Source organism: Episyrphus balteatus, chromosome 2 (genome assembly GCF_945859705.1).
Source record: "Episyrphus balteatus chromosome 2, idEpiBalt1.1, whole genome shotgun sequence".
Taxonomy (NCBI): Eukaryota; Metazoa; Arthropoda; class Insecta; order Diptera; family Syrphidae; genus Episyrphus; species Episyrphus balteatus.
This window is the reverse complement of record NC_079135.1, coordinates 107,609,055-108,141,103: the sequence shown is the minus strand read 5'-3', so window position 1 is coordinate 108,141,103 and position 532,049 is coordinate 107,609,055. Positions and strand designations below refer to the sequence as shown.

At 29.5% G+C, this 532,049-nt stretch overlaps 1 protein-coding gene across 5 annotated transcripts; it reads right to left on the bottom strand.

Moving 5' to 3' along the window:
• Window positions 1-53,561: 53,561 nt before the first annotated feature.
• On the bottom strand, window positions 53,562-364,086 carry LOC129909904 (leucine-rich repeat-containing protein 24). Of its 5 annotated transcripts, none has more exons than XM_055987057.1 (9): window positions 363,093-364,086; window positions 362,583-362,984; window positions 285,945-285,981; window positions 196,263-196,283; window positions 167,445-167,503; window positions 138,373-138,417; window positions 85,499-85,559; window positions 72,887-74,699; window positions 53,562-55,673 (listed from the first exon to the last, which is right to left on the bottom strand). In XM_055987057.1, exons 8-9 carry the CDS (start codon window positions 74,403-74,405, stop codon window positions 54,583-54,585), a joined length of 2,610 nt encoding a protein of 869 aa, XP_055843032.1. In that variant the 5' UTR covers window positions 74,406-74,699; window positions 85,499-85,559; window positions 138,373-138,417; window positions 167,445-167,503; window positions 196,263-196,283; window positions 285,945-285,981; window positions 362,583-362,984; window positions 363,093-364,086; the 3' UTR covers window positions 53,562-54,582. The 5 variants fall into 5 exon arrangements, with proteins under 5 accessions (XP_055843032.1, XP_055843033.1, XP_055843035.1 ...); XM_055987058.1 differs by having other exon boundaries at window positions 362,583-362,914; XM_055987060.1 differs by lacking the exon at window positions 138,373-138,417 and having other exon boundaries at window positions 362,583-364,086.
• Window positions 364,087-532,049: the final 167,963 nt, after the last annotated feature.

Sequence of the window (532,049 nt, the reverse complement as noted above, 5' to 3'; positions counted from 1 at the left end):
TTTTTTTTTTTGTTTGATGGAACATTTTGAGCCTCAACAAACAAATCGAGTTTCTAAAAATGTGATAAATGAACATATTATGACAAGATAGAACTCACTTTTTCAACGACTTGTTTTTCATTTTTATTTCAAGAGCGAGTCGTTCAATATTAATAGTTGTTTACTTTGACTAAAACGATTTAATGTAAGAATCAGGATTGCATTTTTGACTACTGAATTTACATTGGCTGTCTCAATGGTTTTTATCACAATGTTGGCAATGTTGGTTTGTCTTAGTGATTTTGTCATTGCTATGATTTTTACTATAATTATTCTCGATGTTGTGATTTTTGCCAATGTAATTTTCAAAAATGGGTCGTTATACTATATTCCGAAATTCTATATGGCTGAAATTATGTATGAGCATAATTCTGTAATTCAATATTCTTATTAAAGTTGGGGTGGGTCAAAATACTGCAATTCAAAGTTCTGCAAGTACAAAATACAGTTAGACCAAAATACACTTTATTTTTATTATAACAACATAAGGACTAACAGATAGTTTGCAATATAAAATGGATAAGTCAATATTTCCTTTTAAGAGATTAAACGTAAATAAGGCCTCAGGCGCAGTAACGCGCCATATCGCCTTGTCGCCATGTCGCCTTATCGCCTTGTCGCCTTGTCGCCATGTCGCCTTGTCGCCTTGTAGCCATTGCCTTGTGGCAACATGGCAACATATGTGGGGATTAAGTCTCCCATAGCTTGATTTTTACGACTTTTATTTTGTGATTTCGCTTAAGTAATTTTCACTCCTGTGATTTTATAACTGTGATTTGTGTTCCGTAATTCGTGCCCCAGTAATTTTCAGCACCTCGATTCTTTCCCCCTTTTTTTTTTTAGTCAGTAATTTTTGCTACTACAAATTTTATCGCTTTGATTTTTGTTAATATTAATTTTGTCACTCCATTTTTTTTTTACGATAATTTTTATCACCGCGAATGTGATTTATGTTTTTTGAATTTTTATTGATGTGATTTATTTCTGAACAATTTTGCACTCTCATTTTCATCCCCTTATTCTTAAACAAAAACAAGACATTCTTAAGCCCAGGTGACCTATTTTTAATACGAAACTGAGTTTAATTCCAATTTAAATTCCCAATTGAATCGATTTATTTGCCAATTTATAGGATTTATTTATGCAGATAAATTTTTTTTAAGAATAAGATTGAGTAATTGGACAGAATCCAAAAAATAAGTTAAGTGCAGGAAGGAAGCTTACACTTCCTGCAAACACTTTTCTTAATACCCAGAACTGGGAGAAGCTTTTATTTTGGAAGACTTCCATTTAATTCGCAAAGTAATGTAAATATTTTATCCTTTTGTGCGTATAATTCTGCAGCAGTGCATAAATAATATAAACTTAAACAAATTACATTTATTCAATACGATTATACACTCAGTAACAAAAAAATAGGTTCACTTTGGTTAAAAATAAAAAATAGAAACAAAAAAATGGAAGCTTTGTATATCGAAGAAAAAACTAACTGAATAATCTTCGATGTCAAGTTGACGTCATTATTAGCTGCTTCTTATTTTAACTGAAGGTTTGTTATGCCAGAAGCCCGGAAAGTGATATTTGCGAAATAAGTTAAAGGATTTATTGTAAAAGACCCAGACTGTAAAATTACAAGTAATTTTTCGCAAAATCTACTCCTTTACATTTCTTAACTTTTGTCTGCCAAAAATATACTATAACTGGCGACAGAATGCCATTCACTTGAAGGATAACGAAAAGTTCTCTTGACTCTTAAATAGTTAACCCCTTTTGCAGCCAATTTAATGACATGCAAGGAACAAGAAACCCAACCTCACGATGTTATATAGTAGATAATATTCCTTGTAAAGAAAGAAGAACAAAAAAGCGCTAAATCATGGCACCTATTCCATTTTGGAATTAACATGACATTCAACTAATTGAACTTAGCACGAAATCCACAATTCTATTTTCATAATATCAGAGGGTCCTTCACGTCGATTTTTTTTTCTTCCTTTGTACTCGTAGTCGTATAGATATAATCCTTGTTCTTTTATTTATATTGTATAAATGACTTCTTGGGATTGCGTGTTCATCTAAATGATGAAAATGAAAAAAAAAAAAACTTGAAAAGACTGTGACGAGTTGCAGTAACTCGATTGCAGAATATTATACACGTGCTCGTGCATATTTTACAACTGTTAATTTATTCAATGCTCGAAGGACATTTTATGGGTATAACAATTATATTTTCTCGAGAATGATGCAGAAAAGCTCTCTATAATACTGTTATAGGGGGAAAAACGCATGTAATAATAATATAGGGAGTGTTTGAGAAATGTCATAAAGCATAAAGCAATAGTGTGTGTGGCACTTAATGATGCCTTTTTTATTTGGCAAGTTAATACCTTTTATTAGGGTAGGTTATATGATCACTGAAAAATTATTTTTGTATACCTCATACATACATATATAGTAGAAATAGATTTATTATATTCGAAGGTGCACTTAAGTCATCTAACAAAACAACTTGATGTTCATTTTAATTGAAAGGAAAAGCAAAGCACTCCTGACTCAACTCTTTTTTTGATTAGAATATGATTTTATCTGGGTACTTCCATTCCTTTGAGCACTTTTATTTGATGTAGTTATACCTGAATTTGTATTTGTGGTTTGTGGATTTGAAAAGTTACTTTTTTTTAATTTAATTTTCGACTGCCAGAACATATTTTGGTTCAATAGAAGGAACTTTGAAAAAAGATTACGTATACGCCCAAGTGAATGTACATTATTATAAATTCTACCTAAGACGCCTAACTTCTAAATTTTCAAGGTCTTATCGGTTCTCTCAGAAACCATTCTACTAACCTAAAATGGTATATGTTTGAATAATTATAATTTTTTAATAAATTTCATAAGAAATATTAAAAAATAAAAAAAAATTATTTTTATAAATACTTAAACGCTATTTTAGATGATTTTAACTACAAAACGGTTTTTGTCATTTGATTTCTTGTACAAAAAGAAATTATTGGAAACTTTTTTGAAGTTATACTTCTTATGGGAGGGTGGGTATGAAAATTTACTTTTTGACAAGAATGTCAAAGGGATTATGACGCGATCACCCTGGGTAGCAGGGCTGTCGTTTCACCTTTATAGTAGGCAGTACTTTAGTATTTAAAAATGCAGTACGCCGCAGTACGGCAAACATAAAACACACAACACGTTGCAAGTTACATGGGTAATGTGGCAAGTTGCATGTGGCAAGTTGTATGTTTCAAGTTGCATGTGGCAAGTTGCATGTGGCAAGTTGCATGTGGCAAGTTGTACATATGTGGCAAGTTGCGTGTGGCAAGTTGCATGTGGCAAGTTGCATGTTGTAATTTCCATGTGGCAAGTTGCCAGGGTTGCAAAAAGCTCACATTTTAGCTCAGCTCCCTAGGTACCATAGCTTAGCTCATTTGAGCTGAGCTGAAAGTGAGCGCCCCAACTTCCAACGCCTATATCTCGGAATTTTGAAGAAAATGAAAAAAAAAAAAAAAATAGCGGGGACTCTAACCTACATTTGAGTACAACTCTCATGCCTGTAGGCCCACGCGTTCTCAAACCGGGAGAACTTAAAAGTAAAAAAAAAATAGGCACGATTCTGAAAAAATAGGCATGATGTGGCGGTTTAACATGGAAGGCGATTTTTTAAAAATCTGACAATGTGCAAAGCGTAGGCCCATGACACAAGCTATCATTTGGCATCACTCCCAAAAATTGCTCTCAAGCGGTTTAGCTTCCAGGAGCGTTCAAAGATTCGGGGATTTTTCGAAAAAAAATTTTACCCCAACTTTCAAACACGATTTTCTCGGAATTTTGAAAAAAAATCGAAAAACCGGATTATACCACTATCGGGTAGCTGAGAATATAAGCTTTCATATGGCACCACTCCCCTGTCTCTAGATCAAAGCGTTTCAACGCCTATATCGCGGAATTTTGAAGAAAATGAAAATAAAATTTTTGATGCCAAAAGGTAGCGGGGACTCTAACCTACATTTGGGTACAACTCCCATCCCTGTAGGTCCACGCGTTCTCAAACCGGGAGAACTTAAAAGTAAAAAAAAAAAATAGGCACGATTCTGAAAAAATAGGCATGATGTGGCGGTTTAACATGGAAGGCGATTTTTTAAAAATCTGACAATGTGCAAAGCGTAGGCCCATGACACAAGCTATCATTTGGCATCACTCCCAAAAATTGCTCTCAAGCGGTTTAGCTTCCAGGAGCGTTCAAAGATTCGGGGATTTTTCGAAAAAAAATTTTACCCCAACTTTCAAACACGATTTTCTCGGAATTTTGAAAAAAATCGAAAAACCGGATTATACCACTATCGGGTAGCTGAGAATATAAGCTTTCATATGGCACCACTCCCCTGTCTCTAGATCAAAGCGTTCCAACGCCTATATCGCGGAATTTTGAAGAAAATGAAAATAAAATTTTTGATGCCAAAAGGTAGCGGGGACTCTAACCTACATTTGGGTACAACTCCCATCCCTGTAGGTCCACGCGTTGTCAAACCGGGAGAACTTAAAAGTAAAAAAAAATAGGCACGATTCTGAAAAAATAAGCATGATGTGGCGGTTTAACATGGAAGGCGATTTTTTAAAAATCTGACAATGTGCAAAGCGTAGGCCCATGACACAAGCTATCATTTGGCATCACTCCCAAAAATTGCTCCAATTGCTTTCCATATAAAAATCAATGTATCCTCTCACCCATCACAGCTCAGCTCAGCTCACTTTACCTTAGCTCACCCAACAGCTCAGCTCACCCAACAGCTCAGCTCAACCTTCAGCTCAGCTCACTTTCAGCTCAGCTCAAATGAGCTGAGCTATGGTACATAGCTCAAAATTTGAGCTGAGCTGTGAGCTGAGCTCAGCTAACTTTTGAGCTTTGTAGCAACCCTGCAAGTTCCATTTTGCTACTACTAGTGCTGAAGCACACACAATTCTCATAAAATGACCATATCGCACATTTTATGCGCAATTCATTTACTTTCGTTAACCATATACCGTACGTTTTGAACCGCACAACATGAGTAAATTTCACAGAATAAATTGAAAACTACATGGACGCAAGGAGGATGAAAGAATTAATTTATTGTTCACTTGATAAAAATGTAAAAAAACGAAGTGTGGATTAATTAATTTAATAATAGAAATTAAAAATGTCAAATGAAATTCATTTACATTTACTGAATGAGAAGTATAACTTCAGTCGCGTGTACATGTACACACACTCTTTTTTTTTTAAATCGTTAGCCGGTTAAAAAAATAAAGTTGGTACACTATTTTATAAAAAAATATAAATTTACGCTTAAAAACGAGTTTTCAAAAAATTTATCAACCCGTTTTCAAAAAATTGATTTTTCAAAGTTTTGACTTTTTAATATTTGTTTAAAAATCCAGAATTCTTCTTTTGTATAAAAGTTTTTATTGAAATCGGTTAAATGCATTATTCTATATTCAGAAAGAGAACATAAAAGTGCCACCATATTTGTTTCATTACTCACAAAAATTTTAATCAAAATCGGTGAGGCGGTTTTTGGAAAAAAATAAACTTTTCTATGTTGGTTGTATGACAAACGGTACAGTTTTTCCTCTATGGAATCATCAGCTAAGACTTATGTTAGCTATCAAGTCCATATAGAGAGAAAATCTAAAAACTGAAAAAGTTCGAAAATTTCCTGATTTTTCTTTTTTGAACTCAGTTATCTTCACTGACAGCATCTCAACAATTTTTTCACTTAAGTATAACATCAAAACATTTATGTGTATGGAATTTGACATCGTTCATTTATTCATCATCATAGTCGGCCAAACGATGAGACAATTTCTCGATATAAATGTTTAAAATATTTTGGTTTCATAAAAAGGTATAAATGCATATTCAGCGATCTTCCGCTTTGATTCTAGCTTCCATCAACCTAAACATTTATAAGCTAACATAACCGTTTTGTTGCAGTTTTGATTAGTTCAACAGTTTTCAGATGGAGTAATGCTGCCATATTCAAAAAGCTGTTATCTTCTTGGATTTCTGTGGTGTATTTTTTGTATTCCTTGTTGTATCAAAAATTGAAAACTGTACACAGAAATACAAAAAAAAAATCGACTTCAAAAAGTAAAAAAAAATTTTTTTTTTTACAAAATAGGAATATTTTATTAAAAACAAAAAAATAATAAATTTTACACTCAAAAATAATTAAAACCAATTTTAAACTTTCAACTGAAACAACAAAAACAAAAATCAGAACAAAAAAAAATCTTTTAAATCGCATACAAAAAAAATTATATTTTAACCATTTTAAATGACGACTTTAAATTTAATGGAGTTCAAGTTCCTCAAATTTTAAATACAAATTAATTAATTAAGTAAAGAAAAACAAAGCAAAAATTATATTTTTTTTTGTGGAAAGAAAGCAAATAACTTTTTGATTTTCTTTTTTTTTTATTCATTTTTAGAAAAGAAAAAAAATTAGAGATCGTGAAGTCAGTTAAAAAAAATAGTTTTTGAATAGGTACAAATTTTAAAATAAAATTGGCATGGCATGTTAAGTACCTCTATTAACCCTCTGTAGACATACCTCTGTTTTGTGACGTGATAATCACACGGGTTTGGTTTTTACTTTTTTGATCTTAATATTTTATAGACTTTAAACAATTAAAGATCCTGAAAGTACCATACTAGAGTTACCTCTACAGTTTCGTCAAGGTTACTTGTATATTAACTTGGCCTTTTTCTTTTGAAGATATTTCACAAATCCTATATTTTACCTTGAAACCTATATCAGCCATTAGCTAGAATATACAACTCCAGTCATGTACTTAATTTCAACAACAGGGCACTGCATTAAAAAATGAAATTCATTTCGCCGTAAAAACGCGTTTGGATTATAATTTACGGTAACGAATGCAAAAGGAAACTGCCTGGAAGAACGGCTCTTCCGGTTACATTTTTTTTTTTGTGTTGCACTCGTTCCAACCGTTTTTCTGTTTTTTTTTTTTGTGAAAAATGCAAATTTCACACCAGAGACCGAAACAATACCGCACCCACATGCTGCATAACCTCAAATTAATTTAATAAAAGCTTCTAGTGTTTCCGGAGGTTCACAACTCACCCAAAGGGATGAGCCATTTCTAGGTTTTGCGATTTTATTTTACATGCTTCAAGTGCAGTTCATATTGCATTGCATATGCGAAGGCGATAAGCGTGAAAAATGAGACAAAAGCCGTGAAAACGTTAGTTGTGGGGGAGGTGTTAGGTTGAAATGAAACTTGAACAAAGTTTGTTCTATAACTATGTATATAGAGTCTAAAAGGGGGGGCTGAGAATTGGGGATACTATATTATATATGGAACAGTTGAACGTGAGTGTCTGGCAAAAGTGTGAATATGTATTTTACCATAACTTTTGAAAGCATTTTATTATAGTTTAGGTGACAGCTCTAACGAGATACTTGAAGGAAATAGAATAGAGTGCAGGGAGATTTGCAAATTAAATACTTTTGGGATGTGTTGTTTTGTTGTTTGTTTGTTTGTGTTTGTTTTGTTTTAAAACTCTCATCGGGAGGACTTGTTGTAATGGGATCGTTGTTATTCCTGGTGTCGGTAATGTAATCCACTTAGGAATACTTCAAATAAAATAATTTAAGCAGATTGTCACTTCTTGCTGAGATGGTTGATGTTTTTTGTTGTGGTTTTGCTTATTACAAAATTTGCTATTATAGCTATCTTATAACTTGCTAATTACAAATAGGTGATATGGGGAATTAAGATTAACAATAAACTTGACAAATGTAAATCGAAAGAAATAAGTAAGGCAAGTATGTCTGTGAACTTAAAAGTTTTGTCTATCGTTTGTTTAAGAACAAAACTAAAGACACATTTTCTTCCAACTTGGTAGTTGAATAGTAAAGGGCGATTGTTTTTCGATCAATTGTTTTGAGAGATTGTTTGGGGAGATTAGAAACGGCGGGGTGACTTTTTGGTATCTGTGGCGTATACGTAACATTTTTACCTCAGAAAAAATTGATCTATAAATATAATACATCTATTGCGGAGCAATCAATGATTGAATGATTGATTTCAATAGGGTTTAAAAATAATTTTCAAAATAGAAAATCAAGATAGACTGATTTTGTTTGATTCCCTAAAGGAAAATTGACATTTTTTTTGGCCCACACTTAAAATTACATGTTATATGAAAAAATAAAAAAAAAAACTTGATTTTCACAACAACAAAAAAAAAAAAAACAAATTGAATAAAAAACTGTGGGGCTTAAGCAAATAAAGTTAAATTTTTATATTATAAAAACTATTTTTGAATCATTATTATTAATCCAGTCAAATAAGGGTTTCACCTCGGAATGAATGTTAATAGACATTTTTTTTTGCTCAATATCCTCGTTTTGGCATTCTATAATATACCTCAAAAGTCTAGAAAAATCTCATGTCCGCAAGTCCCTTTTCTCAAAAAATACCAATTTTTCATAGATATGAATGTTTTTTTCATTGCATTGTTTTAATTCTTAATGACAATGGATATGAAAACCATCATGCAAAATTTGGTCCCTCTACCATAACTTTTAAGGGTTTTTCGGTAGTAAGTTTGCAACTGTTATAATAATATGGATTGATAGATGAAAAACAGGTATAACTTTTTTGAGAGACGTCAGATTGCCTTGATTTTAGATTTTTTGGAATTAGCATTAAAAAATACCTCGAAGTCATGTATCATATGTCTATAAAATACCATTGTCTATTATTGCTAATTTTGAAAATCTCCATTTCGCGCTTTGACCTTGAAAATCGCGACTTGCGGACATGAAATTTTTCTAGACTTTTGAGGTATGTTATACAATGCCAAAACGAAGATATTGAGCAAAAAAATTTCTATTGTCATGCATTCCGAGGTTTACCCCTTTTTTCACCTTATTTGACTGTATTATATCGGTACCTGTCATAAAACCGTTTCCTTGATTTCTGACTTTCTCCGAAAATGTTTATGCTAAAGCCTCTGAGTCTAAAAATTTCTTAACATGTCAAAAAACTCTGTGTTGGATTTTTTAAGAATATTCAATTTTTTTTTTTGAAAATCAATTCAATTCAATTCAAAAACGGGCTTATTAATTTTTTTTTTAAATTCTGTATTTAATTTTGTCTAATAATAATTTCTTAAAAACAGAGATTCTTATATGCTGATAAATTTATTTTGCCCTATGTAGAAAAAAAGCAAGCTTTTGTAAAAACTATAAAATTCAGAAAAAATAGTTTTCTCGCGATTAGATAACGGTTTTATTTTTGAAAGTTTGATAGTTTTTGTTTAAATGTACGCCATATTAAATGCGTTATATAATTAAAAAAAAAAAAAAATAATTAAATAATAAATATATTGACTTTTCAAAAAATTAGACATTATTTATTTTAAAATTTACGATTTTGGTCTACAAGGGGTTAATCTGGAGTTCACCAGGCGTTCCGATAGTCCGTTTGAGATTGAGCTGTTTTGAAATTCGGTCCTAAATCTGGCTTATCATCAACAGCGGTCGTATAACCAGGCCAATTTTGTGTTTGAAGGGGGAAGGTGATGGTTGGAAAAGGAACAACAGGCAGCAAATAAGCCGCACCGCTGAAATGGTTGATTAAATATTAGCCGGGATTAGCGCCAAAAACATAAAACGGGGGAGAGGAAATGAATCGGTCATTTCAAAAAGCACTTACATAAGTCCAACAATTTGAATTTTTCAGGATTCAATTAAATTTATTTCATGCTCAAGCTAACAAATCTCAAAGGACTTTTTTTAAGCTTAGTTAAGTATTTGAGTTGTAAAAAACTGATGTGTAAAATAAACGTTATAACTATTGAAAATAATAAAAAAAAAAAAAAAAAATGCACGACTGGGTCGCACGTACTTGCTCTTGTAGTTCAAAGTATTGTTATCTTAAATATCTATTGGAAATTTAAGATTTTGATTAGTGTCGAGAAAAAATACAAAAAAAAAAAAATGAAAGTTAAAAAAATTACATTTAAATTTATTTTTTTCAAAAACCTTTTAAAAAATTTTTTCAAAAACTTCTTTTTAATTTTTTTTTACATTCGCCAGTTCAAAATTATGTCTATAAATTTTGAATAAAATTGACTTATGCTTTGATGAAATTTATGAACTTTAAAAATATGTCAATTTTTGAAAAACGGCAACGCCATATTTCCGTTCTCCGCATTTTTTGAGAAAAACTAAAAACGCAGTTTTGTTAGAATCAGTAAGAGTATTACGTACACTAAATTTAATCAAAATCGTTAGAGCCGTTTTCGAGAAATTTGCAATATCTCGAAAACGTTATATGGGAGATATGCGTTAAAACGGAGATATTAAAAAAATAAAAAAAACTGGTCTAGGGAATTACGTAAAAGTCATCTGTACCAAGTTTCAAGCAAATCCATCTATCCGTTTAGGCCCTAGCTCGATGTACAGATGGACGCACAGACGCACAGACGCACAGACCGACGGACGGCATGACGAAAACCACTTTTTTGATCTTCTCCATTATCGTAATGTTGGTTTTGATTAAAACCTCAACTTTTTTTTTCTACACGAAACCAATACTTGCCCTATAGAGCAAGTAAAAATATTACATGTCACATGTATTTATTTTGTTGGGTTGGTTTCGGAAATGCCGAAAAACTTTGACTCTATTAAGTTTGAGAAAATATTACTCCATTTTAAAGTCTTCAAACTTTGGAATGAATTCGCCTTATCTTGTACATTGTATTGAGTTGAGTCTTGAATACGTTCTCTTTATATTTGTATCCCTTTTGGTGGTTTTAATCTGGCTTTCATTAAAACAAAAAAAAAAAAAAAAAAAAACGGGTAAAACAACATTCAATCCTTTGGACCTACATAGGTACTAAGTTGTGCATTAAAAATTTACTGAGAATATATTGTTTTTTATTGAAATTTTATACCTCTCCTTTATGATGCCACTATCTATGTCAATCTATTTAAAAAAGTTGATTTATGGAAGCTGTCATCTCTCAACCAATAATCATAGCAACATTAAATTGTCACTATATTATATTTAAAATTAAATCAAAACCAAAAAAACTAGAAATATTTCATAAACTAAACCCTCATTTAAATTCAAACACATTGAAATCCCTACGGAACCCAAAATAGACACCTTTAGGTATTTTTTTTTTTTTATTTTTATATTTGTTATAGAAAAATATTTTACCTCTCATTTTTCACACACTTTTGTGTGACCATAAATCTGACACTAAAATTCCTCTACCCAGGCCAGCCTTAGCAATGATTTTTCGATTGTTCAATGATCGAATAAAGGTTCAAACGCTTCATAAATTCACCCAGGTTAGCAGCATTCAATGTTATATTCTCTCTCTCTTAAACAAAAAAAATGACATTCCAAGCTTCATAAAAATGGAAAACGGTTATTACACAGATATTTTTTTTTTATTACTTTCACACTAACATAGAGCCCCGTATGCATAATAAAAACCATAAAGACTATCACTTCGAAAAGAGGTTGATAGTTTACTCGTTATTGATAGTTTTCCATCGTTTATATTGTTTTCAGTATTACCGTTTTCTATTTTCATTTTTTAGGTTACTTGTGGTTCAATAACTTTTATAACCTGTCAAATGCAAATCATTTTTTTGCCCAAAAAAATTGTTTAAACGGCAACGCTGTATTGGGAGGAGTTTTTACTGTCATTTTGTGTCCTAAAATAATGTATGGATGGTACCTAACTTTGAATAAATGTTTATTTTAGTGCTGAATTTGAATTGAACTCTCTCACACTCTAGCTATGATTAAAGCTCATAAAAAAAGGCAAAAATCACAAAAGCCAGGTGATGATGAATATTTATGAAAAACAGACACCTTTTTTGACACGAAAGTTATACCAATGACACATTTAGGACGTAAATGGGATCAATATTATTGATATAACCTTTTTTTTGGAGGAATCCAAATACATATGTCATAATCACATTAGTGAAATTATTTTTGGATTAAAAGTAAACTTCTCTTTGGCTAGCAAAATCATTCCCACAAGTCACACAGGATTAAAGGATTGATTATGTCCTAGAAATAAAATAAAAAGAAACCAAAAAACATGCCAATGTTAGAAAGTTGTTGTTTTTCTTGTCATTTGTAGTCCTCTGTCGAATAAGAACAAACGAACCACCACCACCAAACACAAAGTCAACTCTTTGGCAGGTCATAAATCTATTCACGACAATCCACCCATTGTCTAAGTCACAACACAATTCGTCTGTGTTTTTCGTCGTTGCCCAGAAAAACCAAATTAAACTTTGAAACTATTCTAAAGAAAAAGAATGAATACATACAGACAACAAAGCATCACACCAACTACTACAAACTACTACATTTACAACCAAAAGTCCTGGCAGTAGATAACAATGACAACTTGGAGTTTTATATTCCACTGAAGGCTTATAACTCGTTCGGGAGATTAAAAACAGTGGACTTGTAAATTTATGATACACTAGACTAAATAAACTATACCCGTTTGCCATCACTGAGTAACAGAAAAAAAAAATATATATTTCAATCCGCCAGAGGATAATAAAACAATACAATTTTTCACCGACTTTGTGATATATCGTTTTTCATTGTTCTTTGAATTTTTTTTTGTTGTTGTTTTGTATATATAAATTAACTGTGCGGTCAGTAGATTATTACAACATACAATTATTGTTACTAGTTTACTCAGTTGTAAATGTTTAGGGAATTCAACATTTCTTTTAGAAGATTTGTTCATTGTAAAAATTATGTAGCCTGAAATTAGTCGAAGGAAATGATAAAAGTTGTGTGTTTTAGGAGAAAAATTCACTGAGGTTTGAGGTCCTTATAATTTGTCAAACTAAAAGTTAGATTTAGACAAAAAGTTGTAACATTGGAACCTCATATAAAATACAAAGTCTTCTCAAACAAAATAAGTCTCATTTTGGGACCTCATGAAAAATGAGACTTTATTACAAAAAAAGTATGTATAAGGCATAGGGACCCGGTGAAGAAAAAATTCTCACTTTCAGACCTCAAGATGGACTAGAATTTATAAAAATAAAAAGTCTTTATGAAGACTTAACAAAAAACAAAGTGTCCCTTTGGGACCTTATGATGGCGGAAACTTTATAAAACAAAATGTCTTTCTGATGTATGAGGACTTCAAGACCAAAAAAGTATCATTCTAGGACCTCATGAAGAATGAAACTTTATAAAATAAAAAGTCTTCATGAAGTTAAGGACTTAAGAACAAAAAAGTATCATTTTGGGACCTCATGAAAAATGAGACTTTATAAAATAAAAAGTCTTCATGAAGTATGAGGACTACAAGAACAAAAAAGTATCATTTTAGGACCTCATGAAGAATGAGACTTTATAAAAAGTCTTCATGAATATGAGGACTTCAAGAACAAAAAAGATGGGTTGGGGTCGAAATTCTGTATGTTGCAAAATTCTGTATTCAAAATACTGTATGCCAAAATACTGTATGTCAAAATTCTGTATGTGCAAAATGCTGTAGGAACAAAATTCTGAAAGTCAAAATTCTGTATAGCAAAATTCTGGTTGGTCAAAATACTGTATTTCAAAATTCTGTACATCAAAATTCTGTAAATCAAAATTCTGTAAAAATGCTGTAAAAAAATATCGTTTTGATAATGTAAAAAAGTGCGCGCGCACTATATTTTTTACAGCATTTTTACAGAATTTTGATATACAGTATTTTGCCGTACAGAATTTTACAAAACAGAATTTTGCATGTCAGTATTTTGTTCATACAGTATTTTGACGTACAGAATTTTGTATTTACAGTATAATGACGTAAAGAATTATGGTATTACAGTATTTTGACCCCACAGAATTTTGTCGTACAGAATTTTGACAAGCAGAATTATGACCCGCTCCCAAAAAAGATTCATTTTAGGACCTCATGAAGAATGACACTTTATAAAATAAAAATTCTTTATGAAGTATGAGGACTTCAAGAACAAAAAGTTATAATTTTAGGACCTCATTAAGAATGATAATTTATTAAATAAAAAGTCTTCATGAAGTATGAGGACTTCAAGAACAAAAAAGTATCATTTAAGGACCCCATGAAGAATGATAATCTATTAAATAAAAAGTCTTCATGAAGTATGTGGACTACAAGAACAAAAAGTATCATTTTAGGACCTCATGAAGAATGAGACTTTATGTCGTTTTCTATTGACGAATCTCAGAATGAGATTTGTGAATTTGACAGCTGAAAGGGGGGGTGAAGAGGTGAAATAGTGGACAAATCTCAGATTTCATGATCTATTTGCGTCCTGAGATTCAAAAAAATGACAAAAAAATGAATCTGAGATTCAAGAATCTGATTCTGGATTTTTATCAAGATTCACGCATACAAACACACGCACTTTCACACACACTCCTCTGTTTGACATTTGTCTGAACATTTGTTGTTGTTTTATTTTTTTTATACACACGTATTTCGCACACAATTACAAAACTAGATTTCATATTCTATTTGCAGTGGAAAATCTGAGAATTTTACACAAAAATCTCAAAAGTCAATAGAAAACGACATTATAAAAAGTCTTTATGAATATGAGGACTTCAAGAACAAAAAAAGTTTCATTTTAGGACCTCATGAAGAATGAGACTTTATAAAATAAAAATTCTTCATGAAGTATGAGGACTTCAAGAATAAAAAAGTATCATTTTAGGACCTCATGAAGAATGATAATTTATTAAATAAAAAGCCTTCATGAAGTATGTGGACTTCAAGAACAAAAAAGTATCATTTTAGGACCCCATGAAGAATATTACTTTATAAAGTAAAAAGTATTAGGACTTCAAGAGCAAAACAGTATCATCTTAGGACCTCATGAAGAATAAGACATTATAAAATAAAAAGTCCTAATGAAGTATGAGTACTCCACGAACAAAAAAGCCTCACTTTGGGACCTCATGAAAAATGATGCTTCATAGATAAAAAGTCTTCATTAAGTATGAGAACAAAAAAGTCTAATTTTTGGACCTCGTGACAAATGAGACTTTATAAAATAAAAAGTTTTTATGAAGTTTGAGGACTTCACGAAAAAGAAAGTCTCACTTTGGGACTTTTTGATGGATAACACTTTCTAAAATAAAAAGTTATCAGGTTTGAGAGCTCTACGAACTAAAAAGTCTCATATTCGGACCTCATGGAAAATGAGACGTAATAAAATAAAAAGCCTTCCACACAGCAAAATGTCTTCTTTCGGACCTCAAGAAAAGTTTATAAAATAAAAAGTCTTTATGAAGTACCCACGAAGAAAAAAAGTCTCACTTTGGGACCTCATGAACATAATTTTTCCAAAATAATAATTTTTAGCAATGTAATTTTTAACTTTACTGTATTTTTTCATAGTGATTTCGATAAGGACAGTTTTTAAGGCCAATTATGGTTTTGTAAAAAGTTTTCAGACTCCAAATTGTTCACTTTGAGACATTTATTTCAATAGAACAATAATTCAATAAATAATTTTTTTAATACAATTATTATGTATCTACTCGTATAATAAGGAAAGCAAAACTATAATAGAGATAATTTGGGTTTGGATTTTGATTCACTCCATTTTGAGTATTATCATTAAACAAAAACACGCGACTTGTGTATTTTTATTGATTCAAATGAAATTTATTTTTATTTTTTTATTTTCAACTCTCACTCTCGGATATCCTTTCTTGAAAACAAGAAATACTTTGGCACGAAACTATAACAGAAATGAGAGTGCACTACATTAAAGAGACAACAAGACGCCTCAGCCGTGCCGTCTCGGCCTGCTCATCACCCACTTCTGCGCTTCTGCCGCTAACCAACTATATCACCAATCACCGTGGCCTTCGGGGACTGTTCCTTTTCAAAAAATAAAAATAGGAAACACTGTGCAAGCAACCTGCCAAAAAGTATTATCCTGCTGAGAGATCGCACAGAAAAAGAAAAAAACACAAACAAACAAAAAAAGAACCTAGTGAATTTCATGAAAGGATTTGTATTAGGTTTTGTCGCATTCGAAGGATAACCAAGTCATTTCTACGCCCAAGGACGTAATTTATGACTCGATTCTGTGTCGCTCTTCGCTTGTATGTTTGTTGTTTTTATTTGGCTTTATATTTTTTTGGGCCAAAAAATCAGGGTATTCAGTTCACATGTCCTTTTTGTGTAGGTACCTATGTCTGCCATCTTATTCAACGTCGTCATCGTCGTCGTCGTTGTTCTCGTCTGAAATGGTGATGATGGCTAACAAGGCACAAACACATATTCGGGCCAGTAGTCATCCTTGTCGTTGACGTCTTCGTCCTGCGAAATCGGTGTTGAGTGCTACTACTTCTTTCTACTCTATTCCTGCTGCACTCGTAATTGTCAACCACTCATTTATTTTGAAGTGACTAGTTGAAAGGATAAAGGATTTGTAGGGCTGAGCTTTGGGGTTTTTTCCTTGGGATTTGGCTCCTGATAGTCCAATAAGATGATTACACCACAGAGAGAGAGAGAGATGATTGTAAGTAAAGACTCTCTGGAACGACGACAACGAACGACGAACGGATGCTGATCCATTGAGTGTGCCACTTGGCAATTAGGAGAAAATTTATTAGAATGAATGATTAGAAACTGGAATTGAGAAGTTAAGTATAATTATGTGATGGTATTACTTGTCTGATGGGTGGCTTACCAACTTAAGGACAACACAAAGTAAAATCGCTCTCTTTCTTCTTGGAAGACCAGAGATGATGTCGAACGATTTTGGAATTTTAAAAGCGTTTTGGTTGTTTTAAGTGGGTTGATGGGTTTTATAACCTACTTTTTTGGCTTGGCAAAAATGTTTGTATCATATTCTCCTAGTAAGGAAATAGTAATAATCATCTTAGGTTTTTCTTGTGCGGTTTCAGGAGAGGATATGAACTGCACTCCTTAATGTTTAGTTTAATATTCAAAAATGCTTTCTGATCATTGATAAAAGGCTCTTAATTTTTTGTGGTAGAATAGTGAGCGGTTAAATAATCCATGCCGAAAATATGGGAAGCTGCGTATTCCCCAGCCAGTCATTAAATAGCTCAAGAATTTTTTTAAAGCTTAGCCGGAGAGAGACGAAAATCAAAGGTACACAGAAAAATAATACCTACTTTATTTTATGATCCTACTGTTAGCTAACTTGAAGAAGTCAAAGCCAGGAGAAATTGTTTCCACATGTCTTCAAATGGATACGTGAAAGATTTATGATCTCAATATTGAAATCATAATAAATTGGCGAAAATTGAAAACAATGCACTTAGCCAGAGTACTCTGATATAAAATTTACTTGAAGTATGCCAATAGAGAACTTCTTATTACCGAAAAATGGTCTAACTAAAAACGGGGTACTAAAATTCAAACAGCTCTGATTTTCATTTTTATTTTTAACACGCGTCATTAATTACAAATATTTTACAAATAGGTTAAAAATTCCCGGTCTTACCTTACTTTTTTTTTTATTAAAACTAAGATTTTTGTGATATCTTGAAAGATAAATTTCTATTTGATGACGACAAGTTTTGGAAAAAAGAACTACACATCTGTTTAGTAAATTTTTTTTTTCAAAATTCTGATTTTGAGGACCAATTTTTCTTTTATTTTTATCTTTTTCAAAAACAAAAATTTTTCTACGAAATTTGGTGAAAACTTACCTTATTATGTCCCAAATACACTGTAATTTATTTGATTTAAAATATTAATTTGTTCACCTTATTTTGACTTACTACCAAAAAACACCCTAATTTTCAATCGAAAATTCACGTGTCAAAATATCAGCTTTTTTCAAAAAGTCGGTGGGCATTTCGTTTGTTAAAATGTCTATTTTCTGATGATGTAAAGAAAACTTGGCAAAAATTTAGCTTTTGGGATAAGAACCAAGGATAAAAAAGTCTATACAAAAAGGTGGGGGGAAGGGTGTTTTTTTCTAAGAGACAGTAAAATCTGTAATTGGTCCCAAAAAGCCAATGATTATCATGTTAAACGTCTAAGAACTAAAGCAGGCATGTCAAACTTGCGGCCCACAACGAATAACTTTGCGGCCATGTCCACATTTTTTATTAATTTTGAGTTTTAGATTATAATTTAGGCACCTCCTTGCAGAATATTTATTTCTTGAAAGACAAGTTCTCTTGATTTTTTCCAATTTGTTCGATAAACATAGAATTAATGCAGAATCATGTGAAAATGGAGAAAAGCGATTTCTAGTTTGACTCCGAAGTAAGTTTCAAATTCGTTGAAATGCCCGATTTTATTTGTGCTCTTAAAAACTGCCATATAAAATCGTTTGCAAATTTCACAGTAGGTACCTGTCGATGTGAGCAGTTATTTCAGTCATTAAGGGCCAATTTTTCAATAGTCAGTTAAACAGTCAGTTAGTACTTATTCCTAAGGATAGAGAAAAAATCAATTTTTCAACAAGCAGATATAGCTTATTATTAAGAATAAAACTATCTGCTTCTTTCGGAGACGAATAAAAATTATTCTAAGGAATAATCTCAACAAAAATATTGTGTCAGTTGTCAAAGCTGTTTTGAAAGAATTTTTAAAAAAATACAGTGGAACACAAGAAAACAAAAGCAATCATAAATAAAAATGACGTTTAATTTTAAATATTTTTGAATTTGACAATTTTTTTTTTGTTATTCTGTAAAATAAATTATTCTTGATTGAAAAATTCAATGTTTTTATCTGACTGTTTATGAGCCTAATAACTTTATTCGTCGAACAGTTAACTGACTGTTTATTAGAAGATTGAAAAATTGGCTCTAAGAGGAATGAGTTACCCATAAAATCCTGAATAAATAACTTTGGTCTGAGAAAAAAATGGTAAATGAAAAAAAAAAAAAAAAAATAGTTTCATCTTTCTTGCTGTTTTTTTTACAAAATTGTTTTACATATAAAAGTTGTAGCTTAACATGTTCTGCGGTCCACACAAATTTTTATCTCGCTGTTTTGGCCCCTTGTAACCATTGAGTTTGACATGCCTGAACTAAAGTATAAACTTTCAATTTCTCATCAAAACCAAAAATAAAATGAATTATTAGCTTTTTGGGACCAATTACAGATTTTATTGTCTCTTCAAAAAAAAAAAAAAAAAACCCTTTCACCTAATTTTTTTTTTCGAAAACTCTTTATTCTTGCTTTCTATCCCAAATTCAATTTTTTCACCAAATTTCATTAGGGTGACCCATCATTTTTGTTTTCACTCATAAAACACCCTTTTTTTGCCATGATATTTTTATAGACATTTTAAATTCTTGTTTCTAATCTTTAAAGTAGCATAATTGCTGAATTTAAATAGGGAACCACCAATATTACTCTAGTATTACACACTTTTTCAAATATACTAATATCTTCTCTACACCTAAAAAAAAAACACCCTTTCACATAAAAAAAAAATTATAGATTTCCTTATTCGTGATTTGCAAAGGAAAAGACAACATTTTTAATAAATTTCGTAAGGGTAACTTTTATACCACTGATTTTATCGGTCTTATCGCGGACTTTCCCTATTTCCCAGAAAAAAAACACTCTTTAACCTAAAATATTTGTATAGACTGTTTGGGTTCTTGGTTTCTGTTATAAATGAAACATTTTTACCTATTTTCATTGGTGTAACAATTTTTTCACAGTTTCATCATTCCTTAAAAAAAAACACCCTTTCACTCAAGGTAAATTTTAAAAATTAATAAAATTTAAGCTTTTAATAACTTTTTAATGTCATTAGACCCAGCATCAAAAAATACCTAAGAAACATGTGTCATATGATGATATTTCACAAATAATTTTTTTCACTATATTTTTGAGCTTCACCCCCTCCCTCTTGTCCTCGAAAAAACACCCTTCCACCCAACTTTTTCTTATAGACTTATTTGTATCCTTGGTTCTTATCCCAAAAGCAAACTTTTTGCCAAGTTTCATGATTGTAACAATTTTACATTTTATATAATTCTAGAATAAGGGATGGAATTTTCACTACTATCCAGTGCTGTTTTCAGTAAAGATAAAAATTATGTAAGATAGAATTTTTTTTTTTATTATTATTTCCAAACTTTTAATAACCACTCCAATTTTCATAATTGTCACTCAAAACCACCATGAATTTTAACAAACATCAAACTTAATCAATCTAAACGGTGGTGGCGGTGTTCAATGAACCAGACATATGGCTGACCATTAAAACACCAACAATTCAAATAAAAGCCTATAATTATTATCACTTGTCACAGTGTTATAATATAAAACAAGCTTCAATATTCATGATCAGGTCATTAGAATTAAAACATCACAAAACTATTATTTCTGCATGATGCAACACAACGCTAAAATGGCCAACAACATTTTATTGCTACTATTTATATGCTCTTATTAGTCCTGCCGAAATGACTCATTTTGGCATATTTTTGTTGTGTAAAACCTTCATTAATGAGAGAACTGACCGTAGGCGCAGGCGATGCGAGGATGCATTGCACAATGCACATATGCCTTGTAATTATTGCACATTTGGTCAATGGATTTATGTCAGTCTGTCAAAAGGCCAGGCCAACAAGACAGGCAAAAGCCAAAATTCAATTTGTTGCCATTTTCACTGCACGCGCTCATCCTTTTGACAGCAGCAGCTCCTCTTCTATATGTATGCTTTGCTGAACAAATTAGCTATAGCTTGGCCCCAAAGGCTTAAAAGGCAATATATATGGCAAAGGTGGGTGCTGATGTGGACATGAAACGACATTCAATACCAGGTCAATTGATGATGGAGAACTATAGGTAAGGTACTGATGTGTGCATTCTCTGTTTTTGCATCTCTCACTCTCTTTAGCGGGGGGAAGAGAAAAGGGGGAAAATTACATAGACATAATAATGGACATCAATTTCCTGGATTCCTCTACACTCTTAGTTCAGGAGGTTCATGTTGCAGGCATATGAATGGGTCGCATTAATTCTATTTTGGAAAATATTGGCCAGTTTTCGTGGTCCGTATCAGTGGAAAAGTGGTCCATTTTATGTTGTGACTATTTAAAATGGTTGCACTGTGTCGTCCTAGTGGGTGGACAGAGAGAATAATACCAGCATGGTAACGCGGTAGAAACAGAATACCTACTGAACTCAATGTGGCGTTGCCTAATCAAATGTGAAATCTCAGCCACTGGGTAATGGCATTGCAATTTGTCGCATGACACCCGCTTCTCACCGCTTAAATGTAAATTGGATCGCGTGGCCTTAATAAATCCATGAATGTTGGATGTATGTAGATGTTTTTTGACAACACGCTTGGTTACGCACAACATTATTGTGTGTCAAATATCACATTTAATTGGAATTTTAATAACATCGAAAAGACATGCAGCTTTTTATAATGCGTACTTGCGGTTGATTGTTCCAATTTCATGAATAAGTTCGAAAATTAAATGTAGAGATTTTATAAGTATTAATAAACTAGGCATTAAAAAAAAATGTTAGCCTCATGAAATTTGCCAAAAAGTTTACTTTTGAAATATGAACCCAAGGATTAAAGGAGTCTATACAAAATCGTGTGAAAGGGTGTTTTTTTTTTGTGTTGTCAAAAAACATTGGCTTTGTGGGACCTATTACAGATTTTACACAATTTTTTTTATGAAAACTCTATATTCTTGCTTGCAACTTTTTTTTAACTAAATTTCATTAGGGTGGTCCATCAATTTTTGTTTAACTAAAAAAAAAACACCCTTTTAACCATGATATTCTAACAGATACTTTAGATTCTTGTTTCCAATCTCAAAAGTAACATAGTTACTGAGTTTCAATGGGGAACCCATATAATAACTTAGTTTTTCCAATATACCCACATTTTCTTTATATTACAAAAAAAAACACCCTTTCACATGAAAAAAAAGGAAAAATTCTCTTTTTATTCGTAATTCTCATTGCAAAGACACAATTTTTTATAAGTTTCGTAAGGGTACCTACCTACCTTTTATACCATTGATTTTATCGAATTTATAGCGGATTTTCCTTTTTTCCAAAATAAAAACACAACTAAAATTTTTTTAAAGACTGCTTAGATTCCTGGTTTCTGTTATAAATGAAATATTTTTACCAACTTTCATTGGGATACTATTTTTGTCCCAGTACTTGTGGTAGGAAACTTTTTCTGAATTTCAACATTTCTTTAAAAAAAAAAACACCCTTTCACTCAAGATAATTTTGTATACTCTTTAGATTCTTAGTTTTTATAGCAAAAGAAACGTTTTCATCAAGTTTAAAAAAACTAACAAAATTTATGTTAGCTGTTATGATAGTTAGGTACATTTCTCACACATAATTCAACCCCCCAAAAAAACACCCTTTCATCAAAAATATTTTTAACCCTCTACTGCATGAATTATGAACGAAATGAAATAAAAAATTTTTTAACAACTTTTTAGGTTTATTAGGACTTGAAAAAAGGTATTACATAATTTTTTTTATTTTTTTACATATATATAAATTTTTAGAAACATAAACCATATATGGGTTAGTATGCAGCAAGTCGATTTCCAGCAAACAATTAATAACCCATATATGGTTTAGTATGCATTCAAGGTATATTTTGTAAAGTATGTTTTTATTACATTGGACTTTCCTTATTCATGGAATTTATTCAAAGTCTTTCTTTTATCATTGTTGCAGAAGAACACCTTCCATTTTCTACACGCACACAAAACGATTTTAGTCCGCAAATTTGACATATCGGTGTTTTTTTGTTGTTTTTTGTTTGCCATTCAGGGATATGGTCGATGTTTTCAGTTAGCATTGAATTCAACGGCTTTGGCCCTTGGTTGTTGTGAGTGAATTGAAATTTCGGGATTAGATGGGGCTGGACTTCCGTGACTTGTATATAACTCCCTCAGCTTTGTTTTGTTCCATCTCTGCTTTGATCACCTGCCAAAGCTGAAGGGCCTCCCCTTTTTCTTGACATTGTAGGTGTTACAGATTTGCAAAAATGCTCGGAGATGGCTTGTTTGATGTTAAAAAGGGTCAGAATCTGAAGCTAGATCGTCATCACTTCGAAAGCCATCACCAGTTTTAGCATTATCACACTTATTTTTTCCATAGAAATTCTTCGAATTCATTTTACAAAAAAAAATTAAATTCCCACAAAAATCAGTAATGTAAGTCGCCAACGCATGATAACCCATATATGGTGTTTTGAAAAAAACGCAAAAAAAAGACAAAAATTATTTAAAAAAACAAAAAACAAACTTCGTAAACATATAAAAGTATAATAAATTCATACGAAACTTATTTTTAATTGGATGGAACTTACTTATTTATTATAAAAAACACTTGAAAAGTTCACACTTTTATTCACTGATTTGCACTTTAGACATGCTCTTGAAACAATGAGTTTATTTCAGAATCACGACTCTCTTACTGATAATAAAAACCGGTTAATTATAAAAAAATAGACATAGTTTTATTAAAGTTTTTTCTTTTTGACATTTGGTGCAATATAACGGGAATAAATCGATATGAAGTCGATAAACCATATATGGGTTAGTATGCGGTAGAGGGTTAAGAACTTTATCGATTATTTGTGCCTGTTTTATCTAAAAGCTTTATACCGAATTTCATGAGTGTATCATGTTTTACAAATGGATTTCGGTTAAAATGTACATCTTGAAGTAAAAAAACAAGCACCCCTGCGTTTAATCGGGATTAACTTTTCTAAAAACAATTGTATTGGCTTTATTTTTATGTCATTAGATTCAGCATAAAAAAATAACAAACAAAACCGATGATTATATGTATTACACAAAAAACACAATATAACTTGGTTTTTATTCCAAAAGCAAACTTTTTGCCAAGTTTCATTAGGCTAACAATTTTTTTTATTTATTTGTACTATGTACATATGTACCTTAGGGTGGGTCAAAAAAATCGAAATTCTTTTTTTTGAATTGGTACTCCGAAAAATCGATTTCTAGACCCCTCTAGAGTATACACACCAAATATGAGCTCTTTATATTAATGGGAAGTCCCTCCGCTTTGCAATTTTCCATTTTTACATCAAGCTTCTACTAAAAAAAAATAATTTTTTTATTAATTGACTTTTTAGCAAATTTCTTTTCATATTCTTGTAGGAAATTGAACGCTCTACAAAAAAGGCCTTATACACTTTTTTCGTTTATCTAGCCGTTGAATAGATATTTGAGGTCCAAAAATCGAGAAAATCTTTAAAAATTCGTTTTTTGTTCTTAATTTTGTAACAAATTGAAAAATTATAATGATCAAACGCGCATTGTACCTTCTATGCAAAACAAAGAAATATTTAAGAATGATTTCAAAAGAATACCTAATAAAGAAGGAATAAAGGTAAAATAAAGGAGCCTTCAACAATATGCCAATTTAAGGCATTAAAAAGTATGAATAAAGATGTGTTTAATGTGTTTTAACGTGTCGTTAAATGCACCCAAAAAAAATGTTACAAAAAAATGTAAACTGAACTGCTCAAACGGAAATACTTTTAAATTTACACTAAGTAGAAGTAGGGGGAAAAGTATAATTTGTATTCCCTTCAACAAAAGTACATATACCCTTAAGTATGTTTTTATACTTCTTTAAATTGTAAAGTAAGAAACCATGCATTTCCTATACATTAATGGCAAAATGAAGGATACTGCTGAGCTGAGTAGTAGCATGTCCAGTCATTTATGCTTCGTCTGTCCAGTCCATTAAGGATGGTTCATCTGCAGTTTTTTTTTTTTTTTTTTTTTTACTTTTCTTTGTTATTTTAAAGAAAAGACAAATAAATCTTGTGTATTTTTTGTTTTTTTTTTTCGTAGAAAAAGGATATGAAACAGTGGAAAATTGCAAAGAGCTTGGATTTATTACAAAGTTGTTGAGAAACAACGCGGAAGAAAACCCATTAAAAGGATTTTGAGCTGCGCTACTAGAAGAGAGAAGTGATATTAGAAATGAGTAGGGGAATGGCCGGAAGAATAAGAGAACTTTCAGAATGATGATGCGACCAACACAAGGACACGGAAACGAACGCGAACGCCTCCATAATAAACATAAATCCATTTATATTTAACATAGTTATCATCGTAAAAGGAAATTATGGCAAATTTTATGGGATTGAGATGTTTTTTTTTTTTGTTTTGGGAAACGGTTTTAATTTCCTTCATACATTTGTTTCCTTTTTTGATTTATATACTTATTTTTGGACACATTATTTTTTGTCTGTTGGTTTGGGTGAAGCAATGGTGTTTATTTATAACTAGTTTCGCGATAAGCGAAATAATAATTAATACTTATAAAATTTAATATAGAACGTTTAGAGCTGAATGAAAATTCAGTTTAAGAATTTAAAAACAGAAACTATTCACAGAATTTAGCAATTATTTAGACTCTGAAGAAATAGTTTGTACCTTTTGTTGTATAACACTGGTCTGCAAAATTTATCTTTTTTTTTTCCTTTAAATAATTTTTTGAAATTATAAAAGATTTGACTTTCCTTTATCTAAATCTGGTTTCAGAAAAATTCTAGCAAGTACCATTTTTTTAAAATGATTTTTTAAAAATATGAGTAATTTGTAGAAAATAACCCTTTTAGATTCGGTTGACATAGTACAAAAATAAAATTAATATTCGTACTGAGCTCAAATTTGGAGGACTTATTTCTCATAATATGATCTACCATATATGACACCAAATTTGTATTTATTAATTAAAGTTTACACACATTTTAAGATACTAATTGACAAAAACAGCAAAAATATTGAAATTCTGCAGTTTTTAGTAAATCTCTTTCACATGAACAAAAACACCTTAATTAAGGAAAACGTAAAATCTCAACGCCCGTTACATATAAAAAGTCAAATATTTAAAGGAAACTATTATAAAAATACATTAAAACAAATTTATACGTGTTTTGTAATTTTATATAGCTAATATTTTCCTATTTTGAAATATCTTATCTGTGATAAACCATTCGATACACTGCCTTCTAAATCTTAAAATTTGTTTCTCCTAGGAACAAAAGTAGGTATATTTTTCTTTTTCTTTTGATGCGCTGAGTTCGAGTCCGAAGTCAAAAAGAATCCAGCACGCCAGGATTTTGAGATATACGCGTTAGAGAATCATTAAGTTTTTGGTTAGAAAATCTAAAAAAAAAAAACGATTAATGTATCTCAAAAACAGGAGCTCATCGAAATTTTTTGAATTCGGATTCAAAATCAGCATACCATCCATTAAACTTAAATCGCCATTAAAAACGGGAATTTTAAAATTAAAAACAAAATTCGTTTAATTCAGTCTCTGTTAAGGATTTTTTTTTTGAAGTTTGACATAATTAACTAATTGAACATTAAATTTAAAAGTCCTTTTAATTAAAAAGCCAAATTCGACCTTTTAAGAGGGATTTTTAGAGCAAATGGAGGTTTAAAAAAGGATTTTTATTTATTCACTCTCCGTTAGCGTCAAAATGTCATTTCAGTTATTTTTTCATTATTATTTTATTTGAAAAAAATTTGTTCATGAAATAAGCTATAAGAAAACATTAAAACAAAAACAAAAATTATGTATAACAGTCCAGAATAAAATATTTTTGTAGAGACATTAGGCATTTATTCATAGGTATTTATTCCATAAATAAGTAACAATTTAAAATGACTACGGCTTGCCCGAAATTTTTTCTATAGGTATGACGTATGAGGGTTAACGGTTAAATATACAACACTTCGTTTAAGATTTTTCTCATCTACTTTGCCGAGCGCAGAAGAAGCACATATAGTAATAGATCTACCAGAAACTAGATAATCTTCTATACTTTAAAAGAATCACCAGGTTAAACTTATCAGGGTTGAGATGCTGCATAATGTAATCATCCCAAAACAATGCAATTGTAACAGTCTTTGGTTACCACTGATGGTATATTGATACTCTCGTCTGTGTGATTCTGCCTGGTGTTTTACGGCACAAAAATACTTACTTTGCATTGTTTTTAATTCCTTCGAATCTTCAAATTTAATAACATTTGATTTGACAAATTTCTGCTTTTGACAGTTTTATTTTTCAAAAACTAAAAAATCCCTAGGATATTTTTAATGGAGTTTTAAAGGAAAATGGGCAAGTTTGTATGGAACGTGGACGTTACGCGGCCAGGAATGAATTTGTTATTTTTTGATGTAATTAAGGTTTACTAATATTGTGCAGAAGTTTTATCTTTGTGAATAAAATGCATTTTTGCATTTAACACTTTATATATATTGCCTCAATGTTATAACTTAATTGTGTATTTTAAGTGCAAAATATGATACTCTGTCATTTTCCCTGAGTCTGAAGACCTTTATCTTGAATATCCAACCACTAGAACCCAAACTATAAGCATTTAAAAAAAACAATTTCAAGCCTATTTGAGATTTTCGTTGTTTAATTTTTTGTTAGTTTGAATTGTTTGAAAACTTTCGAACAAAATCTTGAAGTAGTTGTCTTAAAAATCTTATATTATGAGTTGTATTGGTCGTATTTTCAAGATTAATGTCTTCAGACTCAGGGAAAATGACAGAGCATCATATTTTATGTTCGAAATTAAAATATGAATCAATTTGTCCTTCATACATTAAACAATGCATTAATAATACTAATACTGCATTATCTTGCATTCTAAACGCAATACAGCGAAACGTCCATAGTAAAAGTTTTTCCTGGGTTATAATTCTTTCATTTGATACCAATTTCATTGATGGCCCCTCAACGTCCAAAATGCCCATTCTCCTTTAAAGTTTCCTTTAAAAGTAAAGATTTTAACTAAAGTAGAGTGAATTAAATGAATTTTTAATGATGTATACTTAAAGGCGTCAATAGTTTAACAACGCTGTTAACTAAAACGATAAATTTAAAAATTTAATGGAGGCTCAATAAATTGGCCCTAAGTATACTTTATTTATGGCAAGATATGCCAAATCTACTTAACTTACTTAAATTTAGATATCTCGAGTAAGAAAATAAATATTGAGGAGATTCAAACTGAATTTGAAAGAAAAAGTTTACATTAATCTAAAATATTCCTTCGAAAACAGCAAAAAAATGGGTTTTCGAGATTTTCTAACGGGAATATCTGAAAAACGTGACGTGCAATGCCAATTTTTACTTCGGATTCGAAATCCTTTAGAACAGTATAAGTTTCATTAAAAGGAGGATTTAGTTGCACACCAGTGTAATTAAACCCAGTAGGTACTCAAATCAACCTAATCTGCGTACAACTTGACAAAAATTCTTGCATACATTTTGGCTCGTCAACATTTTACAGCGATCTTTCTACTCGACTTAACCTAGATAAGAATCAGTTTTTTTGAATGGATCTTATTATCTTAATGAACAAGTTTATAATTTCTTAAATTTGTAGGCATTTTTGTTGTTAGCACAGTTAAAACAATAAAACAAATTTTATTTTTACTGAATAACACATACTTATCTTATTATGATTATCTTATTTAAAGACCATTTAAATCCTTTTCCAATTTAATTCTCTAAGAGTTCGAAAACTTTAAAGTTCGAAAACCGAAACATCTTTTGATAGGGCATGTTTTTTTAAATTTATTCAAGTGTTAAAAGCGCTCGCCGGAGAAATCGGTAATATAACTCAATTCTAAAGAATTCTACCGAAGTGGGTCACCGTGGTGTATGCGTAACATTTTCAGCTGACCGATTTGTCACATTCAATACTATATTGAGAATAGGTCCAAATTAAACAAGGAATTACACAGATAAAAGGAGAGGTTTACAAAAAACATAAACAATTATATTCTGCATGATAATGATTTATTTGTTCAAAATTACTAACAGTAAAAAGTTTTTGTTTTATTTTTAGAGAAAATGCTTAAAAACAAGCTTCATGATAGGCAACAAACAACATCTACATGTTAATTCAGACACATACTTATTCAAGATTAGAAGGATATTTCTACCAAACATGCATGATAGGAAGTAGTAATAGCTAAAAAAGTAAAAACAAAAAAAAGTATAAAAATAACACCTGGCCCGGCTTGTTCCTTTTAATCCAAATTTATTAACACATCCGTAAAACATTCCTTTTAACTTTTTACTTTGAGATTTAAAATTCCTTGTGTGTTTGTTATTGATGTATACAAAAAAAAAAAACAAAGTTTCTCACAAGGTTTTTGTTCCGAGTCGAAATTTAAAGGATATTTAAATTTTAAGTTGTGTTTGTGTGTTTTGCAAGTGAAATAAATTGAAAAAATAGTTAAATAGCTTACTTTATGAGGTTAGCGTGTTACACGAACTAAGAAAACAACCGAAATGCATTACCGTACGTGAATTTGGAAAGTGAAAATAAAAACAAACAAAAGTTGGATTAAAATGGCCCGGTTCGTAGCCGAATGTTAAAGTCAATGGTTTTTAAATTTAAAATAAATCATTGGGAATTGCATTAGTTTTGTACTTAAGATTTTATAAACAAACAAACAAGAAAAAAAAAACAAATACTCCTTTTCCTATGTCCTTAAATTCTCTGAAATTCAACCTTTGATAAGGAAAAAGCCAAGGTAAACTTTGTTTGTTTTTATTTTCCATTGACAGTAATCCAAATTCTAGGAAAAGCAAGTTTACTGTCAAAAGATTGTTTTTTTATTCATAAGTTTGTTTTTATTTCCAACAAATTCTTAACTTTTATCAATCCATAATCAAATGACAAATAAAAATGAAAAAAACGTCTGTAAAAAGTCTGAACAAGTTATGTGATTAAGTGTGACACGAAACGTGTGACCCCGTTTTCTAGTTTTCAGGGGCAAAAAAGAAGGTTCTTTGAAACAAATCTTTCTAATTTGACATCTTTTTGGCCGACAATACACCGCACCAACTTTTGACATTGACACATTGATTTTACTCAATAATTTGATAGAATTCATGATTTCCTTTGAGATGGCGTTTATTTTTTTCTTTATTATTGTCTTTTGTCTCAAGGACCACGGATATAAATTGAATAAATTATTTATGCCACAACCACCAACCGAAATACATAGTAAAATCTTTTGTATTGTATTATATGGAACAAATTGATAGTCAAGCAAACGATAAATCCATTAGAAATCATTAGAGATTTATAACTCTCTCAAGAAAACGACTTGAAAATTAAATCATTTATAGCCTCCATCGGCTCGAAAGGAATTTCTATCTCATCTTATTGTCATTGTGCACAACTACAATCTGCGATGATATTTTCGCTGTGGCAGCAGCACAACTAGCGAACTAGCGATGTATATGTAGGTACTAGAAAAAATAAACCATTAGAAGATTGAGAAAATGCTATCCTTTTTTGGTTTGTTTTCTTCAAGAAAGCATACTTGAGTCCTTTTCTCTCTCTCTTAACGAAAAGCTCTGTGTCCTTACACCCCTGGCTGGAATAAATTTTAATATTTGTTTGTTTGTTTTTATTTGAATCCAGAGTTGCCATAATATGTGAACATTATAATTTCGATAATTATTAAGACCATGTATTTTGTACCTTTTTTTTACTTACCTACATTATGTAAAATAGAGAAAGCTAAAAGGATTAGTAAGAAAAATGGAACGCGAGATAATAAAGCAGACGATTTTTATGTCTGATTTTCTGGTTAGCGAAAAACCTGATTACAAAGAAAATTTTTGTACAACAATTTTATTACAAAACATTTTCGAAAAACTTATTTTTGGATTTTTAAAAAGCTCATTTTTATTTTGAAAAATTCATTTTTTGAAAACGAATTAAATGAATTTTATTGAAACTCTGTGTTAATATGTTGATAACTAATTTCTTTTTAATGGTATTCCAATTGTTTTTTTGTAAAATATTTGAAATTGTGTTCATAAAAAAAAAATATTAAAAAAAAAGCTCTTGAAATTTACAATTATTTCGATACCTTCCCGTAAGAATGTATTAAGCAACATTTCATTTTTTTGGAAAAAAAAAACTCATGAATTTTTTGAAACTTTATTTTGATTTGTCTATTACATAATATATTTTTTAAGGTATACCACATTTGTAGGGATTTTAAACTAATTTAAGGAAGACTACACGGTTAAAAATTGTGGAGTATTTTTTAATACATTTTTGTATTAAAGCAATTTTCAATACAAAAAACATTACATTTTAATACTTCCAAAATATTAAAATTATTTTTAATCTTTTTTGTATTAAATTTCAATATTTAATTATTACGTAAGTTTACTACTTGTAATACAAAAATTATTACACAATAATCTCCGTGGGTTAAATTCTTATCTTGTATTGAATTTTAATACCGCTGTATTAGATTTTAATATTTTTGTATTACATTTTAATATATTGTATTACATTTTAATATATTGTATTACATTTTAACATAATTGTATTACATTTTAATAAAAATTGTATTAATATAATTGTATTAAAATTTAATACAAATTTACTAAAAACTAATATAAAAAGTATTAAATTGTTATACAAGAATATTAAATTTTAATCAAAGGACGCCAGTAGCAGCCAGAAAAAAATCCATTGTTTGAAAAAAAATTAAATCAAAACTTGTAAATTTGTACTAATTTAAAGGCGCTTTGTGTTTTTTTCGAAGCAAAATGCATACATTGCAGATGAGTTTTGATCGGCAATAAGATTTTACATGTCAAAGTTTAAAATTAAAAACAAAAATTAACACATGAGTCTTTATATTTGAAAGTGGCATGAGTCACATTTTATTTTCCATGCTTTTCAAAAAATGTCAATTTTTTAACACAACAATATTAATCAAACAAAACAATTCAAACCAAAAAATAGCACCAGACAGCAACAAAAAAAAGTGGTCAGTACTTTTAACCGGAACTACCTAATTTTATGTATTTCAACCCATTGACTCCGAATCTGAAGTCAGTTTTGTTCAGACATTTTCATATTTTAAGTAGGTAGCTAAATTGAAAAAAAAAAAAAATATAAATTGCAAAAAGCTAACAAAATCTGCATTTTTATCAATTTACTCAAAGTTTTGGGATTATTTGGACTAAACTGACTTTTAAAAACTTTTTTTTTTAAATTTAGTTATACTATTTTTAAATGTTTTTATAATGCACAAAGTTACTTTTATGAAAGTTGTGAGGTATGAGATGAACTTTCATGCTGTTTCAGCGGAATCTTATATAACAAAAAAAAAAAAAACTACAAAATCGGAGTGTGTGCATTTTATCGAGCTGCGTTATTTTCTGTGTATTTAAGCTATAGAATTAAAGACGTTTTCCGTCTAATTTAAACGGAATTTTGAATAACAAAAAAAGGACTATCTATAGTTGCAGTTTGAAAGCATTTAATTAGCTACAACTCTGAATGACAACTTTAATTCTGACTTATTTTAGCGGAAAATTTAATAACTCAAAAACCATGCGAGCTACAAACTCTTTGATTGAGTATTTAACTATGTTATGTAGCAACAATTTCCGAGCTAGTGCCAAGAACATGTTTTTGGGAAAAGATTTGAAAGAATTAGTATAGTCATAGCTTTGGTTTTCAGTAGAATTTTGATATTCAATAAGGCTACTTTTTTTCAAAAATGTCACCAAAGTTCAAATAAACCAGTAAAAATTGTTCTAAAAATTTTGTCCGCTGACAACGGACACGCTGACAACCCTGTCCGTACGTGTCTCATTCAGCTAAGGGAGTTTGAGAATCCATCAATTCAAAATATGCACTCTGTCGAAACGAAACATTTTGTTATCCTTGAGCACAAATACATTCAAACATAAGTATAACGGATAAGGAAACCTGACTTTGCATATAAATATACAACTTCGATTCAATTCTCCTCTTCTCGTCTCGACAAAACACAGAAAGTGTGACATCAGTGATGCATCCGTTGTATTGCTTAAATGCATATTCTCTGAAGACGTATCTTCCTATGATGACTTCAACTATAAGGAGATCTAAGCACAAATTGAAATAATTTTTGAAGCATGCTCCTCGCGTGACCGACACTCTGTCTTGGAATTCAAGTTGCTGTGGGGAGGAGGGAGGGTTTTAAATTCTATAGCTGTGTGGACATGGGTATTATGTGCAATGAAGGAGAAGAAGAACCTTGAAAAAAGAACATAAAAAAAGGACACACAAAACGTATACCATTCAAACCAATGGATTCAGTGAATCCTTGAAAATGACCCATAAAATGGAAGACAAAAAGTCCATTAAGTTGTCCACAAATTACAAAACAATTAGCGACATCTGTTGGTAAATACCCCCCCCCCCCACAAAATGGGATGGTTTTCTAAAATGTCGCCAATGGCAACTTGTTTTGAGTCTTAATTCAATTGATGTGGGATTGAGGTTAGGGTTTTCGGTGGAGCGAGGGGTTTTCTTCAAAAATGAGCATCTGTCATTTGTAATTGTTTCAGAATTGAATATTTTGCTCTGTGCTCAAATTCGCAAAATAGTGTTAGCTGAAGCGAAGGGATTCTTTTGTTTTTAAATTTTTTTTTTGTTTTAAATTGGATGACTAGAGAGCTATAATATTTGAAGGAATGTTAAGTACTTTGAAGACTGACACAGCTTCTTTTGGCAGTGGGAAGTGATTAAATTTAATTTGGCAAATTGGAATTTTATTAGGATACATTTTTTAAGTATTTATTTCTCTTTAAAGATTACAAAAAGTCTAAGAGTTATCCTAATATAATTGTCCATATTTTGAATTGGTAAAACAGCAGGAACAAGTTTTCGATGGCATTAAGGACACACAAACGTTAATTCTAATAATCTGTTGATAACGATTGACTTCAGTTGATAGAAGCTCCTGACTGGCGACTGAACATACCCTAAGTGCAGCAACGAATGTAATTTCTAATATCGTTTGGCACTTTACACAATGGCTTCGCTGGAGAATAGAGCACCAAGAGCCACTTGAAGCTGCTGAAAACCTTTAATTTATAGCAAAACGTTCCATAAAATGATAGATATAAGTTTAAAGTGCCTTCCCTAAACCATATTGTGATTTAAGTTCCACATGGCTGCTGCTTGAATATTAATTCCGATATTCAAAATTTCCATTGTCATCCTAAAATGGATAAACTTAGTTCTTAAACGATAACACAATAATGTATTACCCAGCAAGCTCTCTGGTACAATATAGCTGAGCCAAACTATTTCCTAAATAATATTTCCTGTGATTGCGTATGCATGTAAGTGGCTTTACTGAAATGTCGTGTGTGTGTGTGTATAACATCCGCTAACGCATTTTCATGTATTCCATCATACCTAACCTACACCGAGAAAAAAAAGGGCACTTTTAAATAGGATGATGCCCACCTTAAGTCCCATTGTTTTAAAACCTTACAATTTCCGGTTAAAATAAGTGGAATCCGCTTAAATTCTGTTACATTTAAAATTAATTATATTTTAATATCTAGTGAACCATAGCCGTAGCTAGGATTTCATTTCGGGGGGGGTTACCTCAGACTGAAAAAATTTTTTTTTTAAGATTCACAAAACTTTTTTATCAACTATAGGCGTGTTTTTTCTATTACTCAGTTGCTACTCATTTTTGATTTTATTCGCAAAACAATAATAAAAATTACACTAGTAAGTATTTGTTTTTATTGTTTTTCGAATAAAATAAAAAAATGAGTAGCTACTGAGTTGAAGAAAAAACACGCCTTATATGTTACTGCAGTCGATTCTTAATTCCGCTAAAGCAAATGGTCATTAGAACTGTGTCAGAGCGAAAAACTTGTCAATATCCTTTTTAAGTATTTTTTAGGAGAGAAATTCATAGTTAAAAGTTTAAAATAGCTCTGCTTACCGTAGAAGAATTTAAGAATGTACCGAATATAAAATGGCCGAATATTCGGCGGCATCTCTAGTTTAAATTGGTACAAGGAGTGATAAGATGTTTGATATAAATTGCGAGCGTTAGCGAGCAAGAAAATTTTTTTGAAGAAATAAATTTGAACCATTATTAGGCTTTATACAAAAAATTATTTCGCACAATTTTATATATAAAAACATTGAAAAATGAAATTTTTCTCCCACTAAAATTTTTTAGCAAAAAATTTAAATATTCTATTATATCAATTTAGTTCTAAATTAAATCGGGAATACTTAAAATTAAAAATTTTAAATAATCCAAGTTGTTTGGCATGAGCTAATTTTCTAATTTGAAACAATTTGATAAATAGAAAGCTAAAAATATAACGAAAAATTTTACATAGGTACTCTCTGAAATAAAAGGATAAGATGTCGGAAAGACTTAAATAGATTTAACGGTAATATTTCAAAAACGTGATGTGATCGAATATTTTTATCTTCGGATTCGAGTTCAGCAACCCTTTGAAAAAGTATAGTTTAGCCTCGACATCAAAAACCTTGTAGATAAATACTTGTGTTATTTAAAGGGTTCTTAAAAAAACATTTTAAGGTGTTTACATAGTGCTTTAGGAAATGATCAAAGAGGTAAAAACTAGTTTTTTGAAAATCCCTTACCAAACGTTGTAATGGACCACAAAATTGTTGTTTTTCCTTATAAAAACTTCATCGACAGCTTTTTAAACGATACGAAATTGGTAGAGACTTTTAGGGAGATTTTCGGGATCGGGTCAAAATTCTGGCTTCAAAATTCTGCTTTTTTAACGAAAATTCTGTTTTTCAAAATTCTGCTTTTCAAAATTCTGCCAGCATTATTCTTGAACAAAAAATTCTGCCAATTCTGTTTTTTTATAGCATATGCGCTGACTAAAGAAAAATACACCTCATTAATGTAATTCAACATTGGTACTTTCCCAAATTTTTTTATTTGAGTGTCGCAAATATTTTTCAAATAAAATCTATAACTTATTGGAACCCATCGGTTGTTTGATACAAAATATTCCTTTTAAAAAATTTTGAATTATTTTCGGAAATGTTTAGTATTAAAAACCTGTTCTTAATTTTTTCAAATTTATTTATTTATAAAAAGAAAATTAATATACATTCAAAGAATAACAAATTATGTAGGTAAGTTATCAAATAAGCAGATAGTTTTTCAAGAAGATGATTTTACAGAAGTCTGCAAAAAATTAAAAGCGCGCGCTTTTTAACATTTTCCAAACCCTTTTTTAATTTTTTGCAGAATTTTGAAAAACAGAATTATGAAAAGCAGAATTCTGAAAAACAGAATTTTGAAAAGCAGAATTTTGAAAGCAGAATTTTGTAAAGCAGAATTTTGAAAGCAGGATTTTGACTCCGGCAGAATTTTGACCCCAACCCGAGATTTTCAGATAGGTAATTAAATTACTAAAATACAAAAACAAACCATTTAGTACTGCAAATATTAGACTTATAGGTATTTTTTTATACTATATCTTTTGATTTTCTGAAAAAAAAATTTCGGGGGGGGTTAAACCCCTAAAACCCCCCCCCCTAAATACGGCTATGTAGTGAACTAACTGTTGTAGAATCGATCTCCAATGGCTACCATTTTTTTTTTTAATTAAAATGTCTCACATAAAAATTAGATGATTTTCCGCTTAAATTATGTGGATTTTTTTAAATTCGCAAATTCAAAATATTAAAAAGATTTGTCAGCGAAAGTCATCTTGGCAAAAAACCATGCAGCAATCCGCTTAGTTTAATAAAGAATCCTCTTGTTTTTCAAAATAAGATGATTTTCCGCTTAAATTAAAATGATTTTTTTTTAATTTTCACATTCATTAATTTAAGACGAAAGTCATCTTGGCAAAAAAAAATCCGCTTACCTAATTAAATACAGAAACCGCTTGTTTTAAGGTATTCTTTTTTCTCTGTGTACTCACGATATGTTTGAATCTAAATTTTGTGTGAGTGTGTGCTCTGAAAATGCATATTTTAGTTTTCAGCAAACTAAGCATAAAGTCGAAACATGAATATTTTATAACATTTCACAATATGTTTGCTTAAACACACCAAATACGCGAATTTCAACGATGCCGCACAGAGGAAATATTGATTCTATAGAGAAAATATACTATTTAACAACGAACGAAGACCAGACATGCGAGGCAGGAATTTATACTAGATATGATATTAGGCATTTTAAATATGTTGAATTAACATTAAAATGGTTTTACAATTTTGAAAACGTTTATGCTTAGAATATTTATTTCAGTTGGTGGTAAATGGGCTATGTTTAATTACCACAAGAACGGTTACAAAAATTTTGATTTCCCAAAATTTTTTGGTGTAAATGACGGTAATGAAAATTAATTTGAATTTTAAAGTTTGAAAATTGTCTATCAGAATGAAAGTTTTTCAAATCAAGCAAAAAAACTAGAGAGGGGAAATTAAGGGTTTATACTAAGGTACTCTGGCGGAACGTTTTGAATTTTTGGGGAGCCAAGACTGACTCGATATACCTACTACTTTTTAAAAGTCGTTGCAATATTCATATTTCGTTTGTGATTAAAATCAAAAAAATAATATTGGAACTTTCAATAACCGAAAAAAAAAATTAAAAATAGATCGAATGACTCGGCTGATAAACGTAGTCAAAGCGTCTTTAGTTTTAAAATCAAAGATTTTTTTAATGAAAATTTTAAGAATTTTGGTGTAAAAATCTAAAAAAACTAGTTTTTTTTTTATATTGGATCTCGTAAAGAGGACTATTTTTATTTACATATATTCAATATTGCAAATTTTTAAGGTTCTCGGAAAGCTGTTTTTTGAATCAATTTTTTGACTTTGAGTTCATTTACAAAATTTCCCTAAAAAGTCCCCAAAATTTCGATCTTTGAATATTTTTAAAACGTTGCAATTTTGGCCTATTTGAGTTTAAGAGTGAGTAGGTAAGACAAATACTCGAAAGTTTTTTTTTTTTATTATTTTATCCTTAAAAATGCAAGTTCTATGGTCTTTTGGTGAATAGAAAATAAAAATTGAAAATTTGAGATTCGCCCATTAGGGAAGGGGGGTCTAAACACCCCAAATCAATTTAAGCCTTTTTCCAATATGTCGTATCGAAATGAAACTTTATGTAACTCCGCTGACTTCACAATATTTTAGTGGTCCTGACCCTGGGAAGGGGAATCGGGAGTCGAAACACCCCAAATCAATTTTAGCTTGCTTCCAATTATCTCAGAAAAGATTAAAAAGTAAAAAATAAAATATATAGTTTAAAAAACTAAAAATAATTATTAAATTATCTCAGCCACTTCCAAAGTTATGAATTTTGCAACGAACAATGAAAATTTGGCCCACTGTGCGCCGTCTCAGGTGTAAGGGGACCTGAATCATTTTAGCGTGCGAAGCTAGAAGCACTAGGCTTAAAATAAAACTGAGTAAAAAAAGGCTTATTGGTTGATGCCCAAATATACAATGAATTGTAGTTTCGCCTTTAGCCGCTGCGCTGGTCACCCTAAGTATCTAAGTAAGTAAGTTTATAAGCCGAAGACAGTGAAAAACATTTACATCCGTAATTTAGTGCTTTTAAAACGATTAAAGTTCCCTTTGTTGTTCAGAGATGGTTGTGCCTCCATTTAACTCTGAAGACATACATACCTACACAAAAAACTTCCAACATCCGTCATCCATCTTCTCCGTCTCCATCACTGACACTTGAACCGATTTTGCGTTCGCATTAAAAGTCGTATTTATGGGTAATCTTCTCTTTGACACCCAAAAGCTCTCCATACTCCTCTTCAACTGATAACCCATTTCGTTGTCTACATGCATGATCAAGGCAAAGCAAAAAAAAGTAAAATAAGAAACCTAAAGGAAGAGCTCTATAAGGGGTGTTGTTGGTTAGTACATGTATATTAGTTGGCAGAAGGAATCTCAAAAACCAAACAATGTGTCAATTGTCACAGAGAGCACACTCATTCATAATAACAACTCAGCTGAAGCTGAACCAAATGCTGAATCTTTCAAAATTCAAACGCAAAATGTATGCCATCAGGCTATTTCTGTAAAATACAGGAACAGGATGTATGACAGGCAAGAGAAGATGTCATTGATGTCATCTTCTATAGTATAGTACCATTCTACCATACCGACTTTTTCTCCTTTCTCTCTTTCTTTCTTTTTACAGAAACATTCATCAGATGCACATAAAATTCTTAGTAGAATTGTCGGAACATGCTTTCCTCTCTCAAGCACGTGCCTGGATTTTAAGATTCTCAGGGTATTTCTTTTTTTTTTTCTGCATTGGGAAATACATAAATCATGGCAGGATAAGTAGGGAATGCTACTTATGTTTTCTCCTTAACATCTTCCTTTTTACTTCAAAAAAACACCCCCACAACCCCCGCCTTCACAAAAGTCCTTGTTCTTGTATGAAGAAGAAAAAAAAAAAATGTGAATTAGAGACGACACGTCTTATCTGTTCCGCATTCGTGGTGTTAGCATTCGGGGGGAGTTCACGATGTCATCAGTTGTAAGAGTGCGTGTTTTTATTTTTTTGTCTTACTTCAAAATCCATCAGCTAGCATCCTTTTTTGAGAAGGATACAACTTAAATAACAACAAAAAAAACAGAATTTTGAGAGATAACACAAATTTAAAAAAATGTTTCAAACGTTTACAATAAATTATGTTTTTGTTTTTTTTGGCAAGTCGAGTCTAATAAATGCATCAATTCGTGATTCATGATATATTCAATGGCCAAATCCTCTAAAAGTTCTTGTCCCACAGAATAACACTTAAGAATATTTAGATGTTTTTTGGGTCGAATGGAAGCATCTGTGGAATATTGTTTGTTTTGTTTTCTAAATGTTGGAATAATTTTATTTTTTTTTTTTTTTTCTAAATCTAAAAAGGATGTTAAAGGAATCCCTATAATTCAAATTTCATTGATGGTGGGTGACAGACTCTAATGTACAATACTCGTATTCGTATGAATTGATGTTTTTATATTTTGAAATAAAGTCAAATTGAATACACAAAAGAAACAACCGAGACATCGTCAAAATAACGTTTAAGAAGGATTTATGCATGAATTTAGGATTTATGATGCGCATTAGGAACAACATTTTGCAATGTTATGGCTGCAAAACAAACGCTATAGTGAAACCGTTGAGGTAGGTATGTTGAGAAAGTAATAGTGTTTTTCATCAAATTGTATAAATGCAGTTAAATAAAAGTGTACTTAATTGATGACTTGAATAAAATAAAAGTTTGCACTTTCTTTTTTGCAAGTATCAAAGGGTGAAAAGGTCAATTAATAGGGTAAAAAGGGGTAAAACGGAAAGATGAAATTTGGGCTAAAATCTAAACGCGAAGTCGTAGAGAATTGATTTTTTTTGTTATAGATAGATGAGATTAATTTAAGAATAACTGCAAAAAAAATTCTAAAAATTTATAAAACTAAGCTATAAAGTTTTGTTTGAACGTTGTACACGTGTTGGGGCTATGACAAAATGATTTTTTTGACAATTCTTAAGATGCCAGGTGAAAGATGAGGGAAAAAAAAATTAGGCATCTGATACGGATTTTTTTCCAACACTCTGCGTTTCGAAATATGAATTTTTGAAAAACACCTTGTTTCTTAGGGGTATTTTTGGGTAATTTTTGATTTTTAGCTTTTTTTTTTTCGACATGGTTGACTTTAAAAAATTCTAACTTCTCTTGTAGGCATCTTTGAAATGAGATTGATATGTCATATGAAAGGTGAAATAATAAGCTTTCACATGGTATATATTTTGTATAGGTTGTCAAACAAAAAAATGATTCCATAGCCTGAGAACATAAAAATAAATGTTTTTTTTTGCTTTTTTTAATGAAATTTAATCGAGTTCAAAAAATTCTAGCTCTTTTTGTAGATGTCTCATAGACCTGATCGATATATATTTATATAGGTATGTTGAGCTAAGACAATAAGCTTTCAGATGGTATATTTATAGGTTGTTAGGGAAAAATGGTAGAAGATAAAAATTCATGTTTTTTTTTTTGACGAAAATGATTGTTTTCAATAAATTATTTTTATACTTTTTGCGCATTGTAAAAATTTAAAAATGTTTTTATTCTTAAGAAGAAATAGTTGGCTTTTAAATTGCATAATTTGTTTTGTAAGCTTTTAAAATAAAAAAAAAATTAATATAATGAGAAAATAAAAAAGGTATTTTTTTTTTTGCTTTTTCTTGTAAATTATGATTGTTTGAAATAAGTAAACGCTTCAATTGACTAATTTTTACACAAAAGCACACAACCTGTTTTCTGACGACGTTATCACGTAAAATCATCGTCCGTAAACCGGCTTTACAGACAACCTCTTTTTAGATTGAAGTTTGTTATAAAAAGTAGTGCCTTTTTCATGAAACAGATAATAGAGCAAAATTAAATAGGTAAGTGTTTCTAATTAGGTGCACAAATTTAACAATTATTTCTTATACAAAAAATTAAATGGCGTACTTAGTTAGGAGATTAAAATTATTTCAAAAGAGGTTTTTGTTTAAAAAAAAAAAACAGCGAATCCGAAAATAGTCAATTATTTTATCCGTTCCATAGTTTGGATTTTATGGTTTTTTCCGCTATCCCATACAAATGGCACTACTATGCGCATTGCTAGAAAAGGCAACTTAAAGCTTAACGTCTTGAAGTTTATTCCTATCTGTTAAATTTAAATCAGATAAATTTAATGCAGAGTTTTTGAAAAAAATGGTCTTCAAACTCAGAATTTTGAAACAAAATGTAGGTATTCAAAAATTTTTAAATGATTTTTAAAAATTTTTTTGGTCATAAATATTGTTAATTGAATTCAGTAGAGCAAAGGTAATATCTAATATATATAGCAGTTTTGAAAAAAAAAAAAAAAAAATTAAAATTACTTCAACTACTTTGATTTTTTTTTTTTGATAAAAACTGAATTTTTCTATAATTTTCTATTTTCTAATTGATTTTCAATAACGAAGAATAGAAAAAAAAATAATGAAAATTATTTTTATTTTGAGTGGAGTGATTGAATATAATAATTCAATTTTTAAGTTCAAGTGACCTCAAATAACTGATGAGCCCACTGTTGTACCTGTGCGAAACGCTTTGGAGTTGAGGTCACTTGAACTTTAAAATTCAATTGGTTTTCTCTAAAACTTTGATAAGCAAGACTTTCAAACTTTCTCTATTTAACAATAAAGAGTGTTAAATGAAAAAAATCTTATATTTGTTTGAACTTTGAAAAAAAAAAAAAAAAAAAAAATAGTTAAATTTTTTTCAAAAAACTTCTATCAAAACAAGTTCGTCAAAAATGAAATACTTATAAAGATAAAAATAACTTAGATCAATTGTAATATAAAATTCAATAAAAAGTGTCTCAATCCATATTTTATTACGAAATTTTTTTACAAAAGACATGTTAAAATTTTTCAACAAGTTTTTATTTTTAATTCTGAGTTGGTTACCAGTTTTTTTTTTCAAAAAGACTTCATTAAATTTACTTAATTTTAAAAATCTTAGCCTCCATGTACAAAGGGGTTAAGGGGGGAAAACCCTCTCTAATTTTTTTATTTTTGCATTATTAATTGTTTGCTTAAAAAAATCATTTATCAACCGAAGAAACTATTTTAGTGGTCTTAGCCTTAAATGAAGCCCCAAAAGTCCCCAGATAGTCTTGAAACCCATGAGTTCGGAGCCTACCACAGTACAAAAATGAAAACTTTAAACGAATTTTCCTCGAAACACGTTTTTTTTCCGCGCCGTGCAACGTAACTCAAAAACTAATGAAGCTATCGACTTGAAATAAAGTGTAAATTACTCGTTAACTCATTGGTCATTGCATGAACCTAAAAGTTCAATATAATTTTCACAATAAATATTTTTTTTAACAATTTGTTTATAAAAAAACATTGTCTTTTTTCGTTTTTTTGGTCTCTAATTTTTATTTTACACTTTTTTTTTGCTAAATTTAGGTTCATGCAATGCGTATAAATATATTTTAATGGAAAAAAATATCTCTTTTGATTATAAATAATTAACTGGACTTTAGCGTTGCACGACGCAAACGCGAGGCATCAAATTTAAACGGCTGTAGAGCCGCCATTTTGTTTTTTTATTACTTCAAAAAAATTGTGTAAGCACTTCATGATGTCAATAATATCATGTATTTTTCCAAATTTTAATTAATGCTTTCAGTTTTCCAATAAAAATTCTTGAAAAACCCGTCGTCCAGAGGGATTTCCCCTCTTAAGTCATAAATGATAGTTTCAGTTTGATAGAAAATGCGATTGAAGTTGAGCTAACGTATTAAAATCGATAAATTTTTTAGCTTTCATCCTCTCATTTTTTAGGAAAGAGTTGCTCTAAATTTATGTTTTTGATACCAATTAAAAGAGAAAAGAGCGTATTCTTATTTCATCACAACCCGAAAAGTGCAATTTTTGTGACTTAACCCCTTTTTTACCCGGCAGCAAAGAAATAGGAATAAGCTTCTAGGTTTATAAAAATGTGTATTTAAATATTGCACGTATTGCCGTTGTATTTAAATATTTGTTTAAAGTCAATTTGTGAGAAAATTGCATCTATCGCTTAAACAATGGAAGACTGTCACTCACTCCTATATATTTTTTTCTCTTCCCACTAGAGTATTTATTCATTTAGAGATTACGTAATTAGCTGAACTGTAGATACTATCACATATGTATTTATAAACAAACATTTGACGATTAGATTCGAAAAAGTATTATAACTTATATTGACGTTCTAACCGCATTTGGATGGACTACAAAGGCCATCTAGTTTTTGAAGTACTATTGAAAATATTGAAGAACCGCATTTCATACGAGTAAATGTAACCATATTCAAATAATAAAAACTGACTTTCAAATTTATTTTTATTATTTTATTCCAAACAAAAAGTCCTTATATATCCTTTTTCCTCTGTAATGCATACTATAGTTGGTGTACAAGTTCATTGAATCGGTAATTTTTGAGGTTTAAAAAATGTATATGCGACTATGTTAGTATATTCACATAGGAATATCATGCATGCATATACACATTATTTTTGCATGAAAATAACCCTTTATGTATTTTACAATCGCTAGGCTTTTCTGTCTATATCTCTATTCCCATGGTTCTAGTTTTAGCATTTTTGTATATCTGTCTACCTACATTTTTGCCTCTGTTCGATAAGCGCCTGGAGGAGGGCAATCAAAACACAGTTTTGCATTTGGGGTTTATGATTGGAACATTTTCAATTTTTCCAACAAAAAAAAAAAAAAAATAACTGAAAGAGAATTCGTTATCCAATGTTTCCTGTGGGATTCCTTTGCCTATCCTAGGTTGGAATGAGATTCATATTGATACAGTTTTTGTTTGTTTTATTTTTACCTTTTTTCTTTTTTAATCGGTTTAGTATCTGAACCAGATGAAAAAAAATTATTTTGAACAAAAAAAGTCAGGTTTTGTGTTCCGAAATTGTATAAGTTGATTGATGGGAAATGATGGAAAACGAAGTGAAACAACTCATACACGAAAGTGAGTGCATCTGAAAGAATGATCCTGTAGAATGAAATTTAAAAAAAGGCTTTGTTTTGGAGAAAAAAAAAAAATAAAATGCTCGAAAAGCTTGTACTTTTTTATATTTTCATTTAAAGTATTTTATTTAGAAAATAGCCCCTATCTAATAGGGGTAGTACCTACTAAAAATATTAATCCTTTTACGAAAATCTCACTTCCTGAAATGAAATCAAAAACAATACTTTAAATTGCTCTTTTTAATTTTTCCATTTAAAAAATATAAACTTAACTGTATCAAATCCTTCAGCTTTAAAGCAGCTTTTATTATTCTTGCAGGAAGAAACCTATTCAAAGACTTATTGTTTGAATTCAAAAGAAAAAATTTGTTTGCTTTAGCTCAAGTCAAGTGAGACAACTTTTTGCCTTCATTTCCTTTTTGACGCAAATAAATAAAACAGCAAAAAAAAAAAAAAAACGAGGAAACAAATTTCAAATGCTACTCAATCGGATCGGAATTCAATGAAGCAGCCAAGGGAAACGGAACTAAGACACCCAACAACGACCGACCCACCGACGACGACGATGACGACGATCCGAAGAACCTTATTACTTCAGTCATTGTCCCCCTAAACTTAAATAAGTAGATTTCTGTAGACCGTCAGGCAAAAAGTCTTTCCTTCTTAGCTGATTTGTCTTTCGATGTTGATACATAAATTCAGTCAAGTGCCAGTTGAATCAATGTGAAATCAATGGCACTCATTGGATTTAATTGATTATATCGAATGTCCTGCTGGAGTTGGAGTTGGCGCCTCTTATATATAGAGGTATCATCATCAATGTGTCCTGGGTTCTTAATTATAAGACTTCTTACGTAAAAATGAAAAAAAAAAAAAATTGGAAAAGAAAATCTCAGACTTTGCAGAATGGCTTAGTTTTTTTTTTTTCTTTTCTTATTCTTTTCGATTGAATTTATCGAGAGAATAAATAATTAATAGGTCGTTACTAATCACTTAAGATAAAAATGGAAAAGGTACTTTTGGGATTTTGGTAAGAGGATATATTTATATTCTTTTGTATAGCAAATTTTAAAGCTGAATTCCGAATTTCATTTAATAATTTAAATGCGTAGTTTTTCATTTATATCGACAGAGTTTACTTTAAACCAGAATAAAAAACTAAAAGAGCTTCTTAAAAGCTTCTGTATAAAAGAATAAATTTAGACCAGCTAAAAAGCTAGAAGTTAAAATTCTAAATATATGACAGGTTTTTTTTTGACTAAAGTTATTTTCGTAAAAATTCAAAACTGGTCCTTTGGTGCTGTAAACTGCATGCCAAACACAATCACATGCAACGCGAACCATCTCACCATAGAATTGCCAGCTTGTCTGATTGAATGCTCAAAAACAGAACAGTTTACATATTATGAACCTTTCAAATGTTTCAACACAAAAAAAGTTACACATACGCCACAGTAACCCTTTTTTGGCTAGAACGTATAAACTTATTAAATAATGAAACTAGTTGATATTTGCTGATTACTGATGACCGTTTTATTCAAAATTTTACTTAAGAGAAAGTACTTGAATTTTTCATTCTTAGTTTACAGATGTTAGATCTTGAAGACCGATTTTTGGAAAAAAGATGTGTCACGGTCTTAAACTAAATATACTTCCATAAATTGAAGAATCAAATAATTTCTGTAAAATCAACAGTAATATGATATATTGAGATATTGTTTTTAGTAAAAATAGTCCAGTCAGTCACCCCTTTGAAAATTGCCAATTTTCTACACCAAGCGAGAGCCCAATCCACCATTTCGAATCAAAGAAGCACAAAAGTGCATTTCAGCAAAATAATTCGATACCATCCAGGATTATAAAAATATTGGTATTAAAAAAAAAAAAACATTTAAAATTAAAAAAAAAATCTATTTATTTCCAATAAAAATGTTTTCCATTAAAAAATGTAATTGCACATAAAAAACATCTGCATTGAAAAAAAAATCAATGCAAGAGTGCATTATTTAAGCTTGCAATAGTTATTTAAACTATAATATTGATATTCAAGCTAATGTAAGGCCAAATAGTTCAAATTGTATGAAATTTGATGAGTATAAAAGAAATTTTGAGTGCACATATTCAGCATTAATTTTGTCTATTTTTTACCGACTTCCAAAAAGGAAGAGGTATTCATTTATTCAATTCGTCTGTTTTTTTTTTTTTTATGTTTGGTTACCTCGTAACTTTGGACTAGGTGAACCAATTTTGATAATTATTTTTGTATTGGAAAGCTGGTGCCTGCAGAGGAACTATAAGAAAACACATAAAACCCTATTTTGATCCGTGGAAGTCGGGATTGTTTTTTTTTGGTAAAAATGATTATATTTATTTTAATTTTAATTTAATTAAATGTAGACATTTTTTTTTATATTAAAAAATTGTTTTAATGCAATTGTTGTTTTATTTGCAATAAATATTTTTTTAAATGTATTAAATAGCAGAACAGGGTTTGTTAAAAAATAATGCATTAGTTTTCTATCTAAAAAAAAAAAATATTTATTACCAACAAAAAATTTTGCATTAAAAAACAAATGTTATTGCAACTGAAAAATATTTGGATTGAAATTATATCTTACTTAGAAAGTGTACCTCACATACAAATTTTTTAATTTAAACCAAATATCTCGAAAACAGCTCTAACGATTTTGATTACACTTTGCAGACGTAATATTCAAAGCGATTGCAATAAAACTGCATTTTTATTTTTTCCAAAAAAAGTCAAATACAAATTTTTTTTTTCATTAACAAAATTTTTTTAAATTTATATGGAGCCAGCTTTTAAAGTCTACAAGTAAACTAACATAAAAGTGCTTTGAACTGCAAGAGCAAGTACGTGCGACCCCATTTGTGCATTTTATTTTAATATTCGTCGAATTTTTAATGTAATATATGTTTATTGTTAGTATTGTATCGAAGTACATATTTTTTGTGCATGTGTTATTTACTAACCACTAAAATATAAAACATCGTAGCTTGCTCTAAGCTCACTACAACCGAAATTTCTGCGTAAGTGTAAAAAAATTTCATAGAATTATGTCTATTTCACCATACTTTAGGTTCAATGTTATAGTTTACATAGCTGATGTATGATCAAAAAATCAAAATTGTAAAAAATTCGACGAATATTAATATTTTTTCAGTGCAGAAAATTTCTTATTTGCAAAACATTTTGTTTTAATGCAAAATATTTTTATTTGCAATAAAAATTTTATTTTCAATGCAAAATATTTTTTATTTGCAAAGTATTTTTTTAATGCAGTTTTTTTTTTTAATTTGCAAAACATTTTTTTTTTTTTTTAATTTTTAATGGAAAACAAATCCATTAAAAAAAAAAGAGTGTGTGTACACATGTACACGCGACTGAAGTTATACTTCTCATTCGGTATATGTAAATGAATTTCATTTGATATTTTTAACTTCTATTATTAAATTAATTAATCCACAATTCGTTTTTTTACATTTTTATCAAGTGAACAATAAATTAATTCTTTCATCCTCCTTGCGTCCATGTAGTTTTCAATTTATTCTGTGAAATTTACTCATGTTGTGCGGTTCAGAACGTACGGTATATGGTTAACGAAAGTAAATGAATTGCTCATAAAATGTGCGATATGGTAATTTTATGAGAATTGTGTGTGCTTCAGCACTAGTAGTAGCAATATGGAACTTGCAGGGTTGCCACAAAGCTCAAAAGTTAGCTGAGCTCAGCTCACAGCTCAGCTCAAATTTTGAGCTAGCTCACTTTTGAGCTTTGTACCATAGCTCAGCTCATTTGAGCTGAGCTGATGGTTGAGCTGAGCCGTCGGTGAGCTGAGCTGAGCTGTTGGGTGAGCTAAGGTAAAGTGAGCTGAGCTGAGCTGTGATGGGTGAGAGGATACATTGATTTTTATTTGGAAAGTACAATGAAATGTGAAGATATTTTAAACTTTTATAAAACACCATAGCTTAAGATGTTTGGTTCTAGTTATTAATGGAATTATTTTAACACATGGATATTTTTATAAATAAGACAGATAATTTTTCGTGATCTTTTCTCTTGGTTTTTTTAATGGTAAATATATTTCTATTTTTTTAGTAAAATATTTCTTTTTTTATCATAAAAAAGATTCCGGTACAATCCGGTTATTCGATTTTTTTCAAAATTCCGAGAAAATCGCGTTTAAAAGTTGGGGTAAAATTTTTTTTCGAAAAATCCCCGTATCTTTGAACGCTCCTGGAAGCTAAACCGCTTGAGAGCAATTTTTGGGAGTGATGCTATATGATAGCTTGTGTCATGGGCCTACGCTTTGCACATTGTCAGATTTTTAAAAAATCGCCTTCCATGTTAAACCGCCACATCATGCCTATTTTTTCAGAATCGTGCCTATTTTTTTTTTTACATTTAAGTTCTCCCGGTTTGAGAACGCGTGGACCTACAGGGATGAGAGTTGTACCCAAATGTAGGTTAGAGTCCCCGCTACCTTTTGGCATCAAAAAATTTTTTTTTTCATTTTCTTCAAAATTCCGAGATATAGGCGTTGGAAGTTGGGGCGCTCACTTTCAGCTCAGCTCAAATGAGCTAAGCTATGGTACCTAGCTCAAATTTGAGCTGAGCTGTGAGCTGAGCTGAAATGTGAGCTTTTTGCAACCCTGGCCACTTGCCACATGTAAATTACCACATGCAACTTGCCACATGCAACTTGCCACATGAAACATGTTACTTGCAACGTGTTGTGTGTTTTATGTTTGCCGTACTGCGGCGTACTGCATTTTTAAATACTAAAGTACTGCCTACTCCAAAGGTAAAACGACAGCCCTGCTACCCAGGGTGATCGCGTCATAATCCCTTTGACATTCTTGTCAAAAAGTAAATTTTCATACCCACCCTCCCATAAGAAGTATAACTTCAAAAATGATTTTTTAAAACCCTGTTAGAAAGTCAAATTTTGCTAGGTTTTCAATATTCAATTTGTTATCGTTATTATATTTTAAATGCATTGAATGGTTGACTCGAAAGTCTGAAAAAGATGTTTAGATCAACAATGTATAACCCTTCTCTATCTTTATTTTTCATCACTTCCACATCTGTGTACTATATCTAATATCTACCTACTACTCTGTAGATAAAACACTTTTACACAATTTTATTAGTTGGATCTTAAAGTTACCCAAATTCAAATAATCATTTTTATTCTAATTTATGTAACATTCACATCTTCTTCAATTTGACTTCCTTGAGTCCTTCAAAAATATACCGGTACCCATTCCAAATTGACAATAACTATTTTATTCATTTGAATGGTGCCATCAGTTATATTATGAGTACTTTGGTTTTTTATTACCTTTGCGACTGTGAGGCGTCATGAATCATCATGATGACTCATCAATTTCAAAAGTGAAAAAAAAAAAAAAAATAAACCAACGCACAACAACATCCTGTCTGCGTGAGAGGAGAGCCTTTACGATAAACTATGAAAGTTTGTTACTAAGTTGTGTGTGTTGTGCCCCCAAAACCAAATACCAAAAAAAAAAAAAACTTATTATGACACAACGGCCAAACAAATAAAAATTATTTCCAACGCCAGTAAAAGTCTCTCATTTTGAAAAGAGTATCTATAGATATGTTTGTTTTTAAGATTACTTTCATTTTATTGAATCCCCATCTTAGGTATATTGACAATTCACCTTCGTCTCTTTTTTTTTTATATATATTTCTTTATGTCAATGCGGTCGTTGTCTGATGCTAAGCCGTACAGTGGGACAAATTATAATCAATTTGGAACAATTTTTTTGTATTTTTGACTGTTTTTTATTAATGAAAACCTTTACGATTTTTGCTCGCTTGCTAGATTTTACAAAAAAAAAACATTACGGGTCCTAATATTTCCTCCTGTGGCTTTCAAAGCTTTTGCTTTTTCAAGAATTTTGGTAGAAGTTTTTATAAGGCAACAATGTTCCATCAAATATTCTTTCAATTTTAAAATCCTTTAGCCTCCACTGTTCATGATGTCGACTTTTTTATGAGTTGACTTTGACTTCAAGACCCCAAAAACTATTGACTTATTATATTAGTCGTAAATTTAGTAAATGTGTGTGGTGAGTGAGGTTTTTTTTACGTAGGATGTATACGACGACGATGATGGCACATTTGTCGTGCGTTTAAGTAAAAAAGAAAATATTTGTTCAACCCTGTTCATCCCGCCCGTAACATCACCAACGATATATTCGTTATACCGGTGACATTTTTTGGGATTTAAGTCGTTCTGTTTCTATAGAAAACACAACAAAAAAAAAAGAAAATACTACACCGTAACCTGGTTCTAAGAGTTCATACTTTACACTAAGAAATCCATATTTACGATGTATTACGAAAGAAAAAAAAAAAAAAAAAAAAAATAATACATTATCCTGGTTAAGGCTTAAGGATGAAAAAAAAGAAAACGATGAGTTGAATGAGAGAAGAAATAGGAATTTCCTAAAAATGATTTAAAGTAAGTAAAGCCAGAGGGATTGACGTGGAAGATTGTAAACTTTTTGCCTGCCATTGAGAGTCTTTATATTATATTTTTTTTTTGTTTCTTCCATATAAGTTAGAAGGTATATGTACTTAGGAGGATTATGCGTCCTATTTTTGCAGAAAAAAATGTATGTATTGATATATTTGAAGTTTATTTGAGGAATAAATGGACATTTTTGTGTGTAGGTTTCATTATTTTTATGAAGTGATGAAAAGGCTGAAAAAAAAGCAAAGCTGAGTCCTTAAAAAAAGGCTCAGTGTGTCACACACGCCACTTGGATATGTAGAAGATTTTTTTACTTATCGGTGTCATGAAAAAATAAAGACTAGAATTTATTTAGTTTTAAATTAAGAAGTGTAGAAAAAAATATTCCAAAGTTGGTATTATTTTTTGTTCTGAAAAAATATTTAATACAACAAATTTTTTTTGAATGCAAATAACTCAGCAACGAAAACTCGAAGAAACTTTTGGTTTTCAGTATAATAAATAGAGCTTAGAAAGACATTTCTTTTCATGTCTCACTCGATGAATTTGGGGTAATTTTTTTTAAATGCATTTTTTTTAGGCAAGGGGTACCCCTTGAATTTTTTTCGAAAATCTGAAAAAAAAAGATTTGTATTTTTTTTACCTAAATGCATAGGCCTGTTCACTGTGAACTCATGTCTGCAAACTTAATTTATTTCGAGACTTTTGTCCGCAAATATCTGCCTCCGAATGTTAGAAAACAATATTTGAATGCAAATAACTGGACAACGAGACCTTCAATAAGGTTTTGTTTTTCAGATATGAACTGAGCTTAACGAGACCTCGCTTTTGATATCTCACTCGAGTAATTTTGAGGATATTTTTTAAAATGCAATTTTTTTCAGCTCTTGGTACCAATTGAATTTTTTTATCAAAAAACAAAACCGACTTCCATAGATCAAAACTGGGTTTTATGGTTTTTCTAATAGTTCTTATGGCCAGAGCTGAACGAAATTGAAATGGGACTACATTGCAGCCACCAGCTTTCCAATACAAAAAGAATTATCAAAATTGGTTCACTCAGTCCAAAGTTATGAGGTAACAAACCCAAAAAAAAAAAAAAAATTAAAACAAAAAAATACAGACGAATTGAATACCTCCTCCTTTTTGGAAGTTGTTAAAAAAAATGAATTTGTATTTTTCTACTTACATTCATAGGCCTGCTCACTGTGAACTCATATCTCGAAATTTTACTGAGTAACAGGGTGTTTTTTTTTTTTTTTTTGTATAAGAAAAGATGATATTAAGAATTATTATACTTTATTAAAAATGTTGTCTTTGTCAAAGGAAATCTCAACATCATTTTCGTGCACAAACACCCTTTCATCTATAATATTCTTATTCGGTTCTATTTTACTGAAATTACAAGCACCTTTGCTTTGATTTTATTAAAGTAATTGTATCAACTTGATTTACTTTTTGCCAAGTTTCTTAAGGATAACATTTTTTTTTTATTTAATCACATAGAAAAAAAGTCAATTGGTTTGTCAATAAACGGCTCTTTAAGTTTGTAAAAACATCTCTATGGGACCTAATTGTTCCTTTTCTTAACTCCTAGCCCACAACTTAAGCCTCGCAACTCTCAAATCTACGAATGAACTTCAAATTTTAATTCCATTTTTTTGAATAAAATCCGTAGAAAAACTTCTTTTAACTTTTTTTAATAAAACCAATCATCATTTAAATAAAAACACTTTTTTGTTTCTTTTTTTTTTTAATATTTAATTTTTATATAAAAAAATTATATTTAATAGTAATAATAATAATACAATGTATATAATCGTTTTTTCGTTTTCTTCCTTTCATTATTAAGCGCTAACAAATATTCTCATTCTCATTTTTTTTTTAATTACAAAAAAATTAGTATTGGTAGGTAAATAAAGTATACACTAAATATTACAAGGAATTCCTAATAAAAAAAACTAAAAATACAAAATTGTACAAACATAAAATAAAAATTTTCTTAATTAAAAAAAAAAAAAATAAAATTCTAATTTCAAGGAAAACTCTTGTCCGTTTAGCAAAAATATATATTTTATTACTTTTAATTTTTAAGTGATTTAATTAAAAAAAAGTGTAATATAATTAAACATAGGTAATCTATTAAAATAAATGACATGATAATAAATTAATTATTGTATACATTGATATTTTTTTTTACCTTAAATCATTTTTTGTATACAAAAAAAAAAAGAGAAAAGAAAAAAAAATTCTATACACAAAGTGTAAAAGTGCATTATTTTTGTAAATTTTTTTTACTAAACATAAAAAAAAAAATAAAAATATTTAAAAAAATTAAATTAAATACATAATTATATTAATATGGTGTATATATTAAGTGTGCAAGAAAAAAAAAATGAACAAAAATATGTTTGCGTCTTGGAGATAAAAAAATTAAGAATAATATAATTATAAAGAACATAAAATATATATTTTTTATATAATTCTATATCTCTTTCTCGCTCTTAACATTACATCTCATTCTTATAATATATATATATTTTATTTAATATAATATATTTATTTATTTCTATATATATATATTTTTTAAATTTAATTTAATTAATTACAGGTAATAATAAAAATATTATATTTTTTTTGTTTTTACTTCATAATTATAATCCTTTTTTGTTTTGTTTTTAAATTTATAATATTCAACAGTCAATATTATTTTGTTTTTTGTTTAAAATTTTTCTTAAATTTTCTTTTTTTACTTTTTCAATTTTAATTATTTTTAAGCCTTAAACATTAATTTTAGATTTAATTGTAATTTTTTCTCTGGTTTTTTGTTTATTTTCTGTTGTGTAATTTTTTTATATTTTTTTTTTTCTGATTCATCCAGCTCTATACATTTACATATTTTCAAAAACATATTTAGAGGAGGGGAGAACAATGTAACAAAATAAATTGTAGCATATTTTGTAAATACAAAAGTTTTTGTAATTTTTTTTTTTATAAATTACTTAATCTATAATTTTTTTTTTTGTAAAAAAATTAAACATTTAAGAATTGGGAATGAGGGGCATGGAGGAGGAAGAAGATGAAGTTCCTCTTCAAAATTAGTAATTTTTTTTAAAAAAAGGTTTTCTAGAATCTTATTAACAGTTTTTTTTTTTTAATTCTAAATTTCAGTCGATTGGCACACAAGTCACTAAATTCGAATCCCATTTTTTAAATTTCAATTTATTTTTTTTTATTTTCAGCCAACACGTATAGATCCACCCATCCAACCTTTTTTGCGAGGGAGATGGGAACTCGAGTAATGTTTTTTTTTTAAATTTTTTTGTTTGTTTTATACAAAATCTCCTTTGGAAGCAGTGCTGGAATAGGTTGTATTGGTGGTGGTAGAAAAATAGGAAAAGATCGATGGACTTATTGCGGTAGTATGCGGCGAAGGAGGGCTATGGATGTTATTTTGTGCGGCGTCGTCGTACGCGGCGGCGGCTGCGGCATTAAGAATTACCAAGGCCGTCTTTAACGGTTTAAACTAAACCTCGGTACCGTCTTCGCCTTCATCGTCGAAGAGCTGACTCGTGCTGCCTTGACCCTTGGATGTAACGGACATTTTCTTTTTGGGTTTTGGCGGTGGGCGTGGCGGAACTTTGCTGACCTTTTCAGCGCCACTTGTCGAGCTGGGTGTGTTGCCGATAACCATGCTTGGCACTATGGTAACACCGCTATGGTGTCGAGCCGTGCCATACAGAGGTTCGGTATCGGAAGTCGTTGTAAGATTATTGACCAATTCTTGAATTGGTTCGTAGATTTTAGCAGCTTGAGCTGCCGCCGCAGCTTGTTGTGCGGCCGCCGCTTGTTGTTGCTGCTGTTGTTGTTGTTGAAGTTGTTGTTGCATTTGTTGTTGTTGTTGCTGTAGCTGTTGTTGTTGCTGTTGAAGCTGTTGTTGCTGCTGTTGCAACTGTTGGCCTTGACTTGTACTCGGGGTAGCAGGAAGCGGCCGGTCTTTCATTGTATACCGCACCGGTTCTTGGTTGATTTTGTGCAAATTTAATATTGAATTACCGCCGGCAGTTGTGCGCAAACCTAGATTATCATAAACCGGTTCGAAGGTTTCAGTGAGCGATGTCCCTGTTTCACTGGGATTCGGCGATGTTGGCGATTGAAATTCCGAAAGCTGTGAACTGTTGGTGGGTGTCCAACTGGGAACACGTGGCTTTCGTGGTATTGTCATGTAACCTTGTTTCATGACTACCGGGGAATAGACAACTGGGGCAGGTATGAAAGGCGATTGATTGCGTGAATTTGCAGCAGCAACTAAGGCAAGATTACGATTTTTCGGATGTTGTAGGGTCATGAAACCAGATGGCGCTATCGTTGTGCCGTAGATACCATGTGGATTGACGTGTTGATAAACTGGGCTAGCCAGTGGTGATTTGCCATAGATCATTTCTTGTGGGATATTCGATGTTGAACTTTGTATGGAGGGAGAGGCGGGAACACGGGCTGGAAACGCTAGAAGGTCTGGGGGGAGATTCGTTCCATAACCATCGTCGACGTAGGTTTGGCGAGAGCGTGGTGTTGTGTCGGATAGAGCAATGGAGTGAGTTTCTTCGTCACGATTTCCTAGAAAAATAGAAAAAAAAAAGTTATTTTGTTATCAATTTGTTGATTATTATCATAAATCAAAAGAAAAACTAAATTATTGTTGTTGATTACCAAAGGATTGAGCTGAACTAACAACAAACTTAGCAATGACTATTAACTTATCGACAAGTTTTTCACTGATCTTAAAGGTCATCTTACCAACTTTTGAACTACTTATTAACAGGGTTTTCAGTAGCAGGACAAAGAATTTTTATCTAATAATCAAAATTTTTCAGGCAATTTATCAACAGGGTCTCTATTAGTTGAACAACTAACTTAAATTAAATCGTGTTCTTACTGACTTATCAACGGATTTTATCCGGCTTAATAATTGCTTTTCAACTGGTTTGTCACCAAATCTTATGTCACTTATCAACAAGATTACCACCAGATTATCAACGACTTTAAACAAACTTATCAATTGAACTATCCACCTTCTGACTTTTCAGTGGGTTTTATACCTTTGATTGTAAACGTGTCTATTGGTTTATCAACATGCTTATCAAGGACTATAAACTAACGGATTTAAAGACTTTATAGTTATTAACAGGATAACGACAAACTTATCAACGACTTATCACCTTATTACCTATCAATAGCACAATTTTCATGGAATTAAGAACTTTTAATTGGTTTATCGACGACTTTAACCCAACTTATCACCAGATTTTTCAGTAGAATATCAAAGGCTTTTACTTACTTTACCAAAAGGGAAATTCTGGCTTATCGACATTTTTTTAGACAACTTATCAAATGGGTTTACATTGCACCGCCAGGGATTTCAAACTGACTTATAGATAGTGTTTCTGCTAATTTATCATTTACGTTATCAACAATGTTTCTGCTGATTAAACGACTTAAAAAACTTTATTTTCAATTGCTTTATCAATAGAATTTCTATTTAAAAGATTTTTTAACAAGTTTTTTTACTTATCAAAAATATTTCTGTTGACTTATCAACAAATGCTTTTATTCAGCTGATGGACACTGTTTCCATTGGGTAATCAACAGTTCTAAGTAACTTATCAAATGGACTTCAATGACTTTTAAGGTACTAATAAAGTTTTTACTGACTTATCAAAGCAGTTTTTACTGACTTATCGACGACTTTTGTATATTTATACTGACTTACCAACAACTGAAAATTAAAAGGTCTTTAAATAGTTTACTTAAGGATCAACAGCAACTCTATTGGTTTAGGGACGAACGGTTATTATTAACGGCATTTCTACAATTTGGTTTTCACTGAATTTCAGTGAATTTCTATTGACTTTTCAGAAATATCTCTATAGGCATTTGCATTTATTCGAATTATTACTGAATTAATTTTTTTAAAGAACTTATCAAATGAATTTCAATTGGCTTGTAAATTCAATTTGACCTACTTTTCAATTTGCTTTTTTTGCAATACATAATGGCATATTCGGACTCCACCTATAATATTGTAGGTCTCCTGTATTATTGCCTTAGTCGCCCTTATTTATAATATCAATTGGACTTCCACAAGCTTATCAACAGCATTTAAAGACTTATCAACACCAAATCAATGTTTTATCAACAATATTTCTACTCCCTTGTCAACTCTTTTATTGTTTTATCAATAGCGTTTAAACTGGGATAATAAACTGACTTATCCAAATGATTTTCAGTAGCTTGTCAACAGATTTTTACAAATTTATCAACCTGAGTTATCATTAACTTTAAATTGACTTATCCAAAGGTTTTCATAAGCGTATCAACAGCTTTTTATCGACTTTTAAAAACCAAATCACTAGCCTATCAAAACTTTTGAATTTGAAAAGGCAACTGTTTAATAGTCTTTTCAAAAGTGTTTACAATGGGTTATCAGTAACTATAAACTAACAAAAGATTTTCAGGAGCTTTTGCAGTAGCTTATCAACTGGTTTCTACCTACTTATCAACACATAATCTATATCTTATCAATAATTTTTCTAGTCACTTATCAACTATTTTATTGTTTGATTAACAGCGTTTAAACTGGGTTATCAGTAACTTTAAACAGACTTATCATCAGAATGTTCAAAAGCTTATCACTTTCTCTTATCATACTTATCAATAGTGACCTCAGTCTTTATACAGGCCAGAAAGTTTAGGGAAAAAAATGAACCATTATCTAACAAGGAGCAATATAAAATCAGGAATAGAAAAGCTAAACGAAAAACCTGTAGTCTGAAAATTCATGTATGTTCCCTAATAACTTTTTAACTATTTATCAAATTTTGACAAAAAAGGTATCGTTAGAATCGTCCTGCTTACGTGCTGATTATAAGCTATCAACTTTTTCACCAGATTTGATTGAAACCACTTTTCCTATACTTCTAGTCCAGATCCTTTCCTAGCATAAGCCAATTTATATTCCAAAGGATTTTTCTTGTATTAATCTCCAGAGAAACAAACAACTAACTTCATTCAATTACAATTAGGCAAAAATTACAATAACACAAACCAATTAGTATTTATTAAAAGTTTGATTCATTCAAAGAATAGCAAAGCAAAAAAACAAGAAAACTTTTAATTAAACTGAAAAATGAATCTAAAAATTCCATTATTATTCAAGATGCCATTACATCCCTAAAGCATTAAAAAGTCATATATACATGAATTTTACAAACACATAAATAGGTATATCCTATCTGTCTTTTCCTCCTCCCCAAAATTACATCAATTGAACATTCCTCATATCCTCTTCGGAGAGAGAGAGAAATAGTCAAGTGCCATCAATTTCTCATCGGGATGTTGGTTCTTCTTCTTCCTTTCTGGCTTTCTGTCTTTCAACTGGATTTTACAAAAATTAATTAATAGTATTTTCTGGTTGTGCCTCTTTAATGGAACTCAACTCAAAAACAAGTAACAGAGTATGGATAGATATCATGGATTGTGTTAGGTTAGGTACGATTCATATGGATGATGCGAGTTTTTGGAAAATATTTGCCTTTAAATTTTCGATTCACCCATTTGTGCTGCAAACTATTCTATCTGTCATGTCATGAACACTAAACACACTCTGTGTCAATTGATTTTCTTCTTTAGAACACAAATTGTAGATTCTACCGTAACGAACAAACAAAACTGTATTATTATTTTTCCTATTTTCAGACATTTTTTTAAATTGGTTTGTCTATGTTCCAGCATAACTTCTAAATTACTTATCACCATTTAACAAATGAAGTATCGTTAGAAGCGTCTTGATTGTCTTTTGGTTATAGAATGTGAGAAAAAAATTGGTTCAAAAGCTTAAACCCAATTTATGATTGTATTCTTCTAGAAGGCCTCATACTAGAATAAGTAGCATAATCTATAACTAGCGCACTAGCAACACTTCTTAAATGAAACCTCTTTTGTCAAATAATGACGAATAGTTTAGGAGTTATGAGGGAACATACATGCTGACATGCATAATAACCGGTTAAAACATAAACCTTTTGCCGTTAAATGCAATTTATTTTTATTTAAGTACATAATCTACATACCCGTAGTGTGAATACATTCCAAATCCACCAGAGCAACAGAATATATCTCAGGACACACAGAGAACCCAAAAGATGTTGATGATAATAGTTTGGAAAATATTGATGCCTAGCTAACACATAGTTCTGGAGTGTTTTCACTTTACGATAGCCTCAATAAGCTATCCATACTACATCCTTTCCGGATCTATCCGGATGTCTGAATAGTGTTAGATGGGCATTTACGCTATTTTCATAAGCAAACCCTTCATGGCTATACTATGACTGAACTGACTGATTGAAGTGGAAGTTCCTTTAGGTGAATAGCAATGAATGTAAAAAGGACGAAAAAAAAAAACAAAACAGACATTTGGGCTTGACTTGAATTTAGGTAGTAAATATGTGATGGATACTCTTCATACCAACATCCGCAATGATTATTAAGTTCTGCTAGGCTTATGCCTGGGCAACGTTTTCATTGTTGTCAAATTCAAAGTGTCTTATAGAGAGAGAGGGTCTCTCTTTTGTGTGACAAATGTGAAAATAACCATGTAAAATGGTTTATTCCAGGTTTCAAAGTGAGTGTCATCAAATAGATGTTCAAAGGATATAGGATCCTTCTAAATGAAGATATTCGCACATATATTTGCATAATAATTCTGCATACATCATTGGTATACCTTACCTACTTTTACGAAATGTGTGTTTTCTCTAACTTTCACACAATTGAATGATTTCCCCAAAAATTTCTTAATGGAAATTGAATTGAAAATCTATTCCACAGGAACTTTACCTATAAGGATATGAATTGCATTTTCAACAAAAGTGACTAGATATTTTGAAAGGATAATAGCAGAGGAAGTATAAATATATGGAAATGAATGAATTAATTGAATTAATAGAAATGGAAACAAATTAAAATTATTCCTCTTGAAGAATGTGAAATTTGGAAAATGTTCTATATTTTATGCATTTTAATTGAAATCGAACTTATAATGATGTTTCGAAATTTCAAATTTATCTTAAAAATGTTTATTAAATTAAATGGACAGAACTTTAGAAAAAAAAAAGTAAAAGAAGCTTTAGAAGTGATGTTTCTAAGCAAAATAAGTTAGGTGCGGTTAATATGGCCTAGCTACAGAGAGATTTTAAATAAAATAAAAACTATTTATTCAAAAAAATAAATTCTATATGGAGACTACTGAGAATAGAAGTAAATAAAAAATGATTACTTCTATAAGAAACCTCGTCAGTGGGGATGGAAATAATTATGATATGATAGCAAAAAGAAAATAATGTATTGAACCAGTTTTTATGCATATGTTCCCTCATAACTTTTAAATTACTTATCGCCATTTGACTAATGAGGTAATGTTGGAAACATCTTGCTTGTCCGATAGTTATAGGCTATGAAACGTTTTGTATATGGAGCGATTTAGAGATTAAATGTAATGAACAAAAAGTTTTCTTTGTTATTTACGAATTTTTTAAAAATACTTCATCAAACTATAACTTCATCATAATTTAAATATAAAATTAAGTTAAAAAACTAAAGCATGGTTATTTCAGGTAGATTTCTTCCAAAGGGCACTATATAAGAAATTCTGTTGTAACGAATAACCATTATCAATACCTCTTTTAATAAATTATGACAAGTATTTTAGAAGTTATGAGGCAACATAGGTCAATACCCCAACAGATAAAAACCTAGAATGTGAATGGGAGTGGTCGACAAGAGTTATGTTATCAAAACGGAGCAGCTCAGCGCTAGTTGGGCGTTCCGAGCAGGTTCTCTAGAGCCCGCCAATTCCACCCATCACCTTTCAAGACCCTACAATTTTAACAGTCATGAAGAATTTAAGAGCCTTAGCTCTCTGAATTAGTATCATGGGTTGCGTCTGTAAGTATCACGGATTGTTTTGGCAAGTATCACAATCTGCCTCGGCAAGTATCACAGTTGACTTTGGTAGCTATCACAAGTTGCCACGGTTATTACCTATAACGAAAAAATATCACGGGTTGTGTTGTTAACTATCACGGCTGACTCCGTTAAAAAGAACTTTTTGCCCGATAAGTATCACAGATTTCATCTGAAATTGGCACTAGTTGCTTTGATTTTGTATATCCTGGGTAGTATCACGGATTGAAATTATAAGCACCATTACTGGTTGCCTTGTTTTCACGAAAGTATCACTCTGATATGTTGTTATGACGAGTTTCAGAAGTTAGTATCATGAGTTCTCCGTTGAGTATCACGGATTATTCTGGAAAGTATCACAAGTTGTTACATTATTTCAGTAAATATAATAACCTGCTAGGATAAATATCACGGGTTGCCTCGATAAGTATCACGGCTTAGTTCGTTACAAACAACGGATTGTACGATAGGTATCACAAATTTCATCGGTGATACATGTTTCCCGATAAGTATTAAAAAATTAAAGCGAAAAATATCACGGATTGCACCGATATGTATCACGAGTTTCCACAGTAAGTAACAAAGTTTGTCCTGATAATTATCACGGATTGCCTCAGTAAATATCATGTGTTTTTTTTGGGTAGCATCACGAATTGCTTAGGCACTGGTTTACCGATTGGCCGCGATAATAATCATTGATTGCTCCGTTTGTTGTAAATGAAACTAAGTGATGGGGTAGTTATCACAGGTAGCCCTAATATGTATCACACAGAATTCTAGCAAGATCCTCCATTTTTAGAAAAGCCGATTTCTCAGGTAAGTATCACGAGTTTTCCTGGAAATTATTTGGAATTACAAAGGGTGCTACAATTAGTATCACAAGTGTTCCTGATGTAAATAATGAGATACCACAGTAAGCATTTAGGATTGCCTGCGGTAAGTGAAATGGATTGCTGTCTCTAATTGTCACCAGGTTCTCTTAGATTATACCTATCACGGAAGGTTACAGGAGTTGCCCTGGTTACTAAAATGGATTGCTCCGAAAGGTATCACAGGTTGCATAAATAAGTATCACAGGAAGCCAAAGTAACCTGAATCATTTTTAATTGATAGCAAAATATGAAATCGTTATATTTGCCGCTTATTTAGCTCCCAGAATCTTTTTAGAGACCGTAGAACTCATTTATTTTGTTCTATATAAATTTTGAATTAGTAAATTTTGAGAAAGTAAAACATTTTTATTTTGATTATGCAACATATATGCACATGAATTCATTTTTATAATCTCAAAACAAAAAATCTCTTAATTGATTTTGGTTTTGACATTGTAACGTCCATCTCAATTCAATGCATCATACTACTACACCATAACCACAAGAAGTGTCACAATTATGACAAGCAATCAATATAATATGATATTTGGTTAGAAAATTAGACATCGTTGTCATGGACACGTTGTTCCATTTCATCTGGAACTTACATATTTCTATATTATACGAATGATTAGTGGCATATAATAACCTTCTGGGACACCAAATCCAAATCATCATCATGCATAAGATAACTCTAATTAAAGCATTCCATCCAGCAACAACAACAACAAAATATACATCTACACAAGAGTTCATAATGATTGAAAATCTCTACTTTGAAAACCACTTCAATTGAATGTCGGTGACATAATCCCTTAAAACATTTCAAATAATCAACCACAGGTTTCTCTATAGAGATATCTATGAACGTATACCTCCTCAAGAATATAAATTAAATATTCAAAGAAATAGAACCAACACAATTTAATGAATCTAAAGTTCAATTGAGAGAAATGTCTTGCTTCATTTCCATATTACCTAATTGTACTAGTCTGTATTTGTGTGTGTGTGAAATAGTTCTATGTATAAATTTAAAGGATCATCTAGTTGTCACTCTTATACCAAATATGGTCGCCATCCGGACGATACGACATAACATTAAACCCAAAAACATCATTTACGGTATAAGTGTGTGTATTATAGAGAAGTCTCCAAAGGTGGAGATTACATTGATTTTGAGGTGCTGTCATCACATGGGATGGTTAACCACACTTATGTACTATCCTAACGACTGTACTGGGTCCAGAGACACCTTTAACCAAATCGGACAAATATTTATTGCCTAGTAACTGTTGGCTAAATTAATTTTACTGGAATTTAATTCCTACGTACATGGAAATTGTTTTCTTCACAAGTGCGTAGTTAGAATAGTGTTAAAATAGATGGGGGCTTATTGATTGTTTAAAACAAGTATGTTTTGAAATTTTCAAGTAATGGCTAGGGGGAAGACAGGGAACAGAGCATAACTTAAAGGTTCCCAAATTATACAATTTTCAAATAGATTTGAAGAAATTTGCTACTCTTTTACCCTTTATGCACACTTTTTACCTTTTTTCACTGTCATTATGATCATAGAAGATTCAAATTTATTTATTTTTTACTTGAATAGGGTATATCAAAAAGAGGGTTAACCAATTTTTATGACATTAATATGTTTGTTCCCTCATATCTTCTAAACTCTTATTCATAATTTGACAAATGCGGTATTGTTAAAAGTGCACTTTAGAGGAAAAAGTATGGAAGTAATAATTTCGTGTTATAATCTACAGCGACTCTGCAAATACTTTATTAAATTATAACCTTTCCATAGAATATTCATTTAAACAAGAAAATAAGTTTAGAAACTAAAATCCGTTTATGATTTTTTCATCTAGGAAGCGTCATACTAGAATAAGTAACAAAGCCTATAACTAGTGCAATAGCAAGACGCTTTCAGCGATACCAGATTTGTCAAAGTATAATAAGTAGTTTAGAAGTTTTGAGGAAACATACATACTCACTTATGTATATATACAAAACGGTTTAAAAAACACCTCAGACACTATCAACTTATTAGTGTCAATTCAAAAAGGTTTAAGAATGACTTTTTCGAAAATACGACCATCGCACATAGGAGTATTTGTAGTAAAAACCTGGTCATAAGTCGATTTTCTGAAAATCAAAATTGACACTTGAAAGTTTGGCAAAGTGGGTGCAAAATAAACAGGTGTCAACATGCTGCACTAATTTTTTTGTTTTTCGATCGTGTCTTGTTAAAAAATTAGTTCAAAGTTAACTGTTACATCTACCTCATTTTTATTTCAACGCGAAGTACTTTGGTAAGTGTTGTGATAGAAATGTAAATAAAACTAAATGGAGAATTCTTCTTCAGTTATTTATTAACGATATTAATAAAGTTTTGGAAATGTTTGATGGTGTTTTCTATTTCAATTCGGGCTTAGAACAAGTGTATAAAAACTTGTTATTTTTGTTAATACCTTATTTGAACTTTAATGATTTTGTTTTAATATACCCCGTTGTTCTGCGATGAATTGAAATTTATGAGTTAGTTAATATCTTCCTTAAACCAATGCAACAAAAATTACGTGCTCTTAGGTGCTCTTTAGAGAATTGAGGGTCGATTAGTTTTTCACTTTCTGATAGAAAATACTCCTTACTTTATGCAACGTTTTTTATTTTTAAATTAAATTCAGTGATGTAATTAGTTTATTTTATTTTGGGTGATCTTATTTAAGGTTGAAGAAGAGAGAAAAGAAACTGAGAATTGCGTTTTAGGGATGAGGAAAAAAAATCAACTTTTTGAGTTTTTGATGATGGAAAAATAAAAATAACAAATCTAGGTTAATATTGTATTTTCTTGTAGGAATATTCATTTTAAACAGAAATACTAACAAAAACCACGAAAAATAATTATGGCCAGTTTTTTGATGAAAATACTCCTATGTGCATCGTCAACAAGCTGTTTATTTTTCAAGAAGGACACTAATACCTTACTTTGTATCCGCTGCTGAAAATTCAGAACGACGTTATCTCTCAATGCTCAATAGCAATCGCATAGCTGTCGCATGACTTTTGGCTATCCAAACAATCCGTTCTGTCAACTGTATCAGAAAGGTAAGTGACCTGAAATATCGAAGCTCATATCACATGTCTCGCGATTAAAAATTGGAAATCCGAATCATATCTAATTGTTAGTTGCGAACATCAGAAAACCTATTGCCAATGGTAGTTGCAGTTTCTTAGCATCAGCAAAATGGAGAAATTTACTCCTCCGGAGACTTCCAGTTAGATCAATAAAATCAGCCAAAAATGAATCAATCTGAAATCAAAAAATTGTAACCAGAACTTGTCTACCAACAAAACTACTTAAATACCAACATTTACTCAGATCAAAGATCGAATCAACGGACAAACTTATAGCAGACCAATCTGTTAATAGAACAATCCGGTACAGCAATAGATGAATCTAGAAAATCAATCAGCGGCTGAAGTCGGCCAACAAACGAACGAAACCAACGGACGTGTCCAGCAAATGAAGAGGCGAGTTTGGAAAATCAACGGACGAGACCGTCAAACATGGAAAATCAACCAGCGAATCTGGTTAATCAACTGGCAAACTTGGAAATCTTCCCGCTTTCAAAATCTATTTGTTAGACCGATTTTTCTTTACTATTTTTGGTGTAGGTATTAATACTAATTTGTAACTAGCTGTGAACTATAAAAACACGAAGTATAGTTTTCTTTCAAAAACCGATTTTATTATATTAATGAACGTTGATGAGTGGACACCGCCGCGTCTCCGTTCTTGTGTATGATTGCTGTAGAGTCAAATGTTTATGTTTATGTTGTTTAAATTTCAAATAAAAAAAAATGATAAACTTTGTTAAGCTATAAGTACCTATTTTATAAACTATTGAGTCTTTTTAGGCTGAATTTAGACTCAATTTATAGATAATTTTGTTCCTTTCATAACGTGAGCACAAAATTTTAACCTTTTTTTAGTTTTTAAGCGTTAAAAGGGTTAAAAGTTCAAAGTTTATTAATTTTCAACTTAAAAAAAAAACCTTAAGTTTCCTAACGTTCTAATGCACTTTTTCAAAACAATAATAAAATCACTGGCAACCCGTTTTTTTTTCACTACGTTACTGGATTTTGTATTTAGTAAAATAAATGAAACAATACTACCCACCTAAGGTATCTCATCTTACATACTGACCCTAATTTTGGGTTGCGAATTGCTCAAGTGAAATCGATTGCTTTTTCGACCGCTGCCGTACCTGGGATATATATCTGTAAATGTTTATTCAATTGCATCTCTCTGAAATGTTTAAGTCTTAGGGTAATATTATAAAGGATAGGATTCTAATCAAAGCTCTGGATAAGATATACATCTTCTACATCGATTTAACCTAAACTCATGTAAATTGACAAAGTTAGAGAAGGTAGGTATTATAAGCAAATAGAACAAAAGCTTTTGGGAATATCAACACGTCGTCGGTTGTTGTGCTGTTGTTTGACATCATAGAAGGGTGCAGAAGGATTCCAATTATGTACTATTGGGAATTTTGGGATTAAAATAATTTCACAAAATAGAAAAACATTTTATTGGCTTGTAAGATTGGACAATGAATATCCGAGATTAGACCGCAAGTAAGAAATATGTTCATAGAAAATTGTCAATTATTGTTTTCTGGAACAAGTTGCAGAAGTTTGGTCACTTTGGCATTTTAATGCAGCATACTTTTCAAAGTTATTGCATACTTTTAGGTGTCCAAAATAAATTTTGACAGAAATATCAATTCAAAACTTCAGTTGCAAACTGTATTCATGAAACCAGTTGGAAACTATCTCAGACTTTCACTAAAAAAAATTAAACATTTCATCTGTGAATTATATTAATTAAAAAAAACTAATACTTCCATTTTACAGCAACTACATGGTCAAATTAGTGGTAAAATAACTCAGGAATAATTCCTTCCGCTTGATGAGTGCTAAAAATACCTTTTTACACATAACTTTTCCGGAGAACTTAATATTTGCAAGGACATCCACATCCTCTATAAAAATTGCATTGCAAGTAACCACAAATGATGTTGTTTAACCTCCCCCTGAAGGAACAATAATTATTATCCCCTTGAAGCACAAAACATCATTGTTGACTTAACCATGATTGTTCTGTAAATCCGTTTAACTACCCTCCACCCCCAACACAAAAAGGCCCCGACCAAAAAAAATAAAACTCACATCAAAATCTCATTACAGTTGCTCTACGCACAATTTGTGCGCGGCGTTTTACGAAAATCATATTACTCTCAGGCTTGTTTTTCCTTTTTTGCGGGCCATGCGCTGCCTTCCATCCGGTCATGGCGGCCGCCACGGCCACAAAACCATCATGTTGCTGTGTGCTTCAGTTTAAAATAAAGTGCGTGAACTATTTATCCTTAATTCAATATAGACTTGTATCTGTTTTGTTTGTTACTGTGGATGATGCTTCTGCTGCTGCTACTGCTACTGGCTGATGCTGCTGAATTAAAACGCTTGCAGGGTTATACACAATCAGATTTTTGGCATCAATCCAATTTTGCAATTAAACTCAGGGGCAAACATTTTAATTTACCAATTAACATCAGTTCTCGATTTACAGGAAAAAGAGAACAAAAAATAAGGAAGAAAAAAGAAATAACAATCGCATCCATCTGTAACAGTGACACAACAGGAACTTTTCACTTATCGATTTTAATTGAGTCCTAAAAAAAAAAAGAAAAGAACTCAAGGCTTTAAGCCAGTCAGTGGAGCATAAATATGTTCTACAACACCGGATGGTGTGACAGTTATGTCAATCTTTTACTTTTTTTTTTTTGGTTATAAAAAGATTAATAAAGGATGAGTTATGGATTCGTAAAATAGCAAATTTATATGCAACAGAATGATGAAGGATGAGATGACTATGAATGATGATATCTACATTACCAAATTTCAATAGACTACCGAATTGATTTGATTTAGAAAAGAAAGTCTATGATGGAAAATTTGATGAATGATTTAGGTGTGGGTAGTGTGGGAGTTACTTTTACCAAGTAGCAAGAATGTATTAATTGCATACAAGAATTTTTACTTTTGAATATACCTAACATTTGTTTATTCCAAAAAAAGTGGATGGAAAAAGTTGAAAACATAGCATATTTCTCCCACAGAAATTTATGTGGGAGTGGTGAATGCAATATACAGGGTGTCCCACAGTCACCGCCCCAAATAAAAACCATGGATTCCTGAGGTCATTTTAAGTCGAAAAACTTAAGAGGTAATTTTCTCGTTTTCGTCCCGTTTTCGAGTTAGCAAGGTTTTTATGATTTTTGCTCTCTTGTTCTTTAACTGGCCTTATCTTTGCCAAACTACGTTTGATTTGAAAGATTTTTTTTACGACCAATCAAGAATTTATTACAGTTTTAGTTTGTCTCCAAACTTTTTTTCCTGCGGACAACCGTTTCTCCACAATTTTGCATCAAACACAATTTTCTTCGTTTTTTAAGTTGTTTTTTACACTTTCATATCATATAAGTCAAAAAAACACGTTAACGAGTATTAATTTTTTGTGCTTTTTATTAAAGCCCCGTTTATTTTCATAAAAAAAAAATAAGTTTTATTTCATAAAAAAGGCTACTGAAAGTAATTAACAAAAAATAAACAAACTGAGTGAATTAAAAAAAATAATGATTTTTAAATAAAAAATTAATTTAAATGAATTAAAAACTTTATCTGAGCTATTGTGGTTAAGAAAAGAACAAATAGATAAAGCTCAGAAAAAGTTTTATTTCATTTAAATTAACTTTGTTTTTAAAAATTATTTATTTTTTAATTCACTCAGTTTGTTTATTTTTTTTTAATTACTTTCAGTAGCCTTTTTTATGAAATAAAACTTTTTTTTTTTTTATGAAAATAAACGGGGCTTTAATAAAAAGCACAAAAAATTAATACTCGTTAACGTGTTTTTTTGACTTATATGATATGAAAGTGTAAAAAACAACTTAAAAAACGAAGAAAATTGTGTTTGATGCAAAATTGTGGAGAAACGGTTGTCCGCAGGAAAAAAAGTTTTGAGACAAACTAAAACTGTAATAAATTCTTGATTGGTCGTAAAATCTTTCAAATCAAACGTAGTTTGGCAAAGATAAGGCCAGTTAAAGAACAAGAGAGCAAAAATCATAAAAACCTTGCTAACTCGAAAACGGGACGAAAACGAGAAAATTACCTCTTAAGTTTTTCGACTTAAAATGACCTCAGGAATCCATGGTTTTTATTTGGGGCGGTGACTGTGGGACACCCTGTATAATGATAATATCTACAAAAAAACATATTTCTTATAAAGTTAGGGTGGCTCATAAATTTGAAAAAAACAAAATATGTCAAAAAATCAATTTTTGGCACAAGTTTTAAAAATTATGCCAACAATTTAAAATTAAACTCAATTATAATATTATAAGAACTATAGATTGCATTTATATTTTTCTACGACCAAACGTTTACAAGTTAGGGCTGGTAAAAAAATGTTTTTTTGAATGAAAATTTTGAACGGCAAATCAAATTGAATGATCAAAAATATGATCACAGCGGGGTAACATTCGAATGCAATGTCATTCCCGCTTTATCTTTTTTAGAATTTTTCGATTGCAAGTGGTCCTAAAGAAAAGTTATGTAGGCAACAAGTCTCAAGTCTTAGTTTTTAAAAGCTACTGCAAAAAAGGATGAGGAACAACAAAGTTTTCAAAAGTTAAATATTCATGTGTTAATTGTGTTAGACTGTATCTTTATCACTAAGAATTTAAAGCTGCATATTCTTTTCAAACTAAAATAACGTCTTCATTGTTTTTTTTTAATTTTTAAAGACACAAAATGAAATTCATTGAATTCGTCGACCTTTATACACTTTATACCTTCAGGCCGAAGCAAGATCTAAATTTCGAACAACAACTTTAAAATACCATTGAAACAAAACAAACCACTGGTTTTTATTGCAGAGACTAAAACATGTTCATTTATTTGATACACATTTATTTTTTTGGTAAAGTTGATGAGCTTACACGGAGAAAACAGACCACATGGAATTAAGCGGATCGCATCTTAATTTAAGCGGATTTCTGCATGATTTTTTGCTAAGATGCCTTTCACCTTAAATTAAGGTGACAAGTCACATTCATTTTATGAATGCGCAAATAAAAAAAAAAAATGGCTGCCACCGGGGATCGAACCTACAACTGTTGGGCTTACCACTGTGCTATCTCACTGTTGAAAATGAGTGTGATAAACTGAAACTAAGGCTAAAGTGTGACTATAATTTTAAAATTTTTATTTTTGGTCGTTTTTTTTTTTAAGATGAACATTCACATTAAAATAAGATGAAGTTCACATTAAATTTAACTGAGTTTAAGTGAAATCACATTATTTTAAGCGGATATCACCTTATTTTTAAGTAGTAAGAATTTAATGTGCGCATCATCTTATTTTAAGGTTACACTTTTTTCACCGTGTATAGAGTTTCAATAAAGCAATTTCGAAGTTGAAAACTCTATTTCACAAAAATCCTTTTTCCAGTAAATGCAAGTAATGAGGTCCTTAAATCGCAAAAGGTTAATTTTATGTTATAAAAGCATTGGTTTTTTTTGTCTTTTGCAAAATGTTAATCATGATATAAGCTTTTTTCGAAATAATGACAAAAATGTGATTTTTTACAACAAGAATTTGACTTTAAATGGCTGCCATTTTGTATTTACTCACTCAAATACAATGAAATTACATACAACGATAGAAAATATTATAAGAAAGAGAATCTATATGTTTATTTTTTGGTCTACGACAATCGGGAGCAAATATATTAGCTTTGAAGTAAAATATCCCAAAAAATGCATTTTTGTGAATAACTCCGCTAAAAAGAATGATCAGGTGGTGAGAAATTGGGTTTAAGCTTTTTAAATATAGCCTTATCCATCCATTAAATAAAAACTGACAGTGCCTCTGTGCGCAAGGTCAAATGACGCTTTGACTGGAGTAATATATGAAGTCAGAAAAAATTTTTTTTGAACTTTTTCACATAAAATTGCTTCTAACACTAAAATGTGAAGAAATTACATTTTTCTATTGATCCAAATAAAAATTCATAATCATAGATCCGAGGCCCCTGGGAATTTTTGCATTTTTTTTTTGGCAAGGTTTTTTTTTATTTGTTTGAGATGTATAATTCTTGCAAACTTTAGGTGAAAACTTGAAAGTTAAAAAATATCTATGCAAAAGAATAAATGACAAAAAATGTTTTTCAAAATGGGCTTAATGCTTCGTTAGTATATTGGAGCCTTGGTATTAAACTCATTCGATAAACACAAATTCTACCATTTTGATCAATTTGATAATTTTTGAGTTTTTCACTAAACCTTTATATCAAATTTCATATCCAAAAGCAAGTACTCACGACTCAGTAGAGTGCTTAAATTTTTAAATTTAACAAGATTTATTTAACTGTCATCCTGGATGATGCCAACAAAAAAATTGTCCTTTCCAACATGATAATTCCCAAAATGTATGTATGCATGTTAAAAAAAAAACTGAAATTCATCGTTTGGATAAAAAAAAAAAACAAAAGTGAAAAGAGCGACATCCAATTTGCAGTACATGTGTAAGTATGTTCTTTTTCATTCTACAACTGGTCAAAAAAAAATTAATTAAGAAAAATGTATATACACAGACAGATTTTTTTCATTTTAATTTAGTGTTTTTTGTTGACCATATAATGGTTTACATCAGTTCCATAACAGCAGTATTATGATTGAAGTTAATGAGTAATTCGTCAATGACAGGGAATAAAGGAGTTAATTCATGCCAAAAATATATCTTTTTTTGGTTTGCAGTTGAGATGTCAATGTCCATTTAAAATTTTGGCTGATATCACTTTTTTTTTGGAATTGATATAAATAACTTTTTTGTATTGTCTTTGTGTCTTTTTTTGTGAGATGAAATTCCGTTCTATTCATCACCAAAATCAACGAAAGCTTAACGAAAAAAACGCCCCCAAATAAAGGGCGTGTCTTACACTCTGAAAAATGGTTAGAAAACATATTCAATTTTAATATTTCGAAGAATAAAAACCATTCTTCTAATCATCAAAAAGCTGTGATATTTCATAATATTTTCCTTCAAAATTCTTTAAAATTTTATCGAATTTAAGAATAAGGATAATGTTTGCATGCATCAAAACCATAAAATGATACCAAAAATGCTTTTATATCGCTTTTTAAAGCAATTTTTCATACTATTTTCAACTTGAACTTTCTCAGTTCACATTCACTTTTTTCAAAAAAAAAAAAAAGAAAAAAATTAAAAAAAAAAATGTCTGGCTCGTTTAACAAATTCCTACATCTTAAATTTCGTAAGTAACTCACAACACTTTTAAGACAATAACTTCTATCCATCAAATTGTAATGACTTTTGTTGCCTTCGCAAAACCAAAAAAAAAAAACTTTGAAATTTCTTTGAAATCCTCCCTCCAACAAGTCTATCGTCCGGATGATGAAATGAGGTTGAATTATTCAAAAGAAATCCTTAATACCTACAAGGATTTTCTTAGTGAATAAGTAAATAACTTAGCGCCTCGGAAAGTACACAACACAGCTGTTTTCAGCTTGTCAGTAATAGACCTCCCTATAGACTTTATATGAAATCCCATTAATTTCAAAAGAAAAAAAAAAACCCATTAACTGTCATGTCACTGCCTCTCACTCTGACGAAAAGACTGATGAATCCTTATACCACCTTTCGAATGAAATGGAAAAAAAATTCATACTCATCATTCAGCTCAAATCCTCTTGACTTTTCGTCACCTCTTCGTCACAACAATCGAGAAAAAAACATCACAAAAAAAAAGATTAAAAAAAATCCTGCAGAACTTACCGAATTGCGTTTCGTCTAAGAGAGTTTTTTTAATCTCATGTCCATCATCCATGTCGAGATTTTCAATGTCTGTCCGCCGCGGCGGCTTCTCAACCGGATTAACCTCTGTCAGCAGACTCTTTTGCATTTCCATTATCACCGAACCCTCCAGCACCGATCCATTGTGATGATGGGTCTTCTCCATTTTCGTAGCAATCAAACCATTCTCACTCATCGTTGCATCCTTCTGATACGTCTTTATCCTCCGACAATACCAACAAATCACCAACACTATCACAATCAGCAACAACACCAACGTAGTCGCAACCAAACATATTATCAACAATATATTCGAAGACGAATCAAACCCATTGTCCGCACTACCACCCATCCCATCTATAACCGCTCCCCCGTTTATATAACGTTCTGTCCCAACAACCAACTGCATATTACTCTCATCCTTCCCTCCACGATTCTCTGCCACACAAGTATATGCCCCCCGATCCGCCGACCTTACCCCAAAGATAATCAACTCCGATGTCAGAATGTTGGAGTTCTCGATGCGGTTCTGCTCCACCGAGTTGCGAACCTGAAACCTCTGGTCGTTCACATTTATCGGTCGCTTATTGTACACCCAAAGGATGTCAGGACGTGGAGAGCCCTCCACTCGACACGACAGCGTTATATTCTCACTGTTTGCCTCGATGTAGTGTCCAGGCCTTGGGTAAACTATCCTCGGACGACATGCAAAATGGTCGGGTGGAATCTCCGGCCAAAGCTTCCCATGCAGATGTGCCGGTTCGTGACAATCTGTTGGCGGAGTGTACAAGCGATGAAAGATGGCAAAGTCCCGGAACTCCTGCAGTTCACACGTGCAATTCCATGGATTCGCGGCTAGCGACAGGTGCAGCAGTTTCGGTGTATTGGCGAAGGTTTCTTTTCGCAGCACTGTCAGTTGATTGGATTCCAAATAGACGGCCGACAACATTGGTAGTTGGTCGAATGTATGCATTTCGACCCGTTTCAGACGATTGTGCTTGAATTCAACGCGGGAGAGAAAAGTCAGACCCACAAAAAGGTTATTCTCGAGGACTTCGATCTCATTGTTGTTCATAACTAAATTACGCAACTTAACTAGACCGGAGAAGATAGTCGGATGGAGGATACGAATGTTATTATGCGACATGTCGAGTTCGATTAAAATGGCCAAGCCTTTTAGGGAGTCTCGATTGAGCTCTTGGAGGGTGCAGTTTCGCATGAAGATTTTATGCAAATTCTGCAAGTTGGCCTCGACAAAGTGTTCTCGTTTGAGTTCGGCTATGAAATTATTGGACAGGTCTATGACTTGCAATTCATTGGACAAGTCTGTGGGTAGTGTTTTTAGGGACTTGTTCTTGCAGTCGGCTGTCTTTTTGCCAGAATTCCAGTTGCAATGGCAGGAGGTGCAGTTTTGTAGCCAGTCCGAGTTGCCACTGGCACCGACGAATAGGAGGAGTACCAGGAGCTGGGCTATCCTTAGTTGTGTGGAGGTGGAATACATTTCTGTGGTGTTTTGGAGGAGGAGGATTTTGTTGTAATCGGTGTTGTTGTTGTTGTTGTTGTTTTTTTGAAGAGGATAGATTGTATATTCTTCTTCTACTTGTGGTTTCTGGTTCTTCTTCTGATGTGGGTTATCTAATCCTGTTATCCTTGAGGGTCACTTTGATTAATTATCATGTCCCTTTCGTGCTGCATTTGGTCCTTTTCCTTACTACGACGAGGTGGCTATTGTGATGGTGTTGGTTACTTCTTGAGCTGGGGTGAATTTACAACTTGTAATTAGCATAAAATGTAACTGTAACGAGAAGGAAAATGAGAGAGAGAAGAGAGAGAGAGAAAAAAAAAGGTTTTTGATTAATACGATGTTATTATTATAGAGTGTGTTTGTGTGTTGGTGGTTTTCTTGGTTGGTTAGGTGATGGTTGCATTGTTACCGAGGCTTTGTTAAGCCAGAAGCATTTTTTCTTCTAAATTGAATGGCTATCATTTTCAAAAAAGGACGAGGGAGAAGGTTGTTTCAAGTGAAAAGTTAGGGGGAACCAGGAAAAGAAAGGGAGATGAAATATTATATTTGAAAAGTCAAGAGCAGAGAGCGCATATACAATAACAATGTACCATAGCAAAAATTTGCATTCTTCTTGTGTATTTAATTTTTTTTTTTTGGTTTTGCTTGGTTTTGTTTTATGTCATTTTCTTCTTTCTTTTTTTGTGGGTTTTTGTTGTGTGGATTTTGAATGAAACATGATGACCCAATGACCAGGAGAATGGAATTTTTTTCTTTCTTCCTTTTTCATTTGAGTTTGAGAATGAAAGATTGGGAGATATGTAAATTACTATGCGGTTTTTTTTTTGTTGTCCAGCTTTGTGTGCGGTTGGATGAACAATAACAAATCAAGAACAATTGCATTTTTTTTTGTAAAAAAAGTTCAGAATGACCTTAGGGTGGACAGTAAATTAAAAAAATACAAGAAAGAAAAATTTAAAAAGGAGGATGAAAGAAGTTGACAGCCATGAAAAAATTTACAAAACTAAAAAAAAAAGACCAAAATGATTAACTTGACACCGAATGTCGACAATTCAATCAGCAGCGAGCAAGAGGGAATAGTTTGTTTCAAGAAGATGAAGATACAAACTAGAACAGAACTATACGGAATTGATGTTCTTGAGAAGCTAATATTCAAGTTTTAAGAGAAGTGGAATATAAATTGGCGAAGAAGAATATTTTGTATTACAGAATGCAGGATAAGAAATTGGCTAGGTCAGTTGATAGATTAGATGTTCGTTCTTTCATTTCAAGAAATTATTTTGAAAAAGCTTTGAAGAGAAAAAGAAATTACTCGAGGGTGTGAAAAGATTTTTTGGTTTGGATATCTAAGTCTAAGATCAAAAATTTGCAAATCTCAACAAAATTTGCATCAGTCTGAGAATTGGTACAGAGATTTGTTTTATTGGTAACTCAGTACCCAGTAGCCCAGTAAAATTTTGCACGGTAAACAACACCAAATGATTGTTAAGGATATTAGTTTGTTTTGGTTTACGGAGAATTTTTTTTTTTCTAAATTAAAACATTTTTGACTCTTCAACAACAAGTTAGTGGTTAAAAATAAAGTAATCAGTTATTTTTGTTTACAGTGAAAAATGTTTACTCTGTAAAATACTATGATATCTACAACAAAAACACGTTTTTTATAACAAATAAATTACAAAAAGAGATTCCAAAAATTCCATGTCTGCAAGAAAAGTTATTCAAGTTTAAATGTTGAAAATATTTTTTTTCGTTTTTCGTATAGGTATTTCAACATAAAAATTCTGTTTTTATCATGAAAATTCAATGAAATTAAATTATTGTAATATTAAAATTTTTAAAACTGTAATACATTATTACCTTTTCTCTTTCAGAACTCAACAAAAAAAAGTAAAACAAAAAAAGGTTACAATTTTTTTATTTCATTTTTTTTTTAAATTCTGAATTTAAGGACCAGTTTTTTCAAAAATTATTCATTAAATTACCTTTACCTTAAAATATTTTTACAAATAAGAATAAGGTTTTTGAGTTTAAAAAATGTAATGTACGCACAGACGCATGGACGGATATTGGAACCCACTTTTTCTGACTTCTCCATCATCGTAATGTTGGTATTGATTAAAACCTCAAATTTTTTTTTTTCGACACAAAAACCAATACTTGCCGTATAAAGCAATTAAAAAAAGAAAATTATGCTTATTCATTCTAATTTTAAAGTCACGTAATTGACTGACGTCTTTTTGCATTTAGCTCAGGGTACCAAATTTGATCATTAATTTTCGTCAAGAAAAAATGGTAATGCAAATAATTTTTGACACTCAAATTCATGAAAAGGCACCACTGTGTGTCTGAAGTTATGTGCGCCCGGGTGTTTATTTGAAAAAAAAAAAAAAAATACATTCCAAGAAAAAAACGAATTTACTTTCAATTTAATATAGATGGTTTTTATGAAAATGACGTCATTACAAAGAATCCCCGTTCGCGTTTTGTAAAAACCGACACGTTGTGTAATTAAGCATTTTTGCATATTATCACTTAAATTTGGTACAAATCATGAAAACATTATTCCGCACAGATTTTCATAATTTAATACCTAAACTAAAACAAATTTTTAAATTATTTAAAGGTTTCTATTTTTGAGTAAGAAAAACGGACAAGTGAGTGTACTAAATACCAAATTTCTGTGCAAAATAACGTTTTTTTTTTTTAAATTTACTACTTTTCAAACAAAAATATGTATTTAAAACTGCTTAAATAATTATGCTGCGTACCGTCGAGGAACTTTTTTACAAGATTAACTTTCGAGAGGCCATTTCGTAATATCTATATGTAAAAATTTGTAATTGCACTTAAATATATCTGCCTAATGGTAGGTACATACAAAAATTGTTGTTTCTTTCACTTAAAAAAAAATCCTTAAAAACGCAAATTTTCCAAACCACCTAGAGTGACCTAACCACTGAAAGCAATTTAACTGAATTCATTATTTTTGCTAAAAAAACTCAAATAATGGAAATACGGCAATTTCTTAAAAATGCAGCAAGTATTTATCAAAAAATAAAAAAAAATTGAGTTCGTATGCCATTTTGTAGTTAATATTAGTGTATATATCTATAAAAAATCAATGCCATTTTGAGAAATTAAACTTAAAAGAAAAACTGTTTTTGTTTTTAAACCCAAAAACCTCTTTTTATTTTACATTATTTTTGGTTTATTAAAGTTGCATTAAACCATTTGAATAACAAAAATATAGGAAATCGAAGTCTTTTGAAAGAAAGAAAAAAAAAAATATCAAAAAATTCCGTAAAAAATATAACAAAAATAATAAAAAATTATTATAATTATTTATAAATTTTTGGAGTTGAGGTCACTTGAACTTATAAATTGAGGTACCTAAAATGGCTAATTGAATTTTTTCTCTACAGTTTTTGGACATTATAAGGATTACATAAAACAAAAACTTTCAAACAAACTTAAACTCAAAAAATGTATGCTATTTTAAATATCATCGATGGTAACCCTGCTTAGAAGACAAAAGGATCAATTTAACACCGTACGTAAATTTCAATTTTTTTTTTTGTTATTTTTTTTTGTGTATGTTTTTTTTTTTGTGGTTGTTATAAATTTGCCTTTCATAATGGTAAATCGATTGATATTATCTACACTTAGGAAGGTAAAAAAAAAAAAATCAGCCAAGAGGTGGTAATTTAGCATCCTCTCTCTGTGTCTATGTATTTTTGTAACAAATTTGTTTAACGAAAGAGGGGCTTGAAATTTAATACCTAAAAGGATATCATAATTTTCGATTTGCTTTTTTTTTATATATAAATACATATATACATAATTTACCTATATGTATGTATATAAATTTTAATATTTTTGACTTTTGTCTGTTGTGTCGTTGTGGTATGGTGGCAATAGGCATTAGCATTCTAATATATAGAGATGGTATCATTTTTTTGTTTGAAATCTGTGCGAGCACCCTTAAAAGTGTGTATTTTTTGTTTTAAAAATATAAAAGTGGGTAAAGTAATTGGAAATAGGAATTATGAGGTATCCTTAAAAAATACACCTAGCAGCATATATCAGCATATTTTATGTGCGAATATACCTGGGGTATAAAAATTTCTGGAAAATCAGAAATTATAAAGAACTTTTGAGTTTTTATATGTACCTATGAGAAAGAGAATATTTGTATAATAAATTTGGTGAATTTTGATGTGTATTTTTAAGAGAGGATATTTGTACTAGTTCGTGGAATGTAAACCTAGAAAAAGTTTTAAATAAAAATTAATAAAGAAGTTACATTTGAATTTAGCAAAAAAAAAAAAGATTTAATAAAATTATAATAAAAAACAGATTTGTGAGGAATTTTGTGTTGTAAACTTCCTCTTTGTTTATTTCTTTATTCATTTATTTTACGCATAAAACTTTTCAAATTAAAATAATTTTGTAACTTTTAAAAGCTTGTTTCGTTTTATTTATTTTTTTTTTTTCATTTGAAGAAAAATTTCGTGTAAATGTTTTGGATTGCTATCCTGAGAATTGTTTTTTCTAGAGTTGATTTATGCGTGTGTTAGTTTTATACGATAATCAAAATGATTTTTTTCTTAGCTCGCAACTAATTATCCTATTGGAAGATGAAAACTGATTTTTTCTTTTAAATTTTGATTTTTTTTTCTGAGATTTTTTATTTCAAAATTTAATCTTCTTTGTTAAAAGCAATTTTATATTCTATTTCATGTTTGCAATTGAAATTTCCTTTGACTAAAAAATCGCAAAATAAATCCTTTAACCTGTAAAAAAATCATAACGAAAGCTGAAATCTGAAAAAAGTACGCATACGCCCCAGTGTCCCAATTTTTACGCACAAAATGCAATTAAGAATGCTGATTTTTAAGGACCCAGGCAGATGAAATGAGTGTAAAAATTCAGTTGGATAGTTAGTTACTTGGTTTTTTACAAAGTCTACAGATTTGAAGGATTGCAGTGGAACGACAATTTTTCAAAAGTTTTCACATTTTGTTGTCTTTTTTTCGCAAGTAAAATGAAAAGTGACAACCCTGTCAGAAAGTTTTTGGTTTTACTCGGATAACATTTTACTGCGTGGTAACAAAAACGTACACACATAAGCCATTAGCCATTAGTGTTAAAAAAAATTGTTACTTTATTATCTGAACGTTTCATCTTTTCTTTAACGATACAAACATATAAGCAACGAATAAATGGATTTGATTTTTTTCGTTATTTTTTTTTTTTTATTTTGTGAAACACCTTAATGTGTATTAAACATTAACTAAATGACGATGGTAGAAAAAATGTCCTTGCCATAGACAAGGTGATTACAATTTGTGGTTGTTGCTCTGGATCTTTCATTCCGAAAATGTAGAAATAAGGATGTGAATGTTTGAAAGTAAGCCATTGTGACTATATCTCGATATCAACGGTAAACATAGAACAACGACATCATGAAGTGAAAAAGCTTTGTGTATAATATCGATAATCGATATACACAACATCGAAACCACATCCACCAAACAGGAATAGATGAAAAGGAGATGATAAAAAAATGGAACTCAATGCTATTATCTTTTTTGTTTTTGTGAAAATATAAATTCTTTGGAATTATCAAGTAAAATGGGAGAAAAATATTTTCCACATTCAGTTTTTTTTTTTTTTTGGAGGCAATGGTCCAGACCTTGGGTCCATTTTAAATGGCTTCCTATTGTCTCTGTCGATTAGCATTCAATTTAGTGTGGTAATTCCCACAGAATAATAGCTGATTGCAATGTGTTTTCTGAAGGAAGGGACAATATTTGACCATTAAGTTATCTAAGCGATGTGGAATGATTTTGTTTTCATTCTTCGGAACAAGAGAATTAGGTAGCATTTTGTGTTTGGAAAGAGTATAGATATTAGAGAAAAAATAATAATAATGCTATTGATAAGATTCAGAGCTTAATGAGATGGAAATATTAAAAGAGATGCATTCATCAGTTTCCAGTTTAATTTGATTATTATGGCAAAAAGATAATTATGCTATTCGCTATGGATGGAAAGTATTAATTAATCGTTAGAACAGAAGTTTGTTGTTGTGTTGACGTAATAAAAATAAGGAAGGGTTTTAGTAATGACCACCATAAGTTGACAAAGCAGGAGAAATAAAATGCACGACTGGGTCGCACGTACTTGCTCTTGTAGTTCACAGTATCTTTATCTTAAATATCTATTGCAAATTTAAGATTTTGTTTAGTGTCGTTTTTGTTTTAATGTTTTTAAAAATATTTTTTTTTAATTATATACTTCAAAATGATGTCTGTAAATTTTTAATAAAATTGACTTATGCTTTGATGAAATATATGAACTTAAAAAATATGTCAATTTTTGAAAAACGGCAACGCCATATTTCCGTTCTCGGCATTTTTTGAGAAAAACTAAAAACGCAGTTTTGTTAGAATCAATAAGTCTATTACGTATACCAAATTTAATCAAAATCGTTAGAGCCGTTTTCGAGAAAATTGAAATACCTCGAAAACGTTATATGGGAGATATGCGTTAAAAAGGAGATATTAAAAAAATAAAAAAAACGGGTCTAGGGAATTACGTAAAAATCATCTGTACCAAGTTTCAAGCAAATCCATCTATTTGTTTAGGCCCTAGCTCGATGTACAGATGGACGCACAGACGCACAGACGCACACACGCACAGATCATCGTAATGTTGGTTTTGATTAAAACCTCAAATTTTTTTTTCTACACGAAACCAATACTTGCCCTATAGAGCAAGTAAAAATTATAAGGTAGGTATATACAAAATATAATGACGCTGTTAGAAATAGCCTTTTTTAAAAAAAACTAAATATTATTTTCTCAAAATAAAATAAAATAAAATAAAATAAAATAAAATAAAATAAAATAAAACAAAACAAAATAAAATAAAATAAAATAAAATAAAATAAAATAAAATAAAATAAAATAAAATAAAATAAAATAAAATAAAATAAAATAAAATAAAATAAAATAAAATAAAATAAAATAAAATAAAATAAAATAAAATAAAATAAAATAAAATAAAATAAAATAAAATAAAATAAAATAAAATAAAATAAAATAAAATAAAATAAAATAAAATAAAATAAAGAAAAATAAAATAAAATAAAATAAAATAAAATAAAATAAAATAAAATAAAATAAAATAAAATAAAACAAAACAAAACAAAATAAAATAAAATAAAATAAAATAAAATAAAATAAAATAAAATAAAATAAAATAAAATAAAATCAAATAAAATAAAATAAATAAAAATAAAATGAATAAAAATAAAATAAAATATTTCTGAAAGAACCCACATTTTTGTTATATTTGATTTTTATTTCAAATTCACACAGCAAGAATACAAATAAAGTACCTGTCCTACAAAAATCGAAAATAAAAAAAAAAAAACACAAATAATTAAATAGAACAATGATCTTTTGACATTTATTTTACTCTTTTTCTTTTTGTTGTAGGTATGTGAACCATGTTACCTTCACCTAAATAAAGGTTTTCCCAATAAATAAAAACAAGGTTTCATTTAAAATACATTTCGTTGTGACCTACACTAACTTTGAAAAAAAAATTATTTGTTTAACTTTACAAAACCACAAAATAAAGTAGAAATAAAAAAATACTTTCCACAAAACAAAAAATCATTGGTTTTATTTTCATGTTGACAAATTGATAAATGTTATATAAATAAAATCGACCGAAATTGTAAAAATACACCTTCTGTTTTTTTTTTTTGTGTTTTGGTTCTCGCCTCTTTTGTTTTTTTTTTTTAATATAACATGTGGCAAGGATTTCACATTTATTTTGTAAAACAAATGATATTATTATACAAACTTGCTTAAGGATACAAACAAACAAACAAAAACAAAAATTGTGAACACGTAACTTTTTATTAACTTAATCAATTATTCGGAAATGTCAAGGGAATAAAAACCTATAACAACCATTCAGTTTACGCCCTCAACTTTTGTGTTAACCATTTATTGGAATTGTTTGTTGTTGTATTTTTGTTCTAGGGTAATTTTTTTTTTATTGAAGTTTTTATGGAAATACAAATTTTAAATTAAATAAATAAATATTAACTCAAATTATTATTTTTGTTCCTGTAATATTGAACAAAAAAGGTAAAGTAACAGTTCAACTTGAAACCAATTTGTTCAAATTTATTTGCAAAAAAATTAAAATTTAAAAATTACTTTTAAAAATTACACAGAGTTTTGTTCGAGATTTAATTTCAGTTCAGTTAGCTGCGACCGGCTATTATGATAATGGTCAACAATAAAAAAGTGTGAACTTTAGAAATTCAAAAGCATGAAATATTTGTTAAAACCTCAAAATTGTATCTTATTTATCAACTATTTAAAAAAATGTGTCTTTACAAAATTATAGGGAATTTAATTTTCTACATTTATTGTCTCACAAACTTTTTTGTGAAATAAACAATAACCGAGATATTTAATAAAAACTAATATTCAAGATGGCAGCCAAAGGTGAATTTCGCAAGTGCGTTATGTTTTTGACTGATTTTTAATTCGAAATGGAGGTAAAAAAATTTACTGGGTCAACTGTTGAAGAAAAATAAAAAAGTACAAAATCCTATTTCATTACAACCTTACGAGTATCTTTTTTTTTCTTCCTTTAACTTTATCAAAGGCTAACTCAGAGTAACACTTACTTTGTAACTAATTCTAAAGTAATTGAGAATAATTAAAATTACAAACTCACATCATGCACTAAAAATAATCATCAAATAGTAGAAAACTTGCAATAACTAAAATTATACTTTATTTTTTAAGCTTCTTTTCACGCACAAAGGATTAATTACTTAATTAAAACTAATATTTCACAGAGAAAAACTTTATTATTACTCACTCTCTCTCTCTGTGTAAAAACTATTCCAATTTCATATCGTTGTTTGAGTATAAAACTATGCACTTGTTTTAGTTGTTAGTTAAAACTATCTTTTACCTTATGATGATGAGTTGTAAAGTTTTTAGTTTTGAAAATTTCAAAAATTTTGAAATAAAAGTGAAAAGGAAAACATGAATAGGTTATATGTAAAATGTAATTTTGTCGTTTGGCTAAAGTTATCATAAAATTCATGTAAAGTTTTTAGTTTTAAATACAATAATTTGAGTGTAGAAGGATTAAGTTTGAGTAAATATTGATTCAAGTAAATAGGTAGGTTACCAGAGGAAGTTTCGTTTTGTTGTCAAAAAGTCATAGAGAAGTTTTATTACAGAATTTTTTTACAGACGGTACTTTAGAGCAATTGGAGGTGGTAGTCCGGAGTCATTTAGATAGAAAATGCTTCCATACAATTATTTGGTTGACTGTGTCTGTCTGTACGGGACATGGTTTTTTTTTTTTTTAACCTCTAAACGAAGTAAGTACGAATGAACTTAAGTCCTTTGTACTCATCAAATATACATACGTGAATCAATGACGTCTTGGACAAAAAAATAACCAAAGAAATTTCTTTAAACGAGACCCTTACTCTTACATAATAAAAAAAAGAAATTCCAAGCTTTCTTCAAAACAAATATAAAAAAGAAATAAATATCTATAAATATCCTACTTTTTTGTCCTGACCTAACCAATTTGTCCTATGGTATTGAAATAAATGTGCTTTAAAATACAATAATTATTCAAAATTAGGCAACATAATACTCGCTCAATTGTTATTCTAAAATAATAATATGGTTTAGGGGCATAATTTGATATCATCATCAAAATAAATACAGAAAAACTAGGGTAAAATTTTAAAATATTTTTCATGAAATAATAATTTATATTTAAATAAGCTGTTACCCCCCTAATTTTATATAAAATTCAAACAAACTATCAAAATTATTATACGGTTCATATTCTAATGCACACGAGTCGGGCGAGGGTTAAAATGTCATGTCATTTATGTCCTCAGGGTAAAAAAAACTAAATTTAATATCGATTTTCATGGTTTTGGAATTAGAGTACAGTGGTTCGAGTTTTTGTGATTTTTTTTTGTACGTCAAAGGTGCAAATTAGGGATAACTTGTTATGTTATTAGGGGGAAAAGTAATTGTCCGTTTGCACTGTTTATTATGTGATTATAATAATTTGATTGCGAAACATAGTTCATATCAAATTTTAATGCATTATGCAAATAGAATACATTGTTTTATATTGGAAAAATTTGGTTTTATCTGATAAAGAGCAAGGACATTAGCACGGAAAGTGAAGATATTCATAGTTTATTTCCGTTTTTTTTTTACCAAAATGTCTTATTTTTCCCGATTTGTTCGTTAAAAGTTTAGTTATGATTTTTTAAAATCACTAATTTTTCATGAAAAAAGCAAAAAAATATTATTTCAGCAAAAAATATTTATACCTAAACAAACCAAATGCAATTAGTTTTCATAAAAAAAAAAACAAAAAAAAAAAAAAAATAATAATTTTGTTCCTTCCATTAACCTTTTGTCCGTTTTTTATATAACAACCATTAATAAATTTTATATTTTCAAAAAGCTGAATATTTTCAATTATATGCCTCAATAATAAATGTACGACTTTGTTTAAGGCAAACAAAATTATTTTTCGCGTTAATAGTTCAGATATTATTTTTTTTTCATATAATTTTTCTCAAACCTATACACCTATAAGTTCAAGATTTTTTGATGTTTAAAAAAATTCTCAAAAACAAATAATCACTGAGAAAATTTTATTTTTTACCACCTCATTTAAACCCTATTTACCCTATTTAGTGAAGGAATTTTTAAAAAACCTTTCTTTGTATTCACGTTTAGGATATAACCTTTCAAATAAGATATTTTTTGTGGATGCAGCCGGAGTTCATCGATTTATAAGACGTTATCACGTCAAAAAGGTTATAAAGTTACTTTTGCAAGTGAAAAGAAAGTAACTTTATAACCTCCCTTATTAAATTGTATATTTTTACTTGAAATTGTTCATTTTATCTTCAATGGAAACCATCACAACCATAACCAATATTATTTATTAATTTTCCCATCAAAAAGTCTTACCTTTATCCTTAAAGTTGTATTAAGCACCCTCTTTTCTTTCTGTTGAACTTGTTACGTCTTCCTGAAACGATAACAAAAACAAAAAAAGGTATTAAATTAACCTGCTTAAATTGTATTGAATAGAATTTATATAAATCATTAAGAGTCAAAGGAAAGAATATAAAGAAAAACCGAACCAGAACCGACAAGAATAATTATTAGCAGAAAATACCCATTTTCACCCCCCAACCTTTCGAATATATATACATAAATACCAGGGTTATAAGCTGACTTAACGGATGAACAAACATAAAACTACCTTTCCGTAGTATACCTATCAGCCTTCAGAAAAGAAAACTCATTTAATATTTTTGGGAACCTAATATCCGCCAATTTCCTTGACTCTCTCTAATACACCAATACCACAAAACCGAACCGCATCTCAGCAGCATAGCGCAGCACAGCGTCCTTTTCGGTTGAGGTAGTACCTTCCTACTCTCTATCTCTCTGTTGGATGAAGAGATAATATCTTATATTCTATCATCGAAGATATCAAATACGATTATCAGAGACTTTTGAATAATTTATCGGTTTTGCATACAGATGATGCTGGCTGGGAGAGACTGGCTTGAGGGGGGGAAGGGGCAAGTTGAAGGAGTTATAATGCGCTCTGTGGGTATCATCGTCGTCGGTCGTATCTTGAAAGATGGATACAATCAAGCATAACGACGAAAGTATCAGTTTGCAACGCAAGGTTGAGTTGCAACAACTGTTGGCTTAGATAACTTGCTTTAACCTCATCCCGTACTCTTCTCAAACCATTCGATAACCATTTTTGCTATTGGTTGGTTGACCTTAGATGATGGTGATGGTTCGATTACTATTTTTTTTTTTTTTTAATAATCTATCCTTTTTCTTTTGCCGTAATCGATACATTTTTATCAATATCATCATGGTCGTTATCGATATCATCGTCGTCTTCGTGGTAGTGGCTAAGGGTAGGTGTAGGTAAAGCTGGAATATTGAGGTCTTGAAATTATGTATCGTTTACGAAAAAAATACTTCAAATAATGAGATGAAAATGCATTTCGCAGAATTTTTGAAGGATACATTTATTATTAAAGATCTTAATACTTTATTCAATGAAGCAAAAACAAAAAGTGTTGAAGAAGGAAATCCAACTTTATCTGGGGGTTAGTTTAAGACAGAATTGGAAAATTAAGGGTATTTGTAAAGAAATGCCTTTTTGAGTAAGAAGTTTTGAACTTAAGAGTCGTGTCTAATTGAAAAAGGTACGGTTTCCTGGGGTATTTTTTTTATTGGTTTTTGGAAATAAGTGGATTTCAAATTAACTTCGAGGCACGGAATTTCTCTAAGAAGCTGGAAATATCTTTAACCACAGTGGTGTTGTGTCTTTAACGATGGAAAAAGTTTTTTTTTACCGACTTCCACAAAGGAGGAGGTATTAAATTCGTCTGTATTTTTTTTTTTTGTATGTTTGTTATTTCATAACTTTGGACTGAGTAAACCAATTTTGATAAATCTGTTTGTATTGGAAAGCTGGTGGTGTGCATGCGACTGGGGTCATACTTCCGTTATTGTAGATGTCTGATTGTTCCGAAAAATCATCTTGTGTTGGATCACTACCTGATAGTTATAGATACCGAAATCCGGAATAGCTATGCCCGTTCATTAAATTCATGTTTTTCTGTAGTTCCTGAGTTTTCATCATATTCAATTAAATATGATGCCTAGGTATAACCAGCGGACAAGAAAGATGCTTCCAATGATAAAACATTTGTCAAATTATTATAAACTGTGAAGATGTTATAATGGAAAATATAAGCATACATAGAAAAATGTCTTCCGACAGTTAATTCTTCTCTCAAGGAACCAGGGCATGTTTAAGAATAAGCGAAGTGTAAAAATGAAGCATTTGTTTGCAAAGTCTTCTATGAACTCAAAGTTAGAAGGCCACATTACCTTAAATACCTTCACAATTGGATTCTAAGTTCAATTAACTTAGTTTAAAGCAATGAAGGAGCTAGGTAGGCAAAAGCTAAAGCTAGCTAGAAAAAGCATTCATAAAATGCATTTCTTTTTTCGTGCACTTAGCTGGGTGCGAAAAATGGATCTTCAGTATCCGGTGAAATTTTCTGCAAGGCGCTGTTGTGAATTCCGTTTAAGTATTCTTTTTACTTCAGAAGGTAGGAAGATAGAATTTTTATTTTTTTTTTCGGTTTTTAGATGAAAATTCACATAAAAATACGATGAAGTTCGCATTAAATTTAACTGAGTTTAAGTAGAATCACCTTATTTTAAGCGGAGTACGATCTTTTTCTTAAGGTGGTAGCCACTTTACTATCGTATCGACCTATATGTAAGGATTGGTATTTACTTCACTGTGTACATCCAAACTTAACTTTTGGTTTAAAGACCCATTTTTTAACAAGACTTGCTTCAGAAGTATGTTCTAGGTAGGCTTAAAACTTTTAGGTAAAATTATAGCTAATTTGATTTTATTAAGACATTTTTGAAAATGTAAAAAAAATACATGAAATCTCTTTTTTAAATAAATAAAACACCGTTTTTAATGATTTTGATCAAAAAAAATTTTATTTTCTTGTATGAAATGGAATTAGGTAAAAAAAATTGAAAATCGTTAGACACGTTTTTTTTTCCAAAAATTGTTTTTTTTTGTAAAAATTTATCATTTAAAAACAAAATTTGGTATGCCATTAAAAAGGTAATATTAATTGACACATAAAAGTAAAATTTCAATAAAATTCATTCGGCCGTTTTCAAAAAATTGATTTTTCAAAAAAAATTTTGACCTTTTTTTTAATCCAAAAAACAAATTTTTGAATTTTTTTCTTAATTTTAATATTAAAGTTACTAAAACCATTCTATGCAATTTTTTTTATTGAAATCGTTTCGAGTGGTTTACTAGAAAATCAGACATCAAGAAAACAATTCTGTGGCAAGTACGTACCTTTAATAACGGTCCAAAAAAATATTTCTTTTATTTCAAAAGTACGATCTTATATATCGTCGGTGAAACCAGAAAAGTGTGTAACTCCAAATTTTCTGAAAATTAGATTTGAATGCCATCTGTTAGACAAACCTAATATCTACCGCTCCTTGAACTGAGAATCCCCTTAAAGTTCACAGTTTTTATTTTATAAGCAAATTAGAAATTGAAAACTCATACAAATGCCTTCAAAACGATTTTGTTTTTTTGCTCTCCTATAAAATTTGCTAAAATGGAGTTACACACTTTTCTGGTTTCACCGACGATATGTCACATTGCATGTATTTAAAAAAAAAATCGGAAGAGCAGTTTTTGAGAAAAATACCCTTTTTCATTTTGATCAGGTGACAAAAGTTAATTTTGGACTTACAAAAAAATTTCCTTTCTAGAGAATGACCAAAAACCCTTAACTAGCTTGAACCAAATGACCCCGCACATTTTGTATGGGAAGTGGCCCTCGGTGAAATTGTCTGAATTTATAGTATGTTGTTCTCTTGAAGCCCTTGATCAAAAGTCGATATAGGCAGAAAGTCGAAAAATGGATAGTTTTTAAAATAACGGGTTTTTCCGATGACTGTCTTAAACCTTTTAAAAGGGATAGTAACTCTCTATATTGTGTTTTGCGCTGTTTTTTTAGTGGAATCCATAGGTTTTTAGGGTCGCTGAAACCGAATCCGAAGTCCATTTTGCCCCATCACGTCAGGTTTTCAAGATAACATCAAAAAATGTCACAGCCCCAAAAAAACTGAGACAGCAATTCCGAATGAACGCTTGCATACGAAATGACATTAAACGGTCCTTAAAAATTGTTGACCTTTAAATTTTAAATTTAACTCCACTATATGTGATTTCATAAATTTACCATTAAAGCATATTATACTTACAGCTTTGAAAAAAACTTTTAACAAAAAATTCGATTAGATGGGTACAATAGGCACAACCCTGCTACTTAAAAACTTTAATAGGCTCTACTGAAAATCGTCGAATTTTGTTGTTGTAAAGATTCTAATTTGTTTTCTTAAATATATTATTAAAGACTATAACTGCCGCACAGTGAGCCTGAACAAGTTTAAGGTTGACCTTAAATGACGACAAAAACTAAAAATGAGGCTTTGTTCCTGAAGACCTCTGCAATAATAATCCGTTTTTTACCAAAATCGGATTAGCTTCCTTTTTCGAGATACACCCTGTTAACAATTTTTTTTCGAAAAAAATTCATATCAACGCAAGGCTCGAGTACTATAACTTTGGCGCCGAGAATTGAAAACGGTTTTTTGTAGAGGTATTCAATACGTTCATTTTTTGTTATGGGTGGGAGGGTCTATGTCCCCCCTTTTGAGAAAATTGAAAAATAGGAAAACTACTTTCTTAATCGGGCTCACTAATGAGCGTTCTGGTACCACACTGGTACAAGAAATTTTATTTTTAAGATCCAATTTTAAATGGAAATAAAGCCCAATCATTGAGTCGAAGTAGATTAAGCACAATACTTTTTAATTTTTGATTTTTGATAACGGTTAAGCCAAATAGCCAAGAAAATAAAAATCTGATAAAGAAAGTAGTTTTCCTATTTTTCAATTTTCTCAAAAACTAGAAGGCATAGAAAGATGTGGTTTTCAGTATAATTAATTCATTGAGGTAATTTATTTTATCGATTTATCCCGTATTGCAATCCATAGTCTTGACAAAAATAGTATTCAATGTATTTTTTTATACTTATTTTTCACAAATGTTGACTTTGAAATCGATTATTTCGAAAACTACTGATTAAAATATCTTGATTTAAAAACTAAAATTAAGTGTACAATTCTAGCTTTTGAAAAAGGTGTCACTGATAACTGCAAGTGTTGCCGTTGTTTTTTAATAGTTTTTTTTTAGTAGTTTTTTATAAAGTTGCCCCTCCCTCCTAAAAGGGGGGGCATAGACCCTCCCACCCATAACAAAAAATGAACGTATTGAATACCTCTACAAAAAACCGTTTTCAATTCTCGGCGCCTAAGTTATCGTACTCGAGCCTTGCGTTGATATGAATTTTTTTCGAAAAAAATCGTTTACGGGGTGTATCTCGAAAAAGGAAGCTAATCCGATTTTGGTAAAAACGGATTATTATTGCTGAGGTCTTCAGGAACAAAGCCTCATTTTTAGTTTTTGTCGTCATTTTAGGTCAACCTTAAACTTGTTCAGGCTCACTGTGGCCGGTTATCTCACAAAGTTTATTTGGTATGTTGCTCGCATTCATAGCTTTAAAATATGTATGTATAAACAAAGAAAAAACTTCTCCATCCTAAATGAACAATAATTCAGCAATAATTTACCCATGGGTAAAAAGATAAGTTAATTCACACATTTCCTTGATCGAATTCAACGATAAACTCACAACATATGCTTGTTTTTTTATATGAGAATCCGAATCCTCCTACCACATACACCCATTTATTTGGAAAACATGTTTAGGACGCAACGACAAAAACATCAAAACTAAAAACAAGAACAAATAAACACAGCATTTTTCCTTGATATATTGCTATACTGATTTTGTGATGATATCGAAGTTTATTATTAAAAACCCTATAACGAAGGCTATTATAATTAAACACGTCCCACAGGATTCTACCACCCTAATATTATATAGATCCGCTATGTATATGAAAACAGCACAAGAAATAGAGGAAATATACATACCAAAACTCATTTAACTTTAACATTTAATTATTATCATTTGGTGGCATCTGGTTATGTCGGTTCTCACATACCTCTATATCTTTGGATTAACTATTCCTATCTCTCTCTCTTTTCTAAACTCTTCTTCTTCTTCCATATAGCAACTACTATTACATTCCTTTGAGAATCTAATTTGTTTCTAATGACATACATTCTCTATTGAGTTCTCTAGAAGTACAGCTAGAGAGAGATATTTTCTCTATCAAAAAAAGGGTATGTAACGAAAGTTCAAATATGTGTGTAGGAACCGTTTGAGTAGCTAGCTACTGCTGATACTCTTGTATATAGGACTTTTAATCTATTGCTACTTGATGGCGCTAAATTCACATGCTTCATACGCCAACAGTGCTGTGGAAAAAAAGAAAACCTAATTCTAATTTTTGTTTGGAAGAAGAGCTATCGATATTTGGTACCAGTTCGGAAAATCCGTTAGAAAGTGAATCGGAAGAAGTAGAAGCAGAAGTAAGAAGTGAGAAGTAAGAAGTAAGAAGTAAGAATTAAGAAGTTAGAAGTAAGAAGTAAGAAGTAAGAAGTAAGAAGTAAGAAGTGAGAAGTAAGAAGTAAGAAGTAAGAAGTAAGAAGTAAGAAGTAAGAAGTAAGAAGTAAGAAGTAAGAAGTAAGAAGTAAGAAGTAAGAAGTAAGAAGTAAGAAGTAAGAAGTAAGAAGTAAGAAGTAAGAAGTAAGAAGTAAGAAGTAAGAAGTAAGAAGTAAGAAGTAAGAAGTAAGAAGTAAGAAGTAAGAAGTAAGAAGTAAGAAGTAAGAAGTAAGAAGTGAGAAGTGAGAAGTAAGAAGTAAGAAGTGAGAAGTAAGAAGCAAGAAGTAAGAAGTAAGAAGTAAGAAGTAAGAAGTAAGAAGTAAGAAGTAAGAAGTAAGAAGTAAGAAGTAAGAAGTAAGAAGTAAGAAGTAAGAAGTAAGAAGTAAGAAGTAAGAAGTAAGAAGTAAGAAGTAAGAAGTAAGAAGTAAGAAGTAAGAAGTAAGAAGTAAGAAGTAAGAAGTAAGAAGTAAGAAGTAAGAAGTAAGAAGTAAGAAGTAAGAAGTAAGAAGTAAGAAGTAAGAAGTAAGAAGTAAGAAGTAAGAAGTAAGAAGTAAGAAGTAAGAAGTAAGAAGTGAGAAGTGAGAAGTGAGAAGTGAGAAGTAAGAAGTAAGAAGTGAGAAGTAAGAAGCAAGAAGTAAGAAGTAAGAAGTAAGAAGTAAGAAGTAAGAAGTAAGAAGTAAGAAGTAAGAAGTAAGAAGTAAGAAGTAAGAAGTAAGAAGTAAGAAGTAAGAAGTAAGAAGTAAGAAGTAAGAAGTAAGAAGTAAGAAGTAAGAAGTAAGAAGTAAGAAGTAAGAAGTAAGAAGTAAGAAGTAAGAAGTAAGAAGTAAGAAGTAAGAAGTAAGAACTAAGAAGTAAGAAGTAAGAAGTAAGAAGTAAGAAGTAAGAAGTAAGAAGTAAGAAGTAAGAAGTAAGAAGTAAGAAGTAAGAAGTAAGAAGTAAGAAGTAAGAAGTAAGAAGTAAGAAGTAAGAAGTAAGAAGTAAGAACTAAGAAGTAAGAAGTAAGAAGTAAGAAGTAAGAAGTAAGAAGTAAAAAGTAAGAAGTAAAAAGTAAGAAGTAAAAAGTAAGAAGTAAAAAGTAAGAAGTAAGAATTAAGAAGTAAGAAGTATGAAGTATGAAGTATGAAGTAAGAAGTAAGAAGTAAGAAGTAAGAAGTAAGAAGTAAGAAGTAAGAAGTAAGAAGTAAGAAGTAAGAAGTAAGAAGTAAGAAGTAAGAAGTAAGAAGTAAGAAGTAAGAAGTAAGAAGTAAGAAGTAAGAAGTAAGAAGTAAGAAGTAAGAAGTAAGAAGTAAGAAGTAAGAAGTAAGAAGTAAGAAGTAAGAAGTAAGAAGTAAGAAGTAAGAAGTAAGAAGTAAGAAGTAAGAAGTAAGAAGTAAGAAGTAAGAAGTAAGAAGTAAGAAGTAAGAAGTAAGAAGTAAGAAGTAAGAAGTAAGAAGTAAGAAGTAAGAAGTAAGAAGTAAGAAGTGAGAAGTGAGAAGTAAGAAGTAAGAAGTGAGAAGTAAGAAGCAAGAAGTAAGAAGTAAGAAGTAAGAAGTAAGAAGTAAGAAGTAAGAAGTAAGAAGTAAGAAGTAAGAAGTAAGAAGTAAGAAGTAAGAAGTAAGAAGTAAGAAGTAAGAAGTAAGAAGTAAGAAGTAAGAAGTAAGAAGTAAGAAGTAAGAAGTAAGAAGTAAGAAGTAAGAAGTAAGAAGTAAGAAGTAAGAAGTAAGAAGTAAGAAGTAAGAAGTAAGAAGTAAGAACTAAGAAGTAAGAAGTAAGAAGTAAGAAGTAAGAAGTAAGAAGTAAGAAGTAAGAAGTAAGAAGTAAGAAGTAAGAAGTAAGAAGTAAGAAGTAAGAAGTAAGAACTAAGAACTAAGAAGTAAGAAGTAAGAAGTAAGAAGTAAGAAGTAAAAAGTAAGAAGTAAAAAGTAAGAAGTAAAAAGTAAGAAGTAAAAAGTAAGAAGTAAGAATTAAGAAGTAAGAAGTATGAAGTATGAAGTATGAAGTAAGAAGTAAGAAGTAAGAAGTAAGAAGTAAGAAGTAAGAAGTAAGAAGTAAGAAGTAAGAAGTAAGAAGTAAGAAGTAAGAAGTAAGAAGTAAGAAGTAAGAAGTAAGAAGTAAGAAGTAAGAAGTAAGAAGTAAGAAGTAAGAAGTAAGAAGTAAGAAGTAAGAAGTAAGAAGTAAGAAGTAAGAAGTAAGAAGTAAGAATTAAGAAGTAAGAAATAAGAAATAAGAAGTAAGAAGTAAGAAGTAAGAAGTAAGAAGTAAGAAGTAAGAAGTAAGAAGTAAGAAGTAAGAAGTAAGAAGTAAGAAGTAAGAAGTAAGAAGTAAGAAGTAAGAAGTAAGAAGTAAGAAGTAAGAAGTAAGAAGTAAGAAGTAAGAAGTGAGAAGTAAGAAGCAAGAAGTAAGAAGTAAGAAGTAAGAAGTAAGAAGTAAGAAGTAAGAAGTAAGAAGTAAGAAGTAAGAAGTAAGAAGTAAGAAGTAAGAAGTAAGAAGTAAGAAGTAAGAAGTAAGAAGTAAGAAGTAAGAAGTAAGAAGTAAGAAGTAAGAAGTAAGAAGTAAGAAGTAAGAAGTAAGAAGTAAGAAGTAAGAAGTAAGAAGTAAGAAGTAAGAAGTAAGAAGTAAGAAGTAAGAAGTAAGAAGTAAGAAGTAAGAAGTAAGAAGTAAGAAGTAAGAACTAAGAAGTAAGAAGTAAGAAGTAAGAAGTAAGAAGTAAGAAGTAAGAAGTAAGAAGTAAGAAGTAAGAAGTAAGAAGTAAGAAGTAAGAAGTAAGAAGTAAGAAGTAAGAAGTAAGAAGTAAGAAGTAAGAAGTAAGAAGTAAGAAGTAAGAAGTAAGAAGTAAGAACTAAGAAGTAAGAAGTAAGAAGTAAGAAGTAAGAAGTAAGAAGTAAAAAGTAAGAAGTAAAAAGTAAGAAGTAAAAAGTAAGAAGTAAGAATTAAGAAGTAAGAAGTATGAAGTATGAAGTAAGAAGTAAGAAGTAAGAAGTAAGAAGTAAGAAGTAAGAAGTAAGAAGTAAGAAGTAAGAAGTAAGAAGTAAGAAGTAAGAAGTAAGAAGTAAGAAGTAAGAAGTAAGAAGTAAGAAGTAAGAAGTAAGAAGTAAGAAGTAAGAAGTAAGAAGTAAGAAGTAAGAAGTAAGAAGTAAGAAGTAAGAAGTAAGAAGTAAGAAGTAAGAAGTAAGAAGTAAGAAGTAAGAAGTAAAAAGTAAGAAGTAAGAAGTAAGAATTAAGAATTAAGAAGTAAGAAGTAAGAAATAAGAAATAAGAAGTAAGAAGTAAGAAGTAAGAAGTAAGAAGTAAGAAGTAAGAAGTAAGAAGTAAGAAGTAAGAAGTAAGAGGTAAGAAGTAAGAAGTAAGAAGTAAGAAGTAAGAAGTAAGAAGTAAGAAGTAAGAAGTAAGAAGTAAGAAGTAAGAAGTAAGAAGTAAGAAGTAAGAAGTAAGAAGTAAGAAGTAAGAAGTAAGAAGTAAAAAGTGAGAAGTGAGAAGTGAAAAGTAGATGTAGAAGTAGAAGTAGGAACTTGTCTGCTTCAGTCTCAGATAGTCTCTTTCCTGAATTTAAAACCGAAGTTTTTGTAACTCCAGAGGAAGAAGGCTTTGTTTTTTGCACATCACTGTAGTAACCCTTCTTAGTTGTATGTCTGTACTTGTATATTTATTGAGAATAGATTGAAAACTAATAGATCACATCCCTATGTGAACTGTGTAATCATTTTCCTTCAATCATCAAACACCATCTTCACTTCCTATCATCATCAACCATCATCATCGTTGGTGTTGGCGCCATAGCAGCGCCACCATCACCGTTGACATTATCATCGAAGCTTCTAAGTATTATCTTTCTCTCTGTGTAGAGCATACAAAACAATACAACCGAATGAAATTGAATTATTTTCTCATCAACGAGAGATGACCCAATAATCGCAGGAAACTGTTGATGATGAGACACTGACTCAACACACAGTTGAAGGAGTAATATACCCAACCAATTAAGAACATAAAGGAAATTACATGGTCCAATCACGAATAAGCAATTAGGTGTTGACATATAAATATAAATTACATTTTGTCTCTCTCTATGTAGGACATAGATATAAAAAATATTTATTTAAGTTTATTGAAACAGAATATAATGTCCTCCTCGTGATTTCTAAAACAGAAGTTCGTTAAACCTATAAACCGATTCCGGAAATTTGACAGATATGGAAATTATTGAAAATATATTTGTCGGTGTTGATATAATTGATATCACTTTTGGAATACAAATTACTTATTCTTCTAATAACTACAGTCGGACATTTTTGTTTTCTAATGAAAATAATTTAAATTGTATCGATATCACTCATTTCTGATGAATTGCATGGTCCATATTATCCTCCCGTTTGTTGGTCCATATTATCCGCACATAAATTGGTAAGGAATTAAAGCTATTTTTTAAGAAAACGGTTAGCTAAGGTGTAAGTAACTGACGACTATAATATGGTCGAAGCTTTTGAAAAAGCGAAAAAGGTATTTCGGGTACCTGCAGTCAACTTTTTTGCTTAAAAACACAGGATATCTTTTCATATAGACAATTAAGACTTTAATCGCTAATTAAATTACGACTAATTCTATAATATCATAAATTTGAGGAAGACGTTTTTTTTCTTAACCAACTCGTAACCAAAAACTCCATTACGATGAGCTTCTAAAAGGACCAAGTTAAGTGATATATTTTCACCAAAACATACCTCGCATAAATCTTCAAGTTTTTTTTTCTTTTTTTTTAGCAGAAACCATACAAAAAACTTCATCCAACATTCCCACCACACATAACGTATTCCTGAATGTGATTAGGGTCCGTATCCCTTACTTTTCGCTTCGGTCGGTCGTGTTCCCATCATCTAATGCAATACGTGTGCGCTATGAGGTGGTTCACTTTTTTGATTTGCATAATACAAGACGTTGAACATCTACTGGAGCAGCAATTAAAAATGATGGCAAAGGAAGCAGCAGAAAGAACGGGCAGAAGCATGCATACCGCACAGTACAGTATAGCGGCGGCGTCTTAAGGGCGGTCTGTAGGACGAATTCTGTCATTAAAAAGGCGATGAACTCTTTGCCTTAACGTTATACTTGTAGACTTCTTGCATATTTCTTTTTTTTTAATTTTTTTTTTTAAACTTTCCTCATCATTAGAAGTTGGGTGTTTCTTCACAAGATGAAGTGTGTGTAAGGTCGGGAATGTATGATAGCGATGCCTTGCTTCTCATTACCCTATATTAGGGGAATATATTGGTTTCATTCATGAAAATGCAGATTACGATAAGTAACAAAACCCTTTAAATTTTTTTAGCGATACCGATAAGTTTGGTTTCAAATAAAAACTAATTTATTATTTGTTGTTGCACCTCAAGAGGGCAACAGTTCAATTTTAAGTGTTACGTCTTAGAATATATAGTCTTTGGAAAATCAAGACGCTTCTAAACATGCATTATTTTTCACTTTCAAATGAGTTGTTTAGAAGTCATGAGAGAACAAATGAACAAACATTTTACAGATACTGTTCAAAGTCAAAACTGAAATTGTTTTTTGAAAAATTCGCGTTCACTCATAAAGAAATTGTTTTTATTTATTTTTGTCAAATGCTTTACATTCATTGATTTAAACCAAATTATCGATAGTTTCCTTTACATATCGATATACATACTTAGTTTTTAGCTCAGACATCGATGATATTTTGGCTATTAACATGTATTTTTATGAATTTTGCGAAAATTATTTTACCAACTTATCGATAGTTATTCCAAGATACATATGTATATCGATGTTTCTTTCTAAATATCGATGCTATTTTTCATATATCGATGTTTGTTTTTAAATATTGACGATATTTTGACGATTTTCGAAAAACTTTCTGAAATTCTTTTACCAAATTATTGATAGTTTTGAGTGTATCGATATCGATGATAATTTATATAAATATCGATTGTATTTTATTTTTCTACACATATACCTAGTTAAATATTTTAACGCGATTTCTAAAAATACTTTTTCTAAATTATCGATAGTTGTTTCTTGATGATATCGTTTTTTTTTATAAATATCGATGATATTTTGCCTTCTTTACAATGTTTTAGTTAAATTTTTGTATGTATTTTCGGAATTTTTTTTAACAAATTATCGATAATTGTTTCTTTATATGTATATCGATATCAAAGGTTTTTTTTTTCATTAAAATATCGATTTATCCAAATATTTACTTTTAATTGCCCATCTGTACTTTAGAGAAACGAAAATATAATCAACTTCATTCGACAAAGACATTGGTTCTTTTTATGTATTTCAAATGCAAGAGGCATTTATTACAGAAGAGTTCTTCGTCATTCATCACCGGAAGACTTTAAAATAGATCCAAAGAAGTGTGAGATCCAAAGAAGTGTGAGAGTAGTAGAGAGAGTTTACATCAAGACCAAAAGAAGAAAGATTCAGTTAATTGCTTTTTTGTTTGAAGCGGAAAGTGCGTGATTTACCATGGTTCCTCCTTTACACAACATTTTAAATAGACTACCGGATGGATGGATGGCGGCGGTGCTCGGTGAAATAGTTGTGGTTAATTGTATCCTGTTCAAAGGAAACTTAAATATATACATATATCTTTCCAAAAGGGGAAAGGGATATACCTACTCTTCTATATAAATGAAGTAATTATAAGATTTAATGAATGACTTAAAGCTATTTTAGCTCTGAGTTGTATATCCTCTCTTTGAACGCAACCAGACATTTAAAACACCTAATTAATGGCAAAGGCTTTAGAAATTAGATATCTCCTCTTTTCTATAGAAATGCATTAGATTGGGGGATATTTAAGATTTAATTAGCGAATGTTTTTAAAAGGTTTACGTTTTTTATTTGTGTGGATTTGTGGGCAATTAGATTGGATAATCGACTGGTAATTTCTTGAGATAAATATACTTTTTGTTCTGGCAATTATTAGCATTCAATTCAGGATTATTGGTTATTATCATTTTGAATTCAGATATGATTAAGTGTTTCTTTGAATTTACATAAGCACTTTAGGGGTTTTGTTATGATCAGTGATTGTTTATCGAAAACTTTAAAAATTAAACTTGTCATTCCATTAAGAAAAAAACTGCTTTTGTTACTCATTTGCTTCTGCTCACTATAATATTTGGGGTAGGTGCGATTTCTGGTAGATACTATATCAAAATTTGCTTAATTCACTTTAAAAAGTCAAAAAACTGTACAGGATTAGCTGACCCACTCACCTTTGCTCGGGAAATCTTTATTTGAAGCTAAATATTTAAAACTCTTTCATTTAACACAATTTTTTAACCAAAAAATTTTAAAGAAAAAAGAAGAACTTATTATATCAAACAAATATATAAAGTCTCATAGCAAAAACAATGTCAGAAATGTATGGATTTAAGAAGTTCAACAAGAGTTTTTATCTTCGAAACTTAGGTTTTTTTAGAATTCGAATTTGGACTTAGAATATTAAAATCTATTAGAAAAGTAGGTATATTTAACCGAAAAAAATAAATAAGTACTCAGTTTTATTTAGCATTGTAATATTTTAAATAATATCGTGTTTTTTAAAATTTACTTTAAAACATAGTTGGCAGCCATATGACCCCAACATAATAATAAGAGGGATGTCACAATTGTGCTAATTTATAAAAAAAAATTACATAAAAACACTACACGGTTAAAAATTCTGGAGTATTTTTATACGAGTAGGTCTGCACCAGAAATGTATTAAAATTTAATACATACATGACAAATATTAAAAATTTTTAATTGATACAAAATGTATTAAAATTTAAAATAGTTAATAGATAATACAAAAATATTGGGAACGGGTCGTTATTCTGCATTCCAAAATTCTGTATGACCAAAATTCTGTATTTCCATTATTCTGCTTTTCTATTATTCTGTATTTCAAAATTCTGTAAATCCAAAATTCAGTTTTAAAAATTCTGCAAATCCAATATTCTGCTTTTTCGAATTCTGTATATTCCAAACTTATACATTTCTATATTGCCTTTTGAACAATTTATATTCAATTAACAAATTAAGTATAACAGTGTATAAGAGCCGTTTGCTGAAACGAAACTTAAGGATTTATGTTCTACATAAATATTTCAGTTTTGTTTCAGCAAATGGCAATAAAAGACCTTACAAAAAAAAAAAAAAAAAAAATAAACCCTTACCTTACAAAAAAACTAATACAAATTAACAAAAAACAATTTGATGAAATATGTACAGGATGAAGATTCTTGGCTAAATATTACTCGTATTTTAGTATTCAAGGTATGCCATTGCCATATGCAAATTAATTGAGGAGATACTTTACTTCAAAGTATTTTCTGCAAAGAAAATACCAAAGATCTGTATTCCAAAATTCTGTAAATGATAAAAGAAAAATTGTTTTGATTATGAAAAAAAGTGCGCACTTTCAAAATAATTATTTTTTTATCATTTACCTACAGAATTTTGGAATACAGAATTTTGAAATTCAGAATTTTGTTTTTACAGAATTTCAGAATACCTACAGAATTTTGAATTTATAGAATTTTAAAAAACAGAATTTTGAAATCCGAATTTTGGGCCATAAGAATTTCGACCCCAACCCATTTAAATTTAATACAAAAAAGATTAAAAATAATTTTAATAATTTGGAAGTATTAAAATGTAATATTTTTTTCTATTGAAAATTGCTTTAATACAAGAGCTGTATTAAAAAATACTTCAGAATTTTGAACCGTGTAAAAGTTCAACGATGGGTATACTAATATTAACTTTGTTAAACAAAATTGGTGTGCTAGTTCCTTTTCTGACGTGCTCATTAACTTCCAGTTTCTCAAAATCGTTCTGTGTCTCGGCACACACTAAAAATGAATATTGAAATATTCTGCCATTTTCGTGAAAAATGATAGAAAGCATTGATTTAAGATTATCAGAGCACATAATAACCCCTTTGATCGCAAAATTTTGTCTTGATACACCCTATAAAGGTTTGGATGATGGAAAAAACACTAGTTCAAGGTGGTTGTTGATATTTGATGATGGGTTACCTTATTGGATCATTTTCAATAGCGTTTATTTGCAGGACATAAATAACGAGTTTTGCACACTTTAAAACTATAAAGAGCATACACATTCTCTTGTGAGGATGTTTAAAAGAAAAAGACTGCACGTATCCATCCATTACTGGTTTGTTTATAAAGTTGAAAGTTTTAAAAACCTTTTAAAGTAGAAAACATTAGCGTTACAAACATTTACCAAAATATTTCATAAATTACTCCACTTCCACTGGAATCCATAGCGAATTTAAGAGTTCGAAGACCGAAAAACAAAGACTTATTGACAGAAAACTTGGTCCCAAACAACTCGTATATGCGCGCAATCATTTTCACAGCTGATGTATCTTCGCTATAAAACTGTGGAGAAATATATAGTTAAGAATTTTGTGGTCGCCATATCCCCACAGGGTTTAGTTGAGAGCTGGGGAAATGCATTTGCTAGAACTAATATTTTACGCTACCTCATTTTTTTATACACCCATGCAGCAGAAAACGAGCAAAAATAAGTTAACAAACTGTGTTGGTACCGAAAACTATCTATAACCTCTTGGGAGTCGGGAAGATTTAGAATTCATTTGCTTCTCTTGTTGTTGACGTCTTCGTCGTTGTCGTTGGTTTATAAAAAAAAAAAGGAACGTTACCCTGTAATCTTACGATCCAACTGGGGGCTGTGTGGCATGACTTTTCTTTTAACTATAAGCTTGATGTGGGCGATTGTACTGGAGCTGGATGGTAAGTTGAAGCTTGATTCCACGTTTTCTTTTTCCTTTGAGATACACAAACTCTACACTTTAAGTGACAGTCGAATAACTTTCATAACATTATTTTATATCTACTCTCTCCATGTCGTTGACGGTGGTAACAGAATTTACCGTTGGATAAAGCCCTTAACGACGAACACGTTTTGTTGTTTCTTCTTTTCTTTTTTTTTTACTTTGTGTGTTGTGTATATGTTTTGTATCTTCGTTTATCTTCACTTTAGTATACTTCACATGGGAGATGGGATGATGCAGCATTTATTATATTCTGGGTACCTCTTTCGCATTTCCTGCTGAAGGACTTTTACTGCATCACAAAATACAGCCATATTTACAAGACAACATCGACTTTCATAAAAAAAAAGTTAAAGGAAAAGAAAAACAGGAAAAACAAACTGAAGACAAACGGAAGACGACACCGGGATCCATTTATCAGATTCCAGGTGTCAACCATTTCCGTGGCAAATTGTGTGGTGGAGGTATAGAATCACATCATGTTGGTTTGGTGGTCTATTTGCGTGCAACAAATTCCATGAACTTTTCGAATTTCCGCGAGAATTGACGAAACACACCCCAAAATAAGGGGGTTTTTCATGATGATGATATTCGAATGTTGACAACGACGACGATGACATTGGCTCACGGATGATTGGACGGATTTTATGCATATTTCGTTGGTAGGAAGCTGAATGCATCAAAAACAAGAACAATCAATATTGGCAACAAATATAGCGAAAAAGAGGCACACAACGAAATCAATCAATAGATAGGTTTATGGGGGGCTTGTGGTTTGTGCATGCGACTGGAAGATGCATCACAAACTCCTGCGGATGACCTCGAAACCATTTGGAAAACACTATGCGATGGGTATATATATATTTTTTTGGTAGCAATTTGTGCGGATAACCACGCGGGTAATTTGTTGATTGCACAATTTTTATATTGAGACTCAGACATGTGTGCATGCATAAATCTTTGCAACTTCATCACACCTGTGTCACAAATTGAATTTGTTTGATTTTGAAGGAAAGACAATTTTGAAAGAGACAAAGTGAAATAAACAAATTGAATTAATTTTCAGAAATGGAGAATATATACAGTAGGGTGGGTCAAAAAAATTGAAATTCGTTTTTTCGATTTTGTACTCCGAAAAATTGATTGCTAGACACCTCTAGAATATATACACCAATGAGCTCTTTGTATTAATGGGAAGCATGGTATAAAAAGAGAAGGTATGATCATTAGAAAAAACTCAGTATCGAGAACTGTCAAAACTTATGGCTACTTAAGGTTTTGACAGCCCAGTCCATTGAAATTGTTGTTGTAAACAAATTTGTCTTGGAAATTGTTGTTGCTTTTGACTTTGCCAAAAGCCAAACGTCAAAACCTTACTACCCCATTTTGGAAGATGGCGGCTCTAATGTACTGGTCTGCAAAATTTAACTTCTTTTTTCTCCTTCAAATAATTTTTTGATATTATGAAAGATTAGACTTTCCTGAATCCAAATCTGGTTTCAGAGAAATTCTTATTTCTCGTAATATAATATCGATTGAAACCAAATATGTCCTTTTACATTAATTTTTACTCATATTTTAAAATACTTATTTACAAAAAAAAGCAGAAATATCGAAATCCTTCATTTTTTAGTAAATCCTACATGAACAAAAACACCTCAATTAAGGAAAATATAAAATATCAACGCCCATTATATTTAAAAAGTCAAATATGTAAATAAAATACATTAAACAAAATTTTTACGTGTTTTGTAATTTTATATACTATTTATCTATTTAGAAATATCTTATTTGTAATAAACCATTCGATAAACTGCCTTGTAAAGCTTCAGATTAGTTTCTCCTAGAAACAAAAGTATACTTTTCTTATAGTTTTTGAGTTAGAATCCGAAGTCAAAAAAATTCTATCACGTGAGGATTTTGAGATATTCGCATTAAAGTATCACAAAATCAAGTTTTTTCTTAGAAAATCTCAAAAAAAAAAACTACTATATCTCACAAACCAGAGCTGACCGAAATTTTTTGAGGTCGGATTCAAAATTAGCACACTAAAGTCCATTAGAAAAGTATATTTTTGTTCTAGGGAAAAAGATATATTAATTTTTAGAGATCAGTTTTTGTTATGGTAAGACATGCCAAACCTACTAAACTTACTTAAATTAAGATATCTCGGAGAAGAAAAGAGATATTGAGAAGATTGAAACTGAATTTGAAAGAAAAATATAAGTTCTTTCATAAACAGTAACAATTTTAATTGAAAAATATTACATTATGCCAAAATATTTCTTCTAAAACAGCAAAAAAATGGGTTTTTGAGATTTTCTAACGTGAATATCTAAAAAACGTGACGTTCTAGATCAATTCTGACTTCCGATTCGGAATCAGCATACAAAAATCCTTTAGAAAAGTATAGTTTTAATTAAAGGAGGATTTCCTGGCAGACCAGTGTGATCATCCCTTGTCTTTTTATACCATGAATGGGAAGGTCCTCCGCTTCGCAATTTTCCATTTTTACATCAAGTTTCTACGAAAAAAAAATCATTTTTTTTAATTGACTTTTTAGCAAAAAGGCCTTATACACTTTTTTCAATTATCTAACCGTTTAGTAGATATTTTAGGTCAAAAAATCGAGAAAATCTTTAAAAATTCGTTTTTTGTTTTTAATTTTGTAACAAATTGAAAAATTATAATAATCAAACGTGCATGACATATTATTGTAGGAAACAGATAGCTGCACAAAAAAGGTCTTATTAACTTTTTTCATTAATCTAACCATTCTAAAGATTTTCGAGGTCAAAGTTAAAAAAAATTATAAAAACTATTTTTACTTTTAAAAATTTTCCAATTCACTGAAACTTCATTATTTTTTTTAACAAAATGTTTTCTTATAGGGGTTTAAATGTTCTTCAGGAAATTCCTTGGCATCAAATTGATTGCTTTAACCGTTTGGAAGATATTCGAATCCAAACCAATGCCCACTGATTTCAATAGTTTTCTTATGAGCCGTATGCATTGCGATTCTTTCTTAATTCTCGATTTAAAGAAACGCAAGCTATACAGTCTGTTATACAATTTAACTCGCTAATCTATGTGGCATCAGGTCTTTGTGTGTCAAGTCTATCTCAAAGCAATTTTTACTTTATCTAACCTATATTTTGGCAGTTTTTAGATCAATCTACTAACGTTTATGTATGTACAAAACTGACCTATAAACAAAGTACATGGAAATATGGGAGTACTAATTCACTTCTACTCTTTCTCCAAAGAGTTATTACAGTGGGCCACATTACCCGCCAACTCTCCATTACCCTCCAAACTTACGTTCATACATTCTATAAAGTTTTTCTCGTCCTTATGTAGCTCAAATTTTCATATTCTAAACTATCACATAGAATAAAATAAATTCCCTTTCAAAATATTTGAACTTTGATAAGACCAAGACCTTGACCTTTTTTGCAAGATTAAAGGACACAAAACTCAAACAAAAATCAACAACAACAATACACAACAACCTTTTCCATCCAATTAACCATGTGTCGCATTATCTCTTCATGAAGACAAAACCAGAACCACCTTGTCAACAAACTACTTTGGGGGTTTTCTCACTTTAAATTTAAACCCACTCCCCTCTGCAATTAATTTCTCTCCCCACATTATGTACACCTCAAAACACTAAATCAATTTCTTATTCCTTACCTTGGTCACGAACCTTTTTCAACCTTTCCTCATGATATTCGTCCTTTCACAGACAAAAAAAAAAAAGAAAAACAACAAAAGTGTATGCCAAATAGTTTGACTAAATACATCCCATTGTTGACAACAATAGAACACTAAATAATATCCACCTGGGGACCAAAACAAGGGGTAGCATAGACTCTACACAAAGTATAGGTAAAAGGAATGTCCTTAACTCAACCAAAAGAACCATCTCACTCACATCTCTCTCATTTCCACCTCTACTTAGTGGCACAATTGTTGTAAAACTTTTGTGTTTTAAAAACCCCTTCTCTATTTTTTTGAAGCGAATTCAAGTGGAATCTTCCATAAGCTATTTTGTGACAAACAATGAGCTGACTGGAGACTTGGATAACTATAGACACATATAGAAATGGTAGACAAAACTAATGCGGATACCTTCCTATACTCCAGCTAGTGTGCTTTATTTATGTCCTTAAATGGCTTCATTTTGAGGACCATATCCTGGAGTAGTTGAAGAAGAAGAATTTGCAAAAATACATACGAGTAGAAAGTTCTTTTGTCACATTCCAATTCCAACTCTGTGTGAGAATAAATTTTACTCTTTTCTTGTCCTCGCTCCGATCCAAAGTCTCTCAAAAGAATATCATTCTAATGGGAGAAACTAAAAACAATTGTAGTAGAGAGTCGGGAATGGTTGATGATGCTTGTGATGGTTGTAAGGAAAAAAAAAAAGGAAGGAATTTTCCCGCAGGATAAAATAAGGATGCGACTGTGACAGAGTTAAAGAGATAGTTTTATTTTTTCCGTCAAAAATGCGAAGGTAAAAGTGAGTTTTTTTTTCTTTATCAGCAGAAAAAGTAATATTTTTATAAACCTCTGGAAGAGTGCCAATTAGGGAACAAAATTAAATTCAAAACTATGAAATTCCGGTGTTGGAATTTTTTGGTTTTATTTGGAAGTAAGGCCAACTTAATTATTATTTAATGAAGTTTCTACTGCGGATGTTTAAATAAAACACTACCGCCAAAACCTCGAAAGGAAAATTTATTTAACTTCAAATCGTTAAAAAGGGGCGGATTTAGAGTTGAAAAGTTTAGGGCTCTAACCATTTTGCTAGTATTTTTTAATGACTGATTGACTGATTTAATGACCTTTCAAATGAAAAGCTCTTGATACTTTTCCATGTAGGTAAGTAGAGATTCGGCTAAAATTAAGCGGATTTCCGCATGTTTTTTTTTTTTTGAGCGGAAATCCACTTCATTTAAGACGAAGAAAATCTTATTTTTATGATAATACAAAGATTTTCATCTTAAAATTGAGTGGATTTCCGCTTAATTTGAACAGAAATCCACTTAATTTATGACGAAGAAAGTCTTATTTTTATGATAATAAGAAGATTTTCAACTTAAATTAAGTGGATTTCCGCTTGATTTGAACAGAAATCCACTTCATTTAAGACGAAGAAAATCTTATTTTTATGATAATAAGAAGATTTTCACCTTAAATTAAGTGGATTTCCGCTTGATTTGAACGGAAATCCACTTAATTTAAGAAGAAGAAAATCTTATTTTTATGATAACAAGAATATTTTCATCTTAAATTAAGTGGATTTCCGCTTAATTTGAACAGAAATCCACTTAATTTAAGACGAGACTCTTCTTATTTTTATGATAATAAGAAGATTTTCATCTTAAATTAAGTGGATTTCCGCTTGATTTCAGACGGAATTAATCTTGTCAACAAAAACCATGCAGAAATCCGCTTAAAATTTTAAGTTGTCTTTTTCTCTGTTTATAATTTCTTTACCCACTCAATCCGTACCTGGTATACAACAATCCTAAAACTAAGCCAAATTTTGACCTAAATTCTTCGTGGTGTGCAAATTGATTGCAATTTACTTTCAAAAATAGTTCTCATATGTAACCTACTAAACTGGTAGTATAACCAAAATTTATAATTTCACGAAATTCACAGGAAAGGGAGATTTGAAATTTTTAAGAGGGAATAGATAGATTTGCACGTTTCCTTGTAAATAGTAGATAACGCCTATTACAGTATAATATCATTTGGAATTAGTGAAGGTATAGGGGCGGATTTGATATATGATGGAGAGTTTGGATGTTTTATCGGAGGGTTTATATTTTATATGAGGGTGTGATGTGGGATTATTTTTTCTGACATGCAGTTGTTTCCAATCAAGAAAGGAGATTTGCTTTTTTGGGCGGTAGGGTGTGCTTGTGCATGAGGTTTATATAATTAATTTTAATTAGTTTTTAGATCGACGAGTATTGGGAAAATAATGTAAATGATACGATATCCTTCTAAAAAGGAAACAAAATTAAATTCTCGAAATAAAGTTTTTTTCCCTTTTAATGAGACTTAATAATAATTACTTTTTTTCTTTATCAAATCAATCATGAAATTCGTTTGGGAGAAAATGGAACATTTTCTTGATATTATGTAATTTTTTTTTGTAAGACATATAAACATTTATGAAGAATATTGTGGTTGAGTAGTTTAATGAAAAGAAATATGAAACAATCATTGCAAATAAATGAGCTTTTAAGGCATTTCCGTTTTTTTTTTGGTACATTTTCTTTTTTCAAAACATTTGTTTTTCATTACAAATTAAAAAAATTTAATCGAGTATTGGGAAAAAAATTTGCATTAAAAAATACTTTTTGCAATTGAAAATATTTTACATAGAAAAAAATTTATTCAAATTGAAAAATATTTCTGCATTCAAAAAAAAAAAATTCATTGCAAAATGTGTGCATTAAAATTTATTTTTTAATATTCATATTCTATCAATTTTGAATATTTGTACTTATTGTTCAATATTATAGGTAAAATAGAATAATACACGCATTTTGCATTGAATTTTTTTTAATGTTGCAACAAATATTTCTTTTTGGTGCAAATATTTTTCAGTTGCAGTAAAATTTTGTACTTTAATGCAATTTTTTTCAGTTGCAATAAATATTTTTTTTTTAAGTTTCACATACATTTTTTTTCAATTGATATTTTTACAAACCTGCTTAAAATAGTGTTCTAAATTTTTTAAAAAACCAATTTTCCACAAAATATTATTTTCAGCACTTTTCTTATTAATTTTGAAGTTATACAAAAATAAATAAAATATAATCACAAAGGAATTTAGGTTGCGAAGTTAAACCAGGTGCTTCTATTGGAAATATCGCCAAATTTCTTAGTTAACTCCTGTACAAAAAAGTGGAACACAATCAAAAAGTGAACATTTCTGTAGTTTTTGTCAATTTAACCGCAATTTTAAGATCAATTGAATTCCAAAACTTGTAATTACACAAAAATGTAAAATTTAGCTTTGAATACTAGTTTTCATTAAATTGTTAAATTTCAAATAAAGGGGGTATTCTTTTCCTATACTATTGTGATTTTGAAGTTATATTTTGTGATTTTTTGTAGTTTGTATTTATTTTGCAAAAGTGAGTGGTTTTGCTTTGTAAAATTGTTTATTGGATCATAAATTAAGATGCTTTGGCACCATATGGCACAAATTTTTCTAACAATTTTCCAAAAAAGAAAACAACGGAAGACTTAAAAAACTTAAAATAGTTTCCTTGTTTTTGTAATGCAAGAAAATGCCACAGTATTAATGCACAGAATTCTATAAAATTCCTATTTTACTCCCGGAAATGTATGGAATATGAAAAAAAAAACAAAAGTTTATTCTACAAACTAGGTTTCGTCAAAACACAAAACCCCATCAACCAGAGAAGTAGAAAAATGAATTTTTAGTTTTCCTTATTTTTTTTTGTCTAATTAAAAAAAACTAAAAAGTTGGTCTGAGAATCTTCATTCTGTTTTTTTTTTTTTTTTTAAGATGAGCTGCTACTTTGTGTCGTCAACAAAAAAAAAAAAATCCTGCTCATTTCAAGAGGAAATAGAGTGTCATGCAGCCGAGTGAGTTGCAGTTTTTCAAAAAAAAAAAACCTTTAGAGAAAACACACAGAAATGACAAGTGAAACACAAACACAATGCAAAATAAGGCAAAGCCATTTTTAAAATAAAAACTCCTACGAGTAGAGTAGTTTTGTGGAAGGCTTTGAAACATTTTGAAGTCTGAAGAGGTTTTTCGCATTAAGTTAAACAAAACTGACAAGTCATTTGAATAATATTCACACACACACACACATACACACACAAACATCTTTTGTGAAGTTGATTAGGGTGTAGGAGTATGTCACACAGAAAAAGGGTTTTGATGAAAGCAAACAAATCATCACATATTTTTGCTTAAAGGTTTTCTTATTAGGCCAAGTCATGACTTGAGGTTTTTTAACCAAATGAATTTTTGAAAATAGAAATTAGTATACACACACATATAAACAAACATTTCTGATTAAAATTATGATTTATATTAATTGAAGGGGAAACCGCATGTGAAACCCATTAAAGTGCGTGTTTGAGAAAGCTCACATTTAAAATGGTAATCACTTGTCGTTCGAAACCACTCCTGCTCATAAAAATAAGCCTATTCTAACCCTCCACTCGCTTTAAGGCTCTAATTTACTTTAATTATTGTTTTTCTTTCTTTTTTTTATGTATATATTTTTATACTACTGCTACATTGTTGAGTGGGTTATAATACACGCCCTTTTGGGAGTTGGTTGTTGTTTTTTTTTTTTTTTGGTCCTCAAAGTCCGTCGTTGTCGTCGGTCATTTGAGGTTTATGATTTGAAACTGTCGACACGAAACTCCTATAATTAATGTCCTTTAATGCCTCAATTTTGGGTTATATATTTTTTTCTTCTCAGTTTGGTTTTTGATTGATTGATCAAACATTTTATTTTTGGTTTAGTATTTATTTGAAGAAAGAATTATAGCTCATTTATATAACACTTATGACTAATGGCATTGACATTTAAGTTGGTTTCTTTGTTAGTTTTTTTATTTGTTGAAGAAAATAAAAAAAAAAAAATATTATGCGGAAACGTATGTATATTCACAGTGTTTTCCACGCCTTTTTGGGCAATATTGGTTTTGACAACATTTTATGTATTCATTATATACATATGTTTGGATATTTATTCTTTAAATTTTTATTAAGTGGGTCATAACTCCACAGGTTTTTTTTTGTGGACTTATTTCCCATTAAGGTGAACGTAAGTCCATAACAGAATTATTAAGTTATGTCTAACCGAGATGGAACATACATAAGTCCATTATAAACTGTCCTGTGGAATAACATGTATATGTATCTACGTCGTACAGATTCTCGGTTTATCTTCTTAGTTACATATTATCTCCTTCTGTCGGTCGATGCGAACTGGATCATACATTTTTCGTATAGTACTTACAGGTAAAATACAAAAAAAAAAAAATTCTGTAAAAAAAAATGTTACCCTAATGGAAATGAGCAAAAGTTTGGTTTTGGAATAAGAACCAAGAATCATGATTTAGGAGTCTATAAAAATAAACAGGAATCTAAGTATTACAAACAAAAATTTTTAGGTGAAAGGGTGTTTTTTTTTTGAGAAATAAGGAAAATTCGTGAGAATTCCCAGAAAAGCAATGGTATAAAAAGTACCCTTACGAAATTTATTTAAAATGTTGTCTTTCCTATGGGAATTACGAATGAAATTAGTCTATAAATTGTTTTCACGTGAAAGGGTGTTTTTTTTTAAGGTGTATAGAAAATGTAGGTGTATTTGAAATACTAAGTAATAATAGTGGTACCTTATTGAACTTCAGCAATTATATTACTTTTGAGATTGGAAACAAGAATCTAAAGAGTCCTAAGAATAGCATGGTTTAAAGGGTGTTTTTTTAAGGAAAAAAAAATGATGGGCCACCCTAATACAATTTGGTAAAAATAAAAACGTTGCAAAAAAATTGGGTGAAGGGGTTATTATTTTTGGAACGTTAATACTTAGGTTTTTAGTCCAAGTACAGATTTTACTTTCTCTTCGAAAAAAAACACCCTTTCACCCAAAAATTGACGTGAAAAGGATACCTTGCTTTGCTTTCTAGCGACACTTCGGCAATCTGCAAAAGTCAACAAAAGAAAAGCTTAACCAATCCCACTGAGTTCAATAGTTTTCTTATGACCCGTATGCATTGCGATTTGGATAAGAATATCTTCTAAACGGTTAAAGCAATCAATTTGATGCGAAGCAATTTTTTGTAGAACGTTTAAGCCCCTACAAAAATACATCTTGCAAATGTGAAAATAATGAAGTTTCAGTGAATTGGAAAATTTTGAAAAGTAAAAATTTATAATTTTTTTTAACTTTGACTTCGAAAATCTTTAGAATGGTTAGATTAATGAAAAAAGTTAATAAGACCTATTTTGTGCAGCTATCTGTTTCCTACAAGAATATGTCATGCGCGTTTGATTATTATAATTTTTTAATTTTTTACAAAATTAAGAACAAAAAACGAATTTTTAAAGATTTTCTCGATTTTTGGACCTCAAATATCTAAATGTCTACGAAACGGTTAGATAATTGAAAAAAAGTGTGTGAGGCCTTTTTTGTAGAGCGTTCAATTTTCTACAAGAATATGTAAAGAAATTTGCTAAAAAGTCAATTAATAAAAAAATGATTAATGATTAATAAAAAAAATTATGTAAAAATGGAAAATTGCAAAGCGGAGGACCTTCCCATAAATATAAAGAGCTCATATTATATTATATTCTAGAGGTGTCTAGCAATCGATTTTCGGAGTGCAAAATCGAAAAAACGAATTTCAATTTTTTTTGACCCACCCTAATATGTATGTATGTTTGTTTTCTCATAACTTCTAAACTGGTAATAATAGTTCGAAAAATTAGATATCGGTATTATCCTCTTGCTTGTCCGCTGGTTATAGGCTACATAAATTTCTGTTATAACAAAAAATATAGGGTAGATGCATTACTATTTTCAATTGTTAACCCCTTTTAAGTCATTTTCAACATAATATTATGCCCAAACATCAATAATTTATGTGCCCATGATTATGAAAGTGGACTAAGTCTTTTTTTGCATTGCTTAAAGAACAACTTACATAACAATTTTCTTATAACGATTTAGTTATATTTCTTTTATGAAATCACTAGAGGAGCAATAAAGAAGTTTATTTACTGCAGTTTCGCTTTCAAATAAACTTTACCCCTTAAATAATAATTAGTTTTAGGCTAGATTTGATGCCATTTTTAGGAGTGGCTTAGTCCACTTTCATAATTAAGGGCACATATTTATGAATCACGAATATTTTTAAGAATTTTATTATTTTTTTTTTTTTAACCTGACAAGAAAAAAGATTATGCATATGAGCATGAATGTTCCATCATAACTTCTTAACTACGTATCAAAGTTTGACAAGTGAGATATCGTTAAAAGCGTCTTGCTTGCCCGCTGGATATAGGCTATATACCTACTATATTATAAGTTTTGTACTATGAACAAAACTAAAACATACTAAAAATTTTATCCTATCTGACTAAAAACTTTTTCCCCATATTACAGATCCGTGGTTTTTTGTTGGAGTTATTTCTATAAATACTTTGTTCGACTAACATAATCAATACAGAGTTGCTTCATTAAAACAATCTGAAAATTTCATATTTAAAAAAAAGGATAACTTCGATGTAAACATGAAACCACTTTTCCTCATTAGATCGAGGCAAAAAAAAAAAAATAATAATAATATATTATAATCCCTTATCTCACTCGTTTCCATGTTCCAGTTAAAAAAAAAATCCCTATAATCTTGCTGCTGCTATAAGATTTTCCCTTTTCCTTGCTCAAATATAATTTTTTTTTTGCGAAAAAAGGACATCATTATCTCTCAAGTTTAAAATAAACATTAATGTTCAAAAATTCAAGCTTAATCTTTTTCGTTCGTATGGAAGATGAAGATATAGGTAATAATGTAGGCGGAGGCTTAAGCTTTTGGCAATAGTAGGAGGAAATATAACATTGACGTTAACGTTCGTTGGCAAACCAATTTAGGCATTTCAAAAAATGATAAAAAATTCATTGTCTGACAATTGAGAGAAAAGAAGAAGAAGATGAAGAAGAGGAACTTTCTCTTCTGTTTGCTGTCATGTCTAAGTTGTCTAAAGGGTGTTTGTGTTTTATTTAACATATCTTCAAACAAATCCCTACCCTAATTTGCTGCTTTACGCTCATTTAGACATTTATTTATCTTTTTATACTTTAGCTTTGCGCTCCAAAAACAACAACTGTCTTCGCTTTCTATATGTATCCAAAGTACTTACACACATATCTAGATACAAAATTGCAAAAACAAAAAAAAAAATACCTAAAATAAATTATATTGTCGCAACACAAAGACAAAACGACTTAAGTTCCCCATCAAGATGTCAAGTACAATCTATATCTATATTGTAACTGTATCTATGCAGCCTTAAAATTTAAGGCAAAAAGACTCAAAGTAAAGTCGAATAAAGTCTTGTGAAATATGATATCTTTGAAAACGAAACGATACAAAACAAAAAACAGCAACTATATTACGCGCAAGATGGTTGTAATTTTCACGTACGCAGTTACAATTGTCAAAGTTAATGGTTTCGCTGACTTTGCTTGGATAAACCTATTTTCAAGGAATTCATGTGTAGTATATTTTCTTATTTATGATGATTTTTTTTTTTTTTGAAGAAGAAGGTAATGTTAAATCTTAGAGATATACATTTGTAAATAGAAATTGTAAATGGGCTTCGAGGTGTTTGAAAGATTGATGGAAATTTTGAAAATATTTTTTTTGTTGTTATCTTTTTGAGAAGATACTTTTTTGCTCGTTTGTAAGAAAAAGATACTTTGTCTTAAAGAAGACTTATACTTACTTACAATTTGAGAAAGAAAGGAATATACATTTTTCACTAACTCATAATTCTTTTTTCTGCTTCAAGAAATTCAATCTACGAGCTCTTTTGAGTGTTTTTGAATTATTGGATACAATGCAAAGTATACATATATGTTCCTGTCATCATGATTGTCAAATAAATATAGAATCTCTTTTTAAAGTAAACAAATAAATCGAAAAAATCTTTTCTTTGTAATTGTTTTTGAAGTAAAAACTTTTTTAGTATCGTAGTGATTTGAAACAAGATGAAACGAAAAAGCGACACGAAAAATCAATTGATCATAACTTTTTTGTTTTAATAGATAGATGAATGAAATTTATACAGTAGATAGGTAATTAAATAAATTATAATTGTGCAAAATTTCAATTAATTTCATATTCAAAATTCTGAGATAACGGTGAAAAGATGTTCTTTTTCTAAAAACTTTATATCTTTCGATCTAGAGCACATAACAAATTTATTTAACTTTAATACGTATGCTGATAATATTACCTTTCATTGAATATTTCACACATAACGGTACGTGCTCTACAAGTTATATAATCTGTAATTGAAATACTTGAAAAATATAGTTCAAAACACCTGTGAAGATTTGTTGCCGATGACCAGCCAGACTAGTTTGGCTTTAAAAAATTCTTACTTTTTTTGTAGGCATGGTAGAAATATGATTGAAGCATCATATAAAAGGTGAAATAATAATGATATAAAATTTATTATACGTTGTCTTTTAAAAAATAGATTTAATGGCGTTTGAAGAGAAAAGAGATTGATTGTTTTGATTTTTTTATGAAAACTAATTGGGTTAACAAAATTCTAGATCTTTTTGTAGATGTTGTATAGACATGGTCGATATAAATATTTTGAGCTGAAACAATAAGCTTTCAGATGGTATAAAATTTATTGTAGATTGTCATATAAAAAAAGTGATGGAATAAAAAAAAGTTAGATTTTTTCGATTTTTTTAAAATGATTTTTAAGGTTTCACTTCAACCACGTGTGAATTGCACACATGATTTTTTTTTTTTTTAAATACACGAAAGACGAAACACCTTTTTATAAATTTTTGTATTGAAATCGTCGGTGGAAAGTCAGACATAAAGAAAACGGTTCTATGGCAAGTACCGTTAACAACGACCAGAAAAAAACATTTTTTTTTTAAATAGTACGACTTTATTTGCCACATTTTATGTATTTTTTAATCAAAATCATTATAGAACTGTAAAAAACAACCTTTTCCATTTTATGGTCATATGACAAGTAGGTACCGTTAATTTTGGTCCTAAAATAAAATTTATTTCCCTCTAGAGGTTAGGTTATTATTAAAAACACTTAACTACCAAGTTTGAAGCAAATTACTTCAATTGTAGTTCGAGATAAATACAGAAAGACAGAGAATTTCGAGACCCACTTTTATGGTAATATTGTTATCTGGAGTTCAATTTTTTGAATTAAATTCCTAATAAGTTTTTGGTGTTGGACGATCTTCGAAGTCTCACGAAAAAAAAAAAACTGTTTCGGAGACCTTGATAGTGAATTCTCTTCCATACTTGTGAACAAAAATCTTCAATCTCTTAGGTTAGGTTAGGTTAGGTTAGGTTAGGTTAGGTTAGGTTAGGTTAGGTTAGGTTAGGTTAGGTTAGGTTAGGTTAGGTTAGGTTAGGTTAGGTTAGGTTAGGTTAGGTTAGGTTAGGTTAGGTTAGGTTAGGTTAGGTTGGAGCAGGAGCTATTAATGAAGCGGTGAAGGTTGAAGATGTCAGTATTAATTAATTCACTAGTATAAATCAATCTCTTAGTCTAGTCTATTGCAACGCAAAATTTGCACTTCTGACAACTGGGACATGTTTGTTTTCATTTTTCAAAACAAAATGTTCTCTTAATTAAATAACTACCTCACAAGTTAGGAATATGTATACAGTACACTCAGGCAATATTACATTATTTTTAAAATTCAAAACGAACATCGATTACATTTCCTGGAACAGAAATTCCTACTTCCACGAATATCGAAGCTAGATTATACCTTTTATTCTTTTTTTTTCTTTTGCATCCATAGTTTTAATAAAAATGTACGTGAATCTTCTCGCATATAGATCAGATTTCAGCCTTTTGATTAAAAAATTCTTTCCCATGCAACTTTGGAAGCAATTTAATAAAAAAAAAACAAAAAAAAAAAGAACTACGTGGGTTTATCCCTTGATTCTTCTGTGTCCCCATTAAAATCCTTAAATTAAAAAGCAACCAAGTCAATAATACCTCTCCCATAAATTTGTCTGTTTTTTTTTTTAATATAATGACTTACAACCGTTGAACTTTTGTGAACTTAACACCACTGACTGCTGCGCTCATCTCAATTGAACATCAACACAAAAAAAAAGGAAAGAAAAAATCAGGGCATTTGCCTCATTATAAACAGAATAATTTCTTTCTTTTTTTTTTTGTTTTTCTTCTTACAACAAAAAAAAAAACTAAATTTATGTAAATAACCAGTACGTTCGTAATCTCAACAAAAAATAATATAGGCGGTCGGCCTAGACTCACCCACTCTCTCGAAGCAACGAATATCTTTTTCTACTGAATAAGTAGGAAAAATCGGAGCTATTTAAACAATGCACTCTTTTATGCTGGAGAACGGTGGTTTTTGTATACAAAAACACTCTAGTCCATAGCTTTTATAAGATGGAGAGAATACAAAAAAAAAAATTACTTGAAAGAAGGAGACTGAATGAAGACTAAATTTATTGACCCTAATTGCCCCCGGCCTGTCGGCTGTCAAGTACTTCGGGCGTACTTCAATGAAAGGCGAACGCGTCAAGCGCTCGTTTTAGCCATTTAACCCTGCTTAGCAGCATCATCAGCATTTGCCATCTGGTAGCAATCGAAAAAGAAGAAGAATAAAAAAAAAAAAAAAAACACTAGGTATACAAGAGATATCGAAAACAAAAAAGTTTGTTGTTTTCATTTTGGATTTTTTTTGTTGCTTTTTTTCTGTTCGAAAGCCTATAATGGTGGGAGTTTATTAGTTTCAAATGATTTTCTGAGAGTAAGGTATTGGATTTAAAGAAATTGTAGACAATATTAAATTTTACTGTGTAATACTCACCAAATACTCTGCCGACATAGCAAAAATGTGGATTTTCTAATTGACCGAGAGGTATTTACATGAGTTCAGACATTTCCTTATAACTTCTTAACTATTCATCATAATTTATAAATTGAAGTATCATTGGAAGCGTCGTGCTCGTCCGCTGGTTATGGACAGTGTAAAGTCATACTTTACTCAAAAAGTGGCACTCTTTTGTTGACAAAAAATAAGAAACTCTGAGAATTATACTAAGAACTATGATTGTATCAAATTCATACAAATATATTACGTGTGAAATCATTGTTTTGCCATAAGTGAGGAATGAAATAAGGCATCACGCTTATAATCAGTGGATGAAAAACATGTTTTCAGCGACACCTTTTTTGTTCAATCATGATAAGTAATTCAGAAGTTATGAGGGAACATATGAATAAGCAACCATACCCTGTGATCATTTATAGCGTACCTACCCGCAATAGCAGCGCCGTGTGTAGTGAAGCTTTTGATTTGTGTTTGCGTTTCGCCTAACGTACCTTTTGTATGCGCTGAGTCCCAAATCTTTTATTATGCTGCGAAAAATGGATTTTTAGACATCACTCATTTCTCGATAAGAGTTTTTCATGAGATTCAAAACCTGCTTTACCCGTCTTTCATGGCTCGCGAATTTCTTAAAAAGGTCAAGGAACTCCATTCTATCCCTTCTTTTATAGAACGTTGCAGTCGACGAACTACATAAATGTTGTCTTTTATAAGTTGAAATATACCTAAAACAACGGAAACAGTCGGTAGACGTTACAGAAATAGACAAGAGATTCTTCCGAAAGAGTCGGTAACAGTTACCGAAAGTTGAGGGAGGCTGAAAGAGTCGGTAGAGGTTACCAAAAGAGTAAATAGAGGCTACCAAAAGAGTCGGAAAAGGTTACCGAAAAAGTTGATAGTAACTACTAACAGCCGGTAGCAACTGAAAGTCGAGAGAGACCGAGCATAGTAGGTAAAGGCTCCCGCAAGTGTCGATGTAAGCTACCGAAACAGCTGGTGGATGCTTCGGAAATAGTCGGTTAGAGGCTACTGATAGAGACTACTGAATAAGTTGTTAGAGAATACCAAAAAAGTCGCTAGACCCTTTTGAAAGAGTCCATAGATGTTCCGAAAGTGTCGGTAAAGTTTATCGAAAGTTTAGAAAGACCATAAAAGTCAATAAAAGCTACCGAAGCAGTCGATAGAGGCTTCCGAAAGAGTCGATAGAGACTACAGCCAGTCAGTGGAGGCTCCTGAAAAAATCGGAAATGCTATAAACAGACTCGATAGAGACTACCGAAAGAGTCAGTTAAGCTACCAAAAGTCGATAGAAACTACCGAAACAGTCGATAGAGGCTTCCGAAACAGTCGATAAAGACTACCGAAAGAATCGACAGATGTTGCCAAAATAATTGGTAGAGTCGATGGAGGCTACCTAAAAAGTCGATAGAAGTACCGAAAAATCCGATAGAGACTACAAACAGTCGCTAGAGCGTTTCGAAAGAGTCGGCAAAGGCTTCAAAAAGACTACAAAGAGGCTACGGAAAAGTCGGTAATGCTACCGAACGTCGATAGAGACTACCGAAATACTCGATATAGGCTTCCGAAGTAGATAGATAGAGACTACAAGCATTTAGAAGAAGCTCTCGAACAATCGGAAAAGGCTATAAAAAGACTCGATTGAGACTACCGTATAAATCGATAGAGGTTTCTGAAATAGTCAGTAAATCTACGGAAAGTCAATAGAATGCCGTAATAGTCGAAAGACGCTTCCGAAATAGTCGATAGAGGCTACCGAAAGAATCGATGGAGGCTAACGAAACCGCCGATAGAGACTTTCGAAATAGTCGGTAAATGCTTTCGAAACAGAAAAAAAAAACTACCAACAAAACTGACAGGGGATCCCGAAATAGAAGATAGTGACTACCCGAAAAAGTCAATAGATGTCATCGAAATGTTCGATAGGGGCGACTGGTAAAAAACGTTACAAACTATAAAAACGGTCAGTATATTATAGCGAATCAGTTGTGAGTGGTAGTTTTATCAAAATCAAAACAAAAAAGTTCAAAACCGAAGCTGTATAAGTACCTCTTAAATTGAGTCCCACTTCATAAAATAAAATGTAAAGACTAATAGACTCCACCTTTAGGCCAACAATTAAGTTGCAAGTAAATTAAGTTATTCTTTGATAAACAAAGCTATTATTATTTAACAACCTTGTACTTTGAAATAGATACAAATTTGAATAAACGAACAACATCACAAAATAATAAACACAAACAGAACATGAAAGTTCAAAACGTTTCTTTTATGTTTCTTGACACAACAATCAGCACAATATTCCTGAACAAAAAAAAACCTTCTCAAACACAATGCATTCTTCTATGGTAATAGAGCTGAGCTATAATATCTTTTACTTCTTGTTTTTTTTTTTTAACAAAAAAGCAAGTTCATGCAACAAAGTTGTAAACTTCATGTTAAAAAAGTAATTTCTCTTGTAATAGCTCATTTGTTATTTGGAGCATAAACACTGACTAAAGAGTGTTTGCTACAGTTTTTTCATCTTTCATCTTCTCCTCATCATCGTCTACTTCATTTTTTAAAATAAAGAAAAATTTCAACTTCATCGTCGGACGTTGGAATGAAGTCAATTTTCACCCACACAACGTTACTACAAGGCGGCGCACAGTGGTGCCATTTGACGTTTTTGGCGACAAAATTCATTTGCACGGCCATTTCTGGACGAAAAGTCATGAAATTTGGTACACTGAATGATTATAGTATGGAGAATACGAAAAGACTGCCAACTTTTTTTTATTCAAAATGGCGGCTCCAAAATGGCGGAAAGAATGAGGGTTAAAATAGAATTTTAATTTTCAAAACAGTATATAAGCTAGAAATTGGGCTAAATTCATGTCAAAAAGGTGTTAGATTTAAGATTTAGAACTCATAGATTCATATTCGTTACAAAAAAATCAAAAAAATTGAGAACAAAGTCCAAAAAATGCCAATTTAGTAAAACACACTTTAAGACCTCTAATTACGCTATTTCATGCATTTTTTTTTAATTTATCACAATTTTGGGATCTCTTCTATTTATGTTTCATAAGAAAATTGAAAATATTGGGGTTATATGGTTGCCAACTATGTTTTTAAGTAAATATAAGAAAACATGATATAATGAAAAGTTTCAATGTTCAATAAAACTGGGAATTTATTTTTTCCGTAAACCAAAATATACTTTTCTAATAGATTTTAGCGTTTTCAATTCAAATCCGGAGTCAAAAAAAATCTATGACGTCACGTTTTCGAGATATAAGCAGATCAAAATTAATTTTTATCTTTGAAACGTGACGTCATAGATTTTTTTTGACTCCGGATTTGAATTGAAAACGCTAAAATCTATTAGAAAAGTATATTTTGGTTTACGGAAAAAATAAATTCCCAGTTTTATTGAACATTGAAACTTTTCATTATATCATGTTTTCTTATATTTACTTAAAAACATAGTTGGCAACCATATAACCCCAATATTTTCAATTTTCTTATGAAACATAAATAGAAGAGATCCCAAAATTGTGATAAATTTAAAAAAAATGCATGAAATAGCGTAATTAGAGGTCTTAAAGTGTGTTTTACTAAATTGGCATTTTTTGGACTTTGATCTCAATTTTTTTGATTTTTTTGTAACGAATATGAATCTATGAGTTCTAAATCTTTAATCTAACACCTTTTTGACATGAATTTAGCCCAATTTCTAGCTTATATACTGTTTTGAAAATTAAAATTCTATTTTAACCCTCATTCTTTCCGCCATTTTGGAGCCGCCATTTTGAATAAAAAAAAGTTGGCAGCTTTTTCGTATTCTCCATACTATAATCATTCAGTGTACCAAATTTCATGACTTTTCGTCCAGAAATGGCCGTGCAAATGAATTTTGTCGCCAAAAACGTCAAATGGCACCACTGTGCGGCGCATCGTTGAAAAATATCTAAACATTGCATTCATTAATATTCTTCTTCCAAGAGATGAGTACGGAACGAAAGGAGTACCCTATCTTTCTAAGGCATCTTGTGGTGATGCTTAGGTTTTGTTTGTATAATAATTTAATTATCTATAGCAGCACCAGAAGTTTATATATATTTCTACAAAAAATGAAAAAAACAACAACAACAAAACAGGAGAGGGAGTTTATAAAGATCGTTTACATCGAATTGAGTACAAAAGCGCATGTAAGCCGAAATGGAACACATGACGGAGCCGAGTCAGAGTCAAAGTCTGTTCCAGCATCAAAACATTAACTTAACATCAACACACACAGAAGTTTCTCACTTTAAGATGAAAACTGATACTCTTTTTGTAATCAAGATGTCGAAGATTAATTTAACGCCATTGCGAGAGCGAGAGTACTGAACGCGAATGAGTGCCATATGATACACTCTTTGGTGGAGGCAAAATGAAGTGGAATCTGGAATAGCTCGAGGGTGTTTTAGCGTGATGGAATGTGTCTTTAGTTACGAAAATATTTTAGATATTTTTTATTTTTTAATGAAAACTTAAGTCTACTTATATGGGTTGTTGTGGTGTTGTTTGAAAAGTTTGCGTAATTCGTCGGTGGAAACTATGCGGAGTGTTTCATTTGAAAAGGAAGACATAGTTTCGACAAGTTTAAAGAACAGATGTATGACAAACTGGAAAACAACATGTTACTTGTGTGGTTTTGTAATATGCTCTTACATAAGAAGAATTTTTCATGATTTTGAAACTCAAATGTTTTGCTAAAAAAAAGTTTTGTTGTCAATAAAACTGTCAACTTGTGCTCTTCTAGATGTTCAAGAAATATTTATGAAAACTAAACAACTGGGTCGCATATGAAATGTTTTGACATGTCACATGTAAAGTACTGATTATTCAATGTCATCATAAGCCTTTATGTGGCCTTGGCCGACATGCCATCTGTTTAGTGCATAAAGAACTATTGTAACTTGATGTATATCAAATTGGAGAAACATAATTTATGAGGTCTCGAAAACCAAAAAAAAGGGGAACCTTGAAAACAGAGAAAACTTTACTATTAAAAAAAAGTAATTGGTTCATCATAAATCTCCTGGAAGCCACAGGACAGCACGACTTTTTAGACATAAAAATTATTATTATTATTTTTTTGTGCCAACATAGAAAAACACACATGGCCTGAATTTGTTTTTAAATTGCCAAATCGTGAGGATATCAGTGAAAGTCGTTTAAAAGTTCCTTTATTTTTTTTTCTATCCCTTCGGTTTTTTTTTTATTTTTCTAGGTCAAAAATTTTAGATATCCTCTATTTCCAAGAAAAAAAGAAAAAAATTAAACTCAAATTGGAACTTTAATATAATAGGGATCAAGATTATTCCACACGGACCTTTCTCAATTTTTCAATAAAAATTATGAGACAGAGAAAAAAAAAATAAAAGTAGATCAACTGATTTTGGTGTCGCTGAAGCTGATGGTGTGTCCCACACGTTTTTTTACCTTCATTTATTTTAATCTTTTTTGCCCTAATCCAAATGACATTTTGTGTAAAAACGATGACAAACACAGTGGGACAATGAATGATATTTATTTGGAATAAAATGTACGAAATGAAAAAAAAGACTGGTAATGGTATGGGTTTTGAAAATCATTAATTTTTGTAGAAACTATCTTACGGCTAACAAGTCGTCTAACTAATTGGTATAAACTGGTCTTATGCACTCAAAATATTGAACACGCTAAAGACTCTACCCTCTTAAATAATACCATCAACATCATTATGCGGCAAGAGACATTTTTTTCATAATGTTTGGTATGAAAAATCATTTAACAATTGGTATAAACTAATAGTCTAATCCATTCCTAATGAAGAACATGAGACTGCATTTAACAAAAAAAAGTCAAAAATAAAGACTAAACAAAACTCTTTAAATTGTTCTTTGAAATGTCATTTCATTTCGTATAAACTAATTGGTCTTTCTAAATATTGCCACTTAATATTAAAATTGTATACACTACAAACTTTTAAAATCACAAATTTATTGCGTATAAACTCTTATAATACGCAAGAACGTCTAAATCTCTATTTTTTCAAAGTCATCTGGTGATTGGTATAACACTGAAACAATATTGTTTTATTGAAAGAAATATATATTGAAAATAAAAACCAGTAAGTGGAAGTTATTTAAAAAAAAAAAAAAAAAAACAAAACAAAAATACTTTACACTTTTTTACAATTTACAATGTGGTATTAATTGGTCTAATTTGCTTAGATCATTTTGCCGTAATCATGTTAATGATTGGTATAAACTGATTAAGTGTATTTAACAAGTTATTATACAATAAATTCTGTCTCTTTTTTCATATCTTTTAAGAAAATTCATCTGCTGATTGGTATAAACTAGTCTAATGCACTAAGAAAATTTAAACGTAAATACAATTTACCTTTTTCTTCTCCTCGTAATATTATCAAAGAATGGAAAAGAAATACTTTTATTATTTTGTAACCATACCTTTTAAATGGTATAAACTGCTATAATGTACACAGATTCTTCAATATATGCCCCTCTTACGTGTGAAGAGTTAGGAATTTAAAAATATAAAAGGAAACTTAATGTGTTATTATCCACGTTAAAGGTCTGTTATGCCAATGCACTGATCTTATTTGCATGACCATCCAAAATTTGCTTATTTGTAATATTTGGTAAATGTACATGGAATGCCTTAATCTGTCTAAGGAAAAATGATTAGATATATTCATGCATTCATGTTCGGGTTCGTAAAAAAATTGTTCTGATGCACTGAGAATATTAAATATTGATTATATTAGGGTGTCAAATGCTACAAGGTTATTTAAATTAAAGAGATATAAAATCTATCATGAATATTTATCCCCGGATTGGTCTAATGCTGAAAAATGTATATGCTAACGCTATTTAAATCCAGAAAAGCCAAACAAAATATCTGTCGATTGGTATAAAATCAGAATATGGAATATTTAATAAAAATACGATTTGTACATATAAACTGGTCTAATTTGCTCAGTATATGAAAAGCTTATTGAACTATTTTTTTTTTTTTTAATCTTTTAATGCATCAAGTTATAAATCATAAATATGCTGAATGGTGTAAATTGGTCTAAAGTACTTAGAATATCGAATAAACACTTCAAAATGCTAGCATGGCTGCATTGGCATGCAAAATAAGTTTAAATATTTAAAACTTTCTTCAAAAGTTATTTTCAGATTGGTATAAACTGGTCTAATGCACTCAAATTTAAAGTGAAAAGTTTTCTTCTTGGTTTAATATTTAATGAAATTAATAATATTCCATTTTTAAACAATTTAATCCCACTATGAAGCGGGTGGTAGTGAAAACAACGATGTCAAATCCTTTTTTCTTTTTTTTGGTTCTTTTCTATAATAAAGAACATTCCGTTGTTGAGACACTACCGGCACCATCTGCACGTACATCTGTTCTTTGTTTTCGGGTTAAAAATTCATTGGAGGCATCAGCGAAGCAAACTACTTCTATTGATGCTGCTGCTGCCTCCAAACGAGAGAAGGAAATCTCCCTTAGGACAGGAGGTCGACAATAAATATTCCGTCTTCGAAAATTCCACAGAGAAAAATCAACTGTGTGCAGCACTCTCTCACTCGATTTGGTGGAATAGTGTATAGTTTGAACACGAGAATCTATTTTAAGGTTCAACCAAATAAGGAAATCCCAAGCTGTAGGCACATCACATACCACATCCACAGAGTCTCTATACACATAGACACATTCCTCTATAAGTTTTTGGTGCACCATAAACCTAGAGCAAAAGGCAGATATTTGAGGAAGACACAACACATAGTGTGGTATGGCACGTCTGGCCTGGATTATAGAACGAACGAGAGGATAGTGAAGCACGTAGGACGTGGATTCATTTAGTTTATGAATTCAAATCTTCCCAAAAGCAAATAAACCGAAAAATTTTCCAAAAGATACACAAACACAAACACATACGAAGAGTATTTGATTTTATAGTTCGATTATATTATTCTTTGAAATTATTTTATCTTTTTTTCATTCTTTTTTTTTTTTGGTTTTGAAAAAGGAGAGGACCAAAAAAGAGGTTAAGATCGAAAACTATTGATTTGTGCTTTGTGGCAGTTTAAGAAATCGTTAAAAAGGCACTAAACTGGAACTGGGACTGCTGAGAGACTATTTGGTATTAATTTTTAGGGATCAAAGAAACACCCAAGGGGAAATTTGATAAAGTTGGTGGCGGAGATTGAAAAATTAAGTGGAAATATATGAAAACTTAAAAAGACATTATGGTTTCTTTTTTTTTTTTTTGTAGGAGGGAGTGAGTAGGTGGGTTTTTTGGATTTTATTGAGGAAAGTATATAAATGCAATCAAGAAAGTTCACTATGAAATGTGTTTTGTACGGAAATTGGGAAAATTTTGTGGTTTGAAAGGATTTTAAACGAATGCCCTGAGGTTTTTTTGTGTGGAATTTGTAGTATTGAACATTAGGGAAATGGAGTATTTAGTGGGAAATATAACCATTACTGTTTTAGCAAATGAAGTGTATCCTATAATATCAAAAAATTGTCCAAACACTTTTTTAATAGTGTTGGTACTAACTGTAGGTATTGGAAGAATCGATACAAAATTTTTGGTGAAAGGAAGACGGGAAACTTTAGCGATATTATTGAAAAAATTATGAAAGTTCTCCACGATAAGATTGGTGGAGAATTTAGAAAGGATAATATCTTGGGTTTCATAAGTTGCAATTCCAAAAGAAACCTTCTATTTTGGAAGCCCCTACCAGCTGTTACGATAACTTTTACTGACTTTTAGAAGGCCTTTGTTGACTTATTCATTAATAAAAGAGTGCAGCTGTTTCAGTAGATTTTACTGCTTATTTTTGGTAATCTTTACCGACGGTACTGTTACCCTATATCGACAGTTTCAGTACTATTGACTGTTTCGGTACATTTTACTTCGTGGACCTCATCTAACTGTTTCGATAGTCTCTACCGAATATTCGTTAACCTCTTGTAACCTTGACAAAATGTTAAGATACTCTCTACTGGTCGCGGTATCTTATATTGACTCTTTCGGTACACTAACTGTACAGACTGATATGATAGCATCTACTGACTATTTCGGATGCATTTTGATATAAAAAAGACTGGTATAAAAGCGGATATTTGGTGGTTGTAAAAATGATGGTGTTGATAGTTGTGCCTTGTTATTAAGAATATATATGTTTGAAGTACCTAGTGAAATTACAGACAGGAAAAAGAATAATAATGTACTTTTTACTCAATCCAAAGTGCTGTAAATGATTTAATGTAATCAATCGATATATAAAGTTAAGGCTAATATGTACTGAGTACAAATGTATGTACTGATTACTTACTGATGTACTCAAAAGAGGTTTTTTTTAACAATTCTGAATGTTTTTAGTACAGAATTATGTACTCAGTAGAGGCATACTGTACTCAGCACAGAGTTTTGTATGTACCTTACGATTACATATTTGTATAAATTAAGAATACACTTGTATGTTGTGTGTTGTCACTACACCCACTATAGGCCTGAAACACTTTCGGCACATTAACCAAAGTTCAACTGATACTGACACTTCTAAGAAAATCTGCAATCAGTATACATTAAAGATTAAAGTCTTTACTGAATACTTAAAAATTCAAATTCAAAGTCTGTACTCTTTACTTAAGTAACTATAATCAGTACATTAAGCTTGTACTGAGTACTTCAATACCTTTATGTACTCTGCATACATAGCTTGTATTGTCTAGAAAAAAAATTACTTAGTACATAAATCTTTATTGAGTAGGAACGAGTGTTATGTACCTATTGTACTGTATATGAAATGCATTGAGTGCAGTATTGCACTCTTTAAAAGAACGAAATGATGCAATCCCGTGTATACTTCGGTGATAATGTGTTGAGTTTGTGTGCTTTACCTCAGTGTGACTTAAATCAAATATAGTTTGCAATGATAATGGATTGTTGGCAGAGTCTTTCAATATAAAGAAGATTCAAAGACTAAAAAACTTATTCAAAGGAAACCATTCATGGGGAGAGGAACTTTAGCGCCCGTCTGCGCAGTTAATTATCATCATCATTATCATCATTTTAATCCTCTAAACTCTAAAGGGCACCATATTTGAAAACATTTCATAGCCTATACCTAGAATACAAGCAAGATGCATTCAACGAAACCTCATTTGTCAAATTATGATTAGTAGTTAAGAAGTTATGAGGGAACATACATACTCACATCCACATACTTCTACTTTTTTCAAATTTTCATGTTCGGAATCCTTTGCATGACTGCCAAATTCTCATTAATTCTGGTAAAATACAAATGATATACTGTGTTAATTCTATATTAATAGTTCTCTATTCTTGGTATGGTAACCCAACACCAACGTTTGCTCAATCATATCTTTGTCAATAATATCATAATTTCCAGAATAAAGAAGTAATTTCCAAATAAAATATGGAAATAATTAATGTTAGAATATAGATGTCACCAAAAGATAATAAACGTCATTTAAAAAAAGATACACAACAAAACTGAGAAAGACAACAATATTTTGCAAAGATCCAAAAGTCCAAAGTCATTGATATATTAACTTCGAAAGAGACGCGACTTTTCAAAAAAAAAAAGAATTCTTTGTGTCAAGATTAAATTTCAATCATTATTTCTTATTTTCTTCAAATCTCTCTTGATTTTCTGATTTTCATTTTAACGACATTTAACTGTCAACACAGAGGAAAACTAAATGTATCTTCGGAGAATGTCAGAAAGGCAGAGCTCTAGAAAGCGATATGTCTATCGATTTATTTGCATTAAGACATTGATGTCTTTGAAATCATCCATCGTTGTGACATTTTAGAAAACCGAGATAGAATTCTTTTGGGAAATGGATCTTCTTCTGCTTCTTCAATTATATATCGATTCGAAAGGAAGACAAACTTGAAGGATGTTGATTTCCTTTCAAAAATATATATTTTTATTGAGTCTTTTTATGGTTCCATAATATAGATTCTGAATGTTTCAACACAACTGCCATGTGATTAATGTTTGTTATAAAGGACATTTTACTTATACAAAGTGCGTGAGCGTAAGCACGTCGTCGTACATCGAAAGACACCAAATTGTCTGTTGAATTATTCTATACTTGTATATCTCGTAACTCGTCATAAAGGAAATTAGTTTGAAATTTGTAATATTACATTTGTCATCATTCCATCAACATATTCCATCATTAAATATGTACGACATTTTCTACACATGTTTTGTTGGAAGTATAACTAAACTTCAAAGCGACAACATTATGATTTGATAATCAAATTATTACTACAAAATTAGTCTCTTCACTCTCTGTACTCTGTAGTTAACGACGTAATTTTTCAAAAGATGAATAGAAAATTACAGTTAATTAGGTAATCAGAGAGAGAGAGAATTTCTATTGTTGATGCGGAATATAGGCTGGCAACAATGGCGATTTATTTAAAGATTTGTTATCTTGTTTTCTGGCTACAACACACAAAAATCCATTGTTACAAATGTCATTTTCATTTATGAAAAATTAGTGGAAAATGGCTGACGGTTTTTAAGTTTGAGGATAAAAAAGATGATTATCTTATTTGGGAAAAATCACATTAATGTAAAATGTCAACCCAGCAAATCATTGTTTCTATTGTGTTGATAAGTAGAGCAAGTAACCTTATATATTTTTTTCATTATTAGTTGGCATGATTGTCAATTTACAATAAAAAAATAAATGGGATCAGTAAATTTTGTTTTATTTAATGACCTAAAAACACAAAGAAACATTTAAGATCTAATCGCTATAATTTAAAATTCTGAAATTGCTGTCAAATAGAAGATCAGCTTATCTGAAAATGCAATAAAAACTTAGAATTTTCCCTTTAACATTGAGGAACTTCAAATTGACAGTTTTTTTGAAAAGAAAAACTAATTCATGGTGTTGGAAGGCAAAATTAAATTTAAAAGTAAATCAGCCCTTTCTTCGATTAAGATTGGCTTTCGAAAAAATACAAAAGTACTGAAAAAGATAGTGAAATTTCGATATGTAATTCATTCTTTATTAAGTTTAAAATTGGTATGTATACTTTCTCTCTACTTTATTCCTTCTATATTAGGTATTCTTTCTTAATTCTTTATCGTTAATCGTTAAGTTAATATGAACTGTAATGTGCGAAGAACTCCAAGGTTTATTTTCATTTTTAAAATAAATTGAAAAAAATTGAAGGATGTAAAAAATCAGAAAAAAAAAATACATTTTCACAAAGTTTTACTGACATTTCAGTTATGAAAGCACTTCTGTTCTCTTATCTCATTTAAGCCTAAAGAAAAACAATTTTACATTTACATTTTATAAAAAACGAAGACGTCAACAAACCACACATTTTTCTAAAGTTCTGCTTTGTTAAAATTCAAAAATCTGTATATATTGGAAAAAAAAGAAAAAAAAAAAAAAAAAAATTAAAAAAAGCTTACGTGCTACCTTGCAAAAACACAACTTTATTTTCCACTTTGGAACTTTCGCAATTGTTTGTTGTTTAACTATAGAAAACATTTTTCAAAATGCATAGACTGACTTTCTTGCCATTGCGATCCGTATCCGCAGTTGGCGTTTAAATTTATTACAAAAACAACACGCAGATGCCAATAGGAATTAGTGATGGGAACTATCGAATGATTTGAACTATCGCATAGTTCATTCATTTATTCATTCGAATAAAAACTATCGAATAAAACTATCGAATAGAAACTATCGAACAAACTATCGAATAAACTATCGAATAAAAACTATCGTATAAAGAGACTATTCAAAGTGCCTGGCTACACAGTGATTTTTCAATCGATTGAAAAATCACATGCGGTGGCTACACACTGTTGTGCCCAATCACGTTCCACTTTTACATTTTCTAGGAACAAATGTCAAAAAGAGGAAAAATTTAGCAATGGAACTGTACTGCTCTCAGAAAATTCAGTTCCCTTCATGAGCATCTTCCCCCTTCACTCTTCATCCCTCTTGCCTACAAACTCACTGCTTTGGCGATTGAAAAATCACCGTGTAGCCAACAACAAATGAAAAAACTATCGTTTAAGAAAACTATTCAAATGAAAAAACTATCGTTTAAGAAAATTATTTGAATGAAAAAACTATCGTATAAAAACAACTATTCGAATAAAAATAGTAACTAAACTATTCGAATGAAAAAACTATCGAATAAAAAACTATTTGAATGAAAATAGTAACTAAACTATGAGAAAACTATCGTATAGAAAAACTATTCGAATGAAAAAACTATCGAATAAGAATAATGTTCAAAAGAAAATATTATCAAATAAAAAAAACTATTTTAATGACAAAACTATCGTATAAAAAACACTATTCGAATGAAAATAGTAACTAAACTTTCGAATGAATGAATGAATGAATAAATGATTTAAAACTATCGAATGAATGAATATTTTACAACTATCGATAGTTTGATATTTTTTATTCGATTGTTCCCATCACTAATAGGAATAGAAGCTAAACCAAGCTGCGGATAAAATTTCGAAAAAGTATATAAGTTTACGTTTCGCTTTCTATTGGTGCGTGCTATACATTTTTATCCAGTGTTGATATTTGGGAAATCCTACTACGGATAGTTTTGCTAAAAAAACACGCATATTGACAACTACTTAGAAACGAGGTTATGTGATACAAAATATTTATTCTCTTATTACATTTTTTTAATATTCATTTTTTTTTTATAAATTTATAATAAATTCTTAACTATTTTTAAAAACAGAATTATGAAAAGCGGATTAAAAAAAAATAATTTTTACACTAACTCTATTGAATGATCTAAGTTATTAATGTTTCAATCAATTATTCTGAATAGTACTTATTAGTTTGTCCATGGTTGAATTTTAATTCGCATGCAGGCTCAAAAGTCTCAAATGTACAATGTACATAAATGCAAACAATTGCTCTCTAAGTTTCAAGTTTTCGAAATAATTTTCAATGTTTCTATAGAAAATACTAGCTGACCCGGTGGACTTCGTTCCGCCATTTTTTGTATTTATTTTTAATTTTCGACTCTATAATCAGTTAACATTTTAAATGAAAAAAGGAAATCAAAACTTGAAAAGTTCGTAAAACGAGTTTAAAAATATTCACTTTCAAACTTTTAGCAAAAGTGGCCTATGTAAAATATGGCCTATGTTAAAAACGGCCAAAAAACTTGGGACAAAAAAACTTGTTTTTCCCGTTATTCGGTCAAAAATCATTTTAAAATTTAAAAATTTGTAAATGCTTGCTCATGACTATAGCCTATATTTCCTATAAGCTTGAGATTTTTTGGAGGCTTATAAAAATTACAAAAAAAAAACTACTCAAAAATGTCCCTAAAAATTAGTTGTTTTTCAAAAATTCAAATTTCAAAATCCAGGGCCTATGAAAAAAATCCGTATAAGACGCCTAAATTTTTTTCTTAGTATCTTTGATTGTAGCATGTGCTTTAGACGCGAGTAGTCGCTTATTTTGTTGCTCCGGATAAAAACAGTAAAATCCACATTTTCCTTGCCTATTTTTTAAGAAACGCGAGTATTTTTTACTGCCAGTGTCGTTTATTATTGGTAATTCATACTAAAATATTCTGCCGCCTAAGTCATAATAATATATAATAAAAAAGTGAAAATCTTATTTTATTTAATGAATTATAAATGCACACGTTTCTCTAAAACTCTGCCCTGTATAATCGTCAAAATCTACTCTCTCTTAAATGAGCCTGGTGCAAACAACTCTTAATTAAAAAGAAACTCTTAAATAAAAAAAAAAAAAAATAACTCTTTATTAAAATCATCATCGAAAGTGTTTCTCCCACCATCTGTTATTATGAGCCCCACTGGTGATGTGACACGGTCACAAGATAAAAGTACACCTTCATCTGCCCATGTAACCAATGACATTTCACCGAAAAGTTCGAAAAATGACATCACATTACTTTCCCTCGATTCTTTTAAAAAACAATTGACAAAACAAATTCTTCTTCTTCAACGCAACCTAACCGAAAAAACCCGTTCTGGATTAGTCACCATGATTGAAGAGATTAAAGTTAGCCTGGAGCAAAGATTTTCTCTAATTGAAGGTTCCATCTCTACATTAAGCTCTCGTGTCGATAGCATTGAGAGCCAGCTGAATAGTAAGTTGTATGAACAAAACACACACATACTTTCTCTTGAGAATCAGCTTACTCTTATGGCGAAGAAAGAGATAGCGTCTGATATGGTTTTGGTTGGTGTCCCAAAATTGCCAAATGAGAATCTAAAATCTATTTTTGAAGAGTTCTGCAAAACAATTAGCTGCAAGCCACCTCTCATAAACCAAGTTTTCCGCGCTGCGCTGTCAAGAAAGAGTCAATCAACGTGAGTAATCCACACAACAAAACCATGAAAGAATCTCCTTCACCAATTATCACTAAACTCTCGAGCTGTTTTGAAAGAGATGTCGTCATGAAATCATCATCTAATTACCGCAAGATGAAAAACAGAGAACTACGCTTGAGTGACTTTGCTGCTATTTAAACGAAAGCTTAATTAAACAATCTCGTCTTCTCCTCCAAAGTGCAATTGGACTCAAGCGAAAACAACAACTCTTCTCCGCTTACACAAATCGTGGTAATGTTTACATTAAGAAGTTCCCCACCAGCGCAAGTCACTTAATAACATGATTAGACGATCTACATACTGCTGCAGCTGCGACATCAAAAATTTAGCTTTATCTACTCTTATGATTTTTCATCTGTTTTCTTTTTCTATTCTATTTTCAATGTCGTGTTACCCCTATTTAACATATAAAATCATTAATTTTTTAGCCTAAAACCTTCTACTCTTATTCCCCTTTGATTTAAAAAAAAAAATAAGCAAAATAAGTTAGCCGGTGTGGCCGAATAGCGAACGTACAAAAAACCAAACTTTAATATACAGGGTGTCCCAAAAGTAATGGATCAAACGAAATATGCTGATAGGCCAACTTTAGGGCTCTCAGAATTAGGTAACTTGTTCATCCCAAATCCTTACGGTTTTCGATTTAATGCAGTTTTTGTGAAATTTCGAAAAATCCCGACTTTGCAACAGTATTTTGCTTCCTCCGCTCACAATTGATTTTTGTTTTTTACAATTCTTTCACTAAAACATTGCCTAATAATAAGAAATAATTAATTAATCAAAATATTTTTCATTTCATACGCCATTTTGCTGCAAATTAATTAACAGTTCCATGTTTTATAAAAACTCAATTTCTTTCTTTTATTTCAGAGCAACACCCTGAAAAAAATTTTTATGGTGTGGCACTAGTTCATTATTTTGAAAACTTGCCATGTTATTGCAGTTTTCAAAAATGTATAAAAGTTTCCAAAGTTGAAGTTAGAACTGAAGATATTACAATTTAAAAGCAACAAAACAGGGTTTTTCAGAGAAAAATAACAAAGAAAAATAAACACATTTTCTCAACTGTTGTTTGTTTATTTCCTTTTGAACAAAAGCCTCGATTTTTGTTTGTTATTTTGCTCTGAAAACTTCTGTTTTTTTGCATTCAAATTGTAATATCTTTTGTTCTAATTTCAACTTTGGAAATTATTATACATTTTTGAAAACTGCAATAACACGACAAGTTTTCAAAATAATAAACCAGTGCCACACCATACAAATTTTTTTCAGGGTGTTGCTATGAAATAAAAGAAAGAAATTGAGTTTTTATAAAACATGGAACTGTTAATTAATTTGCAGCAAAATGGCGTATGAAATGAAAAATATTTTGATTAATTAATTATTTCTTATTATTAGGCAATGTTTTAGTGAAAGAATTGTAAAAAACAAAAATCAATTGTGAGCGGAGGAAGCAAAATACTGTTGCAAAGTCGGGATTTTTCGAAATTTCACAAAAACTGCATTAAATCGAAAACCGTAAGGATTTGGGATGAACAAGTTACCTAATTCTGAGAGCCCTAAAGTTGGCCTATCAGCATATTTCGTTTGATCCATTACTTATGGGACACCCTGTATATAATAGATTGATACCCAAGAGGAAAACTTATTGGCCAAATTTGAAGATTTTCTACTTTTATTTATATTTTTATTATATTTTTGATTAATATTAAATTGAAAATTTAGTTGCGAGGGATAGGTGAAAAGATAGAGACTGAAAACTTGGAAAATATTTTTTTCCATTTATTGCGAGCCGTTTGATCCCATTTTTGATCAAAATAAGGTAGACTCTTTTATAATTATTTAAAAAAGAACCTTCAAATAATTATTTTTTTTTTAGGTGAAGTTTATGTTTTGGAAAAAAATAAACTGCAAAATTTAAATAATTTATTATTATTAATAATTACAGTTTTCAAAAACTGTGATTTCTGAGATTACTGAGATATAACCTACTCAAACAGAAAAAAATTGATTTTTATTTATAGTCGAGTCAAATTAGGCATAAAATTTGTAAAATCTCGGAATCCAGGGAAAGTCGATGCATCTGAAAAACGAGTATAGGACTGCTTTATAAAAGGGTCAAATAAGAAAGTTAAAAAAAAAAATTTCACCGCTCTCGATTACAACAGTTTTTATGGACCGTTAACTGTCATTCCGTATGCAAGCGTTAATCGGAATTGCTGTCTCATTTTAGATTTTGATCAAACTTTGTAGGGATGTTCTCTAAGACTGTAAGGAAGCAAATCCATGATGATTTAATTTTAAGTTTCGTGGTTTCCCCGCTATTCGCATTCGAACTTTTTCAGAAAGTCATTTTTATGTTATTATAACTTTGCGTCTACTAAAGATATCTTTTTGTTTGAAACGCCATTTTATAGCTTAAGAATAGTAATTTTTGAATATATAATAAAAAATTACGTAATAATTATCCCTGAATTAAAAATAATTTTTGAAAAACTGGTAATTTTGCTGATTTCTCATGGTTTTTGACTGGCTCCAGAACCTTGGCTATTATATGTAGGAAGCTTATACTTACCAAATATTAAATATAGATATTTTTCAACAAATTACATCTAAAATAAACTCGATGGCTGTACTCCTTATGCAAAAATTTTAAGTTCAAAGTTTTGAGTTTTTTGAAAAAATATTTTTTTTATACTATAATTTTTTCGATTTGACTAAAGATAGAAACATGAAACTAACAGTGTGTTAAGTTGAAACTTTTAACTTTAAGTCCTCTAAATAAAATTGTGTTATTTTCATATCTTCTTAGTGTACCGCTTGTTTGAAAATTCGCAAAAATGCTAAAAAGCCAAAATAACCCTTACTTAAGGCTATGATTGCACTATGTTTGACATAAGATAGAAGCATGAAATTAATAGTATATTTAGTTCGTACTCTTAACTTAACACACTGTAAGTTTCACATTTCTTCGTTTAGTCAAATCGTAGAAAATGACAGTATAAAAATTAGCTTTTTTTAAATACTCAATACTTTGAACTTAAAATTTTTGCATAAGGAGTACAGCCATCGAGTTCATTTTAGATGTAATTTGTTGAAAAATATCTATATTTAATATTTGGTAAGTATAAGCTTCCTACATATAATAGCCAAGGTTCTGGAGCCAGTCAAAAACCATGAGAAATCAGCAAAATTACCAGTTTTTCAAAAATTATTTTTAATTCAGGGATAATTATTACGTAATTTTTTAATATATATTCAAAAATTACTATTCTTAAGCTTTAAAATGGCGTTTCAAACAAAAAGATATCTTTAGTAGACGCAAAGTTATAATAACATAAAAATGACTTTCTGAAAAAGTTCGAATGCGGGTAGCGGGGAAACCACGAAACTTAAAATTAAATCATCATGGATTTGCTTCCTTACAGTCTTAGAGAACATCCACACAAAGTTTGATCAAAATCTAAAATGAGACAGCAATTCCGATTAACGCTTGCATACGGAATGACAGTTAACGGTCCATAAAAACTGTTGTAATCGAGAGCGGTGAAATTTTTTTTTTTAACTTTCTTATTTGACCCTTTTATAATGCAGTCCTATACTCGTTTTTCAGATGCATCGACTTTCCCTGGATTCCGAGGTATAAAGCTAATTTGACTCCACTATTATTTGCTTCGTTATACCTACATATATTTTTTTTTTTTTACAAAAAAATCAAAATTTCTAAACCTTTTAATTTTTCTACAAACTAAAATATATATCAAAATATCAAACAACAATACTATCCCCTTCAAGATCAAATCAAAAATGCGTCACCGGAAGATGTTTTTGAAAAGGTTTGATTTTCTCAAAAAAGATCGACTTTGATAATTTTTTTTTAAATACCCTAAAAAATATCGTAATAACAAGTTCTGGGGATGATTTTTGTGAAATAATAATAATAATAATAATATCTAACTGTTATGCCTGATGCCCTTTCAAACCACATATAGGTAAGGTATTTAAATTGTTGCTGGTGATGTTTTAATTTTTTAGTCGACTCGTATTCGAAAAATATAAAAGGTGAAAACCTACCTCAAATTTTGAAAGGCTCAAATCAAATCGAATAATTTTACGATAGAATTTGTAAAAAAAATATGTAGACACAGTCGACTTGGTCTTATCGGAACAAATTTGCATTTAGAATTTTAAAGCCCCAAAAAATTCAAACAAATTCGACCTTAAATGAAGGTCTTTTCATATAAATACCCCTCTTTTACCTCCCTCACACATCAAACTCAAATAGAACTTATGTACACACACACAAGGATCTCCCCAATTTTAAACGATTCAAACTCTTAGCATAAATTTAAGTAACTCTTATCCAACACTCTTATGGTTTTTCACATCATGGTTGGGTACTCAAAATGCCAGAACTAACCAACACCAAAACTTTATAAGCCTTAACAATCTTCTACTGTTACTTCAAAAAAAAAAAAAAAAAGAAAAAAGAAACCATCCCAATAGACCCATTACACACCGCTCATAAATGTTGAAATTATGTTTTTACTAATCTTATACCTACAACCCGAACCCACTCCCTTGGGAACAATTCCAACAGAAAAAGTCCCAGAAAACACATTACACAGGGCTTGCATAAATAAATTCCCAAAGAATGTAAATCGGATGTAATTTAGAATGTGTTTTCCATTTTTTTTAGTTTGTTTCCTTCTATATAGCTACTTTTTTCCTTCAATTTTTTTTTTTTACTATATTCCTGTGCAAATATCCTTTAACCACCATCCTCCATTTCCCAGAATCAGCCTCATAGTTCAGAGTAGAAAAAATAACGAAAATAAAAAAAAAAAAAAAAAAAAACAAAGTGTTGGCAGAAAACTTGTCCCTCAGCGAAAATATCACTGACCTAGTTCGAAAGTAGTTGATGGTGTTTCTTGTTTTTTTTTTTGCTTTCTTTTTTTTTCGTTTACGCCGTATTTTGAAATGCAGAGCAAACCAATTTGCACCATTTCAAGTATAAAACTTTTTTGGTTCTTCAGTTGCTGCTGTAAAGGTACCTTTTCTAGGAGAGTAGAGGAGAAAAGGCGATGACCGTGTTCAACGAAGACGTCGACGACGACGATGATGATGATGAAGACTTTGACTACTTCAAAATGTGTTGGTTGTTGCACTAAAAAAAGGTTAGGCGAAGGCGTATAATGTTATGCATAACATTTGCTAGCCTATATTTGAGAGTTCTGTCCTGGAGCAGAGCAGAACATCAACATCATCACGAGAGCCAAAAACCAAAAATTCAACTGCTACTGCAACAACTGGAGGCCGTTTAAACACCAAAAACTAGCTCTATACAGAGCACAAGCATCCCGGAAGTGTATATAAGCAAAAACTTATATATTCTCTTTCAATTGCATGTTTAGTTGTGAATTGCTTTTTTGGCCAAACATTCTCTCAATGTGATAAAGTTTCTATTTTTAAGTATAAGAATAACAACAACAAAATAGACCAAACACCACAAATATAATAAAAGTTTCATACTCCTCCTACTACATTCTACTGATTTGCATATAGGAGACAATGTAAAACAAAAAAGGGAGTTATAAGAAAATTAAAATAACTTGGAACTTACCCCAACTGATGTCCTTTGTAGTGTTGTTCATGTAAGATGAAAGTTCTGTTAGGAAAAAACAAAAAATAGGAGGAAATTATTTTGAGGAATTTGACAAAACTGACAGAATTTTTATTGTTTTTTTGCTAGTTTCAAGGACGACACAGTAAAGTTTAAAAGTTAAGTAAGTTTTTTAGAGTAAACATAAAAAAGTTTAAGACTCAGGTGGTTTTTTTATCTTGCGTGTTGATATTAAAAAACTTGTTGTTTTTGGAAAAAGATTAATGCACATTTTTTGCATGCAACTACTTTAATTTTGTTTGTTATTCAAACTTTTTTTTTTGGGTTTATACTTCTTAGAATTTTTAAATTGCAACTACATATTGACATTGACCTTGATAAATTGAAAATTATTCCTATCTTCGTGACCTTTTTTTTTAGAATTTAAATTCAATCCTAAGTGGGCTTGAGGTCTTGTTTAATCTTTTGACTATCTTTTACTCCGACGTTTCGACTGTGTTTACAGTCTTCTTCAGGGCTTATAATTTAGAAAACAGAATATTTTGTCTTTTAATCTTAAGAGTTCAATCTTAAGAACTTCTAGTAGTCCAAGATCCCAGGGCCGCCAGACATTACTTATTTTCTCAAGAATAAAATGTATGGAATTACGTAGTGCTAGGACATATGTACTGTTAGTGTATGGATACCGGCTACCCTGTGCCGACGGCCATTTTACCGGTAACAGGTGCTAAAGGTACGAAAAATGCGTAGTTACTTTTCATATTTTCTCAAGTCTGATTTTTATATATGATACTCAGGGAACTAATACAATAATTTTTGTAAGCTGCCAGACCCATCGGATGGGCCTAACACCTTGCCAGACACGCATTTTAGTATACGGGAAAGTTAGATTTTATTTTATGGAGGTCTGGGAAAAAATTTATAACACATTTTGACTTCAGGACTCGAAAGAGTATCAAGACACGAGTCAAAACCCACAATCGCATCTAGAGTCATTTGGCCGCCATTTTGTTTTTTTAATAAAAATTTCAATTTTTCACATAACTCACGTATTTTTGAATCTACAGAAAAAAAATTTAAAGCAAACTTGAAGATAATTTAATTTACTACAATATATGTTAAATTACTTTTTTCGATTAAACCTTTGGTTTAAGAGTTAGGGTGGTTTTTTTTTTTTAACCATATTTTCGTTATATCTCTTTTATTTGAGTTTTTTTGAAAATTAACTTGAAGTAAAAGTTGTAGATTTTTTTATTACCTTCAATTATACATTAACGGTTTTTTGATTTGACAGTCCGTTTTTGATCTGTAATAAAAAAAATTCAAAAAGGTTGCAATTTTTTAATATAGGAAAAAGGTTCTAGTACAGGGTAATTTGCATTAGATGTAACAACAACCTAGGCGTGTAGGTTGCACTCAGACAAGAACAAAATCGTATAACTAACACTGCCAGAAACATTCCGACAGCCAGTTTTTTTGCCAGACACCTTAAAGCTTTGAAAAAAATAGTTTAACTTTACTTATTTTCTCAAGCTTCATTTTTGTACATGATACTTGCGAACATGAGATTTTTTTAGATTTTTGACATAAGATATAGAATATCCAAACAAAGATAGAAACAAAAAAATTAGCCTATTAGTACTTATTCCAAGATTGTACCAGGATGTTTTTTAGTGCATATCCCAAAATTTACCTTTTTTTCAAAAAATAAAAATTTTTCATAGATATGAATGTTTTTTTCATTGCATTTTTTTGATTCCTTATATTAATGGATATGAAAACCTTCATGCAAAATTTGGTTCCTCTACCATAACTTTTAAGTGTTTTTCGGTAGTAAGTTTGCAACTGTTATAATAACTTTTTTCAGAGACGTCAGATTGCCTTCATTTTAGATTTTTTGGCATCAGCATTAAAAAATACCTCGTAGACATGCATCATATGTGTATATAATACCATTGTCTATTATTTCTAATTTTGAAAATCTCCTTTCGCGCTTTGACCTTGAAAATCGCGACTCGCGGACATTAGATTTTTCTAGACTTTTGAGGTATGTTATAGAATGCAAGAAGATATTGAGCAAAAAAAATTTCTATTAGCATTCATTCCGAGATTTACCCCGTTTTTTCACCTTATTTTACTGTAGGTATTATTAATAAAAGAACAGATTGTGAAGGGCTCAGCAATATTTATAGTCAGTTTCTTCAAAGAAATATATAAGGTTGAATTTATGTTTAACTTGATTCTGTAAACTAGATTTGATAAGAAATTTTGAATTTGTTATCAAATAACTCTTAAGATTAAAAGACAAAATATTCTGTAAGTATAGAAAATTAGATCTTTAGCATTTATCACGATTTTTCAATTTTCTAAATAACACTGGTCAACAAAATTAAACTTTTTTTTTGTTACAGAAACCAAGGTATACTTTTCTATAGGATTTTGGTGTGCTAAGCTTGAATCCGAAGTCAAAAAAATTCTATCACATCACGTTTTTGAGATAGTCCCGTTAGAAAATCGAAAATTCCGCTTTTTACCAGTTTTCGAGATTATTTCTTAGCTTTTGGTTAGTTGTTTTAGATAAATTTGTAACGGTTTCTAGTAGAACTAAATCTTGTCTTTCTAAATCCGTTTAAATCTTTTAAAAATCTCTTTTCTTCTTTGAGAAATCTGAAGTTGAAATCAACGTGTTTGGTATATCTTATGTTTATTTACTTTTAATAGCGAATCTCGAAAAGTTCTTTGCCAATCGCTTTCAAATTTTGACACAACGTTTCGTTTACATTCCATTAAGTTCTTGTCTTGTTTTTAACAAGAAAAAAATTATATTTTTCTCACTAGTAATTATTTAGTATAACTTATCTGACACAGTCACGCTTTGATGTATCTCACCGCGATTCACCACTTTCGCAGATATAAAAACTTGCAAGATTCAAAATAGAACGTTGTGTCAAAATTTTAAAGCGATTGGCAAAGAACTTTTTGAGATTCGCTATTAAAAGTAAATAAACATAAGATATACCAAACACGTTGATTTCAACTTCAGATTTCTCAAAGAAGAAAAGAGATTTTGAAAAGATTTAAACGGATTTAGAAAGACAAGATTTAGTTCTACTAGAAACCGTTACAAATTTATTTAAAACAAATAACCAAAAGCTAAGAAATAATCTCGAAAACTGGTAAAAAGCGGCATTTTCGATTTTCTAACGGGATTATCTCAAAAACGTGATGTGATAGAATTGTTCTGACTCCAGATTCGAGCTCAGCACCCAAAAAACCTATAGAAAAGTATGTCTTGATGTCTGTAACAAAAACCTTGTTGACCAGTGTAATTAGCCCTGAAGAAGACTGTAAACACAGTCGAAACGTCGGAGTAAAAGATAGTCAAAAGATTAAATAAGACCTCAAGCCCACTTAGGATTGAATTTAAACTTGATAAATAAAAATCGTAGTTAAGGCGACAAAATTTTTTATTTTGGATACCTACTGTAAGTTTTGAAGAAAATTTAAAACTTTTAATAGTTGAGTAAAATTAGGTTTATACCTCGGAATCCAGGGAAAGTCGATGAATCTGTAAAACGAGTATGCGGCTGCATTATTAAAAGGTCAAATAAAAAAGTTAAAAAACCGCTCATGTTACTACAGTTTTGCGTCTTCAATGCAGACCTATATATTAGTTTTACAGTTTCATCGACTTTCCCTGGATTCCGAGATTTTACCAATTTTATGCTTAATTTTACTCGACTATAACTTCTAATTCAATACAAAATTTGCTATTTAAAAATACAGGGGCGAAATCACGGTATACGTTCGTTAACGTATGGTCGCTATATGGCCCTTTCTTTTTCTACTGATTAATAGAGACAGGTATGGTCGTAATCGTGTGCCGTGACTCGACCCTAATATTTCTTTTTTGTATAACGATACTTAATGAACCTTTATTCTATATCCATTTTGTGTTGTTTTTAGTTATTGATACCATTAAAAAAGCTAAAAGGAGTACTTTCGCACTCACTGGTTAAACAGAACTTTTATATAGGTACATTATTTTTGGAATGTAAATAACTCTTAAAACTGCTACTATAATTTAATTTTGCTTATTACCTCCTAAAACATGCTGTATAAAGCTTGTTGCACCGAATCAAGAATGTAGTATCTCTGGTCTAGACTTAGGGTTAAAAAACGTTGTTTTACCGTTATCCATTGCAAGTAGTGATGGGAACTATCGAATAAAAACTATCAAACTATCGATAGTTGTAAAAGATTCATTCATTCGATAGTTTTAAATCAGTCATTTAGTTACTATTTTCATTCGAATAGTTTTTTTTATTCGATAGTTTTTTATTCGATAGTTTTTTTTATTCGATAGTTTATTCATTCGAATAGTTTTTTTATTCGATAGTTTATTCATTCGAAAAGTTTTCTTAAACGATAGTTTTTTTCATTTGAGTAGTTTTTATCCGATACTTTATTCGTTAGTTTTTATTCAATAGTTTTATTCGATAGTTTTTGTTCGAATGAATAAATGAAGGAATGAATCAACTATTCGATAGTTCAAATCATTCAGTTACTAACTATCGATATTTGGCATGGATAGTTCCCATCACTAGTTGCAAGAAATGCAGCTTCGTCAATTTTGTTTTTGTTTACTGCTTTGGAGAACAAAATTATTTCCAGCAATGATCAAAAAAAAATGTGGTTTGGTTATACCACCTAGATTGTATAAGCTGACAGTAAAATTTCAATTCTTAAGAAAATCCGTAATGCTTATTTGAATGTGATTTTTGACGCCTAAAAAGTGGAAATTATCAAATGCAAATCAAAAGTAAAAATTTGAGAATTTTTTTTAGAAAATTGAGGTATAAATTGATAAAAATAAAGAAATAGCTACAAAACTTTTAATTGCATCTTCTAAAATGTTTTAAAGAAAAATGCTTAAAAAAGTCCAAAAACAGTGGGTTTTGAAAGTCCATATTTTATCCAATCTCGAAAGATTTTGATTTTTTCTTTCAGTAATAAAGTTTTTTTTGTAGAAATTTTCTTTAAAAACTCGATTTTTTAAAAATGTTTTAATACATTGAACTTAAACATTTGGAATGACCCAGAAAAGTTGTTCTAGCTTTTGTTGCTTATTTACTCAGCTTTCAGTCGCCGGTTTATTACTCAAGATATAGCCCGGAAACTAAGTAGGCTGGAAAAAACAACGACAAAAAACTTTGAAAAATCATATCTCGAAAATGTATCCATCGTAATTTTTTAAAAAGTGATTTCCGAGTCCCTGAGGTCAAAGTACGTAAGAAAATAATAGTGGGATTGAGTGTCCATTTTGGCTGTAAACCAGTGTAATTACTTCACAACAACACACCAAGTTTTTAATTTCTTCGAATAATGGTTTTGCTATTTTCCAAAAAAAATATCTATTTGGAAGATATTTAATGACAGTTCGTTGTAATGATTAAACCGATTTCAAAGCAGTGAGTTGGTTTTATTATTTGTCAAAAGCAAAAAAAAAATATTACACATACGCCATAGTGAGCAAGTACTGAAAATCAATACAAAATTAGCTACCGCCGGCTTTCAACGTTATGAACTAAACTGATTTTAGTTTTTGCATTTTTTTTTGTTTAAAATTAATTTTTTGTTATAAAATATTAAGTTTTTGTAGAGCCACTGTGCATTTCAAATAACATTTTAAGTACATTACTTTTTTAAGTACTCGTAAAGACGTAATTTTCGTGACAGATTAATAAAAAAATTCTAAAACATTACTAACTTAAGTTTTCACTTAAAATTTGCTCCAAACACATCAAGAATATTTAATTAGCCAGCGTCATCTGTGTTTATTACGCTAAGGATTAAAAGATTAACTTTTTATCAAGAGTAATATTTTTGGATTATGAATTAATTCATCTGTCTGTGTCTAGGGACTTCCATAACACCATAACTCCTTAACTCGAATTCATTGCAATTTATAAAAATTTTATATTTCCCCATCACCGAATCACGTTCAATAAAACATAGCGCAAACAACATTTGGCTCCTCCATTCTTCTATTAAGAATCCCCACACGTTGTTATCCCCCCAGGCTTATTAATATGTATAAATGTGGTTTATAGCTAGAAGAAGAACTCCTCCACAAAAAATACCGCACAAATACGCATAATACCGTGTGTGTTAACGTCTTCATTGATATCGTAACTTCTCAAAGGATATGTGGTATTTTTTTTCTTCTTTTTTTTTTTGCATATAAATCGACAATCATTAATCTAGAAATGTTATCACCGTAAAAATTGGAGCAAACTGGGGATTCCCTAAGACATATAGTCGTCGCGTCGTCGCATTCTTACCATCAACTCTCTCTCTTTATTACATCACTCCAATATTTTAACGCTACTCTGTCTGTATGTGTGTTAAAGATGTTAATAATACAAATGAATCAAGGTTGAAATCCTGCAAACTGAATATGAGTATGTGTTGGAAGAAATGGAGAATTTATAGCTTTTGAACTTCGTATATCTTCTTTTTTGTGGTAGCTTTAATTTATTGATGGTAATGTGTCAAAAATTAGCTAAACTAAGTACCAATAATGCCTTGTAATTTATAAGGGACATGCCAATATAGAGACTTTTTCTTTTTTTTGAATGACTCTAACCGACACGAGAGGCCACAGGACGACAGACAACCAATAAGTAATATATAAAAATCCTTAAACCCCGGAAGAAAAAGTGTTGCAGATAATGGCCAAAAATAGAATATTAGTTGTATGTAAGTGGAAAAGAACAGCCCCTGATTCAATAACAATAACGGCCATTTGGGTAGAAAGGCTCAGATGTTTATGAGGCCATAAACTTAATTGGAATCGTGATTAGGTTTTTGTTGGCTACCATTTTTTTTTCTCTTTTGTTTTCTTCTTTTGTTCAGAATATTTTTTTGGTTTATTAATGTTATGCGAGAGAAATTAACTTTAATTTAGGTCAAGTTATTGTGAATTCATTTATTTAAGGGTCTTTAATTTGTATTCAAGTTTTTGCATATATTTTTGTTTTAAATAGTCACAACCCATAAAACTGTTTATTGTTATAATTTAAAATTTTTCAAAATAACAAATAAATGAGTTTAACACCCGTTTTTGACCTATTCTGTTCTACAAAAATCGGAATCTTATAGGTTTTTCAAACTAACAGTGCAGTTAGCAAAAAACATGGCTAGAAATAAGGTCCTTCAAACTTGTCTATCACCTTTAAGTTTATCCTTTTTAAATATAAACTTTGTTTAAAAACCTTAAAGCCTTAAAATTATAAATTCTTTCTCCAAAAGCCTTTAAAATAAGTCCCAAAGTGGTTCTTATATGCATTAGCATTACAAATTCTATAATCCCCAAATCTACCCACATTAAAATTCAAACCTGTTAGATTTGAATCAAAATCATTCAAAAAAAAAAAAAAAACTCAAAGAGGTCAATGGGGTTTACTTCAGAAAAAGGACACTATAAAGAGATAATAAACCAAAACCACAAAGTATAAAACCAATGAACTTTACGTATTACCCTAAAATACCCTTTTAAATACCGAAAAAAAAACCTATCATTGTCACATTTTCTTCATAGCTTTGTGCATGATTTTGTAGATATTATCATTCTGCAAAAAAAAAAGCAAACTTAAAACCAAAAGGAATCCTTTTTTCTTTCAATAAACTATATACACTTCACCCAAATAACGAACAAAAAAAAAAAAAAAAAAATAAGAAAACTAAGACGAACAAAAGAAAAGTATGTCATCACTTCTTAATGGATTTACACTATAAGAACTCCCTATATAGTACTTAGAATGTCGAGACTTTACCAAAAGAGGTGATGAAGAGTGAAAAAAAAAAAAAAATGTTTTACTTCTTTTGGAATTGTAATGGTGAATGCAGTTACTTTCAGGTGAACACTCTTGAAAATGCCAAACGATTTAACCTAGATATTTTTTTCGTAAGTCTTAAGTCTTTAGTCTTTATATACATTATCTTCTCAGACAAAAGTCTTGAAAGGAAAAAATATGAGGAACCACAAAAAGAGGAGAAATACCACTCGTAGGTTCCTTTTAATATTAAAAGAATATTTTTGCACAAGAATTTTCGTTTTCAATGATTTCGAAAGAAATAGTGTAGGGCTCGAAATTTATTGTACATATAAATATATATTGTTTTTATTTGAATAATATTTCATTGACTATTACTTGCTTTAAATGTTTATAATTTAGTGGAGTAACTAAAGCTCAAAAATTGGCAATATTAGGGAACCCGGCCGAACAGCTTAGATTTTGATGATCTTTTTTTTCGAACGTCGGTAATTAAAAATACTTTAAAGTTTATAGATTAAAAATTGCCGGTGTTGCCGTTTTGATTTTTGTGAACAAAAAAATTTTTTTTCAAAAATTTTTCTTAAATTTCATAAATTAATTAATGCCAAAAGATTGTCTAGGAAATTCAAGGAAAAAACATATTTACGAGTGAGGGACAAAAACAAAAAATTATTGACAAAATTTTAACATGTCGTTTTTAAAACTATTTCGTAATATAAAATGCATTTATTTTAAAATTTGTTTGGCGACATTTATTATGATTTTAAATTATAAAACGAACTGTCAATATGTATTACGGTTTATGAAAAAAATTGAAAAGTATTTAATTTTCGAAGAACTTTTTTTAATTTTTAGTTTTGAAAAAATTTTAACTTATTTTTTTTTTAAGTTCAACATTTAAACATAAAGTTATTTTTTAATCTACGATTTGAAAGTTAAATAGCAAAAGTTTAAAGTTCTTATTTGTCAAAGTCTTTCAGAAAATCAATTATTTCAATACAAAAATTCAGTGTTTATCAAAAAAACCCATTGAAATTGAAGTAATTTTTAATTTTTTTTTTCAAAAGTGTGATATATAATACCCTTTCTGCTTCGGAATTCAACTGATAATATTAATGGCCAAACATTTTTTTTGAAATAAATTCATATTTTATCAAATAAAGTTTTAAAAAGAATTTTATTTAAATTTTTTTAATAACATTTTTTTTTTTTCATTCTGAGTTTGAGGGCCAATTTTTCAAAAACTCTTAATTCAATTTAGTGGATTTAAATTTAAGAGATAAGAATGAGCTTCTGGCTTTTTAAAAATGTATTTTAAAATATTGTAGGTGTTGCCATTGTTTTCAAAATATTCTTTTTTGCGTTTGAGGTCAGATTGTGAGATTGCATTTATCGCTTAAAGGATGGAAGATTGTCCCTTACTCCCTTATATTTTTTTTCCTTAAATTACCTAGAGAATCTTTTGCTATCATTTGTTTTATGAAATTTAAGCAAAAAAAAATGTTGTACTTCAGAAAAAATTTAATTTTAATTAAAAAAAAAAACAATACGGCAACATCGGCAATTTTTAATCTAAAGACATTTAAGTATTTTTAATAACCTACGTTAAAATGTTTTCGTGACAATTCACGAAGAAGAGGGAACATTTTCATCAATAAAAAAACATATAAAAAAAAAAACATCCACCACCACCATCCACGCCTTTTAAAAAAACACTCAAAATCTTTTTAAGTCAGCAACTTCAGGCTCAAATATCTCGACTTTCCCATTAAAATACATATTTCACACACATATTTTAGATTAAATGTCAATCTTTCATTAGCAAATTAGTTTTTTTGAAATAAGTGTTCTGTGGACCTCACAAACTGTGCAGAAATTTTCCAAATTTCTCGTTTTTCTCAAAATTTTGTCCGGAGGTCTCTTAACAACCAAAATATGTCTTTGCTTCCTTGAGCACGGGTGGTCAGGAATAAGCAATTCTCTCTTGCATCAATAGTTGAAGTGTAAACTAATCTGTCACTATGGCGTATGTGTAACATTTGTTTTCTGTTTAGATTAACTTACTTTTTTTTTGCTAGTATTATAATGACATATGCAAACAATTGTGAAAATTTTTTGAACCATTAAGATTATGCAGTAATCAGTTGTTTATAGTTTAACATATGAAATACTTGCTCTTGTGTATTTCCAGGATTAGGTACCACAACAATAGGTGTAGCATAGCAAATAAATTGGTCTGATTTTACGGTATCAACATTTTTTTGTTGTAATAATTTCTTTTTACATTTTTGGCATTTTTTTTTCTAAAAATACGCTTGAGCTAGTACAATTCACTTCAACGTTTTTGACGGTTTTATAAATTTGAATAAGTATTTTGAATACTTTTGAAGTGGAAAAAAACGACGACAAACAAACTGTCGTTTTCGAAAAAAATAATTTAGTTGGCAAAAAGTGAACAAAATATTGTTCAAATGTCCCACCTGTGACGAGCCATGAAACGCATTTTATAAACCAATTTTTATAAAATGCAGAATTTACATTTTTCCAATTAAACTTTTTGGAACTTTTAAGATTTTCTTAGTTCAATTTATTAATATTTGCCAAAAACGACTCAATAATGTCTACTGATCTATTAAAATATCGTAAAAAAAAAAATATAGATCAACAAATTCTGAGATTCTGCCAAAAGAAGGTTATTTTAATTGAAAACAAAGTTAAACATTCATTTTTGAACTAATAAATTTCCAACATCCCCGAATAAATTTGCAAAATCTTTAGATTCCGTTTTAGATGATGAAGGTCTTTTTTTGTTTACTGTGAGGTAAAATTGTTTTATAATTTTTATATTCTTTGAAACAGGCTTTATGGAAAAACTTCACATTTCATTTCCATAATAGATGCCTTTGTTTTATACGATTTTATATTTTTTTTTAGAAAAAAAAGCTGAAAGCAATAGCGAATTCCCCACAAATATTTCTTCTTCATAATTTCGTGTCCTGCCAAAAAAACTGAAATTTATTTTCCGAGGCAAAACACTTAAATGCCAAAATGTTTTTGTGCGTTTAGCCCTGCAAAAGTATATAAATCATCCAACTTCCTATTTATGAATTGCTATGAGAAAAAAAACCCGCTGGAATTTTACTTTTACCAACCTTTAGGGGGGCCCATTTCAATATAGGTAACAACAATATAAAACCAAAACAAAAAAAGCTTAGCGGCGAAATCCTTGAATGCAATATGCGCATAAAACAAAAAAAACTTTAGTTGAAGCCAAAAAAAAAATTAAAAAAAACGATTCAAAAACATTTTGTACCTTAAATATCACATTCTATGATTCATGAAATCATAAAAATCTCTTACATCGTAGGTAAAAGTATAGATTATTCGAGGTTCCGTGGGCTAAGCCAGCAAAACAAAAAAAATTCATGCTGTGATTTCGTCCCTATTCCAACCTTCCCATTCTCATTTTTTGTTGATACTTTTGAAGGTAAAAGTTATATGTTACACAGCTTGACTTTTTTTTTTTTCATTTTTTTTAAAGTATTGAATGAGTAAGAAGAACATTAAATTGGGTACTTTAAAAATACCTATATACCAATACAACCACCATAATAATATAGCCAATACTGTTAGTATAGACGAGTAGGTACTATATTATATTGTGCTGGATGGATGGTTGTTGGTAATATTGTTTGGTCCTGGTCGATGGTGGTTTTGGTTGGTCTATACGGATGTGTATTATAAATGTTAGTATAGAAAGTCCCTAAGGCTACAAAACCAACATAACCAAAAGGTGCTATATTTCAAAATCTAATGGAATGCAATATATACGATATAGTAGATATATGTATGTTGGCATCTTTATTGGAGTTTGGCGGTTTTGAAATTAGAAGCAATATATCTTTGGTCGAGGTGACATTTATTTCACATGACATAACAATTTGTATTGGTCCGAGGTAATACATATACATTTTTGTATGAACACTTTGTACTTCATACAAGTAAAAAAAAAAACAATCTTTTTTTAAAAGGTTTTCAAAAGTATAGAAAAGAGAAAAATGCTATGGGGGGATTAAGAATGGAATACCACAATGATTGTGGGAGAAAAAAAAAAATGAACATGAGACATTTTTATTTTTTTATTTGAGAAATTGCAATTGCAATATATTGTCAAGTTGAATTCTACCTGAAAGACTGATAAAAATAACATTTTTTTGAAGGACTTAAATGTGTTTTTAAGCTTTTCGTGAAAAAGTTCTTGTCAAAATACTCAATGAATTGATTTTGAAAATAAAATGAGTGGTTTTTTGTCACTAAAGGTATTTGAACATCATAAAATAAGTTTTGCATCAATAGCTCAGAAAGAGATTTTATTTCAGCTATACTGGCATTAATAGGCAGCAGAGAAATAATATTCCAAACCATCATTTAAACTGCAGCCTAAGTTTTAGGATCAAAATTAATGGAACTTGCCATACTTTTCTTAAAAACGGCTCTAAAAACTTTGTTTCAAATTTATGAGTGTTTTGTCACAAATAAGTTGGAAAATATATTTAAAGCAAAGTATTTTAAGAACCATTATGAACGTAACCTGTCAAAGAACCGATTTCTTCATTTTTTCCTTACGCGGAAACGAGTCAATCGATTTTAAATTTTTATACAAAAGTGTTTTTTTTAGTGCCGTTTGCTGAATCGAAACTCAAGCATTTAAGTTATAAATAAATCCTAATATGACAGTTTACGCAGAGGAAAAAGTAGAGAATAAAAGTTTATGTACAACATAAGTTTCGATTCAGCAAATGGCCCTTGCTAAGTAATCTTAAAATTAAAAATAAGTAAAATTTTTGAATGACATATTTTTGAAAAATAATTTTATTTTTTTTAAACGGGTGCATGATTTTTTATGAACTTTGTTTTTATGTGTCTATCAACTAATTTTTTGAACTCATAACTAATTTTTTTTAAACAAGTTTTTTTTATATATATGAAAATTTTTTTTCTTAAAAACTTTGTTTCGGTGTCAAAAACTCGAAATTTAAAAAATAAATATAATTTTCTTATATTTAATTTTGTTACAAGGGTTTAATTAAAATTATTCATGTGCTTGTAAATAATTTTTATCATCTTTCGTGCTTGAAAACCACTTTATAAGGCTTTTTTTATTTTTTCTTAAGAAAAACATTTTCATATGTTTACATTTACATATACATATGTATGTACATATTGGATTGGGGACAAAATCCCGAAAACCGAAATCCCGAAAACCCAAAATCCCGAAAACCCAAAATCCCGAAAACCCAAAATCCCGAAAACCCAGAATCCCGAAAACCCAAAATCCCGAAAACCCAAAATCCCGAAAACCCAAAATCCCGAAAACCCAGAATCCCGAAAACCCAAAATCCCGAATGGGATCCCGAAATCCCGAAAAATTATATAAAATGAAAAATTTGCGCAAATTTTTAAATTTTTATACAAAAGTGTTTTTTTTAGTGCCGTTTGCTGAATCGAAACTCAAGCATTTAAGTTATAAATAAATCCTAATATGACAGTTTACGCAGAGGAAAAAGTAGAGAATAAAAGTTTATGTACAACATAAGTTTCGATTCAGCAAATGGCCCTTGCTAAGTAATCTTAAAATTAAAAATAAGTAAAATTTTTGAATGACATATTTTTGAAAAATAATTTTATTTTTTTTGTCTATCAACTAATTTTTTGAACTCATAACTAATTTTTTTTAAACAAGTTTTTTTTATATATATGAAAATTTTTTTTCTTAAAAACTTTGTTTCGGTGTCAAAAACTCGAAATTTAAAAAATAAATATAATTTTCTTATATTTAATTTTGTTACAAGGGTTTAATTAAAATTATTCATGTGCTTGTAAATAATTTTTATCATCTTTCGTGCTTGAAAACCACTTTATAAGGCTTTTTTTATTTTTTCTTAAGAAAAACATTTTCATATGTTTACATTTACATATACATATGTATGTACATATTGGATTGGGGACAAAATCCCGAAAACCGAAATCCCGAAAACCCAAAATCCCGAAAACCCAAAATCCCGAAAACCCAAAATCCCGAAAACCCAGAATCCCGAAAACCCAAAATCCCGAAAACCCAAAATCCCGAAAACCCAGAATCCCGAAAACCCAAAATCCCGAATGGGATCCCGAAATCCCGAAAAATTATATAAAATGAAAAATTTGCGCAAATTTTTCATTATAATTTTTCGGGATTTCGGTTTCGAAAACAATCCTAAATGTGAAATTGAGTTGTTAATACGTAAAAAACAATATAAGTGTATGATTCCGTTAGTATGTATCTCTTTTTTACATGATTTCATATTCTTGTTGTTCTCTCAGCAGTGTTTTGTTATGATTGAGTAAAGTTGGAAAAATCGTTGAACTAAAATCAAAAGAATTATGAGTTTTAATATTCAACTTATAATAACACTGGTCAACAAAATTTAACTTTTTTTTTGCCACAAGAACCAAAATATACTTTTCTAGTAGTTTTTGGGGTGCTGAATCCGAATCTGAAGTCAGAAAAAATTTATTGGCCTCCGTTTTTGAAATATTACCGTTATAAAATGCTAAAAAACGTCATTTTGGCTGTTTTCGAGGTTCTGGTTTTATGTGGGGTAATTCATTATAAACAAATTTGTAACGGTTATTATAAGAACAGACATTCTTCTTTCATTAAATTTTCCCGATATCTCTTTTATTGCTCGAGATATCTTAAGTTTCATTTTATAAGCCAAAGAGAAACTAAACTTAATCTAAAGTTTAAGGGACTGGTCACAGAATTTTTGCCACAAGAACCAAAATATACTTTTCTGAAGGTTTTCGAGTTGTTGAACTCCAATCCGGAATCGGAAAAATTCTATTAGCCTCCGTTCTTGAAATATAAGCGTTATAAAAAAAAACCTTTTTTTGCATTTTATAACGGTAATATTTCAAGAACGAAGGCTAATAGAATTTTTCTGACTTCAGATTCGGATTCAGCACCCCAAAAACCTTCAGAAAAGTATATTTTGATTCTTGTGGCAAAAAAAGTTTAATTTGGTTGGCCAGTGTTGTTTCTGATTCAAAGACTGCTACTTAAATTTTAAATATCTCGGGCAATAAAAAAGATATCGGTAAGATTTAAACATTTTTTGAAAGAATTAAACTAGCTCTTATAGGCACCGTTACAAATTAATTCACAGTAAATTACTCCACATAAAAACATAACATCGAAAACAGCCAAAATGACGTTTTTTGGCATTTTCTAACGGTAATATTTCAAAAACGGAGGCCAATCAAATTTTTCTGAATTCAGATTCGGATTCAGCACCCCAAAAACTACTAGAAAAGTATATTTTGGTTCTTGTGGCAAAAACCTTGTTTACCAGTGTAATTGTATGGTTAAAATGCTTTATAATTGGTTTTCATTTTATGTTTCAGTTAAAATTTCAGTGAAACACAAGTTTTTTAATTTTTCTGTTTTAGTTTCGGGATTTTGGCCTTTCTGGATTTTGGGTTTTCGGGATTTTGGTTTTTCGGGATTCTGGGTTTTCGGGATTTTGGGTTTTCGGGATTCTAGGTTTTCGGGATTTTGGGTTTTCGGGATTTTGGGTTTTCGGGATTCTGGGTTTTCGGGATTCTGGGTTTTCTGGATTTTGGTCTTTCTGGATTTTGGATTTCGGGATTCTGTCCGTCTCCCGTACATATTTTATGAAATAATTTAAAGCTCCATGAAGCAAGAACTGCGACCTCAAAATTTTTCAACCAAAAAGTCTAATTCGTTTGTCCAATCTTGAAAATTAAGACCAATTTTTTTTTTTTTATTGAAAATTTGAAAAATTAAAAAACTAATCAAATATTTATCATTTGTCCACTCTCCGTTTATAGAAGATATTCAAAAAACAAATTTTGTACTGAAAAATTTAAAGTCCCCCAAAAACCTGAAAAATTTTAGGGGACTTTGAATTTTTCAGTACTAAATTTGTTTTTTTGAATATCTTCTGAACGAAAGATGAACAAAACGGAATAAATATGTAAAGAACTCATGGTGGACAAACGACAGAAGCTTGAATTTAAAAAAAAAATCAATTTTTGACGATTTTAGAGGGCTTTTGAATTTTTCAGTACATACACTGTGGTGGTGTATGCGTAACTTTTGTTGGGAATTTTTTATTTTTATTATCTCCAAAACATTGCAATTTTTTGTCGAAAAAGTGTGGCGTACAATGATTTTAGAAATCTAAATTTTCTCGAAAACGGCTAGAGTTTTATTGTTAGTTGGTGTAGATACGTTTTACTTCTCAAAACAAACTATGCTTTAACTTCTTCTCAAAGAATCGAATAGAGAAAAAAATGGCGTTGCAGTTTTTTGCGAAAATTGTCATATTTTTATTTTTTACTCCCGTTAATTTCCTTTACGACTTAAAAAAAATTTATTCAAAATTTATAAACTGGTGTTTCATAAGATTCTTCACAAAAAGGATTGAAAAAAAAAAAAACAAAATCTTTATTATAAGATTATCATCTTAAAGCCAACCAATTTCGACATTCACATATCACCTTTATTTCATATCAATCTCTTTTCTGTACCCTCTGAGCCAAAGTTCACAGTTCCTTCTATACTTTAAAAAAGGCATAAAATATAATACTTTCTTAAAACACCCTCGAAAAAATAAAGTCACCTCTTACCAAAAAAGTCAGTGCACACATTTCCCCTTCGTTAACCAAAAAATCCTATAAACATTATGTGAATCTTTGACACACTTAATAGCCGCCTATTTATTTGACATCCCAAAATAAACGAGTTGGAAATTTGTACGCACCAATCTTATGGGATTTTGCAATAAGCAAAACACAATGGCCAACATCTTGTACAATTCTTCCATATACGAACTTCAGTATGCGAACGTGCTAACATTGCCTTTGTCAAAAGCAGATAAAGTCTCCAATTAAATCAATTTACATGCATTTTCTGCCCTCAAAGCCTATTTTGATTTTTTTTTTTTCATTCCTTCGTATTTCTGCAGGACAAATCCACTCTTAAAAGTTTATATTTCCATCCACACACATAAAAAACACACCTACACACAGATAATACAGTAGTCCCCCTGCCAACATTCACAGTAAAATATTCCTTTCATTTTATTCAAAGTCTTGGTAGCTGCCATTTCTTTTGCAATAAACCTAAGCCCAAAGTGTCATCATAGAATCCGCCCAAGTCCTTTTCTTTATCCAAAAGGATCAACAGAAAATTTAGAACTTGATGAGATTCTATTTTTTTTTTGTGTTCGTCGTCGTTTTTTTTCCTTTTTGCTTGTTGAACTGAACCAACCCATTCGTCAGACTAATTTGCCTGCTCCCCATGTTTCAGTTCATATATACAAAGAGACTACATCACTGACGAAGACACGACAACGAAACGACACTCCGCACCAAAGGAGTCTGGTTTTATGTTCGTGTCATCACTTCGTGTCACATCCGACTGGCATAGCCATTATTTGAAGTATCTTTTTCTATGTATGACTTCGTTTTGCTATGATGAGTCCCTTGAGCCTTGGAGGAGAGTAAAAGCTAAGCGAGAGAGAGTGTCACGTGAATGGAAAGAAACTTAAAAGTGTCGTATCACTCGTGTGGATAGAATAGAGCCTCTTGCCTCTTTTTATGTAGGTACAAGCTAAACTGAAACTCACAGCTCACCTCTCCTCCATTGACATATTATAGTAGGACAGTTATTTTGGCATTAAAATTGTTTTCTTGAGGCTTCCGTTGTATCCCGTTCCGAACCGAAGAGGAGAGGCTTTATGCAAAATTTTCAAAAGAGATTTTGTTGCGCTTGATAATCTCATTTTTCGAACTTGTCCTCCGGGAATACTGAACCTCATAGTCACCGTTGATGACGATGAAAACCACCGTCCGACCGACACGACACGTTGGGGTTTCTTTATAGATATTTGGGTAGCAATTTAAACTCTCTCTTCTCTGACTCTCTTCTATAACCCCCATCATATCGTTTGAATCAAGAGAAATATACCCTTCATAATTCTGGATAATAACTTCTTTTATTTTTGTATACATTCCACATTGTTTTCATTTGTAATTCAAGGATTTTGAGTGGGTCGTTAAGTTGGGTCTTTATTTTTTAGGACACCCCCTTCATACCTACAACACGTCATGTTTTACGGGTAAAAAGAGAGCTTGCGGGTATAATAAATGGTATTCTTTAAGGTCAGTTGAATGGATAACTATTATTTTTGATGATTCGCAGTTTTTGTGGTTATTTTAGGTGTTTTTTTTTTTTTGGTAAACTAAATATTGAATTGGCCTAATTGGGTTGACCTTTGGCATACTTTGATAACAATGAAGTTGAATCTAGATACTATGTAAGCTTTTGAACTTTACCCTAAAACCAGTCTGTATAGTTTAATAAGATAGTGCGTGTCCCTTAAGCTGGAACAAATTTAATATTTTTTTTTATGTTTGCAGTTAAAAACTAAAGAAGCAATGGGATAAGTAGTAAAGTACATAGTGCCCATAAAACTTGAGTTGAAACCCCACATTATAGTTACGAACTTTAAAGTTTTTATTTTCTTTTAATAACATTTTTTAAGGACCTTACATTGGCGGGTATTTTGTGTTGAAATTATAAATAATTTTAATCAGAAACTGTAGATAGTGGAATACTATTTTGTTGCACAAATTTTGTCTTGAAAAGCTCAAATTTCTGCAAAGGAAAATTAAGCTAAAAATTTAACTTTTTCAATTTTTTGACCGTGACATTTTTGCGAAACCTTTGAAATAACAAAACAAAAACAAATTGAGCTTTTTTTCATCTTGTTCTAGGTAATCACAGTACCTACCTAGTAACCCTAATGTTAAAAATTTCAAAAACAGATAATTCTTAGATTTTTAAAAAAATATTCAAAATTTTGATTGAAAATTCAATAAAATTCAATTTAGAATGAATTTTTTAGAAATATTTTGTGTGGATTTATAATTCCTTTCAAATGGCATACCGTTTTTTTTTTTTTTTTTTTAATTTTTGAAAAATCTTAATCTTACGTCTTAAACCATTAAATTTTTTTTTTTTAATTTTATTTTTGTTCTTTGTCATTTAGGAAATTTTTTATTTTTATGAAAAAATATTTTGTTATTTTTTTAGTTTTTACTAAATTTCTTATAAAATTAAAATAAATACAAATAACCGTCTTAAAAACCAATAAAAAACATCTTTTAATTAAAATAAAGTGATTGTTTATTAACCTTAATGTGTTTTGTAGGAAATCTCATCATTAAAAAAAAATTTTAAATACTGAACAAAAGATAACAAGTTTTGAAAAAACTTCTTCTACACAAAACTTTTCGTTTTAATCAGTCAAATCTTTTACGAGAAAGTCCGAAGTGAAGAAAACAATTTTATTTTCAAATTCGACTACTCTAAAACAACAGATGTAAAAAAACAGATATCTGTATTCTTAAAAAAAAAAAAAAAAACAAAAATGCACGACTGGGTTGATTTTTATAAAAACAATTTTTGTATTTTTGTTTTGAAGATTGTTGGAGCCGTTGCTATAAAAATAATTTTTCTGTTTAAAAATTTCGAAAATTTTTCAAAAAAAAAATTGTTAGGTATGATATTTTGAAGAAATTATTTTTCTACTACCATATTCAAACAAAATTTCAAATAAATTCATCGATCTGTTTTGAAAAAAATTGCTTGTTCAAAAAATTTTTAAAAAATATTTTTGAAAAATCCAAAATTGCCGTTTAGAATATTTTTTCTTAATTTTTAAATTTAGGCTAATAAAACGTGTTTCCAGAAAAATTTTCGACGAAATTGATAAAGTGGTTTACGAAAAATTCAGAAAACAAGAAAACGGTGCTATGGCAGGTACCGTAATTCAGGCTGTACATAAAGACAAACACAGAAAGTCTGACAGACAAACAATTGAACCAATTTTCATTGAAAAGCATTAACAATTGGAAATTGTTCAGAGAAGTGTTGAATTGACTTGTAAAAAAAAAATACGAAATTGTTATTTCTACAAAATGACTACCGAATAAAGAAAATTTGTCACCTCCAAATTTCATATTTATAAAATTGTAACCTAAAGTAATTGTAAATATTTTCTTAATGGATCCATTTGTTACCACATTATTATTTTGAATTACATTTTTAATTCATTTTCAAACTTTTATTTTTGTTTGTGTCCTTGAATATATAATTCTTTAAGTCCATTTCGAAAGCCCGAATCAGGAACTTTTTGTCCTTTTTTCATTTTATCAATTCTTCTAAAAATAAATAATAATAATAGGACTATTGTCAAAGGCATATACAAAAAAGCATTTTCTCTTGAGCTGTTAAAATTAAATTTATAAAAAAGAATTTATTGTTTTTATTTTTATTTCCGCTGTGACAAAAAAAAACAAAAAAAACAAAAGTGAACAGAAAAATTCTTTGCCTTTGACATGACTTTGGTCCCTTTATTTTTCTTGATTTTAAATTAAGCTCAAGGTAATTCCATTTTTCAATATCGCATTCAATATTGAATAAAGGTTATATGCTACTGGCACATTTATTTTTTGTTTGTTTTCTTTCTTTAAATATAAATGATTTTTTTTTATATATATTTAAGTTTTTTATTTTTAATTATTTTTGTTCTTTGAAAGGTTAAAAAAGTTCAATTTAAAAAAATAGAAATCACTTAAAAAAAATCAAATTATACCTACAATTTGTTTCAGTCTTGTTTGTTATAAAAAATATTATTAAACCCAGCTCCTATACCTATAGCAACGATAGGAAATATAAGCGAAAAAAAGTTCTGTTTTCGACACATGAATGTATTGAATTTTGCGTGTGCTACAATATTTTTTTTTTATTTTTTATTTGTTAAGAATCTACTCCATGGCCTTCTTTAATAGTTCAGGTGACCAGCTTACCTGTTTTTTTTTTTTTTTTATTTTATTTAATTATATTTTAGTTGGATTTTTCTTACATTTTGGACCAATATCTGCAGGTAGATCCTTTATTGCTTTGATTTTGAGGCACAAAATTTCTTGTTTGTTCAAATTTTTAAAAAACTATAATATTTTTAAATTTTGTTAAAAATGCAAATTATGGTCACCATAGAACACCACCTTCAACAATAATAACAAAAAATAAAATATATAAAAAAAAACTCCTTAATCGAACCTTTGTGTGCACATCTGGCGGTGTACTCGAAATGTCGAATCCACGCAATTCCACAATTGAAAACGATAACACCGAATAAAAATGGGGAAAAATACTTTTGTATATGTGAACATCGCACGTTTGAAGTCTCTTGTATATGGAAGCATTTACCTCGACCTCGACCTCGAGAGAGGGTTAATGGATTTCTTCCATTTGCTTATTAAAAATGTATGTATGTATATATTGTACGATGTACAATTGTACATATTTATATAAACGCGTTGAAATAAGCCAGAAAACGACCGACTACGCCGTGATGGTACTCGCTTTTTTAAAGCCCATAGAAAGTATTTTTGCCTTGTGGTTTGTATGTAAGTAGTGTACTTTGAGGATACCTACGTTTTTTTTATTTGAGGGAAAAAAATCAAGCTCAAGGTTTTTATCCTAATGATACATGCCGTCAAAAAAAAAAAAAATTGTCAATCTTCCAAAAGAACAAATACGTGGGACTAAGTATGAGGTTTTCCACGAGTCGTTGGGATTCGGAAGTACCTTCATGTGTTTATTTAAAACCCACAAAAAATACTTTATAAAGAAATTAAGGAGTAGGTTAAAGTTTCGTAAAACAAAATTTAAAGTATCAAAATTGAATTGAAAATTAATGCGTAATTATTAAATATTATTATTAAAATTAAGCAAATTTTTCGAAAACTAGGTAGGTTTTTTTTTTAAACAAATTCTTGAAAAAGTATTGATAAATTTTCATTTCGCAACTATAATAGTTTTATAACGCGATTGATAATTTCTTTTCAAAGGCATGCATATTTGTTAAAAAAAAATATTAAACGAAAAAACAACTTCAATTATTTTAACAAAAAAAAGTCTAAGATTCTTTGTTAAACAAAAAGTTTTGTATGTCATACTCGTATCTCATCTGGAGCTTTAAACTATTTTAAAAGATATTGAAGTAATTTTAAAAACAACTTTTTTTTTTATATTTTATAAGAAATGTTATAAAATCTTATAAAATTTAAATTTAAATTTTTTTATAAAATTAAACGCAAACTATTCTTCTATGATTTTTTTTAGCATAGTACAAATCTTTAGCATTCTATACACCCATTAGAGCCAGTATGTGCGACACAGTCGTTGTGCATTTTATTCAACAGAGAAATCGGTGGTTTGAAAGGTTTGTGATATATTTGTATGTTATGGCAATTTAAACTGTTATTATGAAATGTGTGTCTATAAAAATTAAAATGCACGACTGAGTCGCACTTACTTGCTGTTAAAACTTGGGAACAAATTAACATATATAATAATTTATTATAATTTGATTTTTTAAATGTAAGAAAAAAATTAAATTTGTTATTATAACAATTTAAACACACCGTTTTAAATGATATTGATAACAAAATAATGTATGCATATTTCTTGAAAAAGAGATTTTTTACTTGCGATATAGGGCAAGTTTAGGATTCGTAAAAAAAATCGAACTCGAGATAACAATTTTACATGACATTACGATTATGGAGAATGCCAAAAAAGTGGGTCTGGCAATTCTGTCTGTCTGTCTGTCTGTCTGCCTGTCTGTCTGTCTGTCTGTCTGTCCGTCTGTAAGTACCTGGAGCTGCAGCCTAAACTAATGGACCGATTTTCTTTAAACTTGGTAGTTAGCAGTTTTTGGTGATTCCCTAGATGAGAAATTGAAATTTTTTTTTATGACCAAAACTAACGGTACCTGCCATATAACAAAAATAGAAAAGTTAATATTTTTCAAAAACGGCTCTAACGACTTTGATTAAAATTTTTGTGTATATCATTACACATAAGATAAAACTTTTGAAATGAAAAAAATATTTTTTGTACCGTTATTAACGGTACCTGTCATAGAACGGTTTTTTTTATTTAACAATTTCTCGTACAAGACTAGCCCGATTTCAGCGAATATTTTTATACAAAAGCGTTTAAGTAAGAGTAATATAAAAATTTTAGAAAATTTTCAAAAAACACATTTTTGGATTTATAAAAAATATTTCAAAATTTATTTTGAAAAATCAATTTTTTGAAAACGGGTTTGTGAAAAATTTTGAAATTTCGTTTTTATGTGTAAACTTATTATTTCCTAAAAATGGCATACCCATATTTTTTTTGAAAAATATTAGAAAATTTTTATATATAAAAAATTATTTTTTTAAAAAACGGCTCTAGCGATTTTGAAAATTTTTTCTAAAAATTCCTTTTTATACATGAAAGAAACTTGCATACTTGGTTTTTTGTAAAAGATCATTTAAAACGGTGTTTAATTAATTATAAAAACAGATTTTATTTTTTTTTTTAATTTTCTATAATTTTCTTGAATAAAAAGCTTTAACATTAAAGTAACTTTAAGCATAAGAGCAAGTACGTGCGACCCCAGTCGCGCAATTTATTTCAATTTCAAAGATTCATGTTGTTATTACACTTATAAATAAATTTCTTGTATAAAAAGGAATTTTTAGAAAAAAGAATGAAAATCGGTAGAGCGTTTTTTTTGGGAAAATATATTTTATTTTATAAACATATTAAAATTTTCTAACTTTTTTTTTTTCAAGTATGAAAATATGTATGCTTTTCAATTTTTCATAGTCTTATATGCCGCAAAAATGTGCCAAATCCATAACAAAGATTTTTAGATCTATTTTATGAATTTTATGTATTTTTATAAATTTCCTTCAAAAATAGGCCATGCTTAAGGTTTTTGACGCCAAAAAAGAATGAAAGACTAAAGCTCAGTAGCTCAAGCAACAAAAACATTAGAGTACAATAGTAGTAAGTAAACTTGCGAAAACTTTTCGCGAAATTTGTTAGAAAATTTCAAGATGTTAAGATAAAAGCAAACAAAATGTTTTACTATAAGTTAGAATTGTTATCATCCTTGCAGAAATGTTAACAATTTTGAAATCCAGTGAACGTTTGATAATCCTAATCATTAAAAAATATATCAGAATTTGGAAGCCATTTTTTTGTTATTAAAGAGACTGTTTCATACCTATCATACACCCGTTTTAAAATAAAAATAACTTCACAACACATTGATGATTTGTAAGACCTTAGTAAATTTTCAACGTTATATGGCTACGTTATTTAGATGAAAAAGATTGGCACTCAAAAACTGAAAGCCTTTGACACGTGCTTGTCTCGTATACAATCCATCTTTTCTGTGCTGACTTTGTCCAAAGTGAAAATATATGAAATGTTGCAAATAAATCATTCTCGAAAAAAAATTACCTTCCATTCGAATAGACATAATAAATAAAATACAAAATAAAAAAAAAAAAAAATCCTTATACGACAGCTTGGACACATACAACAAAAATTTAAAAAAGGATGCTTTGGAATTTTGAAATGCGAAAACCATCTCAACGTCAGGCAGCCTATAGCCTTTGAACTTAAATCACATCACCTTTGCAATAAATATTTCACAAGCTTTCACATCGTCCACGGCATGAATTCATGAATTCATGAATCATGTGAAACATGTACACAGACTTTACAGACTGTGCGAGAGTCACACGTGTGTGTATAGTCTGTTGTTGAGTGTTTGGGTGTGTGTGATGAGATGTTGCAACTGCAGCAAAAACCTGGTCCAAGATAATCCAAACATGGAAATGTACGACTTCCGGTTGAAAGGAATTACCCATCACGAACATCATCTCTTTCTCTACTCCACTCTCCAGCAACAACAACAACAACAGCTATGATGGCTTTACGTGTTTTTTTTTTGCACAACTTCGCAGCCTTATGGTGCACTTACACGAACAGAAGATCCACATATTCATATTATAACACCCCAACTCCTCGGTCGTCCTCACATTTATATGAATTATTACCTCAGAGTTTATCTGACATTTTTGCTGAATCGTCCTCATCCTCATTCTCTTTCGACTCTCTACTCTATACCCTCTTTTCTACACACGGCAAAACTCGAAGCAGGGGCTTATAGCTCCAGCTCAAGGGCTGTCCCTGTCTGTGATATTACATATACCTATTTTGGAACATACAAAAAGGTGTCAAGAGCGGCTTCACATCCATGGAAGAAGAAGGGAAACGAAGGACGAAAAAAAAAAAACATTTTTCCGAGCCATAAATATTTCCTCATGAGTCTCATCTCTACCATACGCATCCAAAGGGAAGCCACCCGGCCCGTACTTATGATTTATGAGAAAGGAACAAGTACCTGCCACGTAGCCACTATCTGCGTCAGCTTAACATCCGACCAGGGAACACAAAACATACTCGTACTCGTACACAACTCCTAAAGTGAATAAAAATGGCCAAAGGGAAAATTAAAAGCCTCACGTCTAATTTTCTGTTTAATTTTTGTTTCCCGCAGTCGAAAGTAAAAGGAATAAAAAAAAGGACGAATATTCACATATTCCCATTAAAGAAGGGACAAGGACGATATGAATCTGCTGAATGTATACCAACTGATATCCTTAATCCATTCATTAACCAACATTTTGAGGTTGATTGGAAAATTTGCTCGAAATTCCATGGTTCGGTGATTATTTTGTAACCGAGATGTTCATAACTCTAACGAATATAGGAAACAAACGAACCCCTTGGGTTATATTGTACAGGACACTATGCGAACAAAACAATGCTTTATGTCTATTGTAAGGTTGGGAGACATGGTTTTCGAATAGGGTTTAGAATATATTTCAGGATACTGACATACATCAGTGGTTTCAATATGCGTTATCGATACGAATTTGAACAACAAAATAAAAAACAAAAAGAATAAGGAAATAGAACATGGACAGGATATGGATTTGGAAAAATTTACACCCAGCCACCTGGAGAGGGGGAACTTTTACCTTCAATAAAAATAATGTTTTTGGGTTTATTTATTCGTGCCTGGTATTCTTTATATTTTTTTTGGGATAGATATAATCACACCTTTTATTGTAAAAAGGAATAAATATGATCTTTTGTAGTTGGAATAAGAAATATGTGTAGAGTTGGATTGAAATGTGAACTATAAACTAATACAATTTATAAGGACGTGAGAGTACAGTTTTAAGGGTTATCCTAGTTTACATTAAAAACAAGAGTTGTATTTTTTTTTTTGTTATTCAATGTTTAAAAGGAATGAAAGTTTAGGTCCTTTTTGCTTTGTTTTGATGAAATATGTGCGATTTTCTGAATATTCTCTGAAATATTTAAGTTTAAGATATTATTCATATAAATGACATTTTAAGCACTATCTTAAAACCTTTTGTTACTTCAAAGGTATCGGCGAGGTCCTTGCCGAGCGTGACGGAGTAAGTGCTAAGTGCAACATTCGAGATGGTGTTGGATGCCAAAACTAGACATTTATTTTTAAATGAAACCAAAGAAAAACTAAAAAAATTCAAAAAAGGTTAAGTTTTTGGATTTTGTTTTATTTTTATTGGTTTATCTTAAATTAAAATGATATAATATTTTAGCTCAAATAAACTTGTAACTTGTCAATAATTTCCGTGTATCTTATAAAAACTAAGCCGAATTTGATTTGCAATACAGTCTTTGCCGTATGTTAGATTTGATATTCATTTATAGCTTAACAAAAATTTTTAAAAAATTATAAGGAAAAATAAGCAAACTTTTATTTTTTACTAAGGGCCAATTTTTCAATAGCACTGGTCTGCAAGGAAATCCTCCTTTTAATAAAAATATACTTTTCTATAGGATTTTTGTATGCTGATTCCGAATCCGAACTCAGAATTTCTCAAAACCTCGAAAATCCATTTTTTTTGCTGTTTTCTCGAATCAATACTTTGGCGTAAGGTAATCATTTTCAACTAAATTTGTTATAGTTTATGAAAGTAACTTCCTTTTTTTTTTTTAAATTTCAATCTTCTCAATATCTTTTTTCTTCTCCGAGATACCTAAATTTAAGTAAGTTAAGTAGGTTTGGAATATTTCACCATAAAGCAACTGATTTATAAAATTTCATATTTCTTTCTAACAAGAACAAAAGTATACTTTTCTATTGGATTTAAGCATGCTGATTTCGAATCCGAATTTAAAAAAAATTCGGTCAGCTCTCGTTTTTTTGAGATATAGTAGTTTTTTTTTGAGATTTTCTAAGAAAAAACTTGCTTTTGTGATTCTCTAACGCGTGTATCTCAAAATCCTGAAGTGATAGAATTTGTCTGACTTCGGAATTGAACTCAGTACACCAAAAACCATAAGAAAGAATACTTTTAACGCAGGGACAAACCAATTTGAAGCTTAAAAAATGCTTTATAAAAATTAGATATTTCTAAATAGAAAAAAAGAATAGAAAATTATTTGAAGGAGAAAAAAAAAGATAAATTTTGACGACCAGTGTAGTCACATAAACCTAAGTTAGATAATCAAAAGAAATATTCAAATTAAAAAATTGAAAAATAAAAAAAAAATTTAACGAATTTCAAAAAAAAAATAATTTTTATTATAGAATTTTAGTAGTTTTTTGAGCATTTTTCAATAAAAACTAAAAAAAAACTTATTTCAAAAAATACAAACATTCATTCTTGGCATATAGTAAAATATTAATCCAAAAATACTGATTTTTCCATTTTTGATTATACCTATGTATTTCTTCAGATTAATGCGGTATCGATTGCAACAAAAAAAAATCTATACTGACTAAAAAACTCAAAATTTTATTATAAACATTTTTGATTGATATATGTGTGGGAGAGGGAAGAAATTAAAACGTTTTAAGTCTTTTATTTTGTAAAGTTTATAATTAAATTTTATTGAAATTAAGTTTAATATAGTTCAAAATAGTAGTTCAAATAATATTTAATTTAATAATAGGGTATTTCATAAAAATAACATAAAGGTTAATACAAAAAAATTAAATTGGCGCTAAATTTAAACTTTTCTCTTTAACTTTTCTTAGCTTGACTGATTAACTTTTCTCTACTGATGCTTAACAACGAATGCCTTAAATCAATATCATTAATCTTAAAAGAAATTATATAAACAAAAAATGGGAATGGAACATTCTTAGGGCAAATTAGTTATGTTTGGTATTTTATAATATAGTTTAAAAATGATATAGTTTTATAAAAGTAGTAATGATAGTGAATGATGTAATCCTACATACATATGTTCCAATTTTATCAAAAAAAAAAAACGGTAAGAAACTAAAAAAACTATAGAATCCATGATCGTACTTTTAAAATAATAACACAAATATTTTTGGAGCTGTTTTAATGGTAGGTACCTGACACTACAGGTACCGTTTACTTCATTTGTGACTTTCTCGTTAACGAATAAATGGTTTTTTTTTTTCATCGAAAATTTGTGTATGATAGCGTTTAAATCACATAACTAGTTATATGATCTTTGGTTTAAGCAATCTTAAACTAAAAACTAAGAAATATTTTCAAAAATATCATTTTGAATTTAAAAAAATCTGAAAAATCAATTTTTTTTATACGAAATAATTGTAAAATTATAAATAGAATTTAATATTTAATAAAAAAAAAAAAAAAAAAACAATTGTAAAAATATCCCGTGACGCTACATTTATAAAATTCCGTGAAAATCTTATACATATTTGATTTGAAAAACCAAAAATCAAATCAGGTGACACGTGTCTTCTAAACTTCAAAGCAAAGTTTCTTTTGAAAAAACCCATATTTTCATTTCCACTGAAAAACAACACCTTTTTACTCTCAACATTTTTGTATGAAATCCATATTCCAAGAAAACAATTGTCAAGGTTTTGTTCAACTTTGAGCTTTAGGATGAGTATCTATGTAGAATCCAGCAGCAAAGCTAGTACCTAAGTTTGTGAGTACCGGTTTTGTTTCATGGAAATAGAATCCACTTGTTCTCTTTTTCTTCAGCTCACCAAGGACGATTTTACAGAGTTATAAATGTTAATTATTTCGGGGTTTATGGTAAATTCTTGGTATTTTTTTTTTTTTTTGTAGAGATCTCTAACCGATTTTCATGTTCTGAGAAATTTATATTTCATTTTTTTGTCTAATTTATTATCAAATAAAAAACAAGTATTTTTAAACTTCACTTACCTAGAACTATAAATTTATTGAATGCACGATTTTCCAAACAAACATTATTGCCATTGAATCTAAAATAAAAAAAATATATATTAGATAAATATCAAATTTACAACGAAAGTTAAAAAAAAAAAAAAAATACAAGAAAACCTTAACCACATGTCAAAATATATTCTCCCCAATCAAAAAGAAATAACACAAATAGGTACTCGAACTCGTAATTCACTAAAAAAAAAACACAACGTGACTTGAGTTCATTGAAAATAAAGGTGTGTCTATATTTGTTTTGTAACAACTTTAAATGCCAGCTGCTTTATAAAAGACGACATCGACATCGAACATGCAATTGGGGGTTTTATAATAAGAGTTTTTGACAGGAACATTGCACATATTGGCACTTAAATATTTCTAAGGTTTATACCTAAGAAAAAGAAGGGAAAAAAAACACATTAAAGGAAGTTGTAGTAAAGTAGAAGAAATCACGGAATGGTGCGGATTGTAGGATTCTATATGAGGGCAAATAAAAATTCTAAGAAATCAATGTGTATTATCAAGAAAAATAGTTTATAAATTGAATTTTCAATTTTTATAGCATTTCAATGAATCTTGGAAAACATTTTTCACATTTCGAACCAAAATTCTTGCGAAATTGAATTTTAAATGCAGGAATCTTCTAACATTCACAACATTCACACGAGTAGTCATTTCTAAGAAAATAATTCTTATTGAGTTGAGTTTTTTGCAAAACTCAATAAGTGTATCTTGAAAACTTTTCGGGAGAAAACTGAATGAAATTCTTATTTAAAGAAATGAAAAATGTAAAATCCCTTAACACTTTGAATATGAAAACAACGAAATCTAAAATAAAAATAACAAAAATATAAAAAACAAAAATCAGAATCCCGAAAACCCAAAAATCTGAAAATTCAAAATCGATAACATCAAATTTCCCGAAACTAATGAAAATTTCTAACAAATATGTATATTAAGACGTTCGTTATTTTTTAATCAAGTTCCTAAGGAGGGGAAAAACTGTTTCTAAATAATAAAAAGAAATCGTCTAATTTTTTCAGATTTTTATTTTGACACTAGATGGCGCAACAAGAGGATTTAGAGTTTGACTTGAGCTTAAAATTTTGATATTTTCATTTCCAGTTTTTTTTTAATTTTTTTCACTTTTTTTAATTAACTTTATTATTTCGGGTTTTTGAAATGGGCTAGTGATCAACGACTAAAATCCATAATCCCAAAATTAAAATTCCCAAAATTGATCAGGCGATTTGAATGAGTTAAACACAACTTAAGCAACATAATTTTGGTATTTTCTCTCGGAGGTTTTCTTTTAAGGTTTTGTTTTTGAGATTTTGGTATATTTTTTTAAATTATGGCTTTTGGCCATTCATCTCATCAGTAACATTCTTTACGTTTTTAGAAATGGTTTAGTGGTGAAACCCATAGTCCCAAAAAGAAAATGTCCAAAAATCGTATTTGTATTATTTACCTACGATGCGGGCCCCCAAAAACTTTGCAAGTTGGAGCCATTCTAATGCTAAATTAAAATTAGGAAGGTCAAAGGCCATTCGAAAAAAATAATTTCGTTTCTTTGAAAAAATATTTTTCTCTATAATTTCCTAAAACAAAAGTATAGTTTTTCTACTTAATCTTAAATAAAAGGTTTTAATATAAATAACTGCATTTGAAATTTTAAAAAAATCAAAAATTTTGTCGTTGAAAAATAGGCTATATTTTTCAAATTAAATTCTTCAAAAATCCAAATATTAACTTTTTGCTCAAAAAAACATTTAAAATAGGTAAAAAACATAATAAAGTAATTTTTAACCAGATTTTTGTTAAAACCCAAACATTTTTGTAAAAGATAAAAATAAAAAAGCCAATAATCGTATTTTTGCATTTTCTCAATATTTTTGAGGTTATATAAAAAAATGGTTTGAGTAAAAGCTGTTAACATTTTTACTATCTACAACTTTTCACTTTTTTTGACAGAAATCGTAAAAAACCACGATTTTTGACACCCACCCGCTTTTTTATTTTGGCAATTTTTTCTCTACTAGGGGGTTTCGAAAAATGGGTCTAATATTAAGTTTTTATGTCCGGTTCAGATATTTTATTTTAGATTGATCACTTCTACCGTCATAAAAGTAGTTAAGCTTTGGGGTAATTGAAGTGTGGGGATGTTGTTTTAAGGAATGTTCAAAATTTGGAATATTTTGCTTTGAGAATACTTTAAGACTGATTTAAGAATTAGAGGATAAGAGGCTTTGGAAAAAGTTGGATATAGGATATGTTGGGCTTTTGTAATTTCGGAATTCAGTTATAATAGACTTTGAAGTTTTCGGACTCTCAAAATTTTCAAATCTATGAAAACTATTGAAAATTAATTAAATGTGGCCTTTTTCTGTTTTCAACATTATTTCTTATGATGGATTTTCGAAATTAATAATGAGTTTTAAAAATATAAAGTTTTAGATTTCTTGATGCCAAATAACTACAAGAATAGCAAAGTATTATCTTCTAACACTATGTAACTTTATAGGATTTTAAAATTTAACACTTTCTTTCAACTTTTATTATAATATATACATTTTTTGGCAAATGCAAAGCCAAAAATGTTGCCTTGTATTTTTCGTGCTGTTTTAATTATTTTCTCGTTTTATGTTTTTTCAAATCAGTTATTTTCTATTTCTGGATGCAAACACTTTTAATCCCGGATGTACCTACCTACCATAACAGCAAGGGTTTCCATGAAATTTTTTTTTTTTTTATTTTTTTTTTTGTTTTTGTCCTTTTTTTCAGAAACCAGTGAAATTAATGTTGAAACCCGTGTGCAACTGAAAAAATAATTTTTATTGCAAACTTTTGACCTCGGAAATAACACATCAGTTTATGAAACATTCACGTGAAATTGTCCATTCACTGTCACACATTTTTGTCGAACCCGCCTGTTATTCATAAAAAAGTTCCTTTCCTTACCCAGAAAAGAGTTTGTTTGCTTTGGTGACAATAATCCGCAAAGGATTAACGGCACACAAAATGCTGTAACGGTGTTTGTGTTTTTGTATGTGCTCAGAGGAGGAAAGCATTTAAAACCTAAATTAATTGGGTAAACGGTTTGTAGTGTTGTATTTTTGCGTTAAAATTCCTGTTACTGGGCGAAATCCTTGAAACTTTGTGATTGCAGAAACAAACCCAAAAAAAAAAGGGAAAATAACAAACCAAGCAAATACTCTTTCATCTACAAAAGTCGAAACATAAAAAAGGTCTTCAGGTTTTGTTGGGTTTTAAATGTGAGTGACTTTTTTTTGGGAATGTTTTCAAATATACAAACAAAGATATAAAAAGTGTCCATGGTGACAAATTAAACAACGAAAAAAAAAAAAAAAAAAATACACAAACCTTTTTTGACGCTCGTTGGTCATTTTTAATTTATAAACAAGGACATACAATTATCTATCGGGTTGAAGTTATGTGGAAAAAAAGGTCCTTTTTTGTTTGTGTTTCAGTGCGAACCATTGCACGATTTTGGAGAAATTTTTAACCATAATTATATAAATAATTAAGGTGTTTCCGTAAAGTATTAATGGAGACATTTTTAAGTTTACAGTAATTTTTAAATTTAATAAATATAAGAAAAATGAAAAATACAGAAAAATAAAAACAAAAAACAAATAATAAATTAAAATATAATCAAATAAAAAAAAAAAAAAATAATAAAACAAAATAAAATAAAATAAAATAAAATAAAATAAAATAAAATAAAATAAAATAAAATAAAATAAAATAAAACAAAACAAAACAAAAATAAAATAAAATAAAATAAAATAAAATAAAATAAAATAAAATAAAATAAAATAAAATAAAATAAAATAAAATAAAATAAAATAAAATAAAATAAAATAAAATAAAATAAAATAAAATAAAATAAAATAAAATAAAATAAAATAGAAATAAAAATAAAATAAAATAAAAATAAAAATAAAAATAAAAATAAAAACAAAAACAAAAACAAAAACAAAAATAAAAATAAAAATAAAAATAAAAATAAAAATAAAAACAAAAACAAAAATAAAAATAGAAATAAAAATAAAAATTAAAAATAAAAATAAAAATAAAAATAAAAATAAAAATAAAAATAAAAATAAAAATAAAAATAAAAATAAAAATAAAAATAAAAATAAAAATAAAAATAAAAATAAAAATAAAAATAAAAATAAAAATAAAAATAAAAATAAAAATAAAAATAAAAATAAAAATAAAAATAAAAATAAAAATAAAAATAAAAATAAAAATAAAAATAAAAATAAAAATAAAAATAAAAATAAAAATAAAAATAAAAATAAAAACAAAAACAAAAATATAAATATTCAAAATTAAAAAAAAAGTTAAAGTTAAAATAAAAAAAAAAGGAAATTTCCAGATATTATGGTACAAGTTCTCAACTTGACGGATTCGATGTGTGTGGTCAAAGCTTTTTAGAACGTTGATGAAATCCAAAATCAGAGAAGTGTCATTTCTATATAAATTATTGTTAATTATTTAAGTACAATATATTCTTAAAATAAAATGTAAAAACAGCATAAAACAACAAAATGCAAATTCTTAAAAGTGTTTTCATTACTTTAAAACATCTTTCAACCAAGTCATCATCTTCTACATACATTTCTACTGTTGATACGCGATAGCTCATCAAAAATAAAAAAAAATCTCCTTTTTAAAAAGTTAAATACATCGCAAATTCTTAGCACGTTTCAAGGTAAACATAAAACCGATTTGCAAAACTCAGCGGAAGAACAGATAAAAAAAAAACTCTTGTTCCTTTTTTACAGCTTGCAAAAAAACACAGGTCATTTCTTTCGAGTATCTATTACTAATTCAGAACATCAACAAGTATTCCACTTAATGGATATAATAAGCTGGAATAAACATTTCATTACACATTCACCATCATTTAAGGTTTTTAACAAGCTCAATTCAAAGGGATTTTTTTTTTGTGTTCGTATCAAATTCGATGTGAAGAGAAATCAATTTTTAAGAGCTGCTGTATATTACTATAGCACACCCTGTATCCAAGCCCTCGTATAGAAATATATAAAAAAGCTGATGATTGGATGGGAAACAAAATATCTGATATCGATACTACAAATTCACTATCACGTAGATATAATTCAAATGCAACTATTCCAAACTAATTAGGTTCTATTGATCTAATTACCGTTAGATAAAAAAAAAACTAAATAAAATAACAACAGACTGTGATGTTTCAATATTTGGAATGCGGGTTATAATACTACAACAGGCTCTTCTGTGCATCATGATTGCATCAATTGAAATTCAATTTTTATTTTTTTTTTTTTTTTGTTAGAGAAAACATTCATTAAATATCCCTTGCACGTTGGGAGAGAGAGTGGTTTTATATCAAACTTAATTGGATGTGTTAAAGAATTTATTATCTCGAATTACAATAATTGGAGGGAAATGAATCAATCAATATTTGGAATAAAGATACACAAAATATGGAATGAGGGGAAAATAAAATAATAATAGACTAGAACAGAGGATTGCTGTGGAGTAGTTCCGAGAATTGTTTTGGAGTGAATTAATGAAATTTGTGTTGGCTGATTATGAAAGTCACTAAGGGGATTTTTTTTTGTTTTGTGTTAATAGGATAAAAGTTTTCTATCATTCAAATTTGAATGTATCTTTATTCAAAGTTTGGGGAAGCTTAAATTTCAAAATTTTAAACTTTTTATGGGAAACCCACTAAGGTACTCCCTTGGTGGTATAAGATTTAATTTGCGGACAGAATGATAAATTGTGTGTAATTTGATTACATTTTACAAACCATATAAAATTGTTTTTTTTTGCTATTTGTTTGAATTTTATGACTGGAAAATGAAATTAATAATAAAAAGTTGAAAAAGTAGCCGACGATGGTGGTAAATTATTGTGGAATTGACGTAAATTTGTTTGCATTAAAAAAATTAAAAAGAAGTCCTTGTCACTTCAAAATTTTTATGTGGATCCCAAAAGTATGCAATTTTTTTCAATCAAACAAAAAAGTTGACGGATCAACATTCAGAACCCTAAATCTTACTCCTGGATAAAAATGAATGTGAAGGATTTCAGTAATTTTGTATATTATTTTTAGAAATACCAATCACGTAAAAAATATTGCATACTTTACGGAACCATATACAACTTTTAAGTGCTGTAATTTATAAATTAGTTAGTGAAACGCTTTTGAAAAAAAAGGGAAATCTAGGAGTTTTAGAGCGCTAAAAGGGCAGCAGATAAAAGTAAATTTTCTTTTTGACTTTTTCAATATGCGTGTATCCTTAAATATCCTGGACAGGATTGTAAAAAGTCATTTATTTTTTAATGCATTTTTTTTACTTGCGATATATGTAGGTACTATAGGGCAAGTTTAGGATTCGTAACATTACGATGATGGAGAATGCCAAAAAAGTGGGTCCGGCAATTCTGTCTGTCTGTCTGTCTGTCTGTCTGTCTGTCTGTCTCTATCTGGAGCTGCAGCCTAAACGAGTGAAGTGATTTTCTTCAAACTTGGTAGTTAGCAGTTTTTGGTGATTCCCTAGAGGGGAATTTGAAATTTTTTTTTTTTATGACCAAAACTAACGGTACCTGCCATATAACGGAAATAGAAAAGTTAATTTTTTTCAAAAACGGCTCTAACGATTTTGATTAAAATTTTTGTGTGTAGTACTACACATAAGAGCCAACTTTTTAAATAAAAAAATATTTTTTGTACCGTTATTAACGGTACCTACCTGTCATAGAACGGTTTTTTTCGTTTCTGAATATCTCGTACAACATTAACCCGATTTAAATGAAAATTTTTATACAAAAGTGTGTAAGTAAAGATAATATTAAAATTTTAGAAAATTTTCAAAAAACGCATTTTTGGTTTTTTAAAAAATATTTCAAAATTTTTTTTTGAAAAATCAATTTTTTGAAAACGGATCAATGAAAAATTTTGGAATTTAGTTTTTATGTGTAAATTAATTATTTCTTCAAAATGGCATACCAACTTTTTTTTTGAAAAATGTTAAAAAATTTTTATACATAAAAAATTATTTTTTTAAAAAACGGCTCCTACAATTTTCGAAAATTTTTTTCTAAAAATACCTTTTTATACAAGAAATAAAATGGCATATTTATTGTTTTTTTTAAGATAATTTAAAACGGAGTTTTATTAATTAATAAAACAGATTTAATTTTTTTATACTACTTATGAAATTTCTTCAAAATATCAAATTTTAAATTTCTTGTATAAAAAGCTTTAACATTATAGTCACTTTAAGCATAAGAGCAAGTACGTGCGACCCCAGTCGTGCAATTTATTTTATTATCTATTAATTGCAAATAAAAATGTTTGCATTCAAAATTATTTATTTCCTTGCATTAAGGAAAATATTTGTAAATTATAACTGAAACATATTTGCATTGAAAATAAAATTTTTTATTAGAAATAAAAATATTTTGCATTACAAAAAAATTTACTGTAAATAAAATATTTTCTGCATTGAAAAAAATTCAATGCAAAATATTTCTTACAATTTTTTTTTTCAATTGATATTTTTACAACGAAGATCCTGGAACCATTTTAATTCCTAACTTTAATTTCAGGAATTTATATGTTTAATTTAAAGACATTCCCAACTTAATTCAAAGCCTTTTTTTTTATTCAAGGACAAAGATTATCCTTATTCGAATTTTAATTGCCACTCGCATCTATTAAAAAAGTCAAATTCAATTAAAACTCTCTTAGTCGTACAAAATCCAATTGGTTGTTAAAACTTGTATGATTTCACCCAATTAGTTTTTTTTTTTTCGTATATCGTATTCAGTTCAAACTCTCCTTGTCCTAATTAAATCATTCGAAGGACAAATAGGTTTTTTTTTTTTAATTTTTTTCTAAAATTGAACATCACAAGGATGCCACTTTTTCTCGATAAATTACATATAAGCTCCTTAATTCTAGGACTTTCAAACATAAAAAAAGAGAGAAAAAAAGGAAACAGAATAGAAAAAAAAAAACCATGGTTGCAATGTGTCAAGCCAATAATTTCCTCTAATGATAGTAGTGATGCCGGTTGTAATGGTGCATACGGTAATTTATCGTGATATTGGGATTAGGATATCTTAACAGCACTTTCCAATGCTAAAACGTTCTCGGAAATATATGTATTTACAAAATCCAATACGAAGAGAACGACGACACACATGTGTCCTGCAGATTCACCTCTGTAATAGGGTAGATGGAAATTTATGGGAACGTTAAAAAATAAAAAAAATAAAAATAAAAAATCACACAAAAGAGAAGCAAAACAAAAAAGGAAAAATAAAAAATCACAAGAAAAACAGGAAACCCCATTGTGGTGTGGGCTGATGATGCTGGAGCTGTGGGAGCAAATATATACAATTTCTATACATCACACACACATTGGCCTTTTTGATACGAGTACGAGAAGGCTTTATAGAGTGAAGCGAGTGGATTTATTGCCATCACAATGTGTGTTCCTGGGATTCATTTCTGTAATATGCTAGCAATTAATCCCATGTAAAGTCTTTAGGGACTCCAAAATGTTTTTTATTTATTTATTTTATTTTTTTTTTTTCAATTTTTTATGGCCACAGATACTTTGTAGTAATTTGTAAATCCATTAGGGGTTTTTGAAATAGAGAATAATTGTTGTCAGAATGATGTATGTTTTGTTTTGTCATTTTTGTTTTGTTTTTGTGTTTGCTTTAAAAAAAAAACTGTATGTACGCTTCGGGGATTTTCAATTTGATGATTTTTTTTTTTTTTATGTATGACTGTTATTTTTAATTAAATTTGTATAAGCTCAAAAGAAATTCAAGGATTTACAAAAGAGTGCTTATGAAAAGTAAATTTATTCTAAATCCAATTTATTTTATATGGGATAAAAAATGATCATAGGTACTTCTATACAAATACTTATGAAAGTATGAATGAATGAATAATTTGGATTGAGGTTTTAAATTCCAATGAAAAATGTATCTTTTATCTCGAGCAAAAAGGTTGTTTTTCAAAAAGACGTTTTAGTTATTCCAATAATAAAACTAAAAAAAAAACTCTTTTGAAAAATTTAAGGAAATACCAAATTTTTTTGAAAAATGTTTTAAAATTTTTATAAATGTCGCTTCTTTAATATTTATTTACTGGCAAATAGATTTCAAAAATGTGTTTTTGGTACCTAGTCTATTTTTTTTCTCAATTAAAAGTATGCTGTATAGAAATTTTCAAAACTCAAATTTTTTTCATCAGCGAAAATCGACTTTTACCAAACCAAACGATTTTTGAGTGCTTATTCTGAAGTCAAAATTTCATTTTTTTCAAACCTACTTGAATATTAACATGTACAAAATTGGGATTTATGGGTAGGTACCTACTTTTGACGTCGAATCACATCACGGTTAATTTTTTTTTTTGTAAAACTTCTTATGCAATCTTAAAAATCCTTCTTTTTTCTTCAACAATATATTTATTTATAACTTCCTTTTTGCATGAAAAATACCTAAATATCAATGAAAAAAAATATCAATGAATTTCTTACAATTTTGTCAATTTTACCATACATTAGCTATTTCAACTAAAATATTAAACCTTATGTAAGGACAAATAGTCAAAATTGTAAGAAATTCGACGAATTAAAAAAAAAAATTACAATGCAGAAATTTTTTTTTTTAATGCAAAATATTTGTATTTGCAATGAAAAATTTATTTTCAATGTTTTTCAGTTGCAATAACATTTTTTTTTAATGCAATTTTTTTACTTGAAATAAATATTTTTTTAATAATGCAAATATTTTTCAGTTGCAATAAAATTTTGTTTTTTTAATGCAAAGTTTTTTCCAGTTCCACTATTTTTTTTTGTTTATGCTGAAATTTTGTATTTCCAATAAATATTTTTTTTTTATTTGTATGAGGAAAACAAATGCATTAAAAACTGAACTGATGATTTTTTTAAGCAAATTCGAATTTGTGGCTTCTTATCTGGTCGAAAGCTAGACGTGATGGAATAAAACTGTATCTTAACAGTTTTGAAAGTTTAGCACACTTAATTTTTTTAAAATAACATTGAAAAAGACCTTGCTATGAATTTTTTCATTGTTTTTTATGACCATTTTTTTTTTTACTTGCGATATAGGTAGGTACTATATATCAAGTTATGCATTCGTACAAAAAAAAAAAAGTTGAGATAACATTTTTCCATGACATTACGATGGTAGACAATGCCAAAAAAGTGGGTCCCGGAAGTCCGTCTGTCTGTCTGTCTGTCTGTCTGTCTGTCTGTATAAGGAGCTACAGCCTAAACGCATGGACCGATTAATGTCAAACTTGGTATGTAGCGTTATTTGGCGACTCTCCAGAGGGGTTTTTGGAATTAATTTTTTTGGACCAAAAATAACGGTACTTGTCATATACCGATTTTAATAAAATTGAAATATCTCGAAAACGGCTCCAACGATTTTGTTTAAAAAATTCAAATGTAACTTTTAAGCTAAGATCTATCTTTCAATGAAAAAATTTTTTTTTGATAATCATTATTAACGGTACCTGCCATAGAACCGTTTATTTCAAATCCGATTATATCCGAAACTGCTTATTCGATTTCAACGAAACTTTTTGTAAAGAAGCATTTTTATAATATAAATATAAACCAAAAATAAAATTTTGAAAATTTGTAGGCTTTAATTTATGTAACCGAAGTGTTACTTTCGTTAAAAGTTATTTTATAACATCTTTTATTTATTTATCGTTTATGTATTAATGTTTTAATGTATTAATGTATCGTATGATTCAATTCAAAATATGTTTCTAATTATGTATAAATATATATTCTAAATATTACCGTATGCCCTTTAATGTACTTTATTCAAGTAATCGTATCATGCACATGCAACGCTAGTTAAGCTTGACAATGTAATCTTTAAGAAAAATAAAAGTTTAGTTCTTGTCCATCGTCTGAAGCGATAACATCGTGTTTTCTTTTTAATTATGTTATATGTTTGGCCGTCTTACAAATTCTTTTTTGAAAAATCAAATTTTCGAAAACGGGACATTGAATTTTTTTGAAATTTTGTTTTTAGATGTTGATTAGTGATTTCTACAAAATGGCATACCAATTTTATTTTACAACTTTTTTTCCAAAAAATTATTCATAAAAAATTAGTTTTTTAAAAAACGGCTCTAACGATTTTGAAAATTTTTTTTCTAAAAATGCATGTTAATATATCAATTAAAACTGCATACTTGTTTTGGAGGGCAATTTTATTTCAGATTTTATTTTATTTTTTTTTTTAAACGAATTTTATTTTTTTTTAAAAATTTCTATATAAAAAGTCTTAAAAATTTAAGCAACTTTAACCCTAAGAGCAAGTTTGTGCGACCCAGTCGTGCATTTTATTTAATTGAAAAATCAAAAATTGTCCTTTCTTATTTCCTGCTAATAATATTTTTTTCAACTTTTGGCCTCCGAAAACAGATTTTTCACAAAAAAAAAAATGTTCTTGGTATTTACATAGCTAAATGGATACGATTTTGCAAAACAGCTTGACACCAATGCGGTATAGACTCAAAAACATTAGCAAATTTACACTGAAACTTTCGGTCCGAACAGTCGACATGCTTTCGAAGTCAAATTTTTAGCATTACAAAAACAACGTGCAGAAATTGACGATAAGAATATAATTGTGAAGACTGAAATTCGATTCATAGTATACATATATGCTTTGGGTCTTTTCTAGCTTTTATCACAAAGTTCACAAAGTTTTCAAAATTGAGAATATAGTAAGATCTAAGTTTTATCGCAAAATTGTCCATAAAAAAAGAATAATCAGAGAAGTTTTCAACAAAGATATTTATATTGAAAATATAATAATCTGATATAAAACAAAGGAATTAGGACACACAATAACGAACTTAAATGAGCATTAAAGTCATTTTCATATTTTAAACATTTAATTTTAAATTACTTAAAAAATGTCTTTCTGGCAAATAAATTTATAGGTAAAGCATTTTCTTTCAAGAAACAAAACATAATTCAATATGATTTATTTCTTAACTTAAATTTCAAAATATAAATACCTACCTCCAAGTCCTTTAAAACTCATAAATGTATATTGTATCTTCTATTTCTTGACATTCTATAGTGCGGTCTCTTTGAAAATCTGTATTGAGAAAATTCTCCCAAAATATGAAGGAACTGATATACGAAAATAAATAACCTTACATATTCCAAGTATCCTTATAGGTACATAAATATATCCTTCCATCAACAACAAAAATACAAGTGTGCAAGGATACCCTCAAAACAATTTGAATATAATTTAATTAATTTTACTAGAAAATTTGGTCTCATAGATATTTTCTTCAAAAATGCAAATTCTATTTACAAAGCTATACTATATGACTGTAGAAGAATAGATATGTAAATGTGATGTATAAAATCCGTTTCCTGTTTTTCATATACCGTCATACAAATATATAAATTTACCATATACACATACAAAACATGGTTAGCCTCAAAATAGAAAATGCAAATTTTGAGTAGGACCCAGTATTGGAGGATTTCCTTCTCTCAGCAGAGTCCAAAGTCAAGTAGATATAGGAAGATAGGTACCTACTCATACAATATTGTTATTGAAATTTGAAAATATGATGATTGTATAAAAGTCATAAATGCTTGAGGTATATTCTTTTGGTCAACTTGAGGATATATGATAGTAAAATTGGTACTAGGGAAAGTACTGGTATAATATGAAATAGCATTGGTTTTCAATTTACAAAAGGACTAGAGTTTTTCGCCTGAAATAAAATGAATCCACTCAAAGGGAAGTATATTTTATTTTTTGATAATGAAAGATATCACATGAAATACCTTCCTCAAAATATATTATGTGGTACTAATTTGTTATTCATTTTAGAATAATGATCAAAGAAAAAATATTATATCACCAGATATTAGGAAACGAAATAGAACTTAATTAAGTTTCAAAATTTTGACTCAAAACTATCTTCAAATTGAATTAATGTTAGGTACTATTTTGGCTTTGAATTTATATTTTCAGTTTTTGAAATTCAACATGGTTGGAAGAATTAAAAGTTAAAAATTTAATTACTTAAAACAAGAAATAAGACGGACACAATCTCGAAATTCTTAACCCAGAAAACCTAGAACCCCGAAAACCAAAAATCCCGAAAACCGGAATTTCTGAAAACCTAAAATTTGGGAAATCAAAAATAACGAAAAATAAGAATCCAAAAAAACTCAAAAACCCAAAATCCTGAAAACTCAAAATCCGAAAACCCAGAACCCCAAAACCAAAAAATAATGAAATCGAAAACCGCGAAAATCCAGAATACCGACACCCAAAATCTTGAGAACCCGGAATTCGGAAAAAATAAAGTTCGGGAAGTCAAAAATCTCAAAAACTAAGAATCCTGAAAACTCCAAATACCGAAAACCCAGAATCCCAAAACTAAAAATCCCGAAACCAAAAACCGGCAAAATTCCCGAAATTGGCACAAATTTGTCATTTCATATAATTTTTCAGGATTCCAATCTTTTCAGGATTTCGGATTTTCTAAACTTTGGTTTTCCCAGATTTAAGGTTATGGGGATTCGGGGTTCTCGGGATTTCGGTTCAAAACTGATGATGCAAGAATTTTTGCTATGGTTAAAAGTAAAAAAAAAAATCGTTTTTCCCCCTAAGTCCTAATATCGGGGAGTAAAATTTCGTTAGAAGTGCAACAAACCCTACAAAACATGATAGGTCTCCTCCAGGGTTTGACTGCTACACCGTGATATCAGTCATAAAATAGATAAGAGAATACATTGAAAGGTGCATCCCAAACACAAATTGCTTATGTTTTAACTGGTTTTTATATATGTGGATATTAGGGTGTCTGTTATTTCCCAAAGTGATGTTTTCGGGGGAGACACCCCCCCCCCCGATCAAAAGTTTAGGACCTAAATAAGGGATATTTAGCAAAAAAAAATTTTTTAGAGGTCATTAACCCGTGCGTCTAGGTTAATACTTTCCCCATACAAATTTGTATGGGAAGTTTTTTACTTTTACATAAAAATTTTTTTCTCTCGAGTTAAACCATCTATTTTTAAAATTTTTGTTTAATTTTTTTTTAAATTCCCCTTTTTAGGTGCTAAACTTTCGATCTGGGGGGTGTCTCCCCCGAAAACATCACTTTGGGAAATAACGGACACCCTAGTGGATATGTATATTCCCTCATAACTTCTCAACTGCTTATCACCGTTCGACAAACGAGGTATCAATGGAAGCGTCTTGCTTATCCGCTGGTTACTGGCTAAGCTATTTTTACTGTACGACGCCCTGTAGAGGTAACATTTATGAACCACCTGGGTTTTAGTTTTTAACTTTATTTTTTTAAGTTTTTATAGATGCGTTTGCGCTGTATACATTTGAAAACACAAAATATTTGTTATAGATTTTTGTGTCTTCATGGCGCTATATTAGCGATTTTTATATAACCTATAACTAGCGGACAAGCAAGGCGCTTCCAACACTACCTCATTTATTAAATTATGATAACCAGTTTAAAAGTTATGATAGAACAAACATGGCCAATGGTACAAATTGTACCGTTTTTAAACTAGTTTTGCAGCCCTTTTACAGGTTAATCTAAATCTATTCACACATTCTTTTTGTTCAATAGAATCATGACTCCAAACATGCCTAACAACAAATAAAATAAATTCAAAAAAAAAAATTAAAATACAGAAGCATCGAGCCTTTTGCATAAATAAACAAGTTGTTAACACTTTGCGTGTCTATAATATAGCTTCGTATATTCTAAACATTCGTCATCGTCACAAAAAATTTACTTGTGCCTTCATAGATTTATTCTCTCTGATGTTAAGAATCACTCTTTGCGCTCATTAACAATTCAAACTTCGTACATTCTTTTTCTCTCAGTCCAGATAGGTACAAAAAAAAAATGCTTCCACACAAAAAAAAGTAAGTGTTTTAAATTTATTTATGTTTTCGTGTTTGTTTGTTTTTGCTTTTTTTGGTATCTAAAAAGAAGATTTATATCGAAGTTTTTGCTTCGGAAATAGAAAAAAAAAAAACAAAGTTTGTAAAGATTAATTCTTATCGACGACAAACACTCACGTTCTGTACTCTCTGTCAAATAAGTGTCAATTGACAAAAGTCTAGCTACCGCACGTGCATTAGAAAAAAAAAAAAAAACATACATGAGGCTCCCTTTTATCTAGCCCTCATAGAAACTGAAGCTTCTATAAAGGTCCTATAGATGTTTATAGAGCGGGGTAAAATTATATTATGATATATATCTCTGGAACCGTTCTAGACACACGACTCGCGTGTAACATTCCAAAATGGGGATTGTAAGCCCCCCTGTGCCATCAGCTAATCGACCGGCGATGACGGACGATTGTCGCATCTGGGCTTCTTCTCCGTTTGAAAGTTGGGGAGGTATCCAACATGAATTATTTAAATTTCAACACCAACTGGGGACAGATTTTTTTCGGCTTTCTTTTTTTTCGTTCGTTCCACCCAGCTTGCTCTGCTCGCCATCGTCAAACCTCATTGTGTCATCGTCTTTCAGTGTCAGCTTTTTAAATTAATTTAATTTTGTCGACGGGCTCCCAAATGTACGCTGCGCTGCTTCATTATTACCCAATTAGGGTGCCAAATGATATACCCATGGCACTCGTCTTCGTCGTCTTCATTTTCCATCTTCTTCAAACCTATACCACCGCTATACCGCCAGCCAGCAAAAGTCAGTGCTGCAGATGGGAGTCTGGATGTGGAATATATCTACTTAACTGTGAATTATACTGACATCATGCAGATTAAGAAAGTTTCGGGTTTGGGAACGACAAAAATGAGATCCGGGTAAAAAAAAAAATATAATAATATCGTAACCGTATTATATTCCCAGATTTAAGTTTTGATTAGCAACAGGAAGTGGGCGCACACGGGTTTGCGAGGAAAGTTTTTTTTTTCTTGGCATGAATGGGGGAGAAAACCTCCGCTCTCTCGGTGTTTTGAGCAGCAAGTTATAAATCTTTTGGGAAAGAAATTGCAACTTTTATTTAAATTTTTTTTTAACTCCCTAGGTGAGTTTCAGAATTTGTTTTCATTTTTTTTAACAGTTTTTTTTATTTTTAGATGATTTTAAGTTGGAAAGTGTAGGAAGGTTGAATAAAATGCAAGGTGTATAATAGGTAGCTTCCATAACTTTTTTTTTTCCATTTTTTTTTCTTTCATCAATGTTGGTTACATTTTTCCGGAAAATGTTGATTAGGGAATACGCGCGGAAAGTATAAAATATATACAAGACAAAATGAATGGAAGAAGAAGACAAAATGATATCAGTTGTATTTAAGGACTAAAAAAAAAAAAATAATAAGCAAGAAAGGACACCAAGTGACTAGGAAAATGTTTGAGTTCATGGTAGTGTGAAATTAATCTGCCTAATGAAGTCGTTTTTTTTTTTGTTTGTAGCTTGACAGCTACATCAGAAAAGATTTTTATCAGCATTTTTCTTTATGCAGGATTAAAGTAAAGTTATCAAGTTGATGTATGTTTAAGTTTCTTCTATTTAATTTTATGTAAGTAAACAGGGGCATTTTTTATCGATGATTAAAAGGACTCTTGATAAAAGGAGCTTGGTTATTTAAGTAAAACCTTAATATTTAGCCGACTTTGGGTCTCGCAAGTCCGTATGTCTATCTGTCTGTATATAAGAAACTACAGCCTAAACGGACTAACATCAAACTTGATATGAAGCGGTTTTTGGCGACTCTCTAAAGGGGTTTTGGAATTAATTTTTTTGGACCAAAAATAATAATTACCTACTGTCATAAATTGATTTCAAAAAAAAATCGAAATCAGCTCTAACGATTTTGTTACAAAAAAATTCATGTGCAAGTTTTGAAACAAGTTCTATTTTTATGCAATTTTTTTTCGAAAATCATTATTAACAGTACCTGCCATAGAACCTTTCTTTTTAAATATGATTTTCTTCCAAACAATAAATTCGATTTCAATGAGTTATTATGCAAAAGCATTATTTGTATCATTTTAATAATATAAATTTAAAAAATAAAATTTTGAAAAAATTAATTTTTGGATTAAAAAAATTTATTTTTTGAAAAATCGAAGGGAAATTTTTTGAAATTTTAGCTTTTGATGTTGATTAATAATAACACTGTGTTCGAAAATAGAACTTTTTTTTCCGACAGAGGGCTCTCATATCTACTAAAGATAATTCGAGTATGCTGAACACGATGGCGTTCTTAGTTTTTCTGGATTAGGTCAAATAAGAAAGATTTTTGCGTTTGAAATTTTGTTTGCACATGCCAAAACTGAGGGTATAAAACACCATATATTTTCCAATTTTTGATTTTTTATCGATGAAAAATGATGGAAAATCTATTTTTTCGCAAGTATTATTCGTAAAAGAAGTTATTTGAAAAAAAAATCTGCCGAATGACATTTAAAATCATTATTTTATGGCAAAAAAACGTCGATTTTTCTTCAATTTTTCTAATATTTTTCGTATTACTTAAATTTAAATGCAGCACTCGGTGGCAACGATTTGATGTTGTATTTCAGGATAGAATATGGCTTTGTTTACAAATACGAATAGGCAGTTCCTACCTATCTACAATATTGGTTAAGCTTAAGAGTGAAAAAGTAGCAGTAAAACACTGTTTTTTTTTTTTATTTTTAAGTTTATAAAATAAAAAAATTACAAAAAGTTTAAATGCAATACATATGAAGGGGAAGTGGGGGCAAAACGCCCATGGGCTCAAGTAGCATAAAAACCCGCTTAAGAGAAACCCTCTTTAGAGAAAAAACCGCTTATCTGAAACACGTTTCTGATCTTTAAATATTTTCTTCAGTTAAAGGGGGACTGTGACAAATATATTATGTGTTGTGTATGTAAGCTCATATAATGCAGATGGAAGTAATAGTAAATATGTTTTAATTTTAAAACAAATTGAAAGAAAAATGATTTTTTGAACTTAAACAAAAATTAAATAAAAATATTGATACCATGCCTGATTTTTTAAATAAATATCTACATCTACATATGTATAATATTCCAGAGTACTAACACATACAAGGTGTGTACAAAAAAATGTTGAGTTTTCGCATACATTTGTACCTTTATAGTTAAAAAATGTAAGAAAAATTCAAGAAAAATCGCCGTTTTTTTGCCAAAAAATAATGATTTAAATAGTTATTCGACAGATTTTTTTTCAAATAACTTTTTTTACGAATAATACTTCAAAAAAATAGATTTTCCATCATTTTTTTTATCGATAAAAATCAAAAATTGGAAAATATATGGTGTTTTATACCCTCAGTTTTGGCATGTGCAAACAAAATTTCAAACGCAAAAATCTTTCTTATTTGACCTAATCCAGAAAAACTAAGAACGCCATCGTGTTCTGCATACTCGAATTATCTTTAGTAGACATAAGAGCCCTCTGTCGGTTTTTTGAACTATCACAGTGTAATTAAACATTAATTAAACATAAACATTATTTTTTTTCTAAAATTATTTTATTTTTTTGTTTTCAAAATTCAAACTGCAATCGTTTGTCACTTTCGAGACAACCATTTAGAAGATAATAAAAAAAAAAAAAAACAAATTTCGAGTAATTCAACGACAAAAGTTTTAAGTTTTGAAAAAGACCTTTTGGGTCATAAAAAATAATTTCAAATTTTGTTTTGAATATTTTTCTTTTTACTTGCTCTATAGGGCAAGTATTGGTTTCGTGTAGAAAAAAAAATTGAGGTTTTAATCAAAACCAACATTACGATGATGGAGAATATCAAAAAAGTGGTTTTCGTCATGCCGTCCGTAGGTCTGTGCGTGTGTGCGTCTGTGCGTCCATCTGTACATCGAGCTAGGGCCTAAACGGATGGATGGATTTTCTTGAAACTTGGTACAGATGCTTTTTACGCTATTCCCTTGACCCGTTTTTTTTTTTATTTTTTTAATATCGCCTTTTCAACGTATATCTCCCATATAACATTTTCGAGGTATTGCAACTTTCTCGAAAACGGCTTAAACGATTTTGATCAAATTTGGTATACGTAATAGACTTATTGATTCTAACAAAACTGCGTTTTTAGTTTTTCTCAAAAAAATGCGGAGAACGGAAATATGGCGTTGCCGTTTTTCAAAAATTGACATATTTTTTAAGTTCATAAATTTCATCACAGCATAAGTCAATTTTTTATTAAAAATTTATAGACATCATTTTGAAGTATAAAATATAAAAAAAAAAATTTTTAAAAACATTTTTGAAAAAAAAAAATTGAATTTAATTTTTAAACTTTCGATTTTTTTTTTTGATTTTTTTTTTGTCGACACTAAACAAAATCTTTAATTTTCAATAGATATTTAAGATAAAGATACTGTGAACTACGAGAGCAAGTACGTGCGACCCAGTCGTGCATTTTATTACCCATAAATTCAAACATTTTTATCAAAAAAATTAATAAAAAAAAACATTTAGCATTCTGTTAAAGATTATGATCATTTAAAGTCAAAATCATGACTCTATAATCTTTTTTATAAAAATTCAATCGATTGAACAATGAATTGAATCGAAAATTTGTGGGGTTTTGTGGGCATATTAAACTGTAAAAGGCACACTCAGTATTACTGGGTTTCTCGATATTTCCAACTCAGCGCTTGACTATCTCAAAAGCTACCAAAAGCCCATTTTCTTGAGTTTTCAAGTTAATGTAAAGAATATTTTTGTTTTTTGTTTTGTTTTTTTTTTTTTTTTTTTTACCATGCCTGATTTTAGGGGGAAATTTATTCAAAATCATTCTTATTTTTCTTGTGCAATCAGCGGTTGCTGACATATTGATTGATGGTTAAAGACAAAAAGATCCAAATCCATTACTACTTTCGATTTCTTAGCAAAAAGTAATCGAGTATTGAACTTTCAAAAAAGCAAATCTAAGCTGAAGGAACAAGTTATCCGATCTATGAGAAGTCGTTAAAAGTTGGAGAAAAAAATTTTTTCCAGAGAAAAAAAAACTGTAAAAATTTCGAGAATAGAATTTTTCGGTATTCATTGGGATTGAGCGTAACACGTTGCTTGAAAAATTTGTTCATCTGAAAGATCTATAACCTAGAAAGTTTCAGCTTTAATAGTTTTATTTTTTTTTTTAAATTTAAGTAAATACTACCATTTTTAAGAGAAATACAGTCAGAATACAGAACAGAATTTGTACCGGAAACTTCAAAAACACCTAAAATTTAAAAAAAATCTTTTTTTAAAGCGTGCATAATAATAAATTATTCTGCCAAAATAATGTCTTCCTAACCTACTGGTTTGTACGACTTGTTTCTTGCCCAGTCCATATAAACTTATGGCAGCTAGCTATAGCGTAGCGCAATAAGTCAAAGAGCATTAATATTTATGAGAATATTATATTCATAGCCAAGAGCGTAATATGCCAAAACAACAAATTATTTGCCTACACTAAACATCCTCCAAGCACTTAACACAATCAAAAGCACTAATTAGTGTGACTGACTATCAATTCAGATGCATCTGATGGACGATTATATTCTCAAAAAAATTGTGTTCAGAAAAAAGAAAGAAAACAAAATAAATTTCAATATTGAATGTGTCTAGAGTCTAGACGCGGGATACCATATGTTAATGGTACATTCATTAATCGATAATCCTTGGTTTTTGACGTTTTTATCGTTTATTGTGATTCGAAAAAATATAAAGAAACACGCATGAGGTTAATAGACCAAAACAAAACCGCACAGCTTTTGTTTTTTTTAAGGACATTAAAGGTAACCATAACACAATTCGTTTATTGGAATCGATAAAGACTTCGTTAAAAATGAAAGGCACATAAAACAACCAAACTTTTTTGGAGAATAACATTTTTGCGAGGCCTAAAATTTCAAACACCCGCTACTAAACAAAGAGTAAGAAAAAATCGAAATTAAAAAACGAAACTAAAAAAAGTTACATACATTATATCCCTTTAACTTTGCCTCACAGCAGACTTTCCTTGATTCTAAACCACGTACGTTTGCTAGCTAGCTAGTCCCCTTCGCCATCGTCGTCATCATCGTCATTATTTACACGAACAAACATGGGCAATCTTCAGATATCCAATATGCAATCAAACTTATCAAGTTTTCACCCTTCGGGAATACAAATTAGCTTATAGGAGGATATATCGATGGGGTTTCAATCGCAACTTTTATACTTCTTTTCTATAATACCTAACCGATGAAAGACAGAGGGAACACGCAAACCCCATAAGTACCTTATACCCACACCATCCTACCAACAGACATTGAACATACAAAGGAAAAAATAATATAACGAAGGCATTGGGCTAGTGAAACCGAAACGTGGGTATAACCTTGACATGATGGACATATTGGACATGGTTTTCTTTTTGTTTATGTACGAGTACGACGAGTATATACAGTATGCGCCGCAGTGCCAGTGCGATAAAAGTGAACGAAGAGGACGTTCTAATATAAATAAATAATTTTTGCAATCGCAATCGTAAAAGATTTCAGAATAAATCCGAAAAGAAAAGGGGGGAACGAACGAACTTTTGTTGAACATGAAGACGAAGTTGGAGACGAAGACGGAGACGGAGACGGTAACGTGACGGACAGACACGTCTTTTTGTGGCCTAATGAGGTGGGAAACCATAAGAAAAACGTGGTTTTTATATCGCCTTGGGAGGTGATACTTGGTTATACTTTATGGATGACTTTATACTTCTCTTTATACACAAACAAACATACGAGAATAATATTGATTTTTTATGGCAACATAAATAATTGGACTTGAAGTTTGTGCCAGAAACTTTTCTTTTTTTCACTCTCTTTGGTTTTTGGGGATACCTACTTTTGTGAGAGTGTTTTTAGGGTTGTTAGATGTGTGAGGATAGTGATAATAGTGTGTCTTTAATATTTGGAGAATTGAGAAGATTGAAGAAGAAAGAACTAAATAGGACAAAATTGACAGGTGAACTTTGGAATTACATTTTGTTTAAATAAAACTGCTTACTTATTATTTAACGTTTCCTACCAAAGTTATCGTTAAGTAAAATATCTGCCAGAATTCATAGTGGTATAATTGTTTTGCTTTACGAATAGAACTCAAGGTGGACAAACAACAGAAATTTAAATTTTTGAAAAAAATTTTTTTTTTTAATTTTTCGGTACAAATTTTTTTTATAAATATCTCCTAAACGTATGGTGGAAAAACGATGATTTTTGGTTTGTATCCATTTCTCTAGTTGTACAAATGATTGCCGTTTGAATTTTTGAAGAAAAGGTAATTTTTGGGGATTTTAGAGACTAATTTTCAGTAGGTACACTGTGGTGTATGCGTAACTTTTTTTTTCATTTTGGAAATTTATTTTTTGAATAAAAAAGGGGGACAAACGATGGCCGTTTGAATTTTTGAAAAAATATTTTTTGGGGATTTTAAAAAAATGATATTTTGTATGAGAGTTGTTATAAAATTTTTGGAGGGTGGATAAACGATTTTTTTTAGAATATGTAAGGAACTCGAGGTGAAAAAACGACCGCAGTTTAAATTGTTTTTTGAAAAAAAAAAAATTGTTTTTTGGGGGAATTTCAATTTTTCAGTGCAAATATTGTTTTTTGAATATTTCCTAAACGGAGGGTTGAAAAACGATAAAATTTAGTATGTATGTATGTATGTCGAACTCGAGGTGAACAAACGATTGCAGGTTTTGTACGTCTTTCTCAAATTTGAGCGTTTAAGACGATTTTTCATTTTTCAGACTTCCTATAAAAAAAAAGAATTTGCTCTAAAATTTTTTTGAAGGACAAACGAAAATTTTGGGTAGACAAACATGGACAAACGGTGGAAAAACGAGCTATACAAGTTTGGTTAAAAAATTTTGATGTTGCAGTTCTGGCTTCACGGAAATGACAAGGAACCTGGGTTATACTTACATGCCTTATTTTTAATAATTTAATAGAAAATCTTTTATTTTTTAAACTATTTTCGTCTTAAATTATTCACCACGGATAACCACGGATCACCGCAAACCACACTACGCTGATACCAGTCTATGATAAGCAGGCGCGGATCTAGAAATTTGGTTTGGAGGGGGTCATAGGACTAAAAAAACTTACTTCCAAGATAATCAAAAATAATGGTCAAGTGCTCAAAATACATATATGCTTAATTTTATCTAACATACAAAATTCTATCCAAATTCTAAGATCAAATGTATTTTCGAGAGGATTTTGTTTCGGAGCTTAAATTAAGCTCAATAGTATGTCAAATATGTTTTTAAAAACATACATACAAAATTAAAAAAATACGATTCAAAATATAGTTGGCATACCATTTGTTGTAATTGTTATTTCACACTACATAACGCCGTGTGTGAATTGGGTTAAATATTTAGCCGAGGTTAAATTTTTGACAATACATTTTTGAATAAACAAAAAATTTCAGCTGTCAAATTTTTTTGTTCAGAGGATAAATTATTTGCAGAAGGATTAATGTTTTTTTTAATAAATAATCAAAAACTGAAAATAAAGAAAGAAAATTGGGAAAGTAATGCAACATTATGAGTGTGTATTATTTCAATATATTTCACTTTAGCTGTTTTTTATTTTCCTCGTGATCCAGATCAGATTGTTTTTATTAGCTTTACAACAAAAGCAGGATTTTGTTTTGTTATTGTTTCGCAAATAAATACAAGATGTGCCCCAATTCTCACAGCTAAATAAAGCCCAAGATAAATTTTTATTCAACAGACATAGATACAAATGTCAAAAACTTATCCTCGGCTAAATATTTAACCAAATTAAAACTAAGATTTGAAAAAAATATCCCGTTTTCGTAAATTGATATTTAAAAAATAAATACATATATTTTTCCTAAATCAAAAAAATACATTTTTCTATATTAAATTTTTAATTAATACAATCAAAGCTTTTGTTAAAAAAAATCTGTTGAAACTATTGAAGTTGTCATTTTAAACAAAGTTAGAAGGTAATAACCGTTCTACACTGTGTGAAACTTCAAACTAGTTAAAATAAACGGAAACCACTTTGATTTAAATGTTTTTCCGAATGATTTTGCGTTGAAGACCATAATTTAAAATTTTTTTTTCTCTTTCGTTTGGTCCTATCGCCATAGCTCTAGCGGATCTCCTGCCGTTAGAAATAATTCGGTACAAAGGGTTTAAGTCAGTAATTTTAATTAATTTTTAATTTTTAAATAACAAAATTGATCCTAAGGCGTTAAGTCAAGAGGGAGACAGAAAACGAAAAACCATTTTTCTATAGTATTATATTATTTCAAAAAGAATTCTCACATTTGGTAACTATTCACATTGAAAATTCCAACTTTCTTTTATAAATTAAACTTTGTTATCAATGTAAAAAAAGATTTTTCTTCACTCAACACCTTTGGATTCGATTTATCAATGTTTCCAAGAGCGATGTTTTCAGCATCATTATTTTTTTGCGAAAACATCAAAACATAAATGTTTTTTTCTATAAAAAAATACCGAGTAAAAATAGTATATTTATATGTTTAATTTGCATTTTAGAAATGTGATCTTTGAAAGCAAAAGCTTTAAAAAGAAAAAAAATACAAATTAAAAAAAAATATGTGTAGGATGAAATAAATTTCCTCCACACAGGTTTGTTAAAAAGAAAAGCGTATTTCTTCATAAATCAAAATATGAAATTAAGTTTTTGCGATTAGTTATGATAGATCGTTCGTGAATCGAGATACAAGTAATCATGTAAAAGTTATTATATCATGGCAAATTATATGATATGATTTTCGGCTTTTGAACGTTCTCATTAAAAAAATGTGTAAAAAACCAAAAATTTTTTACATGCCCTCATTATATATTTACAACTAAAAACGACTTCTTCCTAGTATACCCTACCCATGAATCATTTCCATCAATAACAATAAAGAAACCCTTCATATGGTTTAAAAGCTCGTTTCCACCTTTTGCCTCATAGTTTTCTGTTTTTCACCTCAGGTTTTTGGGGAGGGGGGGGGGTCATGACCCCCACGACCCCCCCCCCCCCCCCCCTAGATCCGCCACTGATGATAAGGGGTTGGGGTCGAAATTCTGTATGTGCAAAATTTCGGATTCCAAAATACTGCATTCCAAAATTCTGTATTTTAAAATGCTGTAAATTCAAAATTCTGTATTCTAAAATTCTGTAAATACAAAATTCTGGATTTCAAAATTCTGCATTGCTAAATTCTGTAAATGATAAAAGAAAAATTGTTTTGATAATGAAAAAATGTGCGCACTTTTTTTCATTATCAAAACAATTTTTCTATAACCCGTTCCATATGATAAGCTCAAAACTGCCATGTATTCACGCCTGCTGCATTTAATGCGAATTTTAATTTACTTCGGTACTTTCAAATCGCTTGGTGTTTTAAAGAGAAATTAATTCTAATCAATATTTTTGCAAAAATATGTTTGATATAACAGCTTATTGGATTCACATCTAAAATGAACCAAACACGGACAAAAAACTAAAATTAATGATATTTTACCACAGTTGACACATTTTAAACAATTTCGGTTTCCTGTTAATAAAATTGAAATTTTTCATTTAAAAATATCAAAATATTAGCTCCTTTTCTGATGAAAAAGGCCGTCCTAAATAAACACAAACATCAACAATTTTAGTTCATCATTAAAACGTGTCACAGAATATAATTTCAAACTCACACAAAACACAAAAACAGAAAATCAATTAAATTTCAAAATTAAACCACTACACAACGTTGACAGCAGACTGGCACCAAAATACAAAACCAACCACACCCGTCTGTCACCAAAAAATAAAAAAAAAAATATTCAAATTTCCATATAAAGACTGTTGCTCTCCATTACAAAATCACAATCAAAATCACTATCACCCGAGGGGATATATGTCCCCATATCAAAATGAAAAAGATACACAAAGAACCAAAAATAGTTATACATACATATTTTGAGCATATACATATCCAGGTCAAAGTCATCCTAATGGTGTGTCCCACAAAGATTTACCCATCAAGGACACACAAAAAAAAAAAAATCCATCCCTTTTTTTTTCATCAGAATATTTTAATTGCGATAACATCCGGTCGGTTATTACCAAAAATTCACAGAAGCTTTCCGCTCTTTTTGCAAAAATCCCCAACAGAATTTCAAAATTAAATTTTGTATTTGATTGATGGTGGTTATGGTTTTTTGACGTGGGCATGTCAAAAATGGAAGTAAGCTCCTTCACTTATACTACAGTTAACATTAGCGCCTTCAAACAATGTTTTTAAGCGATTTGTGGTGAAATTTGTGGGAGCTACCACCTCCCACCGGAAAGAAAAAGATGTTTTCTGGCTTTGTTACACTGTGTTGAAGAAAATTAATTATTTTTATGTTGCGGATCGAGTCGAAAGTCCCCCATCATCATCATCATCGTTTTAAGGTGTTTTCTCATAATGAATAGAAATCGTTAATTTTATACCTGCCTCCTTCTGTCACAATATCCTCTCTCACTCACCTTACAAATGCAAAGAAAAACCTTTAGAGAGATAAATCTTTTGATTGTGTACATTTATACTTTTTTTTCAAGTCCTGGGTATCGTGTCGCGACCCACAGTAAAACACGACTCTATATTGCCAGTTCACCTGGGCAGCAGCATCAAATTAACATTTCTTTCAAAAGAGGCAAAAAATAAGGATATTCTGCTGTGATGACTGAGGAGAGTTGGGGGTCATCACTTGACCCTTTTTCTTTGGCTTTTCTTTGCTTTATACCCGCAGGAGCAGCACTAGCAACAGCGACACGGTAATTTATTCAAATAAAAACATCTTTATAAAGAGATAAAAGGGACAAATCTTAAATTAAGTTACCTGCGCTAGAGAAGAGAAGACATGATTTTTTACAAAGGCATATACCCAGTTGGTTTAAGGGCAGAAGTTTGGGTTGCAGGGTCTTGCTTAGTAATAATTCAAATGAACTCAATTCAATTGAAATTAAGTCAAATTAACTCAACTCAACTGAATTTAGCTAAACTATACTCAACTGAATTTATTTCAAATAAACTTAACACAACTCAACTTAATTCAGCTCAACTCAACTCAACTCATTTCAACTCAACTCAACTCATCTTAACTCATCTTAACTCATTTTAACTCATCTTAACTCAACTCATCTTAACTCATCCCAACTCCCAAACTAACAAAAGTTATAAAAGTGAGGGCATGATCAGCTGATATTTTAATGAGTACACTTCTTAGTTAGGACAACTTAACTCATATAAACTCAACACAGGACAACTCAACTTTTTTTTTTGGTGAAGGTCTTCATGCGTTTCAATGACTGTTAATAAAGTAAAACAAAGGATTCTGACATTTCAACTCATTGTTTTCGATCAGAATTCTGGAGAAAGTGGATAAGGGTACGTTTTGGGAGTTGAGTTTAATTTAAGAGTCCTTATAATTTGCCCTTATATGAGCATTCATAAATTATCTTGAAGTAAAAAAGGATAGAACCAAACATTTTTTTTTTCAATCTTAGGGAAAAAAAAATTGCGTTGTGGTAGCACAAATATTTGTTGTCCCATAATATTTTCTTCCTCTAAAAGAGACATTTGATTTGAAATGTTTCTATGGAAAGATATTTTAAACACCTTCCAGTGTCCTTTTTTTTCTGAGAAAATGAATTAAAAAAAAAAAACAACAAAGTACACATACCACAAATTTGTGTGGTGTAAAAAAAAAAACTTTAAAGGAGGAAAGAATTTTGTATGGTAATTTGTGAAAAAGTTTTTCCATTTCCAAATTTTTCAAAAAGAAAGAAAGAGGGGTATCAAAATGTTAAAATGAATAAGTCAGTAGGTTCATTTAATGGATTTCAATTTTTATAAGAGAAACTTTATTTCTAAATATACCCTATATGGAAATAGCAGTTTTACAGTTTTGTTGACATGAATTTCATAAGAAATAGTTTGAAAAGATTTATTTTGAGAAACCTTTTTTTTATTAGACACATATGAGGTCGTTTAAATAATTACATAAATTATTTAGATGTCAGAAGAAAGGGAAAGCATATAGGACAGAACTTTAGTTGGTTAACAATTTTAAAGGTAAACAACTTAACCTACTGAAAAGTTTATTTTGAATTTGAATTGGTGGTGTTACAAACTGCTGATTCACCCTTATACAATTTCGGTAATGCAATATAGAGTTGCCTTAAACCCAAACTTTTAAAATTATAGTTGGTTTTTGAAAAAAAAATTGAACATGTTTTTTTTTTTTGTTAGTAAATTTTACAAAATAGAACTTATGACTCAGTCGTAACTAACTAACAATAACTGTTTTAAATATTTAAATACTATATAAAAATATTCTGTAAGAAAATTATTTTTACTGATGGTCTATATCAACCAATGTTGTATTTTTCAAAAAATAAAAAACGCCATAAAAACATTTACAAACATCAACTGGTTTTATACGATTTTGTTGTCTGAACATTATAAAAAAAATGTTTAAAAAAAAAGCGTATACGCCACAGTGACCTAATAGGTTTTAAACTTTATAAATTTATTTAAAATTATATAAATTTGTGACAAATAATGACGGGGTCTATAATTTATTTCAATGTAACTAAATAAGTAAAATCATTCAGAGCTCTTGTAGCATTTAAGATCGACTTACCCTTATTTCAAAGACAGTATTCTGAAAAAAAAAGAAAAAAAAACTATTAAATTATTTAGAAAAACTGTTTTTTTTATTTATCAATATGTCAAAAATGTTTTGCAACAATATTGCAAATGTGAAATAACACAGAGTTAAAGTGTAAGTCGCAATTTTATTATTTCTTTGTAATGACTAACAAAGTAACGCTAAGTTTGGCGTCACGTATTTTGTAAACATTAAATTGCCTCATATGGAAAATTTACTCAATTCAAAACAAAGGTACCTAATAATAATAATTTAATACCGAATGCAATTTAAATGAGATCATCACTTGCAACCGCATTTTGTTCAGTTAATAATACAAATATACTTAACCAGGTTATACATTTTGTAATTCTTGTTTAGGGGGAATTTATAAATTTTTGTATGAGTAAACTAGCAAAAAAGGTTAAATCTCTGCAAAATAAACAGAAAATTAATGATGATGAAGAATGTGTAATGTATATTAGACTGTCCCGTATCGAAGTTATTCAACTTTAAAATATATAATGTAATTTTTTCTTAATTTTTTTTCAATTTTTCAACGAAACTATTAGATTTTTCAAAAAATTTGGCAAACTTTTCGAATATTTGTATTCTATTTTTCAACTAAGAATTAGGTATTTTAATTAATTTTTCGCGTCGGTTTTTTTTTTTTAATTTTATAAATGCAATTTTGTAGAGCGTTTAATTTTATACAAGAAAATGATTAAATCTAGCCTTTTTGATAAACCGTTACAAAGTTATAAAATTCCAAACTCAAAAACACAATCTTCCCCATGTAAATCATATGGGAAATAGAAATTTGCGATGCGGCGGTAGGGGAAGTACGTCCAATATGACACACCATAAGCTTTTTCGTCAATAAAATAATACCCGTGGTGTATAACACAATCTTTGCATTTTTTATTCATTCTTTATAATATTAGGAACATTTTGTAGTACTTTTTGTATTAAAAGAATAAAAAATTTAAATAAATTAAAACTTTGAAAAAAAAGTATCGAAATTCATTTTGTCCATATCGTATGGACAAAATGACAAAGGTCATATGGACAAAACGACATATGACATTTTATATGCAAAAATACAAAAATTAGTTGGCAAGTGTAGATTTTCAAAGGAAAGCTTACTTGAATCCACCTAATGCTTTTATATAGGACTTAAAAAATTTGTTGGTGTCCAATATGCTTCACCTTAATGTAGCCTGCGGGACAACGAATGTTTTTGATCTTGCAAACCCGCTTCAATGGCCCCCGCATCGCCTGAACCATGATTGGCGGTCGGAAGTTCGCTTATACCCTATTGACATATTAAAAGTTAAAATTTAAAAAAACAACAACAATTTCTATGAAGTTGAAGGTATGTCATTTTGTCCATATCGTAGTTTTGAAACATTTTTATACAAAACACTGTTTTAAACCCTGTTTTCATAAAATATATTAATAAGTTTTGAACTTTAAATTGTAAACTGTTGCTTAGGGTGGGTCAAAAAAATCGAAATTCTTTTTTTTTTAATTGGTACTCCGAAAAATCGATTGCTAGACCCCTCTAGAATATACACACCAAATATGAGCTCTTTATATTAATAGGAAGGTCCTCCGCTTTGCAATTTTCCATTTTTACATCTAGCTTCTACTAAAAAAAAATAATTTTTTTATTAATTGACTTTTTAGCAAATTTCTTTTCATATTCTTGTAGGAAATTGAACGCTCTACAAAAAAGGCCTTATACACTTTTTTCGTTTATTTAACTGTTGAATAGATATTTGAGGTCCAAAAATCGAGAAAATCTTTAAAAATTCGTTTTTTGTTCTTAATTTTGTAACAAATTGAAAAATTATAATGATCAAACGCGCAAGACATATTCTTGATGGAAATTGATTGTTCCACAAAAAAGGTCTTATTAACTTTTTTCATTAATCTAACCATTCTAAAGATATTTGAGGTCAAAGTTAAAAAAAAATATAAAAACATTTTATATTTTTAAAAAATTTCTAATTCACTGAAACTTCATTATTTTCAAATTAGCAAGATATATGTATTCTTGTAGGGGCTTAAACGTTCTACAAAAAATTTCTTGGAATGAAATTGATTGCTTTAACTGTTTAAAAGATATTCGTATCCAAACCAATGCTCACTGATTTCAATAGTTTTCTTATGACCCGTATGCATTGCGATATAATCGTTTTAACTCAAATCAGGTGTTGATGCAGATACTCTTACATCAACCTCTTTCAACTTCTCAGTAGTTTCGAACTCGAACTGTACAAAAATTGTAGATTGTTACTTCCAAGAATACTAAATACAAAGAAATTCAAGCATTTTCCAAAAACAGCTCAAGATTTCCCACAGTTCCAAATATCTCTGCTACAAAAGTTATAGAGGAAGAACAAACAAATAAAACCTAGCACATAAGTACGTAAATTTTAATTAAACGCATTCAGAGCAGTAACTATTCCCACGCTAGCAAATATTAGCTTCACGCACAAAACACAAGGCAACAACTGTATACAAAACTATTTCAAAAGCAACAAATTCCTGCACCCTCATGTACCTTTGTATAAAACAACAACAATTCATTACAAAAGACTTTTCTATTTCTCTCTCTATCTAGAGAAAGCCCAGAAAGATTTTACAACTTGGTACACTATTTACACTATACAACTGCAGAATTGTACTCTATTCTACCGCATACACAAAACATCAAACCAAAACACTAACACAAAAGCTCATCTTAATTAAGAAGAATAGAATATTCATTTTACATTTACGTTTACATTTGCACACCCAATTGCATCATCATCAACATCATCATCATCATCATCTAGTTTCTTCACTTCTCGTTCTCCTAGAACTAAACTAAAATTCTATTCAAAAATATAAAATTGAAAGGGTTGGGATTGGAGATGAAAAGGGTGTGCAATGGGAATGGGTACTTTATATTCGTATTCGTAGTTAATTTCAATTAAATCGAAATATAAATGAAAGTATTTTGTTTTCATCTTACTCAATGGGGTGGCTGAAAACGAAGTACATTTAAAAAGGAAATAAGCAAAAACCAAAAGGAAAACTTCGTTTTGTTTGTTGGTATGTACTTGTAGAATGCATTTTCTCAAAATTTTCCACTCACTTTGTTTTAGTTTTTTTTTTTTATTTTTATTTTGTTGTCTTTGTATTTCTATTGAAAAGCACTTCCTCTGTTGTTTGTATACGAATTTAATTCAAGGCAAAAGTGCCTATAGGTAAAAAAAGGAATCACACAAAAAGGTAATGGTAATCAGACTTTTTTGAAAAGGAATCCAAAGAAAAACTTGGGACAGTGGTGGTTGAAGTTCTACCAAAAAATAAAACACTTCAATGACTTTGACAAAAATTGATTGTAGTACAGACAGAAACCTTGGCACAATAGAATTTTTTGTAACAGTGTTACCAGCATTGTTAAAGTTAAGTTTCAAAATTTTAAGATAGTCAGAAGTTTGCTTAAGCGGAAATCAGCAGTTTCCACGCCCCAAATTTTGAAATTTCAAGTTAAGTTAAAGTAACGGAAAGTTCTTCATAGTTTTGAAAACTTATCTGGAAGTTTTAAAGGGTTCTTAATAGTTAATACGATATGCAGGGTTCCTTACTTGGTTGATTAAGAAGCCGCGATTTCGAGATCATTTTCTTATTATGACTGCTGGATATGGAGAACAATCTTTGTGTTCAAAATTTGCACAAGTTTGCACCTAAGAAAAAACAGAGCCATTGAACAAAAAACGACCCTTACATGGATATAAATAGGGCACCTTTAAATAAGATGATGGCCATCTTAAATCCCAACCTCTTTGATCAATACGATTTCCGTTTGAAATAAGTGGAATCCGTTAAAATTCTGTTCATTTTAAAATGGGTAAGCACTTAACTAGTGACCCAACAGTTGAAGGATCGATTTTTTTAATTTAAATTATTTCGATATAAAAATAAGATGATTCCGCTTACAATCTGGAGGCCCAATTCCGTAAGAGTGATTTCCTCTGCGTACACGAAAAAAAGTGTAAATTAACTTGCGAACAAGGACAGAAAAACTTATATTTAAAAAATTTTTCTTAACTTTAAAATTAAGGTTTCCAAAAAATTTTTGGACAAAATTATCGTTGAAGTTGGTTAAGTCGTTTATGAGAGTCAGAAATCAGGAAAATGGTTACATAGCAGATACCGTTAATAACGATTCAAAAAATACCTACTGTAAATGTTCCAAACGGCTAAAGCAATCGATTTCATACCGAGGACCTTTTTTGTAGAACGTTTGAGCCCATACAAAAGTACATCCTGCCTATTTGATAATTATGACTTTTCCGTGAATTAAAAAATTTTGAAAAAAATAAAAAAATGTTTTTATCGCAAATGTTCCGCAATTTGATCGAAAGTGAATTGAAATCACTTTTAAATTTCACGCGAAATGAAATTGCATGTTCTACATTTCGATCGATTTCGAAAACTTCAAAATTGTTTCGAACTGTCAGAAGAATTTTTGTTTTGTTTCTAAAGCAAATAATTCCAAATATATATTTTGTCCAAAAAATTGCAGATTCTTTGAAAAGGGCACAAATTTCACGAACAGAAAAAAAGTGATTTGAATTCGTAAAGAAATTTGCTGAAAGTCGATTGATAAAAAAAATAATTATTTTTTTTAATATAAAGATTGATGTAAAAATCGAAAACAGCGAAGTGGAGGATCTTCCCATTTATTATTAAAAGCTCATATTTGGTGAGTATGTACGTTTTCTCGATTTTTTGGAGTAGGTAGGTATAATAAAAAAAATTATATTCGATTTTTTTTGACCCACCCTAATGTAAAGGAGTTATGTGTATGTAATTTTAACTCTTGCTGCAATTAAATGAATAACAGCAACTTTTGTGTGTGAGAGACTGGAGTTATAAATGTTAATATATGATCCAGCATTCAAAACGTTTACTTCGCTTATAACAACAACAAAATAAACTTTTAAGAATTCACACAAAAATAAGTATATTTTTTTAACACCACACTGTACGATCAGAATTGAAAAACTCAAGGTTAAGATTGCGACTGCAGCTCAATTAGAATTCACAAATAAAATTTCTTATCCAAAACAATTTTAGGGTGTGTTATACTGTTATGAAATGATCATGATTTCTTTATCATAATTTCAATAAAAATAACATTCCAAACAGTTAGTAATTTAATTGTTTATTCCATTTGCATAAATGTTTGTATGAATAGAATATTATGCAAGGCATATCACATCACACAAGTGCGATAGAAGTCTTCTTTGAAGCCGATTTCGCACCTTTAAAATAAGTTAGAACGCTGCACACGATTTATCCCAGTAGCATATCAGGTGTTAATTAGATGATTTAACTGTTTGCTGTTAACTTTGTTTCCTATATAGTTGCGATGGGTTATGTGTCAATTGTTTAAACGATTTGGAAATTTATTTGCGTCTTTCAGTTAAACAAACATGTCATTAAAGCTTTTTTAATGGATACCTCTATGAATATGTCTTTGGACAGCTTTGTAACTGATTTTTTCACTGTTACTTAATAATTCAAAGCAGAGTGACACGTGTCCTTGATGTATATCGTTTGATTTTTCTTCATTTTTTGTAAATCTTCTCATTAAATCATTTTTAGGTACAAACTTTGTTTAATTTGTAAATATTTGCTTTTGACTTTAATAAAATGGATTCTTAGAAATGTTCAACCAAAAAGTCATAACAGAAAAAGGATCCATCCCGCATGAAAAGACTTCTAGTTAAATGTATGAAAATCCTAAACAATTATCCCTAACTGTGAATTCAATTCTAGATAAAAGCTAAACCATGAGAATAAAATTTTAGTCCCGCATTATTATTATTATTTTAGTGAAACTAAAAAAGGAAATTCATAGAAAATCTTCAAAGTTGTAAACTAGGGTAAATGTTTACATAACTTTGCTTACTCAGAAAAAAAGATGCGGTTTAAATGTGGAAATGCTAAACAAATATATTTAACTATTCAAAGCTTTCTACCTATCTATTTCCTAGCTCACATCTGTTTTTTCTACGAAATACTTTTTACAACATCAGCAGCATATTGCCGAGAGACTTCATTAAGAAATTCTTAAAATTAAAAAAGAAGGTATAACCTTTATTTAATGAACTAATCTATAGCGTATAATACAAACAAATAATTTTTTTGCACAACTGTAGTTTTTGTTACTTTGGATTTCTTCTTTTGGGTTAAACTAAAATTTAAAAAATAAATAAAATGCATGAAATTAGAGTTCAAGTTGCTAGAATTTTTAAAACTTTTTACATTGAAATGTGGTAAAGTTATATGAAAAAAGCTCGAAATTCATTATTCAATGGAAAAAGATAACATCTGCAATGAAATTAAGCTCTAAAACAAATATGAAATTAAATTTTTTTTATTAATATGCATTTTTAGGAAAAAGATCCGTTTTCATATATGAAATATGAGTGATAAAAGTTATAAACAAATACATTCTTTACGTCTTATTGTTAAAATTACTGTATCTCAGAAATTAATGGATACAAATTAATACAAAGTAAATTTGGTACATATATTATTAGGTGTAAGCACAAAAATTTAATAATCTTTTTTAGCAACATCATAAAAAATTTTAAACTAACTTCTCGGCTATGTAGGACAGAATTTTTTTGATATATTTGATTTGCAATTTCAAAAGCTTTCATTATCTGAAAGAAAATTTTAATGCAATTCATAACAACAAAAGGGGATCGGGTCAAAATTCTGGCTTCAAAATTCTGCTTTTCAAAATTCTGCTTTTTTTCTATTCTGTTTTTCAAAATTCTGCTTTTTAAAATTCTGCTTTTCAAAATTCTGCCAGCATTATATTTGAACAAAAAAATTCTGCTAATTCTGTTTTTTTTTTATAGCATATGCGCTGGCTAAAGAAAAATACACCTCATTAATGTAATTCAACATTGGTACTTTCCTAAATTTTTTATTTAAGTGTCGCAAATATTTTTTGAAATGCATAATACTGACTTTCTTTCAAATTAAATATGTATACTAATTGGAACCGATGTTGTACATTCCTTTTCTTATTCAAAATTTGAATATTCATCTTTATTTGATAAATTAATAAATTTTTAGTTATTTTCGGAAATGTTTAATATTAAAAAACTTTTCTTAATATTTTCAAATTTATTCATTTATAAAACAAAAATTAATTCGCATTTAAAAAATGACAAATTATGTAGGTAAGTAATCAAATAAACAGATAATTTTTCAAAAAGATGATTTTACAGAATTCTGCAAAAAATTAAAAAAGGGTTTGGAAAATGTTAAAAAGCGCGTGCTTTTTAACATTTTCCAAACCTTTTTTTAATTTTTTGCAGAATTTTGAAAAGCAGAATTATGAAAAGCAGAATTTTGAAAAACAGAATTTTGAAAAGCAGAATTTTGAAAGCAGAATTTTGTAAAGCAGAATTTTGAAAGCAGAATTTTGACAAAAGAATTTTGACCCCGGCAGAATTTTGACCCCAACCCCAACAAAAGTTATAGATGTTTAAACCTTGCAAAATATCATTTTTTTTTTACAGTGGTACGATTAAATTGAGTCACACTACAAATTAAAGCGGGCGGAGACCTATCACTTTTTTTAGAGCTTGTTTCACTGATTACTATACGTTATTTAAAAGTAACACCCCCAAAATTTGGACTTGGGAAGATACAACGGTTTTTTAGAACTTCCATATCAAAAAATATCTACTTTAAATTTTCAACAATTTTAGATTTGTTTGACTGTTTTACAAAAAAGGCATTGAAATCTAGTTAATAGAACATTTGGTTTGCTGGCACCAAAAAAAATAAATTCTAAAATTTATACCTATTTATTTCCAATCCAAACAAGGTAGGTATTTTTTTATGAAATCGGTTGAGAGATTAAAATTTTTTTTTTTTTTTTTACTTTGTTTCGTAAATAGCTATCAATTTTGAGTGGCCCACTTGGGAATGGTTGACTCATTATAATAAATAATTTTCGAATCAAAATTTCACTTAGAAATAGATTTTGTCTTAAAACTAACATTTAACGTTTTTTTAACCCATTCGAATCCATGCTATGAAAATCAATATTTAAAAATGTTTTTTTTTCAGTATTATCGTGTCAAAAACACCACAACTAAGAAACATGAACAGCAAAGAGTTATTTTCCAAAATAATAAAAAGCTAAATTAATGTGGAATTGGAAAATAACTCTCATGTTACAGCACACCAAAATAGGTCGGACAACTGAGAAAATAACTTTTTATGGAACAATAATGTATGCTACTTCTTCTAAGCCAAAACAAAAAAACACTTTCTGGATTAACATTTTTTATATCCTTTTTTTTTCAAAATTATGACCACATACATATAAAAAAATAAAACAAAACTTTTGAAATAAAACAAATATTTTTTGAACAATTACACTGTGCAAGTCGAAATTCTTGACAGGTGCGCGAATAACTATTTCGCCCTATTTCGGACTCGAGAAATCGAATGGCATCATTTGTTTTTCGATTTATCGGTACGACTTCGAACAAAATTTTTCAATTATTTTGAGAGTTTTCCACTGTTTTTAGTCATTTTTCAACCAAAAACAATATTTAAATTGCTAATAATTCTGCTCAAACGTTATTTGCTACCAGTAGAAAGACATTATAAACAATTTTGAACAATTTATTTGAAAGTTTAGTGATTTTTTTGAAATTTTTTTAAAAAAAATCAAATTTTTATTACATTGTTTATTGTTTTTTCGCTGTTTTTGAACAAATACATTGCATGTTTTCCATTGAAAATTAATTTAACTGATAATTTAGTGTTGGTTAAACTTCGACAGTCTATCGATAGCATCGATATACTCGATATACATCGATAGTTTCCATTATCGATTGTATCGATAGTTTTAAGAAAAACTATCGATAATATCGGTAGCCTTGTGGTAAAATAATTTGGAAGTATTGAAACTATCGATAGTTTTGTGAAATATCGATATACTCGATATTTTGTTGTTATCGATGCTATCGATAGACTATCGAAGTTTAAACAACACTAGATTAACAGTTAAATTAATTTGTAATGGTAAACATGCAATGTATTGTGCAAAACAGAACAAAAACAGTGAAAAAACGATACAATGTAAAAAATTTCGATTTTTTTAAAAATTTTTCAAAAAAAAATCACAAAACTTTCAAATAAATTATTCAAAATTGTTTATAATGTCAATGTTAACGAGTCAATGATTTTTTTTTATTTTGTTTTTATGTGTTTATTAATATTTTCTTTTTAGTTGTTAGGTACATATTAAATTTTTTTTTTAATTTTTTTGAAAACTTTTACATAATTTTATTATTTTTAACAACTCTAATGATTTACAAATTTGTATTTTAATAGTTTTTTGCTACACAAAAAACTAAATGGCCTATTTTTGTTTTTGGAGGTCAAAACCAATTAAAAAGATGATTTTGTAACTAAATTTTATATTGTTTTCTAATTTTTTTTTTCCAATTCTTTAAAATAATTCTGATATGAATTTCTAAAAAAATCTTTAATATTCTAAGCAACCTTAAAGCAAGTATGTGAAATCGAGTCAGGCTTCTATAAAACTTTACAGATAAATTATTGCATCTTCTAGGAGCAAAATATTAGGTTGGTACATTTCATCCGTTGAACGTTTCAGATAAATCTTTGTGAAAAAGTCATCGACAATTTACGAGATGAAAAATGCAGTGCCATCAGATTCGTCAAACATATTTGTTAAATTTATTAAAGCATTACAAATATGTATCACAATTCATTAAAAATATATTTTAAAACAAAAACGTGCACCTTTATGAGGTTTCTTTACAAAATTTTAGCGGTCACTAGGGCGTATGTGTACTATTTTCTTATTTCATCGAAAAACTTTAATTTTCCTTTTATTTTTTTGAATTTAAAGAAATTGACAGTTAAGTTGTGGAAAAGCATAGTATGCACCCTTAAGCACCATTACCATAGTTTTTTTCTTTAAATCTATAGCCTCACCCCCCCTTAAAAACTGTAAACTTCACAAATGTTATTTATCAAAGTAAACAAAAAAAAAAAACCACTTCCACCTGACTCCTGGAGAGGATGGTATATCCTCTTCTTTTTTTTTTCCATATTTATGTCACCTCGAATAATCTTTTTGTTTACTTTTAACTGGGTCATTGAGTTTAAAGTTTTGTCTTCAGAGCTTCACAAATATAATGTAGGTTCAACTAAGAATAGAATAAAAAAAACACCGTCGCAGGATAACTTTTTTACAAAAATAAAACCAAGAATAAAAAAAAAAACACGGCACACACAGTTTCCTATGGAAAAATAAATGAACCAGGACAAGTTTTTTTTTTTTTGTAGCAAAGTAAGAGTTAGTATGGAGAGTTGTAAGCTCTTTTGTGTTGTTAAATTACTGCAGTGATATTTTTAAACAAAGAATTTTACACCTTTAACAATTCCAGGTAGGTTAGTAGGTGTTATGGAATGGAATTGAAATTGTAAGAAACAACGAGAGGAGAGAAAAGATGGTGAATGATGATGATGATTGTGAATGGTCTTGGTCTGGGCTGAAGAAAAAAAAATAAAGAACTAAGAAGTTCAAGGAATAACAAAAGGTAATTGTGTATCTTAAGACATTAACCCTCCTTTCCTCCCAGTCGGCCCATTTTATATATATACCAATTCCCATTAACATCAACAACACAAAACGAAAATGAAATGAAATTTTATGGAGACCAGGAGAAATAATTGTGGAAAATTAGAGTTGCCACAACAGCGAGGTATACTTACAAAGATATGTTGTTAGTGGCGAAGAGGGGTTAAAGTCTAAATTTTGTGAAGTGGTTGGTGATTGAAGTACAATTAAACGAGGAATTTTCGCCTTGCCTGTTTAAGTGTAATTATTATAGACTACTCTACTAGGTACCAAGATTCTTATAGTAGAAGTAGGTATAGTATATCTCTATGAAAGGGTCTATAATGGGTGCGGAATACGTATTTTGGCTAAAACGAGGTCACGGAGGCAGCAGTGAGATAGAGTTATAGGTGTAAAAGCAGTAAATTGTCAAAAAAGTATCTGTGGGAGAAATATTTAATTTTTTTTTCTTAATCGTTTTCAACATAATTTCTGATGGTGGCAGAGTAGAAAACATTTATTTTACGCTGAGATTTTATTCTACGTTTACACTTAAACAGAGAAAGTTTTTGGAAAAAAAAAAAAATAAAAAAAAATTATATCCTTATAACTTGTGAAGATGACTTTTCAGTTCTAATTGGAAAATTAAAGTTTTTCGAGTTAAGATGGGGAAGAAGGTGATTCGAATTTCTCACTCTAAATTCGCTGATGAAGATGAGATGCGATAGCTTTATGAAAGTTTAAACCTTTTCCTCACCATAAAGACTCTAAGTAGATGGCAATAGTGTTTTGTCAAATCACCTTTCAGCTTGAAGACTGAGTTTAGATGAAAAAAAAAAAAAAACAATTTGTGACACAAATTGGCAGAACATATTTATGCCCTTTTATAGATTATATTGTGTTGGCGGATATTAATGGGAACTTTTTTTTTCAATTTAAATTACTTTTCCATGCTTATACCTTTCGATTTTCACACTGACATTATCCGGTTTAACTGATTAAATATAATCCTACACAACAAAAAAAAAAAAAAATTGTTGACAGCAAAAATATCCAATAAATTTGCATCATTTCAATTTTGTTTTTGTTCAAGATCACTAGAACAAAATGAGGCCGGAATAATGGAAATATTTAGCAATGACATTGCCAACTACAAAAAAAAAAAACTTATTATGTCTGTAGACAGAATAGGAACAAGAACAAAAAAAAAAACAGTTATGTAGGTACAATATGTGTGGGAATGGGGAACAAAGAATTGTAGATACAACTGTACAGTGAAAGTCAAAGTTATGCCACTTTTTATTTATTTCTTTTTACAAAATATTTTTTACTAGATTATTTTTAAACTTGTGAAAAAAAATTGTATTGAGTTGTCTTTACTAAAAAAAAAAAAAAACAACAGCAACAAATATTCATAAAACTCATTTGAGCTGAGTTTGTAGTTTAATGTATAACTTAAACAGCACCTTTTTGCAAAAAGTTAAATAACTACAATGTAAAATATTTTGTTCTTTACTGCCCCATTTTGCTGTCGGAAAAACAAGAAAATATTATTCTTAAAATCAAAGTTCTTGAAATCAAAAACTATCACAAAATGAATTTAAAAATTTTAACTTTTGCACTTTTTGAAAAAAGTAAAATTAAGTGTATTTGCCATTTGATAGAAATGGAAACAACTTAAACGATTTTGACTAAGAAAAATACATGTAATTTCGAAAATCAGGCCCTATTTTTTAAATTAAGACACTATTAACAGTTAACAGAAATAGAACGTTTTCTTCCAGTCAAACTTGTTCATTAAAGATGAAACCGAATAAAGCACAAACTTGCTCAAGTTCATGTTACCTACTTTAATTGAACAACAACAAGATTGGTAAATATAAAATTAAAAACAAAATACTTATACAAAGTACGCAACTTAAATTTTGTTATTAAGATGCATTTTTATAAATATAATAGTTAGGCCCATTAGAAAAAAAAATGTTAAAAAAAACGTTTAAAAAGTTGGCATTTCATTTTGAGTAACTATTAGTCAATACCGAAAACAAAACACTAATAAAAAATTTAATGTCTTTTTTCCAAAGAACTGATTTAAAAAATCTAATTTTTCGAAATCAAACTTTTTTAATAGTTTGTTTGTTTCGAAATCAAATTTTTTGTAATAGTTTGTTTTTGATTTGTTTTGTGGTGTTTAAAAGCTTTTGAATAAAAAATGGTTCATATTATTTATTATTCAGAAGTAGGTACCGTAAATTTTTCAAAAACAAAATTTTTTTTTATAGAAAAATTATTCTTGGCAGCACCATAATTTCTTTTATTACACTGGTTTGCAAAATTTTTTTCTCCTTCAAATAATTTTTTGATATTATGACTTTCCTGAATCCAAATCTGGTTTCAGAAAAAGTATATCAGGTACCATTTTTGTAAAAATGATTTTTGTAAAATGTGGGTAGTTTCTAAAAAATCACAATTTTAGATTCATTTGAACTTGTATAAAATTAAAACTATTTTTCGAAATGGGCTCAAATTTGGAGGACTTTTTCTTCATAATATACTATCGATTGATAAGTCATAAAAATTCTATTACGTCAGGATTTTAAGATATTCACATTAAAGTATTACAAAATCAAGTTTTTTTATTTAGAAAATCTCAAAAAAACTACTATATCTCAAAACCAGAGCTGACCGAAATTTTTTGAGTTCGGATTCAAAATCAGCACACTAAAGTATCCTTTTGTTCTAGGGAGAAAGATATATTAATTTTTAGAGATCAGTTTCTTTATGGTAAGATATGCCAAACCAACTAAACTTACTTAAATTAAGATATCTCGGAGTAGAAAAGAGATATTGAGAAGAGTGAAACTGAATTTGAAAGAAAAAAATAAGTTCTTTCATAAACTGTTACAATTTTAATTGAAAAAGATTATATTAAGCCAAAATATTTCTTCGAAAACAGCAAAAAAAATGGGTTTTTGAGATTAGCTAACGAGAATATCTAAAAAACGTGAAGTGCTAGGTCAATTCTGACTTCGGATTCGGAATCAGCATACAAAAAACCATTAGAAAAATATAGTTTTATTTAAAGGAGGATTTCCTTGCAGTGTTATCAGAATCGTGCGAAGATTTTTTGAGAAAAATAATTTCGTCCGAAACATTATTTTTTCTTTTCCATTTGCTTTCCATTACAAATTTGAAAAAATATTGATTGATGATGCAAATACTAATATTTTACATAAAAAAACATTAATGCATATAAAAACTTCGTGCTTGAAAAAATTTTTTTTTTAATAGTTAGTTTTTTTTATATTCGCCAAAATTTTTAAAGTTTAGACTTCTGAACCATCTATAGCTATTTCGGCTATAGTATTAAAACTTATGTAAGGCCAAATAAAGAAAATTGTAAGAAATTCGATGAATGTTGATGATTTTTTTCTTCAATGCAGAAATTTTTTTCTTTGCTTTGGTCTTTTTTTTTAATGCAAAATATTTTAATTTTGAAATACAAAATTTTACTATTAGAATTTTTTTTATTTGCAATTAACAAATATATTTTCTTTGATTTGAAATGCATTTTTTTAATTGCTTTTTTTTAACTCTGTTCAAAAATTTGGTATTTTTTTTTTTATATCTAGCTTGACATAAAAAATTAAAAAAAAAAATGTACTTAAACAAGTGTTGTCAAGCGGGGTAGCATCTTAAAACTTAATTGCATTCTCATCACCTCTGATATTAAAAACGAAAAAATAATAAAACGAAGGTTAAAACATCCATTAGGACAAATTTATTCACTCTTCACCATATTAAGCGCCAATTAAAATTAATAAACTGTCAAATCGCATACAAGTTTTAAGATATCCTTTTTAAATATATTTATTTATTTATTTATTTAGCTACAAATTAATACTTTTCTAATATAATATTTTTCTTTTTTTTTTCGATTTCTTCAAAAACTAAATTTAAAATCTGTGACAGTATACACATAATTTCTTAAATCTAAAATCGTTACATAAGTTCTATAGAGGTAACTCAAAAAAATTAATTTGAAGAAATCTCATTATAATGTGATCAAAATACGGAAATTCGCTTGTTCCAATAATAATGACCTCTACTGTAAGTTTTTGTCTTTTTTTTATTCATTAGCCTCTCATAAGAAATGCATATGTTTTCTACCAAATGTGGGCAGACATCAGACATTTGCAAGTCTGAATGGGGGACATCAACAAGGCTTGCTATAGGTATTATAGAAATCGGCAATGACAATGACGAATGCCAAAACAGGGATGTATGGTGCGGTGCTGTGCTGTGCGGCCGGCGCGTGGAAAGACATGGTCTGATTGGAATGATTTATTGAGATTTTTCCATGCGTAATATTTCCATCAGATAAAATAACCTCGACATTGGAATAATGCGAAATAGGGGAAAAATAAGCGAGAAACATCAGGATGGACGTCTTCTTCTATTATTTCATCAGTCGAAATATTTAATGAGAATATTGTTGTAAGGTATTTTATTCTATAATTATATATTCTACACATATAAATTGGGGTATCAGTGATGGTAAATGGTTTTATTATAAATAGAAATTGGATTTATAAGAGAAATAAAGGATTTTCTAGCCATACGATGGCTATTGTGTGTCAGGATATATAATTACGAATGCTGCGAGGCATACGAAATATGTCACGTTGTTAGATATTCTAAAGGTTGCGTAGGTATAGACGAATAGGGGATTTGTTTTATTACAAAAGGTCATTTCATTACTATTTCCATGTGTGTTAGAACAAGAAACAAAGACAAGAACTAAGATTAAGAGAATTTGTTTTATGTGTGAAACAATAGACCCACATCAATTAGGTTGAATAATTATATTAATGAAATTCTATTTGTATAACGGAAAGGTGATGGGAGGGCTTATCAAATATAGTTTTTCGGCTTATTCGAATTTAATTGACAATTATATTAGAATATCGAAAATAAACTATTCATAATTGTTTGTTAAACTTAAGGTTTTTTTTAATACAACTCCATCTTCTTTAAGACTGGTTAGATAGAAGGTTTGCTCAAAAAGTGTATTTTAAGAACAAAAAAATGGTTGATCGGAACACATGAAAACTAAAGTTAATTTGTTGCAAGAAGAGCATACGAAGAATGACTGCCTAGTGCCTACAAACTGACTTTTAGTCCAGTAAAATTACACGTCAGACCGTGTGTCATATTCTGGTAGTTCCGATATTTTGACAGACTTGCTTATACCAAAGTTTTTGACTTCGAGTGTCGAATTCAACATTGTCAAAAATTGAAAGAATCAATTGTCAAAAATTTATACAAACAAAGTACGTACATATTTCTTTTTTGTATATTGGTGAATTATTTCATATACCTAATTAAGATAAAATAAAATCTAATAAGCCTACAGCAGATATTGGGAATAGGAAGCAGCTCAAAATAATTTAAATTTTTTGAAAGCTTTTAATGTATGTAGATGAATGAATTTAACAAATCTTTTAATTTTCGGAGGAGAGCATTTGGAAACTTTAAGTGCAAAAGCCAGTTTTTGAAGTGAAAACTTCTGTAGTATCGTAGTGATTTGAAACAAGATGAAACGAAAAAGCGACACGAAAAATCAATTGATCATAACTTTTTTGTTTTAATAGATAGATGAAAGAAATTGATACAGTTGATAGGTAATTTAATAAATTATAATCGTGCAAAATTTCAATTAATTTCATATTCAAAATTCTGAGACAACGATGAAAAGATATTCTTTTTCTAAACACGTTATATATTTTGATCTAGAGCACATAACAAATTTAAATTATTTAACTTTAATACGAATGCTGATAATATTACCTTTCATTTAATATATCACACATAACGGTACATGCTCTACAAGTTATATAATCTTTAATTGAAAAACTTGAAAAATACCTCAAAACACCTGTGAAGATTTGTTGCCGATGACCAGCCAGCAGTAGATGAAGTATCGTAATTTCAGTTTGAAATTTCGACATGGTTGGCTTTAAAAAATTCTTACTTTTTTTTGTATGCATGGTAGAAATATGATTGAAGCGTCATATAAAAGGTGAAATAATAATGATATAAAATTTATTATAGGTTGTCTTTTAAAAAATGGATTTAATGGCGTTAGAAGAGAAGGGGTTAACAAAATTCTAGATCTTTTTGTAGATGTTGTATAGACATGGTCGATATAAATATTTTGAGCTGAAACAATAAGCTTTCAGATGGTATAAAATTTATTGTAGGTTGTCATATAAAAAAAGTGATGAAATAAAAAAAAAAAGTTATATTTTTTCGTTTTTTTTTAAATGATTTTTAAGGTTTCACTTCAACCACGTGTGAATTGCACACAGGATTTTTTTTAATACTGGTTAGAAAAAAATATGTATTCTTTAACTTATTCGACAAAGACAAGCTTATTAAGGCTTAAATGGATTGTTTATTGCACTTTAAGATCCAAATGTATACACTAGGCACTACAAGACTTGTGCATCTTAAACATAAAATTAAGAACTTTGTAGAAACAGTTTTTTCTATTAATTTTATCAAGGTATTAATTTTAAGTAAATACCGTAAAACCGGGTGACTTTGGCACGTTTTCAAATTCAAATGTGAATAACTTCTGCAATAATTTTTTTTTTAATGAAGATTTCAACCAATTTACCTACTTCGCTCATTCTATAAGTATGATTAATCTTGAAGAAATCTGTCCGACAGTTCTATAGATAAATGCCAAAATATAGGTGGCCAAAGTCACCCTCCATTCCGGGTGACTTTGGCCGGTAGGACGTTTGCTATATTTCCAGTTCAACTACAAGTAGCACGTCATTCTAACCCAGCCCAAATGAAAGAGCAGATTTTTTAAAACATGTGGGTATTTTTTTTATTTTCGTACACACAATTGTCGGTTTTTATTTGATTTAAAAAAAAAAAAACAAAAAATTAAAATTAGCATAAATTTTGATCTTCAAAGGATATGGAAAAAAATAGTCTCTCTCTGCGGTCAACAATTGGAACAGGAAGTTTTGGCCACCCGGCCAAAGTCACCCGATATGCCGGCCAAAGTCACCCTACAATATGGCATTTTTTATAAACAAATTTAAATTAATTTTTATGAAATAATTACAAGGGTAGAATAAGAGTAATTCAACTTGCAAAAGAATACACATATCGGAGTTAAAGTCATTTTGCAATCCTATTTCTTAGACATGTTCAAACCATCCAACATTTTCAGGTGATTTTTATTTAGCATTTTTAAGAAAACTAAATTTTAGTATAAATTAATATCTAATTTTAATTAAATAAAGCTAGTATGATCACCTTTGAATTCATCAAATTATACGAATTTACAAAAAAAACTTGGAAAAAATCAAACAAGTCCTTCATATATTAACAATTTTTAAAAAAAGTGTCCATGTCAAAGTCAAAGTCACCCGCCGGGCCAAAATCACCCGGTTCTACCGGTAATGATTTGAATGATTAAAATTTAAAATATTGGACATTGAAATGAAAATTATATGAATTAACAGTAAATGGATGTCTTATATTATAACTTTATAATTCCAAAATTTATATTTTGAATAAAAAGCTATAAAAAAATTAAATAAAAAAAAAATTGCATTAAAAACAAAAACAAATTACCTAATTATTGCAAATAAAACAAAATTTCATTGAAAAAATTTTATGGCTATTTAAATATATTTTCATTGAAAGTATATTTTTTTTTGCAAATAAAAATATTTTCCAATAAAAAAAATGGAAACAAAAAAATTTCTGCATTGGAAAAAAATGAATGCAAAATGTGTGCATAAAATAATTTTTTTAATATACCCCAAATTTGTTAGAATTTTGACTGTTTTGCCTTGAATTAGATTCAATAGTTGAAGTAGCTTATGCATTGTCAAATAGTCGAAATTCTACTAACTTCGACGAATTAAAAAAAATTGTATGCACACTGCCTAATTTTTTGTATTTGCAATATATACCATTTTTTTAATGCAAATTTAAGATATAAGACAAATAAGAGAAATTTCAACGCGAATTTTGTTCGGAGTTAGAAGAATTTTTTTTTTCCATTTTTTAACATTTTGAACATTTTCTAAATTTTCAATTTTTTGATAAGACTTAAAAGAAATTTCGAGTGAATTTTAATAAACATGGAGTTTTTATTTGGATTTTTTATATTCAAATTTGGGGACAGTGGGGCTTATTGTAATTTAAGTGGCTTAGTTTGAAAAAATAAAATTTTAATAAGTTTCAGAGACAGAGGGCCAACTGAATCGTTTATTTCAGAAACAACATAAGTCCACTTTTTCCAAAATTTTTTTTTTTTGGAAAATTTCTTATTTATTTTTAGGTAGTTATTCATCTTCTTTAAAAAATATGTAGGTATATGGAAAGATATCACGCGGTGGCAACATTTTTGACTGCTAAATACATGACTTTTTACCTGTTTTAAATTATTTTGACAGCAATCTGGACACGCACGCCCTTTTGTTATACATCTATTAAAAGGTAAGGAATTACTCTATCCATATCTATTAAATTCATTAATTGAACTCAGGGTTCAAGGTTCTCGCGGTGGCAGCATTTTTAACTCTTGAATTATATGACATTTTACCAGTTTTAAATTATTTTAGCAAACATCATGATACGCAAGCACTTAAGTTATACATCTATAAAAAGGTAAAGATTTACTCTATCTACTGCTATTTCATTTATTAAAATCGAAAGCAGGGTTCGAAAGCTATAGCTAAATATAAACAAAAGTTTTATGTTTATGCTCATGGACTTATGTCGTTTCTGAAATAAACGATTCAACTATTATGTATTTATTTTCTGATTTTTAAATTTTCAAAAGTGGAATATGTGGTGTAAAAGCTACATAATATCTTTAAAAATACAATTTTTTTTTTTGCAGAAAATGAGTTACTATACAATTTTCTTAAGTTAAAAAAAAAGTAATTACTTATAAAAAATCAAAACAAAGCACTAGTATTTTGTATATATATTGAACTTAAGGGTTAAAAAATGTGGAACATTGTAAGACACAATTTTTAACCTGGAAAAATGTTTAAACATTAAAATTCCAAACTTTGATTGTTCTGTTTGATGATGGCTTGATTCTAGACAGTGATACTGGGCTGATGCTGTGTGTTAATGAATGTAATGCAAGATGGTTTCGTAAAACTATGGCTGGTAGAGTAAAAAAATGTGTCTCTTGTTATTGACTTTTTAAAAAAAAGCTACTTAAACATTTTCAAAATTATACGTCACAGTTTTTAACAATTTTAAACTTAATTTGTAAAACTTTAAAAGCTGTCATAACAAAATCGTTCAACTACAATAGAGCCAGAACACAAAATCATCCTTTCGCACAAACTCATAAGTAAAAATCCTTACGATTGAAAAAAAATAATCTAAAATCAATCAATATCAAAACTTATTCTTATACTCAGCAACCTAGTTTCTTCAATCCTCTCAGATGTCACTTTCAAGAAAAAAAAAAAAAAACTTTTTTCTTTCTTCATATTAATCCTAGTTCAACCTTTTCAATCTAAATCCACACACAACCATATAATATTTCACCTACACGAATGCAATAACAATAATTGATTGATATCAAAAAGGTCATTTCAGTTGAACAGTGTTGTGTGCTTAGCAAAATGTTCAACTAACCTTAGTTTTTTCTGAACAAAGTGTAGGTACCTATCGTTCTATCTTATTTTTCATTTTTTTAAGTAAAAGAATAATGGTCATTAATCCATCAACTAAATCTATAATTAAACTCAATGGTTGAATAAGTGTAATTAATTCGTTTTAAAGAGCCACTTTGACTGCTGCCTTTTTTTTAATAAACCATTAGCAGCTGCTAAGGTTAATACTATATCAACCACTTGAACTATGAGATGTTTTTTTTTTCCTTAAAATGCATATAACTACACACTATAGGTTAAGACTTTTTTGCTCAACCCTTTTTTTTTTTTCTTTTTTGTGTTAAAGCACACAAGTAGGTATAATTTAAAATTTTTCACCCTTAATCTTGTACTTTTTTTTTTGTGCACAAAGTTATGGTTAAGAGTAGGTTGAAGAAGGTGGAAAGAAAAATGCACAAAAACCGCAAAAAAAAGAATTTCTTCATTACCTTTTCCGTGGGCTATGTCTTTATTAAAAACCAACCCTTTTTGGTCTTAATAAAAATGTGGAAGTAGATATATATCAGTGGTGAGTGTGTGTATGTGGAATTGTGGAAGGTTGAATTTGCTCTTAATTTCTATTAAATTCTTAGAACGAAAGTGCACTTCAACTACACACACAAAGATAGCGATGAGAAAAAAATTATGTTTTCGTTTGAAAAAAATAAAAAAAAAAAAATAAATGACGACGGAAAATTAAACTCACAAGCTTTGATAAATTAAACGAAATAAAAGCGGAAAATACTACTGTGACTAAAAGAAGCATAGGACGCATCTTTCTTTAGTTAACAAAACAATCAGTCAAAGAAGCTTCATAGAAAAAAAAATAGCAAGTTAGGTAGTAGGAAGGTATGGTTGCTAAATTTTCACTCACGATGATGATGATGACAAAAACAGGAAAAAATCCACAGACTTGGCGATAATTTATGACGTGGGGGTTATTTTAAAGTTACGTGCAGAACAGACGACTTCCTTTTATTTTTTGATGCATATATGTGCGGGATCACGTGTGCAGTGCAGTCTCCGTGCAGAGTTACCGAGTTCACTTTTTAAAGGCAAAGAATGTTTAAACTGTTTTGAGGTAACTTTTTATCTCATAGCGATTTAAAAAAGTGTCGTCAAAATGTTGAAATTTCCACACAATTTTTTTGGAAGATAGTCGATTTTCTCTTCAGTTTTGGAAGTTAGTTTTTTGAAACTTGAACGAGTTTGTCGAAATGTTAAGTTTATCATTATATTGCTTAGAAACCAAAGTTTCTTAAGCTTTGAAGCTTAAGAAAGTTTCCGTTTTGAAGTTTTGAAAAACTTGTACAAACAAAAATCAAAGAACTTCATCTGTTGGAAGAGGTTTCTAATTTAAAACTTTCAAAAATGTTTGAACCAGTTTCGTTTTTTTTTTTTTGAAAAATTTTATCAAAGTTTAAATTAATGAATGGTAACCCTTGGCAATGAAGATAAGAAGAAAAAAAAAATTACATTCGATTACGGAACTTCAAAGGATGTTACCTCTAAGTGGGTATTCCACTTAGAGGTAAAAAAAAGTTGATGCGCTCTCTTGTGACACACAAGTGGAACCCATTTAAGGATTTTTTTTTGTACACATCATGAAGATGAAACTCAATAGGGAAGGTAATTTATCTCAAAAACTAGAAGAAAAAAAAAAGAATGAAAATATATCGATTTTTTCGTCTGATGTGTTTGTTTGTTTTTTTTATTTCTATTTCCCCAAATGTAATAAAGAGAATTTTCGCTATGCCAACACCAATTTTGTTCAACTGAACGTTAGTCAGGTGAAATTGGAAATAACTATTGAAAGTGTCGAATTTTTTGAAACAGCAAGTTATGTTGGAAATTATATTAAATTGATTTAAAGTTGAAAACATTCAGCAAGGTATTGTTTATCAAAGACGAACAAGGAAATATATATTTTTAAATAAAGTGGATTATATTTAAAAAAAAAAAAAACATTAATTTTTAATTTAAAAAAAGTTAAAAAAGTGACTTTTTAAGTGGTAATAACTCTGTAAAGCTTCTATCTTAAAATTTAAAAGAACAATAATTGCAATTTTTTTCGGTATTCTATTATTGCATTCCATAATAATTTTCCTGGTTAAAAATTCAAAAAAAAAAAAAAATAATGTCTTTCCCACAAATTTAAAATCAATGCATAAAAAAACTAAAAACAAGTCAAAATCGTGATCCTTTAATTTTTTTCTTGCAATATTTTAATCGAATAACTTTCCAACATAGGGCCTGACTGTCCCAAAAGCCTTCGTTTTTCAAATTGAGGTAACAAATAAAAACAATTTTTTTCCAAAAAACGTAGATACGTAGTCAAAACCACCCTAAATTTTCTTGTGCAATCAGCAATTTCTGAGACATTGATCATAAAAGACAAAAATAATCTTTTTCATTCAAAATTCGATGTCTTAGCAAGAAATGATTGTATCAATCTTTTGAATAAAGCAACTTTAAGCTGAATAAACAAGTTATCCAATCTAGATAGTGTTCGTAGACCAAAAAAAGGAACCGGAAAAATTTCGAATTTTTTTTTATTTTAAGATATTAATTACGAATGACGTTGCTTGAATATTTGTTTCATCTCAAAACTACAAGCTTCGAGCCTTAAAAACTTCCTTTTTTAAGTTCTAGGGCAAAGGGAATATAAACGAATAAACTTAAAAAAAAAAAATGGATTTTTTGTATCCCTTAATTTTGTTAACTAGTTTATACAAAATGGAACCGTTTTTTACAATAGTTTCATATAGGTAAAATATTCATTTTGAACCGGCTCTAATGAATAAAAAAAATCAAAAATAAAAGCACCCAGTCGTTCAATTTATTTTTCATCTGACTGGGTTTAATATTATTATAAGAGTTGAAATTCATTTATAGTCAATGTATCCGAAAATTTGTTCATATCATAAAATTATCTTATTTTTCTAAAAACATGCAAACATAAAACTATGGAGGTTCAAACAAAATTTTATACATAGGTAAAAATGCCACAAAATTTGTCATACAAAACTAAAAAAATATCCTCCAAGAGTTTCAAACGGGTGTAGTATAGTTGTATAGTATTCCTACCTTAATTTTCTTTAATCAAAAAACATAATGTGCGTTCTGTGCCATACGGTGATAGCCAGTCGTACATGTACACGCAAATAGCCTCTAAAGTCCCGTCGGTCGTCATTATAGAAAACAAGTGTACAAAGTGTGTGATTCTTGAATAACCATGTCCAAATAGTCCCTGAAGTACTGATTAAAATAAAAAAGCAAAAAAGTCATGTTGAACAGAAAAATCATTGAATCGGACAAGGACATTGACACCACATTTTGTTAACACTCGAAGAAACATGTAGTATTTTGGTAATGACTATGAAAGTAGTGAAAGTTTGTTTTTCAATTCGTTTCTTTTTGTACACTTGTGGAAAAAAATAAATGATCAAAAAGAAAATCAAATTTTTGTAATTTTTGAAACAGTCGTATCTTTGTTGAAAACGTTCGTTTCGAAGTTTTTGAAAAAGTAATTTGAAACTTAAAATAAAGACCCTAAAATATTTCGAAACTTTTATCACTCTGAAAAATAGTTTGTCAAAAGATTTAAAAATAAGCTTAAAATTTATTTTTCAAACGACCATTTTTAACAAAGTTGCGACTTTTTGAAAAAACCCTAAAAATTCAAAATTTATTTTGACCCTTTAATTTTTTAATCTAGTGTGTACCATACCATGCCTATTAAAGCTAACAAGTGGAGAGTTACCATCTTATTGCCGTCTACCAAAATTTTTAATAAAAATGAAAATCAAACAACCCTACCTCCCAGACTATGATAAGAGCCAATCCTTCCCTATATACGGATATAATAGTCTAAACTAAGTTTGAAGGTGTAACACAGAGAAACATATATTAACCAGGACATTTGAATCGCCACTTTGCACGCAAACTCATCTAACACCACCACCTTTAAGCCATCTGCACTATCAACCACACACCGACAGCCGCCGCCGCGCCGTGTTGCCGTATACAAGTCTTTGTAAACGTAAATTGTTACTGCGGTGGCTTTTGGGTTTTGGCCTCTTAGCTAAATGTGTGTTTCTGCGGGCTGACACACGACGACGACGACGCCAACCAACAACTATACACTACATCACGTTGCTAAATATTCCTTAGCAGCAACTGCTGTCACCTGCCTTCATTCCTCCATCACCCCAAATTTTTCCCCAAAAAAACCCACACACACAACCCCATCTAAAATTGAATTACCTTTTCTGTAGAATGAGTACCCAGGCGGGCTTTTAACATGGCCATTATTTAGTACATGGTTAGGGGTCGCAATTTACTATTGTTCCTTCGCTGGGAGGAACAACAACAAAAATATAAAAAGGAGCAACAGTGAAAACGTGAGTGTCCTGTAAATAAGTTTTGTTTGAACTAAATTACACACTACAATGCCCTTGAGGGGGGGCGGTAAAAGATTGGACATTGTCGTCGTGTTGGTGGTGTCGTCCTCCGACAGAAAAAAAAAAAATAAAGCATTTCATCACGATTGAGGGAACATTTATAAAAAGAACTTCCGTACTTAATTGGACTGCAAATGACATTCCGGCACTATTGTTACATAAATTCCTTTTTTTCACATCTCGTTTGTGTACCAACCGGAAGAAGCTATCGAAAATATACCAACAACAACAAATCATTCAAACAAACTCAACTCTCACAAATAAAATATTAAAAAAAAAAAAAGAAAAACAGAAAAAGTAACAACAATAGCAAAAAAATAATTGGCGTTTGAGGAAGATGACATATCTCTGCTTTATATTGTTATCTCTCTTCACAAATAAAAGCAGTGAGTGAAAGTGATATCAATTTTTCATGATTTGATGATTGAGTTCGCGAAATGTTTCATCTCTTCTTTTTTATATAACAAGGACACGAGACTCCTCTGACTACGACAAAAGACCCAATGAAGATAATGATGGTTCCTTTTTTTTGTGAACCCTTAGCAGGGGTGGATTAGCAGCGAACACAGAAAAAAAAATATTTTTAAGTTGTTTTATCGTTTGTTCCTAATCGAAACAAAGGACTCTTATCTGTAGAAAGGGAAGCAAAATGTATTTCTGTCCATATGTTCCCCCATAACTTCTAAATGACTTATGATCATTTGACAAATGAGGTGTCCTTAGAAGCGTCTTGCTAATCCGTTGGTTATAGGCTAAGAAAAATTTTCCAATATGGCGCCCTTTGGAGGAAAACTTCATGAACATAAACAGATTTAAGTTTTTAAAATTATTTGTTTGTTTGAATTTTGTTGTGGTTTAAATTTGATAAAGTATTTTTAGAGTCACTGAATATTGCATACAAATTTTGTAGTTAATTATTTTTAACCGCTAGAGGGCGCCACATAGATTTTACAATCTATAACCAGAGGACAAGCAAGATGCTTCCAACGATACCTCATGTGTCGAGTTATGACAAGTAAGTTCGAAGTTATGAAGGAACAAACAAAGAATTTTGAAGAAAACCTTCTAACAGCATTCGCCATCTTAGTATTGATGATGAGAAACTTTTTAAGTTCCCAAAGGCTGTATTGAAAAATATGACGGGATTATCCTTGAATGATGTCATAACTTTTATTTTTATTTATTATTTTCCCAATCGTCCGCCCCCTTCAACAAGTCGCCCTTAGTCACATCTCATAAAGTCTTTTTAAAAACTCCGCCCCTGCATATTTTTTTTGTAAATGGAAAATTTTATGGATGGCTTACTTTTTAATTTTGCAACAAACGAAGAATCATCAGGAAGTTTCTAAGAAATCTCTGCAGTATCAAAAAGGGATATATACTTCGTATATATGTATTTGTAGGTATATGATGAAAGGAACGAACAAAAAGAAAAAGAAAAAGAAAGCATACTAAGTATTGTTATTTGGAAAAAGAGAAAATTGCTTTCCAACACGAGTTTTCAATTTGAGAATGCTTGTTTGTCAATAAGTTTGATGAGATTTTTCATTTTCTCATTTTTAAGCAAAAGTAATCCCCCAGAAAACGAGCAAACGAGGGTTTCCTTTTTTTTTTTGCTGCTGCTGTCAAAGTCAAAGAAACGGATCACAAAAAATTATTAATCTGTTAATGGGATGCAGTTGAAGGATGAAGAGAAAAAATTACTATGAAATTAGGGTTCAGTTGGATAATTGCAATTAGGTATTATGTATGGATGACATACAAGATTTGAGAGGGGTTAAATTCCCAAAAACAAAAACTTTGCCATAACAATAAGTTAAAGAAAGAGGATAAGAATTGCGGATATGAGTTTTGCAGAACATTTTAGCTCCCCTAAGTTCAATTAAAAAGATTTAATAAAGCAAAGAAAACAATGAAAGTCCATCGAAGTTATAATAAATTCAGAAGGGTAAAAAGGTCGATAAACCAAATCTTCCTAGGTTATAAACAAATGGGGGAGGATGAAGAAATTTTATAGCAACGTTAGTGGCACTCTAAGAGCCAATTTATTCTCAAATAATAATCTGACAAATAATTATCTGTTTTTGTAAGTGATAAGAAATTGAAGTACATATGTGGGTTTGTATGTGCCAGCATAACTTTTCAACTACTTATCATAATTTGATAAATGGTATATCTTTAGAAGCGTCTTGCTTGTCCGGTAGTTATAGATTATGTGGCGTCCTATGATATGATGTAATCTAGAGGCTCAATCTATATTTAGTAAGCAGCATACGACCACGGGTATATGCAGTAGTCGAGTTTTAGTTTTTTAACTTTTTTTCAGTTAAATTCTTTGGAATTTGTATATGATAAGGCTGTAGATGGCGCTAAATAAAAGACAAACAATACACTTCCAATGATACTTCATTTATTGAACTACGATAAGTAGTTTAGAAGTTATGAAGGAACTGGTGAAACTACATTCACACCAAAATGCAAACAATTTTTAGGAAAATTTTTGAGTAAAGTATCTCACAGAAAAAAAACCATGGGTTGCTAGTTAATTCTAAGTCTACACGACTGGATCGGTTCTAATGAAATTTTTAAAAGAAGTTTCAGGAAACTCCACCCACTACCACGCCCACTTTTCTAATATTGTGCGTACCATTTTCTCAGAACCTCATTGAACGATTTTTATTAATTTTTTTAAGCTCTTTCCTATAAGCGAGTAAGACATTTTTAAAGAAGTTTAAAAAAAAAAATTTGTCCCTCCGACTTTCTTAATTTCATTATTTTTTTTTCCAGTGTATTGTAGGCTTTAAAAACACTTTAAAAAAGAACAATTATTCTTTATCATCAAAACAAAACTTTTGATACAGAAAAAAAAAAGAAGAAAAAAAGTTCATCGCGTGTGTAATGTATATGTCCCTTTGTCCTCTTTCCATATTCGTGTCAAAGGAAAATAATTAAAGTTTTGGTTGACCCTTGGATAAAAGGTTTTTTTGTTTTATTTTTTTTTTTCATTTTAACATAAACTGCTTATACTCAAACAACTTTCATGGTCGTTGCAATTTTTCGAAATGAAAAAGAAGTGTTGGTTAAAAATAGATGCATTAGTGAGTTTGTTTTGAATTGTTTTTGTTTCTTTTTTTTTTTTTTTGTTAACGTGACTTCAACGGAAAGAAACATTTAGACTTAACATTAATCGATTCAGTCATCGGACAACATTACCGCAGAACATGCGATAAGTTGTTTTGATATGATTTTTTAACAACAACAAGGGCAAAAATATTCTTAAAAACTCAAAAATTAAAGAATTAAATGTTTGATCTGATTTTCAAAACTTTTAGTTTAAATTGAATATGTCATCAACTGTAATTTTTAAAAAGACATACAAAAAGCCTTTTGAATCAACTGTTTTTTTTTTTTTTATAATCTTAGGTCATAAAGGTTTTTAATAGAAAAATTCATAAGAACATGGTTATTATTACTTTATTACATGGTTAATTTGTATACAAAAGATTTTTTGAAACCATAAATACATATAACTCAAAAAACATTTTTTTTATAAAGAAGGATATTTTATTTTTTTTTTTTTATTTGAGTATTTTTTCAACAAATTATTTATAATAAAAAAATATTTTCTACATACAAAAAGGACTCAAAAGATTTTGAATATTTTTTTATGAAAGAAATTAAGTTGTGTACTTTATTTTGTGCTAATATTTAATTCATATTTTATATAACCTAAAAAATATTGAGAAAAATCTCAAAAACTAATTTTTTATTTTATCTTAAGCAAAAAAGTTACATTTTTACTGTTTCTCGCCATTTTGTTTCCACTTTGCATCGATTTAAACATTACCTATTTACTCCCTAATCCATTTTTATTATGAAAATTGGTGGTCAGAAAAAATTTTAAATGGTTTTGAACATTCCAGGAAAAATAAATTTTAGTTTCGTTTAACCAACGATTGGTTCTCGAATAGAACTATTTTCAAGACTGTGGTAAATGATAAGGATAAAAAAAAATATAAATTTTTTATTGATATTTTTTACCCTACTTGGTATTACATAGGTTTACAAAAAATGAAAAAAAAAAAATACTTCATTAAAAAATTATCACGTTTCAAAAAAACGTGCTTCATTTGGCTGATACAACATTTTCTACATCAAGTTTACACTCCTATACATAGTAATTTATTAAATTCATTCCTTGGCAAACCAAATTCACCCACTTGGAGACCAAATTCACTTTGTACAATTTCTCTTTAATTTTTTCAGTACCAACCCGCAGTGGTCTTAGAAAAAATCCGGTGTCCATGCGTCTTACTGAACTTTTCAAAGTAGATATCGAAAGAGTTATTCTTTTTTACATAAAACCCCATTAATCCATTTCTTTGATAATTCTTTTTTGGTTAATAAACTGACATTAAAAAACAAAAAAACTAACTGATAAGTTCCTAAAAAACTTTCTTTTGACAGTAAACCAACAAGAGAACAATTTTATACTAATAGAGTCCTGGCAAAACAATAGCGGATTAAGATAGCATAAAATCTAAGTCATTTTGCTATTAACAAACAGTTTTTCCTCACAACTTTCATCTGCAGTCCTTGCAGCAAGCAAGCAAACTATATTATAAAAGAGAAAACTTCATATCTTAACCTTCACCTACACACACACACACACACAAACTATAAAGGATCAACAAAATAATGTTGAGTTATATCCAGTGCATAGAGAAAACTTTAATACAATAAATAATATAGAATGTAGGTGGGTTACTCCTGTGAAGAGCGCTGCTTTGCTTATTATACGTTCTAGTTTTTGTGTTGTGGATGGAACAACTTTTCCAATCATTTTATAGCCTTCTTTCAGAATATCCTTAACCTATTCATAGAGATGTATAGAAAATGCATAGAGGAAACTTTTGGTCAGACGAAAAAAGTACATTTTTCTACTCCTTTTTGGATTTTTTTACAAAAACCAAAGCGGTGTAGTTTTTTTTTTTTTTCAAATCTCTTTGGACTCTTTTTTTATATAAAGGACAATTTGTTTTTATTTTTGCCACTAGAACTCATGCAGTTCGAAGCAGATCCTGTTCGCTTTCATCTTCTTATATTTTTTCGCTCTCTCCTTTCTCTTTTTTTTTTTAACCCTTAAGGACTTGATTTACGTTTAAGTCTTCTTTTGATTATATTGTTTTTGTTTGTTTGTGATTTATCTATGAAAAAATCCGCAGAGTTTAAAGAAGAAATAAAATACAAAAAAAAAAGAAGAATATCGTTGTCTTTTCCTTCTTTTTGAATCTGGGGCATATCGGGGGAGAAGATAAGCTTTGACAGAATTTTTCTCAAGATGTCCAATTAAAATATGCAAATAAGAAACAAAAAAAAAAAAAAACAACAAAAACAGATTTGTTTTATTCCTTCAATCACACAAACACAGGAATGCACTTAAAATTGTCATAAATTTTTTAAATGTTTTTGTCTAGCACTGCGTTTATGAAAAAACAAATGCAAAAAAATAGGTATCAACAATAGAACTACTATATACTCTTTTCGTGACTAAAAAACTATTCAACATCAAGCAAAGCTAAAAAAAGGATACACTATGATGGCCTCGTCAAATAAAAGAATAGATATTTAAGTGGAACAGAAGATTTTTATTTCTGTTTGTGTTTTGACAATTTTGTTGGTTTAGAAAACAAAACAAACAACAACTAAAAAAAAAATGTTAAAACAATAAAGATTGCAAGAATGTCTGGTCTGGTATAAAAAAAAATTAATCGAGTTATCCATTTCCTCTTCGATGGCCTTTAAAAAAAAGAATTTTTCTAGTCGGCGAAGGCTTTTTTTTTAGTGATTTGTTGAAAAATATATAATCCAGTTAAATAAGGGTTTAACCTCGGAATGAATGTTAGTAGACATTTTTTTTGCTCAATATCTTCCTTTTACCATTCTATAACATATCTCAAAAGTCTAGAAAAATCTCATGTCCGCTTGTCGCGATTTCAAGGTCATATCGCGAAATGGAGATTTTCAACATTAGCAAAAATAGGCTATGGTAGTATATACACATATGATACATGATTTCAAGGTATTTTTTAATGCTGATTCCAAAAAATTTAAAATCAAGACAATCTGACGTCTTTGGAAAAAGTTATACTTGTTTTCCATCTGTCAACTCATATTATTATAACAGTTGCAAACTTACTGCCGAAAAACCCTTAAAAATTATGGTAGATGAACCAAATTTTGCATGAAGATTTTAGAATCCATCATTATTAAAAATCAAAACAATCCCTTACAAAAAATATATATACCTACGATATAATGGTATTTTTTGATGGAGGGGCAAATTTTAGGATATGCACTAAAGAAGATTCTTGTTCATCTTAGGAATAAGTGCAAATAGGCAAATTTTTTCATTTAAATCTTTGTTTGGATATTCTTTAACTACCCTCAAAAATCTAAAAATATCTCATGTCCGCAAGTCCTAATTTTCTTGGTTTGAAAATAAGGTGCAGATTTTAAAAAATTAATAAGAAAAGTTTAAATTTTTATATGTATACCAACATAAGCGACATGATTTAAAGGTATTTTTTAACACTAATTCCAACAAAACTCACAAACAAGTCAACCTGACCATCCCTGAAAAGTAATGCACCTTATTCATGTTGATCTGACACAAATATCTGAAGTGTAGTTTTCCAATTTTTTAAAATCTGCACCTTATTTTCAAACCAAGAAAATTAGGACTTGCGGACATGAGATTTTTTTAGATTTTTGAGGGTAGTTAAGGAATATCCAAACAAAGATTAAAATGAAAAAATTTGCCTATTTGCACTTATTCCTAAGATGAACAAGAATCTTCTTTAGTGCATATCCTAAAATTTGCCCTTCCTTCCAAAAATACCATTATTTCGTAGGTGTATATACCTATTTTTTGTAAGGGATTGTTTTGATTTTTAATAATGATGGATTCTAAAATCTTCATGCAAAATTTGGTTCATCTACCTAACTTTTAAGGGTTTTTCGGCAGTAAGTTTGCAACTGTTATAATAATATGAGTTGACAGATGAAAAACAGGTATAACTTTTTCCAGAGACGTCAGATTGTCTTAATTTTAGATTTTTTGGAATCAGCATTAAAAAATACCTTGAAATCATGTATCATATTTGTATATAATACCATAGCCTATTTTTGCTAATTTTGAAAATCTCCATTTCGCGATTTGACCTTGAAATCGCGACAAGCGGACATGAGATTTTTCTAGACTTTTGAGATATGTGATAGAATGGCAAAAGGAAGATATTGAGCAAAAAAAATTTCTACTAACATTCATTCCGAGATTTACCCCTTTTTTCTCCTTATTTAACTGTATTAATAACTTTTTCTTCGGTTTGTGTTTTTTGGAGAATTTTTTTTCGATCAACTTTTGCTTAATTGAATACTTTTTTTTGATAAACTGAATGAATTCTTGGCAATACTGGATTTTGATTTATCAAATAACTAAAAAAAAATATTGTCTTAAACAGTGAATGCTAGAAGTGATGAACGTCAACACTCCTAACCTTAAAACACGCTGTATGACCAAACTTCCAAATTTTTGCTCGGAAAACTTTTGGTTATCAAAAGTAGACGTTATTAACATTTAACTCGGTAAATACAAAGGGGAGCAGAGTTCCTTCTGATTCTTTTTCCTGAATTATTCGAATTTTTACATACCTATACTTTAAGTCGTTCTTCAGAAACTATCAATCTTTTTTCCAGAAAAAAAAAAAAATGTTTGGTTTTATTTTATAGCGAAACAATTCCTTAATTCATCGACCAACACTAAAAAAAAAAACGAAAAAAAAAAAATCGTTCCATCGCTTCTAACCTTAAAACAGGCGGCGGCGCGGCGCACATAGGAGTATTTGCAGTAAAAACCTGTTCGTAAGTCGATTTTCTGAAAATCAAAATTGACACCAAAAAGTTTGGCAAAGTGGGTGCAAATGCAAAATAAACCTGTGTCAATATGCTGCACTCATTTTTTTGTTTTTCGATCATGTCTTGTTAAAAAATGAGTTCAAAGTTAACTGTTACATCTACCTCATTTTTATTTGAATTCGAAGTATTTTGGTAAGTGTTATTCTATATGCGATATCGAAGTGTTGTGATACAAATCTAAAAAAAACTTAAATGGAGAATTCTTCTTCAGTTATTTATTAACGATATTAATAAAGTTTTGAAAATGTTAGATGGTTTTTTCTATTTTAATTCGGGCTTAGAACAAGTATCTAAAAATTTGATATTTTTGGTAAGTTATTATTTGAACTTTAATGATTTTGTTTTAGTATACCCCGTTATTCTGCGATGAATTGAAACTTATGAGTTAATTTATATATTCTTTAACACAATGCAACAAAAATTGGGTGCTCTTAGGTGCTCTTTAGAGAATCGTGGGTCAATTAGTTTTTCACTTTCTGATAGAAAATAGGTACTCCTTACTTTATGCAACGTTTTTTATTTTTAAATTAAATTTACTGATGTTATTAGTGTTTTTTATTTTGGGTGATCTTAATTAAGGTTCGGGAAGAGAGAAAAGAAACTGAGAATTGGGTATTAGGGATGAGGAAAAAATTTTGAGAAAAATAATGTCGACAGGCGGAGTAGGTACAGGCCATTAATCAATTTTTTTAGTTTTTGGTAAAAAAAATAAAAATAACAAAAACTAGGTTTATATTACATTTTCTTGTAGGAACAGAAATAATAACAAAAACCACGAAAGATAATTATGGCCAGGTTTTTGATGACAATACTCCTATGTGCGGCGTTACGAAACTGACAACCTTTGTCCCGGAAATTTTGGAAGCAGATGTTACCATCTTTAATTTGAAACCAATATGGTTTATGAGATGCAAAAGTGCCAAAATGCGAAATGGAAGATATCTGGTTCTCGTACTACTAATAGCCCTCTTTCACTTCTTTACCTCAATTAAGCGTTTCTGCTGTGCCTGCCCTACTGTTTCAAAAATAAAGCACAAAGTAAGAAGCGTTCATATTTTTATTTTTTTTAATATCTCCTTTAAGGATACCTACTTTACATTATAACGTTTTCTTTTTTTCGTGGTATCGGAATTTTCTCAAAAACGGCTCTGGGCTCGAAAAAAATTACCTTTTTTCTGTTCTCATTACATTAATTTTTTATTTTAAAAGCTTGCAAAAAAAATTATACCATTTAAAAGCCAAATATTTCTTCTAAAGAATAAAACAATTTTTAAATTTTTACAAAGCGCAAAAAGTATTAAAATAATTTATTAACCCTAGTTTAGGGCACGCAAAATAATGCAATAACCAGCTTTTAGGCACCTCTAATTGTTCATTATCAACAATTTGATGCATTGTCTCTTTCTGTTATTGATTAAGGTGACAGTTGCGGTGTCTTTTTATGATAACACGTGTTTGGTTTTGCCAAAATATAATAAAAAATTGTTGAAAATAGTCCATTTTAAGTCTTGGGGTTCGCATGAACCGCATGAAAAGACAAAAAACGTAAACAAAAATTAATTTCGTTCACTGAGTTTTCATCACAGGTCGAAAAAACGATTTAGAAAAAAGTTATAACCATTTAAACATGCGTTGGGGTTCGCACGAACCCCAATCCGTAAACTAGGGTTAAAAACAATCATTTCTTATGAAAAAAGTGAAAAAATCACTTCCATCACCCAAAAATCCATTTTTTAATATAACAATCTATAATAAATTTTATACCACCCGAAAGCTTATTGCTTCATGTCTATTAGACATCAACAAAAAGAGCTAGAATTTTTTGAACTCGAATAATTTTATTTTCTCACGCTATTGAATCAATTTTTTTTAATGACAACCTATACAAAATTTTATATCATGTGGAAGCTCATTATTTCACCTTTCATACGTTTAATTCTTTTTTCTGAGATACCTAGAAAAAAAATAAGAATTTTTTAAAGCCAACCATGTCGAAATTCCAAACTGAGATTATGGTCCTTCCCACACTGGTGGCTAATCATGATCAACAGATCTCCAGGTGTTTTGAGGTACGTCGCAAGTTTTTTAATTTAACATGGTGCAGCTTGTAGTGAATGTACACGTACAGTTATGTGTGATATATCAAATGTGAGGTAATATCATCAGGATGCTCAATAAAGGTTAATCAAATTTGTATTTGCTTTAGATCAAAAGATAGAACCCGTTGAAAAATTAAGCTTTATTTTACCGTTATCTCAAAATTGTGACTACAAAATTGATTGAAATTTTGCACAGATATATTTCTGTCTATTATCTATCTACAATATTAATTTAATTTATTTATCTGTTTAAGAAAAAAGATATGAATAAAAACAGGTTAAAAACTGTCAAAAAACTTGGGACAAAAAAACTTGTTTTTCCCGTTATTCGGTCAAAACTAATTTTAAAATACCAATTTTTTTATGCGCACAGTCATAGACTGCATGTTCTATAAGCTTGAGATTTTTTGAAAGCTACAAAAAATTAAAAAAATAAAAACTCAACCAAAAATACCCCAATATAAGTAGGTGCTTTTCAAAAATTCACTAAAAAATCACTACTTCGTCAAAGGTCAACTTCATGTTTTAGTTTTAGAAAACCATTTATAACTTGGTTTTGAAATTTTTTAGAATTTTTTTCAATACCATTTTCAGTCTTTTAATAAATTTATCTATCGATTAAACAAAAATTCATTTCTTTACATTGTCGCGTTTAGAAAATAGCCAATTTTTTGCAATTTTGTTTTACCCCTATTTACCCTATTAAAAGATGGAATTTTTTTCAAATCCTTCAAATGTATTCAACTTTAGGTTATTATCTTTCAAATAAGTTATAGAAGATTATTGTATCTATATAATAGTTTATTTTTAATTTTTAATTGAAATTTTTGCCGCACTGCGAAAGTGCGGGACTGGAACGGGAGAAAATGGCGTCAATTTTTTGTGGTGGCTGCCATGGTTCATCAATTTAAAAGACGTTATCACGTCAAAATTGAAAAAATAACAGAAAGTCATGTGGGAAATTAGGAATGAGAATTTTTGGTAAAAATCGCCTAAAAAATACAGTATTCGATCTAATAAGAAAGGTACCAGAAGTTTTAGATTCTATGTGTATAGTTAATTTTACATATTATGTCAAATTTAAAACACGTAGTGTTAAAAAAAAAGTGTTTTGCTTAATAAACAAAAAGAAACCACTTTTGTCCTTATAAAATATTTTTTGTTTTGATAAAAGCAAGTGTTCTTATTGAACCAGTTGAAACCAACTTGTAGAGTACTGTAAACTAAAGTTTTAACATTTTCCCCTAGTTTATGCGTAGCAAACATTTTTTGTTAAATGTAATTAGTCTGTCCATCTATTCGAGCTGAAGAAAAATTTTCTTTGGTGAGTTTATTTTTCTTCGGGATCATAACCTTACTTTAATAAAGAGTGAATTCAAATTGAACATGATGAAGGGCATTTGAAAATATTGAAAAAGAAAAACTGTCAGTGAAAGCAACCGACTTATACCTACTTTCTTCTTAGGTTTTTGAACATTTTTGATAAACTATAAATATATTCCTCGACTCACTAAGATACTTTTCTCTTAAGAAACTCCATTTAAGCACGTTCGATTCTCTTTACTCACGTTCAACACACATTTGCAGTATCTTTTTCCAAAAAAAAAAAAATACTAAATATTATTCTTATGATCTCATAAAATTCAACATAAGCAAAATATATAACCAACAAAAAAAGGAACCTTATAGTTTAACAGTGATGTTATTTCATTTTCCAAAAATAAGATAAAAAAAAAATATATAAAATAAAACAAAATAAAGTATATTGAATGCCACATAAAGCAAAAATTAATTCAATGTTCTTTGGGATTTTGTAGCATCTCCAAAAAAATAAAATAAAAATAATAAAAAAAAATACGAAACAGAAAATAATCATCTCGGCACGTACTTTGCGCTCCATCAACCACGTTTGCCTTAAAATAAGACACAATACACCCAAAAACGAAACCAAATGGTCCAATAAGTTCGTTGTAGTGTAGTAATATGTATCAGCAAAAAGGATATAACAAACAAAAGAAGCAAAAGCAGTAGCAGCATCACCAACATAAATGCGCGTCTGTTAAACGTATTTTCAATATTATTTTTTTGATCCTTTTTATTTCCTTTCACTCTCTCTTTTCTTTTAGAAGACGCACATGTTCTGATTGAAAAAGAAAATGGACTCAAAATCAATATATTCCATCAAGTCCGTAAAATATTTTAACCTCTCTCTCCTGATACTGATGGGATGAGGGAAAGAATCCTGCAAAGATGGATGCACCACATCACATACTCTCTAGTTCGCAGTTATTAGATAACAAAAGATATAACCAAGTACCTACACATACTCGTATAAATGTACCACCAACTGACTTAAGTGATGCGGGATGAAAACGAGATATGCGGATAAAAAGGACATAAAAGTTGAATAATTTATCAAATAAGTCGGTGAAATCTAAATTTATTACGGTTCTTCGTAATAACTCTCCTTCGCAAATGTTCTCTCTTCTTTCTTGCTTAAGTGTATGGATGGAGTTTGATTTTATTCTTCTTTCCATCTCCTGTGAAAATGTTTTGTCTTCAGTTAGAATTCTATTATCCTTCCAAGAAGGGAACAAACGAAGAAAAAAAAAAGGAAAAGAAAATAATAATCAAAATCGAAATGAGAAAATTCCAAGTCCACCATATCGCATGTAGTCAATAATTCCACATTAAGTAAATTTCTTCCCCCTTCCCAACTCTCACTAAGTCCTAAACCCCCTTCCTAAAAACAGTAAAAATAAAGGATAGATGACTGAATTCTATGGCATGAGGATATGTGAATGGTGCAATACACATATAATAACCCACAAATGAATGCAAATAAATGCGCATGTATATTGTCTGATTTTCAAGAACAAAATAAAGAAGAATATAAATCCTAACTCTGGAACGGAGCTGAATGAAGATATCTCTCATTTATCCTTCCTTTTTTTCCATATACCTAAGGACTTTTTTTTTTTATTATAAATATTTGTATGTATGAGAGCAATTGCATATTTTGATGGTGTGGCGGCATTTGTTAAAAATCAGCATGCGGATGCTTTTGGATTTAAAATCAGTTGTGGAGGATAATTGATTAAATTAAATTTTATTTTATTTTTTTCAGGATACACACGGATACGTTGGATTGAGTTGGAATTGAATTGTTATTGGCAAATGCACCTGTTAATAATGGATAGCTTTATTCGATTACATTTGTTGAAAATTTAGAGACTGTATGGGGGTTTAAAGTTTCAACTTTCTTATCGTAAAGTGGAATTTTTAAGTGCATTCTGAGTAAAAGTTTGCTAAAGAGCGATTTTTATTAAAGCAGTGATAGCAGTGAACAGCATATAAAAAGAGCAGCTACTAATAACAGCTATTTAATCACTCTTTAAATTAGTTAAAGCCACAAGTTACTCTTTAAATTTCTTTCTGGTTTGAAATATGATTAAAAATATGGAATTAAAAATACATTAAAAAAAAAATAACCATTTCCGATTTACTTAATAATAAATTCTCGTAACTCATGTTATTACAAAATGAACTCTTCTGTTCTGTTCTTTACACCTTTGCTTTTTCCATCGTTAATCAAATCATTTGATATGAAGAACAGAATGCTCACAAAAAAGCAGTGAAATGTTAGAGAATCGAGAACAATATCTGAAAAAGAGCAGTATAATATATAAATCGATGAACCATGGCAGCCACCACAAAAAAGTGACGCCATTTTCTAACGTTACACTCTCGCACTTTCGCAGTGCGGCAAAAAAAATCAATTCAAAATTAAAAATAAACTATTAGAGATACAAAAATCTTTTATAGGTTATTTGAAAGATAATAACCTAAAGCTTAATCCAAATGAAGGATTTTTAAAAATTCCGTCATTTAATAGGGTAAACAGGGGTAAACCGGAAAGATGAAATTTGGGCTGAAATCTAAACGCGAAGTCGTAGAGAATTGATTTGTTTTTGCTTATGATAGATGAGATTAAAAGCTATTACGTTTTGTTTGAACGTTGTACACGTGTTGGGGCTATGACAAAATGATGATTTTGGGTAAAGGAAAATTTTTTTTGACAATTCTAAAGATGCCAGGTGAAAGATGAGAGAAAAAAAATTAGGCATCTGATACGGATTTTTTTCCACACTCTGCGTTTCGAAATATGAATTTCTGAAAAACGCCTTGTTTTTTAGGGGTATTTTTGGGTAATTGTTGATTTTTAGCTTATTTTTGGAGCGTCCAAAAATTCTCAAACTTATGCATACAAGTGCAAAAACTTGGACCATCGTTTAGTGAGTTTTGACTGAATAACGGAAGAAAAAAGTTTTTAAAAAACACGTTTTTGCATGTTTTTAACCGATTTTCATCGTTTTTTATTTTTATCTTTTTTTTTATAGATACAGGAATAAAGTATAAGGAGTAATGATAGACCATGACTACGACTATATGTGAGCGAAGTTTTAATCATTTTCGTAAACACAATTTTGAGATAACGGTAATAAAATAATAAAATAAAAAATAAAATTTTAGAATTCAACAGGTTATAACTTTTGACCTAGAGCAGATAGAGATTTTATTAAACTTTTATGAGCATCCTGATACAATTACCTTTCATTTGGTATATCACACATAACGGTAGACTAACTACAAGCTACAAATTATACAATATTAAATCAAGAAACTTGCGAAAAACCTCAAAACACCAGTGGAGATCTGTTGCCTCCCGAGCAGCCACCAGTGTGGGTTGACTTTAAAAAATTCTAACTTCTCTTGTAGGCATCTTTGAAATGAGATTGATACGTCATATGAAAGGTGAAATAATAAGCCTTTACATGGTATACAATTGTTTATAGGTTGTCAAACAAAAAAATTGATTCCATAGCCTGAGAACATAAAAATAAATGTTTTTTTGCTTTTTTAATGAAATTTTATCGAGTTCAAAAAGTTCTAGCTCTTTTTGTAGATGTCTCATAGACCTGATCGATATAAATATAATAAGCTTTCAGATGGTATACAATTTTTTATAGGTTGTTAGGGAAAAAAATGGAATTAATGATGTGAGAAGATAAAAATTCATGTTTTCTTTGCTTTTTTGATGAAAATGATTGTTTTCAATAAATTATTTTTATACTCTTTGCGCATTATAAAAATTTTAAAAATAAAAGAAGAAATACTTTGCTTTTAAATTGCATGATTTTTTGTAAGCTTTGAAAATAAAAAAAATAATATAATGAGAAAATAAAAAAGGTATTTTTTTTTTTTAGCTTTTTCTTGTAAATTATGATTGTTTGAAAAAAGTAAACTCGTCAATTGACTCATTTTAAACAAAACCACACAACCTGTTTTCTGACGACGTTATCACGTAAAATCATCGTCCGTAAACCGGCTTTACAGACAACCTCTTTTTAAGAGCATAGTACTATTTTACTGTTTTCTCTCTTGACTTGAGCGCGTCATGTTCATTATTGTACAAGGAAACAAAAGAATACAGTTTGGATTTTGGTAAAGCTGGGGACTGAGCTGTGAGCAGTGATTAGCAGATTGATTGAAATCAGCTATCGAAATAGCAGCCTCAGCTCTAATTCTGAGAAGAGGAGTTAAAATGGAGCTTGCCAAAAAGCATTGTTTTAAGAAAAAAGGATAATTTTAATAAGGTTTAAATCCTGGTCATTTTAGAAAGTGTAAAGGCTGCTACTATAGTGTAATGCACCAAAAAAAACTGATAAAGATAGTTTTTCTTCGAAGCACTATTATCAGTGTGTACTGTCCTTTGTTAAAGTTTCATATGTACAAAGACTTTCTACAACATGTATCCCGGGAAAAAACCACATTAAAAAGATTTCTTTTTCTCACCAATTAAAAAAACAAAAGATCCCCACAAAAAACTAATTACAAACTTAACCAATTAACTGACCCTAAAATTTCCATCTGAATAAGCTTAATCTAATACCAACTGATGGCTCTCTTTTGTCAAAATAACATCCACCAATCTCCTTCTCTTTTGTGTTTGTCCTCAAAAACTATCAAACTGTTTACCAAAGCAAACAAATTCCATATGAAAATCACCAAAAACCAGCCTGGTGCTTAGTCATATCTTTTTTTTTTCCTATTTTTTTTTTGTGTTGAGCTTGAAAACTTTGTCCTTTGTGATTACATCTGCACCAAATGTCACCACAGTACCGCCAATTTCCTTAAAAATTGAACAAATTAAGCTGAGTCTAGTGACTTGGTCACATATAGCAGTCAACTTAAAGCTTAAAAAAAGTTTCTCTATACTTTTTCAAAACATACAAATGACTCGAGTCAAACGAAAAAACAAAAGAAAAAAAAAAACAAACTCTTGAAAGTATTAGTGTCGTACTATTAAAACAAAAAAAGGATTCCTATCCTCCCATAATATCGTTTTCGTTCCGCTTTACCAAGTAGAACTATACTGAAGTCCCCCTTGTTCCTTATCCTTAAAGCTGACTAGCTTATGGTTCAAAAAAAAAAAAAAAAAAAAACAAACAAACAGAACAGAACAGAAACAACTATGTTCAAACTGGCAAGAAGGGATTAGAAAACAAAAGGCATAGAGACTAGACACTAAATCTGGACAAAGGAATGCATTTTGTGAATTTTGTACTTACAGTTGTTTTTGTTGTTGTTTTAGGTATTCGTAGATACTTTTTCGCTATTACCATTACCATTGCTGCACCGATAAAGTCGTCTCGTCTGCATGATTCCTCAACATGGATTTCTGTTTCTTTTTGTGTATGTTTGTATGGAGAAAGGGTATTTATCCTTCATCCTGATTGTATTTACTTTTAACCATTTAGTAGAGAAGCTTGTTGAACACAGTGAAAAGAAGTTTGGAATTATTTGAGACAAAAAAGTTGTCAAAAATTAAAAAATTGACAAAAAAAACGACATTTTCAGGTTTTTGGCAGCACAAGCTCCACGATAATGGATTAAAGTCATTAGCATCTCTGTCAATTTACAAATTGTTTTAAAAAATATTTTCAGAACAATGCGTCGGAAGTGAAGTAGACTTATTGTACTACCGTTTATACCTCAGATGGTCATTTCTCGAATAAAGTAAACCTTCTGATCAACAGTCCCAAAAACTACAAAAAAAAAAATCGTAATACAAAAAGCTATAAGCATTTAAAAAACGATATCTTGAAAAATATTACAGAGAAGACTTTGAGCTCAAATTGTAGTAAATTGTACTGACTTCAGGATCATAATATTAGGCCTGTTTAGTAGATGTTTAATCTAGTACTATCATCTACTCATGCTTCTAATCCCGAGTAGATACGATTTGTATTGAATTTGTTGAAAGTTCGTTCCATTGAAAATCGCTAGTAAAGTAGTTTACTAGCACTTTGCCACCTTCCAAAGGAACAGGGCTAATCTTTTTTTTAAATATCAGTCTGAAATCAGTTATCCCAAACGAAAATTGGGGATTTTCTGACTATTTTTTTTTTTAATAGATTTTTGGTAACTTTAACAACAATTATTGTGTTCGATATTGTATTTTGCGAATATAACTCAGCAAAAATCACATTTGAATGTTTAAAAGTTCATTTTGTAGTTCAGGTTACTAGACCTAAGGCCTTGAGATACTTTCTGAAGATGTACTTTAGTATCTACATCTGACTCTTCCTCAATGCCGAGACTAAATTATACTTTTCCAAAGGTTTTCGGTGTTCTAAACTCGAATCCGGACAGTAAAAAAGATATCGAAAAGATTTCAACAGGTCTTGAAAGAAGGAAAACAGTTCTTATAGAAACCGTTATGATTTATGTTCAAACAAATTTGCCCAATTTAGAGCATAACCTCAAAAATATTTTTAAAAAACGTGTTTTTTTTTTGCATTTTCTAGTAGTAGAATATTTCTGACTTCGGATTCGAGTTCAGCACACCGAAAACCTTTGGAAAAGTATAGTTTTGTTTCGGTACCATAAAACCTTAAATACTTGTATTATTATTGTAAGGATGTAAAATGTTTGAGCTTGCCTAGTAAAAAAGAAGTTGTCTGTAAAGCCGGTTTACCGACGATGATTTTACGTGATAACGTCGTAAGAAAACAGGTTGTGTGCTTTTAAAATGAGCCATTTGAAGGGTTTATTTATTTCAAACAATCATAATTTACAAGAAAAAGCTAAAATAAATACCTTTTTTCTTTCTCATTATATTAATTTTTTTTATTTTAAAAGCTCACAAAAAAAATTATACCATTAAAAAGCCAAATATTTCCTCTGAATAATAAAACCATTTTTAAATTTTTACAATGAGCAAAAAGTATTAAAATAATTTATTTAAAACAATCATTTTCATCAAAAAAAAAAAGCAAAGAAAACATGTTAAAACATTTATCTTCTCGCGCTATTAACAAAATTTAAAAATTTTTACACCATCTGAAAGCTTATTGTCTTAGCTAAAAATATATATATAGATCAAGTCTATGAGACATCTACAAAAAGAGGTAGAATTTTTTAAACTCGATGAAATTTCATCAAAAAAAGCAAAAAAAGCTCATAAATGTTTAATCAATTTTGTATCTGCTCTTGGTAAAAAGTTATAGCCTGTTGAATTCCAAAAATTTTATTTTACCGTTATCTCAAAATTGTGTGCACGAAAATGATTGAAATTTCGCACACATATAGTCGTAGTCATGGTCTATCATTACTCCATATATAATATTCCTCTATCTATTAAAGAAAAAAAGGTAAAAATAAAAAACGATGAAAATCGGTTAAAAACGGCCAAAAAACCTGCTTTTTAAAAACTTATTTTTTTCCGTATTCAGTCAAAACTCTTTTAACGATTCCAATTTTTACACATGTATGCGCATTTATCAGCCCTACATGTCTCATATAACTTGAGATTTTTTGAACGCTCCAAAAAAAAGCTAATAGTCAAAAACTACCCAAAAATACCCCTAAAAAAGTAGGTATTTTTCAAAAATTCATATTTCGAAACGCAGAGTGTTCGAAAAAAATCCGTATGAGACACCTAATTTTTTTTCCTTCATCTTTCACCTGGCACCTTTAGAATTGTAAAAAAAAATTTCCCCAAATTTCATCTTTCCGTTTTACCCCTGTTTACCCTATTAAATGACGGAATTTTTAAAAATCCTTCATTTGGATTAGGCTTTATTATCTATATTATCTTTCAAATAAGCTTTAGGAGATTTTTGTATCTCTAATAGTTTATTTTTAATTTTGAATTTAAATTTTTTGCCGCACTGCGAAAGTGCGAGAGTGTAGCGCTAGAATATGGCGTCACTTTTTTGTGGTGGCTGCCATGATTCATCGATTTATAAGACGTTATCACGTCAAAAAAGTCGTCCACGTAAGTACCTGCCACGCTGCCGTCTACTTGACAGACTTTAGCATATGATTCATTTTCCATTCAACGTCCTAGGACATGAAGCCAGTTCGTTCATTTTAAAAACCATTGACCAATTGAGTTTTGTTAGAAAAATCATTAAGATTTTAGTTCTTATATTAGAGTGATCGCTTAGGTCGTCTTAGTACAACGCACCAAAAGCTTGGTACATTGATTGAGATAGCACTGTGCAGTTTTATAGAAAATTGTTTTTGTATATCTTTTTCCTATGTAGCCTACATCTTCAGCAATGTGTCGGGTATACCGAACAAAAAGGAGGAAAGGTACTTTGACTTTTCAGATGGAAAGAAAAGAGAAGAAAATAGTTCGAAAGCTTTATAGAAGCCCTATAGAAGTTGTGGAAAGAACACTTTTAAAATGTTTTCAATAGATTTTTAATTTCTGTTTTGATCATTATTCCTTCTTGTGTCTATAGTCTACTTGGTATGAGCTTATATTCTAGCAGAGTATGTCTTATCATCAACATGATTTATTCTTATCTATCAGTAAAGGGAGAAAAATCAAACATCAAACCATCGAAATAACTTTTTTGGGATTCACTTTATGATAGGATACAAAGAAGTCAGTGAAGAAGTGCTGGAAAACTACTTATTCTTTGGTCTAAAGCACGGGTAACATCTTAGTGGCACCTAAAGTTGCCAAGTCATAGCTGACTGGCTACCACAATTTAAACTTTAATAACTTGAATTTAAACTAATAACTTAAAAAAATGTTACTTTACCAGCAGTTAATAATACTCCTGAGTTTTTAAGGTCACACAAGACTGGAAGTTGTGACTTGTGTGCGTAACTGGGGGACCGATAAATCTTCATTTAAAAACACGCTTCTACAAAAAATGCCCCACTGTTCGACCCTCTATTAAAGAAAAAAAAAAATTAAAATTCCACCTAACTATTTCACTATCCGATTGAAGTGTGTTTTTCGCTGCAGGCAGTGCCTTCTCTGCCGCTGCTCTGCTACCACCATTTAACCATCACCAGCCCCTTATTTGTCTATGGCTATCACCAGCCCCCTCTATGAATGTTTTTCCGCACGATTTCTTGCGCCCAGATTCTGTTGCTGCTCTCCATACATATATATATTTTTCAGACAGAACAACCTGCCATTTATAGCCTCGGCACAAACACCAAACACAGATTTGTTGGTCTTTGGAGCAGCAGAGCGTTCAAGAAATAGAATTAGTGTCCAATTGCCCGCGTCTGTTTCCAACTATAGAGGAGAGGAGTCAGTCTCTTTCTAAAGTTGTAAATGGTGTTCCTAGAATATGGTGAAGGGGTGCTCTCTTCATCGCACCATCCAGGAAAGTATTCAGCGTAATGTTAATGACCTTTTCGGTTAAATTGCATTCCTTGTAGTGTTTTTTTTTTTTTTGTTTTTGTATCTGATATCCACCAGATACTCGACGGAATAGTTTGTTGTGTGTTTCAAAAAAGGATTGACGATGGCGGCGATGATGATGATGACGAAGACTATGCTACTTCGATAGCAATGAAGCCATGTTGTGGTTAGGAATGAGGAGGGGTTTGGAGGGGAGGAATTTGCTTTGCTTTGGAACTCAATGGATTTCTTATGGTAATGTTATAAGCTCAAATAGAGTGTGTAGATGCTTGAGGTTTGTATAAAAACGATAGAATAATGAAGAGAGGGTATAGACGCAATGCGGCGATGATGACGACGACGGACGACGGCGTTAAGACTCTCTGATGTTGTTTTGCTATTTCTGAAGTGCGTTTTCCAAATGCGTGACTTGCTGGTATATAGAAGACTACGGAATTTGTTACGGATTCTCTCCTCTGATGATAGAATGGCGCCGGCATTATATCAAGTGGTTTTTTTTTGTATATGTGTATATTTTTGCATTTATGGAAATATTTATTAAATACGAAAAAAATTCTCTTATGATAAACAAATATGGCAACATAGACCGACAAAAAATACAAAAACAAAAAAAAAATGTAATCCAAATGCGGGTAACAAAGCCAAAAACGAAATAAATATAAGGCAAATTGGCATGAATTCCATTTCATTAATTTGAAGATTTATGGTCTTATTATGCGCCCTGAACTAAAATATGTATTTTTTTTTTTTTGTATATTGACAATTTGATGAATCGGATGTTTGAAGAATTTATGAGGAAAGAAAAGAACTTGGATAAAAATATTTTGCTGTCATGATAAATGTGATAAGACTTGTTATAGGGAAGATATAGAAAAAGAATTTCGATATTATGCGGATATAATTAGGGAAAAAGAAGTATAGTTTAGAATTTTGATTTATGACAATGAATTGTGGTACCTAATTTTTTTTAACAGATTGGTGAAACTGCCATAAACCAAGATAAATATTGTAAGAATTGACATGAAGTAGGCCAAATGGGTTATGATACCTATTTCTATTTTGAAGGTTTTTTTTTTACTGATATTCTTATCATGGTTAGAAATGACTTTGTAACCTTTACCTATTTATCAAAAAATTATTATTTCTTACGTTTATTTAGAACAAATTTGACGATAAAAATTGCAGTTTTTAAATAAAATCACGAAATTGCATGGGATTCGGACTCAAGAAGCTTAATTTTTTCTTTCTTTCCTTGCTAAGAAAGTGCTCAATAAGTTTCTAAGATAAATATTTAGGGATACAAAAATAAAAATCCAAAAGTGTATGACTTTTATGACATTATGAAGAAAAAAAAAAATGTATTTAATAATGAACTTCTCACTCGTTAGAAAATGTTCTAAATATTTTCTTTAAAGTAGTTAAAGTCGTTATCTAGAAGCACGTACCTATGCAGGTTTGTTTACATCTAGGAATGGTTTTTTTTTTTTTTTTATATCTTTGTTCGAATGACAAAAGAAAAATGAATGATGTGATATAACATACCTACGTTTTCATATTATAATCCTTGAAAAAGTGTATTTCCTGTTTCTTTCTTTTTTATTTTTTCTTCTTGTGAAAATAAATTCAAAATTGAATACATTCTCGTATGAATAAAACTGTTTCCAGGTAAAATCTACATTTGAATGAAAACTTTGACATGTGATGTATTTTACTTATTCAATAATATTGAGATCATTGTATTGAAGAATATTTTCATTTCTTATTTATGTGAGATAAAAAAAAGTATAAAATTCACTTACCATGATTCAATACTTTTTTGAACGTGATACAAAATAATAATGATTGATGTAGAATATGGATATTTTAATATATTTTCATAAGAAGAATGCGTTCTTACCTAAAAAAAAAAACGAAGAAAGAAAAATAATTTAATATGATATATTTTCATTCAATATTAGTTAATGAATTTTTAAATAATTTGCGATAAAAGCATATTTTATTTTATTTTATATTATTTTATTATATTTTATTTTATTTTATTTTATTTTATTTTATTTTATTTTATTTTATTTTATTTTATTTTATTTTATTTTATTTTATTTTATTTTATTTTATTTTATTTTATTTTATTTTATTTTATTTTATTTTATTTTATTTTATTTTATTTTGTTTTTTTTATTTTATTTTATTTTATCTTATTTTTTTTTTATTTTTTTTTTTTTTTTTTTTTTTTTTTATTTTTTTTTCTTTTATTTTATTTTTTTTTATTTTTTTTTTTTTTATTTTTTTTTTATTTTATTTTATTTTATTTTATTTTATTTTATTTTATTTTGTTTTATTTTTATTTTTATGATTTTATTTTTTTTTGTATTCCTTGTTTATTTTCATTTTACATATATTTCTTATTCACAAGGTTGAGGTTTTCAGAGTAAAAATAAAAACATTGAAAAATCAACCAACTCCTTGATGTCGAAAAGGGACGAAAATGTAGAGATGCAACACAATAAAAAAATCTTATAATCAAAATTTCCAATCAAAAGTTGGGCAATAATTTGAAAAATTAAATAAGTTTTAACCCTCCTAACAAAACCGCTTTATACCTGCAAAAACAACCCTAAAACTTTTCCTTTTCATTTAAAATCAAAGAATAAATGCGTAAGCATTATTTTACAAATTACTTTCTACAAACAACGTAATTTTTAAATAACAAAAAAAAAATGTCTTTACATTATAATCAACGTTGACACTTTTTGTGTAGGTTAATCCTATTTCTTGGAAAGACTTAAAAAATTACAGATACCAAAATATACAATTTTTTAAACGTTACATTAGATTATTTAATTTTGTTTTTAAAACAGTCTTAACGCCTCTTCTCAACATGACCAAAAAGAAAACTTAATCCAAAAAATACCCTTTTAAGTTGTTATCGTGTTTTTCTCAGTGCGGTGGTATTTTTTTTTTTTTCTATCTTATAATCCATCAAATGATAAACGAAATGCCCAAAGTAATCCTGTCGAGAAAATATTTTCTGACCCAAATCACCAGAAAAAATAAAACGAAAAACGAAACGAATAAAAACCATCATCTTCTTCTTCATGTCCATAAGGATAAAATTCAACCCTTATTATAAGCAAGTGAAAAATCCTCTTTAAGTAAGTTCTCTAAGTCAGCAGAAAATCTTGTCGAATCTTTTCTTCATCAACATTCATTTTATTCAAGTGGAATTTTTCTTTTTTTTTTTTTAGTTGAGTTTTTTTGGAGTTGCGTTGGTGTTTGTAGTTATACTCGTTGAATATTTCGGTTTAAATTTAATGCAAAAAAATCATTTTAAAATCTAACTGACATTTCCATTTTTAGAACTTCTTCAACATTTTCTCCCACTTCCTTCTTCGCCCAACAAAAAATTTTTCTAATTTGCATAAACACCTGGAAAGTGTTTGGAAATCTACCAAAAATTTGTTCTACTTCATTTGGCTTAGATGAGATACCATTGCCAATAATAGCATCAAAAAATTGAGTGGAGGAAAAAGGCCAAAGTGCACACCAGGCGAAGTGGCATGGTGTTGTTGACATTTCAGCAGATGGGGGTGTTGTTTATCTTTTTTTGGAGGTGGAAATCATTTTCTGGAAAAAGGGAAGACAACATAATTGGGAGAGAGAAGTTTTTATAAATAATTTTTTGATTATTCAAAATTAATTGAAGACAACACTTTTAAGCTCTAAAATTAAAATCATTTTTCGTCTGTTAGCAGGTGTTTCGGTGATGGTGTTTGTTTAATGAGTAGTTTAAGGAAGTATTTTCTGTGAACTAGAACTGGTTTATGAAAAAGAAAGTGCCTGGAAGGTTTTTTTTTTTCTAAAATTAATCTTGCAAAGTCTTAAAAGATTTCTTTTAGAAATGTTATTATATATTTTTCTGTGGTTACAGGTATAAGAAGAATGTTATGTATTTGAACGATACGTCATCATAACTTCTAAGCAACTTATCGTAGCTTATTAAATATGGTATCGTTAAAAGCCTTTTAGTTGTCCGCTGGTTATATGGTATTCGATATAAAGTTAAATTGAATATCGTATCCTCTAGACTTTAGAGATATGATAATTTAATTCTAAGTTACACAACACTGAAAATCAGCATCTACGAAAGACAAAGACAACCAAAAGTCGAGAAGGCAAATTATATTTAAACATAAACACAAAATAGAAAACCTGGATGGGGAGCATCCCATAACTGATATTTACTATGGTATGGTCGAAAGGGTTGCCAGAAATTTGTTTTATATGACACAATGTTTAAGTCTATTTTTTGATGCTGAATCTAATGACATAAAAATAAAGTCAATACGACTGCTCTAAGGAAAGTTGTGCTTAATTTTTTATTTCAACAGGGACAATGAAACGATAATGTTCTTAAAAATATTTTTTGACTTAAATGTTGTTATTTTCTTAAACTTGGTGAAAACTTTTCTTTAAGAGTCTGAAAAATTATCTTTAGTGAAAGGGTGTTTTTTTTTTAATGATGAAATTCAGAATTAGTACCACAAATACTATGAAAATAAAATGCACGAATGGGTTGCACGAACTTGCTCTTAGAGTTCAAGTTGCTTAAATTTTTAAGACTTTTCATATAGAAACTTGGGAAATGTAGGTATATAAAAACAAAAAAAAAAAAAAAAAAAACAAATTAAAAAAAATAAAATTCATTTTTCAAAAAAATAAAACAATATCTGAAATCAAATCGCCCCACAAAACAAGTACGAAGTTTTACTTGATATATCAAGGTGCATTTTTAGAAAAAAAAATTTCAAAATCGTTAGAGCCGTTTTTTAAAAAACTAATTTTTTATAAACAATTTTTTGAAAAAAAAAGTTTTAAAATAAAATTGGTATGCCATTTTGTAGAAATCACTAATCAAAATCTAAAAACAAAATTTTAAAAAAATTCAATGTCCCGTTTTCGAAAATTTGATTTATCAAAAAAAAATTTCAATATTTTTTTAAAAATCCAAAAATTATTTTTTTCAAAATTTTATTTTTGGCTTATGTTTAAAGTATATAAATGCTTTTGTTTAAAAAATTTCGTTGAAATACAATAAGCAGTTTTGCAGAAAATCCGATTTGAAAAAAGTGGTCCTATGGCAGGTACCGTTAATAACGATTTTCAAAAAAAAAAAATTTTTCTTCAAAAGATAGACCTTGTTTAAAAACTAACATTTGAATTTTTTTAACAAAATCGTTGGAGCCGTTTTCGTGAAATAAAAGTTTTAAGAAATTTTTGTATGACAGGTACCGTTATTTTTGGTCCAAAAAAATTAATTTCAAAAACCCCTCTGCAGAGTCTCCAAAAACTGCTACATAGCAAGTTTGGAGTCAATCGGTCCATCCGTTTAGGCTCTAGTTCCTTATACAGACAGACAGACAGACAGACAGACATACTGACAGACTGACAGACAGACGGACAGACGGACTTCCGGGACCCACTTTTTTGGCATTCTCTATCATCGTAATGTCATGGAAAAATGTTATCTCAACTTTTTTTTTTGTACGAATGCAGAACTTACATAGTACCTATATCTCAAGTAAAAATGTAAACCAATGAAAAATATTATTTTATGGTTAAAAGGGTGTTTTTTTTTTTAGTGAAAACAAAAATGAAATGGTTAAAACGTTGCATTTGGAATAGAAAACAAGATTAAAGAATTAGCATACAAAAATGTTGGGTGAAAGAGTGTTTATTTCGAAGATGCAGTATAAAATCTGTAAATTGTCCCAAAAGACCGATTCATTTTATTTGTTCGATGGCCAAATTCAACCTTTACTACTTAAGTTCTTTCATTAATCGTTGTCTATTCGGGATCAGTTACAGATTTTACTGTGTCTTAAAAAAAATACACTTTCACCCAAAGTTTTGTATAGACTCTTTCCAAAAGCAAACTTTTTGTCAAGTTTCATGAGGGTTACAACTTCCTTTTTTTATTTATTGATTTTTTGTATTATTTTACATGTAGGTAATATAATTAAATTCTAGAAACCCACTCATACGCATATTAATTATTGAATTATCTTAAAATATGGTGTTTCAAGACTTTAATTTTTAATTTTGTCAAGTTTCTTTAATTTCATGCTTGTCGTTCTTTGTTTATATATTCAAAACTAATGACACGCAATTAGTTTTCCCCTTTTCTTAAACAATCAAAACAAACCACCACAAAAATTTAATTTTGGTTTACACAACAACAGAAAAAAAAAACATGTAATTAATGTGGAAAATTAAATATTACCCACATTTTGCTTTGTTTCGATTTCGAAAATATTGATTATAAACACAACTCGTGAACACGAGTAAACAAATAATGTAAATAAAAGATTATTTCAATCAAACATAATGTTATTCAAGTGAGAAATCACGATTACATAAGTTAATTAGGCCACTTTACACCATCATATAGGTTTGTCCTCTTAATCCGCTGATAATGAACTCAACTATATTATTATTTGCCCTTGCCCCTTTAATACCTTCTATAAAGCATATCTCTCACTATTATTGTGTGGTCATATATAAAAAAAATAACTTACACATCTCAATCATTTAATTATCCATTTATATATAGAATGTTGATAACCTTTTGTCTTTCTATATAAATTACTGCTCGTATTAATTAAAGCATGGAAATTAATTCCAAGTTCTTACAATCAAGAATGAAAGATAACGTATGGAGGTGGTGGCTTCGGGTATTAAGAAAAGACATCACCCATTCATTGAATCAATTACTCATTTTTTTGTTTGTTTGGTGTGTTGAACTTTTTTTCTTCTTTGTCTCATTTCAAAGCTCTGAATCTTCTTGGTATAACAACTGCGTGATCAATATTTGTCGAAGTTATCTCTCAAAGTTTAACAGAAAAGGTCAAAAATCTGTGAGTGACCAAAAATATTTGTTTAATGATTAATTAGAGGTTTCACACTATCACTCTAAAAATATTGACAACCCTTAAATCGTTCTTTTCCACTCCTCAAACATTCCAATAAAAACCCAAGAATGATTAATAATTTCTTATTGTTGACAAAATTTTAATCCATACTGTAACTTTTTTTTTTATCTTAATTTAAAAATAGCCCAGCGAAGAGTCAACAAGATATATAAAATAAGCCCCATTGCCGCTTCGTGGTCGTCAAATGATAAAAAAATCCAAGGCAGAAAAATTGGGTGCAACGACTGAAATGAAAGCCAGATAAATTTGCACAAGAGTCAATATGTACAAGAGTTGCTATAGACACTTTCCGCCGATAACAGTGTCTGTACATGATATAGAGAGATATTGCAGAAAAACTGCATTGTTTGGATGTATTTTTGTAATGCCCTTATTTATATATTAACAGGAACAAACAGTAAAAATAAAATACAATAAAAAACTAATAACAACAACAAAGAGAAAAAAAAAGTGAAAAAAAAAATAATACTGAAATATTTGGTCTCAATAAATTGGGGTCAATTTATTTTTATTGATTGTAAGCCAAACTTCGATACACACAATTCATAGAGAGGTACACATATGCTTCATGCTGCCCATTGCACAAAGCAAAAGAATTTTATTTTTGTTCGTGATTTTTTAACAGAACAATAAAAAGGTGGAAAAAGAATTGTTTGTATTATGTAAGGACGAAGTATGACATCGTTACAAAAGTTTATTTGTCGATATTTTTCAACAATTGATTTTATTTCAATCGACTTGATGTTTGATATGAAGAACTATTTACATATCTGTTCAATTGTATGTCGCTTATGCATATGCTTCTCTTTACTATTAGTTTGTCTGTCAATTGATTCGTCTTTAATCTATATGTTTCATATATGTATAAAGTCAAAGTACCATAAAATTCCAAAAAGAAATGTTTCCAAAAACTTAGCACTTCCATTACTAAACTAGGGGAAAAAATTAAAGAATAAATAAAATTCCAAACTTTTTGATGATTTTAAACAACAATGACATTCCTTAAAAATGGTCGTATCGAAATTTAAAAAAAAGAGGATTTTCAAGCCCACTTCCTAGTTTTGATGAAAAGATTTCTCAAACTACGTTTTTTGCTATTGAATAACAAACAATATGACAGAAGTTTGAATTTTTGAAAAAAAAAACAGTAGGTAAATTTGAGGATTTAAGGGGACTTTGAACTTTTAAGTCCATATGTACACTGTGGTGTATGTGTAACTTTTGTTCGGAATTTCGAAAATTTGTATTTTTGATTATTTCGTAAAAATAAGATAGACAAACGATTACAATTCAAATGAACTGTTAACAAATATACCTGCTTTGAGGCTGAGCATATCTAAAGAAAAGCTCTGAAAGCAACGATTTAAGTCGCGTAACTTCGAAATTTATGTTCTGTCACTAGAGATTGGCCTACACCGAAAAAAAAAATTTGATAGTAACAGCTATCAAATTAACATTTTTGAGTGACAAAAGTCATCCAACAATTTTGATATTTTATCATATCATTTTGACATTTTTTAATTTTATAGGTGGATAATGAAAATTTCACTTTGACAATTAAAATATCATTTTGACATTTTTTTAAGTTTAAGTCGATAGTGAAAATTTCACTTTGACATTTAAAATATCAATGTTGACTAGATTTTACGTTTTAGTTTATTATAATGAAACCTATTTTTTTCTTTTTATTTTTTATTATTTTTATTATTTTAAGTATTTTTTTTTCTTTTTTCAAAACATTACTGAAAGTGAATATTCTTTACAAAATAGTGGTGATATTATTTTTTCTATCATAGGTGATATAATTGGTTTGTTATTTTCTCCCAAACTATGTGAAGTAAAATCTTATTGCCGATCTAATTTTCTCAGTAAATCATACATTTTACTTCGAAAAAACACAAAGCGCCTTTAAATTAGTATACATTAAGAATTTTTTATTTAATATTTTTCAACAATTTGGAATGAGAAATTGATATGAAAAAAATTGCACGACTGGAGTCGCACGTACTTGCTCTTATGGTAAAAGTTACTCTAATGTTAAAGCTTTTCATTGAACAAAATAAGGGAAAATTTAAAATTTGATATTTGCACGGAATTTCATAAGTGGTGCACAAAAAAAAATAAATAATTAAATACCGATTTAAATGATCTCTTACAAAAAACTAAGTATGCCATTTTATTACTTGTATAAAAGAAAAATTTCAAAAATCGTTGAAGCAGTTTTTTAAAAAAATAATTTTTTATATACAAAAATTTTTTTAACATTTTTCAAAATAAAAGTTGGTATGCCATTTTGAAGAAATAATTAATTTACACATAAAAACTAAATTTCAAAATTTTCCATTTTCAAAAAATTGATTTTTCAAAATAAAATTTTGAAATATTTTTTAAAAATCCAAAAATGCGTTTTTTGAAAATTTTCTAAAATTTTAATATTACCTTTACTTAAACACTTTTGTATAAAAATTTTCATTTAAATCGGGTTAATGTTGTACGAGATATTCAGAAACGAAAAAAAACCGTTCTAAAAAATATTTTTTTTTATTTCAAAAGTTGGCTCTTATTTTTTTTACGAATCCTATAGTACCTATATCGAAAGTAAAAATCATAAAAAATATCAAAAAAAATTTCCAAAATGTGAAATTTAAATATCATCCTGATAATAAAAATATTGTTTTAACATTTTAAATATCATAAAACACATTTTAGAGAGCATTTTTGGCTGATATTTAAAAAAATGTTAATTAATATTAAAATTTAAAATGTTAAATTGATATTGGTTTTTTTTCGGTGTATGTTGTCAATATCAGCATCAGCATATACTGCAGATAGATCGATACATGAATTCTAGGGATTTATCTCTTTTTCGTACGTCTACAACAGCAAAGCGAAAAGGTGGGTTTTGTGGCTGAGCGGTATGTATTTATTACGTACCTACATATATGTATTTTCATCTGTTCCATCAAAGTTTCTAAACTACTTATTGTAATTTGACAAATAAGGTATCGTTGGAAGCGTTTTGCTCATCCACTGGATATAGGCTACCTATATTATATCACAATAAATCGACTATGGCCCCATCTAGAGGCAACAGTCATAAACTTATTTTTTTTAATGTACAGCGACTTTAGTTATAATCACGAGGTCGCTTACCCTATCGAAACAATTTATTCTACCGAACCCTCAGAGACTCAAAAATCAATTCTGGGATTTTGTTTTTTTTCGAACATAATATGAACCTTCGCCGTAAAGTCATGGAAAATTTTGTTCAACATTTTTTTAAAAATATTTTCTTTGAAAATTTATTGAAGTTCTAGCTTTTACTCTGCTACTGATGGACCACAAACTTGGTGACAAAGTTTAACATAAAATTTGTGAAAAATATTGCGATTGCACACGGAGAAAAAAAAACGGGACCTTCAAATAAGAAAATCACATCTTCTTAAAACAATTAGAATTCTTTTTAAAATAAATGGAATCCGCTTAAATTCAAAGTGAACTTTATTTCATTTCGTTAAGAGTCTTAATATTAAAAGATTTTCTTAAAAAAAAGTGAATCATTTAAAATTATACTTATATTAAATTTTCAAATTTGTATCGGACTTCAATTTATGTTGCAGTTTATCATACTAATTTTAAAATTAAAACTAATTGTAAGATTGTAAAATTAGGAATCACATTTTTAACAGAAGAAGTAGTTTTTACGATTTTTTTTTATTTAGCGTTTGATTTTTGAAAAAACCACCTACCTATGTTTTTTTTAAATTTATGTGAAAAATCAATAAAAGGACCAATAGATCAAAAATGACCCAAACATAATTCGAAAAATATAAGAGATTTAAGGCTTCAAATTGATTTTTAAAGCACCCTGATACGACAACAAAGTTAAAGCTTTTTGGTGTTCGGATTTTGTTTTTTTTTTTTTTTCTCTAATTTCAGTTTTGTAGGTCCAAATTCAATCTTCTAATTTTTAAAAGTATTCAAAAAAAAAAAAATAAAAATCACAAACGGACTACATATATACAAAAATTTTATCTTTGAAAACATACTAGTATACCTACTGGTTTCAAAAATATTATTTTTTATAAAATTTATATTAAAACTCTTAAAAAAAAAACTCAACTTATCACTTTTTTCATAACAGAAGAACAGATTTTCTGTAATTAACACTTTTTGTGAGCAATTGCATGCGACACTGATGTGGATTTAATTATTTTTTTTTATTACAAAAGGGACAACCCTTTTCGGTGCACACACATATAAATTACAATTTTTTGCGAGAAGCAATTTGTCATTTATTTGAATTTAATTGGAGTGTGCTTTTGATGTTTAATATGCATGAATGCATGCATAACTATATACAGTTTTATCTCGTTTTTATTATTTTTATAAATCATTAAAACTGAAAATTTATTGGTGGGTTTTTTTTATCGAAACATGTTTCTATTTTTTGCAGCAATTTTATCAATTTTTCCAAAAGTTAAATAAACTGAATCGCATGAAATTTCACTTCCATCTAAAATTGGGTTGATTAAAAAAAAATGCAAATTAAAATATTTGTTATTTCTATTTTTATTCAATTAATTGAAAACTTATGAGTATATTACTACAAAAATAATCTTTTTGTTCATCTCGATACATATTAGCAAAAAAAAATTTTTTTTTTAATGAAGCAAGGAAAATTAATAAATTTCTATCCATTTCATAATCACACCCAAAACCTTTAAAATTCCTATATTTTTCTTTATAAAATTTAAAAATTTTCTGTCCACAATAAACCTTTTAAGTTAGGTATATACGGATGGAAACAAAAAAAATAAATGAAAATTCACTCAATGCGGACATAATAAACTGTAGATGTAATCATCAAGTCAAAGGGATCCTTTTTTTATTTTTTTTGAAAAGCATAGTGCTATACCCCACCCCAGAGGGAGTACAAAAAAACATTAGCTACATTTGCTTTGCTTTACTTTTTTCCCTTCTGGGCATTCAAAACCATTTTTCACAAACTGTGAAAAATGCACCATTCACTAGGCTCTCCTTACATGGTAGGTATACACTCTCTCGCAAAAAATGGCAAATGTCAGATAGGGAAAAATGTAGAAAAAAAAAATTTCAAATAAACCTGAAACTAAATTGTTAAAGCACACAGGCTATGAAAAGCATTCGGGTGCAAAATAATCCCGCCACCCTGTTTATCACAACTTTGGTCAGACAATAACTTTTTCATCTAATAAAGTTGGAGTATTTTATTTGCACTTGAGTATACTCTGCATTATTATTTTTTTTTTTTTATTTTGTAAAAAAAAAATCCCTACCCAAAATCTTTACCCAGGTTATCTTAAGGTATAACCTTTAGGGATTTTCGTGATCTGTTTCCATAATTTGATTTCCATTTGGGTTAGTTTTATTTTGGTTCTTCTAGTTGTTGTTATTTTTTTTTCTTTGCTTTTTGTATGATACTACGGTTCCGATATATCAGCATGAATAAACAGAACTTCTATAAAAAAAAAGAGCAAATGAAAATAAAAAAAAAAATTGCTAAGCCTGCTATAATTTTATGAGGTTTGTAAACGAAAGTTAATCTAATGGAATTGGTACAACAATGAAATTGAGTGTCTTTAGTAAATACATTCAGCGATGATACCTATTCTTGGTGTATTTAGATATGATGGGTTGGGGGTAGACAATATACCTACAGCAGATAAATAAGAGTTTACCTTTTTTTTCGAAGGATTAAATTTAATCGAAATTTGTTTTAGTCTAAGATATTTTTGTTTAGATAAATAAATTTGTGTGTGAACAATACATAAATTGAAGGTACGTAACAAATTAAGTGAGGTTAACACATAAATTGGATTAGTTTTTTTCGAGTAAAAAGTGGGTAAATCGAAAAACCAATATCCATTATATCTAAACACAGGCCCTTATTGCGAGTGTCGTTCAACTTTCGATGCGAAAAAAGTCGATCGAATCGGTAAAATATCTGTTTTGGTATTGTGTATCTCGAAACGAAAAAGAGCGACCGATAGAACGAAAAATTTCGTTCACAACAGAATTTCACCACACCCAAAATTCATTTTCGATGATCGATTTTTAACAAAAGTCGTCTATCAACAGCAAAACGACACTCGTAATAAGGGCCACATATGTATTTGCAAAACATTTTTTAACTGTCTAACTAAATATCAATCACATACAAACATTTTTGAAATACCTTCTACGAAAATGGTTAAGATGAAATAAACAAACTTTCGACAATTTTTAAAGAGTTTTCTTCAAATGCATTTTCAGTAAAAGTTTTTAGGATAAAAAGAAGTTTTTTTTATTTTTCAATTTTCCCAAAAACTAGAAAGCATTAAAACATATGGACTTCAGTATCTGATAAGAAATCAATTGTGGCACTTTATTTTGTCAGCCATTTTTTGTATTGTAATCCACAATCTTGAAAAAAATATAGTATTTAATGTGTTTTTAAACTTTTTTTTTCCCAATTTTTTACTTTTAAATCGATTATTTCAAAAACAATTGATCGAAATAACTTTACTTCAAAATTAGAATAAAGTGTACAGTTCTAGCTTTTGAAAAGGTATCATTCATAACTGTAAGTGTTGCCATTGTTTTTTAATATATTTTTATTAATTAAAGTCATTTTTTAGAAAATTGTCATTCTCCTCTACAAAATACCGTTATCAAATCTTGGCGCCCAAGTATATAGTACCTTCCCCCATTTTTCCTTCACTTGTTTTGGTACGATCTTTTTTAAAAATTATTTTTCTTTTATCAATTTAAGAAGAATTGAACAATATAAAAGCACGGTTTTTATAGTAAATTTGATGAGGAATACGATAAAAATAATTTTAACCGTTATAAAAAACAGTAAAACATAGTTTTAAGGCTTTTTTCTCAGCATTTATCACTAATTTCGACTTCTAACGCTTGGGAATCAGTCAAAAATATTTTTTTTTTGAAAAAAGAAAAATTGATGTAAGTAGATCTATTGGTACTCAATAATTTTTACTCAAACAGCTTTTCGATTAAAAAATTATTTAAGCTTTAAAAAAATTAAAAACTAAATAATACAGTAAAATAAGGAGAAAAAAGGGATAAATCTCGGAATGAATGTTAGTAGAAATTTTTTTTGCTCAATATCTTCCTTTTGCCATTCTATAACATATCTCAAAAGTCTTGAAAAATCTCATGTCCGCTTGTCGCGATTTCAAGGTCATATCGCGAAATGGAGATTTTCAAAATTAGCAAAAATAGGCTATGGTAGTATATACACATATGATACATGATTTCAAGGTATTTTTTAATGCTGATTCCAAAAAATCTAAAATCAAGACAATCTGACGTCTCTGGAAAAAGTTATACTTGTCTTTCATCTGTCAACTCATATTATTATAACAGTTGCAAACTTACTGCCGAAAAACCCTTAAAAATTATGGTAGATGAACCAAATTTTGCATGAAGATTTTAGAATCCATCATTATTAAAAATCAAAACAATCCATTACAAAAAATATATATACCTACGAAATAATGGTATTTTTTGATGGAGGGGCAAATTTTAGGATATGCACTAAAGAAGATTCTTGTTCATCTTAGGAATAAGTGCAAATAGGCTAATTTTTTCATTTTAATCTTTGTTTGGATATTCTTTAACTACCCTCAAAAATCTAAAAAAATCTCATGTCCGCAAGTCCTAATTTTCTTGGTTTGAAAATAAGGTGCAGATTTTAAAAAATTGGAAAACTACACTTCAGATATTTGTGTCAGATCAACATGAATAAGGTGCATTACTTTTCAGGGATGGTCAGGTTGACTTGTTTGTGAGTTTTGTTGGAATTAGTGTTAAAAAATACCTTTAAATCATGTCGCTTATGTTGGTATACATATAAAAATTTAAACTTTTCTTATTAATTTTTTAAAATCTGCACCTTATTTTCAAACCAAGAAAATTAGGACTTGCGGACATGAGATATTTTTAGATTTTTGAGGGTAGTTAAAGAATATCCAAACAAAGATTAAAATGAAAAAATTAGCCTATTTGCACTTATTCCTAAGATGAACAAGAATCTTCTTTAGTGCATATCCTAAAATTTGCTCCTCCATCAAAAAATACCATTATTTCGTAGGTATATATATTTTTTGTAATGGATTGTTTTGATTTCTAATAATGATGGATTCTAAAATCTTCATGCAAAATTTGGTTCATCTACCATAATTTTTAAGGGTTTTTCGGCAGTAAGTTTGCAACTGTTATAATAATATGAGTTGACAGATGAAAAATAGGTATAACTTTTTCCAGAGACGTCAGATTGTCTTGATTTTAGATTTTTTGGAATCAGCATTAAAAAATATCTTGAAATCATGTATCATATGTGTATATACTACCATAGCCTATTTTTGCTAATTTTGAAAATCTCCATTTCGCGATATGACCTTGAAATCGCGACAAGCGGACATGAGATTTTTCTAGACTTTTGAGATATGTTATAGAATGGCAAAAGGAAGATATTGAGCAAAAAAAATTTCTACTAACATTCATTCCGAGGTTAAACCCTTATTTAACTGGATTAAAAAGGGCTTATTTTTTTTAATAAAGGGGTGCGCGCAACCCCTAAACATTATCGAAAAATTCTGAAAAAATTAGGGTAGCATCATTTTGTGTCGAGAAAACAAGTTATCGGAAGAGCAAATCAAAATAATGAAAAATAATTTTTTTTGGTCCACCCTAATGTACCTATATAGTAAAAAAAAAATGTATTGAGATCTCTTCGGATCTTTTTATTTCATACTGACGCACACAGGTAAATTTTCCCAAAAGCATGTCCAAAATTATTTTTTGTGTATATTTAATTTTTTATTGAATAAAAACATTAAAAACAGTTACTTTTGAAGGAAACAATGATTTTCCACTAAATATTGAACAAATTTTGGCTAAAAAAAAAGCAAAAAGGATAAAAGCGACTTAAGATTTCACGAAAAGGAAAGATATATTGAAAAGATTTAAACGGATTTAAAGAAAAAAAAAATTAGTTCTTTTAGAAGCCGTTACATATTTAATAATAACAAATAACCACGCACTAAGAAATAACCTCAAAACTGTTAGATTGAGCGGGAATATCTCAAAAACCTTACATGATAGATTTTTTTTGACATCAGATTTAAGATTAGGACACACAAATCTTCAGAAAAATATACCTAATTTGGTTTCTGTAACAAAAAAAAAAGTTTAATTTTGATGACTGATTCATTTGCGATATTAAACGGGTAACATGTTTATTAGGGTGGGTCAATAAAATTGAATTTTTTTTTTTGCTTTGGTACCCCGAAAAATCGATTGCTAGACACCTCTAGAATATACACACTCTCTTAATAATAATGGGAAGATCCTCCGCTTCGCAACTTTCCATTTTTACATCAAGCTTCTACTAAAAAAAAGTATTTTTTTTTAATCGTTTTTTTAGCAAATTTCTTTACATATTCTTGTAGGAAATTGAACGCTCTACAAAAAAGGCCTTAACACTTTTTTTTTTCTTTTAAATAACCGTTTAATAGATATTTGAGGTAAAAAAATCAAGAAAATCTTTAAAAATTCGTTTTTTGTTCTTAATTTTGTAACAAATTGAAAAATTATAATAACACTGGTCTACAAAATTTAATTTTTTTTTTGGTGCAGACTATGATATACTTTTCTATAGGTTTTTGAGGTGCTGAAATCGAATCTGAAGTCAGAAATATCCTATCAGCTCCCATTTTTGAAATATTACCGTTAGAAAGCTCGAAAAAATAGTTTTTTGACTTATTTTGGAGTTAACAAGATTTTCCCCACATGAACCAAAATATAATTTTCTGAAGGTTTTTGGTGTGTTGAACTCGAATCTGAAGTCAAACATATCCTATCAGCTAACTTTTTGGAAATATTACCGTTAGAAAATGCAAAAAAACGTTTTTTTTACCACTTTTGATGTTATGCCTTAATTTGAAGAATGTTTTTAAAATATAAATCATAACGGTTTCTATAAGAACTTTTCCTTCTTTCAAGACCTGTTTAAATCTTTGCAGTATCTTTTTTACTGCCGGAGATATCTTAAAATAAGCTAAGTGTGTTTTTATCAAGAAGGAGATGAAAACGTGATATCTGTTTGATACATTACAATAAGCCAAAAAACTGACGATATCTCGAACAGTAAAATAGATATCGAAAAAATTGAAAAAGATCTTGAAAGAAGGAATATAGTTCTTATAGGAACCGTTATAATTTATATTAAAAAAAAATTTCTTCACATAAAATCATAATCTCAAAAGTATTTTTTTTTTACATCTTCTAACGGTAATATTACAAAAACGGGAGCTGATAGGATATTTCTGACTTCAGATTCGACGTTTACTTTCTTTGGAAATTTGTTGGAAGTCTCTCGAGGACTATATTATAAAAAAGAATTTTAAAATTTTCCATTGTAACGGGTGTGATACAGTTACTTGAATTTTGTTCCTGGCTTTTGTGTACTTTTCACTCAATATAGTATTTAATAGCTCGAACATCTAATATATTTAGTTGTTAAAATATGTGTTAGATAACATTTAACCTATCTTTCAACGTCCCAAACTCTTAAGATAAGATGTAACGGGTTTGATGTTAGAAAGTCGATTCAGTCTACTTCTAAAACAAATTTCTTATTTTTTTTTTTTTTTGTATTGACCGTCAGAAGTTTCTTTGTATAGCTCAGTTCAACTTTCTTCCAAAAGCTTCTCACTCTTTCAAATTTGACTAGTTCAAGATTTAAAATACCAATTTTTAAAAGCCATGAGTCCCTATTAACGAACCAATATAAAAGAACTCCCTGTTTTCACTTTTTAATTAAGATTTCAAATCAATAACTTGACCTTATAGACTAACTTGAGTGCAATATTGCACATTATGGAGTTTTTCGCTTTCATACGAAACCATATTTTATCGAAAGTTAAATTACTCTTCAAACCACCAAATGCCCATTTCGATATACACATCAATTTTCGAAATCAACCATCTCGAAGAACTTCAAATTTCCACATCGTCGACGCACTCATAGCCATTTTTCAATTCAAATAAAAAAAAAAATAAATGATTATAAAATTGAGGCTTCAAGCACCCATAAAAGAGTGCATGCAATCTTATGTGTACGCAACGCATTCATCAAACGTCAGTCGTCGTCGTCGTTGTTGAACGTTTGTACATTCAACCCCTCATGAAAAAAAAAAAAAAAAATGAAAAACTTCTTGAATTATTATTGGACTCCTTAAGACGAAGTGTGTGTATGTGCAATAGGCTGCTTGACATTTAACATCGTTTTCAATTAAAATCAATTTTTACATTGCATTGCAAGAAAAAAGAGAGAAAATTCAACAACAGAATTTATTTTTTACAACAACAACAACAACCGCAGCCAGTAAACCACACTGATTGCAATCGTATCGTCTGAATGACCTTTTTTTTTTCTTTATAGCTCCAGTTGACCAAACGATTGTAAGCCATCACTTGAAAGTCCATATAGGCACAACATATTTATTTTTTGTTATTTTTTTTTTTTAATTAAACAATCATGCACCCTTTTGTGGCGAAATACCCTCTTTTTATTGTATTTTATGGGGTTGGCCAAATAAATTCCCCTCTTTTAAAATTCCTCTTCGAAAACTCTCTGTGCTCTGTGATGGTTATGATTGAATCCAGAATTGACTCGCAACTGTGTGCATCGAAGAAGCATTCTTTCATCCACTTAAATATTCTGGACACAAGGGCAATGCAATTTCAATTATGCAACAATGGTTTTGGTTTCAAGTGATGCCATACGGCTGCATATATAAAGTCTCTCTCTGAATATGAGACGTTAAATTCCGACTGCAAAAACTTCGTACTTTTGACTGGAGAGAGGGGTGAGAGGGTGTGTTTTAGTAATCACATTTCCTAGTACTGCAAACATTGTTGCCCACACAAAGTCCGCAGAGCAAAAAAAAAAAAAAAAATTGTAAATTTGTTACACAAAAGCTCAGGGAATTTGGTTGATGCAGCTGCATCAAAGTTGCACGAGGCTACTATACGTTCAACCATTTTTCTGGTTCTCAAAAGTTTGACAAAAAAAAAAAGTAGCAAAAATCTAATAAACTCGTCAGTCCATTTACTGCATTGAGAATGCGTGAAGAGGCGTTCTCAAAAAAAAAAAAAAAAAGAGGACGATGCGAATGGAGCTGGGTTTCGCATCGACAACTTTATCACATTCATCTGTTATAGGGTAAAGTGGGGGTAATTGTTCAACTTATTTCTTTAAAGTTTTTTTTAAAGAAAAAATTGTAATAAACATTTTTTCTAAAAATGGAAAATTCTACTCCACTTTTTTTTTTGGTCAAAAACGATTTTGCCCAATTTTACACCATACTCTCCTATTTTGTGGAAAATGTGTAGGTACAGACTTTGGTGAACGTTGATGCTGCCAGAGCGTGTTGATTTTTCTTATTCAATCTGACACATGAAATGAATCTTGTTTGCCAAAATCCGCACGAAGGAAAAAAAAAAGAAGCCTTTATCCAATTTTCTGATAGAATGATTTTTTTTTTTTTGAAGGATTTTTTTCTATGTTGATGATTTTGAGTCTTCGATCGCCATCAAAGAGGCAAATAATGGCCAGTACTTTTTTTTTTGTTGCAAATAACACACAAATCTTTGGTATGAGATGTGCGCGTTATACAAAAAAAAAAAAAAAACGGATTTGATAGGTAATTCTGACAAACATTTAAAATACATATAGAATGTAGATGATTTTTTTTTCGTAGCTAATCTTTGAAGACCCTTGTTTTTGAGAATTTTTTTTGGGAATATTTTGGTCATGCATGTTTTTCCTACACAAAGCTGTATTTTAAGTGGAAAAATATTTGTCAATCCCATTTAAAGCTTAAAAGTTCTAAATGGAGATTAAGACCTCGTCAAACAGTGAATTTGTTTTTGGAAATTTCCCGGTGTTCACTCAGAACACAAAAAATCGAATTAATCTATTTTTTACAACTGATGTCAACGGATCTGGCGGATGGAAAAGTTGTGCTACTTTTTTAGTCGCGTCTCACGTCCGTCAGACTCCATTCGATTCGTCGCTTATGGGTCGGTTCCAGCGTTACCACTTGCTGAAAAAAAGTCGAAGTAGATTTGAAGAAAAAATAGAAGTAGATTGAGAAAAATCGAAGTAGATTTCAAAATATCCTTTTTTTTATAAAAAAATCTATATTAAAAGAAAATAATTCTATTAAATTTACTTAAGTTTAAATAATTTATTTAGTAAAAACAACTAAAAACTAAAATTGAACTCTTTCCAACTACATATTTTCGGTGTAAATGTGTACAATTTTTAGTCAAATTTTTGGTTTTCTGGAAAAAATAAGTAGATTTGGCTTATATTTTGATAACTTGAAGTAGATTGGAACAGAGATTTTAAAATGAAGTAGATTTTGATATTTTTGTAATGGTGCGAAGCAGTGTTGCCACTTCAACAAAAAAAAAAAAATTGTGCAGTAGATTTTTTATTTAACAAGCAAAATACCCGTATGTTGAACTAACAGTCAGAATACCTTTCTTATTACAACCAAACTCATGTACAGAATTTAAATTAAGCATTTGTACTTACTTTTAGATTTTTTTTTCACAAATCCAGACTCTATCTGTTGGGCCAAAAACACTTTAAACAGTGTTAATCTTGGTGTTTTGCAGCTTTTTTAGAGCTGGTTTTGAGTTAAGAAAAGATTTTGTACATTCCAATACTATTTATAACAAAGGAATTGGTTTATTATTTCCTTAAAACGCTTGGAATTTGATTTGAAGAAGTGCAGTAGATTTGATTAAGTGGCAGTATATTTATTTTTTGCAAGAAATGCAGTAGATCTACTGCAATTGCAGCAAAGTGGCAACGCTGCTGTGAAGTAGGAACTAGATTTTAATTTTTTTTTTTAAAGAAGTAGATCTACTTCAATTGAAGTAAAGTGGTACCACTGGTCGGTTCTCATAAGAACGTGTGTATTTTATCGGGCTTCTAGTTGAAAGCATTGACGTTACGTAGCGTAGGCAGCGTTACCACTTGCGGAAAAAAAGTCGAAGTAGATTTGAAGAAAAAATGGAAGTAGATTGAAAAAAATCGAAGTAGATTTCAAAATATACTTTTCTTTATAAAATATCAATATTAAAAAAAATAATTCTATTAAAATTATTTAAGTAAAATAATTTAATTAGTAAAAACAACTAAAACCAACAAATTTTTTTCTTTCAAACTACATAAATTTTCTTCATAAATATTTTTTTATACATTGTTTTATAACAATTTTTAGTCAAATATTTGGTTTTCTGAAAAAAAGAAGTAGATTTGGCTTATATTTTGATAATTTGAAGTAAATTGGAACAGAGTTTTTTAAATGAAGAAGATTTCGATATTTTTGTGATGGTGCGAAGTAGGAAGTAGATTTTAGTTTTTTTTTTTTGAAAAAAAGAAGTAGATCTACTTCAATTGAAGTAAAGTGGTAAAACTTGTACCTACTAGGTACCAAAAATTAATTGTAATGTACTTGAATGACCATCAGATCCATCAAGCTGGGTCCACTATTAATTGACAACAACATGAATTAGCATACGTCAACGTCACCACTAACTATTGATATACTTTAAGTTATGAATATTTATCTGGAATAACCAAAATTTAGTTAAAGGTTTTTTTTCTTTTTCTTTGAAATTGCTTTTCGTTGAATGGTGAGCAGAGTTGCCAGAATATTTTAAAGGCATGGACTTGAATTAGAAAAATCATGGTGCAAAAAATAGCCGCTTTCAAAAATGGTTCAAAAAATGTCCCAGCGAATGGGACTGGGAATGTTCAAATGAAGGAAACTTTGTTAAACAAAATTTTTATCTAGGATCTTGAGATATCTACTATTGTCAAAAAAAAAAAAACTTTGATATTTCAAATATCGACAAGGAATTATTAATAAGATAAATCTTTCTATTCGTTTATCTAAGCAAAAGACAAGAAGAGGCATACTCACAGACACAGTCCTGTTTTTATTCAAGTAATATTTATTTTTTTTTATCTAATTGGAGGGCATAAATCACAAAATAGCCCTCCAAAGATGCTGGAATACATTAATTAAAATTCAGAACTTATCTATCTTCTTATTGAATACCTATTTTCTGATAACTAATGAATTAATTATCTGCATAAAATAGAGCTAATTATTATATAAACTCTTTTAAAAAAATGTCGAAATGAAGTTCCAAACTTAAACTTGCGTCAGATTGGAATAAAGCAGTAAGTTTCGTGTTAGTTAATAATACTTTTTTTTTTGTATAACAAGCAAACTAGCTTAAGGTGCAGATGTGGAACAATATTTCTATTTCCTTCTTTAAACTTTTTTTTTTTCTTTCTTCAATTGAATAAATTTAAATTTGTTTAATTTTCTTGCTTTTTTTGTTGTTGTTATTGAAGAAGAAGAAGAAAAAAATTCAAATATACAAGTCCGTGCACTTACTTGTTATGCAAATGAGAACAACGGCGACAGCAACGATGACGACTGCACCAGCAGCCACCAGCAGAAAGGCTGCGCCTCCACTTCTACGACACGACGACGACGGGAACGATGACAACAACATCGACGACGACTCCAACAACAACGAAGGCAACACAAAATCCCGCAGCAGCTAATACTCCAATACCTATGTTTTTCATATCCAGCAAAAGGAGAGATGGAGAAAAGCTTGTGCGATAGCTTATCTATAGCTATAAGCTCTATATAGTATGCAAAATGCATTGCTACCCTCAAAATATCTGAATTATGCATGAGAAGAGTCGGGCTCTTGACAAGCTTGCTTACACTGGCATACAATAAACCATCAGCAGCAGAAGCAGCAGCAGACGTTGCCAACGAGAAATACTATACAGCTGTTTTGTTTGTTTGTTTGTTATAATATAAGCAGGGTTGTTATCATTTTTTTTTGTATTTTTTTATGATAAAGATCGAGTACTAATTAATTTTTAAAAATATTGAGCATTTTTGACTTTAATTAACTGGGTATTTGATTTTTTTTTTCTCAGATTTTACATTTGTAACAGATACTTTGCATTTTTAACAAGGTTAAAGACTATTTAAAAGATGCAACTAAGAAGAATGAACGAAGTAAAAAATTGATAAACTGACTTATTGAAATAAGTTTTGAATCAGTGAGCATTTTAGATCTCGTTTAGAGACCGGGACGAAATACACACTAAATCCATGGTAGTATGTTTAGATATGTGTATGTTTAAGAAACTTGAATCAGAAATTGGAACGAATTCAGCTCTTTAAAGGAAAAATTACTCACTGAAAAACATTTTTGACCTACTACTTCAATAACCCTTAAATCTTAATTTTGTGATTTTTTTCTAATAGTTATGAATTTATTAATAAAAACAAAATGTTTTTTTTATATCACGAGTGGGACAAAAATAGAAATTATTTTGAGGTGAGTAGGTATATTTTTATAGAATAGGTATCTGCGTATTTAGTTTTTTTTTTTTATTCCAATTCCTTATATGAAAATTAATATAAAATGTTATCACTAAAACGGGTCGGAGAACTTTTTGTCACGGGTGGAATACTCGTAAATTGCTACGACAGAGAATTATTTTTAAACACAACTAACCTCAAATTTTTCGATGAAGCAGATTTTTTCGATGAAGCAGATTTTTTTTGTAAATTTTAATTTTCAATTTTAAATATTGGTGAAAAATGATTGGGTTTTCAAAATTGTCAAAAATGAAAACAAAAAGAGGGTTCGTTCAAATAACAAATGAGTCGTAGTTTTTAACTACGAAGCATTGGTGACGAAATTCCAAAGTTTTTTAGTTTATTTTGTTTGTATTTTTCTTTTTCGGGTATAACGTATTTGAAATTTTACCATTTAATTTTTAAAAATCGGATGAGTTTTACGTTTTGAGCGGTGGTCCAAACTCAAGAAGACAAATCGTCTGCAAAGTTTAGAATCATTGAAAATTAGTTAACTGTTTAAAAAAAAATTTAATCGAAAATTATGTTTAAACAAAACTGAAGCGCTTAGTTGAAAGATTACCAGCCAGATTTAGACCTGTTTAGAAAGCTGCAAATTCAGCGGTTAAGATGGCTTTTTTTTGGTAAAATCAATTCTTCGAAATAAAGATATTGACTTTTCAATGTTATATTAAGGTGAATAGTGACTTTTTTTTATTTTATCAGATTTGTTTTAATTTTTTGAATTATAATTAGAAAGTTTAAAAATTCAAAATCTCGCATTATTTCAGATTGTTTGATTATGTTCGACAATTTTATGTAGGCACTTCTTTTAAAGCGCGTTAAAACTTTTCGTTTTTAAATTTTGGTTTGTAAAAAAAAAATTGTTTGAATGAAGAAAAAAAAAACAATATCAAAACTACTATAAATTTAAATTTTATATTTTAACGAAATCCTGGAAAAAAACTTTTTTTTTCACAGGTTTTTCACTCTTTAAATACAGACGTGGTAGAAGTGAAACCTTAAAAAAAATATTTTTCTTGCAAAAAAAAAATCGAAAAAATCTACATTTTTTAATTCCTTCACCTTTAAATCGATATTTTTTAAGTGACAACCTATAATAAATTTTATATGATCTGAAAGCTTATTGTTTCACCTTTTATATGATTCTTCAATCATATTTCTACCTTGCTGGCTATGAGCAACAGATCTCCACACGTGTTTTGAGGTATTTTTCAAGTTTTTTAATTTAAGATTGTGTAACTTGTAGAGCACGTACCGTTATGTGTGATATATTAAATGAAAGGTAATATTATCAGCATGCGTATTAAATAAAATGTGTATGTGTTCTAGATCAAAAAATATAACGTGTTTAGAAAAAGAACATCTTTTCACCGTTATCTCAGGATTTTGAATATGAAATTAATTAAAATCTTCTAAAATTAAAGTTTATTTAATTACCTATCTACAGTATGAATTTCACCTATCTATCTATTAAAACAAAAAAGTTATGATCAATTGATTTTTAATGTCGCTTTTTTCGTTCGATACTAAAGAAGTTTTCACTTAAAAAAAAAAACATAAATGCGATGTATTGATAAAGTTAAATTATTTTTTTATTAATCTTATTTCTTTTAATCTAATTTTTTATTTTTTACTTTTTTATAAATATTTAAAGTTTGACTTAATTTTTAAATTTTTTTTAAATGTCTGTTCTTAATTTTGATTTTAAAATTCTTTTAAATTAAATTTTTTTTTTATTTTGTTTTATTCTTGAATGAGGTTTAAAGGTTATATTTTTTGCATATCTCCGTGACTGTTTTCTGTTTCAATAAGTTGTAATAAATGTTACGGTTATATGGGCTACAGGTCTTTCTTTTTTAGTTACTACTTCAAGAACAATGCAAGTGAGGATTTTCTTATTTTGTCAGAAATAGTAATAAAAAAAATAGTAATAAAAAAAGTAATTAAAAAAAAAACTGAAGAAATAAAATTATAACATCCTTGACCAAAAATTTTTGTTTTAAACAAAACAAATTACAACTAATGAGAAGAGGGTATAAGGGTATAACTGACGTGACGGTGACTTGTGGTGGTGTTGGCGGTTATGGCGGCATCAGAGAATTCTTGTGGCGCTAGACATATTTAAGTTTTACTTGAAAAGGGCAAATGTATCGCACTCCATTTCGTTCGTTTGTTTCGTTGGCCATATCTGGGATGGCAAACCTGGCAATCATTCAAATCACGCGCTTCGCGACCAATTTATCGCATTCAACCGATACCAAAGTAAATGGTACATAGTATATTTATACAAATGCTTTATAACTTTGGCTCCAGATTGATATCTAGCGGTACAACGTTAACTTTTTTTTTTATTTTTTTTTTTGTTTGTTTTTTTTTTTCAAGATTTAACTCTGTTTGCCAGTTAAATTGTCAAACGAGCAGAAAAAGTAAACGCAAACGTAAAATTTATTACTTTTCCATTTTTATACTTGTTGTTGGGTGTTAATGTTGTTGTTTTTGTTGTTTTTTTTTTTTTTGTGAATGACTTTGGATTGTATTGAAATTTATGGCTTTAAAAAGTACAACAAAAATAAATAAAAAAAAAGTCATGTCTATTTCTCTGTTGAAATTGAAGCGCTCTTTTCGATACGTTTTTTTATTTATTTTGGATATTTTTTTTTGTTTATGTTTTTTTTTTTTGTTGTTGTTCAATAAACGCAAATTGATTACAAATGAATCAAATGCGACGAACGACTCGGGATAGGGGTTGAGTCAGTCAATAGTATATTCACCATCCGGTGCCGGTGGTTGAACAAACAACAACAATACTGCAGGATCAAGCGGAATTTTTTTTTTCATTCTTTTTTTTCAAGTTGTTTCTTTATTTTACACTCATTGCCACCATCATCATGGTGCAATTGTCACGTAAATTGCAAATGGTTTAGGACACGCGCGTCAATTGGACTTTAATTACAAAAGCAATTACAACAGCAGCTTCGCTTCGCAAATGATTGGCGGAATAAGCGTTTTCTGCGGAATCGCAATCCAGGACTCAGTAAGTCGAGAAGTGGTACGTTACCGTACTACACCTTCTATGAGTGCGTGTTTCTTTTGTGGGCCACCAGTTTTGTGAACTTTATGGAAATGACTTGTGAGTATTACGTGCGGTTGATTGATCTTTTGTGTGTGTGTGTGTATATAAATGCGGAGGAGCAAAAAGGTTGCGAAAGATTAATTAAGTCCTACTTTAGTTTCACACGAATGACTACTTAGGTCTTTTTGGAGTGGAGAATGAAAATGAAAACTACTTTTCGTGCGGGGTATATAAGAGTCTTTTTGGCATTGATTGATCAAAAGATTGTAGTAGATTATTGCATGCAAAAAAAAAAAGGTAGACATTGGAGGTTATGCCAGATGTTAATGTTGAATTTACATTACAAAACGCGGTTGGAATTTTTGATTAATAAAAGGAAACAGAAACCTTTTGCGAAATCAGACAAAGAGGGAAATTAAGTACAATGGCAAAAGTTAAAGGAATTTGTGACGGAGCGTTACGTAACGATAATTAAAAAGTAAAGAAAAATTTAATAGTATTTAATAGCACAGTCGTAATAAAGCATTGTTGAAGAAAATAAAAATTATAGTTTTTGAGTGGATTTTACACTTTGCCTGTCAAAATTCACACTCACATGATTCAGAATTTTTAATGGCGATATTAAAGAAATCAAGGAAATAAGATGTTAATTAGTCTTTTCAGTGTGATAAATTATTCAATAAATAAGACATTCAAACAATGTAAAGGTTTTTATTCAAATTAAGCTTTTCTGACGTAAGGTTCCGATTCGTTATTTTAACGAAAATTTTCTATGAATCCTAGGAGAAAATTTTTATAAATTCTTTTTTAACCCTTTCGGACCCAGCGTTACTCTCATGTAACATTTTTTTAAAAATTCGTAAAAAATATTAAATTAAACAATTTTTTAGGTTACGATGGCTTAATTGAAAGATAATAATGCCTTGTCAAATATCATACCTTTAATTTTTTTTTATCGAGAAAGGGACTGAAATTCAGATTTTTTTTTTTTTATATGGTCATAATTTTGAAAAAAAGATATAAAAAATGTTAATGCAGAAAGTGTTTTGTTTTTTTTGCTTAGAAGAAGTAGCATACATTATAGTTTCATAAAAAGTTATTTTCTCAGTTCTCCAATTTTTTTTGGTGGTCATAGGCAGTGCATGTTACTAACATGTAACATGAGAAAAACACATTAGTTTTGCTATTGTTTATTTTGGAAAATAACTTTTTGCTGTTCATATTTCTTAGTTGTGATGTTTTTGACCCGATAATACCGAAAAAACATTTTTTAATATTGATTTTCATAGCTTGGGTTCGAAAGTTTTAAGGAATTATCTGCAAAAACTCATTTGTCATTACTGCCATCAAAAGCCTCACTTGGGCCTTAGAAACTCTTATTCGATTAGTAACCTCACTAATGCCCGCTAAAGTGCCAGCATAAGGGTTGATAGAACATGTTGCTATACTGATCCTAACTATCATCAGGGGCTTCAATTGGTACCTGCTGATTTCAAGTGTTATGATGGCGCGTCTTTAACAACTGCTTATCTCAAGTCACATCAAGGGCGTTACTAGTAACACCTGATCTCAAGTCCCATCAGAAGCGTTGCTAGTCAACAGGAGCGTTACTAGTAACTGCTGATCTCATAATGCTATTAGGAGCGTTGCTAGTTACTGCTGATCACAAGCCTAATCAAGGACGTCACTAGTATTTACTAATTTAAAGTGTTATCAAAGGCGTTACTAGTAACTAGTGATCTCAATTGCCATAAGAGGAGTCATAAGTACCTCCTGGGAGCTGTTTCTCGACAGGCTACATCAACTACATCATCTACGATGGGACGGAGATATTGAAGTTTAAGGTCGTTGATGTAGATGATGTAGCAAGTCGAAAAATAGGCCCCTGCTCTCAAGTACCATCAGCAGCATTACTAGTCACTTCTGGTTTAGAGTGCCATCAGAGGCGTTAACTCAGTACCTGCTGGCCATCAGGAGCGTTACTAGTGACTCCTGATCTCAAGTGCCATCAAGACCGTTATTAGAAACAGCTGATCTTAAAAATTTTATCAGGAGCGTGACTATTGCTGTTGATCTTAAATGCCATCAGGAGCGTTACTAGTAACTGCTTATCTCAAGCCCATTAATGGCGTCACTAGTACCTGTTGACCCCATGTCCCATCAGGAGCGTTACTAGTTGCCGCTGATCTCAAGTGCCATCAGGAGCGTTACTAGTTACCGCTGATCTCAAGTGCCATCAGGAGCGTTACTAGAAAGCAGTGCTAATTCCAAGTCCTATCAAGAGCGTATCTAGTAGCTGCTGATCTCAAGTGAAGAAATACTCCCAATTTGAAATGCGACCATTACTGCACTGGGTTTCACAAAGCAATCAAAACGAAGCCCATGACTCAATTGAGAGTGACTACCAGGCAGAATATTATTCAATGGTGCAACATGAAATCGGAATTGGTTGAGAAAAATCCGCCAATTCTTACTTCAGTGACAGTATTTATTAGGGGCTACAAGCTGGTAGGTGCGGGTAATATGGCTTAGCGATAAAAGATTAGATATAAAATAAAAACTATTTATTGAACATGCATAACGCTTTTTAAAGTTAAAATAGTTCCACTGATGACAGCGTTACATTTCTGTAACATAGGCCTTATTAACCAGAGAATCTTACTAACCGCAATTTGTTTAATTATGTTGAGTGTTGATTTTGAAAAAAGTGAAACACCTCACACTCTACCTTAAATCCGATATTTTAGTTTTTCAGATTGAAACCATTTTATAATAATATTTTGTACCTTCTATGAAAATTGTGGGATTCAGACAGCAAAAATACCTACGTAGAATAACTTCCTAAAGCCCCCTAAAGCCATGCACAAAATATCGGCAGAAAACCACAAAAAAAAAAATTAAAAAAAAAAACAGAACCATAAACTCCTTCAAAAAGTGTAACTGTAAAATATTCATGTACATTACATAGGTTTGTATAGGGTAGAAGTATCTCAATCACTGCAGATATACAAATTGTATATACCTACATATCTTTAGGCCAAAAATTCATGGTAAAAACCGCAACAGTTAGGGAACACGCCTTATGCCATCCAATGGAATTATAAAAGTTTTTGTTGAGGCTATAAATTTCTTCACCGTTGACGATCACAAAAGGGCAGAAACACAACCAGCAGCTAACAGCTAGCTAGTGCACAGATGTGTACGTAACTTCTATCCTAACATGGCAAAAACCACTGATGCAGCAGGATACCAGAAGTTACACTGCAACAACAACAACAATAACAGAAACAGCAAAAAGTAGCATCGCCAGCAACATCACAGCTTTTTAGCATCAAAAAGACAAAAGGTCAAAAAACCGTTGCGTTATGTTCTTTTGCCGTATGGTTAGAACCCAAAAAAATAAAATATCATTTCGAAATCCAAACTATATATACATACAACTATTGCATGTAGAGTGTAGAGAAGCGAACGTATTCTCGTCTGTCCGAATTCGAAAAAAAAAACATGGTCCAATGATGCTTAACATTTGTGAGGCAACACACAAGCCAAGTACTCTATAGTTGGACTGGCATAAAAATAAAAAACAACTTTATACAAAAAAAAAAGTGTATACGAATCGTAGTAATGCTGAAACTTTAAAGGGGGTAACACAAAATGCACGCGAATAAGTGATTGTTGTTCAACTGCAATCCAACCGGTTTTGTATTGTTACAGCACTCATGTACCTCTTTTATACATCTGAGAGAGGAATGAAACAAGATATGTGTAGTGGATACCGCGGAGCGGTCAACATTGGTTCTATTTTACTTTTTTCTTCACCGAAATTTCAAGAAATGCAAAAATATGAGGTATTTTTGATAATCTTTTAATATATTTTGGACAAGGAATAATTTAGGAATACAAAATTTTTGGTTTGTTTTCATAATTTCTTATTTTTACATATTTTTCATTTTTTTTTTATTTTTGTAAACAACGAGTTGGGAAATTCCTCAGTATTTTTTTTAAACGTTCAAATTTTTTTTCTAAATTTTTGATTCTATAAAAGAATAAGAAATTGTTGACGGTTTTGATAGTTTTCTCAGATTTTGCACTAGTTTTCGTAAGAAGTTTTCTTCTGACAAAATCGTGTGGGTCGTTTCGATAATTTTTTAAGTTTTTGGGGGCTTGAGTTTTGGTGATCTTTAATCTTACAAGACTTTAAACATTTTTCTTAAGAATATTTTTATGGCTTGGAAATTTTTTTTTTTTTAATTTTTCTTTAAAAAAAAAATGTTTTTGAACAATGCTTTTTCAAGTTTTTAATAGAATCATTTTTTGCCCGGAAATAATTTTCAAAATTTTTCGTTGATTTTTTTTGCAAGTTTTTTTTTCGTAAGAATTATTTTTACTCGAAATAATTTATACAATTATCCATAAAAAATGGTTCAATTTTGTTTTTTTTTCAACTTTTAAATATTTTTTTTACATTTTTTTTGTTGTATTAAAATTTTGCTGACTGTTTAGTAAATTTCCTTAACTTTCAGACTTTTTTGCTATGAATTTTTTTCATAAATTGTTGAACTCGGAATTTTCTCTTTTTTTTTTTGCTAAAAAAATGCTATTGTTTGATAATTTACTTAAAGTTTGGAAGAATTTAAAGTTTTTCGTAAAAATTTTAATAATTTTCTTTAGTCATTGTGGACTTGAAATAATTTTCGTAAGAAAAATTCTTGGGCCATTTTCAGAATTTGTAAATAAAATTATTTGGAACGTTAATGTACTCGTGTAGTAGTTTCCACTTTCTTCTTAGGCTTGTAAGGATTTTAAAGTTTTTCTTCATAAACTAGTCTCGGACTCAAATAATTTTCAATATTTCTCGTTGAAGTTTGTTTTACTGTTTTGATAATTTACTTAGATTTTTGTACGATTATTTTTCTGATTTTGTAATTATTTTGCTGTCTCCCTTTGGACTTGAACTACCTATCCAAGTTTTGGACTATACAAGTTTCGAATTAAAAAAAATATTGCATTGTTTTGCTTATTTGCTCAGTTTTATTTTATGATTTTCAATTTTGTTCAGTTAGCAACTCGGAATGTAATTCAAGTTTTTTCTTTAAAAACTTTTTTAATTTTCATAATTTCTTTAGATTTTAAAATATCTTTTTTTTTTCTGAAAATTTACAGGCATTTGAAACATTTATAACAATATTTTGGGCCATTTTAATAATTTTTTTTCCTGTCACTTTTTATGAAAATATTCATAAACTGAGGGAAAAAATATTTTAATTTTAGCAACCATTACTGCCGATTGCAACCACTGTGCTTCATATAAACCAACTAAAGTCTTTCATTACACGATTCGTACTCTGAACCTTATACAAAAAAAAGTCGTGAGCGCTTTTTGTAGATATGTACCAGTACCTACTCATGGCATCCAAAACTGGTTACGATGAAGCCAAGCGTTTACGTTCCTCCATTCGGTCCATTCGACAATAATTGTGGTTCTTATTTTTGTGTGCTTTTTTTTTCTATCTTTATATACAAATGTATACCAAACCTATAGATAGAATATAATTTGGTATCTTTTAAGGTTTCTTTACGTATTGGACAAGCAATGTGCGAATGTATACATCTATAAAGTAAGTTGTGTTAGTTAGTTGTGACTTGTCTTTCAAGCAATTTTATTGCCGGAAGAATAGTTTAGATATAATATAGATTAAGTTGGCTTATTAAAACAATGCAACTATAAATATAAACGAAGAAAGAAGAAAGAAAGAAAAACTATAAAATTGGCAATTTTATGGTTTGTATTTTTATCTTGATGATGATTTCGCACAATTATTTCCATTACCATATTTCCTGGATTTGTTTTTGTTTTCATGCGGGATAAATTGGAATACAAAAATAACTGTTACTGACTTTGAATTTCACGAATTTCCGAGAGATGCAATTTTTGAACGGAAGATGAAAAATCGATGTTGTTAACTTGTTGATGTCGAGTTGTTTGCTTTAAGTGAAATGGCAACACTTTCTAAGATTTCGGATTTTATTTAAATAATTTGTATGCAAAGTTCTCAACACGATTCCATTCAAAAAAGGTCACAATAAATTCTTTCAAATTCAACTTTCTTTTATAACTTTATTATCCTTATGGCAAAAGAACACAATACTTATTAAATTATTCGAAAATGGTGCATGGAACTTCCTGATTCGCAGAATTCCTTAGTGACTCTTCAAGGCAATTTCAATAATAAAATATTTAAAATAATTCTACTGAATCAAAAATATTTCCGTAAAAGAAAATATTTCTCTTGGAACCAACCTATATACCAATACTTCCCGAATACCTATAAACAAAAAAAAAAACATTTTCACAATTTGATGTAAGGAAAACCATAAAATTTGTGCCACTTAAATTTTCTGAAAGGCAATAAAAATAACGATATGCATAATGCATGACATTAACACAACACAAAAGAACATAAATCGAATTTCTCATGCCTCTGTTTTTTTATATTCAACTACCTACCTACTACAAGTAGGTATATCAATATTATGTTGGGTTCCTATTGCAATATTTATTTTTGGCTTGTATCCTTATTTTTCTTTCTTTCCTGTGATGAGACAACCTAGATGTTGAACCTTTTTGCTTTAAATCATTATACATACTTTTCTTTTTTGAAAATTTACTTTCAAAGAATATTGATACTTTAATGAAAAAAACTCTATAAGAGCTTATGAGATATTGCAAACCTTCCTAATTCAAAATAACCGATTTCAGGATTTGCATTTTTTGAGTCGCAGCAGGTAACTTTTAAATGATCGTTTGTATCAAAAAAGTTGTCATGAAGCTTCTTAAAATTAAAACGTTTTATATTGAATAAGTGTAATTTTTTTCAAAAAAAACTTTAGGTACCACTTACAAGCAAAAGCAAAAATTGTTTTTCTACGACTTTGACCAATTAATAGAAATAATGAAGAATCTCAAGCAAATATAGGCTAAATTGAGCAGAACATTGGTTAAGTTTTTGAAAAATGCCCTAATAAAAATTAATACTCCACTACTTAAGAATGATCGAGCACTTCATTCTTTAGGGCAAATAAATTATGTAAAGTTGACATTTTTGAGGAAAGACAAAAATAATGAACAGTCATGAAAAACAAAAAAAAAAATCATATTTAATCCAATAAACTTAACTCTTAAAGATTTTAAACAAAAAAATATTTTTTTTCAAAAATAAAAAAAATTAAGTGATTTTTTTAGTTTTTGTTTTTTATTTTCGAAAAAAATAATTTTTTTTAGACGAGACGGGAAAAAATATTTGAAAAAAAAAATTCTGGGTCATAAGACTAAAAAATAAACCAACACGGTATAAATTGATTTTTTTCTTTACCAAATTTTATTTTTGCGAAAAATTTTGAAAAAAAAATCAACGATAAATTTTGAAAATCAAAATTTTTATTTAGGAGTAATTTTGTATTCAAGACCTAAGACCTAATAGAAAACTACCCACATGTTGCAAATATTTGTCTTTTGCAAAAAAAGAAATTATTCTGAGGCCAAAATTTTATTTTACAAAAATTTTGAAAGCTTGCAACTGAAAATCTAATTTTTTGTACGGTGAATAAATTTTTGATAAAATATTTCAAGCCAAAAATATATTCTTACGAAGAGTTTTGAAATTCAAAAATCTTGAACAAATAAATAGTTGAAAAAAAAATTAAGAAAAAAATAAAAAAAAAAAATTAAGAAAAAAAAATATTTCAAAAATCTAAAAAAAAAGGTCAAAAACTATAAAAAAAAAAAAATTACAAAAACGTTGAAAATTATTTTAATTTTAATAGCTTCTGGGCTTTACCAAAACAGACCATACATTTTTTTTTTCACAAAATAATTTCTTAGGAAAATTTTAAACAATTTCAACTTTAAAAAGACAGTGTGAAGGAATTACAAACACTTTGCCACCGGCACAAAAAAAAAAAAAAATCATGTACCAGGAACTAGACCTATCTTTCTATATGTTTTTGGACCCGCTGAATCGGAATTTCAAGTCCGTTTGATCCTGTCACCCTCCAGTTTTGAGTAAAGTCAAAAAACTCAAAAGAAGGAAGTTTTTTGTCTTTTTAGGGGTCTTATTTTGCATTTTTCTCAAAACTGGAGGGTGACCGGGCAAAACGGACTTGAAATTCGGATTCAGCGGGTCCAAAACCATATAGAATATAGGTCTGGTTCCTGGTACATACAACTTCTTTTTTTTATGTGCTGGCACTGTCGCGACATGTCGCTGTCATCCCCGGCACAAAAAAAAGTTTCATGTAATAGGAACCAGACCTATATTCTGCATGGTTTTGGACCCGCTGAATTTGAATTTCAAGACCGTTTTGAGAAAAATGCAAAAAACTCCAAAAAGTCATAAAAATTCAAACAAAATGCAGTCACAGTTCAAAACTGGAGGGTGACCGGGCCAAAAAGACTTAAAATTCGGATTCAGCGTGCTAGTTTCTGGCACATGATACTTTTTTTTTGTGTGCCGGTGTAATTTTCAGTCTTTTATGAATAAACGTAAAAGTCAATCTAAGTCCACATTTATCAAATTAAAAATGGTGGATTGAAACCTCTTTTAGTATAGACAAATTGGAACATTCATGAAAGTCAACAAACATGAAAAAATGTATAACAAAATTGGAACGAATTAAGACGAAATATCTTAATTGGACAAAATTGATGATATTAATAATATAAAAAAAAAAAACAATTGTAACTACAGATATGGTCTCGGACTAAAATTATATACGTATGATGTTTTATTAGCTTCAAAGTCATGGTACATAGTTTATCTTGAGTGGTCTTTCAGAGTTAAACCTACCCATGAATTTTCGGGCCACCATATTATTTAAATTTATTTTTTTTTTACTTTTTAAAATTCACATCCATATTCAAAAAATAAACAAAAAAAAATACTTAATTCTTCTATAAACCCAAAACTTGACCTTTATCTCAGCTACCTTCATAAATATTCCGAGAAAAAAAACGAATCTGAAAACGATTTTTATGAAATTTCCTTCCACCGAAGGAACAACAGAAATCATCAACACACATGAAAATCAGGTAGGTAAGGAAGAGGAGATGGATTGGAGTAGGTAGCAGCAAAACTTTTCAGTTTCGAATTGTTTAAACACCGCATTCTGAATGATCGATTGTAAATTAATCTTTTCGATACTTGTGGTGAATAAAGTAAAGCTGAATACCCCCAAGGCACTATAACATGGCCACATTACGAAATGGCAGCGGTGCGCACAATATAAGTGACGGATTGTAATTCGGATTCATGGATATCACGCGAATCACCACCGACCGTCACTGTGGGTAGGTAAATTTATCCGGTGATAAATTTAAAGCCTATCTTTGTGCGAATGGTATCCCCTTGACGAAGTGACGGACGCGCACTGCGTAGCTCTCATATAAATACTTATGTGATTTGCACACCATCCATCAGCACAACAGCAAACGACCATACGAAATAAACACGTTTTCTGCAAATCTACAATGAACATTATTCCGAATTCGTTGTTTTCTGACGAATTCCAGAGATTGAAGAGGGATACAGGAACACATGAGGGTGGGTGGTCCTTTTTTTTTTATGAAGCGCGTATCCCATTCCTTATGCGCTGAAAAAGTACAAGAAGTCTCTCTTTCTTTGACTGAAGAACTTGGAATCTTCGTTGTTGTTGTTGGCATCGCTTAAATTATGGAAGTAATGGAATCAACTCAAGTGTTTTTTTGTATTTCAAGTGTGAGCGGGCATGTGTCTTTGTACGTCTTACTTGTATATTTTTGTGTTGATGATGGAATTGAACTGAGGAAAGGGGAAAAGCTTGTGTTTCAATTCCGCAGAGCAGACCTAACTCACAGTAAGTAACAAAAGGAAACGAAATGCTGGCTGCTGCTAAGATTGTTGATTCATTTATGACAAGTTATGTAGCATGTCTTATTGCTGTGACGTGAAATTGCTTTCTGTCAAATTGTGTATGTCAGACATGTTGTTTAATAGAACCAAGGTACACATGTATATACGTGCTGTATATTCTGTGATGTTGAATGACTATTTACAGACTGGTAAACTGGGTAGCTATAATATATTTTTTTTTTATCTAAAAGTGGCTTTTTCCGTTCTACAGCTATTTACCGCTTCGTTTAGCGCCTTAGGTATGTTCGTATGTCTGTAAATTTGTATTATAATGATTCTAGAAGAGAAAACTCGTCGAAAATGCAGGGCAAAACTCTCTTTGATTGACATGTAAAAAAGACCTAGACGATATAAAGTTCAATAGACACTCAACTCAACACAATGATTTGGTTTTCTGAAAATAGCAATTATATATTATTCTATTCTTCTGAAAAAGGCATGTTTGCGTCGTTGTTCGAGGTTCTATGCGATTTGGTGCTGTGCTAAAAGTTGAAAGGATTGAAATTTTGCAGCAAGTTGAAAGGCGTGCTTATGATTATAAATTATTATTATTATTTTTTTGTTTTTTATTTCTAAGAGAATCAAGTGGTGATTTATGGAACTACAGACAAGTACAAAAGAGGTGTGTTTTTGAGTTGTTTTAGACATTTGACTTTTGTGTTGATTGTTGGTTATAATAAATGACTTTTATTTTGAAAGAAGAGAGAAATAGATACGAATAATATATTTCATTTTTGACAGCTTTGTAATTCAAACATTTTGAGGTTATCTAAATAGACATTTAATTATGAATTAATTTATTCATTTAATCATAATCTTGGTTTAGCTCCATTGTTTAAATCTACATGCGAGTGATTCTAGAAGCGAGGCCGAGGTAGTAATATTGATATCTAGTCGTCTATTCAGTTCTTGGTAAAAAAAAAAAACAAAGCATGACTAGAGAAATATTAAAAATGATGTATCTACAAATCTTGAATTTGTTAATAAACTTGAAATGATCTTTTTTTTAAAGAATAAAAACATGATAATTGGTTGATTTAAAAGTATTTTTTTTTTTTGACGACGTCACCCGAGTAACGATTGAACAAGGAACCTAGCGATTGGGAGACCACTAGGTACGCATTGCACTACCGTTTATATTTAAAATTATAAACCGTCAATGTTACTGAATTTATTTTGGTACAAACTTTTAACGTCATCCAATATTTTTGAAACAAAATTAGACCCAAAGTTTGTAAGATATAAATCAAGAAAAAAAAAATAAACATGAGTCGAATACGACGGATTTTTTCTTTCAACATTTGTGTAAATAACGATTTTTCTTAGATTTAAAAATTCTACGATTCTACTACTTTACATGTAATACCTATTTAAAAAATGCTTTCGTTTGATACTTATCTCATTTATGAATGGACTTATTTTTTAAACTTAAATGCACCTTTAATATGACGACAAGAAAGATCTGTATGAACATTTTTGATAAAATGTTTTCAGTCGAGATTTACACAAATACACCGAAAAAAAATTTGATAATAACAGCTATCAAATTAACATTTTTAAGTGACAAAAGTCGTCCAACAATTAAAATATCAATTTTGATATTATTATCATATCGTTATGACATTTTTTTTAATTTTAGGGTGATAATTAAAATTTCATTTTGACAATTTAAATATCAAAGTTGATTAGATTTTACGTTTCAGTTTGTTATAATGATATTTCTTTCATTTTCTTTTTTATTATTTTTATTATTTTAAGTATTTTCTTTCTTTTTTCTTTAAAATCAAACAAAACATTACTAAGTGAATATTCTTTATATAATTATGGTGATATTTTTTTCTCTATTATACACTTCGCGTCACTTGAATAGAAACAACAATTTTTCTTTAGAAAATACCGATTGGCGCTTCGATGAGGTAACTTAGTAGGATTTTGGTTTTGCATTTTCAAAGAGGAACAATGTTGTAAAAACAAAAAACCCAAAACAGAAACCGTATGGCTACTAGTTGCGTTTTTTCGCATTACTTCACAAAAAACAGTGTTTTTTTTTGCGTCACTTGAATAGAAACAAGCTCTTAAATTAGATAAAAATGATGAAAAATCATGGACAACACTAATTTTAGTAAATCAATCTTAAACTTTGACATTATTTGCACATTATAACCAATTATGGGCTACGAGCTACCATTAGGCATCACAGAAAATGCATAAATAGCAGCTAACATTGGAAATGCACTTGCACTATGCAAAATCGCGAAAGATATTGGAAAATTTGCCAAATTTGTATGAGAATATTTTTGAAATATCGTAAACTAGTGATTGAATAAAAAAATAAGACAAGTGAGACCCAAATCAAGAGCAGAGAAAAAAATAATATAAAAACTAGCAGCAATTTAATTCACTTTGCCGCTAAAAGCGGTCAAAAACGTGGTGTTAGTGCGATGGTAATGTGTTGGTTTGTTCCATTATGGAAGTTATAAAAGGTGCACAACATTTAAAAAGCCTCAAAATGCAAAATAACAACATTTTAAGTTCTACTAAGATTACAAAAAAGTTAACTATTTTATAGTTGCATTTGACCTGAAAAGAAGTGAGGTAAAGAGTGGTTTTTTAAAGGAAAACATACCAATTCAGATGGACCACGTTAATATTAGTCCTATTTCATTGGTTTATGAAAGAATAACTTTTATCGCATCGCCAATAAAGGGCAATAAAATGTGTTATAGTAATACGCTTTGTTTTTATGATGTGCAATAGGAAAATTGAAGCTTCACGCTTCGAAAAAAGATGCAAACTTTTACAAAGAAATTATGGAAGAAGCTCTTGGGAAGTTTAGGAACTTATGGAAAAACAACCCTCTTAGAGATTGCACAAGGAGAGTTCCAGAAAAAAACAACGCAATAGAAACAAAACAGATGCATTCCGGATGAAAACGAAAGTTTATTTCACTTATTCAAACCTTAAATTGTAGAAAATGTCATTTTCTTAATTTGTAAGAAGTTACCAAACACTATAGTCACTTTCTCCAATTAGGTCCACGATTGTGTACAGTACAAGTGCATTTTCAATGTTTAATTCTATTTATGCATTTTCTCTGATGCCTAATGGTAGCTCGTAGCCCATAATTGGTTATAATGTGCAAATAATGTCAAAGTTTAAGACTGCTTTACAAAAATTAGTGTTGTCCATGATTTTTCATCATTTTTATCTAATTTAAGAGCTTGTTCCTATTCAAGTGACGCAAAAAAACACTGTTTTTTGTGAAGTAATGCGAAAAAACGCAACTAGTAGCCATACGGTTTCTGTTTTGGGTTTTTTGTTTTTACAACATTGTTTGTTAAAAGTTCCTCTTTGAAAATGCAAAACCAAAATCCTACTAAGTTACCTCATCGAAGCGCCAATCGGTATTTTCTAAAGAAAAATTGTTGTTTCTATTCAAGTGACGCGAAGTGTACGTGATATATTTGTTTTATTATTTTCCCCAAACTATGTGAAGTAAAATTTTATTGCCGATCAAATTTTCTCAGTTTTTTATTTAATAATTTTCAATAATTTGGAATGAGAAATTGATATGATAAATTGATAATAATATATCAAAAAAAAAATTCAAAAATGTGATATTTTAATATCATCCTGCGATAATAAATTTTTTTTGAAGTGAAAACTTCTTTAATATCGTAGTGATTTGAAACAAGATGAAACGAAAACGCGACATGAACATTCAACTTGTTATAACTTTTTTGTTTTAATAGATAGATGAATGAAATTTGTACTGTAGATAGGTAATTAAATAAATTATTTATAATTGTACAAAATTTCAATTAATTTCATATTTAAAATTCTGAGATAACGGTAAAAAGATGTTCTTTTTCTACACACATCTTTTGATCTAGTGCACATACAAATTTGATTTAACTTTAATACGCATGTTGATAACATAACCTTTTATTTGATCTATCACACATAACTGTACGTGCTCTACAAGTTACACAATCTTAAATTGAAAAATTGAAAATACATCAAAACACCTGCGGGAATCTATTCCCGATGACTAGACCAGCCACCAGTGTAGGAAGTACCCTAATCTCAGTTTGAAATTTCAACATGGTTGGCTTTAAAAAATTCTTACTTTTTTTGTAGGCATGGTAGAAATATGATTGAAGCACCATATTAAAGGTAAAATAATAAGCTTTCATATAATTTAAAATTTATTATAGGTTGTCGTATAAAAAATATGTATTTAAAGGTGATGGATTTATTTTTGCAAGAAAATAATTTTTTAAGGTTTCACTTCTACCACGTGTGAATTGAGCAGATGATTTTTTTTTATTATCATAAAACACACTTTATAGAGCATTTTTTGCTGATAGTTAGAAAATTTTAATTTGATATTTAAAAGATGTTAAATTGATATTGGATTTTTTTTCGGTGTAAGAACAATATTTGTCAATTTTCGCTATAAACTGAAAAGTTTGTTTGTTACACGATTTTTTTGAGAAAAAGTAAAATTGCAGTTTTGATAGAATTATTCAAAACATTATATGTAAAACAAATTTAATCGAAACCGTTTTCGTGCCTCGAAACCATTACTAATGAAAACAAGTATATGACTTCAAGTCAATCCTCAATGTCATCTTCACTATCATCATCGGAAATGTTAGAAATGTAAGGTTCCGGGATAATAGAGGGCTGAAAAGCTCAATTAACTCTAGGCGTTTAGGGCCAAATATCAAATTTTAACATATTTAATAAAATACTCCTGATGAAGTCGTGAAATTACGACGAAACGAAGGGAAACAAAATTTGAAATAAAAACTTTTATTTGCATATTGAAGGAATTGACCAAAAATCCCGATTCAACATAAACAAAAATAATTTGCTTACCGACAAAAAATCCATATTTTTTTTTTCGATATTCTTCGGGAAACCCGTAATTTTTAAGTGGATCATCCCTTTTTTTAACATTTGAGCTGTTTAGCCAATTTTGATTTGTGTTATAGAGCATGCCTTCAATTTTGCGAAATTTTTGAAAATACAAAAATTTACAAAACAAAAAGAAAAGTAGCACTTTTTTGCGGAATCACAAAATCAACAGCCGAAAACACTACCCGATCGAAGCCTTTCCCAATTTAAAAGTCTATGGATTTAAGAAAAAAAAAATACTTTTTTTTTTATATGTCTATCATAGTAACATACCTGAGGTTATAATCTCCGTCCATACATAGATTTTGAGATGAAAAAAAAAAACGAAATCACGATATTTTTTGGACTGTCTAGAAATTGTATTTATTCGAAACCAAAAATAGAAATCATAATTAATACTACAACCTATGCACCAATAAAATGATGGTGTTATTAGGTGCTAGCTGGTAGGTGCTTAACTAGGGATTAATGCATTAAAAAGCACCATTAGTTAGTAAATTCCTAGTTTATTTATAGTTACAACTCATGCTAACAAATGGATTTTCGTAACTTACTAGAGTATTTGCCAAATTGCACACATAAAAATACAAAACACGAATTTAGATTTAAAATTAAAAAAAAAATCATCTGTTAAACTTACTCCTGTTTTTGTTTTTCTAATTTGAAACCCATTTAGCTTGTATACAATATGCATATTTTTCACTTAGTGTCGATATATCTAAAAACAATTTCCTTCTGCCATCTCATTTAAAAATCGATCAATAAATACAATTTTATTCTCTAAGCTATTAGTGAACATTTCAATAAGTGTCAAGTTAATCCTTCTTTTTTTCAAACAAAATCCATTATTCAAAATCTTAATCCATTACGAAGAAGATGCTGTGCTGAGTGCTTTTTTTTCCTTAAAAAAAATATGTCCTTCTTGTTTTTTTTATTTTCTTATTTATTTGTTTCAATATTGAGCTAGTACTTAACCAAATGTAAAAAAAAAACTTGAAGAAATATAAAAAGGTACTTCCAACCCAATAAACCATTAAAAATGTTAAAAACAATTCTTCAACAACATCAATTCAAGAACATCAGTAAAAACGAAGAAAAAAAAACAAAAACAAAAAAAAAACGTCCTTCGTGTTGAAAAAACAGCTTAAGTTTGGTCAGCATTTTCATTTATTTTCAGTGTCGCCCAAGTGTCATTCATAAATCCATAAAAATCAATCAATTTTCCATTTTCAAGAGTGTATTTTACTTGACTGTCTTTTATATTTTTTTTTCTGTGTTTTTTTTTTGTTTGGTATTAAGGTTTATCTCTGTGAAAGATTAATGGAGATCGTAATTTGTTTTTGTTGAATGTCAACTAGTCACCCACTAAGTGACAAAAGATATGGAAGAGCAAGGGCCAACGAGTCCCGCAGAGCTCATTTCTCTCTCTCTTCAATATCACTCAAGAAGTCATAAAACAAAAAAAAAAAAAAAATATTATTCAACAGGTGAGTGACATTGTGTCGTTTGGTGATAAAATGTATGTTGAATGCCACATAATGAACCTATTACTGAGTCATGTTAAATAGTGTATCTCAGAGATGTGGATGAGTGGGTGACAATCCAGAAAAAAATATATGAAAATAAAGTCCAGAAGCAAGTCCACACACTGTGAGAGTTTTTATGGAGATGACAAGCGGCATAAGCACTCAGTGGGTATCACCATCGCCACCGCTAATAATAAGCCGAAGCCGAGTTGTAGTAGGTACAACCAACCACGTCGAATGAATTAGTTATTGGATTGCCTTGGAGGCGTTTAATGTGCCATAACATTAGAATGGCCCATCAGTTATTATTTGTATCCGTAATTAGAAAAGAAAACTGTGTATGATGATGATGATGGGCTTCACTTTTGCCCTTGGAAAGGGAAGTGTTGAACCTGTTTGAAACAGTCAACTAAAAGTGTTGAAATAAAAATTTAATAACCATTTTAACGGCTTTGAAAAGACGTTAAAATTGCACTCGGCTAACATGTTTTTGAAAATTGCAATTAGTGGTAATGGGTGTTATTCACACGAGATAGTAAAAGATGTGTTGTACTTAACGATTTAAAGTGTTGTAAATTCAAATGGAAAATGTTCAAGTGTTGAAGTTTTAATAACACCTGAATTAGTCGTCTATCTGATTCTCCTCAATTAGCGGCAAGGTTAAAATAGATTTTAGATTCTTGTGAACCTTTTTACTTTGTCACAACACATAACACTTTAGCAAGTGACCTTAATTCTGAATTAGGTCGGAATATCAAATAAATATTAGAACAAACAATTAAAAAAATGCAAACAAAAAAGAAATATCAATTTTTGTAAACAAAAACTCGTGCCGATTTATCATCATTCGGTAACCCAATGATCTATTGCATATACATTTAAAAATGTTACAAAATAGTTGTATGGATTACAAAACACAAAACAAATAATAGAAAAAAATATTATATATCACCCAGTTATAAAATTGAACACGACTTACCTTTTAATCCGTTTATTTTGTTTAATATTTGTTGAATCTGCAAATATACAAAAAAAAAATAAAAAATAATCATAAATAATAAATCCTTTGGTGAGCACATTTTAAACAAAAAAAAAAAAAACATCAAATAGAAAAAAACATATAGATATATGTAACACAAAAAGAGGAAAAACAAAAAATTGTACTAGGTATATTTTATGAGAATTTCAAATCATTATGACAGAAATTTTTCTATACTTATAGAAAATGCAAAAATTTGAGTGCAGCATTACCTTGCTCAAAGCATTTGTCACGCTTTGTTGCGGGTATAAATCTAAAATGCCGACCAAAGCTAAAGCCGACTTCGGGGTTTTTTTTTTGTTGTTTTTGTTTTTGATATAATAATATGCACGAGTTCATGATTGAAAATAATTGTTTGGTTTGATATAGGGTGTTTCCGAAAGTTGTATGATCGATACAGACACAATTTTCAAATTTGTTAAAACAAAGAAGAAAATGTTTATGATTATATTATTTAAATCTGCATTGTGGACAAAGAGATCTTCAACTTTTAATTTAATAAGTTTTTTTTTGTAAGTATCTACTTCTAATTTGTGAAAAATGTCATAAACAGAAAATGAACATTTTTGTGTTTTGAGGTAATTAAGTTTTCATTTTGTTTGAAGCAAATATTAATTTTTGGTTTACTAAATATATTTTTTTAAATACTCTAGTTTCTTATCAAATAAAATGCACGTACTTCCTCATATGTTTTTTATTTAAAACCTTCATAAAAAGACTATATTTTATCTCATTTTGTTATAAGAGAAGAAGAAAATATAAAATATTTAATGCAACTGAAAAAAAAATTAAAATTAAATTAAAAAAAAAATTTTCTCAACTGAAAAGTATTTTGCATCAAAACAAAATATTTTGCATAGTAAAAAAGTTATTGCAAATATAAAAAATTTGCATTGAAAATAAAAATATTACTGCATATGAAAATATTTTGCATTACAAAACAAATTTAACTGCAAATGAAAAATATTCTGCATTGAAAATCAATGCAAAATGTGTGCATTAAATATTTTTTTTTTTTAATTGTAGGCAAATTTTTTTTACAGCTTTGACTATATTGTTTTACATTAGCTTCATTATTATCGTTGAAATAGCCATAATTGCAGGAATTTCAATGTAGGTAAAAAAAAAATATTTGATGCACACTTTTTAAAAGTTTTTTATTTGCAATATTTTTTTTTTTTAACGCAAAATATTTTTATTTATAATAACAATTTTATTTCAATGGAAATTTTTTTCATTTGCATAAATTTTTTTTTAATGAATTTTTTTTATTTGCAATTTTTTTTATTTTTTTTTATTTCAAATGTATGCATTACCATTTTCAAATTTTCAAAAATTCATCAAAATTGGGAATTTATTTATATTTTTCCTAGTGATTAATTTTGAACAAAATATTTTGCTGAATAGGAGTGACTTATATTACCGTTTGTGCAGCTGTCAAAATTGCAATTTTATAAATTTTTAGTTTTTTTTTTTTTTAGTTTTAGTTTTTTCTAACACTTTGAATGATTGCTTCCATTTTACAGGGTTTTTGCCGATGGTCACATTAATTTTTCTCTAAATGTTTAAATTGAAATAGAACTTTCATGAAAAAAAATATGTTAAGTTAAGCAACATTTTTCTTTTTTGGCTGTTTTTATTAAAAAAATTATTCAGAAAAATCATATTGGGGTATTCCAGTCACGGGTGGGACACTTTTCCAAAGGATTTATTATTTTCCTTTCAAATTCTTCTTATACTCGTAGGTTTACAAAATTAATGCTCACAATAGAATTTCTTAATTTATTAAACTGTGCACAGAAAAATATGCCATATATATATGTAAGTCGTTTCAGTTATCACGGGTTGGAAAAATAGAAGTAATGTTTCAATTTTGTCATTATTATTTTTTTTTTTTTTCAATGCAAAGTAGCTTCTATAGAAAGTAGGTACCTACCTATCAAACTTACATACAAATTAGTGTCACGGGTTGAACAATTTTTTGTCACTGGTGGAACTAGTGTGAATTTCTTAGCAAGAAAAGAGTTTTTAATGTCAATTCAAAATGAAAATTCAACAACATCTTGCATAAATTGACATTAGCATTTTTACTTTGAATAAAAGCAGTTAATGACTTGAAGAGTGAGTCATTTCAGTCACTTTTCTTTGTGCTGAGATATGTGGGATCTAAACTATGTTAAGTAGAACTCATCGATTTTATGCCCCCATTTGTTACGATGGTAGTTTTTTGACTTGAATGCAGCCTACATAATTTATTTTATCAGATAATCTTTTCACGAAAAAAAAAGAACTGGATACAAAAATAAATGAAATAATATTATGTTGTTTCGTTGCATTAAAAAAAAAACGTTTAATCGGCTTAATTTTTCCTTAAAAAAAAATTAAGTACAAAAAATTGATTACCTACCGTCTATTGTTTAACACCCTGTCGTTTGAATGTTATTTTCTAGATAAATACATTTGAATATTTCTACAACACACTATATTTTTTTTTGTTTTTTTTTTTCAATTTCATAAAAAAAACCCACAAAACATGGATTTATGTTTGAGTCAGCATAACGAACAACCGCATCATATGAATATATTAAGTGGTAGAATATAAGTATATTCTTTTAGGCTGAGTTCACATTCATAATGTCAAATTGTGGTTTCAAAAAAAAAATAAAGAGAAAAATTAATAAATTATCAAGTGAAAAAAATATATTTAAATCAGAATATATTGTCAACAAAATTCCAAAAATTATAAAAAAATAGCATGCAAATGTGAATTTTAAACACGTTCGCGTCACCCACAAAAGCATGGTAAATGCAATCAAAACCATTATTTAAGCATAAATATTGATAAAAGAGCAATAATAATTGATTTCATATTATTATTTGTTGAGTTTTATTTTATTTTATTTTATTTCTTTGTTTTTATTGTTTTTGTATTAATTGGGGGATAAAATACGCAAACAAACAATACACTTGAATGTGAAATAAATTGGTAAATGGAGCTTAAAATGAAATCTACATAAAAAAAAAGAAGAATAAAAATACTGTGATATTTGAGAGGTTGTTATTTAAAAGTGGTATCATGAGCATGATTTTGAGTAAAATGAGAGGACAGCATATTGACTCTTATGACGAGGAGAAGAACACAAAAATTAAATTTGGAATCATTATTATTTTTTAACGAGCTTCTGACCTATTTTTCTCAAGTTAACTCCTTTTCGACCATCATTTTGCTTACGACTAACTTTTGGTATACCTACTAGTAATTCAAATTTGCTGCAATACAAATTTAGTTTATATTTATAACCTGAGAAATGAAAAGAAATGCATAAGTTCATACAAGTTGAGAACCATCATTGTCCTATTTCCATGCAAAATTAAAATTACAAAAAAAAAAAATAAACAATTCCAAGTTAAAATAAACAAAACTAGGTAACATTATTATTCCATGATTATAAATTCATACAAATAACCCATCCGTGCAGCAAAACATAACAAAACAAAAAAGGTAAACAGTTACAACAGTAGGTAACAACAGCATTGCAGATGAAGTAAGGTAAACCATGTCCACAGTCCATTGTTTACGGAAATTCATATAATTCTTCATATTCTCTGTATGAATAAAGTTTCAAATTACCAATTATTTTGTGATACAAAATTTATAAAATGTTTACATTAGCCGATGGTTAGCATTAAAAAATAATGTAACCATTACGACGGTCAAAACTATCTTCTTTTGCAATAAGAAAAAAAAAATGCTATAAGGGAGGTTTGGGTAAGGCAAAATAAATGCGGTCAACTTTCAAAATTTTAATAAATACACATTTTTGAAAATTTAAATAATGTACCTACATTTTATTTTATTGAAAGCCTTGAGCTATCAAAACTAGGTAAGTTAATTGCTTAGATATTTCTTAATTAATAAATTAAAAAATTCGTATACGTATACTATTACAGTCAAATAAGGTGAAAAAAGGGGTAAACCTCGGAACATTTTATAACATAAAAGATATAACTTTTTTCAGAGACGTCAGATTGCCTTGATTTTAGATTTGGATTTGGAATCAGCATTAAAAAATACCTTGAAATCATGTATCATATGTGTATATAATACCATCGTCTATTTTTGCTAATTTTGAAAATCTCCATTTCGCGATTGGATCTTCAAAATCGCGGCTTGCGGACATGAGTTTTTTGTAGACTTTTGAGGTATGTTATAGAATGCCAAAACGAGGTTAAACCCTTATTTGACTGGATTATACTTATTTCTAAGGGAAAAAATATTTTGAAAATCTGTTCAAAAAAATAAATCTGCATAATTTTTGCAGAATATGTAGTTGCCATATTTTGATAGTAGTCCAGTGCATTTATAATTTGACCCAGCAGTTTGTGCCACCTCCAATTTTGTCTAGCTCATTCGATGGATTGGGTGAATATAATAATCCTGATTTTTCGCAATCGAGATATTCACCTTTTAGCCGCCATCTTGGATTTTAGTTTTTATTAAATATCTCAACTTCTGTTCATACTAGGTAAAAGTTGGTTGTACAAAAGACGTAAACAATTAAATTTCGCGTCTTTTATGTTAACCTATTTCCGGCGGCTACCTAGTTGACCTAGAAACTTGAAATTTTACACACTTTTTGTTTTTGATCTAATTAGAAGAAATGTGAAAATAAATTTTTTTGGAAAAGCTTCTGGTTTACCGGAAAATTCACGTTGCGTTTTAGCAACGCTCGCCGAAAATGGGCCTTATCAAAATTATTTTTGAAAAAATTTCTTACATAGAATATAAATCAGTTTTATTTGAATATTTTTATGAAGAAATAAACTAGATATGAATACACTACACTGAGTATTGAAAAATTGTTGAAAACAAAACGACAAATTGCGTTCAAAAATTCGACCTCAAATTTTTCAAGAGCAGGAATTTTAAAAGTCCTAAAAAAGCACGAACAAAATTTTTCACAAAAAAATCCAAAAACAGGTCGATTAGATAATTGAACTATCTCTCAAAATCTATTTTTATTTTATTTTAAATTATAATCAGTTAGGTTCCAGAAGTCTTCAAACATGACGTTGCGAAAACGCAACGTTAGCCGGAAATGGGTTAAGAAAACTTTTTCGATATTTTGAATATTAAAAAAGTTACAAGCCAAAAACTTAAAAAAAATGCTAACTGGTATGTATATTTAAAACTTTTTTCATGCTTTTTTAACCTACGCAGTGCCAACTTATTTTGCTTTTAAATGCCCAGGTACATTAATGATATTTTAATGGCATCATACATATACTACTGGAGAATAGTGTGGTCCAAAAAATATATATTTTTTTTCGATTTTCGGTCGGGCTACCCGCTAACAGTTGTTCCACTTATCTATAACATTAACGTTGTGAAATTTCAATTCGCTATCTTAAGCTGAAGAGGGTGTGTTAGTAACAGTTCAATTTTTAGGTTTTGTAGGTACCTAATCTTGATTTTTTTTTTCATTTTTTTGAAAAGCAAATATTTTATTTAAGTTTTACTTGTCTTTATAAAGCATATAAAATATATTTTTTTTTTGTTTTTAAAAGTGAGAGATAAATAAAAATAATTAAAAATAAGCAAAATCAATTAAAATTGAATTAATATTATTAGTTTTGAAATATATACAAAAAATGTTTTTTAAGTCCCTATCTTTATGCTACCCCGACGCCACTTAATTTTTAATGTGCAAAATTTACGAGTAAGGAGTGTACGAAAAAACCGAAAAAAGTATTTAAATTTTTGTTTAGATAATGCTGAGGTACTTGAAAATTACCATCAATTTCAATGTTTTCATGATAAATATTGAAAATCCATCGACGCCGTTTTTTTTTCTCACATTTTAAAAAAAAAAAATCTGTATGTTGTTTTAGGCTCTATTGAAAACTGTTACTTTACCACTTCTGAGTAAACATTTTGGTTGAAATTAGAGCCTACTATTGCACGTGTATTAAGGTACACGTGCTACACGTGTATTTAAATAATTCGTGCCGAAGCACGTGTATTTGTAAATACACGTGTATTTATATTTACACGTGTATTTATATTTACACGTGTAAATAGCGTTCGAACAGGTAGATTTGGTGGCGATTTCCTAAAATATGTATTATATTGAATGAAAAGGATATTGTTCAGGTTTTTGCGGTTATTGGCTAGATTTACACATTGAAATTACACGGAAAATTTAATTGGAAATTCTTATTCAACCCTAGCCATATAAATCTTGGAAAAAAATTTTGACCCGATTCCCATTATCGTATCGAACTGAACTTTGTACACATATGAAGTTTGGATTGCAACGCAATATTTTGGGGTCCGAACTCAGGGGAGGGGCATTGCGGGGTTGAAACACCCCAAATCTATTTTATCCCATTCTAAATATCGCAAAAGCTTTTGTAGGTAAATTGCAAGAGAGGGGCTTTGGGAGCTCATACCACCCAAGCAAATTATCATCTTCTTTCAAATATTATACGACTAAAAAGTAAAAAAATAAAGCAGATTAGATTAGATTACCAAGCAACAAAACATATAAAATAATTAAATTGACTCCATGGAGTCCCTTTAAATGCCGTCCAAGGGCTCCGGTTGTTCCACCGGGACAAGAAAAACGGTTGTTTTGTTGTGAACTACATAAGTCACAGTAGGCATTTGTCCCTTCTCGGTGGGCATATTGCCATACCCAACTTCTTGGCTTCATATTTTAGTTTTATTTTAAAATTTATTTTGATTGAATTTGTCGCTTTATTTATAAAACACCTTTTACACTTTCACTATGAACTTAGTAAACCATATGATCTTCAAATAAACGGTGATTAACAAAAAAAAAAAAAAAACATGTAACAGTTGGTACACTTTCTTCTGAGAAAGACACAGTAGGCAATATGCAAATATATCTTGGAAAAATTTATTAGCTTTTTTTTAATGACATCATTATTTTTAATTTTTGAATAAATTATTTATAAGGTCTTCAAAAAGTTCAAATACTATTTTTCCAATTCGAACTATTTATTTGCACAATAATCTTCAGTTGTTTAGTTTTAAAAACTTTTATTTTACCCCCAAAAAGCAAAAAAATCATTTTGTTTCATATTTACACGTGTAAATATAAATACACGTGTATTTAATAAATACACGTGTAAATAAGATACACGTGTAAAAGTTTTTTAGATACACGTGTACACGTGTATCGGGTACACGTGTAATTAAATACACGAACAAAATCGTAGGCTATAGTTGAAATCAACTTAATCGTTATCGATAAATTCAGATAACAATAAAAAAACGGTTCTATGGCAATAATCGAAAATATAACGGTTCAAAAAATATAGTTCTGTCACAAAAGTATCATATGGGGTCGTTTTTGAAAAAAAAGAGGTTGTCTGTAAAGCCGGTTTACGGACGATGATTTTACGCGATAACGTCTTCAGAAAACAGGTTGTGTGGTTTTGTTTAAAATGAGTCAATTGAAGAGTTTACTTTTTTCAAACAATCGTAATTTACAAGAAAAAGCTAAAAAAAAAATACCTTTTTTATTTTCTCATTATATTAATTTTTTTATTTTTAAAGCTTACAAAAAAATTATGAAATTTAAAAGCCAAGTATTTCTTCTTAAGAATAAAACCATTTTTAAATTTTCATAAAAAAAAGCAAAAATAACCTGAATTTTGTATCTTCTCACGTCATTAATTCCACTTTTTCCCTAACAACCTATAACAAATTTGATACCATCTGAAAGCTTATTGTCTTAGCTCAAAATATATTTATGGATCAGGTCTATGAGACATCTACGAAAAGAGCTAGAATTTTTTGAACTCGATCAAATTTCATTGAAAAAAGCAAAAAAAAAACATTTATTTTTATGTCCTCAAGCTATTTTATCAATTTTTTTCAATGACAACCTATAAAAAATTTTACACCATACGAAAGCTTATTATTTCACCTTTCATATGACGTATTAATCTTATTTCATAGATGCCTACAAGAGAAGTAAGAATTTTTTAAAGTCAAGCATGTCCAATTTCCAGACTGAGATTACGGTACTTCCCACACTGGTGGCTGTTCACGATCAACAGATCTCCACTGGTGTTATGAGGTTTTTCGCAAGTATCATTGTAAAGCTTGTAGTTAGTCTACCGTTATGTGTGATATACCAAATGAAAGGTAATTGTATCAGGATGCTCATTAAAATTTAATAAAATTTCTATCTGCTCTTGATCAAAAGTTATAAATTGTTGAATTCTAAAATTTTATTTTACCGTTATCTCAAAATTGTGTTTACGAAAATGATTGAAACTTCGCACACATTTAGTCGTGGTCATGGTCTATCATTATTCCATATACTTTATTCCTCTATCTATTCAACAAAAAAAATATAAAAATAAAAAATTAAGCAAATCGGTTAAAAACGGTCAAAAAACGTGTTTTTTTTTAAATTGTTTCTTCCGTTATTCAGTCAAAACTCACTAAACGATTCCAATTTTTTGCACATGTACACATGTACCTACATGTCCTATAAGTTTGAGATTTTTTGAAGGCTCAAAAAAAAAAAATTAAAAATCAAAAACTACCCAAAAATACCACTACAAAACAAGGTGTTTTTTAAAAATTCATGTTTTGAAACGCAGAGTGTCAGAAGCCTATTTATTCTAATAGTTTATTTTTAATTGAATTTTTTTGCCGCACTGCGAAAGTGCGAGAGTTTAACGTTAGAAAATGGTGTCCCTTTTTTGTGGTGGCTGTCATGGTTCATCGATTTATAAGACGTTATGACGTCAAAAAAAAATAAATAAATTTTACGTATTTTTTGTTATACCTATGAATAATATGAAAAATCGATTTTTTAGGACCATAATTTACGAAATCTGTAATTAAATTTTTTTTTAAGGACCAAAACGTCCTTAAAAAAATTCAATTCCTTCTCAAGGGCATCACTAAAAACTTTTAACTTTCAAATTTAAAGAAAATTGCGACTAAGACTGTAGTTCGAGGTAAATACATATAAAAAGATAGACAGACGAACATAATTTTCGGACCCCCTATTTTGGCACTCTCTATCGTAATGCCATGTTTGATTTTAAGTGGAATTTAATTTTTCTAAAAATTTTAAAACTTTAATTTTCAATTTAAAATATATCATATAACAGTGTTAAGGTTAGGCAGTGGGGTCACCTTGAATCAACATGGCTCTTTCGATCAGGAAAAAACTCAACTTGAGAAACGAATCAAAACCAAGTTTAAAAAAAAAATCGTTAAATTCTTGAAATCTGGAAATATAGCTGTGAAAATATTCCTCAAATCGGAGACGAAAGGAATTGTACTTAATTAAAATTCTTCAATATCGAACTTTATTCAGTTTCAAAAATGAGCATGAGCTACATTAATATTAAAAATTTATTTTTAATTCAAAGAATTGTAAGCTTCCGGTATTTTAGGGCTTACGAACTGAAATCTATTCAAAAAGCATTAGCTATCTTCCCCAATTAAGATAAAAATAAATTTGTTTGATGAACACACAAAACAAAAAAAAAAATTAAAAATTAAACCTCTCAACTGCCTTTTTTATAAGCCGCTGGTAAAAAATTAGTTAATTGCAACAATTTCTAGAAAAAAGATTTTTTTATTAAACAATTTTGTTTATATAAGCCTCAGGCTCTCTTCTTTACTTCCCTTTACTTCCCTTCCTTTGCATTCTGTTTTATCTTGATGTTTTTTTTTTTTTAATCCTATTAACCAATTTGTATGAATTTTATTTTTTGTTTAATGTAAACGATGGAATGTTTAAGGATCCTTCATACGCAAAAAAAAAAAAAATTAATTCTTTTTCGCTGAAAAACAGAACTTTGAAAATTGCTTAACACATTATCTCATATAATAACAATTTTTAACTTGAATCCATTTATGAGTGTAAGGATGTGTGTGATATTGTTTTTTTCAGGATTCTTAAGCTTTTTTGTAGATTTTATAAAAAAAAAATAAACACATAATAATATAATATGTTCCACTTGCGTAGCTGTTTCTACCAACGGATGTTTGTAGGAGGTGGTTAAGGTGGTTTTGATATGTGTGGTAGCTTAGCTTTGTTTACAGTTTACACACATGTGGCTGTGCGGCAGGCGATATGATGGCGGCGGCGTTACCAGTCGTCGTCTTTTGTCGGTTCTCTCTCTTGTGTCATGAAATTTACGCCGCTGAAGTTGATCTCTTGTTTGCCTCAAGGGATTTTAAACAAAAATTCTTGTGAAATGTTTTTTTTTTTTTTTGTTGGTTAAAGTAGGTATACCTTCCAACAAATTTTAATGTCTAACAAAACAACGCAACGTTAAAGTTGTGTCAGAGGCAGACCAACGATTTAGAGCTTTACCACACAACCAACAAAAATTTTGTGTGATATTAAAGAAGTAGAAAGAATAAAGGAAATCCTTTGGAAAAGATACTTTGTGCGCCTCTTTTTTATGTGTGACAATAAAAATACCTGCAAGGTCTTAAATTTTAAATTTTGGGAATTTTTTTTTTTTTTTTTTGAGAGAGAAAAGAATTTCGGTATTTTAAAAACCTTCCTTTTTTAAATAGTGATTATGAGTTGAAAGGTATTTTGGTGACCTTATCAAGGATCTAAAAATGCCTCCAAAAATGGCATTGAACTCGAAAATTTGTCGGTCCAGTTTTCTGGTTATAATTTCAGCCCACACAATTAAATATTTAAAAGTTGTTAGCTATCCCCAGGAAACCTCGGAACACAAACAAAAGAAAAATCTCATAATTATATTCCATAATACCTTGACCGTTAAAGCGTCAAGAATCTCCAAGCCCAACATTATCATAATAATAATTATGGCCACCACTTTTCTCTTAATTCACCTCAAGGAAAAAAAAGTCTTTTATAGAAATATGCGAGTTTGTTTGTAGGAGAGGAAAAAAAGAAAAACTCATGCAACTGTGTCAATGTTATCCCTTAAGGTATGTACGCACTCGACTGGTATATACAAAACTAATGACTATGGTGTATTCATAAGAAGTTTGTAATTTTTGTTTTCTTTCTTTTTCTATTTTGAATAAGAGTTAGTTTTGAAAAATGAGCTTAATGAGGTGCAAAAATACGTTGCATTCAAAAAGTCCACCAGGGAAATATGATACAAAAAAATGAAAAAAAAAGGTTTATACACCTTATTCTTGTCTCTGTTGTCGTCCTGGGTTTATAATCGAAATTCGATTCATCATTGCGTTGCTAAGCGTTTTTTGTTGTTGTTGTTTCATTTATTCATTTATTAAATGATTGACATAATCGTGTTGACATGAAAAGTAGGCTATACCAGCTGACTTGGCGGTTTTGCTTGTTAGAAAGATTTTAATAGACGTTCAGTTCGTTGGTATATTGACGGGCAAATGACGCACGTTGATGTTCATCGTAGTTGTCGTTCTAGTCGTTGTCATCATCATCATCATTGTTGTCGTTTTTACTCGTCTTTTTTTTCATTTTATTTTTTTATTTTTTGTTCGAGTAAAATGGCATGTGATGAGCTTAAATTGTTCGAAGGTACCTTTCAATCGATTATTATGTAGTATAGGAATACAACCTCAATATATAGGGTAAAGATGGGTGACATAGATGCCACAGAGAAAAATGTCTCTTTGACGTTGTTCAATGAATTTTAATCAATAATACACATGATTAGTTTTCTGACTATAATTATAGATAAAGCTCGTATTTAAGGATTGAAATGTTTTGATGGATTAGTTTTGAGATTGAAAAATCATTCAACGGGTTAGATTATTGTACTTTTTCAGATTATCGCATATTATTGGGAATTAATTAGGACCTACTGTTGTTATATAGAAGGTATTCGTTCTAAAGTAGATATTAAAAATTGAAATAAAAAAAAATGAGGTTGTCTGTATAGCCGGTTTACGGAGGATGATTTTACCTGATAGAGTCGTCAGAAAACAGGTTGTGTGCTTTTGTTTAAAATGAGTCAATTGAAGCGTTTACTTATTTCAAACAATCATAATTTTCAAGAAAAAGCTAAAAAAAATACCTTTTTTTATTTTCTCATTAGGTATATTAATTTTTTTATTTTAAAAGCTTACCAAAAAATTATGCAATTTAAAAGCCAAGTATTTCTTCTTAAGAATAAACTCATTTTTAAATTTTTATGGGCAAAAAGTATAAAAATAAATTTATTGAAAACAATCATTTTCATCAAAAAAAGCAAAAAAAAACATGAATTTTTATCTTCTCACGTCATTAATTCCATTTCTTTCCCTAACAACCTATACAAATTTTTATACCATCTGAAAGCTTATTGTCTTATTGTCAAAATATATATATCGATCAGGTCTATGAGACATCTTTTTGAAATCGATCAAATTTCATTAAGAAAGCAAAAAAAAAACATTTATTTTTATGTTCTCACGCTATGGAATCAATTTTTTTGTTTTACAACCTATACAAAATTTTATACCATGTAAAGGCTTATCATTTCACCTTTCATATGACGTATCAATCGCATTTCAAAGATGCTTACAAGAGAAGTTAGAATTTTTTAAAGTAAACCATGTCGAATTTCCAGAATGAAATTACGGTACTTCCCACACTGTTCGGGGGGCAACAGATTTCCACTAGTGTTTTGAGGTTTTTCGCAAGTTTCTTGATTTAACATTGTGTAATTTGTAGTTTGTAGTTAGTCTACCGTTATGTGTGATATACCAAATGAAAGGTAATTGTATCAGGATGCTCATAAAAGTTGTATCTGCTCTTGGTCAAAAGTTATAACCTGTTGAATTCTAAAATTTTATTTTAACGTTATCTCAAAATACTTTATTCCTGTATCTATTCAAGAAAAAAATGATGAAAATCGGTTAAAAACGGTCAAAAACGTGTTTTTTAAAAACTTGTTTCTTCCGTTATTCAGTCAAAACTCACTAAACGATATTATTTTTTTGCACATGTATGCATAACCTACATGTCCTATAAGTTTGAGATTTTTTGAAAGCTCAAAAAAAAATGCTGAAAATCAAAAACTACCCAAAAATACCCCTTAAAAACTAGGTGTTTTTCAAAAATTCATATTTCGAAACGCAGAGTGTTGGAAAATAATCCATATAAAACGCCTAATTTTTTTTCCCTCATCTTTCACATGGCACCTTTAGAATTGTCAAAACAAATTTTCCCTACCCAAAATCATCATTTTGTCATAGCCCTACCACGTGTACAACGTTCAAACAAAACGTTATAGCTTAGTTTCAAAACTTTTTAGAATTTTTTTCCTAAATACCGTTATTCTTAAATTAGTCTCATCTATCTATAGCTAAAAAACTAAACTCTCTACAACTTTGCGTTTAGCTTTAAGCCCAAATTTCATCTTTTCGTTTTACCTCTGTTTACCCTATTTAATGACGGAGTTTTAAAAAAAATCCTTCATTTGGAGTAAGCTTTAGGTTATTATCTTTCAAATAAGCTATAGAAGATTTTTGTATCTTCTATAATAGTTTATTTTTAATTTTCAATTGAAATTTTTGCCGCGAAATTTTTGGAGCGAGAGTGTAACGTTAGAAAATGGCGTCACTTTTTTGTGGTGGCTGCCATGGTTCATCGATTTACAAGATGTTATCACGTCAAAAAAAAAACTAATCTTGAAAATGTAGGATTGTTCTAAAATTCAAGGCTTAAAATTTTTAAACAAAACTTGTCGAATTCATTTGTCCACCTTTTGTACCTGTTTGTCCACCCTTCAAGAAAATTTTAAAGCAAATTCTTTTTTTTTCATAGGGAGTCTGAAAAACTAAAAATCTAAAAACGCTAAAACGGTTTTTAAGATAAACATGGAGAACTAAAAAAAAAAAAACAAAATTGTTTCGCTTCACTATAACTTATTTTATAAGCTATTGCAAGTACGAAAAAGGCAATACCATTTTATTAGGAAATTTAATAAGCTTTAATTTTGTACAAGATAATTTTTCTATACGGCAATAAGTTTTCAAGATCAAGGTGAAAAACTGAAAAAAATTGCATGTTTTTGAAACCTCGATAATTTTAAATTACATTCAAATTTTTTGATAAATTTCTATTGGAACTCCTTACTAAACCGCTCTTCTGTATTTCTGTATAGGAAATACTTGAGCCTGCGAATATTCATCCTTAATATTAAATAACACCAAACTAAACTTATTTATAAGAATTTTTTTTATTAAATCTGCCAATATGCTTTAACTCGTGTGCTTAGTCACATAACCCAACAATCCTGGGAGATATTCGTAAACATACTCCAACAATTATCTCATGAATCAAAGATACTAATTATGCGTAAAAAGTGTGAGTTTATATAGAAAAACCTTGAAAGGAAACAAAAAAATCGACACATATATGAAAAGATACAATCCTGACTAATTGACTTCGTTGGAAAAATAAAAGTTACAAAACCAAAAAAAAAAAAAAAATCACAAACCAACGGTATGTGAAAATCAAGCACAGGAGAGTCAGTTCAGTATCAGACGGTATCATCTCAACAAAATACAGACAAAAAAAAAATGTTGCTAAAAGTTAGGATACTACCTACTCGTATGTATAAATGAATCACTGTTTTTTTTTTTTTTATTCTGGTCCATTTATTCAATGAATCTCAAGTGGACCATGAATCATCAAATTTCCTCTGAAAATTAAACCAAAACAAACTTTTTCGGCAATGCTAATCAAGAAGTGTGCTGATTTTAGTTTTTTTTGTTTTGTTTTGATTTTTTTTTTTTTTAATTTATTTTATTTTGTGGGCGATGGAAATTAAGATTTTAACAAAAAGTTTAGTTCAGGGACGATGATGCATCACGGTATCATTAAGTGGTAAGCAAACCAAAAGTTCAAATAAAAATGTCTGGAGTTTTTTTTTTTTTAATGTTACGAGGATAAATAAAATTGAGTTTTTGTGAAATTCAGGAATTTCATGCAACTTCTTGAAAGAAAATGTGGCTTTCTTTAATTTTGAAAAATCATTAAAAATAAAAATTTAATATATTTTGTTGATTTTAACTTTGTCATATACAAACAATTTTCTCCCAATAAAATAAAAAATAACAAAAAACCACTAAAACGCTATTACCCATCCCGTAAATATGAATTTTTTAAACAACTCATAATTTTTAATGCAACCATCATAACTTATAAGCAATTGCTTGGAATTTTATTGAGTTTTTTTTTTTTTTGTTTCATTGTGCGTATGTGTGCGTGTATTTTTATTTTTTGTAATATTCCACACCCTAAGATATTATTTGTTTATGGTCCTGCAACAATTTATCATCCAACAATAGGATTCAAAAAAAGACCCTAAACTTGTTTGTTTTTTTTTTTATTATTTTTTTAAAAGACTTGATCTTTATCTTTTTTTTGAATATGGATATGTTCCATTAAACATTATATTACGATAATAGCCGGAGTAAGACATAATTTTTGTTCCTCTTCCTTTTATTTTTTTGGTGAAGAAAAAGAGAATTTTTTTAAAAAAGTTTTTTATCTACCTTCAACGACAAAGAAGATGATGCGCCAGTAATATGACACCCACATAAAAATATAATATCGCATCTTTGGTATTCATATACTTCTTACTGCGTTGTGTGATGGTTATTATGATGTTGATAATAATGACAACGATGAGGATGACGATTATATTATTACTCTGGTGCGATTACTTTAACCACCACCTTTCCTTGGCTGTTTGCTGGGTCACTACTTGAAGAAATGAACACCCATACGTGTAAACAACTTGAGATTAATTTTATAGGATTTTCATAGCTCAAATTACACTCGGTAGATGTCTCCATATAATTATGTCGTTCGTGCAATGCCATCCTTTAACCACAAGTACTTTGAGCTTTTTTTTTATTACAAAAAAAAAAATAAATAAATAAAATGCCCTTACGACAGATTACAGGGTGGTTATAAAGGTATATTTTTTTTTTATGAATAAAAAATACAATATTGAACTTTTAATCATTTCTAAAATTTCTTCGACACTGAAAAAACATTCTTAGCATTTAAATAAACCTTGAAGGAATCAACCAAGCTTCTCATGACAGCAAGAATACAGAAGCTCGATCGAATAAAACAATTTGGAGAACTCCGTGAAGCCAGAACTGCGACCTCAAAATTTTTGAACCAAACTTGTCCACGTTTTTGGCCACCCAAAATTTTCGTATGTCCACCCTTCAAAAAAAATTTAGAGCACATTCTTTTTTTTATAGGAAGTCTAGAAATAAAAAATTCGTCGAAAACTCTCAAATTTTGAGATAGACGCAATCGTTTGTCGACCTGGATTTCTATAGGAGCAATTTAAAAACCAAATTTTGCACTGAAAAATTCCAAATTCCCCAAGAATCCCCAAAAATCATTTTTTTTAGATTTAAACTGCTGTCGTTTGTCCACCTCGAGTTATTTACATATAATAAAAATCATCGTATGTCCACCATACGTTTAGGAGATAGGTATTCAAAAAACAATTTTTTATAGCAATTCTCATACAAAATATCATTTTTTCTAAAAATTATTAAAAAATTATTTTTTTTTTTTTTCAAAAATTCAAACGGCCATCGTTTGTCCACCTCGAAAAATGGATACAAACCAAAAATAATAATTTGTCTACCGTTTTTTGTTTCAATGCATTTCTCGAGGTGGACAAACGATTGCCGTTTAAATTTTTGAAAAAGAGTAATTTTTGGTTATTTTGTAATTTGTACACTGTGGTGTATGCGTAACTTTTGTTGTATTTTTAAAATTTGTTTTTTGAATGTCTCCTAAACGTATGGTGGACAAACGATGATTTTTTGTTTGTATACATTAAAGTAAGCATATGAGAAGCAAGAAAAATAAAATAAAACCCAAACAAAACATGCATGTCCTGACTAAACCCCTAGTCCTAGAAAAATGATTTATACCTTTTTTAAAACGATGTTTAATGTAGACAAGAACATGATCAAAAAAATTTTACTTTAAGGCTATATCTAAAAAAAATGGCCTCATAACTCAACATACACCTATTTCAAAATAAAAAAAAAATTTAACCCTCTTGGGGCGTCAAAATAAAAATCTGAAAAAATTAGAGGATATTTTTTTAATATTTAGAAACAGTTTGTCCACTTAAAACTTGATTCAAAAATAACGAACGCCTTAATTTATATAGACAAACTATTGCATTTGGTTTTTTACCTCTACCTCAAAATGTTAGCGTTTTATACGATTTTCCATTTTTCAAACTTCTTATAAAAAAAAAATAGAATTTGCTTTAAAATTTATTTGAAGGGTGGACAAACGAAAATTTTGACTGATTTTTGACTGACATAATTAGACAAGTTCGGTTCAAAAATTTAAACGTCGAAATTCTTGCTTCTGGGAGCTATAAATCCTGACCGCCCTGTTGTAGGTTATTTATAGATGATATAGAAAAATAAAAAAATAAAAAAACAAAAACAACCCATAACCTTGAAATGAAATAAATTTCAACATCATGGTGCTCAGAATGTGCATATCATGTGCTTGAATGAAATGACTACTGTTGCAAGGCTGTTGCTGTGGCAAGAAGCTATTTCAATTTTTTATTTTTTTTTTTTTTTTTTTCATTTTTGTCACAAGGACTCCGGTGGCAAATGTTGTATATAGCTAACGAGAGCAAAGTGATGACGACCTACGTTGGAACATATGGATAATGTTGACGATGATGATGATGACGACGACGAAGAGAGGATCATTATGATGATAATGATGATGTTGATGGTGCCAAGGGATTAAACTCGAGAGGCAATTAAAAATTACAATCATCTTCCATTTATACGTATATGTAGTATGTTTGCATGGTTTATATTATGTTGATATGTGTGTGTATGTTTTTGAGTATTATTATACAGGACCACAGAAAAAAGAATGTTATATAAGAAAGAAAGAAAGACATAAAAACGAATAAAAACAACATCACAGAAGGGAGAATAATGTCAATGGAGAATATACAAAGCCAAACAAAAAAAAAAAACAAAAACACAAGAACCATTCTGAAAAGGAAATGATGGGCGAGTTTTTCAAAAAAGGATTTTTGTGATGTGATTGCGAACGCGCATCAATTCAGCCTTAAATAACATTTTTTTTTTTTTTGTTCTTCTCTTTTGGTTTTTGTGCTTTGTATTCTTATCAAAATTAATATAACAGGATGCAAAGAACTGGAAATCCTTGACATTGAAGAATATTTATTTTCTCAGGAATTCATCCAAAACCAAACACACAGAATGAAGAAGACTCAACCGGATGGTTTTTGCGTGGGTATATTTTATATTTATTTTTTTGATGACAAACGTCACCATGGTTAAAATGTTTTGTTTAAAGGATTCTCAAAATAAAATTAGAAGCTTTATGAATTATACATTTTTTTAGAAAAAAAAAATCCTGAAATTGACACAATACGCCTTCATAATTTGAGATTGAATTAAAAATGTGAAGATAATGTTTTAAAATGGTTTTGAATTGCAGAATTAAATTCTATCAAAACCAAAAATAGTTATGTAATTTTAAAAAGCTAAAAATAATTTCCTTTGAAGGGTTTACTTTTATAGCTTTTTGATTACTTTTTTTTTTAAATTGGTTATATATAAACCTTTTAACACCTCACGTCAGCTAAGTTTAAATTTGTTTATATTAAGCCTTGATACCTACCTACCTTTGTTATATCAAATTAATCACGCAAAAAACTCGTAAAATTTAAATACAAGTACTTATCACATGTCAAGCTTTTTCTATACAAACCAAGAATAAAATCAACATATAAACACGTATGTGCGTATGTTATGTTTTTTAATTAATTTTTGTATCTTTTTACTGTGTTTTTTATTTTTAACGACTTTTCTTCAGCTAAAACCGTAATCACTCGAATTAACAATGCAACCAAAACCATCTTTCAGTATAAGCCAGTTCTATACTACACATCTTTTATTATCTTTCCTTAAATTCTTAACACGACACGACTATAAAAAAATAAATAATTTCAACTGAATCATTTTTACGATTATTATGATGATGATGATGACGATGGAGAGATGCGAGAATGACAGTGTGGTCAGCAGCAGTAGCAATTATCATACAAGGAAAAATAATTTCCAAGTACCTACAAAGATTATCATCTTAACTATAATAAGACCCAAGATATAAAAATTACATAAACATTTTTTGTTTACTGACTTTTATATTTGCCTTTTTTGAAGATAAAAAGGATGTGATAATACATTGCGGTTTTTGTTTAAGTTAATAAATTATCAATTGTTTTTTCGTGTAGGTACTAGGCCTACCGATTTCCTGATAATTTTTTTTTAATTTCGGAGTGTTACAACATTTGACATAAAAATGATTACTAAAGATCGATTTATACAGACTTTTTTGCCATTCATATGTTTTCATTACCGTAACTTCTGTGCGGTTATTTTTAATGATAAAAATAAATGAAATGGAAAAAAAAAATAAATAACAGAAAAAAATATTCCCAATTTTAAAGGGATTTTTGAAATAACCTTATCTTGTTTAAAAATAGTCGCTTTGGAATGCTTGAGTGCAATTTGAAGTTTAAAGTCTTTTACTTTAAAGCATAACATTTTTTTTGCCCAGATCTGTTTACATTTTTACGGTAGGTAGATAACGTTTAATTTTATGAAAAAAAAACTAATTTTCTAAAATATGGATTCGAACTCGTTTCTTGTTTCGAATGTTAAAGTTTTTTTTATAGAATTCATAGAAAAATATTTTTTTAGTGAATTGTATCCTTAATTTTATAATAAATGTAAAACAAAAATAGGTTTAAAAAGTCGTTTTTAAAATTTGACAAAGAATTTTTGAATTTGTTTTTTTTTTTTTTAATTGTTGGATCATTTTTAATTTTTAATACATAGTTAGGTATTTGTGTATCGTTTTTCTAAAATTTCGATAAAAAACTAGTATGCTGTTCTGTTATTATTCGGCAAAAATTCAATAACATTCAACAATCCATTTTAAAATACTCCATTTTTTCAAAAAAAAAAAAAAAATAATAATAATAATAACTAAATATAATTTAGTTAGAATCTTAATTAACTAAAACGTTTTAAAATACTCAAATTAGTAATTCAATTATATTGCGTGACTGGGTTACAATATTTTGCCCTAATAGTACCAGTTGCTTAAATGTTTAAAAATATTTATTTAAAATTTATTAATGTAATAAAAAAATATCGTTCTTCAAATCAAACAAAAAATAAATTGCACTACTGGGGTCGCTAGTACTTGCTCTTATGGTAAAAGTTACTCTAATGTTAAAGTTTTTCATTGAACAAAATAAGGGAAAATTTAAAATTTGATATTTTCACGGAATTTCGTTAATGGTGCAAAAAGAATTAAATCTGTTTTTATAAATAATTAAATGCCGTTTTAAATGATCTTTTACAAAAAACTAAGTATGCCATTTTATTTCTAGTATAAAAAGGAATTTTTAGAAAAATTTTTTCGAAAATCGTTAGAGCCGTTTTTTAAAAAAAATAATTTTTTGTATATAAAAATTTCCTAACATTTTTCAAAAAAAAAGGTGATATGCAATTTTGAATAAATAATTTATTTACACATAAAAACAAAATTTCAAAATTTTTCACCAACTCGTTTCCAAAAAATTGATTTTTCAAAAAAAAATTTTGAAAAATTTTTTAAAATCCAAAAATGTGTTTTTTGAAAAATTAAATTTTTTTTTAAATAATGATTGTTTAAACGTTTCTGTATTAAAAATTTTGTCGAAATCTGTTTTGTCGTTTTTGAGAAATTCATAAATCCAAAAAACCATTCTATGGCAGGTACCGTTAATAACGGTACAAAAAATATTTTTTTTTATTATCAAAGGAGGCTCTTATCTGTAACAGTAAGCAGAATCAATTGATTAATGAATTAATCAAAATCGTAAGAGCCGTTTTTGAAATAAATCAACTTTTCTGTTTCCGTTATATGACAGGTACCGTTAGTTTTGGACCAAAAATCCGTTATATGACAGGTACCGTTAGTTTTGGACCAAAAAAAAAACTTCAATTTCTCCGGACCCACTTTTTTGGCATTCTCCGTCATCGTAATGTCATGTAAAATTGTTATCTCGAGTTCGATTTTTTTTTACGAATCCTAAACTTGCCCTATAGTACCTATATCGCAAGTAAAAACATATCGCACATTGAGAACGATAGTATCACAACTCAAAAAGTGTAGATATTGAATTGGATCGGTATCCGCACGGTCATATTTTCTTTCAAATGATATGTCTGCAAAACTCGCCACTAGAGAGCAGAAGTGTCGTCATCAAGTTCATCTGTTTTCTGTGTTTTATGATTTTCTTATTTTACTTCTCTGAACATTATCAATGTCTTGTTTCAATGTCTTGTTTTCGAAAAAAAATGATTTCCAAAAAAAAATTATTCAATTTTTTTTTAACCCAAATACATAGGTACTTTTTGGAACATTTGTTTTTTATTTAAATGAACAAAAATTCATCAGAGGATAGACCATATCTAAAAGTAAAACTTGATTTTTTGTATAAAGGTCGTTGGAGCCGTTTTCGGCTAAATAACAATATCTCGAAATTGTTATATGGGAGGTAAATATTCTAGTGCGATAGTAGTGGGAAACTATTAAGCAAACAACCATCGTATCATATCGCTACATATAAAAAATCTTAAAAGTAGTCTAATAGATTCAATAAGAGTTTTTCAAACTTCTGTTTTTTTCTATATCTAACCATTCAAAACCATTTTCAAAAAAAGAAAAAAAATTCTTTCTTTACCAAGTTTTAAGTTTTTTTTTTTTTCATTTATTAATCACCACAAAAAAATTTTAAACCCGTCTTTGGAGATTAATTCATAGCTTTTTGAAACTTTTGATCCAGGAACTTCGCATTTACCCTTTCAAATTGTTTGAAAATAAGATATTATAAAAGTAGGTACACCTACCCTTTTATGAAAATTCAAACATCAATCTTTTCCACTTAAATAAGCATGAACAAATAAAATATATAGAAACTGTAACCAATGGTGAAATGAGTTATTTGACTGTGTTATCAGTAGAAAAATTAAGCCAAAAATTACAACACAAAAAGTCATTTCCTGTTGTTTTCATCCTTGAATCCGTTTCAAAAAGAATTTAAAAAAAAAAAGTTACGAATAATTCATTTGTTTCATGTTCAAAGAAAAACAAAAGAAAAACTTTCTAATCGCTTTCATCTTAAAGTTTTGGAACAATTTGGGTATAACAACGGTCACTGCGGTCAAATTATCCTACAATTCCCTTTTATTTTCCTGACTTTCCCGGCTTCACCCCAATTCATAAAAATTATTTTTGTTATTTCATTGTGACTTTGATTTATGTAAACAATTTTGTGTGAATGAAACCTAAAATTATACAAACGAAGTTTTTTTTTCATTCATTCATTAATTTGTATTTGTTGTGTGTGTATTTGTGTATGTTAGTTCGTTTTGATTATATTGTTATGCCTTTTGCCATAACTAATTGTCTGTTTCCTCTAATTTATCTTTTTCTATACAAATCTTATTATAATGAGTAATAAACAAGCGTGTTGTCTTTTGATTTAAAAACGGCGAATAATAAATGAATGACACAAAATGTTACGAACCAAAATGTACATCCTACCTATTAGAAACACTATAAATTATTCCCAAGGAACATTTTTAGAGTTTTGAGTTATAAATATGAAATTAATTTCGGTAAATTAAATTTTATTGACTGGGCGTTGAGTTTTGATTGCTAGATGCAATTAATATATTCGTCATATTTGAAATTTATGTGCGAGTAATCAATTAACGTGTTTTCAAGTGCAACTAACTAAGGCGTGTTTCCCAAATAAAAAAGTTTATTCAACAGTGGGGCAGTTGTGGGAAAAGTACCTAATAATAATTATAGAACTACCTACTATATGTACAAATGATCAGTTAAATGTTATTGCGATTTTAAATATGCGAATCGAAAAATGTTTTATGGTGTTTTTAGAAGTTCAAAATTCGATATCTCAAACTTTGCAAACTTAGAACAATTTTGATACATTAATTCGAATTCAGAAGCACAAAGCCCATTAGAAAATTTTAATTTGGTTTTTATGGCAAAATCTGGCTCGTCAATATTACTGTCATTTACGGGAAAATCGATCTTAATCGTTTTTTTGCTTTTTTCAATTTTCAATATTTTCTAAAAAAAAACAGTGTTGCTACAAAGTGTTAAATAAAAGGATTTAATCAAAAACACGGCATTCCAAACTTTTCAAAAATAAAACATTTTTTCGGTAACTTTTTTAATTGAAAAACATGCTATTTTTTTAAATTAAATTTGTCAAAAATCCAAAAAAAAAAATTATTTTGCTAAAAAAACAAAATTGATATAGTTCGTTTTAACCAAGATTTGTTAAAATCCAACTATTTTTGTAAAAGATAAAAATAAGAAACCAAAAAATCATACTTTCGAACTTTTTTGAGATTATACACTACTACCGAGGAAAAGTTTAAATGGTAAAGACTATGAAGGTTTTAAGAAATATTAAAATCGGTTAATATCTTCTGCCTCTGGAAAAAAATTTTAAAATTGTATTAGGTATTAGAAAAAAAAAAAATTGACCACCCTAACATCTTATCTTTTTAATACATAAGTTTAAGACAACTCTCTTTGAGCTTAATATTAAGTAGAAAAAAAAAATTGTTCAAATTGGGTTAGAACTTCTGGAATTTTGTCGAAATAAGACGAAATTCCTATTTTTACGGTTTTTTTGTTTGTTCATTGTTATAGACTATTTGATAAATTATAATTTTTACCAAATAAGAAGTAAAACAGAAGTTGTCATAACTCGCCGAAGATTAAAAAATCTGTCGGTCAAGAGGACTCTGACTATTTTTCATTCTTCTTGTGCATTTGGTGCTTGATGGCGTCAAAAATTTTTTGCACAGCCATTTAAATTTAGTACACTAAAGCATATTAGTATGAGAATGAGAAATACGACAAAACTTCCAAATTTCAGTTATTCAAAATGGTGGTTCCAAAATGGCGGATAGAATAAGCGTTTATAGAATTTTCTTTTCAAAACTTCATATAAGCTAAAAAATTTAGCTACATTTATGGCGAAAAGATTTTTGCTTTTGGATTTTTGTATAATTCTTCATATTTAATGAAAAAAATCTATAACATTTGAAAACAAAGACCAAAAAGTATCACAGTATAAAACACATTATTGGAGCTTTTTTATGCTATTTTTTTAATTTTTTGTTTAAGTTAGCACATTTTTTTACAAATTATTTTTTTTTGACAATGTTGGCCTTTATTGCAGCTGTTTTTGAGAAAAGTAAATTTTTTATATAGTAGACAAAAAAAAAATTAAATCTTTTTCTTTATGGTAAGAGCAGTTTTTTTTTTTCTAAGTGTATCATTAAATAGTTTAACTTAAAGTTTGAATTAACAATTTTACTTAGGATAACTCAACTATTCACCTTCTTTCTCATCCCAACAAAGCTCATCAATATACGAATAAATATACAAAAATTAACGTTCCTATGAGAGAGTTTGGCTTTCATATATAAAATTGTCAAACCTAACTCGTAAAACAAAAAAATAAGTGGCTAAAATAATTTAACTTTCTCCCTGCGTGGAAGCCTTTTATTACCATCAACCATTTATTTATTGTAAGAAAAACAGAAAAAAAAAAATAAAAATAACTGATATTTGTGATGGCAGCAGCGGCGCCACGCAACTATTTTTTTTTTATTTTTCACCAAAATGAAAGAAAACCCAACAATTTATGCGACAGAATTTATCTCACTTGTCAGCAAATAAATTTTCTATGAAAACTTTAGCACACAACGACAAAAAAAGATGAGAAAACAGCAAAATTTTGTGTCGTTTTCATTTTTAGTGCTTTTTATAGCCCGCATAAATTTATTATAGACTTTCGTTTCAACTCCCTGAAAATTCAAGAAGATTTCAATTTCAAATCGATACGTATGAAGACGACGATGAAGTCAATGTCTTTTGGTGGGCCTATTTTACTTCCTGAATTTATTGAATTCTATTGAAAGTCAGGATTTATAGTTTGCAGTCGAAAGATATACTTTTTTCGATTTTTTTTTTTCGGAAGCAATCGAAAAGTCTTAGAAGTGAATATTAAACTAACAACTTTGTCGCACGTTATTGCTTTTACTGTTTATTAGTTTCGGTAGCTTTAAAGGGTTCTTGAGACCTTGAATAAAAATAATGGCTATAAAATTAAGTTTAATAAACCTTTGAAATTTTTAAGTTAGTGTTCTATAGTAAAAATGTTAAGTTTATGTATTTCCTCAAAAACATTGATAAGTCTTCTTTAACCAACTCTTGTTTTTTTTTAAGACCACATAGTTTACCCTTAAACTTTCCTATATCACAAAGTAGTAAAAAAAATGTTAAACGACTTCCTCTGTTAGAGTTTATAAACTTTTATTTTATATTATTCTCATAGTGGAGTGGTTTTTTTTTTTTTGTAGTGACGATGGTCAACTATATAAGATTGAGAGCCATACGAAAAGGAAACGGCAGACACTTAATGTATATTTCCCTTCTAAACCCTATAGAAAAGTAAGAAGTTTAAGTAAGTAAAAGTTTATCGATTTTCTCTACCAAAAAAAAAAAGGTCTCCTGATTTAATGATAAATCAGTATAGTAGTTGGAACCTTGGAAGTTTTTGGAGACTTTAATTTAAGAAAATATATATTGTATAAGTTTGCTTAATAGTAGGGTAGGATGGTATAAGAGTGCGCAGTTGATAAGAGTGCGCAAAGCGATTTTCTACGGTTTGAAAGGGAATGTAAGACTGAATGCACTTATTTTGGAAAGATCTAAATGAGTTTGATCTGCTGTCAAAATTTCATGCAAATGTGTTTGTAAACAGAGGTGCTAGTTAAGTTTAAGTTTTTTAGCACTTTTTTTTCCAATTTTTCTTGCCAAACAAATTAAATTTTCCGCTTAACAACAAAAAATAACAATAAACAAAGTATGGGTCATTGAAAAGTCGACAAAAACAAACATTTGAGGAACACGTAAGATTGGTCATAAAGTACATTGTGAAATACATATATATTCTTCGATTACATGTCTGAACGTGTAAGAGTGCGCACCATGTTGATGTATAAGAGTGCGCGGGTTATAAGAGCAGTAAATGCTATCCAAGGCTTCAAAATAACTGGCATTTGTCCATATACCAGCAAACAGCAGCTAGAAAAAGCAATTCCAACCAAAAAGAAACCAAATACAAGTTTTACAAAAAACAATCGAATGAAAGTAACTAGAAAATGTCGAAATTTTCTCGGAACCATTAATCGAAGACTAAATTGATTGTTCCTCATGCAAGGAGTGATAGGTCGATAAATACTCTGTTTATTTAAAGATAGGCAGTTTTATTTGCGACTTTTGTGCGAACTTACACCTGTGCGCAGCTGCGCACTCTTACAAACTAAGCCGCGCACTCTTACACAATAGGATGTATAAGAGTGCGCCAATTTCCTAATGTAATATTTTGTTTATAACTTTTGAATTAATACATTTTTGTTACCAGTTTTAAGTTTTTTTCGTTGCTTTGATTATAAACTAAAAACTATATATAAAAAAAGGAGTTAAATTCTTTTTGTTATTGTTTTATTTGGTGTTTTGTCTAAAATGCGCACTCTTATACCACCTTACCCTAGTTGCTGATTTTGCTAAAATACATTATACTGTCGAAAATTGACAGACATTAGCTGGTCATTATAGGATAACACATTAAATTGTTTGGTGTATATGAGTTGGGTTGGGATTTCAAAAATAATGAATGTGTATCATTAACTAATTAAGGTTTATTCTGTTGAAATTATATAATTATGCAACATAAAACTTAGCAAAATAAAATGCACGACTGGGGTCGCACGTACTTGCTCTTATGCTAAAAGTAACTCTAATGTTAAAGCTTTTTATTCAAGAAACACCGTTTTAAATTATGATTTACAAAAAACTAAGTATGCCATTTTATTACTTGCAAAAAAAGGTATTTTTAGAAAAAAAATTTCCAAAATCGTGAGAGCCGTTTTTTAAAAAAATAATTTTTTATATATAAAAAATTTCTAACATTTTTCAAAAAAAAAAAGTTGGTATGCCATTTTGAAGAAATAATTAATTTACACATAAAAACGAAATTTCAAAAATTTTCACCAAAAAAAAATTTCAAAAAAAAAATTTGAAATATTTTTTAAAAATCCAAAAATTAACTTTTTGAAAGTTTTCTAAAATTACCTTTATCTAAACGCTTTTGCATAAAAAATTTCGTTGAAATCGGGTTAATTTTGTACGTGATATTCAGAAACCAAAAAAACCGTTCTATGACAGGTACCGTTAATAACGGTACAAAAAATATTTTTTTTTATTTCAAAAGTTGGCTCTTATGTGTAATACTACACACAAAAATTTTAATCAAAATTGTTAAAGCCGTTTAAAAAAAAAATTAACTTTTCTATTTCCGTTATATGGCAGGTAGGTACCGTTAGTTTTGGTCATAAAAAAAATTTCAATTTCCCCTCTAGGGAATCACCAAAAACTGCTAACTACCAAGTTTGAAGAAAATCATTTCACTCGTTTAGGCTGTAGCTCGAGGTATATACAGACAGACAGAATTGCCGGACCCACTTTTTTGGCATTCTCCATCATCGTAATGTCATGTAAAATTGTTATCTCGAGTTTGATTCTTTTTACGAATCCTAAACTTGCCCTATAGTACCTATATCGCAAGTAAAAATAGGAGAAGGAAAAACAGGAGAAAAATGCTTCCGAAAACTTTATGGTTAAAAACCAAAATTTTGTTTCAAAAATCATTCTTTAAAAAACAATGTATTTTTTAAAACGTCTTTTATATGTAGAAAGAAGATTAATAGTTTCTTAAAAATTTTTGGAATTTTTCAGCTGTAAACATAAAAAATTAAAAAAAAAACATTGAATGCACCACTGAGTTGCACGTTATTGTTAATGTTTTCTGTACACAAAAAAAAAATTATATGACATGCTTAGTTTGGAGCTTGAAACCATTTATAATAATAATAATTTTAAATATATATATATTTAAAGATATATTTTTAAAAATTTTATAAATAAGTTTTTAACTTTTTATGTTTCTTTTAAAATTTATTATCAAATACAACTAAAATAATATTTTTATGAATTTTTAAACAAAAAAGCTTTAAAATATTAAGCATAATATAGTTTTTTTTTTTGGGGCGCCGCCGCTGATGTTTTTATTTGATTATTCTCATAAATTTAAAATGCATTGAGTCAGGAAGAAATTGAAGCTTTTCATTATTTTATTAATTATGTTTCTCAGATTCTCCAATCCAATAGTAGAGAAGTAGAGGTGCAATCATGTTGAGAGAATAATTTTTATACAGCTTTCTTCTCTTTTATAGAATTTTATATTCATAAGTGGTTTAAAAAATAATGTTTTAAGAAAGATTAATTATGCCAAAAAATTATAAACAAGTTCAAGGCTTTTTCATAGTTTCGTGTGTGACACTTAGACTTACATTTATAAGATTTTAAACGCATTATTCGATATGTACGAGTATGTTACAGCGCAGTAATTGAAAATATGCTTGAATTAGTTTCAATATTAAACGATTTTTTGTGTTGAGGGTGTGACCTATAAAACTAAAATTTTATATTATGATCCTCCTTTTCCAAAAATCTTCCTGAGTGTGAATCTTCAGTACTTATTCCAAAACACACCAAATATTACACTGGCCAACAATTTTCAACTTTTTAAAATTTTCAAGAAAAATTTTTATCTAATTTTATAGATTTGGGTTCAGTAAGCTCAAAAATCATATTAATTTCTTTCTAGCAGCTCTAGTTTTTGAAATATTTAATTTTGCATTTTTGGGCAATATTCATACAAATTTTTCAATTTTCCTTATTTTGAGCGTTTATTAGAATTTTCCAGAAAAATTTTTATTAAATTTAATAAACCTAAAAATCACATTCATTTATTTCTAGGAGCTCTATTTTTTGAAATATTTAAGTTTTCCACATTTTGGGGATAATTTCGTACTAATTTTAAAGTTATGCTTATTTTAACTGTTTGTTAACATTTTCCAGAAAATTTTTTGTAGAATCTAATGCATATGGATTCACTAAGACTAAAAATCACACTGGTTGCTTTCAAGGAGCTCTAGATTTTTTTTTAGATATTTTCATTTTTCACATTTTGGGGGTGATTTCATACTATTTTTTTTATATTTTATCATTACAAGTGTTTTTAAAGTTTAGCTTGAGAATTTTTTTTCGAATATTTTGTATTTTGGTTCAGTAAGTAAAAAAAAATACAAAAAAAATTGTTTAAATAAAAAGAAATTTAACAAAAAAAAAAATTGAGGGTGTTTTTTTTTCTAGGAAATCAAGTAAAAATACAATTTCTTTTGCATGGTTAATGGTTAATTAGGTACCTATTTTTTATATACTTATTAGGTAACTAACCTTAAAAATATTTTACTTTTAAAATTGTTAAAACAATTCTATTTGTACATACTTTTTGTGTACCAAATTAAAATTAAAAAGTACAATTTTTGCAGAAAGTTTTAACCGATGCAAATTTTTTTTTTTAAAGAGTCAGTTCACATGGAAACGCCCTTTGCACCCAAGTTTTCTTAAATACTCGTATAAGAACTTTTTAAAGCTTCATTTCAATAATACGAATAAATCCATATTATTCTCATTCCTCTTTTTCTGAAAAATTTGTCCATACTTTTTATAAGAATTTTATGAAAAACATTTCCCAGAAAACAACATTTATCAAAAATATTAATATTTTTATTAGGCTTTACATTTCCTAGAATTATTATTCCAGTTGTTGCTTTAAACAATAAAATATAAAAAGGATCTGCTTGTATGCATAATGAATTCTGAGAATAGAAAATAAAAATTCCAAAATACCGTAAAAAGTTCCCATCAAAAATAAAAAATAATGATTACTAAGAATTTGGACCCAAAAAACTTATGACCATTTCATAATATAAAAATGGCTTCGTGAAAAAATACAGAATTAACAACCAAGCAATCTTTTAATGGCTTATTCAAACTTTTGCTAGATTTTCTTAGAAAAGATTTTTTTTTTTCAAAAAATGCAGTTTTTCAAATTCTCATATTCTCCAACTTCTTTTTCTCTCCAATTACTTCTGTGGATTGTGTAAGAAATAACGATGAAGAAAATTACTGAAGATTTTCAAAGAGATTTATTTCATAAAGAAAAAGAAGAAGAAAAAAACACCAAGAAGGATAAAATTTAAAGTTATTCGTATATACACATAAATGTGAGAGGGTGGGTTTGAAGTACAACGTATGCGTTATATATAAATTTTCTCAAGTAAAATTGAAAGGATAAAAATAAAGATTTTCGTTGAGGATTCAAGTACATGGAAATGGGAATTAGCCTTTAGAACTTTTGTGGAAAGAGAAAAGGAGTGAGAGTTTAAATGTGAATGCATATAAAGTAAACTGGGATTTAATGAGTTTACATGTCAAGGGTGTTGCTACTTGGTAATCTACTCTACTGGAGTTTTTCGGTTAAGAAAATTCTTTGCCAGGATTACGACACGAGTATAAAAATTTATTCAAGCATCCAGGCAAGCCAAGTGTTTGTTTAAAGTTTTTAGGGTTTTTTTTTTTATAAACTTCAAGTGTTTATAGAGGATAATTGTTTTTTAAAGGACGATTTATAAAAGAATGAACTAGTTTTTTTTTTTAAAGAATTTTTTAAAGTTTTAAAGGGATTAGTAGATTTTCTAAGAGAGATTCCAGAAAGGTGTCGAATTATTGTACCCTTTCATCCAGGATAAAGGTGTCCTCAATTCCCTCTTGTATCACGTATGTTCAAAGCTGATGAACACATCATAAAAGGTATTATTATCCCCTCTTTTTACACAAAACCACAAAACTTAACCTTTTACCTATACACAAAAAAAAGAGTTTAAGATGTTTCTTGACATCTTTTAAAGAAAATTTTATTGCATTTTTTTTTTGTTCTATTTCTTTTTTATGGATTTTTATTGCATAACATAAAACGATAGAAGTTGCAATTTTGTACTTGAATCACGTACTTGTACATTTGGAAACATTATTTGTGAAATTGTTCGCCCTCTTGAAAATACACAGAACACACATCACACACACACACACACACACACACAAAAGATCCTTACTAATATTTTGAAAAGAAAAAAAAAAAAATATTCAAAAAACTCTTACAAGAAAGGACGACTTCTTTTTTGTGTATTTTTCGATGCATGAAATTCAAGACATGAGCAAAAATGAAATTATTTAATAATACAACAATTTTACATCTCTTCTGATGACGCTGCTGCTGGCTGTTCTGAATATTATTTGACAATTCAAAAAGTCGTTGAAGAAACCATAGTTTCTGGTACCTATAAGAAAATAAACCTTGGTCGTGTGTATTCAAGGAATATGCGACAATGTGTGAGGGAGGAATTGGGTAAAATTTGTAAGTATTTCTTGAATATTCATTTTAAAAGGGGGTGGAAATATTCTTCTCCCTTTACATTTTGAAATAAAGAGAACTTGTGTATTTCTTTGGGAATTGGAGTTTGATGTAAATGGGTGTTTTTTGGTTTTTTCCTTTCCGTTTCAAAATCAACCATTGTGCTGGTAGATGAGAATAGGTGAAATGGAAATGGAAGAATTTTGTAATACATTTCACTTACCCCTTATGCCCAACAAATTGAATCAAATTTCATCGTGGGTAATACAATATTTGTTTATGTAAAAATATAAAAAGATATAGCATTTTAGTACTTTAATATGCAGAAGTATAAAGTAAATGAGTTTTTTACCTGAAAAGAGACAAAAAATATGAACAAATTAGTTAACGTCTTAAAAAGTTTAAAAAAAATAATTATAGTATTTAAAAATGTAAAAAAAGTTAAATTGTACCTAGACTGTATAATTTATTATTTGCGATACTATATATCAAGTTATGCATTCGTACAAAAAAAAAAAGTTGAGATAGCATTTTTCCATGACATTACGATGGTAGAGAATGCCAAAAAAGTGGGTCTCGGAAGTCCGTCTGTCTGTCTATCTGTCTGTCTGTATAAGGACCTACAGCCTAAACGGATAGACCGATTAATGTCAAACTTGGTATGTAGCGTTATTTGGCGGCTCTCCAGAGGGGTTTTTGGAATTAATTTTTTTGGACCAAAAATAACGGTAGGTACCATTAGGGTGGGTCAAAAAAATCGAAATTCTTTTTTTTGAATTGGTACTCCGAAAAATCGATTGCTAGACCCCTCTAGAATATACACACCAAATATGAGCTCTTTATATTAATGGGAAGGTCCTCCGCTTTGCAATTTTCCATTTTTACATCAAGCTTCTACTAAAAAAAAATAATTTTTTTATTAATTGACTTTTTAGCAAATTTCTTTTCATATTCTTGTAGGAAATTGAACGCTCTACAAAAAAGGCCTTAAACACTTTTTTCGTTTATCTAACTGTTGGATAGATATTTGAGGTCCAAACATCGAGAAAATCTTTAAAAATTCATTTTTTGTTCTTAATTTTGTAACAAATTGAAAAATTATAATGATCAAACGCGCAGGACATATTCTTGTTGGAAATTGATTGCTCCACAAAAAAGGTCTTATTAACTTTTTTCATTAATCTAACCATTCTAAAGATATTCGAGGTCAAAGTTAAAAAAAAATATAAAAACATTTTATATTTTTAAAAAATTTCTAATTCACTGAAACTTCATTATTTTCAAATTAGCAAGATATATTCTTGTAGGGGCTTAAACGTTCTACAAAAAATTCCTTGGAATGAAATTGATTGCTTTAACCGTTTAGAAGACATTCGTATCCAAATCGCAATGCATACGGGTCATAAGAAAACTATTGAAATCAGTGAGCATTGGTTTGGATACGAATATCTTCTAAACGGTTAAAGCAATCAATTTCATTCCAAGGAATTTTTTGTAGAACGTTTAAGCCCCTACAAGAATATATCTTGTTAATTTGAAAATAATGAAGTTTCAGTGAATTAGAAATTTTTTAAAAATATAAAATGTTTTTATATTTTTTTTTAACTTTGACCTCGAATATCTTTAGAATGGTTAGATTAATGAAAAAAGTTAATAAGACCTTTTTTGTGGAGCAATCAATTTCCAACAAGAATATGTCCTGCGCGTTTGATCATTATAATTTTTCAATTTGTTACAAAATTAAGAACAAAAAATGAATTTTTAAAGATTTTCTCGATGTTTGGACCTCAAATATCTATCCAACAGTTAGATAAACGAAAAAAGTGTTTAAGGCCTTTTTTGTAGAGCGTTCAATTTCCTACAAGAATATGAAAAGAAATTTGCTAAAAAGTCAATTAATAAAAAAATTATTTTTTTTTAGTAGAAGCTTGATGTAAAAATGGAAAATTGCAAAGCGGAGGACCTTCCCATTAATATAAAGAGCTCATATTTGGTGTGTATATTCTAGAGGGGTCTAGAAATCGATTTTTCGGAGTACCAAATCAAAAAAAAAATTTTCGATTTTTTTGACCCACCCTAGGTACCTGTCATATAACGATTTTAGTTAAATTAAAATATCTTGAAAACGGCTCCAACGGTTTTGTTTAAAAAATTCAAATGTAAGTTTTAAGCTTAGGTCTACCTTCTAATGAAAAAATTTTGTTTAAAATCATTTTTAACGGTACCTGCCATAGAACGGTTTTTTTCAAATCCGATTATCTCCGAAACTGCTTATTCGATTTCAACGAAACTTTTTTTGAAGAAGCATTTATAAAATTCCAATATAAGCCAAAAACAAAATTTCAAAAAAAATAATTTTTAAATTTTTAAAAAAAATTTGAAAATTATTTTTTCAAAAATGAAATTTTCGAAAACGGGACATTGAATTTTTTTTATTTTGTTTTTAGATGTTGATTAGTGATTTCTACAAATGGCATAACAATTTTATTTTAAAACTTTTTTTCCAAAAACTTATTTATAAAAAATTAGTTTTTTTAAAAAACGGCTCTAACGATTTTGAAAATTTTTTTCTAAAAATGTACTTTAATATATCAATCAAAACTGCATACTTGTTTTGGAGGGCAATTCGATTTCAGATTTTATTTTATTTTTTTAAAAAGCGATTTTTTTTTTTCCAAATTTCTATATAAAGTCTTAAAAATTTAAGCAACTTTAACGACCCACCTTTAACAGTTCAGTAGGTGCATTTGGAACGTATTTATGATGAACATTAGGCTGGGTCAAAAAACCGTTTTTTCGAATGTCAAATCCTAATAGTGTGGATAAGTTTCGAATGGTGAAAACTAAGAAGGTCTTAAGAAATAATTAAAATCGGTTTATATCTTCTGCCTCCCTAAGGTTTTAAAAAAAAATTTGTTTAAAGTGTATTTTTAGAAGAAAAAAAATAGACCACCTTAACGATTTTTTTTAATATAATATATTAAGATAACTCTTTTATGAGCTAAATATTAAGTAGAAAACAATTGTTCAAATCGGGTAAGGATTTCCGGACTTCTGGCGTTTTTAAATTTGCAAAATTCCTATTTGTACGATATTTTTTTCATTTTTATAAAATAAAAATCTGTGGGTCAAGATGGCTTTGACTGATTATCATTTGCCTCGCCACGCACAGTTGTGCATTTGGTGCTTTATGGCGTCAAAGATCATTTTCACGGCCATTTCTTGATGAAATGTCATACAATTTAGGACACTGAAGCATATTAGTATGCGAAATTTTATTTTTTCCAAATAAAATTCCAAAAATTTCCAAAATGGCGGATAGAATAAGCGTAAATAGAATTTTCTTTTCAAAAACTGTTTTTTTTTTTAAATAGGTAACTTAAGCTAAAATTTCTTGAGCGATATTTTTTTCTTTAAATTCATTTCCAAAGTCCATATTTAAATGACTTGAAGCAAAATAATAGTTACAGTTACAACATTTTATGTAGGTATAAAAATATGGGTTGGAAGCATTGCATAGCCCTGAAGTAAATTTATGTATATTTACAGATAAATGAAATCAATTAAGTGGTTAAATGCTAATTAAGTCAGGTAGGTATGACATAAATCATTGAACATTAAATCAAATGCCTGACTTAATTAAACCTAAAAAGTTATTACGGGAGGCTATGAGTCAAGTTTAATCTTGGGTATTTTAAGTTAAATTATACATAATATTATGCACCAAGTAGGTAAATAAATGTGGAATGTGGGAGTAAGAAAAGTTAAATGCTGCCTTGAACTTTTTTTGTTTAAATTTATTGATTTGAGCCGATCAAACATTCAAAAGTGGGAAATACCAATTTTCTGGTTTATAAGTTGTTCATTCTGTTTTTAATTTTTTTCATTTTCTTAACTTTGACCCCAAAAAATTTTTAATTTAAATTTCTGGTTTAAAAAATATAAGTTTTTTTTTTTGAAAAATCAAATTTTTGATTTGAGTGTTGCCTAATATTTTTTTTTTTAAGAAAGACATTTTCACAAATTTTTTTTTATGTTTGAAACTTTTCGTGTACCAATACCTATATGAAAAATTATTAAAAAAGAACTGATTTAACGATTTTCAGAATATTCTAAAAATTTTGTTCATAAAAGAAATGCAATTCAATAATATGTTTTGACTTCAAAATAATTTTAAACATTTTCTAAACGCATTTTATGTTTTTTTCTTTGCAAAATTGAACCTTTATTTAAAATTCTAATTTTTTAAATTTTTTTGTACGAACCTCTTACATTCAAAAGATTTTTGAACATAAGAGTGATTTAATACAAAACATTTTAAATTTATTTTTTGATTGATGATTTTAAAGGTCAAACAAATTTTATGACCGGCACTAATGTCGTTCTGAAACCTTTTAACATTTAACATGTATAATCTAAAAATAATTCTGCATTTAAAAAACAAAATAAAAAAAAAATAAGAAATAAGTTTTTGAACAAATTTTCTCTCATCAAATTCATTCCTCTGGACCCCAAAACAAGACGCACATTAAAACTTTAAACTCTCGTTTAAAAGTTTTCAAATTCAAATTTGCAAATAAATCTTTCGTATTTAGTTAAGAGACAGAAAACAAAAAAAAAAAATAAAGAACTTTCCTTTTATTTACGAACACTTCCTGGAATTCTTTTAAAAAATACTTCTTGTTCTCTGTTTTTTTTTTTGTATTTACTCAATTTCCAAAAAATAAAACTTTTCAAATGAAATTCTTAATTTGTCACTCTGATAATCAAACATAAAAACTGTCAATTTTCTCATCAACAAAGATTATGCAGTTGTTGGAGATGTAGAAAAGTATTTTTTTTTTTTCATATACGGGTACTAGGTACCTATTCTCTACGTCTACGATATATCTACTCTACTCTACACCCCTCGAAGAAAAAGAGAAAATCTAAAGTTTTTAAAGTTTTAATCAAATTCGCTTAAAGAACTCATCAAAAGTTTCGTAAAGTGTTTGTGAATGTCTCTGATGCTAGAGAGCGTTTTTTACTCAAAAATTTATAATTTTTTTATTTTGTCAAAAAATTTGTCATCACCGAACCACATTCAAAATTTTTAATAAGAATTTTACCATCGTCGTCTTCGTTGTAGGTAAACACAATACCTACCTACATATCAAGACTTATTGTTATTCTCTTTTTTTTTTATTTTCTTAATCTGCATTAATTTGGTTTTTATTAGTTACCTAAATAAAGTTTCTTGGAAAATTTTATTTACATCACACTTGTCATTGAGAGTTGAAGAATAACTTAGGTGTACGTATACACATTACGTCTAGGTAGATGAAAGTTTGAGTTTTCAATCTGAGAAATTTAAATTATCTCTTTATTTAATTTTAATAGAATTTACTTTCAGTATGTTTATACAAGTTTAAGAGATAGGAATTAAAGAAATTTATGGAATTGTTACTAAATAAATATTTGCTTCTGGGAATTTTAGAATTTTCTAAAACTTTAGGTTAAATAAACTAGACAAATAGAACGACAAAATTTGTTTTGAAAATAAACAACTTAAATCGTGTCACACAAAATTTTGTGTTTTATAAATTTTTCGCAGTATAAAGCAGGTCTATCCCGAATAGCACAAAACACGATTTGCAACAAGATTTTTGTTGCATTTGTATCATACTGAGGTTATCTGAAACGAATGCCGTTGTAACTCAGTTTTATTTTTGTACCCAAAAAATTGTTTGAAACTTTTTTATTCGAAATGCTGTTTATAGGTTTTAATTAAGTTCAGACTTGTTTCTTTAAAAAATCAGATGTTGTTTAGATATTATAAACAAGTCTCCAAGTTAAAAGTTGGTAAAAAGTTATATTTACTCTTATTCAATTTCGATTTTGGTTTCTTTCAACTAAAATGTTGATAAAACCTTTATGCAGCATTCTCTTATAACAAGTGAGTAACTCAATTAAAATCTTTAGTTTTGAATAATTTTAAATACATAAAAAACGATTTAACAACATCACTCAAACTATGATACTAATTAGAATATTTGAGGATGGAACAAAATATTTAAATAACATTGGAATAGTTCAAGTAGCTGGTAAAAGACAAATTAAAATCATTTTTTGTACCAACAATACAATTTTTAAGAAAGCACTAACTTTTTTATTTCCCTTTACAATCTACATTTTATTCGATGTCTTTATTAAACAAATATACTTGAACTTCCTAATTGAGCGTTAGGGTGGGTCGATTTAACTTAAGTTTTTTTTTTTTTTTTGACTTCGGTCATTTATAAAAAGTTGTCACTGAGTGTAAAATATGAAAGAAAAGTTATATTTGACTTTTAATTCTCACTCTAGGAAAAATCTGAACAAATGCGTTATGAATTAAAAAACATGAATTGTTTAGCTCTCCATTTCCATAATTAGTTAAGGTATTTGTTAACAAAAAAGTATTTAAAAGTTGATTGTTTTTTTTTTTTTTATTTTTCACTCAGTTAGAGATACCTTTTTGATAACATTCTATCAATGGTTTATATTAAAATATTAAAAACAAAATCGATCCACCCTAGTATACAGGCATATCCCTTCTTAAGTGGTGTTTTTGTTTTATTTTAGTTATTGTTCCACAGTTTAATGAAACAAAACAACCAACATACAACAAATAAACGGTCATAGAATTAAGCACTTAATCGTTGTTATAACATAATATGTAGTGTATACAATTTCATGTTTAAATGTATTTATTTTGTTTTTGTTTACCAATAGTTTGATTAAACATATGCCAAATCAAGAACTGATTCAAATATAACATTCAAACATCAATGTAACTTAATAGTAAATATGATTTTGTATCTTTGTCATTCAGGGATGTTTCTGTTTTATGCTGGTTTTTCAATAGTTTTGCTTAGCAAATGTCAAACTAAGAAAAGTTTTCAGATACAAGAATCAAACATCAATGTAACTCAGTCGATTCTATGTTTTGTTGTCTTCTTCTTTACCCAGTGTTTTTTGTTTTATTCTGGTTTATTAACAGTTTGGTGAAACCAAACTGTCAAGGAACCCTTTTTTTTCATCTACAACATTAAGATATACAGTCAGCGTCTAATGAAAGTTTCACATTAATTGGTTTTCAAAGAAAAAAAAAAAACCTTCCTAGCTATTTCAATTATTATTGGTACGTATATGAATTTATTTTATCATATTTGTTCAAAACATAAAAAAAAACATATTGCAGAGCAATTCCTCTCAAATCTAAGACTATTATAACAATAATTATTATCATGCGAAATCATTTAGCACGTTTTCATACAGATATTTAACCGGTTTGATGTTAAAAAAATCATTAAGTAGGAACACATGAATAAAACTTCCAAACTATTAAAATAAAATTAATGGACAAATCTAGACAAAAAAGAATTTTAAATGTAAACTGTTAACTTTTTACTGACACTGACTGTAGCTCAACTGTTTTGTTTTTCGTTCAAGAGTTTTATTACACTTAAGTTTTTGAAAGTTTGGTTTAACAAATATAGAACTAGAATTACAACATTTTTTTATGTATTGAAATTGAAACAACAACGAGTTCCAAATGATATTCTAGTTATGTTTCTGGAGCTCCGAATATTAGTTTTTGTTAGTTTCATTTTGACAGATGATGCTAGTTGTAGTACTTAGTTGTAAATCCATGGAAGCAAAACGAAATGTTATTATATGCCAGAGTTGCCTAAGACAATAAAACAAATTTACAGGCCAGAAAACAAAAATTGTAGATTTCTGGATGGAAAAACAAAAATATTTTAATATTATTACAAATACCAACATAATAAAAAATTAAATTTTCACATATAAAAGTCATATCTAATTTTGATAATTTTTTAACAATTCGTTCCATATTTCAATAGATGCCTAGAAAGTCAGATGTTTTTTTAATCGAAAGTGATTGCAGCCATTTTGTTTTTTATTAATTTCATATTTATTGTGTTTTTAAAAAAGATGGCAATTAGCATTTGAAGGTTTAATGTGACTTAAAATAAAAACACACTTAAAGTGGAAAATAGGAAAAATGTAAACAAAAAATACCCATGGCAAGCCTGACAAAGTATAAACTATAAACTAGCATATTTCTCTGTTGCACCAAAATTGTTAAATGGTTGAAAGGGATTGTTTTACAACATTAAGTTTCTATTTTGTTCAAGTTATATGTTTAATAACATGAAAGTTTTAATTTGAAATTCTCTTGTTTTAGTTTGGTTTCTTGCAACAAGCGCCATTTTGACTTCCATCAAAATTCGAAATGATTTAACGTGATGAATTTTAAAATGATTTTTCATATTCTTGTTGCTGTTTCATATTAAATTTCAGTGAAAAGGGATGTTTATTCCATTTTCTAACATTACCCAGTGTTTTTCCAACTTTTATACCTAAATACAAAAAATTATTATTTGTTAATTTTCAATTTATTTCTCTAATTTCAATAATTTATGTGGCGCGTGAATTTTATAGAGGCAAAACATTAATCTTTATGATAAAAATAGTAATCGCATTACAATTTCCGTTCATAAACGACTAAAACTTTCATTTTCAATCATAATTATTATACGTATTATATTGATTTAGTACTTTAGACTTTTATCTTTTTTATAACATCATAAGACATAAACATTTTATGAGAATTAGAATAATAACTTTTGGGAAACTTTTTAGATGTTTTCGAAAACAAACACTTCATTTAATTATAACAAATCCTAACAAAAATAATAAAAGTCACTACTTTCTTTAACATTTCTACAACATAAGTAAAGCTGATGTTCGACTTCATTCTTAGTTGCACACTTATTAGGTTAACTTTCATGAAACAGTTTTTAGTTCAGAAAACACAAATAAGACCAAGAAATAACAAAATTTAACCTTTATAAAACAGAATTGCCACAAATTTGTTGCAAATCAAGAGGGGAAATGCGGCTGTTCGGGTTACAATATTGTATAAGAATATGTTTCTGAAATTAATGGAAAACAATTTGATTGTTTTCCTGGAGTTACATCTGCCAAATTAAAACCCATCTGTGCTATTCGGGATACTATCTACTATTAGTACAGGTAAAATAGGCATTTAAAAGAAAAAAAAAATTGTTACACTCATGAAACTTGGCAAAAAGTTTGCTTTTGGGATAAGAACCAAGTACAAAAAAAGTCTATAAAAAAAAGTTGGGTGGAAGGGTGTTTTTTCGCGGACAAGAGGGAAGGGGTGAAGGTCAAAAATATACTGAAAAAAATTTGTTTGTCGAATATCATCATATGACACATGTTTTCAAGGTATTTTTTGATGCTGATTCTAATGACATAAAAATAAAGTCAATACGATTGCTTAAAAAAAGTTATAGCCGATTGAAAACAAGGGACCAAATGTAGATTTTGCTGTCTCTTCGAAAAAAACACCCTTTCACCAAAATGTTTTGTTATAAAACTCTTTATTCTTGCTTTCTATCCCAAAATCAATGTTTTTACAAAATTTCATTAGGGTGACCCATGATTTTTGTTTTCACTCAAAAAAAAAACACCCTTTTAACCATGATATTTTTATAGACACTTTAGATTCTTGTTTCTTATCTTAAAAGTAACATAATTGCTAAATTTCATTAGGGTACCACTAATATTACTCTAGTGTTACACACTTTTTCAAATATACCCATATTTTCTTTATTTCTAAAAAAACACCCTTTCACATAAAAAAAATTTATAGACTTACATTATTCATAATTTCCATTGGAAAGAGAACATATTTAATGAATTTCGTAAGGGTACCTTTTATACCATTGATTTTATCGAACTTATCGCGGATTTTTCCCTATTTCCCAAAAAAACACCCTTTAACATAAAATATTTGTATAGATTTTTTGAGTTCTTGGTTTCTGTTATAAATGAAACATTTTTACCAAATTTTATTGGTGTAACAATTTTTTCCTAGTTTTTGTGGTACTTATTCCGAATTTCATCATTTCTTGAAAAAAAAAACAATCTTTCACTCAAAATAATTTTTTACTTTTTATAGATTCTTAATTCTTATGCCATAACTTTTTTAGAGCAATCGTATTGACTTTATTTTTATGTCATTAGAATCAGCATCAAAAAATACCTTGAAAACATGTGTCATATGATGATATTCGACAAACAAATTTTTTTCAGTATATTTTTGACCTTCACCCCTTCCCTCTTGTCCGCGAAAAAACACCCTTCCACCCAACTTTTTTTTATAGACTTTTTTTGTACTTGGTTCTTATCCCAAAAGCAAACTTTTTGCCAAGTTTCATGAGTGTAACAATTTTTTTTTATTTCTTGATTTTATGTACTATTTTACCTGTACTATATAAAATTAATGTGTTTTCAAGGCTGTAAGCAGTAAGGATTTCTCATAAAGTAGGAATTAAACTTTGTCTTTGAAAATTTAATAAGAATTCATGTCTTTTATAAATTTCCAAGTCTGGGACAACCGTCCCACGTTTGGGACCACCTAAAAACGAGTCGAAAAATTAGAGTCTAAACTGCTATTCAGACTTTAAACTTAATCTAAACTGTTAGCGTTGTTTCTCTGATTAAAAAAAAAACACCAATGACAGCCGCTTTAACGGGGGTTAAAAATCTGCCAGACGAGCCCAAAGATGAGAATTTTTAAACGTTTTTAGATTTTGGGAAAATTATTTAAAATAAGTCGCGTCCTGTTGTCTTAGACATGGTAGACATTTTACTGGTGGCCAAACACTACAGAAAAGAGCCTAAAGTTTAGTTTTTAAAGTGTTTTAAGACTTTGTAAAATCATTTAAAATTGTTATCATCTTCTTACCCTTATCTCCTCTATTATAAAAACACAGATGACAGAAATTTTACCGGCGACCAAAAACTCGAGAGACGAGTCCAAATATAGAAATTTTCAGCATTTTTAAACTAAGGGGAAATATTTCAATATTATGCGCATTCTGTTGTCGTTGTCTCGTCGATAACAACAACACCCATGTAATACATATTATTGGCAGCCATTTTACTGGTGCCCAAAGTTGAGAGTTTTTAAGAGTTTTTAGACTAAGCGAAATCATTTAAAATAATTCGCATCCTCTTACCGCTGTCTCCCCGATAGCAAAAACATCCATGGCAAACATTTTATCGGCGACCAAATACTCGGCAGACGAGCCCAAAAATGCGAATTTTTTGAGTTTTAGACTTTGGACTTAACTTTGTTCTAAACAAAGGAAAATCTGATCATAAAAACACCCATAATTGATATTTGACTAGTGACCACAAACCGGGTAGACAAGCCTAAAAATGCGTATTTTAAGAAAATCATTTAAAATTATTCCCATTCTGTTGGCGTTGTTTCCCTGTTTTCAAAAACACCCATGACAGACGTTTTGACGGAGGCCAAACACCCGACAGAAGAGCCCAAAAATGGAAATTTTTACGCATTTTTAGACTTTGTGAAAAAAGCTTCGGTATTAGGTCCTCGTAATAAGATTAAACCGCGTAATGGTATCCTAGGATATTTCTATCCCGTTACGTTTCATTCTAAACTACCATTAAAATATTTTCCACTGGAGACCAAATCGACCTACAAAACTATTTAACTAAACAGCATCAAAAATTCACAAAAATATGTTTCATCATGGACAAAATTTTTTAATCTGATTTACTTTTTATTCTTTTTTTTTTGTGATGACTCAGATCACAAAAAAGCCAAGTTCCGTAAACCACAGCATAAATTTAATCTTCTTATAGTTTAACAACAAATTCTCACAGTTTCAGCTTATTTTTGTAGCTTTATTTCATGATTTTTTTTCTTTTTGCACAACAAAATCCCACAGGTAAATCTTTCAATCAACCTAATACCTACAACAAAGTTTATCATCATTTCATCACCGTGGCATTAGTCCAGTATTGTTTGAAGAGCTCAGCTCTTTTGTACATACAAACAAACAGAAAAAAAAAATGAAGGGGAAAAGTTCCCTTCATTTTTAAAGAAGTATAAAATTAAATTCAAAGTATAAAAAAGATATGTATCTAGATCTACTATATATCTTACAGCCAGTGTCCCAATCCTATTTAATCCAAAACCATAAAACTTGGTACTTTCTAAGCAGCAAGAAGATAATGGTGTACCTGGTGTTAAGATAATAATAAATGATTCCAACTGAATTTCTGTGTCTGAATCTTTGTGTCTTGATGACTTGTTGCTGCTGCTTTCACAACATCCCAAAAAAACATTGTACCTATTCCTTTTAATTAAATATACAAGACCGCACAAGAATACTTAATTCTCATAAAATATAAACTCGACGTCAAATATTAATTTTATAGTTTTTTTTTTTTGGTTTTGTTCATGATGTTGCTGGCTGTTCCGGTAATTTTTTAATGCTGACTCAGACAAAAAATTAGGTTAAATACACTCAAGTGCAATAAAATAAATCACCCAAGATTTTAATGACTCTTTTTTGTTAAATTATTTTAACTTTTAATTATAACTTTTTCATATCTCGGAGTTTTAGTTTTAATGAAAGAAACATAAAAACAAATTGGAAATATACAAACGCTTTACTCTTTGTTTCTCTTAATTCACACTTGCTTTTACTAGTGCATGTTATATGGAGAGTTTAGTAAACCAATGTAAATTACAAGAGTTTTAATGACCCATTATGGATTTTTAATCATTTATATGCCTAAGTTTAACCATTTTATTTGCAAAGGAAAATTATTAATTTAGGTAATGTTTAAAAATGTGAACTTTAATGAAAGAACCTGTATAGTAACTTATTCTTCTGACAATTTCTGGATCTGTGTAATAAATTTGGGACTGATTTGAAATTAAGCAAATCGTTAAAGAGAAAATCAGATTTAAGAAACGGTTCTATGGGAGTAACCGTTAGTAACGATTTTTGAAAAAAAAAAAAAGAAAAACATGGAAATGAGGGCTACAGAAATCTTGTATCTCAAGAGAATATCTCAAGAGAATATTTTTAGGTTTTTTTATTTTTCGATTCCATATGTTATTTAATAACATTTAAAAAAGCAATATAAGTACAAACTTTAAACTTATCGAGATACCTTTTATAATATTTTATTTTTTAATTTCAGTTCTACGACTCTGGAAACCCTATTTATTTACGTTCTTTTTTGTCACACTGTTGCACAAAACTTTAGCTTTATCTTTTTTCACAACTTTATTGAATATTTATTTTTAGTTTTACAGCTTTGTATGTGACAGCTGGCAACCGTTTGCACCCTCGAGCACTTTTACTGATTCCTCAACTTTTTTGTATTCACAAAAGCTCTTATATTTTCACCGACTTCCAAAAAGGAGGTGGTATTCAATTCGCCTGTATTTTTTTTTGTTACCTAATGACGTTGGAATGACCAATTTTGATAATTCTTTTTGTATTAACCCATTAGCACCCAAGTGTAGTTAAAATTAAAAATAATATATTTTTATGATATTTTCTGTTTATTTAGATAAAAGTTAAGACATATAGAAAGAAAAATTATTTTTAAAAATTGTTGGTAAGGAGTTATGGGGGTGTACTTTTTTTAGTACAATGGGATCATGCATACCATATTAATTTTCAAAAATATTAGAATTTTCAGAACACTCTTTTGCAATGCATAGTGTAACATTACTCATTCAACAGCAACATTTTAACCATAAATGACATTTGCGACACTTTAGTTGATTAGGCAGTTTTTTTTTTTTTTTAAGTTGTCTAGCGCTCTCTATAATGCGATTTTTGAGATATTGGAGTGTTAGTGTTTTAACATATTATAGTTATTATTTATTTTTTAGGTAAAATTTTATTATTAAAATTGTATGTACATAAATAGTTTTAAATTCTAACGTTAGGCTATTAACGGATTAAATAAATAAGTTAGTGCTTTTTTTATTTTAAGTCGAATACGGTAGCTCTATTATTTTTATGTTGTCATCATCGATGTCTTCTTCATCTGTCATACTTCCAATGGTCAAGAAATCAGGGATATAAGGCCCACAAATCCTATAGTGTGTCCATTATTGTTTTGTTTACACACCATTAGTGCTTACATATTATACAGTGCTTGCACTCGGTATTAGTGAAATATGTTTATGAGGGGAAGGAGGGCATACTGCTTTCCCACAACCCCCTGCTTGAACACACTATTGGATATGGGGTAGGTGCGAAGTTGGTTGCATGCAAAGTTGGTTGTATGCAAAGTTCCTTTGCATTTGAGGAATCTGGATTTAAAGAATCCTTTCGTTGGATACCTTTTGAAAACAAATATGCTAGGTGGGGTATAACTCCATAAAATTCTAGTATGGACTGATGTCGCAATAAGGTGGGGCATAAGTACAAAATCGAATTTTTTATTTGGGACTAATGTCCCACATGAGTGGGACTTGAGTGTGTCATAAGCCTCATAAAATTGGGCGTAATGTCCCTGAGCCTTATTTCCCTGAGCCAACTATAGAAGCGTTGACTACTTCCGCATTGTTATCAACTTGTTCTAGGGCAGCACCAAAATTTTGGAAAAGGTTTTCCATACAAATTTATACTGGGGATAGTTATAAAATCCATTCAAAGTACTTGAAAGAAAAATGTATGTATGATCCCACTGTACTTTTTAAAGTACATTTAACTTTAGCTTTGCTTATCTCCGTATTTATGTATAAAAATATGATAAAATTTATTATTTTCTTAATTTTGGGTTTATTTCCAATTGATTATTGCAGAAATAAGCAAAACATTTGGTCTCTTAAATTTTTTTTTATAAACAAACTTTTTCGACCGAAGCAAAAAGAAAAATAATTTAAAATGCTTTACGCGAAAAGACAATTGGGTACACCCTAATTGAATTTTTCAAAAATATATGTATTTGGAAAAATCAAAAACAATCAGTTAAATCTAAAAAGCATCTTTAAACGAATATTTTATGTCCCCGACTGCTTTTGCATGCACAAAATGTCAATGCATTTCGCTGTACTTTAAAAAGTACAATGGGAGAGAATGGGTTAAAAAGCTGGTGCCTGCAGTGTGGTCCCATTTCAATTTCGTTCAGTTTTGGTTACATAAACTATGAGAAAAACCATAAGACCCAGCTTTGATCCATGGAAGTCGGTTTTGGTTTTTTGATAAAAATGATTATTAGTTTTCTAAATTATTATTTTTGATTTATGTTTTATGACACCTGGCAACCCTTTGTAGGTACCCACTTTGACTTTTTTTAATTCGGGATTATTTTAACCTAAAAAAGAGTTATCATTTTGTGTATTATTTATCTGTTTAACTTGACTTCTTGTCGCAGGAAGAAGTCCAGAAGAAGAAGGGTTACCAGAGATATACATCTTTAAAAGCATTTAACCTGATAAGATACAAAGCTTAAACTTGTTACCCAGATGAATATAAAAAGTGTTTTTCTAAATAAGAATGCAGTTTTGTATTCCTAAGCGCTGAAAAATTTCAATTTGATTCTTAACACAAAAGGAACCTTTAAACCAAATAAACACCAGAATTCGTGTGGAAATAAAACAATTTTGCAGTTTTTTAAGGATTTTCTGAAGAACGACTTAAAGTGTTAACATTCCCATCACATTATATTTGAACCTTGAAATAACTGCAGACTTAAAGCTGCAAAAGAAAAATAAAGGTTGACTGCTTAATTTGCACTTGAGTATGAGATTATCCACAACAAAGACCTACGACTTAAAACCGCAAGGAGTTTTTTTTTTATAATTATTTCTTTGAAAATAATTTTAAAAAGTCTGATTTTTTAATTTGGTTTCCATTCATCTCAAAGTGTAATTTTCAGACATAAACCAGATATGTATATGTATGAATGAACAACTACAAACGAAATTAATTCAAGAGACTTGTGTGTCACTGACGAATAACTTGACTTAAAAGAAAACCACTTTCTCCATAATATCCATATTTTTAACAGCATTTTCAGAAAATGAGCTAAAATAGATTTTTTCTTTTATATACCTAGAACCCAAGACCAACATCCTATTTCAATGTCACTCGTCTTCGTGCTACCGATGTACATACAAAATTAATAAACATAATTTGTTTTTTTTTTTTTTTTTTTTTGTATGATGGTTAGAGAGGTTATTTTATGCCACATCAATGCCAACTAGGATATTCTCTGAGATGAAAATGAAATTCTAAAGAAATTACATGGAAATCATATATACATAAGAGGTTGACTTTTTTTAAAACAGATTTTTTTTTGTTTGTGATGGGGATTAAAGTGGTGGAATAACGATACTGGATCTCAGGAAAAACTGAGAAAAGAAAATTTAAAATGCTTATTTCCATTTGTATATTACAGACATAAAAGGTATACAATTTCCATTTTTGTTTTTTGTGCTATGTGAAATGTAAAAAAAAAATTAAAGTCTGATTGTGGAAGTCCTTGAGGATATTTACCTTTGACAGGTAACATGCCGTGTTGATTATGGATATGACATTACGATGATGGAGAATGCCAAAAACGTGGGTCCGGCAATTCTGTCTGTATGAACCTCGCTACAGCCTAAACTACTGAAGCGATTTTTTTCAAACTTGGTATAAGTTAACAGTTTTAGGTGATTCCCTAGAGGAGAAATTGAAATTTTTTTAGGACCAAAACTATGATGGTAGGTACCTGTCATATAACGGAAATAGAAAAGTTAATTTTTCTCGAAAACGAAAAATTTTTGTGTGTAGTATTACCCCTAAGAGCCAACTTTTGAAATAAAAAAAAAATAATTTTTGTACCGGTATCTATCATAGAACGGTTTTTTTTTTTTTTTTATTTGTTAATTTCTAGTTAACGACCTAGCCGATTTCAATCAAAATTGTACAGAAACGCTTTATAAATTTTTTTTTTAATTTTTCAAAAAAACACATTTATGGATTAAAAAAAAATGTTAAATTGTTTTTTGAATTTGAAAAATCGATTTTTTTAAAACGGGTTGATGAACTTTATCCAAAATTTTGGTTTTATGTGGCGTACCAACTTTTTTTTTGAAAAATGTTAGAAAATTTTTAGAAAAAATTATTTAAAAAAAATGGCTCTAACGAGCCCAAAATTTTTGTCTAAAATTTCCTTTTCATGCAAGAAATCAAAAACCATCAATTAATGGTGTTAACCTAATTATAAAAACAGACTTTATTTTTTTTACATTATGTATAATTTACATTATGTATAAATTTGTTACTTTTAAGAAATTTCATAAGTAGATATGTAACTTATGAAATTTCTTAAAAATAATAAATTTTAAATTTTCTCTAATTTTGTTCTGTAAAAACTTTAACATTAGAGTTATTGCTACGAGTCGAGCATTTTATAAGTTTAAATTAGATATTGTTTAAGTATAATTAATTTTTTCAGCCAAGCTGGCAAGAAAAAAAAATTAGACACCAAGTTCCGATCAACTTTTGAAGTATTTTAAAAGAAAACTCGAAAATAATTAAAAAAAAAATTTAAAAACTAAAATTTTTTTCTGCAAATTTTTGAAAGAAATTTGGTATACTATCTTGAAGAAACGTTCATTGATACGTTAAAAAAAAAAAATGATTAAAAAAAAAAATTGTTTTTAAAATCAAAAATTGTCTTATTTGAAAGTTTCTCTTAATTTTTAAATTAAAATTACAAAAACATGTTTGCTCAAAATTTTTTTGTTGAAATCGGTTAAGTGGTTTACGATAAAGTCAGTAGTCAAGAAAACGGTTCTATGGCAAGTACCTTTGATAACGTTCCAAACATGTTATTTTTATGAATCCTAAGCTTGCCCTATAGCATAGGCTATAGAACGCACATCGCAAGTAAAAAATACAAAAAAAAAAAAAAATTGTAAAAAAATTAAAAAAATTTTTTTTTTTTAATATAAAAAATACAAAAAAAGTCCTCGAGATATTGAGACCTACTCATTTTTCAAAATGGTGGACGCCATCAAGACCAATTAATACACAAAGTGAGATATATACTCAAAACAAACTTTTCTCTTCAATGCTGCATCCTGACGTCACAGCCTTTTTCAGATTTTGTCAGATTAACTGAACTAAAAGGAAAGTTTAGTTTGTTTGCAATTCCTCGTAAACTACTTTTAAGTCGAAATTTTTAGGTAATTTGTATGGTTAATACTTTTCACCAAGCTTATTATCTTTATAACCAATTTAGATCAATTCAAAAAGGGCTTAAATTTCCCCCAATAACACATTTATAGTAATTTCCCAATTTACCGCTTGAGTTGCTTTTATAAATCAGTCATATTTAATTTCGTCCTTATAACGTTCAATGTTCCTAATTAATTTATGGTCAGTATATTGTACTGACACACACATTACACAATTATTATCGGCAACATACTCCTATGAAGTTGAATTATTATGTTGTGAAAATTTATGGATGATGTTAAGCATATGGTTATGGATGCATGTTCACATAGGTACCTATATAAGTACATATAAGCTCATTATTATTATGATTAAATTTCAAAGGATATTTCCCTTCTAACCTACCTATTACATCCTTTATACCTCTCGTTCATTCATTTTACACTCTAAAAGACCTAACTCAACATAATTTATGGCTAAACATAGCAAAACCAAAAATGAAATCGATATATTTCTGTAATCCTCTCAAATTACGCTAATCCTTTGTGTGTGTGTGTATGAGTGTGCTTTATAGAAGGGTTGACCATCTGATGCACCCTTCTCCTTTCAGCCAAAGGTTTACTTTGACTAAAACTCGGTCGAAAATCATAAATTTATGAGAGGATGTCTCTCGTTCGGAAAATGAATGACCTTTTGCTGCTTCTGTTGCTTCAAACTCTTTACCACCCTTTGGTATATGAAGTGTTATACATTTGGTATTTTGAATTTAGTTACCTAAAAGTTAAAAATATATATTATTCAAATTTACGTTTGGGTTAACAATTATTTAGATTTATTGAATACTTTGAAGCTATCATGAAAAGCCCATACATTTATCAAAATCAAAATTAAAATTAAAAAAAAAAATTACCCACATTGTTTTGGGTTTTAATCCTTGTTGTTTTTGAAATAATGCCTGGGGATGGGAAAATGTTTAATTTGTTGTCTTGTTTTTTTTTTTTCTGTTGTTTGGTTATAATTTTAGTTTTTTAGGGTGAGATTTAACATGCATAATAATAATTTGTGGTCTAACAATGACACTTCAAAGTCCTGGCAAAAGAGTAAAATGTGTTGCGAATCAACATCAGTTACAGTTTGTTTCTCATTTTTCATAATATTCTTTTTTTTTTGTTTTGTTTCTTTTTACATCAAGTGAAATTTACAACAACAACAAAAAAAGGATACACATTTTTTTCAAGGGGTTGCATGAATGAGTTTTTATCTTGATTTGGAATGTTTAAGGGTTTTATGGTGATTATGATGATAGAGTTATGGAAAATTATCCAATTTAAAATGGCTTGTGAGAAGGGTCTTATATTTTATAATATTTGTTCTACCCTTTGGTGTGAAACAAATTCTGTTTCCAACCCTCTGAATGATTTTAATTAAGCAGAACCATACATCTACTTCTACATTTTACATATGTTTTGTGGGTAAGCGAAATCGTAAGCCTATTGTTCGGAATTATTTGCATGCACAAAAAACATTTTCAATTTTTGTAAATCCCTCAGGAAGTTAATGTGATATTTGCATGTAGCTGAGTAATATGTTGTGAACGCACAAAAGTTGTTCGATAAAAAAAATAATAATAGTCATCAGATTGAAGGGATTTTCAGCTTTTTTTTTTTCTTTTTATTAACACATTATCAATATTATCAGACAAAATAAGCTGAATCTCTCATTTAACGGTGAATAAATTTTTGCAGAGATTTAAGGGATTTCTATACACTAGGATTGTTTTGTTGTTGGTTTTTTTTTCCTGCAATTGTAATCTGATATGTTCAAATTAAATTTCATAACAAATTGAGTAAAATTTAATCCCATTTTCACCAATTAGAACTTAAATTCGAACAAATAGATTCCGTTGATTTTTGTTAAGAGAATTTTGAAAGGACCAGTATGTTTTTTGAAATTCAGTTTTAAAGTTTCTTAAAACGGTGCAGTGCATTAATGCCCAGGGAACTAACTTTGTGAATGTTAACTGCTTTTTAAATTCGAAAATCTTTCTGGCGGGTTCAAATTTCTATTTTAAAACGTTTTTTTTTTTTCAATTTTTTACATGACTGTTATCAAATCCTGAAACTGGTAGAACTGCATCTAAAAAGCTATAGGTAATTTATAAGAAAACTGCCTTCAAAATATTTTATTCGCCAATGAGAAACAAAGTTTTGAAAATTCCATAAAAATCGATTTTCCAAGAAAAAGAATTATTATTTAAAAAAGTGGGCGAAACATTGAATTTTTGTTAGCTAAATCTTCATTTTATAGTGTTTTATTTATAAGAATAGCTAAACCATAAACATTCCTTCCAAATTCAATCATAAATCGATGAAAATCTTTTCTAAAAAATTATATTATTGAAAAGTTCTAAAACTTCTTCAAAAATTATAACAAAAAAAAATCTAAAAATATCATCACAATCGATACAGTCGTTTTCGAGAAACAGATACCCATGTTACGCTTCTTGAATCATTCGTTTTGGGACAAAACATCTGATTTTCTGAGAGGATGTTACCTATTTTATTTTTTCAAACTAGACGAAAAATGTATTATACATTATACTTTACCTGCCACACTTATAGGTACCTGTTGCATAGGCATCTCAAAATAAGCTGGTTTTATCTTAAATTAATACAAGCTCCAATTTTTTTTGTTTTTGAAAACATTTTACGGAAAATTAAATTTCCTCATGTCAGTTAATAACAGCATAACATATTTACAATCCTTCAACGTGATCTAAATTAGCTCAATAAATTATTCCCTGATTGAGCTTATTTTCTCCTGATTTTCTTCTCTGAGTTGAAAACCCAGGAAATATTAAGTTCACTAATTTTTTTTTGTTTATTTATATACACACTAGAACTCCGTTTAGTGTTTTCATTTTCATTTGCGTGTCAAAAAACCATCTTCCAGGGTTTTTTTTTTTGCTACCTTTTACTGGTTGAGTATATTTTTTTTAAGTTTATTTGGCTTGCCATTGTAAGTAAAGTAAGTAAAAAAAAAAAAACCATAAACAAAATGATCTGAAAATTTGCCACATTTAGCTGATATACCTGTATTTAAGGATATAAAATATTAAACATACCTAATTTGTATCCTTTATATAAAAAATTTAGGTACTCCACCTAGTTATACATTACTTTATGCACGCAAGCTGATTTATTTTATTAAATTGTTTAGATTTGTAATTTGTTCACTTATGAAAGAAATTTTATCTTATTGTAACCATACGTTTTGAATATTTTTTTTTTTTTTGTAGTTTGTCAAAATGATGAAAATTTACAAAATTGTCATTCAACAAAACAAGATTTAAAATTGAATGCCCAGAAAAATGACCGACACACTAAGCTCAAAATTAAAAGCAAATATTGGTGTTCAAAAATAAGGCTACCACTTTAAAAATAGTAACTTATATTTGGCATTTCTAATTTGGTTAACAAAAATCTACATTAGGGTGGGTCAAAAAAAATCGAAATTCGTTTTTTCGATTTTGTACTCCGAAAAATCGATTGCTAGACACCTCTAGAATATACACACCAAATATGAGCTCTTTATATTAATGGGAAGTTCCTCCGCTTCGCAATTTTATATTTTTACCAAGCTTCTACAAAAAAAAAATCATTTTTTTATTAATTGAATTGACTTTTTAGCAAATTTTTTTACATATTCTTGTAGAAAATTGAACGCTCTACAAAAAAAGGCCTTATACACTTTTTTCAATTATCTAACCGTTTAGTAGATATTTGAGGTCCAAAAATCGAGAATATCTTTAAAAATTCGTTTTTTGTTCTTAATTTTGTAACAAATTGAAAAATTATAATAATCAAACGCGCATGACATATTCTTGTAGGAAACAGATTGCCCCACATAAAAGGTCTTAATAACTTTTTTCATTAATCTAACCATTCTAAAGATATTCGAAAAGTCAATTAATAAAAAAAATTATGTACAAAATCGAAAAAACGAATTTCGATTTTTTTTGACCCACCCTAATCTACATAACTATAGGTATTCCTCACATAACTTTGTCGATTCAAGAAATATTTAAAATGTCAAACATAAAACTAAGATAATGAACAAGAATACATAATTAAATAATTTAAAAAACACGGTAACCCTATTCAAATTAAAAAAAAATCACTTCAAAATCTTTATGACCTAAAGTTAAATTTTTGATACAAATAAGAGTTCCAATATTTATCCAACTAATAACCATCTTATGCTAAATTGGAGAGCCTTCTTTTTAACAAAATTTTATGAATTCAAATAAAAAAGGAAAAAAAAATCAATTTGTTTGAATACCCACATAACTTTGTTTTAACCCAAAGATAAGACAAACAAAAAAAAAAACATATCAAACTATCATAAATGTTTTTGTTTCGTCCCTTAAACATTTCCCTTGCACTTTATCATCGAAGATATTGATTTTATTTTAGGAAATCTAATCTATGCCTCACCTTACTCTTCTATATTTGGTACCCTTTTTATATTGTTTGATTTCAAAACGAATTCATACACTATAATTCTCTAAATTATACCCACTTCAATTTCTTTAAAGTAGCTATGCATAATAATATTATGGTCGAGGATAGACAAATCTACGTCACGTACAGACAGTATTTATTGTCACGTACAGACAAAAGTCCATAATTATTTCTTATATTATTACAACTATCTCGTTTGAAGTGCCTAATACCTTAAGATTGTTATTGTCAAAAATATCAGCCATCTAGGATGAACACAAAACAAACAACAAAGAAACGTCACGTACAGACAGGCAAACTTAGCCAAGAAGCTGTTAAAGAAAGTTGTTGCACTAATAGGTAGCAAAAACAACTGAAAGGAAGCTTTAAGCAATTTAAGTTTTGAAAAATTTTTAAGTCCCTAATCAACTGTAACGCACTGTCTAAGTAAACATCCATTTGGACGAAACACACAAACAAAAATTTGATGACACAAACTCAATTTGTTATCTTCAGTATTTCCTCTATATTTTATACTCTTGAAGTGAAGAGATGATAAGAAATGACGATGATAGCTAAACCAAAAAGTATATCTATATATTTAACATTTTTAATGGACACAAAAGCTCAAAAACGATTTGTCGTTTCGAATTTGAAATTATTTTTGGGTGATTTCAAAAATTGGGCCAAAAAGGGTGATGATGATGATGATGTTGAAGGTAAATCTTTTAAGCTAATATTGAAGGCGTATCTATAGAATATATTTACCTTTAGTGAATACATATGTAAGGGAAATGGTATATGTTTTTGACAGATGTCAAAATCAATCCCTTAGGGATGACAATAGCACTTTGTTGTGTTGTGATATTATAGTTTTTGTTTCATGTTTACTCAAGTCATTCGTCTCTGTGAATTGTACCAAAAAAGCCAAAGGCATATTTCGATAGAGGGAGGAAAGCGGAACAAGAAACAATTTTACTTAAGGGTAGATATTATTTAAGACTTCTAACGCAGATATTGACGGGTACAAGGGGATTTGAACATGAATCTTTGGGATATTTAGTTGTACCTGTAGTACCATTGTGGATTCAATAATGTTCAATTATTCAGCTCGCAGCACTCACATTATTCTTGTTTTGTGTGTGATATTTTTCTTTCATATATTTCACTCTTAGAAAGCATATTGAAGAGAAAATCGAAATTGGGTAAATTATGGAAAGGGTGAAATAAATTCACAAAACCAACTTAATTTATCCATGATGTGATGCGGGTTTTTTTTTTTTAAATTGAATTATTGATATTTCTTGAAGGGTTCATTGCACCAAAAGGACAGAGAGGTCAGACAAAATTTGATTAATATTTTTATTTGAGACAGAGTTTTCATTAAATACCTATTTTTTCCCGTTTAAAATATTGTATTTATATGATTTTGTATAAGTTGGAGTATGTCTGTTCTCTCATAATTTCTAAACTATTCATCGTTATATAAGAAATTTGGTATCGTTGGAAGCACCTTGTTTGTCCGTTGGGTATAAAAGGTGAAAAACACATGGTTCAAAACTAAAACTTGGGTAGTTCATCACATTTGCTTCTAAGTCGCGTTGTATAAGAGAATTTAACACTGCCTATAACCAGCGGATAAGCAAGTTCCTTTCAACTATACCTCATTTGTCAAATAATCATGAGTAGTTTAGAAGTTATGAAGGAACAAACATGCTCGCAAATACAAACAAACCGTATGTTCTCTCATAACTTCTAAATTACTCATCGTCAAATGACAAATTAGGTATCGTTGGAAGCACCTTGCTTGTCCGCTGGTTATAAACTGTAAAATGTGGCGCCCTCTAGAGGTAAAAAGAAATGAACTTAGTATTTTGTTTATCATATCCGCAACATAATTGTAAAAAATCCCTGTAACCTACATTAACACTAGCTTCCGTAAAAAAAAGTTGGTATTATTGCTTCTTTTGATCTTAACTGAGGTTAATTTCTTTGACCAAGTTGGTTAATTCAAATCTTAATTACCTTGTAAACAAAAAAAAAAAAAAAAAAATCCATTAAAAAAAACAACTCACCCAATATGAAATTCTCTTACACACAGAGTACTTTCTGTCTTTTAGTATCTTTCACGTATATAAGCTATTAATTCAAATTAAAAGAAAACAACAAAAAAAGACGGAATAAGAAAGAAATCTCCAAGACAAAAAAATAAAGAGGTCACCAAAAAGAACTCCATCTAAGTAGTATATAGAGGCATTATAAGGCACAAACGTGACATACACAAAAAGATAACACTTCACAGAAATACGAAAATGAAAAAAAGAAGAAAAAAGGACATGCTGGTATGATGTGATGGTGGGTGTCTTGTCTTGATGGTTGTGCCAAGGAATTTTCCGCCATCATTATTATTATTAAATGCGGCAACCGGCAATCAGTAGCACAAACAAAAATACTAAAGAAAAAAAACGCAAACACACTAAATAAGAAGAAAAAAATATAAAGAAAAGAGAGTAATATATAAAAAAAAAAAAAAAATTGTAACCACTTATTCCATACAGTCAACACTTCTTTTAAGAATAAAAAAAAAAGAACCCTCACCACTCACACTCTCTCGCATGCTTTCAACTTCGTTTTTCAATTTGAAAAGTGTCATGTCAAAGACATTTCAACACCCCTTGTCGCCATCATTTCGTTGTGGTTTTTAGTTAGAAGGTAGGTACTTTTTTATGTCACCGAAAAAAAGATAAAGAAATAAAAAAAAAAAATAAATAAAAAGAAGAAATTTAATTCAAAAACGTTTTTTTTTTTTGTTCATTCTTTTCAATATTAACCGAGAGTATAAATGTTGTTTTTCTGTTCTTTTTCTCTTCACTTCTTTTTTTTTTTTGAACTGAATTGCAAAAGTATATAAAACGCAGCAAAAAATAACCGCAACACTCTTGGCAAAAAAGGACATTTTAAAGGATAAAAAAAAAAACAAAACTGTCATTAAAAAGAAGTGTGTGTGCTTGAAATGTTGCTGCTGTTAAAAACGATGACGGAAGGCGATTTGAAATGTAGGGTATATTTGTATCGTAAGTACTTGTACATACGTGCTGTATTCCAAGGAATTTCTGCCACACACAAGAACACAACCAAAACTAACCTTGGCGAGTATGAAGTTAAATAAAAAAACAAAAAATAAGAAAAACAAACTCCCTTGGTCTAGTTTTCTTTTTTGCTTTAAAAAAAGTGTGTTTCATTGAGTGTTTGAAATGTAAATGCAGAGGATTTGACTGACCTAACTGTTAGTATAGTAAGGATATTTATGTTGTATTTTTGTTTAAAAGGGTACTTTAACATTTTTTTTTATAAATCAGCGCATTGAAAAATTAGAAAGCATCTCATTGACATTTACTGAAAAATCAATTCCGAAAATGCGTTTTTTTATCATTTTTTTTTTGCCGGTAGGTATGTACATAGGTATTTTTCACAATAACAGCAAAATTTTTCTTTACCATCACCAAAAATTTCTAAATACATATTAAAATAAAATGCACGACTGGGTCGCACGAACTTGCTCTTACAGTTAAAGTTGCTTAAATTTTTAAGACTTTTTAGAAATTTGGAAAATGTAGGTACCTTTTTTTTAAATAAAATTCGTTTTTTTTTTAATAAAATAAAATCTGAAATCAAATTGCCCTCCAAAACAAGTATGCAGATTTGATTAATATATTAAGATGCATTTTTAGAAAAAAAAATTTCAAAATCATTAGAGCCGTTTTTTAAAAAACTAATTTTTTATAAATAATTTTTTGGAAAAAAAGTTTTAAAATAAAATTGTTATGCCATTTTGTAGAAATCACTAGGTAATCAACATCTAAAAACAATATTTCAAAAAAATTCAATGTCCCATTTTCGAAAATTTGATTTTTCAAAATTTTTGAAATTTTATATTTGTTTATATTTGAATTATATAAATGCTTCTTCACAAAAAGTTTCGTTGAAATCGAATGAGCAGTTTCGGAGATAATCGGATTTTCAAAAAAATTTTCATTAGAAGATAGACCTTGTCTTAAAACTAATATTTGAATTTTTTTTTAACAAAATCGTTGGAGCCGTTTTTGAGCAATTTCAACTTATTAGTACCGTTATTTTTTGCCCAAAAAAATTAATTCCAAAAATCCCTCTGGAGAGTCGCCAAATAACGCTACATACCAAATTTGAAGTCAATCGGTCCATCCGCTTAGGCTGTAGCTCCTTATACAGACAGACAGACAGACATACGGACTTCCGGGACCCACTTTTTTGGCATTCTCTACCATCGTAATGTCATGGAAAAATGCTATCTCAATTCAAGGAAAAAAAATTTATGGGAGTGAGGGACAATCTTCCATTGTTCAAGCGATAGATGCAATTTTCTTATTAATTGACTTCAAACACAAAAAAAATATTTGAACACAACGGCAACACCTACAATATTCAAATATACATTTTTTAAAAGCTAGAAGCTTAGTCATATATGTAAAATTAAAATAAAGTTAATTGAATGAACGGCTTTTGAAAGAATGGTAATTGAACTCAGATTTTTGAAAAAAAAAAAAATTATTGAAAAAATTTTAACATGTCGTTTTTTAAACTTGGTCGTAATATAAAATGCATTTATTTTTTTTGGCCGCATTTATTATGATTTCAAATTATAAAAGGAAATGTCAATATGTATTACTGTTTATGAAAAAAATTAAAAAGTATTTCATTTTCGAAGAACTTTTTTTAATAAAAGTTTTGAAAAAAATGGAACTTATTTTTTTTTTAAAGTTCAACATCTAAACATAAAATTATTTTTTATTCATTTAATAACCCTAACTGTTGAAAGTCAAATAGCAAAAATTTAAAGTTCCTATTTACCACAGTCTTTGAGAAAATTAATTATTTCAATACAAAAATTCAGTTTTAATAAAAAAAAAAAAAACCATTGAAATTGAAGTACCTAATTTTTCATTTTTTTTTTTTCATAAGTGTGATATATTTTACCTTTTTTTTTTTGCTTCGAAATTCAACTGATAATATTTATGGCCAAATTTTTTTTTAAATAAATTCATATTTTATTAGAAAAAGTTTGGAAAAAAGTCATTTTAAATTTTTCTAATAACATTTTGTTTTTTAATTCTGAGTTTGAGGACTATTTTTTTCAAAAAGTCTTGATTAAATTTAGTGGATTTAAATTTAAGAAATAAGAATGAGCATCTTGCTTTTTAAAAATATATTTTAAAATATTGTAGGTGTTGCCGTTGTTTTCAAAATATTTTTTTTTGTGTTTGAGGTCTGAATGTTAGAAAATTGCATTTATCGCTTAAACGATGGAAGATTGTCCCTTACTGCCTTTTATATATTTTCCTTAAATTACCTAGAGAATCTTTTTCTATCATTTGTTTTATGAAATTTAAGCAAAAAAAATGGTTTTGTTAAAAAAAAATTAATTTTAATTTTAAAAAACAATACGGCAACACCGGCAATTTTTAATCTATAGACTTTAAAGTATTTTTAATTACCTAAAAAAAAATCGTCAAAATCTTTTTCTTTTAGTTGATTTATTTTTTTTGTTTCAATTTACCTGAGCATAATTTTGTATGATTTTAATCAAATTGTGGCATATTTTTTTTTTATTTCAGCAAAAAAAATTAACATTCGAAGAATTTTCGTCTACTTACCTACTTAATACTGTTTCAAAATTATATTTCAATTTAATACTAAAAAGTAATGCTTTCCTTAAACTTTATTATTCCACGCACCTGTGTTTCATGGGTTCAATGTTCTGATATCAAATGGACAAGTTTTTTTGTAACAAAGGTAGGTACCTTTCAACTAAAGGTCTTCAGTAAAAAATAATAATCTTTTTTACAATTTTTGAATAGCTAAGACAATTTTCTCTGTATTTAAAGCCAGGTTAAATAATTTTCAAAACATAAATCACGAACCGATATCAATAACTATGTTTTCAATTTATGGTTTGTTGATATAGGTATTTTGTTTTTATCTTTTTAAAAGAAATGTAACCTACTCTCTAAGTTAAAGCAGGTATAAAACCTAAAAATAACGCTTTGCTATTATTTATGAACTAAGTATAAGTGTATTGATCTGTATCTCCAATGAATGTACAAAGAATCCGAGATATATTTATATGTATTAGTCGAATGAGAATAGAAAAAAAAAAAAAACAACAAAACCACTTGCTGTGTCTGTTATCACTTTTGCCGGCTAACAAATTGTTTACTCATAAAATTCTACTGTGAAAGATAACAACATACGAGTAGTTCACACCGGGTAAGATTGTATTTCATTTTAGTTAAATGAAAAAAAAAAAAAAAAATAAAAACAAACAAAACGAACAACGCATCGTTTTTCCATTTCAAAATCAATTCGATTGTGTAAGAGAAAGAGATAATGTTTTTTGATAAGAAAATACAAAGTCTGTCTGATGAATTCAAGTTATTAAGAAATTTTTAAGTGTTAAGGAAAGTCTTTGTGTTTGATTGGAAAAAAAAAATTGATGACGTAACATTAGGTAAGTTGTATTATTGATTTTTAAATACTTGATAATATTAACACTTCGGCCATTCCAAAGTAACGGAGAAGACATATTGACCTTGTTTCCAGTTTATCTCGCTGAAGAAGCAATCTTTTTTCTTGAAAATTGATAGGTCTTAAAGGCTCATGATAAAGTTGATGTTCTAGAAGTTTCACGAAAAACTAAATTAAACGTAGCCAAATTATTCACAGATGAAGCGGTATCGGAGAAGACGCGTACAATTCTTCTCCGTTACCGTCTTTGTTTGTTAATAATTCGGCTATTTTGAATTAGTTTTTCTTGAAACTTCTATAACTTTAACGTTATTATGAGCCCTTAAGACCTACCAAGTTTCAAGAAAAAAGATTGCTTCTTCAACGAGACACACTGGATAATAAAAGTGAAAATGAATAAAAAAAAATACATGTTTCGATATCGATTTTTGTGAATGATTTTAATGAAATATTCAAGAAACATTTCGGTTTCAAGACAACTAAGAACTGCTCAGCTAATCATAAAACAAGTCATCATGAACACGAAACATTCATCCATTTGTTAATTTAAGGCTAAGGCTGTGAGAGGCATAGTGGCCTGGCTTATTTTGACAAATTTTTTTTTTTTTTTTTTTCAAAGGTACAAAACCTTATTTTTTATCTAAAAATATTTTTTTCCTTTTTGAAAAGATTATATCTTTAAATATGCCATTTAAATAACTGTTGCAAAAAAAAAACTGATCCAGCAATTTATTATAGGTAATTTATTTTATTATAAAGAAAAGTTCATTCATCATTTAGGATACTATGGTTCCGACATCTCATTACAAATATAAAATTGAACGCTCTCCAAAAAAGCTCTTATTAATTTTTTTTGATAAACTGCCCCGTTTCGAAGTTATTCAACTTTAAAATATAAAATGTAATTTTTTCTCAGTTTTTCGACAAAACTATTAGGTTTTTCAAAAAATTTGGCAAAATTTTCAAATATTTTTTTATTCTATGTTGTGTTTTGGTTTCATAGATCCTTTTATATAACTCGCAAACCCCTAATACTATCATATTAGATTTCTTCAATAAATTCGAATTATTCATTTTTTCAACTAAAAATTTTTTAAATTAATTTTTCGCGTCGGTGTTTTTTAAAATTTTATAAATGCAATTTTGTAGAGCGTTTAATTTTATAAAAGAAAATGATTAAATCTAGCCTTTTTGATGAACCATTAAAAATTTATAAAATTCCAAACTCAAAAACACAATTTTTCTAATGTAAATCATATTGGAAATAGAAATTTGCGATGCGGCATCAGTTTAATGTAGATACTGTGATAGGTATGTTGGGTTGAACCGCAAAATTTCATCACTCACTTCACATCTAATAAATGCAATAAAAAAAGAGCACACATTTTGTTACGGTTGTCAGATCTTCTATACGTATAATCATTTTTATCAAAAAACTAAACCGACTTCCATCGCCAAAACTAATAGTTCCTATGGCCACAACTGAACGAAATTAAAATTGCAGCCACCAGCTATCCAATACAAAAAGAATTATCAAAATTGGTTCAGTCGGTCCAAAGTTATTAGGTAACAAACACCTGGAAGTCGGTAAAAATTCAAAATCGATGTATAAATGCACTGCGATGCACTGCCATAGTGCAATGAGAGAGAATCCAAAAAAATTATGGGTTCCAGAATCTTTTTAATTATTTCCTTATCTCATTCTTTTATTTTTTTCTCATTTTAAACCTGGTTGATTTAATGAACAGTTTAAGACACAAATGTTGAAACTGGAAATCGTAGACATTTAGTTTTTTTTTTTAAAGAAAAGAAGAAACTTATTTATTTTTTTTTTCCGAAAAGTTATACCTATTTAAAGAGTTTTCAGCAATACTTTAAAATAGCAAGGATTTAACTCATTTACTAAGGAGTACAGTTAAATATTTTTTTCAAGACTATTTTCTTAAATTACTTTCAGTACAAAAAAAAAACTTTTTTTCAGAAAATCTGTTGCCTTTAAAAATTGTTTGAAAAACCCAAAACCTATTTTTTTTCCCATGTTCTTGAAGTTAAAAACTCCTTTAGATTTTTTCTTACCCTCAAAATAAATTTTAATTTAACAGAAAAACAAAACCAAACCAAATCTATTAAACGGAAGAAAAAAACTTTTATAATCCCGACAAAAAACACCACCAAAATCCACTGGTGTTGAATTTTCAAATTTAAAGTCTTCCAAAAGAAGGAACAATTTAATTTTAAATTTTTTTGCGTAAGCAAATAAGAAAAAAAAAACAACAGACAATGATTTAAATAAAAAAAAAAGAAAGATACGAGAGTAGGTAGCTGATATATATAAAAATCTTTCCTAAACTCCTTGTTTTTTTTATCTCGTTGTGTTAAATATTTGCAAAAAGAATCCTTAATCCAATCGGAAGAGAATGCAGCATTTAACTTTAATAAAAATATTGGATCGTTGTGTTGGATTTTGCAGACAAAAATTATACAAACAGACACAGTTTTTTTTTATTCTGTCTGTTTAATAAACGAAAGCATATCCTCTTCCTGTGTGTGTACACACACAGTACACAGAAGATTTTTTTTTTTTTTTTCATTTTCATTTCTTGAAAAGGATGGAAGAAAAGCTAATTTCGTTACTCTACTCAAGCCATTATTTTATACATATACAACGTCTTTATTGGTTTGCAATTTTAAAATTTTGTTTTGAAGAAAAGCACAAACACACATTATTTTTCGCATATATCCTTACCATAAGGACTTTTTTCTTTCATAATATTTGTACAAAAGAGCTTAGAATAGAGTTGTTTTTAGAGAAATCCTTCAACGCAACAAACAAAAAAAAAATCCAAACCTACGAACCAGGACGATTAGATACAATAAAGAAAAAGAAAAAAAAAATCATGATGTGATGAATTTTACGACTTTAGCAAAGGACCTTCCGTTTCAGAGTATAGTTCCTTTAAACCAGTGCCAATCCGGTTTTCAGAGGGCAAAAGTTGAACAAATTATTAGCAGCATAAGGGTGGTGGGAAAATTTAGGATAAATGGTATATGAAAGGGGAAAAATAAATTGCCCACAAAAAAATGGGGGGAAAGGGTGTGGGTGGGCGAAAAAGTGGGGTGGGTGTCAAAAATCATGGTTTTTTACGATTTTTGTCAAAACTAGACGTCCTATCGAAAAAAGTCAAACGCAAAAGTTGTAGGTAGTATAAATGTCTACAACTTTTACTCAAACAATTTTTTTCTATAACCTCAAAAATATTGGAAAAAATGCAAAAATACGATTTTTTGATTTTTTATTTTTATCTTTTACAAAAATGTTTGGATTTTAACAAAACCTGGTTAAAAACTACTTTGTTATGTTTTCTATCAATTAAAAATGTTTTTTGAGCAAAAAGTGAATTTTTGGATTTTTGACGAATTTAATTTGAAAAAATAGCCTATTTTTCAATCAAAAAAGTTACCGAAAAAATTTTTGAGTTTTGAAAAGTTTGAAATGAAATTATTTAGATTAAAACGTATTATTTAAGATTGTGTGGAAAAACTATACTTTTGTTTTAGAAAATATTGAGAAAAATTGAAAAAAACAAAAAAAACGATTTTTAAAGTCGATTTTTCCGTAAATGACAGTAATATTGGCGAGAAATAATTTGCCATAGAAACTAAATTGTACTTTTCTAATGGCCTTTGACCTTCTCCATTTGAATCTAGCATTAGAATAGCTCTAACGTGAAAAGTTTTTGAGATATTGAATTTTGAACGTCCAAAACACTATTTTTGTGATGTTTTGCATGGTAATATCTCAAAAACGTGATGTGATAGAATTTTTCTGACTTCGGATTCGAGCTCAGCGCACAAAAAACCATTAGAAAAATATACTTTGATTTCTATAAAAAAAAACTTTTTGACTAGTGAATTCGAACAGGGAAGAAAAAATCGAATGCCTTGTTCGAATTCACTAGTCAAAAAGTTTTTTTTATAGAAATCAAAGTATATTTTTCTAATGGTTTTTTGTGCGCTGAGCTCGAATCCGAAGTCAGAAAAATTCTATCACATCACGTTTTTGAGATATTACCATGCAAAACATCACAAAAATAGTGTTTTGGGCGTTCAAAATTCAATATCTCAAAAACTATTCACGTTAGAGCTATTCTAATACTAGATTCAAATTAAAAAGGTCAAAGACCATTAGAAAAGTATAATTTAGTTTCTATGGAAATTTTTTTCTCGCCAATATTGCTGTCATTTACGGAAAAATCGATCTTAAAAATCGTTTTTTTGTTTTTTTCAATTTTTCTCAATATTTTCTAAAAAAAAAGTATAGTTTTTCCACACAATCTTAAATAATAGGTTTTAATCTAAATAATTTCATTTCAAACTTTTCAAAAATCAAAAATTTTTTCGGTAACTTTTTTGATTGAAAAATAAGCTATTTTTTCAAATTAAATTCGTCAAAAATCCAAAAATTCACTTTTTGCTCAAAAAACATTTTTAATGGATAGAAAACATAACAAAGTAGTTTTAATCCAAGTTTTGTTAAAATCCAACTATTTTTGTAAAAGATAAAAATCAAAAAATCAAAAAATCGTATTTTTGCATTTTTTCCAATATTTTTGAGGTTATAGAAAAAAATTGTTTGAGTAAAAGTTGTAGACATTTATACTACCTACAACTTTTGCTTTCGATTTTTTTCGCTAGGACGTCTAATTTTGACAGAAATCGTAAAAAACCATGATTTTTGACACCCACCCCACTTTTTCGCCCACCCACCCCCTTTCCCCCAATTTTTTTGTGGGCAATTTATTTTTCCCCTTTCATATACCATTTATCCTAAATTTTCCCACCACCCATTTGCTGCTAATAATTTTTTTATTTAAAAAAATTATTGGCACTGGTCTACTTGGCATATCCACTTCCTCGTCATCATCATTCTCACTCATCCACATCCCCAACTGCCATTGCCATATCCTATCCATCCACCATCCACATGTGTGTGCTCTAAAGATTTGCTTCTCTTTATTTTTCCGTATCCGTTTTGTTATTATAAAATATTCATTCTGCTAGAGTGTCCCCACAAGACTCATGTTTGTGCGCCATTTGTATGGTGAAGTCCTTGGTAAAAGACCGTGCCACCACTGTGTGTAATAAAAGTTTATTTTTATTGTTTTTTTTTCTGTTTTTTTTATATGTTTGTTGGTGGGAAAGGATGGTTGGTTGGTTTGTTTGGTTGATGGTTGCGTGGACTGGTGTAGCGTATCGTAGATTAATATAACAATGTTGTCAGCAGGACAACAATGACGACGAAAGCAGCAGCAGTATCAGCCTCGAAGTCGACAACGACGAAGAAGACGAACAGGATCCACAGTATATACACTGAAAAATAAATACACCCATCTGAAGTTTTTTCCCATTTTTCATGCAAGGACATTTTTGTTTGCTCAAAAACTACATGAGCCTGTTTACTTAAATTTGTTTTTGTGTTTTAAGGACTCGGTTTTGCTTTTTTTTTTAATTAGATTTTTAGAAAATCGGTTAACTTTCATATGATTTTAAAAATTTTTTAAAATATCATTTTTTAAGGAAATGATAGATATTTCTTCCTGTGTAAGGATAAAAAAAAAACAAAGCAAAATCTAGAACTCGGAGAAACCAAAAAAGAAAGTCATAAAAGAAAAAAAGATAGAATCACTAGATTTTTTTTATTTATTTATACAAATTTACATATTCAAGGAACGACGAAGAACCTGACGTCGGAGCACGCTTTGCTGTTTTATCATACTTATATTTTTGTGATGACGAAAGGGTGGGAAAAGTTTCATGTTCAGGTGTAAAAGGTAAACGTCAGCGTTAAGCCTTTCAGTGGCATAGAACACAGAAGTGGTCTGGTATGTCTTTTACATAATTTATTATATTCTATGGTTAGTGCGAGGTCTCTGGGTATTTTGTATTTGCTTAGTTGGGAAAAAGGGTTTATGCCTTTGATTATGAGCTTCAATACACAGACACGCACGTAGATATCATAATATTAACAGAGAATTAGATATTTTGCTTGGTTGTTTTTGTATCTTTTTTTTGAAACTCTATGATGGGTGAAATTTTCTAATTAATTAATAAATAGCTTATTTAAAGGGAAAAATGAAACAAGGTTTTCATTTTTTTTTTTTGTTTTATTAATACAAAAATATAAGCAGTGTGTGTTTTAAAGAGTGTTAAGGGAATTGAAAATGACTTAGAGGGCAATTTAATTTTAAACGTCTATTACCAACATATTTAAACAATTGCATAAATTGAGTGAGAGTGAGAATATCTAATATTGTAAAATAAATGATAAACAATTACACTAATATTTGTTTGCTGATGCGGATGTTAGATGCAATAAATTCAGATCTATAAAATTAAAAAAAAATACCTAATAAATGGAAATGGTAACGGAGTTACGAATAACAGAGTTACGCGCGACAGAGTTACGGCCGTCAAAGTTACGCGAAACCGGAGTTACGAAAAACTAGAGTTACGAATTCTAAAGTTATGTTAAGCTATGACATGTGATTTTTGGGTTGGCAGCAATTGCGAGGAACGATATGGAGTTATGGAAATACAAACAAGAGATTAACATTTTTCTCATTGGGCAGAACTAAATGAGTTAAGCGAAAATGGGTGTTATTTAATCTTGTCAAATTTTGATTGAATGATATAGATATACATATGTGCCCTTAATTATGAAAGTGGACTAAGTCACTCCCAAAAATGGCATCAAATCTAGCCTAAAAATAGCTATTAATTAAGGGGTAAAGTTTATTTGAAAGCGAAATCGCCGTTAATAAACTTCTTTATTGCTTCTCTAGTGATTTCATAAAAGAAATATAATTAAATCGTTATAAGAAAATTATTATGTAAGTTTTTCTTCAAACAATGCAAAAAGTGACTTAGTCCACTTTCATAATCATGGGCACATATATGGTTTTGTTTTTGTGAGAAGATCGCAAAAACATTGAAATAGAAAAAAAAAACATAAGTATACCTACTTATGTAAGTTTGGGGGACATAATTGAAATTAACTTCTTATTTTTTGTCCAACTAATATTGCACCTACGTATTTTTTTTTTCCTATTAATTAATATAATTATTCATAGCGTATTTTGTTATACCCACTTTGTATATCTATACCTATCCAATCAAAATTTTACAAGATTAAATAACACCCATTTTCGCTTAACTCATTTAGTTCTGACCAATTTGAAAAATGTTAATCTCTTGTTTGTATTTCCATAATTCCATATCGTTCCTCGCAATTGTTGCCAACCCAAAAATCACATGTCATAGCTTAACATAACTTTAGAATTCGTAACTCTAGTTTTTCGTAACTTCGATTTCGCGTAACTTTGACGGCCGTAACTCTGTCGGCCGTAACTCTGTCGCCCGTAACTCTGGTATTCGTAACTTCGTCGGTTTCCCTAATAAATGATATTTCATATCACAATCGCTTTTTGACACCTTTTGTTAAGAAACGCTATATTATCATTAATTAAAAAAAAAAAAAAATTCAAGTTGCGATCTTCAAAACAGTTTAACTTTTAAATTATTACAATGAAAATATAAAAATTTGTATTCAAAGTAACCTACCGCGTTAACTTTTTATGTGTTAGGGTAATGCTTAAGAAAAAACTAAACCATTTTTGTACGACGAAGATACACTCAAAAATGAAAGATATATGAATAGGTACCTAACATAAAAATAATATTTCCACTTTTCAAAATGTCCGTCGACGACTTTCAATAAGTTCCGTGAAGCCAGAACACTGTGACCTCAAAATTCATATAAATATAATTAAATAAAATAAAAATATTTGCGCCAAGATTGTTAGATACACAAAAGTTACGCATACACCACAGTGACTTTTTTGGTTTCCACTAATTTTAACTGAATAGAAAAACCATTTGAATTTGTTTGAAGATTTGCTGACTGTTAAGTTGTCAATGCAGAAGTTTGATTGTGGGGCTTAAACTGCGGTTAGTAATTTGTTTTAAATCATGAAAATTAAAAAAAAATGCAAAATTCATATTTTCTTTATGAGTGTATATGCAAATTAGAGTTTTTATTCTTTTTTTTTTAATTCGACTTAAGTTTAAGTGCTTAAATGTTTTTAATTTTTTTCTTTTTTTTTTTTTTTTGAGTTTTGAAGACTTTTGAATTTTTCAGTGCAAATTTTGTATTTTCAGTGAATGTTAAGTACTCGAGCTGAAAATACCGATGCTACAAATTATTTTATATCCCCATCTATCTACGACAAATCCATTAAATTTTTGAAATTCGAAAGTGGTAATGCTAAAGGGAACTGTAACCTGGCAAGCTTTTTTAAGGGGGGAAAACCCTCTGGAATTTTTTTAAATTTTGCATTATTAATTTTTTGCTAAAAAAAAATGATTTATCAACCGAAGAAACTATTTTAGTGGTCTAAGCCTTAAATGAAACCTCAAAAGTCACTAGATAGTCCTGAAACCCATGCGTTCCGAGCCTACCACAGTACAAAAAAGAAAACTTTAAACGAATTTTTCTCGAAACACGTTTTTTTCCGCGCCGTGCAACGTAACTCAAAAAGTAATGAAGCTATCGACTTGAAATAAAGTGCAAATTACTCGTTAACTCATTGGTCATTGCATGAACCTAAATGTTCAATTCAATTTTCACAATAAATATTTTTTTTTAACAATTTGTTTATAAAAAAAACATTGTGTTTTTTCGTTTTTTTGGTCTCTAATTTTTAGTTTACACTTTTTTTTGTGCTAAATTTAGGTTCATGCAATGCGTATTAGAAGATGACCATTACACCTTGTCTTGACGCATATTTTCCCGAATAAATCGACCAATACATCGGGGCGAAACGCATATATGAACACTTTTATGCTGGTTTTATATTTTCATGATTTTAAATCATATTTATTAAAAACGTATAAATATATTTGAATGGAAAAAAATTTCTCTTTTAATTATAAATAATTTACTTTACCTGGGCATTGCACGGCGCAAACGCAAGGCATCAACTTTGAACAGCTGTAAAGCCGCCATTTTTTTTTTTTTTTTTTATTACTTCAAAAAAATTGTTCTAACAATTCATGATGTCAATAATATCATGTATTTTTCCAAATTTTAATTAATGCTTTCAGTTTTCCAAAAAAAATTCTTGAAAAACCCGTTGTCCAGAGGGATTTCCCCACTTAAATAAAAACGATGCTACATCATTATTTTTGTCCTAAAATTGTAAAATGGTTGAGTTGGAAAATATTTTAAACAAACAAAAGCTAACATAGGTTTATTAGTCCATTGAAATGTTACATTAACCTTGCATTTTGGGTAGGACAAGATTTTTTTGTTTTGATCTGTAGGTGAGGTTAATGTGAGTATACAATCCAGTTTTCGGGGTTGAAAGCCCCCCCATTTGGCCGCTATCTTGGAAAAAGGGGTGTAAACTGTTTTTTATCGATATCCTGCGAACCGTAAGTCCCACAAAAAAATGTCCAAAGCGTTTTTGTAGATAATTTATTTCTCTACAATTTTGATTGAGGTACTTTTTTCTGTAAAATTGAAAATAAGAAAGTTATACTTGAAAATAGATGTACATTTTCAAGAAAAAATTCTTTGAAGGGCCATAGCTTTTTTTCTACAAGTTTTATTGAAAAAATACTCATGACCGTTTTTAAAGATCATTTAATTTCCAACAATTTGATGTGCTCGTTTTGCAGATTTCGTTTATATAAAGCTGCTGCAATGGTTTTACAAAAAAAGGTAACAATTTATTTTTGTACTTTTATGTTTATTTTATTTTTTTTTTAATTCAATACAGACTGATTCAAAAGGATATGTAGATTGGGTTGAAACAAGACAAAAATCATAAAGTAGATATAAGAAAATAATTTGAAAAATGTATATCAAAAAGTATTTTTTTTTTGTAATATACAATAAAATATTAAGTTCAAAAAGGTTAATTGAAATCGTCAAAGCCGTTTTTGAGAAAATAGCAGAACCTATCTCTAAAAAAAAACTTTAGAAATGAAAACAAAAAAATTTGTACCAAATTACGAGCAAATTGGCCAATCGCTTGGTCTTCGGTCTGCAGATCGATGTTCAGATGAATGTACAGAACAGACGTACCGAAGCACAGACCGACGGATTTCTCCATCATAATAATGTTGGATTTGATTGAAAGAATTGTTCACACGAAAGCAATACTTGCAAGAGCAAGCAATAAAAAAGATTACGAAAAGGGTAAAAACACTTTTTTTTAAATTTTCTAAACAATTTTTTGCAAAAGGTAAAAAAAGGTTCTTTCGGAATTTTTCCACGAAGTTCAGTTATTTGTTGTTTTCTTGTGTTTTGTTTACCCAATGTCTTTTTTTCTATCAATTAAAATTATAATAAGGGTTACCTACCTACCCCTTTAATTGTGATATTGCGCACGTACCATGGAAATCATTTCCCCTCAAACCCTATTGTATTTTTTTTTTTTTTTTTTTTTTCATTTTAATAATATTAATGTCTAAGGTGTAAAGTGTAACAGACATTCCTGATATAGAAATCAAGGAACCTCCTATCCAACTCTTTGCCAGTGTCATTATTATTCATAAAATCACCCCTGTGAAGCAATTAAAAACACATAGGTTCACCTTCAAAAACATAAACAACCATATGGTAAGATTTTCAGGGCAAAAAAATAGAAAAAAAAAAAAACAATAGTAATCGTAATCATCAAGTCGGTGTGGTGAATGCACACGTGTCCAAAAGCCTCAAAAGTACTCATAAATTATATTCCTTTTTCCACCAGAAGAATTTCCAGACACTCGAAGGAATTGATAAAAAAAAAAGCAAAAAAAAAAAAATTCTTATATTTTCTTTTTATTTAATCAACCCCAAAGGAGTATATTCGGTTACAAGTTACAAGGAAAGAAAAACAAAATTAAACAAAAAAAAAAAAGAACAGACAGAAACAAACAGCAAAAAAAGGGGAAGGATTTTTAAGGTACACAAATTGGTTTTATGTCGAGAACCCGTGATATAAAAATTGTATCGCGTGCAAACATTTCAATGCTAGCTTCGAGTATATTTTGCAGCAACAAATATACTCTCTAAAACCTTTTCCTAATGCATTATGCATTTTATGATATTCATTCAAAACGCAGATATAAAACAAAAATAACGGAAACCAAGCCGAAGATATCATTACTTATGCGCTGAAGGAGCAGCAGCAAATCGCCCTAGGGAAGCCGTGAGGTTTTGCACCAAGCCAAGTCAGCAAAGAGAATATTTTGAAAGACTTGCTTTTTTTTTGTTGAAGAACGCATATTCACCAAATTAAAAGCAAATAGGGTTTCAAAATTCATATACCTACAAAAAAATGGGAAGAAGGAAAAAAACGTATGGAAAAACTCATAAAAATAATAAAAAATATTTTTTTTTTTTTTTCTTGTTCATATTCAAGTATTGACATTATTTAAGAGGGTTGGTAGACTTCTTACCTTGCCTCTTGAATCGTGCCAAGTCTGTCTTTTTTTTCTTTTTTGTTTATTTGTCTTTTTTTTTATTTTAATTTGTGAGTCAATGAATTTTTAATGCTAAGATTGTTTTATGAAACGATACCTTTGCATTTCTTTGCCAGTCCAATCATAATATTTGTTTATTTCTGTTTCTTTTTTTTTTCTTTATTGTGTGTTTAGTTATGACTAGATGACTTTTACCTTTAAGAAATGGGTTGTTAGTGATATTCAGCAATTTATTATTTATGATATGTGTATGAACGAAATTAAGTTGATATATGAATATTGCTACTTTGTAGATATGTAGGTTATGATTTAGAAATAACTTCTTTGACCATTGGCCTTTTCTTAAATTCAGTACCAGATTAAAGTTTTTTAGGACTTAGTTATCTTATAACTTATTCACACTCAATTATATTAAAAAATTACCATTCAAAATGATAAATCTATCAAATAGCATAAAATTTTAAAAATTGCTCGTATTATTACATATATAGGGACTTTAAATTTTAATGTTAAAAAAAAACTGCTTTCGCCTTTTACAGAACAATATTTGACAATGTTTTCCTTTAGTCACATTATGATTATTTCATTAAATAGAGATTTCAGCAAATAAAATATTATTAAAAGTGTCAAAAGTTGGGAATATTTTGGCTGGAACTTGATTAAAGGTTACTTTAAACATAAAAATGTAAATTTTTTCAAAATTTGATAAAAATTAAATTACTTTTTCTAGAGATAAAAATAATAAAAAAAAAAAGAGTTTTTTTTATATTTTTGGGGAAGTTAAAAAAAAAATGGTTGTTTCAAAAGCTGTAGATTTTTGCATTATTTACTTTTTTTACGTTTAAGAAGTTTACTTTTGTCAGAAATCACAAAAAAACCTTTCCCATTTCATATTCCATTTGTTCAGATTCGATCAATTTTTCTTCTTTTGTCGACTACTATTAATCTTGAATGTTGCTGCTAATATGGCAGGTCAAATATGTAGCTTACAGAGGCTAATAGTCAGATTCGAAATAAAGTTGACTTTTTGCATTGAAATTTTATTTTTATTAAAAATATTTTGCATTAAAAATTTTATAAAAATTAAAACAAAAAATACATATTATTAAATTATAAAAATTTTGCATCGAAATAATATTCAATGCAAAATGTGTACATCAAATATTTTTTTTTTTTGCAATATATACAGGGTGTCCCAAAAGTCATGGATCAAACGAAGTAAGCTGATAGGCCAACTTTAGGGCTCTCAGAATTTGGTAACTTGTTCATCCCAAATCCTTACGGTTTTCGATTAAATGCAGTTCTTGTGAAATTTCGTAAAATCCCTACTTTGCAACAGTATTTTGCGCCCTCCGCCCATAATTGATTTTTGTTTTTTACAATTCTTTCACTAAAACATTGCCTAATAATGAGAAATAATTAATTAATCAAATTATTTTTTATTTCATTCGCCATTTTGCTGCAAATGAATTAACAGTTCCATGTTTTATGAAAACTCAATTTCTCACTTTTATTTCAGAGCAACACCCTGAACAAAATTTTTATGGTGTGACCCTGGTTTATTATTTTGAAAACTTGCCGTGCTGTAGGTTTCTTTTTCAACTACCTATCTTGAATAATTAAGTGCTTGGCTAATTTGAGTTAAGTCGGTACCCAATTTTCCGAAGAATTTTCCATTAAAAAAAAAAATGCAATTTTCCATAAAATTTCTCAAAAAATTAATTTATTTGAAAATCTCGGAAAATTCTTCGGAAAATGGAGCACTTAATTGAAATTAGTCAATCATTCAGTTATTTAAGTCCAATTTTCTCGAAAAAAGTGGATTTTTTTTTTTACAAAAAACAAGTTTTTTTTTAATGGAAAATCTCGGAAAATTCTTCGGAAAATTGGGTAGGTACTTAACTCAAATTAGTCAAGCACTAAATTATTGAAGATAGTTGAAAAATTTTTTTTTTTCAAAAATCGATGAAAAAAAAAATTTTTTGGAAAAAATTTTTTTTGGGAAATTTAAGCACATAATAGGTATATCAATAACCTACTGCTGTTTTACGGGTTCTTAAGCCAGAACTAAAATTGGCGGATAGAGTCGGAAGCTACTGTCAATTGTTGTTGTTTTCCATAAGTTTTCATCCAACGAGTGCGCTCGCAACCGCACTCGACGGATGAAAACTTATGGAAAACAACAACAATTGACAGTAGCTTCCGACTCTATCCGCCAATTTTAGTTCTGGCTTTATAAAAAATTGCATGTCTAATAAACATGTCTCCAGACTCAACACTCAACCGTCTAGTCCAATCAACCGTTAGGAAGTTTATCATTATGAAACTTCAATTAAATTAAATTAAATATTTTTTTAAATAGGTACCTTTCTTCCATCAAAGTTAAGTAATGTAACGACGACGCACAGTGGGGCAGACCCATATAGTGTGGTGATATAAAGGTTATTTTTTTAAACTAAAGCTATGCGAAAAAAAAAATCACGAGTTCTGAACATAACAGTAAAATTGATAAAAATGAGCATATTTGTTTTGTTCAAAGTCTTTGATTTATGTTTATTCATGGGGTTGAAGTTGAGAGTCTTAGAGCAAAAATTCAGTTTTTAATAAGTAATAAAAAAGGGGTTCTTTTGTTTTTTTGTTTAAACTCAATATTATTTGAAAAAAAATAAAACACAAATTTCTCGCATAGATAAAAGTATGTAAATTACTATTCTTCTACAAAAAAAAATTTAAAAAAATTTCTTATATTTAAAAATTGAAGAAGAAAATAATGAATTTTTTGAAACGCATCTTAAAGTTTTTTCTCAAAATCTTCTGTTTAGGCAAATATTTAGCAAGTCTAAAAATGGAGAAAGCATGATAAGCAATTTCTCTATAAGCCCATATAAACACTTTTGCTAAATATTTGCCTTAAATATTTTTAATGAAATTTTGAACTTCAAAAAACGGTTTTTTTAAAGAAAGTGCTTTTTTGTTTTTATTAAAATAAATTACAAAATCATTCTTTTTTGACAATCATGCACTGATTACTTATAAACAATGTTTTTTTTTTTTTCTTTTTAAAAGTTGTTTTATTTTTATTTTATTATAAGAAGTTTCGTGAAACAGGGTGATTTGTTATATAAAGTTAGTGCTTTTGTTTTTTACTTTTTTTTTTTATTAAAATATTTTTTAATTTAATTTATTATTAATTTTTTTCCAATTTAATTGATGCGGCTATAAGGTTTTTTAAAAAAAGTCCCACCTTACAAAACAAATTTGAAAAAAAAAAAATAACTTGAACATCAAATTTGACAATTTTTTTCAAAGTTTTGACTTTGAAATTATGTTTCACAAAAAGTATTCGCGAAAACTACTTTAATCAAAAAACATTTGAAAGACTGGAAAATAAGCTTTCAAAAAAGCTATTGCATAGTATTCTATGTCTTTTTCTTGATTTTATTTATTTTTTTTTTTTTAATTTAAGGTCAAATTTTCAGAAAATTGCCCCTCCCACCGGAACGAGGGGTGATACAGCCCCCTTCCAAAAAAATTTTTTTCTTAGGTTCAACTGAAGAACTATTTCTTAAAATAAAGTTCACTTTTTATACAAAAAAAAACATAATTCAAAATTATAGGTTTTTTCAAATGTATTAATATTTTGTCCCCTTACTTAATTTCCTGGAGAAAAATAAAAATTTTAATGGAAAAAAGTTCATAAAATTCAAGAAGTCTGTTAACTTTAGTTACAAAACCAAATAAAGTGACAAAAAATGTCTCATTATTAGTAGAAGTAATTAATATCACAAATCGATCTATTCTGCCCCACTGTGCGACGGCCTGCAGAATATTTACATATTTCTTTATGCCAAAACCCTTAAAATTAAAAAATCCCTTAAGTCACTACGACGAATTAATACAATCAAATACAATTTCGATAGCAAAAAATTAAAATTCCAAAAACTTTAATAATCTAATTACGAAATCTTTTTACACATCCATAACCATAATTTGCAAACAAAAAAAAAAACAAAAAGAACCTGTGTCAAAAAGATTTCCAATTAAAAATTTCTGCATTGTTTTAGTTTTTTGTTTTGCTCTTCAAACAAGATTTTTAAACTCTTCCCATAATCATTTTCCAAGAATTTCAAATAAGAGCATTTTTTTTTCTTTTGAACCTCTTTTTTTTTAATAATAATTCTTTCCAAAACAAAGTTACAAAAAAAAAAAAAAAACATAAAGAAAAACTCATCAATCTCTAATTTAATTAGAACTTTGTCTTGTTTTGTTGTATTCTTCTTCACCAAACTCAAGAAAGGAATGCAAAAAAAAAAAAAACTTACCTTCAGCAATTTTAATCCTTTAAATAAGAGACAATCATCAGCTTTTTTTCCAAGTGGTATTTGGTTAATCCGTTTATAGAAGACAAAAAAAAAAAGTTTCAAATACATAAAAACCTTTAAATGTTGATTGGAAAATATTCATTAAATTCCCCCCAATTGTAATTAAAAAAAGGTTTATTTTCTTGGTTTAAAATTAAAAAAATACTTTTTGTATTTTTTTTCTTGGCGCACTTGACACTTTTTTTCAATTTCTTCTTCTTTCAATATTTTGTGTATTTTTTTTTTTCTCTTTTGTGGATCAATGACACAACCACCAATACGTTAACACTTTACTGAGATGAACTCATATAAATATACCGATATGGGATAAGAGGGCAAAAGAGGCATGAGGATGTAAAACTTCTTTTTTGTTAGAGATTTGAACAAACACATACACAAAATCAAATTTAAGATAAAAACGAAGACAAGAAGAAGAAGGAAAAGATAGAGAAGAAAAATAATATTAATCACCTTTGTTTGTCACTTGAGAGAGCAGGAATCGAGACAAGAGTCAAGTGTAAACAAGAAGAAAACCTGTTTTTTTTATTTTATTTTTATTTAAAAATTGAACGACAAAAAAAGCACGCCGCCGATTTATAATCAATTCAATAATTTTATTAATTTAATTTATTTGGTTCAATTCACAACACAAAAGTAGGCAGGTATTAGGTACAGGCAACAACTGTATTGTATAAAAAGGGGAACACAAAGTAAAACCGGTTTTTTTTTCGGAGAGAGGGATTCCTCCAACTCGATCGCCAACAACGATCTCTAGCGATCAAGCCAACAACAACAAAAACATTAAAACAGCACAAAAGGTTTTCGTTTGAAGGAAATTAAAGGCGAACAAACGAAACAACGGCTGCTGCATCAATACATGCAGCATGCAGCTGCTGTTGGTCACTTTTTTTTCAAATTCGATTCAATTTCGAGAGCACCAAAACACAGTAAAAAGGAGAAAAAAAGGGACACACGAAGAGATCAAAAGACCACCATTTACCACCACAACATTACGACGAGAGACGAGGTACACAAACAAATTTATTAGAAAAGACACAGAAATAAAGGCAGATGACGAAAAAACCAATTCCAATTTAATTCAGTGAACTGAGAGAGGACCAAAAAAAAAAAAATTAAACAAAAAATTTCAATTGATGTAATTTTTCTTAATTAAATTGCAAGTTGTTGCATACAAAAATACAACTTCATAAGGAATTTATCATTTTGTTATGTTATCTTGAAGCACATGTGATTTAAGAAGAAATGATTAAAACAACTTGTTGTTGGTTTAATTTTTTATTTATTTCTTCTTTGTATTAAATTTTATTTCATTTCATTTTTTTTTGTTATTTTCATTCTTCTGTAAACACAAACGAGAGCAGCACACAACAAAACACACTCTTTCTTCTTTGGATATTTTGAAGGGAGAGCCCGTTATATTCTAACAGCACCAACACGACCGGCGTTTACGAACAAACTGACGTTTACATACGCTATGGGAAATTGTTAGCATAATGGAAAATGGAATTTATAATGGAAGTTGTTACTCTTATTTCCAATAATGGAAAATGGATGAAATGGAAAGAGTTTTAAGAGAGTTATTGTTGATTTTTAAGTTTGGATGTAGGAAGAGAGTTTGTGTGTTTGTTGGATTGTTTTTAATTTTTTTGGAGATTGGAAATAATATTGTGGAATGTTAAACAGTGGTGCATTTAGGTAAAATTTTTGGGAAAAAAACACGTTTATTTATACAAATTTTAATAAAAATATGTATTCAAAAAATTTTGAAGAAAACAAACTTTCGCTTGTTCTTTTAATTAGTTAAAATTTTCAACAAAAATATAATGTATCATCATTATTAAATCGAAAAAACATTCATAACCAAGGCAGTAAAAAAATCAATTAAAAAAGAAATGCATTTGAAATTTAAAAAAAAATGTAGATAGGTATTGCAAATAAAAATGTTCTGCATTGAAAAAAAATTCAATTCAAAATTTGTACACTAAATATTTTATTTTTTGTTATTTGGTTAAATTCGTACAATTTTGAAGATTTGACCATACATATAGCTATTTCAACTATAATATTGAATATGTTCAAAATTGTAAGAAATTCGACGAATATTTAAATAAATAAAATGCACGACTGGGTCGCACGAACTTGCTTTTAGAGTTCAAGTTGCTTAAATTTTTAAGACTTTTTATATAAAAACTTCGGAAATGTAGGTATATAAAAAGAAAAAAGAAAAAAAAATAAAATTCATTTTTCAAAAAAATAAAACAATATCTGAAATCAAATCGTCCCACAAAACAAGTATGCAGTTTTATTTGATATATTAAGGTGCATTTTTAGAAAAAAAATTTGCAAAATCGTTAGAGCCGTTTTTTAAAAAAATAATTTTTATAAATAATTATAAAATATATAAAATAAAATTAGTATGCCATTTTGTAGGTATAACTAACCAACATCTGAAAACAAAATTTCAAAAAAATTCAATGTACCATTTTCGAAAATTTGATTTTTCAAAAAAAAATTTTCAAAATTTTTTTAAAAATCCAAAAATTATTTTTTTCAAAATTTTATTTTTTGCTTATGTTTAAATTATATGAATGCTTTTGTATAAAAAATTTCGTTGAAATACAATCAGTAGTTTTGCAGAAAATCCGATTTGAAAAAAGCGGTCCTATGGCAGGTACCGTTAATAACTATTTTCAAAAAAAAAATTTTTCTTCGAAAGATAGACCTTGTTTAAAAACTAACATTTGAATTTTTTTTAACAAAATCGTTATAGTCGTTTTCGTGAAATTAAACTTTTCCGAAATTTTTGTATGACAGGTACTGTTATTTTTGGTCCAAAAAAATTAATTCCAAAAACTCCTCTGGAGAGTCTCCAAAAACTGCTACATAGCAAGCTTGGAGTCAATCGGTCCATCCGTTTGGGCTCTAATTCCTTATACAGACGGACTTCCGGGACCCACTTTTTTGGCATTGTCTATCATCGTAATGTCATGGAAAAATGTTATCTCAACTTTTTTTTTGTACGAATGCATAACTTGTTATATAGTACCTATATCGCAAGTAAAAAGAAATGCATTTAAAATTAAAAAAAAATTTAGGTACCTATTGCAAATAAAAATGTTCTGCATTGAAAAAAATTCAATTTAAAATTTGTACACTAAATATTTTATTTTTTGTTATGTGGTTAAATTCGTAAAATTTTAAAGATTTGACCATACATGTAGCTATTTCAACTATAATATTGAATATGGTCAATATTGTAAGAAATTCGACGAATATTTAAATAAAAAAATATTAAATGTAGGTACACATTTTGCACTGATTTTTTTTTCAATGCAGAAAATTTTTTACTTGCAATAATTTTTCTTATTTTTATTTGCAATAAAAATTTTATTTTCAATGCAAATATTTTTTAGTTGCAATAACATTTTTTTTTAATGCAAAATATTTTTAGTTTCAATAAATATTTTTTGTTTTTCATTTTAAATGCATTTTTTGTAATTGATTTTTGTACAACAGTTCTTTTGCGATGAATTAGACAAGAGTTTTTTTTTTGTAAATTAGATAGGTGCACTGATTTACGAAATTAATTTTTTCACTGAAAAAAAAATATACCTACTTTTCTGAAGTAGTGAGAAAACCGATTTTTCAAGCATTTTTTAAAGGCAACATTTCAAAACGGGGGCTGATCATTTTTTTTTTTTTTTTTACTTTCCAACTGGTTGCATCCCAATAGTGCAATACCAGTGACTTATTACTTACTTACTTACCAGCGCCTTAACGACGCCATTGTGAATTCGGGCTTACGCAGCTGAAGCGAAAGGAAATTTTCCATACAAAAATAACAAAATGAAATCTTGAACGAAATTTAATTTTTTTTTTATGTTTTGGTTTTAAAACTTATTTGCTGATGTTTTTTCTTGAATTTTTTAATATGTATCTTGACTTTTTAATATCTTGACTTTGACATTTAACGAAACATTGGTTTTGTTTTTTGAAATAATGTTTTAAGGCGTTGATTCATAACTGCACCAAAATGCCATAACAACTTTATTTTAAAATACATTTATAAAAATATAAGTTTTTTTTTTAAGATTCCTTATTTTAGGGTATATTAACGATGCTGTCATGAACCTTTTTTTATTTATGAATTTCTTCTAAATAATTCTACCGATCACAACAAAATATTTTGAACAAATTTTTAAAAAAATTATTTTTTAAAACATTTTTTTTTTTTTGAAAAATTAATTTTTTGAGAACGAGTCTATGAATTTTTCAAAAATTTATACTTGTAATATGGTATATAATAATTCTTTCAAGATGGCATTTCAATTTCTTTTTTTTTTCTGAAAATTTTTGAAAATTTTGTATAAAAAAAAAATATTGAAAAAACAGCTCTATGATTTTCAAAAAAAAAAAAAACAAAAATTCTTTCTCATTTGAGGTCGAAACCGTTTAAAACCCGTTTATTTTCTCAGATGTTTCGACTGGATAAAGCAATTTTGATGTTTTTTTTTTTTTTGAATTTATATTCTATTCGGTTACAATATTTGTTTTTATATTTTATTTTATTTCAAGTGGAAACCATTTTACCCCACAAATCAAACAAAAATTATTTAAAGTGAACGTTTTGATTTGAGTCCGAAAACGATTTTCTCTTCTTTTCAGAATCAGAAAGATTTCAAAATTTCTCGGAAAATCTCCGGACTGTTCCTGAGTAATTCCGCAAACGCAAAAGTATTTTACAAAAATCACCCTTCATTACTTTATTTATTTTAAAGTTTTTCAGTTCTTTTCCAGGAAAATTATAAATCTGCCACACAGTTTTTTTTACAGGAAAATTTATTTTCATGTTATTTTCTCCACAGTTAGGTTGTTTATGATATTTTCACCGGTATTTAAATCCAATTTTACTTTTTTGTTTTATGATTTTTCTCATAAGGAAAAAAGTTGCAAAATTAAATTAATGGAATTGATCAAACTAAAAATCATCCTTCAAAACAACTTCACTTCTAAATAATCTGAGAATTATTTGTCGATGGGTGTACATGTGTACAATGTACATTTCAAAGAATTTCAATCGAAAATTATTTCAATCGAATTATTTGAAGGTCAATTGAAAATTTTCTAATAAAAAATATTTTTTTATTATTTTCCTTGAAATATGCAACATTTTTATATCTCTTGAAATTGAAAGGATTTAGGAGTAGATGGATGGGCTTACAAGTTTTTTCATTGAAATCATTGATGATTTTTTTTCTCTTTATGATTTCAAAAAGATAAAAAAGGTTATCGTAAAACGTTTTAATGATTTGAAGTTATTTAAATAGTTTTCATATCAATGTAATTTTCCAAAGGACACATTAGCATACACCGCAAAAAAACTACATACTTACAACAGCAAGTTGCTAAATATGTATGAGGTACGTGTAGTGTAACCCACTCATGCAATTTGTTTAATTAGTAAAAACAAGTCAATATGATATTAATCTTTTTTAATTCTGCTCTACTTTGTTAAATGTAGGTACGGTACAGTACTTTTTGTTGTATAAATAAAACAGATAAATATAAAAACTATTATAGGTCGGTCAAAATTATTAACCACTCTTTTATTGTTACTGCCTGCTGCTTGTTAAAATGAATTAAAATGATGTTTTTCAATTGCAATGCATAATCGCTTCCATCAAACACACAACTTAATTGTTTTATAAATTTGGTTCATTTACGCTAATTCCTCTCAAATTAAAAAGCTTATATCCATTTACCTACATATTATTATAGGTATTCGTATTCGTATTTATTTCATTTGCATTCACAATTTCACAACGATCATAAACAATTAAAGTTTTTCAATTTTCCTGCGAACACAAAAGCCAATTTATTTTTATGGCCTTGTTCTTAATAATAAATTGACGGTTATGTTTTATTTTTTTTTTTTTTTACATACAATCCCAATATTGAATGAATTGAATATATTAATGAGTTCTTATGAAATGGTATAGTATAAGGGATTTGGTTATGGTTTAATTTCATTCAGAGTATATAGAAATAGTACCCACTTACATACAGTAGCGAGCAAAAAAATTAATTCAAACGAAAGAGGTTTAAAGATTTTTGAACAAGAACTAAGTTACGAAATTTGGCATATTGAAACTGTTTTATTTTCATTAAACTGAGTCAATTTCTTGAATATTTTACTCCAAAAACATTATTTGGTCAAAAGTCTATCTAAATATGCGTTTTTAGACGAGCAAACAAATGCAAATGTTTTTATTGTTTGCATTTTTTTTTTTGCTCGCTACTGTGCATTGGAATTATTGGTTCAATTCCATCAATCGATTAAGAATATTTTTTTTAAAGATCAATGTTTAAATAATAAAATTATGAATCCTCTTTAAAATTATAAGTTGATTGTTTTATTTGCGTTTGGTTGCGTTTAATCAATTTTTAATCCGTTTTCAAAAAGGTATAAACCTTCTTCTAGGACCTAGAAAGATAGTTTATACTTTTTTGAAAACTGTGTTTATTGTAGACAAGAACCTCATCAAACATTTTTATTTTTTGATTATATTTAAAAAAAAATGGCCTCTCAAGTCAACATTCAAGTCATATTTCAAATGAGAAAAAACTTTAACCTTCGTGGAGCTCCGTCTAGCGTCAAAATAAAAACCTGCACAAATTAGGGGATTTTTTTTATATTACAGTAGTGCCTCGATAATGTGAATTACCGATAATGTGAATTTCTCTAAAATGTGAATCGCCAAAAATTTTCATTGTCATCTGTTTAATGTGAACTTCGAAATTTTTTAGACTCTATAATGTGAATTTCCTTTGAAAAAGCTTGCATGTTTTTCTCGTTCGTGCACGCAATCTTTGTATAGGTCTGAAAAGTGGATAACTGTTATTTGTCTAGACATTTCTTAAGATATTTAATGCAGCTGCAGGCTGGAGATTTTTTTACTAACATTTTACATTTTTGATATGAACTTTTTTACCTTTTTTTATGAAAAATTATCTAAAATCAGAAAACGCCTTGTTTTAATTAGTTCACATTATGGAGGTACTACTGTATTTTACACTGAGTTCTTAGATATTTTTTCCCCTTTTTTATCCCTTTCGTCTAAGAAAATCGGCAAAAATGGTGATTACCTGGGAACCCTGCTGAGTTCTTCCGTGTATATGCAAGCAAGGACGGACTTAGGGGTATTTGACCAAAAAAGGTAATCAAAATTATTTGATGGTATTTTTAAATGTAAAAGGTTCTCTAAAAGTATAATAAATTAATACAAAAATTATTTAACATATTTTACAAATATTACAATTAGTATTAACCAATACTATATTTCAATATTAAAAAGTCACACATACGCCCCAGTGCCCCGCAGTAAGGACGGAAGCAAGATAATTAAAACAAATTTATAGCTGACTAAACAATTACACCAGTTCACCTTTTTTGACCATTTAATAAATGCCAAAATTTTACATAATGGGATGCTTTGATTTCGGAGCCATTAAGTATCGCAAGTGAAATGGGTAAAGTACCCACCAACCCATGCAGAAGACAAATCATAAAACAATATGGCGGAAGTTGGTGGAACTTTAGTGAAAAAAACTTAATTGAAAAATAACTTTTGATATAAATACCCCTATGTCCTTAGTCTTCTATTTTATAGAATCTGTCATATGCGCCCTTTGAAAACTGTGAAAAGATGAAGCTCACTTGGTATTATCCAAGATTTGCCGTAATATGAATATTTGCCACTGATGGGCGATTTCGTGTAAAAAACTGTTTTTTTTTTTTTTTAACATTGTTGCGTAAAAAAACCGTAAAAAATGGTAAATTATGAGTAAAAATGGTGATGTTTTTTTTAGACCACAGCTGAAATGAAACGCAGAAACCTTTCCAAATAAACTTGAAGATTGTTAAATTTGCCAACTTTATCAACACAAATTGCCCAACATTTAACTTAATTCACACAGGAGTCAACAATATGACAGCAAACGAAATCAAGCATTTCCTCTGAATAAAGAAGAGGACCAAATTTAATTCAAATAACTGATTAACCATCGTTTAAAAATTGTGGTGTTTTTTCCTACTCCAAATATACCTAGTTGAAAAAAACATAAGAGAATTCAATCATTTAATTTTTTGTTTTGACTTTCTCAAGAAATTTCATTTTTTACCATCAAACTCACTGATAACATGTAATTTTCAAGTTTTTTATATCGAGTTTTTTGCATGATAAAACCATGTAAAAAAAACTCGATGTAAAAAAACCGCACAACACTGATTTGCTCGATAGTGAACTTTCTTGGTCTTAAGCCATACTGATAAGAAACTGTCATAATTGTTGACTCCCGGCTCCTCATTAAGGCCGTCAGCCATAATGAGGCCAGATCGAACTCAGCCTTCGGACTAAGTTGATTACGTCATCGCCATTGTAGAGATAGCAGAAGTGATTCCTCCAAATTCTTAATACTCTCTCTCTCTCTCTTAAAGCTTCAAAACACATACTTCACAAGTTCATGTTTCTATTTCAGACCAATAACTGACTTTCTACTTTACCTACCTACAAGTAGAAAGTGTGTTAATCCATTGTCAACTGCCTCCACTCTGTGTATCACAAAATGAAATAGAAAATCCCTAACAAATTCCACCGTTTAATCCTTTATACTTTCATCATCAACAAAAGGTCCAACAAAACACAAATTCCAAATTGTGTATCTCCTTCCTCGCTATATCACACTATAAAAAAAAAAAACTCTGAGAACCTGAACTGGAACAATCTACTAAAATTTGTCCAAAGTCCTTCATGGGTGTTATCCCGATACAGGACATCATGCAATCCGAAACAAAGCAAAATAACAAAACAAAAAAAAAAAACGAAAAAAAAACATGAAATCCCTAACAAAACATACAACATCACCCTTTCATACTTAGTCCATTCGAATCCTTACAAAAGCATGATATGGACCTAATTTCTAGCTTTTGAGGATGAGACATCATCCTTGCTGGTTCTGGTTGCGTGTTGTTCCTTCCCCAAACCTGAAATAACACATGAAAAATGTATGTGAATTGGAATTTTCACAAACACACAGGAGAGAAAACGATAAATTTTTGTACATGTATAAAACTTAGGATATGCTTCAAAAAGTGGCTCTGTTTAGACTTCGTTCGAGAGATGAATATACTGAGTCTGGATGGGTTGAGGATGAGGATGGAATATGTCCTCTAAGTATAGTTATGCCAGCGACAGAACTCAGGATAAGCTATAGGAACTCATCGGAGCGTTTATGGGTTTACGCAATTGAGTGCGCCACTGAAACGTTAAAAATTGGTCTCTGTGTGTTCTTTTCGTCTCTTATTCCATTTCAAGTCCACACTTCATTCACATATATACTTAAAATGTATATGTTGCCTCTTCGAATGTTTTTATTTTAGTGAAGGACATTGTTCGATGTACCGATGTGTTATTTTTTTTTTTTTTTTTTTTTTTGTGAAAAAGGAATCCTATGGAACAAGGAATAAAAGATTCAATAAATATCAATCTAGGTTAAGGACTCGTGTTGTGTGTGTCGGTTGGTCCTTCGCACACACCCCAAACCATCCTCCCAATCCCATATCGCACATGGACCTGGAGGGGTTTGTTTACGATTGTACACAATTCACACTTTTGATTGTTTCCGTGTTCCTCCTTTGTGATCATTATTCGGGTGTTTTCTATTGATTTTCAAAACGATTTTCAATTTTTATTGGAAAAACACGTTTACTACCAACAACCATCGGAAATTTAAGTTTATAGGAAGATATAAATTCAATGGTAGAGTATAGGCTCTGGTTGTGGGGAGAATGACTAAAAAAAAAAAGAATCCCTTTTGAATTTTTGTATTGTGTTTATTTTTCTCTTTTTTTTTTTTGTTTATTTATTATTTAATCGATAGGTCCTTGGGGGTTATTGCATGCGAGGGTTAACGATTGTACGAGTATATAGGTCTTCTTTTTAAGTTTATGTGACATTATAGCACCTGAGTAGCCTTAGTTGTCTTCAGGAATGAAATCAATCACAACGAGGGAGAAAACAAAATTGAAGCCAGGAAATAGGAGGAAAGTAAGATTATGTCAAGAAAGTGTAAAAGCAATAACCGACAAACGGGCTACTGAGTTTTAAGACCGGAACGCAGGATTTTTAAAGCGATGAAGGTCCGCTATAGGGTTTAAAATGCGAAACATAAAAACCATTGAAGTACAAACTTATTGTTTAAAATTCAGCTGACTTTTACCATATTGATTTTACGCGTGAAATTCACTATAATCAATGACAAAGAGGGTCTTAAAATTAGGACCCTTGACAATTCTATTAGAAAAAGTAATACACTTTATGATGATAAGATTAATAGGCCATCTTCTTGTCCATAATGTCAATTAAACTAAATCAACGAATATTCGTATTTTATGCTAAAACCATTGCATACTTTGTGGGAACAAAACATTCTATTTGGATTGTTGTTAAATACTTCAAAAACTGTAGAAGAGATAGGAGCTTAAACCTATAAAGATCAAGATCCAACAAACTTTACCGACACTAGATTTCTGCCTAATTAAGACTTATCTTCAATTGATTGCCACTTCAAAAAGTAGGTCATAGTAACGGTGACCATATTTCTAGGGGCAAAACCCGGGACAGATAAAAAATTCGTTGGATTGTAATAAGTTGGATTGTAAAGTAAATAAAATGAGTTTTCATAATTTTTTCTAATTTTGATATCAAGATTTCTTAAACTATTTTATGGGAAAATTTTCGTTAAAATCATTTAAGTTGTTTACGAGGAAGTCAGAAATCAATAAATTGGTTTTATAATAGGTAAACTGTTGATAAATTCTAAAAAAAAATATTTTTTTAATCAAAATGGTGAGAGCTGTTTTTTTAAATTTTAATTTTATTTTAAATGATTTTGAAATTTTGTAATAATTTAATTCAACATTTTGTATGTCCTTAAAACTTTTGAAATTTAGCTTCTTTCTTCTTTCATATTTATGTTGTTCCTTATTTGTAAAAAGTTTTTCTGGTGTAACTTTTCAACCTGACAAACACAAGCTAGAACTAAATAATTGCCGAAAAGATTTAAAAAACTAATATAGTTTATTCGAAATATTAGTAAAACCACAGTTTTCTTGTTTTCCGTAAAAAGTATTTAGAATATTGAATACAAAAATCGGAGAATGTGGAAATACGGGACAGTTACGGGACAAATTATAAAATACGGGACACTTATACGTCCCGGGTTTCTTAAATAAAAACCGGGACGGATGGTCACCGTAGTCATAGTACTGTACGTAAATCAGAACGGTTGAAAACCCCTTGGTTTTTAGTAAGTTTTTCAAGTCACAAATTTTCTTGTTAAAGTGATTCCATTCATTAATTGAACAAGTAAAATTCGATGCAGAAAAGAATCAAAAGTGCTGAAGGAAGTGCCCATGAGTTCAAGGATAGACCAAGTTTGGAGACAGAAAGAGAGCCAACTAGGAAAACCATCGATTTAGTCTAGAAAAAGGAATACGATAGAAAAAACACTGAACGAAATAAATCTATGTAAAACACCTCCTAGCCTTTATGAAGACGAATTTATTACTCAGTTCAAGAAGGCCATTTTGATGAAATTAATGAAAATTTTTGTAAACATCAATTGGTTACATTTTATTATTGCTCGGCGAGAAAGATAGAACAAAATGTTACGCATACACCACAGTGACCCAGCAAATCGTTTGATTTATCGCTTGAGTTAGATAACAAGCCATAGAATCACGCATTAAATTTATGGAAAAAAAGTATACTAACGGATATACCTCTAACTTCAACGGATTTCTAGTAAGAGTGAAAATTAAAAAAACAAAATATAAAACATCGGTTTTTGTACTCGCGACTTTTTGATGTTTTTTTTTGTGCTATATTTTACTTCAATTCGACAGCAAAAACGCTTGCAGGTTGGGTTGAGACAAAAAAAAAAAAACGTTTAGCCGGGAGGGGCTATTTTTTAAAAAATTTATTAACTTGGTAAACAAAAATTATTATTAACAATCAACGGTTACAATCCCAATGGCTTGCTATACCTTTCTGTAAAATCAATAATTTTTGTTTTATTTTGTTATTAAATAAAGCTTTTTTAAGGAATAGTTTTTAAAAATCTTATTTGCAAACTCTAAATTTTGAAAAATAAAAGAAAAGCAAAAAAAAAAATTGGAGCACATTTTTATCAAAATTTTATCTTTTTAAGTAATAATTTTATATTATAATTGTATACTATATAAATTTCAATTCTGTTATAAGTTTTATAGTTCAAAACAGAAAACCGGATTTCAACATGTTTTTTCATTTTCGAGAAATCAATACAATACTAACAGACCGGGCGGCCACTGCAGAAACGCTCAACTTATGGAGCTAAAGAAAAGACTTAATGTAGAAACTCGCTTTCTTCGCTTCTCACCTTAAAACAGGCTTCGTTTTGAAACTGATAACCTTTGACCCGGAAAACGTCTGGATTTGAGAAGAAGATGGTACATATTACCTTTAATTTGGCACCAATATCGTCTTTTATCAAAAATATATAAATCAAAACACCAAAGTTTAAGTGCAATGTTATTAAGATGAAAATAATTTTGCCTTCCGGAAAGGTATCATTTATCACTGTTAGTGTTGCCGTTGTTTTTTAATAATTTTTTTTTTATTTTGATAATTTCTTTTTTAGAAAACTGCACCTCCCACCTAAACGGGGGGAGATAGACCTCCCTCCCAAAGAAAAAAATTTTTGTATTGAACTCCTCTACAAAAACCTGTTATCAAATCCTACTACGTGCCAAAACAACATTTTTGTTATATACCTAAAAGTTCGAATTTCTGTATCTGGGTTTCAACCCAAAAAATTTTTTGAAGTTATACTTCTTTTGCGAGGGTGGGTATAAAAATTTTCTTTTTGACAAGAACTGTCAAAGGGATTATCTAACTAGTTGCGCCATCTAGATGCAAAAGTTGGAAACTCCATGGACTAATATGGAATATAAAACAAAGGGTGCGTGATAAGAACATCTGGATGTTTCAATGATTAAGCTGTAAACGCATTTGAAAAAATTTCTAGTGTTTATTACACACTGCGATTTAAGGCAGTGTGTGAATCGGGTTAAATATTTAGCCGAGGCTAAGTTTGTGACACTATTGTGGTTAATAAAAAAAATGCAGCTGTTAAAAAGTTACCCTGCTCTGGGACCCGGTTAAGTATTTATGTTCAGATTATAATTTTTTTGCAGAAGGATTTAAGGCTTGGCCACACCGGTGACCGGAGGGTACATGCGGTAGCGGTACGGGTAGTTGTATGAAAAAAATTCCAAACTGATACATCAACGTTCAGATGTGGAATTTTTTCATATAAATACCCTTACCGCTACGTATGTACCCTCCGGTGTGGCCAAGCCTTTATGTATTTTTTTTGATAAAAATAATAATCAAAAACTGAAAATAAAGAAAGAAAATTACACGGTGTTACAAAAATGAGGTTTTAAAATATACGCGGGCGAAGACCTATCAGGTTTTGTAGAGCTAGTCGCACTGAATACGAAACGGTATTTGAAAATCCCCTAACACCCCCAAAATCTGGAGTTACGGGCAAAAAACGGTTTTTTGGACCTTCACCCATTGAAAAAATTCTAGCTTCGACAATTTTTTACCCATTTTCGATTTTTTTACAGTTTCTGATAGAAGATAAATATACCTTTTCAACAATGTATAAAACATGTAACTCGGTTAAACCACTTAGAATTTTTAAGATGTCAAAGTTCAAAAATTCAATTTTTTTTGTCATTTGCCGAACTTCGGCATCAATTTAAAGTATATGTTTTCAAAACAACATGCTATTTAAAAAATATATTCTAAAACTATATCTATTTCCCAATTGATCGAGGTATTTTTTATGAAAATCACTTCAAAATTGGCTTAGAAAAAAAAATTTTTCGATTTCAACCCAGATACAGAAATTCGAACTTTTAGGTATAGAACAAAAATGTTGTTTTGGCACGTAGTAGGATAAGTTGGGCGCCAGGATTTGGTGAAGGGTTTTTGTAGAGGAGCTCAATACAAACATTTTTTTCTTTGGGAGGGGGGTCTTTCTCCCCCCGTTTAGGTGGGAGGGGCATTTTTCTAAAAAAAAATTATCAAAATAAAAAAAATTATTAAAAAACAACGGCAACACTTACAGTAATAAATGATACCATTTTCAAAAGGCAAAATTGTGCATTTGATTCTAATTTTTAAATCAATATAATATAACTAATAGTTTTTGAAATAATCGATTTCAAAGTTAAAAATAGGGGAAAAAAATTTTTTAAAACTCATTTTATACTACTTTTTTCCAGACTGTGAATTTTAGTAAAAAAAATTTCTCACACAGAAAACTGCCCCAATTGATTCCTTATCGAACCGTGAAAACTATATGTTTCTATGTCTTCTAGTTTTTGGAAAAATTGAAAAATTATTTTATCAGATTTTTCTTTTTTCAAAATATTTTTTGTTTTTATTTGTTTTTATTTTTCAATTTTATCAAAAACTAGAAGACATAGAAACATATAGTTTTCACTGTTCGATAAGGAATTAATTAAGGCAGTTTTCTGTCTAAGTAATTTATTTACTAAAATTCACAGTCTGGACAAAAATAGTATAAAATGAGTTTTAAAAAATTTTGTTCCCCTATTTTTAACTTTGAAATCGATTATTTCAAAAACTATTGGTAATATTATATTGATTTAAAAATAAGAATCAAATGCACAATTTTGCCTTTTGGAAATGGTATCATTTATTACTGTAAGTGTTGCCGTTGTTTTTTTATAATTTTTTTTATTTTGATAATTTTTTTTTAGAAAAATGCCCCTCCCACCTAAACGGGGGGAGATAGACCCCCCTCCCAAAGAAAAATGTTTGTATTGAGCTCCTCTACAAAAACCCTTCACCAAATCCTGGCGCCCAACTTATCCTACTACGTGCCAAAACAACATTTTTGTTCTATACCTAAAAGTTCGAATTTCTGTATCTGGGTTGAAATCGAAAAATTTTTTTTTCTAAGCCAATTTTGAAGTGATTTTCATAAAAAATACCTCGATCAATTGGGAAATAGATATAGTTTTAGAATATATTTTTTAAATAGCATGTTGTTTTGAAAACATATACTTTAAATTGATGCCGAAGTTCGGCAAATGACAAAAAAAATTGAATTTTTGAACTTTGACATCTTATAAATTCTAAGTGGTTTAACCGAGTTACATGTTTTATACATTGTTGAAAAGGTATATTTATCTTCTATCAGAAACTGTAAAAAAATCGAAAATGGGTAAAAAATTGTCGAAGCTAGAATTTTTTCAATGGGTGAAGGTCCAAAAAACCGTTTTTTGCCCGTAACTCCAGATTTTGGGGGTGTTAGGGGATTTTCAAATACCGTTTCGTATTCAGTGCGACTAGCTCTACAAAACCTGATAGGTCTCCACCCGCGTATATTTTGAGTGTTACACCGTGTTATAGGTCGTTTCAAATCAAAAGTCCTGACTCTGAGTTTATTTTCTCCCTTCCAATAAAATTGAGAACAAATAAACAAAAAACTCAATTTTATTGGCTCATTGCGACAAATCAACTCAAAAATAACAACAAATCATGCTTGTTTGAATGAAAGAAATGCTAGAGAAAAAAATAAACAAACGAAAAATCTGAATTTGTTTATTAATGATTTCTATGGTGACGACTCCAAAATAATTGAAAAATAAAAATAAGATATTTACTGCCCAATTATACAAATGAAAAGATGTGAATAGAATTTTAAGTTATGAATTGCTATCATATAAACTGGACATTTCTGGTCCATCTTCACCTAGTCCTATAATAATATCTTCGGCAAAGTTATCCCAACTGCCTTCAAATGATAAATAATTAAATAATTGTATGTTTTTTTGTATTGCCCGCGGATATGGAGTGATGCAAGCCCGGGAGACTTGCCTCCGCTTTTTCACAGACGGATCAATTAATTAAAATAGGGATATCAAGAACTGTTCTTCATTATTTTATCGTAATTTTAGAAAAAGTTCAGCTGCCTCATAAATGCTTCTTTCCAGTAAGCGAATGAGTTTTTTTTTATTTTTGCTCAATTTTCCATGGGACTTTTGATTTGAAACGACCTATAGGAAAGTAAATACAACAGTATGAGTGTGTATTAGGGAAACTCAAAATTGTTAGTGAATGTAAACACAAAAATATAATTCACACTTGGTGTTGGTGGAAGTTTGTAAATTGTATAAATATTTATAGAATAGGCGCGTCCCACCAAGAAAAAATCTCTAAGGGCTAAATGTCATTTTGAAACAAAATAATTTTGTGGGACAAGTTTCTATAATGAATCCAATATTTTTCTAATCAAACTGAAACTTCACAAAAATGCAAATTGTCTTTAATCACTCAATTGTGATAAAAATTATTTCAAAATAAATTATTTCGTGAATCATGCGCAAAATAATAACATTTTCTTCAATTTTTTTTTCATGTTTTTAGCACTTTTATAACTGCACACCACCAAAAAACAAACGTCAAAATAATAAGGAAACAATTTAAAGAAAGGGAAAGAAAACTGAGAAATGAATCCAAAAAATGTTTGTCTCAGAAATCATCGAAAAAAAGTGAGAAAAGTGAGTTTTCCAAGATTTATGTATGTGCATTTTTTTTGTACTAGCCGACCCAGCCCTCGAAATTCGAGTGCCAATTTCTTTATTTTTTTTTATTTGCAACAATTTTGAGCACAATTATACCAAAATAGTTTCTTTATTTTTTATAGTATTTGTTGTTGTTTTCTTGCGATTAACTACACTTTTTGAAGACAAAATACACAGGAATATACCTACTTTTTGATATATTTTAAACCTGATTAAGATATTGTTGAACTACGTTTAAACTACGCTCAACTACGTAAAAAAAGTAATCGTCTTAAGGGCATTGTGTTTGCACCATGCATTTTGCGATTCAATTCAACCTGTTTCATGTTCCATTCGTTCAAATTCCATCATTCAACCTCCACCAACTTCACTCAAATTTGTCATTCACACCACATTACACATAATAAGGTAATATATTCCGAACGTTGTCAAAATTTGTTTGTCAAAAATGGGCACCAATATGTCAAATCGGCCTTTGATTTTTATATTTTAATAGCAGTAAACAGGAAATTTGTTTTTGTTTTAATTTATAAAATGTCATTTAAAATAATTATAAATTGAAAAATAACAAATTTTCCTGGTGTTTCTTCGCGGAAAATGGTCGATAATTGTTAAAAAATTAGTGTTGTGCGTGATTTTTCGGTTTTTGTGCGTTTTTCGTCGGTATTTTAAAACAAATAAGAATTCGATAGCTGACGTTGGTCGCCAAATTGTCATGTTTTGACAATATGGCGACCAATGTCAGTTCGGAATATATTACCTTTTTATGTGTACTGTGATTCACACCATTGTATTGTATATATATTTCTAAAATTCCCTCATTCCCTCATTTGAAAGAGAGAGAGAGAGAGAGAGATAAAATTTCTTGAACTTGTATTATTAGCTGTCAAATCTCATGTGACATTGCCACATTCATATACAAAAAAAGAAGGCTGTAGTTTATCAGTTTAAAAGTTAATGAATTTATTATTAAATATCCAAATTTTAATTTAAAACCAAAATATTAATGTGATCTAAAAGTGATTTACTAGTAAAAAATATTATTTAAAGTGGTAAAATGTTTTTTTTTTTTTATATCTAGTACTGTGTTGGGTATCGTCTTTCATAGCCATTCTGTGTTGTTTTTCATTTGTTTAAAGTTAAATTAAAATTTGTTGTGGCACATGGAAAGTGATGAATAGTTAATAGTTATTGTATTTGTATGAACCTTGCAAACAAAAGTCTTCCTTGTTTATACTTAAATAATTCATAAACTCTCAAATTATATTTCTGTCTTTATGTAAAAAAATATGGTGGTCATTATCATTATCATCACTTATTTTGCATGTGCCACGACAAATCTGAATTGTACTGATCAAAAACAACACAAAATGGCTTATGGAAGACGAAATTCAACACTGCTTATACTAGAAATAAAAAAGCATTTTAACACTTGGAAAAACATTTGTCACTCATAAATCACTTTTCGATCACATTTATAGTTACATACAGCATTTGAGAAGAACAAAACTTCGCAAAAATTACCACTTTACAAACCACGAAAAGAAACTTGCCTCCAATAGTAAAAAAAACTGTGTTAGTAATTGCAGATCGAAAGTTTTGTAGAAGGAAATAGCTTTGTACTTAATGACACTGCCTTCACAGTTATGCAGTAAACTTAAAATAATCCTTCTCTCTATGAAGGTCATAAAAATAGGAATTTAGCCCTCGGGGCTCACTTAAGTAATTTTTTTCCTTTGAAAAATCACCGGTTGCAAATTCGACTTTCACGACATGTTTTTTTTTTTATTGGAGGCGAGTTTCTTTTCGTGGTTTGTAAAGTGGTAATTTTTGCGAAGTTTTGTTCTTCTCAAATGCTTACCACTTTTGACAACCCGTTTTGCCGTCGTTAAACTGCATTTTATACCGGTTTTTAGCTTAATTTTTAGCGCGAAGTCATGCTGTTTTGATCATTGCACATCCATCGGCTCATGTTGTGACTGAGTTACATCGACTTTTAATGTCGTTTCTATACCCTTGGATATTGCGCAAATAACTGCACACTAAATTTTAACTTGTGTTTGTTTTTGTCCCAATGCATCGTTAGTTTCGGCCTAATTCAAAGACTTCTTTTATTTTCCCCATTTTTTTCGCGCCTAGGGATTTTTCACGACCAGTTTTCACACTTACACGTTATACACAATCAGATTTATTGACAGACACAATTTTGAGTTCACCTGACCCATGCAACTCATAATTTATTAACATTTTTGCTTTTGAACCTATTCAGATGAGCCAAAAAATATGCTTGATTTTATGACTAAATTTGGTCTAGCTACCGTGTGAGAAGAACGGTAGGCCCTAGGACATTTTTTTTCTCCTAAACTAAGCGCATAAAGATGTTCTCTCGTTACATATATAAAAAAAATGTGCCATTGCATTAAATACCAAGACAGGCTAAAAGTAAGATGAACTAAAATGTGAACCTTTTCAGATGAGCGGCAGTGTATTTTGGTTTTAAAATGATAATTTGTTATTTAATAAAAAATTCACTACTCACTTTTAAAATGAAAAACTAACACCGTTTTTTTAATTACATATGTATATGAATGTGTCAATGTCACATGAGATTTTGACAATTCATCGGTGCTAGAAATAATATCTCTATCTCTTTCATACTCAAATGATTTTTTTGATGCGTTTGCACTTTGAAGTTGAAATGCGATACTATTGTTCAAAATTTTAATTAAACATCAAATAATGTTCACAATAGATTTTTGTTTGTAATGACCATTTCGTGTTCTCATATTTTTCTTTCTATATTATAAGTGAATTTCTATGAGAGAGAAGTATAACTTCAATCGCGTGTACATCCGTACACACACTTTTTTAATTTTTTTCTAAGCCAATTTTAAACTGATTTTCATAAAAAATACCTCGTTTGATTTGGAAATAAATATTATTTTAGAATATATTCTTAAAACAGCATGTTGTTGTGAAAATATATACTTTAATTTGATGTCGAAGTTGGGTAAATGACGAAAAAAATGGAATTTTTGAACTTTGACAGCTTATAAATTCTAGGTGGTTTAACCGAGTTACCTGTTTTATACATTGTTGAAAAGGTATATTTATCTCCTATTCAAAAACCTGTAAAAAAAATAGAAAATGGGTAAAAATTTGACGAAGCTAGATTTTTTTCAATGAGTGAAAGTCAAAAAAACCGTTTTTTGCCCCTAACTCCAGATTTTGGGGGTGTTAGGGACTTTTTAATACCGTTTTGTAATCAGTGCGACTAGCTCTACAAAACGTGATAGGTCTTCGCCCGCGTATATTTTAAAACCTCATTTTTGTAACACCGTGTAATTTATTTTAAACCCTTTTGAAATTATTTACATTTTCTTGGCAAGAAATTATTCAGCTTCAAATTTTAAATTATTTATTTCTTAGGTTCAACTTCTCAAAGTAAACCAAAATCCATGCTAGCTAGAGACTTTTGCTAGTTGAGGTCGAAATTCACGCTTTATTCTAAGGCCCCCATCTTAAGTAGGTATACCTAAACTTTTTTTTGTCGCGATCAAGACACAAAATTTCAATCACTATCAGTACAGAATAGCTATTTCTATGAACCAATCAGATTTTTAGAAATCCTCCTCAAAGCTTGGAATTAAATTACTTAATCTTAAATCCCAAGCCTGAATGCATCGTTTAGGGTTTTAATATTTTATGTCGAGACACAATTTCACAGAATTGGTTCAATAGATTACACTTTTTTTTGTTTGCTTGTTTCCAATGGACTGAAACCCTGCACACATTGTATACATACAAACTTTTAGAATCGTTTACAATTGATGACCTATATCCTAGATCCTACCTATAATCCAGCATGCTATGCAATGCAACCGTTTGAACACATTGACCTTTTTCATCACCAAACCGATATAAGGTTTCTTTTTTTTTTGTACAGACTTTCTATATACATATATGGGTTGTGTATATAAATATATATTTGTCGAAAAACCATCGACATGAACCAATGACGGTATCAAATGGAGGTTAAATTGTCAACAAAGCGCCAATGGAGTGTGTCATTGGAAAATCAATATGCGGCAAAGTGCCTGTAGTCCTCGTTGAGCGTTGACTCTATTTCAATAGAGACTCAAATTTGCTTTGGACACTTTGAAGTGGCGCAGCGTTTGATGGCAGCAGCAAGGTTGTATGAAGGTTTTTTTTTTTATTATTTTTTTTTTTTTTTATTAAAGGAAAAAACTTTTCACGAAAAAAATTCATTCAATTTTTTGTTTGTTGTTGTATTTTTTATTTGTGTGAAAGGTTTTCATTAATTTATTTTTGGTTTAAGGGGTTGTTCAAAGTTTCAGAGTCGTGTTTGACAGACCTCAGGCTTGATAAAAAAAAGTTTTCCATTTGAATTTTTCATAACTTTTATTTTTTTTGGTGGATGATTGATTTATTGATATAGGATAGTCTTTCAGGTTAGTCTTTTGAAGTGCGATATAAATTTATACCAGAAGGTCAAAAAAATTCTTCAAGTGGTTGTTCATCTTTCCAATCAAAATCTAGATCAATAATTTTCATTACCTAAAACGATATAGTAAATCTGACCTTCATTGAATGTAGTGACAAATCTATTTTAAAACTTTTATAACATTTTTAGGGACATACAAAATTTAAACGTTAAATCCACAAAATGGGCACACATGAGTTTGCAATTGTTTTTTAGATATTTAAATTAATTTCAAACTTGCAACTTACTGAAAGTTTTTAGCATCATTTTGAGTGATGACATTTCAGTTTTTTTTTTTTTCATTTTCTTCTCAAAAGGAGCTTTTAGTAGGATAAGCAGGAGATCGAATAAGGACAGGACATACAAAAAAAAAAAAAAACTCTTTTCAAACTATTGGCAAATACTACATAGTTTCTGTTCAACTTGCAAAACTATTTCCAACAAGAGTTTGAACTCTTGGCAAAACTATATATCAACTAAAAATCGATTTTGGTGCGAGTTTGTAGGTAATGTTATACTTATGTATGTTAGTATACTTTCATGTTCAAGCAAATAGAAATTTAACGAGCTATAGCTACATATACTTACGTATATTGGGAAGTCTGTACCCACTCTTAACTTTCTCATGATTGCAAGAGAGTTTGATAAAGGAAAACCTTCGACTTTTTGATTGTAAATACGATGAGAAAGTCATTTTGCTTTGATTGAATTTGAAAATTTTAACTTTTTTTTTTAAGTATTTTATTTCAATCGAGTATAACTTCTTACTCAAAAGCAAGACCGAAGTTTTTGAAAAAAAAAAAAAATAGTTTGGATGATCAGTATCTTATACAGAACTAATGTGTTTATTAGGTAGCACTTGGCATAATTTGTTCCCTTCTTTTTTCTTTCTTTGTAGATTGGCATAATCAGCCATGGTATTATATCTCGACTGAAAAGGTAAAGTATCGGCGCAGGGACATAAGTCCCCGGGACATAAGTCCCGAATTTTTTTTTTCGGGACTAATGTCCCACTTTACTGGGTCACAAGTCCCGAATCCAATTCGGGAATTATGTCCCACCTTACTGAGACATTAGTCCCGAAAAAAATTTTCGGGACTTATGTCCCACGTTTTTTTTTTTGTATAAATATATCTATAGAGACTATTAAAGACTACAGCTGACGAAATAATAGAACCGATATTGTTCTCACGATTTTTTTTCGTAGTACCAACTCCGATGTAAGGTACGGTTACAAGCTGTTGGAAAACAAAAGCAAAGCTTGCAAATTTATTGGTAAGTCGAAATTGCATCGTGACAAAATATAAACAAATGTATAAAGTGAAAGTTTAATAATTGATATTTGTGATAACCGATATGAGTACTTACCAGGGTGAAGCGGAAAAAAATTTCTCAGATTCGAATCTCTTTAATTTGCACAACCCAAACGCGGAATTTTTATTTGCACACCTCAAAATGGATTCTCCCGTGGGCAAAATTTTTTCCGCTCCGCGTTTGGGTTGTGCAAATTAAAGAGATTCAAATCTGAGAAATTTTTTTCCGCTTCGCGTTTATCGAGTTAGAACACAAGCATATCTTTGGAACAAACATTAAACTGGCAAAATATTCTCTTTGAAGTTTGAGTTATATTTTGTTTCCTTGGAGCAAACTGGAGTAAGACAAATTTTATATAAAACTTATTCTTTGATAAGTAAGAATGATTTAAAAATCATAATGGTATTATTTCGCTTTAATAAACCGAAACGAGGCACTTTTTTTTTATTTTTTTTTTTTTGAAAATAAATTGACGCGAAAGAGAAAGCCAAATGTTGAAAAATGGCTTTATTTCTCTTTTGAAAATTAAAATTATACCAATTCGAGAAATACTTCCTGATTTCACTTGGGCGTATTTCATGGCACCAAAAAATAATGTTATGGATTAATTAGTACCTATATGAACATTTATAGTAAAAATTTATGTATATAAAATAGTTTTCACTTTATTCGGGACTTATGTCCCATTTTCGACTAAAAAATTCAGGACTTCTGTCTCAGTAGGGTGGGACATAATTCCCGAATTGGATTCGGGACTTGTGACCCAGTAAAACGGGACATTAGTCCCGAAAAAAAAATTCGGGACTTGTGTCCCGGGGACTTATGTCCCTGCGCCTAAAGTATCTTATGTCAATTTTGATGATTTGTCAGGAGAGCAAAAAAACACTTCAAAGCTGCCTCCCAAAAAGTCTTTCAAGTGCAGATTTAATTGTATAAAACATTTAGATGTCAAATTTTATGGTCTTTTTTATATTAAATTTATTTCCAAAAGATATTTTCAATATTTTTCCAGTTATAATCAAAAATATGACTTAAGATAGGAAAAATATGACTTCACATAGTTAAGCTTTTCTATAAATTGTATTTTATATTAATTTCCAAAATCTTAAGTTGACATAAGATGATTTGCTTTTTCACACTCTTTCGGAATTTTTTAAAATATTTTATCTTATGTCAACTTAAGGATGACTTTTGTTTCTGCTTGTGCGAGCGAAAATATCTTAAGTCAACATAAGATAATTTAAGATTTCACAATAATAAAAAAAAGTCTTAACCCAATATAATCTTAAGTCTACATAAGGTTTTGAATACCTATATGTGTCTTTTGAACATAAGATGAAATTGTTTTTGTGCATAAAAAAACAAAGGGGTGAGATAGAAAGATGCTGATACAACAGAACTGTTGGACTTTAAAATGGCACTGAGGTTCAACAAAAAAACGCGAAACATCTTTAGTCGACTTAAGATACTTTACCTTTTCAGTCGAGATATTGTTTATATAATACTAACAATTAATACATTTTAAAATTTTAGCCTTACATTCTTTCCACTAGATATTTGTTTTTTTTTTTTGTTATTTGAATAAAGTTTTCGAAAAACTGATCAATAAATTTTATTGATACTTTATTTTTAAAATTTAATTATTTACTTAATACCAACTTTTTTTAAGAATGAAAAATTACACTGGTTAGCAAAATTAAACTTTTTTTTGTTGCCGAAACAAAAATATATTTTTCTGAAGGTTTTCGGTGTGCTGAACTCGAATCTAAAGTAAAAAAAAAAAAATAATCAGCTCTCGTTTTTGAAATATTACAGCTAGAAAATGCCGTAGGTACTTCGGACCTTATTCTTTTATATAAGGAAAATTGTTTGAGCATATTTAGTAACGATTTATATAAGAACTATTTTCCATCTTTCAAGAGCTGTTTAAATCTTTCCGATATATTTTTTACTGCCCGAGATATCCTCAGTTGTTTGTTATCTCCTTTAACGTCATTATCTCCTTTCATGTAACATTGATAAATCTTATGTTTTTTGAGTAATATTAAAGTGTAAATTTTGAATAAATAGGCCAAAATTGTAAACAATGATAAAAAATTTTTTTCGAATTCAAGCTTTTTCATTTTTTGCATTTTGGGAGAACATGTTCTATTGTATACTAATGTAAATTTTTGTTTTACACTTTCAGAAAATAGACATTTTAACGAACGAAATGCCCACCGACTTTTTGAAAAAAGCTGATATTTTGACACGTGAATTTTCGATTGAAAATTAGGCTGTTTTTTTGGTATTAAGTCAAAATAAGGTGAAAAATTTATATTTTGAATCAAATAAATTAAAGTGTATTTGGGACATAATAAGGTAGGCTTTCAACAAATTTCATAGAAAATTTTTTGTTTTTGAAAAAGATAAAAATAAAAAACCAAAAACTCGGTTATTTGAATTTTTCACATAAATTTTGATGTTATGTGAAAAAATTGTCGATACAAAAGTTGTAGATCTTTTTATTACCTACAACTTTGCCATACAATTTTTTTCTATAGGACTTGTAGTTTTGCCGGAAATCGAGATATACCATTTTTTACCATTAAAAACTCAACCCACCCACTTCCCAAACTCGACTCGCCCGTAATTTATGGTTCCTTTAATTTTTATCATATTCACCTCCTTTTCCAATGGATTTGATTCTACTATGATTTGTTTTGGTTTCAAAAATTACACTGCACAACAAAATTAAAGTTTTTGTATGATGAATAAACCAAACAATACTTTTCCAAAGGTTTTTGATGTGCTGAGATCGAATCGAAATTCAGAAATATTCTATCAGCTCCCGTTTTTAAAATATTACCGTTAGAAAATGCAAAAATACCTGATTCTGAAGTTATGCTGCATTGTGAGGGAATTTTTTTCAACACTCTTTTTGAAGGTTTGTATAAAGAATTGCTTTTTTTCTTTAAAAATTTGTTTAAATCTTTGCGATATCTTTTTTATAATCCGAGATATTTTAATTTGAAGTTACTGCAGTTTGAAATAACGTTATTGATAAAATAAGCCAAAACACACGTACTTAAACTTAAGATATCTCGGATAATAAAACAGATATCGGATATAGATTTAAACAGATTTTCATAGAAGGAAAACAGTTCTTATAGAAACCGTTAAAAATTGTTTTGAAATAAGGTACCTCACATCATAGCATAACCTCAAAAACAGCCAAAACACGCTTTTTTCGCAAATTCTTACGGCAATATTTCAAGAATTAAGATTGATAGAATATTTCTGACTTCATATTCGAGGTAAGCATACCAAAAACTATTGGAAAAGTATTGTATAGTTTATTCATCCAAAACCTTGTTGTGCAGTGTTATCGACCCTGGTCTATTTATGTATGTCAATTACATCCAGATAAATTATCGTTTTTACAGAACTCAAAGTTTGATTCCATTTTTTTGCTGCTAAGTATAGAAGAAATTAAAGTTTCTAGCATAGATGAAGTAAATAAAATATTACAAACAAGCCATTAGTTAGTGAGTTATTTTCAATCTGTATATTTGAAATGGTAGCTATTTTATTATAGAATGTCATAAAATGGTCAAGTAGGATTACCCGCTATTATTTTTTAATAAACGAGCTTAAACCAAAACGGTCACTATGGCGTATGTGGAACATTTTTTTCTTATTTCACATTTATTCGCTAATATATTTTTGTATCGGCCACCAAGTAGTTTCTGTTAAATCACTTATTCTATTTTATTGTGATCTTTTATGAGTTCTCAATGTCTCCAAACTCCAAAGATAATCTATGAAATAAATACTTACTAAATAACGTAAAAATTCTTTAAATATTTATTTGCCCTATAGAGAAATATTTTTATAGGTTGTATGTCTAACAGAATTAAGGTAAGTAAGTTCCTTGATCTAATTTAAGTAACTTTAACAACAAAACTCTGCCAAAAAACCATTTTTCTCAGCTAGGTGTGTAAGCACTTAAAAAGGATTTAAGCTATATTATATACTTAAAAGATTTGTATCGTTGAATTGTTGGTAAACATTTTTTCTAACCTGCACTCTAATATTGCTTTAACCTACAAAAAAAACCATAATTTTTTATTTGAACACAAAACAATCCTTATATTGTTGTTCCCAAAATCTAATCACAAAACATTTAAGGATTATCTCAAATCCTTATCACAAGAGTAATCCCATAAAAGTGTGCTTTTGATATCCTTTTGGTTCTCTATTGTTATCATTCTCTCCAAATAATATTGACCAATACACAGAATTTGGCTTTGAATTGAACCTACATCTTTTAGGTATATTTGTGTATAAAACACTTCTATTTCTATTCAATGCATTGACAAAACATCGAAAAGCCTCAATTTCATTCAGACCACATCTGATGATCTTATTTACTGGCAGTTCCTCTTCTATAGCTTCCAAAGGGCAACAGCGATTTACGTCGCTTTATTTTCCATTCATAGTTACTTCATCGACTGCGACGATGACGACGATGTAACGAAAGCGATGTTAGACGATGAATCCCTTGAAAACAAAATGAAAAAAAAACTAAAACCATGTTCCAATCCATGGCATTGGCACGTGACGGTTGTTTTCATGTTTACACTCTAGTGGCGTCATTGGCGACAATAATAATGCCAATGAAATCGTATCCTCTCTCCTCTCTCATTGGCATCTGATTCTGATATTGCGGTCGGATGAAGCAGTTGAAGTTGTTTGTTGAGAGTTAGATTTTGTTTGGTTGAACAATATAACCTCAAATCAGTATAAACGGTTGAGGCGAATTTGCTTGTCCTTGGCGGTGATAATAGTGGCGGTCGGTGGTGGTGCTAGCGGTGTTGATGATGATAGTTTAGTCTAAGAGGAATTGAAATCTGAGTTCTCTTGTTGTTATTGTGGTTGATAATTTAGAAATTGTCAATCAAATTTTGGTCAAGAGGTTTAACTTAATAGCTTTTCAACGATATTGATAGAACTGCTTAGCTAACAATATATTATTAAGAGTGATTATGAAAAAGTTGAAGGAGACTCCGAATATAATAATTGCATTTGAACAATTAATATTTGGAATTTTTGTCTCCATTTTCTTGCATTTTGTCTAATTTTTCTGCCCACAAGAGACATTAAACTGTTGTAAATTAGAGCAATTTAATAATGTTACTTTATATTCTACATCCATTCATTTATTATATAGAGTAACGAGATAGTTATCTTTGCATTGTTTATAATCATACATCTAATTAAGTTCAATTGAATATCCTGAAAACACAATCGGTATTTCCTTTTATTCGCACTATTCAATATTGTGTTTGGTGTTAATTGGATAAAAAGATTAATTTCAATTTAATTGCTTCACACGCATATTAAAGTCTTCAACATTTTGTCATTATTTTTATGGTGTAAACTGAAGATATTCTATGTAAGCTACTTGTTATTTTGGTAATCTGATAAACTAATCAGTTGATGGATTTAAACTTGAAAACAATTTACAATTACCAAGTATATTCATGTGTACCTATTTATATAAATTTACTAAACATGGTGCTGCAGTCACCATCATCACAGAGAATAAACAATTTGTTTCAGTGTGGCAAAAACTAAGATTATTGTTTTCGAATAATAAGGTTAGTTAAGGTATGTATATGTAATAGGGTGTGTCACTTTTGTATGGACAAAAAAAGTACACTAATTTTCCAATGTACCTTATAGTGGTCAAAAGTTGTATAAGGGTCTAAGGTTTAAAAATATGTAAAAAAAAAATATAATTTCGTTCGTCTTTGGCTCGCTCAAATCGGTTGAAGTTGTTAAGAAAAAAAAAAAAAAAATAACGATTTTATATGAAAAAATGATTTTTTTTTCTTTCGCTTATAGCAGCTTCTTTACTTAGAGCTCAATTTCAACAAATATAAGCTTCAAAGTTTTTTCTTGGAATTATCTTTCAAAGCCTAAAAATATTTAATATAAGTATATTTTTTGTATGAAAATGGCACAGTTAAAAAAAACATATATTTCAAAAATTTCTAAAAACTTATAGGGAATCGACTGTGTTTGAAATTTCAATAGTTTGTCAAAAGAGCTTTTTTTTCGCAAAATGACAGGAACTATGTGATCGAAGAGCTACCTTACGGAAAGGATATCAAATATTGTTTGAGTGTATTTGTTTTTAAAAATTTGTGAAAATTGAAAGCTTGGTCTTGTTCAAGCTTTTTGAATCGAATACTTTTTTAAAATGAAAGGGAGATATACAAACAAGCTACTAGGGGGAAGAAGAAAAAACATCGTGTTTACTTTTTTGTACTTTTTTGACTTTGTGTTTTCATGTAGCTCAGGCTTTACTTTAAAACATTGTTGGCAATTTCATGTCATAATAGTCAAATAAAAAATAATAATGCAAAAAAAAAAAAATATTTATCGCTATTGAAAAATATTGTATTTGCATAAATATATGTTATAAATAAAAATATTTTGCATTACAAAAATGTCAAAAATATCTTGCATTGAAAAAAAAAAAAAACAAATTAAATGCAAAATGTGTGCAAAAATATATTTAATGCATATAAACTAACTGTGTTTTATTTTTGGATTTTAGGAAAGTTCCTAAAATAGTTATTAGATATTTTTTTGTTTGAATTTTTGCATTTACATATACCTAAACAAAAATAAATTATTTAAACTTATTTCTTTACTCCTCAAATTCCGAAATAATGAAGTAATTAATTGTGATGCTTAATTTTCAAGGGCTGAGGTAAGCTCGCCGGAATCCAAGGTTCGTCCTGAGAAAAGCAATCTTAAAACTCAGTTAGAGTAAAAACACCGAATTCTTTCCAAGGGTTGGGGTCAAAATTCTGCCGGGGTCAAAATTCTTTTGTCAAAATTCTGCTTTCAAAATTCTGCTTTACAAAATTCTGCTTTCAAAATTCTGCTTTTCAAAATTCTGTTTTTCAAAATTCTGTTTTTCAAAATTCTGCTTTTCATAATTCTGTTTTTCAAAATTCTGCAAAAAATTGAAAAAGGGTTTGGAAAATGTTCAAAAGCGCGCGCTTTTTAACATTTTCCAAACCCTTTTTTAATTTTTTGCAAAATTCTGTAAAATCATCTTCTTGAAAAATTATCTGTTTATTTGATTACTTACCTACATAATTTGCATTCTTTGAATGTATATTAATTTTTGTTTTATAAATGAATAAATTTGAAAATATTAAGAAAAGGTTTTGAATACTAAACATTTCCGAAAATAATAATTCAAAATTTTTTAATTTGTCAAATAAAGATGAATATTCAAAAATTTGAATAAGAAAAGGAATATCTTGTATCAAACAACATCGGTTCCAATAAGTTATAGATTTTATTTGAAAGAAAGTCAGTCTATGCATTTTAAAAAATATTTGCGACACTTAAACAAAATAAAATACACGACTGGGGTCGTACGTACTTGCTCTTGCAGTTCAAAGCACTTTTATGTTAGTCTACTTGTAGATTTTAAAAGCTGGATCTAAATTTAAAAAAAAATTGATATTGGGGAAGAGCCGACATTTAGGGCAAAATTTTGTTAAATGAAAAAAAATTTTTTTTGTTATTTGACTTTTTTGAGAAAAAATAAAAATGCAGTTTTATTGCCAGTGCTTTAAATATTACGTATACAAAGTTTAATCAATGAATCGTTAGCGCCGTTTTCGAGAAATTCGTAATATCGTATTTTTTTGTATGGGAGGTATACGTTCTAAACGAGATATAAAAAAAAAAAAAAAAACAACTTTCAGAATTCCATAAAAATCATCTGTACCAAATTTGAAGAAAATCCATCCACCCGTTTAAGCTGTGGAAATGTGTACAGATGGAATTAGATGCGGAATTATCCATCATCATAATGTTGCTTTTGATTAAAACCTCAATTTTTTTTTTCGACACGAAACCAATACTTGCCCTATAGAGTAAGTAAAAATTTAGGAAAGTGCCAATGTTGAATGTTGCGCATATGCTATAAAAAAAAAAAACAGAATTGGCAGAATTTTTTTGTTCAAGTATAATGCTGGCAGAATTTTGAAAAGCAGAATTTTAAAAAGCAGAATTTTGAAAAGCAGAATAGAAAAAAAGCAGAATTTTGAAAAACAGAATTTTCGTTAAAAAAGCAGAATTTTGAAAAGCAGAATTTTGAAGCCAGAATTTTGACCCGATCCCCTTTCCAATTATTTATGTTCTTTATTAATTCAATAGACTAACTACTTTCTTTTATAATTATTAAATTATTTACTTCTTTATTTATTAAGCAATGTTATACCCTAACATGCTCTGATTAGAAAAGCCCGGTCTCAGGTTGAGTGGGAATTGGCCCAGGCCCAAGATGAGAGGGAATATTGTGGTGCACACCTCCTAGCGAGGGTGAATAAAGCGCTACCTAATAACTCTCGGCGAAAGCCCAGTCTCAAAGTGAGTGGGAATTAATTAAGTCCCTAGTGCACAGCCTCCTAACGAGGATGAAAGAGTTATATATAAAACCTAAATAAACTTTTGCTTCAAAAAGTCGGAACAATTAATTAAAATTGGACCTCTAGCACCATAACCAAGTTGCTATTCAACTTTAGTAGCGGCGGGAGAACTACTTCTTTATTGTTTGAAGGTTGACGATTCTCGGTTTTTCCCTACAAATCTTACATCTACTTAGTGATATTATTACTTAAAGTAAGTGTGAATCGTATAAACTAAAGAGTAAATTCTTATACATTCTACTAATTCTTAAATATAAGATGTTGTTGTTGTTGCTGTCGGTGGTGTGGTGATGGTTGGTACGCTTTATAGTCCGGCCGGTACGGTTGCTTCGATTTTATAGTCTGGGCGTACAGTTTTAAGATTGAAGCGGTGTATATAGTCCGGGGGTATATATAAGAAAAATGTAACGCTTCGTTACATAATGAAGATATTGAATTTTAAAAAAATACGTGTTTTATTTTAGTTAAAGTCAAGTCGATTGACATTTTTAATTTTAAAATTTGCGATCTTGGGTTACAAGGGCACACATACTTTGCATTGGTTTTTTTTAATGCAGAAAATTAAACGTTTTTTCAATGCAAAATATTTAAAATAACATTTTTTTAATTCAAAATATTAGAAGTTGTAAAATATATTTTTATTAATGCAACTAAATCTTGTGTTTAATTGATATTTTTACAACCCTGGCCATTAACTTAATTTTAGCTCGATTAGAAACTTCTTCATCCTACTGTAAAACTTTTTTTTTTATTTTTAAGAATCTTATATTTTATTGCAATACAATAAGAAATGTTTTCTTATTTTTCCATCACAAAATCCATTATTCCAATTCATTTTTACTGTATTTGTAAAATGTTTCCTTTCTTTTGCTTCAATTCCGTCTAGACTTTTGAATCTGAAGAACAAAACAAAAATGCCCACCAATGGCTTTTGGCCAAAATACTCAGTACACAAAAAACAAACAATTTTTTTTCTAAGCCATAAATCTATTATGTCTATGGGCTAATATTTAATTGTAAGTGGTTGTTTTGTAGTTCTATTGAGTAGTTAGAAACTGGATTATGAAAACAAAGAAGTCTATAGAAACAGAATTCTATTTTATTTTATTAAAATAAGGATTTAAAAAAAATAAATTCAAACATTAAATTAAATTCTCAAACTTCGGTCCAAATCAAATTTTTATGATTAAAAAAAAAACGTTTAAAGTGAAAAACGTTTATTCTATGAAACTTTTATAGGATTGCTGACTACTAAAAAAAAATTAAAATAAACATTTGATGATTTGACGATGGATTATCTCATTTTTATTATCTAAAGAGATAGTATTGTTTTCGAGAAAAAATATTTAAATTACAGAAAGTTTTTTCTCAAAAAGCTCTAAATCATTTCTCTCTGTTAGCTAATTTCATACGAGGCCGAAAAAATTATCACCATATTATTAAATAAAAAACAATTTTAAGAAATAATATTTCCTTATTTGCAGTCAAGTTTAAAAAATGCCAAAAATCAAATCTAGTACCAAGTTTTTTTATTATCAAAAGATTAATAAAAAATATCAGCATATTCATATTCATGCGACCCTTTCGTGGGTTTTATGTTTAATGACGTTTTAATTAGGAAAATTAATTACCAAATTCAGTTTAATTAGTTACAAACAATCGAACTAATTTAGGTGATTCCAAATCAAATTGAACTTTATACAGACAAATATCTATAAAGTTTGTTTATTTATTTGTGGTACACAAATGACCGAGGCATAAAAAAAGTAATCTGTTAAATTAAATGAGTTTTTGAAACTTCAACGATAATCAATTTTATAGAGTTTTAAGCAGATTGTCGATGGATAATTTTGGTAAATGTTCATTATTTGCCTGTTCGTTTATTGATTTTGCAAATAGATTTGATTAAAATAAACAAACAAAAATTGTTAATAGCAATATTAAAAAAAAAACCACTACTATAAGAACTATTCAGGTTAAAGGACCCCGCACAATTTGTATGGGAAGTGGCCCTCGGTGAAATTGTCTGAAATTTTAGTATGTTGTTCTCTTGAAGCCCTTGATTAAAAGTCGATATGGACAGAAAGTCGAAAAATGGACAGTTTTTAAAATAACGGGTTTTTTCCGATGACTATCTCAAACCTTTTAAAAGGGATAGTAACTCTCTAAATTGTATTTTGCGCTATTCTTATGTGGAATCCAAAGGTTTTTAGGGTCGCTGAAACCGAATCCAAAGTCCATTTTGCTCCATCACGTCAGGTTTTCAAGATAACCTCAAAAAATGTCACAGCCCAAAAAAAAATTTTTGTTTGAACTGGGAGTGCGACAGTGCTAAATATATGGTTTTCGGGTCGCAAAACTAGATTCGAAGTCTATTTTGCCCTATCACGTCAGGTTTTCGAGATAACATCAAAAAAGAAACGAACATCTTTTTTGAGGTTATCTCGAAAACCTGACGTGATAGGGCAAAATAAACTTCGAATTTGGTTTCAGCGACCCGAAAAACACATAATAAACATAGTCGCAATCCTAGATTATTTTAAAAACTGTCCATTTTTCGACTTTCTGTCCATATCGACTTTTGATCAAGGGCTTCAAGAGAACAACATACTAAAATTTCAGACAATTTCACCGAGGGCCACTTCCCATACAAATTGTGCGCTGTCCTTTATTTATGTAGGTACGGAAATCAGAAGGTTCAGGGCACATTCATGACACGTTTGGGAAATGTGAACCTGTTAAGTTAATTCCACTAATATTTTAAAACGCAAACAAACAATAGAATCATATAATAAAACGGCAAACACTTATTTTGTGGTACAAAATACGGGGCCCACAAAAACCGAAGGGGCATAAATTATATACCGAACGATAGGAAATTTTATCTAGATGTGCAGAATGTATACTTTTTTTTATTTTTTTTTTTTACCGAAATAGATAAAAATAATAAATTAAAATTAATAAATTAAAATTTAGAAAAAAAAAACAAAAACAAATGTGCTGAACCACGCCCTCTCCCTTCTGTAAGTGGAAACTTCTAAAAGCAAAGACGAGAACCTTCGAAGACATTCTCGAATTTCGAATAAAATTAAGTGTTGCATATTCTTAGTAGTAAATAAAGTGATTTATATAGTGTGCTTATTTGAGCATAAATAAAAGTTACAATTGGCACTCGAATTTTGAGTGCGGGGTCGGCTAGTTAATATTAAAATATTTCCTTTGTATATAAATTTTCATAGTACTCTCACGAACCTAAAATTTACTAGCGCCATCCCAATGTCTGGAAAAGAATCATTTTTTCTAGCAATTTTGTTGAAATCAGCACAGAAAGAATCTACAGAAATTAAATGTACGGCAAACTTGAAGATAATTTAATTTGCTACAATATAGTTAAATAACTTTTTTTGATTATTTCTTCGGTTTAAGAGTTAAGGTGTTTTTTTTTTTAACACGTCAAAGGGTGATTATTTATTTAAGTCATAGCTATCTCTTTTATTTGAGCTTTTTTTTGAAAATTTGTTCCAAGTAAAAGTTGTTAATCTATTTATTACCTTCATTTTTTACATTAGCGGTTTTTCGGTTAGACAGATCGTTTTCCATTTGTAGGCAAAAAACTTCAAAATTGTTCTGCAGTAACTCTCTATCTGCAAAGTTGATACCCTTTAGCGATACCCTTTAGCGTGGTAGAAAACCACGATTTTTGACACCCAACCCACTTTTTCGCCCACCCACCCCCTTTCCACCAAGTTGTTTGTGGGCAATTTATTTATTTATTTATTTGTGGGTGATTTGTAAATAATTCAATCCAAATTTGGGTTTCAAACTTGTAAATGTAATTAATGTTAAGTTTTTCTACTAATTTGTACTTTTTCTTCAAGAAAAATGAAATTCAACCAAAGGGACAACTTTTTAGGCACTAAATAGTATTTTGGCTCTTATGCCAATGGAAATATATTAAATTAGCCGTCTTATAGGGATATTTTTCTAAGGTTCTTTTTTCGAAATATAAAAACTAGAAAAAACTACTAACTAGAATAACTACTTTGTTCGCCCTCAATTCCTTACCTTTTTCAATCTTCTTTAAATATAAATGAAATTTATAGGATAGATATAGGTACATATAAGTGAAGATAATAAAGTCAATAATAATATCAAAAACAAACGTAAAAACTTTGCGTTAAGTCAATTTTCCTAAGTTCTGGCAAATCCTCCCCTTCTACCCTACCTATATCAATTATAAAAATTCAAATACAATGTTATTTACTAAGTCAGAAATATCTTTTTACCTAGAGCATTTAAAATTTGATTTAACTTTATTTTGAATATAGATAATATAACCTTTCATTTGATATATCACACATAACGGTACATGCACCACAAGCTTCAAAATCTTAAATTTAAAAAGTGCAAAATGTCCACAAAATACATAGGTACCTACCTGTGGAGATAGTTTTCCAACGACCAACCACCGAACCTCAGTTTTAAATTTATCCTCGGCTAAACTCAATTCACCTTAATCCTTTACTTCCTTTATAATTTAAGAAAAGCTAAAAAATCAAAATAACCAAAAAAATTAAAAATAATTCCAAAAATGAAAATTCAATACAATAATGCTAAACATGAACAAAAATTGCAATTATTGTACCTACAGTAGCGAGCAAAAAAAATGCAAACGAAAAAGTTTTAAAGAGTTTTGAACAAGAACTAAGTTACCAAATTTGGCATATTGAAACTGTTTTATTTTCATTAAACAGAGTCAATTTGTTCAATATTTTACCCCAAAAACATTATTTGGTCAAAAGTCTACCTTAGTATGTGTTTTTAGACGAGCAAAAAAATGCAAATGTTTTTATTGTTTGCATTTTTTTTGCTCGCTACTGTATATCAATTCCGAAATTGATATGAAATGTTGCAATTCTTTACTTCTTTAAAAATTTAAGAAGATCAAAAAAAGTTTCAAAACAGAAAAATCAAAATAACCTACATCAAGATCATTGTGTATGAATTCATATACAATACATACAAATGAAAACGAAAAGGAAACACATGAATACATTTTTTGCTCTCTATTTAATATTTTTACAGTTTTCTCATTCCCAAGGAGAAAGAAAATGTATTAAAAAAATACCCCTCTACAAAAGAATGGGAACAAAACAAAATAGAATAAAATACAGATTTTTTTTGCTCCTCCCTTATTTTGCACACAGCATTTGACAAAAAAAACTGCAAGAATACAGCGCGACTAGAGCGCTCCCGGTGGTTCAGACAAGGAACACAAAATCTTGAGTGGTAATAGTACTATGGAATTGATATACAAAGATATTTCTATAAAGAGCTCAATTTGCTATAAAAGGGCAGCAAAACAGTCACATTATTCAGTTCCTCCGTGATCGTCGTCGAAACAACATCGGAAATTGGTGAGTCATTTTTAAACTGATGTGGACACTGTTGTCTTCGGGACATCTTCGGGACATCTTCGGGACATCTTCGGGACATCTTCGGGACATCTTCGGGACATCTTCGGGACATGCTCGGGACATCTTCGGGACATCTTCGGGACACCTTCGGGACATCTTCGGGACATCTTCGGGACATCTTCGGGACATCTTCGGGACATGCTCGGGACATCTTCGGGACATCTTCGGGACATCTTTGGGACATGCTCGGGACATGCTCGGGACATGCTCGGGACATCTTCGGGACATCTTCGGGACATCTTCGGGACATCTTCGGGACATCTTCGGGACATGCTCGGGACATCTTCGGGACATGCTCGGGACATCTTCGGGACATCTTCGGGACATCTTCGGGACATCTTCGGGACATCTTCGGGACGGGACATCTTCGGGACATCTTCGGGACATCTTCGGGACATCTTCGGGACATGCTCGGGACATCATCGGGACATCTTCGGGACACCTTCGGGACATCTTCGGGACATCTTCGGGACATCTTCGGGACATCTTCGGGACATCTTCGGGACATCTTCGGGACATCTTCGGGACATCTTCGGGACATCTTCGGGACATGCTCGGGACATGCTCGCGACATCTTCGGGACATGCTCGGGACAACTTCGGGACATGCTCGGGACATCTTCGGGACATCTTCGGGACATCTTCGGGACATCTTCGGGACATCTTCGGGACATCTTCGGGACATGCTCGGGACATCTTCGGGACATCTTCGGGACATCTTCGGGACATCTTCGGGACATGCTCGGGACATCTTCGGGACATGCTCGGGACATCTTCGGGACATCTTCGGGACATGTTCGGGACATCTTCGGGACATCTTCGGGACATCTTCGGGACATGCTCGGGACATCATCGGGACATCTTCGGGACATCATCGGGACATCTTCGGGACATCTTCGGGACATCTTCGGGACACCTTCGGGACATCTTCGGGACATCTTCGGGACATCTTCGGGACATCTTCGGGACATCTTTGGGACATCTTCGGGACATCTTCGGGACATCTTCGGGACATCTTCGGGAAATCTTCGGGACATCTTCGGGACATCTTCGGGACATCTTCGGGACATCTTCGGGACATGCTCGGGACATGCTCGGGACATCTTCGGGACATCTTCGGGACATCTTCGGGACATCTTCGGGACATGCTCGGGACATGCTCGGGACATCTTCGGGACATCTTCGGGACATCTTCGGGACATCTTCGGGACATCTTCAGGACATCTTCGGGACATCTTCGGGACATCTTCGGGACATCTTCGGGACATCTTCGGGACATGCTCGGGACATGCTCGGGACATGCTCGGGACATCTTCGGGACATCTTCGGGACATGCTCGGGACATGCTCGGGACATTTTCGGGACATCGTCGGGACATCTTCGGGACATCTTCGGGACATCTTCGGGACATCTTCGGGACATCTTCGGGACATGCTCGGGACATCTTCGGGACATGCTCGGGACATCTTCGGGACATCTTCGGGACATCTTCGAGACATCTTCGGGACATGCTCGGGACATCTTCGGGACATCTTCGGGACATGCTCGGGACAACTTCGGGACATCTTCGGGACATCTTTGGGACATGCTCGGGACATCTTCGGGACATCTTCGGGACATCTTCGGGACATCTTCGGGACAGCTTCGGGACATCTTCGGGACATCTTCGGGACATCTTCGGGACATCTTCGGGACATCTTCGGGACATCTTCGGGACATCTTCGGGACATGCTCGGGACATCTTCGGGACATCTTCGGGACATCTTCGGGACATCTTCGGGACATCTTCGGGACATGCTCGGGACATGCTCGGGACATCTTCGGGACATCTTCGGGACATCTTCGGGACATCTTCGGGACATCTTCGGGACATCTTCGGGACATCTTCGGGACATCTTCGGGACATGCTCGGGACATCTTCGGGACATCTTCGGGACATCTTCGGGACATCTTCGGGACATCTTCGGGACATCTTCGGGACATGCTCGGGACATCTTCGGGACATCTTCGGGACATCTTCGGGACATCTTCGGGACATGCTCGGGACATGCTCGGGACATCTTCGGGACATCTTCGGGACATCTTCGGGACATCTTCGGGACATCTTCGGGACATGCTCGGGACATCTTCGGGACATGCTCGGGACATCTTCGGGACATCTTCGGGACATCTTCGGGACATCTTCGGGACATCTTCGGGACGGGACATCTTCGGGACATCTTCGGGAGATCTTCGGGACATGCTCGGGACATCTTCGGGACATCTTCGGGACACCTTCGGGACATCTTCGGGACATCTTCGGGACATCTTCGGGACATCTTCGGGACATCTTCGGGACATCTTCGGGACATCTTCGGGACATCTTCGGGACATCTTCGGGACATCTTCGGGACATCTTCGGGACATGCTCGGGACATGCTCGCGACATCTTCGGGACATGCTCGGGACAACTTCGGGACATGCTCGGGACATCTTCGGGACATCTTCGGAACATCTTCGGGACATCTTCGGGACATGCTCGGGACATCTTCGGGACATCTTCGGGACATCTTAGGGACATGCTCGGGACATCTTCGGGACATGCTCGGGACATCTTCGGGACATCTTCGGGACATGTTCGGGACATCTTCGGGACATCTTCGGGACATCTTCGGGACATGCTCGGGACATCATCGGGACATCTTCGGGACATCTTCGGGACATGCTCGGGACATCTTCGGGACATGCTCGGGACATCTTCGGGACATCTTCGGGACATGTTCGGGACATCTTCGGGACATCTTCGGGACATCTTCGGGACATGCTCGGGACATCATCGGGACATCTTCGGGACATCTTCGGGACATCTTCGGGACATCTTCGGGACATCTTCGGGACACCTTCGGGACATCTTCGGGACATCTTCGGGACATGCTCGGGACATCATCGGGACATCTTCGGGACATGCTCGGGACATCTTCGGGACATCTTCGGGACATGTTCGGGACATGCTCGGGACATCATCGGGACATCTTCGGGACATGCTCTGGACATCTTCGGGACATCTTCGGGACATGTTCGGGACATCTTCGGGACATCTTCGGGACATCTTCGGGACATGCTCGGGACATCTTCGGGACATCTTCGGGACATCTTCGGGACATGCTCGGGACATCTTCGGGACATGCTCGGGACATCTTCGGGACATCTTCGGGACATGTTCGGGACATCTTCGGGACATCTTCGGGACATCTTCGGGACATGCTCGGGACATCATCGGGACATCTTCGGGACATGCTCGGGACATCTTCGGGACATCTTCGGGACATGTTCGGGACATCTTCGGGACATCTTCGGGACATCTTCGGGACATGCTCGGGACATCTTCGGGACATCTTCGGGACATCTTCGGGACATGCTCGGGACATCTTCGGGACATGCTCGGGACATCTTCGGGACATCTTCGGGACATGTTCGGGACATCTTCGGGACATCTTCGGGACATCTTCGGGACATGCTCGGGACATCATCGGGACATCTTCGGGACATCTTCGGGACATCTTCGGGACATCTTCGGGACATCTTCGGGACACCTTCGGGACATCTTCGGGACATCTTCGGGACATCTTCGGGACATCTTCGGGACATCTTTGGGACATCTTCGGGACATCTTCGGGACATGCTCGGGACATCTTCGGGACATCTTCGGGACATCTTCGGGACATGCTCGGGACATCTTCGGGACATGCTCGGGACATCTTCGGGACATCTTCGGGACATGTTCGGGACATCTTCGGGACATGTTCGGGACATCTTCGGGACATCTTCGGGACATCTTCGGGACATGCTCGGGACATCATCGGGACATCTTCGGGACATCTTCGGGACATCTTCGGGACATCTTCGGGACATCTTCGGGACACCTTCGGGACATCTTCGGGACATCTTCGGGACATGCTCGGGACATCATCGGGACATCTTCGGGACATGCTCGGGACATCTTCGGGACATCTTCGGGACATGTTCGGGACATGCTCGGGACATCATCGGGACATCTTCGGGACATGCTCGGGACATCTTCGGGACATCTTCGGGACATGTTCGGGACATCTTCGGGACATCTTCGGGACATCTTCGGGACATGCTCGGGACATCTTCGGGACATCTTCGGGACATCTTCGGGACATGCTCGGGACATCTTCGGGACATGCTCGGGACATCTTCGGGACATCTTCGGGACATGTTCGGGACATCTTCGGGACATCTTCGGGACATCTTCGGGACATGCTCGGGACATCATCGGGACATCTTCGGGACATGCTCGGGACATCTTCGGGACATCTTCGGGACATGTTCGGGACATCTTCGGGACATCTTCGGGACATCTTCGGGACATGCTCGGGACATCTTCGGGACATCTTCGGGACATCTTCGGGACATGCTCGGGACATCTTCGGGACATGCTCGGGACATCTTCGGGACATCTTCGGGACATGTTCGGGACATCTTCGGGACATCTTCGGGACATCTTCGGGACATGCTCGGGACATCATCGGGACATCTTCGGGACATCTTCGGGACATCTTCGGGACATCTTCGGGACATCTTCGGGACACCTTCGGGACATCTTCGGGACATCTTCGGGACATCTTCGGGACATCTTCGGGACATCTTTGGGACATCTTCGGGACATCTTCGGGACATCTTCGGGACATCTTCGGGAAATCTTCGGGACATCTTCGGGACATCTTCGGGACATCTTCGGGACATCTTCGGGACATGCTCGGGACATGCTCGGGACATCTTCGGGACATCTTCGGGACATCTTCGGCACATCTTCGGGACATGCTCGGGACATGCTCGGGACATCTTCGGGACATCTTCGGGACATCTTCGGGACATCTTCGGGACATCTTCAGGACATCTTCGGGACATCTTCGGGACATCTTCGGGACATCTTCGGGACATCTTCGGGACATCTTCAGGACATCTTCGGGACATCTTCGGGACATCTTCGGGACATCTTCGGGACATCTTCGGGACATGCTCGGGACATGCTCGGGACATGCTCGGGACATCTTCGGGACATCTTCGGGACATGCTCGGGACATGCTCGGGACATTTTCGGGACATCGTCGGGACATCTTCAGGACATCTTCGGGACATCTTCGGGACATCTTCGGGACATCTTCGGGACATCTTCGGGACATCTTCGGGACATCTTCGGGATATCTTCGGGACATCTTCGGGACATCTTCGGGACTTGCTCGGGACATGCTCGGGACATCTTCGGGACATGCTCGGGACATGCTCGGGACATCTTCGGGACATCTTCGGGACATCTTCGGGACATCTTCGGGACATCTTCAGGACATCTTCGGGACATCTTCGGGACATCTTCGGACATCTTCGGGACATCTTCGGGACATCTTCGGGACATCTTCAGGACATCTTCGGGACATCTTCGAGACATCTTCGGGACATGCTCGGGACATCTTCGGGACATCTTCGGGACATGCTCGGGACATCTTCGGGACATCTTCGGGACATCTTCAGGACATCTTCGGGACATCTTCGGGACATCTTCGGGACATCTTCGGGACATCTTCGGGATATCTTCGGGACATCTTCGGGACATCTTCGGGACTTGCTCGGGACATGCTCGGGACATCTTCGGGACATGCTCGGGACATCTTCGGGGCATGCTCAGGACATGCTCGGGACATCTTCGGGGCATGCGCAGGACATGATCATTTTAATCATCATACGTGATATGTTCCGGACTTGTTAGGGACATTTCCCGATTATGTTGCAAGCATGTCCCGAACATGTGCCGAACAAGTTCCAACTTACGAAGGTTTTGTTTCTTCGATTATGTTCCTTTTCAAAAACCGACACAGGTGAAAAGCAGTTTCTGAAATATTTTTTTTGGGAATCGGTTAGCTTCATTAGTCTTTATCGGACTTCAGCTTCTCATTACAGTAGCACATTCTAGCATTACCATTTCATTAGGGGCTTGGGCATATTTCCTGTGGAGCTAGGTTAATTCGCCTCTTACGATACAGCAAACCTTAAAATTTTATTCGATTTTAATCTGTAAAAAAATCAAATTCCATATGACCTACTAAAAGTTCATAAAAAAATAACCCGAAACAAGGTTCGAACTTTCCTTAATTGCCCCCAAAACAAAGTGAGACCGAAACTTTATTCAAGAACTATGTACTGTCTTCTTGCATAATATTTCAAATTTTCTTCATCTACACTTCCAAGAGTGTCTGATGATGATGAACATTTATAAAGAAGAAGTTTATTTTACTTAAAATGCAATTAAATACTAGCTTAAGATATCTGGCAGAGAAAGCAAAGAAATATTTTATGAAAGTACAAACATTTTGACCCTTTTAAGTGAAGTTGTTGGCATTGTTCCATTTATATCTAGTTTTTCAGTGTAAGGATATATACGAGTATAGTTATAAATTATTTCATATACAACAAACCATGAATTAATAAAGATAGGCTTTCCTTTTTGAATTCAAATAGATTTATGTTTTGAAGATTTTTGGGAAAGTCCTCCGTAATGTATAACCTTTATTTATCTCTATAAGCTTTTGACTCTCTAATCTAGGTTAAATGGGTTAAGAGTGTTAGTTTTAAATTCAAATGTTAAATAAACAGAATCATATGGAAAGAAAACTCATGATTTCTGTGTTGGGGGTTCGTGTGAGAGATGTTATTCTATTACCCTACTTACACACTAGATGCATTGCATGACATGCAATCCATACCAGCAGAGTGGAATGGAAGCCAAATTTGGAAGCATCCCACTGTTAGTCAATAAAATTGTAGCAATTAAACTCAACGTTATCTTCCTTATATGTATTTTTAGCAACAGCCAATTGTTTATACACTGAAAGAAATAGTTGGAAGTAAAAACAAAACAAAAAAAAAAACAAAAAAAAAAAAAAACAAAACACAAAAACCAAGATACAAAAAACAAGAAACAAGAAACAAGAAACAAGAAACAAGAAACAAGAAATAAGAAATAAGAAATAAGAAATAAGAAATAAGAAATAAGAAATAAGAAATAAGAAATAAGAAATAAGAAATAAGAAATAAGAAATAAGAAATAAGAAATAAGAAATAAGAAATAAGAAATAAGAAATAAGAAATAAGAAATAAGAAATAAGAAATAAGAAATAAGAAATAAGAAATAAGAAACAAGAAATAAGAACAAATAAACAAAAAAGAAGAAACAAGAAGCAAGAAACAAGAAACAAGAAACAAGAAACAAGAAACAAGAAACAAGAAACAAGAAACAAGAAACAAGAAACAAGAAACAAAAAACAAAAAACAAAAAACAAGAAATAAGAAATAAGAAATAAGAAACAAGAAACAAGAAACAAGAAACAAGAAACAAGAAACAAGAAACAAGAAACAAGAAACAAGAAACAGGAAACAGGAAACAGGAAACAGGAAACAAGAAACTAGAAACAAGAAACAAGAAACAAGAAACAAGAAACAAAAAACAAAAAACAAAAAACAATAAACAAAAAACATAAAACAAAAATAATCCAGTCAAATAAGGGTTTAACCTCGGAATGAATGTTAGTAGAAATTTTTTTTGCTCAATATCTTCCTTTTGCCATTCTATAATATATCTCAAAAGTCTAGAAAAATCTCATGTCCGCTTGTCGCGATTTCAAGGTCAAATCGCGAAATGGAGATTTTCAAAATTAGCAATAATAGGCTATGGTATTATATACACATATGATACATGATTTCAAGGTATTTTTAAATACTGATTCCAAAAAATCTAAAATCAAGACAATCTGACGTCTCTGGAAAAAGTTATACCTGTTTTTCATCTGTCAACTCTTATTATTATAACAGTTGCAAACTTACTGCCGAAAAACCCTTAAAAGTTATGGTAGATGAACTAAATTTTGCATTAAGATTTTAGAATCCATCATTATTAAAAATCAAAACAATCCATTACAAAAATATATATACCTACGAAATAATGGTATTTTTTGATGGAGGGGCAAATTTTAGAATATGCACTAAAGAAGATTCTTGTTCATCTTAGGAATAAGTGCAAATAGGCTAATTTTTTCATTTTAATCTTTGTTTGGATATTCTTTAATTACCCTCAAAAATTTTAAAAAAATCTCATGTCCGCAAGTCCTAATTTTCTTGGTTTGAAAATAAGGTGCAGATTTAAAAAAAATTGAAAAACTACACCTTAGATATTTGTGTCAGATCAACATGAATAAGGTGCATTACTTTTCAGGGATGGTCAGGTTGACTTGTTTGTGAGTTTTGTTGGAATTAGTGTTAAAAAATACCTTTAAATCATGTCGCTTAAGTTGGTATACATATAAAAATTTAAACTTTTCTTATTAATTTTTTAAAATCTGCACCTTATTTTCAAACCAAGAAAATTAGGTCTTGCGGACATGAGATTTTTTTAGATTTTTGAGGGTAATTAAAGAATATCCAAACAAAGATTAAAATGAAAAAATTAGGCTATTTGCACTTATTCCTAAGATGAACAAGAATCTTCTTTAGTGCATATCCTAAAATTTGCCCCTCCATCAAAAAATACCATTATTTCGTAGGTGTATATATTTTTTGTAAGGGATCGTTTTGATTTTTAATAATGATGGATTCTAAAATCTTCATGCAAAATTTGGTTCGTCTATCATAACTTTTAAGGGTTTTTCGGCAGTAAGTTTGCAACTGTTATAATAATATGAGTTGACAGATGAAAAACAGGTATAACTTTTTCCAGAGACGTCAGATTGTCTTAATTTTAGATTTTTTGGAATCAGCATTAAAATATACCTTGAAATCATGTATCATATGTGTATATAATACCATAGCCTATTTTTGCTAATTTTGAAAATCTCCATTTCGCGATTTGGCCTTGAAATCGCGACAAGCGGACATGAGATTTTTCTAGACTTTTGAGATATGTTATAGAATGGCAAAAGGAAGATATTGAGCAAAAAAAATTTCTACTAACATTCATTCCGAGATTTACCCCTTTTTTCTCCTTATTTGACTGTATTAAAAACAAAAAACAAAAAACAAAAAATAAAAAACAAAAAAACAAAAAACAAAAAACAAAAAAACAAAAAACAAAAAAACAAAAAACAAGAAACAAGAAACAAGAAACAAGCGAAACAAGAAAAAAGAATCCAAAAAACAAAAAAAACAAGAAACAATTTCTCTTCATGTATAAAGTACACCAGCCATTGGACTATCTCCCTCAGAAAATTTAAAAAGCCATTAATATGTTGAGCTCAGTACAATCCCCAACATTCTCTTCCCTCCCCCCCCCACACACTTAAATATTTTTGCGCGATAACAGTTTAATGTTTCGTTAGTGTATTGGAGGAATCGGAATCGGTCCTTTTGAGGCAATCTATCCCAAAAATAGAAACTAGTCCAATGCAATAAATAATCGAAAAATAGTGCATTTGGAAATTTAACCCGCGATAAAGTTCAATATCCAATATCCATTCTCTATCAGGAAACTTTATTCTTTTTTTGGGAATTAAAATTTTGGAAAATGCATTTAGTTTTGCAACAAAGGTGTCTGCTGTTTCTACGAATTGGGTCACGATTTTAAGCAGCAGTGGAACTTTAATGAAATGAAGGGTGATAGCCGTAAATAGGTCTGGAAGAATCATTAGAATAAGTTGCACGTCGTTGCAGGCTGTTGCGTTGCACTCTAGAAAAATAGTTTGTTTTTTTTTCTTCGTTGAGATATGGAGGTAAAAATTTTAATTGAAATTAAAATAAAGCATCCAACATCCTCTGCTTAGGAAATGATAAATTTATTTTTTAATAATCCTTATTAGTATGAAACCTTCGCCTTGTGCAGTGCATGGCATATTAAAGACCTAACAATATTAATGTGCAAGGTCTTAATTGCGGAATGGAAATCCACTCAATTTATAAATATGCAAATATGTTAAGAGACGGTGATTAGGACAATTAGCTTCTTACTAAATAAAAACAGAAACAACTTATTTTGTAATGCAGTTTAAATATCCTTTAAAGACTAACAGTCATATTTATAAAAGAATCTTAAATGTTGTTTAACGTTAAACAAACTCTAAATAGCTTATAAGTACAAAATGTGTTTTTATAAAAAATTTACACATTTAAGGAACGTTGCTTAACGATTGCTTAACTTAAACGCCATCCACCGCGTTTAGAGCTTGCTTAGAGCCATTTTAAGATTGATTTGACCAGATATGGATTATTACTAAGATCGTGAGCTCAGTACCATGATAATAAATAATTTATCTAGGGTGTGGGGTGAAGGCGTATGAAATTATTCCCTAAAAGAAGTTTGAATTTAAAATTAAAATTAAAGAATGTTAAAAACAAAATTAAAATGGTTAATATACAAATAAAAAAAATCAATGCTCTCTGACTTTGCTCTGTGCATTTTATTAAGGAACCCGACGAAAGCAAAATCATCCTCAACGACCTAATGTGTTTTTTTTTTTGCAGTCAAGGTTAAGAATTTTTGTTTGCATACCCTCAAGCTGTCAAAACCACGTGATGTTTCATAAATGTAATAGTATTTTGTACTAGATTAGTCAATTCCCCTTCATTTTTTGACACAACTATCGATTAGTTAATCATCTGTGGAAATTCGATTATAAATAAAAATTTAAGCAACGTTGCTTAAAGGTGAATTAAATATTTAAGCAAGCTTAACTAAACAACCTTTGAGAACCAATCTAAGCAAATCTAATAAATACGGCTGTAAGTTCCCCTATGCATTGCTGAGAGAATGGACATAATGGACACTTTTCAATAGATTAAGTATAACTTTAAAACTAAAGTGAATTTGAAATGATGTACCCAAGACAGTCTTTCTCGTAGAAAAGAAGTTTTCTATAAATAGAATGGCTTAGATAATTTAATAAAAAGTAAGGAGTTCTTGGAAATCATAATCAAAAATGAAACACATGGGACCGTGCGCACGTGCAGAAACTATTTAGTTGTCGATTTGATCAACTTAATGATTTCTGTTTTGTCACAAACTAAACGGTTCAGCCAAATCAGTTTGTTAGTTTGTGTCACACAAATCGTATATAAAAGCGCGGGTTTTCAACTTCAATGTATGAGAAAGAAAGATTATGAATTTTTGATTACGTTGCCAGTAAGCATTAATATAAAAAAAAAAAAATTAATAAAAAAAAGTTTGGTTTTATAACAGTACAAAAATGTAACGGGTGTGACACTGTACAAAAAATGTGTTTTTAAAATATATAAACATTTAAGAAAAAATCAGTAACTTTAAATTTCAAATATTTTAGCACTATTTACAGTAGTATAAATAATAAATTTGGGTCAGATAAAAGTGCGCGTCCACTGTCAATACCGTCTATTCAAGGGATATTTAAAATTTAAGTTGCGGTCTTTGACTCAGAAACAGCACTGGCCAACCAAACTAAACTTTTTTTGTCACTAGAACCAAAATATACTTTTCGGAAGGTTTTTGGGTTGCTGAACTCGAATCCGCAGTCAGAAAAATTCTATTAGCCTTCGTTCTTGAAATATTACCGTTGTAAAGTGCAGAAAAAAGGTTGTTTTTTTTAAACGGTTATATTTTAAGAACGGAGGCTAATAGAATTTTTCTGACTACGGATTCGAGTTCAGCAACCCAAAAACCTTCCGAAAAGTATATTTTGGCTCTTGTGGCAAACATTTTTTGACCAGTGACTTAAGCTTTAGATTAAGTTTAGTTTCTCTTTGGCTTATTAACTGAAATTTAAGATATGTCGAGCAATTAAAGATATATCGGGAAAATTTAAACGGTTTTTCAAAGAAGAATATCTGTTCTTATAATCATCGTTACAAATTTGTTTTCAATGGATTACCCCACATACAAACAGAACCTCGAAAACAGCCAAAATTACATTTTTTTATCATTTTATAACAGTAATATTTTAAAAACGGAGGCCAATCACATTTTTCTGACTTTTCGTTTCAGCACCCCAAAAACTACTAGAAAAGAAGTATACTTTGGTTCTTGTGGCAAAAAAAAGTTAAATTTTGTTGACCAGTGTTATTATAGTTATGTAAATTCAAAAAAAGTCGTAACAGACATTTTTAGTCACATGAATAAAGATAAAATTTAATTTACTTTTTTTTTAACAAAATAGAAAAGCTACAAGAACGTTAAGCTTTAAATCACTTATAGACATTCTTTTATTTATAAAAGCATCATTCTACTAATTTATTGATACAATTTTCTCAAGCCAAAGGATTTTCAAATAAAAACAAAAGCAAAATAAAATTAAAAAAAAAAAAAGATGCCAAACAGAAAACTGAAAAAGAACAAATAAATCCTTAAGTTGATAATGTCACGATTAACGTCTAGAATATAACACAAAATGGTGTCTCATTTCAAATGGACAAGAAAGCAATTCTGCAACAAATGTACGTACGTAACGTATTGTAAAGAAATAGAAATGAGACGTTTGTTTCTTCTTACATAGGTTTTTTTCTTTTGTACAATTTCGACGACAACAGGACACAAGGACGACAAGGATGTGATGGCAATGTACCAGACCTTTTTTGTACAAAAGCAGGAACCATTTTCTTGAGTTAAGACAATGTAATTACTTGATGTTGTTTATTTTTAAAAAGTCACTCCGGTAATTGAAGCACGTTTTCTCGATCTTTCTCTTGCATACGTGTTGTTATTGTTGTTTTTGTAAAACTGTAAACACATATGCTTGGACTTTTTTCTTGACAATTATTGTGGTAGAATTCGATAGAAGAAGTCTTTTCACTGTCTTGGACATGTTTTCTTCGACAATATTGTGTAAGAAAATATTTGTTAAAAAAAAAAATAGATTTTTAGAATTTAAGTTCAAGAGGAAAGAACTGTAGATACCTTTTTCCAAATCATTTCTTGAGTTTTTTTTATATAAAAACACTTAGCTATGTGAGGTTAAAAAGCTTTTAGTGGAGGAGGTTGTGTATTGAACTATACTGAACCGAAGTTTTTTTTTAAGTGGCAGCCTGACCTATTTCAACCTACTTAAAAATTGAAAATGTAGCTTTGAAATCTTTTATTTTAGAAGAAATTTTATTTTATTTTCCATAACAAACAAATGTTAGGAATGAAAAGCATGCAAATTTGTTTTTCAACTGACAATTTATTGGCTAAATTATCCTTATAGCAAGGATGGATTCTTCCTTGTCCATAAATACCTAAATAACAAAAGTTGAACTTTAAAACTTCATTCACCCATAAACAATCCATTATAAATAACGAACCTTTAAAACCTTCTCTGTAAAAAGTTTTTCCCTCTCTTCATTTCATAAAATTGACCCAATTTTTAGAGCAAGGTCAACATAATTCATATTGTTTTCAAATTCATATTATCGACTGTTCAATGATTTTGTTTTTTGAATAACAAAAACATAATAATTTTTAAAACTTATTATTATTATGAGAGTTATTTTCATTCGTTTAAGGATATTTTGTTTTTGGAAAAAATAGCACAATTACTTCTGAGTATATTTGAAAAAAAGTTGGAAAAGTTTGTTGCAAAGAAAATTCACAAAGTGTCACTATTATAAGAGATAACATTTTTTCATTCAATGGAAAAAAAAACAGCAAAAGTATAAAAGAAAAGAAATGATGGAACTACTTTTCTGTTATTTTCTTCACACTTTAAGTGAGGGGAAAAAAACATACCAGAAGAGCATCAGTGCAGCAAAGTCTTGCTTTGAAGAAAAAAAAAAAAAAAAAAACATAAACTTTTGAAAGTAGGTCAGTGACATTTTATACTTAATAATATTCTAAGAGTTGAGTTCTTTTTTTTCACATTCGTTTAACAAGTAGAGCATAAGAGATTTTTATGAATGCAATTTTCAAACAAGAATTTAAGGGTCAGTTTTTTTTTTCTTCTTCTTTTTGACAGAGTAAAATTGTGAAATGAAAGTAAGAAACTCACTTCATTGATCTAATCTTATTGGTCAAAGTGAATGTAAAGAATGAAGTGAATACGAAAGTGATGATAATTTTTTGAAAGTAATTTTCAATTGCTACCTATATACGTGTAAAGATGTACTAACGGACATGGTGTAGCAATTGGATTTTTCTATTATTATAATTATTTATTTTATAATTTATAATGAAAAATTTGCTGTATTCAAACCTAAACTTTAAAAAGATTTTTTCTATTATTTTGTTCTGTAATATTCTTGTTTAAAGATTCTGTAAAATTTGTCATGAAGGTGAAAAAAAATTTAAAATTAAGAAACCGACCTTAAATCAAAAAAAATTATTTTAAGACAACGGCAAATCCTACGAAAATAAACGATAGCTTTTTTCAAAGATAAAAAATCAAACTACTTTCTGATTTTTAAATAAATGTTTTTTGATCAATAGTTTTTGAAAAACAAATTTTCGAACACAAAATTTTGAAAAAAAATTCAAAAAAAGTTCAAACAGTTTTTTTTTTTTCAAAAAATCTACTTCAATAAAGTATTATTTTTTTTATTTTAATTTCTCTTATATATTTTGAGTCAAACACCGAAAACTAAAAGTCAAAATCTCTTTTACTTTTTGAGAAAACTGAAAATTACCAAACCTTCTATTTTTTCACCAACGCCAAAATTACGGCTATTAATTATGTCTTTCAGAAAGGAAGTAAGATGTTCAGGAATAGAACAATAACACTGGTCTGCAAAATTGAACTTTTTTTTCTAATTAAAATAATTTTTTGATATATTATGAAAGATTAGACTTCCCTGAATCTAAATCTGGTTTAAGAAAAATTCTATCAGGTACCATTTTTGTAAAAATGATTTTTGAAAAATGTGGGTAGCTTCTAAAAAATCACCCTTTTAGATTCATTTGAACTTGGATAAAATTAAAACTATTTGTCGCATTGAGCTCAAATTTGGAGGACTTATTCCTCATAATATGACCTACCGATTGACACCAAAAATATGTCCTTTTACATTAATATTTACTCATTTTAAAATACTGATTGACAAAAAAAAAGCAGAAATATCGAATGCCTTCACTTTTTAGTAAATCCTACGTGAACAAAAACACCTTAATTAAGGAAAATGTAAAATATCAACGCCCATTATACTGAAAAAGTCAAATATGTAAAGAAAACCATAACAAAATACATTAAACTAAATTTTTACGTGTTTTGTAATTTTATATACTTTTTTCTATTTAGAAATATCTTATTTGTAATAAAACATTCGATAAACTGCCTTGTAAAGCTTCAGATTTGTTTCTCCTAGAAACAAAAGTATATTTTTCTTATAGTTTTTGATATGCTGAGTTAGAATCCAAAGTCAAAAAAATTCTATCACGTCAGGATTTTGAGATATTCACATTAAAGTATCACAAAATCAAGTTTTTTTTTTAGAAAATCTTAAAAAAAAACTACTATATCTCAAAAACCAGAGCTGACCGAAATTTTTTGAGTTCAGATTCAAAATCAGCACACTAAAGTCCATTAGAAAAGTATACTTTTGTTCTAGGGAGAAAGATATATTAATTTTAAGAGATCAGTTTTTTTTATGGTAAGATATGCCAAACCTACTAAACTTACTTAAATTGAGATATCTCGGAGATGAAAAGAGATATTGAGAAGATTGAAACTGAATTTGATAGAAAAAAAATAAGTTCTTTCATAAACCGTAACAATTTTAATTGAAAAAGTTACATTATGCCAAAATATTTCTTAGAAAACAGCAAAAAAATGGGGTTTTCTGATTTTCAGTCAATTCTGACTTCGGATTCGGAATCAGCATACAAAATTCCTTTAGAAATATAGTTTTATTTAAAGGAGGATTTCCTTGCAGACCAGTGTAATTAGCCGTTTAAATTGGCAGATTAAAAAAAAGTTGAACATACGCCACAGTGGCCCCTGAGAGTATTTTTATTGTGTTATACAGGGTGGTTCATTAAGAATGTGCCAAAAACCAGAGCGTGTAGGTTGGGTTGAAATCGTACGGTGAGGTTGGGGTTTATTCTTCCTTGTTTAGCGAGGAGGGGTAATTTAAAAAAAATGACTTAATTTAAAAAAAAAAAAAAAAAACTATTGAAAATCAACGGTTACACCTCAAATAACGAAATATATCATTTTATAAAGCCAAAAACCTCATCTTTTATAAAAAAAAATAAATAATGGCATAGTTTTTGAAAAATTATTTTTCAAAATCAAAATTTTGAAAAAAATTTCAAACAAATTTTTTTCAAGATTTTATGTATTTAAGTATACTATAATTTAGTTTTTTTTTAAATTCGATGAAAAGATCTATATTTACCTCTGTCTAAATACTTTATTTTTATTGGCATTCCCAATATTTTTTTTTTAGTTTCTGATTTTTTTATATTTTAAAAACGTTTTTTTTTAAAGAAATTTCATCATATACCTCGTTTGAAATGCAAAACCATTTATAGAAATTTTTTTGTAAGTTCAAAAAAAAACTTTAGCTATCTTATTTTTTAAGTTCTAAAAAATAAATTAAAAATATTTATTTATGAATTAAAAAAAGCAAGTTTTAAGCAACTTTTACCATAAAAGTAAGTATGTGAATGTGCAGCTCAGTCATGCATTTGATTTCTGCTAGAATAACTTTAAAAGAGACCGGTATGTATGTACCTACATCAATATCATACATAAATGTATGTATATTAGGGTGGTCTCATAAACGAATAAGGAATTTATCATTTTTTTTTTTTTTTTTTTGAAAAAAAAAATGAAAAAAGTCTGAAAAAAATGGTTTTCTTTACCGAGCTCAATATCCGAAACTATAATAGAATGAATAGTTTGGCTGGAATTTAAATTTGATGGGACAAGGTCAAAAACCCCATGTTATTCCCATAAGAAACTTCAACCGCTTTTCGGCACGGGTTAAAATTAATTTAGAGACCTGAAACTTGGGGAATATTTTTTTTTATTTATTTCCAACCATATAAGCCCCTGGGAGCATAGAAATTTAAATTTTTGGAAAATAACGACCACCCTAATGTATATATTAGGGAATTTTCGAGGAGAGGAGGCTGAAAGAAAAGATAAGTAGAGTGTAAAATAAAAAGAAAAAAAAAATCAATTGCGAAAAAGCAATTTGTTTTTTTTTTTATTTGATTGTTTTATTCCGGAAGTTCTTTTTATTCGTGTTATAATTCGAGATTTATCCCAATAATTTGTGGGACGCGGTAATTTGCAATTAACGTTCGTTAACGGCCCATTTGCGGTTTTTAACTTTTCTTTTTTACTTTTATTTTTTTTTGGCTAGCGGTTAACCGCAAGCCTTATTAAACTGTTGTAATCATTACTTTTATATTTTAAAAAAATTTGGTTTTTAATCCAGGGATTTTTAATCCCACGGTTTTTATCCAATTAAAAATAATTTAAATTTAAACAAATCTTGGTTCTTTTCATTTTTCTTATTGGTTTTCTTCATTAATTAGTTTTGGAATTTTTGCTAATTTTATTGGTCATAAAAAAAAATTCCTGGCGCCCATTTTTATTACAAGTGCCCCACTGTGCTTGTAATAAAATCATCTCTTTTACTTAATAAATTGATTGAATCGACAATCAATCAAATTTATCAAATCATTAAAATTCTTCTATCACTGAACCCAGCCCAGCTGAGCAGTCGTGGTGGTAGCTTTTATTAACGAGCTACTTGTTGCACTTTTTTTTTTCTTATTCTCTTTTGATATCGTGTTCTTGTTTTGATCTGTCAAATTTAATTCATTCGCGTTTAAAACTTTCGTCGCATCGGTGCGTAAATAATTATAATTTTGTTTATTTGGATTTTCGTGAAATCCATCGCGGTTTTTTTAAGTTCGTTATAAATAATTAATTTAATAAATATAAAAATAAAGTTTTGAAAAACAAAACAAAATAGTTGATAACCAACCCCTTTTTGGCCTAAGAAAAAGTGTAACAATTGGCGCCCAACAATTGTTACACTTTTTCTTAGGCCAAAAAGGGGTTGGTTATCAACTATTTTGTTTTGTTTTTCAAAACTTTATTTTTATATTTATTAAATTAATTATTTATAACGAACTTAAAAAAACCGCGATGGATTTCACGAAAATCCAAATAAACAAAATTATAATTATTTACGCACCGATGCGACGAAAGTTTTAAACGCGAATGAATTAAATTTGACAGATCAAAACAAGAACACGATATCAAAAGAGAATAAGAAAAAAAAAAGTGCAACAAGTAGCTCGTTAATAAAAGCTACCACCACGACTGCTCAGCTGGGCTGGGTTCAGTGATAGAAGAATTTTAATGATTTGATAAATTTGATTGATTGTCGATTCAATCAATTTATTAAGTAAAAGAGATGATTTTATTACAAGCACAGTGGGGCACTTGTAATAAAAATGGGCGCCAGGAATTTTTTTTTATGACCAATAAAATTAGCAAAAATTCCAAAACTAATTAATGAAGAAAACCAATAAGAAAAATGAAAAGAACCAAGATTTGTTTAAATTTAAATTATTTTTAATTGGATAAAAACCGTGGGATTAAAAATCCCTGGATTAAAAACCAAATTTTTTTAAAATATAAAAGTAATGATTACAACAGTTTAATAAGGCTTGCGGTTAACCGCTAGCCAAAAAAAAATAAAAGTAAAAAAGAAAAGTTAAAAACCGCAAATGGGCCGTTAACGAACGTTAATTGCAAATTACCGCGTCCCACAAATTATTGGGATAAATCTCGAATTATAACACGAATAAAAAGAACTTCCGGAATAAAACAATCAAATAAAAAAAAAACAAATTGCTTTTTCGCAATTGATTTTTTTTTTTCTTTTTATTTTACACTCTACTTATCTTTTCTTTCAGCCTCCTCTCCTCGAAAATTCCCTGAATTCTTTTTCCCTCCTCGAATCACTTCCTTTCCTTTTTTTTTTTCAAAAAAATTTCTCGATTTAAATTTTTCTAAAAAAAAATATCTTCTTCTCGATCTCGTTTCCTCTTTTCCTTTTCCTCTGATAATTTTCCAACTGCTCGCTTGGTAAGCTCACCAAAAAGTAAGTTTCCAAGCTAAATCCCCATCATTACATTCCTCCCTCGACCATTCCATTCTCTCACACATACATACATCCAGTCAATCATTTTCGTGATCGTCGGTCACGGATTCCCGGCTTCCTGGAAGCTTCTCTGCTTCTCTTAAGGAAAGCCACCGTTGTTGAGTCTCAACGAAACTTTACTCTCACACACACAAACACGGATTCAGCAAGTTGTTGGAGGTCTTCCAAAACTTGCCGAAACTAAATGGCCGAGTTCAGACCCAAACCCAACTACTTTCTACGAGGAAAATAAAAAGAATTAAAACCGAGAAAAAGCTTTCGCTGAGCATTCTCCCAGTTAACCATAAAACATTCGCGTGTGATTCGAAGAGCGAACAAAATTCCAATACTAAACTTTTCGAGAAGATAGGAGGAAGGCATTTCCCAAACTATAACCCTTTATTCCGATAAGTCTTTTTAATGAACTAAACTAAAAATTTAAAAGCGTTAAAGACCCATTATGCTTACATATATATAAAAGATTTTCAATTATGTTACTTTACGTTAAAATTATTACTTTACGTTAAAATTAAATTACTGTGTTGATGTTAATGTTTATGTTGATGTTTAACTTGATGTTATCGTTAATGTTATGTTGTAAGTAAGAGTCCTCTGACTCGTTACTTCTTCAGCTCATCCGCTGGCATTTTCAAAAGACAATATATATAGGACCATCTGTCCAACTCGAACTTCAACACGAACACCTGTTTTTGTCGCTTTTGCAAAACACTGGCTAGGTACACCAATGGCTGATGGGACCAAGGTTGCCCTCAACTTCGCCAGTATTTTGCAGCCGCAACGAAAAGAGAACGAGGAAAGGAAAGCAGCGAAAGCTGGTTTTTGTTGCGGTAAATTTTACCGTAACAATATGTGACAAGTTATAATATGCATAGGAAGTATGACCATTAAATTAACATACAAAAATCGTTTTCACATAAAATACATCCCCAACTTACTATTTATTATATCAAAAATCTTTAGCCGTCTACATGACTACATTTAGTCGGACGGTTAATTTCATCATCATAAAAATCTTTTGAATAAAACATTTTACCCTGAGCATTAATCTTATCTAGAACATTAATTATTCTGTTTTTTTTTTTGTTAAATTAGAAACTATTTTGCTGTATATCCCACATGAAAAAGATATCTTTTCTATGCAAAGACTATAAAGGAAATTTATGGGGTTAAGAGACCAGACTACTGTTAAATGTGATTGCTTTTAGTCTAGAATCTAGAATGAGCACAGAATTTTACCCTTTTTAGTTTGAAAAATAAGAAAACCAAAACATTGTAGTACACATTTTTGTTTTTATTTTCCAATGATTAAACAATTAACTTAAACTCTTCTAACATTTAAAACTACTTGGTAAATCCACAAACAAAAACTACATAAATCTACAACAATTTGGAGACCATTTCAGCCCCCTTCGTCTATTCTGTTCGACATTATACTCAAACATCTCTGCCATACACAATCTTCAAGATGATGCACTTAACTTTTACACTGGCTTAAGAAACAACAATACACCTTTTGTCCTTGTTGCTTGACTTGTTCTCTAACTCCTTATATGTATAGTGAAACCAAGGTGGTATCTTTAATCACCCTAAGGTAAGATTACACAGGCGTTAGTTATAGTCTAGGCAAGTGTTGATGTGTAATGAATAACACTGAATCCTGGGTGCGCAGGATACAAGACAATTAATTACTAACTCCTTGAAGAAGCACAGTGAACGCTGAACGTGCTCGTACAATGATGGCTGGAAGGATATACTCATATTATACATAATTCAGTATACAAGTAGTTTTAGGATTTGAGGTTTAAATTACCCGAACCCGACAAAAAAAAAAAAAAGAAGAGAAAAATAAAAATTCAATGGTGAAGGTGAAAAATTTCGTTTGACATGTTTGAATTTAATTACACTATACAAAATTACACTTCCTTTTTTTAATTTTTTTTTAAATTATGTTTTTTGTTCAGCAATTATTTTTCTCTAAGGAAGCAAACAATTTATGAGGTTCACTTTATAGTGGACTTGTTTTAATTATTTTCTCTTGTACATTTTTTGTTTTAATTAAAAAAAAAAAAACTGCATAATTAACTAGAGTTCCTTTTTTTTTCATAGAAAAGCACATACATTTTCATATATTTCAGGCAACATGAAGGGTTTGCTAGTTAAATTTTATTACTTCGAAGCACTAAATGCAATTCTTTGTAATGTGTGTTAATGTATAGTTATTTTATCTGGATCAAACTTTATCATAAATAAATTTCATGTAAGGATACTTTCTTTCAAATCTCGACTTTTGCAGTCTTTGGATAATGGTGCAATCATCATACTTACAAAATTGTATTACCTACATATCAGTTACCCAGACAATGTTAATATTTTATTGCTGTCAATAAGAATATTAATATGTAAATTTTGTTACACATACGCCCTAGTGCACCATCATTGTCTACAACACAATAATGTACAGATATAAATAACGATTTTGAAAACAATATAGAAATTCAAAATAAATGGTCATTTCAGACATGGTAATCATTTATCAGCCTTAAAGTTGATAAATATTAAAACAGTTGAAGTATATTTTGACTAGCAGACCTACATGGTAGAGATGATATTTTTTATTTGAATATTTATTTCAATCAAAACAAAAAATATGACGTGATTATTCATTGAATCTGCATATTTTAATTGAATATTTTCAGCATTTGTAAATTTTTTTTTTTTGTTAAAAAAAAAATTTATTGCAGACATACTCGTGCACAATATAAGTGCATAAATAATAACAAAAATGAACAACAAATATTAATAAAATATCTTTTGAGTTCAATTTATTGCTGCAGGTGTAAATAAAAAATGCTGTTGGCAGATGATTTCTGAAATAACAATTTTTTTTTGTTTTCTTTTTATTTAATTTATTTTATATCTGATATGATAGATGAAGTCAAAATCTCTACACTGTGTTTATTTTGATGATTGTTTATTAATGAACAAATAAACGTGTTAAATTGTTTTAAAATATGTACGTTTTTTTTTTTCTTTACTAATTTGTTAATAGATATTATGGAAAAGAAAACAAAGAACAATTGTGGATTCTTTTGGTTAATGATTTAATTGTTTTACTTGCATTTTTGTAAATAATATTTTAACTCGTTTATAATGTTCATATTGTTGGTTGAGATAATTACGGCAGGTAGGACCATAATGTTTTTTATATTTTCGCTAGAATTTTGTGGAGCGAATTCCTTAGTCTCAAAGATACTAAAATATGTACTCTGATTTGCAGATTCTTAAAGTTTTTACAATTAAAAAAAAACGCCTTCCGATGTAGTAACAAGTAACATTGGCCCAAATTATTATAGATATAGGGGAAGTGGGGGCAAGACCGCCCCTTTAGTGTTTAACCGTCTTAAAAACCAATAAAAAACATCTTTTAATTAAAATAAAGTGTTCATTCATTAACTTTAATGTTTTTTGTATAAAATCTCATCATTAAAAAAAATTTAAAAATACTGAACAAAAGATAATACGTTTTGAAAAAAACATCTAACAAAAAACCGTCTTGCCCCCACATGGGGGCAAGACCGCCCTATCAAATTTTTTTTGATAATAAAACCGTTTCTATCTTAAAATTTGGAATCTTTTTGTAATAATGACAAACGTATGCTATATTTTCATCGATTCCCAACTTTTATTACAAAAAAAAGAAAAAGTTAAGACTTTTAAATATTTCATTTAAAAAAGTACAAATTTCTTTTCACACAAAACATGACGATTTGATGAAGAATCACAAAATTTACTATAACTTTTCGGGATTTCAACCAAACTTGCTCATACTTACAGACATAATCGATCTTACCAGAAGCCATTTATTTTATATTAAAAGTCCTGCCAATTTAATATTTTTTCATACAACATAGTACAAAAACCGTCTTGCCCCCATAGGCGGTCTTGCCAACAGTTCCCCTACATATATAGAAAAATTGTTCCTTTAAAAACGCTGTTTTAATTACACGGTGTTACAAAAATGAGGTTTCAAAATATACGCGGGCGGAGACTTATCAGGTTTTGTAGAGCTAGTCGCACTGATTACGAAACGGTTTTTGAAAATCCCCTAACACCCCCGAAATCTGGAGTTGCTGGCAAAAAACGGTTTTTTGGACCTTCACCCATTGAAAAAATTCTAGCTCCGTCAATTTTTTACCCATTTTCAATTTTTCTTTTTTCAAAATATTTTTTGTTTTTATTTTTCAATTTTCTCATAAACTAGAAGACAGAGAAACATATAGTTTTCACTGTTCGATAAGGAATCAATTGAGGCAGTTTTCTGTGTGAGTAATTTTTTTCACAGTCTGGACAAAAATAGTATAAAATGAGTTTAAAAAAAATTTGTTCACCTATTTTTGACTTTGAAATCGATTATTTCAAAAACTATTGGTTATATTATATTGATTTAAAAATAAGAATCAAATGTACAATTTTGCCTGTCGGAAATGGTATAATTTATTACTATAAGTGTTGTTGTAAGCCGTTGTTTTTTAATAATTTTTTTTTATTTTGATAATTTTTTTTTTAGAAAAATGCCCCTCCCAACTAAACGGAGAGATAGACCCCCCTCTCAAAGAAAAAAATGTTTGTATTGAACTCCTCTACAAAAACCCGTTATCAAATCCTGGCGCCCAGGTTATCCTACTACGTACCGAAACAACATTTTTGTTCTATACCTAAAAGTTCGAATTTCTGTATCTGGGTTGAAATCGAAAAATTTTTTTTTCTAAGCACATTTTGAAGTGATTTTCATAAAAAAAACCTCGATTGATTGGGAAATAGATATAGTTTTAGAATATATTTTTTAAATAGTATGTTGTTTTATACATTGTTGAAAAGGTATATTTATCTTCTATCAGAAACTGGGTAAAAAATTGACGAAGCTAGAATTTTTTCAATGGGTGAAGGTCCAAAAAACCGTTTTTTGCCCGTAACTCTAGATTTTGGGGATGTAAGGGGGTTTTCAAATACCGTTTTGTATTCAGTGCGACTAGCTCTACAAAACCTGATAGGTCTCCACCCGCGTATATTTTGAGTGTTACACCGTGTTAAACGACGCAATTAATGGAAAATTAAATAAGAAGAACTCGCTCTTGAGTTAAATGTTTTGTAGAAGAAAAATATAAATGAATTAATTTACAAAACAAAAATTAAATGGTTTAGTTTTTTTAAACTGAATAAAAAAAAAAAAAAATATACTGTTTGATTTCTTCTATAATGACGATTTTTTTAAATTTTGTCTGGAAAATCGTTCAGGTCATTTTTTTTTTTCTTAATAAATAATTTTTTATTTGTACAAATTTTTCAACATTATTAAAAAATAATCCTTTTTATCAAAAAAAAAACAAAACCGACTTCAATGGATCGAAGCTTGGATTTAGGATTTATGGTTTTCTCATTCATTCTATGCGATCACACTGCAGGCACCATACCAGTTTTCGAATACAAATAGAATTATTATTAAAATTGGTTCACTCAGTCCAACGTTATGATGTAACAAAAATAAAAAAAAAAGAAAAAATAATTAAGGCTATTCTAAACTGCACTTCTAGTTTTTCTTAAAAATTCGGATAGTGGAATTATGGCGTTGCGTTATTTTGCGAAAACTGACATTTTGGTCAAACCTTGGTTAAAAAAAAATTTGAACAACACAAAAAACTAATATTTTTATAAAAGAATATATTTTTTTTTTGATAAAGTACTAGAATTATAGCTCTAACCAAGTTCCTTGTGTGCCTATTAAAAATTGCAAAAAAAAAACAGTTAACATAAAATATGATTTGTATCCTTTTTTTTTTCTTTGAACGAAAAGAACAACTTCGTGAATCGCAAAATAATGTATTTTATTTAATTTGTGTAAATTTCCCAGCAGACGGAAATCAATATCATATGTACATTCTGTCTTTATATGTAAACACTCTATACGGCAGCATCGTTTTATTATTCAGTACACATCAAGGACGAACTTTTTACGTAGCAGTTTTAAAAATTTGCATTCAGGCTTTCAATTTTTTATTTTTTTTTTTCTCAGCGCCTAGCCAAGGTAGTATTGACTTTTAAAAAGCCTCCAAACTTTTATTTAAAAACTCATTCACGAAATCAAAAGAATGACATAATAGAAATTTGAATTTGAATACTCACTCACCTGAGGCAACGAAAAAGTGTAACAAAAAAAAAAGGGCAAAACATTTTTGTTGAAATCAAAGATAGAACTGATATAAAGCCATATATACGATGATGATGATGCGAAACACTGAACTAGAACTTCCTTGACTGGCTCTCGACCTCAATTTGGTTTTTTTTTTTTTTTTGAAAAAAAAAAGTTTTTTATGCTGCATATCGTTTTTGAGATGATTTTTTTCAACTTTTTTTTTAATGTGTGTTTGTGTGTGTGGTGTTTTGGGGTAGAGGTAGTGTAAATAAATCCAGAAAATGTGGTTTTTTGTTGATTCTATCTTGAGTGTGTATTTTGGCAACGAAAAAAAAATGAGGGTGTTAAAGTTTTCCTCAATTTTTTTTTTTTTCGTTTTCGTTTCTCCTATTGAAGCACCAAATTGTGTATAGGAACTACTAAGGCTGCTCAATTTGTTTGCCAGCTGAGATGTGTTGGGATATTATACTGAAAGGCAGAGGCATATATAAAGGATAAAGCTTTTTTTTTTCCTTATTTATCTACAATAAGTACGGTTAAGGGAACAAAAAAGAAAATCCAATGGGATTCAAGTGAGTGAAGTTTTAGGATCTACGGAAAGGTCAATGTCATAAAGCTATTTTCTCTTGTGTTTTTTTTTTTCTAAAGATTCAACAACATGTAAATTTGTAAACACGCAACTTTCATAAAACAGACACAAAAGGCTTTTTGGGTTAAGGGCAAGCTAGTAAGAAAATCATATAAGATTATAGTGTCGTGTGGGTTTTTTTTGTGATATCTAATATGGATGTCTATTATATTGTGAGAGAGAATGATAATAATAAGAATATAAGGATAATGAAGAATTCAATAAGTTTGGTGAGTTGACACTTCAATTTTCGCCATGATAGTTATTGTGATAAAAATGTTTAAACATGTCAAAAGTAGGAATATTTTTGGATAGCTTAGTGTTTATGTTGGTTGAGAAAAATGCCCCTACTTTACTTGGCAAATAACTGAAAGGGATATGTACGCAATTCCGAATTGAGAAAAAATTTAAATGAATAAATTTATTTTACATTTTATATAAGTGATTTTCTCGTAAATTTCGCAAAAATGCAAGAGAATGGGCGGTGTGGCCCATTCAGCAGTGGTGCCATTTTGTGCTTTGCGACGTCAAAAATCATTTGCACCTTCCAATTTCTTTACAAATGCCGTGAAATTTTGTACACTAAAGATATATTAGAGTGGAGAATACAAAAATTCTCTGATTCAAAATGGGGACAGAATAAGTATAGTTATTAGGGTGGGTCAAAAAAATCGAAATTCGTTTTTTTTATTTTGTACTCCGAAACATCGATCGCTAGACACCTCTAGAATATACACACCAAATATAAGCTCTTTATATTAATGGGAAGGTCCTCTGTTTCGCAATTTTCCATTTTTACATCAAGCTTCTAATAACAAAAAATCATTTTTTTATTTATTGACTTTTTAGCTAATTTTTTTACATATTCTTGTAGCAAATTGAACGCTCTACAAAAAAGGCCTTATACACTTTTTTCAATTATCTAACTGTTTAGTAGATATTTGAAGTCCAAAAATCTAGAAAATCTTAAAAAATTCGTTTTTTATTCTTAATTTTGTAACAAATTGAAAAATTATAATAATCAAACGCGCATGACATATTCTTGTAGGAAACAGATTGCTCCACAAAAAAAGGTCTTGATAACTTTTTTCATTCATCTAACCATTCTAAAGATATTCGAGGTCAAAGTTAAAAAAAAAAATTATAAAAACAATTTTTACTTTTCAAAATTTTCCAATTCACTGAAACGTCATTATTTTCAAATTAACAAGATGTATTCTTGTAGGCGCTTAAACTTTCTACAAAAAATTCCTTGACATCAAATTGATTGCTTTAACCGTTTAGAAGACATTCGATGTAAAAATGGAAAATTGCGAAGCGGAGGACCTTCCCATTAATATAAAGAGCTCATATTTGGTGTGTATACTCTAGAGGTGTCTAGCAATCTATTTCGATTTTTTTTTCACCCACCCTAATAGATATACCTATGTACATAATTTTCTTTTTTAAACCGTACCTAACTTAAGTAAGAAAGTAAGTAAGTAAGGCTGTTAAATCTTCATCTTGGATTTAGGTTTAATTGTAAATATTCAATGGAAACAATTCAATACCTACTTTGAAAACAGAAATTGCTCTGTGCTCTCTGCTGAAAGTTTCTAAAGAGCTTAATTTTGGCAGCATAATTCAACAAATAGTTCGAGTTTTTAAGTTCTTGCATTTTTGGTATAGAAGTTAGAGGAGGTCAATTTAATTACTTCTTCTTAATTATCCTCGCACCCAGAATAATTAAGAAGATCTTTAAATTCGAAATATAAACAAGCATTTTCAACCTTAATTTAATTTCAAAACAAAACAAACAATGGGCCCAAAAATAAATAAAGTTTTTTGTCAGACATCTCCGAAAAATAGTTGAATCAAAGTGGTTTTCGTTGATTTTAAGTTGTTTTTTTCCTCAGTGTACCTAACTAATAATAATTTTTTTATTAGTCAAGAAACGTAGGTAGGACTCCTTTTATTAGTATTTTCAGCAGTCGAAAGCGATGGAATTTCTAAAATGGTTTTAAAATTTTACAAAATATAAAAAAAAATTATCCGAACCATATTGCTTATAAGATAAAATTTTATTTCTTTTTCTATTTCTAAGAAATATACATATTTGAAAGAAATTTTTACTCGGGATTTAAAAAAAAAATGTATATTACAAAATGACGAGACAAGATTTTATATTAAATAAAATGCAGGACTGGGTCGGACGATTCCTCTTTTATCCAAAGTTGCCTGGAATATTAAAGCTTTTTAAAAATTCATAAAAAGAATTTATTTAATTTTTTTATTTATTTAATTAACAACTATGTATACAAAATTAATAATAAAAATAGCATTCAAAATTACGTTAAGAGTTACAATTCCCTTAAATGGTTTTGGCCTTCAAACGAAATAAGTATGTCATTTAATTTCTTGTAAAGCAAATAATTTTGAGACAACAACAGACTTTAGAAAATCGTAAGAGATTTTTTTTTAAATATGTATATAAAATTTTTCAAAAAAAAATTTTAATGAAATTCATTGGTACCTATATTTTCAAAATATTGATTTTCAAAAAAAAAATCGAATTTCGAAAATTATTTTTGGTTGAGCGGATAGATTTACGAGATCCACTTTCTTCGCATTTTCTATAGTCGTATTGTGATATCCCATTGTTATTTCGAGTTAAATTTTTTTCTACGAGTCCTTAATTAATAACTAGCCCTATTACTTTGACTTCAAAACTCGAAGACAAAATTGTTATTTTCGTACTTGAAAATGTAAATTTTACGCATTTAAATAAAAAATAATCAAATAAAAGTTAAAAAAAAATTAAAAGAAGATAAAGGTTTAGTTTTGACCTGGGAACCCAGTAGCCCAGCGTACTCTTCTGTTAAATACATCATGTTTTTTAAACGATGTTATTTATATTATTGTGCGATATTCCTCATTTCTTCCACTTTTATAAACAATGAATAATATTTTATTTGCTCAAATTTTAGTGGATATATTTCTCCATGCTCCATCATATCAGACGTTCTTCTTTCCCAACCCATCGAAAAGAGAACACACATTTATATGGCCATCAACAAGATTTTGATTAATGAAGTGGCACACAAAATCAATCTCCATTAAATCAAATCATATCAAATACATTTATTTGGTGTTATAAAAATGCTCTCTTACCTTTATTGAGTTCTACGTATTCTTACCAAATTCATTATCCATGTGTCTAACCTATATGACTTTTATTAAAAGAAAAGGGCTCTTACTCATTTGTCTTTTTTTTTTTATTCTCAATGAAAAACCCTTTATTAATGAAGTGATAAATAATATTTTACTTATTTATTTATTTATTTGAAAACATTCATTACAAAAAAAAAGGCTCACGTCCGCAAGCAATTTCACAGGAGTCGGATAAAATAATTTATTACACCGTCTTCCTAAAAATATGCAATGTTTAGTTTTTTTTTTAATACAAATTCAAGAATCGAATCCTTTAACTTTGCAGATGTTAACTGAAAAGAAAAAAATTTAAAAATATTATTAATTTGAAATATTTTAAGAAATGCATTTTTAATTTATTAAAGTACATTAAAGAAATTCTCAGAATTTCAGCATTAATTTATGTAAACACAATTTTTTTTGCTTTAATGAAAAAATTAACATACATTTCTTTGTGTTTGAACTTCAACTTTTTACGAAAAAAAATGTATTCACGTATCTTTAAATTTAATCAAAGGAATGTCTTCAAGACTGAAACTTTGATTATTACACACAACACAAAAAAAAAAAGCACTGGAATTCATTTAAAATCAGCAAAATTCCAAATTTGCTCTTTCTTTGTGTAATTTACGATACATTTCGTTCTTCTAATAGCGTAATGAGACTTTCGCAGGCTTTTGATCCTTTGCAATTTTCAACATTTGCGTTTTATGTTTGTTCACATACCTAGATTGTGTGTTGTGTTGGAGGCTTTTTTTGTGTTTTTTAAAGGAGTAAAAAGAGTATTTAGCATAAAAAGGTATTTGACATTTTGATGAGAGACATCGTGTCGCTGTCTTTGGGTGACTAATGTATTATTTTACTTTTTCGCTATCATTAGAGAAAAAGAAGATACATTTTTTCGTCAGCCAAAATGTATGAAAAAAAAAACAGAAAATTACTTTGTAGATTTGTTTTTAGATATTTTAAATTAAGAAACCATTCCCCCGAAGGCAAATAATAATATGTTAGACTATGGTTTGTTGTCGTTTGCTGATAAGGTTGGTTTACTGCCAGACGGTGGACACTTTACGACTTTATCGAGATTCCTTTTGTGTGTTGATATGCATATAATTTCATTTTTTTAACGAAGATATGAGGAATGTTTTTTTTTTGGAGAGGGCCTCAAATATTAGGTTGATTTTAAATTTAAAGAAAGAAAAGAAATAATTTTTTCAAAACAAGTTTAGGCGAGAAGCAAACTTCAATCATAAGGCCTCACAAGAGCCTACGGAGATCTTAAAGATTATATTTTTCTAACTGAAAAAAAAAAAAAAAATTGTGGCACTCGAGGACTGCCACGGTGCAAAAAAAAATCATACCTTCAATTTGCCTCATTTTGCTTTTAAAGCCTTAAACTATAACTTAAGCCTATAATGTTTTGTAAAAAGTATAAAAATGATTTCACACATTTTTCATAAAAAAGCGAAAAAAATTATTTTTTTTTCTTTACACATCATATAGCCAATATATTAACATGAAAACCTATAATAAATTTTATATTATCTGAGAGCTTACTATTTTAGCTTTCAATATTTACCTCAATCATGTTTGTATGACATTTAGAAAAAAAGCTGAAATCAAAAAATTAAACTTCTTTTCTTCCATCTCGATTTGTGCATTTTTTTTCTTTGAAAACTTATAATAAATTTTATATCATTGAAAAGATTATCATTTCACCTTTCAAATAATGCCTCAAAAATATCTTTACGACACCTGCACAAAAAGTTCCAATTTTTTCATGACAACCATTTCAAAATTAAAACTGAGTAAGGTATTGAAATTTAAAGTGCGCATCATCTTACTTCAAGGTGCCCTTTTTTCTCCGTGTAAGTCCCGAATATACGTTTAATTAACCTTTAAGTAAGTAATCGCTTATTAGTTTCACACTTTAATAATGAAATTTCATCCTGGAATAAGTTATAAGTTCAAAAGCCTTAATAATGTAATATTGATCACAAAAGTCTTTATAAGCCCTTAAAAGCTCTTTAGTTGAATTATTATTAGCACACTAAATTTATTCTCATTATTGTATATATCATACACAAATCTTACTGACATATTCTTCTAAAACTAATAAAACTATTACAAACTTTAATAAAAAAAACTTAACAAAAACCAATGAATGCTACAAATTGCTGAAAAAAACGATCCCTCTTTTTTCCATTGCAAACTGTTTAAGTGTTAGTTAATATAATTAAAATGATTTTTTTGTATAATACCTATATTCATCAATTAAAAGCCAAAAGGACATACATACAAAAATAAAGCAAAACAAATGGAATCATCAAAACGTGTTCGAGCTTAAATTTTCAACATCGTCGCGCATAAAGTTTTATTTATTCAGTAATTAAAAACTTTTTGCGTGTTCAATGATAAAAACCAATTTCAGCTTAAAATAATTTTTTTTTGTACACCATCATGATGTTTTGCCTTCAAATATTCCATTCAGTTTATATAGAAACGATTTGTAAAAAAAAAAAAAATTAAAAATAAAAAAAACTTTGAAGAACAAACTCGGCTAAATGAAAATCAAAACATAAAATTTTATTCAAATTTAATCGAGAGGTAAGTCCCTTAAAGCGGTCGATTAAATTTAATTGATTCCAGATACTCTTTAAAAAAAAAATTGATGAGTAAAGTAGGGAAAAACAAAAGATATATCGTAAAGTAATTGACAATACAAATAAAATCCAGACATTAGATATACGATATGATGATGAAAATGATGCTTACATTATGTTTTAAGTTGTTTCACTTTATGAAACTTTCCCTGCTGCCGCGGCGTGTCCTTGAAAATAAAACTTTATCAATTTGAATGAATATTATAAACAAAATCAATAATAATTTGACTTAAAAGACGAAAACATGGATTCGCGAAAATAAATTTACATAGCAGTTTTGTTCTGGAATAAGGGACAGGAGCATCATGATACCAGGATGGGGAGTTGGAATGATTCCAAGAATTTAAATTATTTGTTTTGTTGTTTGTTGTAGGCATTTGCTGCAGTGCCTTGCTTTCAGACTGTTTTTTTTTAATTTGGCAATAAAATATTCGTATCGAGAGCATTTCATAATTTTTTACGGATCAAAGTTTTAATTGAAATACGTTTGTTGTTCAACAATGTTTTATAATTTTTAATGATATCATGGTAAATTGATAGAAATTTAAATAATTAAAATTAATAGAATTTAAAACTTACGGAAGCAAAAATTGAATGTTATGTAATTGGATTGGTTTGTATGCATACATAATAATGGGTATCTATTTTATCTAGGGCGTTCGTTTTTTTATTATTTAGAAATAGTTTTCCACTAAGGAACTTGATTCTGGGATAACCCTTAAATAACAAAAATGTCCATACGTTCTTCCATAGGATCTCTAATCTGTCGCTATCTATACAGAAAGAAGTTATGAACTAATTTAAAAGTTATGTAGTTTGAAGTACAAACTTGAAAAGGAGCTGTACACATTAAAATTATTCATAACTGATGGCTGATCAGCCTTTAACTACTAGAAAATCTTAACGCTTATAATTTTAATTAGAAGTAGGGTCTGTGTTTTCGGAAACTGTTTATGTTTTAAAATGTTTTGTTTTGTATATGATTTATTGACTATTGAAGATCATACCAACAGCAAATTTTTTTACTTTACAACATTTCAACATTTAAAAAAATAATGTTTTCTAAAAAAGTCATTTTGTCAAAAGTGCCCCGGGACCGGGGCACATTTGACTTTGAAATAGGTACATTTGACAATAGTGAACAAAATCCCGCAACTATCAGCGGATCTTCATCTTGCTGGTCTATTGTTTAATTAGAAAAAAAAATTGGTTTTAAGCAATCTACTAAGCAATATAACGAAAAAAAATAAATCAAAAAATTCGTTTTCTAAAAAGAAGAAGAAAAAACAAAAAACCATAAAATATTTCGAAAAATCCCTCCATTTAAATCTTAATCAAAATTAATCGATGTCGATTTATTTTTAAATAATTTATTTAATATAAAATTCCCCAAAATCAACCTAAAACTGTGCCCACCTTGCAAAAGTTAAAGGTGCCCCGAAGGAGCCCCATAACTGTTTTTCTTTTTTTTTTCAATAACTAATACTATTATTTTTACAAAACTGGTTTTAAATTACTTAACTTTAAGCAAAGTGCTATCTATTGATTCACCATTAAAAAAAAATTTTGTTAGGTTCTGAAATCGCTTACATACTGGTGGTCAAAAATTAGATCATATATACAGAAAACACGTGGTACTCCTCGAAATTTCACAAAATTTCTTTAAATCAAATTAAGCTCCATTCTTCATCCAAACTTTTGTTTATTAAGGGCACGATCATACCGAAAAACTCAAAGTCAAATGTGCCCCGGTGTCAAATGTACCCCCGCTTACCATACAAAACTACATGTATGAATACCAAAAAAAAAAAAGAAAAGAGAAATGTATCTTCAGTGAAAGGGTGTTTATTTTTAAAGAAATGATAAAATTCGGAATGTGCTCAAAATGAGAACTACGATGAAAATTCGTAAAAAATTATTCATTTACAGAAGCTTATATTTAGCAGTCTATGCTAATATTTTAGGTGAAGGGTGTTTTTTTTGTAGGTGTAGAGAAAATCTGGGTATATTTGAAAAAAATGTGTAATACTAGCGGTACCCTATCAAAATTCAGAATTATGTTACTTTTAAGATAAGAAACAAGAATCTAAAGTGTCTTTTAAAATATCATGGTTAAAAGGGTGTTTTTTTGAGTGAAAACAAAAATGATGGGTCACCCCAATGAAATTTGGCGAAAACATTGAATTTGGGATAGAAAGCGAAAATAAAGAGTTTTCATAAAAAAAAATTAGGTGGAAGGGTGTTTTTTTTCGAAGAGACAGTTAAATCTGTAATTGGTCCCAAAAAGATAATAGGTAATTCATTTTATTTTTGATTTTCATGACAAATTAAACGTTTTTAATTAAGTTTTTAGACGTTTAATACGATTCATTGGATTTATGGGACCAATTAGAGATTTTACTGTCTCTTCGAAAAAAACACCCTTTCACCTAATTTGTTTGTATGAAAACTCTTTATTCTTGCTTTCTTTCTTGTAACATAATTGCTGAATTTCAATAGGGTACCACTAGTATAACTCTAGTATTACACATTTCTTTTTCAAATATACCCAGATTTTCTGTACACCTAAAACAAAACACCCTATCACATGAAAAAAATGTATAGTTTTACTTTATTCGTAATTCCCATGGAAAAGACAACACTTTTAATAAATTTCGTAAGGGTAACTTTTATACCATTGATTTTATCGGACTTATCGAGAATTTTCCCTATTTCCAGCCCAAAAAAAAACACCCTTTCACCAAACATATTTTTAAGAACTTTTTGAATGCTTTTTTCCTGCTTTATCTTAAACCTTCATCCCGAATTTCATCAGTGTAGCATGTGTTTCACATGGGTTTCGGTTATATTTTACTTGTTGAGGTCAAAAAACAAGCACTCTAGTTTTTAATCGGCAATAACTTTTCTTAGAGCAATCGTATTGACCTTATTTTAATGTCATTAGACTCAGCTTCTAAAAAATTACTTAGAAACATGTGTCATATGATGATATTTCACAAACTAGTTTTTTCGCTATATTTTTGAGCTTCACCCTCCCTTTTGTCCGCGAAAAAAAACACCCTTCCACCCAACTTTTTTCTATAGACTTTTTTGTATCCTTGGTTCTTATCCCAAAAGCAAACTTTTTGCCAAGTTTCATGAGTGTTACAATTTTTATTTTATTTATTGATTTAATGTACTATTTTACCTGTACCTACTATTTTTTTTTGTGTGAAATATGAGCTAGTTGCAAAAAGATTCCAGTGTAAACAAATGTTACTCATACACCAGAGTGTCTTGTTAAAATTATATTTTAAAATTATACAAAAAAGTCTTTAGCAATTTATTATGAAAAAAAAGCTTTAACACATTTGTTTGTTTTTTTTTTACAATAAGATCAAGTGAGTTTTTTTCGAACACATTCCTTCAATCCTTAACATTTTCTTAAGTCACAAGATAACTAGGTACAAAGAAAAATAAAATTTCCGAGTTTGCCTTTTTTTTTAACTTGTAAAGCATTCTAAATATCCAATGAACAAGAAGTAGATACACGTCATAAGTTTTACATTCTAAATATTTTTTTTTCAACAGCAAAAAAAAAAAACTTTTTAAATCAAAATAAGTTCAAATCGGAAATAAAATGCAGAAAAGTTTTTGAACTAACAACACTTACTTTTTATTAACTTTGAAAAGATAGTTTTGGTTGACACAGCAAAATGAGCAAAAAAAAAAATAAAAATAAAAATAAAAAAATTGAGAAAACTTGTCACATAACAAAAATAATGACCCAGTTTCATAAGACTTTATTGTATATATTTTAAAGAAATTTCGTCTCTTATACTTAAAATGAACGAAAAACAAAAAAGTATATAATGTATTTTCTACCAAGTTGTATATATCCTTAAAAATGTAATTGCTCATAAATGACTTGAGGTTTTCTGTGTTTATTTCTTGTCACAAAACTTATTAAATAGAAAAAAGACAGCTGAGTTAAGGGAGTTAATAGTTTTTCTCCAGAAATAGAAATTGTTATGTAGAAATTGATGGAAGTTTCTTTTTTAATTTTTTAAACTGTTGGGGTGTCATTTTGCGTTATTGATGTCGAACAGACATCAATTTTGGTAAAAGTTAACAAAAATTCTTGTATAGCTATGTTTTTTGAAATTTACAAAAAAAAAAAAACATTCCTCGAATCATTTAATTTAAAATTTGTAATTGTTCAATCAAGTCAGCCTTGATATGAAGTGATGGTAATTGCTACCCATGCCTACGAGCTGTGCACTACAAAATAAAAAGTCTTATAGCCACACACCCAAACTAAAGAAAAAAATATAAATTGCAAAAGTGGAAGAAAATGTGTGTATGTGAGGAAAAAAGACAAAATATAAATACACTTTTAAAGAGACTTTGTTGCAAGGAGAAGGTACTACACAAAACAATCCATTGTTTGGGTGAATTTACTGAAGCACCTAAAGAAAGCAAATGTGTCTGAAGGATATTTTAATGGTTTAAGCTTGTAAGTTTGCCAAAGAATTTGTTTGTTATTCAATAATGTCTTGACATTTTAACCTTATGGTGTCGGAATAAAATGCTTTGTGTCATACCTATGATGACATATTTGAAAGTAGTATTTAACCTTCAAATTGTAAACTGAGAAAGAGCAATTTTAAAGATTGAATTTGAAAAAATCATCATATAAAATTATTATACATAAATAAAACCAAATGTTACTCATACGCCACAGTGTCCATTAAAAAATTATACATTATGTAGAGAATACTTTTTTGGCAACTTGATTGATACTTAAGAGCTACTTAAAATGCATTGGTTGATGAGAATTCATAAGAAATGCAAGAAGAGTTTACCTGGAGGTATTGGTCACCTTGTTTTCAAGTGATTACAAGCATTGAAAATGTTTCAAGTGATTTAAAAATAGAAAAAATTTCGGACGGACTTTTCAAGACCCGTTAAAATCGAGCACGAAAAGCTTAAATGGGGCGTCTTTCGCATCCACAATATATCTACCATAGATGTTCACAGATTTCAGTTTAAAACTTAGGTCGTTCGATCTTCAAGAATGTTTAAAATCGTTGACGTAGCTGATGTAATTCATGTAAGTTGAAACAGGCTCCTGACCGGAGTACAATGTGCTTTTCCAATTAAATGATCTAGTTTTTTTCAACCGAGTAGTAATTTTATTTCATTTACTTAAAATCATTTTTATTTTTAAATGTGCAGTCAATTAGCTGAAAAACATTCATTTTCAAACAAAAATATACATTTCACTCTGATTTAAAATTCTTTCGCTCACAACAAATTTAATTCATCCTACTGGAAAATTTACTTTCATATTTTCCTGAATGTAAAATAGGTCTTTTGGGTTGTTGTTACTTTATTTTATATTCCCAAATCTCTCCTTTCGTTTACACTCCAGTTTTTCAGGAATTTATGGCTCCCATGTTTGTAAAAGTCTCAACTCAAAAAAAATATAAATACAACGAAAAGGGTAAGTTCTTTGAATTGATGTTTATGTTGACGGGGAACGCAACCAAGTAAAATTTCATTTCATAATAAAAGTTGTATTGTATACTTTTATTTGTATGCAATTTGGTTAACCAGGTCCAACATGAAACAATATTTTTTTAAGTGCAACTTTTGGTTACAAAAGAAAAATAAAGAATAATGATTGCTGCTACAAGTTCTTTCTCAAAGTAAGGTGGTACATTTTTAAAGAAAGTCTGTAAAGTTGTGAATGTTGACGTAGTTTTCAAAATTAAATTAATCAATATTTCATGTCATACCAACTTTAAGGATCTTAAAGAAATATTTATTTTTATAAACAAAAATTCAATATACCTATTTTTCTAACCCAAACTCATCCTCAGCCAAATGACCTTGCTAAAAAACACAAAGCTTTTTAACCATCATTGGTGTAAATGAAAATAAAATTACAAGTTCAAATTTCACTGAATCCACTTTAATGATTTTTTCGAGGATAAAGACATAACCGCACAATATGTTTGTATAATAACTTAAAAAAAAAAAATATGAAAACTGTTTTCTTTGAATATGATAAAGGATGTATCTACTCTCATGAAACGTAAAATAATGATGAGTCATGTAAAAATAATGTTAAAACTGATACTTGTTCAGTCTGCTGGAATATCCATCAAAATAAACTTATACACAATACCAAGTATCTTGTGGTATCAAGTAAAAAAAAGAAGATCTTATGTTAATCTCTTCTTTGTACAAAACACTTTGGTCAGCAAGTGGAATTTTTATCAAGTCAGTAACCGAAAGAATTCCTAAATAGGAATATTAAAAAATATTCTTGTAATTTAATAAAAATATATCAAGTAGTGGAGTAACTAAACCAAATTAATAGGGAACTCGGCCAAACAGCTCTGATTTTGATGATCTTTTTTTTTTTCAAACGTCGGTAATTAAAAATACTTTAAAGTCTATAGAATAAAAATTGCCGATGTTGCCGTATTGTTATTTAAAATTAAAATTAAATTTTTTTTAACAAAACCATTTTTTTGCTTGAATTTCAATATGGGAGTAAAAGACCATCTTCCATCTTTTAAGCGATAAATGCAATTTTTTCACGAAAAAAAAAAAAATATTTTGAACACAACGGCACGACCTACACGTTTTTATATGTTAAATTTAAATCCACTAAATTATATCCAAGAGTTTTTGAAAGAATGGTCCTCAACACAGAATTTTGGAAATAAAAAACGTTATTAAAAATTTTTAAATGACTTTTTTTTCAAACTTTTTCGCTGTAAAATATGAATTTATTTTAAAAAAATTGGCCATAAATATTAGTAGATGAATTCAAAAGAGGAAAATTTATTATTTATTACAGTTTTGAAAAAAAAAAAAAAATTTAATTTTACTTCAATTTCATTAGATTTTTTTTTGATAAAAAGACATTGCTATTTAACTTTCAACAATAAGGGCTATTGAATGAAGAAAAAATAGCTTTATATTTAAATGTTGAACTAAAAAAAAATTAAATAATTTTTTTTTTTTCAAAACTTCTATTATAAAAAGTTGTTCGAAAATGAAACACTTTTTAAGTTTTTTCTTAAACTGTAATACATAAATTGACATTTCCTTTTATAATTTCAAATCATAATAAATGTGGCCAGAAAAATTTGAAAAAATAAATGCATTTTATATTACGAAAAAGTTTTAAAAAGGACATGTTAAAATTTTTTCAATATTTTTTTTTTTTTTCAAAAATCTGAGTTTTTCAAAAACCATTTCCTCTTCTTCTTTTCTTCTTCTAGCTTTTTTAAAATGTACAATATTTAAATATTGTAGGTGTTGCAGTTGTGTTAAAATATTTTTATTTGTGTTTGAAGTCAATTTTTGAGAAAATTGCATTTATCGCCTACCTAAGCGATGGAAGATTGTCCTTAACTCCTGTATAGTTGTTTCCTTTAATTGCCTAGACAATCTCTTGGAATTAGTATTCGTAAATTTCTGAAATTTGAGAAAAATATTTGAAAAACAAAAATTGTTTGTTCATAAAAACCTTCAATGAAATTTAAAAATCAAAACGGCAACAGTGGCGATTTTTAATCTATAGACTTTAAAATATATTTTTAAATACCAACGTTTGAAAAAAAAAGATCATCAAAATCAGAGCTGTTCGGCCGGGTTCCCTAATACGGACATTTTTACTTGCGATATAGGTACTATATATCAAGTTATGCATTCGTACAAAAAAAAAAAAAGTTGAGATAACATTTTTCCATGACATTACGATGGTAGACAATGCCAAAAAAGTGGGTCCCGGAAGTCCGTCTGTCTGTCTGTCTGTCTGTCTGTCTGTCAGTCTGTCTGTCTGTCTGTCTGTATAAGGAGCTACAGCCTAAACGGATGGACCGATTAATGTCAAACTTGGTATGTAGCATTATTTGGCGACTCTCCAGAGGGGTTTTTGGAATTAATTTTTTTGGACCAAAAATAACGGTACATTTCATATACCGATTTAAGTAAAATTGAAATATCTCGAAAACGGCTCCAACGATTTTGTTTAAAAAATTCAAATGTTAGTTTTAAGCTGAGGTTTATCTTCCAATGAAAAAAATTTTTTTTGAAAATCATTATTAACGGTACCTGCCATAGAACGGTTTTTTTCAAATCCGATTATCTCCGAAACTGATTATTCGATTTCAACGAAACTTTTTGTGAAGAAGCATTTATATAATTTAAATATAAACCAAAAATAAAATTTCCAAAAAAATAATTTTTGGATTTTAAAAAAAATTTCAAAATTTTTTTTTGAAAAATCAAATTTTCGAAAACGGGACATTGAATTTTTTTGAAATTTTGTTTTTATATGTTGATTAGTGATTTCTACAAAATGGCATACCAATTTTATTTTAAAACTTTTTTTCCAAAAAATTATTTATAAAAAATTATTTTTTTAAAAAACGGCTTTAACGATTTTGAAAATTTTTTTTCTAAAAATGTATGTTAATATATCAATCAAAACTGCATACTTGTTTTGGAGGGCAATTCAATTTTAGATTTTATTTTATTTTTTTAAAAAACGAATTTTATTTTTTTTTTCCAAATTTCTATATAAAGTCTTAAAAATTTAAGCAACTTTAACTCTAAGAGCAAGTTCGTGCGACCCAGTCGTGCATTTTATTTTTTTATCTTTAGTTACTCCACTACCAAACTATTGTCAATTTTACAATCAGGATTTAAAAATATCCGATATTTTCGGAAAAACGGCTATAACTCCTAAAAATATCCCATAATATCAAAACTACTGATCTAAAATTTATAAAAAAAACTTTATTACTTTTAATTAAATTAAATTCTACATTAAAACATATTCATTCCTTCAATATTTTAATTTCATGTTGATTTTCCTTCTATTCAAAAAAATGGCAAACTTGATTATACATCATAATTAGCAGTTAAATTCGCTTGAGAAAAAAAAGAAATATTTAACTTTTTCCAATAATTATCACACAATTGTGATAAATGTATAATTTTATTTCCTTTTTCTTTCATTTTTTTTTTTCATAAAGAATTTAATTCAAAATAATCGATCGATATTATATTATAATACTCATTGGACTGTAAAACTGCTGATGATGGTGACGGTGGTGGTTTGTGACGACGACCGACGACTGACGACGACTCACGGTGAGAAATTATCGATATGGCACGCCATGTTGTAAATGCATAAATTTATAGTGTAAAGTAGCTGCAATTAAAATTTAATTGCAAGTGCAATTTATATTATTCGCTCTTTGGTTCTTTTATATCCTTATAGGATTAATTATCAATAAATGCAAACTGTTGTAGGTACGTATACGTACTACGTGTGAGTTATTGCACTCGACTCGTGTTGCTTCTTCCAAGCCAAATGGAGGTGAATTACAAATGGGTTGGGCTTGAGTAATTGCAAAAACACACTTCAATTTCAATTTATGTAAATATGGTTGCAAAAGTTATTAACTATTTAAAGGGGGCTAGAAAATAAGGAGCTTAAGTTAGTTTGCATTGAGACAACAGGTAAAGACTTTTACATAATTTCTGGTCAAAAGAGCTAAAAAAATATTTCTCCCTCAAGGTCTTGTCCAAAGGATGGTATGAATGTCCTTAAATTTTTATCCTGGTAAAACCATTTGTTTTATTCTATTTAATTTAAAAAAATTGATAGGTACAAGACAAACATTGTCTACAAATAAACGAACAATGATTCTTCAAATATGCCTTGAAAATTGCCTTTTCCTATTTAAATTTAAATTCAAATTCAGCGACCAATTTTTTATTATTTCAGAATGTTACCCAATTGATATCGATCGTTTTTCCTATCTGCAAGAATGTTATGAAATATTTAAGTATTTCGTTTTATTTTTTTTTTTTTTCAAGGCAAAGGACCAAGAAAAAAAAAAAGAAATGCAGACTAGAGGCTCTGTATTTCATCCCTTTGTCATCGTTTATTTTGTTTATTTTTTTTTTTTGTCTTTTTGTTGTATTTCAAAGATTGAAAATTCAATACAATAGCATTAGAGATTAGATATTCTTAATCTTCATCGACAAACGTGATTCGTTTTGCATACAATCTTGATTGGACTGAAAAAAAAATGGTTTGTAATTTTTTAACGATACCAATCTTAGAGAATATTGGTTTGAAATTTTAGATTTTTGTCGTCGAAACGATAAATAATAAATAAAAGTCTTAAAGTTTTATATATACCTACATAATTAATATATGTGTGTGTTTGGGTGTGCATTAGAAAGTTCCTTTAGATTATAATAAAATTATAAACACAGGTCACGAGTTAATTTAAAGGTTGGAGAAATTTTTTTTTTATTTTTGGAAAGAATTTCCATTTAGTGTCTCTTAACAGGCAAAGCAGGTAAATAATAAGTACATAATTTTAAGTTTTAGAGGAATTGATGTTTTTAAACTCGCAACCACCTTACACTTTGGAATCTTAATTGCAGCAGCTCAAGTTAAATGAAAATAGAAAATTGATGGCTTAAATCGGTCTTTGAAAAACGGTGATAACTAAAAATCTTGCGAAAAATCACTATTTTGCTTTTAGTTTTTTTTCCAATTTTTTAGATCAACACCATTTCTTGTAATATTATAGTAATTAGGTAACTATAGGTAAAATAGGCATTTAAAAACAAAAAATTGTAACTTAGCAAAAAGTTTGCTCTTAGGATAAGTACCAAGGATAAAAAAAGTCTAAAAAAAAATTTGGTGGAAGGGTGTTTTTTTTCTCGAAGAGACAGTAAAATCTGTAATTGCTCCCAAAAAGCCAATTATTCGTGTATAACATCGAAAAACTTAAGTTTCCAAGTTTAATTTTTCATCGAAAATAAAAATAAATGAATCATTGTTTCTTTGGGACCAATTACAGATTTTATTGTCTCTTCGAAAAAGACACCCTTTCACCTACCTAAATTTTTTTTATGAAAACTCTTTACTTTTGCGTTCTATCTTAAATGCAACGTTTTTACCAAATTTCATTAGGGTGGTCCATCAATTTTATTTTCATTTCAAAAATACCCTTTTAGCCATGATATTCTAATAGACATCACTTTGGATTCCTGTTTCCAATCTCAAAAGTGACATAATTGCAGAATTTCAATAGGATACCACTATTATTACTTAGTTTTTTCCAATGTTAAAAACAAATTATAGATCTTTCTTATCTGTAATTCAAATGGAAAAGACAACATTTTTTATAAATTTCGTATGATTACCTTTTTTACCATTGATTTTTATCGGAATTATAGCGGATTTTCTTTATTTCCCAAAAAAAAAAAAACACCCTTTCACCTTAAATACTTTTATAGACTGCTTAAAAAAAAACACCCTTCTGCCCAATTTTTTTAATAGACTCTTTTGATTCATGGTTCTTATTTCAAAAGCAAACTTTTTGCCGAGTTTCATTAGGGTAACAATTTTTTGTATTTATTGATTTTTTGTGCTATGTATTTTACCTAACATATTATTCCCAGAAAGTCAGAAAAAAAGAAAAATTGGATTAACTTTTATAAAGCCAAAAAGTTTATTTATTTTTTATTGGACATACCTAATTGAAGCTTCATTAAAATTGATTCAGTCGTTTACGGTACAATATAACAATTTAGGAAAAAAAAAAATTAATTTTCTCAAAAAACGGCTTCTGCGATTTTTATGAAAAAAATCTTAGTGGAATTTCTAAGAAAGATCTATTTATTATTAATGAAACATTTTTTTCAAAAATCCTAATGTCAAAATTAAATTAAAGTAAATTTTCAGATGCTGTTAGCCTCTTTTGATGCAGAGGACTTGATTGTGATCTCAAATTCGATTTTTTGCGACAGATAAAAATAGAATCTGAACTCATCAAAATTAATCTTGCAACTAAAAGCATACAAATGTATTATAGAAATTCCTTCTCTTCTGCTAAATAAAATAGGTTTATCAAATTAAGTACGAGATAACCTATAAACTCCACGAATTTTATATTTTCAATTTCGATTGAAAATGTTATCGAAATTGAGGTACCTTAGTATAAAAGTGAAATTGCCTTATTTGGTTGATAGTTTGGTTTTACTGACCGAAATTTCTGCAACGGTCTGAAATCATTAACTGATTTACCGAGTAGTATCCACCTAACTTACTGAATTCATATAATTTTTTATGTCAAAAATTCAATTTCCTTTTTAACGCAAAAAGCTTCTATAGCATCATTAAACGTTCAGTCTTTATTTTACATTCGTTTATTCATCATCTTCTTCTTCATGCAACATGTTATATAGTTTTGCAAAGTCAGCATTGAATTTATTATACATATGAAAGCATTTAAGGGGTTAAAAAAAAAATAAGAAGCTCTTCTGCAGATAAGAATCAACTATTCCCAGTACATTGACTCTATTGGGAAATAGTTTGTTGCATGCGGATCCATTTGAACACAGGAACGGATTTGTCATTAATTTTATTAAAAATTAGAAAGGCCTATGCATAAATAATTTTTTACTTGCTCTATAGGGCAAGTATTGGTTTCGTGTCAAAAAAAAATTTGAGGTTTTAATCAAAACTAACATTACGATGTTGGAGAAGTCCGAAAAAGTGGTTTTCGTCATGAAGTCCGTCGGTCTGTGCGTCTGAGCGACGTCAAAAAAAAGCTGTACATGAAGCTGTAGCCTAAACAGGTGGACGGATTTTCTTGAAATTTGGTGCAGATGATTTTTTCGTAATTTCCAAGGTTGGTTTTTTTTGTTTTTTAATATCTCGCTTAGAACATATACCTCCCATACAAAGTGTTCGAGGTATTGCAATTTTCTCAAAAACGGCTCTAACGATTTTGATTAAATTTGACCCACGTAATACTGTACGTAAATCTAGCAAAACTGTATTTTTAGTTTTTTTTCAAAAAATACGTATAGTGAAAATATGATATTAAAATTTTTTTTTACATCTCTGATGTCGGCTCGTCCCGTGCATCGTCAATGAGTTATTGCAATTTTCTAGAAAACGACTCTAACGATTTTGCTTAAATTTAACACACGTAATGTTGTACGTAAATCTAACATAATTGCATTTTTAGTTTTTCTCAAAAAATACGGATAATGGAAATATGATATTTACTTTTTTTAAATCGCTGATGTCGGTTCTTTCCCGTACAGCGTGATTGAGTTGCTACAACTTTCTAGAAAACTTCTCTAACGATTAAGATTAAATTTGACATACATAATGCTGTAAGTGGTTTTAATATAATTGCGTTTTTTGTTTTTCTTAAAAAAATACGGGTAACGGAAATATGGCGTAAGAAATTATAAAAAAAAAAATTACACAGAAATTTAAAAAAAAAATCATGTGTGTAATTCACACGTGGTAGAAGTGAAACCTTAAAAATTATTTTCCTTGCATAAAATAAAAATCGAAAAAATGTACCTTTTTTTATTCTATCACCTTTAAATCCATATCTTTTATATGACAACCTAATAAATTAAAAATAATGAATTTTAAATCATCTGAAAGCTTATTATTTCACCTTTTATTTGACTTTTCAATCATGTTTCTACCATGCCTACAAAAAAGTAAGAATTTTTTAAAGTCAACCATCTCGAAATTTAAAACTGAGATAACGGTACTTCCTATTCCTACACAGGTGAGGGTGGCTGGTCTTCGGCAACAGATCTCCACAGGTGTTTTGAGGTATTTTTCAATTTAAGATTGTGTAACTTGTGGAGCATGTACCGTTATGTGTGATATATCAAATAAAAGGTTATGTTATCAGCATGCGTATTAAAGTTAAATCAAATTTGTATGTGCACTAGATCAAAAGATATAACGTGTGCAGGAAAAGAACATCTTTTTACCGTTATCTCAGAATTTTGAATATGAAATTAATTGAAACTTTGTACAATTATAATTTATTTAATTACCTATCTACAGTACAAATTTCATTCATCTATCTATTAAAACAAAAAAGTTATAACAAGTTGAAGTCGTGTCGCGTTTTCGTTTCATCTTGTTTCAAATCACTACGATACTAAAGAAGTTTTCACTTCAAAAAAAATTACTTACACATTTTTGCATTTCTTATGAAATTCCTTAAAAAATCAAATTATAACTTATTCAAAATATTTTTCAAAAAAAGCTTTGACATAAAAGGTACTTTTATCATAAGAGCAAGTACGTGCGACCCCAGTCATGCATTTTATTTTTTTAAGGAAACAAGACTTGTTAAAGATCTTATGAAATACTTTTAATTAAGTTCCTTATAAATAGTTTCTTTTCTGTTTTTCATATGTCATTTTATATTTTGGGCTTATTATGTCAAAAATTAACAAATTTTTTCGAGTTTCTCTAAAGTTTTAGAGCCGTTTTCTTCACTAAAAGTTGAAGTCAACTTGAGGATTTTTATTCTCAACTTTGGATTTTGTTTTTCTTCACTCAAAGTTGACAGTTCCAACTTTTGATTCTCAACTCTCGAGTTGGTCAACTCCTGTTTTGCTCAACTTCCGAAAATAGTAGAAGTTGAGGGAGCAAACTTGAGAGTTTTCTGTGAAATGTCATATTTTGCTTCTTTTTTTGTATGCTAAATCTTGGCAAAAACTTATGGAAACATATTTTTAAATCGCAGAATATTATTATTCATTAAAAAAAACATTTTCCACCGATTTTGATTACATCCCGTCAACATCGCTCTTGAGCGCACACACACACACTTTTACACACAAAAAAAAAAAAAATATTCCTTTGAAATTCATTTTTACAAAAAAGAAAACAAACCAAAATGCATTTAAAAAATTAATTTGACATTTTGACAAAAAAAAAATTGCACCAAATATACAGAACTTCAATTTAAATGACATACTCGATTGCTTTTTAAATTTGAAACTGACAGTATTAGTATAAACTGTCACAAATATCCCAGGGATATTTTTCAAACTGGAAGTTGGCCAACTTCTGTATTTTAAAAGTGAAGAAAACCAAATGTTCAACTTTTGTTTCAACCTTCGAGTTGAAGTCAACTCTCAAGTTCGCCAACTCTCGAGTTTGCTTCAAGTTGAGCAATAGTGAAGAAAATGGCCCTTAATTTACTCAAGATTGTCTTGAATTCTTATAAAAAGATTCTTAGTTTTAATTTATTTCTAAGTGTCCTTTTTTTAACCAAAATTCCTACACCTACCTACGATTTTCAATTTTTGTCCATTATACAAATCCACCCCTGACCAGACACTTGCGACTTCTTTGTTAATAAAATATCTTTCGTCTGCTTTTGATGGGGTTATGCTCTTGGGGTTTCAGGCTATAATTTCTCCTACAAAACTACTATAACTATTTATTGGAAATATTGATTCTCCTTTTTACATTGAAAGCAATGGGCTTCCGTTTTGATATAAATGCCCTTAAAATTGAGTCATTAAAATTTAGTACATTTTTTGGTTATCTGGAAGTAATAAAAAAAATCATAAAATTCAGATATTTCCTCTCAAATACAGTTTGATTTTCTTTGAATTTTTTTTTTTTATGGATAAACTTGGTCTGTTTTTGATGCTCTTGAAACAAAAATTATTATGGCATTTAAAGGAAGAACAAAGTTTTGTTGGTGGAATTGATTTTAATGTTATTCATATTTATGTAAATGATTATGTTGTAAACTATGTACTTTTAGAATAATATTATATACATGGAGTAGTTTTGGAATGGAATTACCTACCTTTTTATTCAAAGAAATGGAACATTTAAATAGTGAAATAATAAAATTTCATCGCTTTTACTTGCCCTTGTAGTTCGAAGATCGAAGCGCAAATTATATTAAGCTAATAAAAAATAATTAACCTTTGGTTAAGTTATCAAAAAAATTAAATAAATAAAGAGTTCTTATTGTTTTGAAAACTATGATCTTTTAAGGAATAGAAAATCAAATCAAAGAAAAATAAAACAATTTTTTTCAAAAAGTGACGCGCGTTACTTCTCAAAAATTGAAGCGCGTCAGTTTTTAAAAAGTGACGAGCGTCATTTTTCAAAAGTAACGCGCGTTACTTTAAAAAAAGTGACGCGCGTCAGTTTTCAGAAAGTGATAGCCGTCACTTTTGAAAAATGACGCTCCTCACTTTTTAAAAACTGAGGTGCATCACTTTTTGTAAAGAAAAAAAAGAAGACCGCTTTATAAAAACTCAATTTGTTTTATTATTCGCTTAATTGCATAATTTTTATATTAGCCTAAGTATTAAAGAAGAAAAATAGTTACTCATACACCACAGTGGATTTTTTTTTCCAATTTTACAGTTTTTCGATGCGTGATGCAATAGTTTAATTAAAATCGAAAAAAATTTATTTAAATCTTTTCAATAAATCTCTAACTTAATATGGGTAACTTTATATTTTTTATTGTATTTCATTGAGATTGGTGTTTAGCTTCAAACTAGCTCCAAATTAAGTACAAAATCATTTTTTGATCGGAAAATCCTTTAATTGATTCAAAAATCATAAAATAATCAACACATCCATAAAATATTGCATGTTTATACTCAACTTGTATATGTATAATTTTATGTAGATAGCTATGTAGAGAAAATCGAAGAACATTCAAATATGTAAACTACCCAACTCTCTAATGTATCCTGGCTCATGTCCGGCCAACATCAAGTGGTTATCTCTCGTGGAATCAATATTTCCTCTATAACATCGTTCGCATTCGCGTTATGTGTGTTAAGCATTTACCCCAAATGCGGTTTGGGACATTCCGAAATGTAAAATATTCAAATACTTATCACCCCTCTCTCGTGTGTCGCTCTATTCTCTCTCTCTCTCCCATCTTCCCAAAAAAACACACGCACACGCATATTATTAGGGGATAGCGAAATTCCATTGTGTCCTGGCCTGCTCTGATGCATGCATGCATCAGATGCAGCTCTCGAATAATAACATAGAATTTGTGTTGTGGAATGTATGAAAATGCGTCAACGGATGTTGCGAGCGTATACCATTAAAGCCACTTGCATACGCAATCACAGGAAGCTATTTAGGAAATAGCTTTGTTTGGTCAGCGTAATGTATAAAATTTTGTTGTCGTTTAATTCGAAAACTTTGGTTCATTCATCTACTGGGAATGACATCGTTGAATTCTGTATGTATGTATATTTTGAAATTAATATTCTAGAGGTGGAATTTTGGGGGGCTTTTCATATATAGATGCGAATACTCAAAGGACGAACATGCTAATATATTCTACGATGTGTGTAGAACAATGAACAATATTATTGTTGGTATGTAATAAATTTTATGTTTTTAACAACTTTAAGTGCTTGCAGATGTTTTATAAGGTGTTGTTGTAATAAATGTCCGATGTTTGATGTGTTAGTGGCAAACAGTTTCCAAACAATGAAGAAGTACAATGCAAAATTCGTTCTTATTAGATCGTTGGGGACGAAGAAAAATAGTATCAACATCATGATATTTCGAACAGGACAAAACGATGATCCAGCGAAGAAAGCCCACCTTAACTCTCATTAATTACTTTTAAAGTCATCATTCAAATTTTCTAGGTTTTAATCAAAACTTACATTAGATACGATTATTGAGAAGTTAAAAAAATGGGTTTCGTGATAACCATAGTGTTGCGACGGTATTCGGGTGATTTTTTCGTAATATCCATTTTTTTTTTGTTTTTTTGCTTTTTAATATCTAACCTAAATTTTGTAGGTAGGTACCTCCCATACAAATATTTCAATTTATAGCATTGTTCTAACAAACGGCTCTAACGATGTCGATTATTTTGTTAACATAATTTTTCTTGGTTTAATTTTTTTCTGATATTTAACCAAATCGAAGAATTTCCACGGGTTAGCAAAAATTTCTGTACGTTAAATTATTTTATAAGAGCAAGTATGTGCGGTATAGTCGTGCATTTTATTTTTAAGATCATAATTTCGAAATATTTATGAATTATTGAAAAATACCTATAATTTTTTTTTTTATGTTTTTTGCGTTTTTTGGCCATGACTTTTTTTGTTAAGACAAATAAAAAAAAACTAAAAAATATCGCCCCTAGATTTTGATTAATCGAAGTGATTGCCATTTATTTTTTGAAAATGTGTCCATTATTACAGTGGTGACGAAAGTCCCAAAATTTTTAAATTAATTTTTTGGTGTTTTTTGCGTTTTTTGGCCATAACTTTTTTGTAAAGACAAATAAATCAAAACTAAAAAATATCGCCCCTAAATTTTGATTTAACGAAGCGATTGGCGCTTAATTTTTCAAAATCAAGCGAGTTTTGCGACTTTGTTGGTCGCTATCCAAACCTCAGCAGACAAATTGTCTGCAAAGTTCAGGATCTTTATTTTTTGAGTGTTTTTTTTTTGAGAGCTTGAAAAATATAAAAAATATTAAACAGAACTAAAAAAAAATAAAAATATTTAAACATCTATAGGTTAAAAATTTCCACTGTTGCCGTATTGTTTATTTAAATAAGAATTAAGTTTTTTGTGAACAAAAAAATGTTTTTTGTTTAAATTTTATAAATTTAACGATAATCAAATATTGTCTAGATTATTTAATGCAAAAACTAATATAGGAGTGAGGGACAATCTATACCATCATTTAAGCTATAGATGCATAATTTTCTCACAAACTGACATAAAAAAAATATTTTTAACACAACGGCAACACCTACAATATTAAAATTAGCATTTTTAAAACATAGAAGTTCATTCCTATCTGTTAAATTTAAATCAAATAAATTTATTGAAGAGTTTTGAAAAAATGGTCCTCAAACTCAGAATTTTGCAAAAAAAGTTTAATAAAAATATTTTGAAGAACTTTTTTTTCAAACTTTTTCTTGATAAAATATAAATTAATCTTTAAAAACTTTTTGACCATAAATATTGTAAGTACAATTCAGAAGTAGGAGAGGTAGTACATATATATTAGGTACCATTATTGTAGTTAAAAAAAAAAAAATAAATATTATTTCAATTTTATTAAAATGGTTCAAAGATACCTACTTTAAAATAACATACAATTTTTTTTTAATATTACAAAAAATAATATTAGTTTTGACTAAAATTATAACTTCTAATCAGTGAAAAAAACTTAACAAATTAAGGATTTTATTTGGTTGGTCATTGATTGTGAATTGACAAGAAAAAATTGGTTTTAATTTTGGATTATTAAACTAAATTACGCAAATTTTCAAACATTTAAACCATACTCTAAATCTACTTTGAAAAAGAATTTAAAACGAGAGTCAAATTTTCGAAAGAGGCGCATACATGCGATTTCAGTCGCGCGATTATTCAGTCGCAAAAATGGATCACAAGGATTTCAATGCCTGTGAACACACATGCTTCCCGCGATTAAAAATTTGAAAATTGTGTCTACAGACATTGAAATTCTTGTCATCTAATTTGCGACTGAATAATCGCGCGACTAGAATCGCATGTGTGCGCCTAGCCTAAACAAGTGCTGACTGAAAATTTGCCCCAATATTTAAGTTTTTTTCTATATACTGTAAATTTTTCATTTAATTATTCCTTTTTGCTTAATAATTGACTATTAAAAGTACTTTTCTGTATCATCATTAATATAATTTAAGTTATAGTGAGTAAGTTACTTTTCCTTTATATGACTATTAATATCTTTTCTATTCAAAAGAAGAAAAACGAAAAAGATTACAAATGGTATTTGATTTATTACAAAATCATCAAAAAGCCAGCACACACAAAAAAAAGCTTATGCTATATAAGAATTTTTTTTCTTTCACAAAAGTCAAATCGGAAGTGAATACCAAAATCAATATGGAAAAATATTCTTTAATCGTCAAAAGACACGATGAAGAAGATGGACGTCTAACGTCTATACACATAATCGTAAGCACACAAAGCCGTTTATGTTTGCCATCATAATCATATAAAAAGGAAATGATGCCAGTTTTATGGGAATCTCATAAACTGGTTGAATTTCCTCAATAGTTTTTCATTTTTTTTTCCATACTTGACTTGAACTGATATTCAACAAAGAAGATGGTTTAAAGAGAAGAAAAAGTAATAGATTTAGATAAGGAAACGAAGAATGGTACAAAGAAACAGCTTGCATTGACAAATAGATAAAAAGTTAAAATATATATTTTTGATATGATAAAAAAAGCTCCTTTAATCCTTCTTTATTTTGAGAGCTTAAATTATTTTTCTTTTATTTTTTGCAAGGAAAAAAATTAAATCATCCAGAAAATAATGTTAAAGGTCAATGTCAAATTAGAGGTAATTTTAAAATATTTCCACTTCTGCTCCTAAATTATCACTCGATTCTTAATTAAAAGTTTTTTTTTTTTTTTTTTTTAAGGATAACAAGGGTAACATTTTTGAATATTGTTTAGCAAGAATTATAAATTTTCTAACGATGTCTAATGAATTTATCTCTTGTTTGGGAATTTGACTCCCCAAAGACATTTTAGAACTGACTTCGACTTAAATAATTTATTAAATTCATGTCTATGGACCTTGAGACAACGAGACATCTAAAATCTGTAAAAAAAAAAAAGAATATCACAAATGATTTGTGTCAATTTATTGATAATTCAAAATGTCAATGTCAAAATAGAAAATTTCCACAGAGACAGCGGAATGTCAATTTGTGTAAAATTTATATCAAACTACTATACATTTTACAATGCACATCACTTAACTATTTTTTTTTTTTTCATTTTTCTGTCTAAACGTTAAGACATTGAATAAGAAGCTTCAATCTGATTCATAACTTGATATTTTTATGTCACATTTCTTTTTGACACTTTTGATAGTTATCTCAAATTGATTTTTGAGTTGTCAATCATTTATTAAAGATTATTGGATACAATGGAAGTTGATATTTCTTTATCTAAAGTTGAATCGCATGAAATACGACTATGTTCATTATATTTTGACAAGAGAGAGAGAGAGAGAGAATGCTTTAAAAAATTACGAAGAATAAAGGCTTGGGCACACCGGAGGGTACATGCGGTAGCGGTACGGGTATTTGTATGAAAAAAATTCCACATCTGAACGTTGATGTTTCAGTTTGGAATTTTTTTCATACAAATACTAGTACCGCTACCGCATGTACCCTCCGGTGTGGCCAAGCCTTAATTTGGGAGATATTAAATATAATAGCGTAACGGGTACAATGGTTGGCACTACTAAGCATTTTTCCAATTTGAATTGCGAATTGCTCTCGTATTAAAAGAGCTAGGAACATGTCCTATATGTCAAATTAAAGTTTAAAGAATTTATTTATATTTTATATAGAATTTATTTGAATGTTATAAGCAAAAAAGACTATTATTAAAACATTAAAATAGAAAAAGTAAGCAAAAAAGTACAGTCATTGGCACCCAGGTACAATTATTGGCACCCTTAAAATTGAAAGAAATACAAGTGTTTTTCATGATAGTTTTTATCAAAGTTCAGTTAAAAACATTTAAATATAACAAAAACTTATAAAAAAACAATAATAAATAAAATTTGTCCGGTACGTACTTGCTTTTATGTTAAAAGTTGCTTGGAATATTAAAGCTTTTAAAAAGTTTATGATCGAATTTTTTTTAGAAATTTAAAAATAACAAAATTAAAAATTAATGTACATTTGGTTTAAAGCTACAAAAACATCCCTTTAAGAAATTTCGACTTTCAAACGAGGTGTGCCTTTAAATTTGTTGTAATTAATATTTTCTAAAAGTTTTCTTAATTTTAATATTTGTATTAAACCTTTTTATATAAACATTTTCATTGAAATCGGTTGTGTCGTTTACGATAAATTCAGAGAAATCGGTTATATGGCAAATAAAGTTAATAACGGTCAAAAAAATATTTTTCTTATTTCAAAAGTGCGGCCTTATTTGCAGAATTATGTCTTTTTTTTTAAAGCAAAACAATTAGAACCGTTTTTAAGAAATTTGCAATACCTCGAAAACCTGAATAAAAATGCAGATATCTTAAAAAAACGGGTCTTGAAATAACCTATAAATCGTCTGTTCCGAGATTTTAGCAAATCTATCAATACGATTGAGCTCTTTTTTAAAACAATTTTTCAAACTGAAACTTATAACGGATTCAGGGTATAATTATTGGCATTCTTAAAGGTACAATTATTGGCAGTGCCAATGATTGATGCCCCAATGAACGCATTATTGGCACCCCCCTGACAGTAATAAAACCACTACTTTATATGGGAACAATTATGGACACCCCTTTTTAACAACTAAAACACTTTTTTTAAACAATTAGGTATATTTAATATACTAGGTAGGTATATTGTTTGTATATTGTTAAATTAAAAAATACGTCCATCCAAAAACTCAAAAAATAATCAAAAACGGACAATTACCAAATTCAGTCTCCATAGAAGGAACACTGTATTTTTGGCACTTTTTTCACGAACATAGAATAGCTTTAATTTTTCACTGATTAAAAGGAACTGAGAATGAAATAAACCTAAATAAATATGCAGAATTGTGGATAATTGATATAGATTATGAAAAAAACATAATTTTTGGGCCTGGTGATAATAGTTTTTGCGAAATGCTTTATTGCATGAAGGGTGCCAATAATAAATTAGTACAAAAATCGGGGGTGCCAACCATTGTACCCCTTACGCTATTTTATTTTGGAAAACTCCACAGATAATTTAAATATCCCCTACTTTCTTTTATAGTCAAAGTTGCTTAGAATGTTAAAGCATTTTTTATTCGAAATCATAAAGAATAAATATAATTTAATTTAAAAAGATTTAAAATAAATTTAAAAAAAATCTTTTTTGAATTGTTTCGACCTCAAAACGAAGTATCCCATTTTACTACAAATAAAATAGGTATTAATAAAATCAGCCAGTTTAAGGGGGGAAATCCCTCTGGATTTTTTTATTATTGCATTATTTGTTTTTTGCCTAATAAATTCATTTATCAACCAAAGACACTATTTTTAGTAGTCTTAGTCTTAAATGAAGCCTCAAAAGTCCATAGATAGTCCCGAAACACATGCGCTCCGAACCTACCACAGTACGAAAACTTTAAACGCATATTTCTCGAAACGCGTTTTTTTTTCCGCGCCGTGCAACATAACTCAAAAACTAATGAAGCTATCGACTTGAAATTAATTGCAAATTACTCGTTAAATAAAATTTGTATACAGTAAATATTTTTTTTAACAATTTGTTTATAAAAAAAAACATTTTGTTATTTTTGTTTTTTGTTATTTGTCTCTAATTTTATACTACACTTTTCTTTACTAAATTTGCGTATAAATATATTTTATTGGAAAAAAATTTCATTTTTGATTATAAATAATTTTCTGGACCTGGGCATTGCACGGCCCAAACTCGAGGCGTCAACTTTAAAGAGCTGTAGAGCCGCCATTTTGGTTTTTTTTACTTCAAAAAAATTGTATCAATACTACATAATGTCAATAATATCATATAATTTTCCAAATTTTAATAAATGCTTTCGGTTTTCCAAAAAAAAAAGTTATTGAAAAAGATATCGTCCAGAGGGATTTCCCCCCTTATAGACCAGTGCCGATGCCTTCAAAAACGGGATCGGGTCAAAATTCTGGCTTCAAAATTCTGCTTTTCAAAATTCTGCTTTTTCAGCGAAAATTCTGTTTTTCAAAATTCTGATTTTTAAAATTCTGCTTTTCAAAATTCTGCCAGCATTATATTTGAACAAAAAAAATTCTGCTAATTCTGTTTTTTTTTTTATAGCATATGTGCTGGCTAAAGAAAAATACACCTCATTAATGTAATTCAACATTGGTGCTTTCCTAAATTTTTTACTTTTTATTTAAGTGTCGCAAATATTTTTTGAAATGCATATACTGACTTTCTTTCAAATAAAATATGTAATGTATACTAATTGGAACCGATGTTGTATATTCCTTTTCTTATTCAAATTTTTGAATATTCATCTTTATTTGATAAATTAATAAATTTTTAGTTATTTCCGGAAATGTATTAAAAACCTTTTCTTAATATTTTCAAATTTATTCATTTATAAAACAAAAATTAATTCGCATTTAAAAAATGACAAATTATGTAGGTAAGTAATCAAATAAGAAGATAATTTTTCAAAAAGATGATTTTACAGAATTCGGCAAAAAATTAAAAAAGGGTTTGGAAAATGTTTAAAATCGCGCGCTTTTTAACATTTTCCAAACCCTTTTTTATTTTTTGCAGAATTTTGAAAAGCAGAATTATGAAAAGCAGAATTTTGAAAAACAGAATTTTGAAAAACAGAATTTTGAAAAGCAGAATTTTGTAAAGCAGAATTTTGTAAAGCAGAATTTTGAAAGCAGAATTTTGACAAAAGAATTTTGACCCCAACCCTTCAAAAACATTAAAAAGTACAAAAAAAATCATAGTAGGATGAAACTCATTGGAAAAGGAGGGGAATATGATAAGAATGAAAGGAAAAATAAATTACGGGCGAGCCGAGTTCGGGAAGTGGGTGGGTTGAGTTTTTAATGGTAAAAAATGGTATATTTCGATTTCTGGCAAAACTACAAATCCTATAGAAAAAAGTTGTATGGCAAAGTTGTAGGTAATAAAAAGATCTACAACTTTTGTATCAAAAATTTTTTCACATAACCTCAAAATTTATGTGAAAAATTCAAAAAACCGAGTTTTTGGTTTTTTATTTTTATCTTTTTCAAAAACAAAAATTTTTCTACGAAATTTGGTGAAAACTTACCTTATTATGTCTCAAATACACTGGAATTTATTTGATTTAAAATATTAATTTGTTCACCTTATTTTGACTTAATACAAAAAAAACACCCTAATTTTCAATCGAAAATTCACGTGTCAAAATATGAGCTTTTTTCAAAAAGTCGGTGGATATTTCGTTCGTTAAAATGTCTATTTTCTGATGGTGTAAAAAACATTTTACATTAGTATACTATATAACATGTTCTAGTAAAATTAAAAAAATGAAAAAAGCTTGAATTCGAAAAAAAATTTGTATCATTGTTTACAATTTTGGCCTATTTATTCAAATTTACACTTTAATTACTCAAAAAACGTAAGATTAATCAATGTTACATGAAATATGTGAAAAAATTGTTGATACAAAAGTTGTAGATCTTTTTATTACCTACAACTTTGCCATACAACTTTTTTCTATAGGATTTGTAGTTTTGCCGGAAATCGAGATATACCATTTTTTACCATTAAAAACTCAACCCACCCACTTCCCGAACTCGGATCGCCCGTAATTTATTTTTCCTTTCATTCTTATCATATTCCCCTCCTTTTCCAATGGGTTTCATTCTACTATGATTTTTTTTGGTTTCAAAAATTATCGACCCTGGTCTATTAAGAAAATATTGATTAATAAAAATATATTATATGAATCAATATAATCAACTCCCTATGATCTACCGTTTAGAAAATAATTTGTTTTACCATCTCATTTCACCCCTATTTACCCCTATTTAATGATTGAATTTTTAAGAATTCTTTCTTAATGTTCACTTTAAGGATTAAACCTTTCAAATATTCTTTAGAATATGTTTGTATCTTAAGTAATTTAAGCTGTACGTTGATTACACTGGTTTACAAAATTTGATCAGCTCCCGTTTTTGAAATATTACCGTTAGAAAATGCAAAAAAAAAACTTTTTTTTTACTACTTTGGACACGTTATTCTTTTTTGTAAGGAAAATTTTTTTAAATATAAGTCGTAATGGTTTCTATATCATTAGTTTTCCTTCCAATGGATAAAATCCTTTGACTGGGCTGTTGTTATTTTAAAAATATCAATATTTTCAAAGAAGTTTTATAACCGCAAAAAAAAATTTAAAAAAAACCTAAATAATATTCAAAAAATTTAGTTTGCTTTGATTTAATTAATTTTCAGTTTCTTTGTGTAAAAATTGAAAGGTTGAAAGAACCCCATAATTATTATATTAATCCTTTCCGACAGCGAAATTAAATAAACATGAAAATATTTTAAAATTCAACTCACTACCTACAATGAAAACATCAAAATATTATTATTTCCTTATGATACATCATAGACAACACAAACATCTCATTGTCTTCAAATTTCTACCAAAAAAAGAGTACATGTAGTGTTCAATCTTCATTATAGGCATCACGGTCAATGGATTTTTATGTCAGTCTGTCAAACAGACTGACCAAACACAAAATTCGCAGTATGAAACCATGTTTAACAGAATAAAATAGCCACTGATATGGTGGGCAGAATGATGGTTATAATACGTTACCTGTCATGATTGTGTACTAATATGGAACTACTCTACTACATATTATATTCAATTTGAAGTGAAGAGAAGGAAACAAAGCTACATTATTATGAACATAATTTCGTTGCTCCTGCGGTGCGTGTTGCAGGCACACAACGCAAATTAATTTCCATTTTGCTAAATTAGCGCCTCACATCAATATGGTTGTGGATTTATGTTGTGCATCAGAATTCAGTGTGGTAATGCGATCGAATGCGTTGTTGAAACAAGCAGTGCCGGATTTATCACCAATAAATGGAAAATTTTTTCCTAAAAGGTATATAGCTGATTAAGAAAAATGTATGGAAAAAAATTTACAAACTCATAAAATTTAGTAATTGAGAAATACAACACAAGAAATTAAAGTTTATTTCATTCGAAATTATGTATTTATAAGGCTTAATAGATATAAGCAGGTTATAATACAGTCCAGCCCTGAAAGAAGGGGATAGTCAAAAAGACTCTACTATGTTTGTGGACGCTGGACGCAATGTGGTATTTTGTCTAATTGAATGTGAAATCTCAGTTACTGGGTGAATATGTTGCGTTCGCAATGCTCTTAAACTGGACCACCCAGAGTTCGAAATCAATAAGTCTTTGACAAACAGCATCACTATTACAGAACATGAAGTTTAATAATGATTTCTAATTAAATTCTAATAAAGATCATTTGAATATAGTGTGTATTTGGTAAGTTAAACCTAGATAACTTACATTAAACTATAAATTAAAAAAACTATATAGCAACTACTATAGTAATTGAAAAATTTAATATTTTTGGTGGTTCTTTAAGTAACGTTGTTTTTGCTCCTCATATAATTAAGTAAATTAATTATCTTCTAATTTATGGGGGGAAATCCCCCTGAAGGACAGCCTTTTTAATAATATTTTTATTATTTATTGAAAACTCAAAATTGGCAATTTGAAATATTGATACAAATTTTTTGAAGTACAAAAATTACAAAATATTTTCAAACTTTTAACTTTAAGTCCTGAAAATAAAAATTGTATTATTTTGAAATATTATTTTTTAATTTTCCCACGCCTTTTTCCCCCCAGATACCGCTCAATACTTTGTGCTTAAAATTTTTGTATAAGGAATACAGTTATCGAGTTGACTTAAGATTTATTTTTTTGAAAAATATCTATATTCAATATTTGGTACAAGTATAAGCCTCCTACATATAATAGCCAAGATTCTGGAGCCAGTCAAAAACAATGAAAAAACAGGAATATTACCAGTTAATTAGTATACGTAATTTTTAATATGTATGTAGGTATTCAAAAATTAATATTCTTAAGCTTTAAAATTCCGTTTCAAACAAAAAGATATCGCCAAACTATAGTAACATGAAAATGACGTTTTGCAAAAGTTCGAATCGGGTAGCGGGGAAGCCATGCAACGGCGGATCCAGGGGGGGGGGTTGCACGGGGGCACGTGGCCCCCCCAGAAGTGATTCATACTTAAAGCAAATCAAATTATAAAAGTTGTTAAAATATATGAATAATAACAGGAAGAACTTGAGTGAAACTCTTGTCTATTTCTGGCTGGAAATGCGATTTTTTTTGTTTGTTGCATCAATTTTCCATAAAAATCTCCACCTCAAAAATAAATAAACGACTATTTATTGGGTAAAGACGAATTTTTTTTTTCGATTTAAAAAAAAGTGAATTTTCTAAGTGTTTTTTTTTTTTAACTTCAAAGTGATTTTGGTGAAAAATTTTGATAGGGACATCGATAATTAAGTATGAATGCTATTTTAAAAAAAAATTTAATTGTATATGCAACTCTATTTTTTCATACGTAGAGGTTGAAGTACACACTTAAAAAATTTGCGTTGTTTTTTTTAACATTAGTGTTTTTACAACACAACATTGCATAACCTATTATTATTGAACTGATGGATATGTAGAACAATCTTGCATTTCAAGAGTTTGGCCAAGTTTGCAACCCCGAAAATAAAAACCCCTTGAAAAAAAAAATTATTAATACCGACCCTTACACTGAGGGAAAAAAACAACTTAAAATCAACGAAAACCACTTTGATTGAACTATTTTTCTGAATGATTTTGCGTTGAAGACAAAAATTTTTAAATCAAAGTAGAACATCGTTAGTTTAAAGTGGTTTGTCGTTATAAAAGATCTTTAAATCAAAGTTGTTTCAACTTTGAAAAAAAGCATCAATTTATTAAAAAAAAAAATAGAAAACATTGGCAGCCGCTGGGGATCGAACCTACAACTCTTGGATCTCTTGGCGAATGCTTTACCAACGTGCTATCTCACTGTTGGAAATAAGGGTGATAAAATGCAACAAAAGCTGATGTCCGTTAAAAACAAGAAACATTTCTTACGTTGTTTAAATTTTAATTTAAAGATGTTTTTTCCCTCAGAATACTTATAGATTTTTATAAATATTATGTTTTTGAGAAAATTTCTCCACGGATACCTTTAAAAACATGGAAAGAAATAGTATTCCAAATTTCAAAAGAATCGGTGCAGTAGCTTTGAAGTGATAAGGTGAACCGGCTTTGAAAACATTAGTTGTGGGGAGAACGATTTAAAGTTTCGAACTCCGACTAAAACGTTCGTAAGCGAAATATTAAAATACTCATAACTTGGTCAATTTGGTTCCAATAGACCTACAATTTGAACACATTTTTTTTTTGAGATATAAAACAAATTTTAATGCAAATAAAAAAAACCGTGTTTCCCGGGAAAAAATTATGTTTCAGTTTTTTTTTTTTTTTATTCTTAAGAACTTTAATATTTATTAGAATGAAGTCTTAAGTATTTGACTAAAAATTACCAGATCATTAAATAATGGTATAAATACATATGTCCATAATATTGCAAAATTTATACAAAATCAATAATTAAAAAACGAAAACATTTTATTTCTAAATTTCATCTTTAAAACTAAATTTCTCAAAAACTATTTAATGAAACAACTTAAGTCAAAAAAAAAATAAAGGATAAATTACTAACTTTAAGAAAAGTTATAGCACAGGATTGTACGTGTATTTTATGATATTTAATATTTTTTTCTCCCGGCTAATCGGCAGGTAAGTGGGTAAGCACTTAAGTGGCTTTTATTGTATCAAGAAAATGAAAATTTTTCCTTCCGAATAACTCTTTTGTCATTTGGTATTATTTGATGTGGAAAAAATGTTCAAATATTTTTGGTCAGGTTTTAGACCAAAATACCGCACTGTGCATCATTAAAATTCGCTGTCGTATGATACTTCACTTTATTTCTAACTGTTATGGCTGATTTTTTTGCCAATCCGTCCCTTGTGACTTTCCCTGGATTCCGAGATTTTAAAAATTTTATGCTTAACCCGAAAAACAATTTTGGTTCTATAAAGCTTTACAGGTGCAATTGTTGCTTCTGTAAAGCATTATAGAAGCAAAATTGTTAGTAGGGAATTTAACTCGACTATAAGTTATTTCAACAAGTTGTTTGTGAAAGTGAATTATTTCATTTTGAGATCTTCATTATAGTACGCAACAGTATGGGTTTATGAAAAGGAGATCTTCGGTAACAAATCCCATTTCCTTTTTTTTTATTAAATCTTGCCCGTCGTGTTTTAACCTCCAAAGGCTCTGGTAAAAAAAAATCTTAAAACTATTTTAAACTTTTGTATTCATGCAATGGCCAATGATACGTTGCACGGCGCTAACAAAAAAACACGTTTTCGTACTGCGTTTTCGTAAGTGCACGGGCTTGGAAACTATTTTTTGAGACTTCTTATAACACTATTAAAATTGAAAATAGTTTCTTCAGATGATAAATTAATTAAAAAAACACTACAAAAACTACACTTTCCAGAACGATTTCCCCCCTTAATAGCCGTAAAAATTGTGTTTTAGAAATCATGCCTCATTATCTCGAGTTGGCAAGCAAAGCATAGAATCTCCCAAAAAAAATTGTTGATTTTTATTTAATTTCATGGTACATATGTCGAACATATTTACAAATTTAACTAAAATAGCACATAAACTCAAAAACTATTTTTTCTGTTTTAGCAATGATTTTTCAATTGCCAGTTAGACTAAATATAAAAATCTTTTATTCGTAGGAATGAGCCTTAAATGTGGTTTATCTGACTAATGAAAAATTGTCTCTTAATTTACTTAAGTACTTCAGTTTACTTTTTTAAAATTTTATGTGACTTTAAAAAATACAAAATTTGTTTTTATAATTTGAAATGGGCACTCGGGCGTATACGTGCTTTCTTGTAACTCTATGTATCTATTTAAGGAGTAGAAATTGAACATGCTTTTTTCTTTGGTGTCAACAGGTAGATTTACGGGTTCCTTAGGGTTTTTGTTTTCAGTTTGTTATATTCTGTTGTATAGTTTAAAAGAAAAAGTTGGTATGATAAGTCAACTTTACCATGATATCGGTATTAAGAAATAAATAAACTAATTTCCAATTGCATCAACTTCAACAACCACCAACCACAAACGCTTATTACCTACCAACTCACCACATTTCCCATTTGCTACAAGTCTCAAAACTATATAACACGACTCACTAGACAGAGACACGATACTCTTCTGCATTCCTATTTCATCCTTCATTCTGATAAATTAACTCCTAATTGCCAAGTAGAACACTCAATAATTCTTCCATCATCATTTCTGTCCGAAATAACCATCATCTATATCCTATATACAGTCTCATCTGTTCTCTCGGAGTAATCACATCTTATTGGACTATCCGGACAGAGCCAAAAACCAAAAAGACAACACACAAACCACAAATCCTTTATCTTTTCTGCTTTAGTCATTCGCAAAAGAAAATGCTCTCTGTTTGACAAATGAGTGCATTTGAAGTACCTACTCAACTAGCAGGACGATTTCAAACTTAAACAAGGACATTTCAGACATCATCAGTTCAGACAATGACGATGACGAAGTCGGCGAACGTCTGTAAAGACACAAGTAGCTGATATTCTGCTGTATATGAACTAAAATATCGTGATTCCTTCCAAAAACTAAACAAATAAACAAAAAAGAAAAACAAAAAAAACGACAAAGAATCGTGCCATAAATTATGTCCTTGGGCGTGTGTATACAAAAACTCAATACAAAAATCCTTTCAGTACGTTTTTTTGTGTTTTTTTTTTGTGATCTCTCAACATAGGATAATACTTTTTGGCATTTTGCTTTACACAACACATTGTGTTTTGTGTTTCCTATTTTTGTGTTTTTGAAAGGAGCAGTACCCCCGCAAGGCTTTGGAGATGATAGTTGTCGTATAGGGTGCTATAACTGATGGCGGGTAGTGAAACGGTCGCAGTGCGGCGCGGCGTCTTGTTGTCTCATTAATGTAGTGCACTCTCATTGCAATTTGTTTTGTGCCAAAGTATTTCGTGTTTTTCTACAAAAGTAAATCCGAGGGTGAGAGCTGAAAAGTAAGAAAAGTTTTTAAAAATTGATAAAGAAAGGAATGGAATGGAAGGCAATCTTTTTAACCCTAGTTTACCGCACGCAAAATAATGCAATAACCAAACTTGGGGGTTCACGCGAACAGCAAAGCTTTTATGCACCTCTAATTGTTCATTATCAACAATTTGATGCATTGTCTCTTTCTTTTATTGATTAAGGTGACAGTTGCGGTGTCTTTTTATGATAACACGTATATATAACAGGTATATTTTTGCCAAAATATACCTAATAAAAATTGTTGAATATAGTCCATTTAAAGTCTTGGGGTTCGCATGAACCCCAAGTTTGGTTTGTGACTTTTTTTCAGAAAAAAATTCCAGAAAATTATATAAAACCGCTTTTATGGAAAAAAGACAAAAAACGTAAACAAAAATGAATTCCGTTCACTGAGTTTTCATCCCAGGTCGAAAAAACGATTTAGAAAAAAGTTAAACATGCGTTGGGGTTCGCACGAACCCCAAGTTTGGTTTGTGACTTTTTTTCAGAAAAAAATTCCAGAAAATTATATAAAACCACTTTTATGGAAAAAAGACAAAAAACGTAAACAAAAATGAATTTCGTTCACTGAGTTTTCATCCCAAGTCGAAAAAACGATTTAGAAAAAAGTTATAACCATTTAAACATGCGTTGGGGTTCGCACGAACCCCAATTTGTAAACTAGGGTTAAACGTAAAAAAAAAGTACTCAAATAATATGGATTACAGTTCATTGAAATTTGTATCCTCTTCTTCAGTATTGAAGAGTCTTTTCACACAATGCTTTGTCAAATGTCAATATTAGCCAATGTGTAAAAAGACTATTTATTTTAAAAGTTCATTATAATGAATGTACTGTTAACTTAAAAGTACGGGTTGGATTTCAACTTTTGGTAGCATTTTTTCTGATCCCTTAGCTTCTCTTACAAGCAGGAACTCCAGGATCAGAAGAGCTGAACTCTACAAAAATAACAGAAACTTTAATTTCTTTTTTCTAAAAACACATTTAAAATAGCTTAAGCCTATGTTCTAGGCTAATTGAAAAAAAAAATCGTCTTTTGAATAGAAATAAGTTCAAAATTTCAAAACTTCTGTTTATGATAAAGTAAGAATTTCATAATGCTTAAAATTTGTATCAAAAACACTGTAATGACAAAAAAAGGTCGAAAAATGCACGCGGGTGAAGACCAATCATTTTTTATAGAGCTAGTCACACTGATTAAGAAACGGTATTTAAAAACTCCCGAACACCCCCAAAATATGAACCTTAATCCATTGAAAAACATCTAGCTTCGTCAAATTTATGTAAATTATATGTAAAAACTTGTTTGATCCAAAAAATATCCGCTTCTGAATGAAGGAAAAAAAATATTTTCGATTACAAATAATTGGCCACCAAAAAACTTATTAAAAAAGTAATATTCCTTTAATTTCAAAACCATTGCAAGAAGTACAGGTGAACGTTTTTTTTTTTTGGTCTTGTGGGGTGTCCACCATTTTGAAAAACACATTAGTCTAAATATCTCGAGAACGACTTATCGACCAGAAAATTTGCAAAGATCTTTCTGATTGCAAAAATATAATTTTATCTTTCTTTCTCTTGTACATTATTTTTCTCTAGGAGTTGTACGTTTTAGAGTAAAAGTACCGCAAAGTATCTCATTTTCAGTTATTTCCCTTTTAGCTCTAAGGGTTGTTTAAAATATCAAAAATGCACTATTTGCGGTACTGTAACTCCGAAAGTATAAAACTTCTATAGGAAAATGATGTAGAGAAAGAAAGATAACACGGTGTAACACTCAAAATATACGCGGGCGGAGACCTATCAGGTTTTGTAGAGCTAGTCGCACTGATTACGAAACGGTATTTGAAAATCCCCTAACACCCCCAAAATCTGGAGTTACGGGCAAAAAACCGTTTTTTGGATCTTCACCCATTGAAAAAATTCTAGCTTCAACAATTTTTTACCCATTTTCGATTTGTTTACAGTTTATAATAGAAGATAAATATACCTTTTCAACAATGTATAAAACATGTAACTCGGTTTAATCACTTAGAATTTATAAGCTTTCAAAGTTCAAAAATTCCAGTTTTTTCGTCATTTGCCCAACTTCGGCATCAATTTAAAGTATATGTTTTCAAAACAACATGCTATTTAAAAAATATATTCTAAAATTATATCTATTTCTCAATCAATCAAGGTATTTTTTATGAAAATCACTTCAAAATTGGCTTAGAAAAAAAAATTTTTCGATTTCAACCCAAATACAGAAATTCGAACTTTTAGGTATAGAACAAAAATGTTGTTTCGGCACGTAGTAGGATAACTTGGGCGCCAGGATTTGATAACGGGTTTTTATAGAGGAGCTCAATACAAACATTTTTTTCTTTGGGAGGGGGGTCTATCTCCCCCGTTTAGGTGGGAGGGGCATTTTTCTAAAAAAAAATTATCAAAATAAAAAAAAATTATTAAAAAACAACGGCAACACTTACAGTAATAAATGATACCATTTCCGAAAGGAAAAACTGTACATTTGGTTCTACTTTTTAAATCAATATAATATAACCAATAGTTTTTGAAATAATCGATTTCAAAGTTAAAAATAGGTGAAAAAAAAATTTTTAAAACTCATTTTATACTATTTTTGTCCAGACTGTGAATTTTAGTAAAAAAATTAATCACACAGAAAACTGCCTCAATTGATTCCTTAAAGGACAGTGAAAACTATATGTTTCTATGTCTTCTAGTTTTTGAGGAAATTTTTTTTTCTAAGCCAATTTTGAAGTGATTTTCATAAAAAATACCTTGATTGATTGAGAAATAGATATAGTTTCAGAATATATTTTTTAAATAGCATGTTGTTTTGAAAACATGTACTTTAAATTGATGCCGAAGTTGGGCAAATGACGAAAAAACTGGAATTTTTGAACTTTGAAAGCTTATAAATTCTAAGTGGTTTAACCGAGTTACATTTTTTATACATTGTTGAAAAGGTATATTTATCTTCTATCAGAAACTGTAAACAAATCGAAAATGGGTAAAAAATTGTCGAAGCTAGAATTTTTTCAATGGGTGAAGATCCAAAAAACCGTTTTTTGCCCGTAACTCCAGATTTTGGGGGTGTTAGGGGATTTTCAAAAACCGTTTCGTAATCAGTGCGACTAGCTCTACAAAACCTGATAGGTCTCCGCCTGCGTATATTTTGAAACCTCATTTTTGTAACACCGTGTAATTATGTCTCCAATCTAAAAAGTCCTAAAAAATTTTCTGTCCGACCAGTTGTTCACGAGTTATTGAAATTAATGCGTTGTTCAAAGATCAAACAATACGCAAACTGAGATTTATGTATACTCAGTATATAGCTAACCCTCTTCAATACTGCATCCAAACTGATATCAAAACTTTTTTCAGATTTTTCCCCATTGACTGAAATACGAAGGATTCCAGGAAAACTTACCCCAGTTAAAAAAAAAAAAAAACCAAATTATCCAGAATATCATTCCAGTATCCAAAGCCATTCCTTCATTCATTTTCGACAACTTTTTCAAATTCATTATTATATGTATACTAGCTGACCCGGCGGACTTCGTTCCGCCATTTTTTGTATTTGTTTTTAATTTTCGACTCTATAATTAGTTAACATTTTAAATGAAAAAAAGAATCAAAACTTTAAAAGTTCGTAAAATGAGTTTAAAAATATTCACTTTTAAACTTTTAGCAAAAATGGCCTATGAAAAATATGTCCTATGTTAAAAACGGCCAAAAAACTTGGGACAAAAAAATATGGTTTTCCCGTTATTCGGTCAAAAATCATTTTAAAATTTAAAAATTTGTAAATGCTTGCGCATGACTAAAGCCTATATTTGAGATTTTTTGGAGGCTTATAAAAATTACAAAAAAATAAAAAACTACTCAAAAATGTCTAAAAAAATTAAAATTAGTTGTTTTTCAAAAATTCAAATTTCAAAATCCAGGGCCTATGAAAAAAAATCCGTATAAGACGCCTTAATTTTGTTCTTAGTATCTTTCCAATCGTGTAACTAAAGTTACACGTAAAAAATTTTCCCTACCTTTAATAAGCCTTGTGTCGAAGTTCTACCACATGTTTTCACTGCACAAAAACCTTCACAACTTAGTTTTTAATTTGTTTAGAATTTTTGCAATACCTTTTTCAACCTTACAATAAATTAATCTATCATTCAAAAAAAAAATTCAACTCTTTACAACTTACCGTTTAGAAAATAGCCTCTATTTTCAATGTCGTGTTACCCCTATTTAACCTATAAAATCATTAATTTTTTAGCCTAAAACCTTCTACTCTTATTCCCCTTTGATTTAAAAAAAATAAGCAAAATAAGTTAGCCGGTGTGGCCGGTTAGCGAACGTACAAAAAACCAAACTTTAATATATATAAAAAGCAAAAAAAAACATGTAATTTTATTTTCTCACGCTTAAAATGTGTTATCAAATGAAAGGTAATATTATCAGGATGCTCAATAAAGATAAATCAAATTTTTATAAGCTCCAGATCAAAAGATGTAACGTGTTGAAAAATAGAGTTTTATTTTACCGTTATTTCAAATTTGTCATTACAAAATTAATTGAAACCTTGTACAAATATAGTCTTGCCCATTATCTATCTACACTATAAATTTCATTTACTTATCTATTGAAGAAAACAAGATAAAAATAAAAAACTGTTAAAAACGGCCAAAAAACTTGGGACAAAAAAAAATTGTTTTTCCCGTTATTCTGTCAAAAATCATTTTGTACATGCATGCGCATGATTAAAACCTATATTTCCTATAATTTATAATATATTTGAGATTTTTTGCAGACTTTTAAAAATTCCAAAAAAATAAAAGACTACTCGAAAATGTATCTAAAAATTAGGTTGTTTTTCAAAAAATTTTATTTCAAAATACAGGGCCTATGAAAAAAATCCGTTTTAGACCCCTAATTTTTTTTTTTAAATATCTTTCTCATGGTGTAACTCAAATTTCTGTGCAAAATTTTGCGTACCTGTAATTAGTCTTTTGTCGAAGGTCTATGACTGCAAAAAAAACCTTCACAACCTGGTTTTGAAATTTTTTTGAATTTTTTCAATCCCTTTTTTAACGATTGAATAAATTTGTCTATCATTTAAAAAAAAAGTCAACTCTTTACGACTTACCGTTTAGAAAATAGCCTCTATTTTCAATGTCTTGTTACTCCTATTTACCCTATAAAATCTTGAATTTTTTTTTGCCTTAAACCTTCTCCTCTTATGCCTCTTTGATTAAAAAAAAAAATTAAGAAAATAAGTCAGCCGGTGTGGCCGGTTAGCGAACGTACACAAAACCAAACTTTAATATATATAATAGATTTGTTCAACAATCTTATCAGGATCCATTTAAGACTTTTATCTGAAAAGTGCATTGCGTATAATTCGAAATATTAACGTAAATTGCTTTGATTTCAAATAGGGTAAAAGCGGGTGAGATGGCGCGGCGGGGGAGATGGCGCACTTTAAATATCTTTTACAATTATTGCTCTAAAAATGTATGAAAAATATTTTTAGCTTTCTTTAAATATTTTAAATCGAAGTAGCCAGTATTCGTTTCTTTATCTGTGATACAAAAAATAAAAAAAAATTTCAAAGCTAATCATGTGATGATTTTTTTCGAATTTTTTTTTCGCCCTTTTTTTTTGCTCCGATATTTTGTGAGTCGTTGGGATCTTAGATGCCCTTGATACACCAATACATACAAGGGAGTATAAGTTATGCATTGCGTGTGAAATCTGAGCTCTAGTTCTATCTGCTTTTTATGGGTGCTTACGAATATGAATTATGCGCAAAAAGGTGAGATGGCGCAGTTTTTTGCGGGTGAAATGGCGCATTCCCTACTAGAATTTTTTAATTGAGTATAGTATTAGCATGTGCCATATCACCCTCAAAATATTTTTTTTAAGTAATTCAGCCAAGTTCAAATTTTATAAAAAAGACGACTTGTTGCAATCTATTATACGGCATGCATTGGTGCTTGGCTCCTTCACATCGTTCAACCATTTGTGCAATGAATTTGGCAATAGAAACCTAAAACAAACTCATGCGCCATCTCACCCACCCTATAGGGGGAGATGGTTTTTTTTTAACTTTTTTTCTATATTAATTTAAAAATATAAATTTAAAATATAAAATTCTGTAAAACAAACAATACGTTGGATATTGAATATAGAACATTTTTGCATTGTTAGAAATATGAAATGTGGTTTACTTTGAAAAATATGGCAAAAACAAAAAAGGTATGCCATCTCACCCGCTTTTACCCTATCTCGATGTCGTTTTTTTTGCACAAAATCTATATAATAAACAAAAAAACACATCTAATTCTAAATTAACTTTATTAGCTATTAAATGTTTTTAATTTAATTACGAATTTCGAGATAACCTTTCCACAACATTTTGTTTCTAAAGTTCCAACAAAAATATTTAAAATAACTCAATTTAATTTCGCTAAAGTAGCTTGTCAGTCAAATTAAATGTAAGCATTTAGAAATAGTTTACCAAATAATTTAAAATAGTGAAAGGCTTTTATTAAAATTGATGTACCTAATGAAGCGCTTATTTGCAATTGAACTGACATAAATATCAGGATTGTTTATTTATTTCAATTTAGTATCAAAATAATATTTATTTAATACTCTCGACTGTCAAAGTTTTATTTATTTTAAATATCTATAGAAATTCAATGCAGTTAGCTCTTATGCATTTAATTTGATAATTTGCAATTGTATTTAAAACGTTGAGTGTTTGATAAAAATACAGACAAAATTTATTCAGAATTTGAATAAATAAAAGAAAATTACTATTTTCTAAATTAATTGGCTGACTCTTTGATATAAAGTTATTTTGTAAATAAACTTTTTTTTTGTTATCCACTAAATAGAGATAATTTCAGCTTTTATCTTGTTGTATTCCGAAGGGGGCTTTTTTTAAGAACTCACACGTCATAAACTTAAACAACTTCTGAACAAAAATGTACCCTTCCAGACTTTCAAAGTTCTAAAACAAATTCTTTATCATTAGAATGTCCAGACAAGTTGAAATACTTTCTTAAACAATCACAAAAACTATCAATTTTACGAAGAAAGGTATTTTTTGAAGTTTTTTGAGATTACACCTAAACTCCATCCTCTCCCTGATTGAAAAAGTAGCAAACTTTTTTTGGCATGATTTCAAAATTCGAAATCATTGACTTATTGCATCGGTCGTAAATTCAAGAAATTTTTGTCTATACGACAAGATATTGTTCATATTTGTGCGTTTAATATATAAGCTGAACATATTCGTTAAGTTTACGTCGTCTTTTTTATGACAAACAGACACAAAAAACACAAGCCGAAATCTTATTGTCAGAGTTTTGGTATATCTCCTTTGTACCTATAACATTCATACACATTGAGAATTCTATCTTTATGACGCAGATATGGATTACAATATCCTTATACTAAAGCTTAGAGTAAAAAAAGAATAGTAAACGGTGACAAAGGAGAAGAACACAACTTCATAAGAAATGATTTAAAGTAAGTAAAAAGGAAAGCCACTAGGATTGAAGTGGATTGTAAATATTTTGTTTGTCATGATTTTGGGAAGAATGAGTCTTTTGAGTCTTTTGTGGTTTATAATACTTTAGTTGGATTACAAGTTTCATTTGGAAAGGACTTTCGATTCTATGTTTTTTTTTTTGTTGGTTGTTGATTTTTATTGATTTCTTAGCTCATTTTTGGAATATTTCTATAGTTTATTTATTTAAGGATATAATATATTATTGTCTACATAAGTCTTGAACGCATAATATGTGCCGAAAAGAAACAATCAGTTGTGTGAATTTAGTTTATTTTTCTAAAAAAAAAGAACACTCTTTTATGACTTTAAGTATTTATTAAGTTTTTTTTATTGTTTCGGATGGATTTCAAATTATATGACACTGCTCATCGTGAAGAAGGATAGTCCAAGTGCCTTTTTCATTTCAATTTTCTGGAAAAGAAAAAAAAAAAAATCCGGTTGGTGAGTCAAATATTGATTTTTTATAAAAACTGATAGTGTTTAATGTTTCAAATAAATTGATCAGTATAAGAATAAGAGTAAGAGTAAGAGTAAGAGTAAGAGTAAGAGTAAGAGTAAGAGTAAGAGTAAGAGTAAGAGTAAGAGTAAGAGTAAGAGTAAGAGTAAGAGTAAGAGTAAGAGTAAGAGTAAGAGTAAGAGTAAGAGTAAGAGTAAGAGTAAGAGTAAGAGTAAGAGTAAGAGTAAGAGTAAGAGTAAGAGTAAGAGTAAGAGTAAGAGTAAGAGTAAGAGTAAGAGTAAGAGTAAGAGTAAGAGTAAGAGTAAGAGTAAGAGTAAGAGTAAGAGTAAGAGTAAGAGTAAGAGTAAGAGTAAGAGTAAGAGTAAGAGTAAGAGTAAGAGTAAGAGTAAGAGTAAGAGTAAGAGTAAGAGTAAGAGTAAGAGTAAGAGTAAGAGTAAGAGTAAGAGTAAGAGTAAGAGTAAGAGTAAGAGTAAGAGTAAGAGTAAGAGTAAGAGTAAGAGTAAGAGTAAGAGTAAGAGTAAGAGTAAGAGTAAGAGTAAGAGTAAGAGTAAGAGTAAGAGTAAGAGTAAGAGTAAGAGTAAGAGTAAGAGTAAGAGTAAGAGTAAGAGTAAGAGTAAGAGTAAGAGTAAGAGTAAGAGTAAGAGTAAGAGTAAGAGTAAGAGTAAGAGTAAGAGTAAGAGTAAGAGTAAGAGTAAGAGTAAGAGTAAGAGTAAGAGTAAGAGTAAGAGTAAGAGTAAGAGTAAGAGTAAGAGTAAGAGTAAGAGTAAGAGTAAGAGTAAGAGTAAGAGTAAGAGTAAGAGTAAGAGTAAGAGTAAGAGTAAGAGTAAGAGTAAGAGTAAGAGTAAGAGTAAGAGTAAGAGTAAGAGTAAGAGTAAGAGTAAGAGTAAGAGTAAGAGTAAGAGTAAGAGTAAGAGTAAGAGTAAGAGTAAGAGTAAGAGTAAGAGTAAGAGTAAGAGTAAGAGTAAGAGTAAGAGTAAGAGTAAGAGTAAGAGTAAGAGTAAGAGTAAGAGTAAGAGTAAGAGTAAGAGTAAGAGTAAGAGTAAGAGTAAGAGTAAGAGTAAGAGTAAGAGTAAGAGTAATAGTTTTTAAGTTTACAAGACCCAATTACTGGTCAATAAAAAAAACAACTATATTTAAAATTGAAAACTTTATTTCCTAAACTAAATTTAATCAAAAAGTATTCGTGTTCATGAGGTAAATAATTCCAACAAAAAACTTACAGTCAACTCCTATTACACTCCTATTATTTCAAACGCGGTCGTGCTGGTTTCCTTTGAAATTTTTAAATTGAATTTCCAACAAAAATATAATGTTCGCATTTTCTGTATAAACCACCTACTCTTACTTTGTGTAATATTATAATGAAAAGTGCATTTTAGCATAAAATCACAAACTTCAACACTCTTATGCGTTGGTCGCGACAGCAACGCGTATATTTTTTCCCACATCGAGATCCTTTTAAAATTCTTTGTCATAAACATTTCCTTTGATACAAAATGTGTTGTTCACACATAATGTAGATTGCACTGTAAAAACTAAAGCATTTTCATTTTGCTACAAGTATCGTCTCTGACGCGTGGTTACTTGTGTTAAATTTAGCACCACTTTAATAGGATATGGCAGGAAGTAATATTGCAGAACCCCAAATAATGGTTAATTGTACGGTCTCTTCATCCTGGACTCTAAAAGGCAGTAATCACTTTTTACTAGTGAAATTACTAACCTTTTCAAAGAGTCTGTCAACCTTGGTTTTTCATTAAGCTTTCTAATATTTCAAAGCTTTAATTTATTTCATAATAAAATATTAAAAAATTAAATTTGGTAGATATCTAAGATCATTTGTGATATCAATTCTGGAAGCAAGATAGATGACAATCGAAATTCAATATGGTTTAGATGTTCTCAAATGAACATGTCTAGAACAAAGGCTTATTGGTCATTTCCATATACAACAATTCATACACAAGAATAATAAATTATTGATTGATTATATTTCTTTAGAAATGTATAACTTTACTATCCATCCCAATTTAAAAGCATCCTTCCGTCGAGTTATATCTTAATATCACTTCAAAATCACTGCAATATTTCGAGAATATATACATAGATACTCGTGTATTAAAAGATTTTAACTAAAAAGCCATTTTAGATGGTTGAGTTGATAAAAACCATCTCCAAAATGACATAATTTTTTTTTTTTTTCAGAAATCAATTACAACAAAATGAATTCATCACTCATAATTTATCAATAACCATTTTCTGAATTTAATTAATGCCTAACACAACCATATGATTTACATCAAATAAATTTCTGAGAAATTGAAATGGTTTTCAGGAGTGTTGAATTGACATCCACATAATGACATGAAATTCAACACAAATTGAGTTCTCGAATACTGCATTTGGTTTTAAACCAGAATACATAATATATGTAGAATACGAGATATAATGAATAATGATAGAATGTGGACATTTGTTAATTTTAATGCGTATGATGATTGGGGTTTCTTCTATTTATGAAACTGGCTATAATTAAATGTTAAACTTTGTAGCAGATTTTCAAAAAAAAATGCTATTTTCTCTTATTTCTATCTTCGTGACCTTTACTGTTATAAATAATTTAATTAATTTCCTCACATACGTTAAGGATTTAAATTAAGGTATTTAATGTTAGTCGGAAAGCTGATGACGAGAATTTATTTATTTATCTATTTTTTTTTATTTATAGGGTATTTCTGGTGTTGGATAAGAAAAATTTTAACTAACAGAAACTCAATGTCTTAGAGAAAGGCTTGCCAGGTCTCAAAAAATAAAAATTAAATATAATTGAAGAAAAACTCGACCAGGTATTTACAAGACTGGCAATGGCAAAGGCAATGACAAAATACCTTATAAGAGAGAAGATGCAAGAGATCTGCCATGTGTCTTATAAAAAAGGTAAAAATCATATATTTGATAAGAAAGAAGGCTGAAATTTGGTACAACTTAATTAATATTTTATAACCACACAAATTGACGGTAGCTTAAGTCAAACCATAGGGTCAAATAAAGTCAAAGAATAAAATTTATATACCCCTATATTACTTGTGCTAAAAGCTGTTTTTTATTCTTTATTTCTTATTTGTTAGCTTCTTTTAATTATTGACAGTTTGCTCGTACCAAAAAAAATTGTTTTTTGAAGAATTAATCACAACAAAAACATTACTGTTAAAAAAAGAGCCAAGTTATCCTATGTTGAAATTATGCTGGCACAAAAAGTATTGAGTTATAAAAGTGTACCAAGTTCTAAAGCTTGGGTTCAAATTCGTATCAATAAAATTTTGATTGCTTACTTGACAATTTTTGTTTTAAATACCGATTTTTAAAGTTATTTCAAAAATTTGCCAAGTAAACAATCAAAATTTTATTGATACGAATTTGAACCCAAGCTTTAGAACTTGGTACACTTTTATATCTCAATACTTTTTGTGCCAGCATAATTTCAACATAGGATAACTTGGCTCTTTTTTTAACAGTAATGTTTTTGTTGTGATTTCACTACTTTTTGCAAGGTATGGCTGTAGAATTGAAAATCTCTATATTTGATGAAAATTCAGTGCAAATGGGCGGTTGCCACGCCACCTGGCTGAAATTCTCAAACTTTAATTTTTTTCCTTTGTATAAACTACCATCTCTACCATTCTACCAAATTTCAAGATTCTACGATAATCAAAAGTGCTCTATAATAATTGATGAAAATTGGGCGAAAATGGGCGGTTACCACGCCCCCTGAATTGAAAATCTCAAATTTTCGATTTTTTCCTTTGTATACACCACAAGTACTATCACCATGTAAAATTTCAAGTTTCTACGATAGCGGGAAGGTCTCCATAATTTTGATGATCTGTCAGTGAGTCAGTTACGGTTTTCGCGATTTTTGAAGTCCTTTATCTCAGAAACTACTCATCGTAAGAAGCTGAAAAATGTATAGCTGATTTAAAGCAAGGTTGCTTGTTTTTTTTACTAAAACATGTGAAATAATAACCGAAACCCATTTGCAAAACATACAAAATGAATGAGATACGGAATGAAGGTCTTCAGAAATATTTTTGATCAAACGGTGTTTTTTATGGGTTTAATTGTGTGTTAGAAAGGTTCCATAGGAGCTGACGTTAATTTTGTTTTTTTTTTTTATACCTGGGGGAAAAGTTTCTTTCGTTACAAAAATTAAGAATTTAAACAATTATCTTGAGTAAAAGGGTGTCTTAAATAAGAAAAATAGATGAAATTCAAAACTTAGCAAAAGTACCAAAAAACTATGACAAGAATGGAGTACCGAAATGAAAATTGGTAAATATATCATTTAATGGATCAAGCACCAATTTAAGTAGGTAATCTTTACAGGCATTTTTGGTAAAATTGCGTTTTTTTTTTGTGAAATAGGGAAAATACGCGATATGCCCGATGAAAGCAATTGTATAAATAGTACCCTTAAAAACTGAATTAAAAAATAACGAATAAAATAAATGTAACATTTATTTTTTAAGTGATATTCAGCAATAACCTATTGATATCCAGCACAGCAATAACGTTACTTTTGAGATTGGAAGAATTTAAAGTGTCTTTGACAATTATCATGTTTAAAATGGTGTTTTTTTTTTATTAAAAAAAAATTATTGGCCACACTAATGAAAATTAGTAACATTTTGGATAGAAAATCAATAAAAAGGAGACTTCATAAAATAATTTTGGGTTAAAAGATGTTTTTTTTTTGGAAGAGGTAGCCAATTTTGTTATCAGTCCCAAAAAACCAATTGTTCGTGGATAACGTGTAATAATCATTTTTATCAAAAACTTCCATGATTAAAAACGGGGTTTATGGTTTTTGTAATAGTTCCTATGGCTTAAACTGGATTTTATGGTATTTCTAATAGTTCCTATGGCTTTAACTGAACGAAATTAAAATGGGGCCACATTGCAGCCACTAGCTTTCCAATACAAAAAGAATTATAAAAATTGATTCACTCTGTCCAAAGTTATGCGGTAACAAACATTTTTGGAAGTCGGTAAAAACTGTAGAATATATGTAAATAAACGTTCAATTTGTCATTAGAACCAAAAATAAAAAGAATTCTTTAGTGAAAGGGTGTTTTTTTTAGGTGAATGGAATATTAGTATTTAGTATCACAAATCAGTTTTAAAAGTGGTATTTGATTGACAAGAAGTAATAGTAACAATATCAGAAATCAAATATCTATGAAGGTCATACAACTATTTGTGGTAAAAGGGTGTTTTTTTTCGAGCAAAGAAAATGTAGAGTTTTTGAACGGAAATTTTATTCAGCGGTATTTTTGTTTCAATCACTCAAAAAAAAAACACCCTTTCAAATAAGGGCTCAGTTTATTTTTCGTTTCCATTAAGTATAAATTGTCTATATACTTAAGTTCCTACCAAATAATTGGCTTTTTGGAAATATAACAGAATTAACTCCCTCTTCAAAAAATACACCCTTCTACCCAATTTTTTTCTTGCAATATTTTCAAAATAAAAATTAATTTGAAAACTAAAGAAAATTTATACCTATGTATTTGTATAAATAAATTCGAATATTTTTTCGATAACTTAATGAACGTCTGTTGAAATTATTTAATAACTGCTTTAACACTAACGACCGTCATTTCACTCCACTTTTATATTTCCTGAATCAGATAGAACCTGTAATTTTACTCAAATAATAATAATAATAATAAAAAAAAAATAAAACATGGAGAGTAATTTGGAGTCCATTAAAATAACCTCTTAATATTCTTGTATACGGCCGCGTCCGTCCTTACAAATACCATTTTTTACCTTCTAGTCACATAATAACCATAGCGAACATCAATTATATTACTCCCCTTAATTCGAGTGAACCCAAGTATTGCGAGCGCCCTTTAAAAAAAAACACAAACTAATGGTTAGTATCCCTCTCTGCCAGGCAAACGGTTGAAAAAATCAATATTAATGAGGTTTTTTTTTTTTATTTAGTTGGAAGTATGACATTTAAATACTGCTCACTGCTCATACTATCAAGACTCAATATAGTATGAACGGGAGGTGTATACAATCTCTAGTTTTCTGTTGAAATATGAAATTAAGGTGAACCTAAAATGTTTATTTAACAAAAAATTGCTTCATGGGATTGCAATCTCTTGCTATAATATTTGAACTTGAGTATCGTTCCTGTGTCTACATAAATTTCAACAAATAAATACGAACTTGCTTAGCAGTAATTTTGTAATAAACTTTGACATAAGAAATTCTAGATTGATAAAGACTTTTTCAGCATAACAAAATAGGTTAGTTCAAAAACTTAAATTCTTAAAAAAAACGATTTTGCCTGTAGAGGGCGCTATATACAAATTAATAAGACTTCACATAACCTATAACCAGCGGACAATTAAGACGCTTCTAACGATATCTCATTTGTCGAACTACGATAAGTTGTTAAGAAGTTATGATGGAACATAATGAATTAAAAAATTTTTTTTATGAATAGAATAAAAGCTGTCCTTAAAATTGGAAAATTTAACCATAATTCACAGTTTTTTTTTCATTTTTTCCACGTTGATAGAGATTTATTTTCGACCAGTAATCATGTATATATTTTTCCACACCACAAGCAAAACTCTCGGCCTGTTCAGCATACTGACTGGGAAGCTGCCCAAAAAGTCTTTTATTTTAATTAAAATCGATAAGTGAAATCTTCTTTCGACATACATATCGCCCCAACTCTACTCCAATAACCCAGTCCCAGATGGAAATGGTTTTATTTTTTGTTTATTATTATTTTTCCGGCTTTCCTTCAAATTTGAATATGCTATATAGGTACATATACTGGCGATGTTAATTGGTAAATTAAAATGTTTATCCGGCCCTCAGTTTAATTGCAAATCGGATTGATGCCATGAAATTCAACAAACACAATAAAACAAAATATTGAATTAAGGATAAATGATTGTGTACGCGTTTTTTTTTCTGTGTTTTTTTTTTAATTCTGAAACAACACAAATGGAATTACATACATATGTGGCATATTGTGGCAGGATTATGTCGCAGAAGCAAGTAGGTCGGGGACAAGCAAAAAAGCCTGATGCCGTTTCACTGTTTTCCAGTCGTCATCGTCACTATACTCTGAACTAATGAGATTTTGATGTGAATTTTATTGGAGCTCTGCTGTCCTCTAGGGATAGTTTAATGAATTTATACACAAACAATCGCACCAACACAATTACAATAAATGTTTTTTTTTTTGTTTTGGATTTTTTGTGTGTTTTTTGCTGAAAAAGGATAATTATTGTTCAATATGGAGAAAATATGATTTTTGACGTTGCGCTTTGTCATCGACGCTGGATATATTTAAGCTTTGAATGAAACCTCCGGATTAAGAGAATGAATTTATTTACAGAATTGAGACTTGGGGCGCCGACTTTAATCGCCGACAAGACCACCTTTTCTTGCATAGGTATTCCCTAACTGGAAATGCTATTCATAACTCTAGTTCAATTTTGTTTACGATTCCTCAACTTGTTCTATATTACCTAATCGTGTATGGCAAGTTCAACAAATAAAAACATATTAGGTAATCTGTTTTGTTTTCAATTATAATCCCTATTTAGCCTGTTTTTCCACAACAATGAATTATTTACATCTCTTCCATTAAATTGACCTTAAAGTCTATTATACAAATTGATTTAAAATGCAAATCCTCATTCATTGCTTTTTCCAACAGGACCAATAATAATAAATCATTAATCTTTCACAAATTTTACCTTCATCCATGAGAAGACATATTTCCCTCTCTCTCTCTCTCTCTCTCTCTTTCTCTCATCTCATTTTTCTGGTTGAATTTTCTTTCTGAAAAGATAAACAAAAACTCCAGAGTATTAAATCAACTTGCTTCAATAGAATCGAAGTGGTTATAAATCATTTAAGAGTCTCAAAAGAAAAAAAAAAAAAAAGAAATAAATAAAAACAACAACCAAGCAACAAAAATATTTTTATAATAATTTATTATGGAAAAAAAAATGAAACCCTTTTGCTTTCTTTCAACCATATTTATTCAAGGTGGCTTTGAAGATAAAGCCGTACAAAGCGTCTCTGGAACGCATATAAAACGAAACTTTTGAGAAGAAGGAAAAAAAAACTCATTAAATATTTCAGAAAATATAAAGAAATATCGATAAACGATACAACCATCTTTGAGCTTGTCGTAGTCTCCATTCCTCGATGATATGAGATACGATTATATAGCTTTTGAACAATGTTTTTGAATTTGCATGGATATTGGGAGCTGGTATAGTTGTGATGTTTTGTGCATTCTTCTTGTAAAAATGAAAGCAATCATAAATTCGATGAAAGTGGATAGTTGTCTTCAGATGGGCTCTGCATTTATTTTACACTGAGAGAAATAGCAGCTTTTTAAGCTTTTTTTGTGTGACAAAATTCTAACTACTATAATAGTAGAGTAACTAAAGCAAATTATTAGGGAACCCGGCCGAACAGCTCTGATTTTGACGATTTTTTTTTTTTTCAAAGGTATGTAATTAAAAATACTTTAAAGTCTATAGATTAAAAATTGCCGGTGTTGCCGTATTGTTTTTTAAAATTCAAATTAATTTTTTTTTAACAAAACCTTTTTTTTTGCTTAAATTTCATAAAACAAATGATAGCAAAAGATTCTCTAGGTAATTTAAGGAAAATATATAAAAGGCAGTAAGGGACAATCTTCCATCGTTTAAGCGATAAATGCAATTTTCTAACATTCTGACCTCAAACACAAAAAAAATATTTTGAAAACAACGGCAACACCTACAATATTTTAAAATACATTTTTAAAAAGCCAGAAGCTCATTCTTATCTCTTAAATTTAAATCCACTAAATTTAATCAAGACTTTTTGAAAAAATGGTCCTCAAACTCAGAATTTAAAAAAAAAAATGTTATTAGAAAAATTTAAAATGTCTTTTTTCCAAACTTTTTCTAATAAAATATGAATTTATTTAAAAAAAAATTTTGGCCATAAATATTATCAGTTGAATTCCGAAGCAAAAAAGGTAAAATATATCACACTTTTGAAAAAAAAAATGAAAAATTACTTCAATTTCAATGGTTTTTTTTTTATTAAAACTGAATTTTTGCATTGAAATAATTAATTTTCTCAAAGACTGTGGTAAATAGAAACTTTAAATTTTTGCTATTTAACTTTCAACAGTAAGGGTTATTAAATGAATAAAAAATAATTTTATGTTTAGATGTCTTTAAAAAAAAAATAAGTTACATTTTATTAAAAAAAGTTCTTCGAAAATGAAATACTTTTTATTTTTTTTTCATAAACCGTAATACATATTGACATTTCCTTTTATAATTTGAAATTATAATAAATGTGGCCAAAAAAAATTTGAAAATAAATGCATTTTATATAACGAAAAAGTTTAAAAAACGACATGTTAAAATATTTTCAATAATTTTTTTTTTTTCAAAAATCTGAGTTCAATTACCATTCTTTCAAAAGCCGTTCATTCAATTAACTTAATTTTAATTTTACATATATGACAAAGCTTCTAGCTTTTAAAAAATGTAAATTTGAATATTGTAGGTGTTGCGGTTGTGTTCAAATATTTTTTTTTTTTTGTTTGAAGTCAATTAATATAAAAATTGCATCTATCGCTTGAACTATGGAAGATTGTCCCTCACTCCCATATATTTTTTTTCCTTGAATTTCCTAGACAATCTTTTGGCATCAATTAAAATATGAAATTTAAGAAAAATTTTTGAAAAAAATTTGTTTTTGTTCACAAAAATCTTCAATTAAATTTAAAAAATCAAAACGGCAACACCGGCAATTTTTAATCTGTAGACTTTAAAGTATTTTTAATTACCGACGTTTGAAAAAAAAAGATCATCAAAATCTAAGCTGTTCGGCCGGGTTCCCTAATATTGCCAATTTTTGAGCTTTAGTTACTCCACTATTTGAATCATATAGTTTTCAATAGATCAGAGAGAAATAAAAGTTTTCATTTCAATTTTTGTGCAAAAAATCCATTTTGTTTTCTTTAAGTGTACCACTACTCCATTGTTTGGTTGACCAAAGACTTTCTTATTTCTTCTTCATAGTTATCGATACAGTTTTATGCATCATGATGGTCGTCTTCATTGTGGATTTATGCCATGTTGATGGTCGAAGAATGAAAATATCGATTATACAAAAGCTTTATAGTAATGAAATGCAAATGCATTCTGAAGAATATTATGAAGGCAATGCTCAAGAACTTGAAAGTAAATCAATTATGGAATGATAGACACAAATGGAGATTTAGTATACTTGCAGAAGTACTTTGATGCAAACCAGCTATAAAATAAAAAGATGGTGGCTTATGGTTTTGGGATGCAAGAGCCCTTATGTTAAATTATTACTTATTGTTAGAGGTTAGAATTTAAGTGGGTTAGTTCAAAAATATATATTTTTTTAACTAAAATAAATAATATAACATTTTTAAAAACTAATTTCTGAATTTCTTTAAATTTCTTGAAAAAAATTTTTTTTTTTTTAAAAAAAAAAGATGTCTGTAAAGCCGGTTAAGGGAAGATGATTTTACGTGATAACGTCGTATAAAAACAGGTTGTGTGCTTTTGTTTAAAATGAGTCAATTGAAGCGTTTATTTATTTCAAACAATCACAATTTACATGAAGAAGCTAAAAAAAATTAACTTTTTTTCTTTTCTCATTATATTAATTTTTTTATTTTAAAAGCTTACAAAAAAATCCAGAAATTGCTTCTAAAGAATAAAAACATTTTTAAATTTTTACAATGTGAAAAAAGTATTAAAATAATTTATTAAAAACAATCATTTCTTATGAAAAAAGTGAAAAAATCACTTCCATCACCCAAAAATCCATTTCATCGATATAACAACCTATATAAAATTTTATACCACCTGAAAGGTTATTGCTTCAGCTCAAAATATATATATCGATCATGTCTATTAGACATCTACAAAAAGAGCTAGAATTTTTTGAATTCGATCAATTTTCATAAAAAAATAAAAAAAAACATATATTATTATTTTCTCACGCTATTGAATCAATTTTTTCAATGACAACCTATACAAAATTTTATATCATGTGAAAGCTCATTATTTCACCTTTCAAATGACGTTTTAATCTTATTTCAGCAATGCCTACAAAAAAAGTAAGAATTTTTTAAAGCCAACCATGTCGAAACTATAAACTGAGATGACGGTACTTCCCACACTGGTGGCTGTTCATGATCAACAGATCTCCACAGGTGTTTCGAGGTATTTTGCAAGTTTTTTTAATTTAACATTGTGTAGCTTGCAGTGAATATACAGTTATGTGTGATATACCAAATGAAAGGTTATATTATCAGGATGTTCAATAAATTTAAATCAAGTTTGTATTTGCTCTAGACTAGATCAAAAGATATCACCTTTTGAAAAATAGAACTTTATTTAACCGTTATCTCAAAATTGTGACAACAAAACTGATTAAGATTTTGCACAGATATAGTTCTATTTATTATCTATTTTTACTATAAATTTCATTCATTTATCTGTTAAAAAAAAAGATACAAATAAAAAACGGTCAAAAACGGTCAAAAAACTTGGGACAAAAAAACTTGTTTCCCCCGTTATTCGGTCAAAAATCATTTTAAAATACCAATTTTTTGCACACATATGCGCACAGTCAAAGACTAGATGTTCTATAAGCTTGAGATTTTTTAAACGCTACAAAAAATTTAAAAAAAAATAAAAAACCACTCAAAAATACCAGAAAATGAGTGGGTGTTTTTCATAAATTCATATTTCGAAACGCAGAGACTTAAAAAAAATCCGTATTAGACCCCTAACTTTTTTTTATTATCGTTTTTCAAATTGTAAAAAAAAAAATTCAATAAATAATTTCTTCAAAATGGCACAGGTAGCAAACATGTTTTTGAAAAATCTTTGAAAATTTGTATAGATAAGTAGATACACAAAATATTATTTTTTTTTAAAACGACGAAAAAACAACAATTTTCAAAAAAAAATCCAACAGTTCTTTGTTATATAAGAAACCAAATGGCGAACTTCATTAGGCGATTAAAAAAATTTTAAAAATCAAATCGAAAATCCGAATTTTAAGTACCTAAATATTATGGCAGTCACTGTGGCGTATGTGCAACTTTTGTTATAGAAAGATCTTAACGTTCAATGCAAATTGTGGTACTCTTCACAGCTTCTATTCTTTCATATAACGAAGAAGAAAAAGAGAAGAAAAGGAAGTAGAAAAAAGAAGAAGCTAATTCCGAAGAAAGTTAAAACATTTTCTATCCCACTAAGTTAGCAACCTAGTTAAAAAAGCTCTAAGTGTTTTTTTTTTTTTTTTATTTTTTGAAAAATCAATCCATCTTCATAAAAAAATATCGCAGCCAAATTTGATAACATCAAATCCATCCTTCATTAAATCATGTATGAAATTTGAAATTCGAAATAGCATGAATAAAGTAAATTATTTCATATTCTTGTAGTGCGAACAGAGAACTAAATTATACCAACAACTGCATGAACAAAAATCAACATTCGAATTATAAAAATCCATTGAAGTGTAATTAGATATAAGTATTGTATAATAGCAGCAATCTCTCTTCTCGAAATCAAAATAAAATTCGTTATCAATCAATCAAGGACCTAAATGAGCACGAAATAACTCCACATTCAAGGCATTTAAGAATAGTAATTATAATATGATTTCGTGTAGAGTGTACCAAATAAAAAAAAAAAAAAAAAGCCCTCAACTAAAATCATTAAAACCATCCACCATTACTTTGACAAAGGAGTGACATCGCACACAATAGAATTAAAACAAATAAAGGAAAGGTTATTAAAGTGAATTAGTGCGTATTCGTTTCCTTGACGTCATGATAGTATTACTTATATATGTTTATATGACCAGGAGTGGTTTCAAAATAATTATCATAATTATTTTTAATATGAGTTTACATGGCATAATATTATACCCCTTCCCTTTATCCAAAACTTATTTTTAATAGGTGAACTTTTTTTCGGATGAATTGTGTGTGGAAAACATTAACACCCTATTGAAATCTCTTTATATGAAATTGATGCTCTAATCATCATCATTCTACTGCATGCCGAAAAGTTGTATCAAAAGTGGCAGTTTGTTAAAGTGACTAGCTCTCTTTCAACTTTCAAACTTCGCCCAAGTCACCACGAAAAGTTTCCATCCTTGAATCAAAGGGCACTTAAAAACTTTAAAATTCACTTGAAACCTATTGTGCTCCATTGCACTCTTAAATAGAACAATTTTAAAGAAGCAATACTCTGTGTATAGGTACCGTGTACTGGTGTACTTTGACGAATTTCATAAAGTTATGGTATGGTTAACTAAGTACAGTCAAAATCCTTCAATTTTTCGCTATTTTTTGAAGTGAAAACTTCCTTAGTATCGTAGTGCTTTGAAACAAGATGAAACGAAAAAGCAACACGAAAAATCAATTGATCATAACTTTTTTGTTTTAATAGATAGATGAATGACATTTTTACAGTAGATAGGTAATTAAATAAATTATGATTAATTTCATATTCAAAACTCTGAGATAACACATTATATCTTTTGATCTAGAGCACATAACAAATTTATTTAACTTTAATACGAATGCTGATAATATTACCTTTCATTTAATATATCACACATAACGGTACGTGCTCTACAAGTTATATAATCTTTAATTGAAAAACTTGAAAAATACCTTAAAACACCTGTGAAGATTTGTTGCCGATGACCAGTGTAGGAAGTACCGTAATCTCAGTTTGAAATTTCGACATGGTTGGCTTCAAAAAATTCTTACTTTTTTTGTAGGCATGGTAGAAGTATGATTGAAGGGTCATATAAAGGTAAAATAATAACACTGGTTAACAAAATTAAACTTTTTTTTGTTGCCGAAACAAAATTATACTTTTTTGAAAGTTTTCAGTGTGCTGAACTCGAATCCGAAGTAAAAAAAAATTAATCAGCTCCCGTTTTTGAAATATTACTGTTAGAGTATGCAGTACTTCGGACCTTATTTTTTTATATAAGGAAAATTGTTTGAGCATATTTAGTAACGGTTTTTATAAGAATTATTTATCACCTTTTTAAATCTGTTTAAATCTTTCCGATATCTTTTTTATTGCCCGAGATATCCTCAGTTGTTTGGTATTTTTATAAATTTTATAACGTCATTATCTCCTTTATGATATATGAAGAAAAACTCACTTACTTAATTTTAAGATATCTCGGGCAATACAAAAGATATTGAAAAGATTTAAACAGGTATCGAAAGATGGAAAACAGTTCTTATAGAAACCGTTACTAAATATTCTCAAACAATTTTCCTTATACAAAAGAATAAGGTCCGAAGAAATCAAAAAAACGTTTTTTTTGCATTTTCTAACGGTAATATCTCAAAAACGGGAGCTGATAAGTTTTTTCTGACTTCGGATTTGAGTTCATCACATTGAAAACCTTTAGAAAAGTATATTTTTGTTTCGGCAACAAAACCCTTGTAAACCAGTGTAATGATATAAAATTTATTATAGGTTGTCTTTTAAAAAATGGATTTAATGGAGTTATAAGAGAAAAGAGATTGATTGTTTTGCTTTTTTTATGAAAACTAATTAGGTTAAAAAAATTCTAGCTCTTTTTGTAGATGTTGTATAGACATGGTCGATATAAATATTTTGAGCTGAAACAATAAGCTTTCAGAGGGTATAAAATATTTAATATTTAAACATGACACTTTAACCTATCTCTTCATAAACTATAAATAGATTGTTGAATATTTTCCAATTGACTTAAACTTAGGCCTCTCTTCATAACGCTCTTTACCAAAAGTGTCACCCAATTACCAATTTTAATCGGTTTTATTTATTTATTTTCCGTTGATGAGAAAATAATTTAATTTCAATTCAGGATAGTTTTTTTTTTTTATTTCTATATCCACCACCCTTCAATATAAACTATTTAATAGCTATCTACTATGCTAATAGCTATGTGAAATTCCCCCCCCCCCCCCCCCCCCCCCCCCCCCCAAGTTCAACAGATTGAAGGATGATTATTTTGCAGTTCAGAAGGGTGAATCGATTAATTTTCAATCTATCCAAACTAATACTCGGTCGTACGACATAAATTAATGACTTCTTCATCATCAAGCAGTAGCAGCATAGTGACAGTAGAAAGGACCCACCTATACCCGATTTATGCAATATATAGTTCAGTTGCCTACTCAAACGGTTTTCTGTATGAACTTTAGTTACACCTCTTTATGATGATAGAGGAGCTGTTGTAGCTACTTGTGAGTTTAATAGGGGGGGGAATGTTAGCAAACTAAAATGGGATTCTCAAAGGATTTCAACATATAGAAACGGCATGCGGCGGATGCGGGTTTGTTGGAGACAAGATGAAGCGCTTTTGGGGTCTCTGAGGGGGGGGGGCATAGAACAAACTGACACAACCAAAAACAAAACCAAAAGACGACAAGAGGAGTGATAATAATGGAATGTTAAATTTAAATGAGCTTTGGTTTTGTTTTCTTCGGCATCAAATACGAGAGTATAGATTGCCAGAGTGAGCTCATTTAGCAGAAGAATGGAGGCGAATCCACTAGGCAAAGGATGTGTTTAATTACATTGCTTGTGTGGGGATTTAATAATAACAATAATAATAATCTTCAATGTGATACCAAAAATCGGAAGCAATAAATCAAGGGCTTTTATTTTATATACACTAATTTGTATATTATATACTTCTTTTTTTTTGAGGTTGTGTGTGTGACTGACTGAGAAAACTACATTTTGGGTTGGAAAAAAAAAAGATAAAATATCTTCCAGATACAACATATTATATCTTTACGTGATACTTTTATTTGTGAGAGGGGGAGTAAAGTATATATTATGCCCAGCAGCTGTTGGGCGAGGATTTTGTTTTGTTTCCAAATCAAATAATAAGAAATATCTCTGATCAAAGAAAAATGTATGTCAACTTGTAACCTTTTTACCTTGAGGCAAGATTCGAGTCGATGTTTCTTTTGATATCAGTAGCAATATAATATAATTGCCTACGTTTCGAAATAATGACTTATCAGAAAAAGGATGCCTGATGTTGATATGTTCTATACTTCCCTTTGTATAGGTCGAGAATTTCTCAGAATTAGTTTTTAATTTAATTTAAATGGAAGATAGTGTGTCACGTGACTTTCGTTTCTTTATAGTTGTAGTCATCAATTGAAAAAAAAACTCTTTGTCATAAAAAAATCTGGCATAATAATGCTGGTTGTTTAACCTTACCCAAATTCTGGGAAACCTTTTGAAATATTCATAAGTTTTAAGATATAAAATTCTTGAAAGAATTTTTGGAATATTTTATTTGTTATGTCCTGAATTAGGTAATAAAAAAAGTTATCTTCCAATATCTATTTTGAGGTAAATGTTTCTCATGATTTCGATTTAGTTTGAGTTTTGTTGTTGTTCAAACTAATTTTTCGGCAATATTTTTACTACTTCAACCAGTCATATAGGTTTTTAGGGATTAATTTTATTACTCATGACCTTCAATTTAATATTCCGCTCGAGCCAGTGTGATCCTTACTTAAATAGCACATAATTACTTAAAGAAAGAATTGAAAATTCTAAAGCATTTATAACATTCTTTTGCACTGGTTGCAGTTTTGATGGCCACTTAGGAGTGTATTTCTTCCTTAAAAAATATATAGAAGTCAATAAAGAATCGATACTCGAAATACTTTTCTATGACTCCTTAAAGCTGGTAGATATAAAACAAAACATTAAATTCTGGTCAACAAAAGGCAACTACATAGTTTGATTATTGCTCAAGAATAGAAAAATATGCATTTATTGTTGTGAAAATGTTTCTTACCTAACAAAAAAGTTACGCATACACCATAGTCACCCATACATTCAACTGGAAAAATAAATGAAATACTCGACTGATTTTTTGCTTCGAACAATAAAGATTTTTTTGTAAAAAAAAAGTATAATATTAATTTGAGTATAAATATTTTTTTTTTTTAAGTAAAAAAGTATAATTTTTATTTTTAATTAAAAAAGTATTTGTCTAAAATGATTTTAACCTCTAAATGAAGTATATGCCATTGAATTTATATTAAAAAAAAAAATTGGAGTCGGTTATTTTTAAAAATAGTTTCATAGAGTTAAGAAGATAATGTTTAACACATAAAACAAACGGTGCCGTGAAATAACGCCGAGCGAAATAAAGCCGAATTCCAAAATTCGGCGTTATATCACTTTACAAAAGCGAAATAACGCCGAATTTCAACATTCGGCCTTATTTCACAATGATAAAGTTAAATTACGCCGATTCGGCGTTATTTCACTTTTTCAGTGAGGCAAATCCTGCTAAGTGGAGCTTAGGAAAAATTTCTATGTAACCACCTGCAGTCAGTTTGGTATTGAAATGCCATATTTGTGGCACAGGGACATAAGGCCCATGGAATAACAGCCACTATTTATTTGTGGGGCTTACGTCCCGCTTGAGTGAGACATAAGTTCCAAATTAAATGTGGGGCTTATGTCAAACTCAGGTTGGACAAAAGACCCACAAATAAAGGATGGGCGTTATGTCTCACTAACAAAGAATTTACAAATTATAAAATTATCTCCCAACTGGATAACTGTATTTGGGATAGTTACATAATTCGATTTTGCACTTATGTCCCACCTTATTGGCAAATAAGCCGATTCAATAGTGTATCCAATCAAGGGGATTGCAGCAGAGCAGCATGCTCCCAGCCTCCAAACATATTTCTTTGTTTATAAACCTAAGTCCTCTGTTTTATAGTTTTATTTATGTGTATACCAAACAACAAAGATATGTTTGTGTTATAACTTGGGAAACGCGAAGCGAAAAATAAATTCTTACATAAGAATTTATTTAATTTTTGGAACCCAAACGCGAAGCCTAAAAAAAATTTTTCCCACGGGAGAATCAATTTTGAGGTGTGAAAATAAAAATTCGCACTTAAATGAAAAATATATGGAGCTTATGTCCCACTCAAGTGGGATATAATTCTTAAATTAAATGTCAACCCACTCAAGTGGAACATAACTCCCATAAATAAAAAGTGGGTGCTATATCCCTGGGCCTTTTGTCCCTGCGACATGTTTTTGTACCTTCTTGAGACTAATCTGTTAATGAATAAATAAGAGGCACATAAGACAAAAAACTTTTTTGGAACCTATACCTCGATTGGATGGACATAAGTCCCAAATTGGTATTGGGGCCATTCTGCCTTAATAAATTAGGGCCGTATATGACTTTGAAAATAAAAAAGTTTAGCATTTTAATATACGGGTTAACTAAGGTCCACTTCTATGCTCACTTTTCTAGCATTCGGCCTTATTTCTTACTTGGGACTCGGCGTTATTTCACTTTGACAAAGCGCAATAAGGCCGAATGTTGAAATTCGGCGCTATTTCGCTTTTGTAAAGTGAAATAACGCCGAATTTTGGAATTCGGCGTTATTGCGCTCGGCGTTATTTCACGGCACCAAAACAAACATTTGAAATAATTCATCAATCCATTTAAAAAAAAAATTTACTAAAAAAATTAAACCATTTTAAAAAAAACCCAAAAATTATGTTATTAAAAATTTCAATATTATGGCTATTCAAACCCTTCTGTATACAACATTTTGATAAAATCGGTTAAATTATTTAAAAGAAATTTCTGAAATCTGTACGACACGACGTCTACAAAAAAAAGTTACAATTTTTTAAAGCCAACCATGTCGAAATTTCAAACTGAGATTACGGTATTTCCTATTCCTACACCGAAGAAAAATTGGATAATAACAGTTATCAAATTAATATTTTTGAGTGACAAAAGTCGTCCAACAATTACCTATTAAAATATCAATTTTGATATTATTATCATATCATTATGACATTTTTCAATTTCAGGTTGGTAATGAAAATTTCACTTTGACAATTTAAATATCAATATTGACTAGATTTTATGTTTCAGTTTATTATAATTATATTACTTTCTTTCTCTTTTTTATTAATTATTAGGTTTTTGCTTTCTTTTTTTCTTTAAAATGAAACAAAACATTACTGATAGTGAATATTCTTTATAAATATATTATTGGTGATATTATTTTCTCTATTAGGTATACATAATATGTGGTGTAATTGTTATATTATTATATTATTTTTTCATAAACTATGTGAAGTAAAATCTTAGATACTGCCGATGAAAAATTGATATGACAAATTGATAATAAAATATCAAAAAAAAAAATTTCAAAAATGTTATATTAAAATATCATTTTTATAATATTTAAAAAATGTTAAATTGATATTGGTTTTTTTTTCGGTGTAACTTCCTCCGGTGTTTTGTGGTAATTTCAAAGTTTTTTTCAATTTAAGATTGTGTAGCTCGAAGTACATGTACTGTTGTGTGTGATATATTAAATTTAATATGATAAGTTATAAATTAACTATATGCGAAAAAGACTCACATCAATGTACAATAGGTCAAAAGATATAACGTTTTAAAGAATAAACATCATTTTTTCGTTATCTCAAAATTTTGAATACGAAATTGATTGAAATTTTGTATACCTACAAATAGTTCTTTCTATTATCTATTTACAGTATAAATTTTATAAATCTATCTGATAAAAAAAAGAGATAAAAATAAAGAACGGTTAAAAACGGTCAAAAAGTTTCCTGTCAAAAATTAGTTTTTCCGGTTATTCGGTCAAAAATTATTTTTTTTGCACATGCCTGCGCATGGCCATACCTATTACATATATCCTCTAACTTTGAAATTTTTTGAACGCATGGAAAAATGTCTAAAAATAGAAAAAAACACCTAAATATTTAAGAATTTTTTCAATACCTTTGTTCAGCCTAACAATAATTTTATCTATCGATTAAAAAAATTGAACTTTCTACAACGTCGCGTTTAGACAATAGAGGTGTAATATTTTCGCTTTTAAAATGCAAACATTTTTTTTTTACTTTATTAAAAAAAGCAAATCGCATTTTAAAGATAAAGATCTCGTATCATTCCCTAGAAAATATCCTTTATCACTGTACAATGATACAATATGCTATACCAACTAGTGATGGGAACTATCGAATGATTCCAACTATCGATAGTTAGTAACTGAATGATTTGAACTATCGATAGTTTTTAAACTATCGAATAAAAACTATCGAATAAACTATCGGAAAAAAACTATTCGAATGAATAAACTATCGAATAAAAAAAAACTATCGAATGAAAAAACTATTCGAATGAAAATAGTAACTAAATGAATGATTTAAAACTATCGAAATGAATGAATATTTTGCAACTATCGATAGTTTGATAGTTTTTATTCGATAGTTCCCATCACTAATACCAACCATACTAACACAATACAAAAAAAAAACAAAAACACTATCAGACTCTAGTTGAATTGTGATATCGTGATATAAAAATTGAAACTTTATATCCGATCAAGTGCGCTCAATTTCCAATCAAACTGCACAAATATGTGTGTGAGTTTTTTCTGTAAGTAAATACCATCTCCTCATTCAGCATGCAACATCAAGCTTTATGCAATCTATAGGTTAGGAACCAGAACCATGCAAAAACCAAACAAGAAAGCTTACAAAGTACCCCCAAAAACTATACTCCCTTTGGAAATTTTAAAGAAATAAAGAATTTAGTTTCCGAGAATTGGATGGTTTTGAATGAACGCCATATTTTTCCCTTGTGTTTCGATGTCGTCGTATGGATATTGACTTACTCTTATGATCGTCAGTGTAGATTTCGATTCGGAGTTTTTCGATAAAAACCAAGAACGAAGTAGGTACCAACTCTGTAATCTAAGAAAAAAGCTTTAAATTTCTACTTCAACTGATGGGACTCTGTTACGATTTCCCTTATGGTTGACTTGCTGCAAGGAGGTAGGTAAGGTAGACTGATGAAGCTTTATTCGGGTTCCCTTTGTGACACACACAAACTCATTACCTTCAGTAAATGGCAGTCGAATAACTTTCATAACATTATTATCTTCTCTTTTTGTGCCGTTAGTTGTTGTGTTGGAAAAGTTGATGATGACAGCGCATTCACTAGTGGAGGGAGCTCCTGGTCCTTCTTGAGGCGAACACGTTTCGTTCTCCCTTTCTATAAATCGTCCTTGCTGAACTTTTGCATTTCAGATGGTGATGATGCAACGTTTTATTTTTTCTCCCATATCTCCCATTCCTGCAGAAGGAGCTTCGATTCTTTGTATATGTATTTCAGGAGAAGCCATTTTTTTTTTACAAGGCAACACCAGACTGAGACACAAAAAAAGAACGGAAGACAACCGGGATCCCATTTATCAGATTTAAGGTGTTAACCATTTCCGGGGCAAATTGTTTGCGGTAAGATGGGAACACAATGTTTCCTTTTACTCTCTTTAGAAGGACCTTTTTTTTTAATGTAGGACGGTATACGTATGACCTGAACTTTCAGACACAACTGACATTTATATAATATTTTAACAGTCTACACGCACCCAGAAGCTCACGGCAAACAAAAGAGATTGAGGTTATCATCCAGGTTGATGATGATGATAATCATAGCTTGTGTGTGGATGGAAAAAGTGCAATATGCAAAACAAGGATTTCACATCAGGACTGCAGCTGGCTGATGGAAGGTGATACCTATCAATATGAGAGGGCTTGTGGTTTTGGTGTGGGTTTGCTTTTTCCAGATGCAGTTGACTTTGGAAAATCATTTGGAAAATACCTACCTCTCCTACGAGGCTTTTATTTTGATAGTAATCGATGTGGATAACCGCGAGCAATTTGTTAATTACCATAATTCATATGCATCGGTTCACACCACCACAAATTTTATAAGGATTTTACTGCGCGCTCACAGCATGGAGTAATAATAATCACAACAAAAACATTACTGTTAAAAAAAGAGCCAAGTTATCCTATGTTGGAATTATGCTGGCACAAAAAGTATTGAGATATAAAAGTGTACCAAGTTCTACAGCTTGGGTTCAAATTCGTATCAATAAAATTTTGATTGCTTACTTGACAATTTTTGTTTTAAATACCGATTTTTTAAGTTATTTCAAAAATTTGCCAAGTAAACAATCAAAATTTTATTGATACGAATTTGAACCCAAGCTTTAGAACTTGGTACACTTTTATATCTCAATACTTTTTGTGCCAGCATAATTCCAACATAGGATAACTTGGCTCTTTTTTTAACAGTAATGTTTTTGTTGTGATTTCACTACTTTTTGCAAGGTATGGCTGTAGAATTGAAAATCTGTATATTTGATGAAAATTCAGTGAAAATGGGCGGTTGCCACGCCCCTTGGCTGAAATTCTCGAACTTTAATTTTTTTCCTTTGTATAAACTACCATCTCTACCATTCTACCAAATATCAAGATTCTACGATAATCAGAAGTGCTCTATAATATTTGATAAAAAATCAGCGGAAATGGGCGGTCGCCACGCCCCCTGGTTGAAATTCTCAGATTTAAATTTTTTTCCTTTGTATAAATTACCAGCTCTACCATTCTATCAAATTTCAAGATACTCCGATAATCAGAAGGGCTCTAAAATATTTAATGAAAATTCAGCGGAAATGGGCGGTTGCCACGCCCCCTGGCTAAAATTCTCAAATTCTAAATTTTTTCCTTTGTATAAGCTACTTGCTCTACCATTCTACCAAATTTCAAGATACTCCGATAATCAGAAGGGCTCTAAAATATTTAATGAAAATTCAGCGGAAATGGGCGGTTGCCACGCCCCCTGGCTAAAATTCTCAAATTTTAAATTTTTTCCTTTGTATAAATTATCAGCTCTACCATTCTACCAAATTTCAAGATTCTACGATAATCAGAAGTGCTCTATAATATTTGATGAAAATTCAGGGGAAATGGGCGGTTGCCACGCCCCCTGGCTAAAATTCTCAAATTTTAAATTTTTTCCTTTGTATAAATTACTAGCTCTACCATTCTACCAAATTTCAAGATTCTACGATAATCAGAAGTGCTCTATAATAATTGATGAAAATTCGGTGAAAATGGGCGGTTACCACGCCCCCTGAATTGAAAATCTCAAATTTTCGATTTTTTCCTTTGTATACACCACAAGTCCTATCACCATGTAAAATTTCAAGTTTCTACGATAGCGGGAAGGTCTCCATAATTTTGATGATCTGTCAGTGAGTCAGTGAGTCAGTTACGGTTTTCGCGATTTTTGAAGTCCTATATCTCAGAAACTACTCATCGTAAGAAGCTGAAATTTTGTGAGGAATTTTGTGGGTTCGGCGAGCTCAACAAATGTAGCGAGTTTGAAATTTCTGGCATCTTTGGTGTGGAAGTTAGAGGGGGGTCGAAAATGGCCTGAGTTGTTTCCTGTAAATAAGGGTGTAGTGCCAAAGTTGCTAGAGAACTTGGCTGGGCACTACCGTGCCCCTTGATCCGAAGGAATATGAGCGTGATGTCGGTTGTGGTTTTTTTTTTTTTGTGTATTTATAATCGAAACCTCAGGTAGAATATGGGTCCGAATATATTGTGTCGTCAAGAAATGACAACTTACACTACGACACCTTGACCACAAATTATTCAAAATTACACAAAACGTTTAGCTTAAAAATAATCACAACAAAAACATTACTGTTAAAAAAAGAGCCAAGTTCTCTTATATTGAAATTATGCTGGCACAAAAAGTACTGAGATGTAAAAGTGTACCAAGTTCTAAAGTTTGGGTTCAAATTCGTATCAATAAAATTTTGATTGTTTTCTTGACAATTTTTCTTAATTATCGATTTTTAAAGTTATTTCAAAAATTGTCAAGTAAACAATCAAAATTTTATTGATACGAATTTGAACCCAAACTTTAGAACTTGGTACACTTTTACATCTCAGTACTTTTTGTGCCAGCATAATTTCAATATAAGAGAACTTGGCTCTTTTTTTAACAGTAATGTTTTTGTTGTGATTTCACTACTTTTTGCAAGGTATGGCTGTAGAATATAAAATCTCTATATTTGATGAAAATTCAGCGGAAATGGGCGGATGCCACGCCCCCTGAATTGAAAATCTCAAATTTTCGATTTTTTCCTTTGTATACACCACAAGTCCTATCACCGTGTAAAATTTCAAGTTTCTACGATATCGGGAAGTTCTCCATAATTTTGATGATCTGTCAGTGAGTCAGTGAGTCAGTGAGTCAGTGAGTCAGTGAGTCAGTTACGGTTTTTGCGATTTTTGAAGCCCTATATCTCAGAAACTACTCATCGTAGGAGGCTGAAATTTTGTGAGGAGTTTGGTTTTTACGAGCTCAACAAATGTAGTGAGTTTGAAATTTCTAGCATCTTTGGTGTGGAAGTTAGAGGGGGGTCGAAAATGGCCTGAGTTGTTTCCTGTAAATAAGGGTGTAGTGCCAAAGTTGCTAGAGAACTTGGCTGGGCACTACCGTGCCCCTTGATTATATAACTGTATAATGCAAATACATAGTCAAAGATGAATAAGAACCATTTTGGAAACCGAATGATTTTCGATAACTTTTAACAAATGGTGAAAAGAGTAGAAATAAAACAAAGAATCGTATAAGGCCCATTTCACACATAGCCGGCGACCGGCTAACCGGTCCGGGTAGCCGGTTTTTTTTCATACGTTTTCAATTCATTCGTGTGAAGGCGCCAATAAGAAACGTGTACCTAGCAACCGGGCCGTGTAATCGGTTCCCGGCTATGTGTAAAATGGGCCTAAGGGATGGACATTGTACAAGGATACGATCACAGCCACTTGAGTTTCATTTTTTTGACTGTGAAAGTGACCACTGAGAAGCTAAGTGGTTGAATCTTAAATTCACAAGGAATCTTTTCACACGGCAGTCAATGAAAAGGGTGAAATAAGCTTAAGGTATTGCCATCATTGAGATTTATGTAGCCGCTTTTGAAACTGGCAGAACTTCAGTCAGTAAGACACACTTGTAAGTAGGAAGTCTAAAAAAAATTCAAGAGTTTCAAAAAACCATCACCCTACACCAAAACTGGTATACATCTCGAGTCGGCTAATGGATTTATGGAAAATTCTTCTGAAATAACTCATCGAAACACAATTCATAAAAAAGGAATTCTTCAACTGACAATGCTTTAAAAAACATTTCTTTTTTCGTTTGGCAAAGAAGATCGTTACATTTTTGGGTTTTTTAAATGAGTAAGAATTTTTTTAATTTGGTATATAAAAAATGCAATTTTGTGACTAAGAACATGTATCCAACCGGCAAAGAAATGTTTTTTTTAAAGAATTGTCATTCAAAAAATTGATGTTTGAAGAATTGATTTTTCATAAATTGTTTTTGAAGAATTGTTTTCGATGAATTTTCTGCAAATCAACTTGTTGTTCAGCAAATTCTTCTTGCTAGGAAAGATACTTCTATAAAATTCTAAGCGGTTTGTTAGGTTTTCTGTTCCTACATTTGTTACTCGGGTATATCTTTTGAATATGTGGATGACCTAATTCAACTGTTGAATTTTGAAAAAAAAAAATCGAAAAAATATAACTTTTTTGTATTCCATCACTTTTTTTATATGACAACAATAAATTTTATACCATCTGAAAGCTTATACTTTCAGCTCAAAATATTTATATCGACCATTCACAAATAAAATTTTTAAAGGGTTGGGGTCGAAATTCTGTATGTTGCAAAATTCTGTATTCAAAATACTGTATGCCAAAATACTGTATCTATGTCAAAATTCTGTATGTGCAAAATGCTGTAGGAACAAAATTCTGAAAGTCAAAATTCTGTATAGCAAAATTCTGGTTGGTCAAAATACTGTATTTCAAAATTCTGTAAATCAAAATTCTGTGCGCGCGCACTTTTTTACATTATCAAAACGATATTTTTTTACAGCATTTTTACAGAATTTTGATATACAGTATTTTGCCGTACAGAATTTTACAAAACAGAATTTTGCATGTCAGTATTTTGTTGATACAGTATTTTGACGTACAGAATTTTGTATTTACAGTATAATGACGTACAGAATTATGGTATTACAGTATTTTGACCCCACAGAATTTTGTCGTACAGAATTTTGACAAGCAGAATTATGACCCGCTCCCTTTTTTAAACCCAATTAGTTTTCATAAAAAAAGCAAAACAATCAATCTCTTTTCTCTTCTAACGCCATTAAATCCATTTTTTAAAAGACTACCTATAATAAATTTTATATCATTATTATTTCACCTTTTATATGACGCTTCAATCATATTTCTACCATGAATACAAAAAAATTAAGAAAAGAAAATCATGTCGAAATTTCAAACTGAGATTACGGTACTTCCTCTACTGCTGGCCGGTCATCGGCTACATAGTCTTCACAGGTGTTTTGAGGTATTTTTCAAGTTTTTCAATTAAAGATTATATAACTTGTAGAGCACGTACCGTTATGTGTGATATATTAAATGAATGTTATGTGCTCTATCTCAGAATTTTGAATATGAAATTAATTGAAATTTTGCACAATCATAATTTATTTAATTTCCTATCTACTGTATACATTTTATTTACCTATCTATTAAAACAAAAAAGTTATGATCAATTGATTTTTCGTACCGCTTTTTTCGTTTCATCTTGTTTTAAATCATTACGATACTAAAGAAGTTTTCACTTCAAAAATGAATTATAACGCATTCAAATTTATCACTTCACAGATCTAGAATCGAACTGGTTATACCTACTTTTGCTGTATACATTAACTTGATAAATTGATGAGACTGAACCCTTGTTAATAAATACCAAAGACTGGTCGGCAAAAAACAAAAAAAAAAGTCGGGAGCAAGAACTTTGTAAGGTGATTTTAATTGACTTTCAAAACTGTTTACAGATTTATTCTATCACGTCTAGTTTTTGAGCTACACTGATCACTATTTTCGCTATTAACCAAAAACTAATTTTCAATTAAGTTCTTTTTGATGTTTAGTCAAAAATATATATTATTCCGTAATATGTTGCTTTTTTTAAGTCCAAATCAGAAGACGCAAACTGGAATTTGGTTCAAAAAAACATTCATTACTTTGAAAAAAACAAGCAAGGTTTTAAGGTATTTATCATAAATTTCATTTTTTCAGTATCTTCGAGAAAAAAAATAAATGAAAAAAATGAAAAAAAAAAAATAAGTAGGTACATTAGGGAGTATTTCGAAAACGTGACGTGCCAGTGAAATTTTGGTTTAAGATTCGGACTCAGCACACAAAAATCCTTTGTTTGCTTCCTGCTCTATTTTCGTTGCCGACCAGTGTATTCAGCCTACGTGGTCAAAGTTACTGAGTGATGTTCCCTTTGCAGGTGATGGGATATTGAAGACTTGATTTGTTTATTTTGTAAAGAAAAGTAATTCGATTTTACCTTCAAGGCGCAGTACTTCACTTATCTTAAGGCCTCTCAGAATTTTTTTGGTAGCTTGTTAATTCTGAATCTTCCATAATAATTGATTTAAGTTTTTTTTATTATTATGATTTATGATTTTTCTTAACTATTATTAAATAGTTGGCATATGTACATTAGTTTAGCTAAACATTTCTTATTTTGTGCATTAAATTAATAAATTAAATATATAAATAAATTAAAAAAGTTAAATAGCTTCATATTTCGACAAAATTAATAACAGTTCTAGCAGGTTTTGTTATAGCAGTTAATTAACGGAATGTAAACGGTTGTTATAAGGTCGGAAAATGTGTTTTATAGAATTTTCTTATTTTGTACATTACGATTAGTAAAAAATCTAATTGTGTTGAAATAAAAATGCTTTATTGTTTATTTTTTAACACAATTCAACGGAAATTATTGTGTTACATATTGTTTCGGTTATGGCGATGCCTTTAGAGCGTCTAAAAAAATTCTAAATAATTTTTTGCTTCCTTCTGAATGTCAGATTGTGGGCTTATGATCCAGACTCTAGATGAGTTTTACATAAAATGCCAATAGTTCATCGCCAACAAAAAAAAAAGCTCCAGATTTTTATTTTACGATCCTGTCCCCTCTGAAATACATATGTACATAAAACCGAAAAAAGTTGAATTTAACTTTCATTAAATATGAATACAATTTATCATGCTTATTTTCACCATGTTCTTCTGAAAACGAAAGCTTTCTATTCCTTTCGTTCTCAAGAAACCTTAAACTTCACTCGGACATAATAGAAACTTAATCTTCTTTGCCCCAAATTTGTCCCAACAACGAACTCATTTTCGACAACAAACATCCTGAAGTCTTAAGTCTGAAACTGAACTCAACTGACTCATCTCCACCTTTCTACTTAGTGGTCCAATTGTTGCAAAACTTTGAAACGATTTCCTGACAAGAATTCAAGTGGAATGTTCATAAGCTATTTAGCGGAAAACAATGAATTGAAGATAGATAGCTAAAGGCTATCTCTTTGTCAAGTTGTAATATGAGGACACAAACCAAGTGGGGGCTCCATTTTCATTCTTATATGGCTTCATTTCCAGGATTTTTTCGTTCATCCATCCTGTTTTTGACAATGCAACAACAAACATTTTTTTCTCGACATTCCATCGGCATATAACTATGATTTTTGTTGTTGTGATGATGTTGGTGAAAAAGATTGCATCCCGAGTATAGAAGGATCTATCCTATGGGAATCCTAATGGAGGAAGTAAGAAACAATTACATAGAGATAGAGACGAGAGTTGTTCCTGATGATGATAGTGATGGTCGTTGTTAGAGATAGAAAAAAGAAGAAACAACTAGCTTCCTAGATGCAATTAAACGAACAGATATGAAGATATGATGGTGCAAAAAGTGCAAACTGTTTTGTGTGCTATCGCAACATTCAACATGAAGATAGGTTATTTTTTTTTTTGTCTGTTTTTTTAAACTTTTTTTTTCAACCCTGCCTGACTGCCTGCAATGAGGTTCAATGTCCTGGCAGTGAGCCAATTAAGTGAGGAGGAATTTTTGTCTGGAAAACTTAAAAGGGGATATCCGCTGTTAGAAAGGAGGAAATTCCTTCTTCTTCGGAAGCAAGACAAACTTAATTATTATTTGAATACTACCAATGTAGTAGAGGGTCGCCCGTTATATAATAAATTATTATCATAGGCTTCACCTACACACTCACACACACTCTACTATAAACCCCTATTACATTAAAATTGCGGTCCAAACGTTGACCTCGATCGTTATTTATGTGCAAATTGTTTGCAATTAACGGTATAATACCTCACCTGGTACAGTATATATATGTACTTTTACCAGCTACCAACTCACTCGTATTCGCTTTTTCAAATAAGAAAGGTATTAGCTGCAGGCTTAAAGTGTATATAAGTGGGGTGGTTAGTAGGTGGTAGATTTGTGCACGTGTGCATAAGTAATGGATACCGCCTATTACAAAATTATATGAATCAAATGTGCTGAATTTGTGTTGGTTGGGGGGTGGGATTAGTATAATAGACTACTGGAAGTTTTATCAGGGCTTTAGGTAGACTTATGCTGGGAGCTATATGGAGGATTTATACCTGTGCATGCATGGTTTATATTGAAAGAAGATTTATGTGAGTGTCAGGGCTGCAGAAATTTCAAGAGAATTAATTTTAATTAGTTTTTAGGTTGTGCATACTGAGTGCGATGATCTCTGACGAAGGGCATAGTTGTTTGCATTAAAGCTATTTACATATATAACATAGCTTTATTTCACTCACAAGGGCAATATTTTAAAGGGTCTTTCCTTGAGGAAGGATTTAAAATTTTTAATTGCTTTAAAGGTAGGTACTATAAGTGAAAAAGATTATGCATTCATAAAAATCAAATTTGAGATAAAAATTAAAAATTGCTTCACGGAGATAAAAAAACACTTAAAAACAAGCGGATTTCACATTAAATTAAGCGGATTTCTGCGTAGTTTTTTTTTTGTCTAGATAACTTATTTAATTTATTGAATGCAAAAATTAAAAAAGAAATCCACTTAATTGAAGCGGAAAAATCATCTTGTTTTTATGTGGAAACATTTAAATAAAAAAAAACTTCAGCCACTGTTGTTCGAACTATCAGCGAACAGTGAGATACTGTTGGAAAGAAGTAAGGTTTATTAACCTTAAAATTAACAGAATTAAAGCGGATTTCACTTATTTAAAGCGGAAATCGCATTCTTTTAAGAAGATGGGATTTAAGGTGGGCATCATCTTATTTTAATGTGCCATTTTTCTCCGTGTAGTTATCTTTCAATCTATCACAAGAGATTATCTACAAATATGTAAGGTAACACAAAAACAGTTGTGTAAAATTTCTCAACAGTCAATAATGTCTGCCATATAATCTACTTATAGTTTATTACGAAATCGATGAGAATCCTTTATAATTGTTGATTTACAATAATTAAACCATAAAGCTTGTTAATCAAGGAAATTTCTTTTTGTCATTTTTATTCTCAATAAAACAACTTTGATCAAAGGCAGCAGAAAAAAACTTAGGTACTTACTACCTTGTCTGACGTAAATTAAAGTCGGAAACCCTTTTGTTAACTTCACACCACCATCATAGCTCATCAATTAAAAACAAAAAAAAATAATTTGGAATTCAGATCCTTATTATGGACACAACTTTTCTGTTTTCTCTTTTTTATTCTTCTTGTTGATGATGTGAAAATAAATTAACATGCCGTCATCGTCGGTTATTCGTAAGTTGTTATATCTGATGTTGAAGTCAAGTAGAAGGAAAATATTCTCTCGTTGCGTTGTAATGAAAAGAAAAGGAGACCTTAATTACACTACCTATAAAATAATATGTTTTTTTTTTTATGTAAATGAAGAATTATTTCACTATAAAAATCATGTCACAAGAAAATGAAATACATGAAAAGGTTAGGTAATTGATTTTTCTTCTTAAGCTTTTTTAAACTTTTTCAAAATCTTATATATAAAAAAGAGTTCGTTTAGTGTGTGTGGCCGATAAACTCGAGTTTGGCTGGTCCGATTTTGGTAATTTTTTTTTTGTTTGAAAGGTATTAATATGTAGATTGTTTGTATAAAAAAAAATAATACCTTTTCTCGCATCCTTACATAGCTGTCAATTTGTACGGGTAAAGAAACACTCTCGCTTTTTAAAAATTTTAACTAAGCTTAATTTGTAAACAAATTTATTAAGACAAGCTTTCAAAATAATTACAAAAGCCTGATTTTGAGTGAAACAAATAAATATTCGTCTAGTGACATTAAATCCACATTTGGACTGCACAAATAAAATGTACAATCAATCTCTGATCTTCATTGAGGACACGAATAAAGCATTGGCACAGTTAGGATTGGTTGCTCCAAATCGTGGAGACCAAGATGTTCTTGATCAGAAATACTACGTGAAAGCCAATACAATTACGTTGAATAAATTAAGAATATTTGTGCAAACCAATGTGCCGAATTTAAACGATCAACAAAAGTATGTGTATGACATCATTGTGCAAGGTGTCATCAATCAGAGTGGTGGTTTGTATTTCTTAGGGCTAAAGCTTTCTGTAAATTCCATCAGTAAAAATTTTGTTTAGCTATTTTGAATAGGTACTTTAAACTTTTATTTTGAGCAAAATATTGATGAAATAAGTTGGGAGCTTATTTTAACTATTTTTTTCAAAAAGAAGCAATGCATTTGGTGTAAATTTTTTTTCACAAATCCATTTTATAAATTTTACTGTTCAGTAAAATGAAATTTCATCAAATGAATTTGTGACCAAAATATAACACCAAATGAATTGCTTCTTTTTCAAAAAGTTAGCGAAAATGTGTTTTTAATCTTTGATCTTAAAGTATTCAAAATAACAAAACAGAATTTTTACTGATGGATTTTACTGATAGCTATAATTGAACCCGACGCCCTTTGGTACGCGAAAAACATTTTTACTATCATTAATTTTAGCATCGATACGATCTGAAAATAAAAAAGCATTGGCTCTGGCTTCGTCCGGAATTGTCTTTGAATATGCAGGTTAATGAAACACCTACATCAGTGGCGTATTGAGGGGGGGGCTCAGGGGGCTCAAGCCCCCCCCAAGCCTTCCAGATCATATTATTTTTTACCCAATTTCATTGTAATATATATGCTTGACTGAAACTTGTTCGTAAATCTTATAGATTTAGAGGCAGCTCAGATGCTCGAGCCCCCTCCAAATTCTGAAACTGCTATTTGTGTTTGTTTGAGTAAGAGCCTTAGCTGTAGCTGGGGGTTGGGTGGTTTTTTTTCGGGTTTAAGTCCAATTCGAAATTCTTCAGATCACTTTTTAGTATAATACGTACGTCGAATAATACACCGTTTAGTTTTGCAAAAGTTCTTATGCAATCTCAATAAACACTTTTTTCAAAAATTATATACTTCTCAAAGCTATTGGAAATAGAAATATTTGATATCTCAAAATCTTAGTGGTCATCATATGTAACTAATGGTTTCTTTCAGCAAATGCCACTTTGGACTTCGAATTCGGATTAAAAAAGCAACATAATTATGAAAAAATATATATTTCGAATTAAACATCTAAAATAATTTAATGGAAAATTAGTTTCTAGACTTTCACTTTCTGCATTTTTCACTCATTTAAATTTTCTGATCGAATTCAATTCACATTATTTCGGTTTGTAAATTTGGTGCCTTTTTCAATGAATCTATAATTTTTGGACAAAATATTATCATAACTTATTTGTGTCTCCTTATTTTTTCTTTTGAATTCTTCTTTTTTTCCATTAAAATTGCCGATAAAATGGCATCCAGCAGTAATAATTTAACTTCAGAAACAAAATTAAAAAGGATGATCCTTCAGCTATGACAGTTCGAAGCAATTTCTAAGTTTTTGAAATTGATCCAAATGAAGAATATGATATTTTATTTCACGTGAAATTTAAAAGTGATTTCATGGGCGTTTATATCGAAAATGGTGTTTGTCACACAAGAACTTTGAAAACAGGAGACAGTAGTACGAAGCTGTAGACGTCGAGAGCAGTTAAATGCTACTATAACACTTTCAGTACCGCAGCACAGAGCTTCACTCCCGATCAAAGGTGAATATATTAGAGAGACAAATTTTTCGTACCCCTCTAAAAAATGTTTGAAAAATTTTCTAGCCCCCTCCAAATTTTTTTCTGGATACGCCACTGACCTACATGTAATATTTCAAAAACTTCGGCAATGGCAAAAGTATTGCAACAGTGTCAGATTATTGTCTGGGATGAGAGCACAATGGCGCACAAAAAGTCACTAGAACCCTTAGATCGCATCTTGAAGGATTTGAGAGGAAATCAAAAAATATTGTACGGTACCATGTGACTTTCGAAAAACTTTGCCGGTTATACCAAGTTGCACTGCTGCAGAAGAATTAAATGCCTGTTTAAAATCTTCGATTTTGTTGACCACAAATGTTCGTGTGCAGTTACAAAACGATTATGTATCTGCAGCAGAATTTTCTAAGCAGTTATTGGACATTGGTAATTGAATAATGCAACTTGATTCTGAAGGCCGAATTACACCTCAAAACAATTTTTATTGTAATGTAAATTCAAAAAATGAGTTGATTCAAAGTGTATTTCCAAGTATAAAGATAAATTACAAAAATCACGCTTGGCTGAGTGAACATGCAATAATGGCTGGTACAAATAAAAATATTTCTAAAATCAATGCAACAATTTTGAACGAGATAAATGCACAATATTTTGCCTACAAATCGGTTGACACAATCACAAATGAAAGCGATGTAGTAAATTAACCAACGGAGTTTTTTAATTCGTTGGATATAACAGGTTAAATTTTTCTTAAAAGTGCACTCAGCGAAGCGGGTGGGGGTTAGCTAGTGTTTCATAAAATATTGATATTTTTGAAAAATAAAAATCGTTTTGAAAAGTTAATAACTTTTGCAAAATTCCATGTCCATTTTCTTAAAAAAAAATGACAGCATTATATTCTTATATCACACAAATTCCAACAAATTACATTCCCACAAAATGTTTGTTTAGGAAGTCCCCCAATAGACGCATTACACGAAATTCATAAATGCAAAAATTATGTTTATTTTTATCCTGTTCCCGTTGGAGCAATTTCGAAAGAAAAAACAAAAGTTCCATAAAACACATTACAAAACAAAAAATCTATGTAAAATGGATGTAATAATTTTGATTGGGCTACTTTTTGTTTTGAATATGTTTAGATATATTTTTTTCTTTTACAAAATTCAAACTTTTAAGAAATGTTTCTTTTCACAAATGACTGAGCGTTAACCCTAAACTTTGTTTATTCCTAGATTGAGAAAAAAAAAACAAGGTAGGTATGAAAAGAAAAATGTCCCTTAGCGCAAATAGCATTGACCTACTTAAAAAGTGGTTGATGTTTTTTTGTATTGCCAATAATATTGTAGTTTACAAACATTAAAAAAATAAAAAAGAAATTGAATTCAATGAATATTTTAAATTCAAATTTGTAATAAAATAAAACACAATCTTTTTTTTTAAAGGGTTTTGCATTTTTTTCATTCTTTTTCAAAACCCGAAACAGCCACTGTAATAATTTTTGCGATACTGTCAAAATTAAAACTTGTGCGGTGTATGTGTAACTTTTTAAAAATTTTTTTTTTTTTCAAAATAAACAGACCAGTTGAATTTTGTCAACCATTATCTGACCGTCAATATGTTTTAAATGTTAGTGGAAATATACATTGATATACATATATAACAGTTTACTCTTTCCAAGGTATAAATATAAAATTTTGGTGTCGTTAGCTCAAATCCACTAAGACATAACCTAAAAAAAAACTGTTAAAAAGTCATTTTTGATGTTTCCAAAAAAGTGATGTAATAGAATTTTTCTTCTGATTCGAGATCAAAATACCTTACATACACCGAAAAAAAAATTTGATAATAACAGCTATCAAATTAACATTTTTCAGTGACAAAAGTCGTCCAACAATTAAAATATCAATTTTGATATTTTATCATATAATTTTGACATTTTTTAATTTCAGGTGGGATAGTGAAAATTTCACTTTGACAATTAAAATATCAATGTTGACTAGATTTTACGTTTTAGTTTATTATAATGAAACCTATTTCTTTCCTTTTTTTTTTATTATTTTTATTATTTTAAGAATTTTCTTTCTTTTTTCAAAACATGACTGAGAGGGTATAATTTTTACAAAATAATGGTGATATTATTTTGTCTATTAAAGGTGGTATAGTTGTTTTGTTATTTTCTCCCAAACTATGTGAAGTGAAATCTTAGTGCCGATAAAATTTTCTCAGTAAATCATACACTTCGAAAAAACACAAAGCGCCTTTAAATTAGTACACATTAACCCTCTACTGCATACGAAGCCAAATATGGTTTTGTCTATTTGTATGCACTTTTCTCTTCTCTGTCACAAAAAAATGGTAAATATTCAATACAATCCTCTTCTCTGTGTTTCTGAGAACCCATAGAGATAGTTTTTCGTGTGTCCGACGCAAAATAAAGGTGTATTTTATGATCACAAGTGAGTCGATTAGTCGTGTGCATTGAAATCGAAAGTGTAGAATATATTCATACTTTAAGTGTTAATTACTGCGTTTGTTTGGAAAGAAAAGTGGAATTAAAAATTTATTTTTGATCGATTGTCTTATTATGTATGCTATGAACCAATTTTTATTGAAAAAGAATTATTGGCCGGGTCTTGGGAGGGCAAAAAGTACGGAAGCCATATTTGGCTTCGTATGCATTAAGGGATTTTAAATCTACACAATTTGTTAAATTTTTTTTTGGCAAATTTTGTTCCTTTAAATTTTATTTTGCTTGGAAGCTATGTTTTACTTCAGAAATGGAGCCCCTTCGCTCTTAGAGATATTTTTTTTTATGTTAACCCTATTTCCAGGGGCGTAACCACAAAAAATTAAGGGGGAGGGAGGCTCACCTATAATATTTTTCAATCATTTTATTACTTTTTAGTTTTTGTAAGATCTGGGAGTGAATGAAAATGTTGGAGCAAGACTTATTTTTACAGTGGAAAGATTGTGAACCAGAAAAAATATATATAACGGAAAAAACAAATTGCTTTTCTCGGTTCCATGGCTTAAAATGAGCCAAATTTGAATTAATTCTTAACCTTTTGTAATGCAATGTATTTATTTTACTTTATTTTGTTTTTAAATGATAAATATTTATCTTATGATATTTTTAATTTTATTCTTTACATAATCTGAATAAATAAAATTAGTAAAACTTCTTACCCCTTAATGCATACGAAGCAAATTTTTTAAACAAATTAATTTAAACAATTTTTTTTTAATGTAAACCGTTTTGAAACAACCCAAAGAACCCATGTAAAGCATTTTTTAATTTTTTCGGCCGCTAATATTAATTCATGCAGTAGAGGGTTAAGAATTTTTTATTTAATATTTTTCAATAATTTGGAATGAGAAATTGATATGAAAAAATGATAATAAAATATCAAAAAAAATTTCCAAAATGTGACATTTAAATATTATCCTGATAATAAAAATGTTGTTTTAACATTTAAATATCATAAAACACATTTTATAGAGCATTTTTGGCTGATATTTAAAAAATGTTAAATTGATATTGTTTTTTTTTTTCGGTGTAGAAGTTTTTTTTTTATAATTTCTTCAGATTCCACTAAGCACTAATAAACTAAAGTTTTAAAATAAATAAAACTTAAAAAAAAACTAAATTTTTGATTTTTAGAAAAAACAAAAAATCAAATTTTCGGTATCAGTTGTTGTTCGTTGATTTTTTTTTATATAAAATGGCACATCTTTTTTTATTTTAAAAAATTGTTGTGTTTATAAAAACAAAAGATTTGTAAATAAGTTTAAGATTTAAAAAGATAAATAAAGCAATGACCTTAAACTTGAGTTAACGTACCTTCTTAGGAAGAGAATAATGAACAGACGCCCTGACGAGCTAAAACTCAGCCTTACATAAAAGTAAATCACAAGTTTTAATAATATATGTATGTATATTAAAATTTTCAAAAAATATGTACATACATAGTTCTTTTGTTTTAATATTAAATTTTTCGAAAACGGTCACTTTGATGTTTTTTTTGGGTTGGGGTCGAAATTCTGTATGTTGCAAAATTCTGTATTCAAAATACTGTATTCCAAAATACTGTATGTCAAAATTCTGTATGTGCAAAATGCTGTAGGAACAAAATTCTGAAAGTCAAAATTCTGTATAGCAAAATTCTGGTTGGTCAAAATACTGTATTTCAAAATTCTGTACATCAAAATTCTGTAAATCAAAATTCTGTAAAAATGCTGTAAAAAAATATCGTTTTGATAATGTAAAAAAGTGCGCGCGCACTTTTTTACATTATCAAAACGATATTTTTTTACAGCATTTTTACAGAATTTTGATATACAGTATTTTGCCGTACAGAATTTTACAAAACAGAATTTTGCATGTCAGTATTTTGTTGATACAGTATTTTGACGTACAGAATTTTGTATTTACAGTATAATGACGTACAGAATTATGGTATTACAGTATTTTGACCCCACAGAATTTTGTCGTACAGAATTTTGACAAGCAGAATTATGACCCGCTCCCGTTTTTTTTTTTTTAATTTGTGATTGAATGTTTATTTTGGCCGGACTAAGCGTTCGTTTTTTTTTTAAGAGTCCCAAACTTGCCTTAAAGTACCTATCCCGCAAGTAAAAAGGATCTTTTTTCCATTCATTGTCTAATGAACAATTTAAGCCAATTGACTCGTCAATTTATAAAAGTGTACGACGTGTTAATAACTTTTAAATATCTTCTTTTCACTTCTTTAAGAAGTTTGACCTATTTTGTTGAAGTACATTAATTTATTTATCTTAAAATTTTATCACAGCACCAATAAGGATTATGGATACAAAAAAGAGAGTATAAAAATTAACACTCAACAACTTTTTTGGATTTTATTTATTACCTAATATAATTTGTCAAATATTAGGTCAAATCAACTGTGATTACGAAATACAAAAAAATAAAATTCTATAAAAAGTTACGCAATTATTTATTAACATCAATAAAATCGGAGGATCAAATCAAGAAAATGAATAAGGCCAAAGGCCAGGTGATTTAATAATTCTCAGAAGAATATTAAACAGTAATTTGACAATAATTTGAAACTTGATATTTTTTTTGCTATCGTAAAAGGGAAATAATCAATAAGAAGTAATTACTGTTTTGACGATAATCATAACTAAGTAACTAAGTATTTTATTCTAACTCAATCTACATTAATATTAACTTTTATAATAATTTTACTTAGAAGCTCACATTTTAGGATGTAATAATTCTTGGAAAAAATATTGTTGTTTTACTTTTTTTTTTTGCTATAGATTAAGACATTTAAGGTTAAGCATTTTGTGTTTTTTAATTCCCAGAAAACATTTTCAATTAGTTTATCTCACATCAAAAAGTGTAAACAAAAATCCTTGCGGTTCTTAAAGGTTCTGTGTTAACAAATCCTTTTCTCCCACAAGGCTCATATTTAAATTCAGAACCTGTAAGATTTGAAACCCAAAAACTTCATTGCAAAAAAGAATAACAAAAAAAAAAAGGGACTCCAACAGATGTATAGAAAACCACAAAGGATAACCAAAGGCAGAACATCATCTAACCCCTAAAAGTCCTTTAAGATTCCTTAAAAAAATACCATTGTCATATTTTAAGACTTGATAGGTTTAGATATGTATATTCAAATCATCATTTCATCATCATTTAAAGAAAGTTAGAACAGAGAAAAAAAAGATTAATATATAAAATACTTTAGGAACCTTTATCTTGAAAAAAGGGATAACTTCTTTTAAATATACCTAAAACAAAAGAGGGACACTGTGAAAAAGATACCATCGGAGTTTAAAAAATTCTCGGAACCTTAACTTTATGGAAAATTCCGTAGGTTAAAATATTTAACCAAAATATTTATTTGGGAATCTTGGACGTAAGAATTTGCAATGCGGCGCGTGCATGGAAGGGTCAAAAGCATGCAAAAACGATTATCATAATTATTTCCCACAGGAGTTTTCAGCAATAAAGAACTGATATTTATGGATTTATTTTAATTTTGAATCAAAAGCAAAAAAAAGCTCTAGCCTAATGCGGGCTTTAATCCATTTCATCTGATAGCTATTTTCGTAATACCTAATATAGTAAAGGATTGTACCTGACTTAAAAAAATCTTAAAAAGACATACCTAATTTTTAATCAAATTTATTTTTTCCATAGGCCAGTAGAGAGCATAACTTTAAAGAGTGCTTTATAGTTCATAACTAACAGACAAGCAAGACGCTTTTAACGAGGGAACATTTATGCCCCCTTATGTATGTTGCAACATAACTTTCAAACTAATTGTCAAATCTTAACAAGATAGGTGTTTTCAAAATCATCTTGCTTGCCCTCTGGTCATACGCTATGATAAATTTCTAGTATAACGCTATGTAAATGCAAATAACAACAAATAACAATAACACTGTGCTACAAAATAAAAAAAAAAAAAATACACCCGAGAAATTACATAGTGTAGGCTCTTTGTATGGTCGAATAATGCATAAAAATATTTTTGTTATATTTTTGGAACCCTCCATTTTTTTTTTTAATTTACAAAAAATCAATTTTCTAACAACTCTCAATATGTTATATGTTTTTGGAAAGAGGATTTCCAGAATGATGTATAGAAGTCTATTGTTTAAACAAATTAAGTGTAGGTTTATATCCCATAAATCTTGAAAAAGTGATTTTTTTCTCAATTTTTTCAACTTTACCCAATTTTTTTTTGGAAAATACACCAAACAAAAAAATAAAAAAAAATGTTATATTCTCAAAGAATATACATTTAAGCACAAATTGGCGTATTTTTTTTATTGAATTTGACAAAAACTGCGGAATCTATGCTACTTTTTCGTAAATAGAAAATGTGGCTTTTCATGATATGAATTGCAAGCTGCACAAAAGGGTGTTCTTATATGGTTGGAAATAAACTAAAAAAAATATTCCCCAAGTTTCAAGTCTCTAACTTAATTCTAACCCGTGCCGCCAAGCGGTTAAAGTTTCTTATGGGAATAACATGGGGTCTCTTGGACCTTGTTTGATCAATCTTAAATTCCAGCCAAACCATTTGTTCAAAAAATTTAAAACTTTACAGGCTCAAATTTAATAAAAGTAGCTATCATGTGAACATTTTTTAGATTTTTAATTGTTATAATTTTAGAGATTTAGCTTGTTAAAAAAGTCATTTTTTCAGACTTTTTCAAAAATCGCTTTTTACACGTTTAATGCCAAAAAATTAAAAAACATACATTTTTATTCACAAATAAGCGTATGTATGTATATTGGAAATCCTCTTTCAAAAAACATATAACATATTGAGAGTTGTTAGAAAATTGACTGAGATATTGATAGATTACATCGTAAAGTCTGTAAAAATGGTTTTTTGTAAATAAATTTAAAAAAAAAAATGGAGGGTTCCAAAAATATAACAAAAATATTTTTATGCATTATTCGACCATACGAACAGCCTACACTTAGTGGAGTAACTAAAGCTCAAAAATTGGCAATATTAGGGAACCCGGCCGAACAGCTTAGATTTTGATGATCTTTTTTTTCAAACGTCGGTAATTAAAAATACTTTAAAGTCTATAGATTAAAAATTGCCGGTGTTGCCGTTTTGATTTTTTAAATTTAATTGAAGATTTTTGTGAACAAAAACAAATTTTTTTCAAAAATTTTTCTTAAATTTCATAAATTAATTGATGCCAAAAGATTGTCTAGGAAATTCAAGGAAAAAAAATATATGGGAGTGAGGGACAATCTTCCATAGTTCAAGCGATAGATGCAATTTTCTTATTAATTGACTTCAAACACAAAAAAAAATATTTGAACACAACGGCAACACCTACAATATTCAAATAAACATTTTTTAAAAGCCAGAAGCTTAGTCATATATATAAAATTAAAATTAAGTTAATTGAATGAACGGCTTTTGAAAGAATGGTAATTGAACTCAGAATTTGGAAAAAAAAAATTATTGAAAAAATTTTAACATGTCGTTTTTTAAACTTGGTCGTAATATAAAATGCATTTATTTTCAAATTTTTTTGGCCGCATTTATTATGATTTCAAATTATAAAAGGAAATGTCAATATGTATTACGGTTTATGAAAAAAATTAAAAAGTATTTCATTTTCGAAGAACTTTTTTTAATAAAAGTTTTGAAAAAAAATTTAACTTATTTTTTTTTAAAAGTTCAACATCTAAACATAAAATTATTTTTTATTCATTTAATAACCCTTACTGTTGAAAGTTAAATAGCAAAAATTTAAAGTTCCTATTTACCACAGTCTTTGAGAAAATTAATTATTTCAATGCAAACATTCAGTTTTAATAAAAAAAACCATTGAAATTGAAGTAATTTTTCATTTTTTTTTTTTCAAAAGTGTGATATATTATACCTTTTTTGCTTCGAAATTCAACTGATAATATTTATGGCCAACATTTTTTTTTAAATAAATTCATATTTTATTAGAAAAAGTTTGGAAAAAAGTCTTTTTTTTTTTTTTTTTTATTCTGAGTTTGAGGACCATTTTTTCAAAAAGTCTTGATTAAATCTAGTGGATTTAAATTTAAGAGATATGAATGAGCTTCTGGCTCTTTAAAAATGTATTTTAAAATATTGTAGGTGTTGCCGTTGTTTTCAAAATATTTTTTTTTGTGTTTGAGGTCAGAATGTTAGAAAATTGCATTTATCGCTTAAACGATGGAAGATTGTCCCTTACTGCCTTTTATATATTTTCCTTAAATTACCTAGAGAATCTTTTGCTATCATTTGTTTTATGAATTTTAAGCAAAAAAATGGTTTAGTTAAAAAAAAAATTAATTTTAATTTAAAAAAAACAATACGGCAACACCGGCAATTTTTAATCTATAGACTTTAAAGTATTTTTAATTACCTACGTTTGAAAAAAAAAATCGTCGAAATCAGAGCTGTTCGGCCGGGTTCCCTAATAATTTGCTTTAGTTACTCTACTAACTATATAATTCGTCGGGTGTATTTTCAGTGTCGCACCGTGTAATTATTTCACTAATTAAAAAAATTTAATAAAAAACTAAAACGAGGGTAGTTTAAATTTTAAACAATGTTTCTCAGTTTATAAACAGCGGATAAGCGAGATGCTTCTAAAGATACATCATTTTACAAATCATGATGCTTAGTTCAAAAGTTATAAGGGAACATATACGCTGACTAACATATGTTTCCACATAACTTCTAAACTACTTGTCTAAATTTAACAATTAAGATATTTTCAAAATCATCTTGCTTTTCCGCTGATTATAAGCTGTGATAAGAAAGAGGCGCCATCGAGGGGAAAAAGTTATACACTAATTTTTATCTGCGAATACACTATCAAATTAAAACCCTAAAAAACCTTATTTAAATTATAAATAAAATGCACTACGGGGTCGCACGAACTTGCTCTTGAAGTTAAAGTTGCTTAAATTTTTAAGACTTTTTATATAGAAATTTGGAAAAAAAACTAAAATTCGTTTTAAAAAAAATAAAATAAAATCTGAAATTAAAAAATTGCCCTCCAAAACAAGTATGCAGTTTTGATTGATATATTAACGTGCATTTTTAGAAAAAATAATTTCAAAATCGTTAGAGCCGTTTTTAAGAAAAAACAATTTTTTATAAATAATTTTTTTGGAAAAAAGTTTTAAAATAAAATTGTAATGCCATTTTGTAGAAATCACTTATCAACATCTAAAAACAAAATCTCAAAAAAATTCAGTGTCCCGTTTTCGAAAATTTGATTTTTCAAAAAAAAATTTTCAAAATTTTTTTAAAAATCCAAAAATTATTTTTTTGGAAATTTTATTTTTGGTTTATATTTAAATTATATAAATGCTTCTTCACAAAAAGTTTCGTTGAAATCGAATATGAAGTTTCGGAGATATTCGAATTTGAAAAAAAAACGGTTCTATGGCAGGTAGCGTTAATAATGATTTTCAAAAAAAAAATGTTTTCATTGAAAAATAGACCATAGCTAAAAACTTATTATTTTTACTAATTAAACTAATTAATTCCAAAAACCCCTCTGGAGAGTCGCCAAATAACACTACATACCAAGTTTGACATTAATCGGTCCATCCGTTTAGGCTGTAGCTCCTTATACAGACAGACAGACAGATAGACAGACAGACAGAAACCAGACGGACTTCCGGGACCCACTTTTTTGGCATTGTCTACCATCGTAATGTCATGGAAAAATGTTATCTCAACTTTTTTTTTTGTACGAATGCATAACTTGATATATAGTACCTATATCGCAAGTAAAAAATAATGCGAAAAACTTTGCCTTTTAGAAAGCATAATTTTAAAGATATGCTCAAGCTCAAGTCATAAATTATCCAAGATCTTTAATTTTAAGTGCAAAATTGTTATTATTGTAAAGAAACCACATGCGAAATTCCAAAGCAACAAGGATTTCCTCTTCAAATTTAATGAACACAAATATAATTCCCCACACGCATACACTCACTTAGCTATTAATACCATTAAACTAATTTACTATACCTCCTACCACATTATATCGTTAAAATTCAGTGTCTTCTCGTCCTTTTAACAAGCAGGACTTATTTTGTGGTCTATCCGAAGGCTTACCCAATTAATTCAAATACAAACCACGACCACCAACAATATTCAACTAACAAACTACTCTCAGCCATTAGTCCAGTGCATTTATAATTTGACCCAGCAGTTTGTACCACCCCCAAATTTTTTTTGCTCATTCGATAGAGCATTGGCTGAATATTATTACCCTGATTTTTCGCACTCGTGAAATTCACCTTTCGGCCGCCATCTTGGATTTTAGTTTTTGTTCAATATCTCGATTTCTATTTATCCTACATAAAAGTTGTGTATACAAGAAACGTAGGCAATTAAATTTCGCGTCTTTTATGTTAAGAACACTTTTTCGATATTCTGACTATTAAAAAAGTTACAAGCCAAAAAAGTAAAAAAAACCGAAAAAAATGACAATTTTAAAGTTTTGAGGACTTTTTATCAAAATTATGAAAAAACGTTCCGAGAAAAGATTATTCACCTTAAAATTCTCTACAACTCTGCTATACAACTTTTTTTTCTATCTCTATAAATACAAAAGTTATTAATATTTTTTTCTGTTAAAAATGCTCTTTTTTGTTTGTGTTTTTTATCTTTACTTTTTTCTTAAATTTTTTTTTACCAAATCTTGAATTTTAAATGATTAGTGAGTATTTTAAAGCTTTATGTTACAAGAGAAAATTCAGGACCTGCAATTTTTTTATATTTAAGTCTCTTCATTTCGTAAAAAAGGGGTATTTTTTAACAAAAAAGTATTAATAACTTTTGTATTTATAGAGATAGAAAAATAAGTTGTATAGCAGAGTTGTAGAGAATTTTAAGGTGAATAATCTTTTCTCGGAACGTTTTTTCATAATTTTGATAAAAAGTCCTCAAAACTTTAAAATTGTCATTTTTTTCGGTTTTTTTTACTTTTTTGGCTTGTAACTTTTTTAATAGTCAGAATATCGAAAAAGTGTTCTTAACATAAAAGACGCGAAATTTAATTGCCTACGTTTCTTGTATACACAACTTTTATGTAGGATAAATAGAAATCGAGATATTGAACAAAAACTAAAATCCAAGATGGCGGCCGAAAGGTGAATTTCACGAGTGCGAAAAATCAGGGTAATAATATTCAGCCAATGCTCTATCGAATGAGCAAAAAAAATTTGGGGGTGGTACAAACTGCTGGGTCGTCCATATATGAACATCATAAATGCACTGGACTACATCAGAAATAATTGTAATCCCTTTAAGTGACCCAATAGAATAACAGTTTATTACCCCCAAAAAATAACAACACGTGTTATGTGTATATGTCTTAAAATAAAAACCAACCTTGAATTACCTACAAAAAGCATTGTATTCCAAGGAAAAATATATATAAAAAATCATTATCCTTTGTATCCTGCGGAACACATAAACGAAATTTTCATGTTTCGTTTGTTATTCACCCACGTAACTATACGAAAATGTAACCAAACCCAGAAGCATCAGAACTGCCTGAGGAAAAATGTAAGATCTGGAGAGTTATCAAACGCAACAAAATGTCCTTTGAAATTTTTGCATAAAACTACCATCTAGACATTTGAAGCCTCCAGAAAACAATTTCAATCCCAAAATAACGATCATGGCTTACATGTCAATGAGTGTAGAAGGCCTAGGCAGAATAGACGTACCCTTTTGAGCCAGAGGCGTACATTGAGTTGCCGGGGCCCCGGGACAAGACTACATTTTGGAGCCCTTTGATATAGAAATTAAGAAAAAGAAAAAAATGGGAGATGCACACAATCCCGAAATTTTGAATCTCAAAACCCCAGAAACCCGAAAAAATAAAATTCGGGATTTTGAATTTTCCAGATTCTGGGTTTTTGGTATCTTGGATTTTCCGGATTTTGGGTTTTCGGGATTTCGGTTTTCAGGATTTTGATCAGAACCTATTATTTGATTGTGTCTTCAGTAGGGTCCTTGGCATTGGTCGGGGGCCCTAGGTCCAATGAAGGGTACGCCCCTGCTTTTGACACTCCAACCTCAACATACGAAACAGTAGTTTGTAAGTATTTCCTTTCTCATAGAAAAATACTCTTTAGGGACTCGAGTCATACCAAAGAAATCTACTTGAAATAATGACTGTCAGAGTCGAATGTGACACGAAGTGATGACACAAACATAAAACTAGAACCGAAGTCCTTCTCAATAATGAAGAGAGAGCGAGCACGCAGGCAAATTATTAGTCCGACGAATGTGGGTTCAGTTCAACAAACAAAAAGAAGGAAAGCATCAACTCTCATCGAGTTCTAAATTTTCTGTTGATCCTTTTGGATAACGTCTATGAAACTTAAAAGGGAAGGGGGATTCTCTAAATGATGGCACTTTGAGCTTAGGTTTATTACAAAGAAATAGCAACCAGAAAAGTTTTTGAGAGTTCAGAGAAAAGGGCTATTATCCATAAAGAGACAGGAGACAGTGCGTGTGTTTTTGCGGAGACACATTAATTTTATTTAAGGGGTGGATGTGGTTGATGAGTGAGAGAACTATAAAGAAAAAGGAGACTTTTCAGGGCAGGAAATGCATGAAAATTGATTTAATTGGAGGCTTTATCAGGCTTGAATAAGAGCACACGTAGAGTCGTATAAGAATATTATGTTAACCATAAAGGTCTTATGTTGAAATCCCATAAGGTTTTGTGTACTTGGTTATGCAAAAAGATGGGGAATTAAAAGTGTCGAACGATGACATAATATTATTTAAAAGGGTCTTTTTTCTCCAGAGTTGGGGTACCTTATATGAAGGAAACAGTTTTTAATGACTCTCAGGAGCGTTTCAGTTTATACTTATTTTTCGAACGTGATGTTCTTTGTCGAAAGGAAAGAAGAAGAAATGGAAAGTTTTTAAGTATACATATACACCTTATGCTTTATGCCAAAAAGGAAATACAAAAAACTTTTATTTAAGCCCTAAGATGGCCTATATTCTTAAAAATTAACATAAATGTTTCAATACAAAGTAGTAGGTAGGTAGTTAAAGTGGATTCCTTATATTATTTGAATCTAACGAAGGAGATGATTCGATTACATTTTCATCAGGCTACATGAATTGGAAGTACGGTTTATGGATTGCGGTTTCTCTTTACTCTTAAAACTTTATTACTTTGACATATTGTGTCTGTATTTTCACTCAAATTCTATATTTTATGTTTCGGATGGATGGAAAATTTGTCAACAAAAGTTTTTTTTTTGAGGGGGGGGGGGGGGGTTTAATTTTTAAGTAAACATATTTTCGCTTGTTGAACGTTTGATAGAGAATGAGAAGATGGTGGACGGGAAAAGCTTTGTTTAAAAGTTTTTGGTAAAATTTGGTTATATTCTCAGAAAAAAAACTATAAATAGTTTTCGAAATGTGAGTTTTTAAAACTTTTTTAATATAAAAAAAAAATTACCTAAAGAATACCAAAAAAATAATATTTCTAAAAAGAATTAAGAAAGAATACTGAATAAAGAAGGAAAAAATGGTACAAGTTAGCTATGTACCAGGCGCGGATCCAGAAATTTTGTTTGGGGGGGGGGGTCATAACACTCTTTAATCTCACTGACCGAGATGAAAAAAAAAGACAACCAAATTCAAATTTTTATAAATATGTTTTTAATTTGAACAAAATCATTTACATATAAATCATTTACATATAAATTATTTATGTACATATAAATTATGAAAACTTAACAAAAAAAAGAGTGTGTGTACACATGTACACGCGACTGAAGTTATACTTCTCATTCAGTATATGTAAATGAATTTCATTTGATATTTTTAATTTCTATTATTAAATTTAATTAATCCACACTTCGTTTTTTTACATTTTTATCAAGTGAACAATAAATTAATTCTTTCATCCTCCTTGCATCCATGTAGTTTTCAATTTAATCTGTGAAATTTACTCATGTTGTGCGGTTCAGAACGTACGGTATATGCTTAACGAAAGTAAACAAATTGCGCATAAAATATGCTATATGGTAATTTTATGAGGATTGTGTGTGCTTCAGCACTAGTAGTAGCAATATGCAACTTGCAGGGTTGCTAAAAAGCTCAAAAGTGAGCTGAGCTCAGCTCGCAGCTCAGCTCAAATTTTGAGCTAGCTCACTTTTGAGCTATGTACCATAGCTCAGCTCATTTGAGCTAAGCTGAAAGTGAGCTAAGCTGATGGTTGAGCTGAGCTGTTGGGTGAGCTAAGGTAAAGTGAGCTGAGCTGAGCTATGATGGGTGATAGGATACATTGCTTTTTATTTGGAAAGAATAATGAAATATGAAGATATTTTAAACTTTTATATAACACCATAGCTTAAGATGTTTGGTTCTAGTTATTAATGGAATTATTTTAACACATAGATATTTTTATAAATAAGACAGATAATTTTTCGTGATCTTTTCTCTTGGTGTTTTTGATAGTAAATATATTTCTATTTTTTTAGTAAAATATTTCTATTTTTATCATAAAAAAAAAATTCCGGTACAATCCAGTTTTTCGACTTTTTTCAAAATTCCGAGAAAATCGGTTTTGAAAGTTGGGGTAAATTTTTTTTTTCGAAAAATCCCCGAATCGTTAAACGCTCCTGGAAGCTAAACCGCTTTAGAGCAATTTTTGGGAGTGATGCCAAATGATAGCTTGTGTCATGGGCCTACGCTTTGCACATTATCAGATTTTTAAAAAATCGCCTTCCATGTTAAACCACCACATCATGCCTTTTTTTTCAGAATCGCGCCTATTTTTTTTACTTTTAAGTTCTCCCGGTTTGAGAACGCGTGGACCTACAGGAATGGGAGTTATACCCAAATGTAGGTTAGAGTCCCCGCTATCTTTTGGCATCAAAAATTTTATTTTCATTTTCTTCAAAATTCCGCGATATAGGCGTTGGAAGTTGGGGGCGCGAAAAAACTTCTGGGAGCTGAATGCTTTGATCTAGAGACAGTGTAGTGGTGCCATATGAAAGCTTATATTCTCAGCTAGCCGATAGTGGTATAATCCGGTTTTTCGATTTACTTCAAAATTCCGAGAAAATCGCGTTTGAAGGTTGGGGTAAAATTTTTTTTCGAAAAATCCCCGAATCTTTGAACGCTCCTGGAAGCTAAACCGCTTGAGATCAATTTTTGGGAGTGATGCCAAATGATAGCTTGTGTCATGGACCTACGCTTTGCACATTGTCAGATTTTTAAAAAATCGCCTTCCATGTTAAACCGCCACATCATGCCTATTTTTTTCAGAATCGTGCCTATTTTTTTTTTTTACTTTTAAGTTCTCCCGGTTTGAGAACGCGTGGACCTACAGGGATGGGAATTGTACCCAAATGCAGGTTAAAGTCCCCGCTACCTTTTGGCATCAAAAAATTTTATTTTCATTTTCTTCAAAATTCCGCGATATAGGCGTTGGAACGCTTTGATCTAGAGACAGGGGAGTGGTGCCATATGAAAGCTTATATTCTCAGCTAGCCGATAGTGGTATAATCTGGTTTTTCGATTTTTTTCAAAATTCCGAGAAAATCGCGTTTGAAAGTTGGGGTAAAATTTTTTTTCGAAAAATCCCCGAATCTTTAAACGCTCCTGGAAGATAAACCGCTTGAGATCAATTTTTGGGAGTGATGCCAAATGATAGCTTGTGTCATGGGCCTACGCTTTGCACATTGTCAGATTTTTAAAAAATCGCCTTCCATGTTAAACCCCACATCATGCCTATTTTTTCAGAATCGTGCCTATTTTTTTTTTTACTTTTAATTTCTCCCGGTTTGAGAACGCGTGGACCTACAGGGATGAGAGTTGTACCCAAATGTAGGTTAGAGTCCCCGCTACCTTTTGGCATCAAAAAAAGTTTTTTTCATTTTTTTCAAAATTCCGAGAAATAGGCGTTGGAAGTTGGGGCGCTCACTTTCGGCTCAGCTCACTTTCAGCTCAGCTCAAATGAGCTAAGCTATGGTACCTAGCTCAAATTTGAGCTGAGCTGTGAGCTGAGCTGAAATGTGAGCTTTTTGCAACCCTGGCAACTTGCCACATGGAAATTACCACATGCAACTTGCCACATGCAACTTGCCACATGTAACTTTCCACATGCAACTTGCCAAACCCAACTTGAAACATGCAACTTGCCACACGCAACTTGCCACATACAACTTGCCACATGCAACTTGCCACATGCAACTTGCCACATGAAACATGTAACTTGCAACGTGTTGTGTGTTTTATGTTTGCCGTACTGCGGCGTACTGCATTTTTAAATACTAAAGTACTGCCTACTCTAAAGGTGAAACGACAGCCCTGCTACCCAGGGTGATCGCGTCATAATCCCTTTGACATTCTTGTCAAAAAGTAAATTTTCATACCCACCCTCCCATAAGAAGTATAACTTCAAAAAAAACAAAAAACTTAGTTGAGATTGTGTATTGGGCTGGAATTGTTTACCATTAAAGGGTCACTAGAGTTGGTACACGGGTCGTTTGAACGCGACACTACTCGAAGTGTCTTGCACTCCATATGTTTTGATGCAGAAATGTTCCTTGGGGTCTAAATAGTAAGAAAAAAGCTTTTTTAAAATTTTCTATCGAGCTATTCGTTTTTTATGAGCTTAATAAGTTATGAAAAAACGTACTTTTACGTACTTTTTCACACGTTTTTGTTAATAACTCTGTTAATAATAATTGTAGAAACTCAAATAATGGCTCTATTTTTAGAAAAAATATCCCTCTTTTTAACGGCATTTCAATCAAATTAGTGGCATTTTTAGATCTTCAGATATTCGAATCTAAGTCCGTTAATTTTTTCTGCCTAATTCGATTTCTCTAATCAAAAAGTTTTTTTTTTATAAAAGTCAGGGTATACTTTTCTAATGGTTTTTCGTATGCTGAACTCGAATCCAAAGTCAAAAAAATTCCATCACATCAAGTTTTTGAGATATTACCGTTAGAAAATCCAAAATACCCTTTTTTAACAGTTTTTGAGGTTATGTCATCTTGCGTAAAGATATTTTTTGGTATTTTAAAAAAAATGTAAGTATTCTATATTTATTTTAAAATATGATAGGTAAAGGTAATTAGAAGACATAACATAGCTTTAAATTTTCTTTAAAAAAAAAATAAATAAATTAAAGAGAGATAAACTTAACAAATGTGATGTGTTTGTTACGTGGCTAAGGCAAAAAAGTGACAATATGATTGATGTTAGGAAAGTTATGATTTTTATCTGCATATGCATATGCATTCAAATAAATCGAAATTAATTTTTTTTTATTTTGTACTCCAAAAAATCGATTGCTAGACACCTCTAGAACAGTGGCGTACGTTGAGTCGCCGGGGCCCCGGGCGGGGTAAGACTAAATTTTGGGGCCCCTTTGATATTTGGGGGTCCCTTAGTTAAAAAAAATCATGTGTGCAATTCACACGTGGTAGAAGTGAAACCTTAAGAAATCATTTTTCTTGCAAAAAAAAAAAATTGAAAAAATCTAGGTACCTATTTTTATTCTATCACCTTCAAATCCATGTTTTTTATATGACAACCTAGATAAATTTTATATCATCTAAAAGCTTATTGTCTTAGCTAAAAATGTATATATCGATCAAGTCTATGACACATCTACAAAAAGAGCTAGAATTTTTTGAACTCGATCAATTTCCATCAAAAAAAGCGAAAAAACACGTATTTTTATCTTCTCACACTATTAAATCCATTTTTTCCCTAACAAACTATACAAATTTTTACACCATCTGAAAGCTTATTGTCTTAGCTCAAAATATATGTATCGATCAGTTGTATAAGACATCTACAAAAAGAGCTAAAATTTTTTAAACTCGATAAAATTTCATCCAAAAAGCAAAAAAATCATTTATTTTTATGTTCTCATGCTATTAAATCAATTTTTTTGTTTGACAACCTATAAAAAATTGTATACCATGTGAAAGCTTATGGTTTCGCCTTGTATAATGATGTATAAATCTTATTTCAAAGATGCCTACAAGAAAAGTTAGAATTTTTTAAAGTCAACCAAGTCGAATTTCCAGACTGAGATTACGGTACTTCCTACACTGGTAGCTGGTCATCGCCAACAGATCTCCACAGGTGTTTTGAGGTATTATTAAATTTTGTTCAATTTAAGATTGTGTAACTTGTAGAGCACGTAACGTTATGTGTGATATATCAAATAAAAGGTTATGTTATCAGCATGCGTATTAAAGTTAAATCAAATTTGTATGTGCACTAGATCAAAAGATATAACGTGTGTTGGAAAAGAACATCTTTTTACCGTTATCTCCGAATTTTGAATATGAAATTAATTGAAATTTTGTACAATTATAATTTATTTAATTACCTATCTACAGTACAAATTTCATTCATCTATCTATTAAAACAAAAAAGTTATAACAAGTTGAAGTCGTGTCGCGTTTTCGTTTCATCTTGTTTCAAATCACTACGATACTAAAGAAGTTTTCACTTCAAAAAAAAATACGTATACGCCATACGTTTTTTTTTGTATGGCTTATTTATTTTTAGGTTTATTTTAATGTTTTAATATGTTCGTAATGCACTTTGCTATACTTACTTAAAATGTCTCTCATAAAAGTAGTTAACACTTGTACTAGGGGCCCCCAAAATTAAATATTTAGAGACCCCTAAAATAAAATTTTTTTAGCTAAGAATTGATAGTTCTTGGGGCCTCTGTTCTGAAGTAATAAATATATATTTTATTCTCCATCATCAGACATAATTTTTTTTATTTTGGGGCCTCTGATAAATTATTTTTAGAGCCTCAAAATTAAGTGCTTAGAGGCCCCTAAAATATAATATAATTTTTTTGGAGCCAAGAATTAATAGGTAGGTATTGGGGCCTCTGTTCTGAAGTAATATTCGGAATGCCACCAATAACGTAATGTTTTTATTTTGGGCCCTGATGTATTTATGTTGGGGCCCCTGAATTTATATTTAATTTTCCATTTGATTGTTTTGAACCACTTTTGAGGATCCTCAAATAATATTTTTTCGCTTTTTTGGGGCCCCTAATGTATTATTTGTGGTGGCAAAGATTTTTCAAGTAATATTTTTTGGGGCCCTAAGATAAAATTATAATTTTTCTTTTAAAAAAGCAGTTTATTTTTTTTTGGGGCCCCTGGGGTAACCTTTTTTTAAAATCAATATACAAACATATATTGTGTGGCTACCAATGCATTATACATTACACTGCATGACATAATTTGTCTCCCTGGTTACTTCGTAACTCAATTTATGCTAACAGTTTCCTTCTCTGTATTGTCTCCAGTGGGTGCCCTGGGGTCGGTCTGGGGCCCCGGGGCACCGCCCCGCTTGCCCCAAGGGAGTGTACGCCCCTGCTCTAGAATATGCACACCAAATATGAACTCTTTATATTAATGGGAAGGTCCTCCGCTTCGCAATTTTCCATTTTTACATCAAGCTTTTACTAAAAAAAATCATTTTTATCATTATCATTAATGACTTTTTAGCAAATTTCTTTACAAATTCTTGAAGGAAATTGAACGCTCTAAAAAAGGCGCCTTGAACAATTTTTTGTTTATCTAACCGTTTAATATATATTTGAGGTCCAAATATCGAGAAAATCTAACTTGAAAAGGAAGCCGAATTTAAAAATTTGTATTAAGTAATTTTTTGTAGATAAATTAAATTTCCTATCGATTATATCCTTTTAATTTTTTTTTAAATTTAGATATTCTAAAAAACTTAAGAAAACTATTAAGTTATAAATTAGCAAAATTATTAAGAATACATATTTGTATCTTTTTTATATGTATTTAATTTAGTTTTATTTTATTTTTTGAGAATGTATGCTTGGAGTTTTTGGGGGGGGGGGGGGTCATGCTTTATATTGACTTTATGAAACCAACCTTTACAACTGAACAAAAATTAGCAAAATTATTAAGAATACATATTTGTATCTTTTTTATATTTAATTTAGTTTTATTTTATTTTTTGAGAATGTATGCAGTTTTGGGGGGGGGGTCATGACCCCCACGACCCCCCCCCCCTAGATCCGCCACTGCTATGTACCAATTTAAGAAGTATCATACCGAAATTATACTATTTTGAGCTACTTACATGAACAATTTAACTTCTTTTAGTATAACAAGTCGTATTCAAAAACGAACATTAGAATGATTTAGGTACAAATTTATATTTTTATAAGTTTTAAGTTTTTGTGTGCATTTTTTCTCTGTAAGATGTTAAACATAATAATAATTTTTATATGAGAAAATTACTTTTGTGAAAAATTTTGATGTCTTTCTTCTTAGAAATATCAATTATTTAAATAAAATATCCTTATAGTGTTTAAGAGAAGTCTCTGTTCTAAGTAGTGGAACATTTAGTACACAAGTTTTAATAGCTCTAATTTTTGGGGCCTTACTTATATTTGTTTTTGACATTATTTCATAATAAAATAAGGCACAAATTAAATAAAAGCACAAAACTAGTTTTAGGGCTTAATTTCGTTTTATTTGAAAAACTACCTATTTAAGTCCTTTTTTTGTTTTGTTTCATTTTTTGTATGTTTCCATACTTGCAGTTAGGCTGCTGTTTTCCATCAATTCCATTATAATCTTTTGTCCAAATTTAAATGAAAATGCTAAAATAAATTGTTTTTCACAAACAAATTTCCAAAATCCGCTAACCAAGACCCGAGAGATGGTAAAGAACGTTTTATTGTACTCATATTTAAGCTATTCTGGTACTTACTAATGCTATTCAATGTGAAGATCGTGCATGAAAAAATCATCAGGGCGTAGCAAGGAAACTAATGGTTTGAAGCACGATCTTGGCATTGAAAAGCATTGGAATAGCACAGAACAGCTGAAAAAAATCACTAAATTTTTTGTAAGAGTGTTCTTATTGTTGCAGGGAAATTGCGCATTATACAATTCAAATATTTGTGTACCTAGCAGTTTGGGGTTATATATAATTATCTAAAAATAAAGTTTATTATGAAAAAGAAAAATTGGGGTTATATTTCAATTTAAAGAAAATCAAAAAAGTTGGAGATTCTATTCCATTTATTTTAGGGGCATTTTTTTTATTTCGTTGAGGCTTTATTTCATTGGGAAATAATTTAATTTTGAAAAAATATCCCAAAGTCGGGACCTAATTTGGCGGTCTACAAAGATTTACAAAATTTGTTGTACAGATATTTTTAAATTTTAAGCAACTTGAACTACACCGAAAAAAAAAAACCAATATCAATTTAACATTTTTTAAATATCAGCCAAAAATGCTCTATAAAATGTGTTTTATGATATTTATGACAACTTTTTTTATTATCAGGATGATATTTAAATGTCACATTTTGGAAATTTTTTTTGATATTTTATTATCATTTTTTCATAACAATTTATCATTCCAAATTATTGAAAAATATTATATTAAATAAAAAATTCTTAATGTGTACTAATTTAAAGGCGCTTTATGTTTTTTCGAAGTAAAATGTATGATTTACTGAGAAAATTTGATCGGCACTAAGATTTTACTTCACATAGTTTGGGAAAAAATAACAAAACCTATAATAGAAAAAATAATATCACCATTATTTTGTAAAGAATACTCCCTTTCAGTAATGTTTTGAAAAAAGAAATAATCCAGTCAAATAAGGGTTTAACCTCGGAATGAATGTTAGTAGAAATTTTTTTTGCTCAATATCTTCCTTTTGCCATTCTATAATATATCTCAAAAGTCTAGAAAAATCTCATGTCCGCTTGTCGCGATTTCAAGGTCAAATCGCGAAATGGAGATTTTCAAAATTAGCAATAATAGGCTATGGTATTATATACACATATGATACATGATTTCAAGGTATTTTTAAATACTGATTCCAAAAAATCTAAAATCAAGACAATCTGACGTCTCTGGAAAAAGTTATACCTGTTTTTCATCTGTCAACTCTTATTATTATAACAGTTGCAAACTTACTGCCGAAAAACCCTTAAAAGTTATGGTAGATGAACTAAATTTTGCATTAAGATTTTAGAATCCATCATTATTAAAAATCAAAACAATCCATTACAAAAATATATATACCTACGAAATAATGGTATTTTTTGATGGAGGGGCAAATTTTAGAATATGCACTAAAGAAGATTCTTGTTCATCTTAGGAATAAGTGCAAATAGGCTAATTTTTTCATTTTAATCTTTGTTTGGATATTCTTTAATTACCCTCAAAAATTTTAAAAAAATCTCATGTCCGCAAGTCCTAATTTTCTTGGTTTGAAAATAAGGTGCAGATTTAAAAAAATTGAAAAACTACACCTTAGATATTTGTGTCAGATCAACATGAATAAGGTGCATTACTTTTCAGGGATGGTCAGGTTGACTTGTTTGTGAGTTTTGTTGGAATTAGTGTTAAAAAATACCTTTAAATCATGTCGCTTAAGTTGGTATACATATAAAAATTTAAACTTTTCTTATTAATTTTTTAAAATCTGCACCTTATTTTCAAACCAAGAAAATTAGGTCTTGCGGACATGAGATTTTTTTAGATTTTTGAGGGTAATTAAAGAATATCCAAACAAAGATTAAAATGAAAAAATTAGGCTATTTGCACTTATTCCTAAGATGAACAAGAATCTTCTTTAGTGCATATCCTAAAATTTGCCCCTCCATCAAAAAATACCATTATTTCGTAGGTGTATATATTTTTTGTAAGGGATCGTTTTGATTTTTAATAATGATGGATTCTAAAATCTTCATGCAAAATTTGGTTCGTCTATCATAACTTTTAAGGGTTTTTCGGCAGTAAGTTTGCAACTGTTATAATAATATGAGTTGACAGATGAAAAACAGGTATAACTTTTTCCAGAGACGTCAGATTGTCTTAATTTTAGATTTTTTGGAATCAGCATTAAAATATACCTTGAAATCATGTATCATATGTGTATATAATACCATAGCCTATTTTTGCTAATTTTGAAAATCTCCATTTCGCGATTTGGCCTTGAAATCGCGACAAGCGGACATGAGATTTTTCTAGACTTTTGAGATATGTTATAGAATGGCAAAAGGAAGATATTGAGCAAAAAAAATTTCTACTAACATTCATTCCGAGATTTACCCCTTTTTTCTCCTTATTTGACTGTATTAAAAGAAAATTCTTAAAATAATAAAAATAATAAAAAAGGAAAGAAATAGGTTTCATTATAATAAACTAAAACGTAAAATCTAGTCAACATTGATATTTTAATTGTCAAAGTGAAATTTTCACTATCCCACATGAAATTAAAAAATGTCAAAATGATATGATAAAATATCAAAATTGATATTTTAATTGTTGGACGACTTTTGTCACTGAAAAATGTTAATTTGATAGCTGTAATTATCAATTTTTTTTTTCAGTGATAAAAGCAAGTTCGTGTGATGCAGTCATGTATTTTATTTATTAAATGGATTTTTTTTAATTTTTCAATCTAAAAAATGTTTGAATTAAAATAACATTTTATAGAAAAATGCTTTAACAAATGCTGAAATTAAAGTGAGAAAAATAGGCAAAGATTAAATGAACTAACAACCGAGAAACATATAAATATAAATATTTTCGTTTATAGGAGAAGCAAAAATAAAATAAACCCATATTTTCTCTACACCACAAAAAATGCTCTATTTTTGATATAACTTTTTTAATAAGGTCGACTTACCGCGGATTTCCCTTATATCTTAAAAAAACCCTATCACCTTGCATACTTACCTAAGATGCTTAGATTTTCATTGGCTTCATGTTTCAGTTTTTTTTTTTTTTGTACTTTTTAGATTCTGAGTTCTAAGTTCTAGTAAAGGAAGAATTTTAACCAAGCTTAGATAAAGCATCTATTATATATATTAAAGTTTGGTTTTGTGTACGTTCGCTAACCGGCCACACCGACTGACTTGTTTTCTTAATTTTTTTTTAAATCAAAGAGGCATAAGAGGAGAAGGTTTAAGGCAAAAAAATTTAAGATTTTATAGGGTAAATAGGGGTAACACGACATTGAAAAAAGAGGCTATTTTCTAAACGGTAAGTCGTGAAGAGTTGACTTTTTTTTTAAATGATAGACAAATTTATTCAATAGTTAAAAAAGGTATTGAAAAAATTCAAAAAAATTTCAAAACCAAGTTGTGAAGGTTTTTTTTGCAGTCAGACCTTCGACAAAAGACTAATTACAGGTACGCAAAATTTTGCACAGAAATTTGAGTTACACCATGAGAAAGATATTTAAAAAAAATTAGGGGTCTAAAACGGATTTTTTTCATAGGCCCTGTATTTTGAAATAAAATTTTTTGAAAAACAACCTAATTTTTAGATACATTTTTGAGTAGTCTTTTATTTTTTTGGAATTTTTAAAAGTCTGCAAAAAATCTCAAATTTATAGGAAATATAGGTTTTAATCATGCACATGCATATACAAACTTTTGACCGAATAACGGGAAAAACAATTTTTTTGGCCGTTTTTAACAGTTTTTTATTTTTATCTTTTTTTCTTCAATAGATAGGTAAGTAAATGATAGATAATGGGCAAGACTATATTTGTACTTATTTTCTGACTTATTTTCCTTATTTTTTTTTTTTTAATCAAAGGGGAATAACAGTAGAAGGTTTAAGGCTAAAAAATTTATGATTTTATAGGGTAAAAAGGGGTAAGACGATATTGAAAAAAGAGGCTATTTTCTAAACGGCAAGTTGAAGAGAGTTGAATTTTTTTTAAATGACAGATAAATTTATTTTTAGGTTGAAAAACGAATTGAAAAAATTCTAAAAAAATTCAAAATTAAGTTGTGAAGGGTATTTCGCAGTGAAAACATGTGGTAGACCTTCGACAAAAGTTTTATTACAGGTAGGGAAATTTTTTTTACAGAAATAAGAGTTACACCATTAGAACGAAACGATTTTGAAATGAGTTTTTGAAAAACAACTAATTTTTAGGAACATTTTTGAGTAGTTTTTTTTAATTTTTTTGAATTTTTAAAAGCCTGCAAAAAATCTCAAACTAATAGAAAATATAGGTTTTAGTTATGCGCATGCCTAAGTATTTTGCATAGGCCACTTTTGCTAAAAGTTTAAAAGTGAATATTTTTAAACTCATTTTATGAACTTTTCAAGTTTTGATCCTCTTTTTCATTTGAAAATTAACTAATTACAGAGTCGAAAATTAGAAATAAATACAAGAAATGGCGGAACGAAGTCCGCCGGGTCAGCTAGTATCCATATAATATGATATCTTTCACAAAATCATTCAATCCCTTAAAAAAAAACACCCTTTCACCAAAAATATTTTTAATGAATTAAAGGATTTTCGGCCATTGTTTCATTAGGATAACATTTTTTTTTTAATTCGTCATTCATATTTTGAACACCAAATCCCGAAGGAAAATATTTTAGAAAAAAGGTCTTCCAATAGAAATACATAGGTACTAGACAATGTTTAACCGAAATGATCAATGAATTGATAGATTAAGTTCATGATGAAAAGAGAAGCCAAAAAAGTATACCAACGTTGACAATAACGTGTGAAAATCAAAATCATAAAAATTAAAAAATAGATAGATTTATATAAAAATATAGCCAAAACAATTTCTGTGGGTGGTTTAAAGGCAGTAAAATACTGTCACCCACTGTCAAAGGTAAAGAGTATTTTTATTCCTGCTACCATACTTGTTATGAGAAAATAAAAATTTAAAATTCTTTCATAAAGAATTTAACCAAAGGCTTATAACCTACGATCAAAAATATTAACTTTACATTTTTCCTTATAAAACTGCCACAAAAAGATAAACTGATGGGTATATTGAAAAATATGCATTCCATGCAGTTAAGGCTATATAAAAGAACAAATAAAAAAATATAAATATGCTTGCTCCTGTTATCGTAAAAACCAATATTCATTTCGGTGACGGCTCATAACTACATAAATGACAAAGTGCTTTGTAGTTTTTTTTTTTTTTTTTTGTCAACATCTCAACGTCAGAAACTTTCATTTATTTTTTGAATTTAAATCATTTCACCTTTGAAACAATATAAAAAAAAAAACATCTTATGTACGTTATTCAGCAATAAAATTCCTTCAAGTGTGATAACGTTACATACATGAAAGTGATATTTCTTTGAAAGTTAAAATGGCAATTTAACATGAATAAAAACCGTCAGGACCTTCTGAAGTAAAAAAGTTCCTACCTCCTTGCATGTCGGTTGATTTGGATTCTCCATCTATTGTGTACATTAGAGTGACCGCAAGAAATCGATTTTCGAAATTTAATCGGGGGAACCCCATAAAATGTTCCGCCTTTGCAGATTTTTAGATAGCCAAAATTTCAGCTCGATTGGATAACTCTAAATGGTGCCGACACTCGCTCAAAGTATCAAAAATCTCTGTTTTTTCACTGTTTTTCCAAGAAAATTAGCTCTAGCTCCCAAACAAATCGGGTTATTTTCACTTTTTATATATTAAATTAAAGGTAGTGTTGCTACACGTAATTCAGATGCTAAATTTGCTTAGTTTTACTAAAAAAGAAAAATTTTGTCATCAATTTAAATTTTCAGTACTTACCTCAAAAAGAGCTGAAGTGCAAACTCGATTTAAAATGAAACTTTTTTTTTAAACTATTTTATTTAAAAAAACGAAACATTTAACAGAATTCTAAGGCTGTGTGTGAATTGCGTTAAATAGTACACCGTGTAAAATTTTTGACACTATTGAGGTGAACAAAAAAATTTCAGCTGTATGGCTTATTGTTTAATATTTTTCTCTGCCTCTTTTCTGCTATGAAACTCCTTTTTAATAAAAAAAAAAAAAAAAAAACAAAACAAAACCATCTGCAAAAAAAATTTAACTCAAATTTAACCAGGTCCCAGAGCCCAATAAATTTTTAACAGCTGAAAATTTTTTATTCACCTCAACAGTGTCAAATATTTTACACTATGTGAACTATTTTACGCAATTCACACACGGCCTAAAAAACAAAAAAAATAACATCGTGTTACATTTCTTATACATAATTAATGAAGTAAATACTAAAAAAATTTAATCAACAGATTTACAAAGTAGTTTTGGAAGCATCAGGATACAATTTTCGGCACTCACTGACTACTTGAAGTACATATTGTTTTTGTTCCTCATCTTTAGTTAAAAGGTTATTAAAATCGGTTATTAATTTGACTCCTCTTTCTGTCATGTCATTTACGACTTTAAGTGATTGCACTTTTTTAAAGCCATCTTTAAAATGCGGGTTTTCGGGCCAAAGATTTGGAGGTTCTTTGAGAAAACTTGTGTCTATTTTCAATCGGCTTAAAAAGTTCAATGTTTCTTTGTTCACAATATTTGTTAACCCTGCTCTGACAAATTGTTCATCTTCATGTGTCTGTAGCTTTGGATTTACTATTCTGTTGGTTTCCGTTTCACTGGTTTTCAAAATTATGTTGGCCGTTTCTAATTTTTCGCCATCTCGTAAAGTTAGGTCAAAGAACGCCAGAACTGCCAGCTCTGAACTCAAATACCATAAATGGTTTGAGAATTTAGCAAGAGCCTTCTCTGAAATATCTTTGTCTATCTTGCGGTATTCAATGTTATTACGCAAAAGATCAAGATCTTGTTTAGGAGCCAGATAAGCTCTTGGGGCATTAAACCAAGCAAAAGT

What these genes read in the sequence shown, in the direction of transcription:
- LOC129909904 (XM_055987060.1), bottom strand. Translation starts at nt 74,405, where the DNA reads ATGTATTCCACCTCCACACAACTAAGGATAGCCCAGCTCCTGGTACTC. An exon ending in CTTAGACGAAACGCAATTCG is followed by an intron (nt 55,674 to 72,886) that starts GTAAGTTCTGCA and finishes CTATTTTTCTAG; the next exon opens with GAAATCGTGACGAAGAAACT.